This window comes from Globicephala melas, chromosome 9, assembly GCF_963455315.2.
Source record: "Globicephala melas chromosome 9, mGloMel1.2, whole genome shotgun sequence".
NCBI lineage: Eukaryota > Metazoa > Chordata > Mammalia > Artiodactyla > Delphinidae > Globicephala > Globicephala melas.
The window spans coordinates 60,769,705-61,278,735 of NC_083322.1; the positions used below are offsets into that span (position 1 = coordinate 60,769,705).

At 37.5% G+C, this 509,031-nt stretch overlaps 3 protein-coding genes and 2 pseudogenes across 6 annotated transcripts; 3 read left to right on the forward strand and 2 right to left on the reverse strand.

Moving 5' to 3' along the window:
- Positions 1-9,215: 9,215 nt before the first annotated feature.
- RPA3 (replication protein A3) lies at positions 9,216-12,497 on the reverse strand. Its single transcript, XM_030857223.3, has 4 exons — positions 12,234-12,497; positions 11,098-11,172; positions 10,170-10,278; positions 9,216-9,599 (listed from the first exon to the last, which is right to left on the reverse strand). The coding sequence occupies exons 1-4, from the start codon at positions 12,330-12,332 to the stop codon at positions 9,517-9,519; spliced, it is 366 nt and encodes a 121-aa protein (XP_030713083.1). The 5' UTR covers positions 12,333-12,497; the 3' UTR covers positions 9,216-9,516.
- A 77-nt stretch (positions 12,498-12,574) lies between these two features.
- UMAD1 (UBAP1-MVB12-associated (UMA) domain containing 1) lies at positions 12,575-261,564 on the forward strand. 2 transcript variants are annotated; one of them, XM_060304639.2, is made up of 5 exons: positions 12,575-12,737; positions 15,748-15,915; positions 37,038-37,137; positions 177,677-177,750; positions 258,108-261,564. In XM_060304639.2, exons 3-5 carry the CDS (start codon positions 37,056-37,058, stop codon positions 258,363-258,365), a joined length of 414 nt encoding a protein of 137 aa, XP_060160622.1. In that variant the 5' UTR covers positions 12,575-12,737; positions 15,748-15,915; positions 37,038-37,055; the 3' UTR covers positions 258,366-261,564. The 2 variants fall into 2 exon arrangements, with proteins under 2 accessions (XP_060160622.1, XP_030713082.1); XM_030857222.2 differs by lacking the exon at positions 15,748-15,915 and having other exon boundaries at positions 12,583-12,737; positions 258,108-261,563.
- On the reverse strand, positions 95,305-99,417 carry LOC132597855 (5-azacytidine-induced protein 2 pseudogene; annotated as a pseudogene).
- LOC132597787 (protein transport protein Sec61 subunit alpha-like) lies at positions 112,736-114,479 on the forward strand (annotated as a pseudogene).
- A 112,175-nt stretch (positions 261,565-373,739) lies between the features above and the next one.
- On the forward strand, positions 373,740-491,893 carry GLCCI1 (glucocorticoid induced 1). 3 transcript variants are annotated; one of them, XM_030857216.2, is made up of 8 exons: positions 373,743-374,297; positions 407,850-408,001; positions 436,449-436,535; positions 463,887-464,003; positions 468,730-468,882; positions 476,341-476,551; positions 489,426-489,546; positions 490,703-491,893. In XM_030857216.2, the coding sequence occupies exons 1-8, from the start codon at positions 373,850-373,852 to the stop codon at positions 491,049-491,051; spliced, it is 1,638 nt and encodes a 545-aa protein (XP_030713076.1). In that variant the 5' UTR covers positions 373,743-373,849; the 3' UTR covers positions 491,052-491,893. The 3 variants fall into 3 exon arrangements, with proteins under 3 accessions (XP_030713078.1, XP_030713076.1, XP_030713077.1); XM_030857217.2 differs by having other exon boundaries at positions 463,890-464,003; XM_030857218.2 differs by lacking the exon at positions 489,426-489,546 and having other exon boundaries at positions 373,740-374,297; positions 490,703-490,942.
- Positions 491,894-509,031: the final 17,138 nt, after the last annotated feature.

The window sequence follows — 509,031 nt, forward strand, 5'->3', positions numbered from 1 at the left end:
GTGGGGCGAGCCTGCGGCCGCAGAGGCCAGCATGATGTTGCACCAGCCTGAGGCATGCCGTGTGTTCTCCCGGGGAAGTTGTCCCTGGATCCCGGGACCCTGGCAGTGGCGGGCTGCACAGGCTCCTGGGAGGGGAGGTGTGGTTAGTGACCTGTGCTTGCACACAGGCTTCCTGGTGGCTGCAGTAGCAGCCTTAGCGTCTCATGCCCATCTCTGGGGTCAGCGCTGATAGCCGTGGCTTGCGCCCGTCTCTGGAGCTCATTTACACGGTGCTCTTAATCCCCTCTCCTCGCGTGCTCGCAACCAATGGTCTCTTGCCTCTTAGGCAGTTCCAGACCTTTTCCTGGACTCCCTCCTGGCTAGCTGTGGCACACTAGCCCTCTTCAGGCTGTGTTCACGCAGCCAACCCCAGTCCTCTACCTGGGATCTGACCTCCGAAGCCCAAGCCCCAGCTCCCAGCCCCCGCCCGCCCCGGTGGATGAGCATACAAGCCTCTCGGGCTGGTGAGTGCTGGTCGGCAGCGATCTTCAGTGCGGGAATCTCTCCGCTTTGCCCTCTGCACCCCTGTTGCTGTGCTCTCCTCCGTGGCTCCGAAGCTTCCTCCCTGCCCACCCCCCTGTCTCCACCAGTGAAGGTGCTTCCTAGTGTGTGGAAACTTTTCCTTCTTCGCAGCTCCCTCCCAGAGGTGCAGGTCCCGTCTGTATTCTTTTGTCTCTGTTTTTCCTTTTTTCTTTTGCCCTACCCAGGTACGTGGAGAGTTTCTTGCCTTTGGGGAAGTCTGAGGTCTTCTAGCAGCGTTCAGTAGTTGTTCTTTATGAATTGTTCCACATATAGATGTATTTCTGATGTATTTGTGGGGAGAAAGGTGATATCCCCGTCTTACTCCTCTGCCATCTTGAAGATCTCTCTAGGTATAGTTTTTGAGTTCATATATACTGGTAATGTATTTTCCCTGAATTGCCTAAAATATGTTCTTAATTTTGTACCTCAGATAGGTTTAAGTTATAAAATAAGGAAGAAAAGCAACATAGAACATATATTATTCATCTTGAAATGACATTTTAAAGTTTTCCTTAAGAAGGGTTAAAGCAGGATATTAATGCCAGTTTTAGCAGATTAATATTCTGGTGACAAATGATAGTAAATCAATTGAGTGTCCCATTCTACTTCCACTGGTAGCTCAAGTTTACATTTGGGAAAGTCACATTGTATGAATTTATGATGAGAAAACAGGGAAGGGATAGAAGGCTTTGCAGCTGTCTTAAATTCTTTTTTTTTTTGGAAACAAGTGGGGTAGAAATATATACATATCATATCTCATACTGAGTTGTTTTCATGACTTAATCATACTGCTGAGAGTGAAGGAAATTGCCCAGTGGGTTAATTCCTCTAGGTCACTGAGTTCTAAAAGTAAAAAAGTCTACAAATTCCCCTGCTTTGGAGGCAGTGGATTCTAATTTCTAGCTCCTCCCTTGATCCATAATATGTTCATCTGGAAGACATTTAGTCATTTCTGAGGAGATTCCAAAATGAGGCAGCTCTTGGTCCACTCTTCGCCTCTCATGAAAGGTCAAATACATGACCAATTAAGGCATAACATTTCTGAGCAATATGAAAAAAATAATTGACTCACTAGGACCCTGATTACTTAAAAGAAAAGATGATTCTCTGTAAATAAATGTATTTTCTCATCAGGTCTAATGTTTTCATAACACTTAAAGCTCCTCAAAAGCTAAAGAAAAATATTAAAATGTTTAAGTGAAATGTGATACTGTTTCTGGTTTTCTATAGAGTTATGCTAAATTTTTTTAATGCAGTTTGGCTTTAAATGATCATTGTATATTAAGTGAAGTTGAATTAATGAAAATAAATGTTAAGACCTAAATAATATTCATTTCGAAAATGAATATCTAAGGTAAAAATAATATTAAGTTATCTAGCTTTTTAATTAGCTATTATTCAATAGAAGAATTTCTCCTTGCTGATTATCTCTCAAGATTCAGGGTGACAAGATACCAAGATCTTTCAGTGAAACCATTTTTTAAACCTATTATTACTAAATAAACTTTATTACTTCAGTATAACATTTTATGATGAGAGATTCTTCTTACCAGCCAAAATAGTTGCCTGATTTTCCTTGGTAATATTTCAAACTTCTGTGAAAACTTAATAGTCTTTTTTTGAAAAAGGGGGCTAATTAAGTCACAGTGTCATCTATGGCATTGCCCAAAACTGTTACACAGCTTATATATTTTCCTTTCTTCCAACTTACAGTGCTCAGTGTTTTTTTGAGAATTGGCTCTAAGTTTTCTCAATTTTGCATCTTAAATACTGCATTATGTAGAGTCCACAGAGGTTGTTGTTCTTTACTTCCCCACCTACAGAAATAATCAGGTTGAAAAAAATGTTTTTCATATGTGAAAGCACTATAGTTCAGTCCAAATCTTAAAGACAACAAAATTCTAAAGAACATAGTGTCCTGCCTCTGACATTTTGTAATATGTAAAGAAGAAACAATGGCATGCTAATGACAAATTTAATCCTTGCCCCCAAGATGAGTGTATTACCCTATAAATTGTCCATAGCCTACACCTCTGGTCTTAATTAGCCATCTTAAAACCCTATGCCCTGTACCCTGAGAAAACCATAATTCACAAAGAGTCATGTACCACAATGTTCATTGCAGCACTATTTACAATAGCCAGGACATGGAAGCAACCTAAGTGTCCATCGACAGATGAATGGATAAAGAAGATGTGGCACATATATACAATGGAATATTACTCAGCCATAAAAAGGAAAGAAATTGAGTTATTTGTAGTGAGGTGGTTGGACCTAGAGTTTCATATAGAGTGAAGTAAGTCAGAAAGAGAGAAACAAATATCATATGCTAACACATATATATGGAATCTACCAAAAAAAAAAAAAGGTTCTGAAGAACCTAGGGACAGGAAAGGAATAAAGACCCAGACGTACAGAGTGGACTTGAGGACACAGGGAGGGGGAAGGGTAAGCTGAGACGACGTGAGAGAGTGGCATTTACATATATACACTACCAAATGTAAAACAGATAGCTAGTGGGAAGCAGCCACATAGCACAGGGAGATCAGCTGGTGCTTTGTGACCACCTAGAGGGGTGGGATTAGGAGGGTGGGAGGGAGACGCAAGAGGGAGGGGATATGGGGATATATGTATACGTATAGCTGATTCACTTTGTTATACAGCAGCAACTAACACAGCAATGTAAAGCAATTATACTCCAATAAAGATGTTAAAAAACAAAACAAAACCCTATGCTCTAGGTCAACTGAGGTCATAAAGAACATAAGAGGCTTACCTCAAACCAATATCACAATTAGGAAGTAACTTGAAACCTATGCTTTATTAATACTCTAGATTTAGCATCATCTTTTTAGGAATGATAACCTGTGGTACTAGGATTATTAGTTTTCTTTCAGCAACTGATGAGAATCAAACTCCAAGTGAATTAAGTAAGGGAGGAAACCAAATTGGAATTTCACTAAATAGAACCTACAGAATTTGGTTGTTCTTAATCATGATGGATTTCTTTGAAACCTTAGACCAGTTAAAATTAAATAGTTCTGAGTTGAGACATCTTTGGCAATTATGCTAAACTGCCATAGATTGAAATTTCAGAGGTTAGGGACTTTGTTATATGTATTTCTAGCAATTAGCCCAGGACTTGACACAAAATATTTGTTGAGTGTCTTAATGCACATTAAGTTAATACCTTAAAAGACAACCTCAAAATGCTATAAATTTAGTAATACTAGTTTATCACTCAAAGTGATACCCCATGAAGAGATGTTTTCAGAGTTGGTTTTAATTTTGTCTTTATCAGATGAAAATAAAAACAATCATTTGAAAAACATCTGTAATATTATGACTGAAGGCAACCACTTTGTAGCTCCTCATCCCTCACATTAGATTCTGTGTGATATTCCTTTTAGAATTTAATATTAGGGAAAAGTTTGATTGTCGTGATAAATTTAAGGTTATTAAAATTCTATGGCCTATATTATTCCTTCCTTTTCCTAGCTTCCCAGGCACACCTGGAATTAAATTTAAAGCCTAAGTTTATTTCCTCTTGAGTGTTTTTGTAGTTGTTATCTCCTTTTTCGATATGTTTTCCCTTTTTATTTTTGTAGCCTAGTCCTTTTTAGAAATGTGTGATACATATGTTAGTAATGCCAGTGTTTTATCCTCAGTCGTCATCTTCCGTTCTTTGAGCTTTCAGCATCATTGATTGGTCTTTGAAACTCTCTTTCCTTGCCTTTCATGATATTCTTTCAGTGAATGAATATTTATTGAGTGCTTACTGGGTGTTGGGCACCACTGGGGTCCTTCTCCTGACTCAGTCACTCTCCCACTGCTGTTCCATAAGTGCACAGTTCCCCCCTAGGTTCTGTGGTTTTCTTCCTCTGGATGCTGCTCCCTGATTTAGGAACACAATCCCTAACTTGAAACTCTTGGAGCCGTATGTACTTCAGAATTCAGAATTCTTTGATGTTAGAAAAGTCAGAGGGTATATTTACCATATGTTATGAAACACCCTTCCCAGAGGGGCAGCACCCTCTACTCAAACATGGTAATACTTCTTCAGTGAAGCATATGAGTATTTACTGGAAGTAGAATAAAGACTATAAGTAGCCTCACTACAATTCTTATCAGGTTTTGTTGCCAAATGCATTTTGCCCCAAATTTAGGAAAAATGGGTTTCAAACCATTAGAGATTTCTAAGTGGTAGATATCTTAAAGTCTACTCTAAATATTAGGCAGGTTGTCTCTCAAATCTCTGTCTGGTCCTACATTTCCAATATCTTCTGGACATCTTTACTCAAGGGCCTATTAACTACTTAAATTTGTATTGAAGTGAAATTATTGCTTTCTCACCTGTTGATCTCATCCTTGGTTCTTACCCTGTGTAAGTCCTAGCATCATCACTGAGTCCTATGGAATCCATTATCCTATGGAATCCATTATAATATATTCTCAACTCCTGGCCTCCTATTCTTTGTCGCTTCACCAAATTATGGTTCAGGCCTTCATAACCTCTTCTCTCAGCTTTGTGGCTTCTCAAACCAGGATGGATGAACTAATTTATTCATACACTATGTTAGGCATTGGGAAATACAAATAAGACAGGTTTTTAAGCTACAGTTTCTTCATCTATAAGGGCCTCTTCTTAGTGGGGAAGACTAATTAGAAGACTGGTTAAATAAATTAGGAGACACTTGGCACAGTGGATATTTTTCAGCCATTAAAAAGCATGAGATAGGGCTTCCCTGGCGGCGCAGTGGTTGAGAGTCTGCCTGCCGATGCAGGGGATGCGGGTTCGTGCCCCGGTCCGGGAAGATCCCACATGCCGCGGAGCGGCTAGGCCCGTGAGCCATGGCTGCTGAGCCTGCGCGCCCAGAGCCTGTGCTCCGCAACGGGAGAGGCCACAACAGTGAGAGGCCCATGTACCGCAAAAAAAAAAAAAAAAAAAAGCATGAGATAGCTCAGTATGTTAATTGCCAAGACTTATTAAACAAAAAATGCATGTTGCAGGGCAGTATATTGAGGTCCTACAGACAGTTTATGTAGAGAAAGTTCTGGAAAGCAATCCACCAATCCATAGCAGTGTCTTTGGGGAGACAGTAGGAAATTTACTTTCTGATTTTTGTAGTGTTATAAAAATATATAATCTATATATATTTTTTAATCCCCAAAAAAGCTATGAGCAAGTTAAGTGTGATGAGAGGAATATAACATAAAGCAACTAACTCTGCTTGCCCAAGTTAGGGAAAGCTTAGAGAATGTTTTCCTTTGGGCATAGAGACAGACATTCCAGTCAGAGCAGAGAGCAAGTTCAACAGCATCCGGATCTTAAAGGGTCTAGTGTGTTGTGGCAACAGTAGATCAGCGCTGGAGGGTTGCTTCCAGGGGAGAGTAGGATTTGGGACTGAGGTGAGACATGGTCAGATTGCAGAGGGTCTGAACTGCTAATTAGAAATGTGGACTTGACCTAGTCACTGGGGAGCCTCTGGCGGGTGTTGATTTTGTTTTCAATGCTTTTTTTTATTTTGGAGTAATTTTAGATTTATAGGGAAGTTGCAAAGATAGAGTTCTTCCCCTCACCCAGTTTGTCTCCTTTTATGTTACCTTACATTATCCTGGTACATTTGTCCAAACTAAGAAACCAACGTTGGTACGTTAGTTAAGCTCCAGAGTTTATTCAGATTTTACCTGTTTTCCATTAATGTCCTGTTTGTGTTCCAGGAGCCAGTCCATGATCCCACATCACATTTAGTTGTCATGTCTCCTTAGTCTTCTGTGCTCTGTGAGATTCTGTCTTTCCTCATTACCTTGACAGTTTTGAGGGGTACTGATCAGTTTGTAGAATGCCCTTCAATTTGGGTATGTCTGATATTTTCTCATGCTTAGATTGGCATTATGCATGTATGAAAAAATAGCACAAAGGTGAAGCGCCTTTCTTATCCCATCAGAGGGCACACGATTTATCCACATGTCATCATTGGTGGTGTTAGCCTTGTTCACTTCATTAAGGTCATATTGGCCAGGTTTCTCCACTGTAAGCTTTCCAGGAAGTTTTCCCCTATTCACACTTCTCTGGTTTTTAAACTTTGTAGTATCGATTGTAGTACAATCGATGTTTAACGCAACTCTATTGGCCGGGTGATCGGAAGAGGCTGGAAGCAGTAAGTCCAGTAATATATTTAGGGCTGTTGGAATAGCTCAAGTGAGAGATGACAATTGTCTGAACTTGTAGTGGCAGTGGCAGTGAAAAGGTGAAAAAGTGAAACTTGTGGCCAATTCAAGCTTTTCTGGCCAACAGAGTGGCTTATGGTAACTTTAAAAGAAACAAATCAAAATCACTTCACACCCATTAGTATAGCTATAATAAAAAAGTCAGATAATAAGTGTTGAGGATGTGGAGACATTAGAATCCTCAAACACTGCTGCTGGGAATGTAAAATGGTATAGCCACTCTGGAATACCGTCTGGTAGTTCCTCAAAAGTTAAACATATTTACCATTTGATACAGCAGTTCCTCTCCTAGGTATATACCCAAGAGAAAGAAAAAATATGTACACACAAAAACTTACACATGAATGTTCATAGTTCATTATACCTAAATGGTGGAAACCATCCAAATGTAAAGCAACTGATGAATGGATAAACAAAATGTGGTATATCCGTACAGTGGAATACTTTTGGCCATAAAAAGGGATGAAGCACTGATATATGCTATAACACAGATGAACCTTGAAAACATTATGCTAAATCAGTCAGTCACAAATGGCCATATGTGATTCCATTTATATGAAATATCCAGAACAGGTAACTCTATAGACAGAAAGTAGATTAGTTGCTTCTTAGGGCCAGGGAGCGGGTAGTGGTGGTGTAGGGACTGGGCCATGACAGGTAAATGGTACAGTTCTTTTTGGGGTGATGAAAATGTTCTAACATTGATTGTGGTGATGGGTGTACAACTCTGTGTACTAAAAGCCACAGAATTGTACACTTGAAATAGGTGAATTATATATGTGAAATATCTTTAAAAAATTATTACTAAAAAGTCAGGGAACACAAGGCAGGGGGGCTGCATCTATTCAAACTACACTCATTCAAGCTAAAGCGCTGGTGGGACATGCAAGTGCAGATGTTGAACAGCTCAGAGGTGAGGCTGGGGCTAGAGAAATGGCACCATAAATCATTACTGTAAAGGATTCACTTGTCAGAAAGCAAGGTACCCTAGTCATTTAGTCCACTTTACTGAACATAGTAGTTCAAGGGAAGGTTTCAAACAGGACACCTTTAACATTTAATAGCACTGAGTTTTCCGAGGTTAACACAATTGAGGACTGACCCCTTCTCTAGCACTGGAGATAACACTGTGTTATTGAGATTAGCTGATGTTCCTCCTACACCTAAATTTCAATTACGATTGTCTTTACTTCCTGTAATAAAATGCTTTACCATGAGTAGCTCTGTTGCTTAAGTAATTTGTAGAATATTTTGCGATGAAAGTTGAAATTGAAGATGGTACCAATTTAAAATAAATATTTCTGGTATAATTTACAACCTAAATGGATTTAGAATTAGTTTATTTCCTCACTGAAGAAAATGGGTCAGGCCATAAAACTTGTGGCCACATAGGACACCAGTTACTCTGTATTACTGTCCTACCCTTGTGACACCCGTGCCTGCTCACTCCCAATGGTACTTGGTGGTATGAAGTACAAGTCAGTAGGAATTCATATTAAGGATAATGACAGTTGAAAAGAATTAAAAAAAAAATTAAATGATTCCACCAACTGTTTTCATGATCAGGTATCCCTTTTTTGGCCTAGTGAATGCTCAGTTTTAAAATCCTGAGAAAGAGATGCTATGATGGTTACTTTTATGTGTCAGTATGACTGAGCTAAGGGATACCCAGATAGCTGGTAAAACATTATTCTGCGTGTATCTGTGAGCGTGTTTCTGGAACAGATTAGCATCTGAATCAGTAGGCTGAGTAAAGATGGCCCTTGCCAAAGTACGTGGGCATCGTTCAATTGGTTGAGAGTCCAAATAGAACAAAATGGCAGAGGAAGGGCAAATTTGCTCTCTCCTTGAGCTGGAATGTCCATCTTCTCCTGCCTGCAGACACTGGAGCTCCAGGTTCTCGGGCCTTCAGACTCTGGGACTTACACCAGTGTCCTTCCAGTTCTCAGGTCTTCAGACTGCGAGTTACACCATCATCTTCCCTTATTTTCAGGCCTTCGTACTCGCACTGTATTATACCACCAGCTTTCATGGTTCTCCAGTTTGCAGATGGCAGATCCTGGGACTTCTCAGCCTCTATAACCATGTAAGCCAATCTGCATAACAATTTATATATATATATATATATATATATCCATATATATCCTATTGGTTCTGATTCTCTAGAGAGCACTGACTAATGTAGGTACTCACAAATTACATAAGATGTTGGATTCTATTTGCTGTTTTAATAAAATCATTTTTTCAGAGTGTCAAGGAAGTAATTAACATGGTGTAATTCATGAGGTAGCAAGTAAATTCTTAACACAATTGGCCCAGGGTTTCATTTGGTAAGTCTAAGTCCTGACCTTACAGCTATGAAATTCCAAGTTTGTGCCTGAATAGATGACTAGAAGAATAAGAATGATATGACCAACGATATGTATCATTTAAACTTTTATTAATGAAACAGAAAACTAAACTCAGCCAGCTGCTTTTTTCTTGCATCCAATCTGACCATATGCCAGAGAAATGATTCTTTATGAGGACTTAGGTGAGAACTGTCAATAAACCAGTTCTGTTGAAAATGCCATACTGGACTATCTAATAACGTTAGGTAAATGAAATTAAAAAGAGAACAAATAGCAGTATTAAAAATCACAGGAGTCTCTCCTTTAAATAGCAGGGGCCTCCTTTAATAATCTTCAATGTAGCTCATTGGCTATCATAAAAAATTCATCAAGTTCAAGCATACTGCAAAACCCCCAAAGGAAAAAACTGAGGGAACTCATGGGTAATTTTCACAGCTTCGTTGTAAAGTCCAAGATCTGAAAGAAACAGTTCAGCAAACATTTAATCTACAGTGGAAAGCTGTAACATCAATTACTATCTAAAGAGTTATACCTATTTCTCTTTTCTCTCCCTTTTAGAGGTCAACTTGTTTTCACAATCCATTTCCTAAAACTGAGATATAGATCATCATATTTATTTAACTATGGCTCCAAAAAATAAAAGACATGGAGTATAGGAGACCACCCATTTTGACATCCATTGTACAGGCACAGTTCTTGCCTGGTTGTGTTTTAGGTGCTATGCATTATTTGATGCCTTTAATCTATATATTAAAATCAAACAAAACTATTAACATTATTTTTGTTTACCCCATTTAAAAAATTTTTCTTTCCACAAATATTAATTAATTAATCTTTGTTGAGTTTCCTACATACACAAGCACTGTTTAGAAGCAGGCCAAAATGTCCTACCATTTTCCTTTTGGATCAGAAAATTCTATAGAAATTGAAAACGTAGCAGGACTGAAACTCAAGACCAAGATATAGCAAGTTAAAAATAAAATTGTTTTCCACCTAATTCCATGAATTACAGAACATTTTATTTACCAAAAGGATGGTTATCTTCTTTAAACTGCACATAAGATGCACACATAATGGTTGCCTTGGCCGTTACTCTTCCAACTACTTCCACGATTCCAGAGATTTCTTCATCAAGCTAACACAAAGAACAAAATGTCAACTTGGTGTTATCACATTTTCAGTTGATAATTAACTTGGAAAATTGTTCTACAGTTTACTAATCTTTCATTTCATGTAGCAAAATCATTTTAAAATTTATCAATGCAAGAATGGAATTATAACTTGTTAAAAAACGTTTGAGTACTTATTACTGTTAGCATGTCACTAGTCCTGTTACCTTTAGCAGTGGCTTCGGGTCCAAAGATACAGTTAAATGTTTAAGTTGAAGACAAAATCACTTAAAGATACTGAGAATGTCCAGCATTTCCACAAGGAGTAATTTGTTTAAAAGGACCCATTGAAAGGAACTTTCTATTAACTACATTTGTACAGTGTGTTCTGCATCCAATAACCAAACAGCATACAGATCTGTCTTCATAAAAGACCAAGAAAATATTTTTAAGTAAAATAAACATAAAATGTAAAAACAAATAAGTGACAACTGAAAATAAATGTAAACAAAAGTAGAAAACCGAATTTTAAAAATGTAAAACTCTTGAGGGAGGAAAAAGTGATTTAAACGGAAGATTTTTCTTATGTAATTTTCATAAGGAATGAGAATTGTCACCCAGCATTTAAGGGGTGTATTAAAAAAATAACAGAGCCAAAAAAATCATTGGTTAGAAATGTAAAGGGAAATATAATGTAAGAAGAGGACAAATATTTGATTTTAGAGAGGGAAGTTTGATAAGCTGGTCCTTCATACATCCACTCCAAGAATCAGAAACATGAGCAACAAACCAAAACAAGATGAAGAATTAATGATAATATACATAGGATTAATACTTAAACATACAGGCTCCATCAACTCAATAGTTCCATTTTTTCCTTCTCCATCTGAAAGAATAAACATTTTCCCAGTGGGATGAATCTGAAAAATAAAAATATTAAAAGTTTGACAAAAGATGAGCAGATTGACCCAAACTTACTTAATCGATGCACACAAAGCAATTGTTTTTGAACAGTTTAACTGGTTCACATTATCGTGTGTTACCATACATACCTGATCAAACGATGCTCAGTTAAATCTGTATTTCAGATAAACAACAAACATTTTCCATACAAATGTGTCCTGTATTTTTATTTGCTAAATCTGGCAACCCTATGCTAAGAACAATTAAAGAGTCCATATTATCTAAAACAGATGATATGTTTTTAAAAATTAGGCATGAGGAAGTAAAGAGAGAACTGGTTGTCAGAAAACCTAGGTTCTAGTCCTGTAAGCGGCAGAGTGCAGTCAGATCTGGTTTGTATGACAGCTTTGCTACTTACTGAGGCCTTGAACCATACACTACTCCTAACCAATTTCCCTATCTGTGAAGTCCGAATACACCGATTTCAAGAAGATATGTGACTGAAATAAACTAGTAAGCCTTTATACAAAAGTTTTCTAGGTTCCCTGGTCCCGACACTTTGGGCCTGCTTCTCACCAGCAGGATGAAGGGCTGCACTCTAATAATGGGGTAACGTAACAGACTGGTATTGGATCCGTGAAGTACAGTCAAAGAATGTTTTATAGAAGAGAGACTTCAACGAGAAAACGAAGTCTGAGAAAAGAGGAAACTGCATAAAAGAAGGAAACAAGAAAACTGGACTAGCTGTCAAATCTGGGTAACTAAAAAACCAGGAAGTAGATGGAGTTATGTCTATAATTTCCTTTAAGTAAATACAAACGAGGGTGGGACGCTAGAATTTAGAAAGGAGCGCGTTCGAAAACGTCGCGATTCCGCGTCCTAAAAGAAGCGCCAAAATTGGGCTGCAATGGTTAAAAAGTGTGCAAAAAGTTCCCTTGTGAGAAATAAAGCAATGGGGAGCGCAGTGATGCTATAAGGCTGTCCCTCCTCCTTCACCCTCCGTTACATACCCTGAGGCCGCCACCCTGACTGTCACGGGCCCCTCCCCCAAGAAGCCCAGGGTGGTGAGTGTGCGCACCTTCTCCAGCCTCCCTACGAAGCAAACGGGCTGGTCTATGAACTGAGCTAGCATGCTGGCGTTGATGCGCGCCTTCGGCGACTCCATCACGTCCACCATGATTGCAACGCAATGCCAGCAGCCGGCAGGAAACTAGCGGACAACTGAGACTGTGCGCCCCACGGACGTCTACGGGGCGGATTCCTCCGAAACCAATCGGCGGAGGCCAGCACTCTCGCTCCACCAATCAAACGCACGGAAATCTCGATAGCAATCGCGCAGTACCCCGAAAGCGAAGAAAAAGGCAAGGACCCGTCCGGAAGTGGGGAATAGGCTGCTTAGTGACGCGCGGCGTCCCGGAAGTTACCTGAGTCTTCCGTGAAGCGTACGTGGAGGCGGGGCTTGGATGGGGCGGGGCTGAGGCTCCCTTCTGAAGTATCAGTCTTCCCCGCCGCGACTTAACCCCGGAAGCAGGGTGGCGGGCTCCTGTGCTGGTGCGGCGGGGGACTGCGGCGCGAGCTTCAGGTACCTCTTCTCGCGGGAGTCGCCCCAGCCTTTCTGTTGCGGAAGAGAGAGGCGGGAGTGGGTACCTGTTCCCCCGTGGCACTCTCGGTGCTGCGCCACCAGCTGTTAGCATTTCCCCGCCTCCCCTCTTCCACTTCTGCTTGGGAAGCGCGGGGTTCTTGCTGAATGAAACCTAGGGAGCGGGTCTCTTTTTGACCCCCGCCCTTCTGGAAACGAGAAGTGGGGTCGCCAGTGATTTTCATCGCCTTTGTGAAGCTCCTGCTGCTCGGTGGCAGAGGGTCGCTGATTTACCGCCCCAGCTGCGTTACTTTCCTTCGTCAGTTTCCCCACCTGTGAAAGGAGGGGCCTGACCCCATTACCTCTATGACCCTTTTTAGCCCCGACATTCTGGCCACACTGTGGAGGTGCGGGTTTTCTCACCTCACTGTTAGCAACGAATTGAAGCATTTGGGAGGGGGTGAGGGAAGGACCACTGGGCTAGGAGAGGAGACGAATTTAAATGGCTGTTAGATTCTGAGCAGGTGCGTTTCTTCCTGAGACATGATTTACCTAACCGCAGAATGAGGAGGTTAGATAACTCAATGGCAAGGTCCCAGCTGACTGAGTTTTGTGCATATGATTTACGGACTCTTTCTTCTTAACTCCCCAGGAATCTTTTTCCCTATTGCTTTCCACACCTCAGGACTCTGGAGGGGAGATGAGGAGGCGTGGAGGATAACGCGTTTGAAGGAGATTTGAGGGGATTCTTGAATCTGTTGCTGGCTCATGTGGCTGTTGATTTGGGGGGCTTTATCTTCCGGGATTTGATACCTGCCTTGCCAGCGATATTCCCGAATGAGTGCTCATTAAAAAAACCTGCCAACGGTGCTCCGGAAATTGGAAAAAGAAAAATCGGGGGGGGGGGTTATTATTAGTTTTTGGAAACCGAGTCCATCAGTTTGCCTAAAGCCAATTCAGGTGCCTATCTAGAGTCTCCAGTTTAGTCCCGCAGTTGCCTTAAGCTAAGAAGTTCCTGTTTGAGACGTCACGCGGCAATTTAAGATGGAAATCTGATGTGCCGTGATTAAATGATAGTTTGCATCTCTCCGTGTTTATTTAGCACTTAGCATCTATGTAAATATATTTGCCTTTTAATGTTGCTGTCACTGAAACATCTGAAGGATTTCGTTAGCAGATGCAGGGTGCATGTCAGTTGGTGCATAAAAAAGTGGTTGTCGGTGCAAGTGAGCAGAGCCTCTTTTATATTCCGTGCAGAGCCTTAACATCTTCTGCACTTCAGGGTTTGGAAACCAAGTTGATTGCATTATATAGGGTAGAGTACACATGAATATCTTTAATAGCAACTGTTTTTTAAAGAGCAGCCCTTAAAGCACCAGATGCTAATAGCACTGTTTTATGACAGTTAAAAAACCACTTTTGCCTACAAGAGCATCTTTTTTCTAAACAGGGAGATGAGCAAGAAGATAATTTAAAATAGCTTCTTGGATATTTTTTCAGTCACGTGAAATTTATTACGTGATATCTAATGCACAGAGAAGAGTATATATAGCTGATAGGTATAGTTTCCAGAGAAATGAAATGAGCCCATGTGGGCCTCTCATTTAGAGTAAGAAATGGAACTTCACCATTAGGGGTGGGCATCCTCAGTTAAGTCCTCCTCTCTACCAGCCAGAAAGAAACACTCTCTTGAACTTTGTGTTAAGCACCCTAAGCTTTTCTGTATAGTTTTATCACGCGTGTAGCCGTTCGTAAATGGTGTGGTACCGATTTATCCTCCTGTCAGGAGTGTAGGAGAATTCCAGTTGATCCACATCACCTCATAGACCAGGGTAGGTGGTAGAACATCAGCCATGTAGTCCCCATTCCAAGCAGCAAAGAAGTGGGCAGACAAAAGGGTCTACCTTCATGGGACTCAGCTCCCGGAAGTCCTTTACACCTTGGAGTTCTACTTATTAGGTTAAGAACTTTCCCTTCTATTCCTAGTTTGATAAAAGTTTTAACTGAGTGTTTATGGAGTTTGATCAAATGCATTTTTTTTGCCTTGAGATGATTGAGAGGAATATATTTTTCAGTGGTGAATAACACATTCCTGGAAGAAACACAGCTTGGTTATGATATCTTTTATTCCGTATTCCTGGATTTGATTTGCTATTGTTTTGTTTAGGATTTTTGCATTCATGTTCATGAGTGAGACTGGCCTGTAGTTTTTCTTGCTTGTATATAATCTTTGTCAGATTTTGGTATTATTAGCATTAGAGTAGTCTCATGAAATCAGTTATGGAGTGCTTTCTCTATTCTCTAGATTTTGTGTAAACTTGGAGATACCTGTTCATTGACTGTTAGGTAGAACTCACCTGTAAAACGTTCTGGGTTTGGTATAGTAACCTGTACCTTCTGCTTTAAGCATACCCCACAAGTTTTTCATAAGTAGGTGTTCATCATCATTAAGTTTTAAATATTTTCTAGTTTACAGCATATTTCTTCTTTGATTCAAGGGTTGTTTTTGTTTCCAAATATATAGGTTTTATTTATTAAAGTTGTTTTGCTGTTAATTTCTAGTGTAATTACATTATCATCAAATGGTATGGTCTGTCTGATACTAACTCTGAAAGTATGAGACTTGCTTTAAGACATCAAGTTTTTGCAAATGTTTCATGTATTCTTCGGAAAAAAATTGTGTTTTCCAGTTATTGGATCAAACTTGTTAATTGCAGTATTCAGCTGTTTCTATTTTCTTACCTTTTGTCTGATTAATGTCTCAATTATAGAGATAATTACAAATGGTAGCATTGGCAGTTTCTCCTTGAACTTCTGATGACTTGTGCTATATTTTTTTGAAGATTTGGTTTTCACTACATACAAGATGAAGATTATGAAATAAAATGGTGCGATGAAGTAGTGACTATCTCAAATCATGCTTTTTGCCTTAAAGTTAATTTTGTTGCTACTACTGTAGACACATCGGCTTTCTTTTTGTTAGAATTTGTTTGCTGTCTCTTTTTCCTTCCAGTACTTCACCTAAGGGAGGCAAGACTCATGAGCTTGGATGTTCATTTCCTCATCTCTTTGGTGGCTTATCAGAGAGCTGACCTGGCAGGTCTCAGCTCAAAGGAGGAGCAGACTGATACCAGCCTGTGGGCTCCAGCAGCTCCTTCCCAGCAAGGCGCTTCTTTAAGCAGTAAGCTTCTATTATGACAGAATTGCCCAAATGTGTGGAGGCTGGATTCTTATTATTTGTTTTAATTGAAGTATAATTAATTTACAATATTGTGTTAGTTACAGGTGTACAAAGTGACTGAGTTTTATGTTCCTTTCAGAATCTTTTCCATTGTAGGTTATTATAAGATACTGAATATCGTTCCTTGTGCTATACAGTAAATCTCTGTGGCTTACCTATTTTATGTGTAGTAGTTCCTATCTGTTAATTCCGTACTTCTAATTTATCCCTCCCTGCTTCCCTCTCCCCTTTGATAACCATAAATTTGTCTTCTATGTCTGAGTCTGTTTCTGTTTTGTATATAGATTAATTTTTTTATTTTTTAGATTCCACATATAAGTGATGTCATATAGTATTTGTCTCTCTCTGTCTGACTTACTTAGTATAATATTCTTTAGGTCCATCCATGTTGCTGGAAATAGCAGTATTTCATTCTTTTTTATGGCTGAGTAATCGTCTACTCTGTGTGTGTGTGTGTGTATACATATACTACCTCTTTTTTCTTTTTTTAAAAATTTACTTATTTTTTGGCTGTGTTGGGTCTTCGTTGCTGCTCGTGGGCTTCTCCTTAGTTGCGGCGAGCAGGGGCTACTCTTCGTTGCAGTGCACTGGCTTCTCATTGCGGTGGCTTCTCTTGTTGAGGAGCACGGGCTCTAGGTGTGCAGGTTTCAGTAGTTGTAGCATGTGGGCTCAGTAATTATGGCTCGCGAGCTCTAGAGCCCAGACTCAGTAGTTGTGGAGCACGGGCTTAGCTGCTCCGCGGCATGTGGGATCTTCCAGGATCAGGGCTCAAACCCGTGTCCCCTGCATTGGCAGGCGGATTCTTAAAGACTGTGCCACCAGGGAAACCCCATACCACCTCTTTTTAAGCCAGTCATCTGTTGATGGGCATTTGGGTTGTTTCTATGTCTTCGCTATTGTAAATAGTGTTGCTATGAACATTGGGGTGCATGTATCTTTTCTAACTACAGTTTTCATCTTTTCTGGATATATGCTCAGGAGTGGGATTGCTGGATCATATGGTAGTCTAATTTAGTATTTTAAGGAACCTCTGTACTGTTTTTCATAGTGGCTGCACCAATTTACATTCCCACCAACAGTGTAGGAGGGTTCCCTTTTCTCCACACCCTCCACAGCATTTATTATTTGTAGACTTTTTGATGATGGCCATTCTGACAGGTGTGAGGTGATACCTCATTGTGGTTTTGAATTTCATTTCCCTAATAATTAGCTATTTTGAGCATCTTTTCACGTGCCTGTTTGCCATCTGTATGTCTTCTTTAGAAAAATATCTATTTAGGTCTTCTGCCAATTTATTGATTGGGATGTTTGTTTTTTCAGTGTTGAGTTATATGAGCTGTTTGTATATTTTGGATATTAACCCCTTGTCAGTCACATCATTTGCAAATATCTTCTCCCATTCCATAGGTTATATTTTTGTTTTGTTTATGGTTTCCTTTGCTATGCCAAAGCTTTTAAGTTTGATTAGGTTCCCCTTTGTTTATTTTTGCTTTTATTTCTTTTGCCTTGGGAGACTGATCTACAAAAGTACTGCTACATTTTATATGAGAGAATGTTTTGCCTATGTTCTCTTCTAGGAGTTTTATGGTGCCATGTCTTATATTAAGGTCTTTAAAACATTTTGAGTTTATTTTTGTATGTGGTGTGAGGGAGTGTTCTGATTTCATTGACTTACTTGTAGCTGTTCAGCTTTCCCAACACCACTTGTTGAAGAGAATTTCTTTTCTTCATTGTATATTCTTGCCTCCTTTGTTGAAGATTAATTGCCTGTAGGTGTGTAGGTTTATTTCTGGGCTCTCTATTCTCTTCCATTGATCTTTATGTCTGTTTTTGTGCTAGTACCACACCATTTTGATTACAATAGCTTTGCAGTATAATGTGAAGTCTGGAATGGTTATGTGGAAGCTGGATTCTTTTTTTCTGGGAACACTAGTGTGTGGTGGGTCATGAGTGCTTTGCCACTTCTGTGCTTGTTATGTTATCGCCAGTACACCTTATTTGATATTTATACTGTGTGACCCTTGTGGTATTTGTGTCTGCGTTGGCCTGATAACTTTCAACTTTTCTGGGTCCTTATGTTTTAGGTGTTTCTCTTGTGTAAATGGTGCCTATAGCTAGAGGTTTAGTTTTTCTATCTTTCGTCCATTTACATTGATTGTGGCTCCTGATATTTTTGGATTCATTTTAACAGTCATTTTGTGCTTCCTGTGTGTTCTGCTTTTTTTTGTTGTTGTTTATTTTTTTCTCCTCTCTTGCCTTCTTTTGAATTGACTTTTTATTTTTTTCCGGTAATTCCACTTTATTCCTCTGTATTAGTTTGAATGTTACATATTCTTTAATAAAATATTTTGTGGTCACGCTTTAACAAACACATTAAAGTCTAAAGTTACTTTACTCTGTGTCAAGACAAGAACCTACAACTCCACTGACCTTTTTCCAATTGTATGCTGTTGTCTAGAGTTTTAGTTCTATCTTGATTCCTTTTAACTCCACAAATTAGGCATTATTATTATCTTATACAGTTAATATTTGCTTAGAATTATTCATATATGTATCATTTTCTTCACTTACTATTTATTTATTTATTTATTTATTTTTTACTTACTATTTATTTTTACATCTCAACTTTTTTTCTGTTGTTTCCTCCCCCCCTTTTTTTTTTTGAGGTACCTTCTTCGGAAGTTCTTTCAGTGAGAATTGTTGGCAGTACATTCCATCAGTTTGTGTTTTTCTGAATATGGTTATTTCATTCTTGTTTTCAAAAGATAGGTTTATTATCTATCTACATAGAATTCTAAATGGACAATTAATTTCTCTCAAGACTACTCTGATATGATTTTACTCTTATAATATTTGCTTTTCTTTTAAATTGTGATTTTGTTCTTTCATGTCTCTATCTGCTTGATCTTCAGTTTGTTTTTGGTATTCTGCAGTTTTACTGTATAATGTATCCTGATGAGGAGTTCTTTTATTTAGTTTTCTGCTGAATATGTTGTGCTTTGTGAATCCGATGATCTTGTCTTTATCAGCACTTGGACATTTTCAACCATTATCTCTTTGAATATTGCTTCTCTCCTATTCTCTAACTCCTTCTGAAACTCTGATTAGAAGTAGGAAGGACCTCATGTGCTCTTGATCTCTGTTTTAGAGTTCAGTGGTTTTGATTCTTTGTGCTGAATTCTGGATAATTTTTTCTAATTTTCCAGTTTACTAATTCTTTATGCAGTTGTGAGTCATTTGCTTTAATTTCAATACTAGTTTTTATTTGTTTCTAGAAGTTCTGTTTAGTTCTTTTTACAAATCTTAGTAGTTTTTACTGATACTCTTTTGTCATAGTCTTAGGTCTCCCTTTATTTCTCCATATATTACAGAATATAAAGTAAGTCTGTTTATGGTCTAGTTTTGATACCCACAGTCTTGATGGGTCTGATTCTGTAGAGTTTTTTGATTCTGTTGACTCTTGCTTACTGTGGCTTATTTCTTTATTTGTACAGTATTTTTTGATTATGAATTCATGTTTCTTGGAACTTTTTTGATTTTTTTGAGGTTTAGTTTGAGGGTATTTTACTCCAGAGAAGATCTTTGTTTCCTTCTTCCAAAGATGTTTAGCCACAGACTTTGTCCTTGTTCCCTGTGGGACATGGATAATTAAAACTCAGGCTTTTAGTCATTAGAAATCAAAAGTGGCCACAGGGAAAATGTTAACTCTAGTATTTGCATATACCTTTGTGGATTTATAGATTCTTTTCTGGCTTCTATAGATTTTCTTTATTCTTTTATTGGGTTAGCCATACATTAAAAATACATATTTATATTTAAGACATTACCACAAGTACTCTTTTAGATAGCCAATGTGGGGATTCTGTTAGTTGTTGAGGATAACAAGGTCTTGGTGAAGGTATAGTAGGGAACTGGGGAGTGGCGAGAATTAAGGATGAAGCTAAGTAGAGACCAGAATTTGGAATGTCTTCCTTATATGCCATGCCAAGGAGTTGAGCTTAATAGTGATGCTGGAGGAGAGCGCTGGAAAGGGAGTGATCAATTTGACATTTTAGGTTGAGTATTCTGGTTTCATGATGATGAATGTCTAGGAATATCCTGATCAAGGTGCTTTTGGTACAAGTAACATGACCTTTTTAAACAAGCTTTAACTTTTTTTTTTGATTGATTGATTGTGGTAAAATGTACATAAAAATTGCCATCTTAACCATTTTTAATTGGATGGCTCAGTGGCATTAGGTGCATTCACATTATTGTACAACCATTGCTGTCATCCATCTCCCAAACTTTGTCATCATCCCATACTAAAACTCTCTGCCCATTATACAGTCTATGAATTTGACTACTCTAGGTACCTCATATAAGTAGAATCATACAATATTTGTCCTTTTCTGTCTGGCTTATTTCACTTATCATAATGTCTTCAAGGTTCTTCTATGTTGTAGCATGTATCAGAGTTTCATTCCTTTTAATGCTGAATAATAGTCCATTGTATGTAGTAAATACCATATTTTGTTTATCCACTCGTTATTTTGGGTACATTTGGATTGTCTCCACCTTCTAGCCAGTTTACTTTTAGGTCAAAAGGAAACTGATTAGAACTATTTTGGGTTAGCTTGACTAGCCTAAGGTTTATTAGCCTTATAAGGCACTGAAGCCATGAAGAGGAAAGCTTTCAGAATCCAGACTGTCTTCTGTCTCTTTTTTTTTATTATTATTTTATTTATTTATTTATTTATTTTTTTAACATCTTTATTGGAGTATAATTGCTTTACAATGGTATGTTAGTTTCAGCTTCACAACAAAATGAATCAGTTATATATATATATATATATATTCCCATATCTCTTCCCGCTTGCGTCTCCCTCCCTCCCACCCTCCCTATCCCACCCCTCCAGGCGGTCACAAAGCACCGAGCTGATCTCTCTGTCTCTTTTGAGACCACTTTCTCTTCAGCCGAGCAATTGTTGCTTCACTGTTTACATAGATCTGCATGGTTACCCCAAACTTTGTGAACGGCTCTTGGGAGAATCTAATTTGCCAGCTCTAGTCACTTGGCCATACATCTTCCAAACAACTATGGTGTAGAAGGGGACTTGGGGAGGACTGGGTACGAAGATGTTGGGAACATAGCGGGGTCCACTATGTTGGAGAGACACCCAAGGGGCTTGCAGTAATCAAACTGGAGATGTTGGTGAGCTGAACCCAAGTAGGGGCAGTAGGAATAGAGAGAAACCAAAAGTTTCATGAGATATCATGGGGTTGCAGGACTTAGTGGGTGGGGGAGAGTGGATGAAAGGGAGAGGGTGAAATTAAGGTAACACTTACGGTTCTGTCTCTAGCAGCTGTTTGGACCACCATGCTTTTTTCTGAGATAGAGAGTAGAGTAGGACATGTGTGCTGGGAAGATGACTCAGCCTTGGACACTGAAGCACTACAGCACAGGGTGAAGGATATAGACCTAGATTAAATCTTGATACTTAGGTGACTTTTGGAAAAATTATCCTGTCAGAGCTTCAGTTTCTGTATAAACATGGGAGATAATAAAGCTTCATGGGGTTATTTTAAGCATTAAATAAGATTTGCATATGTAAATCCCTGAGCACAGTGCCTGGTTACACTAAGTACTTAAATAATAAATTGTAAGTTATAACTGTTAGTAGCGTGAGCAAATTGTCCTAAAGTATCTGCTGGACATCTTAGTGATGATGAACGATGTTAGTAAAGGTGGAAGAAAACCCCAGGGTGCTTCCCCAGAAGGAAGGAAGTGTGTGGGCTTGTCTGAGAGTGAGAATCCTGAAGCATCTGGGTGATGGTATGTTTTGCCCAGCTCTGCTCAGCAGCCTGGATGGAAGAGACTGTGTCCTCTTACAACCATTTGAGTGTTACCAAGATGTTGTCTATACTGTTCAACAGTTTCTTGTGGAAAATTATCGTCAGGGAGATATTTTTCCTCTTGATCTTTCAGTCTGTATTTTCCATTCCTTATGTTTATTCATTGAAGCAGAGACTGGGGGAGCGGGCTACTTTCGTCTTCCTCACTGAACTTTCTATTGCAGGCAGCTTCTTGTGTCTGTGTCTAGTCCTGGAAGACAGGTGGTTGCACACGTTCCTTGGCTTGTTCAGTTCACAGTGGCTAACAGAAACTCATCATGTGTGGGTCTGCCAGGCCGAGATTGAGTCTTCCGTGGCTCAGACCATTGAGATCTCTGAATGAATTAGAGAATTAGGAGCAGTTTGTAATTCTTCAAACATGAAAGTAGATATCTTTTCCTGTGTTCTGCTCATGGAGCTTTTTCTGTCTGGGACCCTGTTTTACAAAGTCTTCCTTGGGCAGTTATAAACCATTTCCCTCCTTATTTTTCCCTGTTGCTTGCCAAGGCCAAAACTATCATATTTGAATGGAAGTAGATCTCCCAGGAGAAGGGGAGGGTCAAGGGAGGGAATCCAATTTTGCCAGACTTTAGAAAGAATTCCCATGCAGTGGGATGTCTGGTAGCCTATTTTTTTCTGGTAGATACAGCTGTGTTTTAGAATTAAGTTCAGGCAATGGGGATGGATGAAATACTTTCTCCATCTTCGTGGTTCACTCTCTGTTGTAATAGTTTGCTTGTCTATTTGCTTATTCATTCATTCATCCTTGGATAGGATTTCAGAAGATGTAGCATGTGGCAGAGAGCACAGTAATGAACTCTTGGTCAGTTGTACTTCTTGGTCAATCCCCACTGATTGTGGAGTTCATGGACATTTGACTCAGACTTTGGCATATGGTTGATAGTTATTGCCAATTTTTTTCATGTTTCTTTATGTGCATTTTGATGAAAAATTGGGAGGAGGTGAAACAGTCAGCTTTCTTATTTACTCAGGAGTCTGAAGCAAGTCTTCAGACAGGTAACAATATTTGAGTAGACTGTTAACAACTTGCTAGCCGCTTGCTTGGCCCGTGCTGTTTTTACACAGGACTCGGCACCATGCTTTGTGCCCACTGGCCTTGTGAGAGGTGGTAGAGAGGCAGGCCAAAAGGCAGCAAATAGATTAGATAGTTCCTTGAATTTGGAGAAACTGCCTTGTTTGATGTTGTTCTCTAGGGCCTAGAACTGTGCCTGGCTAGTATTTGGCCTTCAAAACATGTTGGTTGAATGAATTAAAAAGTGAGCAAATGAACAAACGACTGAATTTTAGAAGTTTGTTTTTATTTAGGAAGGAAATACTTTTGATGATGCAGTTAGTTTGTACTGGAAGTCGAATGATGTAGATTTTTAATGGGCAATTGAGGAGTGAGTTTTTTTGGAAGATGTATGTAATGGTTCCTGTTGTGTGTTAGATGTATTTCAGTGAGCAAATAGAGATATTTAAAGACCCACACTGAATAATGCTTTATTTTATTTTTTTAAATTCTCCGTTTCTCTGTGCTATAGAGAGTTGTAAAGAGGGGTGATCTCACAATTGGTCTACTTCGTTCTTCCTTACGACTTTATTAAATAAATCACCTATTTAAGTAAATCACCTAAGATATTTGTTTCATGTGAAGAGATGCTTTTGTTAGAGTTGTCTGGGGTCTTTTTCAGGGTGTGTTTTCATTTTAGATTTACAACATTGAACACAGTGGTTAGAAACTAGTATTTTATTGGTAGGTATCAGTGTTATTTAAGCCAAAATCAAATTTTTTTGTGTGACAGTTACGTAGAATTATACTTGTAACTTTTCTAAAACATAAAAATATCTAATTGTGTCATTAATTTAGAGGAGTCGGGATAACACTAAAGCCTTTAAATTACATTCTTCGTCAATGAATGAGACCAAAATGGTATAACTTATAAGCGTGGTTTGTTATAAGCTCTCAAAGGCAGCAACTTTATCTTCTAAGCTTATATCTCTTCACACTATTTAACATCCTTCTTTAGAAAAAAAAGAATGTTTTTTTGCACGTCCTGCATTAAAAAGAGGGAAGTTTTTGTTTGTTTTAATAAAACCTCTTGAAATTAAGATGGCTTCTGACTAGAATGCATCACACACTAGGTGATTGCACCTATCTACAGAGGAGTAGTTTACAACAAAGAATTATCTGGTCCAAAATGCTAAGAGTGAAGAGGTTGAGAAACTCTGGTCTAATGTAATAGGTGATTTCCTCTCCCCTAAATTAGTAGAATCAGTGGAGACTTTTTTATGCTATCCTATTTTTCATTTTATGAGTAAGAGACAGTAGTGGAAAAAAGCAGTCAGTCTTTATCATTGCCAGGCTACCATTCTTGATTCTGAAAATAATAGGGTAGTTAATTAAAAGGAAAACAAAACCCCCAAATCCAACAACAGCAGCAAAACTACACAAAACTTCCCATGATTCTGATAGAGACTTTGAGGGGTGATAATTTACAGAGAAATGGAGGGGAGAGTAAAATTGTCTGGGGTCTCTTTTACCTTAGTGAGACTGTCAATTTTCAGTGATGAAAAAGGGATCTGAGAAGAAAGAAGGTTCTGTTCTAAAATTTTCTTGGGCCAACTTGTGACTTTTCAAAATAACTTTATCATGTGCTTGAAAAACTATTCTGCTAGAGAAAATTAGTAATTCCAGATCATGTAATGCTTCCATGATAGCAGGATTTTATTATTATGGTGACAACTAAGATTGCAAACGGTTCCTGGTTGTAGGTATCTTGCATGGGAATGAGGAGTAGCTGGCTGTTGAGATTATCAAATGCAACCCGGTGTTGCTGTCCATGGCAAATAAAGCCAAGTGTTAAAAGTCATCAAGTTGAGGCGATAAACTACAACCCCCTCCCCCCATTGCCTTCAGTACTCTTTTAACCTAGGATTTCCTGTATTATATTTAAGGATTTCATGTTTGAATCCTACGTGTCCCATTTCTGAAAAGCTTTTCCTGCCTTTAATTTAATATAAACTAAAATAAGAAAAGGATTTAAACTGTAAGAATAGAAAAAAAAAAAGTAAAAAACTATAAATTCAAGGAAAAAAATCCCAGCTTCACCCCTGTTGAAATCTATACTGTGAAGTTCTTCAGAGCTCCTCTGCACTCTTCTAGAACCCTCCCTTGCCTATGCTTTATAATCATCAATTTGTAGCTTGAGGTCTTCCAACTTTCTAAGTATTTTAGATGTTCTGTTTTGGCTGAAAATAATACATGTTTAATGTCTCAGTTTGCTAAAAGCAACTATATAGTCATATAGGGAAGTGAGTTTTATTAAATCATGTACCTTCAATTTTTAACGCCTGTTATATGTGTTCACGATACCACTTTCCAGTTAGGTGACAAGTGAAAAGGTTAGGAGTGATAGAAGACAGACTCTCTTAAAAATGAGATTGTCACCATTGCTTTGTATTCATCTGGGTTTGTTGTAAAAGCTGCACTAGTGTTCTGAGGGCATCTCTGAGCTACCCCAGATCAGTGGAAATGAAATGGAAATATGAGTTCAAGGAGAAAATAGAACAATGTCAAATTTCCTGCTGTTAGAAAAGAAGGAACTTGCTTATATATTTTAAAATGGCTAATGGTGGATATTAAAATGCTGTGGTGTTTAGATTACATGAGATAAATTTAAAAGAATGATACAGTTGTTTTATTTCAACATATAAATATAATATGCTAGAAACTACATTCTCTATAATTTTCAGTGTAAAGGTTTAGATGTCAACTTAAAATGTACAAGAGAGCACATGATCTTACAAAATTCTTTTAGGGAGTGTGTGAGCACCAAAGTAGGATTAGTGTCTTTGAAACTTTTTTGTCTCCAACCTAAACATGAAATGTGACATTTCATGTCAGGACCTAGTACATGCACCCACAAGCCAAAGTTCATAAACATTACTTACCACATGTGACACTCTCTGATAAACTTTTTGCTTCTCCTTTCTTTTTTCTCTTCCTCTTTTTCCCCCCCCTATTTCATTCTATTCAAAGATCTGGTCATGATTCACTAAATTGAGTTTATTTCCAGTAAAGGGTTGAGACCTACAGTTTGGAAAACAGCTGTAGATCCAAGATTCAGTTTGTTTTTATTTTCTTTCCTGAGTGGTTTTTTTTTTTTGGCGAGGGTGGGTAGGATTCTGAGCAAAAATCAGACAGACGGAAATAAAATTTCTATTAATGCATTAATTCATTGGCCTTCAAACTGTTCTGGGAGCTCATCTGCGACATCAGTTGAAATGTCTTTCCTGGCTCCCCTCTTGCTTATCCTCTTAGATGCGTGTACCTCTCACCCATGACACCAATATCACAAACTTTCAAAGATAAAAAACCCAGATGAATGGAAAAACAGAGGGAGAATATTTTGGTAATCCTAATTGGTACTCTGAAGGTAATGGATACACTTTAAAAGAGGACAAAATCATCTCCTTCATACAAATAAAAATCTGTCAGAGACTTATTAATTCATCAGTTAAGGAAGAAATTAGTAGTATATTACAACTGGTTCAAAAGAAAACTCAAAGTATCACCACACAATACAGTCAAATAAGGGAATGTTGAATTTATTAATTATTGCAAAACTGGTCACTGTCCCTAGGGTAGCGTTATTGCATCCTGTGGATAGGGATTATTTGTATGCCTATCAATTTTCTGCAAGTTATCAACTGTCTCTACAGAGTTGTAACATAACCGAGTCAGATAAACAGAGGTGGAGATAACCAGGACAGACGTGCTAGCCGTAATAGCCACTAAATTCCGAAGTCTTTTACAGTTTTTCCTTATTCTGATTAGATTTAGGCTATTAAACTAGGTCTAAAACTTTGACACCTGAAGGCCAAATCCAGTTTGAAGAGGATTTATTCAGTCTGCAGAGTATTTTAAAAACTTTTTGAATTTGTTGCTATCATCTAAATACTAGGTTTTTACATAATAGTTGGATTTCTAGTTTGTCTTGAAGAATCAGACTTGGTGACACTGGGCCCACATCCCTTCATGGAACAGTGGTTGGAGCTGCCAAAGGTACTTAAAAAAAATTTTTTTTTAAATCTTTATTTTTGTAGAGTTACCATCTGATCCAGCAATCTCAGCCCTGAGCATATATCCAGAAAAGGTGAAAACTCTAATTAAAAAAGATACATGTACCCCAATGTTCATAGCAGCACAATTTATAATAGCCAAGACATGGAAGCAACCTAAGTGAATGGATAAAGAAGTTGTGGTACAATGGAGTATTACTCAGCCATAAAAAAGAATAAAATAATGCCATTTGCAGCAACATGGATGGACTTGGAGATTATCATGCTAAAAGAAGTAAGTCAGAAAGAGAAAGCCAAATATCATATAATATTACTTACTTGTGAAATCTAAAAAAATGATACAAATGAACTTATTTACCAAACAGAAACAGACTCACAGACACAGAAAACAGTCATGGTTACCGAAGGGGGTAGGGGAGGGATAAATTAGGAGTTTGGGATTAACAGATACACACTACTATATGTAAAATAGATGGCAATAAGGACCTACTGTCTAGCACAGGGAACTATGTTCAATAGTGGAAAAGATTCTGAAAGTAATATATATATAAACTGAATCACTTTGCTATACACCTGAAAGTAACACAGCACACAGGAACATACAGTTTTCTTTATTGTAAATCAAGTATACGTCATTAAAAATTTTTTAAATATTTTTTATTGTAAAACAATATATGATATTTGATTTAGAAAAAAGCAAATACTACAAAAGAAACATAAATTAAATATAAACTAGTCATGCTTCCTGGTAAGAACAACTATTAGGTTTGGTGTATATTTCTCCATATTTTTTTCCTAAGAATGTACAAAACTTATTTGCACATAGAAAATAGAAATTACCTTTATAATTAGAAAGCCTGCTAGTTTCATTTTGAAAAAGCAAATAAGTTGGAAAAAGTACTAGAAAGGATGAAATAGTATAAAACACATACTTCAGCTAAAATGTTCTCCAAGAGGCCTGGGTGACAGTGAGAGCAGGAGTTCTGAGTCCAAGGCCCATGGTCCCACACACAGGCATCAAAGGGAGGGACCTTCAGACAGAGGCAGCCTTACATCTTCAATTTACATTCCCCAGAGGTTCCTAGATGCGTTGGGACCATCTTGGGTGGTGGCCAGGAGTCAGTGGGAAGATGCCCTAACCGTAGCCTCAGCCTTGTCCTAATTTTTTTAGTGATGGTTATTTTTTTTTTTTTTACTTTGGCCATAACAGCAAATGCAAATCTGATTCCAGGCTTTCCCAGCTCAAAACCTTTCAAAGCTCTTTCACTGGTTCCTCAGAAGCCTTGTTTTGGTGAAGGGCTCCTCCTCGTGGCTCGCTGGGCATCTCCCCCCTCCCTAGAGGTGCCATCTTTAGACCAAGCCTGCACTTTCCTTCACTCCTGTCTCAGACTCGGCTGGTTTCACTCTTAGTTATCTGCCTGGCATTTGAATTTACCCCCCTGGATTATACTGAAGAGGTGTTTCTGCAGTTTTGAAATGTGAAACAATATAGTCGAGTTAACATTTTAGTCCTGGTATGACAGCCAAGTATGTTTTTGAAAAATTTGAAGAAATGGGGGTATACACATCCGTTTGGTGATAATTAAAGGGGTGTATTTTCATATTATAATTTGAGATGTTAGAGATCAGGATCTCAGTCCCTGAACTTCTATATTTTCAGTTTGAAATACCACTGATGTTTATAATTTCAGCTACCACTTACATGCTAACAGCTCCCAAATTCCAACTTATTCCTTTCATTGGAGCACTAGGTCCTATTTTTCCAACTGCATTTCACATATTTCCATTTGGACCAGTCATTGTTTCCCTACATGTAAACTTGTCTGAAGTGGAGTTAATTTTTTTCTCCTCTTAAATTTCCTTTTCCGACTTTCCTTTTCTTATTCTTAATATCACTTTCTTTACTCCCTCAGGCTTGAAACTTCAGTCGTCTTTTAGTAATTCCTTTCCATCAGTATTTTGTAGAGTTGGAAGTCACTAGGTCCTGTTTCACATTTCTGTACACCCCTTCTTTTTCATTCAAACTTCTCCCACCATAGTCCAGTCCCTTTTGCTACAACGTTCTAACTTCATGGCTCCACTCTCTCAATCAGTCTCTCCAGCATTTTATTTTATTTTATTTTATTTTATTTTATTGAAATATAGTTGGTTTGCAGTGTCATGTTAGTTTGAGGTATACAGCATGGTGATTCAATTATACATATATATATACATATATAATGTATATATATTTTTTCTTTTTGATATTTTTTTCTATTATAGGTTATTACAAGATATTGAGTATAGTTCCCTGTGCTATACAGTAGGTCCTTGTTGGTTATCTATTTTATATACAGTAGGGTATATATGTTAATCTCAAACTCCTAATTTATCCCTTCCCTCCTTTCCCCCTTGGTAACCATAAGTTTGTTTCCTATGTCTGTGGGTCTCTTTCTGTTTTGTATATATGTTCATTTTTATCATTTTTTTTCTGGATTCCACATGTAAGCAATATCATATGATATTTGTCTTTCTCTCTCTGGCTTAATTCACTTAGTATGATAATCACTCGGTCCAACCACGTTGTCTAACCTATTGTCTTAAATTTAATCTTTCTGAAACACTACTTTCCTGAAGATCCTAGACTAGAAAATAATATTAAATGAATCCCGGTAAGCCACTCTGGATATTCTAACATTTTCTTGACTTAGTAGCCCTTTTAATAATTTGTCTCTTCTTTTGTATTCTTCATTTCTGTTGCTTACCTCCACGCTTCTAGTGAGGTTACTCTCTCTGCTGTCTCCTAAACACTCTCTGTTCATTGTTCCTGGTGATCCTTCTTATAGGAGAGGCCTTCCTTCTCTTCTTGGTTTATATCTGTGCCCATCAGATGAAGTTAAACTCAAGGCTACCTGTTTGTGAAGTGTAACAGGGCTCTTCTCATTCTCATTGAGCCTTCTGGAATGTTTTGTACCGTTTAATGCTGTTTTGGGTAATATAATCTTGTCTTTCAAGATTAAAACTATCAAAAGTATGGGACCATTGTCTTTTTTGGTATCTCTCGGAAGAAATTAGGAAACTTGTTACCTAAATTTGTATTCCTTTTGTCTAACCATGCAATTCACAACCCACCACACAGAAGAAGAGGAGGATTAAACATGGTTCAGGATTTTAGTTTTTCAGCACTATGGAATTTACATATTTATTGAATTTTGACACAATGTGAAGAAAAAATGTGTGTATGTATATTTTTTCTTATATAGTTAAGTGGCTGCTGTTTATCAGTCCCACATATACATTTCAGTCTATTTGACATATTTATATTGTCAAATAGTCTGTTGAAATTGAAAGAAGGTGATCAAATTGAGAACACCAGGTTACCTTAATCCTTTTGTCATGGGTAATATCACTTAAAAGGTAAGTCTTAGAATAATAGGAAAAAATAAATATATCACTTGTGCTGCCCTCCTTCAGAGCAGTAGGATCTGTGCTGTGTAGCGATCAGGGTCGCTTTCTGTATGCAGTCTGCGTGCCATTAAAAGTGAAGACACTGTCCTTTTATTTTTCAGTTTTGTGTGAATGCATAGAGAAAGAAGTATCTTGCTTTGTATACAAGACTGCATTTGTAACACACACAAAGTCATTTAAGAGACTTGAGACAATTTTACAAATAATTGTGAACTACAACATTTATATAACATCTAGAATATCATGCTAATAATGAATTTTTAAAATAGCTTTATTGGGGTATTATCAACATATGGTGAATTGTACATGTTGAAAGTGTACAATTCGATGAGTTTTGACATGTTTATATACCCTGAAACCATCACTGCAATTAAGATCATGAATATATTTATCACCCTCAAAAGTTTGCTTGTGATCCTTGGTAATTCCTCCCTCCCTGAACCTCCCATTCCCCAGGCAACCACTGATCTGCTTTCTGTCACTATACATTAGTTTGCATTTCCTAGAAGTGTTTTGTGGTCTGGCTTCTTTCACTTAGCTTGATTTTTTTGAGATTCATGCATGTCATAGCATATCTTAGGCCTTCATGCCTTATTTCTGAATAGTATTATGGATATGCTACAGTTTGTTTATCCTTTTTATCTGTTGTTGGACATTTGGATTTTTTCCAGTTTGGGGCTATTACCAAAAAAGCTGTATAACGTTTGTGTACAAGTGTGGACATATGCTTTCATTTCTCTTAGGTAAATACTTAGAAGGAGGAGGTCTGGGTCATATGGTAGGTGTATGTTTACATTTTTAAGAAACTGCCACAGTACTATATTATTACACCTACCACAGTGTATAAGAGTTCCAGTTGCTCCACATTTTTGTCAACAGTTGGCATGGCAAGCCTTTTAAATTGTTAATATTTTAATAGGTATATAGTGTTATCTCATTGAGATTTTAATTTGCATTTGCCTATTGACTAATGTTGAACATCCTTTCATGTGGCTCTTTGCCATTCACATATCTTTTTTTTTTTGCTTTGGCTGCACTGGGTCTTTGTTGCTGCGTGCGGGCTTTCTCTAGTTGTGGCAAGTGGGGGCTACTCTTCGTTGCGGTGCGCGGGCTTCTCATTGTGGTGGCTTCTCTTGTTGCAGAACACAGGCTCTAGGTGCATGGGCTCAGTAGTTGCAGCACGTGGGCTCTAGAGCATGTGGGCTCAGTAGTTGTGGCTCGCAGCCTCTAGAGCATGGGCTCAGTAGTTGTGGTGCACAGGCTTAGTTGCCCCGCAGCATGTGGGATCCTCCTGGACCAGGGATCGAACCCATGTCCCCTGCATTGGCAGGTGGACTCTTAATCACTGGATCACCAGGGGAGACCCACATATCTTCTTTAGGAAAATGTCTGTTAATAGCTTTTGTCCAGTTTGTATTGGTTTGTTTTCTCATGATTGAATTTTAAGAATTCTTTATATGTTCTAGACACATGTCCTGTATCAGATTTGTGATTTGCATGGATTTTCTCCCAATCTGTGTCTTGGGCAGTGAACTCTTCATCCCCCATCCATGTAGAAGCAGTTCCAGGATTCCCATGTTTGGGGATTAGGAGGCATTCTGGGTTGGGTCCCAGCTTAGCCAGGCAAGAGTGTTGTTGCTGGCTGATAATGGATTTTTAAGAATAAATTTTGATATTTCACCCACTTATAAAATATAAAATTTGCTTACTGTAGACAGTTTTTAACATACTGAAATCGTACCTAAGGAAATGAGGCTGGAACATGCTTGATAACTCCAGGCAGAAGAAGGCCACTGTCAAGGGCATGTAAGTCAGAAGCACGAGTGCTCATGTCTTCCCATATACTCAGCTGGGGGCAGCAGGACTGTTCCAGGCCTCCTCCACTTTTGGGATGGAGCTCCTAAATTCCTCTTAGGTTTACTCAGGATTGCCTCCAAAATGGGGTAGTTTCAGGTTGCTGTTTGTTCCCGTAAATATAAGTTGAGTGCTACATTTGCAGTGCCTGGTCAGTATCTGGCCTAAGCACTTAATAAATACTCATAAAATATAAATATAAAGTAAGTGAAAGTCTGGAACGTGGATATTGTGGAATTAGCAAATATCTTCAGAACACAGAGCTGAGCAAGGCTTGGGAAAGTAGGGATTTAGAAAGACAGAAATGGAATTAATGAAATGTATTTCACTAATATTAGGAAATATTAAAGTCCAACACAAATGTCTTGTTAAGGGCTCCTTGTCTTTGGTGCTTTGTTGATGTAAAGCATTCAGTTTTGGTACCAAAAAGACTTGGTTTAAAATTCTAGCTCGGCTGTTTACTAGCCATATACATTTGCATCAATACTTAACCGACTTTACTTCAATTCTTTCACTTACACGTTGTGAATAGTTATGTGTACCTGGCGGGATGATTGTAAGATTATAGGAGATAGAGTCTATAAGGCATTTAGGTACAGTGCGTGACACATTGTAGGAGCTCAGCAAATGTTAGTGGGGTTTTAGTTACCCCCGTTCTCTTTCCCAGTTCTAGTCTTAGGTGGGGAAAGGAAATCTGGCTGCTGGAGTGGTGACCTAACCATGCAGCTTTCTTGCTGTGGGAGAATCTTAGAATGGTATTGCCAGTCCCACTGGGATAAATTTTTATACCACCTTATGTGTGTTTTCAATGGTACAAAAAATATCATGGTATAAAGATAATTTGATTACAGATTTTAGTGTCTCAGGACATAGTCTTTTCATGCATGGAGTGATTACTGTAAAGCTATATGTATGGTTAGACTTACTTAGGTACCTAATGGAATGAATCATGAATGTCAGCAGCAGTATAGATGGTGCAAGGGAATCCCAAGACTTGTAAAATTGGCACAGCGTTCCCATGGAAACACATCTGAGGTGACTATTGTAGAGGAAGGAGTTAAGGCAATGGTCAGGTTGGCAGAATAACAGGTGCGAGGGTGACTGGTAGTTTCATAACCATTTTAGAGCAGTTACCAATGGATGTTTGTAGCAAACTAGTCTGCTGCCATTCTGAGTTCCTTTATACTGTCTCTACTACCTTTTTCCTATTCCTGACCTGTTTCTTCCGTGCGTGGATGTTTCTTGACTCTTGGAACCTAAGTTCTCTCTCCTTCTCGGATATGTTTGGAATTTTATAATGTTCTAAAGGACAAACTGTAATATTATGCATTGCCACATAAGTCATACTGTTGGTAACCTGCTGCAGCCTATTTAAGACTGTATATTCTTTAAGTTTGATTTTTTTTAGGTCATGAAAAACTTAAATGCTTCACTTAATTATTTGAATCATAAGTTCTCTACAAAATACTTGCATTCAAAAGGGATTCTGGCACTACAGCTGAGTTTGGTCTGGCATTTATAACAGCATATCTAAACGTTGGGGGCCTGAGAATGACATCAGAACCGCTTTTGTGATTTCTGTTTGTTCCATTTCTGTCTTGTGGCCAGACATGAAAAGGTATTGGAAATTTGAGTCCTTCTATTAAAGGCTTTTCTTTTATATGTTAGAAAGGAGCCACTTTTTAAAGGGCCTCTCTCTGTGGCCACAAAGCTCCTTGTTCTAGCACTCTAATGGCATGTGACACAGTGAACCAAGCAAGCAACATGGCCACACCTACCTCCAAGGAGGGTAGAAAACTGCAGTTCTTACATGTCTCCTGATATAAGGTGGAGAGCCAGTGAATGGCCTAATGATTCCGTGATCACCATATACTCAGTTCTCTCTCCCTGCGGTAGACAGAGTGACTAACCCCTCCCCAACGGCAGTAACCCAAATGGCCGCATTCAGTCATAGCATCATGCTCTAAGTTCAGTATTTCTTCATCAGGTCCAGATGTGGCACCTCTTGTTGTAGAGACTTCATGAACTAAAAAGACCAGCAGTCTGTCCCTTCTGTCCCATCTGGTAACTGGGAAAAATAACTGCCCAAACCACTGTCATCCAGAAAGGGGAGGAATGGGAGATACACAGCAGTCACCGAGTGGTAGCAATTCTGGAATCTCACTGAGCAGGCATTTTGGGGGATCCTCGCCTTGGATTGGAGAATGTTCATTAATTATGCCCAGATTCTGCTTCTCAGGAGAGCCCCGCCCCCAGTCCCGTGTTCTCCAGGCACTCCACCCAAAGTGTCTTCCTTTTCCAGTAACTTCCTTGGCTACCACTGAAGTAGGCATTGGAGAATAGACCCTCCTTGGGGGCTGAGCAGTTTTCTCTGGCAGCTTCCTGTCTGCAGCATTGTTGTAAACTTCCAATAGTCAAAGTCCTCCTTTAATTCAGACTAGTAGCTGTTTTGCCAGCACAACTCTCCAAAAATTTTGTTGGCTTCTTATCTATTTGATTATAATCAGCTTCATGTATCTGTAGCCAGACCTACAATTTTTGCTAGCTGTAACTCTTAGATTTGCTACATTTCTCATCTCTTTCACCCTTAAATGTGCCCCCCCTTTATTTATTTGAAGGTATCTTTTCTCTACAAGGCTTCAGTTGGACACTGATCCCCTTCGTCTCTTTTTCCTGACCCATTGTAGCCTAAGAATTTACTGAGTGCCACATTCATCCAGGCTGAGGCTTTAGTATCAGGTGTGATGGCTATATCCTTGATTTGATCCTTACCCAGATTGAATTTTAATCATCTGTTGTTCCTTCAAAGGCTTTCTCTGTTTTAGTTTTAACTGTTTGGGGTTGAGAAGTTAGTTGCTTCTTCCAGTCTTTTAAGTCTTTGAGTTTGAACTTTATTGTCTTACATTCCTGCTTATAAACCAACCAGTTCTTTTCTGATCTCATTTCTTTCTTGCATGGGTTTCTCTTTATCTTAGTTATTTTTTTCATCTCATTCCTTGTCTTTTCATCTTTTCCTTTTGCTTTTCCATCTAACCTTGTTTTTTTGGGTTTTTTGGTTTTTGTTTTTGTTTTTACCAGTTTCATACAGGTCATGTCTCCTTGTACTCTCTTGAGGCTGCCAGACTATTTCCAGACTTTTCTTTTGGCTCCATCACTATATGCAGTAAGCTCAGCCTTTGAGGATTTCAGAGGTGATTCCTTTTCCTTTACTGAAATATTTTCTTTTTCACATGGCTTGTGTTTTTCTTCTCCATTTTTTTTTCTTTTAAAAAGTAAAACCTGCTAGATGTGTTTTCTGTCAACAAATTGGCTCTTTTACCATCCACTCCGATCTACAACTCAGGGCAGGTTGACCTACACAAATCCTGGTGCAATTCTCAGTTTCTAGAAGCATCTTGCTCAGATAAAATCTTTACTTATCCTCCCTGCTTGATTTTCTGGTGGGTGGAATATATGAAACTGAAATGTGGGGCACTTGTTGCCACCAGGAACTTTTCTTTGCTGTCTCTCTCTTTTTTTTTTTTTGCGGTACGCGGGTCTCTCACCGTTGTGGCCCCTCCCGTTGCGGAGCACAGGCTCCGGACGTGCAGGCTCAGCAGCCATGGCTCACGGGCCCAGCCGCTCCGCGGCATGTGGGATCTTCCCGGACCGGGGCACGAACCTGTGTCCCCTGCATCGGGACTCTCAACCACTGCGCCACCAGGGAAGCCCTCTTTGCTGTCTCTTATATTGCTTTACTTACAGCAACTCAGAACGTGACATGTCCTCCCAAGTTTCCTTCAACTTCCTTCCCAGTTGTTTTCTAAGAGTTGTTGCCCTGCCTGAGTGTACAAAGCTGAATGTACAAAGGTGGGAGGACACAGAGGAGAGAGAGAGAGAGAGAGTGTGTGTGTGTGTGTGTGTGTGTGTATAGGTGTGTGTTGGGGGTAGTGCACAATAATCTCACCAACACAGATATTTGCACTGATGGGAATTTACATTTGGCTACAATTTTACAATGAATACAGTCCTTGAGTGTCTGAATCAGATAACCAGCTCTAGAGGGTGTTTGTAGTGCCTTCTTTTCTTTTTTCAGGTGGCCTTAATTTCATGAGGCTTAAGGTAGTTATGGCATGACAAGAAACCTGGACAGGGTTTGGTTTTTTCCCCCCTTTCCTCGGTCCAGTGTCCAATTTATGGCTAGTGAGATCCTTCAAGATTCTGGTGTTATCTGTTGACTTCAGTTTTACTTGTAGAGATTTCTTGGGTTATTTCCTGCATGTTCAGAAATTGAGAGGATGAACACAGTATTTCAAACTGGAAGTCCATGCTCCTTAATTTCTGGTTTTGTCTTCTGACACCTAGAGAGGGCTTGTGTTCTTAAGTTTGGGAATAGAATTCCTAAAAGTAATTATTGTGATATCTTTATATTTGGCTTTTAAAATTTATTTGGCTGCATTGAGTCTCAGTTGCAGCAACGTGAGATCTTTCAATGCAGCGAGGGCTCTTTGTTCTCTCCAGTTGTGACGCGCAGGCTCCAGAGCACATGGGCTCAGTAGTTGCAGCACTCAGGCTCTCTAGCTGTTGGTGCACAGACTCTAGAGCATGTGAGCTCAGTAGTTGCGGTGTACAGGCTTAATTGCCCTGCAGCATGTGGGATCTTAGTTCCCTGACTAGGGATCGAACCCATGTCCCCTGCATTGGAGGGCAGATTCTTAACCACTGGACCACCAGGGAAGTCCCTGTATGTGGCTTTTTACTAAGAAGGGTAAGAGTTTTATGGTTTCATCTGAATTTGTTATTATATAGTGTTTCTATTTCAGGTAACAGAGGAAGCAGCAATGTTTCACTTCTTCAGAAAGCCTCCGGAATCTAAAAAGCCCTTGGTACCAGAGAGAGAAGCAGATGGATTTGTCCTTTTAGGTGAGTCTTTTTAGGAAACAATATCATAATTAGATGAATTATTTTTCCTTTAAAAGATTACTTGAAAAGTATATGATTGATTTTTAAACATTTTCTTATTAATTCCAGAGTTAGTTTATGTATATGAAATCTATAAAAATATAGGTCATCAATCACTTAAAATATTGTCATCAAGTCAGACTCTTCTTATACAGTATGTTGGTTTGGATGTGTCCTTCAAATTCAGTTTGTAAAATCATCCTATTTTTTCTATCCAATAAGCTAGTCAACCTTTTTAATTATGAAAAAGCAGAAGTCTTGATGAATCCTTGATAAATTCAATTTCTGTTTTATAAATAGCACCAAGCCTTGCTTCTTAAATTAGCATCAAAAATTAAATCAGGCATCCAATAAATAGTTGCTGAATGAGGTACATTTATTTCTTTTATTGAAGTATAGTTGATTTACAGTATTGTAATAACTTGCAGGTGTACAGCATGGTGATTCAATATTTTTGTAGCCTATACTCCATTCAAAGTTATTACAAGATAATGGCTATAATTCCCTGTGCTGTACAGTATGTCCTTATTGCTTATCTTTTTTATATATAGTAGTTTGTATCTCTTAATCCCATACCCCTAATTTGCCTCTGCCCTTCTCTCTCATTTTTGGTAACCACTAGTTTGTTTTCAGTATCTGTGAGTCTGTTTCTGTTCTGCATATACATTCATTTGTATTACTTTTTAGATTCCACATGTAAGTGATGTACAGTATTTGTTTTTCTCTGTCTGCCTTATTTCACTGAGCATAATATTTACTCTCCAGGTCCATACATGTTGCAAATAGCAGAATTTCATTCTTTTGTATGGCTGAGTAATAGTCCTTTGTGTGTGTGTGTGTGTGTGTGTGTATGTATATATATATATATGTGTGTGTATATATATACTTCATGTTCTTAGTCCAGTCGTCTGTTAATGGGCACTTGGGTTGTTTCTGTGTCTTGGCTATTTAAATAGTGCTGCTATGAGCTTTGGGGTGCATGTATCTTTTTGAATTAGTGTTTTCATTTTTTTCTGTATATATAACCAGGAGTGGGATTGCTGGATCATATGATAGTTCTATTTTTAGTTTTTGGGGGAACCTCCATACTGTTTTCCATAGTGGCTACACCAATTTACATTCCCAGCAACAGTGTTGAAGTACACTTTTAAATCTAAACATGTTAAATAGTGTCTCCTAAATGTTAAGACTAGTTTATCTTCTATTATAAAATTAATACCTGCTAGTTATTAAAATTTTAGTGGGGCTTCCCTGGTGGCGCAGTGGTTGAGAGTCCGCCTGCCGATGCAGGGGACACGGGTTTGTGCCCCGGTCCGGGAGGATCCCACACGCCACGGAGCGGCTGGGCCCGTGAGTCATGGCCGCTGAGCCTGCGCGTCCGGAGCCTGTGCTCCGCAACGGGAGAGGCCACAACAGTGAGAGGCCCGCATACCACACACACACAGAAAAAGATTTTAGTGGCTTTAAAAAATATTTCTTTCAACCAAATACTATGCTCTTCCCAAGGGGAATTCTGAAAAATAACATTTCCTTCATGTCAGTGTGTCTTTCCCCCAAGGAAGAGATTTGCAGTCTTTAGATAGTTCTTCCCAGCAGTTCTCTACCAACAGGGTGGTGAGGAGGAACCAAAGCCCAGTGTCCCCTTGTGAAACGCATCCTCTTCTACTCCGGATTTCCTCCTGCCAACTTCAGCTCCTTCTCTGAGAGGATTTGCATGAACTCATAGAGTGTTTGCTTCTGGCGATGCTTCTCAGGTGTCTCCCTTTCCAGATTCTGGTTTCCTATCTCTTCTGTCTTTATCTTGGCCCAGTCATCCCAGAGTCCCTTGGCATTGGCAGATGGTCTGCGTGTCTTGAGGAGTAGAAGATGGCTCCTTGGGTTTACGGGTAATCCTGAACCTTCAGCTTAGGCCCTCTCGGCCTCTGACCCCACACATTCAGAAGGGTGGGTGGGTGGGTCTCTGCCTCTTGAGCCCTTCCCTTTAGGATCTGGTCTCTCACAGTAAGGATGCAAGGATTTTACCGCTCTGGCCCTCTTCTGTTTCTTGGCCTTAATCTCTGGGAGACCGGAAGAGAGTTTTTCTCATGGCTGAATGTTACCGTAGAATATCCCATCTTTTCCACAGTCAAATTCTGGCAGGCCTGTGTGTTTTTCTGTGTCTGCTTCCTGTGGCCTGGGACAGGGGCAGTAACTAGAGTGGTCAGAGTTATTTTCTCTCTGACCAGATCCCCTACGTCTGAGGTAAAGTAGTGGGGCATAGTCGGACCAGGGTTGGTGGTTTTTCTGGGGAGCCTCCTGACTGGGATAAAGTGGGGTGCCATGGGCACAACTGCTTCTCTGGCCCTTCTTACAGTGTCAGGAAATTGTGCCTTGCCTTCTAAGTCAGCACTGGCTCTGTCAACCCCAACTTCTGTTTCAAACGCTGCCAGCGTTGCTTCCCTTTTACCTGCTAAATTAGCCCCACTAACAGAAAAACTTCAGGGATGCCTCTAGTCTCCTGTATAATTTCTGCCTCTTCAGGAGTTTCACAATAAATTCTTTCAGAAATTTGCTTCAGCAAAGCCTGGTTTTCCAAACTCTTTTCTGTATTCTTCATTTTAGAACACCTCTGTAATCTCAACACATATGCAGAGAACTGTGCTCTTTTCTGTTGTTTCATGATTAGAAATCCACCTTATTCTCTTTGTTATCAAATAGGCATTCAAAGGCTGTGAGTCTAGTGCACTGACAGTCTGAGAGCACATACAGCTTCTACAGCTGGGCTTCGTGAACTCTCGATATGTCTTCTTCACCTCTCTGGCTCTGTGGCCTGCCACTTTGCAGTATTACAGAGACAACTTTTAACCACAACTGAAAAAACCCCTGGTGCTGCTCTCTCTAAAATCTCCTTCAATGTCTGGTAGCTTGTAACATGAAGATGTTTCACTGCCTGTCTTATAACTAGCCCAACAGGGGCCCCGTTTCCATGGTATTCTGCCTTAGCCTGTGAAGCTTCTGTTACGGACCTTTCCTTCCTAGGAAAGACTCGTTTAAGAAGTGGTCTTTAACTGAGCCTCAGAAGACAGAAATGTCCAAATTTGCTAATGCTTGAGGGAATTTCTAGCAATTAATTACTCTCATATGCTTTCATGTCCCAGCTGCTCCATCTGATATATCTAAGCTATAATGGTGCATTTTCCCAAAAGCTGACATGCTGTATTTTGAGGGAGTTTTCCTAGGGCCATCTTCGACTAAGTGGGATTGGTGTTGACTCCTGTACCGTAGTCTTGTGGTTGAGAAATCATGGTGAGGCATCACTTACCTCCCAGTCCCAGGATTGTGATTTAATTTCAGGTGCCGCTGGTAGAACACCCTCATTCAGATGATCCAAGCAAGAACAGACTCCCAAATGTTGGCTGAAGTCTTCTGGTCCTTCAGCTGCCATGTCTGCTGATGCTTGTCTCTGGTTAGCGTTATTTTTTCCCAGGTGCAAAGCTCCACTGCGCTCTACCATTTCCCATAAAAAATCCTTGTGTACCTACTGTTCTGTGATCTTAGTTACTCTCTTGAAGTTTTGATGCTGTCAGTCAGCATCATGTCTGGGTTCTCACTTCCTCTGTTCTTCTTTTTTCATCAGTAACACCATCTCCCTTTTTTCTCAGGAGCACCACAGAGACTCTACAGTGAGTTGCAGGTAGAATGCTGACTCGAGCCAGACCCCTTGGGTTTCTATCCTGGCTCTACAATTTACTGGAGTTTCCCTTGTAAGGGAGGCAAAACTTTACCTCTTGCCTCTTAGGGTCTCTGGCTGGACCTGAGAATTAAATAGACATAGGACAGATGAACAGAAGAAAAGCATAAGGATTTTTACATGTACATGGGGACCCCACAGGAGAATGAAGACCTAAAGAGGTGACCAAACCTAGGTTCTCATATACCAGGTTGAGCAAAGAGGCAGTTGTGGAAAAGTAACTAAAATATGTGGGGATACTAAAGGAAGATGAGGGTTATTTTAACAGGCTCTGATTTTGTGGAGTTCTCTTGCCCCTGACTCTCCATCTCTGGTGGTAAGAAAGTTTCTTTCTTCCTGGCATTTTCCATAGGTTTCTTTTCTTTTCTTTTTTTTTTATCTCCTGCTTTCAGGAAGAAAATGGGAGGTCAGAGTACCCTTCCTGCATCTGCTATTTTTCAAGTGCCTTTGGCTCAAAATAATTCTTATGCCAAAGTGGCATTTTGGGTTGGTATATCCGATACCCTTCATCATTTGGGGAAGTTACGAAACCTCCTGGGTGTCATTTAACTTATCTAGAAAATGAGCATGATAACAGTACCAACCCAATAGGGTTACTGAGGTGATTAAATGAGTTAATGTGTGTAATGTGCTAAGAACAACCATGTGAGTGAAGTGGTGGTGTTATCTCCACATACAGGGGAGGACTAAAAAGCTAGAGCTAGTTCCTCTAGCTTACATAGAGCAGATCTGGAGTGAGCCCAGGCATTCTGACTTCAGAGCCTGTCCTCTTAACCACTAAGCTATCCATCGTTTTTTTTTTTTTAATAAATTTATTTATTTTTTGTCTGCATTCGGTCTTTGTTGCTGCGGGTGGACTTTCTCTAGTTGCAGCGAGTGGGGACTACTCTTCATTGCGGTGCGCGGGCTTCTCATTGTGGTGGCTTCTCTTGTTGTGGAGCACGGGGCTCTAAGCGCACGGTCTTCAGTAGTTGTGGCGCGCGGGCTCAGTAGTTGTGGCTCGCGGGTTCTAGAGCACAGACTCAGTAGTCATGCGCACAGATTCAGTAGTCATGCGCACAGGCTTAGTTGCTTCGCGACCTGTGGGATCTTCCTGGGCCAGGGCTCAAACCTGTGTTCCCTGCATTGGCAGGCGGATTCTTAACCACTGTGCCACCAGGAAAGCCCTCCATCACTTAAAAAAAAAAAAGGTCATATTATCATTTTAAAATTTAAGACGTTAGTGACATTTTAAGCTCTTTTAAAAAAATCTAAATTGTGTTCATTAATTTTTAAAAGACAAAGTGCTGTGCTTTTTTGTTTATTTTTTTTTTTAATAAAAGAGGGTTGGTTGTATTATTATTCATAAAGTTTGGCTTTAATTTTGGCTGCCCCAAACTTTTCACTATTTAATATTTTAAGTATTTAAAACTATTGCATAAAACTCTAATCTCCTTAATGAAGTTGAGGTTGGAAGATGGTATGTAGTCAGCCCTCTATATCAACAGATTCTGCATCTGTGGATTCAACGAACTGCAGATTGAAAATATTGAAAGAAAAAAACCCCAGAATGTTCCACAAAAAACAAAACTTGAATTTGCTATATGCCTAGCAACTATTTACATAGCATTTACATTGTATTAGGTATGATAAGTAATCTAGAGATGACTTAAAGTATACAGGAGGATATGCATAGGTTACATGCACATATATGCCGTTTTATAAAAGGGACTTGAGCTGCTGCAGATTTTAGTATAGGGGTACTACAGAAACCTAAGGACAACTATACATTGTTTAATTAGTAAAATATCCTTCAGCAGTTAAGGCCTTAACTGAATTGACTGATAAAAGTCAGGATAAATTATTAGGAATATAGTTAATTATCTTAAAAAACATGATGGCAACCTCTTTTTTTTTAGAAACTGATTTGTTCTCAGTTGCTTTTTTTATCATATGGTTCTATATTGACATATATAGTATCTGCTTAGTCTCAGAGCATACTGTGTAAAATATTTTGAAAAGTACCAAGTAGGTCAAATGGTAGATATGAAATACTTTTATTAACATGACCCCATACTTTGACACGTGTGTTTTGGTTATTGTGTATCCACATAGCTTTCTTTGTTCTTATGTACAATAGATACATTGCAGGAAAATAAGTGTATATAAGTGTTTTTGTGTGTTTATTAACTTCTAAATGATACAACTAAGTAAAGACTTAGATTATATTTATACCAAAACTTCTTATCAATATGGATTCTATAGAATTTGTTAGATTATCATCTTACTTGGCCTTTATAATGTATTTCTAAAAAGGTTAAATTATGTTGTTAAAAGTATAAATCATTTTTCCCACCTTGAGCATACCTCTTCCCCTAGGCAAGCCTTCCTGCTTAACACAAATAAGTTTTAGATCACAGTTATTAGATGGCATTGCTGAGTTGCTGAAGTCAACACCCCATGACTTGAAATTGAGGGTCCAGGCAGAGCCTGGACACTTTTATTGATAATAGGAATATCTGGGCTGCTTGTACACATTTAGCTCACTTATGGACAGAAAGCTTTTTCCCTGTAAAGGTTTGCAAAGCTTTTAGCCTTTGTAAAATGTCGAACATGCTGAATAATAATAAGGAAAAAAAAAAAGCCTTGTAGAAAAACATCCTTTCCCTGGTAACTAGTTTCTAGTCTCATAAGAAGGTACTATTCTTTCATTCAGTAATGAAGTTGTAGTAATCCTCTAGGGTACTCGTTTTACACAAAAACAAATTGCAGTTTTCATTGGCATCACTGGGTGGCGATTTTTCTTAGTCTTACACTACTGTTTAAAACCCCAGAAAGGCTGGTACTATTTGTAATTACCAGGGTTTTCTTCTGTTATGACATGTTTAATTGTACTTTTAAGACATTATCTTTAGGTTGATTACAAATTTCCTACTGTAGTATGCAACCTCATAGTTATTTTAAATTAGGAAAAAGGGTATCTGTTGCCTAGATGTTGGCATATAACTTTCCAAAACTAAGAGAAAGGCATGAATTAGCTTATTATATTACAGCAAAAAAAAAAAAAGAAAGAAAGAAGGAAAAAAAGGAAAAATAACAGCGACAGGAAAAACCCATGGAAAATAAAATGAAAAAGAATAATTTGGATTACTGTTGTGTGTTCACTAACATTGGTGACCGGATATTGAATATAACTCTGGAGCACGCAGAATGAAATTGGACAAACACTATTATATAGATTAAAGGAATGGGGTTATAGTACAGCTGAAATTTATTGTGTTTTTCAGAATATGCATGTGCTTCTTAAAGTAGGGCCTAAGAACTTCTAGTTTCCATTAAGCTAATTATTTTGTAAAACTGATTGACTTTAGAATCAGAATTTAGTAATTCACTGTGGCTTGGATTTCATCTTTTAAGTATTGATATTGAAATATGTACTTTAGTCTCACCTTCTGTTTTCCAGTTTAAATGATAAATGAGATTTTGGGCAATAGTCGGTTATTTTTAAGATTGTCTCCTACTGAATTCCTCATCGTGGGTATCAGTCAAACCATGTATACACACTAAAGTTAAACTATCACATTTTTAAATGGAACTTTTTAGATAATCTCTTCATCTCTGTACTCTTTCCTTTATTTAAAAGTGGAAATCTAGCTGTGTATAATAAAAATTTACATAAGGGACAGTAAGTCACTTTGATTCTGTCTAGGACTGAAGGCTTTAATTAAAACAACAATGACAAAAAGTAAACAGATTTTCACCATGTGCTTTCTATTTTTACTCCCCATTCTTACAACAGAAGTATAATGAATCTTTAAAAAAATGGTGTTTATGGATTAAAAAAGCAACTGACCCTATTAATAACTCTTTACCCCCATGTATTGTGATATCCAGAAAAACTCAAATCGCAGTGAATTTACTTGGCAATCTTTGTGTTTTTACCCTTGACCTTTCAGTTCTAAAGGAGGTGTGCCAGGATTTTTCAACTAACTTCATCATGCAGCTGTTTATTTTCCCAATAAGAAATGTGAAGTCATGTGTCTAATGGGTAGAATTGACAGAATTTTCACATTCGTTGATTCCTAATTCTGGTTCACCTGTTAATCTAGCAGCATTCAGAGGTGAAACCATTAAGGCCTGGCTGTTCTGTGTGGGGTGTACCACCCTGCCTTGTCTCTTTAAGGGTGCAGGGTGAGAGGGAGCTGCATGGGGCAGGGGAGAGGTGTCCACTGTGCTGAGAAGCAGAACTGAGCCCTCTGTTGCACACAATTAGTTGTGAGGAAGTCACTCATGCTTTATTGGGGCTCAGTGGACTCAGCCGACGCAAATGTAAATTAGGGATCTGTCTCTCTAACTCAGAGGATCTAACCTTCTTGTGATTTAGGGGGCACTTTGAAAATATGCTGGTGCTGGGGCCTCATCCCTACATTCTGATTAGACAGGCCTGGGGTTTGGCCCAGACACTGGTATTTTTTTTCCAGAGTTCCCCAGATAGTTCTTGTGTACATGCAGGGCTGAGAACCACTGCAGTTCACGCTCTATAATTTAGTAATTGTATACCATCAAATAATGTGTTAAGACACTTTGAAAAAGACCTCACAAAAATACAAAGTTACCGTTTCTCTTCCACTGCAGTTGAGCCATAAACAAATAAAAAAGCAAATAAAACCACAAAATTTCTAGGTTGAACATACTTCCTTTCAAACATTAAATAAAGAGCAGAAACCTTCGGAATTCTAAGGAATGAAATCTTGTTTCGTAAAGTAATATATTTGGAAACTTAAAAAAATCTTTGTAATCAGTGAAGCAGTTGAGAAGCATTTTGTTAATTATATAAATATGAATTCTGAGTGGCTTATGACTCTTTTTGTCTTTAGCCATAAGGCATCTAGAGTGACTTGAGGTAAAATTATTTGACAGATTAATACCTGTAAACTCTTCAGAGCAATTCTGAGGTACGTTTTCTTTGAACTAAGACCATCAGGCAGTCAGATTTTTAGTACACCTCTTTGGCAGTAGTTGACTGGTTTACTGTGGTACTGTTTCCTAGAAGGCACCTCTTCAGTAAAATACCAGTAGGGAAAAATTTTAAGTGTGCACACCATATTCCATAAATGGGTTTCCTATAGTATTTACTCAGAGGCTTTCGTAATGTCATATCTTCCACATCTGAGGCTATTTAGCTGAAAAATTGTGATGAATAGCTTTTATATTTTGACTTACAGTCTCTTCTTATTTCATTCTGTTGAGGAAATAAATAATGAGGATGAGACTCTAAGTAGAATGTACAGTAGGAGCTTTGCAATTTCTACTAGTATTTCAGATAGAATTGGAAGACCTAAATATTGTCTTCCTACTAATCTTAATCATACTACAATATTCTTTTATATATAAGTGGTTGTCTTATTCGGTATCTATTTTTTTTTCCCCATTGAATGCAACCAAAACATATTATGAAGGGAAGAGTTCTTATTTAGGTCACACAGTAATCTTTCCAAATGTGGATTTCTGAAAATGTGTCTTCTTCTTTCATTATATCATGATAGAATTATGGTGTTACCTCATAATAGCAAACTAATCCTTTAGTAAACTAATCCAGAAGTAAAACATCTTAAACTAGTGTAAGATGGTCTTATTGTGGTAATCATCAACATTCTTGAGCACTTTCTCTGTCTCGGGCACTCTGCTCCTTGTATAAATGCTGCAGAATTCTGGGCCTGGCCCATACCTAGTAAAGCAGAATCTTTGAAACTATAGCCTAAGAATCAGCATTTTTTAAAAAAGCAATGCAGGTGATTTTTATGCATGCTGATATTTGAGAATTGTTGGAATAATTCTCTTATAAGGTGTGGTAGGGGAACAAAGCATTTTCAGGCAGTGGGACAGACTGTGTAAAGTATGTAGATTCAGAGGAATCTGGGACATATTCAGGGGCAGTAAAAAGTTCTTCAGGAGAGAGAGGATATGTCAGGGCCACTGATGAGGAACGAGTCTAGAACGGTGATTTTCAGTGGGCCTGTGTGCCATTCTGAGATATTAGAATTTTATCCTATTGGCAGTAATGACCTATCAGATATCTGACCATTTCAAAACAGTGAAGTAGTGTTTTGGTTTTTATTTTATTGGAAATTTATTAATTGAAAAAAATGGAGATAATTTAACAGTTTCATCCAGTTGAGAATTATTTGTTAATGAAAACAGTGATCATCTCCTGAATGTATCACTGAAAAGGTGTGCCTGTATATTCATACTTGATGGACAGGATATGACAGAAACAACACACAGTTGAACTGTATGGGGCCATCGTGCTGCAAGTCATTTTGTCAGACACCTCAAGTTTCACCTTTTCTACCTTTTAGTTTCAACATGATATAGGGACAGAAACTCCTAGTTGTCCTTCAATATCTGTTTATCTTTCTTTCTTAGTTAATAGCATTTTTATCTTGCCATGTGGCCATTTCGCAGTTAGACGTGGAATTTTGATGAAGTTTCTGGCCAGTGTGATATAAGAAGAAACGTTGTATTGCAGGTTTTAGGGAACCTTTTAAAAACACAGCTGGTATGTACCTTCCATCTCTCCACTGCCGCTAACTTTGCTCACCCTGGAGTGTGGACGTGATGATTTGGTAGAGGACTAGCCACCATCTTGGACCATGAGGACTAGACTGCATTGTGAGGGTAACTGAAGAATAAGCTGGGAAGAGCCTGGGTCCTTAAAGACTGTGGAGTTGCCACAACAGCCCTGTGATGTGATAACTCCCTTATGTGAGACAGGAGCAAACTTCTGCTCTGTGGGAGCCACTGCTCTACTGATATTTTGTCATTTGCGGATGAACCAAACCCTAACTAATGTACGTGCTGAACTGGAAATCATAATATTTGGATTCTAAGTTCCATCATTTTCTTGCTGTGATCAAGCAGGCTACTTACCATTTCAGCCTCATTTTCCTTACATATAAAAAGTTAATAGCATTATGGATTCCTCATTACATTTTAAAGAAGAAGAATGAGAGGGAACTTTACACAGACTTCTTCATAGACAGAAGTGAGTACTAAGAAGTTTTAATTCACTTGCTAATTCTGATCAGCTCAGTGAAATGCCTGGGCGAATGATTCTGAGCCAGCCTCTAGGTTTAGCTGGAGAGAATGTTGTGATCCTTAATATATGTTGTGGGCAAGGGAACGGTAAGTTCCCTACAAGTGCCTAGGTCTTTCCTCCACTCCCACTGGAAGGCCACTGCGTGCTTCTGCAATGAGTGCACCACAAAGTTCATTCATATCCACTAAAAGCTGAAATGTCTGAAGTGTGCATTAACTAGTGGAACGTTATTAAAGAATTGAGAATTGCTGCTACACTCTAGTTATCAGTTAAGTTAGAAACTGATTCATTCCCTACAATTGGTATTTCCATCAAAAATGGCATATACGTTTATGGCTATACATGTGTGTGTATGTATGTGTGTGTGTGATATTTTTAATGAAATGTATTAAGTATACTGTACTGAAGCCTTACGTCATAGTATTAATGACTTAAAGCTGTCATTGTTCTGAGATTTTTCAGTATTCTAAGTCAAATAGCTCAGCTCTAAACTTAGGGAATGACTTATTTTTATTTCTGGCATCTATTATTTCCTGATGCACAAGCTGAAAATATGCTTGGCAGCACCAAAGGAAAACTGTAACCCTTAAAATAGTTTGTTGATGGGTTGCTTACTTAAAGGAATTGATAACTGTGAAAACCAGTGATCGTCCCAATTGCTATCACTATGTTAAGGGGTTCTTAGCCATGATGAGTTTGAGAGCCTGAGTGGAGTGATCTGTAAGCCTCCCGAAATTATAGACAAAATATTGTATTTGCATTTTTGGGTGAGAAGGGTCTCTGAATTTCATCAGATTCTCAAAGATCTGTGACGCTAAAAAGGTTAAATAACCACTTTTCTAGATGTTGCTATGTATACTGATGTTTACTAGCCACTTGGGCTATGGGATTGTAGGGTATTTTTAACTTAATGCCAGAGATAGCATAGTCATTGTCAGAGGCAGGTTACACACCATTGGCCACTTTTACTAGTTTGGCTTCAGAAAATAGGATGACTTCTGAGCAGCTAAATAAAAATTAGGGAATAATTACCACTAGGTAAGATACACAGCAGATGAGTGATGTCTGTAAGGAGGTTACAATCTACATCACAAGAGATACAAAAATAGAAGTGAAGTAACAGTACAAAACAATAACATCAAACACTTAAGATATTTGATAGAATGACTTGTACCGTGATGGTCCCAGACAGTTCATTAGTTTGACATTGTCAAACTAATGTCTTAACGGTATCAAGCTGGTGTGAGTATACTTGCATACTTTTCCAGTGATGCATTCAGGACATGGTGCTGCAGTTAGTTTTTTCATTTAAAAAACTGAAAAATAGGCAGATGATAATGGATATGTATAGATCCCAGACTGTGTTTGGGGCACCTTTTTACTTGTTATATTAAACATGTGATCAGTAATTAGTAATGATGGTTTGCTCTTGGTTTGCCTCTGCATGGACCTGTCAGTGTTCTAACCAGGATATTTTGCTGCTCCCAGGCCCAGGGCCCAGTGTGTCCTTTGTGCAGAGCGTCCGGCCTGCTTCATTTTGTCCACACCCTCCGGCAGTCAGATCCCACATGAAATTTTGTCTTTCGCTGTCTACAGTTTCTATATAGCTCTGTCTTTGATCTCATAGTGTACATTTTCTCCTATTATTTATTTGCTGCTTAATTACATAGTACATTGTAGCAGCTGCTAGATTATCGTTTCATAATGTTATTTAAACTTTTTTTAAAATGTTTTGCCACTTGGATGGTAACCTTACAGATCACTCGTCTGCTGTGTATCTTACATAATAACCAGCACAAGGACTTCCATAAAGTATATCCTCCATCCACTGATTGTTAAAAGGTTTTGGAATGACTTCTAAATCATTTACTACTTGGTTAGAAAACTTGGTAATGTCTCCTGTAAGGTGTTTTTCCAGTGAAATATATCTGTGTTTAACTTATGTCACCCATCACCTGGACAAATTACACAAATTTTAGTTATTGTATTAATGCAAAGTGAATTAAGCATTAGGAGCAGATTTGCCTACCCCAAATCCATTCCCCCTCCTTCCACACTTCAAAGTATTCACCTTCTGCTGCATGATCACATGATTCAAGAGATGCTGGCTTTCCTCCTAGCCGTGGGAGGGCAGTTCTGATTTGTCTCAACCAGTCAGGGTGGCCCAGTCCACCTTGCCAGCAGTTGGTTTCAGAATGGGCACCTGTGACAATTCTGACTAACGGACATGAAGGGCTCATAGGCAGATACTGCAGAGACAGCCACCCCTTCCCTGGTAGCTGTTTTATCTGGATGAAATGCCTGATGAGGTTACATCCATTGTTGCTATCTTTGCTGAGGGGAGGTAACCTAAGACAGAGGGAACATGTTGAAGATGGCAGAATAAAATGAGGAAGCAGCGTGGTCCATGATGACACTGCTGAACTGATAGATTTACTAGCCTGGGAACTGTTGACCTCTGGGCTTCTTGTTAGGTGAGATAATAAGTTCCTTGGTTAAAGTTTAAGCCACTTTTAGATAGACTTCTGTTACTTGCAGCTGAAAATGTCTGGACTGATGTTTGACAAGGGTGCTTGTAATGCTACATCCTCCTGGATATCTTTTTTGGTAGGGCCCCTCTTAGTGTTTATTGTCCAGACTTCATTATATATATATATATCTCAATCAGGTTCTTCAGTTGATGTATATATAGGCAAAGTTTATATTTATGTCTTACAAAACTCACTGTTTTTAACAAAACAGTGTGTGAAAATAATCTTGAGCAACATTTCAAATGAAATGACTAGATTGCCAGAGTCATATGTAAACATTTCGAAAGGCCCGCCTAGTGGCAGCAGAAGGATGTGCATCTTGGATATTGCTGGTGCCAAGGGAGGCCAGGCTTCCGCTACAAAGCAACTGGTGAACAACTGTAATAATTGTTTGGTGATCAGGAAAGGAGTTTAACATAGTAACATCATTATTTGCTGCTTATATCAATACATAGGCATTTTATTGTGTTTTAGTTATACTTTAAGAAATTGGTTGGTAGGTTTAGATTGATGTATCACACGTTGTAATTTGTCCTATCTGAAGTAATGAGGAATAGGCTCCCTGGCACATTTTCCTACATATCCAGTTTTCAGGAATGGGTTACGGACATTACGTAGGCAGTTCCTTTCTAATATGAACCAGGTATCTTATTGTCAGCAGTCCTTCTAATGAGAATATGGTCTTAAACTTATTGTAATATTGACTTATAGAAACTCACCTATATGACTCATATATCTTCATGTGTTACAGATTTAGAAATGTACCATTTTCAAAAATGCTGGAGGCAATAAGTGAAACCATAATCCTTTTTTTAAACATGGAAAATTGGGAGAAAAATTAAAATGTCTCTTTCCTTTTATCATCCCAAATAGTTCTAAAGTCATTTTTTAAAGTTTAAAACCAATACCTATTATATTTTTACTTGAATTGCACATTAATTATACTCAATACATCAGTTTTTAAACCAGAGTTTTTAAAGGCAATGATAAAAATTTCATTCATCTTATTTTTAAATGTTTACATTTTAAAATTATAAATTGCACTACGATTTATAATTTACAACATTCTGCTATTAAAGTGTGGGAGTGAGGCAGCATATAATTTTTAGGGCTGGAAGGAGATCTTAGGGATAATTTTAAATAGCCTCATATGTAAATATTTATAATTGAAAGTTGTATATTCAGAATACCTTGAAGTATGTATATTCTTTTGCTTAAGGAAAGAAAGGAAGGTAAATAGAGTATAGAATCTGCCTTATATAAAATACCAAATTATGATATGAACCAATTATGGTAAAAGCATTCCCTTCACAGTGAGATATAAATGCCTTTCTAGCCTGTGGGCATCTTTTTATTACTAAAGTTGGGTTAAATTTACCACCATAAAAATTCAATTATGATTTCTACCTGTTATGAAAATATGCTAATGCATCCAAATATATTTTAGTATTCTCAGTTCAGATATACTAAAACGTTTTCCATTCCCTAAAGGAGTGCAGCTCCTTTTAGGTCTCCAAGGTTACAGGACCTTGAAGCATGTGGGAGCTCAGCGTGGTACAAACCTGTATTTCTCAAGTTGTGTTCCTCGTGAACCTTCCTGGAACTGGGCAGAGGTCTTACACCGCCAAAACTGGATAATGGTGGCCTTTTCACAGTTATTCAGAAAAAAGAAGCTGATGGAATTTTAGGTTTTTCATTCTGAAATGTTTCTTAAATTGGGGAAAGAGCCAACATTAAATTTAAAAGCAGGTATTAGGCAGAAAACTTGTATGAATAAGGAGCAAAGGGGTTATTTAAGGAATAACTCGCCAACATAACTCAACAATCATATTTACTTCTATCTATAGCTGTTTTGTTCTTTGAACATCTGTAGTCATAGTCATGGTTTTATATTCTTTTTTATAGCCTAAAATAAAATAAATTGAACATTAATGGCAATTTAAACTTAGAATAACTAAGCATAAAATATTGTTTAAAATTATAGTTTGTGTGGTAGAATTTGAAATACCAGTGTTTCATCATGTTCTGCAAAGAGCATTTTGACTACCAGCACTTCATGACCTTCACTGTGAGAAGAGATTACATTTTGAAGGAGAACATAACTCTGATGCTGATTTTCTTTCTCAGCTTATGCAGTTCAAATCGCTTTACTAGGGCACAGATTCTTCATGTGGTGAATGAGAGAGTCAATTAGATTTTTATCTCTAAAGTTTTGGTTTGTTTTTAATAGCTTAACATTTTAGTGATACCTTTTGGGTTCTATGTATTTAAGGAGACTGACACATCCCTCAATTTATTCTAATCTCTGTTGGAATAAATTGATAGTACTGAAGTGCTTTCTGATACATTGAGTTATTTTTCAGGAGGGCAAGAAATTGGTCCACCAGCTGCCAACCAAAAGTCAGTCTGAAGATTTTTTTTAGTTGAAATTTTATGTGGCTAATAGCCCCAATTTAGCCCTGAGTAATCTTTTATTAAAATAGTCCTGAAAACAGAAGGAAAAATTTATAACCATACGAAAATGTAAGGGTGACAGACAGCTTAATGCCAGAATCTGGGATGCAGTGAGACTGAGAAAAAACTAGCTAATCTTCTGCACATGGTACAGTATGTTGAGACCTACATCTTAAGAACATAGAACTTGGCAGTTATCCCACTCTATCCCTAGGATTCTGTTCTGTGAAGGAAGCCGAGGACTTTGTTCCTTATTTCTGCACTTCCCTCACACATATCACTATCTTTCTTCATTCCGGCAAACAGCTGGTCAGCAAGCAGAGGCGGCCCTGTGGTGATGGAGGGCAACTGGGGGGTATAGTTTCCACTAGTAAAACAATGTAGGCAGGAATCGAGATGAAATTGGTGCTGGTAGAAGTGATGTTGAAAATCTTATTTTTTATAAGGACCAAGAGGTAGCAATAGGAGGAAAAATACATTCCAAGAGAGAAGAGTTACACTGGGTGAAAGCCTAGGAAAAACATGCAAATCTATTGAGTGCTGTGTGCACCAGCCTGCCTCCAGCTGGTGGGAATTTATATTTGCACAATCTTTCTGGAAGACAGATGGGCAATATGTATCAGAAGCTTTAAAGAAGTAGATCCCCTTTGCCTTAGAAATTCCACTTTTAGTAATTTATCATCAAAATGTAAACAAATGCAGTTTATAAGGTGGCATGTTTAGCATAAACCTTTTTGTTATATATATATTTTATATGCTTAAAAAACCTTTGAAAGGAAAATCATTTATTTACCTATGGACCTTATGATTACAGGTGATTTAATTTTTTCTTCCTTTTGACTACTTATATTTGCCTAATTTGATTACTTACATTTATTGCAATTAATATATATTACTTGTATAACCCCAAAGTCAAAAAAGAGCCTCAAAGATGTATGTCCCTGAATTCTTGATTGTCTCATGAAAACAAGTTCTCTGAAAAGCAGAAGTGCATTTTACTCTTACTACTGAAATTTCATTGTGCTTCTTGTTTCCAATTCACCAAACACTGATCAAGTAAATATAAATACTGTTAGTTTCTCCTAAAATATTTATATTAATAATTATAAATATTATTTTAGTAGATTTAAGGCCAGAGTATAGTATCATCTTCAACTTTTCATTCATTTTGCAGTAACTTAATACTTTATAGCATTTCTTAGAGGAAAAAATGTATTGGGAAAAGGCGTTCACCAACTTATTTCAGTTTCTCTCTCCTGTTTTCCTGGATGTTGATAATTATTTTATTCCCTAAATACCTTTATGAAACCAGAATTTCCAGTGTATCAGGAGGCATCCTTTAAACATTAAGGTCAATTTTAAGATGAAATTTCACTGTATTTTAAAAATCACTTATGGAAACCATGTAATTTTTAGTGGATTGCACAAACTTGTACCCTGTTTAATTTTGTATAGTCTATTCCTTGGCAAATTTTTTTACATTGAAGTATAGTTGATTTACAATGCTGTGTAATTTCTGCTGTACAGCAAAGTGATTCAGTTATACACATATATATTCCTTTTTAAAATATTCTTTTCCGTTATGGTTTATCACAGGATACTGAATATAGTTCCCTGTGCTATACAGTAGGACCTTGTTGTTTATCCATTCTATAAGTAATATTTTGCATCTACTAACCCCAAACTCCTACTCCATCCCTCCCCCAGCCCCCTTCCCCCTGGCAACACGAGTCTGTTCTCTTATGTCCATGAGTCTGTTTCTGTTTCGTAGATAGGTTCATTTGTATCATATTTTAAATTCCACATATGTGATATCATATGATGTTTGCTTTCTCTGTCTGGCTTACTTCACTTATGATAATCTCTAGTTGCATCCATCTTACTGCAAATGACATTATTTCATTCCTTTTTATGGCTGAGTAATAAGCCATTGTATATAAGTATCACAGCTTTTTTTGTTTTTTAACATCTATATTGGAGTATAATTGCTTTAAAATGGTGTGTTAGTTTCTGCTTTATAACAAAGTGAATCACTTATACATATACATATATCCCCATATCTCTTCCCTCTTGTGTCTCCCTCCCTCCCACCCTCCCTATCCCACACCTCTAGGTGGCCACAAAGTACCGAATTTATCTCCCTGTGCTATGTGGCTGCTTCCCACTAGCTATCTATTTTACATTTGATAGTGTATATATGTCCATGCCACTTTCTCACTTTGTCCCAGCTCACCCTTCCCCTTCCCCGTATCCTCACGGCCATTCTCTAGTAGGTCTGCGTCTTTATTCCTGTCTTGCCCCTAGGTTCTTCATGAGTTTTTTTTTTTTTTTTAGATTCCATATATATGTGTTAGCACACAGTATTTGTTTTTCTCTTTCTGACTTACTTCACTCTGTATGACACTCTCTAGGTCCTTCCACCTCACTACAAATAACTCAGTTTCATTCCTTTTTATTGCTGAGTAATATTCCATTGTATATATGTGCCACATCTTCTTTATCCATTCATCTGTTGATGGACACTTAGGTTGCTTCCATGTCCTGGCTATTGTAAATGGAGCTGCAATGAAAATTTTGGTACATGACTCTTTTTGAATTATGATTTTCTCAGGGTATATGCCTAGTAGTGAGATTGCTGGGTCGTATGGTAGTTCTATTTTTAGTTTTCAAAGGAACCTCCATACCATTCTCCATAGTGGCTGTATCAATTTACATTCCCACCAACAGTACAAGAGGGGTCCCTTTTCTCCACACCCTCTCCAGCATTTATTGTTTGTAGATTTTTTGATGATGGCCATTCTGACTGGTGTGAGGTGATACCTCATTGTAGTTTTGATTTGCATTTCTCTAATGATTAGTGATGTTGAGCATCCTTTCATGTGTTTGTTGGCAATCTGTATATCTTCTTTGGAAAAATGTCTATTTAGGTCTTCTGTCCATTTTTGCATTGGGTTGTTTGGTTTTTTGATATTGAGCAGCATGAGCTGCTTGTAAATTTTGGAGATTAATCCTTTGTCAGTTGCTTCATTTGCAAATATTTTCTCCCATTCTGAGGGTTGTCTTTTCATCTTGTTTATGGTTTCCTTTGCTGTGCAAAAGCTTTTAAGTTTCATTAGGTCCCATTTGTTTACTTTTGTTTTTATTTCTATTTCTCTAGGAGGTGGGTCAAAAAGGATCTTGCTGTGATTTATGTCATAGAGTGTTCTGCCTATATTTTCCTCTAAGAGTTTGATAGAGTCTGACCTTACATTTAGGTCTTTAATCCATATTGAGTTTATTTTTGTGTATGGTGTTAGGGAGTGTTCTAATTTCATTCTTTTACATGTAGCAGTCTAGTTTTCCCAGCACCACTTTTTCAATAGGCTGTCTTTTCTCCACTGTATATTTTTGCCTCCTTTATCAACAATAAGGTGACCATATGTGCGTGGGTTTATCTCTGGGCTTTCTGTCCTGTTCCATTGATCTACATTTCTGTTTTTGTGCCAGTACCATACTGTCTTGATTACTGTAGCTTTGTAGTATAGTGTGAAGTCAGGGAGCCTTATTCCTCCAGCTCTGTTTTTCGTTCTCAAGATTGCTTTGGCTATTCGGGGTCTTTTGTGTTTCCATACAAATTGTGAAATTTTTTGTTCTAGTTCTGTGAAAAATGCCAGTGGTAGTTTGATAGGGATTGCATTGAACCTGTAGATTGCTTTGGGTAGTATAGTCATTTTCACAATGTTGATTCTTCAAATCCAAGAACATGGTATATCTCTCCATCTATTTGTATAATCTTTAATTTCTTTCATCAGTGTCTTAAATTATCTGCATACAGGTCTTTAGTCTCCTTAGGTAGGTTTATTCCTAGATATTTTATTCTTTTTGTTGCCATGGTAAACGGGAGTGTTTTCTTAATATCTCTTTCAGATTATTCATCATTAATGTATAGGAATGCAAGAGATTTCTGTGCATTAATTTTATATCCTGCTACTTTACCAAATTCATTAATTAGCTCTAGTACTTTTCTGGTAGCATCTTTAGGATTCTCTATGTGTAGTATCATGTCATCTGCAAACAGTGACAGCTTTACTTCTTCTTTTCCGATTGGATTCATTTTTTTTTCCTTTTCTTCTCTGATTGCTGTGCCTAAAACTTCCAAAACTATGTTGAATAATAGTGGTGAGGGTGGTCAACCTTGTCTTGTTCCTGATCTTAGTGGAAACGGTTTCAGTTTTTCACCGTTGAGAACAATGTTTGCTGTGGGTTTGTCATATATGGCCTTTATTATGTTGAGGAAAGTTCCCTCTATGCCTACTTTCTGGAGGGTTTTTATCATAAATGGGTGTTGAATTTTGTCGAAAGCTTTCTCTGCATCTATTGTGATGATCATATGGTTTTTCTCCTTCAGTTTGTTAGTATGGTGTATCACATTGATTGATTTGCATATACTGAAGAATCCTTGCATTCCTGGGATAAACCCCACTTGATCCTGGTGTGTGATCGTTTTAATGTGCTGTTGGATTCTGTTTGCTAGTATTTTGTTGAGGACTTTTGCATCTATGTTCATCAGTGACATTGGCCTGTAGTTTTCTTTCTTTGTGACATCTTCATCTGGTTTTGGTATCAGGGTGATGGTGGCCTCGTAGAATGAGTTTGGGAGTGTTCCTCCCTCTGCTATATTTTGGAAGAGTTTGAGAAGGATAGGTGTTAGCTCTTCTCTAAATGTTTGACAGAATTCGCCTCTGAAGCCATCTGGTCCTGGGCTTTTTTTTTGTTGGAAGTTTTTTTTTTTTTTTTTTTTTTTGCAGTACACGGGCCTCTCACTGTTGTGGCCTCTCCCGTTGTGGAGCACAGGCTCCGGACGCGCAGGCTCAGCGGCCATGGCTCACGGGCCCAGCCGCTCCGCGGCATGTGGGATCTTCCCAGACCGGGTCACGAACCCGCGCCCCCTGCATCGGCAGGCATACTCTCAACCACTGCGCCACCAGGGAAGCCCCTGTTGGAAGATTTTTAATCACAGTTTAAATTTCGGTGATTGTGACTGGTCTGTTCATATTTTCTATTTCTTCCTGGTTCAGTCTTGGCAGGTTGTGCATTTCTAAGAATTTGTCCATTTCTTCCAGGTTGTCCATTTTATTGGCATATAGTTGCTTGTAGTAATCTCTTATGATCCTTTGTATTTCTGCAGTGTCAGTTTTCACTTGTCCTTTTTCATTTCTAATTCTATTGGTTTGAGTCTTCTCCCTTTTTTTCTTGATGAGTCTGGCTAATGGTTTATCAACTTTGTTTATCTTTTCAAAGAACCAGCTTTTAGTTTTATTGATCTTTGCTATCGTTCCTTCATTTCTCTTTCATTTATTTCTGATCTGATGTTTATGATTTCTTTCCTTCTGCTAACTTTGGGGTTTTTTTTTTTTGTTCTTCTTTCTCTAATTGCTTTAGATGTAAGGTTAGGTTGTTTATTTGAGATGTTTCTTGTTTCTTGAGGTAGGATTATATTGCTATAAACTTCCCTCTTAGAACTGCTCTTGCTGCATCTCTTAGGTTTTGGGTCATCGTGTTTTCATTGTCATTTGTTTCTAGGTGTTTTTAGATTTCCTCTTTGATTTCTTCAGTGATCACTTGGTTATTAAGTAGTGTATTGTTTAGCCTCCACGTGTTTGCAGTTTTTACAGATTTTTTTTCCTGTGATTGATACCTAGTCTCATGGTGTTGTGGTCAGAAAAGATACTTGATATGATTTCAGTTTTCTTAAATTTACCCAAGGCTTGAATGTGACCCAAGATATGACCTATCCTGGAGAATGTTCCATGAGAACTTGAGAAGAAAGTGTATTCTGTTGTTCTTGGATGGAATGTCCTATAAATATCACTCAAGTCCATCTTGTTTAATGTATCATTTAAAGTGTTTGTTTCCTTATTTTTTCTCATTTTTGATGATCTGTCCATTGGTGAAAGTGGGGTGTTATAGTCCCCTAGTATGATTGTGTTACTGTCATTTTCCCCTTTTATGGCTGTTAGTATTTGCCTTATGTATTGAGGTGCTCCTATGTTGGGTGCATAAATATTTACAATTGTTATATCATCTTTGATTGATCATTATGTAGTGTCCTTCTTTGTCTCTTGTAATAGTCTTTGTTTTAAAGTCTGTTTTGTCTGATATGAGAATTGCTACTTCAGCTTTCTTTTGAATTCCATTTGCATGGAATATCTTTTTCCATCCCCTCACTTTCAGTCTGTATGTGTCCCTAGGTCTGAAGTGGGTGTCCTGTAGACAGCATATATATGGGTCTTGTTTTTTTATCCATTCAGCCAGTCTGTGTCTTTTGGTTGGAGCATTTAACCCATTTACATTTAAGGTAATTATCGATATGTATGTGCCTATTACCATTTTCCTAATTGTTTTGCGTTTGTTATTGTAGGTCTTTTCCTTCACTTGTGTTTCCTGCCTTGAGAAGTTCCTTTAGCATTTTTTGTATAGCTGGTTTGGTGGTGCTGTATTCTCTTAGCTTTTGCTTGTCTGTAAAGGTTTTAATTTGTCCATCAAAGCTGAATGAGATCCTTGGTGGGTAGAGTAATCTTGGTTGTAGGTTTTTCCCCTTCATCACTTTAAATATGTCCTGTCACTCCCTTCTGGCTTGCAGAGTTTCTGCTGAAAGATCAGCTGTTAACCTTATGGGGATTCCCTTGTATGTTATTTGTTGTTTTTTCTTGCTGCTTTTAATATTCTTTCTTTGTAATTAATTTTTGATAGTTTGATTAATATGTGTCTTGGCGTGTTTCTCCTTGAATTTATCCTGTATGGGACACTCTGTGCTTCCTGGACTTGATTAACTATTTCCTTTCCCATATTAGGGAAGTTTTCAACTATAGTCTCTTCAAATATTTTCTCAGTCCCTTTTTTTTTCTTTTTTTCTTCTGGGGCCTGTATAATTCGAATGTTGGTGCATTTAATGTTGTTCCAGAGGTCTCTGAGACTGTCTTCAATTCTTTTCATTCTCTTTTCTTTATTCTGTTCTGCAGTAGTTATTTCCACTATTTTATCTTCCAGGTCACTTATCCGTTTTTCTGCCTCAGTTATTCTCCTACTGATCCCTTCTAGAGAATTTTTAATTTCATTTATTGTGTTGTTCATCAGTGTTTGCTCGTTAGTTCTTGTAGGTCCTTGTTAAACATTTCTTGTATTTTCTCCTTTCTTTTTCCAAGTTTTTGGATCATCTTTACTATCATTATTCTGAATTCTTTTTCAGGTAGACTGCCTATTTCCTCTTCATTTGTTAGGTCTGGTGGGTTTTCACCTTCCTCTGCTGTTCGTTTCTCTGTCTTCTCATTTTGCTTAAATTACTGTGTTTGGGGTCTCCTTATCGCAGGCTACAGGTTCGTCGTTACCATTGTTTTTGGTGTCTGCCCCCAGTGGCTAAGGTTGTTTCGGTGGGTTGCACAGGCTTCCTGGTGGAGGGGACCAGTGCCTGTGTTCTGGTCGATTAGGCTGGATCTTGTCTTTCTGGTGGGCAGGTCCACGTCTGGTGGTGTGTTTTGGGGTGTCTGTTGACTTATTATGATTTTAGGCAGCCTCTCTGCTAATGGGTGTGGTTATGTTCCTGTGTTGCTAGTTGTTTGGCATAGGGTGTCCAGCATTGTAGTTTACTGGTCGTTGAGTGGAGCTGGGTCTTGGTGTTGAGATGGAGATCTCTGGGAGATTTTTGCTGGTTTATATTACGTGGAGCTGGGAGGTCTCTTGTGGACCAATGTCCTGCACTTGGCCATCCCGCCTCAGAGGCACAGCCCTGATGTCTTGGTGGAGCACCAATAGCCTGTCATCCACACGGCTCAGAATAAAAGGGAGAAAAAAAGAAAAAAGAAAGAAGATAAAATAAAGTAAAATAAACTTATTGAAATAAAAAATAATTATTAAAAAATTTTTTAAGTAATGAAAAAAAAGAAAGAAAGAAGAGAGCAACCAAACCAAAAAACAAATCCACCAGTGATAACAAGCGCTAAAAACTATACTAAAAAAACCAAAAACAAACAAAAAAAAACGGACAGACAGCACCCTATGACAAATGGTAAAAGCAAAGCTATACAGACAAAATCACACACAGAAGCATACACATACACATTCTAAAAAGAGAAAAAGGGGAAAAAAATATATATATATATCGTTGCTTTCGAAGGTCACCTCTTTAATTTGGGATGATTTGTTGTCTATTCAGGTATTCCACAGATGCAGGGCCCATCAAGTTGATTGTGGAGATATAATCCGCTGCTTCTGACGCTGCTGGGAGAGATTTCCCTTTCTCTTCTTTGTTCGCACAGCTCCTGAAGTTCAGCTTTGGATTTGGACCCGCCTCTGCGTGTAGGTCGCCTCAGGGCCTCTGTTTCCGCTCAGATAGGACGGGGTTAAAGGAGCAGCTGCTTCGGAGGCTCTGCCTCTCTCAGGCCGGGAGGGAGGGAGGGAGGGGTACGGATGCGGGGCGAGCCTGCAGCGGCAGAGGCCGGCGTGACGTTGCACTAGCCTGAGGCGCGCCGTGCGTTCTCCCGGGGAAGTTGTCCCTGGATCACAGGACCCTGGCAGTGGCGGGCTCCACAGGCTCCCCGGAAGGGAGTTGTGGATAGTGACCTGTGCTCGCACACAGGCTTCTTGTTGGCGGCAGCAGCAGCCTTAGCGTCTCATGCCCTTCCCTGGGGTCCACACTGATAGCTGTGGCTCGCGCCTATCTCTGGAGCTCCTTTAAGCGGCGCTCTTAATCCCCTCTCCTCGGGCACCAGGAAACAGAGAGGCAAGAAAATGTCTCTTGCCTCTTCGGCAGTTCCACACCTTTCCCCGGACTCCCACCCAGCTAGCTGTGGCGCACTAGCCCCTTCAGGCTGTGTTCACGCAGCCATCCCCAGTCCTCTCCCTGGGCTCCGACCAAAGCCTGAGCCTCAGCTCCCAGACCCCGCCCGCCCCGCGGGTGAGCAGACAAGCCTTTCGGGCTGGTGAGTGCCGGTCGGCACCGATCCTCTGTGCGGGAGTCTCTCCACTTTGCCCTCCGCACCCCTGTTGCTGTGCTCTCCTCCGCGGCGCCAAAGCTCCCCCCTTCCGCCACCCGCAGTCTCCGCGTGAGAAGGGGCTTCCTAGTGTGTAGAAACCTTTCCTCCTTCACAGCTCCTTCCCACTGGTGCAGGTCCCATCCCTATTCTTTTGTCTCAGTTTTTTCTTTTGGCCTACCCAATACGTGGGGAGTTTCTTGCCTTTGGGGAGGTCTGAGGTCTTCTGCCAGCGTTCAGTAGGTGTTCTGTAGGAGTTGTACTACGTGTACATGTATTTCTGATGTATCTGTGGGGAGGAAGGTGATCTCCACGTCTTACTCTTCTGCCATCTTGAAGCTCCTCTCCACATCTTCTTTATCCATTCATCTCTCGATGGACATTCAGGTTGCTTCCATGTCTTGGCTCTTGTACATAGTGTTGCTATGAACATTGGGGTGCATGTGTCTTTCTGAATTAGAGTTTTGTCTGATTATATGCCCAGGAGTGGGATTGCTGGATCATATGGTAATTCTATTTTTAGTTTTCTGTACTTCTCGGAAACTTTAATAATATTAATGTGAAGTTTTATATTCCTCTTCAAAAATTATTTTGCCCGATGTATCTCTGAAATTTGAAGTAAAACTCTAGTCATACTGTGAATATATATAATAATTTTTCCTTTACAGTGGGTTGTTGTATTGATTGTTTAGTTAATAAAGTTAAAATCACATGTTATTTTTACATGGCCATCGTCAAAAGGGTCTTTCTCTCTGAGGAATAAGATCTCGTTTTTTAAATTGTCTTTATTGTTAGGCGATTAGAAATGTCTGTTAATGATTTGTTGGCTGAAAGCAACTGGATTTTTATTTCAATTGAGTCATTAGGCAGTTGTAGCAAATGTACAAGAAACTTTCATTAAAAAAAATCTTTTTGATTTTTTTCCATACCTATAGAGGAGCACTATTAAGTAGTTGGAAGTTTATCTCTGAGTCATAGTTGAACATTCTGAAGAAGGATTTACGCATATTTTCCAAGTAGAGAAATCCCCATTGGTCCCCACCTGGTAAGCATACAATAGTCTGTTTACTTGCCTTCAACATTTTCTTCTCCACAGTTTATCTCAGGCAGAATTTTCAAGCCTCATCAACTTCAGGATTGGATTTATAACAAAGAATGGTTATGTTCTATTAGATAAGAAAGGATGTGGAGGGAGAAAAAAATCTGCTCACTTTTGCCCCTTTATCTTTTTCTAGACCTAGTAAATGGATTTTTACTGATTCTGTCCATTTAATTTTGGTTACATGCTTCTCAACCATGCTCCTTCCTTTTTACTTTTAGGCATAGAACTTCCTAAATGTTTAGTCTCAGAGCAAGAACACTCAGGCTTTTCATGTTCTTTGGCATTAGTGGCTGTACCATTGAATTTCTGGCAGTGGAATTTTTACAGACAGAACCTGACCCCTTGCTCCATGGCCCTGAATAAAGAAGCCTTGCTTCTGGGCATGTGCCTCTCAGCAAGGACCTTCCACTCTCCTTCTAAGTAGACCCAGCATCTTTTATATCTGTGTATGTTTGGAATTATCAGTCAAGGATCCTTTAGGTTCTTTATTTTTTCCACATCTGTCTTCTCACATCATAAATGTTGTCTCTAAATTAAGTAGCATTATTCACTTTACATTTTATGTACTCATAGTTGGATTTAGTAAGGCAAGAGTATGAAGGAGTGAGATAGGTCATCAACCTTTAGGTATATGAGGTTCTTTTAAACCATGCTGTATCTCCATGTGCTTCTGATAGAACTGTTACCACTATGATTTGTTTTCTGCTTGAGCTTTTATGAAATTCACTCTGTTCGAGTCAGAATTGATAAGAATAATTAGGTAGGTTAAGAAACAACAAAAACCTTCGGAGGTCTGATTTGTGAGGTTTCACAATAAAGGTAATTTGGAAAAACAACATGGAATCTTTTTAGATGTGTCTTAGTATAAAATTTTAATTTTCTAGGCTAAAAAACTTCCTAGAAGACTTGAGTTTAGCTACTAGAAATGGCCATGAGGCCTGATTTGGGAATAGCATAACTTGTGGCATGAATTTGCAAGTAAAATTATGGAAATTCAGATCCCATTTGATCATGGGGAAGCGCATTTTTCCCTAGCTATTAACCAATGTCAACTGGTTGAAATTTATCGATCTCAAGGCTCTTCCTCATTTGTTGCCAGTAACTCTGCCTCATACAGAACAAGTGACTCACAAGCTCAAACTAAATAAAACACTCTGTAAAGATTTTCTGCCTCTAGATCTGCTCAAAGTCGTCTTTGAATAGTGGGCACTGATCCTTGCCAGCTGGTTTACCCTTAATAACTCCATGGCTAGGGCCCTGTCAGCCCAGACTCAGATGTAGACACTCCCACTTTTTTCTTTTTTAAAGACTGCCCTTTTCAGACATTCCATCTGAAATCTGTTAAGAACAACGTAAGACTCATCACAGATTTATTGATTTTTCCTGGACATTTGACTATGGGAAATGGAACCATCTATGACCTAAGCTTTGCAAGCTCAGTAAACACCCTCTCCCTATTCTGAGTTCTATAGAACTTCAGTCTTAGTTACGTGTTCCAAGCAGAGTCGGTAAGAATGGTCTGTGGTAGATCAGATAGTTTTCAGCAAGGATAAATCAGATTGTTTTGCTTTTCTTCTTATTTTTAAAAATTCTTCTTTTTTTCACCCATTAAAATCCTGATGAACACATAGCTTTTCTAAATGAACTGTGTACCTAACCCTTTGTTGGACTATGGCGAGATTAACATCTACAACAATGCTGATTGTGTAGAGTTTTTTTTTTAAATATGTATTTATTTATTTGGTTGTGCTGGGCAGGCTCCATAGCTGTGGCTCACTGGCTCCTTAGTTGAGGCACGTGGGCTCCTTAGTTGCAGCAGGTGGGCTTCTCAGTTGCGGCTCAAGGGCTCCTTAGCTGTGGCAGTGGGCTCCTTAGTTGTGGCAGGCAGGCTCCTCAGTTGTGGCATGTGCACTCTTAGTTGCAGCATGCATGTGGGATCTAGTTCCCTGACCAGGGATCAAACCCGGGCCCCCTGTGTTGGGAGCACAGAGTCTTAACCACTGCACCATCAGGGAAGTCCCTTTTTTTTTTTGGACAGGTCCCTCACTGTATAGTACTTATGCTTTCTAATTTTTATCCAATAGAACTGCTTAATATTTATTGCTTTAACATTAAGTTGCAATATTTCACTTGTTTATCTCTAAAAGACATATGAAGCAAATAACTTATCCATTTCATCTTGAGGGGTTTCCTTAAAGTTATCTGCTTAAAACAGATATTTTATGGGTACCTTTTAGAGATTAAAAAAAAATTTTTTTTTAGACATTAATGGAGAATGCGACTTGAAAAACTATTGTGGCGTCTCTCTGTGGCAGTTCTACTCATACTTTTTTTCCGAAGTACCCCAATGATGAAGGGGCATGAATATGTGCCCCCCTAAAGCCTATGGGGTGGGTACTTGGCTTTAAGGAATTTTTGTCCGTCGGAGCTGGTGTTATCTCAAACTCATGTGTATTTTGCGCTCAGTGCATAATATAGCTGTAATTATTTTAACAAAATGCTTTGAAATTTTGTAGCATCAAACAGTGAATTAGATGTTAGGAGATTTGCTATGTTTCTCCTTTGTCATCATGTGTCTTCTCACTTGCCACAAATACTCCTGGGGACACTCATCTCCCAGTTTGAGAAGTATAAATCAGAGTTCCTTGGTTTCTTGAATGACTCAAATTAATGAGACCAGAAGTTTCGGAGGAAAATTTTGGTATTCCTTCAGGCCATGTCATAAGGGGCTGTTAAATGGCCTTTTCTTTGGGGAGTTGCTTGGAGAGGATTCCTTATCAGTCTGACCCTCTGCTCATTTGACTGTCAGAGCATATAATTCTTTTAATTAGAAGTAGAGAATTTCTGCACTACAGATTCTAGCCAGAAAGTGTGTTATCTGGATCTTTTTGTTGTCGAGTTCTTATCAAATTTCGGTAACAAGCAATATTAATAGTGGACTGCCTGAAAGATAAATAATTTTTCCATTACTCAAAATAAGTCATACCCTTTTTTTGGATATGAACTATATGAGAATCTGGTGAAAAATGCCCATGTACCCATGGACCCAATATTTCATGTATAGTTTCTGGAGAGCCATAGAGTCCTTATAAACCATTCATAGATTTCTAGTAAGTTAATCATTTATTCAATAAATATTTACTGAGTGCCTACTCAAATACTTATTGAATGCCCATGGGCTAGACACCATGCTGGTAGGCACGAAGAATAAACAGATATCTCCATTTCTGAAGGGATTTTATTTATTATGAGTTAACATATGCTTTATCAGGTCTTTTTTTGGTGAAGTTAATGACTTAAAGATACAGATAGGTCAAATTTATTTCTGTGAGAAGGTTGCAACAATTCTCATTTTTTAAGTAACTGCAGAGACTTACTTCTTTAGTGTATTTTTATAAGTATTATGTGAGTGCATTTCCCCCTCCATCTCTGCCATCAATTTCAACCCAATTCGTAGAAGTTTTGATTAAGTGAGAAATGGCTGTAAGTCGACTTTCAATGTGTTTAAAACTTAGCCTTTTCCTTTGAAGTCACTTTGTGAACCAGACCCACCTGACTTAAAAAGCGTTTGAGATTGAATCATTGCAGACTTTATTCTGTCTAAATATTTTTCCTTTTTTGTGGTGTATCATATAACTGGAGATCCTGTTTGGGCAGTTCAGTCCACTCTTTTGACTATCAAGTAGCCAAGTTTTACTGGGTGATCACTGCAACTTTAGCTTCTCAAGTTCTTTTTTGCAGTGACCTCTTTCACCCTTCCTTCTCCAGCCCTCTATTATTACCTCCCCTCTTCCTTACTGGACATTTAATGATAGGGGAATGGGAATCTTGTCTTAAAATCAACTCATCTCAAAGTGATTTGGAGCCACAAAGTAGACCTTGATTTTTCCTGCAGCAAAGGAATGCTGAGTTCTGTGCATATCGGTTCCCCCAACCTTGAGGGGCACTGACTCCATTGATTACGAGAACATCAGACTTTTCTTAGAATGGTTTTGTGTTTTTCCTTCTTATCAGACTGATTTTTTTAAAGGTAATAGAATGAGTCTTTAGGTCTCTTTTGATTCTTTTTCCAACTGATGATTTAAAAGTTAAATCTGTTTATGCTTTAACCATTCTTAAAATTGGGCCTCAAGTTAAAATGTTAGCTTCCTTAGTTCCTTAGAATTTTATAAGAATTTATGAATTAGTGGGACAGATCTGTTTTATTTTTACTTCCATAAAAAGGGGAAAATCATTAAACTGTTTAAAAATAGTGGCACCAGACTGAACTAAACAGGAGCACTGGAAAGTTTCACTTTAGAAACTGTGAATCCCTAGGGTGGTCCGTGGATGTGATGTTCCCATCTGTAAGGTCATCTTGGAAATAGATTCAGCTCTAAGTTTAGGACCAGAAAGACAACTTCCTTCCTCCAGGCTTTTCGCATTTAGCCCCAAAGCTATATTGAGTGAGGGTAGATATATTTTTCAATTCTACCATTGCTGGGGAACCATAGCTGTGAGTCTCTATGACCTTAGTGCTCATATAATGCCTTACAAATATTAGGTGTTCAGTAAATATTTGCATTGAGTGAAGGAGAGTGGATGAATTTGCATGGTAAAACCTCTAAACTGAGCTTCGAGTTATAAATAAAATGATTTACATAAGTGGAAATCAGTCTTTTGTTTACTTCTAGTCAGATTACATCTAGAAAACTATATTTAAAGATAGGGAAAGTCCTAAATAATAGTAAAGTATTTTCTTCTCATGAAGTGGTATTTTACCCCCTTATAAACCATTTAAATATTTAGAGATGCTCACTCAATTAAGTAACTCATTCCTTGGTGGGGGGCAAACCTCCAAACCCAAAAATTTATAGTAAGAAAAAAATTATATAATTCACACTTTGATCTCTGCAGAGATTTGGTTAGTATTTCACTTGTGTATCAGGCATTTAATAAGCATGTTCTGTATTCTCATAGAGAAAAATGTATGAGGTAGAATGGAACCTATCTTAACTTTTTAATATATATATATACAGCTTTAAAGGAATGAACCATATAGGTTCCTCCCTAACTATGGGGCTCAGGGCCCTGAAGCTTGTAAAGGTGAAGTTGTGGCCAATAACTTAAAACCTTAAGGGGAAACTAAGGTTGGGGGCCTGAAGTTGGAGATGTATCTGTGACAGTTTTTGCATTTGCTAAATGAAAAGAGTAAAGCACGCTAACTACAACCTCCATGACATTTTATGCATTTTAAATTAGGGATACTGGAAACTGTGTGGCTCGATTTCGTTTACCATCCCTTGTTTGCTGAGGACTTCGCCAGATCTCTCACTCTATCCCATCCTTGTGCATTTGTGTTGGTTTGTTGAAGATAAAAATATTTATAAAAGAAGCAGTTTTCCGAGCCTCCCCTCCGTTTAAAAGTTCTTGTCTTTCTGCTTTTCCGATTCAGAGTTGACCTTTGTGTTCTGCCTTCCAGGTCCTGCCTGGTCATGGTCTTAGAGACGTGTGATTAGGAGGCTGATTAGGATGATTAATGGGGACCCGTGTCAGTGTTTACCTGTGCTTACCTACCAATCTGCCTATCAGCCCCTGTTTATTGTATCCGGGATTTTGCAGTTGTTGGTCTTCCCAGGATTATTTCACCACAGACCCTTTTACCCACATGTCTGATCCCTTGCTCTCTGAGGATACCTGGGTGTACTTCCTTTCTGCCATCTCCCTTTATCTTTTCTCAGATTTCACTGTAACCATTTCTGCTATTTTTTGCTATAAGCTGTACTTCCCTTTTCTATTTTTGACCTCTTTTATCTTCTTTTATGAATTTTTCCAACAAGGGAAGGTCATGATTTGTAAAATGTAGGACTGAAATTCACACTGAAATTCAGGCAGAAAAGGTATACAGTAGTATATTTATATATAGTTGAATTTTATGGAAGGGATCTCAAGGTAGAGATTGATTAATATAGAGGTGTCTAGTCATCTTCTTCCATTATTTTTATGATTGAAAGCTATATTTTATAGGATAAATTATTCATAGCCTGGCTTTCAAAATACGGCATTTGATAATATCATTATAGTAATAGAAGGCTGTTTCACATTTTAAAACTATAAATTTCTATTAACTAGCACTTTCACAAGTTGGTAATATAATTCATATTCTTCTTCAGGGCCTGGCATTCCTATGCTTCCCAAACTGATTTTCAAAGAAAGATAGAAATAGTTCAGTACAGTTTTAATGTTATATATTTTAATAGAGTTTATTTTTAAAATATGATATTTTATTTATGAAGTAAGATAGAATTCTGGTCCAGGTTTCAGCCACACTCAAATGGCTTTTATCTAAAACTCGGGTATTCTTTTTCTCTAATACTTGAAATGGCTATTCTCATTTAAATTCCTATTCCCTGTATTTTTCCTGATGCTTTTTAACATTTTTTTTTCATGTCCACATAAACAGCCCTCAAGGATGAAAATAAAAGACAAATGTTTCTTAATGTATTAAACGAATACTTTTAAATAATTTTAAGTGATTTTTAAAAAATTGAATCTTATTTTTCCACTGATCTCTATTGTAATCTCTGAAATGCGTTCCCGTGAGTAAAATTTGATTCATAGTAAAGTTGCTAGACTATCCAACTTATCTGACTATGAGTACCTTTTTTTCTTTCTTGTAAAAAACGCTGCGGTACAGCCAACTAGTTTGTGTGTTGATGAAGAGTTGCTATGCCCACCTGTACAACTTCACTGTCCTAGCTGCAGGGGAAAAGCACTTGATTTTTACTTACATCATTCTTCAGTCCTGTTGCAATATATATTTATTATGTGTTCTTTGAAGCCATAAGACCAGCCACAGCAGAATTTCAGGAGAATGCCATCAGCCAGGCTTCTAGTAGCATTATACTGAATTTACTGCCTGCTTTTAAAATTCTTGCTTGCCAAACTTTCACTGAATGACTCTTCATATAATTGAGTACAGCTGTAGTTTATTTGCCAAAAATAATTACTATTGCCCACTAAAATGGTGATGAAAATCCACTCCATGTTTATAACCGTTTTTGCTGAAATTTTGAAAATGTGCTTAAAATGAGGCTTCTGCAATAAGAATCATGTCAGTTCCTCAAATTAACTGAACTTGTATGTTCTTGCTTAAGGTTGCTGTTTAAGTGGTCCTTTATCAAAATTTAGACTAATAAGTTGTCACTCCAATTTATTTTACCTTTAGAATTTTTGACTTTTTAATGTGAAGCACCATTAGTACTCTAATTTTTCATTTAATAAATAAAAAGAAAAATAACCTTTGTCCATTGTATGGATGTAACAACACACATGGCAAGAAAGATCCCATTAATTTAAAAAACATCTTTTCCTACCTGTATTGAATTCTAGAGGTCCTGATTTGGGTATAACCCACCTCAAGATATAGGTACCTACAACCCAAAGGATGCCAACAATTTGTCCATTAGTTCAGAGGCTGAGATTGAGGCCCTAAAAAGTTTTTTCACTTCTAGTTGTTTCTTTGGTCAGTAAGGTGTTTTAATTATGAAACAGACATACCTTAGAGCAGCAGTTCTCAAAGAGATACTTTCATGGGATCCATGAAGTGTTCCCTTTTCCAACTATATATGTGTGGCCTTGCATTTTCTTTAATATACTTCATTGAAACAACATGTCATAACAGCCTGAATGCAGAAACAGATAGGAGAACCCAGCTGCCCACTCTTAAGCCAAAAATTAAAGGATATGTGCAAAAATAAGAGATAATGCCTCTCTTTTCACTACATTTTCGTGTTTTTAATATAGCTATTTTTCATTAAAGCATGCTATTTATGTTAACACGTAAAACGTAATTTTCAGTGAATTAATAAATTAAAAATGTCTCAGTTTTGATTTCTAATATGATAAAATCTCAAGAGATGTAAGTGACATAAATAAACGCTCTTTGAGGTCCTCAATTGTTAAGAGTATAAAGAGGTCTTGGGGTCACAGAGTTTAAGAATTGCTGCCTTAGAGAATTGCTGCTGTACCAAAATATGTCTAACTTACAGTTTTTAATCACAAAAGAGTCATGAATTGAAAAGAAAATGATGATTTATTTTATTTGGATAGACATGAAAAAGGCAGGGAAGATGGGACAGATCCTAAACAGTACTGTTTTATGAATGGAAAGAGATTCTGGATTAACTCAGCATGTAGGTACATGTGCAGGAGAGGAATGTGACACCCCAGGAACCAGGGTACTACTTGACATCCATAACACAAGACTGCTGACATTCTTTCTTACATGTTTATCGTTCTCAATTGAAGGGAGCACCTTCTCTCACATGTTGTAAACCAGTTTTTGTTTTTTAAAACTTTTTATGCAACAGTGAGAAGAGATCTCAACTTAGATCAGCTCTTACCGAACTTCATAGAATAGGAAATGAGCATATGAACTTCTAAGATGATTGTAATGAAGTTTGCATAACTGATGCATTACAGTTTAGTTTTTGTCATTATTAAGATAGTGTTTTGGAAAAATAACTGGTTTATAAAAAGTAGAATCTTCAGTTTTTAATCATAATAAACACTTAAATAATCAGAGTGTTTTGAAGCATGTACTCCAATGAATGAAATGAATGAAAAGTCATTTTAAATGGTCTAAGAAGGTATTCACTCAAGTCTTGGTGTAAGCATAATAAAATAACTAGGTAGGATTAAGTAAATATAATTGAATTGGGTCACATGCACTGTGCAACCTAAACCCAGTGTTCCTATTCAGTGTTATCACAAAATGCTTAATACATATTTTATATAATCATCTGGCTCTAAGTACTATACTTATCTAATCCATTATTTTGATAATTGAATATTTCTATTATAAGGCAAAGAATTACAATTCAGGCTGAAATTGTTCAACTTACTTAAAAACAGAAAAGTGTATGTGATCTGTAACCTCTTATTAGAAATCTTTATTAGAAATCTTTGTTGCTATTTTTGCATGGAGAAAAATGTGGATGAAGTCACTATTCCCTAGAATAAGCTATGAAAGTCACCATCCAAAGTTATCATGCAGTCTGGTTGTTGAAAATAAATGAGATAATGCTCAGTAGTATTTGTGTATGTTGGGTGATTTGGGGAAGAGAGAGTAGAGGTTAGTGAAAATACGTGAAATCCATGTTGAATCAAAACAAAATGGGTTATCATCTTTTGAGAAGAAAAAAATGAAAAACATCTAGAAAATTAATTCTTGGTGTAGGGTTGAGGAAAGACTAGAAGAGGTGGAGACAGTGAGTGTTACCACATGAGTCTGGGTTTGCTGGTCTGAGGCTGTATGATTGGAGGAGGGAGGGACAAGTTCAGGAAATAGCAGCAGTGATTCTAATAAGAAAACTTGAAACATATAACGACGCTAACAACATATGTAATATTTTTGGTCTTTTTAAGCTCTTTCCAAAGCTTCATTTAAATTATGCCTAAAAGCATTACGTACTGTTAATTTTGAGAACTGGGGAAAATTAGGTACACTATTATTTAGGTAATCCATTCAAGGAAACACACTGGTAAGTAATAAAAATATCAATTAAAAAATAAATAAATTATTTATTTTTGGCTGTGTTGGGTCTTCGTTGCTGCATGCGGGCTTTCTCTAGTTGTGGTGAGCGGGGGCTGCTCTTCGTTGCCGTGTGTGGGCTTCTCATTGTAGTGGCTTCTCTTGTTGCGGAGCACGGGCTCTATGCACATGGGCTTCAGTAGTTGTGGCACACAGGCTCAGTAGCTGTGGGTCACCGGCTCTAGAGCGCAGGCTCAGTGGTTGTGGTGCACGGGCTTAGCTGCTCCGCGGCACGTGGGATCTTCCCGGACCAGGGCTTGAACCCATGTCCTCTGCATTGGCAGATGGATTCTTAACCACTGCGCCACCGGGGAAGCCCAAATATCAATGTTGATAGCTAAGATTAACTTATTTAATCCTCATAGCAGCTCCAAGAACTTAGCACTGTTATCCCCAACTCACAGATGGGGAAACTTAATTGTGAGAGAAGCTGAATAACTTGTCCAAGATTGCACAGTTAATAAGTGCCAGAGCTGGGATTTTAAACTAGATCGAGTCTGTGCTTTTAACCAGTATGTTCTACATTCTATCTGTTGTTTCTGTTATTTTTGGATAGACCATCTTGACTTAACTTAGATTTTAAAAATAATCCACTATAGTACAGACATTTGCAGTGGTGCCTAAGATCCTCACAGTGGCCCAGGGAGGTGATGGAGAATCTTTCTTAGCACCAGGTTTATGTTTTGTCCCCTTCTTCTTTCTTTCTTTTTTAAAAGATTTATTTATTAATTTAATTTATTTTTGGCTGTATCAGGTCTTAGTTGTGCCACACGGGATCTTTCTTTGTGGTGCGCGGGCTTTTCTCTAGTTGTGGCGTGGAGGTTTTCTCTTCTCTAGTTGTGGTGCACAGGCTCCAGGGCGCATGGGCTCTGTAGTTGTGGCGGGCGGGCTGCAGGGCGCATGGGCTCTTGTAGTTTGCAGCACGCAGGCTCTCTCATTGCAGTGTGCAAGCTCAGTAGTTGTGGCACGTGAGCTTACTTACCCCATGGCATGTGAGATTTTCGTTCCCTGACCAGGAATCGAACCAGCGTCCCCTGTATTATAAGGCGGATTCTTTACCACTGGACCACCAGGAAGTCCCCCCTTCTTATTTCTGAAGTTAAAACATCTTCAATCAGTCCCTAGAAGCAGCAACATGACTGTGACAGGGCCCTCATTAATTAATGTTGAGGAGTTGTTTTCTCATTATAAACACAGATAATTGTGCTAACATTATTTGGATAATAGAATTACTATTTGTGTACATGTTTGAGGAGTTAGGATAAATAGGCAAGAATCAGTTTCTGTGGTTGTGAATACTGGTATCTGCAGCAAAAACTGTATCTGTTATGGTAGTAAGCTTGTTGACCTGCCTACAATATTAATATGGAATGAATTTTATCATCACTTTATTGTAACTTAGAAGTCTTAAGAAAATATTCTTATGGGTATCAAATTAAATTTGTAGCTATGGCACTCTTACTTGCCTTGAATGGCTTCCTTGGAAGCTAGAAGCCTTGTGTTTCATTTCGAGCACCATCATCAATGTTACCTTCAGTAAATCATTTAAACATGTTTAAACGTATGTTCCATTTGGCAGTGAGCATGCCATATGCTCTCATGTTGCCTCAGTGCAATTTTGCAAAAGCGAAATTGATTTTAAAATACGAATATGTAAAGTGATTCCATTACTTATTAAGTAGTGTGCATTGTATGCTTCATAAATCTAACAAATAATTTAAAAGTAGATATTTTAGAACTTAAAAAAAGACCTCTTTAATTTTGTATGATCCAGAATCCAGCTTAATTTTGCCTTCTAACTATTCTTAGTGTTAATATTTAGTGCTTTTTAAAAATCAGCCAAGATATCTTTGGACATTTAAATTCTTTTTCTGTTCAGAAATGTCATTAACTTGACATGTAAAGATGCTTTCTAAGGAAACTTGGTTTGCCCAGCCAGATCTTTTAATGTAGTTATTTTGTGATGTGAACTGTAAAACCCAAACATTGAGGCTGCCTTCCACAATGCCTTGTTGCCCAGACAGTGATGTCATGTTGTAAGCATGTTTAGTTTGCAAAGGTCCTGCTTTTGATCCTTTAGTTGTCACTTTTTTTATGCAGCTCCTCCTGAATTACAAAGGTGCTGAAAGTAATTTGCTTCATTAAGGTCTGTTGCTGACACTGTTGTATTTCATTCGTCATTCTTCTCTTAGCCTCCTTCATTAAGACCTTATTCAAATTTGGATCATGGTTCTACTGAGACATCCATGCCATTATCATCTAAATAGCAATTACATATTCCAAAACAACAGCTTCTCCTTAACTGTCTGTAACTTAACATTTTACGTACATTCAAGTGGGAATTAAGAATAAAATGAATCTTTTCTTTGTGATTTACAACCCTCCCTTTCATTCTTGATTTACTAGTTAATGTCGAATAAGCTACCTGTAAACGAAGGAAGACAAAATTATTGATTGTTCAGCTTTAGTTTTGTAGAGGTATATATATTATGAGTTGTTTCTGTATTAAACAGTTACCCAAGTGACAGCGACCGTGATTTAATCACCCATATATTTGTTAGAGAGCATTTACCATTTTGGATATAATGGGACCAGGTTTAACACTTTATTAAGAAGTTAATAGTATCTTTTACAAAAGCAGCAATGCTTTATAACTTGAAACATTTAAAGGGAACCTTTTAAAATGAGTCAATATATTTGTCCTTTGTTCGGATAGAATTCAAAAATAGAAGGAAATTTTGCTAATAAAATAATAATGTACTTTTCTAACTACTCTTTTTGCCATCTTAAAATTTTATTTTATAATCAGTACATACTAAGCTGATTTGACTGAAATGAGCAGCTGTAGTAACCAGAGACAAGTGTTTCAACAGATACTGTGGGCATAAATATTAGGACTTTTTTTTTGCCAATAATATGTGGTTTAAGGGAACGATAGTACAAAGTATCAAATATACATGTGTATTTATATTGTGTATATACAGATATAGGCAGTTATATTGTATGGATCTCTTTTAAGAATTTCTTAACCAACAAAGAGTGTCCGTGTGTGTGTGTGTGTGTGTGTGTGTGTGTGTTTGTGTAGGAAGGAAAGAGTGAGAGGGAAAAGGAGGGGTTAGAGAGAGGAGGATAAAGGGAGTCCTAACCATCAAAAATGCTAATTAACTATTTAATACCCAGTCTTTTGGTGCCTTGCATAATAATTTCTTACATATTTTCAAATTTTTTGTCACCCTTAAGGAATTTTATTTCCTCTTTGTCTAAAATGAACTTCCATCTCCTTGTTTTTCTATCCATATTCTCAAACTTATCAGAATTATATACATGTGAATAGTTATATAATGCACATACAATGTAGATGTGAGATTCTAGATCAATTTTTTTAGGGGTGAACATTAGAAAGTTGTTCAGTTGTGGGTCCTCATCAGTGAGAGTCAGGAAGACTCAGCCTTTGTTAGCTTACCATCTTTTGTGAAGATGAGTCCTGAGGCTAAGCTGGACAGGTCAGATGTTGGTGTTCCTTTTGAGGAGTGGCAGCCCAGGAGGGCAGAATACTGTGAAACAAAGCAGAAGAAACTAGAGAGAAGGTGAACCATTCACTGGGAGACTTGGCGTTGAAAGTCAGGCACTGAGCCTACAAGGACAAACAAGGTTTGTGGGATGAGTAGGGTTTGCTCAGAAATCATCTGTTCCAAACAAGGGTCTGTTTGATGTAACATTTTGTAGTGTTGTTTTGTGACCAGCTGGGGATAAGGTCATTAAAATTACATGTCTTACCCGATGTTGTTTTTAGCCCTTGCTTATGCTACTGTCTTAGTCCCTTTGGGCTGCTGTAACAAAAATACCATAAACTAGGTGGTCTCTTTTGAATAATTTTTATACAAAGTGTTAGACTTAGGTCAAGGTTCTTTTTTTCTTTTTTCTGCCTATAAGTTTCCAATAACAATATTGCTTTTAATGATAAAATAAAACATAAGAAACACCCCCAAATGTTCATCATTAGAACAGATATATAAACCGTGGTATATTTATAAAATGGAATGCCAAATAAAAATGAAGAACTAAAGAGTACAAGTAGCAATATCCCAGATATTGATATGTTGAATGAGAAAGGCAAATCATTGAAGAATATTGTCTAAACATTGTGATTGTCATTCCATTTATATATGGTTCTAAAGCATGTAAAACTAAAATGAATATGATAACACTTTAAAAAGAGAGTGGGTAACATGGAATTTAGAGAGAGGAATATACCTTTGAGGTGGGAGTAAGGAAGTGTGAGATCGGGGGACTTCAAGGTTAACATAAATTCTATTTCTTAGATTGAGTGGTTGGGTACATGCGTGTTCACTACTTTGTCCTCCTGAAAATGTTTTCTTTTCAAAGATTGCGTTTTCTCTTTTGTTGCTAGTATAAAAACATGTAGTTGATTTTTGTAGCAACCATCTTTATAAGGTTTTTATTTCTAATAATTCACCTTTAGGTTCTTAGGTTGGTTGCTTACTTTCGGCGCATCAATTTTTAAACTTCTTAATATTCTAATATACTTATAAAAATCTCTGTATTTCCCGTTAATTGCTAATTAGCAGCTTCCAATTTTTAGTTTGCATTACTTCCATTAGTTTGTGGTTTTACAGTTTTCAATTTTTAATCCTTCTTGGCTGAGTGATTTAAAAATATTTAAGATGTCCAAGTATACAAGATGTTTTGTTTTGGTTATCTTTTTGGTGAAGATTTTTAATTTAATGCACTGTGGTCAGAGAATGTGGCACAAATGATAATCTTTATGTATGCTGAGATGTGATTCACAGCCTAGTACATAGTTTATAGAATGTTTGGGGCTGAGGGATAATTTTTAACTTTTGTGAAGATAAATTCTTTTGGTAGATTTCTATATTCCACTTACCTTCATAGTACTTTAGAGGATGGACAGCTTGGTAGGAAAATCTGCTTTTACAAAAGCTATGTTTTCAACATCTCAAACTTTGTAAATTCTGGCCATGTTTGTTGTCTTATATACTTCCATCTCAAGATCAGTATTATTATTTTTTTAAAACAAGGACAGTAATTCTGTATTGTTGTTTCAATTTTTGTTGTCTTCTGTTGGTATATATATGACGGATCTCAAATATTTGTTTTTGTGTGAAAAACTATTTTATTTTTACGAATTCTATTAATTTTGATGTTTTGATTTTTATTTCTTTCGTGCACTTGATCATTACCTTCCTGTATTTATCTAATTGGTTTCTCGGTGACACCATTGCTGGTTGTTCACCATGTAGCTAAATAACAGGTTTACCCAGAATTAGCGGTGAATGCATGTTGCATATAACATATAGGACAAAAGGTAGTAGGTCAAAAAAATGTAAAATTGATGTAAAATTTTTCATATTAGGACAGAATAAGAGATGACTTAGTAATATTTGAGTTAAATTGGAAACATTAACATTTACTAGTTTTCTTAGATGTTAATAGTTGGTGATAAAGGAGAATCATGTTTAAATTAAGTATGGGAAATGCTTGGCTTAAAATGGTTGAAAACATTTCATAAGAAACTTTTAGTCTTTAATATATTACTGTGTCTAGAAAATATCTAACTTCGGTTCATTCAGCATTTTCCAGACTGGCTTAAAACTCCTTTTTTCATGGAGGATCTTACAAAACTGAGTATTTTACTGAACTTAACATTTATTAAAATACTACCTAGAATAACTTTTGGAAAGTTATCAGTAATCATTTAAAATTTTGGAAAATCCTGGAAATAGAAGTTATACGATCTTTAATGAAAAAGTTTTACATCATTAGAATTAATTAATATGTGTTAGTAAGAATGTCTAATATTTTCTAGTGCTTTAAAGATTTCAGAGCACAGTGACATATTTGGTATCATTCTGTCTTTGAAACAGCCCTGTACTCTTGTGGGCTGGCCACTTGAGTCCTTCTGGAATTATTAAAGCCTCAAGTTAAGCATGTCTGTTCAGTAAATGCTGCTAGATATTCCATTCAGCGATTCTTAACTTTGTTGCTTAAATTCTTTCCATCTTCATTGTTGATTAATTGAAGTAATAAATTAGATAAAACCTTTTGTTGTTGTTGTTAAAGAAAAAATAGTAATCCAATTAAAATTGAGACTTTTTTTACCAGTTCATGTTAGCATTTCCAGGTTCTCCTATGCTACTTACAGCTTTGTGGGTGGTCAAAATTAGCTATTTTAGTTTAACTGATAGAATTCAGATTGTCAGATTTAATTATTAATGAAAATACAATAGTATCTGTATCCACATGGAAGAAATTGCATTCATATCTTATTTGAAAAATGAGTTATGTTTCACTATGTACAAGTTATACTTAAAATTTCTGTTCTTGACTTTTATTATTTAATTATACACAGACAGTCCCCAACTTAGGATTTTCCACTTTACGGTGGTATGAAAGTGATAGGCATTCAGTAGAAACTGTACTTCGAATTTTGAATTTTGATCTTTTCCTGGGCTAAGAATTGCAGCATGATACTCTCTCATGGTACTGGGCAGCAGCAGCAGCAGTGAGCTGCAGCTCCCAGTCAGCCACGTGATCATGAGGGTAAACAACCACTTACAACCATCCTGCGCTCATGCAACCAGTCTGTTTTCTACTTTCAGTATAGTATTTAATAAATTATATGAGAAATTCAATACTTTATTATAAAATAGGCTTTGTTAGATGATTTTGCCCAACTGTGGGCTAATGTAACTATTCTGAGCATGTTTAAGGTAGGCCAGGCTAAGCTATGATGTTCACTAGGTTAGATGTATTAAATGCATTTTTGACTTAAAGATATTCTTAATTTACCATCGGTTTGTTGGGCTATAACCCTGTCATAAGTCAAAGAAGATCTGTATTCACCAAATTTCTTTGGAAACCTTTATTTAAAAATATAATGATACAAGTATATCTTTGAAATAAGAATTGGAAATATAGGATTAGTCTTTGACAAAGATTTGTAAATTCAAAATTTATTTTTCTTTAATTTCCTCCAAACACCTTTACTTCCTTTTCAGTGCCTCTTTTATCCATTCCTACGGAAAAGAAGGGTCCCATTTTTTTCTCAAAGAAAAGTATATAGCAAAAGTCTTAACGGACCTTCACTTAAATGAGTTGGCAGATTGACCAATATTCTCCAACTTTTCTATAAAGCATTGAATATTGGCAGCTGATAGGCTATTCTCTAGTGAGCCGACATGCTTCTCCTTCTCCAGCAGAGTGGTGTCCTGTCGAGTTGTCACCCTCTTTGCTCCTCAACATGTGTGCTTGTTATTGTAATTGCACAATTTAATTTAAAAATATATGAGTATAAAAAAGGAGTATTTCTACAAAAACACAGTTAAATGTTTTGAAAATAGTCCATATAGTTTAATTGCTAAAATAGAAAAAAGGAGCTGTCAACTTAGGTGTGGCTGAGATAATTTAAAGAATCTAGGAATCTACGTCAGACTGATAGCAAATGTCTCTAAGTTCTCATCTGCTTAAAAATAATTGGATATTGTGTATAATGAATTGTATGTTGGGCTTTCTAAGGAAGGCTCAGAACTCTAATCTGGTGGCTCTAGTGCAAATAAAGGCCTTGACCCCAAATCTTCCCCATGTGGGAAGGTTACATCAAGTAACAGATGGGTGAAAGTGGAGGAAAAGTCAGATGTTGGGGTATTGGGCACTTGCAAGGAGAAATTTTCTTCTGATCAACCTGTTGTTCAAAAATTTACAAATGATTTTCCTTTTTATTGATAATGCCAATTTTATTGCAGGTTTGTCATACCATGTAGTTGAAACAGTTCTTCAAAATGATGACATAAAAAAGCAGAGCATGTGGCAATAGAGTAAAAAAATTCAAAGAGGAAATTACAGTTACCTTAGGCAGTAATACAACTAGAACTAACAAACTAAAGTTTTTTATAGGCAAATTCACAAATCCTAGAACTTTAGAAAAATATACATCATATGATTTTTTTTTAGTTTTTCAGCCAGATGGACTCTAAATTATTTATAGGATTTTCCCCATTAATATGTACCTTCAGCATAGAAACACTTGTAAATAAACTTACTGAAATGAACAACGTGCTCCCTGTACATTGTTTCTTCACATCCCTGTCCTGAGGAAGACCTTAGAGAAAGTGACCTAAGCCATAGTTTTGCCATGGAATGTAATGTCCTTGCTCCGACCTTTGAATCAGATTTTGGATTGTTTAAAGAGCAGATATGGAAAAAGAGTTTTAAGTTTGTATTTGGGGAAAACAGTGTAAGACAGAACTAATAGTTATATAAAATAGATGACATCAAACATTTTAGAAATAGTATAGTGGTAGAGAGCAAAATTTCCACGTAAGCGTTTCCAGAACCTTGGTGAAAACTGTAATCTAATAATATCCTGAATTACAAGGGGATTCTGAAGGACATGGTTTGTTGTTGTTGTGTATATGTTTTTAATTATCTCAAATTGACTTTTGTCAATTGGTAGGACACTAATGTATGGTACACCAATAGTCACAGGGTTTTTTTTAGATAAAACTATGGATTATGCAGAAACCATACAGGTTGTGACAGAAAAGGATGGATTCAACATGAGGAGGAGGAGGAGATAAGAGCAATCCAGAGCCAAAAATTACTCATGTCATAGTTACAAATGCCCTAGAAATAGTTCTATGTTGTATTGAATAAGTCTGAATCACCATTCAGAAATACTAATAGATGGGAAGTACCAGTGCCAGGAAAATTTGTATTTCTTCTAAATAATGTCAAATTATTCACTTTATTATCAATAAATGGACATTATTTATTTTGAAATGTATTGTCTAAAGTGTGTGTTTTGTAATGATTTCCTGTTTATCTGGATTTTTATTAAATGAAGAAATGGTTCCAATCACACTGGATAAGATAATCTCTACTATATTTAATTCATCTATTTTTTCCCACTCTAGGCCACACATAGTATGATGTGTTTGTAAAATAGCTTGTGTTTTGAACAAATAAAATAAATGTTAAATAATATTTGTAAATTAATTTGTAACTGTATGGATCAGGAACTGTGGTCTGGATGGGAGAGTGAGTTTAAAATTTTGACCTCAAGATTTGGTTAAATTTCACCACTTCTGTGTATGCTTAAGTTTATAACTGGCCATAAATAATTGTTAGATTAACATTCTGTCATTCATGTGAAAGTCTGTTTAGGAAAGTTGCATTAATTAAGCTTGTTGTTTAATGGTTTAATTTTAGAATATTAAGCAGAGTAACTGAAAGTACTGTAGATTCTATTTATCATGGTTGTGTAGCTTTTAGACTTTGGGGAAATCCAGTTTTTAGAATTAACACAGTGATTCATTATGTCAACAGTGCGTTGATTAACATTTTGTAGCAAAACATTTATTAATAACTTCATATTTTTGTATAAGTTATAAATTTTTGATCAAATAATAAAGTAAAACTGGCATCATTCATTTGGGGAGAGGAAACATTGCAGAACTTGAGTGATTTTTCCAAATAATGTGTCCCCTGTAACTTGAATGTGTTATCTTTATCCCTAATGGTATTTTGAAATACATTGATGTGAATTTCTTACACTTTATTTTAATCATAAAACTGTTTTAATATTTTAATTTTTTATAATGTCATATGTGGTATGGTACACATGGTGTGTGTGTGGTTTGTTTATTCTTGTTTACCACTTTATCACAACACTAGTGTGGAATGAATGAATGAATGATTAAGAAACAAGAAAGTAGAAATGTATAGTCTAAAATTTAAAATGTATACCTTCAAAATCATACTTTTAAGTTATCTTGATAAAAAACTATATTCATCCAGCAAATAGAAACATATGCCTAAGAAATTAAGAGTATTTGGAAACTGGTGTTTTATTCCTCATCGTTATTGTTCACATCCAAAAATATCCTCTTGGAGGCTCTTGTCTGATTATCTTCTGTGGATCTGATGATTCTAGTATTTTCTTTTGTTTTAAAAGTTCCGATTTACCTCATTTCTTTGTATAGATATTATTCTTTATTTTTTAAATTTTAAAGTGAAGTATAGTTGATTTACAGTGCTGTGTTAGTTTCAGGTGTACAGCAAAGTGATTCAGTTATACATACATTTATTAATATATGTATATATATACACAAACATATGTGTGTGTGTATTTGTGTGTGTATATATACTTTTTCAGATTCTTTTCCCACATAGGATATTACAAAATACTGAGTATAGTTCCTTGTGCTATAGAGTAGGTCCTTGTTGTTTATCTATTTTATATATAGTAGTGTGTACATGTTACTCCCAAATTTCTAATTTATCTATGTTGTGTGTACAGATATTATTCTTTACACAAGGCATTTATTAGATATGGACAATAGCAGGCAGCAAAGAGACCTGCCCGAAATGGGCAGAAACCTGTTCTTCTCTTTCTTTCATTCTAACTCTCAGAATAAGCTTTATTTAGCCTGTAGGTTAATTTTAAAAGAAACCTCTTTAAATTATGACTCAATAGGTTGATGAAGCTGGGAAGTCTGTGTTTTTCCCGAAACCTATAGGGTGCTTTTGATTATCAGTCAAGTTTACAAATCACTGATTACGATTAACTTCCTTACGATTTGCTAGTATGTTTAATTCCAAGCAGAGAGAAAATGGAAAAAAAAAATTAAGGTCAAAAAGTGTCTTTGGAGATGACATAACTTTTATTTTACTAAAACAAATGTTTTTTACGATCAGTTTTCCCTGCCTTTTTGTTAACAAGATTCAGTGATGGCTTAGAGAGCTAAAAACACCTTTGGGATGGATTCAGAAGATCCAAAAGATACGGTGATGAAATGTGATTAGCAAGCTGTAGGGGAGGGTCACAAATGTGTGATGTTGAAGTCTCTTCAGTTTGAAACCAATTTCAGAGTCTTGAACTCGATCCAGTAGATAGTATGTATGCTACAAATGGAAAGATTAAACTGGAGCAATATAATTAGGGTAAGCCATTGCATCTGCACTTGTATCGCAGCAACTGAATTTGAAACCAGCTGCAAAATGGTGACTAATCTCTCTGGCAAGCCCACATGAGAGTGTAGTACAATAAGCCAGCTTCAGCCTCACAAGTACATGTGCCTTCAATGCGCCTCTGAGCAGGTGATGGTGATGATGCAATCTGATTATACTTTTGAATGTATTCTAACCACAGTCAACAGTTGAGTCTCACAAGGGATTTCACAAAAGACTTCAAACCAACTCTAGATTTTTTTTCAGATAGTTTCAAGGCCATAGGAACTAATATATATATATATATTTACTTTAGTGACTGTAGTACATTATAGTACCTTATAATCTTAAAGTTGAGAGGTTTTAGTTGATTTTTACATGTGAAATAAAGAGAAAAATAATGTGGAAAGAAGAAGGTACTTGAACTTGGAGCTCTTATTCAGAATTGTTCATGACGGCTTATACTGATCAATTAAAATCATTAAGCTGTCCAGACTGCTTAATTCTGTGCAAAAAGGAGATGGTGAAATCGGTGAGCTAGGAAGTGCTTCATTGCTGCACTAACCTTTCCATATTCAGAGATGCACCTCCGTAGCTTTATAGCCTGCCCTGATGAGGTGATTTTTAATAGTGTCTTGCATACTAAAGGTATTTAATAAATATTCAGTTTGACTTGGACTCAAGCCTTTGTTTTTCATCTTTGAAGGGAATGGTAGTTTCTTCCTCCAGTGTGCCACAGAGGGACATGGTGAGGATGAATAGAGAGCCATCTGTTCGAGAATGTATGTCATCTTTGGAAAAAACGGCTGCAGGACCTAAAAAATAGTCACAAGTATTATTTCAAACGAGTAATTCAAAAGTGGCATGGTTAGAAATTGCTTGTTAATCTTAAATTTAAATATAAAAATATGATATAGTTTGCAATAAAGGACATGAACTCCACAAGACCATTAAAATAGAACTTGCAAGTTGTACACCCCTAAGAATAAAGGGGGAAAGGGAGTGTAAAAACCCTACCTGGTGGTCCTGAAGCTTAGTGTTCATCAGATTCGCTTTGAATGCTTGTCACAAGTGCATATGTCTGGGCCTCATCCCCATCAATTCTGATTTTGTTGGAGTGGGTCCTAGGCACCTGGGATTTTATTCATCTCCCTCCCTAACCCTCCCACCCAGTGATTTGTGTGTGTGTGTGTTTTGTGTGTCACTCCCACCCAGTGATTTTGACACACACTAACATTTGAGACACACTGCCCCACACTACTGTAGTTATAGTATACACCACTAAGTATAAGTAGACCACTATAGTCTAGACTACTAAAGCTTAGTAATTTGCAAACAAAAGAAAACTTTTCACTGACATCAGGAGAAACAAGTTTTTCTCATGGTAATTTAAAAAAGGCTTTTTGTAAAAACATAATGATTATTGTGTTCAATAGTGATTTTGTAAAAGAAGCTAATATTTTTCATGTTTTTATTTAAACTTTTAATATACATAAAGGGCATTTTATTGAAGGACTAAAAGCCTTCAGTGAAATGAATTGAGTGGATTGGGTGCAGGTATGCTGCCTTCTAGTAATTTCAATTTATAGAAAAGTAGCATTTAAGCTCTCTGGAGGAACGAGCTGACTTGTGTCCCCACAAAAGATAGTTTAAGACCTAACCTCCAGTACCTCTAAATGTAACCTTATGGAAATAGAGTCTTCACAGATGTAATCAAGTTAAGATGAGCTCATACTCATTATAGTGAGCCTTCCTCCAATGACTGATGTCCTTAAAAAAAGAGAGAAATTTGGACACAGAGACACGTACAGAGAGGTGAAGGTCGTGTGATGAGGAAGGCGGAGATTGGAGTGATGCAGGAACCCTAGGGAATTGCCAGCAACCAACAGAAGCTGGGGAGAGGGGGAAGGGTCCTTCCCTAGAGACTTCAGAGAGAGCACGCCCCTGCTGACGCTTGATTTCAGGCTTTTAACCTCCAGAATTGTGAGAGAATAAATTTCTGTTATTTTAATTCACTAAGTTTGTGGTACTTTTTCTTATGGCAGCCCTAGGAAACTAATATAGCATGTGAAATGGCTCTTCTCTTACTTGGATTTTTGACCAAAACTAGATAGAAGAAAAATGTGAAAGTTTCTTTTCTCACATATTCTATGTGTATATAGGTGTTCATGTGCTTTGGACCTGCCACTGTGGCAAGTTGGAATTCTGTTTGCAATGTCAAGGAGACAGTCTAGTACTGTTACCAAACGAAAACCACTCTACTTCTGCATGATTATGAGCCATAGGGGTTCCTGCCATTAGAACCCAGTTTTTCTTAAAAAGATGCTCATGTATTTGAATATAAGTACTAAATGGTGATGTCAGAGTCTTATCCCAGTGGATAAGGAAGAGACTTATTCTTAGCCGGAACTGGTCTCCCTGGAATGAAAATTCCCCTTCACCTCAGGGAAGCTCTGTACCGTCAGTGAATCAACCTTTTGTGCTGCTTCTTCCTCCTCTCTCTGATCCTCTGTGACTGCCTACGAGGATTTTGGCTACTATCCTCCCCATGATTTTATGGAACTTTCCATCCAAATCTGTTCTCTTCTGTTGATCCAGTTTCCAGCTCTCTTGGTGCCTTTTATTCTATTGTAAAATTCAAGGTGAAGAGTACCAGCTTGAAGCTACTCAAACTGATACATGTTCAGATACGTGTGCACATCTAAAGTTGCTTTTTTGAGGAATAATTTGGCCTGAACTGAAGGTATCCTAAGGCCAGCTCTACCTGGAGATAGAATACCTCTACCTAAGAAAATCTTGGCTCTGGTACTTCTCTGGTGGGGGACAGTAGGCAAGTCATTTAATCTCTTTGAGTGTCAGTCTCCTCATTTATAAAATTGAGGTGATAAAACCTATCTTTGAGGTTGATGCATGGATTAAGTGAGTAGCCATATCTGGCATATATGAAGCCATTGAGAAATAGTATCTCTGGCTGCTATAAGAATAGTATCAAGATTACATCAGCCTTTTCGCTATGTTCATTTATATATCTATTCATGTATTTATTCACTTATTTATTCATTTGACAACGTTTATAGTGGGCTTGCCATATGCAAGTCACTTTGCTAGGCATTGGGAATAAATGGTGATTATGATAGATGACAGTCTGTGCCCTCACGGAAATGAGAGTCCAGTTGGAGAGACAAACATTAAAGATATGATCACCTGAATAAGTGTAAAACTACAGTGTTGATAAGTGCTATGAGAACAGATGACCAAGTGAGGAAGTTTGAGGAAGTCTTCCCTAAGTAACACTTGAGAGTGAAAACATGTGTAAGAGTTAACTGAATAGAGAGGGAATGGAGAGGAGAGGGTTCCAGACAGAGGGAATAGGAAATCAAAATGTCCCTTTGGTGGGAGGGCACATACAGCACTTTCGGTGAATTGGAAGGAGGCCCTTAGGCTGATGCGCAGAGAGCCAGGAGGGGCTGTGGAACTTGATGAGGCTGGAGGGTTAGGCAGACCCAGATCATGCTAGATCTTGTGGGCCCTGATAATATCTTTATCTTAAGAGCAGTGGAAGCCATTGATGAAAATTAAGCATGGGTGAGGGTGACGTGAACAAATACAGGTATGAAAAGATGCTCCTCTATTTTCTTCCATTAATTGAAAGGATTCAGCTCTCTCAGATGGATGCTGCTCATTCTAAGTGTGTGTGTTTAGGACTTGGTTTCTGTGATCAGGGTTGTTCTGCTGCTGCCACTTCAGTCCGTTTTTCTTCTACCGCATTAATAAGGACACCATGCTCTAAGCTCCATACCACCTGCCATCCTCTACTTGCTCCAGATTTAAAGGGCCCTTGGACTTGGCTTTTTCCCCTTCCCAGCTCCTATAGTCAGCCTAGGTATCTCTAACATTCATGATAATGCCCCAGCTAACACTCTCGCCTCAATCCCTTGTTCTCCAAAGACTTTCTATGCCACTGACATTTTCCTTCTCTGTTCCGGCAGTTCTCCGATGTGGCCTTGGTCTCGAATATATGCTCACTCAGAATGATGCCTCCTCTGAAGTCTTAAATCTTAAACCCAGGGATCCTATTCTCTGATGTCATGTCCCTCTTTCATGCCACTATTCCTGCTTGTTCATCTAACTCATTGAAAATTTTATTTCAGTGACTTCCTGACTTCTTGTCTAGCCTGAAGTCTGCAGTCTTTCACTGCAGTGTTGTAAGATCAGGTCTCTCAATTTTCTGATCCCTGCCAGTTTTCAACTCTGGATAAAGCCAACCCTTCCCTTTATCTGCTCCTGCCCCCAGGCTACTAAGCATTCCTGAAGAAAACCATCACTGTGCACATGGGCACTGTAATGCATTGCTGCTTCCTAGTTATCTGAGCTGTCAACTCTCTTTTCTGGTCCTTTCTCATCAGCATTGTCTTAACAGAGTGGATGTCAACTTTGAACATTGGAATCTCCTGGAGGTGTTCTTAAGCATGCCAGTGCCTTGGTTACACCACTAAATATTCTGATGTAATTGTTCTAGAGTACATTTTGCATGGTGAGACACTCCCCACGTGATTCCAGTGTTCGGCCAAGGTTGAGAACCACTGTGCTACTGGACCCGCAGAGGCTGACGGACTTGTTCACATCTTCTTGGGCTTTCTTCTGGTACTCGTGCTAAGCAGATTATCTTGTCTCGTCAAACTCCTTTTCCTTTCTCTACCTTTAGACCTACTTATTTTTAATGGCATCCATACTTGCCTAGTTCATTCCTATTTTAGAGAAAAAAATTGCCTACATCCCCATATTTGACCTCTTCAAAGGCGCACTGGGTGTCAGTCTCTCTCTCCTCCTCCCCTCCTGATCTGAGCCAAGTGACCTGTTATGAATGATTGAGCTTAAAAAGTAAGCATGTGCTATCAGCTTATGAAGCATGAATTTTCTGTTGAAAAAAAAAAAGAACTTGGGGAAAAAGCAATCAACCTGAGTTTAAGCAATATTAAGCAGAAAAATGAAAGATGATGATTTTCAGAGCAAATAATATTCGATGGAATATAGTGAGAAGTGATACCTGAAAGATGGTTGGGACCAGAGAGAGGCAGCAGCTGGAGTGGGAGGTGGAGCTTTGCATATTTTACTAAAATTGTTGAACTTCGATTTTCAAATACTTTGAAAGTATTTTCTGTCTGAGTGCAAGGAGCAAAAGGATCAAAACTATGCTTTAAGGACAGAATTATGGTCACAGTATGGAACATGGTCTGTAGAGAAAATATGTTCGAGACACAGAGGACCTTTGGGAGCCGTTTGCAATGGTCTAGTCAAGAAGTGGTGAAGTCCTGGACGAGCATAGTGAAGATGAAAGGAGAAAAAAACTGCTTCTAGAGATATTTTTAGGAGTAGAATCAAGACGATCATGTCATTTTACATTTTAGAGTGTTATGTCAAGACTTGTAGGTATTTAATTTGCTATTAGTAATTAACCCCAAAGATTCTGCTAAATTGCCTATTATTTATAGCTACCTACCTTAGTTCATTCAAGTGCTACAACAAAATTACTATAACCTGAGTGGCTTATAGCAACTGGCCCAATAAAAGACTTTACAGAACAAAGTTTTTTTTAAAGAATACATATCTCTTCTATGGAATGGGATGTTAGACCAAGTTTAAAATATACTATTTGATTAAGTGATTCAGAATATTTTTAATAGTCTATTAAAATGTATGAAAGAAACCTTAAGTAGAAAAATATCATAATCAGGAGAGGTGTGGTGGAAGGGTTTGGACTGTGGATACAAACTGGATTTGAAGCTTAGCTCCTACCCAAACTGAACTGGTGACCTTAGGCAAGTTGCTTAATATTGCTAAACTTCATTTTCCTTATTGATAAAATAGAGAAAGTTAGGGCTTCCCTGGTGACGCAGTGGTTGAGAGTCCGCCTGCCGATGCAGGGGACACGAGTTCGTGCCCCGGTCTGGGAAGATCCCACATGCCGCGGAGCTGCTGGGCCCGTGAGCCATGGCCGCTGAGCCTGCGCATCTGGAACCTGTGCTCCGCAACGGGAGAGGCCACAACAGTGAGAGGCCCACATACCGCTAAAAAAAAAAAAAAAAAAAAAAAAGAGAAAGTTAGAAGAGCCACCTGATAGGACTGTGAGGAATATCTGAGATAAATATCAGCTATTATTATTTTGTATTATGTAGTCAATTTTAGATAAGTATTTTTATAGCTTCTGCTTGGATTACTTGCTCTAGCCGTTGGGAGTCAGTAAAATATTCTTGTCATTTAGTAAGCAAATGCAATGAGTAGTTGATGTCCCTTTTAAGAAAGTATTTAGTGAACTGATATGTTTGACTCTTGGTTAATGTGAAAATGTAGATTCTCCCATGAAGTTCTAGTTGAGTATTTTTTCCTGAAAATCGCTTATTGTCCTTAACTGCTATAATCAATAAATTCTGTGAAAAGAAAGAAATAGGCAGAATAGTAAAGTGAAAATAGAAACAATTATTGTTTTTTCAGTTCTTCTATTTTTCAGACCTTCTATTTTCAACCCTTCCATGAATTCATCTGGGTAGCAGTTTCCTTTTTGATGATAACGTGTCCAAATTATCTTTTGCTGTGTAACAAACTACCATAAACTTAGTGGCATAAAACAGTGATTTGTTATCTCTCATAGTTGTTATGTCTCATAGTTCTGCAGGTTGTCTGGGCTTAGCTGGGCAGTGCTTGGTTGAGCTTTTTCATGTGGTTGTAATCAGGTGTTGGCTGGGGTTGCTGTCATCACAAAGCTCGACTGGGCTTGATGTCCAGAGTGGCTTACTCTCATGGGGGCTGGTTGATTCTGGCTCAAGCTAACGCTGTGAAAAAGAGAACCTGTATGTAGCTTCTCTGCATTGCTTGGGTTTCTTATAAAATGGTGTCTGGGTTCTAAGAGTTAGCATTCAGAGAGGTAGGAGGTGAAGCTACCAGGCCAGTTAAGAGCTACACTTAGAACTGGTATAGTATCACTCTTACCATGTTTCGTTGGTTAAAGTAGACTCAGGGTGATCTCAGATTCAAGAGTATGGCTAAGTAAATGCTAGTTCTTAATGGGGAAACATGGCTAAAAAGAACATGTGACAGGAGATTTGGTGGCCAACTCTGGAAAATAAAATTTGTCACAAGCAATAGGTACAGGAAAGGTAGAGAAGAAGGGGATTGCAGAAGCTACCAATATTCTCATAACATTAAAAATTAATAAACTTTCATTTTGGAATAATTTTAGACTTACAGAGAAGTTGCGTAAATGCTACAGAGTGTTTCTTTATATCCTTCATCTGCACCTAACATAGCTGTGGGAGATTTGTCAGAACTGTGAAATTAACATCGGTATAATACTATTAACTAAACCACAGACTTTATCTGGATTTTACCAGTTTTTCTACCAGTTTTTCTAATGTCCTTTTTTTGTCCCTGGATCAAATCCAGGTTACTGCATTGTATCTAGTCATGTTCTGTTTTAACATGTTAATCAACCTCTCTCTTGCACTGATTTTTCTCCTTTCACAACCCATTAGGAAATGGTTTGCTTATAAAAATACATTTTTATAAATAGTACAATTTTACAAACATGGCCTAAGTCAACTGGAGAATCAGTGATCTCTAAAATATATTTTAGCCTTTTAGGATGCTGTAAAACATTTTCTAATGAGTTTCTATTAGTCTTCTAACATGGGAAAAATAATAAAAATTTCTAATAGAAATGTATAACATCATGGCCATTTTGGGTGTTTTTAAAATTCCATGTTAACGCTAAACCTTAATCTTTGTTGTATTTGTGACAGAAAAAAAATAAAAATGACTTAAATCAGTGTGAATAAGACTTTAACATTGCAGTTTAAATTTATAGACTTCAACATAACCACCCTTTTTTGGTGATCAACATTCAGTCTGATTTTCCACCTCATTGAAAACATTCTCCAGCTGCTGCTGAGTGATTTCATAAATTGCATTCATGATCCTGGCTTGAAGTTCCTTTAAAGAATGTGGTCTGGATGAATACACAGCAGTTTTAACACAGTCCCATAAAATATAATTCAGTGGGATAGGTCAAGTTTAAAGCTGCACAAGGATTTCATAAACACCCTGAGTAGATGGGCACTAAAACTCTGAATGTGTTATATGGAAAAACTTTATAAAGGATGGCAGTGTTCCAAATGTAGATTAAGTTGGTCATCTATGAAACAATTCCTACTACTGATGGTTCTTAATAGTACCACCTGCTAGTTCTTTCATATTAAATTGTGTGAAATAACACATTCTGTAAACTGATGAACTACTTATTTATTTAATAAATCCATCAATGAAAGAAACCTCTGTCATTAGAAATGGAGTTATTTATTAGACCCAAAAGGTCTTAAGCCAGAAATGTCAGGCATTTTTGTGCACAAAGAGTGTTGCAATCTGGCATTGTTTTTTAAAACAGCAGCAAGTAGCACACCATACCCAGTTGGTATGTTTGTCCCTTATCTGGCAGGAAACTCCAGAGTCTCCGGGTAATCAGCTCAATGCCAAGTTAAACCTCGGAAGGACATCAGTGGTCTTGGTGTATAGTTCTGAAGAAACTACTAGGCTATAAGTATGCACTGAAGGCTGACATTTTGAGTACTTCACTGATGCATTTCCTTTGTTGATTTTATTTATTGGTTTAGTGAGAGTATCTTTCACCCAGCCATGACAATTGTTATTCTGCAAAACAAAGCAAACCAATATAAACTTCATATTCCTAAATTAGAATTGTGGTCCCCTTGTTAGTAATAGCCATTGCTCATGTTTTGAAATTAATGTGACCACATGAAATAGATGCTACACAGAAAACTTAGCAATATGTGATAATTATGCATACACAGGCTGGTATGTCATCAGCCACTGTGTAGAATTAATTCCAGGGCAGTTTTTACTGCTAGACATTCATGTCAATTGAAGTTAGGTATTCTGCTAAAATACTTTAATAATTTTCAGCTCTGTCACTGAAGCTTTCTTTAAATGTTTATAAAAACATGTGAATTGTTTATACTTATGTATTTTATATGCTTAATATACTTCATTTGTATTAGTAGCTTGGAAATGTCTTCTTTTTTTTATTCCTCTTTTTTTATTGTGGTAAAATATACATAAATCATATTTATTTTAACCATTTATAGATATGCAGTTCAGTGGCATTAAATATAGTCACAGTGTTGTGTAACCATCACCACTGTCTATAACCAAAACTTTTTCATCATCCTCAACAAAAACTCTTTAACCATCAAACAGTAACAACCCCATTTTCCCTCCCACCAGCCCTTAGTAACCTCTATTCTGTTTTGTGTCTCTATGAATTTGCCTATTCTAGGTACCTCATGTAAGTGGAATCTACAATATTTATCCTTCTATGTCTGGCTTATTTCACTAAACCTAGTGTTTTCAAGGTTCATCCATGTTATAGCATGTAACAAAATGCCATTCCTCTTTTGGCTTACTAAATCCCACTGTGTGTATATACCATATTTTGTTATTGATCAGTTGATTGACACTTGGGTTGTTTCCACCTTGTAGCTATTGTGAATCATGCTGCTATGATCATTGGTGTACGAATATTTGTTCAAATCCCTGCTTTCAGTTCTTTTAGATGTGCAGTGTAGGTAGTAGCAGAGTTGTTGGATCATACGGTAGCTCTACGTTTAACCTTTGAGAAACTGCCAAACAGTTTTCTACAGTGTCGTCTTGTTTTTAAACAATTATCACAAATTTTAAGCATATACAAAAGTATAAAAATACTGTAAGTGTTCCTTGCATACCCATGAACTCATCCAGCTTTAATATTTACCAACTGATGACTGTCATGTTTTATCTATACCCCTACCTGTTTCACCCCATTCCATATTATCTTTTTTTCTTTTTACATCTTTATTGGAGTATAATTGCTTTACATTGAATCCAGATACAGCAGACCAAGACAGACTTCCCACTTATTGATAAAATTAGAGATTTCTGTCATACATAATATGAATATCTCTCTTTAGAGAAGAAAATATGAGTGTAATTTCTGGTTCTTTTAGATAATTCTGAACTTTTAATTTCCTTGCATTTTCAAAGGATTGTAATTGCCTTTTTCTTCTCCTCTTCTTTTTTTTTTGTTATAGTTAAGAATTAGCAGTATATGCTTTAATTCCAAAGTATAGGGTTATTCTTCCCTACCTTTTAAAAAAACTTTTGATCCACGTTATTATTAGCAAAGTTATTATAATGTTACTGTAGAACTATAGGCTTAACTTAGAGCATTCTATTTGAGATACTGTCCTGGTTCTGTAATCCTAGGGAAACCGTCGTGAGCTCATGGAGTCTCAGAGCTGAGTCCGAAGGTGGTGGGATTTGGGGAATGCGGTGTCAAAGTAAGCCATTAGATTTCCCCTAGTGTGGATGTGACTCTCCTCTCAGTTCCCAGAAATTCTCTGGTTTCTGTATCTCGGGGGGTTGTAGCCTTTGTCATTGTTAAGATTTCTTATTTTAACTTAAGGTCTTTAGATTTGAACCCTTAAGAAGTTCATGAATATAGGAAGATTATGCTTTTAAAATTATCTTCCCTATTTAATTAAGCTATATTTTGGTGCTTTTACTTTCCAGAGTTAAATCTCTCTCCTAATTGGCTTTCACCTAAGTAAATTCAGAAGATTTGTCATTCTTCATTCTATGGAAAAGTATAAAAATGTTACTGTTCATTTGAAGTTTCATCATAGATATTCAAGAGCATGAGGCATATGGTTAGAATGAAGCCCTTTACCACACCATGCTGAAACCAAATGCCTAGCCTAAAAAGCTTTTATAATCTTTGTTGTTCTTCCATTCTCCCCCTTAAAAATGCAAGAGTTACCTATCATCTCCATTAATTTGCACTGCTACCTTATGTTTCTTTTGGTCATTGAAGCAAAATATGCCAGTTAACTTTATTTTTTCATCCAAAAAGCAGTGGTTTTAATCCCAAATGCATTAACTAAAAATGCTTTCCAATCTCCCACAATGTTCAGGGAATAGCTAAGACCTAAGACTCTGATATCAAAAAGCATTTTAATTCAGTTTGAATTGTATTATATAGTAAATATAAGATTATGAAGTGTTTTACTTATATTCATAAAAGTATGTTTAACGAGTATGTTGTGAATAGGGTGGTGTTATTTTTGTAGTTTCTTTCATGGAACACTTAGGTTTCATAAAACCAGTGATGTAAAAAAATTTCCAGGAACACATCAAATAAATTACTGTTTAATAGACAATGATTTGTCCGTGAAGAGTGATTATACCTTAAATGAATATTGTTGCAAGGTCAGTCAAAGAGGAAAGTTGATATTGGTTGATTGATAGCATACCACTCTTGAAAGCACAGATATTATAGCTGGAAAAATCCTGTAACGGTATCACATTTGAAGGAAAGATAGTATAATATAAAGGTAATTTTTAAAGGGACAATATATTGGTACATATTGTACCTTAATATATATAATAAAAATATATATTCTATACTAAAGACTAAAGATTTCAGCAAATTTTTAATCTAAGTCCACTTTTATAGTTTGTTATACACATTTCTTGGAGAACAAGTAGGGAAAAATCTCGTATCCTCGTCTCCAGATATGAATCTCTTCAGAATTAATTCTTACAAAGGCAGCTTTGGTTATGTTGACCCAAAAGTTTTATTCCTAATCTCCCCAAAAACTACCTGACTCAATTTAGGAGCTCTTGGGAACACCCATAGATTTGTTGCCATAGGAGTCATGTTCCTGAAAGTTTGTGCTGTCATTAGGAACGGTTCTCTCATTATCTGTCTGTGACTGGAGAATTGCTTTGTCTGATAAAATCTTTATATCTCCTGGTAAAGGGGAAGCTATGATCCTTATAACAAAGTGCTTTGCATTTAGTGAGAGAAGATTGTCTTTTGAGCATTGCGTCAAATGGACTTTGTGCCGTCCTTCCCAGTGACTTCAATGCCTTCTCTTGGAATGAAGGCTTTCCTGATTGCACTTGGAGTTTTCAGTGTTCTTAGTAGTTCAGGCTGCACTTAAGTCCTGATATAAGTTAGCCATCTCTCTCCTCAGTTCCCAGATGAATGCTACTTAACTATGACCTGAGATATTTGGTCTTTGAAGATGTCAGCTGGTCAGATCCTCTTCCTGAGACTGATCGCTTTGGATTTTTTGTAGCTCAGTTTTAAGATTGCTACATTTCTTCCTCCTAAGTTCCAGCTCTTGTGCGAAACCATGGATCTACAGATTATAGCTCCATTTTTCTACCTGCCAGTTTAATGAAGGTGGATTTAAATGCTTCTTCACCTGCTGAGTTTCTAGATGTCCTTAGATGGAGCAGTTCTGCTTATTTAGATGGCATCTGCTCACTCAATACTTTCAAACATCTAGTTGTCTTTATTTTATTCCAATGTGCTTTTCAAATTATCTTACTGATGTGCATGATAGCTCTTGTTTACTTGTTTTCACTTCACAGAACATGTTATTCGTCATCTCATCTGGTTCCTATCAATGTTTCTTCCAAAAAGTATTCTTTTTTATTTTAAAGTTCTCTCTTTGAATCCAAAAATTCTTTTCTTAACGTCTTCGTATAGAGTGACAGGGCAAAATAGGAAGCAACAGACTCATTCCTCAGTGTGTTAAGGTGGGAGCCACTGTGTCTCTGAGCTTTTCCACAATGCAGAAGACAGATGCCATCCTCTGCCAACGCGTCCAGGACTGTTGGAGCCTGGCTTCCAATGGCCGCTCACAGAGCCGGTCACTTTCCATTCCCCAGTGGTAGGAAACAAGCTGAAAACAACTGGGGTGGCTGGAGGTCATCGGGACTCTGGTTTCCCCACAGACCCTACTGCTTGTCCAGCCACGGTAGCTGCCTCACTCCATGAGGGTGTTCCTTTCCTTGGATTGGGTCACATCCCTGCCCCCCAGCTTTTCTAAAGCTACATTTTGAGAATCCTGTCACTTTTGGAGAAAAAGGAGTTAAGATTACTATATGTATATATAATTTTTATATGTTAATTTTGGGGGAACCCCATTTTCTATGAGTCAGACATCCGGAGTTGAATCTCAGCTCTGCTACTTGCCCGCTGGGACTGTGGTGAGTTAATTAACCTCTCTGGGCTTCGTTTACCTCAGCTGTGAAAGGATGATGATGACGTGGTGTCAGTAGGGCTGTTGAAATGTTTAGATCCAATAACTTATGTAAACTACTCAGCCCAGCACTGGGCACAGAATGGGTGCTCACTCAATAGCAGTTTCTCCTTCTCTCCAGCAGAATGCCAAGGTTTCTGCCCAAGCCCACTACGAGTTCTTAAATCTGGGCTTTGTTTTGTTTTGTCCGTCATTTAATCTCCAGAGCAAATAACGTTTAGTCATGTTGTACGATCAGAAGCCTGGAGCAAACAAACTACTACCACAGTATAGATTTACAGATAAATCAGTAAGAAATACTCAGTGTTATTTGATTCATTTCACCTATGACAGTTTTATTTATTTATTTTTGATGACACACCAATGGTCATACTATTATTTTAATGTATACATTCAGATATATAAAGTTTTAATTACCCTTATATTTTCATCTATCAGAAAGTAATTATTTTTGCTTTGTTGACTTATAAGTTTTTGCTGAATTGGTCTCTCTAAAGCTTGTCATATTGTCTCTTTGTATATAGTAACTTAAGAAAGAGTACAGAATGTGGGCAGGTAGCATAATTTTATAGTAGCCACATTTTAAGATAAAATGTAGAAACACCCTAATAATAAGGTTGGTACATTTGCTTCTTTTTAACTAATCCTGAATATTTTCTTTTTCTTGAAATGAGGTCTGTGTTTTTGGCTTTGCCTCTCATCTCTTTTGCGTGCACTCAATAAACGTCTGTAGGTTTAACTTACAGAACTCATCTTGGGGTTTAATCGAGGTTTTCCTTACTGAATGGTGTGTCGTGCTTGGTAGGGGCCTAGTCTGAGTAATCCTTTTGGCTAATTGGACCAAATAATTTCCTGCAAGTTATCTGTGGTGAATTACAGTAGGAGAGCCCAGTGAAAACTGTCCACCCTAGTGACCAGGAGCTAGACCTCAGAGCTTATTAGACCTGAATCCAGCTCTGGTTCACATGACATTAATTAGTTGTTGGTCTAGGCAAGTCAATTACTATCTTTGTGCCTCAGTTTTCCTATCTGTAAAGTGGAATAATAATGCCTAATTTATCAGATTGTTGTAAAGATTAAATGAGACAGTATATGTCAAAAACTTAGCCCAACACTTACATATACTGAGTCTTTAAGAAACCATAGCCATTATTATGTGATGGAAAATCCAGTGTTAACAAAACTTCATCTTATTGGTCACCTTAAAGCAACAACATAACCCAGTTTTTCATGTTTTCAATTGACCTAATAGATTCTAAAGCCAGACTAATACAAAAATGTCTTTTTGATACATATAGGTTTATAGTTATTTGGATTGATAAAAGGGTCTGTAGAATGTTAAATAGTAGTTAGCTGTTGAAATAATTAATCCAGTTTCTTAAAGATGTTTAATATAGGACCAAAGCCTAGTATAGGCATTGGAAGAATTTAGTATACTTTTTGAAATTTTTCCAGTATTGGATCTGACTCACTGACTTGAAACAAACAAAACAGAAGCTTGTTCTCCCTGTGCCCTTAGTGCCAAGAAGTAAATCATTGCTATATTCATCAAGTCATAAAGCTTAAATCGTCTCTGAGTTGGACACCTCAGGGTAGTATTTGATGCTAACTACTGATTCAACCAGGGCCTGGTGATATTTAATGGACTGTTGTTCAAGGTCAATTGACACTAGGTGCTGCATCAATATTAAAGTATTGCACAACAATATGGATGTATAAAAACTTCCATTAAGCAATGAATACAAATGAACTTTTTTTGTCCTTGTAACCAAATATGCTGTGGTTTACGGTTATGTAACCACATGCTCTGCATCAAGAAAATTTCCTTGCTTTAGCTTCACCAATAATTTGCCCTTTTTCTGAGCTACTCTTAGGGCTGTGGCTCCTTAGTCACAAAGCACACAGGCATTTCTTTATGTGTTTTTCCTGCTTTCCTATTTTCTGCAGGCCAGAACCCCTGGCTCTTATCCACTCTGGGGTGGTGCTAATGCTCAAAAATGGCACTGTCTTTGCACTTGATGGTAAAGTGCCAGCATTTCTTGTACACCTGCTGTGTGCAGTTGCCTTGACATGACTCCACTTGGAATTAGATGGTAGCTGCCAAAGGTCAAGCCATTGGCTTCAAGGTCAACATTCCCAGGTGAGATAGAGAACAGGGAAAGGAAATAAAAAGGAGGAGACAGGGTATAGGGAATGAAATCTTGTTGTTTGAATTCCTGAAAGAACTGGCAGAAATTTTAGGGAAAAGGGTAAGAAATTATTTTTACTTCTCAGCACCAGTATTCAGGTACAATATCTGAACAAATTATAAACTTTTAAAATAAATAAAATATTGCTTAACTGTTACATAAGTATTCCTTAAGTAGCTTGGATTAATGCATTTTTAAAGTAGAAAGTTAGCATAGTTTGTTACAATATCAGAGTTTTAATTTGACACACCACAGGTGAGACCCTATAAATACTTAGTAATGAACTGCTGTCGCATCAGACATTTAAGGTTTAATCACGTAGTCAATTTATATCTCACCGTCATTACCTTGCCTGGTCCCTGTGACATTCACCATATTGTCAGTAAGCTGCTGTAACCTCAAGTGAGATTTGGCATTTTTCCCCATTCCTAACACCTGCCCTTTCATGTAGTGCTCCAAAAAATGAGATAGTTCTTTGTAGCACACATCAGTAGCTCAACAAGTGTTTCTTTGAAGCAACTGATTATTTACTCTTGTGCCATATGGTTTGACCTCGGCACATTTGCTGTCTAAAAACAGTCAGAAGTATTTTCAAAACTTAGATTCCTCAAGATCAGTTTTGTCAAGGAAGCTGACTGGTGTTCCTAATAACAGCAAGTCAAGCAGTACCTTTAGAAAATCGGAATATTTACATTAGGATCAAAAGCTAGTTTTTCTTAAAATTTATATGTAAAAAAGAAAAACTGTGAGGCAGTACTAATCAAGGTATTTCATGATCTTCAGAGAAACCGTAGGATTTTAAAATTGCCACTTTGGATTGATGATGAATTCATGAAGAATAGAAGAAATGACCCAGCTTGCCAGTGGTTGGTTGGAGAAACTTAAAAAGATGTTCAGATTCTACATATATGTCTATACACAGGGGAGCCCAGAAGGTTAGCCAGGACTTGCCCAAAGAGAAATCTGAGTAAACTTGATAGTTCCTGTGTCAATGAGGAAAATAGAAAGACAGCTTAAATAAGTCAAGACTGTTTAGCATCTAATTATTATGCAGTGAACCCCCTTCTTTCCCTTGATTGTTAAAAATTCTTGAAACCCTGGAATTGCTCCTACGTTCAAGGCATGAGGCAGATTTGAAATTCTGCTAACACTTTCATTCGAGAACTGGCCAGTAGCAACTTTTTAATAGGAAGCAAAGAATTCTGGTGTTTGGTCCAGACCTCTATTTTTTGCATTCACCTCAAAGGAAGGTTTGTGAGAATTTATGACTATTGTTTGTAATAACAACCTTTAAAAGTCAGCTATTCTCTATCCCCACCCAAATATATTTGCAAGATTACTTTTAAGTCCATACAATCTATAAAAATCACCCAAATTCTCCTTCAAACTATTAAAATTTAGTTTTACACTGATTCTTACAAGATTGATGTTTTCTCTCCACAGCTTAGAATAATATTTTATTTGTCTTAAATTATTTCAAAATTTAAGTTGGTATTGCCTTTGTTGTATAAATCTTAAATTCTAGAATTTTGAAATTTGGCAAACAAGTTCGAGTAGGATATACCTTTCATAACAGTTCATAACACTATGCAGTCTTATAATCTGCCTTTTACATTGCCTTTTCCATCCTGAAGTGTCATAACACTTTTTACAGTTTACTACATGTAGCAGTCAACAGATTCCTTAATCATTTTAGTATCTTTGAACTTTATCCAGCATCCATTTATGTCTTGACACGTAGCTACCAGAATTAAAGACTGTTTGAGAGCAGAAATTAAAGTCTTCCTCAGCTAATGTTGAAATCAGGAATTCATTGTTTCTCCAAATCCTTTAAACCCTGACTTTTAGTTATGAATTTTTTTTTTTTTTTGCACTCCACTCATTTGATGGAAACATTAATTAAGGTAATAGCATGGCAGCATTTCCCAGTGCCACTGTGAGTCCCTGAGTAGCGGTGCACATTACGTTAACTTCTTCAGATTATAAAGCCCCTATTTTGCACCGTGAAGCGGTAATTTCAGGGAATAGCGCTTAATGAAGTTCCCCCAGGTGTTGAACTTACTAGAGGAACTTTGAATTCCTCTTTTAAGTGCAAGGAAAAATAAAGTAGGAGGTTTGGTTTGTTTTCGTTTTTGTTTTTAACAGATTTTTAATGCAACGAATTAAAACAATTAGAACTATACTTCAATTTAAAAATAAATTAAAAACACATTAGAATGACAGTTCTGGTCCTATCTGCCTATTGAGCCAACATTAACTTGAATAAACATGAAAACATTGGCTTGCTAAAAAGTAATTTTGGATTTTTCAGTTAACTGCCATTGATGTGATAAGGACTGAGCAAAACATGCATATCTCTTCTGAAAGTGGGACTACTAACTATAAGACATTAAATCAACTTACTAAAAATTTAACACCTTTCTAAAGTGACAAAATTATTTTTTACTCCTAAATAAAATACTTTCTTTTTTATTGTAATACAATTAACCACTTTATAATTACAGTTTTATTGAAGAAATCCTTCTTACCACCTTCCTCTTAAAACTTACTATAGTGATAAAATGCTGCTGTTAAACCACTGTGGACGTGCTCCAAATGACATGGTGCCTGCTCAGATGTCCATACGTTTGTTCTCTACACCTGTGTCTCAATTTCTGCTCTGCAAACTGGTTCATACGTACCATTTTTCTAGGTTCCACATATATGCGTTAATTTACGATATTTTGTTTTTCCCTTTATGACTTACTTCACTCTGTATGACAGTCTCTAGATCCATCCACGTCTCTACAAATGACCCAATTTCGTTCCTTTTTCTGGCTGAGCAATATTCCATTGTATATATGTACCACATCTTCTTCCATTTGTCTGTCAATGAGCATTTAGGTTGCTTCCATGACCTGGCTATCGTAAATAGTGCTGCAATGAACATTGGGGTGCATGTGCTTTTTCAATTATAGTTTTCTCTGGGTATATGCCCAGTAGTAGGATTGCTGGGTCATATTGGTAGTTCTAGTTTTAGTTTTCTAAGGAACCTTACTGTTCTCCATAGTGCCTGTATCAATTTACATTTCCACCAACAGTGCAAGATGGTTGCCTTTTCTCCATACCCTCTTCAGCATTTGTTGTTTGTAAATTTTCTGATGATGCCCATTCTAACTATGTGAGGTGATACCTCACTGTAGTTTTGATTTGCATTTCTCTAATGATTAGTGATGTTGAGCAGCTTTTCATGTGCCTCTTGGGCATCTGTATGTCTTCTTTGGAGAAATGTCTATTTAGGTCTGCCCATTTTTGTATTGGGTTGTTTGTTTTTTTAATATTGAGCTGCATGAGCTGTTTATATATTTTGGAGATTAATCCTTTGTCCGTTGATTTGTTTGCAAATATTTTCTCCCATTCTGAGGGTTGTCTTTTGGTCTTATTTGTAGTTTCCTTTGTCATGCAAAAACTTTTAAGTTTCATTAGGTCCCATTCATTTATTTTTGTTTTTATTTCCATTACTTTAGGAGGTGGATCAAAAAAGATCTTGCTGTGATTTATGTCAAAGAGTGTTCTTCCCATGTTTTCCTCTAAGAGTTTTATAGTGTCCAGTCTTACATTTAGGTCTCTAATCCATTTTGAGTTTATCTTTGTGTACGGTGTTAGGGAGTGATCTAATTTCATTCTTTTACATGTAGCTGTCGAGTTTTACCAACACCACTTATTGAAGAGACTGTCTTTTCTCCATTGTATATCCTTGCCTCCTTTGTCATAGATTAGTTGACCATAAGTGTGTGGGTTTATCACTGGGCTTTCTATCCTGTTCCATTGATCTATATTTCCGTTTTTGTGCCAGTACCATATTGTCTTGATTACTGTAGGTTTTGTAGTATAGTCTGAAGTCTGGGAGTCTGATTCCTCCAGCTCCGTTTTCTTCCCTCAAGACCTGACTATTCGGGGCCTTTTGTGTCTCCATACAAATTTTAAGATTTTTTGTTTTAGTTCTGTAAAAAATGCCATTGGTAGTTGGATAGGGATTGCATTGAATCTGTAGATTGCTTTGGGTAGTATAGTCATTTTCACAATATTGATTCTTCCAATCCAAGAACATGGTATATATCTCTCCATCTGTTTGTATCATCTTAAATTTCTTTCATCAGTGTCATAGTTTTCTGCATACAGGTCTTTTGTCTCCCAGGTAGGTTTATTCCTTGGTATTTTATTCTTTTTGTTGCAATGGTAAATGAGAATGTTTCCTTAATTTCTCTTTCAGATTTTTCATCATTAGTGTATAGGAGTGCAAGAGATTTCTGTGCATTAATTTTGTATCCTGCAACTTTACCAGATTCATTGATTAGCTCTAGTAGTTTTCTGGTGGCAACTTTAGGATTCTCTATGTATAGTGTCATGTCATCTGCAAACAGTGACAGTTTTACTTCTTCTTTTCCAATTTGTATTCCTTTTATTTCTTTTTCTTCTCTGATTGCCGTGGCTAGGACTTCCAACACTATGTTGAATAATACTGGTGAGAGTGGACAGCCTTGTCTTGTTCCTGATGTTAGAGGAAATGCTTTCAGTTTTTCACCATTGAGAATGATGTTTGCTGTGGATTTGTTGTACATAGCCTTTATTATGTTGAGGTAGGTTCCCTCTGTGCCCATTTACTGGAGAGTTTTTATCATAAATGGATGTTGAATTTTGTCAAAAGCTTTTTCTGCATCTATTGAGATGATCATATGGTTTTCATTCTTCAATTTGTTAATACGGTGTATCACATTTTTGATTTGCATATATTGAAGAATCCTTGCATCCTTGGAATAAATCCCAGTTGATCATGGCGTATGATCCTTTTAGTGTGTTGTTGGATTCTGTTTGCTAGTATTTTGCTGAGGATTTTTGCATCTCTATTCATAAGTGATATTTTTCTATGATTTTCTTCTTTGGAGTATCTTTGTCTGGTTTTGGTGTCAGGGTGATGGTGGCCTCATAGAATGAGTTTGGGAGTATTCCTTCCTCTGCAATTTTTTGGAAGACTTAGAGAAGGATGGGTGTTAGCTCTTCTCTGTATGTTTGATAGAAGTCACCTGTGAAGGCATCTGACCCTGGACTTTTGTTTGTTGGAAGATTTTTAATCACAGTTTCAATTTCATTACTTGTGATTGGTCTGTTCATATTTTCTATTTCTTCCTGGATCAGTCTTGGAAGGTTATACCTTTCTCAGAATTTGTCCATTTCTTCCCGGTTGTCCATTTTATTGGCATAGTGTTGCTTGTAGTAGTCTCTTAGGATGCTTTGTATTTCTGCGGTGTGTGTTGTAACTACTCCTTTTTCATTTCTACTTTTATTGATTTGAGTCCTCTCCCTCTTTTTCTTGATGAGTCTGGCTAATGGTTTATCAATTTTGTTTATCTTCTCAAAGAACCAGCTTTTAGTTTTATTGATCTTTGCTATTGTTTTCTTTGTTCCTATTTCATTTATTTCTGCTCTGATCGTTATTTCTTTCTTTCTTTCTACTAACTTTGGGTTTTGTTTATTCTTCTGTCTCTAGTTCCTTTAGGTGTAAGGTTAGATTGTTAATTTGAGATGTTTTTTGTTTGTTGAGGTAGGATTGTATTACTATAAACTTCCTTCTTAGAACTGCTTTTGCTGCATCCCATAGGTTTTGGATCGTCGTGTTTTCATTGTAATTTGTCGCTAGGTATTTTTTGATTTCCTCTTTGATTTCTTCAGTGATCTCTTGGTTATTTAATAATGTATTGTTTAGCCTCCATGTGTTTGTGTTTTTTACTTTTTTTTTCCCTGTAATTGATTTCTAATCTCATAGCGTTGTGGTTAGAAAAGATGCTTGATATGATGTCAGTCTCCTTAAATTTACTGAGCCTTGATTTGTGACCCAGTATGTGACCTATCCTGGAGAATATTCCATGTGCACTCGAGAAGAAAGTGTAATCTGCTGTTTTTGGATGGAATGTCCTATAAGTATCAATTAAATCTATCTGGTGTATTGTGTCATTTAAAGCTTGTGTTTCCTTATTCATTTTCTGTTCGGATGATCTGTCCATTGGTGTAGGTGAGGTGTTAAAGTCCCCCATTATTATTGTGTTACTGTTGATTTCTTCTTTTATAGCTATTAGTAGTTGCGTTTTGTATTGAGGTGCTCCTATGGTGGGTGCATATATATTTATAATTGTTATATCTTCTTCTTGGATTGATCCCTTGATCATTGTGTAGTGTCCTTCCTTGTCTCTTGTAACAGGCTTTATTTTAAAGTCTATTTTATCTGATATGAGTATTGCTACCCCATCTTTCTTTTGATTTCCATTTGCATGGAATATCTTTTTCCATCCCCTCACTTTCAGTCTGTATGTGTCCCTAGGTCTGTAGTGGGTCTCTTGTAGGCAGCATATATATGGGTCTTGTTTTTGTATCCATTCAGCGAGCCTGTATCTTTTGGTTGGAGCATTTAATCCATTGACATTTAAGGTACTTATCAATATGTATGTTCCTATTACCATTTTTGTAATTGGTTTGGGTTTGTTTTTATAGGTCCTTTTCTTCTCTTGTGTTTCCCACTTAGAGAAGTTCCTTTAGCCTTTGTTGTAGAGCTGGTTTGGTGGTGCTGAATTCTCTTAGCTTTTGCTTTTCTGTAAAGCTTTTGATTTCTCCAGCGAATCTGAATGTGATCCTTGCCGGGTAGATAATCTTGGTTGTAGGTTCTTCCCTTTCATCAGTTTAAATATGTCCTGCCACTCGCTTCTGGCTTGTGGAGTTTCTGCTGAGAAATCAGCTGTTACCCTTATGGGGTTCCCTTGTATGTTATTTGTCGTTTTTCCCTTGCTGCTTTCAATAATTTTTGTCTTCAGTTTTTGCCAATTTGATTACTTTGTGTCTCGGTGTGTTTCTCCTTGGGTTTATCCTGTATGAGACTCTCTGCGCTTCCTGGACTTGGGTTGCTATTTCCTTTCCCATGTTAGGGAAGTTTTCAAGTATAATCTCTTCAGATATTTTCTCGGGTCCTTTCTCTCTCTCTACTCCTTCTAGGACCCCTATAATGTGAATGTTGTTGCGTTTAATGTTGTCCCAGAGGTCCTTAGGCTGTCTTCATTTCTTTTCATTCTTTTTCTTTATTTTGTTGTGCAGCAGGGAATTCCACCATTCTGTCTTCCAGGTCACTTATCCGTTCTTCTGCCTCAGTTATTGTGCCATTGACTCCTTCTGGTGTATTCTTCATTTCAGTTATTGTATTGTTCATCTGTGTTTGTTTGTTCTTTAATTCTTCTAGGTCTTTGTTAAACATTTCTGGCATCTTCTCATTCTTTGCCTCCATTCTTTTTTTTTAACATCTTTATTAGAGTATAATTGCTTTACAATGGTGTGTTAGTTTCTGCTTTATAACAAAGTGAATCAGTTATACATATGCATATGTCCGCATATCTCTTCCCTCTTGTGTCTCCCTCCCTCCCACCCTCCCTAACCCATCCCTCTAGGTGGTCACAAAGCACTGAGCTGATCTCCCTGTGCTATGCGGCTGCTTCCCACTAGGTATCTATTTTACGCTTAGTAGTGTATATGTGTCCATGCCACTCTCTCACTTTGTCCCAGCTTACCCTTCCCCCTCCCTGTATCCTCAAGTCCATTCTCTAGTAGGTCTGCGTATTTATTCCCGTCTGGCCCCTAGGTTCTTCATGACCCTTTTTTTGGGTTTTTTAAGATTCCATATATATGTGTTAGCATACGGTATTTGTTTTTCTCTTTCTGACTTATTTCACTCTGTATGACAGTCTCTAGGTCCATCCACGTCACTACAAATAACTCAGTTTCATTCCTTTTTATTGCTGAGTAATACTCCATTGTATATATGTGCCACATCTTCTATATCCATTCATCTGTTGATGGACACTTAGGTTGCTTCCATGTCCTGGCTATTGTAAATAGAGATGCACTGAACATTTTGGTACATGACTGTTTTTGAATTATGGTTTTGTCAGGGTATATGCCCAGTAGTGGAATTGCTGGATCTTATGGTAATTCTATTTTTAGTTTTTTTTTTTTTTTTTTAACATCTTTATTGGGGTATAATTGCTTTACAATGGTGTGTTAGTTTCTGCTTTATAACAAAGTGAATCAGTCATACATAAACATATCTTCCCGTATGTCTTCCCTGTTGCGTCTCCCTCCCTCCCACCCTCCCCATCCCACCCCTCCAGGCTGTCACAAAGCACCGAGCCAATATCCCTGTGCCATGCGGCTGCTTCCCACTAGCTATCTACCTTACTGCGTTTGTTAGAGTGTATATGCCCATGACTCTCTCTCGCCCTGTCACAGCTCACCCTTCCCCCTCCCCATAACCTCAAGTCCGTTCTCTAAGAGGTCTGCGTCTTTATTCCTGCTTTACCCCTAGGTTCTTCATGACATTTTTTTCTTAAATTCCATATATATGTGTTAGCATACGGTATTTGTCTTTTTCTTTCTGACTTACTTCACTCTGTATGACAGACTCTAGGTCTATCCACCTCATTACAAATAGCTCAATTTTGTTTCTTTTTATGGCTGAGTAATATTCCATTGTATATATGTGCCACATCTTCTTTATCCATTCATCCGATGACGGGCACTTAGGTTGTTTCCATCTCTGGGCTATTGTAAATAGAGCTGCAATGAACATTTTGGTACATGACTCTTTTTGAATTTTGGTTTTCTCAGGGTATATGCCCAGTAGTGGGATTGCTGGGTCATATGGTAGTTCTATTTGTAGTTTTTTAAGGAACCTCCATACTGTTCTCCATAGTGGCTGAACCAATTCACATTCCCACCAGCAGTGCAAGAGTGTTCCCTTTTCTCCACACCCTCTCCAGCATTTATTGTTTCTAGATTTTTTGATGATGGCCATTCTGACTGGTGTGAGATGATATCTCATTGTAGTTTTGATTTGCATTTCTCTAATGATTAATGATGTTGAGCATTCTTTCATGTGTTTGTTGGCAGTCTGTATATCTTCTTTGGAGAAATGTCTATTTAGGTCTTCTGCCCATTTTTGGATTGGGTTGTTTGTTTTCTTGTTATTGAGCTGCATGAGCTGCTTGTAAATTTTGGAGATTAATCCTTTGTCGGTTGCTTCATTTGCAAATATTTTCTCCCATTCTGAGGGTTGTCTTTTGGTCTTGTTTATGGTTTCCTTTGCTGTGCAAAAGCTTTGAAGTTTCATTAGGTCCCATTTGTTTATTTTTGTTTTTATTTCCATTACTCTAGGAGGTGGGTCAGAAAGGATCTTGCTTTGATTTATGTCATAGAGTGTTCTGCCTATGTTTTCCTCTAAGAGTTTGATAGTTTCTGGCCTTACATTTAGGTCTTTAATCCATTTTGAGCTTATTTTTGTGTATGGTGTTAGGGAGTGATCTAATCTCATTCTTTTACATGTAGCTGTCCAGTTTTCCCAGCACCACTTTTTCAATAGGCTGTCTTGTCTACACTATATATTCTTGCCTCCTTTATCAAAGCTAAGGTGACCATATGTGCGTGGGCTTATCTCTGGGCTTTCTATCCTGTTCCATTGATCTATATTTCTTTTTTTTTTGCCAGTACCATACTATCTTGATTACTGTAGCTTTGTAGTATAGTCTGAAGTCAGGGAACCTTTTTCCTCCAGCTCCGTTTTTCTTTCTCAAGATTGCTTTGGCTATTCGGGGTCTTTTGTGTTTGCATACTAATTGTGAAATTTTTCGTTCTATCTCTGTGAAAAATGCCATTGGTAGTTTGATAGGGATTGCATTGAATCTTTAGATTGTTTTGGGTAGTATAGTCATTTTCACAGTGTTGATTCTTCCAATCCAAGGGCATGGTATATCTCTCCCCATCTATTTGTATCATCTTTAATTTCTTTCATGAGTTTCTTATAATGTTCTGCATACAGGTCTTTTTTTCCTTAGGTAGGTTTATTCCTAGATATTTTATTCTTTTTGTTGCAATGGTAAATGGGAGTGTTTTCTTAATTTCACGTTCAGATTTTTCATCATTAGTGTATAGGGATGCAAGAGATTTCTGTGCATTAATTTTGTATCCTGCTACTTTACCGAATTCATTGATTAGCTCTAGAAGTTTTCTGGTGGCATCTTTAGGATTGTCTACACATAGTATCATGTAATCTGCAAACAGTGACAGTTTTACTTGTTTTTTGATTTGGATTCCTTTTATTTCTTTTTCTTCTCTTATTGCTTTGGCTAAAACTTCCAAAACTATGTTGTATAATGGTGGTTAGAGTGGGCAACCTTGTCTTGTTCCTGATCTTAGCGGAAATGGTTTCAATTTTTCACCATTGAGGACAATGTTGGCTGTAGGTTTGTCATATATGACCTTTATTATGTTGAGGAAAGTTCCCTTTATGCCCACTTTCTTGAGGCTTTTTATCATTAATGGGTGTTGAATTTTGTCAAAAGCTTTCTTTGCATCTATTGAGATGATCATATGGCTTTTGTCCTTCAGTTTGTTAATATGGTGTATCACATTGTTTGATTTGCGTATATTGAAGAATCCTTGCGTTCTTGGGATAAACCCCACTTGATCATGGTGTATGATCCTTTTAATGTGCTGTTGGATTCTGTTTGTTAGTATTTTGTTGAGGATTTTTGCATCTATGTTCATCAGTGATATTGACCTCTAGTTTTCTTTCTTTGTGACATCTTCCTCTGGTTTTGGTATCAGGGTGATGGTGGCCTCGTAGAATGAGTTTTGGAGTGTTCCTCCCTCTGCTATATTTTGGGGGAGCTTGAGAAGGATAAGTGATACCTCTTCTCTCAATGGTTGATAGAATTCGCCTGTGAAGCCATCTGACCCTGGGCTTTTGTTTGTTGGAAGATTTTTAATCACAGTTTCAATTTCAGTGCTTGTGATTGGTCTGTTCATATTTCCTGTTTTCTTCCTGATTCAGTCTTGGCAGGTTGTGCATTTCTAAGAATTTGTCCATTTCTTCCAAGTTGTCCATTTTATTGGCATATAGTTGCTTGTAGTAATCTCTCATGATCCTTTGTATTTCTGCAGTGTCGGTTGTTACTTCTCCTTTTTCATTTCTAATTCTATTGATTTGGGTTCTCCCTTTTTTTCTTGATGAGTCTGGCTAACGGTTTATCAATTTTGTTTATCTTCTCAAAGAACCAGCTTTTAATTTTATTGATCGTTGCTATCGTTTCCTTCATTATTTTCTTTGCCTCCATTCTTTTTCCGAGGTCCTGGATCATCTTCCCTAACATTATTCTGAATTGTTTTTCTGGAAGGTTGCCTATCTCCACTTCATTTAGTTGTTCTTCTGGGGATTTATCTTGTTTCTTCATCTGGTACAAAGCCCTCTGCCTTTTCATCTTGTCTGTCTTTCTGTGAATGGGGTTTTTGTTCCACAGGCTGCAAGATTGTAGTTCTTCTTGCTTCTGCTGTCTGCCCTCTGGTTAATAAGGCTATTTACGAGGCTTGTGCAAGTTCCCTGATGGGAGGGACTGGTGGTGGGTAGAGCTGGCTGTTGCTTTGCTGGGCAGAGCTGAATAAAACTTTAATCCACTTGTCTGGTGATTGGTGGGGCTGAGTTCCCTCCCTGATGGTTGTTTGGCCTGAGGTGACCCAACACTGGAGCCTATCCAGGCTCCTTGGTGGGGCTAATGGCTGACTCTGGCAGGGCCCACGCCAAGCACTACTTCCCAGAACTTCTGCTGCCAGTGTCCTTGTCCACACGGTGAGCCACAGCCACCCCAACCTCTGTAGGAGACCCTCCAACACTAGCAGGTAGGTCTAGTTCAGTCTTCTATGGGGTCAGTGCTCCTTCCCCTGGGTCCTGATGCGCACACTACTTTGTGTGTGCCCTCCGAGAGTGGAGTCTCTGATTCCCGCAGTCCTGTCAAAGTCCTGCAATCAAATCCCGCTAACCTTCAAAGTCTGATTCTCTAGGAATTCCTCCTACCATTGCCAGACCCCCAGATTGGGAAGCCTGGGGCTCAGAACCTTCACTGCAGTGGGTGGACTTCTGTGGTATAAGTGTTCTCCAGTTTGTGAGTCACCCATCCAGCAGTTATGAGATTTGATTTTATTTTGATTGCACCCCTCCTACCGTCTCATTGTGGCTTTTCCTTTGTATTTGGATGTGGGGTATCTTTTTTGGTGAATTACAGTAGCTTCCTGTCGATGATTGTTCAGCAGTTAGTTGTGATTCCGGTGCTCTCACAAGAGGGAGTGAGAGTATGTCCTTCTACTCTGCCATCTTGAGCCAATCTCCTGAACTCTTTACCCTTTAATCATATGTTTTCATGTCTGGAAAGCAACTTACAATGGTTGCTTTCAGGAACAACGTGTTGGTGGAGAAGGAAACTTTTTACTAATTGATTAATTCAGCAAATATTTATAAAGCACCCATTATGTGCCAGACACTATGTAAAATGTTGGCTATGCAGAGGTGACCAAGATGGACATGGTCCCTGTCTTCATGAATTTAACAACGTAGTGGAGGAGCCAGGCATTTAATATGCACATATGCATACACACACACATATGTATTTACTTACAAATTGTAATGAGTGATATGAAAGAAAAGGATGCTATGAGAGAGAATTCACAAGGGGGAACTAATTTAGGGTAGGAGGTGGCTCAGGAAGTGATATTTGTGCTGAAACTTGAACGATGAATCAGAGTTAGCTGGGCAAGAAGTGGAGGAAAGCGTTCCAGGTAGAGGAAACAGCATGTGCAAAAGCCCTGAGGCAGTAAGGATTCTGGCTTACTGGAAGAACTGAAAGAAGACCAGTATCACTGAAGTACAGAGGGGAGCAAAAACCTGGGATGAAATTGGATAGGAACAGGCAGGTCAGAATATACAAGGTTTGGCAGTTTGAATTTTGACCTGAAGTGCAAGGGGAAATTATTGAAGGAGTTTTAATCAGAGAAATGATAGTATCTGTTTTTTGTTTGTTTGTCTTAATTTAAAGACCTCACTGGTCTTTAAATTAAAGAGGAGAATCTGTAGGATATGGCCTAGAGCAATAATAAATAGTCCAGGCAAGAGGTAGTGGTCACTTGGACTAGAGTAGTGACAGTAGAAATGGAGAGAAGTGGGCACATTTAGAATGTATTTGGGGATATGGTGGTGGATTATATATGGGGGCAAGGAGGTTCCCTAGAATTAAATAAGTGTCTGATGGCATGAGCCATAGGGTGGAGGATATAGAAGTCTAGAGAAGGAACAGGTTTGGGGGGAACATCAAGAGTTCAGTTTTTAGACAAAGTAACTTTTATGTAATAATGGAGGTTTTTTGTAGAGGTTTGGGCTTACAGTATAAATCTGGGGATTATCAGGGTGCAGATGGTATTTACATCTTTGTGAATGAATGTGATCACCTAGGGAGGGAATGTTGAGAAAGAGAGCCCAGGACCTGGCCCTAGGGAGCTCTAAAACCTAGACCTTGAGTAGAATAGGAGACGTTCACAGATGGACTGAGAAAGAACAGCCAGAGAGTCAAGAGGAAAATACTGAGGAGAAAGGGTGTTGGGAAAGCTAAGAGAAAAGTGTTTCAGTAAGAATTAGACCCATTCTTGTGTAGTTGGAGTAAGCTTACATTACCTTTATAATTATATATGTATGTACATCTATATTTTTTTCCATAAAAAATGCCTTTTTAATGTATTGGTGGGGCTGGCCGGAGCGTGTCAGGAGCAGGTACCGAGGCCCAAGCTGCGGGACCCTAGCGAAGGACGTGCCGAGGTCACTGGGCCCCACCGGGTGGCCCTAGCTGCCGCCATGGGCATCACATTTTTAGAAGTTATCAAACCTTTCTGTGCAGTTCTACCAGAAATTCAGAAACCTGAAAGGCAAATCCAGTTTAGAGAGAGAAGGTACTATGGACTGCTATAACTCTTTTCATCTTCTTAGTATGTTGTCAGATACCACTATTTGGAATCATGTCATCAGATTCTGCAGATCCTTTCTACTGGATGAGAGTTATTTTTGCATTCAACAGAGGAACTTTAATGGAATTGGGTATCTCCCCAGTTGTAACATCTGGTTTGATTATGCAGTTGTTAGCTGAAGCCAAAATCATTGAAGTTGGAGATATACCCAAAGACAGAGCCCTATTCAGTGGAGCCCCAAAACTATCTGGTATGATCATTACGATTGGGCAAGCCATTGTGTATGTCATGACGGACCTGTACGGGGATACCGCTGAAATGGGTGCTGGAATCTGTCTCCTTATCATCATTCACTTGTTTGTTGCTGGTTTGATTGTGCTGCTGTTAGATGAGCTGCTACAGAAGGGTTATGACTTGGGGTCTGGGATTTCCCTCTTTATTGCCACCAACATCTGTGAAACCATTGTCTGGAAGGCCTTTAGTCCCACTACCATTAACAGTGGCAGAGGTACTGAGTTTGAGGGTGCAGTCATAGCTGTCTTTTATTTACTGGCCACCAGGACAGACACAGGTCAAGCTCTAATGGAGGCTTTCAGTCATCAGAATTTACCCAATCTCATGAACCTCATTGCTACAGTTTTTGTGTTTGCTGTTATATATTTTCAGGGATTTCGTGTGGATCTGCCCATTAAGTCGGCCCAGTACTGAGGGCAGTACAGCAGCTACCCCAAGCTCTTCTACACCTCCAACATCCCCATCATCCAAACTGTATGTTATTTCCCAGATGCTGTCAGTTTGATTTTTAGTAAATTTACCAGGCAACTTTTTAGTAAATTTACCAGGACCATGGACTAATGTCAGTTGGGAAGGATCTGCTTGTTCTTACCCAGTGGGGGGCCTTTGTTACTACCTTTCTCCTCCTGAGTCCATGGGCGCCATATTTGAGGATCCTGTCCATGTGGTTGTTTATAGCATCTTCATGTTGGGATCATGTGCATTCTTTTCTAAGATGTGGATAGTGGTGTCTGGTTCCTCAGCCAAAGATGTAGCTGAACAGCTTAAAGAACAGCAAATCGTAATGAGAGGCCACAGGGATACCTCTATGGTTCATGAGCTTAATAGGTGCATCCCCATAGCAGCTGCGTTCGGCAACTTGTGCCTCGGCGCCCTGTCCGTGTTGGCTGACTTCCTCGGGGCCATCGGCTCGGGCACTGGAATTCTGCTTGCAGTCACTATTATTTATCAGTATTTTGAAGTATTTGTTAAAGAACAGGCTGAAGTTGGCGGGATGGGTGCTTTGTTTTTCTAAATGTTCCAGTATTTCTTTTTGTGTGTGTGAAAGGGAAAATATTTTGACACACTGTTTTTGTCAGATAATGCCGGCTCCCCTTTTCTCCTCTCACAGTTTGTTTTCAAGTGCTGACCGTCTCATTCCTGAAATGGGCACGGAGCTAAGCCTGTGTTCAGCATTACTACCAGCTGCCTTAACACTGAAGTTTACATTATTCATTAAAAAACCTACATGCAGTGTTGCCTGTGATGCTGGAAACCAATGTACCTGCCTTGCCATGTTCAGTTGTGACGGTGAGATGGTGACGTGGATCAGTTTTGTACACAACATTCAAGACACTCAATATTCCTCCCACTTGTTTAAAAATAAATGTAATTCAGATTGCCAAAAAAAAAAAAGAAATGTATTGGTATCCAAAAAAGAAACCTCACTATAACTTATAAATGAAATTAACCAGTGAGATGACCTTGGAGGAGCTCTCTTTTGGAGTAATTTTTTTAAATGTACACCTATAAAAGACATGTTCAAATACATGTACAAGATACATACAGAGTGGGAAATATACAACATGCAGAATCCAAGTAGAAATTGTTTTTATAAAATTAGCATCCTGTCGTCCATGTATTATTACATGCCTCTGCTGGTTGGATTAATAGGACTTTAAGAAATATAAATGTTAAGGTTGAGTTTAATTTAGTTTTGATTTCTTGTTTGTTCTGATGTGTCAAACTTGGAAAAGTAGGGATTGCTCTGCCTAAGTGTGATTTCCCCTTCGTAGCTGGGTAATATAGCTTTACCAGTCAGACTTCAGGAATATGTCTGGTATTCCCCGAGCCTTTTTACAGTTGCAACAGCTGATGCTACTGAATTATTTTAGCAAATGATAGAATGTTTACTTGTAGAAGAAAGAATGGTGTAATGGAAAGAGCATGGACTTGGATTCAATTCTAGTTCGAATTCTTACTCCTGCACATTTGCACAGCCTACTTAATCTCTTCATCCTTAGTTTTCTCATGTATGAAGTGGCTATAAATAATGAATACCTACTGCACAAAATTTTTGCGAGGACTAAATGAAATCAAGTATGTAAAATGCAGAAGAAAATGTCTTTCACAAAGTGTGCACTTAATAAATGTATTGGGTTTTTTTTGTTAAGTTTATAAAAAATATGGTTTCTGGAGTCTCCTGGCCCTTGCATCCAATGTGCATCAGTCATTATTTTTCTCATCTAAAAAGATTAACATTTATTTTTCATCACAGAAAATGAGATTTTCACCATGTATAATATTATTTATGTTTATAAATATAAAAAAATTTAAAAATCAAGGCATAACTCATATCAGTATTTGTTACTCTGTTTCTCAAGATGCCTTTTCTAAGTGACAACTTCTTAGAGGATTAATTCTTTTAATTAATGAGCCTAACATTTAGAACCAAAATTTTTAGGTAAAGTGATTTTCAGGATTGTCAAGTGAAAAGAATGTAAGTATGAGTAATCACAGATTTGAAATTCTGTATTCATTTATCTGAAATGAGCTTGATTGACGACAGTTACTATTGTTTGATGCTTTAATTTTTTTCATCTCCGATATTGATGTTTTATTTCATATAAAACGGCACTATGGTAGAACATTTGCTCTTCTTTCTGTCGTAATAGACTTGCTTTAAACTAAACCCATCAAAGTGCTATACATTCAAATGCAATCATGTTTAAGTAATAATTCTCAGTGTATTTGAAAAGACTTGCACAGAAATATTTATTGTAAAGCACATGGCTTTTACAGTGCGTGCACTAGGCTGTTTTTGCTTGGTCTGTATTTATGTCTGTGTATCTACATTCCTGTTGAAATATGAAAGAGGTGCTGTATATTTAAGTATTCAGTTTAGTCACATCAATGTGCATTTCTGTTTAAGTATCTGTGTAGAATTGGATTAGAAGCAACACAATCAGATTTGGCTGGTGAGCCAAAAAGAAATGTATATAAATTCACTTTTTTACAAATAAGTTGCTCTAAAATCAAAGTAGGAGAATAAATGTAGTGTGAAATGTTACGCAAAATACAGGCACAGCATAATTAGCAAAGGTTAGTAGAAATGCTATTTGTTAAAACCTGAAGTGTAACAGTCAGTTTCCTCATTACAGGAAATAGCAAAGCAGTTAACAAACATCATCTGTCAAAAACAGTGTTAAGGCAGGTTAAGAACCACAAATATACGAAGTTTATAAGTTGTAAAACTGAAATGGGAATGCATTTGATTTTAATATCTTTTACAAATTTTTTAAATGTTATACTGATTGATTTATTCAATAAAATTTCCAAAATCATGTTAATACTTCCTTTATCTATGGTCTGATAAAATATTTTAGATGTGGGATTTTCCTACTTTGGACAAAGTGCTTCTACTGAAGGAAGAATCTACTCATAATTAAAACTGGGGAAAGTAAGTTATTTTTTTCCATTCTGTACTTTCTTAAAATTATTGTGGTAGAATATATATAACATAAAAGTTTCCATTTTAACCATCTTAAATGTACAATTTAGTGGTATTAATTACATTTACAATGTTGTGAAACCATCACCACTGTCTATTTCCAAAACTCTTTCATCACCCTAAACAGAAACTATATTTTTAATAAAGTCTTTATTCAGATATAATTCATATACTATAACATTAACTTACTTAAAGTGTACAATTCAATGGCTTTTAACATATTCACAGAGTAGAGCACTCGTTGTGTAGTTTTGCAGGCAACTGTAGAACCTTTTCATCACTTCAGAAAGAAACTCTGTACCCAGTAGCAGTTACTTTTCATTTTCCCCAAACTTTCTGACTCTATAGATTTCCATTTTCTGGACATTTCACATAGTGAAATCATACAATATATTTGATCTTTTCTGACTGGCTTATTTTACTTCTTTTGTGGCTGGGTCCTTTACTTCTTTTACTTTTCAACGTTCATCCACGTTGGAACATGTATTATTATTCCATTCTTTTTTATTGCCGAATAATATTCCATTGTATGGCTATACCATATTTTGTTTATTCATTCATCAGTTAATAGACATTCAGATTATATCTACTTTTTGGCTAATATTAATAATGCTGCTGTGAATATTTGTGTACAGGTTTTTGAGTATATATGTTTTCATTTCTCTTGGGTATATACCAAGGAGTGGAATTGCTGAGTCATATGGTAACTCTATGTTTAATCATTTGAAAAACTCCAGACTGTTTTGCAAAGGGACTGGCCCATTTTACAGTCCTAAGTGCAGTGTGTGCAAGTTCCAATTTCTCAATATCCTGGCCAATACTAATTGTTACTGTCTGTCTGTTTTTTCTTGTTTAATTAATTTTTATTGGAGTATACTTGCTTTACAGTGTTGTGTTAGTTTCTGCTGTACAGCAAAGTGAATCAGCTATACATATGCATATATCCCCTCTTTTTTGGATTTCCTTCCCATTTAGGTCACCACAGAGCATCGAGTAGGGTTCCCTGTACTATACAGTAGGTTCTCAGTAGTTATCTGTTTTATACATAATAGTGTATATATGTCAATCCCAATCTCCCAATTCATCCTGTCCCCCCTTCTCCCCCCGTCATCCATACATCCGTTCTCTATGTCTGTGTCTCTATTTCTGCTTTGCAAATAAGTTCATCTGTATCATTTTTCTAGATTCTACATATAAGCAATGTATACGATATTTGTTTTCCTCTTTCTGACTTACTTCACTCTGTATGACAGCCTTTAGGTCCATCCGCATCTCTACAAATGACCCAATTTTGTTCCTTTATATGGCTGAGTAATATTCTATTGTATATATGTACCACATCTTCTTTATGCATTCTTCTGTTGATGGACATTTAGGTTGCTTCCACGCCCTGGCGATTGTAAATAGTGCTGCAGTGAACATTGGGGTGCATGTATCTTTTTGAATTATGGTTTTCTCCGGGTATATGCCCAGGAGTGGAATTGCTGGATCATATGGTAGTTTTGTTTTTAGTTTAGTTTTTTTTTTTTTTTTTTTTTGTGGTACACGGGCCTCTCACTGTTGTGGCCTCTCCCGTTGCGGAGCACAGGCTCCGGACGCGCAGGCTCAGCGGCCATGGCTCACGGGCCCAGCCGCTCTGTGGCATGTGGGGTCTTCCCAGACTGGGGCACGAACCCGTGTCCCCTGCACCGGCAGGCGGACTCTCAACCACTGCGCCACCAGGGAAGCCCATTTTTAGTTTTTTAAGGAGCCTCCATACTGTTCTCCATAGTGGTTGTATCAATTTACATTCCCACCAACAGTTGTAGGAGTGTTCCCTTTTCTCCACACCCTCTCCAGCATTTATTGTGCATAGATTTTTTGATGGTGACCATTCTGACTGGTGTGAGGTGATACCTCACTGTAATTTTGTTTTGCATTTCTCTAATAATTAGTGATGTTGAGTATCTTTTCATGTGTTTGTTGGCCATCTGTATGTCTTCTTTGGAGAAATGTTTATTTAGGTCTTCTGCCCATTTTTGGATTGGGTTGTTTGTTTCTTTTTTGATATTGAGCTGCATGAGCTGCTTGTATATTTTGGAGATTAATCCCTTGTCAGTTGCTTCATTTGCAAATATTTTCTCCCATTCTGAGGGTTGTCTTTTCATCTTGTTTATTGTTTCCTTTGCTGTGCAAAAGCTTTTAAGTTTAATTAGGTCCCATTTGTTTATTTTTGTTTTTATTTTCATTACTCTAGGAGGTGGGTCAAAAAAGATCTTGCCTGTCTGTCTTTTTGATTGTAGTCATCCTAGTGGATATGGTGTAGTATCTTTTTTTTTTTTTTTTTTTTTGCGGTACGCGGGCCTCTCACTGCTGTGGCCTCTCCCGTCGCAGAGCACAGGCTCCCGACGCGCAGGCTCAGCGGCCATGGCTCATGGGCCCAGCCGCTCCGCGGCATGTGGGATCCTCCCGGACCGGGGCACGAACCCATGTCCCCTGCATCGGCAGGCGGACTCTCAACCACTGCGCCACCAGGGAAGCCCTGGTGTAGTATCTTATTATGGCTTTGATTTGCATTTACCTGATGGCTAATGATTTGAGCATTTTTTCATGTGCTTTTTGGCCATTTGTATATTTTCATTGGACCGATGATTATTCAGATTTTTTCCTTATTTTTAACTTGGGTATTTATGTTTTTATTATTGAGTTATAAGAGTTCTTTATATATTCTAGATAAAAGTCTATCAGATATATGATTTGCAATTATTTTTTCCCATTCTGTAGGTTGTCTTATAAATCTTTCTTTTTGAGATTCTACTGCTTCTTCTTTCTGATTTCTAATTACATTGTGATGTTATTTTGAGAAATTCTGTTCTCCTTATGGGATGCACAGTGACAAACTGAGAAAGGTTATACTTTTCTTACTCTGTGCCAAGAAAGTTCACTTTCTAATCCTGCACTCTGTGCTGTAGCATTCAGGAAGCATTTATTTTGATCCCTGCTTATGTGCTGTACACTGGAACCAACCTCTGGGGGTATAAGGTGGAACTCATTCTTGGTAAGCCTACAGTCTGGTGGACAGGTCAGAAAAAGTTACGTTGTCAGGAAAAGCACTGTATCTTTACAAAGCAAGGAGAGTTTATTTTATTAGATTTATGATGTAAACTTACAAGTAGTGGAAGGAGACTTGAAAATCACTGAGTCTGTTTTACTTAATGATGTGTAAAACTAGTCTAGTGCAGTGATTTCCAACAAACGGTCTGTTTCCCCACATTTTCCACTGCCCCTCATCAGAGCTCCTGCTCAGTCTCTCTGAGCCCTGGAAGCTGATCATGCGGGCACATTATTTTTGTCATTTCCCAGGCTGTTATTCTCTCCTCTTACTCAAGTCTTATCTAGAATCCAAGGCCTGCCTTAAGGCCCCTCATGACTGGTACGTTTATGATAACTGATGATCATTTCTTTCTCTGATTAGTATAGTACTTTCGAACTTTGTGTCTTAACTAATAGTCTCATGTTTGAATGCTTAGTTGCCCTCATAGCTTAATTGTACCATAGAGTTCAGACCATTTATTTCTTTGGGACACTACTCATGGAACCGGTTGGAATAAACATGATAAAAGCAAGAGTTTCTGTTCTAACTTGGTAAAATCATTTGGAAAAGTGATGGAGGGAAACATTCTCTGGGCAAAATCAGATAGCAATGAGTTAGCATATGCATTAGTTGACATAGTTAATTAAACAAGCTGTTATGTTGAGTTGAAGGCAAGGAAAATATACAGTCAGTTATATTTGAGGCTATTTAGCATGTTTCTTTTTTCTACCCCCAGATTTTTCATGGGATATGCAGTTTTAGTAGGTTAACTTGGAGCTCTCATATGTTTAAAGTTTTCCATTTCGCACATGTTGTCTAAATATGTGCACATAGTTTTTGCTTTTGCTACCAGCCTAATAAAAGCCTCTTGTGAATGCTTATCACCTTGTAAAGTAGTTACCAGAGCTACAGTAAAATTTGCCTGCAAGTGAAAAGGCTTTGACTTCCCTAGAGGGAGAATAAAAAACATATGAGACAAATAGCAGCAACTGAAATTATCTGGTGTAGAAAGTGGCAGAATGCCAACCAAATGCTCGGTCCCTAAAATGTTTAAAATTTTTATCTCAGCTCACTAAAAAGACCACCTTGTTTAAAGAACTTCAAACACAAACTTGGAAATGTCTCATTATTTTGGTACAAGTTACACAAACAATCCCCTTTTTTTTATTGCTATCTTCAGGGATTAAGGTCCTGTAGATTTAAAAGAATTTTTTTAAGATGTTTATATCCCTTCTTAAAAATGGAGTGTTTGTATATGTGTGTTGTGTGTGCGTAAATTGTTACTGAAAGTTATTGCCATGTTTTTGATACTTCATATATCTAATTAGAAATGGTGTTGATTGTTCAGTAGGCAAAGTGGCCTTCAAGTGCATGGTGAGAAATAGTAATGAGATGCCTTCACTAGCCCGTAGGCCATGAGGACTCTTCCTAAATAATAGAGATGCAAGGGGTTGATAAATCCTACTATTGTCTTGGAGTTGCCTTGGGAGGATATTATGTACTGATGTTTTGATGTCTGTCCTAGGGCAGAGGACAACTCTAGCCTTGCTTTGCTCAGAAGTATTGAGATTTGTTTTGAAGTTATCATTTAGAAAAGTCACTCACCCTTTTTCCTTTATAACTCTTAAAATTCTTAGAAAAGTCCTAGTCCTAGAAAGCCCAGTTATTGTTTAATACATTTTATTTAATTAATAATCACTCTTATTTTTTCTACAATTATTAATACTGTTCCATTTGTTGAATACTTTGTCTTATAGAGCATTTCATACATGCTACTTTATTTGATCCTTTCAGAAATCCCTAGAACAAGGCAGAGCAAATGCCTTTTTCCTGGTTTATGGATGAGGAAAACTGAGGCTCAAAAATATCCAGTGACTTGGAAACGTCACCAGGTAGTAGTAGATCATGGGGTTTTTTCCACGGCTCTACAGTGTTCCTCAGAAAGCTTCAAATCTTGGGTTATTGTGATACTTAGCAATTATGAAATATATTTTTGCTCAGAAATAAAAAAATTCTTTTAACCAATTGAAACTGCCAGAAAGGCTGCCAGGGTAGTAACTCAAAACAGAGTGGAGACCGAAGGTTTTGGTCCTTTCATGTGAAGCGCTGAGCCCACTAGGTCAAGGTTTTGAGAAATGGGAAATCTTCATTGTTGCTTCCTGAATTTCTCTCTGAAACTGTTTCTCTCTATAACTGAAAATTCGGCTGTCATTATTTTCAGCTTAACAGGTAATTTTCCTTGAAGGAAAAGGAAAGTTTGCTGTGTTCTTGGAAGAAAGTACAGAAATTAAATCTGAATCATTAAATTATTAGAGAATGTGCTGTTTCTGGGCCCAAAAATAGGAAAACAAAGTATAATCATCTAACAAGTCATTATATGTTTTATTGTATGCATTATGTTTTATTTTATATATAAAATTAAATATTTTATTTATGTTTTATTATATACTTGTTTATGTCATAAGGTGAAACCAAATTCTGTTCCATGGATTAGAACATAATATAAATTCAGTACCTATTTGTAAAATACAGATTTATAGAAATATTATGGAACTAATGATGACATTTTGATATTGCTGCTGCTACAGAACTAGATGACCAGTCCCAGAATTGCAATATGAATTCATCACTCAATCTCGTTAGAGCTGCTGTAAATTTTTTTAAAGGGAGCAGGTGAGATAGGACTTATCTTTGCCTTGGATTTATATTTATAGCAAAGTAATCAGCATTGTGCTGTGGCGGTATATTAATAATACGATCATAATGCTGATGCACCTATTTACCAAAGTTTGTGAAATATATTTTACCTTTTCATAGCTGTTCAAATGCTATATATCATGTTGCTCTTCTGAAAATGGTAGTACATTTTAATATATGTTTAAGTTTTAAAAATTATTTTTAAAATTAAAAATTTAGGGAGAAGAATTATAATATTTATTAGTACAATAATACTTTGGGATTTAGCTCTGTCAGCCTAGAACCAGGCATGGCCATCAATGAATCTAACATCCAACTTCCTACACTCCAGATACCCCTTTGCATCCCATTTTATCGCTGTGCTAGAGACGTCCCATCATACGAGATTTTCCTCCATCCTTGGCTCCTCTTAAGTCAGTGTGATTACATTAATTTCTATATTTGCTTTTTTTTATTTGTTTTTCAAAAATTTCCCTTGCTAGCGCTTCTGAAAGTTCTAGCCTATAGCCTTTCCATTCTTGGTGTTGGTATTTTATAATAGATTTGAAGAAAAATTGTGTGGAATTCCAAGGAATATATCTATCAATTACCTTTTTTTTGAAGTTAAAGTGAATGCTGTAACAATTCCACAATAAATACAGTGAGATTTAATGTGTTAAATGAATTTAAATTGTTTTGACAATTTTTCTTGAAGGACTCTTTTCTGAGTTTTTATAATCTCACTTAAGTAAGAATATAAGGTGGTTTAATTACTTTCTAGCAGCACACACTCTAACAGCCAACATTCCAGGTTAAAGCTATGTGTCTTCTTTGGGTTTGAACTGTTTCCATTTAATCCAAGGGAAAATATTTGAGGGACATTAGTTGATGTATTTTCCAGAAATGGAAGTCGGTAAGTATTTTTTTCATAGCTTATAGAATATTTAGCAATTCGAGCCTTTAATATTTAATTTTGTAACATTCTCAGTACTGGCAGCAAAGGCTTCCTCCAGAAATAGTGAGAAATTATGTGAATTCCCTTCTTGGTATGTTTAGGAGGGCAAGTCATAAATCTTTAGCCTCATATTTTTCTAAAATAAAACCAGGCGTATATCTGCTCTGATCTAATATGCAGATGTAATGAAAATATTCACAGAGTAGTATATGTTAAGATTTTGAAAGTTCTCACAAAAGGTGGCATAAACTGAAACTGTTATTATGCAGAAATCTAAGCTGTAATTATTCTTTTCTGTGATAGTTTATCTAAGTTCTGTAAAAACTTTAATAACGTTAAGTACTAATGAAAGGACCTTGTGTGTCACATTTGCATTCATAAATATCCATGAAGGATCTCTTTCACCAATGTTATTCAATCTTAGTCCAGGACAAGGTCAGACATTGATTATGTTTGACAGTTTTAACAAAAGTGAATAGGGAAGATAGATTTTCTTAATTATATTCCTAGAATGGTGAGGGGCAACGATCTTTAATATGTAGTATAATATAGAAAGAGGAATGTTAATGGAGTAGAATAATGGTCAATTACAACAATAATAATAACTACTATTTAATGAGCATCTGCTAGATGCTGGGCCACATAATAGCTCTTTATGTGTGTTTTATATAATGGGATTTTAGAAAATATCTTAAGAAGTTCAGACAGCGTTATACCCATTTGCCCAAATACGGAAAATGAAGTTCCAAGAAATTAAATGATGTGCCTAAAGCTTCCCAGCTAGAGTCCATTTCACATACATCAGACTCTACTAGCCCAAGCTGCTTGTCAATGTTTGATTACCTGTGATCAGAGATAAAGGATTGATAATGTTGTTTATTTGGCTCAGAATTGTGTTTGTGCTTTTAAATTTGAATTAACTGTCTTTGGCAGTTTGGAATTTACAACATGATGGGAGATAGTAAAACACTCAAATTAGTGTGCATATCTTGATTTTAGCTTCTCCGATCACTCTCATTTCATATTACATGTGATTCATATTTTTCTTATATTTAACAAACACATATGCAGCCCGAGTGTGTACCAGGCGCTGCTCTCAGTATTTATGAACACGAATTCATTTAATGCTCACAGCATCTCTATGGGGTATTATTTTATCCCTGTTTTACCGATGAGATAACTGAGGCACAGAGAAGTTCAGTGTCTTGCTCAAAACCACGGGTAGAAAGTGGCTGAGCTGGGATTTGAACCAGTCAGTTTGGCTCTTAAGAGTTCGTGTTCTTAACTATGTGTATTTTTCAGATTTGACAGAATTTGGTGAAAGCCATAACTAAAACCTATTGCTGGACTTCCAAGAGTTAGAGGGTAAATGGAGATACTAAATAGTGTCAATAAAATATTTAAGAAGTAATGACCCCCAATAAGAGCTTGGGATTCTCTGTTAAAAATAAAAGATGAATTGTAAAGAGAAACTGAAAACAGCTTTAATTGTGGAAGAAGCCAGTTTTGACTGCTACTTTATAGATTGTTCAATGTTGTGCAGGCTTCCTTTTTGTGTACATAGCTGAGCAGTGTGAATATAATGTCCTCATTACTGTTTCCTATGTTGTACCACTAGTTACATTACTTCCACTAATGAAATATGGAGCTCTGTGATGACTATTGCCCGCCCCAACTATATGTGTCTTGGCTTTAGCCCATATAAATGAGTTTTTAAAAAATGGATCTATGGGGCAACTGAGACTTTCAGAGTTGTTACATTAAGATAGGGCTAACAACGTTTCCCGAGCTTTAGCGAGAGAGAGGCTGGATGCATCAATCAAAACAATGGATTGCTGAAACTGAAACTGAAGAAGTTTCTGAAAAACAAGTCAGAAATTTTTGGTTAAGATTTCAACTTGTATGAACCTCAACTTCGGCAAAAACTGAGATGAAGCAATTTTAGCTGTGTCAAGTAGGAAGGAAGGTTAGAGTTTGCTGCTCTAAGACCTCCTGGAAGTGTACTTCAGCCTGAAATTGAATATTCACTGTGGAGGTGGAGGGACAGGTGGGGAGAAACACCGAACTCCTTAAGCTAAGGAAGGACCTTTGGCTTAAACTGGGTCTTCTGACTCCTCTGTTTACCTGTAATCAGAGGCAAGTTTACCAGAAGCTGATTGACTGGGATTTAGGTTTCAGGGCCCCTTCCTTGCACAGGCCCCCCTCCAAGGCCCTGGGAAGATCTCTAGCTGTGTATTCACAGGGCCATATGGTCTTGCAAAATTTGAAGAATTTTAAGATATTTAAAACACAATTAGTTAAGACTGCTGTCCCTTTTCTGCCCTGACCCTCCTTCCATCACATTTCTTCACATCTTAGATTGCTCTGGAGTGATCACAGGCATTTTTTTTGGATCTGGCTTAAAGGGAAGTTGAGCTGGGAATATACGACTTTAACTGCAGTTTAAAAGATGTTTCAGGAGTGTTTCAATAAGGCAACTGAGAAATTACAGATTCCCAATTCAAACATATATGAAGGGTTACTTCTTTTTTTTTTTTTTTTACCACTACCTTTATTTATTAAAGAACTGAGAAAATTCAGATAATGGAACATAAAACTAAAGCAATAAAAATGGTGAAATAAATAGAAACTATTCTGATGACCAAAAGTATATTGTAAAAAAAAATTCAGATTATCCCCAAAGCAGTAATTCATTTGAGAAGAAGAAATTCCAAATAGAATAAATAGGCTTGATGATTGTTTGAAGATCTAGTTAACAAAGAGGGATGAATGGTAGGAATACATCGGGAAAAGAGTTATGTTTCTTGCTGATTTGTCCACAATATGGAGAAAGTTAACAAAAAACTTCATAATATGTGTCTGCAATCAGCTTTATAGTTAATGAGTGCCTGCAATTTGAAGAATACTTGGGATTAGTTGCCACGGAAGAAACTGAAACACCCTGATGTTTTGCAGCTCACATATGAAAGTAACTTTATAGAAGTTTTCCCAAATTTGACGATGATCCTAAAAATTGACTTGAGTTGTGAAGTTAAAGGAACCTTTCCTAGACATATATTTCTAAACAACTATGTTCCTGTACCACAATTAGAAGAAACATTAAATTATTCTTTAATTTTATATGTGGAAAATTATATTATAATATTGTCATTTGTCAAAATGTGGATAGCCAAAAATTTTAGGGAAAAAAAGGTATTATAGACGTTTGCCAGATGATTAATTAATAAAAATAGGATGATATTTTTCTGGGTTTTGTGATGTTTGTGATATTTTCAGGTGTTTAAAATTTGTAAATTTTTATCACTTCTAAATGCATTTTCACTTTCTTATATAATTTTGTATTCGTCAAAAGGGCTTTAAAAATTGATAAGCTTCAGATCTCTTACAACTTGCATCTGCCCCTGCCTTTTTAATTTGAAAAAAAAAAATGTTTATTTTGTGGCAGAAGGCATAAAGTTGAGAAGTACAAGGCCCATCCCTTGCCCTCAGTTCTAAGCCCCAGAAACAGGTTTAACCTTTCCTATATGTTTTCTACAGTTGTTAGATCTGCTTTGTCCAATAACATAGACTCTAGCCACATGTGGCTATGGAACCCTTGAAATGTGGCTAAGTACTGAATTTTTAACTTCATTTAAATTTTGTTTAATTCCATTTAATTTCAGTGAACTTAAGTTTGAAATGAATACCCAAAATATTTATTAGAAAAGTTTTAAATATGTTTAGAACAATTTGGGTATGAAAATAATTTGGCTTTAAATTTTGAGAAATCTGGTGCATGTGTATGCTTGTTTCCACAAAGAGGATCATACTCTGCGTATACTGTTCTGCATCTTAGCTTTTAACTATATGTTTTGCACATCTTTCCTTAGCAACTTACAAATTTATCTCATTCATTTATTAGCAGCATAATATTCTATTCTATTTGTACAACTTTTTTTCACACAGTTGCTGGAGTGATTTTTTTTTCTTTTAGTATAAGTGAGATTGGGTCATTCCTGTGTTCAAAACCCTCCACTGGCTTTAAATCTATCTCAAAATAAAATCGCTTATCTTTAGTCTGTGCCTAAGGCCTAATTTGACCTATTCCCTCACAGCTTTTCTGCTCACTTCCAGGTAGGATAAGCATCTATGCATCGGTAAAGTGGGGATTAAACACAGGTACTTCTTTCTTTTAAAAACCTCTGTCAGAAATATCACTAGTAAAGTGAAATCTCTCCACTTACAAAATTGAGTTTCTCACTTATCTGACCACCACCAACTCCTTTTAAAGCAAAGAAGTCCTGTTTTCCTTCACCAGTAGTGCTCACTAAAGTAAAAGAAACCTTGTTAACCAAAGTAAAAAAATGTTGTAGGCTCCCTCTAATCAAGAGCACATTTAAAGGAGGAAACGGTGGGATGGCAGATAGCTGACGTACACTGTGTCTTAAGAATTTGGTGCTTCTTTATTGCTAGATTAAATTTCAGAATTTGGAGTCTAAATTTTCCCTTTCACATCTGGTGGCACTTTTTTTTAATCAGTGTGCAAAAAGGAGAAAAATCTGTCTGCCTCGTCTCATGCCTGTCACTACAGTCCAGCCTATGCCAGCCTTAAGGAAAAGCCTTTTGCATTGGCAAGGAGACTCCAAAATGGTTTCCAAGCATATGAAAAGTAAAGGAAGAGTTTTACAGAAAAATATAAGAATTTTTTTAAACTGGAATGGTATAAAGTAAAAAAACAATTTAATTAAACAATGAAATGTGAAAACTTGCTGGCCCAGTGTGTACATAATGTTAGTGTTCCAGTGCTGCTAGTGTAAGGCAGACTCCTGTGATCTATTTAAGCATGTAAATTTTTGGAGGATTTGTGATTATTGACAGCTAAAGGGATTATAGTGCATGGTATGGTGATAGTTGTAAACACATGGACTGGCACACATTTATCACTGATAAATGTGTTTTGTGGACAAAATGAATAGACAAGGTTACCATGTTGCTTTCAGTAAGTAGTGTTTGTTAGGGCATTGTGCCCTGGGAGCATGGGGCTAGAGAAATCCGGGGTGAATTAAACAAAAAGAAAGGAATATGAAGTGATGGCAGAGAAGCAGTAAACTCTAAAACTGAGGATACCCTGAAGTAGGACCCTAAAGGGCAAAGACGATTATTGAGAAACGAAAAGATAGCCTTTTGTGCCTGAGACTAGGCAAGTGACGACCCCAGTTTCGCATTGTCAAAACTTTTTAGAGTAAGGCTTGAATGAAATCAGGAATGAGGACAGGTGGTGGATTGCCTTCTCAGAGAAGTTGAAAATTGAAGTGGAAGTGTATCTGAATTGAGTGTCACTTGAGACTGTTTATGAAGAAAGTGACAGAAAATCGGACTATTCCTGGCTTATAAATAAAATGGGCATTAATGGGCTCTTCTACGCAGACAGTGCATGAGTCAGGCCGACTTTAGGCATGCCCTGATTCAGGTTCTAAAGAAGGCCCAGAATCTTTGGCTTTACATTTCCCCCCTGTGTGTAGGCCTGGTCTTCAGACTAGCTGCCCCCCTCTGGTGGCAGGATGGCCACAGCAGCCCCAGGCCTGTTCTTTGATGTATGTGTTGGTCACCATTGTCTCCACACTGGGGGTTGCCTTTCCCACTCTTCAGGGTGTCTTTTAATAAGCAGGTTTTTAATTTTAATGTTGAATTGATCAATCTTTTCCCCTTTCGGTTAGTACTTTATGGGTCTGTACAGGTAATCTTTGCCTACCTCAAGTTCAAGACAATATTCCCTTATGTTATCTTTTAGTCAGTACTGTTTTACCAATCATGTATAGAGTAATAGTCTGCTCAGAATTTCTTTAAAGTTTCTGAATCATTCTAGTCTGTGACCAGGGTTGAGGATCGCTGGCCTAGATGGTGCTGAGAGTCTTCCCGAGATTCCTGGATGTTGCCACAGCGTGGGGCACCTGCTCACCCCAGAAGAGATGAGCAGTTTGGTAGAACACCTGTGTTGATCTATTTTGTGGCAAACTAATATGCATAAAAGCTTTTCATTTTAAATGAATAGGATTTTGCCTTTTTTTGAGAGATGAGTTACTACTTTTATTAAGAGGTGAGTGATGTGAATGTGTTACTGGTTAGTAAATAGAGAAAAATCAATTATATGTTCAGGGTGTCGTCTTGGATTCTGAGATCTTGAGACACTTCAACTTCAGGACTCCTTGAGCCTTTATTTTTGACATCGTTGCACATATAAGGTATCCAAGATGTGAGAAAATAAAATTATTCCAGATGTTGCACCTTTTTCATTTTTTAGAATGTTTCCATCTAATCCTCTCCCCCAAAGGAAAATTCCCCTTGGAATTGCTTCTGTTATTATTTGTATTCGTTTTTAAACGTTGACAACCATGTGGACATAGTACAGGTGGTTTTGTAAGAGAGTGAGCTATAAAGTTCTTTGTGCCGTGCTGTAGAAGAGGAAATACTTAAAAATTACCAAAGCAAAGCTGCTTTAAAAGCAATTGAACATGTTTTGGAGCCAGATGTAAGTTAGGTAACTTTTTTCTTGAAGATGAGTTAACAGATATTTGGTAATTATAATTTTGGAGAGACAGAAAGGCAGCAATATACTGATTACATGTCAGACTCTGGCTAGAATCCTCCCTCCACCACTTTCTAGCTGTGTGGCCTTGGCAAGTCCTTTAACCTTTCTGAAATGAACATGATAGTCATTCCTACCTCATAGGGGCATTGTATGGATTAAATAGAAAATGCAGAGAATGCAGATAAGGCTCAAAGCTATCAATGCCTGGTACATAGTATGTGCTCACTAAATCGTGGTTATTCCCTTGGTTCTGCCTCCATCACCATTCCAGAGGCTGCAGCAGGATCTGTGTTGTGTTTCATCATATCTCCTCATGGTCCCTCACAGTGGGGGGATTGGGGAGGCGCACCCTAAAAGTTGAGGGAAGGATTTGGAGTGTGATTTATTTAAAATTTTCTAAAAATGTGTTTACTTAGTTGGATTTTTTTGTTTTTGTTATGTTATTTTGAGAACCAGAGACTTCTTTGCTTCCTTGCTCTCACATAGCCTATGCCAATGGTCTTGAACCCCTCAACATCTGCCTAGTCTTTATGTATCTGCGTTTATGCTGAATTTTGGTAGTGCATATCTCAAAAGACAAAGTGTAAGAGATGTTTTTAATGCTTCTTATCTTGAAATTTTATTATATAATAATTTTCACGAAAGTTATGAAGTATAATATAATCATGCATGTGTCTAACACTAGCTTTAGAAATGACACACTACAGAGGGGTACCATAGAAGCTGCCTGTGTACCCCTTCAGCCCCCATAGAAGTAGCCACTCATTCCCAAGTCATTTTCTTATACTTTTACCACATATGGTATATAATTCCAAACTATATATAGTATTGTTTTGCTTGTTTTAAAAGTTTATATAAGTACTGTTATTTTCTTTGTCTTCTGCTGCAATTTGCTTTTTCTAGTCAGTGCTGCATTTGTCAGATTCATCTGTGTTGATATTTGTAGTTGATATTTATCTGGTCCATTTGTTTTAACTACTGTATAGTATTTCTTTGCATGAAGATACCATAATTTATTTACCCCTTCTCCTGGTAGCAGGCATTTATACCCTGTCTCATAGACAATGCTGCCATCAACAGTTCTGTACACGTTTTGCTTCACAGAACTTTGTACCTTTAGTTTAGTTTTGTTTGTTTTTATACAGGAGAGGAATTGTTTTTTTCAGTCTAGTCACATTTTGTGGGCCTCAGTTTTTTCATTATAGTGGTAGTAAGATTGAACTACAGACAGTCCCTGACTTACGATGGTTCAACTTAACGATATTTCAACTTTACAATGGCATAATATGCATTCCGTAGAAACTGTACTTTGAATATTGGATTTTGATCTTTTTCTGGTCTAGCAATATGCAGTATGATCACACAATCATGAGGGTAAACAACTGATATGCTGACAACCATTCTGTACCCCTATAACCATTCTGTTTTTCACTTTCAGTATAGTCTTCAATAAATTGCATAAGATATTCCACAGTTTATTATCAAATAGGATTTGTGTTAAATAATTTTACCGAACTGTAAGCTAATATAAGTGTTCTGAGCACATTTAAGGCAGGCTGGGCTAAGCTATGATGTTTGGTAGGTTAGGTGTATTAAATGCATTTATGACTTATGATAGTTTCTACTTAACCCCATTGTAAGTCGAGGAAGATCTATCTCTCTTTTATATCTTTTCTAGTTCAAAATTGCATTTTTATATAGGTTATTTAACTAGGTAGTGTGAATTACTGGATTTTGTTATTAGTATAATTTCACAGTCCCATTAGTGTATCTCTTCAAGTCATTCTGTAGGATGTGGATTTTACTTTTGCAAAGGAAGGTTCCATTTTGAACGTTTTTGAGGACAAAAATATTTGCACTAACCATATGACCCAGCAGTCCCGCTACTGGGCATCTACCCAGGGAAAACCATAATTCAAAAAGACACATGCACCCCAATGCTCATTGCAGCACTATTTACAATAGCCAGGTCAGGGATGCAACCTAAATGCCCATCGACAGACGAATGGGTAAAGAAGATGTGGTACATAGATACAGTGGAATATTAGTCATAAAAAGGAATGAAATTGGGTCATTTTAGAGACGTGGATGGACCTTGAGACTGTCATTCAGAGTGAAGTAAGCCAGAAAGAGAAAAACAAATATCGTATATTAACGCATATATGTGGAATCTAGAAAAATGGTACAGATGAACCGGTTTGCAAGGCAGAAATAGAGACACAGGTGTAGGGAACAAACGTATGGACACCAAGTGGGAAAAGCGGGGTGTGTGTGTGTGTGATGAATTGGGAGATGGGGATTGACATGTATGCACTGATGTGTATAAAATGGATGATTAATAAGAACCTGCTGTATAAAAAAAAATTAAATTAAAAAAATATATATGCAGTATTAGAAATGTTCATTAACTATAACGGCATAAGACACTAAATGTGTTTCCCCTTGATTTTGTTTCTCTTTCCTGGAATTTATAGTAACTACAAGTGCTACTAATTAGAATAAACACAATTATATACTGATACATACGTGAAGTAGGCTGTCTACTTATGCTGGATCAGCTTCGTCTGGCATCAGTCTGGACACAGAACTCTGTCCCTCTACTTTATTCTACAAGAGTTCCAGTCGCATTGAGCATTTTGTGTCTGTTCTCTTTAAATTTGATTGAAATTTATAGGGTCCTAGCATTCTGTTGCTGCCTTTGCCTTTCTCTCTCTTTTGCTTCTTACATATTAAATGAAAACCTAATGTAAGAATGAATAGGAAAAGTACTGTAATGAAGAAGAACGTAGTAGAGAATCTGAAGCAGTGAGAGATTAAACCTGACTGAAAGACCTGGAAGGGATTCTTAGAAGAAGGGGAATTCAAGCTGGGCCTCAAAGGGTGAAGACCTTAAAGGTCTGTGACAAGGAGGAGGAATGGGGAGCCTCTGAACTAGGCCATCTCTTTGCCGATTACCAACACCAGAGCAGCCTCTAATATCACCACACAGAACAGAAGAAGCACTTAGCTCTGCCCAAATTTCTGGCCTACAAGTATGTGAGGTGTAAAAAAAAATAGTTTTTTTTTTTGGAGTAATTTGTTATGCACCAAGAGATAACAGAAACTCAAGCAAAGCCAAGGAGGGGAATGATTTTTTTTTTTTTTTGATGCTTGCTAAAGACAATACTTAATCATCTAAAACCTCTCTCCCCAAAATACAATACTTAGTGTAATTTAGAACTTCTAGCAGGAAGACTGAGTTTGGAGAGAATTCCAGGCAGAGGAAATGACCTGAACAAAGATAGCAAGGCAAGGAAGGACAGGATATATGTAAAGCAGACAGTAATTAGATGTGACCAGGAGTAGGATACCTCTTGGGGAGTAGGGTAAGACTAGACTAGAAAGGAAGGTTAGGACATGGTTACCAAGGGCCTTGAATGTGAGGTTGAAGAGACTGTATGACATAGAGCCCCTGAAGACATTTTGGAAAGAGAAGTACTAGTGGGACTCTTTAGGAAATCCTTTCCAATATTTTTGTAATGGACTCAAATGTGGAGAAATTAGGGGATCCATTTGGAAGCTATTGCAAGATGTTATGTGAGTCTGATTTGTGAAGACTGGAAAATAGATGGAAAACGTTTTGGGCTGGGCCACCATTAACCCACTCAGTGCATTCTGGGAATTAAAAGAGTGGCCCGTCTTCAAGACCTTTTACTTCCAACTGTTAGAAAATTGTTGTAATATATTTATTTAGTTAGAATAAGACACTTGACTGACGTCTACTGGGAATTTGTTTTAAGTCTACACATCCATGATGTGAATGCTCCTCCCCCCAGATGTGACACTTTTGTGCAGTACACAACTTGTACAACTATACCTGTGACCATAATCATGTGGGTATGAGTGATAGGACTTGGTAACTGATTGTATTATTTCTCAGAGTGAAAAGGAAGAAACTTCAAGTCTGGCTGGCAGGGAAGTTGCTAATAACCTTAATAGAACTGGAACCTATTCTTAGCAAGTGTGTCCACAAAACAAAATTATTCTAAACATGAATAATTTAAGACATTAATAATTTTGTTCATTGATCCCAGTAGTTTGCATTTACTCAATAAGAATTTTTTTATCTTCTAGAGTTTCAGCTTTCCAAGCCTTTGTGACATCTGAGAATGTTGACCAATCCCTCTTCCCTTTTGGGTTCCATAAGCCCTTCTCTCCTATATCTTTTCCTTCTTCCCCGAGCATTGCTTTTTCTCAATCTCCTTTGAAGGCCCCCTTTTCTCAGGTTTTCATTCTTGTGCCTTTGCATACAGTGGGTGCACAATAAGTATTTGTTGAATTGAATCACATTGCCTTTGAAAGATCAGGTTCAGGTTGACCAGGAGACTGACTCATAGGCGCCAGGGACTAAGGGTGTGCCGGAATTCAGAAAGTAGAAACCTATCCTAAATACAGTTCCTTGTTTTAGGATCTGTTTTCCACACAATGGGTCACTCTTTATTGGGGAATTCCTGTACTGTTGATCTGTTCATCATTGTTTAGCAGTGGCATACCAGGAGAACAAATTATTTACACTGGCAGTGTCAATAAGGGTGTGTCTAACTCAGAAAATATTTTCAAATAAAATAATGAAGCTTCCCCAGCTTTTAGCTTGGGAAGAATGAAACGTTACTGAAAAAAAAAATCTCAACTCATATTCAAGTACGTAAGAGGTAAATAAGACGACATTTAAATATTTTCATTTGCAATTACTTGCTAACATTCTTACCACCACTGCCATCCCCTCCCACCACCCATTCACCTAGGTTTCTTTTGCTTTCATTTTTCATGGGGCTTGTGTATCAAGGCAAACCCAAGAACTCTGCTCTTCTGATACAACTTCACAAACATTTATTGTGTGGCTGCTTTGTGCAAAGTGCTATGGGAGACCTCATGAAAGATACAGAGGTTTCAGATTGCTTCTGCCCTGCAGGAGAGCCTGGCTTAATGGGAGAAGTAGACACATATGCAACTGCTCCAGGGCAGGTGATGACAAGGGTCATAATATAGTGCAGACAGAGCCAGGATTCCCTGTGTAAACATCACTCTAAGACTGAGCCACATACATGGACTTGCCATATTTCTTTTCTAAATTGCACGTTTGACTCTTTACCTTCCTGGGTTGGATTAGAAAGTGTTTTCTTCGAAGATTCTTGAGTCAGAAATGCACTATGATAATTAAGATTTAACAGAATTTAACTAAAAATGCATAGAGTAACATTAATTTTGCCAGACTTTTTAAATGTGTTTAAGTCGGCACTGTTAAAAGAAACTAGAGAAAACTAGAGTGATACTAAGTAAACAAGGATATAAAACAGGAGTTTTATGTTTACGTAAGCCCAGTATTTAGGAAATAAATATCCTGAAATTCCTTAGCCAAGTTATATTTTAAAATATGTTTTGAGCACAAGAAAAAAGTTATTAACAGCATAGTAGGAGAGAATAAATATAACTCTCATAAATATAATGAGGTAGTATTTAAAATATTGAATGGATCATTGCTATTTAATTAAGGTGCCTTTTATTTAATTAAAACCAATGACATTTTTATGGTTATTGGAGAACCAAGGACATTTGAATTTTTTTTGAATTTTTAAAATTTAAATGCGTTTAAGATTTGAAATTTAAACAAAAAATGCTTGTTTCTTTTTAAATAATCATTGCCTCTCTATTAACTCAATCTCAAAAAAATGGATGGGTGAAATTAAACCACATATATACATAATGTACAAAAATAAATGATACTAAAAATCATTTTAACTTTTGTTTTAAGCTAGTTGTAAAATTAAGTGATATGATTTGTATAGTAAGTAAACAATTCAGGTTTACTGATTCAATAACATGATGACTTGCAACTTTTACTTAAATTCATTCTTCTTACTAAGATGAAATGCAGCTTCTTCATAGAGGCATATTACCTAGTTTTCCTTTGCATTTTCATTAAAAATATAAAATCAGAAATGAATAGCATGTCAACCAATTTTACAGATGATAGTAAATTGGGAAGCATCTCAAATAGTAAAGTAAGAGAAGTATCACAAAAATACCTAAAAAGGTTTAGAACTATCACAGGAAATAGTGAGATTCAGCCTAAGAAAATGCAAGCTAATGCATGTAAGAGCAAATAATCTGAAATAGATATTCAATGGGAGAAAATGCTTAGTAATGCTGAAAGGCAGCCGAGGTGGTATCAGACAGCAAAGTAGGTATGAGATTGCAATGGGATGTGGCAGGTACAAAGAGCTATTGCCATTTGGAGTCATCTTGCAAACTCATTACAATGAAGAAAGGAAGCAGGAAGCTCCTACAAACGACAGTATTAAGAACATATTTGTCAGACTTCCCTGGCGGTCCAGTGGTTAAGACTCCTCACTTCCAATGCAGTGGGTGCAGGTTCAATCCCTGGTCAGGGAGCAAAGATCCCACATGCCATGTGGCATGGCAAAAAAACCAAAAAACAAAAAAAAATATTTGTCTTATACCAACCCAAGAGCATCCAAACAAGTAGCTGCCAATATTTTGAATAATTTGGAAAATAGAAATTATAGTGCTTAGAATAGGGAAGAATTGGCTTAATAAATAAGATTTTAAAAATAAAATTCCTTCTCTGTGGTTAAGTAATAAAACAGTATGAAGTTATATGATGGATATAAGCAACTTACTGGAAGACAGATTTGTTCAGATTAGACTGAGACCATGGATTCTGGGAATAATGTGAACACTTTTATAGGCAATTCTCAACATCTAGGCCAATTGTGCAGATTGCAAAAGAGCATCTTAAGACAATGATGGGAGCTGGATCACTCGAGGTGAGTTTGGAGTTCATGAAGGACTCCACTAAGTAACAGTGCCAGAATTGATTGGAAACAGTGTGTTTTAACAGTGAGGTCATATTTCTATTGTTGTCTCTACTGGTCAGATTATTCTGCCTCATTGTTTGTGGTTCAGTGTTTATACTCTAGGACCACTCATATGTCTTCGCCAGGGTACTGTCTCCTTTCTCTTAGCACCTTTTTTGATCTTGGCTTTTAGAATTTCTTTGACTGGGTACCTTTTATGTCTGCCACTGGCCTTCTGTTTCTTTTGAAAGCACTTCCTTCCCTGTGTATACCTGCTATCCTGTTTTAGCACTGATCATATTTGTATTTCAGTTGCCACTATCTACTACTGATGGCAGCTCTTTGCTCTGACTCTATCATTAATAAGGACACATCAAATCAAATGTTATCTTGGCTTCTCATACTCAAAATTATTGAAGCCCTGTTCCTAGCCACCTCTTCCCAAATCCAGCAAATATACAGCTTTCCACATAGGCTGGTAAGGACAGCATCTCACTGATCAAAAAGCCTGAACTCTTTCTAACCCTCTCTCATATCCTATCTTCTCACCACTTTACTCTTTATGTATCTGTTCCTTTTCCTTCAATAACCAAATTCTTACTCTGGTTTTGAGATCTTTCTCTCAAAAGATTCCTTTTGTTTGTAGCATAATATTCCAGTGTTTAATAATAATGATATTTAATAAAATTATACCATTGTCTCCAAAACTGTTGGTGACTTATAAAAAATTTCTAATTTAAATTAAATTTCTATATTTTGCTACTTACGTAAAATCATAGGAAAAGGAAATTAAGCAAATTTTTAAAATTTTGTAGCTTAATGTTGAAGCTCTAAAAGTTGCCTTTCAAAATGGAAAATTGTTAGGTCATTGAATTTGTTAACTTTCATCAAACTGTCAATCATGTCTTGAGTTCCATCTCTGTGTCAGGGATTGAGCTAGGCCTGCACTGAGGATTATAAAGTGACATGTGGTCTTTGGCCTTAAAAGGCTCACATTCTTGTTATGGGCAGTAATTTTGGTTGGTTGACTGAGAAACCATTCATATGTTTAATAAATATTTATGGAGCTCTGGCCCTCTGCAAGGCCCTATGCTAGGGTTTGAGGCTACAGTATGGGAAGCAGGACATGTAAGATCCCTGCCCACGTGGGTTTCAGTGGGCAGGGGCACTTAACCTAATAGGTGAGTGTGGAGGAACTATAGAAGGATAGGAGTCAGGGGTGACAATGGGGAAGAGTACTGGAGAGCAGAGGGGGCTTACAGAACTGAAAGAGGGTTGATGTGAATTTACTGTAGATGCAGTTGGGGACTGGTGAGTTTGACTGATAAAGAGAGAAGAGAAGAGGGCTGGTAGCTAGAGGAACACCTGAGATTCTTATAGGCTTACCCAATAAGCACAAGCTGTAGCTTTAGAAATAAAATGGCCTATCCAAAATTTTAGAAATAATTATCTTCCCCCTATTTAGTATCTTTGGGATATTTTTCTGAATACTTATTAAATTCTTAGCTAAGGGCTTCCCTGGTGGCGCAGTGGTTGAGAGTCCGCCTGCCGATGCAGGGGACACGGGTTCGTGCCCCTGTCCGGGAAGATCCCACATGCCACGGAGCGGCTGGGCCCGTGAGCCATGGCCGCTGGGCCTGCACGTCCGGAGCCTGTGCTCCGCAGCGGGAGAGGCCACAGTAGTGAGAGGCCCGCCTACCGCAAAAAAACACATACACACAAAAATAAAAATTAAAAAAAAAAATTCTTAGCTAAGAAAGTAGTATGTGTTGCGTGTGTGTGTGTGTGTGTGTGTGTGTGTGTGTGTGTGTAAGTGGTAGAATGGTTCTCCTTAGTTACAAGTGATTTTAATAATGGAATAATAATTTTAATCAGAATTAGCCTTCTGATCATTTGTTTGGGATAGAATCTTACGTTAGAATCCAAATATGGGGGACTTCCCTGGTGGCGCAGTGGTTAAGAATCCGCCTGCCAATGCAGGCGACACAGGTTTGAGCCCTGGTCTGGGAAGATCCCACATGCCGCAGAGCAACTAGGCCTGTGTGCCACAACTACCAAGCCTGCACTCTAGAGCCCATGAGCCACAACTACTGAGCCTGTGTGCCAAAACTACTGAAGCCTGCTTGCCTAGAGCCTCTGCTCCACAATAAGACAAGCCAACACAATGAGAAGCCCGCGCACTGCAACGAGAGTAACCCCCGCTCACCGCAACTAGAGAAGGCCTGCACGCAGCAACAAAGACCCAATGCAGCCAAAAATAAGTAATAAATAAATAAATTTATTTAAAAAAAAAGAATCCAAGTATGCCAGAACCCAAATGTAGCAGTTTCCTCATTTTAATAAAATTGTGGTTACAGATTACAGCTCATCAGATTATAATAGTGCAACCTTGCCAGTAAGCAGCAAAATTTACTTGTCTGTTTCTTCTTCCAGGGTACCTATGTAGTTAAATTCAATCAATTTTTAAAAATATATTTTTTTTACTACAAGTTATTGCTTATCACAGGCAAACCCAATGACATACTTATATCTGCAGGACAACAATTTATATTAGGAAGTAAAACTTTTACTATTTAACATTAGAGTTCATCTGATTAATAAACTGATATTGCCTCAGGTCTCAAACTTTGTCGTGAATAAAATAGGTCCTCATGCTGTTTAAAAACAGTGCACCAGCTGCAAGTCCAGAAAACACTTGCTGTTGCTCACATAATAAAAGAACCCCCAAAGCCTTATAATTTATAGATTCATAACCACTTCTTGTTGAATTTATTCCTCTAAATGGTGCAGGTGCTGCTTTGGTTTAAAACATACAACCCTCGTTAGGCAATCTGCAAGTACTCCAAGGTGCTTAATTTCTTCCCTTCTTATATTGTGAGCTGGTTGAACTCAGCACTTCATTTAAAGCTCAAAGGTGTGATTGTTTTAAAACTTACCTAATATTCCTTTTTTTTAATCATTTAAATATAGATGTAATTTCCTACAAATGTGTAATTGATCATTTAAGATTTGGACAGTTCATTTTTATTTTTTATTGAAGTATAGTTGATTTACAATGTTGTGTTAATTTCTGCTGCATAGCAAAGTGATTCAGTTGTACATATATATATATATATACATATACATTCTTTTTTTATATTCTTTTCCATTATGGTTTATCATAGGATGTTGAATATAGTTCCCTGTGCTATACAGTAGGACCTTGTTGTTTATCCATTCTGTATATGAAAGCTTACATCTGCTAACCCCAACTTCCCACTCCATCCCTCCTCAGCTCCCTCCCCCTTGGCAACCACAAGTCTGTTCTCTATGTCTGTGAGTGTGTTTCTGTTTTGTAGATGGGTTCTTTTGTGTCATATTTTAGATTCCATATATAAGTGATATCGTATGGTATTTGTCTTTGTCTTTCTGGCTTACTTCACTTAGTGTGATAATCTCTAGTTGCATCCATGTTACTGCAAATGGCATTATTTCATTCTTTTTTATGGCTGAGTAGTATTCCATTGCATATCTGTACCACATCTTCTTTATCCTTTCATCTGTCAATGGACACTTAGGTTGTTTCCATGTCTTGGCCATTGTGAATAGTGCTGCTGTGAACATAGGGGTGCGTGTATCTTTTTGAATTAGAGTTTTGTCTGCATATATGCTCGGGAGTGGTATTGCTGGACCATATGGCAATTCTATTTTTAGTTTTCTGAGGAACCTCCATACAGTTTTCCATAGTGGCTGTACAACTTGTATACATTCTCACCAACAGTGTAGGAGGGTTCCCTTTTCTCCACATCCTCTGCAGCAGTTGTTATTTGTAGAGTTTTTAATAATGGCTATTTTTGGATAGTTCATTTCTAACCATATTGTTCATTTATTCAAACATGTTATGATCCTGTCAGTTCCAACACAGGTCTAGATGCAGGTGATATATTGGTGAATATTGATACTAGCCTCCTGGAAACTTAGAGTCTAGTGTGAAATTTATTTTCTGGTGGATTCTGTAAGGATTCTTGCCTATTCTCCTTTCACAGAACCTCTGGTGTGATGGAATCTAGGCAGCTGTTTCAAGTTCTGTCTTTTAAAATCCTTCCATCTTAAAAAGTTGGCATAAATGTGTTGCTTCAGAAGTGGCTGCTGCTATTAATTGTGAATAGTGAACATTCCAAGAAGTTAAACTTTCAATCAATAGTAAGATTAAACAGTTCGTATTGCTAAGCACGTTTATTTTAGGTTTCAACTCTGGAGTATTAGTGGCTGGAATTATTTCATTAATAAAGCAGCGTTTTCACACAGTTTAGTAAGAGGATAAAGAGTTTTCCAGGAGATCATCAGTGTTAGGCTAATATGAGTTCTACAGTATACTATTATTATACCTCTGTATGACAGATGCAGAAGCTCAGACTGAAGTAACTTGCCCAAGGTTACAAAGCTAGCTAGAGGCAAGGCCAAGATGAGATCCCAGGCTGTCTGGCTCTCAGACTCTTATGTTCTGCTGCTTCTCGTACTTAAGATATGCTTTCGTATGACCCTTCTTGCTTTTTTTTTTTTTTTTTTTGCGGTACGCGGGCCTCTCACTGCTGGGGCCCCTCCCGTTGCGGAGCACAGGCTCCGGACGTGCAGGCTCAGCGGCCATGGCTCATGGGCCTAGCCGCTCCGCGGCATGTGGGGTCTTCCCGGACCGGGGCACGAACCCGTGTCACCTGCATTGGCAGGCGGACTCTCAACCACTGCGCCACCAGGGAAGCCCCCTTCTTGCTTTTTTTGTGTTCTAGTGATTTGCTCTCTCTCAGATATGTGAATATTAGTTTGGATAGTACATACATTGTATGCTGAATATGAAAATGAACATTTTTAATTATGTTTTTTTTCCCTGATTCATAACTATCCTATATTTAAAAGCTTTTTTTTTTGGTTGTATGTCCAGCATTACTTACAATGTGACCTGGAAGTTCATTTGCTTTTGTTCTTAATTATGTTTGCTTGTTTATTTGTTTATTAATTTATATATTTGTTTCCTTATACCTAGTACCCTGAAAGATTTATCAAATTTAAAAAGAAAATTTAGTCAAATTCATTGTGTACAAAATTATATTTTTCTGTACCTCTGGAAAACAATGGAAACACAAAAGCAGGCTTTGTTTTCCCGTAAAGAGAAAGAGCCCAAGTTTGGAGAGGGATTTCCTCTTTTCTCACTGCAGTATTTCGAGTTGCTTCTCCCCCTTTGGGTTTTGGCTGGAGCAGGTATTTCTGCCATTCTAACTCCACACCCTGTTCCCTCCCACATCTGTGCTGCTTGCTTCCTGGACTACCCTCTCCTGCTTCTCATCCTCCTAGGTCCGCTGATGGCAGCTTCTCTGACAAGGCTGTGCTCAGCTCCCGGTCTGCAGGAGCTGTCTTCTTCAGTGTTGCCTTCATTTTCTTAGCTCATTTGTTTATTGTTTATTAAATAGAACAACGGGGTTTTGTTTGTTTTTTCTTGTTTCTTTCACTGCTAACTCCTCAGCACCATTGTGCCCGGTGTATATTTGGTGTTTGATAGTCGTTGAATGAATGCATACCTCTATTATAGCACTCACTGATTTGTATTTAATAGTTTTATACATTTTTCTCCTTCCCCAGACTGTAAGCTTCACATTTTATTTGTCTTTGTATTTTCCCCCGTGTTTATAATCTGTTAGATAGTCAGTAAATGTTCATCGAATTAATGAATGAGTGACTAATTAATGCCTTTACATCTCTGTGGTACTGGATGGAGATGATTAAAAGGAGGGGGCAAGAATGGGTACTGGCTGAAAGGACCAGTGTATTATGAATTTTTGAACTCTGAATCAGGAAAGGAGGAGCAGAAACACCAAGAACAGATGTCCCCTTTCATTCATCTGTCCAGAAGTTTAGTTTTTTCGTGTCTGTAATTTGCACATTTGGGCATACCAGTCAAAATGAGTCCCAGATACTCATTTGTCTTTCAGGGTAAAATGGTAAGGAAAATAGTCCTAGATATAGGAACCTCAGTGAAAACTACATAAAGTTGCTTCTGACAATGAGGGAGACTTAAGTGACATTAACTTCCACAAAAATCTCAAAAAACAAGTGCCCTCCATTGTCTATATTTTTAAGACCTAGAGAACTTTAAGTATTGTATTTTAAGGTTTAAATTCAATGAGTTATGGAAACATGGACCTTGGGAATAATATCCAATAACAGAGGAGGTAGAATAAGAGGAACCTGTGAAGGAAACTGAGAACAAATGGCAGAAAGAAAGAAATCAAGTAAGTGGTGTGTTTCCGTGTGTGTGTGTATGTGTGTGTGTAATTCTTGTCAGTTTTGTTTTTGTTTTTAAAGCTCCAAGAGGACAAGTATAATTGTATTACTAGCTTCTAGCAAAACCTGGCAAAATTGTGTAGACTACTGAGTCTCATACAATACATGCCATTATTGACAGGGCGCATTGAAAACAGTCATCACTTGGTGGCAACTTCATTTGCCAGACATCACATATTGCTAGGGATTTGGAAGGAATGGACTTGTAAAGCAGACACTTTGGAAAGACAAAGTGTCTATAGGAGACATGTGGAAAGGTTGGGTGACTGGTATGTTAGGGGACGCAATCATTGCAGCAGCACGGGGTGTTACTTTCAATAGAAGCCGTTTGTCAGTGTAGGTGATATTGATTGCTGTCTTGTGTTAGAGAGAAATCATTGATAACTTCATGCAAACAGTTTTGCCACCAAAGTAGAGGATAACAAATCTGAACACTTTCTTGTTTTATCTCTATAATGTTTGATCGTGTTTAAGTTCCATTGCAACACACTAGTCATGAGTCAGAATTAAAAGCTGTCTGAACTAGATTATACACTTAGGTTTCCACGGAAAATCTTGTTGGGAGCAGGGGTAGAAACTTACAGCAATCAAAGAATTTGTCCAAAGCCACTAATGACTTAGCTTGGCCTCACATTAGCCATGGCCCCCTTAGGGTCTCCATGGGGGTGGGGAGGAGGTGGACAGTCCCCAGGAGCTGTGCAAGATGGCTCGTTGGAGGTGTGCAAAGACAGTTTTAGAATTTCTGTTTATGAATTGTGTTTATCCCAGCCTTAAACAACTGTCTATGTTTTGAATGTGCATTAGATATCAGTACAGTGCTCTGTGTTTGTAAATAAGTAAATTATATTTGTGTATAAATGCAGAGAGGCATGCACAAACATTTTTTAATTGATTAAGTGCTTGAGAATACACTTTGGAGACCTCAAGCTTAAATCATAAATACTGTTTGGGCGTTGTGAGTAAACTGGGAACATTGAGAGGTTTCTTAATAAAATTCTGTCAAGGATTTTAGCTGTTATCGGATTCCCATTGTTTGAGCTGCATATGCAGACGTGTGACCGGACCTTCCTTCCACAGTGTGGATTTTAAGTGAACACATTAAAACTCAAGTTCAAAAACATTTGTTGCACGTTCTGTGAACACACTGCCATTTTCTCAGGAGTTGCCTGATGCCCCTCTGCATACGGTATGTTCTTTACAGTCGTCCTTTAGTCACAGGCAGTTTAAGCTGTTAAATAGTATCTTGCTTTAAAAGGTAGGCTGATGGTGTGTCTATCTTCTGGTACATCTGGTAAGTTAATCTATACAGTCTCCATAAGTATCCTGCAGGGACCTGTTTTTACATGCATACAGGGACGTTTATGTAGAAATCAAAGGCCATGAATCAGAAAAACACAACTCTTGTTTCCAGTGTAGTGGAGGCTTAAAAAAATTGGCTTTGAAAAATTGAAAGTAGTGTGGTTTGTTTTTATTGTGGAACCGATCAGGAAGAACAATTTACAGTCATTGCCATTCTTCACAGCTGAATGGAGTAGAGGTGCCTGCCTCGTGAAATGGAGCAGCTGCACCCGTTTTCTCTGGGCTCACAAAAACATTTGCTTTTTAATCGAGAACTTTGGATGGTGGGGTACAGTTTGTTTTCATGATGCAAGTGGTCAGTTGTGCCTTACCAGACAGCTGTAGTGTAATTAAGAAAAATTGTGTGAAAGTGGATTAAATATAACAGAAGAAGCCTTTTTTTAAAAAAGGGGGGGTTTTCACCTTAAATATATTCATTTTTTCTTTAATGCTTAAAAGCAGAAATGTCTCTATACTGCTCTGGAAGATTTTGCTATTTCACAATATCATTTAACTCTAGGAAATATAAGATACTGTACTTCTGCATAATTGTTTGTTTTTGTAACAAATGCAAACTAAAAAGTATGGGTTTTAAGATGATTTAGCTTATGAAAGACCTGCTTTCAAAATAATGTTTAATAAGGGATTGCACAGTTGTATTTATGTTAACTTTAATGCATTAAAAAGCTGGTGACCTACTTTTGTAGCAAAAAAAATTTGAGGCTGCTTTTTAGACTCATTTTGTATACAAGATGCAACGTTAGGAGAATTATCTGTTTTTTAAGACCAGAAACTACGAGAGGTGAAAATCACATTTTTCTTGATAAATTTTTTAATTAGTCATTATAATAATGAAATAATCTGACGACATGTTGACTTGTAGTTAAATGTGGAACATTAGGCTGTCATTTGGCTTTGAAAAGCATATACTTATTTTATGCAGCAGACTTTGAAATAAGAATAGAAATGCCTTAATTTGCATCACAGTCTACAGTAGGAAAATAACTGTTACAAGGTCAGAGGGAGCTGAATTTTTAAAAAAACCATTGTGTTCACAAATAACCAAGATTTGTACTAGACACTCATCCATTGTAAGTTTTCATACTGATTGCCCAACGCACTAAAGCAAAATTTTCACCGTAGGTCAAACAAAGGTGCCAGGTTCAGGTTTGCTCTAAGTGTTTATCCTATATTGATGATTTTCTAGTGGAGACTCTTGGGCTTTATTTCCTTTAGAGGAATTTTTGAAAGCTGGGTGAAGGGAGAAGGCTGGCAGGGAGTTACAGCCCTAAAGCTCTCGCTATTTCCATTTTTGCAGCCCTCACCTTGGGAGTTAATTTGGGGGGAGGACTCTACACTGGGTGTTTTCAAGAGGAAAACCAACTGTCATTTCCCCCACTCTCTGGTGGCTGCTCTCTCCTGATTCTTTGTGTCTTTCCTCACCAGAGGCCCTAAGAAAGCACTGAGAACCATGTCTGAGCTCTTTCTAAATATTGGCAAAGCATGGCTGCAGCTGGTGAGTTGGTTCTTCTGTTTGCAAACTGACCCCTCGTGTGCACCAAACTCCTCTCCAGACTCCTGCCTCTATAGACTGTGAGCACAGCTGAGTTCAGGAAGGTGAATGGAGGAGGGCTGGGGTGCGGTGGAAAGGTAGAATAGCACTTAAGGGACTGACTGAGGCCAGGTTTTAAGGTAGGAATGGTGATGAAGAGCACTGGAGAAAGAGAGCAGCCTGACGCAGCGAGGAAATTACTGGAAATTCTAATTACTGGAATTAGATAAAAAGATCTGAATTAAAGTTCCAGCTAGCCAAACATTTTGAGAAAGTCGTTCTCTCACCTTCTGTTTCTTCATGTATAAAGTGGAACTGGGACACCTGTTCTACATACCAAACAGGGTGTGAGTCTTAGAAAAAAGAGAGAGAACGTGAGAGTTGTGAATCCTATGTGTAGCTGTGGGACCACCCAACCCATTTGTGTCTTTTTTTTTTTTTTTGGAACTCTTGGCAGCCAAGGAAAGGGAATGCAGCAAATATTAAATCTTACAAACATTGGTTCTTTCTCTATGAGTGCTCTCAGAGCTCCTTGATAATCCCATTATTTCTCTCTTTTTGATTCCCAACCTACCAGTCCCCCCACAGACAGTTTCAAACCCTTTCACCTTCTCAAGCCCCAGCCCCTCCTTTCTCAGTCTCAGTAGAGAAACTCCTCTGCTACTTTGTCAGAAAGGTTGAGCGAGGCCCTTGAGCTTCCTTGGCCACCATCTCAAAATGTCTCTGTCTTTATCCATTTCCATCTCACTTTCTAGCTCCTCCTTGCAACAGATAAACTGTGCTCTTGACATTCTCATCCTCCTTCAATTCAAACCTTGCTTCATCAGTTATTTCATATCTTTCTTTTGTTCTTTTCATCTCTTTCTACCTGGTCTTTCTCCATGGTCAGGAAACTCTTTGAGTTCAGTGTCGTGTGTGTGTGTGTGTGTGTGTGTGTAGTTTTTTTTTTTCATTTTTATTGCTGAAATATTCAAGAGTGATTTGAGCCCTTTCTTTCTTCACCATCCATGCTTCCTTTTGATCCATTTCAACGTGGCTTCTGTCTGTTTCATTGTATTGAAACTCCTGTCTCGAAGGCCACCACTGATCTCATCGTCAAATCCAGTGACCATCCAGTTTGTTTTTATCGGTCTCTGTGCCAAGTTCCATGCAGATTTTGACAGCCTTAACTTTCCTTTAATTGCAACCCTCTTCCTCTTTGGCCCCGTATATCAGTACCTTGCTTATTCTCTTCCAACTCTGTCACTGACTGCTTTTCTTTTCGCTTCAGCCCCTAAGAGTAGATATTCCCTAGGATTCTGTACAAGCCTCACAATATACAAAAATTAATTCAAATTGGGTAATAGACCTAAATATAAGATCCAAATCTATAAACCTGATAAATGAAAATATAGGGGAAAAATCTTTGTGACCCTGGATGATGATTCTTAGGTATAAAAAGCATGCTCCATAAAAGAAAAAAATGAAAAATTATAATTCATCAAAATTATACGTTCTGCTTTTAGAAAGATATTGTTAAGATTAGGAAAGCCTCAGATTAGGAGAAGATATTTACAAAACTTATCTGACAAAGAACTTGTATCTAAAATATAAAGAACTCTCAAAGTTTAATAATATTTAAGAAACAGCCTCATTTTAAACAATGGGCAACAGATTTGAATAGACACTTCATCACAGATGATATATGGATGACAAGTAAGCACATGAAAAGATGCTCAACATCATCAGTTATTAGGGAAATGGAGAATAAAACCACAACGAGCCACTACTATATCCATTAGAATGCCTAAAATTTTAACACCAAAGCTGGCAAGGATGTGGAAGAATTGGAACTTGCATATATTGCTGATGAGAATGTGAAATGATGCAGCCATTTTGGCAATTTTTTAAAAAGTTAAACATGTATCGACTATATGACCCAGTCATTCGACTCCTAGGTATTTACCCAAGAGAAATGAAAGAACACGCTGTATGTTTCTGTTTATATAAAAAAATCTAGAAACTACAAACCTATGGTGATGGAAAGCAAAGTAGTTGTCTGGGAATGGGAGTGTGGTGTAGGAGGAATGGATTACAAAGGAGCACGAGGAAACTTTTTGTGGTGACGGATATGTTTATTATGTTGATTGTGATGGTGCTTTCACAAATGTATATGTATGTCAGAAAAGATCAAATCTGACACTTGAAAATGTGTTTGTAATACATTAATTATACCACAATAAAACTATGAAAAATTTAATAGAACCACATACTAAAAAGGATGAATATTACAGCATGTAAATTATCCCCCAATATCCCGGACTTTAACAAAAAAGCATATGGGAAAATAAAATATGAGGATTAAAGTTGCAAAATATTATTAAAAGCAAATCTCGAAAGGTTACATATTTTATGATTCCATATATATAATATTCTCAAATGACAGACTTACAGAGATGGAAAATAGATTAATGGTTGCCAGGGGTTAGGATTGGAAACCATGGGGGAAACTAGATGAAGGATACACAGGAATTTTCAGTACTGTTTTTGCAACTATATAATATGTAACTAATGAATGTATAATTATCTGAAAATTAAAAGTGTCTTTATTAAAACAACCTTTTGGATATTATTGTGTTCTCTAATGTGAAACAAAAATAGCATGCCAAACAATCATCAGTTTTTTAGATCTTAAATCAGTAATAACATTACTATGTAAACACTAGAAACTATGCTTTTATGGAAATGATGGCAACCTAACATTGCATTGTTGCAGATAGAAGACATAGCAAGAATCATTTTACAATTTCTGGTTCTCCATCTAAATATTCAATACCTTAATTTTTTTCTCAGACATTCTTATATTTCTCTGAGTAGATAATAGATACAGATGTTTCAAACATACATAAAAAGGGATACATTGAAAAGTCTTCCTCCAACATCTGTCCTCCATCCACATACTTCATGCTCCACGCAAATTAAACAACTACCATTAATTTCTTGCATATTCTTCCAGAGTTTCTTTATGTCTATATAAGCAAATGCAAATATATGCTTTTTTAATCTTTCTTTCTGCTTTTACACAAAAGGAAGTTTACTGAATATTTTGCACATTACATTTTTTTAACATCTTTATTGGAGTATAATTGCTTTACAATGGTGTGTTAGTTTCTGCTGTGTAACAAAGTGAATCAGCTATACATATACATATATCCCCATATTCCCTCCCTCTGGCACCTCCCTCTGACCCTCCCTATCCCACCCCTCTAAGTGGACACAAAGCACCAAGCTGATCTCCCTATGCTATGTGTCTGCTTCCCACTAGCTATCTATTTTACATTTGGTAGTGTATATATGTCCATGCCACTCTCTCACTTCATCCCAGCTTACCCTTCCCCCTCCCTGTGTCCTCGAGTCCATTCTCTACATCTGTGTCTTTATTCCTGTCCTGCCCCTAGGTTCTTCAGAACCAATTTTTTTTTTTTTTTAGATTCCAAATATATGTGTTAGCATACGGCATTTGTTTTTCTTTCTCACTTACTTCACTCTGTATGACAGTCTCTACGGCCATCCACCTCACTAAAAATAACTCAATTTCGTTTCATTTTATGGCTGAGTAATGTTCCCTTGTATATATGTGCCACATCTTCTTTATCCATTCATCTGTTGATGGACACTTAGGTTGCTTCCATGTCCTGGCTATTGTAAATAGAGCTGTAATGAACATTGTGGTACATGACTCTTTTTGAATTGTATCAGAGTATACGCCCAGTAGTGGGATTGCTGGGTCGTATGGTAGTTCTATTTTTATTTTTTAAAGAACCTCCATACTGTTCTCCATAGTGGCTATATCAATTTACCACCAACAGTGAAAGAGAGTTCCGTTTTCTCCACACCCTCTCCAGAATTTTTTGTTTGTAGATTTTTTGATGATGGCCATTCTGACTGGTGTGAGATGATGTCTCATTGTAGTTTTGATTTGCATTTCTCTAATGATTAATGATGTTGAGCATTCTTTCATGTGTTTGTTGGCAATCTGTATATCTTCTTTGCAGAAATGTCTATTCAGGTCTTCTGCCCATTTTGGGATTAGGTTGTTTGTTTTTTTGATACTGAGCTGCATGAGCTGCTTGTAAATTTTGGAGATTAATCCTTTGTTAGTTGCTTCGTTTGCAAGTATTTTCTCCCATTTTGAGGGTTGTCTTTTCCTCTTCTTTATGGTTTCCTTTGCTGTGCAAAAGCTTTGAAGTTTCATTAGGTCCCATTTGTTTATTTTTGTTTTTATTTTGATTTCTCTAGGAAACGTGTCAAAAAGGATCTTGCTTTGATTTATGTCATAGAGTGTTCTGCCTATGTTTTCCTCTAAGAGTTTTACAGTGTCTGGCCTTACATTTAGGTCTTTAATCCATTTTGAGTTTACTTTTGTGTATGGTGTTAGGGAGTGTTCTAATTTCATTCTTTTACACGTAGCTGTCCAGTTTTCCCAGCACCACTTATTGAAGAGGCTGTCTTTTCTCCACTGTATATTATTGCCTCCTTTATCAAAGATAAGGAGACCATAAGTGCGTGGATTTATCTCTGGGCTTTCTGTCCTGTTCCATTGATCTATATTTCTGTTTTAGTGCCAATACCATACTGTCTTGATTACCGTAGCTTTGTAATATAGCCTGAAGTCAGGGAGCCTGATTCCTCCAGCTCCATTTCTCTTTCTTAAGATTGCTTTGGCTATTTGAGGTCTTTTGTGTTTCCATACAAATTGTGAAATTTTTTATTCTAGTTCTGTGAAAAATGCCATTGGTAGTTTGATAAGGATTGCATTGAATCTGTAGATTGCTTTGGGTAGTAGAGTCATTTTCACAATGTTGATTCTTCCAATCCAAGAACATGGTATATCTCTTCTTTTGTTTGTATCATCTTTAATTTCTTTCCTCAGTGTCTTATAGTTTTCTGTATACAGGTCTTTTGTCTTCTTAGGTAGGTTTATTCTTAGTATTTTCTTCTTTTTGTTGCAATGGTAAATGGGAGTGTTTCCTTAAATTCTCTTTCAGATTTTTCATCATTAGTGTACAGGAATGCAAGTGATTTCTGTACATTAATTTTGTATCCTGCTACTTTACCAAATTCATTGATAAACTCTAGTAGTTTTCTGTAGCATCTTTAGGATTGTCTACACATAGTATCATGTCGTCTGCAAACAGTGACAGTTTTACTTCTTCTTTTCTGATTTGGATTGCTTTTATTTCTTTTTCTTCTGTGATTGCTGTGGCTAAAACTTCCAAAACTATGTTGAATAATTGTGGTGAGAGTGGGCAGCCTTGTCTTGTTCCTGATCTTAGTGGAAATGGTTTCAGTTTTTCACCATTGAGAACGATGTTTGCTGTGGGTTTGTCATATATGGCCTTTATTATGTTGAGGAAAGTTCCCTCTATGCCTACTTTCTGGACGGTTTTTATCATAAATGGGTATTGAATTTTGTCGAAAGCTTTCTCTGCATCTATTGAGATGATCATATGGTTTTTGTCCTTCAGTTTGTTAATATGGTGTATCACATTGATTTGCGTTTATTGAAGAATCCTTGCATTCCTGGGGTAAACCCCACTAGATCATGGTGTATGATCCTTTTCATGTGCTGTTGGTTTCTGTTTGCTAGTGCTTTGTTGAGAGTTTTTGCACCTATGTTCATCAGTGTTATTGGCCTGCAGTTTTCTTTTTTTGTGACATCTTTGTCTGGTTTTGGTGTCAGGGTGATGGTGGCCTCCTAGAATGAGTTTGGGAGTGTTCCTCCCTCTGCTATATTTTGGAAGAGTTTGAGAAGGTTGGGTGTTAGCTCTTCTCTAAATGTTTGATAGAATCTGCCTGTGAAGCCGTCTGGTCCTGGGCTTTTGCTTGTTGGAAGATTTTTAATCACAGTCTCAATTTCAGTGCTTGTGATTGGTCTGTTTATATTTTCTGTTTCTTCCTGGTTCAGTCTCAGAAGGTTGTACTTTTCTAAGCATTTGTCCATTTCTTCCAGGTTGTCCATCTTATTGGCATAGAGTTGCTTGTAGTAATCTCTCATGATCGTTTGTATTTCTGCAGGGTCAGTTTTTCCTTCTTCATTTTCATTTCTAATTCTATTGATTTGAGTCTTCTCCCTTTTTTTCTTGATGAGTCTGGCTAATGGTTTATCAATTTTGTTTATCTTCTCAAAGAACCAGCTTTTAGTTTTATTGATCTTTGCTATCATTTGTTTCATTTTTTCTTCATTTATTTCTGATCTAATCTTTATGATTTCTTTTCTTCTTCTAACTCTGGGATTTCTTTTGTTCTTCTTTCCCTAATTGCTTTAGGTGTAAGATTAGGTTGTTTATTTGAGATGTTTCTTGTTTCTTGAGGTAGGATTGTATTGCTATAAACTTCCCTCTTATAACTGCTTTTGCTCCATCCCATAGGTTTTGGGTCGTCATGTTTTCACTCTCATTTGTTTCTAAGTATTTTGTGATTGCCTTTTGATTTCCTCAGTGATCTCTTGGTTATCTACTAGTGTATTGTTTAGCCCTCATGTGTTTGTATTTTTTACAGATTTTTTTCCTGTAATTGATATCTAGTCTCATAGCATTGTGGTCAGAAAAGATACTTGATATGATTTCCATTTTCTTAAATTTACCAAGAATTGTGACCCAAGATATGATCTGTCCTGGAGAATGTTCCATGAGCACTTGAGAAGAAAGTGTATTGTTGTTTTTGGATGGAATGTCCTATAAAAATCAATTAAGTCCATCTTTTTTAATGTGTCTTTAAAGCTTCTGTTTCCTTATTTATTTTCATTTTGGACGATCTGTCCATTGGTGAAAGTGGGGTGTTAAAGTCCCCTACTATGATTGTGTTACTGTTGATTTCCCCTTTTATGGCTGTTAGCATTTGCCTTATATATTGAGGTGCTCCTATGTTGGGTGCGTAAGTATTTAAAATTGTTATATCTTCTTGTTGGATTGATCCCTTGATCATTATGTAGTGTCCTTCTTTTTGTCTTGTAGTAGTCTTTATTTTAAAGTCTATTTTGTCTGATATGAGAATTGCTACTCCAGCTTTCTTTTCATTTCCATTTGCGTGGACTATCTTTTTCCATCCCCTCACTTTCAGTCTGTATGTGTCCCTAGGTGTGAAGTGTTTGTCTTGTAGACAGCGTATATACGGGTCTTGCTTTTGTATCCATTCAGCCAGTCTGTGTCTTTTGGTTGGAGCATTTAATCCATTTACATTTAAGGTTGTTATTGATATGTATGTTCCTATTCCCATTTTCTTAATTGTTTTTGGTTTGTTATTATAGGTCTTTTCCTTCTCTTCTGTTTCCTGCCTAGAGAAGTTCCTTTCACATTTGTTGTAAAGCTGGTTTTGTGGTGCTGAATTCTCTTAGCTTTTGCTTGTCTGTAAAGGTTTTAATTTCTCCATCGAATCTGAATGAGATCCTTGCTGGGTAAAGTAATCTTGGTTGTAGGTTTTTCCCCTTCATCACTTTCAATATGTCCTGCCACTCCCTTCTGGCTTGCAGAGATTCTGCTGAAAGATCAGCTGTTAACCTTACGGGGATTCCCTGGTATATTATTTGTTACTTTTTCCCTTGCTGCTTTTAATATTTTTTCTTTGTATTTAATTTTTGATAGTTTGATTAATATGTGTCTTGGCATGCTTCTCCTTGGATTTATCCTGTATGGGACTCTCTGTGCTTCCTGAACTTGATTCACTCTTTCCTTTCCCACATTAGGGAAGTTTTCAACTATAATCTCTTCAAATATTGTCTCAGTCCCTTTCTTTTTCTCCTCTTCTGGGACTCCTATAATTCGAATGTTGGTGCCTTTAATGTTGTCCCATATGTCCCTGCGACTGTCCTCAATTCTTTTCATTCTTTTTTCTTTATTCTCTGTGGTAATTATTTCCACTATTTTTTCTTCCAGGAGACTTATCTGTTCTTCTGCCTCAGTTATTCTGCTATTGATTCCTTCTAGAGAATGTTTAATATCATTTATTGTGTTGTTCATCACTGTCTGTTTGCTCTTTAGGTCTTCTAGGTCCTTGTTAATCGTTTCTTGTATTTTCTGCATTCTAGTTCCAAGATTTTTGATCATCTTTACTATCATTACTCTGAATTCTTTTTCAGGTAGACTGCCTATTTCCTCTTCATTTGTTTGGTCTGGTGGGTTTTTACCTTGCCGCTTCATCTGCTGTGTATTTCTATGTCTTCTCTGTCTCATTTTGCTTAACTGACTGTGTTTGGGGTCTCCTTTTCACACAGTGCAGGTTCGTAGTATCCGTTGTTTTTGGTGTCTGCCCCCAGTGGGTAAGGTTTGTTCAGTGGGTTGTGTAGGCTTCCTGGTGGAGGGGACTGGTGCCTGTGTTCTGGTGGATGAGGCTGGATCTTGTCTTTCTGGTGGGCAGGACCACATCCGGTGGTGTGTTTTTGGGTGTCTGTTTAATTATTATGATTTTAGGCAGTCTCTCTGCTAATGGGTGGGGTTGTGTTCCTGTCTTGGTAGTTGTTTTTCATAGGATGTGCAGCGTTGAGATGGAGGTCTCTGGGAGAGCTTTCACCATTTTATATTACATGGGGCCCGCCGGTCTTTGGTGGACCAATGTCCTGATATCGGCTGTCCCACCTCCGAGGCTCAGGTCTGACACCCAGGAAGGAAGGAAGGAAATAAAATAAAGTAAAATAAATAAAGTTATTAAAATAAAAATTTAAAAATATTAAAAGTTTAAAAGTAAGGTAATAATAAAAAGGAAAGAAAGAGAGAAAAGAGCAACCAAATCAAAAAACAAATCCACCAATGATAATAAGCTTAAACGCTATACTAAAAACAAAAACAAAACGGACAGACAGAACCCTAGGACAAATGGTAAAAGCAAAGCTATACAGACAAAATCACACAAAGAAGCACACGCATTCACACTCACAAAAAGAGAAAAAGGAAAAAATAGATATTTAAAAAAAAGAAGAGAGCAACCAAATCAATAAACAAATCTACCAATGATAATAAGCTCTAAATCTTAAACAAAGTTAAACATAAAACCAGAAACAAATTAGATGCAGAAGGCAAACCCCAAGTCTACAGTTGCTCCAAAAGTCTACTGCCTCAATTTTGGGATGATTCATTGTCTATTCAGGTATTCCACAAATGCAGGGTACATCATGTTGATTGTGGGGTTTTAATCCACTGCTCCTGAAGCTGCTGGGAGAAATTTCCCTTTCTCTTCTTTGTTCGCACTGTTTCTGGGGTTCAGCTTTGGATTTGGACCCGCCTTTGCATGTAGGTCACCTGGGGCTGTCTGTTCCCTGCCCAGACAGGATGGGGTTGAAGTAGCAGCTGATTAGGGGGCTCTGGCTCACTCAGGCTGGGGGGAGGTATCGGTATGGAACGTGGGGCGAGCCTGTGGGATCAGAGGCCAGCATGAGGTTGCAACAGCCTGAGGCCCACCATGTGTTGTCCCTGGATCATGGGACACTGGCAGTGGTGAGCTGCACAGGCTCCCAGGGGGGTAGATGTGGACAGTGACCTGTGCTCGCACACAGGCTTCTTGGTGGCTGCAGGAGCAGCCTTAGCATTCATGCCCGTCTCTGGTGTCCACGCTGATAGCCTTGGCTTGCGCTCGTCTCTGGAGCTCGTTTAGGTGGTGCTCTGAATCCCCTCTCCTCACACACCCCGAAACAATGGTCTGTTGCCTGTTAGGCAGTTTTGGACTTTTTCCCGGACTCCCTCGTGGCTAGCTGTGGCACACTAGCCCCCTTCATGCTGTGTTCACGCAGCCAACCCCAGTCCTCTCTTGGGGTCTGACCTCTGAATTCTGAGCCTTAGCTCCCAGCCCCCACACGCCCCGGTGGGTGAGCAGACAAGCCTCTTGGGCTGGTGAGTGCTGATCAGCACTGATCCTCCGTGTGGGAATCTCTCCGCTTTGCCCTCTGTACCCCTGTGGCTGAGCTCTCCTCCATGGCTCCAATGCTTCCACCACACCCTCCCCCCATCTCCACCAGTGAAGGGGGCTTCCTAGTGTGTGGAAACCTTTCCTGCTTCACAGCTCCCTCCCAGAGGTGCAGGTCCCGTCCCTATTCTTTTGTCTCTGTTGTTCCTTTTTTCTTTTTCCCTACCCTGGTACATGGGGAGTTTCTTGCCTTTTGGGAGGTCTGAAGTCTTCTGCCAGCATTCAGTAGGTGTTCTGTAGCCGTTGTTCCACACGTAGATGTATTTCTGATGTATTTGTGGGGAGGAAGGTGATCTCCGCATCTTACTGTTCCGCCATATTGAAACTCCCCCCACACCATACATTTTTTGCTTAACCATGTATTTTAGGAAAGTTTCCAGTTGGTTCATAGCTTCTTAGTTATTTTTCTTTTGACAGTCTTACTATATTCCATTGTATGACCATGCTGTACTTTATGTCCTGGTCCCCTACCTGTTGACATTTAGATTATTTCCAGACTTCTGCTTTCATAAACAATACTACAGTTAATATCATTAAACATGTGTCATTTACCTCTTGAACAAATATATGTGAATATATGAAATTGCCAGTATTTATTTCTTAATCTAGAAAAAATTTTGTGTGGTTCAACCTAAAATCTGCATAATACATTTTCAGATGGTTAATTATTTGAGACCAAGTGTTTAGTGTCTTTTTGATTTTCTGATCAACTACCAGAGAACATGATTATTTGGATGCTTAAAAAAAGGAGTGGAGGGGCTTCCCTGGTGGCGCAGTGGTTGAGAGTCCGCCTGCCGATGCAGGGGACACGGGTTCGTGCCCCGGTCCGGGATGATCCCACATGCCGCGGAGCGGCTGGGCCCGTGAGCCATGGCCGCTGAGCCTGCGCGTCCGGAGCCTGTGCTCCGCAACAGGAGAGGCCACAAAAGTGAGAGCCCCGTGTAACACAAAAAAAAAAAAAGAAAAAGGAGTGGAGAACCTTCATTTAAATGTTGTTCAATATAGCTAAGGGGAAAATTTCTCAAAGTCATTCACAGTAACTTCATTAAGTAACATGTCTAACTCTAACCCTGGTCCAGCTCTGTCAGGCTTTCTTGCCTCTGAATGAAAGCCTTTGCTCTCTCCTTATTAACAGGCCTAAGAATGGATTTCTGAGACCCTTTATCTTTCCCAAGGTGATCTTGAAAAAAAAATCTTTTCATCTGCTCTCAGTGTTATCCTCCATTGGTCTTCGCAGTTATTGCAGGCTTAATTACATAAGTCATTTGTTCTTATGTAATACATCATGTTCTCTGAAAAAAGCTGACTTTTGGTACATGTGGCAAAGAGACGAAGTATGTTCTTCTACACAGTGAGCCAACTAGTTGGAGTCTTGGATTCTCTAACACCAATTGTGTGTGTTTGTGTATGAGAGGGAGTTAGTAAATTTAACAATTAGTTACTATAGGTGCAGGTGAATAATCAAGGATGTTCATTGTACTATTCTTTCACATTTTCTATAGATTTAATATTTTTCACAATAAAAAATTGAGAGAGGGCTTCCCTGGTGGCGCAGTGGTTGAGAGTCCGCCTGCCGATGCAGGGGACACGGGTTTGTGCCCCGGTCTGGGAAGATCCCACATGCCGCGGAACGGCTGGGCCCATGAGCCATGGCCGCTGAGCCTGCGTGTCCGGAGCCTGTGCTCCGCAACGGGAGAGGCTACAACAGTGAGAGGCCCGAGTACTGCAAAAAAAAAAAAAAAAGTTGAGAGAAAGCATATTCTTTGCTAAGATTGTTTACTGTGAATTAGGAGCTGCTGCTTCATTACCTATCATGTTCTGTTATTGTTTTGCTATTTCTAGATCTGCAGACATCTTAGAAACTCTTCCCCAGACTTAAAAAAAATAAGTGATGATAGAAATTTATAGTTTTTGAGGGGGTTTCCTCTGTGCCACATGTTGGGCTCAGCATTTTATGTGGATGATCTCATTTAAGCCTCTTATCAACCTGTTACTATGTTTTTCATTTTTCTTATCAGACCACTCAGGCACAGTGAGGTTTAATAACTTGCTTCAAGTCACACAGGTGTAATGTAGAAATGCCCCTTGCCACCGGACTGGCTATCATTATACTTGACCTGGTCTTTATTTTGACCCGAAGTATTTTGAAGTAAGAGATAGGTTATCCTCTGGCTAAAACTCTTAACAACAGTTGACTGATCCAGATAATATCATAATCTGAAGGCCTCATGAAAGACTACAAATGGATAAACATGGAGAGTGAAATTGACACGTTTTTTGACATATTAATTAGCAAAGCTCTAAGCAAAAGAATAGCTTTGTATATATATAGTAGTCAGAACCTTCCTGCTCCCTTTCTGAGTTTGCTTCTTTTGTATATGCATACCAGCCTGCTAAGAGGCATTATTGCCCTTTTTCTATATATTTTCTGTGCTTTTCCCTCCATTGACTCTTTCCATCAGAGCTTAAACAGGTTCAGGCTTTTCCTGTCTTAGAACCATTCCCCTTTACTCCACATACACTCTAGCCACCACCATATCTTCAAACCAAGTTTCCTAAGAAATGACTCTTCGATAAGATACTATAGGGGGCTTTCCCTGTCTCTTATTAGCTCCTCTAAACCTTCCCAACCCCCCAACTTATACCTACCAGGTTTCCTTCTAGCAGTTTTTCTTTTCTATTCTTTTGTTCACAAAACTGAGACTATATTTTATGTAGTTTTGTAGCCTGATTTTTTTCTACTTTAATGGACTTTTTTCATGTCATTAATTTTGAAGAGCTTCTTATTGATGAATAACTTACATACAGAAACATATACAAATGACGAGTTCATTGACTTTTCATAAAATTCATTAGCATCCGTATCAAGAAATAGAAATGACAGAATTCTAGAATCTCCCCCCAACCAACCCCTTTCAGTCACTTCACCCAACTCCCCAAATTATCCTGACTTCTAACCATATAGATTGTTTTGTGTGTATGAAATGTATGTAAATGAATCATATAGTGCGTAAGTTCTTGATACATATTGCCAAATAGCTTTCAAGAAATGTTTTACTGGTTTCCTTTCCTACTAGCACAGTATTTGACACATAGGTATTCAATAAAATTTTGTCGACATGAACTGAATGTACTAAATTCTTTTATATCCTAGGGTCTGTTTCTGAGGGTTTTTTTGTCATTGATCTATCTTCTTTACAGTTCATTATTGTTTTTTTGTTTTTTTTGCGGTACGCGGGCCTCTCACTGCTGTGGCCTCTCCCGTTGCAGAGCACAGGCTCTGGACGCGCAGGCTCAGCGGCCATGGCTCACGGGCCCAGCCGCTCCGCGGCATGTGGGATCCTCCCAGACCAGGGCATGAACCCGTGTCGCCTGCATTGGCAGGCGGACTCTCAACCACTGTGCACCAGGGAAGCCCTCATTATTGTTTTAATTAATTTAGAGTTTTAAAAATTTAAGTGTGTAGGGCACAAATTTCCCCATATCCTTATTTTTTTTCAAAAAATTATCTTGCTTGATTGTTCTTGCTTCTTAAATTTTTACTAGTAAAATTTTAAAATACATTGCCGAATTCAGTAGGGATTTTATTGGAATTACCTCACTGATATTTCTATACACTTATCTGGGAAGAATTGACACATTTATGTGTATATAATACTACCTAGGAATGATTCTCCATTTATTCAAGTATTTTTATTAAATGTCACTCAGTAAAGTTTATAGGTTTATTCACACAGGACCTCTTTTTTTAAAAAAAGAAAAGTTACTTTCAAATATTTTACATTTTGTGGCCTTTTGGAATTGGGTAATTTCTTTCCATTATATTTTATAACTAGTTATTTGAAAGCTATTGAGTTTATATATTCATTTTGTATTCTTCTTCCTTTCTGAGCTGTTATTAATGCTAACAGTTTTTGTTTGGGTTTTGGACCATAAATGCTTTGGGAATTGGGGCCATTTAATTTCTGAATTCAGAAAGGGAGAAATTTATACCTGGAATAAAGGAATAGAAAAACAGTAACCTGGAAAACTATTTTTAAATTAGAATTGTAGAATTCTGATCATTTGCAAAACTCCATTTTTTTCATGCATCTTTGTCAAATTCAAACCATTTTCTCTAGCTTATATTTTTGAATGAAGAAGGAAATTACAGAGTTAAACATAAAACTAATGGAGAAAATTTTAAATGTGAAAATAATCTCTCATTACATTAGGCAAATTACTCATACAATGAAAACCACATCATTTACCGTTTTTGTTACTCTAAATTTATTTCCATTCTCTCATTTTTAAAGTTTCCCTTTTCTTATCTGTTCTCTCTTCTGCTTCTGTTTTTTTATAGGAATACAGTAGTTTGAGAAGAAATTTTTTTAATACTAATGGAAAATAAACTTCAGAATAAATGAGAAAAAAGGAAAATTTTCAGGGTTTTTTTCAGATTTTTTTACTCCCTGTATTCTCATGTACCTTTCTGTTCTGGATAATTCTCATGATTCTCTATCTCCATATACCATTTATCTATCTGAAACCTTTACACATGTGTACATGTGGGACACACTTGTTTGTGACACAGATTGTCTTATATATATATCACTTCCTTCTCAGAGGTAAGACAGTATGTCTAAGTCATGTATATACAAGCTCTTGCACCTATAATAAAAATAAAAATTTCTCAGTTAAATAGTTCACTTTTAATTTTTTAAACTTTTAAAGTTATTTTTTTTTCTTTTTTATTCGTTTTAAACTGTAGGGTTTTTGTTTAATCTTAAGAATAGTTTTAAGTACCTAGAAACTTGAGTCTCAAATGTAATCAGAAAATAATACATTAATCCTAGTTAATCCACATTATTGACTTTCTGTGTCTACATCAGCAACAATAGCAGAATGTCTGGTGTATAATCTCTTGCATGGACGCACACTCAGTGGCCAAACCTGATCTAGAAATGAACTGTCCTCTTTTGAGATGGTAGTTTTGCTATCTTAGAGTCTCATTTAATCCTTGTAAGAGACAAGCTGGTTGTACTATCTTGTCTTATTTGTAAAATGAAACTAGGTCGTGTCACTTATAGATTGTTGTAACGTGCTCTAAGTGGTCTGTAAGCCAAGGCTGGTGTTATCAAAATACACGTTTCCTTTGTCAAAATAAAAAGAATTCACTCTCTCTGTATGACAGTAAAATTGGAGTATGAGAATGTAAGAATCCCTATCGTTTGTAGAATAGAAATTATCTTTTTAAAAAGGTGGATTCTGTAGGGGGTGTTTCTGTGGGTGTTTGTTAAGCTTTGGGGCTGGAAGGTGAGCATGAGAGTGGACAGTAAAGGCATCATGTTCCATGTCTCACTTATAAAATGGGTTTGAAAGTAGGGATGGAGGATAGTAGCCAAGATGAGCTCAAATGTTGCTTCTGTGTCTTAACTACCAAATTTTAGTTTGAAAGATGAACTCTTGTAAATTGTTGAAGGAAAGTGATATGCTTTCATTAGAGAGGTGTAAAACTGGTTCTAAGTCCTTAAGAGAAAATAGAAATAAAACATCAGAACCAGAAACAATTGCATCAATTGCCTACTTAAAAAACCAAAAACAAAACTGCTTCAACAGGGACCCTGTGGTATTCACTTTGTTTTGCACAATGTTATAAAGCGGTCAGTACTTCTGGTTAAGCGAAATGAAACCAGAAATAGACATTGCACTCTGTCTACTCTCATTTAGTACATTCACAGAAAGGAGGCTAAGTAAAGAAGAAATTTAAGATGATAAATGGATCGTGTTTGCCTATGAGAGTGTGCCATTCTGAAGGTGGATATTGTTCAAGGAGAGAATTCACAATTAACTGTTTCCTTTTACAATTCTGTGAGAAGGGATGTGGGTCTTGAACCCAGACAGAGTTTAGTTTGAATACTGGCTCTACCACTTAGGCATTTTATGATGCTAGGAACTTTAAAATCTCTTTTTCATTATTTTCTTCACCTGTTAAATAAGCAAAATTATTTCTTCTTCATGAAGTTGTTGCGAAGATTTTGTCTCTCCATTCAAGCTGTCACAATTTCCTTGAAGAATAGAAAAATCATATTTGCTTAAAATCTTTTAAGGAAAAGTGCTATATAAGAAAATAAACACAACTAGCCTGGTTGCACACTATTGTATTATCTGAATGTATTTTTAAATTTGTCTCTGCCCCTCCTTCTTAGAAAGATTCCTTAATTATCTGAATTGTGTTAGAGTTTTTGTTACACGTGAAACATCCCTGGGTAACTACGCATACTACATTCACTCACTTATGAGTGAAAATGGTACAAAGGTGAAAAGGGTAAAGGATTAGTTCTGTTTTAGTTGATGGGTTAAAGGAGCCATTGATATCTCTTCCACTGTCTCTGTCTTTATCCCTATATCATGTCTATGTATTCTAACCTTCCTAACTATTCCTCTCATTTATTTTCCGTTTATTTTGAAATAATTTCAAACTTGTAGAAAATTTGCAAAAATGGTACAAAGAGTTTATTGTTTTACCACTTGAACGTAAATTAATAATATGATATGTCATTATTTCCAAATACTTGAGTGTGTATTTCCCCAAAGCAGGGATACCTCCTGCGTCAGTTATCAACATTAGGAAATTAACCATCAAAGCTGTAGATGCTCATTTATCATTTATTTATGGATATTTTAATGGATTATAATCTGTTATTATCATTATCTATTATGCTGCTTAAAATGGACTAGTTTGGGCCAGCAGAAGCCCCTCCAAATCATCGCCCTCCTTCTTCAAGTGCTTCATGGCACAGTGAGATGACCCAGGCCCATCTTCACTAGCCTACACAAGGCCACTGCTGCCTCAGCCTCCCCGCTCTCCTCACTAGCTCTTCGTCTTCCTGCCCCTTCTTACCTTGCTGGGACTCAATTATTTAGGAAGAGAAAGAAAAGGAAGAAAGACCCAGATAGCTAGCTAGCTAGACTGACGGGAAAAAAATGTTCTGCCCATAGAAATTGGGAAATAAAAAGACAAGCTTAGGGCTTCCCTGGTGGCACAGTGGTTGAGAGTCCGCCTGCTAATGCAGGGGACACGGGTTCGTGCCCTGGTCCGAGAAGATCCCACATGCTGCAGAGCGGCTGGGCCCGTGAGCCATGGCCGCTGAGCCTGCACGTCCGGAGCCTGTGCTCTGCAACGGGAAGAGGCCACAACAGTGAGAGGCCCGCATACCGTAAAAAAAAGACAAGCTTAATCTTGTAGGGAAACAGTTCGGATAACCAGGAATGACAGCTAAGCTGCAAATAATTTATTTATTTTGATTTTGGAACGTGTCTTTGTTTAGGATACTGTAACAAAATATCAGAGACTAGGTAGCTTATAAATAACAAATTTATTTTTCACGGTTCTGGAGGCTGGGAAGTCCAAGATCACATCACCAGCATTGTTGCTTTCTGGTGAGGGTCCTCTTCCTGGTTCAGAGCCGAGGCCTTTTCGCCGTGTCCTTACATGGTGAAAAGAGCTAGGGATCTCTGTGGGGGCTCTTTCATTCCTGAAGTTTCCACCCTTGTGACTTAAGCACCTCCCAAAGGCCTCACCTCCTAATACCATCATCTTTGGGGTTTTGGATGTCAACGTATGAATTTTGAGGGGAAACATTCAGACCACAGTATCATGTTTTTGTCTTCTACTGATATTTGAATATGGATGGGTCCATTTACGGTTTTGAGAACTCAGGGCCTGAATCTAAGTTCTCCAGCTATTTATCCCACTACTATATACTGTCTCCCAGTCTGGGAAACAACTTCTTAAGCACACTATTTGCTGTAATCTTAAGATCAGGCTTAACAAAAAACTATATTCTTTTCATGCTTTTCTTCGCAACTTCTTTTGCAAAGAGATGGGTAGGTAGATGCATGGTCTACAGATCAGCTGGCACCATACAGAGAAGTAAGCATTTAGTATTTTCCCCTTCAAGAAGCCGGGTGGGGAGAGCTACGTTTTGCTTTTTCCTTAGATTGAGTTGCTCTGTCTGTTGCTCCTGTGCTCTGGTTTCGGGGGCCTTGCACTTACTAGGGTTGATGTGCTTTTTTATAGGGTGAAGAGAGGGAGTATGATAGCTGCAGGAGGGAGGTTTGCTCCATTAAGTCTGGAGGTGGTCAAAGTGGCGAGTGGGAGGAGGGGATAAATTTGACATGTTGATTTGAATGAAGCAACTACTCTTAGACAGCTTCACAAAACAGAGCTGCTTGGTTAATAGTGTGTCTTTTCTTTTCTTTTTTTAACATTAAATATAGTTTAATCTTAAGATCTTTCATTTCAGTCAAAAATCCATAAACGTAGAGTTTGAACTGTACGACAGAGCAGACAATAAAACTTGTTCTCAAATACATGCCAATACATTTTCTTGAAACAAAACCTCAGCAAACGAGAATTTCCATACTGTGCATGGGAATAACTAAAACCTTTATTAGATGTGGTTTCCAATAACAATATGAAAATTGGAATTATCAATTCAGAGAGCAGTGAAGTTTGAAATTTAAAAAAGTAGACTAGATATTAGGTAGGAGATAAAGGGTAAAGGAAGACGAAAATGTTTAATACTATTCAGTATCTCCCCTCTGTACACAATGTTGCATATATACAACTACTCCATTTTAATTTTACTGATTTTATATAACAGTGAAATCCCCTGAAGCAAGCTAGGGTTTACAGATGGTGTCCAACTTGGGGGGAAAAAAAGTAGAAACACACTTGATTAACAGTTTTCACCCACACATTTTAGACAGACTTTTTTTTTCTTTTTTTGCCAAGATTTTCATAGTAAATTCATAAATATAGGAAATACTTTCACTCCTTCAGTGTTAAAATAGAAAACCAAACAGTGCCAACAGTAGTGGCTTAATTACTGGCATACAAGAAAAACACAACACCAATGGGTTTTCTTCACTGTGCATTTTAAATAATATGTGCATGTTTCATTTTTACAGTTATAAATTTTCTAGTCTGTTATAGACAACAGCACTTAATATTCTTGATCCATTGAGATGTTGCTTTCAATTTGGAATATTGTTGTATACATGTATATAAAAAATAAACCAATGTATGAGTCATCTCACAGATGTTTAAGATCAATAAAAGCTTATTTTTGAACATGCAGTTAGAAGAGAGGGAAGCAAGCCAACCTCTCTACATTGTGTTGTTGCTGTCTTGTTTTTGCAGTGGTATCAATAGTGGTTTTTGGAGGGAACCCTGTGCCTTCAACCTATCTAAGACCAGATACCACCATCAACAAGAGGGGAAGAGGAGATGGGAAAAGGGAGGTGGGCAGGTGTTAAATGTCATATTTTAAAAGTGTACATTTTATGTTCTTTCTAGGTACAGGATAAAAACAGATCAATGAGGAAAAAATTTATAATTAGGAAAAAACTGGAATCAAATCAAGACATAATAGCCGAATTAAGTTCTTTTAATAGATTGCATATGTCTATTCTATCATAGTTCTTTAAGCCTTAAAAAAATGTTATTGAAGATTGGAATTTTTTTTTACATGTTGCAATTAGGCACGTGTCCGGATGAATTCTAACTTCACTGAGCCAGCCCCTAGAAGACTACTGAATTTATTTGAAATCACTGTCATGAAGATATAAGTATATAATAGGGATTTTGTAAACAAATTCTAATTTCAAGAATATCTAATTCATGAAACTCAGCAATACTACAGAATTTTGTGGTAATAAATTAGAAATTTAAGTTTTAAGCACATAAACATAATACAGTTTTCATAACTTAAAAGTGACAAATGGTTTTATTGTTTAACCAGGCTTGAAATTAATGATTTCTTCTTTACAAACTGAACTGCAGATTTTTTGAACATGAAAACTATTTTTAGAGGAATTTTTAAAATATCACAAATATGTTAGTACATATTTCTAATGCAGTACTATGTTTTTTAAAGAAGGCATTTTAAAATTTGCCAAATACGCATCAGTAGTAACCTTTAAAATACAGCATTAAATACAATAAGATACATAAAAATACTTTATCAGAATTCCTTTGGAACCTTAGCCACCTCTTATATTTCATGCAGTTTTCTCGAACTCACTGTAACTACATAGAACCTGGTAAAATCTCTTCTCTGCAGAAATCCTGTCCAAACTTTACAATAGAGCTGTGATTATTGATGTCTCCGTAAGCCTTTTTGTTCAGCCTCTACCTTTCACTGAATTCTAAGTGCTATTAATAAACTTATTTCCTTTTACCAATCATAGTGCATCCTCTTTAGCTTCCTTTATTTATCCCATAGTTTCATCAGAAACTTATATTTCTGAAACCGTGTGCCACCCTTCTCATGACAAGGCCACATTTGCTGTAATGTGTCCGTCAAACAGTAGCTATTTCATAAGGGCCTACCATGTACATACTGGGTGCCAGCCACTGTACTAGGTGCTGGGGATATTGTAGCAAATAAACACGTCAGGTGGAGCTGACAGTCTAGTGGAAACAACAACTGTTAAACAAGTAAGTGCAAATAATTAAATGACTGAGAATGTGGGGAGTGCTTTGGAGAATGAGAATAAATGGGAGCATGTGAAGGGGGCATGGGTTCTACAGGGTCGTGAGGTAGTGAGATGTGAAGGTAGAGTACATATCAGCTGGTTGAGGTCTAGGTTGAGGAATATTGCAGGCAAAGAGTGATCCTTGCTCTTCCCATCATCACTTTTCACCTTGTCCTCAAGTAAATTCTCATACTTTTTAGCCATGCCATCTGCTCGTTCTCACCAGGGCACTCCTTTCTTCTTAATGAGTTTCTGCCCTTACACCTTTCTGATTTTGTGCTGTCAGCCTATTTTGGAGCTCCTGACGTCAGTGTCCCCTCGTTGTTAGATTAGGATCTACCAGTGTTGGGCTCTCAAAGTCTGGTTTGTCCACTGACTCCTACCCTCTTACTCTCTTCTTTTCCTTCTCTTAACTTCTCGGGTTTGGTGGGATTCCTGTGGGAAGAAAATTCAAGCCAGCAGCGGGGACCTTAGAATTTATTTGTTGATAATGATCTCGTCCACCCAAAGCCTGGATTTCATTGTCAGCCATCTCCCCGCCCCATCCTAGTGACATCAAGGCTTAAGGGGCTTGAAAAATATCTCTTCCTAAGAGGAAATTTAGGTGTTTTGCGTTAGATGTTTAAAAGATAGTCATATTAGCTCTGAAGTTTTGTATGACCTATAATTGTGCTTCATCTGTTTATCTGGTACTTTATATTTTAGATTTCTTGATTCAAGTTATTCAAAAATTTCAATTTTTATGACCAGCAGTTGAGATTTTTTTTAAAAAGTATAGCATGTTGATATTCAGTATTGTTACCACTGAGTTGTTACCTTGTTACCTGGTAATGTATATACAAATAAGTTTGCAGATACACATCGACAGAAACAACATTATTGTACTAGTACAGGGTGGCCAAAGTGTGTTCAAACTGTTTCTTGTAGCCAGGCCCTTGATTGAGCCATAACGAATTCTGTAGCAGAAAGAAAGAAAACACACATTTTGCTTCACTTGGTTTTTCTTTAAATATATATATACATATATATGTATTTAAATAACATAAATATGGAATAAATACTAATTATAACATCTGTATGTAAACACTTAATTAGAACAAAACTAAAATAAATTGTAAAATATAGTATTGACCAGCAGTAGACTTACCTTTAACTTCTACCATTTTATTGCTCTAAATAGAGAATAGCACATCTTATCTTTAAAATGTTTATATTTAATTATGGTAAAATACACATAAGTTTTACCATCTTAACCATTTTCAAATGTACAGTTCAGTTTTGTTAAGTACCTTCACAATGTTGTAAGTCAGTTTCTAGAACTCTGATATTGCAAAACTCAAACTCTCTACCTACCTATTAAACAACAGCTCTCCACTTCCTTTTCCCTCCAGCCCCTGGCAACCACCATTCTACTTTCTGTCTCTATGAATTTGACTATTTTAGGCATTCATGTAAAAGTAATCATACAGTATGTTTCTTTTTGTGACTGATATTCTACTTGACACAGTTCCTTCAAGGTTTATCCATGTTGTAGCATTATGTCAGAATTTCCTTCCTTGAAAGGCTGAATAATGCTCCATTGTATGTATTCATATACCACATTTTGTTTATCCACTCATCTGTTGATGGACACTTGGGTTGCTTCCGCATTTTGACTCTTGTGAAAGATGCCGCTATGAACGTGGTGTGCAAATATTTCAAGACCCTGCTTTCAGTTCTTTTGGGAACGTATTGAGCCCCAACTTTAGCACAGAGATATGTACGTACTCTCTAAGTATTTAAACAATGTGAGAGGGAAGGAGAAAAGGAGGGAGGGGACAGTCATTCCCAAAATTAGGCAGATGATAATCTGTCAGCCATGTAAGCTTATCTCAGTCAGCTTATCTCAGTGTTTCTCAAAGAATTGTTTGTGAATCAACTACATTAGAATCTCCTGGAATGCTTACTAAAAATTTAGATTTTTAGGCCCTTCACTAAACTTCGCAAGTCTGAATCTTCTGTGAGAATCAGGAATTTGCACCTCAGGTGATTTTTACACATACTGAAATGTGAGGTGCAGTGCCCCACTGGCAAGGAGATGTCTCATAATTTACTTGTTGATGCATATGAAGGCCCTGCTCTCTGCTACTTTCAGCCCCTGCTTTCCCTTAAGGCACATTCATCCCAGGCTAGCCCATGATCCACTTTCTTTTCCATTCTGTCTGTATATTATAGCCCAACTAAAAGTTCCATAAATATAACAAAGGATGGCCAGCCCTGAGTTTGCAATCCTCAGCTTTGACCTGGGCCCAGTCAGGGACCTTCCTCCTCAGGAGGCTAATTGGTGATTCACTGTTGCTCTTTACCTGCTTATAGTTAGTAGACCAGTGAACAGATTAGGACTTTCTCCCTCAGACCTTGTGGTGTTTAGTTTTACCTGAGTTCTTAAAGGGACCAAATCTCTTGTCTTACATAAGCATTTTAAGTATGACATATTGTGACGCTCAGGACAGTAATGTCACACACTTATACTGTATAACTAAATGAGAAGTGTGACGTCTTCAGTAAAGCCAACCAGCCTCTTCTGCATTTTGAAAGCAAACTCTTTGTCTTCATCTAGTCATCACATCGTGCCACCTCATCACATCCACCATGTGTGGCTTTGCTTCTAGTTGTGATTTGCAAGTGATTCATTTTTTTAATATCAACTTTTCTTCAAGTAATATTGGTATTTTTAGAAATATTCTCTTCAAACTTTTGTGTGATACAAGAGCATGTTTATATATTTGACTTCCATTAAAAGTAATGATACCGACTGATACATACTTTATTTTTAATGAAGGGACCTGGAGGGAAGAAAAGCCCTAATACGAAGCTTGTTTTTGTTATAGCTGGCCACTTTTTCCACAGTGTGCTTCATTCAGATTTCTATTCCTTAGTTGATTTGGTACTCCCATAATTTTCAGTTTGGGGCTAATTTTTACAACCAGTCTTTGTGATTTCCATTTTCTTGGCTGAAATGCCCTCTAGAGTGTAAATGCTGTGAGGGCAGGAATGGTATTGCTATAGTTCACATGGTGCCCAGCATGATAATATGGCACATAAATAGGTATTTAACTAATATTTGTTGAATGAATGAAACAACGTGAAGCTGATTGTAATGTTTCATATACTGGTTTTATTGTTTCTGCTAGAAATTTTCTTTGCAGTTTTCTGTTACACTACAACTCTTTGATCAATGTAAGAACTCAGTTTCAAGAGATTGACAGCTTACCTACCTAATATCTCTGATTAGACCAACTGATGCTATAGGTTGAAACACACATTTGCTCTCATGGGGTCACTTATTTTTCTGTGTGGAAAACTGACTAAGCAGAACTCCTGACACCAACAAGTAATTTTACAGGTTTATTCTGTTGGTTGGAAAGGAGACCGGACACTCCTGAGTGTGAGTGACTTGATGCCAGTGATCTCCAGCCTAGTTTGCATTATTGGTGATGGATCAATGCCATCATCTTCACCTACAACAGGCAGAACATTTGAGTCTTTGTTTCAGGATACCAGATAAACTGGTAGAGTGAGCCTTTTTTTTTTTTTTTTCTATTTACAGATTTATGTTTCAAACCATACACACTGAAAATCCTTTTTGTGTCAGTCCTGTTTGTTTGCAACAGGGCCTATAGAACCTGTCAGTGGACTGCTCAGAGCCGCCCTTTGTGTAGAGCTTTCTTTCAGCATCATTTTGGGATTCAGGGTCAGGAATGATCAGCCCAACGTACTCTTGCAGTATGTAAATTTACTCTGATTTAAGAAAGCTATTAACAAAAAACCTTTGAATGCATATTTGTACAGCGTGATACAATATTGTACAAATGTACAAGTACAAAGTTAATTTGGCCTTTTGAGTTTCTAGTCTTCCAGCCTAAAAGACAGCTTAACTGTTTAACATAGTGTTAAATACTTAATTGATGTTTTTGGATTGCTTAAAATCTTCCAGAAAAATTTTTACTCATAGCTACAAAATGACAAGACTCAGAACTAAAGAAATCTGTGGAATCCTAGGACAAGTTAATTAAGAGCAGGCCGGGAGGACTGATCAGTGCGTCTGACTTCTGTTGGATTTGCTGGTATTCTTACTTCTGTGAGTCAGTGCCTTTAAGTGTCCAGTGTGACCCTAAGCTTTCAATGCAGTAAGCAAAGTTTTAGCTGTATGATTTTTAATAGCAGTCATAATGTTGAAATCTAACATGATGCCTAAAAGTTGTATATTAATACGTGTTAAAATTAAAATCCACACTGATATCTTATAAAATACCTTGCCTGTTTTACCGAACCCTTAATTTTAATATTTCTTCATGTTTTAACAACCATTTATAATCCTTTTTATAAGCCCTTAGTGAGTGTGTGTGTAGAATTATCTTTCTCATTGTCCCTCTCCCACATACAGTTGAATCAACAGATGTTTACTTGAGTATTCACTTCATTATCAGAATGATGCCAGTGTGTTAGTTGTAAGCATCCTTAATGAATTTGGGTGTAATAATTTTGGTATGCTAATTTAATATGTTCTTGGTGCCATTTTAATTTGTTTTTCTTTCATTCCTAGTTAGCTTGAACCTTTTCCTCCATTAGTTTGCTGACTGCACTCCTCCCTCTATGGCTGAGGTGTTCCTATTCTTGGCTTATTTTCTTGTGGGGTCACAGTTGTCTTCAGAATCCTGGCCTGACTGCAGCAGGCTCCTGGGCAGGGCATGTCTTCAGCAATTAGTACTTTGGCTTTCTCTTTATCCCTCCTTTCTTCATTATAGTGGAAAACGGGGAGCAAGTGCACAGTATTAGAAAAAGTGGAAAGGGAAAATGCAACTGAACTGGAGGAGACTTAAATGTAAAGCGTGTGAAACCGAGTTGGATAACTTCACTCAAGTTTTGATAAGTAATGGGAAGCTGCATGGTATTATGTGATGATTTGGCATTGTCGGCAGACTTGGATTCCAGCACCAGGTCTGCCATTCTTAAAAGGATATAACAAAGCCTACCTCACAACACTGCCACGGGCACTAAATGAGATAGCGGGAGAGGACTTCTTTCACCTCTGCTATGCTGAAGATCATGGCAACCGCTACTCACAAGGGCAGAGCAGCAATTGACACCAACACCTGACAAAATGTTTATCTTGCCCCGGCTTCTCTCCCTTCTTCTCTGAAATTAGTGTTTAACATGTTTTCTCATTTAATCTGTATAATAGCTTTATTATGTATCATGATTCCCATTTTTCAGATGAGGAAATTGAGGGTCTGAGAAGTTAAGTAACTTGCACAAGGTCATGGATTTGGTAAAGGATTTGGGTTTTGTTCTTTCATTTCCAAAGCCATTCTCTTGCCGCAGTGCCAGGCCGCCTTGGATAATGAGTGTGTGACTGAAGAATGAAAAGGAGTTAATGGAGGGGCCATTCCACTGTTCTTTCCACTACTTCACTTGGTGAATGACTAATAAGCAAACACTCCCAGAGGGTATTTGCATTTTAAAAGAGGAGCTCATTAACCCTAATGAATCTCTAATTGGTAGAATTTGTGGGGGAGATATTTCTGAGCACTGGGGCTTTCTCCTGCCTTCAAGGTGTCTGGCTATCCTTTTCTCCTCTGTAGATTATCAGCTATTCTGGAATCAGAATCATGTAATAGAATGCAGTCCATTCTGCAAGTCTGCCCCAAATGCAATTAAATGAATTAACAGGGAGTTGTGAAAAGAATCATCTAAAGGAAAATAAGTGTGAGTTAACATTGTATAAAATGAATGTTCAAGAGCTAAATAACACATTTGGCAATGTTGAGGGTCTTCTTAAAAGTCTGGTAAATATAATATATTTCATATTCAGTTTTAACTTCAGCAATGTTCTATCAGCATTTCCCATAGTGTGTCACTCTGCAAGATGTTTAATAGGTATCCAATGAATAAAGTGGCTTTATAGTCAAAAACATTGGGAAATCATTTTTTTACTTTCTTTACTGAAGAGTTTCTCAGAGCCTTTAATATGTTACAGTGCATTGGAAATCGTTGTAAGGGAATGCATTCTGTAGCTTTTTCTCATACTTTTGACCACAGAAATATTTTTTCCATGCAAACCCCTTGAAACTAGTGTTTTGTAGACTGCATTCTCAGATATGAAGTTCTAGATAATTCCTCTCCAATAAAAGAAAGAAAACAGATTTCTGTATTCACAGCTTTTCGTATGTAGGCAGGCTCCAATTCTGTCCATACCAGCCCATTCCCAGTCTTGTTGGACTCTAGGGCGTTCCAATAATAACACCCTTCTTACCCAGATAAGATCTGGCCAATTTAGTAAAAAAAAAAAAACAAAACCAAAAAACAGATGGAGACCAAATTCTCATCTTTATTGCCTATAAAGCTAGTGTTGAAGAATGTGGCTTCCATCAAGGAGCAGATGGGTTTCCTAATCTGAACCCCAGAATTAGATTGAACTCCATCCTGTTACAGGATCTTCTGGGCTGGGGCAGGCTTCCCCAAGTGGGAGGAGGCCCCTGTGGAGGGTCAGAGCAGACAGAGCCCAGTTCTCTCTGGTCCTCCCCACGAGAAGGGGGAGGGCAGAACCATGTGCAGCTGAGTCTTTCCAGATCACCAACCCGGGGATTGGAGAGTGGACGGAGGCTGGGGTGAATGTTACTAGAGTTTCCTCCACATTGAAGGAGGCCTAAGGAATGAAGGTGCTCCCTTACTCACCCACCACCCCTCCCCAAAACAAATCTCCTGCGGTGGTCCAAACAGGCATTCAGGTTCCCCCTCCCATCACTGAGGGTTTCTGCTCTTTTCACTTTCCCTTGTACCTAGTGCTCGCTCTTCATCACTTTTCTCCTCTCCCTCGACCAAATTCACCAGTAGAATGGGATCATGATGATATGCTAATGATGTCCCTTTCTCATTTCCTTATGTAACATAATTCAGCTTTTTATCCTAGAAAAGGTGGAGTATATATATATTCTCTAAAACAGGGATCTGGAAACTACAGCCTGACTCAACTTGTTTTTGTAAACAAAATTTTATTGGAACACAGCCACATGCATTGGTTTGTATATTATCTATGGCTGCTCCTGGCTACAATGATAGAGTCAAGAAGTTGTAACAGAGACAATATGGCCCGCAAATCCTAAAATGTTTACTATGTAGCCCCACTAATCTAAAATACAGATGAATTTCACTTCAGTCCTTTAAATTCTAAAAGAGCTTCATTAGTATGCATATACGGCCTTTCTCGTTTACTCACTCTAAATAAAAACTACACATTAAACCAAGAAAATTGCATAGCTATAGTTTAAGAGGGATTTTGCCTCTTATAAAACTGTTTCCAGCCTTTCAAACTTATGGGAAAGTATCAAGGGGACCGTGTGTGTGCCTTGAAGGACCAGAAGGAAGGACAGAGGCTTGTTCTGATCAGGAGTATTTGGCATTATCAGCGGAAAGGGAAGAGACCAGATAACCCATGGAGCCTGTGGAAGAAAAATGGAGTAGAGAGACGTGTTAGGGGGGCCCGTGGGGTTGGACCAGGTTTCGGAGCCCTGGGCTCTTCTTCGCACTGATCCCCAGTTTAGGAGCTCGATTCTCCCCACCTCAGCCACCATCCGTTGGAACCTTCCACCGGACCACACAGTCCCCCCAGATATGTCAGGAGACTGGGCTCTGCTCCCACTATGGCTGACTTCTACCTGGGAGACTTTAGGTGAGTCCCTGAGTACCTCTGCCGTCAGTAAACTGTGGAAGGAGGGAAATGGGGAGGATGTCTTGCTGCGCCGTAGTGAGAATCAATTGTGGTGTTATAAACAAGACATTATGAAATGTAAATACTGTGAACATTTTTATTTCTTTTCATTTTCTTATCGAAGTATAGTTGATTTACAATATGCCAATCTCTGCTCAATCTCTGCTCAACTCAGTTATACACATATAGACATTCTTTTTTTGTATTCTTTTCCATTATAGTTTGTCCCAGGAGATTGGATATAGTTCCCTATGCTATGCAGTAGAATCTTGTTGTTTTTCCATTCTACATGTAATAGTTTGCATCTATTTTGTTGTTTTTGTCCTTCCTTTTAAACAGCTGACTTGCAAATGAAATTTTTGAATCTATACAGCACATAAGTTAGAATTAACTGATGTCTGAAAACTAAAGTACCTTATTTCACATTTATCACATGCATCTTTATTGTTGAAGTATCTAACTTTCATGTGGGTTATAACAAGTTAGAGAAAATAATTGAATTTTTACCATGATCAAATAATTCTTCAGTGGGAGGAAAAAACTTCAAAAGTTATATTTCACTGTGACCTGTTCTTTTCTGTTTGTTGTTTGTGTAGTTTTCAGTTTGTGCCTTTGTTTATAGAGAATCATCTCGCAGATGGCATTTCTCCTTGTAATCAGTTATTGTCCTGAGTCATCGCCAGATATGGCATTCCAGGAAGTAGTGATTGTACAGTTGCTTCCAGGCAGATGTGTTGTGTGATGTCAAGAGCACTGGCTGATAACCTTTCTGGTTATTCAGGCAGTAGGGAGAAATGGAGAAAGTGTGGTACAGATACACACCTTGGAATTAGAAACTGGCAAAGGAAGCACAGATTTTGTGCTGAATGATTTCAGCCAAATAGTGTTTGTATGGCTAGGGGATGGCCCAATAATCATTTTAAAAGGTGAAAAAATATCTTTCTTGAGTAAATGACCTTTCATATTGGATGTCACATACTTCCGTATCAACCTCAGGCATGTGAGTTATTAAACACACCTGACCTCAATATACAGAGACTTGCATTACCTTGTCTGCTCATGCTGTTGTGGTCTCAGTGGTCTCATTGCCTTTACCCAAGCAAACTAAACAACTTGTGCATTGGTTTTGCCATCTGTGAACTGGGGGTTGATTAGCTTATCCCTAACTTTCAGAGACAAGGGGGATTTCTGAAAATAAGATTCTTCCTGATGTGCAAATAAATGGTCAGTTTAAACAATAAGTTTAAAAAATCAAAATTGTTGTTTGACATCCTGGGTCATGAATGTAAGTTGACATAATTTTTCACTTAACAACTATTACCTCTATTATCCTATAGATGTAATTTAAAAGTTCCTGGGCTTCCCTGGTGGCTCAGTGGTTGAGAGTCCGCCTGCCGATGCTAGGGGACACGGGTTCGTGCCCCGGTCCGGGAAGATCCCACATGCCGCGGAGCGGCTTTGCCTGTGAGCCAGGGCCGCTGAGCCTGCACGTCCGGAGCCTGTGCTCCGCAGCGGGAGAGGCCACAACAGTGAGAGGCCCGAGTACAGCAAAAAAAAAAGAAAAGTTCCTAATGCTTTTGTTTCAGTATGATTCTTTTAAAAAATCATTAACTGTTTTTTGTAGGTTTGTTTTTTTGCGGTACGCGGGCCTCTCACTGTTGTGGCCTCTCCCGCTGCTGAGCACAGCCTCCGGACACGCAGGCCCAGTGGCCATGGCTCACGGGCCCAGCCGCTCCGCGGCATGTGGGATCCTCCCGGACCGGGGCACGAACCCGTGTCCCCTGCATCGGCAGGCGGACTCTCAAGCACTGCGCCACCAGGGAAGCCCCATTAACTGTTTTTAAAATCTAACAAGTTATGCTCCAAGTACAGATCACTAATAACAATACATCATAATGGTATTTAATAAATTTGCCTTTTAAGTTTCACAAATGTGTTTTAGAGGAAAAACACTAACCGTATGCTCAAATAAAACTTTTATTACATACCATTTAGTATTATCACAGTTTTATAGACTAGAAACTATAAATAGAAGTTCACTAATTTACTCAGCTTTTATGGAACACCTACTATGTGCTGGGTTCTGCCCACTAGTAATAATGCTGTACTTAGCTGAGAACACAACTTGTAGGCTGGAATATGCATGATGTGCTTGGGTTTTAAACATTTGGGGGATTTCCTTTACCTTTAAGTAAATAAACTACCAACTTAATTCTTGCTTTATGGTTTTAGAATTTAACAGAATTTTATTTAATTCTTTAAAATTTTCACAGGCCCCTTTCTTGACTACAGCCTGGTAAACTAAACTTTCGTGTTTCACTGTGGAAAAGTTAAGCCCAGCCCAGACTTTCATACTTTGTTACCTCCAGTGAAGACTGTGACTTTCCCTATGTTAACAAATTCCTAACCTTTAGTGTCAGCCAAGTCATTATATATGAATTTTGTAATCTTCCCTGTTGTAGGCATTCCTGAGCTGGCTTAATTTTATGGGAAGAGCAGTTTACAGATTACTAAATTAACCTCTCATTATGCTTTTAAGAAGTACGCTGATTGTTTCTTTACCTACCATATGTTAATCACAGATTATTAGTTAATAAATTATAATAGGACAGTAATACATTAAATTATGCCTGTACTTACCTAACTATATTTCTGTCTGTCCTATGTCCTTAGAGGCAGCCTAGTCACCAACTTTGATTAGTAATATAACCCTCCCAGGCACCACCTTTAGGAATCAAACTATTAACTGAATGCTAATTTATGAATTTGTTCATTGTTCTTTCCTGCTGTAAAAATTGTTTGACATATGGTTAATTACTACATGCAAACATATATAGCTACTCTGAGGCAAATCCACAGAGACACAAGTAAACACTTATAAAGAGTAAACCTTATTAAAAAACAAATTTGAAGGACAGTTATTCATATTATAAAGCCTTTTTTTTTTAAGACTTTTTTTTTTTTGCGGTACGCGGGCCTCTCACTGTTGTGGCCTCTCCCGTTGCGGAGCACAGGCTCCGGACGTGCAGGCTCAGCGGCCATGGCTCACGGGCCCAGCCGCTCCGCGGCATGTGGGATCTTCCCGGACCGGGGCACGAACCCGTGTCCCCTGCATCAGCAGGCGGACTCTCAACCACTGTGCCACCAGGGAAGCCCCAAGACTTTTAATGTTTGAAAATAATTTGCTTTATCTTCAAATTATAAGTTTTCCTACTTTATTTGAAGTATGACTTGATTTCCAAAATATAAATTCACTTGATTTTTCCAGAGTAAACCTATATAAAGCAGGATACATTTCTGGTTTAGATTGTATACCTATGTATTTACGGATGATTCTGTGACCTTTATAAAATTACTGTTCTTAAATATTAACTTGTTTACTTTGTAACAAAGGAAGTAGTAATTGCTTCCACAGTGTGAAACATGCGAAAGATATTTCAAATAAATAGTAGACAGTTTGGCCACAGTGGTATGGTAAAGTTTTATTTTTTTCTTTTGCTTCATAGGAGATACACCTCATGAGCAAAGAGTGGCAGCAAGAGGCAAAACTTCAGACATCGAAGGCAATGAGACTTTGGAGGTAAGTGAAACTCAATGAGTCCTTTTGGGGTAAAACCGAATAAGTCAATGTGATTATGTACACCGCTGAGGATAAATAGTAACTTCCACTCTTGCTATGCAAATAGGTGCCTAGGTATCAGGAGAACAGGTGATCTGCTGAAAATCAGGGTATGGCAGGCAGGAGTGACTTCCTAAATGCTAAGCTTTTCCCAGTGCTGCTAATGGAAACTCTGTTGGAAATAGAGGAATAGAACACTGAAGTTAAAACATTTGAATTATTTTTACTTGAGAGATTATTTTCTATTACATTTGAATAAATAGGTAATATATGAACCTATAGAGAAAGGTTTGAAAATAACTTATTCAGAACTGTCCTACATTAGCATTTCCACCATCAAAGTACACTCCTTGACATTGTTTGGTAAAAAGACTAAGGCTTTTGTTCTTTTCCACCTGAGAAAATTATTTGTTCTTTGTGGGTATGTGAACGTGTAGTTCACATACTTTCATATTCTGTGTAGAAACATACTAACCTTATTTAATCACTGAAATAGTCATTTTTAAGACTTTGGGGGAATGTTAACTATTAGAGTGGAAGAGATATCCTTGGATTTTGAAACCTTCTATGTGGTGACACACCTCTACTTATATTCTACATGTAGAACGTGAGGGTATTGCATACCACTGGCGTGACATCAGGGAACCTGACCTGTTTGATTCATCACCGTATCCGCAAAGCCTAGCACAGAACAGGAAGTCAAAAATATTTGTTGAATGAATGAATGAATACAATCATGAGTTATAAATAGAGAGTAATAGTCATCTTAAGAAGAGAGATTTTTTTTTTTTTCCGGTACGCGGGCCTCTCACTGCTGTGGCCTCTCCCGTTGCGGAGCACAGGCTCCGGACGCGCAGGCTCAGCGGCCATGGCTCACGGGCCCAGCTGCTCCGTAGCATGTGGGATCCTCCCGGACCGGGGCACGAACCCATATCCCCTGCATCGGCAGGCGGACTCTCAACCGCTGCGCCACCAGGGAAGCCCAGAAGAGAGATTTTTTTGTATTTATATTTTCCACAGTGAGTAAATATTTTATAATCAAGAGAAAAACATTTAAAGAAGTTACATGGGAAGTAAATTGATGTAGAAGAAGAAAAGAGCCATCTTTCCCATAAAACTGTGCATTGTTGTTTTTTATTAATGCATGCAACAAATATTTATTAAGCACTGACTGTATTCAATGCACGGTGCAAGGGGCTGAGTATATAGTACTGAGAAAAAAGATACAAGGACAAAGAAAAATTTCCTGTCTATATGTTGAAGCATCTTGATCTCTTTTATGTATTCAGATATTTATTGAGTACTGAACATAAGTAGCATCTTTGATAGGAAATAAAGGTTGATATATTTGAGCTTTAGGAAAGAACCACCAAGATGGTTTAGAAATCATCCGTGATTACTTGAATTTAACTGCTTAGTTATGTATGTGATTCAGTGGAAATGTCTGCGGAACTCAATTATTTTTCAAAGTCGATTTATTGATAGGAGGAATTCCAAGATTAATTTTGAAGGAAAGAAACTTTTGAGAATAGATCCTCAGAGATTTGAAACTAGCTCATTATTGTGCTACTTCCTAGTCTCTCCACTATACAGTCAATTCTTAACCATTAAGACTGGATTTTTATACTCATGGTATAACAGATAAAAGTGCCTTCTCTCTGAATAGTTGCTGGGGATTGGGAAGACACCGTTTGCTCTCAAAGAGCTTACTGATGTAGCAGAAATGAAATAGGGAGACTCCAAATGAGATGACAGGGTTAGGTCAGTACAAGAGGGTAATACTAAAATACTTTTAGAGGCTAGTGTGATTCACCACAGAAAAGCCAACTAATCACTTATCCCCACCTTAAGTGTCCAAAATGGAATTTATTATTCCTTGCTTTAAAAATCTAAAACCACAAACATTGCTTCATGTTTCCTACCCCTCCCCGCCCCATAATCTACCTTGACGGGTCAAGATGAGTCTTATCTAGTCTCATGGTTTTAAAATCTTTGAAGAGTCTGATGACTTCCAAAGTATATCTCCACATAGACCTCACCCCAGAGCTGTAGACTGTATCCAGCTGTCTACCTGCCATTTCACTTACAAGTTTCTAAACAGTTCAGCCTTTACTTGAGCAAAGAAGAACTATTGATTTCTGACCCCACCACCCTGAAGCTTCTCTCTGCTCAAGTTTTCACCATCACTGTTTAATAACACCACGCTTTATATACTGGTTTAGAATCACACCCCCTGAGGTACCCCTGGTTCCTTTCTTTCCCTCACAGTCTACATGCAGTTCCACCCGTAAGTCCTATCACCTCTCCTTCTCTATATCCAGACTCTAACCCCGTCTCAACATGGGCACTGCTAGGAATTTAAGCCACCACTTTCGCCCAGACTCTCTGCCTCCATTCTTCCCCCTTAAGTCCGTTCTCTTCACAGCCCGCAGAAATTGAATCAGGTCACATCACTCCTTGGCTTCAAACATGCTGGCTGCCCACTGTAACTGGAATCACTGCTAAGCTCTTTACAGTGGGCTACAAGGTGCTCCATGTGCTCTCAGACTTCATTTCTCTTCATACCCCAAACCCCATCCCTGTCCACCAGCTGCCTTTCTGTCCCTTGATCATGTTAAGCTCTTTCCTAGCTCAGCCTTTTCGTTTGCTACCCCTTCTTTACTGGAGCCTCACTTGCCTGCCCCCTTATCATTAAGGTCTTAGTTCAAGTGTCAGTCTTCGTGAGGACCTCAGCTAAAGTGTCTCTTCCCCCAGTCACTCTCACGTAACCCTGTTTTATTTTCTCCATCACGGTTATCACTATTTCAGATTATCCACTTGTTTACTGTCTGCCTCTCCTGACTACAGTGAAAATAGACTGTGGGTCTAGAATAATGTCTGGAACATAGAAGGTGCTCAATAAACAGCTGTTAACTGATAATCTAGATTTCATTGAATGTCATCATCTGTCTTGGCAAATTAAAGGCCTAAAAATGTCATTTGACTCATTCTTCTCAGCCCCCCTTTATCAAATCTGTCATCAAGTCCTGTTGATTCTTGATGTTGATGTTCTTCTTGATTCAAATATCTTCCAAATCTGATTCCTCATACTCCATCCTCATCTGTCCACTTGACTGTTATTAGACAAGCAGCTTCTTTCCCAAATCCCTTTCTGAAAAAGAACAGCAGGGTTTTTTGTTGTTGTTGTTTTGTTTTTAGTTCAGGCCCCCAAATGCCTTGAAATCTACAGAATAAAGCTTAAACCCAAAGCCCTGTTCAAGTGTCACCTTCGTTGTGAACTCTTTTCCCTGCTTTCCCAGCCAGAGATAACCCCAGAGTCCTTTTACTACTTGTGTTGTCTTTTATGACTTCACTATAGTGTGAGTTCCTGGAAGGTGGAGACTCCACCTTCTTTACCTTTACAGCCTCTGCACAGACATATATGATGTGACATAGGTGCCCAGTCAATGATTTCTAGATGGATACATGAATAATAAGTGGTCTTCTGCAAATGCTGTCTTATGAGTAAATCTCTTCATTTAGTTCTGTTTTCCATCTTACATTATCAACACACAGTTATTTTTTTCTCACTGTGAAAAAAAATGTTTTTCTTATATTTCTTAGAGTTACCCATAAACAAAAAATCTGTTAATTTAGATTATTTTTGACACTCAGTACATTAGCAAGGCAAAGTATAATGATTTCAGTTGATTTTTTGAAAGACATGCATCGATTAAAACGTTGTAACTATTGTACCTAATAGGAAAGTCTCATTATTTTCATTTTTAATGGCTATATATTGAAATATTATTTATAACGAAAACATATTTGGTCAGTTAGTGTGGGTTCCATAGAGCTTCAAAATAACACTCTTAATTACCAAAACATAAGTTGTTTTTCTAGAGACCCTTTGGAGAAGGTAGATTTTAGTATCCCCAAAAAGTTTTTTTGGTGAATTCAGATAAACATGTAGATTGCCTACTATTTTCGAGGAATTGTTGGACATGGGGCAGAGAGGATATGAAGATATGTAAGACTCCGTGATTCTAACTTATAGAAGCTGACATTCTCAATCTATTCATGAAAATTAGAAAATTCCACACGTCCGTATAATATAAAGTGGAATAAATAAGTTTCTTAAATTCCATAACTACAAAGATAACTGAGACTTTAGTGGAGGAAGAAATATCATTAGGGAGAATCAAGCAAGGCTTCATGTATTAGGTGAGCTTTGAACCATGAAAAAATTTTTTTTTACTATTTATACAATTAATTTTATATGATTAATATAAATTCCTGTGAAATGAAATCCCTCATTAAAAACATTTTAGACATACAGAAGCAAATCATGGTATGAAACTACTTTCCCCACATGGATCTCAATGACAGGTAATAAAATATTTTAAAAAATGAATGGAACCTGGCCTGTGCTATACTGTAGTTTTAATGGCAGTTAAAATATTTTGTTATAGATAGCTAGTGGGAAGCAGCCTCATAGCACAGGGAGATCAGCTCGGTGTTTTGTGACCACCTAGAGGGGTGGAATAGGGAGGGTGGGAGGGAGATGCAAGAGGGAGGAGATATGGGGCTATATATATACGTGTAGCTGATTCACTTCGTTATACAGCAGAAACTAACACACCATTGTGTTGATTATTATTTATACTCCAATAAACTTGTTAAAAATGTGTATATATTTTTTGTTAAGTAGTCTACGATGTTTTCCCTTATACTTTATAGCCCAAGTATACTTCAAAACTGTGTTGCCTCTCCAAGCACAGCTGTCTCACAGACATCATGGAAATTCTAACATCTAGATGAAATATAATTTGAAAAAAAGGAGATCTGGTTTGGGCATCAAATAAGTTAAATTTTACAAAGTTGGAGTATAACTTATTCTAATACACAAAAGACTCTATGAAAAGCAGCATATTTTTTTGTATAAGTAATTAGTGGGACTTTCTACTTCAAGAAACAGAAAATAATATAGCATTCATTCCAGGAAATCATAACTTAAGTACATTTTTCTCTTCTTTAATCCCCCTCTCTAAATATTTCAGGGTTTCTATTAATGATGACTTTAATTATTTACTACTGTTTGTACCTTATCTTTCCCTGTATATGATCCTAAAGTATCATTACCTAAAATAGGGTAACTTAAGGAAACAATGAACTATTTAGTCATCAAATGTGGTTTCTCCCAGGTTGTGCTTTCGTCTCATGTTTTAATTGCCCTTGGTAACTCTTAACAGAATTCACCATGTTTTTGTTGTGTAGTGTATAAAGCTCCTGTAAACCGTGTTTGGGCTTATTAAAGTCATTAGACTCTAGTACTTGGGGAAAAAGTGATAATTTGGAACTAATTATCCAATTGTAAGTTTATCTTCCTTCTTTTCCTTCTTTTTTTCTTGTTGCCTTTCTGGGTAAATTTTGGTAGTGAGTTGTAATGACATTACAACTACTTATTGCTCTCTGCTACTGTAGGAGCCTGGTTATTTACAGCTCATGGGGATAAACCCGCAGATTAATGGGGGACCTTGTTTTGAATTTTTGTCATTATGATTCATTTCTTCAGGGAATTAACATTACAAGTAAGTAAGTAAGTAGTCATTCTTTTCTAATCTTCAATCGTGGAAAGTGTTTTATATTGTGAAAACTGGAACCATATTAGCTACTAATTTACTAGTGGACCTATTGCTTTTTGGTCTGTAGGTGTACTTTGAGAGCTATGAATATGGAAATATCAGTTTTTTAATATAATTATATCCAATTTTGGTGACTGTTAATTTTAACCAGTTTTAGCAGATACTTTTGGATTGTTAGTTGAACTTAAATTTCTTTTATTTGTACTACAAAAAGTATTTTTAAATTTGCATTTTTGTTAGCCTCTTTATTTTATTGAAATATATTTGACATACAATATTATATTAGTTTCATGTATACAACATAGTGATTCAACATTTGTATGCATTGCAAAATGATCACCACAATAAGTCTAGTTAACCATCTGTCACTATACAAAATTAATACAGTATTATTGACTGTATTCCCCATGCTGTACATTACATTCTCATGACTTATAACTGGAAGTTTGTGTAACTGAAATTTGCATTTATTTTTGGTCTCAAAGATATAGGAATATGTTTATTTAGTTAGTTCACTAGCCTAAAGATAACAAAATACAAAAACAAGCCAATAAAAAACTCCCCACAAAACCACAATTCCATTTGTATATTTGTTTTGAATGACAACTAATCCACATATGCATATGGAGACGTATAAAATAATAACTAACAGATGGTATAGCTGCAAAGTAGGATTTATAAAGATTATTATCAGCTGGTGGTATTGAGATACTGTGGTTACACTGACAGAAGACACAAAAATTACTTATAATAATAAACTGTGACACTAATAATCTCCCAACTTCTGTTAACCAAAGTAGCTTATTGCGTATTTAATATAAAATTTTTAATGAAGATCTAAAATAATCTTACAGCCAATTTGTACTAGGAAATTTAATAGCAGTTGCAAAACAGTAAGGTAGTAGCAACAACAACAAAGTGTTTGCTAAGATTATTAAATGCATAATATTAGAATCCCTGGGAAGTACAGTAAAGATATGGGGGACTTTGTTTATTCATGTCATTTGAAGCACACATCTCAATCTAGTACACAGTATTTGTAATTTCTTATTTGCATATTTGTAAATTGTTGAGTTACATGTGAAATTCATAGTTGAGTAATTTAGGGAACAAAAATTGATTTTTTGAAAAAGATATAGAATGAATACAAAGTATAGAATGAATACTTCCTTTATGTCTTTTAACAAAGCTATAGGAGCCTTCAGACTCGGTAGGGATGAATTTCCTTGTTCTTTTCTTTTATATAGTCATTAAAATGAATGAGAATATCCTTGAACTTTATAAATTCCATATGATGTAGACTTTGGTTACCACTCCTTAAAAGGGGGTATAAGATTATCCTATTAAAGACCTACTTGTGTGTAGAAAAGAATTGAGGTTGGGTGGTATAGGAAAAAAAGAGACTCGAGTGATTCTCAAGAATAGTTTCAAGAATAGCAAACATTCATCCACTGGGTGTTAGGATTTCGGTTTTAAGAATTTTTTAGTATAATTATGGTATATAAGTTTATAAATTTAAAGTATGAGTGATCTCGGGTGGCCTCAGCCTGTGGCAGCTTGAAGCAGGATTTCAGTTTCCAGCCAGAGATTGAGGTTGGGCAGCGGCAGTGAGAGCGCTGAATCCTAGCCACCAGACCACCAGGGACTAGTGGCCAGTGACAAGGCCCTGGCCCGTCAGCTGTGTAGAAGCGACTTTCCACATAGAGACGGAAAGTAGTGAAGCAAGTAAAGTGTTTATTAGGAGGAAAAAGAGTACAGTACGTGTGGATAGACACACGGGTGGGCTCAGAGAGAGAGTCGCGCCCTCATGGTAGTTTGAATCACATTTATGGGGCATTTCTTCCGGGTTTCCTTTGACCAGTCATCTTGCTTTGCCTGGTTCTGAGTCTGTATTTGTTATATCTCAGGGTCCTTCCCTGTGTGCGTGCACATCTCTTAGCCAAGAAGGATTCTAGTGAAGAGGCCTATGGTTAGTTGACATCACTTACTATGGGATGGTGCCCCCTCCCTTTTTGACCTCCAAGGGGCCTTTCTGCACATGTGTAGTCGGGGAGGTCTCCTTGACTTCAAGAATGAGGAATATTTGGCCTTTTATCTGGGCAGGGCCCAGCCTCCTCCATCATCCTGCTTTTATGGAGTTTCTGCTATTATGGAGTTTCTGTCCACAGGGGAGAAACTGTTCAGCCTGGGACCCATCTATCTCCTGCCTCATGGCGGGTGTAAAGATGATTATGAAACTGTTAATTCTCACAAGATATTCATAGTCCAAATACAGGTATAATGGGAATTGCTATTGAAGGCAGTTTAAATTGGTACAACCATTTTTGGTAAGCATTTTTGCAAGTATCAAGAACCATAAAGACATTAATATACTTTGACAGTAATTCCACTTTTAGGATTCTATTCTGAGAAAATAATCTTTTAAATCCACAAGAAGTTGTATGTACAGAAAGATGGCAATCCACTTAATGGAATATTTTTTAGTTTTCATAAGTGAAATTTATGATTAGTTTTCAATAAAGACTCTTGGTTTCATAATTTCAGTTAGAAGATTTGAGGTACAAAATTATATTTACAGTATGATTATTGCTATATAAAAACTGTGCAGAAGGGCTTCCCTGGTGGCACAGTGGTTGAGAGTCCGCCTGCCGATGCAGGGGACACGGGTTCGTGCCCCGGTCCGGGAAGATCCCACATGCCGCGGAGCGGCTGGGCCCGTGAGCCATGGCCGCTGAGCCTGCGCGTCCGGAGCCTGTGCTCCGCAACGGGAGAGGCCACAACAGTGAGAGGCCCGCGTATGGGGAAAAAAAAAAAAAAAACTGTGCAGAAAAAGATGATGTAATACATAAAAACATTAAGAGTAGTTGCCTTTGGAATGATAGATAAATAGGTTAAATCATACTGTCCAGTGTTCGGATTTTCCTATTTGTCTATAATGAGTATATCTTATATTTTAAATGATAGTAAGTCTGATGGTGAGTATATTGCTTATTAACAGAAGAACTATTTTGGATGGCAGTAAAAATGATGGAACAGTCTACTGAGGATGATCTTTAGGAGATATGTAGGTACTTACCTGCTTTGGATTATTTAAGTTTAAGATCTCTTAATTAGTTGATCCCAGAGCATCACATCTGATCATGGTTTGTCGAAACATCTGTCCTCTCACCTAGAGGACTTTCCAGCAGGGAGAAGAGTGAGGTGACTTGGAGTTTATTCTTCACATATCATTAGAAATCACGTGGCCCAGACTGTTCTCATTGATCTACCTGTCAGTGTCATAGTATCAGTTATAAAGTCATATTCCCCCTCCCCCCAAAAGGTTGTGGGTTACTGGTTTGAACATGTATTTGTCTACAAATCTTGCTTTTGCCTCTATATCTATGATTCTGAGACTCTTAGTTTGAAGATATTAATTTCTCCCTTTATAACAGTTAGTTTATGAGAATATAATTTTATCCAAGATGAGTGCAAGGATTTCTGTTTTTTGTTTTTCCTAATACAGAACCATTTCAAATTTGTGATTTACTGGGAAATGAAGCACAGTTGGATTATTGCACTGTTTATATCATTTAAATGGTAAATTTAATTCTTTGATGTGTTTATCCTGCTATGCAGGATACCTTTTGGGAAAAAGATTTTGTAGAGTGCATCTCTCCAATCTTTATTTTCACTTGAATTACTGGACCATATAATATAGTAGAAAGTACATTTTTGCTGGATTCCTCTGCTCACCAAGTGTTTGATCTAGGACAAGTTGCTAAGCTTCTCTTCAACTTCAATTCTTAGTCAGTGAAGTAGGGGGATTAGATGCAGTGTCTGAGATCTTTTCCTCCCCAGAAGTCCTGGCCATTTACCTCTTTGGAAAGTGAATTGGAATTTTGCCACCAAACGCCAACCTTTATACTGCTGCTTTGATTGGGGGATGGAGGGGGGGTGGAGGGGGAGAATCTGATGCATAATGAAGATTTTAGATATTGATTAATCAGGCTTTCATGCTTGTTAGGAAGGAATTGTGCAAAAGTCCTTGCAGGTAACTTGTCAGACTGTGAAAACCACTTTCAAGGTCCTTGCTCTTGCTTACAAAGTCTGTTTGGGGAAATGATAAATTTGACCACTGGTAAAGAACAATTGAAATGCTTTATTATTTCTTTAAATCTATAAACTTTTTACTCTTGTATTTGACAATCAGATTACTGTGGGTTGTTGATAGCTCAAAACATTGGCAAGATGAATTAACTTGAGGCATGCTTATCAGTATTTGTAAAGATCTTTTCCATAACTTCAAATTTGTATATTTTTGTTACCACTGTGTCTTTGTCCTAGATTCAGTTTTGCTGGAAAAAATTAGAATTGAGAGGTCATAATTCTGGTATTTTCTGGTTTCCATTGGGGTTAACTAGCACACGGAAACATAATGTTTATTCATCCTAGCCAGAAAAGGCCAAACTATGTGAGGTGTATGAGAGCTGCCCCTGTTTCCATCCAAAATGCACATATGGTGTGGGTAAGCCAGCAATGTGAGTTTTATGCAATGTTTCTGCTCATGTACACAGTCTGTTGCTCAGCACCAATTATTCCTTGCCAGAAACCTGCTAACCTGCTGCTTTTGTAGCTCTGCTTGATGAAGCTAGGTAGCTTAAAGTGACCACAGTGATATTTATTTAACTTCAGCAATCTTCGTTTGTTAAAGTTATGTGACTTTAATCACCTGCCTCATCTTTAATCACCTGCCTCATCAATTCAATGAATTGAATGCCTCAATTCATTGCAATTGATTGCAATTGGAATCAAAGAATGGGAACCTGTAATTGCATTGCATGGAGCTACATTAGATCCAATATGTGTGTTTATTGTATGTGTTTAGAAGGAGGAAATAAATGTGGAAATGCTAGCTTTTTGCTTAGCAAATTTAGTTTTCTATCGCCAATTTAGAAGTTATTTTAAAAACCATAGAGAATGTTATTCTGTTTATCTGTTGGTAGTAATTTTATTGTCATTTTTCCAGTTTTCACTTTTGTAGTTTTAAAAACCACAGAATCAGCAGGGTAAGAGGTCCATGTTGGGAGAACAACTGTTCCCTATTTCCCACAGCCATCTTTTTTCTAATCTCCTGTTTTTTAATTAGTATCAAATGGTCCTTATTTTTTCCTCCTTTGGTTCATGTTACAGTCGTAACTTCTTGTGACTTTATAGAGAGTTTAAGTTGAAGCACAATGATATTTATGTTGTCTTCACACACAACTGGAGACTCTTTTGAAGGATAAATATCATCTAACTCCTTATGCAGTGGAAAAACTGGCATGCAGGTATGTACTTGGCCTAATTGGCGTTTTCTGAATATTCCACTTTGTACCTTACTGAGGATTCCTGTGAATATGCTTACGAGAGTGCATCAATATGAATACATAGAAAAAAATTACACCTTAGTTAAGCTCAGCTAAATTTACATAGATTTTACATTTCTTTCCAGACCTAACAGGCCCCATGTCTTACTATACGTCAGTTTTGTTTTTTTTTTCAGTGAACTCCTGTGTTCATCCTACACTGTTCATAATTGATATTAATTTTTACCTGTTCAAGGACTGTTTAATGTCCATTTTTGGAATGTCATATTCTTAGGTACATGCCTTTCACTCATTGCCTTTTAAATTAGTTAAGAAATCATTATGGGTGTGAATTCATAAATTTTCTCTAACATTAGTTATATAATAGGAAGTGTGTGTAGTAGAACCTCCTAATGTAAAAGCAAAAAGCCATAATTTTTTAAAGTAATGCAGCCTACCTTTTCTCTGCCCTTTAATGCCGATTTCTCCTTGGAGAAGGAGGAAAGATTGGCACATAAGTGCTACACCTAAGAGCAGCACAGTGCCAGTGGACTGAAGTACCATTTACATAATAAAAAGCCCCTGAAAACTTTCTCAGAACTTCTGAACTGAAAAGAGTCAGGAAACTGTTGCATAATCCTACTTCTTAAGTTGGTTTCGGTTGGAGAATAATTTAAAGAAAATGCTGTCTCTTTGTTCGTGTAGATATTCCGGGATTTATTACTAGATCAAGCCGGCCCATTGGAGAGCCGTATATTCCTATCTCATTGCCTCAGTTCTGCACAGATTGCCTTCCCTGAACTGTTTTTCAGCTTGATTGAATAACTCTGTGAGAAACTGTTGTGTGGAATACACTGTGACATTTGCTATTGAGGAATTGCTGAGACGTTGTCTGCTCTGTTAGTTTCTCCTGTGTGAAGTCCCACTTAGGTCTTCTGATTTCTTATTGCTTTTATGCTAACAGAAAATATTTTGTTTCTCCTGAGGTGGTAGTATTCTCTTTTTCTCATGGCCATTGTGAATTTTGTACCTAGTCATTTTTTTCCATTTTCCTTTGGCAAGAGGATGCTCAGACCTAAATTTACAGCTCAATTTTAGTAACTGTTTAGGACCCTATAGGATACATGTCTGCTTACTTTATTTTCCTCTTATTTCATACTCCTATTTTATATTTTTCCTAGTTATAATTTTTAAATTATTGTGAATCTTCTTGTTGGCTGCTTCAGATTCATTGTGAAGAAGAAAGAGTTAAAATATGCATTTATATGTATATTTATGTAATATATATAGAACAAGTCTGTATTTAAAGTGCTTTTTAATAGGTTATAAGAGATGTACACAACTCCCAATTTTGTCTCTCACTCCTCTTTTAAAAAATTACGTGTGACAAGATCATGAGTTTTTTTTACTGTGAGAATGTGTGTGACATTGGACACCTTTACTTACTCTCTCTCCGATGCCTCAGGCTCACACGCTGATTTCCAGTTTAACATGATTTCTTCAGGGTCCTTGTTGACTGGTGGCCCCAGGTAAAAGGAGCCTCCTTTCCAGATTGTCAGCCCTGCCTAGCTGCTTTCAGGCAGCGTGTACCTCAGGCCTAGGCAGCTCTCACCCTTGCCACATCAACCACTTCATGGTCTCCTGCTACACACTTTTTTCATGCTCTACACATACATTTTAAGATGGTTTCCCAGTTGAATTTTAGGTATCAGTACGTACGACCTAGGAAAAGTGAGTACTTCATTTAGAGAGACATTGTCTTGGGAGTCATGGTTCCTCACAGTAGTTAGTTCACAGAACCCCTGCAGTAGCATGGATAGCTGCCAGGATGTGAACTTCATCATCAAATAGACATGGAGCTCCGATCTTGGCTCGCCTTGTATCACTAAGGTACCTTTGATAAAGTACTTGGCCTCTCAGACCTTCGTGTCCCTTTGCTATAAAATGAGAATGACACTACTTACTTTGAAGGGTTACTATAAGAATTAAATGAGTCAGTAGATAACATAGAGAATGGACTTGAGGACACGGGGAGGGGGAAGGGTAAGCTGGGACGAAGTGAGAGAGTGGCATGGACATATATACACTACCAAATGTAAAGTAGATAGCTAGTGGGAAGCAACCACATAGCACAGGGAGATCAGCTCAGTGCTTTGTGACCACCTAGAGAGGTGGGATAGAGAAGGTGGGAGGGAGACACAAGAGGAAGGAGATATGGGGACATATGTATATGTATAGCTGATTCACTTTGTTATACAGCAGAAACTAACACACCATTGTAAAGCAATTATACTCCAATAAAGATGTTTAAAAAAATATGAGTCAGTAGGTAATATTTATTTCTATGTCTACATACACAGTATCTCACATACTGGACACTCAATAAGAGTTTCTTTTTAAATTGGAAGAAATTATGGTTGATGCCTTGATACTCATGCCAAAATAGGATTGAAGGAAATCCCTAAATTTAGGAAATTCCTCAATCGGTTCGGAATTGGGCTCAGAAGAGTTACAGAGACCTGAAAGGCAGTGGCTTAAATTTAGGCCTTTATTTTTCCTATGTGACAAGAAGTCTGGTGGAAGGTGGTGGAAGCATTTTTCAGGAGCTCAAGTATGTCAAGGCTCATATTTTATGAGTCTTGATCTTTTCCTCATAGTTGCAGGATAGCTACTGCAATTCCAGCCATCATACTGACTTTCCAGGAAGTTGGAAAAAGGAAGCTAGTTGAGGGAGAATAAAAATACCTATGTCCAGAAACTTTCCAAATAATCTCTAACAAGAGTTTTACTGACTCTACTGTGTCACACACTAGGCTACCCCTAGTGGCAAGGGACCCTAGGAAATGGTTTTTTTTGCTTAGTATTTTACCACCTTCAGCAAAATCAGGGTGCAGTAATAAGGAAGAAAGGGATGATGAATATTGGATAGACTGTAAGCAGTCTGTGATATAGATACCATCCTGTTTTAATTTTAGAAGCTTCATTTTTGCCAACAGTAGACATGGGGAAGTAGAGAGAAACACCCATTGGTGATAACTGGATTCTGTTTGGAAGCAGAAAGGCTTTGAGTAGTCAAAAGGGGATGGGAAATAAAGGAGGATATTTACTTTTTATTTTTTGAATCTACGATAAGTTAGGCATGGTGCTAGTAGGAAATTTACATGTATTATCTCATTAACTTTTACCAATGAGATAGGCTATATTATCCAGATATCTTATAGAAGAGGCAGCCAAGGCCCAAGAACATCAGTTTCCCAAGGTCATATAACGAGTAACAGTAATGGAGCTGGATTTCGGACTTGCACCTGACTGACCACTGCTTTGCGCTGTATTGCTTTCCTGCATAACTCGGCAGAAACCTGCACGTTGCTTTTATTTTCCGTAGTGCCTTGTGCTCCTGGGGCCCATAATAACTATAGTTCGATTAATTATTTGTGTACAGAATTAAAATGGGCGCCATCTACAGGATTGCTGCCGTGGTTGCTGAAGGTTGTGTAGACCAGGCAGGGAGGCACAGGCGGTGGTGCTTCCTTCTTGTCATCACGCAGAGGTGGTGGTGGCCGCCTCTGTATTTCTGTAGCGCCTAAGGACATTCTTTAGGACAAAGAGAATGAGGCAGATCAGCAGTGACCAGTCTCAGGGAGCCAAAATCCAAAACTGAAAGCTGATAGAATGCTTGGCGTGGAGACGGGTGTCTTCTCAAGTCGGAAGCCAGCGAATTACTCTTGACTTCTTCCTCTCCCCCAAGCTTAACCCAGTTGATCAGCAAGTCACTTCGTTTCTAGCTCACTTATCTCTCCTGTCCTCTCCCTCTCCACTCCACCTGCAGTGGGTCAGGCCTTACTATCTCTCACGTGGACCATTGCAAAGACTTTCTGAAATAGCCTCCTCATCCCTAGTCTTACTTTCATTCAGTCCATTCGCCACAGATCTGACCATGTAGTTGCCTTATTTGATGACATAGGGGGCTCTTAGCTTCTTCTAGGATAAAATCCAGTAACTTTTGTCTGGGGTGCATGTCCCTTCATGATCTGGCCCTGCCCAGTGTATAAACATCCAGGTCTGTCCTGTGTCGTTTTACAGCGTTTCTTACCATGCCGTGAGCATATTCCTTTCTCCTGGAGTTTATGCGTGCAATTTTCCTTTTTTCCTCGAGTGCTTTCTCTACGCCTCACCCCTCATGAACACTTTGTGTAGTTCCGATCCTCCTTCAAACTCCTGCTCAAATATCTTTCACCTCGGGCGCCGTCTTTGTCTACCTCAGGCAGCATAAAGTCCTCTCTTCTGCTCTCTCTGCACACTTAAACACCTGTGTTCTGTGTCCTTGTATGGTGACCAGGTGCATCATGAACTGGGGATCCTGGCTGCTTCAGCATTGTGTTCTCTGTGCCTAGCACCATGCATGGCATGTGTCAGGCACTCAATAAATGCTTAATATTAGTTGCATGCAGGAATGAACATTTAGATTAGACCAAAGACAGAATAACTTGTTCAGCTCATTACCGTAGTACTGAAACACTCGTAACGTTGGCCAAATTCCTTACTTTTTCAATGCTGGATTAATGGGAGTATATTTGTAAAGTTACTCCATCTTTCCAAATTGAATTATTTACATCAGATTCTGCCATAGTTTCTGTTAGTTTTTCAGGTTATCTTTAATCATTCCCATTAGGCAGGCTCAGTGATCATTGGGATTCCCAAATCCTAAAGAGGCTCTTAGTTCTATTATGTATTATGCCTTTCCTCAAAACTCTGTTGTGTTTTGGACATTTCTCCTTTGTATTGACTGTTTTGGCATCCATTCCTGACTGAAGACACATTTTAAATGGTATTTTAAAAAGTGATTTTAAGTGTTTTTTCTCTTATTTTTAAGTAGTGATTCCTAAGTGTTTTTGGTATGTGTTTTGCCTTCCTTAGCTATTGAAAATAGTACAAGACTTTCTTGCACAAGAATTAAGAAGTTGGCAAAATAAGTAAATGATAAGCATCTGAAACTTTTCTTTAGACCATGGGTATTATTGCTACTCCTTAAAATTTTAATTCCCAATTTTTAGTGTATCAAATACTGTTTACATTCAACAGTTGCTTGTAGTGTGCTATATCTGACAAGTTACAGGTAATAACTGGAAGAATGTAAGATTGTTGAAAGCTGCGATCTTCTCTGTCTCATTTATTGCTGAAACTCTAATGCCTAAAAACAGTACTTACATATGGTAAGTGTCAAATAAATAGTTGTTGAAGGAAGGAAAGAAGGAAGCAATGGCAGTTGAATTTCAGTTAACCAGTGCCTGGGTAGCCTTCACCAGGGTGAACTTTCAAGTCCAAAGTCAACAAAAGAGAATTTTAGCACTTGTACACCAGACCTACAGAGACCCTCAGAAATCACACTTGTGCAAAAAGGGCCACTGAATCAGAACAGAAGGAGTGCACCATTGTTAGCTGGATAATCTCCATGAGTTTTACTTTTTTTTTAAACCTCCACTTCATGCCTATTGACATTGAGAACCGAAATCAGATTCTGTACTTTCAACTTCAGTAGTTGTAGTTTTGCTCTGAAGGAAAAATGGATTCAGATTCTGGTGTAACATTATTTAGTCACTAAAAGATCTGATGAGTAACTTTGCATTTTTATCATTGCCTATCTAAAACCTGCTTAGCCTGGTTAATAGATAATTCCCTAGTTTCTTATCCAAGTCAATTTTGAACTATCAGACCATTTTATTTATTTCAGTATTTCTTTTTTCATCTTTATTGAAGTATAATTGCTTTACAATGGTGTGTTAGTTTCTGCTTTATAACAAAGTGAATCAGTTATACATATACATATGTTCCCATATCTCTTCCCTCTTGCGTCTCCCTCCCTCCCACCCTCCCTATCCCACCCCTCCAGGTGGTAACAAAGCACCGAGCTGATCTCCCTGTGCTATGCGGCTGCTTCCCACTAGCTATCTACTTTACGTTTGGTAGTGTATATATGTCCATGCCTCTCTCCCGCTTTGTCACATCTTACTCTTCCCCCTCCCCATATCCTCAAGTCCATTCTCTAGTAGGTCTGTGTCTTTATTCCTGTCTTACCCCTAGGTTCTTCATGATATTTTTTTTTTCTTAAATTCCATATATATGTGTTATCATATGGTATTTGTCTTTCTCTTTCTGACTTAGTTCACTCTGTATGACAGACTCTAGGTCTATCCACCTCATTACAAATAGATCAATTTCGTTTCTTTTTATGGCTGAGTAATATTCCATTGTATATATGTGCCACATCTTCTTTATCCATTCATCCGATGATGGACACTTAGGTTGTTTCCATGTCCTGGCTATTGTAAATAGAGCTGCAGTGAACATTTTGGTACATGACTCTTTTTGAATTATGGTTTTCTCAGGGTATATGCCCAGTAGTGGGATTGCTGGGTCATAGGGTAGTTCTATTTGTAGTTTTTTAAGTAACCTCCATACTGTTCTCCACAGTGGCTGTATCAATTTACATTCCCACCAACAGTGCAAGAGGGGTCCCTTTTCTCCACACCCTCTCCAGCATTTATTGTTTTTAGATTTTTTGATGATGGCCATTCTGACCGGTGTGAGATGATATCTCATTGTAGTTTTGATTTGCATTTCTCTAATGATTAGTGATGTTGAGCATTCTTTCATGTGTTTGTTGGCAGTCTGTATATCTTCTTTGGAGAAATGTCTATTTAGGTCTTCTGCCCATTTTTTGGATTGGGTTGTTTGTTTTTTTGTTATTGAGCTGCATGAGCTGCTTATAAATTTTGGAGATTAATCCTTTGTCAGTTGCTTCATTTGCAAGTATTTTCTCCCATTCTGAGGGTTGTCTTTTCGTCTTGTTTATGGTTTCCTTTGCTGTGCAAAAGCTTTGAAGTTTCATTAGGTCCCATTTGTTTATTTTTGTTTTTATTTCCATTTCTCTAGGAGGTGGGTCAAAAAGGATCTTGCTGTGATTTATGTCCTAGAGTATTCTGCCTATGTTTTCCTCTAAGAGTTTGATTGTTTCTGGCCTTACATTTAGGTCTTTAATCCATTTTGAGCTTATTTTTGTGTATAGTGTTTTTGTGTTTTGTGTAGGGACTGATCTAATCTCATACTTTTACATGTACCTGTCCAGTTTTCCCAGCACCACTTATTGAAGAGGCTGTCCTTTCTCCACTGTACATTCCTGCCTCCTTTATCAACGATAAGGTGACCATATGTGCGTGGGTTTATCTCTGGCCTTTCTATCCTGTTCCATTGATCTATATTTCTGTGTTTGTGCCGGTACCATACTGTCTTGATTACTGTAGCCTTGTAGTATAGTCTGAAGTCAGGGAGCCTGATTCCTCCAGCTCCGTTTTTCATTCTCAAGATTGCTTTGGCTATTCGGGGTCTTTTGTGTGTCCATATAAACTGTGAAATTTTTTGTTCTAGTTCTGTTGAAAATGCCAGTGGTAGTTTGATAGGGATTGCATTGAATCTGTAGATTGATTTGGGTAGTAGAGTCATTTTCGCAATGTTGATTCTTCCTATCCAAGAACATGGTATATCTCTCCATCTATTTGTATCATCTTTAATTTTTTTCATCAGTGTCTTATAATTTTCTGCATACAGGTCTTTTGTCTCCTTAGGTAGGTTTATTCCTAGATATTTTATTCTTTTTGTTGCAGTGGTAAATGGGAGTGTTTTCTTGATTTCACTTTCAGGTTTTTCATGATTAGTGTATAGGAATGCCAGAGATTTCTGTGCATTAATTTTGTATCCTGCTACTTTACTAAATTCATTGATTAGCTCTAGTAGTTTGCTGATAGTAGCATCTTTAGGATTCTCTATGTATAGTATCATGTCATCTGCAGACAGTGACAACTTTACTTCTTCTTTTCCAATTTGGATTCCTTTTATTTCCTTTCCTTCTCTGATTGCTGTGGCTAAAACGTCCAAAACTATGGTGAATAAGAGTGGTGAGAGTGGGCAACCTTGTCTTGTTCCTGATCTTAGTGGAAATGCTTTCAGTTTTTCACCACTGAGGATGATGTTGGCTGTGGGTTTGTCATATATGGCCTTTATTATGTTGAGGAAAGTTCCCTCTATGCCTGCCTTGTGCAGGGTTTTTATCATAAATGGGTGTTGAATTTTGTCAAAAGCTTTCTCTGCATCTATTGAGATGACCATATGGTTTTTCTCCTTCAGTTTCTTAATATGGTGTGTTACATTGATTGATTTGCGTATATTGAAGAATCCTTGCATTCCTGGGATAAACCCCACTTGATCGTGGTGTATGATCCTCTTAATGTCCTGTTGGATTCTGTTTGCTAGTATTTTGTTGAGGATTTTTGCATCTATGTTCATCAGTGATATTGGCCTGTAGTTTTCTTTCTTTGTGACATCCTTGTCTGGTTTTGGTATCACGGTGATGGTGGCCTCATAGAATGAGTTTGGGGGTGTTCCTCCCTCTGCTATATTTTGGGAGAGTTTGAGAAGGATAGATGATAGCTCTTCTCTCAATGGTTGATAGAATTCGCCTCTGAAGCCATCTGGTCCTGGGCTTTTGTTTGTTGGAAGATTTTTAATCACAGTTTCAACTTCAGTGCTTGTGATTGGTCTGTTCATATTTTCTATTTCTTCCTGATTCAGTCTTGGAAGATTGTGCATTTCTAAGAATTTGTCCATTTCTTCCAGGTTGTCCATTTTATTGGCATAGAGTTGCTTGTAGTAGTCTCTCATGCTCTTTTATATTTCTGTAGTGTCAGTTGTTACTTCTCCTTTTTCATTTTTAATTCTGTTGATTTGAGTCTTCTCCCTTTTTTTCTTGATGAGTTTGGCTAATGGTTTATCAATTTTGTTTCTCTTCTCAAAGAACCAGCTTTTAGTTTTATTGATCTTTGCTATCGTTTCCTTCATTTCTTTTTCATTTCTGATCTGATTTTTATGATTTCTTTCCTTCTGCTAACTTTGGGGGTTTTTTGTTCTTCTTTCTCTAATTGCTTTAGGTGCAAGTTTAGGATGTTTATTCAAGATGTTACCTGTTTCTTAAGGTAGGATTGTATTGCTATAAACTTCCCTCTTAGAACTGCTTTTGCTGCATCCCATAGGTTTTGGGTTGTCGTGTCTCCATTTTCATTTGTTTCTAGGTAGTTTTTGATTTCCTCTTTGATTTCTTCAGTGATCACTTCGTTATTAAGTAGTGTATTTTTTAGCCTCCATGTGTTTGTATTTTTTATAGATCTTTTCCTGTAATTGATATCTAGTCTCATAGCATTGTGGTTGGAAAAGATACTTGATACAATTTCAATTTTCTTAAATTTACCAAGGCTTGATTTGTGACCCAAGGTATGATCTATCCTGGAGAATGTTCCATGAGCACTTGAGAAAAATGTGTATTCTGTTGTTCTTGGATGGAATGTCCTATAAACATCAATTAAGTCCATCTTGTTTAATGTATCATTTAAAGCTGTGTTTCCTTATTTATTTTCATTTTGGATGATCTGTCCATTGGTGAAAGTGGGGTGTTAAAGTCCCCTACTATGAATGTGTTACTGTCGATTTCCCCTTTTATGGCTGTTAGTATTTGCCTTATGTATTGAGGTGCCCCTATGTTGGGTGCATAAATATTTACAATTGTTATATCTTCTTCTTGGATCGATCCCTTGATCATTATGTAGTGTCCTTCTTTGTCTCTTATAATAGTCTTTATTTTAAAGTCTATTTTGTCTGATATGAGAATTGCTACTCCAGCTTTCTTTTCATTTCCATTTGCATGGAATATCTTTTCCATCCCCTCATTTTCAGTCTGTATGTGTCTCTAGGTCTGAAGTGGGTCTCTTGTAGACAGCATATATATGGGTGTTGTTTTTGTATCCTTTCAGCCAGTCTGTGTCTTTTGGTGGGAGCATTTAATCCATATACATTTAAGGTAATTATTGATATGTGTGTTCCTATTCCCATTTTCTTAATTGTTTGGGGTTTGTTATTGTAGGTGTTTTCCTTCTTTTGTGTTTCTTGCCTAGAGAAGGTCCTTTAGCATTTGTTGTAAAGCTGGTTTGGTGGTGCTGAACTCTCTCAGCTTTAGCTAGTCTGTAAAGGTTTTAATTTCTCAATCAAATCTGAATGAAATCCTTGCTGGGTACAGTAATCTTGGTTGTAGGTTTTTCTCCTTCATCACTTTAAATATGTCCTGCTAGTCCCTTCTGGCTTGTGGAGTTTCTGCTGAAAGATCAGCTGTTAACCTTATGGGGATTCCCTTGTGTGTTATTTGTTGTTTTTCCCTTGCTGTTTTTAATATGTTTTCTTTGTATTTAATTTTTGACAGTTTTATTAGTATGTGTCTTGGCGTGTTTCTCCTTGGATTTACCCTGTATGGGACTCTCTGTGCTTCCTGGACTTGATTAACTATTTCCTTTCCAATATTATGGAAGTTTTCAACTATAATCTCTTCAAATATTTTCTCAGTCCCTTTCTTTTTCTCTTCTTCTTCTGGAACCCCTATGATTCAACTGTTGGTGCGTTTAATGTCCCAGAGGTCTCTGAGACTGTCCTCAGTTCTTTTCATTTTTTTTTTTTTATTCTGCTCTGCAGTAGTTATTTCCACTATTTTATCTTCCAGGTCACTTATCCGTTCTTCTGCCTCAGTTATTCTCCTATTGATCCCTTCTAGAGTATTTTTAATTTCATTTATTGTGTTGTTCGTCATTGTTTGTTTCAGTTCTTCTAGGTCCTTGTTAAATGTTTCTTGCATTTTCTTTATTCTATTTACAAGATTTTGGATCACCTTTATTAGCATTACTCTGAATTCATTTTCAGGTAGACTGCCTATTTCCTCTTCATTTGTTAGGTCTGGTGGGTTCTTATCTTGCTCCTTCATCTGCTGTGTGTTTTTCTGTCTTCTCATTTTGCTTATCTTACTGTGTTTGGGGTCTCCTTTTTGCAGGCTGCAGGTTCATAGTTCCCGTTGTTTTTGGTGTCTGTCTCCAGTGGCTAAAGTTGGTTCAGAGGGTTGTGTAGGCTTCCTGGTGGAGGGGACTAGTGCCTGTGTTCTGGTGGATGAGGCTGGATCTTGTCTTTCTGGTGGGCACGTCCACGTCTGGTGGTGTGTTTTGGGGTGTCTGTGGCCTTATTATGATTTTAGGCAGCCTCTCTGCTGATGGGTGGGGTTGTGTTCCTGTGTTGCTAGTTGTTTGGCATAGGGTGTCCAGCACTGTAGCTTGCTGGTCGTTGAGTGAAGCTGGGTGCTGGTGTTGAGATGGAGATCCCTGGGAGATTTTCGCCGTTTGATATTATGTGGAGCTGGGAGGTCTCTGGTGGACCAATGTCCTGAAGTTGGCTCTCCCAACTCAGAGGCACAGCACTGACTCCTGGCTGCAGCACCAAGAGCATTTCATCCACACAGCTCAGAATAAAAGGGAGAAAAAGTAGAAAGAAAGAAAAAAAGAGGATAAAATAAAATAAAATAAAGGTATTAAAATAAAAAATAATTATTAAGAAAAAAAATTTTTTTAAGTAAAAGAAAAAAACAACGGACAGATAGAACCCTAGGACAAATGGTGAAAGCAAAGCTATACAGGCAAAATCTCACACAGAAGCGTACACATACACACTCACCAAAAGAGGAAAAGGGGAAAAAATAATAAATCTTGCTCTCAAAGTCCACCTCCTCAATTTGGGATGATTCGTTGTCTATTCAGGTATTCCACAGATGCTAGGTACATCAAGTTGATTGTGGAGATTTAATCCGCTGCTCCTGAGGCTGCTGGCAGAGATTTCCCTTTCTCTTCTTTGTTTGACCAGTTCCCGGGGCTCAGCCTTGGATTTGGCCCCGCCTCTGCGTGTAGGTCGCTGGAGGGCGTCTGTTCTTCGCTCAGACAGGACGGTGTTAAAGGAGCAGCTGCTTCGGGGACTCTGGCTCACTCAGGCCCCGGGGAGGGATGGTTGAGGATGCGGGGCGAGCCTGCGGCGGCAGAGGCCGGCATGACGGTGCACCAGCCTGAGGCGTGCCGTGCGTTCTCCAGGGGAAGTTGTCCCTGGATCCTGGGACCCTGGCAGTGGCGGGCTGCACAGGTTCCCCGGAGGGGAGGTGCAGATAGTGACCTGTGCTTGCACACAGGCTTCTGCTGCCGCCACAGAGTGGCGGCAGCAGCAGCCTTAGCATCTCATGCCCGTCTCTGGAGTCCGCGCTGTTAGCAGCGGCTCGCGCCTGTCTCTGGAGCTCCTTTAAGCAGCGCTCTTAATCCCGTCTCCTCGCGCACCAGGAAACAGAGGGAAGAAAAAGTCTCTTGTCTCTTCGGCAGGTCCAGACTTTTCTCCGGACTCCCTCCCGGCTAGCCGTGGTGCACTAACCCCCTGCAGGCCGTGTTCACACCGCCCACCCCAGTCCTCTCCCTGCGCTCCGACCGAAGCCCGTGCCTCAGCTCCCAGCCCCGCCCGCCCCGGCGGGTGAGTAGACAAGCCTCTCGGGCTGGTGAGTGCCGGTCGGCACCCATCCTCTGTGCGGGAATCTCTCTGCTTTGCTCTCTGCACCCCTTTGCTGTGCTCTCCTCCGCGGCTCCGAAGCTTCCCCCCTCCTCCACCCGCAGTATCTATTTCAGTATTTCTTAAACAGTTATTTGGGGCAAGGCTCTGTTAAACATTGATCTCCATGTCTAAAAATGTTGGGGTTATTGCTCTGTGGAAGATATGTGGTGAAAAAAAATTGTTTTATTGATACATTTAAAAGTTCATCATTGCAAGATCACGTAAGACAGTTGGCCATAATTGAACTCCAGGATTGGAGGCTATAACCATGTCTCAGAGGCAATCCGTCCCTCAAGCAAAATTCAGGGCATTCACGCAGCCATCCATCAGTTAACCAAATGAATCAGTTTACCATGCTACTGCTTTCCTCAATCGAGTTAAGTGTTAAGGAGTTTTACTAATAAAGAAAGGTGGAGCTACAGGAGAGTGTGAGATCTGAGGATATGAGAATTATAGGCTAAATTATAAATTATGGATAAAAGCAGAATATGAGAATGCTTAGTTTTTCTGAATGCTTATTACTTCACCTCATTTTATAAGTGACTAAGAGGAATGTTCTGTTTCTATCTCAAGATCTTTTTAGGTGTTGATTATAAAATGTATAATTCCACTAACTTTTTGGTTTCTAATATATTGCCTGAAATTGTCAGTCAAGTCAAAACCCAAACTTGAAATAAAAATTTTCTAACAATAAATGTGAAAGAAGAAAAATATAAACTGGCATTCATTTTTGAAAGAAATGTTAAATATTTTACATTTTGAATATTCAGATTTGCGGACTAAATACTGGCACCTCTCCGTCACTTATTTTTCTACTAACGATCATCCCTGCCTCAGCTCTTGAAAATGGCTTGTTGAGTTTCGGTTTTGCATGCAAGCCCTTACGCGGTCCTTTGCAGTTTCATAAGGGCCGAAGAGCTTGTTAGCCTGGAATTTAGTATATTTTGGTACTCATTTGTTTTTAGTTATTCTTTTCTTGATTTTTTTGGAACTCTTTTCATGAGGAAATTCCATGATTCTTACCAATTAGTCATAAACCAGTTCGGATTTAGGAATTACATAATTTACTACTTTGGAACACTATTTTGTTCAAGTGGCAAATAGCAAAGATGGGAAAATTTCACTGAATATTGGGTGATACGGCTGATAATTAGATCCTCAGAGAAAAACGCAGACTCCTGAAATTTGTGGCAGGATCAGAAATGTGGCCAGGGAAAGCAAGTAGTTTAATAGATAAATACTTGTTATTAATGAAAATTAAGCATGACCTCTTAGAATTCAACCCCTGTTTCTAGTGGTATAGCTTTTTTGTTTTTACTGTGTTCATTAACACAGAGAATAAGTAACCTCACTGGTGGCTTCAGATTTGACTCACAGGAAAACATTAGGTAGTAATTAAGAGCAAGGCCTTTTTTTTTTTTCCTCCAAGCTGTGAAGTTTTAACTGCACTGCCTAATGTGGTCGCTACTTGCCACATGTAGCTGTTGAGCACTTGAAATGTGACCAGTAGTCCGAATTCAGATGTGCTATATGTGTAAAATACATACTGGGTTTCAAAGACTTGGTATGAAAGAAAGATTGTAAAATATTTCAGTGATATTTTATGTGGATTACATGTTGCCACGATAATATTCTGGATATACTGAGTTAGAAAACAAAAGTATTAAAATGAATTTCACCTGTTTCTTTTAACTTACTGTGGCTATGAGAAAATTTTAAATTACAAATGTGGTTTGCCTTATAGTTTTACTGGACAATGCCAATCTAATAGGTTAAAAAAGCCTTAACGTGTATAGTAAACAGCAGTTATTTGCATGTTTGCTTCAGCTTTTAATTTCTTGAATGGTCAATCCTTTTGGGAGCCTCGGCAGCCCAGTCATTCTTTTGCTTTCTTCGAGGGCTGCATGTTGAAGCAGCTGTTCTTTGCAATTGCCAACCCTGATTCAGTTGGCTGATAGCAATTGGTAGATAGTTCTGGAAGGAATAAGTGCTGCTTTGTGCCCAAATGAATGAACTGCACCTACCGTTTCTCTGCTTTCCACCTCTTCCCCTGACGGCTTTTACATGGTTGTTAATAATTGGTTGATATTTATAGTAACATTAATCTAAAGTCAGGCAGGTTTTCAAAGACCCACTTCATATACCACCATGTACCATGATTTATGGTATGTCATAAATTATCACAGCTTATCATCTTATTTACAAACCTTGAATAATATTGTCACTTATTCTATTACTGTATATTGTTATTGATAATAAATATCCATCGCTACAAATGAATTTTTGATATTGCACTTTTGTAAGAAACCAGTTGAAGCAGAACCTACATGTTGCAGGAGCTGGGAAGCAAGCATTTATGAGTAATCAGCCTCCCTTTCCTCGGTGGAAAAAAAAATCATATAAAATCTTTATGTACTTTATTTTAAATTCTATAATTTATGAACTGTTTGGTAATAATCTAAAGGGTTTTGGAGCACTGAGATTAGTAGAATGAGGCCACATTATGTTAGGCAGCAAGAGGCAGTTGGAAAGACGTTGATAATAATAAAACCTGTAAAGGTCATTCTGTGAAAATAAATGTAATACTTGAATTACTCTGTCAACTACTTTCTCTAAAAAAGTAATAAGTTAATCTTGTTCCCGAAAAACCTCTGAGACTGGTAGTTTTCTTTTTAATTCCTTTCATTTTAGGCAATCTTTTGTATATCATGCAAAAGCCCATACAATTAGCATGAAATGAGAGAGCGCTTTTTAAATTTGATGAATAAGGGCTCTTTTTTCTCCAGCTGTTATGTATGCAAGGTGAAGGTCTGTATCTTACCAGCAGACAGACTATTTGCTATCTACCCTATAAGTAGCTCCCAGTTTTTATATCTGTTCCTTAATGAGGAAAGAGTTCTGGCAGTAGTAAAAGTGAGCTTAAAGTGCATAAAAATTTGCCACAATGCTTTAGTGTAATGTTGCAAGATTCCCAGTTTGGACATTTGGGCTTCTCCACCTTGCCCTGGATTCCAGATATGGCCCTGTCACTCTTTTCCTGGTAGTCAATTGAGGACATATTAGTAAGACCTCCAGGAACGTGAAAAACTTTTTGGGTGGTGGGTCTCTTTTCTGTCATTTATCATGGAAGTATGCTTTGTTTAAAAATTTTTTTTCTAAATGTTATCTCTTTCAAAGAGTTTTTATGCCTCTGTATTCTTGTGGGTTGTTTGCTTTTTAGAAATACTTGTCTTTGAAGTTGTAATACTTGTAATATGTCAATGAACATTATTTCTTCTCTCTTTAAAAATGGTAACATACCGCTTCATTAGTTAGGAGTGCTCCCCCTTTGCTGCTTTCAACAGCACGGTTTTTAGAAGGTGAGATTTCCAACATTGTTGGTAAGGTTTTTGGAAGTTAGTGGCCATTTATGCTCACATTTTTATATTGTCGTGCTTCAGAATTCCCTTATATGTAGCTAAAACATTTCTTATTGCATAAAAGAAACCAGAATGCCACAAACAAGATGTACAGGTCATTAATTGAGCCAACTTTTCCCCCTTAAAATACTACCATAACTAGAACTGCCAGATTTAACAAATAAAAATACTGGATGCCCAGTTAACTTTGAATTTCAGAAAAACAACAGATAATTTTTAGTATAAGTTTGTCCCATGCAATATTCTCATCATCATTAGACTTAAAAAGTCACCCATATTCACTTTGGCATCCATAAGCATAACTCAGCTCTCTTATTAACTCAGAGACCTCCTGAGTTGAGTAAGTTCCATGCTTGGCCCTTTTGCTGTTTGCTGGTCATCCTATTCTAACCCAGCCCTTAGAGGTATCATAATATAGCTATAGTTCTTTGAAACTCAAAAGTGCTTCAAGTATGTTTTCTCATTTATCCATATATTTTGGGGGAGACAGGAAGGGGTCTATTCTCATCTCTTCTTTTCATTTTCAAAAAGAAGAAAACATTCTCTTATAAAGTGGTAATACTGATTCTGAAAGCTAAGAGGACACCTACAGCAGAATTTGGATTCTCTTTCTAAGCTGCCTCTATTTTGGGTTCATTTAGTATGAAATCTCTAGCAGTATAATTACAGAAAAAGAAAAAAAACTTCAAAAGAGTGAATTCAGAGAGAAAATGCATCTCCTGTATGCTTTTTTTTTTTTTTTTTTTGCGGTACGCGGTCCTCTCACTGTTGTGGCCTCTCCCCGTTGCGGAGCACAGGCTCCGGACGTGCAGGCTCAGTGGCCGTGGCTCACGGGCCCAGCCGCTCCGCGGCATGTGAGATCTTCCCGGACCGGGGCACGAACCCGTGTCCCCTGCATCGGCAGGCGGACTCTCAACCACTGCGCCACCAGGGAAGCCCTCCTGTATGCTTTATAAATGTGGTGGGCAGATGGGTGAAAAGTGACTCTTCCAAAATGAACACTGCAGTCCAGGTGAAAGATGTTACCTTCCTTCTCCCTGCACCTCACCCTCCTCCATGCAGCAGAACCAGAGACAAACCCTTACCATGCCTGACCTCGTCCGTTGTCATCTGCATTATTATAAAGGTTTCCTAGGTGATATTCTTCCCTCCAGCCTTGCTCTCTTCTAAATCGACAGCTAGCAGTGATTTTTCTAAAATATAAATCTTATCATACCGCTGGCTCAGCTCCAGTGACTAACATCAGATAAGGTCCACACTGATTAGTGTGGCATTCAATGCCCTTTCTGACCTGGGCTCTACTTACTTCCCCTTCTTTTACTTCTACCTCAGCAATTGATGCTACAGCAGTAACAAATACTGGTAGTCCTCGAATTTAGCATGCTAATTCATATCTCCAGCTTTGTGTGCACTCCTCCTTCTAACTAGAATGCCTATCCCCTTTTATCTCCCTAGCAGAGTCCCATTCATCCTTGAAAGCCCTGCATAGATATCATTTGCTCTGGGAGGCTTTCCCTAACCACCCTTCACTATTCTCAAAGTGAATTCTATTCTCCTACTTCAGCTCTTGTATACACTTGTGGTGTCACATACATCCCAGAGTGCTGTAATAGTTTATTTACATGTCTGTCTCCTGTAGAGGTTTGCAAGTTTTTTGAAGATAAGACATGATCATCATCGTCATCATCATCATCATCATCTCCAAATCTCTAGTTTCTAGCACAGAGCCTAGAAAATAGCCAGCACTGGAGAGGTGTTTGTGTTTCTGAATGGATCAACTGTCCACTTGGTAAAGACTTTAGGTAAATCCAATCCTGTTGAACTGGTCCTGTGCTTTAGCTGCTCACTACCACAGTTTTGTCCTTTCTTTCACATCACTTGGTGAATAGAAAAGTGATTTTTAATTTTCAAATGAATAGCTAATCTACCAATGCTGTTTATTAGCTAACTATGGAATTTTCTTGTAGAGTAAATAAAGTACTCCTATAGAGAGGGGAGGTTATGGGCAGCCTTATGTAATAAACATAAATTTGCCTTTGGCACCCTTTCCCTTCAGGTTCTGTATCTCTCCTTTCATTTTTTTGTACCTTCTACCGCTAAGGCTGACCATCTGTCTCTTTAGGGTAGGAATGCAGTCAGGGGATGGGGATGGGGTTCAGGGGCCAGGAGAGGGAAGAAGAGATTCTTACTGTAGTAGCCTGACATTACTCCTTTCTTGACTAGTCTTCCTTTAGGAAAACTTACCTGTCCTGTGTTCCATCCCCTCAGGACCTACCCAATCACGGAAGTTAATAAATTAATTCAAAATGAGATATTCAATTACATTGATAGCTTAAAGTGTAACTCTTCTCAGACAGTATTTGCATTTTAACAGATGCTTTCAACTCCTGTCTCCAAAGGATGAATAATACTGGCATGATATACTTTATTGATAGTGTATATAATACCAAGGAAAAGGTGTTTTTGAGAAAGCAGGAGAACTTTTAATCACCCGTCAGATAGTATAACCTAGGTGCTGCCTGTGATGTGTCTGCACCTGGATGAATCAGGAATTGCATTTGATTGCCAGTAATGGACACTCAAATTAATGGTTTAAACAAATCAGGGGTTTTTTGCTTCATCTGAAAATGTGCTAAGTTAGGCAATTGAGAGCCAGTATAATGACTCCATGATACCATCAATATCCTAGACTCTTTATCTTTCTACTCCACCACCTTTAGTATGTGGCTTCGATATACTAGGTTGCCTCTTGATTACAATATGGCCACTGCATCTCCAACCACAGAAAGAGGGGATTGAAGCAAAAGTAAGCCCCCTTTAAATGGCTTTTCCAAAAGCCCCATCCAACAGCATCTCATTGGCTACCTCTACCAGCAGGAATGGCTGGGAAATGTTGGTAGCTAGGCACATTGCCATGATTTATATCTATAACTAAGGAAGAAGGGGAAAAGCCCACTGGTATGTAACTAGTAATCTTACACCAATCCAAATGAGGGCAAATAATCTGTTAGTTTTTGCCTTTATGGGATCATTCAAATAAATACTTAGGACTAAAAATTAGTTTTAGTTAACATTATAATTATGATAGAATTTCCTTTGAAGTGCACTTATTTAAATGAAATATAAATATAAGGAATTATAAAACTATTCAGGAAATATTTATTAGCATGCCCACTGTTTGCATAGTGCTATGCTCAGTGCCACAGAGATGAATGAATTCTTTTTGCCCTCAAGTGTTTTATCAGTCTAATAGTCCAGGACACAGACACATGAAAATTTAAATTATGGTGTATTATAGCATATGATTATGTGTTAATCATATGGTAAAAATGAAATAATATAATATAGCCTAAATTTTATAGAAGAAGTCCAGATTACAGAGAGTCATCACCATGGCTGCAGTGGCCAAGGAGGACCTTCTGCAAAAGGTGGGAGATGAATAGATGGGGACAGGCAAACAAAATGGCGGAGGTAGCCCCCCACCTTCGACTTGTACCACCTGTTGTTTTTAGAATATTTATATTAAGGTATTTTATATACTTACTTATATGCTTTAAATACTTTTAGTATTTTAAAATATTATTCATATTTTAAAAAATGACCCAAGTTTTAACTCGATATGTATATTTAAAGAGAAAATTTCACGCCAGTACTGTAAATGTAAAACCAACTTTCCTTGCCAGCTAAAATATGACTTAAGAAAATGATGATATTAAAATTTTTAAATACATAATGAAGTAGAAGTAATGGTAAAATCCAAATCAGACTGAGTTTTTTAGAGGGGAAGTGCAATGTTCTGTGATCAGTCAGTAGTGAAGGGATATTTGGCTCAATGGCTTGGTGTTTCAGACAAAGATGAGATTCTGCATCCAATAAGACAATTAGTTCTTAGTTGCTAAATCTGGTTCTTAGTGTTACTGTTAACCAGCAGCAAAAATTTCAATTCACGTGTATATAAAGTCGGAAATACATAAATAAATGTAACACTGTATCTCATAGGTTGTCTGTAGAATTAGTTTTTAACCAAAATGATGTAGATGACTTTCGTGGTAAGCATTTGCTTCAGGAAGTTGTGAGGCCATTTTCAGAGCTGTCCTCTTCTTTTGAATGTGTCAGGTTATTGAATAATGTTCTGAAAGTGTGAAAGTGGTAGAATAAGAGTTTCTTTGCGATTCACCACTACCATCTTCCTGGGAAAATACTTTTGAGAACCTTTTATCAAGTTCAAAATATTTTTACTGACTTCTTCATTTGAGATTTCAACCCAGTGTTTTAAGAAGCAGAGTGGTTTTTGATAGTTGCTGGTTGGTTAAATGGATAAATGAGGTTGGAAGACTGCTTCCCAGAGCTCTGGTGTTCTGGATTTACATTTAGTAGTAATAATAAAAAATATTATTTATTGCTCTTCTTCTATGCTTAGGTACTGTACTGATTGCAGTGTATGTATATATCATTTAATTCTTCCCATTTTTACAGTTGAGAAAACTGATGCTTAGGAAAGTGAAATGTCTTGCCCAGGTCACTTAGCTAACATGTGGCCCAAACTTGAGTTCAGATTGACTCAATCCAAATACCTAACTGCCAAGTCACTGTCACTGAGTCATAGTCGGGGGCCACAGCTCTGCCTCAGGCTTTCCAGAGCCCCTCGTTCTGAGCTCACTGCAGCTAGGTCACTCCCCAGGGCCCCTACCCCCGCCAACCTCTGTGTGTACACGTATATGCTCGTACGTGTAGGAGCTGAGGGGCTGCCCCTAAAGGCTTTGATCCAGAGAAGAAAGGAGATAGCCCCTGACCTACCCAGTCCTCCACTCTGCCTACCTTCTTGCCCATGAAGCCCTCCTGAACCCCAGCCTCCCAGGGCCCCTCCTCCTCAGCACTTGCACAACCAGTGGTACAAACCCTCATTCCTCAGGAATCACTGACCAGGAGATCAGAGGGAATTAGGACTAGAAGTCCATCAGCCCAGATCATCTAGGCCTTTGAATGTCAAATCTGAAACGTTGACCTCTATTTTGTATGTGACTAGGATGTCATTGACAATAAGGTTATCTTTAAATTAGAGTAGATAAAAATCAGTGGTTTCCCTTCAAACACAAAGATGGAACACTATTATAAGGGGTAGAATTTCTAACTCTATAACATTGACCATATAGTCATGTCATTTCCTTAGGGAAACGTTAAGTGCGTTGCAATATCTCTCAAATATTTTCTTGTTTTTTCTATCTATGGCAATTCTTAGCACTATTGCTATTGAGGATTTGTTTTTGGATTTAGCAGCTAGCAATTTTTCATAACAAATGTGATAAGGGTAAATTATTTAGGAAATGGATTTTTCCTGGTGACATGTTTAAACTGTCATTTAATGAACAGCAGCCGTCACTAACACACCTGCATTTAACAGGCAGTCTAATACTAACAGCAATAAGTCTCTACATGTTTGGGGAACAGGTGATTTCTATTTGACTTTAATTTTTATTTAATTCTTAAATTTATTCATTTAACCAGTAAGTTTTAAGCATCTGCTTTGATCAGAGTTTTGCATTATCCCTGGCAATGTGGGAGGGAGATACAAAGACACTTAGTGGGTACAAATCCTTTGAATCTCTGGGGAAAAAAAATTAAAGCTCATTTTCCTTCTTATAAATGTAAATGAGCAGAAAAAGGAAAATGCAGAAACATGAGCTAGAAACATAACCATGGTGCTTTAGGTCTCATATCTGAAGTCTGGCTGAAAAATAGCACATTTCTTTTTTATTTTAAAAAAAGATAACATTTCATGTTCTAACTTTAAAAAGCAATGTTTTATACTTTTCATTGGTTAAAAATATGATACAAATATTTAGTGATGAAAATATGATATGTATGAAAAATATTTATGATATATTAATTCAGCTGACACTAGTCCTAGTACGACATTAGAGCAAACATGCAGTATCAGCCTGGATGTCCTTGGTCAGGTAGGATTTAGGGGTTCGAGTCATGTGCAATGCATCCTTTTCCTCACATTTAATTATTCACTAGGTTCTGTCAGAGACTCTAGTTTGTCCTCTCCTTTACCTCTGCCAGGACCAGAGATCAGACCCTCATCATCCCTCATCCAGTGTATTAGCCTCCTGACAGATCTTTGACTCCTGATTTTCGCCTTTCTGATCTGTTCTTTACATGGTGTCAGAGCTTTGTACTTTAAAAGAGAAAAGAAAGAAAGAAAGAAAAACTTGTATTCCCATCTTCCCCTCCCCTGCCATATTATTTATAAAAATAATTATAAATTATGTCAATCCTTAAAATGTATGTTTTGTTGTTAAACGTGAATCCTCGTATCACTCATTCTTAAATAAGATATTAAGCTGACCCAAATACTAATGATAAACATTTATAAGGAAATTTATTTGTACTAAATTAGATACTCTGGGCTGGTGTTAATTAGATGCTTCTGACTAGTGATTTGATGTAAATTCACAACAGTTAGAATTAAGGTAACATTAATTTTACTTGGTTTTTAGCCCCTTACCTCATGTCTTTATGTCCAGCATGTCCTCATCTCACAGCTGCTATAGCCAGAACTTTCTAAGTACCCATCCCTTGCAGAAACTTATTCCTCTTACATATTTTTGAAAGTACCGTTTATTAGGGATGCATCACATGATTTTCTGGACTTTTTTTCATTATCTGAAATATTTGATCATAAAACCAAAAGGAACAAAAAACTTCTGCTTGTTGGCTCCATTCTGAATGCTATTTTCCTTTGAATAAAAGAAGTCAAAGTAGTGTCTAAATCACAGACCAGTTTTCACTATTCTTAAATGTGATTACTTACTTTTGCATTGGTTTCAGGCTCATTTTTGCTGATTATGGGAACCAGACTCCCATCGACCCTCCCTGGTAACCAGGGCCAGTGTTCAGAGCCAGGGGCTGGGAACTCCAATTCCCTTTGTGGCTTTTTGACAATTACCTAACTTTCCTGTATTTCCTCATTGACACCGTTGGGATAATTGCTTTTCATACCTCATAGTAGTATTGTGAGATTAATTAATGTTTGTAAAGTGTTTTCAGGATCAAGATGAAAGGTATTATTTTGTAAGCATGTGGTATTATTATAATTATTAGTAGTAATAGGGATGGCTGTTTAATGCAAATTTTCATCTAAGTGTAGTGTCATATTTTCAAAGGACAGTCTCTTCCTTTGTGGCCAGATGTGGATACAATTAACCCTTCACCCTTTATTTTGAAGATACAATTAGCCAATTGTGTGTGCAATTACACGTGTACGCAGTTTTTGCCAGAAGAACTAATTACAGCCTTGGTAAAAGTCCTTTTGGAAACGCTGGCCCTTTGAATCTTGACTGTCCCTATCTGTGTAATAAGCAATTTGTGCTAAGCATATTTTGGGGCTATGAAGGCTCCTGAATATTGAAGAATTGTTTTTGCCATTACTGGAGAAAGATTTTACTTTCTTGAAGCCATAGCTTTGTCTTTTGCCATCAAGCCTAAAAAGCCTTTCACATAGTTCGGGTTTCAAAGGTTTTATTGATTTTTCTTAGTCTTGACATTCAGCTGAAAGATTTTCCACAGACTGCATTTTGTGAAACAGGTTTTTCTTTGGTAACTTTTTTTTCCCTTGAAAACTCTATTTCCTTTCTGTCTTTAATCCAAACAGATCATCTCATATTCCCCTTACTCACCGAAGAGCGAGTCAGGAACAGATTAGCACTGATCCTCTCTTCCCAGATATGGCCTCGTGACATCATTTTTCAGGGGACTTTTAATCAGTATAATGTAAATTCTATTTATAAGGGAGAGTAGAAAGACTAATGAAGAGACCAGGAAGATACTGTTTTATCTGTTTGTCTCCACTGACATCCTGTAATTAAGTGAGAGGGGAATGTTCATGGCTTTTAATGATACATTTAAAAACAGCCTCTTTTGAAATGTCGACTCTTTAACACTTCTTGTCACTGATAATCCTTGAACCTGACTTTGTGTAAGGCAGGATCCTACCACCATGGGAGATTCAGAGATGAGCAAAGCACACTTGCCACCTTCTAGGAGCTTAGAATAAAGTATTGAAGATAAGAAAGGTGCTCAGGTCTGCAGACTGCCATCAGCACTGTACAAACAAAGTTCTGGGGGCGGGGCTCCGGGGAGGTAGTGATCACACTGATCAGGCCAGGGGCGTCCACAGAAGCTTCTTAGGAGCTGCATTTGGACTAGGACCTGAAGGATAGGTCAACTTTTGATAGACTAGAGGAAACGTTTTTGTGTAAGCAGAAGTACCAAGCTGCTAAAAAGGAGGCAGGTTCAGGGAGCAGTGATTGGATCTGCTAGGGCTGTAGTGACCTTGTAAAGGAAATGGCAGGAGATAAGACTGGAGAGACAGCCTGGGGTCACATTGTGGAGGGCCCTGAAAGGTAGGTAGAAAAATGTATACTTAATTCAGCTGTCAACATGAAGCCACTATATGGTTTTGATAGAGTGAAATAACCAGAGCCATACTTTAAAATGAAGCTGGCCCGGGGCTTCCCTGGTGGCGCAGTGGTTGAGAGTCCGCCTGCCGATGCAGGGGACACGGGCTCGTGCCCTGGTCCGGGAAGATCCCACATGCCGCGGAGCGGCTGGGCCCGTGAGCCATGGCCGCTGAGCCTGCGCGTCCGGAGCCTGTGCTCTGCAACAGGAGAGGCCACAACAGCGAGAGGCCCGCGTACCACAAAAAAAAAAAAAAAATGAAGCTGGCCCCAGCATGCCAGGTGAAGTGCAGCCAGGACAGACTAGAGAAGAGGAGATGCATTCAGGGAGGTCGCCAAAATTAAGACCAGAGCCATCTCTGGAGGGTTGGCACTGGGAGTAAAAAAGAGAGTTATTATCTCCAGGAGGTATGAGTTAGTATTTCTTGATCTTGGCAACTGTCCTGACATAGAGTCAAAGCACAGGAAGGAGCTGGGTCAAGATGACTGGGAAGAAAGAGGGAAGTAGCTTTCATTGAAATAGTGATGTCAGGAGCGGGGGCAGATTTAAGAGAACTCACTCTTGGGAATTACCACATGATGGCATGTTTATACAAATAGACAAAGATAGCAGGACAGAAGAAGATTAATTCTAGATAGCCAGTGTAATGTTTCCAGTAAGCCTAGTGGAAAAGAATTATATTTTATCTCAACAACAACAAAATCAACTTGTATTGCTGAGGCATCCTATTAACATGGCAAATGAGAGAATATAAACAGAAAGCTTGAAGACATTAAACAAGTACATTTCTTGGAGCCTATTAACCTTTATCCTATGAAAAACTAATTGGCAAGCTATACATATATGATAAATGTCCAAAATATAGCTCTGTGTGTATGCCTAAAGAATATATTTAGTCACTGAAAAGCAGCTAGAACATTGGTTTTTCAAGTTTCTATTTGAAACACTTGGAATGAAGAAGCCAGAGCAAAATAGTATTCTCATATCTAATCTTAGGAGAGTCTGTTCTCTATCTCATTCTGTCCAGCACTGGTTTCCAAGGAGGTTCTGTGGATAATATATCATGCTATCAGGTTCAAGAATGTGGAGATCTACCCGAGTATCCCTAACATCCCTAGATAACCTGATACAATTCTGTCATCCATAAATTTCCTATCCTTTTTCCAGCCTTTTAACATTTTCAGGTTTCACCATGTCATTGAACAATAAATCTCATAATTCAGGAAACTATTACCAACTATCTTTTAAAAAGTCTTCTCAACCTTCATTTGTAAAATGAAAAGTCTGTAATGCATATGGTAGATGCTCTATTTATTTTTGGCCACGTTGAGTGTTTGTTGCTGCGCCCAGGCTTTCTCTAGTTGCGGTGAGCAGGGGCTACTCTTCGTTGCGGTGTGCGGGCTTCTCATTGCAGTAGCTTCTCTTGTTGCGGAGCACGGGCTCTAGGCACACGGGCTTCAGTAGTTGTGGTGCACGGGCTCCGCAGTTGTGGCTCGCAGGCTCTAGAGTACAGGCTCAGTAGTTGTGGTGCACAGGCTTACTTGATCCGCGGCATGTGGGATCTTCCCGGACCAGGGATCGAACCCGTGTCCCCTGCATTGGCAGGCGGATTCTTAACCACTGCGCCACCAGGGAAATCCCTATGCACATAATTTTGGTTGCCGTTTTCCTCTAGTAATGAGGCATTGTGGAAAGACTGTGAGCTTTGGGATAATATCTAGTTACCTGTTCTGTAAAATGCAAATAATGAAACTTCATCCTTCCAGTTGTTTAGGCTGACTTTGGAGTTATGCTGACTCCTTTTATCTCTCATACCTACATCCAATCCACTAGCAAATTCTGTTGAGTCTACCTTCAGTTACATCCAGAATCCATCACTTCTTGCCCCCTTCAGTCCCACCTCTGTCCAAGCAACCATCATCTCCTACCTGGATTACTAGAGTAGCTTCTTTTTATGTTTGTTTTTTGTTTTTATGTAATAATACTGGTAATTTTATTAATATAATCATTTCCATCAACATGCTAGCAGTGCATATGACAGAGCTGGACTTCTAGCGCAGAGTGTGAGTTCAGGCTGTGCTATGATTTCATATCCTGTGGTTTTGGCGTATAGTAGCTTCTTAATTCTCTCTTCCATCCTTGGTGCTCTATTCTCAACTATGCAAAGGACATAGTGATTCTTTTCAAACATAAGGCAGATCACTTTCAATTACAAGCCAGAGTCTTTGGCCATAACCTCAAGGCCCCACACCATCTGGTCTCCCAATAGCCCCTCTCGCATTACCAATTTCCTTGTTCACGCTGCTCCAGCCTCACTGCCTCCCAGCTGTTCTGCCCCTGTCTCAGTGCCTTTGCATTGGCTGTCCTGGCCTGCAACACACTTCCCTCATCTCCTATCATTGTTTGTTCCATTATCATCTTCTCAGGAAAGCCTTTCCTGACTTACTTTATTTAAAATATAATTCCCCAATTCTCTCCATCCCTCCTTTCTGCTTTATTTTTCTTCATATTACCTATCACCATCTATTACTAGACAATACATTTCACACGATTTTATTATATGTCCCTCCCAGTGCGTATATCAATGCCTGGCATAGTGGAGGTGCTCAGGAAATATTTCCTAAATGAATGAAAACAGCCATACTTTTAGGCACTGATTATTATATGCAGTTATACATCAGAACAACACATATTTGCTCAATAAATGTTACCTTCATTCTTTCCCTTTCATTTTTCAAGGCATAGCATATGGAGTTGCACACAGCATTCTGAAATCAAGTTTAACATAGTTTTTATGCAGAAAAGTCATCATTACTTAACATGTGACTATGGAACTGTACTGCACTAGTGTTTTCAGAAAGCATTCTTCCATTTTTCTGTCCACTCATTTAGGCTTATGAGATCTTCCTGCAATGTATTTATCTGTTTGAGATTGTATTACTTAGAAGGTATTAGTTAATACATTTACAAAAATGTTAGACCAGTTGTAGTAACAGTTTGCAGACACTTAGACTTAATTTTTTTTTCCATCTAGAAAATTTCTATTCCAAATTTTTATTTCAATTCCATGAATTATTTTTCTAACACCTTTTGGGGGAGAAAAGCTTGTCAAAAACTTTTTTTCTAATGGAATCTCCAAGTACTTTAGTAATGATTATTTTCTGATTTAAACAATATATGTATACTTAGAAAATACTGTTTTGGGTACAAAGTTATTTCTATGCATATAAAATACACACATATACATTCAAGGGGGTAAATTATTCAGATATGCTACATTCTTATTTATGTTTTATCTACCTAATCTATCAAAGACTATTAGAAGTATATTAGTGACTACTAGTCACTCATCATCATTGTAATTCTATCATTTTCTGTCTGTATCTCTATGTTTTTGTTTTGTTTTGTCTATGTTAATCCTCTAATTTGATGTAACAAGATTTGGGACCTTTAAAGTTTATTATGGATTTTGTCTTTCATCAACAACAAAAATATATTTTATATATATATATATAATTGAATGAAAGATTCTTTAAATTCTATAGTGCTTTACAATTTTTAAAAGTTTCACACACATGATATCATATAATCCCATAATAACCCCTTTCCCCCTACCCTATATTTCTTCTACATATTTTAAAAGTGTTTTGCTCTCACTTTTTACATGAAATTTTAATTGTAACCTCTATTTTCTTTTTGTTTGCCATTTAATTTTTAATCTTTCTTGTGATTTCTAGTCATTTACTCATTCACTGATTGATACAACACATATTTATTGAGCTCCCTGACAATACAGGCATGAGCACGACAGCCATGGTCCTTTCTTATGTAGCTTATATTCTAGTGCAGAGAATTGGGCAATAAACAAAATAATTCTAATAGTATTGTAAGTGCTATGAAGAAAATAAAATAGAATTATGTGCTAGCATGACAGGCAGCATGATAAGGTAAAAGTCTTATCTTTTATCCTTTTACTCCTTCTTATCTTTTAGTTAACGGAGGGGAATATTTTTGTCCTTCAATAAAGGGATTTAAAACACATTTATCAAAATAGCTGATATGTGTGATCTTACATCAGTTTTCTTATTTTAGGTTTTCTGGAGCCTCTTGCTTCCTTTTAGTTTTTGTTCTCTTCATTCCTATGGATAATATCTTTTTGGTTTTTTCTCCAATGATATGGAAGATGTTATTGTTCTTTTTTATGTAAGTGGTTATTTTATAGTCGCTAAAAACATTCTATAGTCTAAATTTTGCCTGTCAAATCCAAGAATTGTATCCTTTCCCCCTTTGTAACATGTAAAATGTAATCTTCCACACTCCTTCTTACTTATAGTCTTTATCAATATAATCTTAAAAGTTAGATTTTATTGGGCTTCCCTGGTGGCGCAGTGGTTGAGAATCTGCCTGCCGATGCAGGGGACACAGGTTCGTGCACCGGTTCGGGAAGGTCCCACATGCCGCGGAGTGGCTGGGCCCGTGAGCCATGGCCGCTGAGCCTGCGCGTCTGGAGCCTGTGCTCCGCAACGAGAGAGGCCACAACAGTGAGAGGCCCGTGTACCGCAAAAAAAAAAAAAAAAAGTTAGGTTTTATTAATTATATTAAATAACTGTTCTTAATCTGGTTTTATATCTATAGCAATTACAGTGATTATCTCCATATTTAACTGCTTTTCCTGCTTATTATCAGTCTTTATACAATAATTTTAAACATCTCTAGATTACTTTAAGAATGGCGTGAATATAGGTTTAAGCTCTTGCATATTTAACACTGGTTTTCTGTTGTTTTTACATATGAACAGTAATTTTACTGGCTATAAAATTCTTATGTCACAATTTTTGTTTTGCTCAAAACTACATATCACCCCACTGTCTTCTGAGTAGGTAACTTGTTTTTTCTGTTTCATTCTTTAGTTTATTTTCCTTTGAAATTTAAAAATTTATCATACATAGCATAGTATGTGGGTCTCAAGACTCATTCTTTTTCAAAGTTAGTAGTAGTTTAGATCTCAGTTCTCTTCCCTCTGTACTCTATTGTCATTTGTTCTCTTTTAAAATTTTGCCATTACATTTTTCAGTTACTTGATAATACCTTTTAAAGGGTCAAAGAAACCTGAAGTCAAAAACTTACCTTAAATTTTCCTGGGTTGGTAGTGTCCTCAGGCTCAGGCAGAAGCAAACATAAATCCTTTCTAGGGAATCCCTTTTCGTCAAGCCTAAAAGATTCTTATAGATACAATTCCAAGGAATATTAGTTCTTCAGTCAGAAATCATAAAATACAGAAGGAAACAAGGCTGGATGAGTGAGAGTTAACAAAAAGTAGAAGAATCAGATCTACAGAGGTCTCAGATATCGGTATATCTCATACAATACAAAATAATTATGTTTACTGTATTTAAAAAATAAGCAGGCTTGAAAATATAAGAATCAAGAGACTTTTTAAAAAGATCTAGCATATTTGGAAAAGAACACAATGAGACATTAGGAATTAAAAATAGTCATTCAATGCACAGGTTGACATTTAGCATATTAGACACAAAGGAAGAGATTTTTATCGGTTAAAAGATCTAAAGGAGTTACTCAAAATGTAACACAGAGATACAGAAATGCAAATTGTAGCATGGAGGATGCTAATATTATATATATTATAATAAAATAATAGCTATTAGTATAATAACTAATATTATAATATAATGAAATGTGGAGGTCTAACATGCATCTTAACTGGAATTCCAGAAGCAGAGGGGTCAAAATCAGAGAATGGGGCAAAGACAGTATTTGAAAAGATAGGAGCTAATAACTCTCCAAAACTGGTGAAAGACATCAATCTTCAGATTTAGGAAGCCCCCCAAAATTCCAAAAGGAATGAATAGAAATCCACATTAGACATATCATAGCCAATGTACACAACACCAAAGACAACTAAGATATCTTGAAAGATTGCCTCAAAGGAAAGTAGACTTAAAGCTGACTTGTCAATAACAACAGTGGAGCCAGAAGGCAGTGAAATAATATCTTCAAAGTGGTGAGAAAATATAATCGTCAATCTAGAATTCCATATTCAGCAAAATTTTAAGAATAAGGGTAAATAAAATTATTTTCAGATATATAGAACCTGGAAGAATATACACCAAGAGACCCTCTCTAAAAGAAATTCTAAATGATATACTCAGGCAAAAAGAAAATGATCCCAGATGGAAGACCTGAGCTTCAAAAAAGATTGATGAACTAAGAAAGTGGTTCATATGAGAATAAATATAAGCTAAGGTTGATTTATAAAACAAAAATAGTAATGGCTTATAGCAAATAACTTAGGAAGGAAGTAGCTGAAATTAAAGCATTCTAAGGTCCTTGTTTTATGTAGGAAGATGGTAAAATCACTGGCATTTATTCTCTATTAAGTGCATGTTAACACTTCTAGGGTAATCACTAAAAAGAAATAGCATAATTTCTAAATATAGTGGAGATTTTAAAAGGAATAAAGACATTCAGTCAACCCAAAAGAAAGGAAAAGAATAGAAAAAGAAAGAGAAGCACACATAAGATGGCAGAATAATTGCAGATATATCAGTCAGTCACTATAATATGTGTAAACTAACAGAATCCTCCTGTTAAATATTAGATTGATTGGAAAGATAAACTAGCTTAAAAGAACTCTAAAAACAGTATTGTGATTTATATGAAACCCGTGTAGATTCTAAGGGTAGAGAAAGGTTTCAAGAAAAAAGATGACATAACTACAAATATAGTCAGAATAAACATTAAGGCAAAAGGTATTACCAAAGATAGAGGGTCACTAGGTCATGGTAAAAGGTTCATTTCACAAGGAAAATATGACCGTTGTAAAGTTGCATGCCCTTAACAACATAGATTAAAATTATGTAAAGTAAAAATGGGAAAGGAACACAAGCACAAGAATAAAAAGAAAAATCTGTCACTGGAGTTGAAGATTGCAATATACTTCTCTTAGTAATTGTTTTATCAAATAGCCCAGGGATCAGCAAACTTCTTCTTAAAAAGTACCATATAGTAAATATTTTAAGGTTTGCAGGGCACATATTGTCTCTGTCATATATTTCTCTTTGCATTATTCTTAGTTCACTGGGCTGTACAACAATAGGCTATGGGTCAGATTTGGCTGATGGGCTACAGTGTGCTGACCTTGAAATAGACAGTAACAGTCAAGAAGAGGGTAAATGATTTGAGCAACAGAATTAACAAGGTTGATATTGACCACAAAGATGTATATAATAAACATTCTTCTCAAGGATGCATGGAACATTCATGAATATACTTTTAGAAATAATTTGGCCTTTCTTCATAAATTGAGCATGTGATTCCTTCATGACCTAGCAATTCCACTCCTAGGCATATATCCTAATGCACTAGTGGACATGTAGAAGAATGATCACAGTAGCACTATTCATGATAGTAGGAACAGGAAACAATACAAAGATCCATCATCCACAGAGTGAATAAATAAATAGTGCCTATTCATAAATGGAATACTGAAAGGAAGGGAAAATGGATTTAAAAGTTCTTCACGTGGCAATATGGAGGAATCTTAACATGGTATTAAGGGTATAAAGCAAGCCACAGAAGAATAAATACAACGATACGAAATTCAAAACATGCCAAGCTATACAGTATATTGCTTAGAGCTATAAATATTTGTGATACAACTATACAGAAAAGCAAATCAAGGCTATACACAAATTCAGACTATCGTTATATAGAAAACCCTAAAGATGCTACCAAAAACTGTTAGAACTAATAAATGAATTCAGTAGAATTGCTGGATACAAAATCAACCAGACAATGGAATATTACTCAGCCATAAAAAGCAATGAAACAATGCCATTTGCAGCAACATGGATGGACCTAGAGATTATCATACTAAGTGAAGGAAGACAAAGAAAGACAAATATATTACATTGCTTATATGTGGAATCTAAAAATTGATACAGATGAACTTATTTAGGGGCTTCCCTGGTGGTCCAGTGGTGAAGAATCTGCCTTACAATGCAGGGGACGTGGGTTAGATCCCTGGTCAGGGAACTAAGATCCCAAATGCCACGGGGCAACTAAGCCCGTGCACCACAACTACTGATCTCGCGCGCCTCAACTAGAGAGCCTGCGTGCCACAAACTACAGAGCCCACACACTCTGGAACCTGCACGCCACAACTACAGAGGCCACACGCTCTGGAACCCACGTGCCACAACTACAGAGTCCATGTGCTCTGGAACCTGTGCACCACAACTAGAGAAGAGAAAACCCACATGCCACAACTAGAGAGAACCCCGCGCACCACAACCAAGAGCCTACATGCCGCAACGAAAGACCTGGCATGCCTCAATGAAGATCCTGTGTGCCGCAACTAAGACCCGACGCAGCCAAAAATAAATTAAATAAATAAATAAATAATCTTTAAAAAGAATGAACTTATTTATAAAACAGAAATAGACTCACAGACATAGAAAACAAACTTATGGTTACCAAAGGGAAAAGGAGGGGAGGGATAAATTAGGAGTTTGGGATTAAAATAGTGTGTACACTATTATATATAAAATAGATAACCAAGAAGGACCTGTATAGCACATGGAACTATACTCAATGTGTATAATAACCTATAATAGAAAAGAATCTGAAAAAGGATAGATTCATATGTATAACCGAATCACTTTGCTGTACACCTGAAACTAACACAACATTGTAAATCAACTATATTTCAATAAAATTAAAACAAAAAATCAGTTGCACTTCTATACACAACAATAAACTATCTGAAAAAAGAAAATTTAAAAATCCCATTTACAGTAGCATCAAACAATAACATACTTAGGAGTAAATTTAACCAAGGAGGTAGAGGATCTGTACACTGAAAACTATAGGACATTGATGAAAGAAAGAAGACACAAATTAATGGAAAGATATCCCCTGTTCATGATTAGAAGACTTAACATTGTTAAGATGTCCATACTACCCAAAGCTATCTATAGGTTCAGTACAATCCCTATCAAAATTCCAATGGAATTTTTCACAGAAATGGAAAAAACAATCTTAAAATTCATTTGGAACCACAAAAGACCTCATATAGCCAAAGCAATCTTGAGAAAGAAGAATAAAGCTGGAAGTACCAAACTTCCTGATTTCAAACTATGTTATGAAGCTATGGTAGTCAAAGTGTGGTACTGGCATTAAAAACTGACACATAGTCCAATGGAACAGAATCAAGAACTCAGAAATAAACCCAGGCTCATATGGTCAACTAGTATTTGACAGGGAAGCCAAGAAAATGCGATAGGGAAAAGATAGTCTCTTCAATAAATGGTTCTGGGAAAACTGGATATTCACATGCAGAGAATGAAATTGGACCCTTATCTTACACTGCTTACAAAAATTAAGTAAAAATAGATTAAAGACTTAAATGTAAAACCTGAAACCATAGAACTCCTAAAGGAAAACATAAGCAGTAAGCTCCTTGACATTGGTCTTGGCGATGTTTTGAATATGATGCCAAAAGCAAAAATAAACAAGTGGGACTACACCAGACTAAAAAGCTTTTGCACAGCAAAGGAAGCCATCAACAAAATGAGAAGGTAACCTACAGAGTGGGAGAAAGTATTTGCAAACCATATATCTGATAAGTGGTTAACATCCAAAATATATAAAGAACTCATACAACTCAATAGCACAAAATCAAACAATAGATTAAAAAATGGGCAGAGGACCTGAATAGACATTTTGTCAAAGAAGGCATACAAGTAGCCAACAGGCACGTGGAAGGGTGATCACTAATCATCAGGGAAATGCAGATCAAAACCACAATGAGATATCACCTCATACCTTTAGAATAGCTGTCATTAGAAAGACAAGATAACAAGTGTTGGTGAGGATGTGGAAAGAAGGGAACCCACTGTTGGTAGGAATGTAAATTGGTGCAGCTGTTATGGAAAACAATATGGAGGTTTCTTAAAAAATTAGAACTAGGGCTTCCTTGGTGGCACAGTAGTTAAGAATATGCCTGCCAATGCAGGAGACATGGATTCGATCCCTGGTCCGGGAAGATCCCACATGCCGCGGAGCAACGAAGCCCGTGTGCCACAACTACTAAACCTGCGCTCTAGAGCCTGCGAGCCACAACTACTGAGCCTGTGTGCCACAACTACTGAAGCCCATGCACCTAGAGCCCGTGCTCTGCAACAAGAGGAGCCACAACAATGAGAAGCCCGCGCACCGCAACGAAGAGTAGCCCTGACTCGCCGCAACTAAAAAGAAAACCCGCTCTCAGCAATGAAGACCCAATGCAGCCATAAATAAATAAATAAACATATACATATATATATATATATATATATATATATATATATTAGAACTACCACGTGATCCAGCAATCCCACTTCCGGGTATATACCTGAAGGAAGTGAGATCACTATTGAAGACATACTTGCACCCCTATGTTCACTGTAGCATTGTTTACAATAGCCAAGATATGGAAACAACCCAACTGTCTATTGACGGAGGAATAAAGAAAATATGATTTTTATAAATATAAATACACACACACAGTTGATTCTTGAACAGCATGGGGTTTAGGGAAGCTGACCCACTGCACAGTCAAAAATCTGCCTGTAACCTGTAGCTGGCCTTCAGTGTATGTGGGTCCTCAGTATTCATGATTCAACCAACCTTGGATCTTGTAGTACTGCAGTATTTACTATTGAAAAAAATCTGTGTATTAATGGACGCATGCAGTTCAAACCCATGTTGCTCAAGCGTCAACTGTGTGTATGATGGAATATTAGTCATAAAAAAGAAGGCAATCCTGCCATTTGCAACAACATGGCTGAAACTTGAGGACATTATAGTAAGTGAAATAAGTCAGAAACATACTGTATGATCTCTCATATATGTGGAATCTAAAAAAACTGAACTGAAACAGAGTAGATTGGTGGTTGCCAGGGGGTGGCAGAAGTAGGGAGATGTTGGCCAGAGGTACAGACTTCCAGTTAGAAGATGAATAAGTTTTGGGGCTCTAACCTGTAGTATGGTGACTAACGTTAACAATATTGTATTGTATACTTGAACGTTACTAAGAGAGTAGATCTTAAATGTTGTCAACACATACACACAGAAACACAGTAACAATGTGAGGTGATTAAGGTGTAAGTGACCTTATTCTAGTAATCATTTCACAATATATATTTATACCAAATCATCACATTGTATACCTTAAACTTATATAATGTTTTATGTCAATTATATTTCAATATAGCTGGAAAAATAGGAACAGCATTTACTTCCTAGTGAGGGAAGGAAGGGAATTGGGGGGGGCGGGGGGCGGGCAAGAGGGATGCAGAGTAAACTTCAGAGTTCCTAGTAATGTTCTGTTCCTTAAACTGAGGGGTAAAATAGAGGTGTTTGCTGTATTTTATCCTTGTGCTTTACACATATTTTTAATATATTATCTCCTCATTGTTTGAGAAATGAAATAAAATACACAGTAGGGATGGAGTAAGGAAGTGTGGAAACAACAAGGATGGAGACTTTTTCCAGGCATTTTACCACACAGAAGAACAGAGCAATAGAACAGTAGGAGGAGAGAGATACGAATAAAAACTTTTTTTAAAAAAAGTAGATGTTATACCATATTGGATACTAATAGGAGTGGTAAAGAGGTAAAAGTCATAATGAGGACAAAGAAGGGGTAATTTCAAGAACAAAGTTCTTAAGAAGTGAGTGATGCAGTGTACAAATGAATGGTTTGGTCTTAGGGACAGTTCATCCCATTTAATGCGGGGTGGGGGAAATTACATGGTGCAGTTGCAAGTAGGTTGGTAGATTTATTGGTGGGAAGGGAAGATGATCTCTAGAGATTTTTGGCCATAAATTTAAAATGAAACTAGTCAGCATGATCCTGTGCTTTCCTCCAACCCACATCCAGCTACTCAAGTGCATGCAGGTTTGCAGTTGGCATAAAATTGGGTTTAACTGGGCTTGAGGTTTTTCTAGATAAAAACTAGGTAGGAACAAACAAGGCAATGGAAGGTGTGTACAATGAAATAATTACAGTGATGAAACAGAATCCATGCTGGATAAAGAAGCAAAAGATACAATGATATCATGGACAATGAAAAAGTGGCTTGGCTATCTTTGTGGGTCACTGAATTGCCAGGGTACAGCTTCTAGAGTGTGTGAAGTAGATTGTTAGGAGGTGGTAGTGAACGTGTGCGATGCATGAAATAGAGTTTTGGAATTAGAATTTTTATTATTAATCTCAAGGTCTAAGATGACCATGGAAGTACACGGCTGCTGTGGTTGAACAAAAAGGATTTTAGAGGTCATGGAACTGAAAGGATGGAGTATTGAATGGGTTGTGTATTCATGGTTTTCAATCCTGGCTGCACGTAATCGGAGGAGCTTTCAAAGACTATCGATCAATGCCCAGGCCCTTCCCCAGACCAGTTAAATCAGGATCTCTATGTGTAGTTTCCGGGGAACTGCTATTTCTTAAGAACTCCCCATGTGATTACAATGTGCATTCAGGGTTGAGAACCACGAGTCTACATGAATGTTGGCATCGCCAAGAAAGATCATAAGAGAAATGGTAGAGAAAAGTGTGGTTAGCTGGGGGAGTACAGGAGGAAGGAAGGATGATTCAGAGGATCAGTCTCCTTGAAAGGCACTTAGCTCAAGTCATTTCTTATAGTGTGTGCACTCAATAAACGGTTTCTACTATTATTTTTGTTGTTATTATTATTATCATTATTATTGACAGTAGCAACAGCAGTAGTATTATCCAGGGAGAAGAGTCCAGATCTTTTATTAAATTCTCAAAGGGTCTTTACAAAAGGTTAAAAATCACTAGTTTTAGATGATCATCAAGAAGGGTTCCTAATAGAGTTTGGGGAAAAAAACCCCTAGGAGCTGGCAGTATTCTTAATTGACCTTCCAGAGTAATACTAAAGCAAGAAGGAGCTCCATCCCATCATTGCCTGACTTGGCAGTCCGCAGGCATCAGAAGCCAGCTGGTCGGGAGTTGGATGCAACTCCCTGCCCTGGGAGCCAAATAATTGCCTAATAGACCTTATTTTCTCTCGTCAAACCTAAAGGCTAAGACAAGCTGATGAGTGTCGCCCCACTAATAGGAACCTAAAAGCCTGAGTTGTGTTTCAGCGTTCCTTTCGCAGAGTTGGGAGTGAGGAGAGGAGACAGACATTAAACATACAACACTAGTATTTTATGTTTTCAAATTGCTTTACGTGCATCTCTTACAGTCTTGCCCCTTCCTCCACAAAGGGAGAGTGTTATCAGTCAGGGTGAGCAGTACTATTTAAAGCTAATGTAGGGACTTCCCTGGCGATCCAGTGGTTAGGACTTCACCTTCCAGTGCAGGGGGTGAGGGTTCAGTCCCTGGTCAGGGAGCTAAGATCCCACATGCCTCGCAGCCAAAAAACTAAAACATAACACAGAAGCAGTATTGTAACAAATTCAAGAAAGACTTTAAAAAAAATGGTCCACATCAGAAAAATCTTTAAAAATAAATAAATAAAGCTAATGTGTACTTGTAAGTACTTAGTGACTCCTCAAGATGTAGTCTCACTAAAGAATGCAAAGAATACTAGGTACAAACTAACAGTGTAACATAAATAATCTTATTTCTGTGTTATTGCACACAAAAGCATGTTTTCATGTAGATTCACTGGCTCACCAGGAAAGCTGGCAGGCAAGCACCTTAGAAAAGATAATGTCAAGGAAAGAATTGGGAAACATTCCCAACTGGAACATTCCAGGTTAGTTCTATTCTAGTTTGAAGAAGAATAAGATACATCTGTCCCTTTATATCCAACCAGATTTTAGTTTGCTATAAAGAGACATAACCTCCTATGTTTTATTCCCAATCCTCTCTGTCCTCCATGATAGTTCTTATCAGCTTGTGTTACAAGTAAATAAAAGAGCTAATCTAAAAACCTATCACCTGATAGAGGAAGACATACAGTTTTCTCCATGGCCGTCTATAAAGCAAAAGTAGTGATGACAAGGCTGGATAATGATCCTTTCCAGTAAAGAATGTCATTCCTGTACAGCGTCTCTGTTGGGTATGTTAGGTAAGCAAAGACAGTAGAATAACCAAAGTTTGTTTTATAAATCAGTCATCTTTTAAGTACTTCAGCTGTGTTTCTGTCCTTATTTCACACCTGAAATTGCCAACTTTTCATTGACTAATTGTGTGACACTGACCTAGCTCTGTGAGCTCCAGTCCTCACTCTGTAAAATGAGGGTAACTCTCTCTCTCTCTGGCTTCTTCACAGGGTTGCTATTAAAAGCAAATGAGGTTATGGATGTGGAATACTTTATAAATTAGAAATTGCTACATGTAATGGTTTTTGTCTTCATTATCATTCAGGTTCTGTACTTCTAGTCTAAAAGATGGACCTTAATTTATTTTGATAAGCATGACCAAGACCTAGACAGGTTTAAAACATGATATGGCATTACCAATATGGGCATAAGAATAGGACATTTAAAAGTTTTTATTGTGAGCCATCAAAAATTTAGAATGCTTTATTAAGGTCTAAAAGAAAAATAGTATTGTTTTCTGATAACCTGTGGGCATTTTTCTGATGGTGCTCAGTAAAATATAGCAAAGCAAATCAAGTTGCCTTTTGACTTTTTGGACTGCTATTATGTGAATATTTTATTGAGAAGAAAGTTCACTATCTGAAGAAAGCTATTATTACCCTAGGGAAAAAAAATACAAAGAGTACATCTCTCATTCAATACATATTCTTCAGAAATCTTGGTCACTGGAAGTCCATTGTTGTGTCTTTTAGCCTCCTTGAGAAATTCTTTTTTTCCCCCATTCAACAAATATTTCCTAAGCACCTGTTCTTTGCCAGGCGTGGTTCTCAGGGTTGGAGATAGAATACAATTATGAACAAGATAGACACGGTCCGTTTCTTCCCAGAGCTCTCAGTCTCTGAGGTATAAAGGCAGTTCCAAAACCCTATTGCAGTCTGTTCCGTGACAGTGAAAGGTGGGGACACCCACATCTGTGCCAAGTGGAGAATCTCACCATTTCTCACATATGACTATGTTTAAGATGGCCCATCCCATACTGCCAGCCCTTCAAACAGCAGTCTGGATGCACACATTTCAAAACCTATTTAGTGAACCTACTTTGCAGCAACTAAATAAAGTCTCCTTGCCACTTTAAGAAAAACACAAGATGCCATATTAAGGCCCCTGCTTTTAAGGTTGAGCACTTGACTGCAAAATTTGTAAAAGGTCAGTTGCTTCAGCATGTAGGTATCCCTGTCAGGGCCCACACTTGTCTATTCTTGGCCCGATCAATTGCTTAGTGGGTGCTTCTAGAACTAAAATGATTGCTTAAAATCTGGCAGATTCTTCTGTGAGGAATGGTAAACCTTATTTTAAAATGAAAGATTCTCAGAACTTAGAGTACTTTTCTACTGATTCCTTCTAGAGCTTTATGTACATCTGTACACCCCTGTTTCATTCAACCAGTCTCTGCATGGATTGGCAATTAAGAGTCCTATTCTTGTTCTTACACTTAGAGAATAAATGAAAGGAGAGCAAGTAAACTGCCTATAGTTGTGATATTTAATATAACCTAACGTTTTATTGTGCCATATATTTCAGTTGAGTTTAAACCTGTTCACGAACATGGGACTAGTAGGCTGGAGATAACCTTAAGAGCGTATAGAAAGGAAGGAAGATTTATTACAACTTGGTTGCTGTATTTTCTGCAGTAAGGATTTCTTACCACCTCGTGATTCTCAGATAAAATCTTTTCCATCTAGGAAAAATAGTTCCAGCTTTGGGGCCAGACTGACCTAGGTTACAATCCCACTTCCACAATTTACTGAATTGACATTACTTGAACAGCTAACATGCTCCAGGCTCAGTAATGTAAATTCTGTAATCCCCCCAAACCATTCCTACCTCCAATCTCAAAAATTAGCAGGGCGTCTCTCCCTCCCTCACACACAATATTTTATAAGTTTAACATAGAGCTTTGCTAACAAGAATAAACTGAGATACTAATTCTTGGTTTATGACAAAAGCATCCTTTCCTGCTTGCCCGTGGGAGGGAGTAAACGCTTTCATGTAATGACACGAATCCTTATCCTAAATTCATAGCCTCCATCCACTTGACTGAATAAAAATGTGTGGCTGGGGACTTCCCTGTTGGCACACTGGGTAAGAATCAGCCTGCCGGTGCAGGGGACACGGGTTCAAGCCCTGGTGCGGGAAGATCCCACATGCCATGGAGCAACTAAGCCCGTGCACCACAACTACTGAGCTTGCGCTCTAGAGCCCGTGCGCCACAACTACTGAAGCCCGCGTGCCTAGAGCCCATGCTCTGCAACAAGAGAAGCCACCGCAATGAGAAGCCCGTGCACCGCAACAAAGAGTAGCCCCCGCTTGCCACAACTAGAGAAAAGCCCTCACACAGCAATGAAGACCCAACGCAGCCAAAAATTTAAAAAAAAAATAAATCTTTAAAAATAACCCACGTGGCTGAAGTTGCTTTGGTGACCACTCTGGTTCCTTGTCCTCCTTCCTCTTAACAAGAGGCTGGTGTAGCCTCCCCACACATTCATTATGTGGTCACCTGCAGATACGATTCCTGCAGAATTTTCATGTGAATCTCAAGGTGTGGGAACCAGTTGATGAGAGGGCACAAATTATGCGCCATGCAGATTTTTGCCTTCAGTAAGCTCCATGCCACAGTCCTACCATTTCTCCTGTCAAGGTGCAGCTCAAGGTTTAAATTTCACTCGTCATTTAGGACCTGATTCTTTTCAAGTGGTTTGCCTAACTATGCTTCTATCAGTAACTTTTAATGTGTCTTGTTAATACCTCTTCTTAGAGGAGCCTAGGGGCATTTTACAATACTGACTTCTGGTGGTAATTCCTTCCCCGATTTCACTCTGCCACAGCTATCATTAATTGATGCTCAGGTCAGAATGACAGCTTTTCTTTTGGTGTGACTCCACCTAGCAAGTGACTGTCTGAATTTTTTTTTTCTTTTTATATTTTTCCTATTTTAGTTCAGGCTGTAAGTTCCCAGTAAAGTTAGAGTATACAAATGCAAGGCTAAATCATAAGTAGGTAAAATTTTTCTCAGGCATCTACCCTCCACAGATTTCTGGTCCCTACTCCCCAAAGTCATGTAAGATGCTAGTGATCCAACTAATATGAAAAACTCAAAACTCACATCCACACCAAGTATTAAGGACCCTTTAATTTGCTACTTACAGCACATATGCTTCTAAAAAGATTTTCAATTTGCACTACATAATGCTTAATTTGTCAATTTGTTATCTTTCTACGATTTATATTGTAAAACATTGAGAAGCACAGATAATTTCTGTGTACTACAAAGGAATGCCCATCATAGGTAGATTTTCAGGCTTCTGCAGTTGAGGACCTTTACAGTGCTGCTGTTAAACCACACTGTGTGGATAGCTAATTTCATTAAGCCTAATTTCTGCTGGTGTGCCTTACTTTTAATAGTGAAATACTCCTGAAACATTTTACGTAAATTATTGGAGAATGGACTTCTACAACTTCTAATCTAAACATGTGGCTGTTGGGCACATGAAATATGGATTGTGTTGAATCTGAATTGTGTGCTGTTAAGTGTAAAATACATACTGGATTTCACAGACATAGTCTGGAAAAAGGAATCGAAATTTTCTCATTAATTTTTTTATATTGTTTTTCGAACTGACATTTTAGATATATTGGGTTAAGTAAAATATATTGTTAAAAATTAATTGTACCTGTTTCCTTTTCCTTTTTTACCGTGGCAAGCGGAAATTTTTAAATTACATGTAATGGCTCTCATTAATTTCTATTTAACAGGACTGATCTAAAAAGATCCTCTAATCCAACCTCTTCATTTTAGAGATAAGAAAATCAAATAGAATTCATAGAAATTAAGTGACTTGCTTTTTTTAAGTCACAAAGCATCTTATTATAGTAGTAAGTAGTAAAGCGACCAGTGCCCTTCTCAGTGAGACGAGCTTTTTGACTCTTATACTCTTTTATAGGAGGAAGTGTCTATCCTTAGAAGTCTTCACTGAACCCTTTAGTTAGAGCAAAGATTTTTTTTCTATAGTGCAAGTAAAAAATCCTTTTGTTTTATGAATTTGAAATTTCAGTTATTAGCTTTCCTTAAGATGGAGGTAGTTTTCCCTATGAAAAACTTGCAAACAGAACACTTAGGGCAGTGGAAAATATTTTTTTAAAAGATCCAGTAAATACCATACTAGAATTTTCCATCTCATTTGTACTTTTGTAATACAGATATGTCATAAATTTCAATTTCTTATTGGGTAAGCTGTAGTCATACTATCATGTTAGCATATTACTAGGAAATGATACTAGTAAGAAGTGAGGCCTCCAGGCTATATATTTCCTTGGTAAATTGCTAGGCAACTAGTTATTTTCTCTTGCTAAGCTTTAGAACTCTCTATGTTAGTATTGTGAGAACAACCTATATTTGAGCTAAAGAATTGCTCACGTGTAGAAAAGTCATCCAGAGTTCAGTTTTAAGAGCGGTATAGAGTGGTGTTCTGTGGTGTATGAACTATGACCTTGGACCAATTATTTAATGTCTCTGTGCCTCACTCACCTTGTCTCTAAATTAGGGATAATACTACTCATGTATAGGGTGGTTGTGCGGGTTTGAATGACACATATGTAAAATATATATGTATGGCATAATATTCCATAATATCTCATATTATCAATTTTACCTTAGTACAAAGAGAAGATAAAAGAGCAAGTGTTTGTTCTTACCTTTAAAATATTTTTAGCCTCTTCCTCCTCTTTCCCAGAAATTTTCCACCATTGAAGTAAGAGTTCTCGGTCAAATCTGCTTATTAAGGACATCTTCTTTTCCTTAGAAATATATAAGTTTTTAATTGTTATCAGAGAGATATCACAATCCTTACAACACTTATAGACAGAGATACTCTCATTACAAATACAATAGGCATGAAGTATCACATTTATGATATAAAATGTAAACAGATGAGACTTTATTAAAAAGCTCATCTAAATAGTAGTATTTTTTCCATTTGCACCAAAATAATAAAATACCTAGGAATAAATTTAACAAAGGAAGTAGAAGACCTATACACTGAAAACTGTAAGACACTGATGAATGAAATTGAAGAAGACACAAATGAATGGAAAGATATTCTGTGCACATGGATTGGAAGAATTAACTTTGTTAAAATGTCCAAAGCAATCTATGGATTCACAGCAATCCTGTTCAAAATTCCAATGGCATTTTTCACAGAAATAGAAAAAAACAATCCTAAAATCTGTATGGAATCACAAAAGACCCTGGGTAATCAAGGCATTCTTGAGAAAGAAGAATAAAGTTGGAGGCATCACGCTCCCTGATTTCCAACTTTTACAAATCTATAGTAATTAAGATAGTATGGTATTGGCATAAAAACAGACATGTAGACCAATGGAATAGAATAGAAAGCTCGGAAATAAACCCACATGGTCAGTTAACTTATGAGAAAGGAGGCAAGAATATACAATGGGATGACAATCTTTTCAGGAAATGGTGTTGGGAAAACTGGACAGCCACATGCAAAAGAATGAAGCTGGAACACTATCTTACACCATACATAAAAATTAGGTCAAGATGGATTAAAGACTTGAACCTCAGACCTGAAACCATAAAACTCCTAGAAGAAAACATAGGTGGTACGCTCCTGGACATGGGTCTTGGTGATGATTTTTTTGGATTTGACACCAAGAGCAAAGGCAACAGAAGCAAAAATAAACATGTGGGACCAAACTAAAATGCTCCTACACAGCAAAGGAAACCATCAACAAAATTAAACCATCAACAAACCATCAACAAAAGTAACCTACACTGTGGGAGAAAATATTTGCAAACTGTATATCTGATAAGGGGTTAATATCCAAAATATATAAAGAACTCATAGAACTCAATAACACAAAAACAATGTGATTAAAAAATGGGCAGAAATCACAATAGACATTTTTTCAAAGAAGACATACAGATGGCCAACAGTTATATGAAAATATGCTTAACATCACTAATCATCAGGGAAATGCAAATCAAAACTACAATGAGATATCACCCAAAACCTGAAGAATGCCTATTTTCAAAAAGACAAGAGAGAACAAGTGTTGGTGAGGATGTGGAGAAAAGGAAACCCACGTGCACTGTCGGTGGGAATGTAAGTTGGTGCAGCCACTACTGAAAACAGAATGGCGGTTCCTTAAAAATAGAACTACCCTATTATCCAGCAATCCCACTTCTGGGTATTTATCTAAAGGAAATGAAAGCACTAGCTCAAAAAGTTATATGTACCCCCATGTTTATTGTGGGATTATTTATAGTCGCCAAGAAAGGGAAGCAACAACCTAAGTGTCCATCAATGGATGAATGGATAAAAAAAAGTGAGACATATATATGTATTTTATATATATGTGTGTATTTATATATATATAAAAATATTATATATAATGTTATATATATGAATATTTCAGTCATAAAAAAGGAGGAAATTTTGCCATTTGTGACAACATGGATGGACCTTGAGGGTGTTATGCTAAGGGAAATAAGTCAGGCAGAGAAAGACAAATACCATATGATTTCACTTATATGTGGAATCTAAAAAAACAAACAGAGAAACAAACAAAAAAAACATTGGTGGTTGCCAGAGGTGGAGGTTGCTGGGAGTATGGTCAAAAGATGCAAACTTCATGTTATAAAATAAATAAGTCCTGGGGATGTAATGTACAGCCTGGTGACTATAGTTAACAATACTCTATTGTATATTTGAAACTTGCCAAGAGAGTAGATCTTATCCCAGGAAAAAAATTATTTTTGCAACTGTGTGATAATGGTATGGACTTATTGCGGTGATCTTTTTGCAATATATACAAATAATTCTTTTGTTGTATACCTGAAACTAATATAATATTATATGTTCATTATATCTCAACTTTTTAAAACGGCACTAGACATGCCAATATCCTTCTTATCTTACTGGTCACTACTTATTTGTCTACTGGCCTATTCTCAAAAGAAAAAACAAAACAAAACAAAAAAACAAGCTCATTCAAATAGTAGGGTTCTTTTAAATTAGCTTTTCAAAATCATGGTAAAATTTTGATAATCTTTGGTTATGCTTTGGTAACTGTACCAGATACCATCATAACACTGAATTAGATTTTAAAATTTGATATGTATTGAGAGTTAGAATATTGCAACAAATAATTTTCAATAATAATTGTTCCCAAATTTCAAATATTTTAACATTTAAGAATAGCAATTGAGTCACATAAGTTTAAAGGTTTTTCACTTTAAAATACTTCATCATAGGTGTAGTCAGCATTCATTATCTTACTCCTCTTTGTGCCCGTTACCCATCCCATTTCTTTTCATTGCCTGCTGTTCCATTCTTGCAACCAACACTTCCCGTAGTTGGTTTTCTTGTGTTTTGCCCAATTTCCCCTCTGTACTATTGCGTTGGCCAAAAAGTTGTTCGGGTTTTTCCATAAGATGTTACGGAAAACCCCAAACGAACTTTTTGGCCAACCCAATATCCTCACCAGAGCAGCACCATGGCTGTTTATTCCCCACTCTGTCTGTTGCCCAGCATTGTGCCAGACATACTATAGGGACCCAAATATTTTTTAAATAGATGAATGCAGTTGATCTTCTGATTCCTAAATCATTTCTTTTCCTCTGTATTATACTGCCTTTGTCATTTTTATAATTAGAATGCACATTTTTTAACTCCAGAAATGAAGGTCCTTATTTATACCCATGTGGCCAAATTTCTTAAAGCCGTTTGGTTTCTACATTAGATGTCTTAAGCTGAGTGCAGTTTAGGGAATCCTTTCTAATTACAGGAAGGTACTTCTTTCCTTCAATGCTGTGATCTGACCTGTGACAAATCTGTACTATACACTATGTAACTGGCTAACAAGTCAACTGCAAACCAACTGAATGTACAAATCTTAGTACTGTTGCTGAAATCTCTTCTCAGTAGTTACCATGATCTCCAAGTTTGTTTCAAAATTTGCAAGCATCAAGTGTCAATAAAATCTGAAGATGAAACACTAATGAATGTTGAATTCTCATGCTTTAGGTGTACTTCCTTTTTAGATTTTTTTGTTCTCTGCTATTTTTACAGTACTGTTTCATTTAAATTTCCTACATGCTAACTTCGTTTGTGCAATTGTAATAAAATTGCAGTATATACATGTTTAAATAAATAAATAATAAATTTTTTTAAAAGCCATTTGGTTTTCTTACATGTAGTTTCAGAATTCTTAAAATGTTTTTAGTTGGTAATCATCTTTTGATGTATTTGAGCCAATATGAATTAAGCCAATGAGGAATTTTTTAACTTATTACTAAATGAGGAAGAGAATTCTGGAAAGTTTCAGGCACCACTGGAAGCTCTTTAGAACCAATAATATATTATCTGGTATATAACTTTTAATGATTATTTTTAACATTTGTTAATATTATTATTAATTGATACCTCTTTCAGCTTGACAAGTCTCTGTGTTATTTATTCCTCCACAGTGACTTTAACTGAATTTAACAGAATCTGTTATGCTACTAAATGTATCAAAGTACACCTTATGGTCAGTCTGTTTTTCAGTTTGCCATCTCAAGATAAAGTGACATATTACTTTTGCAAAAAGAGAATATATTTTGGCAATTGTTAATTCATTCCCATGAATTTGGTCATTGGGTTGAATGTGTGGTTTCACTCCAGGAAGTCTCTAGTTCCTGCATCAGCAGTTGGTCTAGTATCTAAAATGTTCACAGGTTAGTTAAAATTATACTCAGTACCAAATATAGTACTTCCATCAAGGAAGGCAAAGTCAAGTGACATTTCTGATGGTCTCAAAAATGACCATAGAGGATATGCTGAATAAAGGTTACTATTACTGAAATGCTTGCTAGAAGGTATTTCTCTGAGCATTGTTACAGGAAGGGAAAGGGAGAAATTGGTGAAATCTTGGCTGGAATGCTGCCTTGTTTCTACCACTTGGGTTTGGCAGCCAGGAAATCATTATAAAAATTGTTACTGGCCTTAAAAGACTAAAAATAGAACTACCATACGACCCAGCAATCCCACTACTGGGCATATACCCTGAGAAAACCATAATTCAAAAAGAGTCATGTACCAAAATGTTCACTGCAGCTCTATTTACAATAGCCAGGACATGGAAGCAACCTAAGTGTCCATCTACAGATGAATGGATAAAGAAGATGTGGCACATATATACAATGGAATATTACTCAGCAATAAAAAGGAACGAAACTGAGTTATTTGTAGTGAGGTGGATGGACCTAGAGACTGTCATACAGAGTTAAGTAACTCAGAAAGAGAAAAACAAATACCGTATGCTAACACATATATATGGAATCTAAAAAAACAAAGACAAAAAAATGGTCAGAAGAACGTAGGGGCAAGATGGGAATAAAGATGCAGACCTACTAGAGAATGGACTTGAGGATATGGGGAGGGGGAAGGGTAAGCTGGGACAAAGTGAGAGAGTGTCAATGGACATATATACACTACCAAACGTAGGGTGCATAGCTAGTGGGAAGCAGCCGCATGGCACAGGGAGATCAGCTAGGTGGTTTGTGACCACTTAGAGGGGCGGGATAGGGAGGGTGGGAGGGAGGGAGATGCAAGAGGGAAGAGATATGGGAACATATGTATAACTGATTCACTTTGTTATAAAGCAGAAACTAACACACCATTGTAAAGCAATTATACTCCAATAAAGATGTTAAAAAAAAGGGACATATGTATATGTTTAGCTGATTCACTTTGTTATAAAGCAGAACCTAACACACCATTGTAAAACAATTATACTCCAATAAAGATGTTAAAAAAATTGTTATTGGCTCTTTTATTATCCAATCATCAAACTTAATGAAAAAGATAACTAGAAAGTAAAGACTGCTTTTAAAATTACTAGGTCAATTATCTGTATTTCTGAAGGAAAGGTTTTTAAAAAGCTGTATGTACCCTGGCAAGTCTGTCATATCTGCCAGCCCTATTTATACTACTTTCTCAATTTGCAAGGATAATCAAATAATTTCTCTTGTTCTTTGAAAAACTCCGTATGCCACATTCTTACAGTGATATTAGTCTACGTGTTACTCAAGTTATGATTAGATTTTATATTACTTGGATTTCTTAACGTATTTCCCTTATGTTGATATTTAGGATAATACTGAATGTGGCAGGTAGACTTAACTTATATTTTCAAATTTCATTACAGTTGGCAAGGAAATAATAACTAACATTTACTGAGTCCTTACTTACTGTGTTCCAGGAACCATATTAAGGAGCTTTATTGGTGTTACTCATTTCTCACAGCATCTCACTAAGTAGGCTCACTTATTTCCATTTTACAGATGAGGAAACTGAGACATATGAAGATTAAGTAACCAAAGTGCAGAAACATACAGCAACTTTTCCAAGATCACATAGCTGGGGAGCCCTTATCCAGTATGTTTATATTGTCTTTTCTACAGTTCAACACAGTTCACTGCAAAAGCATTTGTGGCAGTATGCACATAGGAGTTCATCCAGAATAAAATTAAGGAGTGTAGCCAAGGGGAAGACCAGGAGGCAGGGATTATGGTCCCAGTGGATTGTGGGAGGTCTTCTGAAGGAAGGGTGGAAGATAACACCAGTCCCTTACTCAGCCCAGAAACGCTCATTCATTCAGCAGTATTTATTGAGTGTCTACTGTGTGCCAGGTATTCTGCTACGTACTACATATACAATTGACTGCACAGGGGCTCTGACTCACAGGGTTTGCATTTTAGTAGGAGATAAAAACTAATCTAAAATAAAATAGGCAAATAGGGCTTCCCTGGTCGCGCAGTGGTTGAGAGTCCGCCTGCCGATGCAGGGGACGCGGGTTCGTGCCCCTGTCCGGGAAGATCCCACATGCCGCGGAGCGGCTAGGCCCGTGAGCCATGGCCGCTGAGCCTGCACGTCCGGAGCCTGTGCTCCGCAACGGGAGAGGCCACAACAGTGAGAGGCCCGTGTACCGCAATAAATAAATAAATAAAATATGCAAATATATAAAATTACATCAGGTCATTGGAAGTATAGTGAAGGAAATAACCCGTGCGATGAGATAGAGAACAGCTAGAGGTACTTGGGAGGATCTACTTTAAGATGAGGTGGACAGAGCAGGTCTCTCTGAGGAAATAGTATTTAAGATGAGACTTAAAGCATTAAATTGAAGCAAAGAGTGTTAGAACTGGGGAGCAAAGGCAAATTAAAATGATACCTTTTCTCATTCAGATTGGGAAAAATTAAAAAACCTGAAAATCACCAAGATTTGGTGGTGGTGTATGAAAAAGAAAATGCTCACAGCCAGTATAAGTCTAGACAACTACTCTAGAGAGCAATTTGGCAAAATCTCTCAAATGTGAAAACAATTTTGTATATATACCCTAGACCAGTTATTCTTAAAAGAAGTCTAGTAACAATGTACCTCCTTATACTAAGATGTCATAAAAATTTTCTATCATAAGTTTAACAGTTGCAAAGGATGGGATTTCCCACATATTGTAAATATTGACATTTAAACATAAAACTATTTTATCACTCCTTCATGTATGTCCAATGAAATTGAAGTCCCATAGCAATTTGCCACATGACATTATCCATCTAAAAACTACATGCACAGGCTCTTCAACAATCAGAAATTTTACATCATTCCTTTTCCTACTTGAACTCAGATTTCTATCCACTGAGTTTAATCCTTTATCTTGAAGGTCTTTTATTGATTACTATACCATATTTCTTAGCAACAAAAAATATTGGTATAAATTAAATATATATATATGTGTGTGTATATATATATCTACTATGACCATAGGCCAAGTGTTAGAAAGTTTCTTCTGAATTATTATTTTAATTATTGGTAATATGTAATCAATCAAAACAATATAAATATATTACATATTTTTATAATTACTAAACTTGAAAGGTAAATTTTTATAGAAGGGTATCTCTTAATAGAAGAGCTTAATTTTTTTCTTCCATAAGTTCAATAAGTTCATGTATCGAAGGATGATTATTACTACAATGAAGCTAACAGTAAAATGAAGAGAAGGAATTGGGCCATGGTAATTAGTGTAGAGGAATAACTTATAAAGATGCTAGTGTTTTTTAAGTGCATTAGATATAGTAGAATCTCCAATATTCCTTTTTCAAGTTTATCTAAATATTATATACTGCTTAGATGAAATTTTAAAATGAGTATAGATTTATGATTTTCAAAAATATGTTGGCAAAAGAATGAAAATGTTTCCTATATGAGTCTGATTGAGGGTTCAAGAAAATAAAAAACACTCACTATGACCAATATGTATTCCTTTTACTTGAAGATGTAGCTTTGATCTATTGGAAGTAAAGGTGAAATTTTCACCATTAATCTACTTTCTGTCTCAATAGATTTGCCTCTTCTGAATATTTCATATAAGTAGAATTATATGTGGTCTTTTGTGACACTTCTTTCACTTAGCATAGTGTTTTCAAGGGTAATCCATTTGAAACATGTACCAGTATTTCATTTCTTTTTACTCCTTTAATTGTTGAATAATATTCCATTATGTGGATATACCACATTTTGTTTATCTATTCATCAGTTGGATTGTTTCCACCTTTTGGCTATTATGAATATGCTATTATAAAAATATACAAGTATTTTTTTGAATACCTGTTTTTAATTTTCTTGAGTGTATATCTAGGAGTAGAATTGCCGGGACTATGATAATTCTCTGTTTAAACGTTTGAGAAACTGCCAAGCAGTTTTCCAAAGTATCTGCACCATTTTATATTCCAACCAGCATGTGTGATAGTTCCAGTTTCTCCACATCCTAGCCAGCAGTTGTTATTATCTGACTTTTTGATTATAGCCATCCTAATGGGTGTGAAGTGTTTCACTGTAGGTATCTTGATGGTTTTGTGGGGGGTTTTTTGGCATTTCCTTCACAGCTAATAATGTCAAGCATCTTTTCACGTGCTTATTGGCCATTTATCTGCTTTGAAGAAATGTCTATTCAGATCCTTTTTCTGTTCTTCAAATAGGTTATCTTTTTTAATTATTGAGTTATAAGAGTTTTTTATATATTCTAGATGCATATCCCTTATCAGATATATGATTTGCAAATATTTTCTCCCCTTCTACAGGTTGCCTTTTCACTTTCTTGATAGTGTCCTTTGAAGCACAGAAGTTTACAGTTTTGATGAGGTCTAATTTATCTATTTTTTCTTTTGTTGCTTGTGCTTTGGTGTCATATTTAAGAATCCATTGCCAAATTTGAGGCCATGCAGATTTGCCCCTATTTTTTCTTCTAAGCATTTTATAGTTTAGCTCTTATAGGACTTTGATTCATTTTGACTTCATTTTTGTATGTGGTGTGTTATAAGGGTCCAATTTGCCTTTATATGTGACTGTGCATCCCAGCATCATCTGTTGAAAAGACTGTTCTTTCCCCATTGAATGATGTTGACACTGTTGTCAAAAATCAGTTGACCAATGACACACAGGTTTATTTCTGGACTTTTTGTTCCATTAATATACATGTGTATCCTTATGCAGGTACCACATTGTCTTGATTACTGTTGCTTTGTAGTGAGTTTTGAGATCAGAAAGTATGGCTCCTCCCACATTGTTCTCTTTTTCAAGATTGTTCCGGCAATTCTGGATACCTGGTTTTTCCATATGAATTTTAGGATCAGCTTGTCAACTTCAACAAAGAAATCAGCTGGGATTCTAATAGGGATAGCATTGATTCCACAGATGACTACAACTGATTTTTGTATATTCATCTTGCATTTTGCAACCTTGCTAAACTTATTAGTTCTAATAGTATTTCGGTGGGTTTCCTAGATTTTCTTATAAATAAGGTCCTGTTATGTGTGCAGAGAGATAATTTTACTTCTTTTCTAATCTGGATGCTATCTATTATTTGTTTTGTTATTGTTGTTTATTGATAGCCTAACTGCCCTGACTAGAACATTTAGTAATATTTTGAATAGAAGTGGTAAGAGTGGACATCCTTGTCTTGTTCAAAATCCTAGGGGGAAAGCATCTAGTTTTTCACCGTAAAGTATGGTATTAGCTTGACTTTTCCGTAAATGTCCTTTATCAGGTTGAGGAAGTTCCCTTCAGTTCCTAATTTGTTGAGTGTTTTTATCATGAAGGGGTATTAGATTTTTTTCACATTTTTTTCCTGAGCCTATTGAGATGATATTGGTTTTTATTTTTTATTTTATTGATGTGATGTATGACATTAATTGATTTTCCCTAAGCTCATGTAAATCATACTAAGAGACAGTACAAACCTCATGCAACAAAAAGCATACACTTTATGTATATTGTCTGTCCCGGTCTCTTTTCAAAAACAGATTAACTTTTTTGGGTTGCAGAAAAGAAAACTGAAGGAGTAGCATAAATTGGGTAAATTTTTGTGCAAGTGAAAATATTCTTTGTTTTCTTCTCAGTGATTAGCTACTCAGTAATTTGAAATTGTTTTTAAAACTTGTGATTTGCTTTACTTTTTCTAGTTGATGATCCAGATCTTTTCAAGCAATCACCATGAAATTTCTATTTTGAACTACAACACTTTAATCAATTTTTGTTTAGGTTTTAGTTCAAAGCAATTGAATAAATAGGAAGTAAAAATGCACTCGTGGGCCTTTTTAAAATCAACTGTGCACTTTGAGCATGAAAGCACCACTTTTATTTGTGCTACTTTGGGCATAAATAGTGATGATGTACTTCCCTTTTTTTCTGCATTTAAGGGTCCACCCAGAAGTCTGCAAATATATTGAGTCCCGGAAATGTTCTCATTCTCTTCTCTTGCCTGTGATATAATCTCTTAGCATAGTTGGTTCAAGAATAATGTTAAGTAGACCCAGATCATGTGTTTGGGCCCGTTAAAGGCAACGTATCTTCTCTGTTTCCTGAGAACAAATTGCAACCCAGGTTCCAGCCACCTGGCACCTTTTTGCTGTTGCTCACCAAGTGCCATGAGCTGGGAAATGTGGGCAATTGAATGCAGTCAGTCCCTGTCAGTGGAAAACTGACCACAGAGGGTGTGTTTCAGGAAGAGTCATCTTCATTGAACAAAGGACAGTATGTGGTTACTTTAGGTTCTTAAATTTAACTGGAATATATTTGGTTAAGGTAAAAATGTTATTTTAAAAATATGTTACTGAGGCTTCACAACGGTGCTTTTAGGGATTAAAATAGTCTGAACAGTCTATAATTTCAGGGTTTCTAAGATCCACATAGAATTAGCGTATCCAGCTAGATATAAAAATGAGACATAATACAACACCCAATGTTTTTCCTTTCTTTTTTTTAATTGGTATCTTACCATCCCATGTGCTCTTGTTTTTGTTTTGAAAGAAAAAGAAAGTATGATTATTAGAACAGTATCCTACAACCCTTTCTGAAGGAGAAGATACTTTTTTGGTCTTTAGAAGCAATTACACCACATTTTAAAAGGCACAAAGTGATGTTTCCTTAGACTGTGTTGTACTTGTGAGGCAGAATAGAATAACAGCTAAAAGTCTAATTCTGGAGTTAGACTAAATTCTCTGCGTTTCAGTATTTCCCATCTCTTAAATGGAAAAATTAAATGAGATAACACAGGTAAAAAACTTAGAATAGTGACTGGCAAATAAGTGCTCATTAAATGTGAACTATCTGTGGTAGTAGACATAAGTACACTATTAGAACATTAGGACTGAACCAAAATGAAGTTAATATAATTAGTAACTAATATAGTTTACTTATTAGTATATATCAGAGTTCATAATCTAAACCCTTATTTCCATCCTCATGGGTAGCCATAAATTATCTACTTTCTTCAGAGAATTCCCATCATCAACTCACCTGCAAAAAAGGCCTAGGAGGGGAAAACAGAGCTCTGTTGGATTCTGAGTGTAGAATCTGTACATTTAAGAACACTTTTGGAAATTACAGGTGTTCATTTTTAGGCCACTTTGGCAGTTGAAGCCATAGGAATTATTTCTAGAAAGCTAAAGGAAAATCTGCACTGTGTTCTGAAAATTGACTACCTAGAAACTTTGGTGAAATACTAGATCTTTGGAAACTAGTGCTCAGATTACCAAGAACCACCATGCAAATAGCTGGGTCCTAGATTTACATGGTGCTACTTCTTCCTCCCACCCTCCATGAGGCCTCTCTGCTCCCTGGGTTGGCAATCGTGACAACTAAGTTGATCCATGGTAAAGTCTCCTGGTGGCCAAAAAGGAGCTGTGTGACGCTCTTCCTATCACATCCCATCTTCCATTTCTGTCACTTAGCAGATGGACTGTACTCTCACTTTCACTGCTGATAACCAGTCATTCTTACTTCCAATGAATTGCTTTCTTTCATGCACATACATCTTTCTTATACCCCTTCTATCAGATTTTGCCACTTAACTTTGGGAAAATTCTACCATATTACCTTACTATTTATGGGAGTAAAACAAAAAAACCTTAATGAACACAGCTCTCCAGATTTCCTAGAGATACTTCTAATTAAAATACCCCACAACAAACCTACACCAGCAATCTTGACAGTGCTCTGAAGTACCTTTCAGATTCTCTACCAACGTTCAGCTTGTACAGCTTAATTTGCCTTTTTTCAAGTACTGACATTCAAGATAATTTTAATATGTTTTATCTTATTTATTTATTCTAATTATAATATGAATACTATAATAATAATTTTCCTACATCTGTTTATTGAAGATACATAGGATTTCATCTCTGTTGTGGACTCATTGGCCTGAGAAAATATAGTCAGAGTTCTTAATAATATAATGGTGAATTATTAAAAGATTAGTACCTGCCTGTATTTTTCGTATTTGACTCCTAAATGCTTGCTTCTTATTATCAAGAGCAGAATGAAGTTTCTGTTTGGGCTGATAAAAAAGTTCTAGAGATGGATAATGGTGTTAATTGTGCAACGTTGTGAATGTATTTAGTGCCACTGAATTATACACTTAAAAATGGTTAGGATGATAAATTTTATGTTGTGTATATTTTACCACAATAAAAAATACTATCCTGAGTTAGCCATAAAATGAAATAATAGCATTCTATTTGGGGCTCTGAGTGTGCACCAAGCAGTGACTTAGCCTCCTGCCACTCCTAAGAGCCCCTTCATTCTCACACTGGGGTGGAGAAAACACAGCTGTGTTTACTTTTCCAGCCCCATCTTCTATTTTGAAATATAACCTTTTTGCAAATGAGAGCCAAAGTCAAGTGACACAGCTTTCTGCTCACCTCTTCAGTTTTCCAAACACTGTTTTTCTAGTGGAGTTCTGGGTTAGGTACAGCACACCTAGGTAACACTATCACTCAAATGCCCTCTGAGTGGAATTTAATTAGCCTACCTTCATAATTTCTGTACTCAACTTGGTATGATGCATTTCTCTTTCACTTGCATCTGTATGTGAAAACGTACAATTGTGTATTCACCAACCATAGTATTTTCAAGTGTGTGGACCATTCCACACATCAAATTCAATTTACAAAGAAACTAAGGCTTTTCTTAACTAGTATTTTTCTATTTCTTAAAGAATTATTTGTTTCCTGAGATTAGAAAGATGTTTATATGCAGTGTGAGCATGAGATCCTACTGATAATTGTCTTTGAATTCTGGCTATGAACATGACGATTTGAAGTGCATACTAAAAATTATGTTTTTACATAATAATGATAAAACAATGACAAAATATAAATTTTGCAGTTAAAAGAGCAGCAAAACAGATTAGCTTTCTGTCTTCAAACAGCAACCTTAACATGAATTGATTAAATTCTAAATGTTCTTAAAAATGTATATTATCCTTAGGTTATACATTTATTAAATGTTCATTTCATCAAAGCACATGCCAAAAAAGCCAGCATATAGCTATTACTTAATATTTTTAGATTTACTTTCTTTTTGTATTTCCTACTAGTATCCTATGGTATTATTTCCATTCAATCAATATTATATAAGTATAAAACATTTGTTTTTATATCTAATTATAAACATCTAATGATATACATTTAAACATCTAGTTATATAAAAACAAATATATAGATTTATATTCTCTTACCAGCTTTAAAAATAGAAAAGTATTCCATTTTCTTTCTGCTTATATATGCAGACAGTTGAAGTACTTTATTGTTTTACAAAATGAAAATCATTACAATGAAATTAATATTCAGTGTGCTGAGGAAATGTGCAAGATCACTTTTCATTGTTTTCCTTTGAAATTACCTAGAAAAAATATGATCTTGTTGCATTGCATTCTGAAGAAGTTGAATAGATATTTGAAATAAATAAAACTATGTAAATGGGAAGTTAAGTAGGTTCCAGTGTGACTAATAAGCAATATCAAATTCTTCAAAACTGTGGTGTGCATAACAAGCTTGAAGAATTTGTGTACAAAAGCCTAAGCCATTGTGTAACCTTGGCGGTGATCAGATGCTGCAGTTTTCTAAGCTATTACATTTTTTATCCAGCTTGATAGATTTAACCTAGTAATAAGATGCTTAGCTGAACCGTTACTTTAAACGCTGTTTCTAGAGTGGCACAGTCTGTATTTTTGGAACTTCATCCTCTACTCCAGAAAACACTTGTCCATAGAGAAATTGTTAAATTTAAGTTCTTTAAAAACTAAAACAACCAGACAGGTAAACTTTAAAATTATTTCTCTTGATGATGACCTTTATATTGGAGTGGGAACATCAGATTCTAAGTCAGGAGACCCTGAGTACAAGTCTTTGTCAGTTCGTAGTGGTGTGACCTTAGATAATCACTAAACTCTGAGCCTCCGAAGATAAGAATAGAAACAATAGCTTCCCAATCAGATTTAGTGGGTTGTGAGTCTCAAGTGAAATAACGTATGTGAGACAACTTCAAAAACCATGTAAAGCACTAAGCAAATATTAATTGCCATTTTTCCAAGGTTCTGATTAGAACTTTTCTGATCTCATAGATTTAACTGAATTATGAAACTGATAAAATCATACCAATAAGTTGTTTCATAGAGCATTATAGGGCACATAAGTTTTAAAAACCATTACTTTGTTATATTTTAACATCTTTTTTTTTTTTTTTTTTTTTTTTGCGGTACGCGGGCCTCTCACTGTTGTGGCCTCTCCCGCTGCGGAGCACAGGCTCTGGACGCGCAGGCTCAGCGGCCATGGCTCACGGGCTCAGTCGCTCTGCGGCATGTGGGATATTCCCGGACCGGGGCACGAACCCGTGTCCCCTGCATCGGCAGGCGGACTCCCAACCACTGCACCACCAGGGAAGCCCTACTTTGTTATGTTTTAAATTTCCAGATCATTTCATATCTGCATGACTTTGTTTTTGCTGGTTTGTTTCTATTTTTCGGTGTGTTTAAGATGCCTCTCTTTTTTACTGTACATGGAGTTGCTTTGGGAAGTAGAAATCGGTGGGGTCCTAACATCCTAATACAGGGCACTGCTTTTCCTCACCTGCATCCTGAGCCAATGGAGAAATAAGACCAAAGAGCCCGCAAACAGAGAAACAAGATGGCGCTCACCCTTTTGACTGATAGAGCCTAGGTTGGAGGAGGCAGCTTAGTGTAACAGCTAAAATGGACTTCCAGGGTCCCAATAACCCACGTCTAGACTGTGGGGAAGGTTTAAGCCAGCACAGCACACACTCTTACCCAGGTTACTTGTCTCCCCTAGTCCAAGTAGAGAGAGAAGGAGAAAGAGACTTTCCCCAGGCCTCAGGATCTTGGGTGGTTCAATTTCCCCCATCTAGAAACATGGATCCTTGGCTATCTTCCACCAACCAGGTAACTCATTCTACCTCCTTGGGGAGGAGTAGCGGGTGGGCAGAAGGCCAGGGTGCTTAAAGAAAAATCCGTCTTTATGGAAACCAAAGAAGAAAGAGGCTTTTCTCTTTAACAGAGGTGAACAGAAACTAAATAAATGGCATTTACCTCCCCATCCCCTCTCCTACCCACCTCTTCAGCTGTCATCTCTCAGGCTTTCCTCCCCTTACACTGCTTACCTAGTCCTGCTGCCCTGTTGCTGGCCCTATACCCCATACCCCTACCCCCAAGCACAGGCTCCCCTGCAGCTCCGTCAGACTGTACCACATAGTTGTGGAGAAATACTGGCTCCTAAGCAAGGCAGGTTGAAGCTATAGACTGATTGCATTCCCCCCAAATTCTCATGTTGAAACTAATCTCCAGTGTGAGAGTATTTGGAGGCCGGGCCTTTGGGAGGTGATTAGGTCATGAGGGTAAAAGACCTCAGAGATGAGATAAGGGCCCTTATAAAAGAGGCCCGAGGGAGCTCCTTGGACCCTTCTGCCATTTGATGTTACAGCAAAAAGAGGGCAGTCTGTGAGCCAGAAAGCAGGCCTTACCACACACTGAATCTGTCAGCACCTTCATCTTGGACTCCTCAGCCTCCAGAACCATGAGAAATAAACTTCTGTTGTTTATAAGCTACCTAGTCTAAGCAGCCTGAACAGACTAAGACAGTTGATTAAGGGGAACTTGGAGTAGCTAAGGTTAGCTTCTGTCCTCCTCTCAGTGAAAGAAAGGTAGGTCTCTGGTAAAAATATTTCCCAAACAGTTTCATCTCTATTGTGGCAGGACCACATTGAGCTTCCTTTGGAAGACGTATTTGTGAAATGGTTCATTTGGCAAGTCAAGAACAACCCATCTCTTTCTTCAAGAAATAGATGTAGCTGGGGTCTCCCACTAGTTTTAAGTTCTGTCTGACATGTATCACATGTCAGTGATATTGTGGAAAAGAGGTGGTAAAGTCTTATTAGGAGCAAACAAACAAATGCAGAAATCCAGGATTAACATAATATGAAGAAATTTAAATTATTTAGCCATTCACTAAACATGTATTGATCACCTATCATGAGCCAGGCCTTGCTCTGATTGCTAGGGAAATGGAGAGGAAATCTATTGTCGCTGGCTTTGAGCTGCCCATAGTTTTATGATGGTGACGGAGAATTCGATTCCACTATGATATATACTGTGAGAGAGGTATGCGCAGACTGTTAAGGGAACACACGGACAGGGACATGGCCCAGGTTTGAGGAGTTAGTTGGGGAAATCTTTCTGAAAGAGTCCTGAAGTGCATCCTATAGGCAAGATGAAGGGAGTAGCAAAAGAGAGAAAGATGTCCTAATTTAGGCAAAAGTAATTGAAAATAAGACAAGGCTCGGAGCTAAAAAGAGAGCCTGGCGTGTTTGGATAACAGCAATCATTTAAATGGAGTAAAGAGTTTAGAGAACGGTAATAAAAGAAACGGGAGGGATGAGCAAGGCCAGATCATACCTTATATGCTATGATAAGGAGTTTGTGCTTTTCTCCGAAGACATTGAGGAGTTTTAAGCAAGGAACAGCGTGGGTTTTAGACATCACCAGTGATAGGGAGAATGTAGTATAGGGGGCAGCTCTGGTAACACTCACAGCAGGAGGCCCTGGTGGCCTGGACTAAGAGAGTGACAGTGGACCTAAAGAGAAATGGATGGACTTGGGGAGACATTAAAAACATCAAAGTCAGTAGGACTCTGTCATTTACTGCATAGAGGAAGTGAGAGGGAAAGAGAAGTCGAAGATAATTCAGGTTTCTGTGTTGGGCAACTGTGTTAGTACTCTTCACCAATACAGAAAATATTTATTAGGAGAGCATTAGGTTTGGGGTAGACTTAGGGAAAAGATGAGAGCAAGGTTTAGAACACACTGAGTTAAGATCCCTGTTGAATATCTGAAAGAAAATGTATAATAGAGTTTGAACATATGGGTTAGGAGCTCTAGATAGAAAGCTGGGTTCGAGACTGGGGTGTGTGTGTGTGTGTGTGTGTGTGTGTACACAAATGTATCAACATACTTATGTACTTTGGGTGGAGGAGTAGGGCAGTAGGCACCTTGGATATGGATAAGCTCATGCAGGGAAGTGTGTTGAGACTAAGAATAAAGGAACAGAAATGAGGCCCTGGAAAATACCATTTCAGAAATAGGCAAAAAAACAGAAGGAAAAACTAACAAGAAATAAAAACTCAAAGAGTCACCTGTTTTAAGTACAACGAAGAGGTCCTGTAAGTTTAGCACTTCACGTCATCTTCTGAGTTTAGCAAAAGAGTGATTATGAGTAACCTTGGAGAAATCAGTGGCAGTGGAGGGGCAGAGATAGAGGCAGATGGCAGTGGGTGAGGAATGAAGCAGATAGCCAGTGTCAGCAATGGTCTCAGCCGGGCTGAGAAACAAAGTAGAAAGATAGTGTGGGAGGGGAGTTCAGTGGGTGAGATGTCAATGGGCCATATAGACTTGAGGAGAATTTTCTGTAAATGGTGAACTGATTATATGAAAGATGAGCAATTAGAGGAGCTTCTGACTGATGAAGCCATGTCCTTGAAGAGTGGGGACAAGATGAACGTGGAGCACCGGGGAAGGGTTCGCTTTGGGGAGGAGGAGGGCAACTTGCCCTCTGTGGCAGGAGGGAAGCACAGATGGGTTCAAATGTAGATAAGTCTTTTGGATACAGCAGGTAGAGGAGATCCTCAGCCGATGGTTCCTATTTTCTCTATTAAGTAGGAGGCTAACCACCTGCTGACAGCAAGGAGGAAGGTGATGATGTCGGGCGAGAGAAGAGAAGGGGTGAAATCCGTGCTGTAAAGAACGAATGGGGGAGGCTTACTGGGAAAATAGGAGATGTCTGGACAGCTTAAGGTTAAAGATCACGAGTTTTTATAAACTTTTTAAATGTTTTTTTTAAAAAATCACTGCAACAGCCCTTTGTATTTTCAAAACCAGTATGAAACAGGATCCCACATTGAACACACAGTTTCTTCCAGGTTCATTTCCTAAAATGCTCTTCTTTCCTCTTCCCACTGCTCCCCCACTCCAGTTGGCTAGTACAGAAGATTTTCTGGCTTTAGTGAAGCCACTTTTCCAAGAATACATGGAACAGATTACAGAAGCAAGTGACAGCCGGCTTGCTTCTCCTTCTTCACGTACAGTCAGCTGGAGTTCTGAAAAGAGGAAGTCAGGAGAACTTTTTTTCTTTTTTAAAGAAAGATGGGAGCATCAGGAAGCTTGAGCAGGTGGAAACACTGAGGAAAAAAGAAAGAAGAGAAAAGGGAAGCAAATAAGGAAACAAAAGAAATGAAAACTGAAATGATGTCATAAATCAGAAAGAAAAGGGAGCAAAGAAAATACCTGCTTTCTAACCTAGCCTCTTAGTTTGCTACCAAAATATGCAGTATCCTTGAACTAGGAGCCCAAGTCACATGGAACACAGACGTTTTGAGTGATTTCAGCTCTCTTCTGCCTAATTTATCTGTATCAGCGGTAAAGTATTCTGGGCTTTTGTTTGTTTCTTTGGACCAACCCCTTAATTTAAAAATCAAGTCTAGGGTATCTGAGGAACAAGGGGACCAGATTCAGTGTCATTCGGAATATTTAATGGGTGCTTGTCATGTGCAGGTATGACTGTTCTGGGTAGTGGGGATTGGCAGAAAACAGGAAATAGTCTCTTCCTCTGCAATATAATTTCTCCCAATTGAAAGGAGACTATTGCTTAGGACTTACGTAGGTGGAAGAGCCCAATCCTCTGGCTTTTATCAGCTAGCCGGACATTTATTGGCAAGTAACTTCTTAGAAGAAGTAAGAAGCTTGAGTACTGCCTTAACTGTGCCATTACTTGTATCACCTTTTTCTAACCTCTTGTCCCCTGATGCTTCCGACTCAGATTTGCCCCCTACCCCACCCCCATCGAGACGCTGATGTAATCCAAGCAGATAGCAGCTGAAGCCAAAATAGAATGGATAGTTATCTGAGGAGATAAAGTGACGGTGTTCCCTGTTCAGGCTATTGTTCAAGGGAACGTGTCTTTTATTTATAGACGTAGAATTTAAAGGCATAGACGGCCAGAGCTGGATATTACCTCTTCTTACTATAACTCGTTTCCTAGAAGTATGCTTGATATAGCTACCTTCTTTGCATGTAAATTGAATGTGATAAATGGGTGTTTTGTACGTGGTTTCATGTTCTTTTAATAGGTTCTGTTACTGTTGGGGTTAAGGCTGGTTTCTAAATTTCAATGCTTCAGTATTTTGCTTTTATAGGACACTATTTTATCTCTACTTATCTGAGACACGGGTTGCAGAAAAAGGCAGGAGGTTTTAAAAGATGCCAAATATAGGTGATGTTCATATTAATAAACTATTCATACTTTAGTCTGGTAAGGCTAAGTAGATGAAGTCTCCAAATTGTTAGCGCGTTTGCAAAGTTGGCTCCCCTTAATAGATTTCATGGCGGTTAGTGGAGCCTCTGTGCCAGGAAAAATGTAGTAGTCTGTTCTTAAACCTCCATTTCCTTGCTTCCAAACACCCAAGAGTGAGGTTCACAAGGATGCCACGAACCTTCTGTTGCTCTGGGAAAGTGACTTCATCTTTCTAAGACTTTACGAAAAAGTGTGATGTGCCTTGTACTCTTGGAGTGTGTTTTTTCCTAAGCTCTAAGAAGATTTTACAGATTGAACCTCATGAATTTTTACAGCCCTTCTGCAAGAAAGGGAAGAATAGTGCCTATAAACCACTTTGAATTATTCGAAACAAAGATAATAGAATGTAAGGAACCTGAGATAAACCTGGCCAGCCCTTTTTTTTTTTTTTTTTCGGTATGCAGGCTCAGCGGCCATGGCTCACGGGCCCAGCCGCTCCGCAGCATGTGGGATCTTCCCGGAACAGGGCACGAACCCGCGCCCCCTGCATCGGCAGGCGGACTCTCAACCCCTGCGCCACCACGGAAGCTCTGGCCAGCCCATTTTTAACAGGTTAACTGATGAACAAGAAACAATTTTTATGAAAACAGCTGATTAATTGTAAACTTTGTTTGTTGTCATGATACAGATAAGGAAATGTATTTTCTCCCTGAGATGAAAAAAGATTCTGACATGGTATACTCATGTTCACCCGTGTAAAGGCAAACGTTCATTTGAAAAAGAAGTATTAAAGCTAGATTATATGAAGGAACTTACATTCAAGAATATTATCATAGCAGCATTTCTGTGAAAAGGATTAATCACAAAAGTAACAAGTATGCTTTATGAACATAATATTTGAAGTATTATTTTTAAATTTGGCTATTAACCATAAGGTTAATTGATTCTTTTCTTCCTGCTCCATTGTGGTTAACATACTCATTCTTCCCTTTAAAGACCCATTGTGTTATGCAAATGAAAAAAATTGAAAGACTTTGTGTCTAAGAGAGAAGGCTGCTTTTTGCAGGGGGACTCATGCACCTGTCTCAGCCTTCACCCCCCCACCTCTGCTGCCATTGGCTGCCAAGCTAGGGACTCAGTGATCAGGGTTAGTGGGTGTAGGGTCCTTGAATTTTGACTCCCATTTTCTTTGTGACTTACTCTTATTTTGTCTTATAATTTCTCCCCTTCCAACTCTCAGCATGCCAACAGCAGCTGCATCATGGCACTCACCCTTGCTGCCAAGAGGGCAGGCAGCCTCCTTGGAGACTGGAACGTGGCACTCTAGCCAACGGTTAAGAAATAGATATGGGAGTAAGACATATAGCACCGCTGATACTCAGAGCCTTCTAGGAGGCATTTAGTGGAACACTGTGTCCACAGTGTTTTTTAACTTAATTTAAATTTTGGAAAATTTTATTATGGAAAGTCTTCAAACATATACCAAGGTAGAAAGAATACTGTAGTACACGCCCACATACCTTCCTATCTCTCCCTTTCACCCATGATCAACTCATAGACAATCTTGTTTCACTGTCCATGGTGTTTTCCCCATGGTTTATCCAGGCTACTGGTAGATTCATTTCCAGGGATAAATATCTCTTAAATTATAGTTCCTTTTCCATCCTTCCTCAGTCTAATATCTATCACCTTAATGATTTTCTCTATCCTTGCTTCCTAAAGGTAAAAGCTAGTAGAGTCGTTTTTTCCTTCTAAATTAAGCCAAGATGCTGTTAGTAACTGTCATATTTTCCAGTACTGTCCCCTAAATTTTCGAGGCTTTGTTCATCCAGTCAGCCAGTCTACCCAAAGCATGGCTGAAAGGTACAAGACCTTAGAACACAGAACTTTCAAGATCACTGAGTTTGATTCTCAGTTTTACCACAGACTAGCTAGCTGTGTAACCTGAGACAACTTCCTTAACCTTTCTGTGCCTCAATGTTCTCGTTTTTAACATGAGACTAGTAATAGGACACGCCCTACAGTGCTGTTGCAAGACTTAAATGAGTTCATATACTTAGACCGCTTAGATGGAGCCTGGCACAAAGTGTTCAATGTACGCTAGTTGCTGTCACCATCACCACCATCATCATCATTTTTTGCCCCTCACCACTCATTTTACAGAATAGAGAACTGAGGCCCAGGTGGATGAAGCAGCCCCCTTCTGCTTATGGCATATGGCAGTTTTATCAGGAGACCTTGAACAAGAAACCACATGGCTCACTTCCTTTATTATACTAGATATAGTCTTGTCCTCAAGGAATTATGCTCTGACAGACAAGAATGATTTGTAAAGGAAAGGGAAGAGCATTAATAAAAGCATGAACAAAGGAATAACCATTGCTGCCAGAGAGGTAAACCTTAGAAGTTGTATGTTTAGAAAGCAGAGTGCTCCGGGTTAACATACCTCCTTTTTAGTGGAGAAGGTGAGATTTTAAGAATGCTTTTGTTTAAGAAAGGAGATGATTTGGCTAATGAAACTGGAGAACATTCTGTACTCAAGGGAGAAAGAGAAGAAAGTTCAGGTATGGAATGTGATCAACAGATCTAGGGAACAGTTGCCCATGAGATTAAGAGAGAAGACAAGATATAAGAGGAGAGGGGAAGGTAAGATTGCTTGAACCATCTGTGAATGTCAAAAAAACCCAAAAGAAATGGATGGATCCTAGACTTCATTTAAAGCCAAGAGGGGTCTGACATTACTAAAGTTTTTATTTATCACTGACTTTTAACATGTGCTAAGCATTATTCTACTTACTCATAAATTACTTACTACTTATATTACTTCATATAATTCTCATAACAATTCTATGAAATAGGTACTACTACTGATTTCCTAATACAGCTAAGGAAACAGACGCAGAGAAGTTGAATAACTTGTCCAAGGCCATTTGCTTATTAGTAGGCAGGATCTGTACCCAAGTAGTCTAGCTCTATGCTCTGTGTTTTTAAACACTCTGCCATGCTGGCCCATGGTAACCAAAGCCTGGTGCATCTGTAATCTTCAGGAAACCAGTGTATAGTGATGCCCTTTAAAGAAGCTGGAATTGTGGCATCATTACTCACTGATACCTGTGCTCTCGGCTGACCCAGGGACACTTACTATTTAAATCCCAGTCAGGTTTCAGGAAGCAGATTCTATCCATTCATTGCCTACATGGACCTGTCTGAAAAGCTTTGTCATCACCGGGTGAGGTTACATTTGTTCTAGTTGCCATCCTAAGAAAGTATTCTGGTATTTTATTTTCACATGAAGCGGTAAAACAACTCTTGATAGGGATGTGTTTGGTAACTTCATTCATCCAGAGTCATCTTACTACACAGGTATTTCTTGAGAGCCTCTGTTCTAGGTGTTGGGGGATGACTGTGAAGAGAGCAGTTCCTTCTCTACAGAATCTCTGTGTTTTCCTTTCTTAGGAGCTTCTTCTCTTTAGCATATAAACAGACATTGTTTCTCCCAACTTAAAAAAGAAAAAGAAAAATCAAGAGACAGCTCTCATGACCCCACTTCCCTTTCCAGCTACTGGCCATCTCTTTTCCCGTTTACAGCATAACGTCTGGAAAACAGTCTGTTCTCCTATTTGTCTTCACTTTCTCTCCTCCCGTCCTCTTTTAAACACACACCAAGCCGACTTTCTCCACCAGATTGCACTAGCTCCAGACTTGAGTTACATCCCTCTGCCTACTAACAGCTCCACGTAGACGTCCGCTAGGCACGGGGAACATCCAAAACTGAACTCTTGACCTTCCTGTCCAAGCCCCATCCCTGTGAATGGAGAACCCATCCTTATTGCTCAGGCCAAAAACTTTGGCCTCATACTTGACTCCACTCTTGTTCTCACACCCCACCATCTATTCCATCAGCACACCCTATTGACTTTAACCTTTAAGTCTATCTAAAACCCAACCGCTCTCTCTTACCTTTACTATCACATCGCTAATCCACATCACCATCATCTCTCTTTCCCAACTGGTCTTCCTACTTCCTTCCCTGGCCCTGTTACCCCTCACTGCCTGCTGGCAACATGGCAACCAAACAATTCTTTTAAGCCATCAGTCAGAATGTATCTCCTCTGCAAAAATATGTTCTTCAAAAATTTTTAATCCCACATGCAACAACATGGATGAATCTCATACATATAATGTTGAGTGAAAAAAGCTGCAAAAAAAATGTATGATTACCTTCATTTAAAATATAAAAATAGGTGACTCAATCTATGTTGTTAGAAGTCAGAATGGTGATCTAGGGGTCAGGGAGTTGACTGTGACTGAAAGAGAGCACCACTCTCTTTCTATGACCCTATAGAAATAGGGTCATTTCTATTTCCTGATCTGGGTAGCGGTTGCTCATAGGTGTTTCGCTGGTTAAAACTTAGCCAGATAGGGCTTCCCTGGTGGCGCAGTGGTTGAGAGTCCGCCTGCCAATGCAGGGGACGTGGGTTCGTGCCCCGGTCCAGGAAGATCCCACGTGCCGCGGAGTGGCTGGGCCCGTGAGCCATGGCCGCTGAGCCTGCGCGTCCGGAGCCTGTGCTCCGCAACGGGAGAGGCCACAACAGTGAGAGGCCCGCGTACCGCAAAAAAAACAAAACAAAAAACTTAGCCAGGTATACACTTATGATGTACCCCATTTCTGTTTGTATTTTGCACTTCCATAAAAAGTTTTACAAAATTGTTATTTCTTACACAGAAAATCATTCTCCTCTAGACTTAGAGACAGGAATTTATCCGCATTTATAGCCATTATAATATAAGCCCTATTCAGGCAAAAGTCTTGTCTGCTTTCATTTATTCAACAAATATTTACTGAATGCTAGACACTCATCCTGGCATTTGGGATATAGCAGTGAACATGAGAGACAAAAACCCCTTAAGCTTCTGAGGGATGATAATCAGAATAAATTAGATACCATTATAACCAGGTGCCAAGGACTATGGAGAGGACAGAAGCAGGAGAGGCAGGCAGGGAATGCTGGAGTGGACGAGGTGAGGTGGCAGGAAACAGTCTAATGAAACAGTCAGGAAAGGCCTCACTGAGAAGGTGACATTTGGGCCACCACTGGAAAGGAGGGGAGGGAAAGAGCCCTGTGTTTATGTGGGAGAAGAACCTCTTTGGCGGAGGATCTGGAAAACAAAGGCCGGAGGCAGAAGCAGGCAGACTGCACGAGCCACGGCAAGGAGACAGTGGAACTAGAGGGGCCTGAGCAAGGTCAGACCAGCTGGGCTAAGGTCAGAGAAGTAGCCGAGGCCAGATCACAGTGGGCCTTGTAAAGACTCGGGAGTTTGATTCTGCATGAGACTGGGGGGCGGGGGGGAGTAAATTTTTGCCTGACCTGGTTTGAGTTAGGTTTCAGCTGCTTGTAGTGGCAGGTTGTTCGTTCTCATTGCTGTAAATATACTTCTGTTTATTATCCATTCTACTATTGATGAATGGATACCAGCTCACTCTACCAGCTCAGGGCTTGCATTGAGTGCTACTATGAACACCCTAGTGCTGCGTGTCTTTTGGTAAACTCCTGTACGCAAGACATACCAACTTTAAAGAAATTGAATTAAAAGATGTATCAATTCTTCTTATTTTAATAACTTACATAACATAGGATTTTACTTCCAGCGAAAGGCAGGTTATCAACCACTACGTACCGTACACATTAGAGGTAAATTCCCAAGTATGTATTAGGGTAAAGCAGTAACGTATGCAAGACAGAGAATACAAAGATAGGTAAAATAGATTATTTGCCCTCAAGGACCCTAGATTCTAGTTGGGGATAAGACATAAGCACGTGAAACAGCAACGAGCAAGGACATGTAAAGGAAATGCCAAATAATATCCTGGGCAGTTTGCCCCACAGTCATTCTCAAGTGAGCAAGGTCACTTTGAACTATGTTGATATAAGATTTCAGAGGGAAGCTGGGGATTCTGTGGGGCCTAAAAGCTGACATCAGATTTGGAAAAGCAGAGAAAGACTTCGTGGACATTATCTGGGCTAGCGAAACAGCAAGAGGGCCCATTTGTATTGGAGGGGCCCGTAGGTGGTCCATCTGAATAAGAGTAGGGCTTAGGATTCATTTTAAAACCGAGTAGAGGACTCCCCTGGTGGCGCACTGGTTAAGAATCCACCTGCCAATGCAGGGGACATGGGTTCAAGCCCTGGTCCGGGAAGATCCCACATGCCACGGAGCAACTAAGCCTGTGCGCCACAACTCCTGAGCCTGTGCTCTAGAGCCGGCGAGCCACAACTACTGAGCCCACACGCCTAGAGCCCACGCTCCACAACAAGAGAAGCCACCGCAATGAGAAGCCCGTGCACCCCAACGAAGAGTAGCCCCCGCTCGCTGCAACTAGAGAAAGCCCGCTCACAGCAACAAAGACCCAACACAGCCAAAAATAAATTAATTAATTTAAAAAATAAATAAATAAAACCTAGTAGAGATATAGATGGATTTATTTCTCAAGTAAGTAAATAGCTCCGTTCTAATCTGGGAATGTTTATATATTCCACATTTCTCAATCACTTTGATATATTAATGCCACATTTTGATATATTAATGCCATATAACCTCAAAGTCCATAAGGTCTAAATGACTTAAATATATATGTATTTTTAGATTGGCAAAGAAAACTCATCCAGTGTGACTGTAGCAGGCCCCGAGATGGAAAATAAGGCAGGCCAGACTCTGGAAAACAGCTCATTAATGGCCGAGCTTCTGAGCGACGTACCCTTCACCTTGGCCCCGCATGTGCTGGCCGTGCAGGGCACCATCAGTGACCTTCCCGACCACTTACTCTCCTATGATGTCAGCGAAAACTTATCAAGGTTTTGGTATGATTTCACTCTTGAAAACTCAGTGCTCTATGGTTCGTAATCTTTATGTCTGTTTGCACCTTAACAGCTTTAAGACAAAAGTTTGCCTGTTTTATTTAACCTGTGTGATGTTTTTTGACATTTCCCTGTTTAAAGGCCCTCAGAAAAGCAAGGATCATAAAGCAAATAATATTACATTCATTGCTCTATTTTTTTAGAATAAAGCATATTTGTATAAAAAGTAAACTTAAGATCTACTACTTCCTTTTCCCCCTAATAATAAATACAAATATTAATTTATCAAGGTTTTATGAAAGGAGTAGATTCCGTCAACCGGTCTCTCAAAATACAACACCTCATATTTATCTTAGAAAAACTGTGAAAAAGAACTGAGGGATTTTTCTTAGTTACCACAAGAAACTGAAGTCTCCACTTAGAGGGAGTGTGATTTCTCTTCTCTGGTTTGGAAGAAACTTACTTAATGTTATCCCCTTTCTCCTTCCACTGTGTTTATTAATGAATTCAGAAAAAAAGAAAAAAAGTTGGCAGTTAGCTTAATTTCTTCAGTCTTGATTTAGACATTGATGTGGAAATTTACAACTTTTCCTAGAAAGCAATGGTAGTTTGCTGATGTAAGAATGCTGTAAGAAGAATGCTCTGGATACTGTTTCTTTTGAATGACAGATTTTGGTTTCCTTAATCCCGTGGCAGTCTGTTCCACCTTGATGGAGTCCTGAGTTCCTGCCTTTGGTTTTTGCTACTTCACGGTTTGCTCTCTCACCAGCTTTCCAAAGAACGTTCCCTGCTTCTGCCTCAGTTGGCATTTGTTCTCCTTACCACCTATGTTCCTGGTTTATGAAGAGATCCATATTTCCTTTCAACCTCTCTACCTCCCAAAGAAAAGCATCTCATAATGATATGTATTATTGCTGATAAAGCCCTTATTTAGAAATTCGTTGGCCAAAATACAGATGGAAATGTTTTACTGCTACAAAAACTGCAACTGACTCATTTCCATTTAGAGTGTAGGCAAAACACCTAAACAGGACTTTTAGTTCGTGAATATATGTTACTTATTCCAGAAAACTGCCATTGGTCCATAAACTGTAAAGGGAAGAGGTAAATTGTGATAGAGCATTTTCTATGCCATGGAAAATTTAAATCACATTTGTTCTGATTAGTGGCAATACAGTTTATTGATTCTGTGCCAAATCTTAACTATATGTTTCACAAAGGTAGAGTGCCATAGCAAAACTAAATACTGTGCATAAAGGTACGTGAATTATTCAAGTTTTAATGTATCATGCATGTTGGTTTAATATACGTGGCATGGTCTTGATAAAATGTTATATTATTTATAATGTAAATGTACATTTCTATTGCCAGAAATATGCTTCACTTACAAATAATGCTACCATATGAGGTGAATGATTAAATTAGAGCTTCACGTAGTTTTCATAAAACATCAGTCTAAGAAATCTAACTTATTACTAAGACAAATGTGACCATTTTATAGCAGTTTTTGTGAAAACATATCTTTTTTTCAATATCTGTGTTAATGTACAGCCAATGTTAAAGCCAAATGTAAGCATGTTATCAATTTGTCTATGTGTTAAATTTTGTCTACTTATACATTTCATTTATATGTATGTCTACCATGTTATAAATATGCTTATAAGTATTTTCATTTGTCTATAAAAGATATTTAAATAAACATGAATTTTAAAAAACTGATATTTTTATTATTTTCAGATCAGAAAAATGGTTTTCTTTGCATTATTCATATCTGAGTGCAAGTTATTGATTCTTTGAAAGGCCAAGATTTAAGTACATAGTTTTTGTAGTCCAGAGAAAATTATGAAATTTCCTCTTATATGTAAGTTTTAAGGAATAACATTGAAAATGGTAAGATCACTAGTCCTGGATTAATAAGACTAGAGATTTGGGAGAAATCACATGAACATCTTAAGGTAGATCCCCATCATCACAAGATTTAGTAAAGGCCAGTGTTAATGACCTATTTTTAACAAAAAGCATTGTAAAAATGTCCATTTTAATTTTCTTACTCTATATAAATCAATGTTACTTTTTGAAAACTGGAAAAACATTACTAATCAACTAGCCAACTCCATTTTACCGAAGAGAAACCTGAAGCCTAGAAAGGTTAAATGATTTAAGTCACCTAGTTAGTGATAAATATTTCCTTTAGTAGTGTTAATAATTATAATATGAATTATAACAAAGCTTGTATGCTCTGGTGCATTTGAGGCAGCCACAGTTTGTAATGGCTCCCTCACTTAGAAGCTGTGTGATTTGGAGTTAGTCCCTTGATTTCTTGTGTCCTTAGTTCTTTCTCCAATTAAATAGTAATTGTATGCCTCTTGCAGGGTTGTGTTAGGTTTTAGATGGTGTCTGTCAAATGCCTGGCAGCATAAAGCTTGAACACACCATAGGTGTTCTGCGAAAGGGAGCTCTTAAAATTCTCATTACTAACCACACATACAACAGTCTAATGAAATGCAAAATACATACTAACTGAACTGCTTAACGAGTAATATAAAAATATATAGCTACCTACATTTATATTGTAGATCCCTCCTGCCCCATTATTTTTTTCTATACTAAATACCTCACTAAGAAAAATATTGCTAAAATATGTTGGTTGACTCTTCTGCGATTCCTTAGTTAAGAATTCCATAGGGAACACTTTTTTCCCTCTCCTTATCAAGCATCATGGTCCTTTTCCTCAATACAAGTTATCGTTGTAAAGTACTGTAGGTATAGAATGTACAAGCAATTTTACTGAATCTTATTTTTAACCCTAAAACACATTCAGGAAGTTTCATGTTTTTTTTCTTTTTTTTTTTCCAGCTTTCTTTAACTACATTTGCATTCTTTCCTAAAAACAGAATTAGAGAGGAGATTCTGACCAATCTATTAATCTGTTGAATTAAACTTTGATTAACTGAACTTTTAAAATTGTACCATTACATATTAACAAGAGCACATTTCTTGTTAACAATTCTGGAAACCCAAATAGCTTTTTTTAAGTAAACATTCATTGACACCAACACTTTTTTTCTCTTTCTCAAAGTAAAATGATAAATTGAAAACAGTATAAATTGAAAACTGTAATTCAAAAAGATACCTGTACCCCAATGTTCATAGCAGCACTATTTACATTAGCCAATACATGGGAGCAACCTAAATGTCTATCAACAGATGAATGGATGAGGACGTTGTGGTGTATATATATATATATATATATACAAACACACACACACACACACACACACACACACACACTAGAATATTACTCAGCCATAAAGATGAAATAATGCCAGTTGCAGCAATATGGATGGACCTAGAGATTCTCTATCTTACTTTACTTAGTATGATAAAGCCAATATCATACGATATCACTTATATGTGGAATCTAAAAAAATGATACAAATGAACTGACTTACAAAACAGAAATAGATTCACAGACATAGAAAACAAACTTATGGTTTACCAAAGGGGATAGCGGGGGTGGGGGGAGATAAATTAGGATTTGGGGATTAACAAGTACATACTATATATAAAATAGGTAAACAACAAGGACCTATTGTATAGCACAGGGAACTATACTCAATATCTGGTAATAACCTGTAATGTAATAGAATCTGAAAAAAAGTTTATGTGTATGTATAATGGAATCACTGCTGTATACCTGAAATTAATAAAACATTGTAAATTACTTCTATTAAAATATACTTTATTGGCGTGAGCCCTCCTGGAGGCCACCATTTTCTTACAAAGACATGGCCCCACCCCACAGCCTGTAGGCTCCAGTGCTGGGAAACCTCAAGCCAAACCAACAGGGCAGGAACACTGTCCCACCCATCTGCAGACAGGCTGCTTAAAGTCTTCCTGAGCCCACAGCCCTCTAAACACACCCCTTAGCTTGGCCCTGCCCACCAGAGGGAAAAGACCCAGCTCCACCCACCATGGGCAGGAACCAGTCCCTCTCACCAGGAAGCCTGCACAAGCCTCTTAGACAGCCAGGGCGCAGAGAGGAGAAGCAAGAAGAACTACAACTCTGCAGCCTGTGGAATGGAAACCACAGTCACAGAAAGTTAGACAAAATGACATGGCAGAGGATTATGTCCCAGATGAAGGAACAAGATAAAACCCCAGAAGAACAACTAAGTGAAGTGGAGATAGGCAATCTACCTGAAAAAGAATTCAGAGTAATGATAATAAAAATGATCCAAGATCTTGGGAAAAAAATGGAGGCACGGATCAAGAAGATTAAAGAAATGTTTAACAAAGACCTGGAAGAATTAAAGAACGAACCACCAGAGGTGAACAATACAATAACTGAAATGAAAAATACACTAGAAGGAATCAATAGCAGAATAACTGAGGCAGAAGAATGGATAAGTGAGCTGGAAGACAGAATGGTGGAAATCACTGTTGCAGAACAGAACAAAGAAAAAACAATGAAAAATGAGGACAGTCTAAGACACCTCTGGGACAATATTAAATGCACCAACATTGGCATTATAGCAGTCCCAGAAGGAGAAGAGAGAGAGAAGGGACCTGAGAAAATATTTGAAGAGATAATAGCTGAAAAATTCCCTAACATGGGAAAGGAAACAGTCACCCAAGTCCAGAAGCACAGAGAGTCCCAGGCAGGATAAATCCAAGAAGGAACATGCCAAGAAACATAGTAATCAAATTGACAAAAATTAAAGACAAAGAGAAAAATCTTAAAAGCAGCAAGGAAGAAGCAACAAATAACATACAAGAGAATCCCCATAAGGTTATCAGCTGATTTCTTGGCAGAAACTCTGCAGACCAGAAGGGAGTGGCGTGACATTTAAAGCGATGAAAGGGAAGAACCTACAACCATGAATACTCTGCCCAGCAAGGCTCTCATTCAGATTTGATGGAGAAATCAAAAGCTTTACAGACAAGCAAAAGCTAAGAGAATTCAGCACCACCAGACCAGCTTTGCAACATAAGCTAAAGGAACTTCTCTAGGCGGAAAAGAAAAGGCCACAACTACAAACAAGAAAATTACGACTGGGAAAGCTCTCCAGTAAAGGCAAACATAAGTAAAGGTAGGAAATCATCCATACACAAATATGATATCAAAACCAGCAATTGTGAGAAGAGGAGAGCACAAATGCAGGATGTTGGAAATGCATTTGAAATTAAAAGACCAGCAACTTAAAACAATCTTGTCTGTATATAGACTGCTATATCAAAGCCTCATGGTAACCACAAACCAAAAATCTGCAATAGATATGCACACAAAAAAAGAAAAAGGAATCCAAACACAGCACTGAAGTTACTCATCGAATCACGAGAGAACAAAACAGGAAGGGAAGAAAACACCTATAAAAACAAATCCAAAACAATTAACCAAATGGCAATAAGAACATACATATCGATAATTACCTTAAACGTAAACAGAATAAATGCTCCAACCAGTGGTACATATACACAATGGAATATTACTCAGCCATAAAAAAGAACAAATAATGCCATTTGCAGCAACATGGATGGACCTAGAGATGGTCATACTGAGTGAAGTAAGTCAGCGAAGGACAAATATCATATAATATTGCTTATATGTGGAATCTAAAAAAATGGTACAAATGCACTTATTTACAAAACAGAAAGAGTTACAGATGTAGAAAACAATCTTATGGGTACCGGGGGGAAGTGGGGGAGGGATAAATTGGAGATTGGGATCAACATATATACACTATTATATATAAAATAGATAACTAATAAGGACCTACTGTATAGCAGAGGGAACTCTACTCAGTAATGACCTATATGGGAAAAGAATCCAAAAAGGGTTGATACATGTATATGTATATGTATATCTGATACACTTTGCTGTACAGCAAAAAGTAACAAAACACTGGAAATCAACTATACGCCAATAAAAAATTTTTTAAGTAAAGTTATTTTCCTTAATACTTAAAAAACATTTAAAAATAAATGCTCCAACCAAAAGACATAGGCTGGCTGAATGGATAAAAAAACAAGACCTGTATATATGCTGTCTAGAAGAGACCCACTTCAGATCTAGGGACACATACAGACTGAAAGTGAGGGAATGGAAAAAGGTATTCCATGCAAATGAAAACCAAAAGAAAGCTGGAGTACCAATACTCATATCAGACAAAATAGACTTTAAAATAAAGACTAATATAAGAGACAAAGAAGGACACTACATAATGATCGAGGGATCAATCCAAGAAGAAGGTGTAACAGTTGTTAATATATATGCACCCAACATTGGAACACCTCAATATATAAGGCAAAGACTAACAGCCATAAAAGGAGAAATCGACAGTAACACAATAATATGCAGTGGGGGACTTTAACACCCCATTTTCATCAATGGACAGATCATCCAGACAGAAAATCAGTAAGGAAACACAGGCCTTAAATGACACATTGGACCAGATGCACTTAACTGATATTTACAGAGCATTCCATCCAAAAGCAGCAGAATACGTATTCTTCTCAAGTGCACATGGAATATTCTCCAGGACTGATCACATGCTAAGCCATAAAGCGAGCCTTGGTACATTTAAGAAAACTGAAATCAGATCAAGCATCTTTTCTGACCACAATGATATGAGATTAGAAATCAACTACAAGAAAAAAAGACTGTAAAAAACACAAACACGTGGAGGCTAAACAATATGCTACTAAACAACCAATGGATTATTAAAGATATCAAAGAGGAAATCAAAAAATACCTAGAGACAAATGAAAATGAAAGGATGAATCCAAAACCTATGGGACACAGCAAAAGAAGTTCTAAGAAGTTTATAGCAATGTAATTGTACCTCAGGAAACACAAAAAATCACAAATAAATAACCAAACCTTACACTTAAAGCAACTACAGAAAGAAGAACAAACAAAACCCAAAGTTAGTAGAAGGAAAGAAATCACAAAAATCAGAGCAGAAATAAGTGAAATAGAGACAAAGGAAACAATAGCTAAGATCAATAAAACTAAAAGCTGGTTCTTTGAGAAGATAAACAAAATTGATAAACACTTAGCCAGACTCATCAAGAAAAAGAGGAAGAGGACTCAAATCAATAAAAGCAGAAATGAAAAAGGAGAAGTTACAGTGGACACCACAGAAATACAAATGATCATAAGAGACTACTACAAGCAACTATATGCCAATAAAATGGAAAACCTAGAAGAAATGGACAAATTCTTAGAAAGATACAATCTCCCAAGACTGAACCAGGAAGAAACAGAAAATATGAACAGACCAATCAAAAGTACTGAATTTGAAACTATGCTTAAAAAACTCCCAACAAGGGGCTTCCCTGGTGGCTCAGTGGTTGGGGGTCTGCCTGCCGGTGCAGGGGACACGGGTTCGTGCCCCGGTCTGGGAGGATCCCGCGTGCCGCGGAGCGGCTGGGCCCATGGGCCATGGCCGCTGAGCCTGCGCATCCGGAGCCTGTGCTCCGCAACGGGAGAGGCCACGGCAGTGAGAGGCCTGCGTACCGCAAAAAAAAAAAAAAAAAAAAAAACTCCCAACAAGTACTTCCCTGGTGGTGCAGTAGTTAAGAATCCACCTGCCAGTGCAGAGGACATGGGTTCGATCCCTGGTCTGGGAAGATCCCACATGCCACAGAACAGCTAAGCCCATGTGCCATAACTACTAAGCCTGCACTCTAGAGCCCATGAGCCACAACTACTGAGCCCATGTGCTACAACTAAAGCCCACATGCCTAGAGCCCATGCTCCACACCAAGAGAAGCCACCACAAGGAGAAGCCCACACACCGCAATGAAGAGTATTCCCCGCTCACCACAACTAAAGAAAGCCCATGTGCAGCAACAAAGACCAAATGTAGCCAGAAAAACTCCCAACAAACAAAAGTCCAGAACCAGGTAGGTTCACAGGCAAATTCCATCAAACATTTAAAGAAGAGTTAATACCTATCATTCTGAAACTATTCCAGAAACTCGCAGAGGAAGGAACACTCCCAAACTCATTCTATGAGGCCACTGTCACCCTGATACCAAAACCAAAGATATCACAAAAAAGAAAATTACAGGCCATTAGACACAAAAATCCTTAACAAAATACTAGCAAACTGAATCCAGCAATACATTAAAAGGATCATACACCATGATCAAATGGGATTTATCCCAGGGATGCAAGGATTTCAATATCTGCAAATCAATCAGTGTGATAAACCCCATCAACAAATTGAAGAATAAAAACCATATGATCATCTCAATAGATGCAGAAAAAGCCTTTGACAAAATTCAACACACATTTATGGTAAAAACTTTCCAGAAAGTGGGCATAGAGGGAACATATGTCAACATAATAAAGGCCAAATATGACAAACCTACAGCTCAATGGTAAAAAAGCTGAAAGCATTTCCTCTAAGATCAGGAACAAGACAAGGATATCCACTCTCGACACTTCTATTTAACATAGTTTGGAAGTCCTAGCCTTGGCAATCAGAGAAGAAAAAGAAGTAAAAGGAATCCAAATTGGAAAAGGATGTAAAACTGTCACTGTTTGCAGATGACATGATACTATACATAGAGAATCCTAAAGATGCTGCCAGAAAACTATTAGAGCTCATCAATGAATTCGGTAAAGTTGCAGGATACAAAATTAATACACAGAAATCTGTTGTATTTCTATACACTAACAATGAAAAATCAGAAAGAGAAATTAAAGAAACAATCCCATTTACCATTGCATCAAAAAGAATAAAATACCTAGGAATAAACCTACCTAAGGAGACAAAAGTCCTGTACTTCAAAAACTGTAAGCCCCTGATGAAAGAAATCAAAGATGACGCAGAAAGATGGAAAGATATACCATGTTCTTGGATTGGAAGAATCAATATTGTCAAAATGACTGTGCTGCCCAAGGCAATCTACAGATTCAGTGCAATCCCTATCAAATTACCAATGGCATTTTTCACAGAACCAGAACAAAAAATCTTAAAATTTGTATGAAGACACAAAAGACCCCCAATAGCCAAAGCAATCTTGAGAAAGAAAAACGGAGCTGGAGGAATCAGGCTTCCTGACTTCAGACTATACTACAAATCTACAATCATCATAACAGTATAGTAATGGCAGAAAAACAGAAATATAGATCAACGGAACAGGATAGAAAGCCCTGAAATAAACTCAGGCACCTCTGGTCAATTAATCTACGACAAAGGAGGCAAGACTATACAATAGAGAAAAGACAAGTCTCTTCAATAAATGGTGCTGGGGAAACTGGGCAGCTACATGTAAAAGAATGAAACTAGAACATTCTTTAACACCATATGCAGACATAAAGACCTAAATGGATTAAAGATATGTGGCTCAATATCCAAAAAACAAACAACCTAATCAAAAAATGGGCAGAAGACCTAAAAAGACATACAGATGGCCAAGAGGCACATGAAAAGATGCTCAACATCACTAATTATTAGAGAAACGCCAATCAAAACGACGAAGAGATATCACCTCACACCAGTCAGAATTGCCATCATCAAAAAGCCTACAAACAGTAAATGCTGGTGAGGGTGTGGAGAATAGGGAACCCTCCTACACTGTTGGTGGGAATGTAAATTGGTACAGCCACTATGGAGAACAGTATGGAGGTTCCTTAAAAAAACTAAAAATTGAGCTACCATATGATCCAGCAATCCCACTCCTGGGCATATACCCAGAGAAAAACCTGATTCGAAAGGATACATGCACCCCAATGTTCACTGCAGTGCTGCCTACAATAGCCAAGACATGGAAGCAACCTAAATGTCCATTGACAGATGAATGATTAAAGAAGATGTGGTACATATATACAATGGAATATTACTCAGCCATTAAAAAGAATGAAATAATGCCATTTGCAGCAATATGGATGGATCTAGAGATTCTCATACTAAGTGAAGTAAGTCAGCCAGATAAAGGCAAATATCATATGATATCGCTTATATGCAGAATCTAAAAAAATGATACAAGTGAACTTAGTTACAAAACAGAAAGAGACTCACAGACTTAGTGATTGAATTTATGGTTACCAGCAGGGAAGGTTGAGGGGGGTAACAGATTGGGAGTTTGGGATTAACATGTACACACTGCTATATTTAAAATAGATAACCAACAAAGACCTGCTGTATAGCACAGGGAACTATGCTCAATATTCTGTAATAACCTAAATGGGAAAAGAATTTGAAAAAGAATAGATACATGTATAACTGAATCACTTTGCTGTATACCTGAAACTCACACAACACTGTTAATCAACTATACTCCAATATAAAATAAAAATTTTTTAAATGATTAAACAATACTATATTGCAAAAAAATGCTAACCGTCAAAACAAAACAAAAAAACACTCCCTTATAACATCTTATAACAGCAACTATTTGGCTGACGCAATTTAAGTCTTGCAAACTCAGGAGAAAAAAAAAAAAGGAAGAAAGAAAACAGTATGTAGAAAGAAATATTCTCTAAAATTCCCAGAGACCTGATTTATTATCATTCTAAAGGACAGAATGGAGTAGCAATGAAATAATCTCATCCATGTTCTAAAACAGTCGTGTAGGGACCCTACCCCTTTACCTCTCATGATAACAACAACAGACCAATAAATGAACACTGTAATCTAACAAAGAGTATGTTACCTTCAGAGGTTAATACATTGTCTTATTAATAACGTCATTAATAACATTCACATGCAATATAAGTATACTGGATACGTGGTTAAAGGATGTTACACCTTTTAAGCTGTTGAGAAATACGGGTTTGTGGATATTATCTTTTGAGCATTAGTGTCATATTACTAAGGGCATGACCTAAATATTATTGGGAAATCTAAAATTTTCACAATAAGTTTCATGTCATTTACACTACATTGGCCTGAAAGACAGAGAATCCTTATGCGTCAGGAAAATGACTCTTTATGCCAGATAGCTTGGTAGATAGGTGGGGTGAAAAAGAGAAAAAGCAGGATGCATAGGAACTCTGCTACAGTCAATACAGCAATATGTTGATCACCTTTTTTTTTTTAATTTAAGAAATGTTTTATTTTAGAATAGTTACAGATTTATTAAAAAGTTACAAAAATAGTGCAGAGCTCCTGTATACCTCTCACCCAGGTTTCACTGTTTTGAACATCTTACATTACTACGATACATTTGCTACAACTAAGTAATTGAGACATTACTATTAACTAAAGTCCACACTCTATTTGGATTTCTGTTTTCTTCTAATGTCCTTTTGCCCTTCCAGCATCCCATCCAGCATAACACTTTACATTTAGTCATGTCTCCTTAGCCTCCTTTTGGCTGTGACAATTTCTCAGACATTTCTTGTTTACGACAGCCATGACAGTTTTGTGGCGTACCGGTCAAGTGTTTTGTAGAATGTCCCTCAACTGGGGTTTAACCTAATATTTTCAAATGATGAGACTACGGTTATAGGTTTTGGGAGGAAGACTGCAAAGGTAAAGTGCCCTTCAATGAGATCATATCATATCAAGGATACATGCTCTCAACATGACATATTGATGTTAACCATTATCACCTGGCCAAGGTCGTGTTCGCCAGGTTTCTCCACTGTAAAGTACCTCTCTCCCCATCCTTTTCAAACTCTACTCTTTGGAATTAAATTGCAAGGCATAGCCAACACTCAAGGGATAGGAAATTAAGCTTCACCTTCTTGAGGGGTGAATAGCCACATAAATTATTTGGAATTCTTCCCTATGAGAGATATGCCTCTTCTATCTACCTATCTATCTATTTCTTTCTTTCTCAATCACTTACTTTTTCATATTGGAACTCATGAATATTCAATCCCTTTTCCCCCCCAAATATAAATCAGTGGTGGCCAAGATACATATTTACATTTTTATAAAAGTCAATAAAGATAAGTTGGAACATTTTATGTGGTGCAGATGAATACTATTTGACATTGGATATGATAATATATTCTATAATTTCCCCAGAATCATCTTCCTATAAATATCAGATGTGTTTTTCCTTAACTGGCCATGACTGTAACTGTGTCCACAATAGACCTTCCCTGCAAGGCTACAAGTGTTGCATTGTGAGTGGAGCCCTCTTAGATACTTGGCCTTTTCCCATCTCATTCCCATGATGATTGCATCGTACACATAATGCCGTTCTTCAGCAAGTGGTGTGGAGGCAAGGTTATAGTGTAACCATGTTCCTCTTTAAAGAAACAAGAGGATTCATGATACAAAGAGCTCTTCTCTACAATACATACTTTTTTTTTTTTTAGTAATAGCAAAGACAAAGTTGTAGCTCCTTAAGTTTCTAAAGAAAGAAATGGTTCGTTTTCAACATTTGAGAAGTAATTTTAAGAAGCAGTATAAGGAAACTCAGTCTTTTATCAGAGGGGGGAGGTGCCCAAGAAACTCTTATTTTTACTTCTGATTAACCAAAACACTATGTGCTAAAACATAAAGTTGATCTCATCCAATTTCTGTGACAAAAAATACCAATCAAAGCAAAAAGCATCTTATTTGTCCTTGGAAGAAACCTGAATATAGTTCTTTGTCAAGAATTTGCCCGGTCCCAATTTTCACCCCTACAAAGGAAATAAATTCCTTACAATCAAAGGTAAGGCAAAGGATAATTGCATCCAGAACAACCCATCAGTATGCTAACTGAACCAGGCTCACAGACAGCTTGTTAGTTACTACCCAGGCCAGAGAGGGAGTCAGACAATAGACCATTTCAGAGGTCAGTTAAGGAGACGGCCTCCCACTTAGGAGTGCTGCCAGGGACATACAATCCAGTGTCTGACATCTGGGTTCTGCAGCTGCCAAGTCTGCCCCTTGTGTGGCCACAGGTGCTGGCTATAACTCTGAGACACATGGAAGAAGGAACAGTTTCATCGTGCATATGTGTGTTTATGTGTATGGTTTTTTCTTTTAATTTTGTTTCCCAAAAGGTACATAATTTATTTTGTTTCGCAATTAATGTATTTCTGCCTTATGACAAGGAACATTTGGGAGACTATCAAAGAAGAAGCTTTTGTTCAAGAACAAGGGCAAAACAAAGCCGAGTTCTTACACCTACAGGGTACACTGTACACTCATATGCTGTGTGTGGCATTGTTAGCTTAGTCGTTTGAATAGGCCTTCTCAGGACCAGAAAGACAGAAATGGATGCGGAAAAGCAAACAGGCAGTTGGGCTAAGACAAAGCCTAAATACTTATTTTCCTCCTATAGTCTCCCCTGCCATCCTTGTTTTGGATCTTCACGAGAATGTGTGTTTATCAATGTGTATTTCTGAGCCTGGAACAGACTGTATCCCGTTTTCTATCTCACACCATACCAGCTATACCCATCACTTAACACAGCTTAAAGCAGTAACACTAAGCTCTCCTCTTCCCCTTTCAGGAGACTTGGCTCCTGTTTCTGAGGCAAATCTAGAAGTTGCTATCTCAGATAGGTATTTGAGGTTCCTAACCCTAAAGTTATGGGCAGTAGTAGAAATGGGTTGATTAAGAGAAAGGCACTAAACTGGTAAGAGCAATGAAGAGCTAATAGTCAATAGCATTTATATCTATATTTCCACAAACATACACGTTCTCCTTGTTTTGCCTGCTTCATAGCCTGTAATTAGAAACTGAATTTAATGGAGGAGGAATGAATCTTCAGATTTCATCTTACTGAATCTTTTCTAAAGAGAAATACCTGAATCCTTAGGCCAGTGGTTCTCCATCTTTTAAAGCCAATGTGCCCTACAATGTCTTTTACACAGGATCCTCTCTATATTCCAACAGCCAAGAAGAATTGTGACAGGTTTTACTGTGTATTTTCTATTCCAAAGACAGTAGATGAATTGAATAAGCTTTTTCTAAGCACAGCCACCACCACATTTTCCTTAAGAACCTGTGCTCTCTTATTGATGTTCTGTCAGACTATGCTTAGCGCATAATAAATCCTCCATCAGGATTCGTTGAATGGTTGAGTGAACCAATGAAATAAATCATGAAATTATCTATACAGGAGACTTCCCAAAAGCAACGGAATAGAATTTCAAAACGTTTGTCGTTTTTCAGGCCCCAGTAAGTTCCCCAAGGTATCATGCTATGTTTCCACAGCCGAAAGTAATGCTTAGTTTACCAAGCTTCTACAAATTGTGCCTTTGTCTGTTTCGGGTGTTCTCCATGTTTTTCAGGTTGTGTTTTCCTCTGCCCATAATGACTATGTATGTCCTCATGATGAGTAAGAACTGATGCTAGACAACACAGTGTATTTTTGTGCTGTGGATTAACTCATCTGAGGTTTTATCCAGCAGCCTACTTTCCCTTGTACATTTTTGGTTGTGTTTATGTATATTCCTGTCCCAGAGTTTATTAATCCTATCTGACCTGTTCTTGAAAATGTTTTCCTTTTCACGTGGTTTCCTTTGAGCACATTTGGGTTTAAATGAACTTGCTTTAGAAAAAAAATGTTTTTCTAGGAGCAGTACTGCACCTTTATGTCAGTACTCTTCTGTACCTGTCTCACATCTTCTACTCAACCACCTCTCTTCCCTTATATAGACATGTTTAGATCTCTCTACCCCAACTCCAGCTATAAACTTTTTTCCTTCTCTTTAGTGTCAAGCTTCTCAGGAGAGTGGTTTGTATGTGTGTCTCCACTTCCTTTCTATTCACTCATCAACTTTCTGTAATCTGATTTCCCATCCCTGCTTAGAACCTCCACGGAGCTGGTTCCTATGAGAGTCACCTCCAAGCTGCCAAATGCCTTATCTCTATTTCTTCAAGGCAGTTATCACTGTTGATTAAGTCTACTCTCCTGAAATTGTCTTTACCCTTGATTGCTTTTCTGCTTTTCCTTCCATCTCTGAGACCATTCCATCTTGGACCATTAGGGACTTCTTTTCCTCACTCCAGCATTCCATCTTTGGCCTTTCTCTTCCCTTTCTGACTTCTCCCTGCACAATCATATTCAGGCCTCTCTGCCAGTGTTGACACCCAAATTGATCTCTAGCCCAGAACTCTCTTAACTTCCATATCCATAGCCATAATTTGCTATCAGACATCTCTCTTGACTCTTACTCTCAGCTTGTACAGCAGACCATGGTAGCTGTTGTTTCTGTTTGTTCCACACTCTTTCTCACATACCCACGCCCCCTTCTGCTTCCCTTTTCTTTGGGGAATTCCTTCTTCACTCCATGTGGTCCTGATGGGAAGTAACTATGTGTCAGGCAGACACATAGCCTGACCTGGTCCAGTCAGCATCCCTCCATGAACTGATACTAGATGTAAGGAGAAAGCAGCACCTCTTTTGCTGGCATGCTGCTGACAGCCATCCTTCCCTCCAAGTTTCAAGGTCCTGACCATATCATTTGAGGTCCTGGATTACTCAAGCAGGAAATCTAGGAATCTATCCATTCTTCCTTCCTACACCCCTCCAAACTAAATCGATGATAAACTTTCGTTAATTATATATCTTAAAGACTTGTCTCTCAAACGGGTACTCTCTTCTCCATACCTACTGCCCCTGGGTCCAGGCTAGTGTCATTTCTCCTAACTGATCTCCCTGTACCCAGTTGAGCCCTCTCCCATTCATCCTCTACACTAAAGCCAAAAGGAACTTATTGAAAAACAGATTAAATCCCTCAATAGCTTTCTGGTATCTTCCAGAGAATTGAAGCAACTTAAGGCAAATAGGGGCGCCCACCTGCCTCTCTAACCTCACCTCGTGCTCTTCCTACCCAGTCCTCTGCATTCTTGCCCTAGTGAGCAATGCCCTACACTCCTGAACATGCCCTGCCTTCTCTCACCATCCTCACATTCTCTTCTCTTTGCCTGTACTGCCCTGACCTTCCTTCTTCTTATTGTTTTTTTTTGTTTTGTTGTTGTTTATTTGTTTTCCAGTCATAAAATACTTATTAAGGGATACTCTGGAATATAGTGAATATACATTTAGGATCACAATATGAAGCAATTTCAGTGCTCTCAAAAGTCAGCCCAGCCCTCAATGCTCTGCAGGTGTAAAGACCACTAGTGAGACTCACTAAAAGCAGTTCATCACAGAAGAGGCTTTTTGTGAATATTCACAACTAGAGCTTCTGTTAAATGCAAAACCACATCACATTACACTTATGCAGCAACAATGTACTAACATTGTTTTCATTAGTCACTAGTCATCAACGTGCATAAAATACCAGCACAATAGAGCTCACAAAATGGGCTAAAAAAATGAATGTGTCCTTGCAAAACACACACTGTAACGGAAGAAGAGACATTTTTTTAAAAAACATCTTTATAATTGCTTTACAATGGTGTGTTAGTTTCTGCTGTATAACAAAGTGAATCAGCTATATGTATACATATATCCCCATATACCCTCCCTCTTGCGTCTCCCTCCCTTGAGACATGTTTTAAAAGTATTATGCGCCCTACAGAAACTGCATTCATTCCAATGATCTCAAGTGACCCAACCTGCGGTAAATTCTTTTACAAGGTTTCAACCAGGCAGCACCTCCTCTGGGAAGCCTTTTCTTATTCCTCCTAAGCTGGACTGGATGTCCTTCCATGGTCCCGTACTAACCTGTGTGCTCTTCTTTCAAGGTTCTTGACCCACAGGTATTGTAATTGTTCACTTGTCTACTGCATAGCTCTGTGAATGGATCCTAACATATATATACTTCCATGGTTAACATGATGCCTGACATATAGTGTGTGCTCAGTACAAGTTGGTCAAATGGGCACATGATGGAATCACCACTGATTCAAGGAAAATGTATGAAGTTATTATTCATCTATATTAAAATCACCATTGATTCAAGGAAATGTATGAGGTTATTATTCATCTATATTTGCCTTTGAGTCTCTGTCGGAAGCCTTTCACAACATTTTAGATGCTTTGTACTAGAATATACTACATTTCCTTAATGCTGCCAAATTTATCTTGAATCCTAAATAATTAAGCTCTTAAATTTTCTGAAAGTAGAAATATACTTTTGGTTTGGTTAGCTGTATTAGTACTAATATAATATAACCTTTTAGACAGTGTTGATTAAGTCTTTAGATTAAATCTGGGGGGTTTAAGTGACTATGCATCCATCTATCATAACGTGGGTTTTGTTTTTTGGTTTTCCTTAATGTACACAGAGCAGAAACTTTCTTCTGCCTTCTATTAAATCAACACTGATTAATACTAATTAAATTACATGGCTCTTTTTAAATTATAGATTTGTGTAGATTTTAATATACACCATAAAAATTAAATGCCTGCTTTTTTAATGGGCTGTGGCATTTGTTTTTATGTAACCTAATCTTACTGAAGGTTTTGGAAATATTAACCCTTTTGGTGACAGTCCACATTCATGAAGGACAAGCTCATTTTACTTTTTTTTTATTTTACTTTTGAGGAAAAACAAATAATTACCTAAGACAACCATCATGTTGATTTTTCATGCAATCAAAACATTCTAAAATATTCTTTAACTGGTCTTTTGTAGCCAGTTTACTGCATGAATTCAACTTTTTAATCTCTGTAATGGATTATAATGATTTTGTACAATATTAGTCAATCACATTTCTAACCACTGTGGTCACCACATAAATTATTACAACCTCTAAATTCATCATTTTCATGGATATTTCCTTCTCCCTAGATGTAAAGATGAAGATATACATCGTTTTCAACAGATGGAGAAAATAATAGTAGCCAATCGCTTAAAACTTTCATTTAGTCTATAAAAAGCAAAAGGCAAAAAAACACTATTATGTTGGTTAACAAAATTCTGCATTTCTGTTGTCTAAATATCAGCTTGCAAATACTTTATAACATCAAGAAGTAATAAAATTTTTCATTAGACACCTTTTCAGCAAAAACAGTCTCCCAAAATAAATTTGAAAGGAAGTTCTTAATCTTTATTACCTTCCTATTCTTGATTAAAACATGGTGTTAAATGAATATCAAGGGTCAACAGTTTCTTTTCTTTTCCTAATTGAAAGACTGTCTCCTGAAACTATCTCTACTCATCTTAGGTTTACCACCCTAGAAACGTTATTTTATTTTTTTATTATTATTATTTTTTTTACTTTAAAAAGAAAGCTATATTTGATTAGGGGGAGAAAAAGGAAGAAAACATTAACATTAGCCACTGTGGGATCCATTTTCTCTACTTGCTCTGTTTAGTAAACAGTCCAAGTAATGCCTTCCAAGGATGATTGATTTATTTATTATTATTATTTTTTAACATCTTTATTGGAGTATAATTGCTTTACAATGGTGTTTTAGTTTCTGCTTTATAACAAAGTGAATCACTTATACATATACATATGTTCCCATATCTCTTCCCTCTTGCGTCTCCCTCCCTCCCACCCTCCCTCTCCCACCCCTCTACGTGGTTACAAAGCACTGAGCTGATCTCCTTGTGCTATGCGGCTGCTTCCCACTAGCTATCTATTATACGTTTGAGGGCTTCCCTGGTGGCGCAGTGGTTGAGAGTCCGCCTGCTGATGCAGGGGACACAGGTTCGTGCCCCAGTCTGGGAAGATCCCACATGCCGCGGAGCAGCTGGACCCGTGAGCCATGGCCGCTGAGCCTGCGCGTCCGGAGCCTGTGCTACGCAACGGGAGAGGCCACGACAGTGAGAGGCCCACGTACCGCAAAAAAAAAAAAAAAAAAAAAAAAAAATTATATGTTTGGTATTGTATATATGTCCATGCCACTCTCTCACTTTGTCACAGCTTACCCTTCCCCCTCCCCATATCCTCAAGTCCATTCTCTAGTAGGTCTGTGTCTTTATTCCTGTCCTGCCACTATGTTCTTAAAAACCTTTTTTTTGTTGTTTAGATTCCATATATATGTGCTAGCATACGGTATTTGTTTTTCTCTTTCTGACTTACTTCACTCGGTATGACAGACTCTAGGTCCATCCACCTCACTACAAATAACTCAATTTCGTTTCTTTTTATGGCCGAGTAATATTCCATTGTATACATGTGCCACATCTTCTTTATCCATTCATCTGTCAATGGACACTTAGGTTGTTTCCATGTCCTGGCTATTGTAAATAGAGCTACAGTGAACTTTGTGGTACATGACTCTTTTTGAATTATGGTTTTCTCAGGGCATATGCCCAGTAGTGGGATTGCTGGGTCATATGGTAGTTCTATTTTTACTTTTGTAGGGAACATCCATACTGTTCTCCATAGTGGCTGTATCAATTTACATTCCCACCAACAGTGCAAAAGGGTTACCTTTTCTCCACACCCTCTCCAGCATTTATTGTTTGTAGATTTTTTGATGATGGCCATTCTGACTGGTGTGAGGTGATACCTCACTGTACTTTTGATTTGCATTTCTCTAATGATTAGTGATGTTGAGTATCCTTTCATGTGTTTGTTGGCAATCTGTATATCTTCTTTGGAGAAATGTCTGTTTAGGTCTTCTGCCCATTTTTGGATTGGGTTCTTTTTTTTGGGGGGGGGTTCTTTGTTTTTTTGATATTGAGATGCATGAGCTGCTTGTAAATTTTGGACATTAATCCTTTGTAAATTGCTTAATTTGCAAATATTTTCTCCCACTCTGAGGGTTGTCTTTTCGTCTTGTTTATGGTTTCCATTGCTGTGCAAAAGTTTTTAAGTTTCATTAGGTCCCATTTGTTTATTTTTGTTTTTATTTCTATTTCTCTAGGAGGGGGGTCAAAAAGGATCTTGCTGTGATTCATGTCATAGAGTGTTCTGCTTATATTTTCCTCTAAGAGTTTTATAGTGTCTGGCCTTACATTTAGGTCTTTAATTCATTTTGAGTTTATTTTCACCATTATTATTCAACATAGTTTTGGAAGTTTTAGCCACAGCAATCAGAAAAGAAAAAGAAATAAAAGGAATCCAAATCAGAAAAGAAGTAAAGCTGTCACTGTTTGCAGATGACATGATAATATACATAGAGAATCCTAAAGATGTGACCAGAAAACTACTAGAGCTAATCAATGAATTTGGTAAAGTTTCAGGATACAAAATTAATGCACAGAAATCTCTTGCATTCCTGTACACTAACAATGAAAGACCAGAAAGAGAAATTAAGGAAACAATCCCATTTACCATTGCAACAAAAAGAATAAAATACCTAGGAATAAACTTACCTAAGCAGACAAAAGTCCTGTACTTAGAAAACTATAAGACACTGATGAAAGAAACCAAAGATGACACAAACAGATGGAGACATATACCATGTTCTTGGATTGGAAGAATCAATATTATGAAAATGACTATACTATCCAAAGCAATTTACAGATTCAATGCAATCCCTATCAAACTACCAATGGCATTGTTCACAGAACTAGAACAAAAAATTTCACAATTTGTATAGAAACATAAAAGACCCCGAATAGCCAAAGCAATCTTGACAAAGAAAAATGGAGCTGGAGCAATCAGGCTCCCTGACTTCAGAGTATACTACAAAGCTACAGTAATCAAGACAGTATGGTACTGGCACAAAAACAGAAATATAGATCAATTGAACAGGAAAGAAAGCCCAGAGATAAACCCACGCACATATGGTCACCTTATTTTTGATAAAGGAGGCAAGAATATACAATAAAGAAAAGACAGCCTCTTCAATAAGTGGTGCTGGGAAAACTGGACAGCTACATGTAAAAGAATGAAATTAGAACACTCCCTAACACCATACACCCTAGTAATTTTAAGTGACTCTAAGTGTCTATGCTTGGCAATATTCACCTATCAGAGAGTGACTGTAGGATTAAAACCCTCATTACGCAAAGCACTTGTCTCCTGGGTGTAGTTTATTTCCACTCAGGCTTTTCTAGTGTTCATGGAGATACACTGGAGGCACTATTTCATTTTTCATGTAGATTGTGATAAAAGCCTCATTTCCCAGGGCCATCTATCACTACCCTACAGGTTGGAGACCACTGGGCTTGCCACCTTTGTTGTGCCAGAGGCCAGCAGATGCCATATCCTTCGGCCCGGGCCTGCTTTGTTACACTTGTTATGTACGAACTGCCAGAAATGTACCCAGCATTTGACAAAACATAAAACACAAGAGGTTCTATTGTTACCACTTTTCATTCCAGAGTATAAAATAGCTGGTAGCCATCACAGTATCAGCTGGAGCACCAGTGACAGATTAGATCATTAGGAAATGCCAGGTAAGTGAGCCAATTTAAATGAAAATCATGTAAAGATGTGACTGGGAGGGTGTGTGGTAGTTATTCAAAGGAGCCCGAGAAAATTTGTTGGGAGCTAGTTTATTTTTTTGAAACATTAATATTTTTCCCCTTGCCTAGAGTGTGTGAGATGAACTACAACAAGATATGAAAAAAGTGGGCAAGGGAGGGACTAGTGAAACAGAATGAGAATCTCCAGCATGAAGAATATGAATGAAATGAAGAAATGAAGCCATATTATCTTGTGACTGACCTGAAAATAATGAGCTACTTAGTGCCTGTCTCTTTCTGGGCACCACTCTCCCATTAAACCTTATTTCCCGTGGTGGTACAGTCAGGCCAACCTCTTTACTGCCTAGTCAGCCCATCACCTCCTTTCTAGTGCTCTGTCATTCCTCTATTGGTGGTATTTCCTTTCTTTCCGGCATGCCAACCACTACTCAGCGCAGTTCAGTTTCTAGCTCCCTCATGATTGTTCTCTAAGCGTGGAGTTCATGTACCATCTCAGAACCCCATGGCATTCTTATTTCCTCACTATTTCTTCCACTTGCTTTCTGAAGATATTGTGTGGGTGGATTTTGACTAAATAAATTGTAAGATACACCAGGGCAAGCTGATAATTATCTTATGTTATAAAACATGTTGCACATAGCAAATGCTCCTTGAATACCTCACTTCCAAACATTCCAGGAGTTGATCTTAAATGTTGACCATCCACACTCATCTACAAGGTCTTCTATGCCAAAGTAAGATCTGCTATCACCACTGACATCAGATTTACTCATTTCCTCCTCCACACTTTTTTCCTACTCCTTGTTTTAATGTGCTCGTCAGTATAAGCCCCCTCCCTACACCAGATCCTCTCCCCAAAAATTTATCTCTCGCCAGCTAAAAAGTTGGCCTGCTGTGCACACGCCTCTACTCTCTACCTATCCCTGTTACTTGAAGGTAGAAGTTTTTCTCACTTAGGCAATGGCATTCTTCCTGGCACCAGTCATGATAGTCACTATACCGAGCTTTTATTTTGTACCTTGAGACATTAGCTGTAAAGGATGAAAGTCAACAATATTTATGAATCTGTTTAAAAAGTACTTAGCATGATGAGGACTTCATAAGGCAGGTGCCTGGTTCATTGATAACTCTGGAGAAATAACACAGTCCTAGAGACATTTTTGAAGCTCATGACTGAGTGTAGAACTATTCCATAATCACTAGAAATGTTTATTAAGCACCTCCTTTTCTTCTTTGTCTTTTTTAACAAATCAATTATGTGTCACTTCAGCTTAGGTTTGAAGCATAGGATTTCTCCCATAGGAGATGCTCAATAAATTCTGAATGAATAGATGTATGGAAGGATGAATGGATAAATGAAATTGGGTTGTTGTCCATCACACCCACACATGATCATGAGGGTATCATGATCACAGATCCATGAGAGTATGGTCACAGATCCATGAGAGTATCATTTGCTTTGAACTGTACAGTAGGTTCTGATCACAGTTCTATGCCAGTGCACATACATACTAGTACATTCCCCCTTGGAACAAAAGACAGTTGACAGGGTGGATGTGACAGGTTGGTATTTAGTGATAGCAGTAATAATTTTAGCTTACATTTGCTAAGTTCTTCTTAGGTACCAAGCACTGTTCTAAGTGCTTTAGGTATATTATTTCATTTAATCTTTTAAAACCCTGTCATTGCCAAAAGGTGGAAACAACCCAAGTTCCCATCAACAGGTAAATGGATAAACAAAATGAGGAATACATTGGAATATCATTCAGCCATGAAAAGGAATGAAGTTCTGATATGTCCTACAACATGGATGAACCTTGTAAACATTATACTAAGTGAAATAAGCCTTGTGTATCAATATTGTATTATTACACTTATATGAACTGTCTAGAATAGACAAATTCATAAAAATAATAAGTGGATTAGAGGTTAGCAGGAATTTCAGGTTGGGGAGAAGGTGGATGACAGTTATTACTTAATGAGCACACAGGTTTTGTTCGGGGTGTTGAAAAAAATTGTAAATAGATAGTGGTGATGGTTGTACAACATTGCAAATGTATTGTAATTGATGCCACTGAATTGTACATTTAAAATGGTTAAAATGGCATATTTTATTATATATTTTACCTCAATAAAAATTAGTGAAAAAACCTATTATTATCCTAATTATAAATTTGAGTATATCGGGAATGTTTAAACAAATAGGAGTTATATATTCTAACATAACAAGAAGTACAGGAGGGTGATATGGCATTGGTTCATGGCCTCAACAATATCTAGGTCATCCTCTGAATCTCTTGCCTTTCCCTAATGATAGTAAGAAGATGGCTGCAACTCTATATATTACTTCCACGTTTGAGGTAGAAAGCAGCTAAGAAGGGGATGACACCAGTCTCATCTGTTTCTTGTCTCAGGAAAAAAACTACACTTTCCTTATGCTTCTAATAGATTTCCACTTATCTCTTACTGGGCAGAACTGTGCCTCCGGGCTATCCCTAGCTGCAAGGCAAGGGAGGCTGGCAAAAGAAGTATTTAGTGTTTCCAACCTCTTCAGTGGAGTCAACAAAGAGATGGATTGGAAATGTCTGTTAAGGAATGAACACCATCTGGCACAATGACAAAAATGAGTAGCAGAGAAGTTAAATCAAAGTTTCTCAACCTGGCAGTTGCCATTTTGGACTGGATAGTTAATTCCCTGTGTGAGGGGCTGACCTGTGCATTGGGGGATGTGTAGCAGCATCCCTGGCCTCTACCCATTAGGTAACAGTAGTCTCCCATCCCCCAGTTTTTGGGGTTTTTTTGTTTTTTTGTTTTTTTTTCTTGCGTTATGCGGGCCTCTCACTGTTGTGGCCTCTCCCACTGCGGAGCACAGGCTCCGGACGCGCAGGCTCAGCGGCCACGGCTCACGGGCCTAGCCGCTCCGCGGCATGTAGGATCTTCCCGAACCGGGGCATGAAACCGTGTCCCCTGCATCGGCAGGCGGACTCTCAACCACTGCGCCACCAGGGAAACCCCATCGCCTAGTTTTGATAATCAAAACTGTCTCCAGACATTGCCAAATGTCTTGGGGGAAGGGTGCACAAAGTTGCCCCCAGTTGAGGACCACTAGGTTAGATGATGGGCCAAAGTCTCATTGCTGAGAAGTGGTAGAGCTGAGGTTTGAACCCGAACATCTGACTTTACAGCCTTTCTTCTTCTGAGCAGCCTATGCAGTTGAACAAATGGCCTTGTAGTTAACAGGAGCTATGGATCAACTGGACTAACTTGCTATACACTGAGTTAATGGACACCCATGAAATGCTATGCTGACCATCCATACGCTTTTCCTGAGCGCTTGTTATTTAGCCATAACCCCTTACAGTTTAGAAGTAATAGCAGATATAGGATGTAGGAGAAGGGATCAAGCAGCTTTATAACCCAAACATTGTCAACAGGGCAACTTATTTCTTGGGAAAGCAAATATGTCTTAGATATTAAATGGTCTGTGGCCCTCCTTACCCAACAGATCTTATCCCAGTATTTCATTTCTGTATAAGGGAGCATTTAAATTATTTTTTTTCTCTCTGAAGGAGCAAAATTTTTTTTAAAAAGGTTGAGAAACATTGTAATAGCCTAAGCAACTAGGTGGAACAAGGAATATTTTTCAGAAAAGGTGAGAAATACTATTACCTAAAATAAGATAATGTGGGATCTCTAGATTGTGAATGGTGAGTTAATTTTAGGCATCCTGCTGGGTGTTTTCATTAGATGCATCTCTTTGACTATTGTTGCAGTCACTAGTCATCCTAGTTAATTCACTTTCATGTCTCTCTATTCATGAATGTAATACCTTTTTATGTTTGTCTCTTTTTCGTCACACTAGTTTCACTGGAATACGCCTTTCAAACAAGTAAATCCCCCCCCTTTTCTTCATGTCTGCATTATTCAAAGAGGCATCTCTCTAATGTTTTCTTTAAGAAATAAGGTCTAGAAATACACCCACAGTATTAAAATGTGTCTGGATCACAGCAGCTGATTACTCACATCATAGAATAATAAGTAAAGATAGTGAGGCAAACAAGTTTATGAGCCATGAAATTCAGTAGGTCTAAGTTTGATTCCTTGACTTTGGACAAGTTATATGACCATTTTCTTATAAAATGGGCATAATGTTTACTTCACAGTGTTGAGGTAAGAATTAAAGGAGATATTACATGTCAAATGCTTAGCAGAGAACCTAGCCAGTAGTTAAGTGGCAAATATGTGGCAACTACTGGCAATAATGTCTGTAAATAATATTTAGTAAAGCAATTTTTTTCTGATAGAAAAAAATAGACTGTAGTATGAGAATGGACTGGCTCAAATCAAAGTGATCTAAAAGGTTCCTCTTCACTCAGTGGTTGCCTCAGGACTGTATGCCAGGATTGACTCTACCTGTTCTGAATCTAACCATGGTTCCTGCCAAGCACAAAGACAAGATACCTAATGTCCACGTAGAAAAGAGGCAACACTGGACCCTATCCCCCTTGTACCCCTCCCTAGAGCTGATGCTGTCCACCACTTTCGGCAAGTCACTTAACATCTATCAGCATCCTCCTTTAACAAATTAGGAGGATGGTACCTGCCTTTCTCTCCTCATGAGATTGTTTGTGGAGAGCAAATGAACTCATTCATGTATATCTATTCTGTTTAAGGCAGAAAAAGGCACAGTCCCTACTCACACAGTTTACATTTGATCCACTGGCCAGAGGATCTTTCTTATTTATTTAAAACCCTTTGCTTAGTGCTTAACACATAGTAAACTATCAAAAAAATGACAATTGTTTATTTGTTGTTTTGTTACTCTCCAAAACATTATCAATTTAAAATACACCTTAGCAATGTCATGCTGACTGATGGCCTGAGGGAAGTGGGTGCCCATTGTTGTCTGGGTGTCTGAAGTAGGTGGTTTGTATGAAGAACTAGCTATGCTCCTGGGTACACAATTCAGTTGCCTATTGATTTTGTATAATAAAGTGTTCAGAGAATAGATGTCTTTTATAACAGATCACTTTAGCAGTCACTTTTATACTGACCATACTCATTTAAAATCACTATAACAACTACAAACCACTTTATTTACTAGAAAGGCACATATTCTAGACTAAATTTTGGCTTAGGGAACTGCTATTAATTCCAACACATGAAGAGTCACAGAATAATCTTACAAAATGTTCATGCCTAAGCATTGGATTTATCTTCTTTGACACTGTACCAGTCCTTATAGGATTTCTTCTGGCTTAGAGGTCACTGGTACAAATCCTCCCACCATTTGACTTGAAATTGTTGCTGGTCCCAACTCTGGGACTTGGAAATCTTATTGCCTTTTAGCCATCATCTCAAAAAACATAACTGAGTAGGTATATTCATCTATTCTGAAACATTTTCCTTCAAATCAACCTAATTCACCTCTTCTCTCATCTCCTTGTAGTATTAATTTTATCACATATCAGCTTTTTTTTTTTTTTTTTTTTTTACTGCAGAAACGGAATTGGCTGACTATAAAGTTGAAAGCACAAACGTCATGAAATGCTAGGTGAAAGCTCTCCCAACAACAGTAAATCCTCCTGATGGCCCTTTCTGCATCCTCCAGTACTCATTTAATAGCCCAACTCATCATCTTCCATCCTTTATAGGAAAACATTAATTTTTGGCTTCCTAGCTTTTGCATAATTGTGTTCAACCATTTCTTTAACTTTGGAATTTCTGGTTCATTTTTTTTCTTTCTACCTTATCTCCTTTCTTCTAAGGTTCAGTGGGGTTGGAGATGATCTATATTGAAGAAGACAAATATACAGCCCCAAAGAGGAATTTCATAAAATTTGAGGTAGGTTTCCTTAGACCCAGATGAAACTCTTTGTCTAGATTTATCTATCCATCCCTTTTTGGTTTCCTGGATATGGTAAGGAATTCTAACATCTCAGCCTTTGGAATGGAGTAGAATGAATAGAGATGCTCAGGAAATATCTCTTAATGTAATAATAAATGCTCCTTTAACTATTTACTTTATTTGCATAACTTATATCATTTGACACACCATGCAGTTTGAGTTCGGCCTGGTGGATGCCAGTGCCTTGGTGCTGGGTGGTATCATTCTGGTTAGGACTTCCTACAGCATGGTATCAACCTAGCCAAAGAATAATTATTATTTTCTCCTATAAAATAAAACTTTATTGTATCACATAAATACAAATATAAAGGAACATTCTGTTTAATTAAAAGCCACACAATAAAACCTACACTCTACATTTTAAACATACTTTTTATAAAAGTCGTATATAGTGCTAGGACTAAAGAAATACATGTATCCAGGTACAAATAAGTACCTCACTAACATTTAGCTATTTTCAGTCACTGTAATCTAAACTCACTGTTTCTCTGGGCTTATGTAGATCCCAATTTCAAGAGAGAGCCTTCCAGGGCTTCTCCATCTGAACCTCTTTGAGGAAGTTTCTAGAAAGTCTTACATTTCTCTCTAGTAACAATGATATTTTCCTGCTGGTTCTCAGTTTAAAAGAGGGGAGAAGCTTATTTGCCATTCCAAGAATAAAGATCCATTTGACTTCCTAGGTTGCTACTTTCTCATCTAACATAAAACATATGGAAGGTCCAAAAACAGCTACTACCACTAAACTTAATCAAAAGGAATCCACTGCCACTTCTCAAATCCCCACAACTTCCCTGTATCTCCGTTGGCCTCAGTCCATAAACACATGAATGGATAAAGAAGATGTGGTACATATATACAATGGAATATTACTCAGCCATTAAAAAGAATGAAAGAGAGACAGCCTCATCTAGCAGAGGGCAGACATCAGAAGCCAGAAGAACTAAAATCCTGCAGCCTGTGGAACAAAAACCACATTCACAGAAAGATAGACAAGACGAAAAGGCAGAGGGCTACGTACCAGATGAAGGAACAAGATAAAACCCCAGGAAAACAACTAAATGCAACAGAGATAGGAAACCTTCCAAAAACAGAATTCAGAATAATGAAATGAATAGTGAAGATGAGCCAGGACATCAGAAAAAGAATGGAGGCAAAGAACGAGAAGATGCAAGAAATGTTTAACAAAGACCTAGAAGAATTAAAGAATAAACAAAAAGAGATGAACAATAACTGAAATGAAAAATACACTAGAAGGAATCAATAGCAGAATAACTGAGGCAGAAGAATGGATAACTGACCTGGAAGACAGAATGGTGGAATTCACTGATGCAAAACAAAACAAAGAAAAAAAATGAAAAGAAATGAAGACAGCCTAAGGACCTCTGGGACAACATTAAGTGCAACATTTGCATTATAGGTGTCCCAGAAGGAGAAGAGAGAAAGGACCTGAAAAAGATTTGAAGAGATTATAGTCGAAAATTTCCCTAACATGGGAAAGGAAATAGCCACCCAAGTCCAGGAAGTGCAGAGAGTCCCATTCAGGATAAGACCAAGGAGAAACATGCCGAGACACAAAGTAATCAAATTGGCAAAAATTAACGACACAGAAAATTATTGAAAGCAGCAAGGGAAAAATGACAAATAATACACAAGGGAACCCCCATAAGGTTAACAGCTGATTTCTCAGCAGAAACTCCACAAGCCAGAAGGGAGTGGCATGACATATTTAAAGTGATGAGAGGGAAGAAACTACAAACAAGATTACTCTACCTGGCAAGGATCTCATTCAGATTAGATGGAGAATTCAAAAGCTTTACAGACAAGCAAAAGCTAAAAGAATTCAGCACCACCAAACAAGCTCTACAACAAAGGCTAAAGGAACTTCTCTAAGTGGGAAACACAAGAGAAGAAAAGGACCTACAAAAACAAACCCAAAACAATTAAGAAAATGGTCATAGGAACATACATATCGATAATTACCTTAACGTGAATGGATTAAATGCTCCAACCAAAAGACACAGGCTTGCCGAATGGATACAAAAACAAAACCCATCTATATGCTGTCTACAAGAGACCCACTTCAGACCTAGGGACACATACAGACTGAAAGTGAGGGGATGGAAAAAGATATTCCATGACAATGGAAATCAAAAGAAGGCTGGAGTAGCAATACTCATATCAGATAAAATAGACTTTAAAATAAAGAATGTTACAAGAGACAAGGAAGGACAGTACATAATGATCAAGGGATCAATCCAAGAAGAAGATATAACAATTATAAATATATATACACCCAACATAGGAGCACCTCAATACATAAGGCAACTGCTAACAGCTATAAAAGAGGAAATCGACAGCAACACAATAATAATGGGGGACTTTAACACCTCACTTACACCAATGGACAGATCATCCAAAATGAAAATAAATAAGGAAACAGAAGCTTTAAATGACACAATAGACCAGATAGATTTAATTGATATTTATAGGACATTCCATCCCAAAATAGCAGATTACACTGTGTTTACACAGATTACACAGCATTTTCTTAAGTGCACATGGAACATTCTCCAGGATACATCACATCTTGGGTCACAAATCAAGCCTCAGTAAATTTAAGAAAACTGAATTCATATCAAGCATCTTTGCTGACCACAACGCTATAAGGTTAGAAATCAATTACAGGGCAAAAAGTAAAAAACACAAACACGTGGAAGCTAAACAATATGTTACTAAATAACCAAGAGATCACTGAAGAAATCAGAAGAAATCAAAAAATACCTAGAGACAAATGACAATGAAAACATGACGATCCAAAACCTATGGGATGCAGCAAAAACAGTTCTAAGAGGGAAGTTTATAGAAATAAAATCCTACCTCAAGAAACAACAAACATCTCAAATTAACAATCTAACCTTGCACCTAAAGGAACTAGAGGAAGAAAAACCAACAAAACCCAAAGTTAGTAGAAGGAAAGAAACATAACAATCAGAGCAGAAATAAATGAAACAGAATTAAAGAAAACAATAGCTAAGATCAACAAAACTAAAAGCTGGTTCTTTGAGAAGATAAACAAAATTGATAAACCTTTAGCCAGACTCATCAAGAAAACGAAGGAGCGGGTTCAAATCAATAAAATTAGAAATAAAAAAAGAGAAGTTACAACAGACAGCGCAGAAATACAAAGCATCCTAAGAAACTACTACAAGCAACTCTATGCCAATAAAATGGACAACCTGGAAGAAATGGACAAATTCTTAGAAAGGTATTACCTTCCAAGACTGAACCAGGAAGAAATAGAAAATATGAACAGACCTATCTCAAGTAATGAAATTGAAACTGTGATTAAAAATCTTCCAACAAACAAAACTCCAGGACCAGATGGCTTCACAGGTGAATTCTATCAAACATTTAGAGAAGAGCTAACACCCATCCTTCTCAAACTCTTCCAAAAAATTGCAGAGGAAGGAACACTCCCAAACTCATTCTATGAGGCCACCATCACCCCGATACCAAAACCAGACAAAGATACTACAAAAAAAGAAAATTACAGACCAATATCACTGATGAATATAGATGCAAAAATACTCAACAAAATACTAGCAACACAATTCAACAACACATTAAAAGGATCATACACCACTATCAAATGGGATTTATTGCAGGGATGCAAGGATTCTTAATTATACGTAAATCAATCAATGTGATACACCATATTAACAAATTGAAGAATAAAAACCATATGATCATCTGTGACAAAAATTCAACACTCATTTGTGATAAAAACTTTCCAGAAAGTGGGCATAGAATGAACCTTCCTCAACATAATAAAGGCCATATATGACAAACCCACACACAACATCATTCTCAATGGTGAAAAACTGAGAACATTTCCTCTAAGATCAGGAACAAGACAAGGATGTCCATGCTCACCTCTATTATTTAACATAGTTTTGGAAGTCCTAGCCACAGCAATCAGAGAAAAAAAAGAAGTAAAAGGAATACAAATTGGAAAAGAAGAAGTAAAACTGTCACTGTTTGCAGATGACATAATACTATATACAGAGAATCCTAAAGAAGGCACCAGAAAACTACTAGAGCTAATAAATGAATTTGGTAAATTTGCAGGATACAAAATTAATGCACAGAAATCTCTTGCATTCCTACACACTAATGATTTAAATTCTGAAAGAGAAATTAAGGAAACACTCCCATTTACCATTGCAACAAAAAGAATAAAATACCTAGGAATAAACCTATGTAGGGAGACAAAATAACTCTATGTAGAAAACTACAAGACATTGATGAAAGAAATTAAAGATGAGGCAAACAGAGGGAGAGATATACCATGCTCTTGGATTGGAAGAACGAATATTGTGAAAATGACTATACTACCCAAAGCAATCTACAGATTCAATGCAATCTCTATCAAATTACCAATGGCATTTTTTTTAGAACTAGAACAAAAAATCTTAAAATTTTTATGGAGACCAAAAACACCCCGAATAGCCAAAGCAGTCTTGAGGGAAAAAAGTGTAGCTGGCGAAATCAGAGTCCCTGACTTCAGACTACACTACAAAGCTACAGTAATCAAGACAATATGGTACTGGCACAAAACCAGAAATACAGATCAATGGAACAGGATAGAAAGCCCAGAGATAAACTCACATACCTATGGTCAACTAATCTATGACAAAGGAGACAGGGATATACAATGGAGAAAAGACAGTCTCTTCAATAAGTGGTGCTGGGAAAACTGGACAGCTACATGTAGAAAAGAATGAAATTAGAAGACTCCCTAATACCATGCACAAAAATAAACTCAAAATGGATTAGAGACCTAAATATAAGACCAGACACCATAAAACTCTCAGAGGAAAACATAGGCAGAACACTCTATGACATAAGTCACAGCAAGATCTATTTGATACACCTCCTAGAGTAATAGAAATAAAAACAAAATAAACAAATGGGACCTAATGAAACTTACTTTTGCAAAGCAAAGGAAACACCAACAAGATGAAAAGAGAACCCTCAAAATGGGAAAAAATATTTGCAAACGAATCATGAGACAAAGGATTAATCTCCAAAATATATAAAGAGCTCATGCAGCTCAATATTCAAAAAACAAACAACCCAATCCAAAAATAGGCAGAAGAGCTAAATAGACATTTCTACAAAGAAGACATACAGATGGCCAAGAAGCACATGAAAAGCTGCTCACCATCACTAATTATTAGAGAAATGCACATCAAAACTACAATGAGGGAGAGGGACTTCAAGATGGTGGAAGAGTAAGACGTGGAGATCACCTTCCTCCCCACAAATACATCAGAAATACATCTACATGTGGAACAACTCCTACAGAACACCTACTGAACGCTGGCAGAAGACCTCAGACCTCCCCAAAGGCAAGAAACTCGCCACGTACCTGGGTAGGGCAAAAGGAAAAAGAAAAAACAGAGACAAAAGAATAAGGACGGGACCTGCACCAGTGGGAGGGAGCTGTGAAGGAGGAAAGGTTTCTACACACTAGGAAGCCCCTTCACGGGCAGAGACTGCGGGTGGCGGAGCGGGGAGCTTCGGAGCCACAGAGGAGAGTGCAGCCACAGAGGTGCAGAGGGCAAAGCGGAGAGATTCCCGCACAGAGGATCGGTGCTGACCAGCACTCACCAGCCTGAGAAGCTTGTCTGCTCAGCCGCCAGGGAGTGCAGGGTTGGGAGCTGAGGATCTGGCTCCAGAGCTTAGATCCCAGAGAGAGGACTGGGGTTGGCTGCGGGAACACAGCCTGAAGGGGGCTAGTGCGCCACAGCTAGCCGGGAGGGAGTCTGGGAAAAAGTCTGGAGCTACCGAAGAGGCGAGAGACTTTCTCTTGCCTCTCTGTTTCCTGGTGCGCAAGGAGAGGGGATTAAGAGCACCGCTTAAAGGAGCTCCAGAGACGGGCGCGAGCCGAGGCTATCAGTGCGGACCCCAGAGACGGGCATGAGACGCTAAGGCTGCTGCTGCCGCCACCAAGAAGCCTGTGTGCAAGCACAGGTCACTCTCCACACCTTCACTCCTGGGAGCCTGTGCAGCCCACCACTGCCAAGGTCCCGTGATCCAGGGACAACTTGCCCTGGGAGAACACGCAGCACGCCTCAGGCTGGTGCAACATCATGCTGGCGTCCGTTGCCACAGGCTCACGCCGCATTCCGTACCCCTCCCTCCCCCCGGCCTGAGTGAGCCAGAGCCCCCGAATCAGCTGCTCCTTTAACCCCATCCTGTCTGAGCACAGAACAGATGCCCACAGGCGACCTAAATGCAGAGGAGGGTCCAAATCCAAAGCTGAACCCCAGGAGCTGTGGAAACAAAGAAGACAAAGGGAAAGCTCTCCCAGCAGCCACAAGAGCAGCGGATTAAATCTCCACAATCAACTTGATGTACCCTGCATCTGTGGAATACCGGAATAGACAACGAATCATCCCAAATTGAGGAGGTGCACTTTGGGAGCAAAGTCCCTTTTCTCTTTTTGTGAGTGTGTATGTGTATGTGATTTTGTCTGTAGCTTTGCTTTTACCATTTGTCCTAGGGTTCTGTCTACGCGTTTTTGTTTTTAGTATAGTTTTTAGCACTTGTTATCATTGGTGGATTTGTTTTTTGGTTGGTTGCTCTCATCTCTTTCTTTTATTATTTAAAAAAACTTTTTTATTAATTTTTTTATTTTAATAACTTTTTAATTTAATTTTATTTGATCTCCTTCTTTCTTTCTTTCTTTCTTTATTTATTTATTTTCTCCTGTTTATTCTGAACTGTGTGAATGACAGTCTCTTGGTGCTCCAGCCAGACGTCAGGGCTTTGCCTTTGAGATGGGAGAGCCAAGTTCAGGACACTGGTCCACAAGAGACCTCCCAGCTCCATGTAATATAAAATGGCGAAAATCTCCCAGAGATCTCCATCTCAACACCAAGCCCCAGTTCCACTCAATGACCAGCAAGCTACAGTGCTGGACACCCTATGCCAAACAACTAGCAAGACAGGAACACAACCCCATCCATTAGCAGAGAGGCTGCGTAAAATCATAATAAGGCCACAGACATCCCAAAACACACCACCAGACGTGGACATGCCAACCAAAAAGACAAGATCTAGCCTCATCCAACAGAACATAAGCACCAGTCTCCTCCACCAGGAAGCCTACACAACCCACTGAACCAACCTTAGCCACTGGGGGCAGACACCAAAAACAAAGGGAACTACAAACCTGCAGCCTGCAAAAAGGAGACCCCAAACACAATCAGTTAAGCAAAATGAGAAGACAGAGAAACACACAGCAGATGAAGGAGCAAGGTAAAAACACACCAGACCTAACAAATGAAGAGGAAATGGGCAGTCTACCTGAAAAAGAATTCAGAATAATGATAGTAAAGATGATCCAAAATCTTGGCAATAGAATGGAGAAAATACAAGAAACGTTTAACAAGGACCTAGAAGAGCTAAAGAGCAAACAAACAATGATGAACAACACAATAAATGAAATTAAAAATTCTCCAGAAGGAATCAATAGCAGAATAACTGAGGCAGAAGAACGGATAAGTGACCTGGAAGATAAAATAGTGGAAATAACTCCTGCAGAGCAGAATTAAAAAAAAAAAGAATGAAAAGAATTGAGGACAGTCTCAGAGACTCTGGGACAACATTAACTGCACCAACATTCAAATTATAGTGGTCCCAGAAGAAATGAAAAAGAAAGGGACTGAGAAAATATTTGAAAAGATTATAGTTGAAAACTTCCCTAATATGGGAAAGGAAATAGTTAATCAAGTCCAGGAAGCACAGAGAGTCCCATACAGGATAAATCCAAGGAGAAACATGCCAAGACACATATTAAATAAAGTATCAAAAATTAAATAACAAACAAAAAATATTAAAACCAGCAAGGGAAAAACAACAAATAACACACAAGGGAATCCCCATAAGGATAACAGCTGATCTTTCTGCAGAAACTCTGCAAGCCAGAAGGGAGTGGCAGGACATGTTTAAAGTTATGAAGGAGAAAAACCTACAACCAAGATTACTATACCCAGCAAGGATCTTATTCATCTTTGACGGAGAAATTAAAACCTTTACAGACAAGCAAAAGCTAAGAGAATTCAGCACCACCACACCAGCTTTACAACAAATGCTAAAGCAACTTCTCTATGCCGGAAACACAAGAGAAGGAAAACACCTACAATAACAAATCCAAAACAATTAATAAAATGGTATCAGGAACATACATATTGATAATTACATTAAAGGTAAATAGATTAAATGCTCCAACCAAAAGACATAAACTGGCTGAATGGATACAAAAACAAGACCTGTATATATGCTGTCTACAAGTGACCCAAATCAGACCTAGGGACACATACAGACTGAAAGTGAGGGGATGGAAAAAGACATTCCATGCCAATGGAAAACAAAAGAAAGCTGGATAAGCAATACTCATATCAGATAAAATAGACTTTAAAATAAAGAATGTTACAAGAGACAAGGAGTTCTAAGAGGGAAGTTTAGAGCAATACAATCCTACCTTAAGAAACAAGAAACATCTCAAATAAACAACCTAACCTTACATCTAAAGCAATTAGAGAAAGAAGAAAAAAAAAACCCAAGGTTAGCAGAAGGAAAGAAATCATAAAGACCAGAGCAGAAATAAATGAAATAGAAACAAAGAAAACAATAGCAAAGATCAATAAAACTAAAAGCTGCTTCTCTGAGAAGATAAACAAAATTGATAAACCATTAGCCAGACTCATCAAGAAAAAAAGGGAGAAGACTCAAATCAGTAGAATTAGAAAGGAAAAAGAAGCAACAACTTACACTGCAGAAATACAAAGGATCCTGAGAGATTACTATAAACAACTCTATGCCAATAAAGTGGACAACCTGGAAGAAATGGACACATTCTTAGAAATGCACAACCTTCCGAGACTGAACCAGGAAGAAATAGAAAATATGAACAGACCAATCAGAAGCACTGAAATTGAAACTGTGATTAAAAATCTTCCAACAAACAAAAGCCCAGGACCAGATGGCTTCACAGGCGAATTCTATGAAATATTTAGAGAAGGGCTTCCCTGGTGGTGCAGTGGTTGAGAGTCCGCCTGCTGATGCAGGGGACATGGGTTCGTGCCCTGTTCGGGGAAGATCCCACATGCCGCGGAGCAGCTAGGCCCATGAGCCATGGCCGCTAAGCCTGCGCATCTGGATACTGTGCTCCGCAATGGGAGAGGCCACAGCAGTGAGAGGTCTGCGTACCACAAAAAAAAAAAAAAAAAAAAAATTTAGAGAAGAGCTAACACCTATCCTTCTCAAACTCTTCTAAAATATAGCAGAGGGAGGAACACTCCCAAAATCATTCTACGAGGCCACAATCACCCTGATACCAAAACCAGACAAAGATGTCACAAAGAAAGAAAACTACAGGCCAATATCACTGATGAACATAGATGCAAAAATCCTCAAAAAATACTAGCAAACAGAATCCAACAGCACATTAAAAGGATCATACACCATGATCAAGTGGGGTTTATCCCAGGAAATCAAGGATTCTTCAGTATACGCAAATCAGTCAATGTGATACACCATATTAACAAATTGAAGGAGAAAAAACATATGATCATCTCAATAGATGCAGAAAAAGCTTTCGAAAAAATTCAACACATATTTATGATAAAAACCCTCCAGAAAGCAGGCATAGAGGGAACTTTCCTCAACATAATAAAGGCCATATATGACAAACCCACAGCTAACATTGTCCTCTATGGTGAAAAACTGAAAACATTTCCACTAAGATCAGGAACATGACAAGGTTGCCCACTCTCACCACAATTATTCAACACAGTTTTGGAAGTTTTAGACACAGCAATCAGAGAAGATAAAGAAATAAAAGGAATCCCAATCAGAAAGGAAGAAGTAAAGCTGTCACTGTTTGCAGATGACATGATACTATACATAGAGAATCCTGAAGATGCCAACAGAAAACTATTAGAGCTAATAAATGAATTTGGTAAAGTTGCAGGATACAAAATTAATGCACAGAAATCTCTTGAATTCTTATACAATAACAATGAAAGACCAGAAAGAGAAATTAAGGAAACAATGCCATTTACCACTGAAACAAAAAGAATAAAATACCTAGGAATAAGCCTACCTAAGGAGGTAAAAGATTGGTACTCCGAAAGCTATAAGACACTGATGAAAGAAGTCAAAGATGACACAAACAGATAGAGAGATATACCATGTTCTTGGATTGGAAGAATCAATATTATGAAAATGACTATAGTACCGAAAGCAATCTACAGATTCAATGCAATCCTTATCAAACTACCAGTGGCATTTTTCACAGAACTAGAAGAAACAATTTCACAATTTGTATAGAAACATAAAAGACCCCAAATAACCAAAGCAATCATGACAAAGAAAAATGGATTTGGAGAAATCAGCTCCCTGACTTCAGACTATACTACAAAGTGACAGTAATCAAGACAGTATGGTACTGGCACAAAAACAGAAATATAGATCAATGGAACAGGATAGAAAGCCCAGAGATAAACCCACGCACATATGGTCACCTTATTTTTGATAAAGGAGGCAAGAATACACAATAAAGAAAAGACAGTCTCTTCAATAAGTGGTGCTGGGAAAACTGGATAACTACATGTAAAATAATGAAATTAGAACACTCCCTAACAGCATACACCAAAGTAAACTCAAAATGGATTAAAGACTTAAATGTAAGGCCAGACACTATCAAACTCTTAGAGGAAAACATAGGCAGAACACTCTATGACATGAATCAAAGCAAGATCCTTTTTGACCCACCTCCTAGAGAAATGGAAATAAAAACAAAAATAAACAAATGGGACCTAATGAAACTTCAAAGCTTTTGCACAGCAAAGGAAACCATAAACAAGATGAAAAGACAACGCTCAGAATGGGAGAAAATACTTGCAAATGAAGCAACTGACAAAGGATTAATCGCCAAAATTTACAAGTAGCTCATGCATCTCAATATCAAAAAAACAAACAACCCAATCCAAAATGGGCAGAAGACCTAAACAGACATTTCTCCAAAGAAGATATACAGATTGCCAACAAATACATGAAAGGATACTCAACATCAATAATCATTAGAGAATTGCAAATCAAAACTACAGTGAGGTGTCACCTCACACAAGTCAGAATGGGCATCATCAAAAAATCTACAAACAATAAATGCTGAAGAGGGTGTGGAGAAAAGGGAATCTCTTGCACTGTTGGTGGGAATGTAAATTGATACAGCCACTGTGGAGAACAGTATGGAGGTTCCCTACAAAAGTAAAAATAGAGCTACCATACGACCGAGCAATCCCACTACAGGGCACGTGCCCTGAGAAAACCATAATTCAAAAAGAGGCATGTACCACATAGTTCACTGTAGCTCTATTTACAATAGCCAGGACATAGAAACAACCTAAGTGTCCATCGACAGATGAATGGATAAAGAAGATGTGGCACATGTATACAATGGAATATTACTCAGCCACAAAAAGAAACGAAATTGAGTTATTTGTAGTGAGGTGGATGGACCTAGAGTCTGTCACACCAAGGGAAGTAAGTCAGAAAGAAAAAAACAAATACCATATGCTAACAGATATATATGGAATCTAAAAAAGAAAAAAATGGTTTTTAAGAACCTAGGGGCAGGACAGGAATATACACGCAGGCATAGAGAATGGACTTGAGGACACAGGGAGGGGGAAGGGTAAGCTGGGACGAAGTGAGAGAGTGGCATGGACATATATATACTACCAAATGTAAAATAAATAGCTAGTGGGGAGCAGCCACATAGCACATGGAGATCAGCTCGGTGCTTTGTGACCACCTAGAGGGGTGGGATAGGGAGGGTGGGAGGGAGACACAAGAGGGAGGAGATATGGGGATGTATGTATATGTATAGCTGATTCACTTTTGTTATACAGCAGAAACTAACACACCATTGTAAAGCAATTATATTCCAATAAAGATGTTTAAAAAAAAAATGAGTCAGTAGGTAATACTTTTTTCTATGTCTACATACACAGTATCTCACATACTGGACACTCAATAAGAGTTTCTTTTTAAATTGGAAGGAAATTATGGTTGATGCCTTGATACTCATGCCAAAATAGGATTGAAGCAAATCCCTAAATTTAGGAAATTCCTCAATCAGTTCGGAATTGGGCTCAGAAGAGAGTTACAGAGAACTGAAAGGCAGTAGATTAAGTTTAGGTCTGTATTTTTCCCATTTGATATGAAGTCTAGTGGAAGGTGGTGGAAGCATTTTTCAGGAGCTCAAGTATGTCAAGGCTCATATTATGAGTCTTGATCTTTTCCTCATAGTTGCAGGATAGCTACTGCAATTCCAGCCATCATACCGACTTTCCAGGAAGTTGGAAAAAGGAAGCTAGTTGAGGGAGAATAAAAATACCTATGTCCAGAAACTTTCCAAATAATCTCTAACAAGAGTTTTACTGACTCTACTGTGTCACACACTAGGCTACCCCTAGTGGCAAGGGACCCTAGGAAATGGTTTTTTTGCTTAGTATTTTACCACCTTCAGCAAAATCAGGGTGCAGTAATAAGGAAGAAAGGGATGATGAATATTGGATAGCCTGTAAGCAGTCTGTGATATAGATACCATCCTGTGTTAATTTTAGAAGCTTCATTTTTGCCAACAGTAGACATGGGGAAGTAGAGAGACACCCATTGGTGATAACTGGATTCTGTTTGGAAGCAGAAAGGCTTTGAGTAGTCAAAAGGGGATGGGAAATAAAGAAGGATATTTACTTATTATTTCTTGAATCTATGAAAAGTTAGGCATGGTGCTAGTAGGAAATTTACATGTATTATCTCATTAATTTTTACCAATGAGATAGGCTATATTATCCAGATATCTTATAGAAGAGGCAGCCAAGGCCCAAGAACATCAGTTTCCCAAGGTCATATAACCAGTAACAGTAATGGAGCTGGATTTCGGACTTGTACCTGACTGACCACTGCTTTGCGCTGTATTGCTTTCCTGCATAACTCGGCAGAAACCTGCACGTTGCTTTTATTTTCCGTAGTGCCTTGTGCTCCTGGGGCCCATAATAACTATAGTTCGATTAATTATTTGTGTACAGAATTAAAATGGGCGCCACCTACAGGATTGCTGCCGTGGTTGCTGAAGGTTGTGTAGACCAGACAGGGAGGCACAGGCGGTGGTGCTTCCTTCTTGTCATCACGCAGAGGTGGTGGTGGCCGCCTCTGTATTTCTGTAGCGCCTAAGGACATTCTTTAGGACAAAGAGAATGAGGCAGATCAGCAGTGACCAGTCTCAGGGAGCCAAAATCCAAAACTGAAAGCTGATAGAATGCTTGGCGTGAAGCCGGGTATCTTCTCAAGTCGGAAGCCAGGGAATTACTCTTGGTGCTTTGTGACCACCTAGAGGGGTGGGATAGGGAGGATGGGAGGGAGACGCAAGAGGGAGGAGATATGGGGCTATATGTATATGTATATCTGATTCACTTGGTTATAAAGCAGAAACTAACACACCATTGTAAAGCAATTATACTCCAATAAAGATGTTTAAAAGAAATTAAAAAACTATAATGAGGGCTTCCCTGGTGGCGCAGTGGTTGAGAGTCCGCCTGCCGATGCAGGGGACACGGGCTCGTGACCCGGTCCGGGACGATCCCACATGCCACGGAGCGGCTGGGCCCGTGAGCCATGGCCGCTGAGCCTGTGCGTCCGGAGCCCGCAACGGGAGAGGCCACAGCAGTGAGAGGCCTGCGTACCGCAAAAAAAAAAAAAAAAAAAAAAACCCCAAAAAACAAACTATAATGAGGCATCACCTCACACCAGTTAGAATGGGCATCATCAGAAAATCTACAAACAACAAATGCTGGAGACGGTGTGGAGTAAAGGGAACCCTCTTGCACTGTCTGTGGGAATGTAAATTGATACAGCCACTATGGAGAACAGTATGGAGGTTCCCTAAAAAACTAAAAATGGAATTACCATATGACCCAGCAATCCCACTACTGGGCATATACCCAGAGAAAACCATAATTGAAAAAGACACATGCACCCCAATATTCATTGCAGCACTATTTACGATAGCCAGGTCATGGAAGCAACCTAAATGCACATTGACAGATGAATGGATAAAGCAGAAGTGGTACATATATACAATGGAATATTACTCAGCCATAAAAAGGAACGAAATTGGGTCATTTGTAGAGACATGGATGGATCTAGAGACTGTCATACAGAGTGAAGTAAGTCAGAAAGAGAGAAACAAATATTGTATATAAATGCATATATGTGGAATCTAGAAAAATGGTACAGATGAACCAGTTTGCAGGGCAGAAACAGCGACACATGTGTAGAGAACAAACGTATGGACACCAAGGGGGGAAAGTGGTGGGTGGCGGCGGTGGTGGTGGTGTGATGAACTGGAAGATTGGGATTGACATATATACACTAACATGTATAAAATGGATAACTAATAAGAACCTGCTGTATAAAGAAATAATTAAAATAAAATTCAAAAAAAATAAAAACCCTAAAAATAGAAAAAAAAGAATGAAATAATGCCATTTGTAGCAATATGGATGGACATGGAGATTATCAGACTAAGTGAAGTAAGTCAGAGAAACACTAATTTCACAGGACATTTCTTACATGCGGAATCTGAAAAAAATGATACAAATGAACTTATTTACAAAACAGAAACATAGTCACAGACTTAGAGAAGGAATTTATGGTTACCATGGGGGAAAAGTAGAGGGGGGAGGATAGATTGGGAGTTTGGGATTGACATGTACACACTGCCATATTTAAAATAGATAACCAACAAGGACCTATTGTATAGCACAGGGAACTCTGCTCAGTACTCTGTAACCTAAATAAACTAAATGAGAAAAGAACTTGAAAAAGAATAGATACATATATATGTATAACTGAATCACTTTGCTATATATCTGAAACTAACACAACATTGTTAATCAACTATACTTCAATTTAAAATAAAAATTAAGAAAATAAAGTTGACGTATTAGATTTTTTCACCCTTTACTGTCATGCTTATAGTGCATTTTATCTACCAGAATTAGTTAATAACTTATTAAACATAGCTCCTTGTAAGGATATTAAAAACCAGCCTACTTAGCCCTTCCTAAGGAAGTGACAGCAAAATTCCCCCAAATATTGCCTGCTTGGAAAGGCATCTAAAGTTTAGTGCTGAGGAAGTGACACTGAATGTTTGGCAGCTTGGAATGGGTTCTTCCAGAGAGGCTGCCCATGTGCACAGTTGGCAGAGTGGACCTGGCCGGCATCAGAAGCTCCTCCAGCCACTCGGAATTGGAGGCCTTGATGGGATGGGAGAGTGCTAAGAAGAGGAAGCGGAAGCTGGGGTTGATTTCATGCTCCTCTGATTTGCCTCTTGTCTTCTAGGCCAGCCCAGAGATGCTCTGGTAGGAATGGGAGCAGCTGGAGAGATTAAGAAAGGCCTTCTGTCCCTCCATTCACTCACAGACCAGATTTGGGGTGACAGATGTAAAATACACAGGACTTCAGGCAGGTCCAGAATGATCTTAATATTCTGAAGCTTATTCTCGATTAGCAAGGTTTTAATTGTTTGGAAGTAGGTGGATTTTCATTTTTGGATGTTTTGAGGAGAGCTTCACCCCCTCATCCCATAAAACACTTAAATTTGATTTTAATACATAACAGTAAACGTTTCTGTTTCATTTTTCCCCTCTGAAGAATGATCATCACTAAGAATATCTACAACAGAATCACAGGAAATAACAAAATTTCTCAAAATCTATTTTTATGTGCTGTTAGAAACAATCATGTGACTTTTTTTTCTTTACTCAATCATTCTGGGGGGAAAAAAGGGTGGCCAAGGATCATGTGGAAAACTTCAGCATTAAAAATAATATCCTAAGTAATCCAAAGGGAAATTAATTTCACTTTGAAGGTGTTCACTCGCACAAACACTAAAATAATGAGTAAACTGGCTCTCCTGAGAAAATGCCAACTGTCGCCTGCTTCCCACTGGCCTCCAGGGGTAACCAGACTCTCTCACTACTCTAACTTCTGACTCTGTGTCAAGATACTTAACAAGGACATCTCCTCAGGCAATCAGAAACAATCTATTGTGTTATGAGACACCAACTTCTCCCACTGTTAAGTCAGAATGGCTGATTTCCTTAACAAGTGAAACTATCATTGCTATTAAAAATAATAGTAATACAAGGCAACTTAGAAGGCAAAGGATGTTTAAGTTGATGGTATCTCATTTTACAGCCCTCCAGGCACAGTGAATCTGATGGAGTACCCATTCACACCCAGATACAGAGACCAGTCCCCTGGGGTGCCGGGGGTACGCTTTGTTGACATTTCAGGTAAAAATAAATCAGCAATTTCACACTTAAACTTTCTAGCAGATTTGAAAGTGTGTGACATGTAGATAATTTAAATGTATCTTCCATAATGTTCCATGCTCTTATATAAAAGGTAGAAGTTGAAGAGAAGAAATTAAGGTCCTGAGAAATCCACTAAATTAATAATCGTTTACAGAAAAATTAGCAGTGGTGCTGTAAAGAGAGTAAATCCTAAGAGCTCTCATTACAAGGAAAAATATTTTTTTCTATTCTTTAATTTTGTCTCTATATCGGATGATGGACGCTCACTACACTTATTGTGTTCATCATTTCATGATGTATGTGTAAGTCAATTCATTATGTGTACACCTTATACAGTGCTGTAGGTCAATTATATCACAATAAAACTGGAAGAAAAAAAATTAGAAGTTGACTCTGAGGATGCCAGTTACAGACTTGGCTTGTTGAAACCACCTTCTTCTGTGTCCCCTTCCCTCCAAATTGACTTATCTTAGTGTCTCCCACCATTTAAGGGGTGATTCAGGCTCTGCCACTCCAAGCTCCATACCTCAACTCTCATCCATTAAATTCATAAATATCTTCATCTGTTAGTATTTTTCAAGAGTAGTAGCAGATGTGGACCATGCTGTGAACAATTTTAGCAATACGGACTTTAAAAGGTTCACAGTTCCCCCAAAAGAAAATACCTCAGCCCAACTACATTCAAACTAGTGTCACATTTGACTAAAACAATACCTGCTTTTGATAAGTAGAGCTACATGCCAGAGGTTTTGGGGGTGGAGGGGATGGAGAATTAAAACCTGAATGGGAAAGTCAAAGGAGGAAAAAACTTGTGGGTACATTATCTTCCCTTGCAGTGTTAACATGGAAATAAAAATTAAAGACACTTAAATGCCCCAGGAGGAAAAAAAATCTATGCAAACTGTTGAAAAGGGATATATAATAATTTATATGGCTAAGTCATCTAAAAAAAAACTTAAAGAAACATCTCTCTACCCCCAATCCTCAAAATATCTAAAATGAAGTTTAAGACATTAACCCAATTATTTTAACTTTAAAAATGCTTCTCCTAAACAAAATTAATAAAATAGAAACTATCAGATGGAATTTAAGAAATCCCAAGGTCACTCCTAGCAGCTGTTCATAACTTTGTTGGAATGCTGGTATATCAGAGGGTGCATTTCTAATCCTTTCTCCTCAGGTTCTCTGATACAGTCTGCCCTAAATTGAAATGAGTCCTTCACTGATTGCCTCCAGCTTTCCCCCTTGCTCTCCCTGGGCTATATTATCAATTTTGTGCTATGCTAGCGACTGTTTATGTTGACAGATTTCCTGAAGATTGTTGATGAGCCCACAAGGAATCCCACGTTTTTTCTTCATTGGTGTATTCATATAATTTATAATTTCAACCCATGAGTTAATTCAATGGAGAGATTGTTTAAAACACTACTTGAGACATAGCATAAAATGGATTAACATAGCTAATCCAGTTCATTATCATCTTTACCAGGAATTGTTTGCTTTTATGTATAAGTAAAAACAAATGTTCTAGTGTACAGTTATTTTGAGCTTAAAGACCATGCTGGGACTTCCCTGGTGGCACAGTGGTTAAGAATCCACCTGCCAATGCAGGGGACATGGGTTTGAGCCCTGGTCTGGGAAGATCCCACATGCCATGTAGCAACTAAGCCTGTGCGCCACAACTACTGAGCCTGGGCTTTAGAGCCTGTGAGCCACAACCACTGAGCCCACGTGCCACAACTACTGAAGCCTGTGCGCCTAGAGCCTGTGCTCCACAACAAGAGAAGCCACCACAATGAGAAGCCCATGCACTGCAACAAAGAGTAGCCTCCGCTCGCTGCAACTAGAGAAAGCCTGTGTGCAGCAACGAAGACCCAATGCAGCCAAAAATAAACAAATAAATTAATTAATTAAAAAAAAAAAGACCATGCTTACTAGAGAGAGACAAGACTGGGATTCTATAGTTCCCTACTGGGCCCCCAAGGTGTTTTCTGTATAGTCATGCCTGTCTATATATTAAATTGTATTTATAATAGTTTCTATATAGACTTGGATTGATTTATGTGTATATGTATATAAAGTTGAAGACAGAAATAAATAATTAACCAAAATATAATTCAAAAAGGAAAAAGGACTGGAAATTATGAGAATAATTTAAAATATTGAGGATAAAATGAGAAAGTCTAACATACGTCAAATGAGAGCCATAAAAAGAGAGAATAAAGCTAATCAAGGAGTGATAATAGCTGAGAAGTTTCCAGAAATTCTGAAAGCTATTTGTTTACAATTTTGGAAAGCATAATGTTCCCAAGCCAGGTAAATGACAAAAAAATCAATGCCTAGATGTTACCTAATAGTGACTCTGTAGAACAACAAAGACAAAAGTTTTTAAAGCACCCAGAGAAATGATTATTTCATACACAGCAGACTGTTCCACTGTAATAACAGAAAACAGAAGGCAATGGAATAGTATATTCAGTGTTGAGAGGAAATAGCTATTAACTATCAAACCTCAGAGTGAAATAAAGACAGTTATAGATGGCCAAAAAGCACATGAAAAGCTGCTCAACATCACTAATTATTAGAGAAATGCAAATCAAAACTACAATGAGGTATCACCTCACACCAGTCAGAATGACCATCATCAAGAAATCTACAAACAATAAATGCTGGAGAGGATGTAGAGAAAAGGTAACCCTTCTACACTGTTGGTGGGAATGTAAACTGGTACAGCCACTATGGAGAACACTATGGAGGTTCCTTAAAAAAACTAAAAATAGAGCTACCGTGTGATCCAGCAATCCCACTCCTGGGCATATACCCGGAGAAAACCATAATGCAAAAAGATACATGCACACAAATGTTCATTGCAGCACCATTTACAATAGCCAGGACATAGAAGCAACCTAAATGTCCATCAACAGAAGAATGGATAAAGAAGATGTTGTACATATATACAATGGAATATTAGTCAGCCATAAAAAGAATGAAATAATGCCAATTGCAGCAACATGGATGGACCTAGAGATTGTCATAGTGAGTGAAGTAAATCAGAAAGAGAAAGACAAATATTATATGATATTGCTTACATGTGGAATCTAAAAAAATGGTACAAATGAACTTATTTACAAAACAAAAATAGAGTCACAGATGTAGAAAACAATCTTATGGTTACCAGGGGAAAATGGGGGGAGGGATAAATTGAGAGATTGAGATTGACATATACATACTACTATATATAAAATAGATAAAGAATAAGGACCCCCTGTATAGCACTGGGAACTCTACTCAAAACTCCTTAATAACCTATATGGAAAAATAATCTAAAAAAGAGTCGATATATTTATAACTGATTCACTTCGTCATACAGCAGAAATGAACACAACATTGTAAATCAACTATACTCCAATAAAAATTTAAAAATTAAAAACAAATTTAAAAAGACATTTATAGTTAAACAAAACTGAGAGTTTATCAATAGGCTCACACTAAAGCAACTTTGAATCTAAAGTTCATTTCTTAGAAAGACAATATTCTCTGATGAGAATTCAATTTATATAGAAGTCAAGAGCAAAGAGATATTTTTTTAAAGTTCTCATAACTTTTGAAATAAAATATTCATTTATCAATTAAGAAATCATTATGAAGTTTTTAAATACTTGAAGCTAAATAATGAAAATATAGCATGTCAATACTAATACTTTTGAGTGATATCTGTCATCCATAATGCTTACATTAAAAAGTTTGAAAATGAACTAAGCACCCATCTTAAGTATTTAGAAAGGAAAAAGGAATAAACTCAAAGAAAAGAAACAATTAAAATAAGAGTAGGATTCCATGAAAAAAAAGTACAATAGAAACATCAAAAAAGTTAGCTTTTTGAGAAGACTAATGAAATAGACAAAGCTTTGGCAAGACTGATTGAGAAAAAAGAGAGTACAAATAATATAAGAACTAAACAGGGAATGGAAATACAGATACAGAACAGATTAAGAAGAAAATACCATGAGCAAATTTATGCCAATGAATTTGAATACTTAGACAAAAATGAAATACTTCTTAGAAAAATATACCTTATCAAGACTGACTTAAGAATTACAAAACTTGAATAGTCCTAAAACTATTAAAGCAACTGAATCAATAATTTAAAATATTCTTACAAGGAAAGACCAGGCCCATGAAATTTTACAGGTGAAATCACTAAACATTCAACAGCTAATTTATATCTTTTATGGACTTATGCAGCAAATAGAAAAATAAGAACTACTCTATAAATCATTCTGCATAACCTGGGCACCAAAAATAGACAAGTACAGTTTGAGAATAGAAATTATAGATCAATCTCACTCAAGAAGCTAAACAAAATATTAGCAAATCCACTAGGGCTAAAAAAAATAATAAAAAATAATGACTTAGTTGGGTTTATCCCAGGAATGCTAGTGTAGTTTAACATTAGAAAATCTAGAATTGTGATATACTGTAATAGATTAAGTGGAAAAACCCACATAAAATCTCAATAGAAACAGAAAAAGCATTGGATAAAGTTAAGCTTTGATTCAACATAAAAAGTTGTAGGAAACTGAGTGGAGGAGAATTTTCTTTATATGAATGAATGTATCTACCAAAGCCTTAGTAAACATCACTCTTAATGATGAAAAGTTAGAAGCATCCCATTTGAAAGCAGAAACAGGACGTTTGCCCACTGTCATGTTTTGATCATCACTAAAGCTGGAGGCTGTAGCCAGACAATAAGATAAGTAAATAAAGACTTAAAGACTAGAAAGAAACAAACCCAACATTAGTGGTAGATACTATGATCATACATATAGAAAACCACAATCTAAAAACAATGTATTAGTAATAACAGCAGAGCTTAGCAGTTTTACTCTCCTATTGTATACAGCTCTAAGACCAATATACAAAATTTCACTGCCTTTCCGAACAACAGCCATAAACATTTTAAAATGTAATAATTAAAACATACAATTTATAATTGCAACAAAAACATAAGGTATCTGGGAATAAATCTAATGTATTTGGAAGAGCAAACGGCTAAAAACACCTGAATATCCTAAAAAATGGAATGTGACAATGTGTACCAGGTTTGAAGATCTTTTAATTTTTTAAATAATTTCATTTATTTTTTGATACAGCATGTCCTTATAAGTCATCAGTTTTATACATGTCAATCCCAATCGCCCAATTCATCACACCACCACCCCCACCTCCCCACTGCTTTCCCCCCTTGATGTCCATACGTTCATTCTCTACATCTGTGTCTCAATTTCTGCCCTGCAAACCAGTTCATCTGTACCATTTTTCTACGTTCCACATATATGTGCTAGCATACAATATTTGTTTTCCTCTTTCTGACTTACTTCACTCTGTATGACAGTCTCTAGATCCATCCACATCTCTACAAATGACCCAATTTAGTTCCATTTTATGGCTGAGTAATATTCCATTGTATATATGTACCACATCTTCCTTATTCATTCGTCTGTCGATGGCCATGTAGGTTGCTTCCATGACCTGGCTATTGTAAATAATACTGCAATGAACATTGGGGTGCATCTGTCTTTTTGAATTACGGTTTTCTCTGGATATATGCCCAGTAGTGGGATTCCTGGATCATATGGTAATTCAATTTTTAGTTCTTTAAGGAACCTCCATACTGTTCTCCATAGTGGCTGTACCAATTTACATTCTCACCAACAGTGCAAGAGGGTTCCCTTTTCTCCACACCCTCTCCAGCATTTGTTGTTTGTAGATTTTCTGATGATGCCCATTCTAACTGGTGTGAGGTGATACCTCATTGTAGTTTTGATTTGCATTTCTCTAATAATTAGTGATGTTGAGCAGCTTTTCATGTGCTTTTTGGCCATCTGTATGTCTTCTTTGGAGAAAAGTCTATTTAGCTCTTCTGCCCATTTTTGGATTGGGTTGTTTGTTTTTTTAATGTTGAGCTGCATGAACTGTTTATATATTTGGAGATTAATTCTTTGTCCGTGATTCGATTGCAAATATGTTTTCCCATTCTGAGGGTTGTCTTTTCGTCTTCTTTATGGTTTCCTTTGCTGTGCAAAAGCTTTGAAGTTTCATTAGGTCCCATTTGTTTATTTTTGTTTTTATTTCCGTTACTCTAGGAGGTGGATCAAAAAGGATCTTGCTGTGATTTATGTCATAGAGTGTTCTGCCTACGTTTCCCTCTAAGAGTTTTATAGTGCCCGGTCTTACATTTAGGTCTTTAATCCATTTTGAGTTTATTGTTGTGTATGGTGTTAGAGAGTGTTCTAATTCCATTCTTTTACATGTAGCTGTCCAGTTTTCCCAGCACCACTTATTGAAGAGACTGCCTTTTCTCCATTGCATATCCTTGCTTCCTTTGTCATAGATTAGTTGACCATAGGTGTGTGGGTTTCTCTCTGGGCTTTCTATCTGTTCCATTGATCTATGTTTCTGTTTTTGTGCCAGTACCATATTGTCTTGATTACTGTAGCTTTGTAGTATAGTCTGCAGTCAGGAAGTCTGATTCCTCCAGCTCCGATTTTTTCCCTCAAGACTGCTTTGGCTATTGGGGGTCTTTTAGTGTCTCCAAACAAATTTTAAGATTTTTTGCTCTAGTTCTGTAAAAAATGCCATTGGTAATTTATTAGGGATTGCATTGAATCTGTAGATTGTTTTGGGTACTACAGTCATTTTCACAATGTTGATTCTTCCAATCCAAGAACATGGTATATCTCTCCATCTGTTGGTATCATCTTTAATTTCTTTCATCAGTGTCTTATAGTTTTCTGCATACAGGTCCTTTGTCTCCCTAGGTAGGCTTATTCCAAGATATTTTATTCTTTTTGTTGCAATGGTAAATGGGAGTGTTTCCTTAATTTCTCTTTCAGAATTTAAATCATTAGTGTGTAGGAATGCAAGAGATTTCTGTGCATTAATTTTGTATCCTGCAACTTTACGAAATTCATTGATTAGCTCTAGTAGTTTTCTGGTGGCATTTTTAGGATTCTCTGTGTATAGTACCATGTCATCTGCAAACAGTGACAGTTTTACTTCTTCATTTCCAATTTGTATTCCTCTTATTCTTTTTCTTCTGATTGTGGTAGCTAGGACTTTCAAAACTATGTTGAATAATAGTGGCGAGAGTGGACATCCTTGTCTCCTTCCTGATCTTAGAGGAAATGCTTTCAGTTTTTCACCATTGAGAATGATGTTTGCTGTGGGTTTGTCATATATGGCCTTTATTATGTTGAGGTAGGTTTCCTCTATGCCCACTTTCTGGAGAGTTTTTATCATAAATGGCTGTTGAATTTTGTCAAAAGCTTTTTCTGCATTTATTGAGATGATCATATGTTTTTTAATCTTCAATTTGTTAATATGGTTTATCACATTGATTGATTTACGTATATTGAAGAATCCTTGCATCTCTGGGATAAAACCCACTTGATCCCGGTGTATGATCCTTTTAATGTGTTGTTGGATTGTGTTTGCTAGTATTGTGTTGAGGATATTTGCATCTATATTCATCAGTGATATTGGTCTGTAATTTTCTTTTTCTGTAGTACCTTTGTCCGGTTTTGGTATCAGGGTAATGGTGGCCTCATAGAATGAGTTTGGGAGTGTTCCTTCCTCTGCAATTTTTTGGAAGAGTTTGAGAAGGATAGGTGTTAGCTATTCTCTGTTTGATAGAATTCACCTGTGAAGCCATCTGGTCCTGGACCTTGGTTTGTTGGAAGATTTTTAATCATAGTTTCAATTTCATTACTTGTGATTGGTCTGTTCATATTTTCTATTTCTTCCTGGTTCAGTCTTGGAAGGTTATATGTTTCTAGGAATTTTTCCATTTCTTCCAGGTTGTCCATTTTACTGGCATAGCGTTGCTTGTAGTAGTCTCTTAGGATGCTTTGTATTTCTGCAGTGTCTGTTGTAACTTTTCCTGTTTCATTTCTAATTTGATTGATTTGAGTCCTCCCCCTCTTTTTCTTGATGAGTCTGGCTAACGGTTTATCAATTTTGTCTATCTTCTCAAAGAACCAGCTTTCCAGCTTTTAGTTTTATTGATCCTTGCTATTGTTTTCTTTGTTACTATTTCATTTATTTCTGCTCTGATCTTTATGATTTCTTTCCTTCTGCTAACTTTGGGTTTTTTTGTTCTTCCTTCTCTAGTTCTTTTAGGTGTAAGGTTAGATTGTTTACTTGAGATTTTTCTTGTTTCTTGAGGTAGGCTTGTACAGCTATAAACTTCCCTCTTAGAACTGCTTTTGCTGCATCCCATAGGTTTTGGATTGTCGTGTTTTCATTGCCATTTGTCTCTAGGCAATTTTTGATTTCCTCTCCGATTTCTTCAGTGATCTCTTGTTATTTAGTAACATATTGTTTAGCCTCCACGTGTTTGTGTTTTTTACGTTTTTTCCCTGTAATTCATTTCTAATCTCATAGCATTGTGGTCACAAAAGATGCTTGATATGATTTCAATTTTCTTAAATTTCCTGTGGCTTGATTTGTGACCCAAGATGTGATTTATCCTGGAGAATGTTCCGTGCACACTTGAGAAGAAAGTGTAATCTGCTCTTTCTGGATGGAATGTCCTATAAATATCAATTAAATCTATCTGGTCTATTGTGTCATTTAAAGCTTCTGTTTCCTTATTTATTTTCGTTTGGATGATCTGTCCATTGGTGTAAGTGAGGTGTTAACGTCCTCCACTATTATTGTGTTGCTGTCGATTTCCTCTTTTATAGTTGTTAGCAGTTGCCTTATGTATTGAGGTGCTCCTATGTTAGGTGCATATATATTTATAATTGTTATATCTTCTTCTTGGATCGATCCCTTGATCATTATGTACTGTCCTTCCTTGTCTCTTGTAACATTCTTTATTTTAAAGTCTATTTTATCTGATATGAGTATTGCTACTCCAGCCTTCTTTTGATTTCCATTGTTATGGAATAACTTTTTCCATCCCCTCACTTTCAGTCTGTATGTATCCCTACGTCTGAAGTGGGTCTCTTGTAGACAGCATATAGATAGGTCTTGTTTTTGTATCCATTCAGCAAGCCTGTGTCTTTTGATTGGAGCATTTAATCCATCCACGTTTAAGGTAATTATCGATATGTATGTTCCTATGACCATTTTCTTAATTGTTTTGGGTTTGTTTTTGTAGGTCCTTTTCTTCTCTTGTGTTTCCCACTTAGAGAAGTTCCTTTTGCATTGTTGTAGAGCTGGTTTGGTGGTGCTGAATTCTCTTAGCTTTTGCTTGTCTGTAAAGCTTTTGAATTCTCCATTGAATCTGAATGAGATCCTTGATGTGTAGAGTAATCTTGGTTGTAGGTTCTTCCCTTTCATCAATTTAAGTATATCATGTCACTCCCTTCTGGCTTGTAGAGTTTCTCCTGATAAATCAGCTGTTAACCTTATGGGAGTTCCCTTGTATGGTATTTGTCTTTTTTCCCTTGCTGCTTTCAATAATTTTTCTTTGTGTTTAATTTTTGTCAGTTTGTTTATTATGTGTCTTGGCATGTTTCTCCTTGGGTTTATCCTGTATGGGTCTCTCTGCGCTTTCTGGTCTTGGGTGGCTATTTCCTTTCCCATGTTAGGGAAATTTTCGACTATAATCACTTCAAATATTTTCTCGGGTCCTTTCTCTCTTCTCCTTCTGGGACCCCTATAATGTGATTGTTGTTGTGTTTAATGTTGTCCCAGAATTCTGTTAGGCTGTCTTCATTTCTTTTCATTATTTTTTCTTTATTTTGTTCCGCAGCAGTGAATTCCACCATTCTGTCTTCCAGGTCACTTAGCCGTTCTTCTGCCTCAGTTATTCTGCTATTGATTCCTTCTAGTGTAGTCTTTATTTCAGTTATTGTATTGTTCGTCTCTGTTTGTTTGTTCTTTAATTCTTCTAGGTCTTTGTTGAACATTTCTTGCATCTTCTCAATCTTTGCCTCCATTTTTTTTTCTGATATCCTGGATCATCTTCACTCTCATTATTCTGAATTCTTTTTCTGGAAGGTTGCCTCTCTCCACTTCATTTAGTTGTTTTCCTGGGGTTTTATCTTGTTCCTTCATCCGGTACATAGCCCTCTGGCTTTTCATCTTGTCTATCTTTCTGTGAATGTGGTTTTTGTTCCACAGGCTGCAGGATTGTAGTTTTTCTTGCTTCTGCTGTCTGCCCTCTGGTGGATGAGGGTATCTAAGAGGCTTGTGCAAGTTCCCTGATGGGAGGGACTGGTGGTGGGTAGAGGTGACTGTTGTTCGGGTGGCACAGTTCAGTAAAACTTTAATCCACTTGATTGCTGATGGGTGGGGCTGGGTTCCCTCCCTGTTGGTTGTTTGGCCTGAAGCAACCCAACACTGGAGCCTACCTGGGCTCTTTGGTGGGGCTAACTGGGGACTCTGGGAGGTCTCACGCCAAGGAGTACTTCCCAGAACTTCTGCTGCCAGTGTCCTTGTCCCCATGGTGAGCCACAGCCACCGCCCACCTCTGCTGGAGAGCCTCCAACACTAGCAGGTATGTCTGGTTCAGTCTCCCCTGGGGTCACTGCTCCTTCCCCTGGGTCCTGATATGCACACTACTTTGTGTGTGCCCTCCAAGAGTGGAGTCTCTGTTTCCCCCAGTTCTGTTGAAGTCCTGCAATCAAATATCGCTAACTTTCAAAGTCTGATTCTCCAGGAATTCCTCTTCCCGTTGCCGGACCCCCAGGTTGGGAAGCCTGACATGGGTCTCAGAACCTTCACTGCAGTGGGTGTACTTCTGTGGTTTAAGTGTTCTCCAGTCCGTGAGTCACCCATTTAGCAGTTGTGGGATTTGCTTTTACTGTGATTGCGCCCCTCCTACCATCTCATTGTGGCTTCTCCTTTTTCTTTGGATGTGGGGTAATTTTTTTTGGTGAGTTCCAGTGTCTTCCTGTCGATGACTGTCCAGCAGCTAGTTGTGATTCTGGTGTTCTAGCAAGAGGGAGTGAGAACACATCCTTCTACTCCGCCATCTTGGTTCCTAACCCTGAAGATCTTCTATAAAGCTGTAATAATTAAGACTGTGATTTTGGCAGAGAGTTAGAACGATTGACAAGTGGAGAGTGACAGAATGAAACAGAGAATATACCCAAGCATATATGAAAACTTTATATGTAATAGAGGTGGTATCACAGATCATTGGTGGTGAGACAATTAGTGTATGGAGAAACAGGGGAAGAAGGGGTTGGGAATGACTGCTAACAGGTCTAAAGTTTCTGGGGGAAGTGATTAGAGTACTCTAAAATTAGAAGATGGTGATGGTCATACAAGTCTGTAAATACACTGACAGCTACCAAATTATATAGTTTTTTTCTTTCTTTGGCCGTGTCATGTGGTTTGGGGAATTTTAGTTCCCCAACAGGGATGGAACCTGCACCCCCTGCAGTGGAAGTGCAGAGTCCTAACCACTGGACTGCCAGGAATTCCCGAACTATATACTTTAAATGGGTGAACATTATGGTATATAAATTCAGTATCAATAATGTTATTAAAAGTGAGTGTTCTATAGTAACACAAAGTGATGAATCTTAAAAACTATTAAGTTAAATTTTAAAAGTCAAAATGAAATCATATTTTATGGATATATACATACATGATAAAACTATTTGGAATATTGCAAAGGCAGGATAAACATACAGGAGAGCTGCTCCCTCAGGGGGAAGAGAAGTAAATGGAACAGAGGAGGAACCCATAGGCAGATGCAATGTATGGTATTGGTGATTCTTTCAGTTCTTGAGTTGAGTGATTATTTAAAAGTTTTCATTTTGATTATTTATAATTTACATATTTTATATTTAATCTCTTGAATATATCAAATATTATGTCAAAATATAATATTTGAAACCTTTAAAATGATAATAATATAGGTATACCAACAAAAAGTAAGTCAGGAATAAAGGAGGAAATCAGATTAACCCCAGGCTTCCCCACCCCACCCTGAAAACTAAAGACATTGCACCAATGTCTACAAAGTTCTGATGAAAAGAATGCATGACCTGAAAGTTCTAAACCCAATCAAGTTACCTCTTAGGATAAATGCAACAGATAGATAGTAAGCATGAAAGAATGCAAAGAAATCAAAATCCATGAGCTTTTCTTGGAATAAAAATTAAATTAATTAAAAACTACTGTATGACAAACTCAAGGTAACCAAGTAGATCAGTCAAAGATAAAGAGTGCAGAAATGGAGAAGCCAAGGCAAGAAACAGTCTGGTGGTGAGCACCAAATCATTTAAAATATCAATACAATCAAGAGTAAACAACTGTTTAAATGATGGTTTCAGAACAGGATATAAATGTTAAAACCCAAGCACTGTACAGAATAGTAAAACTAACCAAAAATAGGGTTAGAAGGAGAGAGGTGAAAGAAGGTGTCTGTTACCTCAAATTTCATAAGAAAGTCAATAGAGACTATGCAAAATTGAAGCATAATTTTAAAAATATGTTGACTCTACCTCAGTGTTTGTCACTGGAACTAGTGAATTTGAGGACGGGCATGTCTTTGATATTATGAAGGTCCTGTGCATTGTTAAGATATTTGGCATCTCTAGAGCCCAGGCACTAAATGCCAGGATCCCTTCAGTTATTGTGACCACTAAAAACATGTCCACTCATTTCTAAAACATTCTAAGGACTTGGCACTGCCTTAGATTGAGAAACACTGCTCTAACCTCAAAGTTTTTCAAGTATTTTTTTCCTTAAATTTAGAGCAATGTTAGAGAATTAAAATCTCTTTATTTAAAATCACAGAAGGGATCATTTACCTGAAAATCATTCAATTTCATATTGGTGTCCCTTTCTTCTATTGAATTAAAATAAAAGTAAATTTAATACAGAATAAGCCTTCTTATCAAATACAAACATTTGTAAGTTAAAAAAATATTTGTTGAAACATGGAATCTGAAAAAATAAACATACCTACTTTGCATATTTCATTTTTCATTGTGATAAAATATAGATAACAAAATTTATTGTATTAGCCATTTTTAAGTGTATAGCTCTATGACACTAGTTGTAGAACACACATTGTTGTACAATTATCACCACTTTTCATCTTTGGAAATTTTTCATCTTCCCCAAATGCATATTTTATTTTAACATAATCCAAATATATAGTCATTTGCCAATCTTTTGATTTGGGGCCAAGATCTTTCCTTTGAGAGCAGCCCCCTGATCGGAATTCCCCCTGGCCATCTATTTTGCATGAACTACGCCAATAACGCACTCTCCAGGATTTTCAGTTTCGACTTCTTTAAAATGAAACAAGAACTGAAAGACATTTGGGAGAAAATCTGAGTGCAGCATCCTCCTAGATCCCCCTAGATCCCCCTCTACCTCCCAATATTTTACCATTGTCATGCTCACACCTAATTTGAAGGCAAATTTTGAATAACCTTACATTTATCTAGTCTTCCTAACACTCAACCTGTTCTTTTTGAAACACTGATTTATTCTTTTTGCATTGGTATTTTATCAGTTTTCATAAAATTTAATTATGTTATATGATTTTAAATGTTTGGGTTCAAACACAGTTGACTCTTAGAAAGTATCCAGCTGAACTGATGGGGACAGAAGAGTAGGGGCATCTAGAGAGCTGTCTGCTTACTGTGAGCATTTTAAGTAAAGGGTATCACTTAAGAAATGACCTAGCAAGTTGGATTAAAAGTTAATAAATTTAAAATAATTTTTAATAATAAAAATTAATAAATTACAAATAGTATGTACACCTGTGATGGTTAATTTGTGTGTCAACTTGACTGGGCCACAGGGTGCCCAGACTTTTGATCAAACATACTCTGGGTATGTCTGTGAAGGTGTTTCTGCATGAAATTAACATTTGAATGGGTAGACTGAGTAAAGCAGATTGCCCTTCCTAATGTGGGTGGGCCTCATCCAATCAATTGAAGACATGAATAGAACAAAAAGGCTGATGAAAGAAGAATTCCCCTTGCTTGACTGATTTGAGCTGGGACATTGGGTTTTTTTTCAGTCTTTGGACTTGAACTGAAACATCAGGTCTTCCTGGGGCTCCAGGTTACTGGCTTTCAGAATGACACTATACATTGGTTACCCTGAGTCTCTAGCTTTCTAACTGCAGATCTTGGGACTTCTTAGCCTCCAAAATCACATGAGCCAATTCATATAAGTAAATACATAAATAAATAAACAATAAATAAATAAATTTATTTATTTATTATACAATATATACACACATCCTGTTGGTTCTGCTTCTCTGGAGAATCCTGACTAATACAATATCTGACAAGTAAATGCAATGTGAATCTTGGAACAGCAAGAAGACATTAGTGGAAAAACTGGTAAAATTCAAGCAAAGTCTTGATTTTAGATAATAGTAATATATCAATGTTGGTTTTAAATATGTTAGATGTACCATGGTAATATAAGATGTTCATAGTAGAGGAAGCTGGGTAATACTCTGTACTATTCTTGCAACATTTCTGTGAATCTAAAATTATACCAAAATAAAAACTTTGTTTTAAAAAATAGCACATACCATATGATCCCTTTGTCTGAAACCACCTCTAATTATCTATCCTTCTCTTTGTATTTATGCATTCTGTTCACCAAACATTAGTAATCTTTATTTTGGGAAATTATTTACCTCTTCCTTTGTATCTTTCTGTATTGCTTGAATTTTTAAAAATAAGAATAGACATACGTATTATTTCTATAAAGCAGTAAAGTCATTCTTTAGAACATGTGAGTCTGTTTGACAGGGGGACTTTTAGAAATCATCCAAACTCTAAAAGCACTATGATGTTTGATTTGGTGTTAGTTTGTAATAACATGGTTTCATCTGTAACACTCTCCTTGTGGACCCAAAGGTGACTTTAAGATGAGGCTCTAAGATGATTAATACTATGCCACAGAACTAGAAGAGTGACCAGGTAATGTTAGTATAAGATCATGATGTTTCTGACATACACAGCTTACTGGTCTACATCTCTGTGTTACTTTTGCTTTTTGTCAATTGTAAGCATCATAAGGGAAGGGAAGGCTTTTGGTTGCAGTTCTGCAATTCTGTTCAGTGGAACAGTGAGGGGACAAAGAACTGTTAGGGATCTGTATCTCCAAGTCACAGAACTTGCCATTGAGTAATTGGAGGGATTAAAAGGACAGATTCCTCAATGTTCTAATACAAATAAAATTGTTTAATGCTCACTCTCTTTATCCTCTTATTTCTCCTCTCTTATCTTTGTTCTCTTCATCCTGTCTCTACTCTCTCTCCTGCCATCCAGTTTCTCCCTTTGACTTTGATAATTAGTTACTTGTAAATTCTTAAGGGAGCCATTTCTTGTCATTTTTCACTCCAAGACTGTGAAACACTTGGAAGTATTTCTGGATATGGCTCACCTGGCAAGGAGATCTTCAAAGATACTTTAGGATCTTTAAAAATACCTCCAAGACTTCCTTTGCAGACAGGAAGAGTAGCCTCTTCATTCCCATGTCCCCATCACCTAGCATAGTCCTCACCCATCAGTCATGGTGAGGATTGCTAAATGGGCAACTTTGAGACTGGAAGTGATGGTGATAACTCTGAGCTTAGTCACAGCTGCAAACAGAACCTCTGGGGTTTTCTAGTTCTCACTCATCCAAGTACTATCTCTCTCTTCTTCTCTATTGTTTTCCTTTCTCGGCCCCTTTTCTTCTTGTAATTTATGGCTAGAGCCTTATTGCCTTTATTCTGCACCCGCTGAATGTGCCTCTACTCTACAGTCATTCTGCTGTTTGCATGAGGTCAGGTCTTCCCTTTAATTTGTGTTTCTAGAAAGTGATCATCTATATTGGTGGTTCTTAAACTTGATAGGGCATCAGAATCACCTGGAGGACTTGTTAAAATACAGACTGCTGGGTCCCAGCCTCAGAGTTTCTCATTCAGTACGTCTGGGGTAGGGCTGGAGGATTTGTATTTCTAACAAGTTGCTAGTGATGCTGATGCTGACACTGTTGCTGCTGGTCCAGCAACCACACTTAGAGAATCACTGATCTATATGCTACAGAAGTACTAGCCAGTTAGTTGTCTAATCTCCTCTGCCAGGGAGAAAAAAGAAATAGAGGTTTCATTGTCTAGAACTTAACCGTGAAATAAAAATAACAGGAAGAATATGCATGTTTTGTTTTCAACCCAAAGTATAAAGGTTTTTTTCCCTTATAATCATCATTCTTTAATTCAAACCATTCCATAGGCCATAAGTAAAGTTAAAACTGCTCACAGAGAAAAGACTATTGATATTTCTTGTCAGAGTATATAAAAAGGTTAATTATGATGTGCACATCTTTAAAGATCTCCTTGCCGTGAGCCTTCCCCAGAAATACTTGCCACAGAACTGAAATAGAAATGATTATATGAGTAAATTATCACCCACACTCCTTGCATGCATCATTTCATACTGCAAGCCTTTTCCCTTTTCAAGGAATAATGGTTTTACATTTTACTTTGTGATGGCACTCTAATTGCTAAATATAATAGGGGCATTATGCTACAAAGTTCAAAGATTCCAAGTGAAAAGATAAGTCAAATATAGTCATCTCATCCAGCCAATGATTCTTAAAGTGTGCTCCTCTTTTCTCCCAGCCGTCCCTGAATTCTGATCTCTCACAGGATGATTGAAACCAAATACCATGGCAGTAAAAAGCTTAAAAGGAATGCTAGAATTCAACTAGTCCAAGCATCTGCAACTCTTAACTCACTGGCCAAATCTGGCCCGCCATTTTTGTAAATAAACTTTTATTGGAAAACAGGCATGCCTGTTTGTTTACATATTTGGACGACTGCTTCCACACTACAATGCCGGAGTTAAGTAGTTGCAACACAGACCATGTGATTCAAAGCCAAAAATATGTATTATTTCACTCTTGACCAGAAAGACTGGCTGACCCCTGCTCTAGTCCAACCTACTCATTTGGCAGGTGAGATAACTTATCCTGAGCGAGAAAGAGGTAGCTCAGGGTTATACATTCAAACAGACACAGGATTGCAGAATGCCAGGCATCGTCTTCAGCAGCTCCCATAAGAGCTTTGGTCCCCAGAAAGTCAAACCCATCCTTTATGTATTAGTAGAGAAGGGGACATTGGGGTAACTTTGTGTCTCATTACAATTTTCAAAGAGCCCTCCATAGGACAAACCCCAAAAGAAGAGTGTGACAGACGTGTGCTTTGATGTTAGTCCAAAATGTATAATGGCATCGCTTTTCTTCACATGTGCACAAAACACATTAACTGCCTAACATTTACGGCCTATTTCAATAATTAAAATGTCCTTTTCATTGATGAGAGAATTGTTAGGATCATCTTGCCTTTCAGAAAATATACTAACATTCTGTCATGTAATATTCTCCACAGTATCTAGAGCTTTCAGGAGACTGTGCCTGATGGTGCGAATTCTTATTTCCTCAAGGTATTAGATTCACAAATTGACAAAACCGTATGGGAGAGTGTGTGTGTGTGTGTGTGTGTGTGTGTGTGTGTGTGTGTGTGTGTGTGTGTGTGTGTGTGTGTGTGTGTTTACAGAAGTGTTTTTATGTGGTTTATACATCTGTGTCTAAAATAAAATGATACGATGATGCTAGGTGTCAGTGGTCCCCTGATCTCTCTTATTTGTATGTTAAGCAAATATGTCTATTCTGTAAATGAAGCCAAATTGTATGGTTTCAGGCAAATGCACAGAGTTGTACAATGAATTTAAGAGGAGTGTTTTCCCCAAAAGAACCATTATTTTATTTGTTCATGCATCAGTGCTTTATTGGGTATCTCCTCTGTGCCAGGAACTCACTGTGCTGAGACTGATTCACAAAGAGAGTAAGACGATCTCACTGTCTGGTGGGGGAGGCTGTCATCTAAAGACATGTAGTACAATATCCCTGTAAGTTCTGCCGTGGAGAGAGCACTGGAAGAGACATTTGAGCAGAGCCCTGAAAGGTAAATAGGGGCTTGCCAGGCAGCTATGCTCATTCCAGGGAAATGAAAACACAATTTTAGTGTGACCTCTCTTGGGAGCCTTTCTTGACTCCTCAGTCTTATTTAGACATCCCTGTTTTGTGTTCCAGTAGCATACATCTATCATAGGACTTTCCTCTCTGCCTGGCCTTCAGTAGGTATTCATTAAATGAATGCATGGTGAGTGAATGAATGGATGAGTGAGTGAGGGAGTTAATGAACATACAAGAGGCAGAGGTGTGAACCACTATGGCCTGTTCAGGGAACTGCTTATATGGCTAGAAGACAGGGCATGGGGAGGAGGGGACAGGCCCACTGGGAGAAAAGACTAGAAAGGTAGATGAGGGTAAGAATATGGTGGACCTGTATACCGCCCTAGGAACTTGTACTGTATTATTTCAGCAATTCCTTGTTGGTCTCTACTATGTGCCAATCCTGTGTTAGACTCTGGAGGTACAAGATCTGGTCCCTGCCCTTATGGAGCCTATTGTTTCACTGAAGCATATTAACCATGGATCCACATGGGCTTTGCATACAGACTGCCTGGGTTCCAGTTTTAATTTACCCTTCACTAGCTATGTGGTCTTCAATTTCTCAGCACTTCAGCTTCTTTATCTATAAAATTAGAGTAATAATAGAACCTACCTCATAGTTGTTGTAATGATTAAAATGAGATAGTGTATATAAAAATGTCTTACACATAGGAAGTACTTAATAAATATTAGGCACTCTTACTGGGAAAACAGACATTGCACATAGAATCTTAAGTGTGTTGGAACCATAATTCGAAAAGATACATGCACCCCGTTGTTCACTGCAGCAATATTTACAATAGCCAAGACATGAAAGCAATGTAAATGTCCATCAACAGAGGAATGGATGAAGAAGATGTGGTACATATATGCAACGGACTATTACTCAGACATAAAAAATAGAATGAAATAATGCCATTTGCAGCAACATGGATGGACCTAGAGATTATCATACTAAGTGAAGTAAGTCAGACAGAGAAAGACAAATACCATATGATATCACTCACATGTAGAATCTAACATCCTATGGAAAAACCCAAACGAACTTTTTGCCCAACCCAGTTAAAAAATTATATAAATGACCTTATTTACAAAACAGAAGCAGACTCACAGATTTCGAAAACAAACTTATGGTTACCAAAGGGGAAACGTGGAGTGGGGGATGGATAAATTAGGAGCTTGGGATTAACATACACACACTACTGTATATAAAATAGATAACCAACAAGGACCTACTGTATAGCACAGGGAACTCTACTCAATACTCTGTAAAAGAATCTGAAAAAGAATGAATATATGTGTATGTATAACTGAGTCACTATGCTGTACAACTGAAACTGACACAGCATTGTAAGTCAACTATATGCCAAAATAAAATTTTTGGCGTATAGTAAAATTTAAAAAATAAATAAATAAAGTGTGTTGGAGAGCTGCAAAAGGTGAGGCGCAGACTGTAATGAGAGTGTGACTGTAGTGGATGGTGACAGGCACAGGATCAGCTGACACAATCTGGAGATTCAAGGGAGGCCTTCCTAGGGGAAGAGTGGGTGGAACGATGTTCTAAAATAAGGAACACCTTGTGAAAAGGGGAGAATTGTTGTGAGAGTGAATTACGATGAACACCAGTCTGGCTACAGTTTATGTATTGAGAGGAGTGGGGAGAGAAGAGTGACTGGAATTGAAGCTGGAGAGGTGGGCAGAGGCCAGCTCATGGAGCGTCTTATGAGTCATGGTAAGATTTCGGTCTTCATCCCAAGTTAGTGGCAACCACTGAAAGGATTAAGCATGAGAGTAGAAAAACCAGAATTGTGTTTTTAAAAGATGGAGAGAAGTGGGCATATTCAAGAGAATAAAGGAATTGAATTAATTGGTGATTGACTGGATATAAGATGTGAGGGAAAGAAAGGGATAAAACGTCTCCCAGACTTCTGGATTGAGCTGTTGAAGGGACAATGTACCATTTACTCAGCTAGGAACATGAAAGGAAGAGCAGATTTTCAAGGTCAAAGATGACAGCAGTTGAAGTTGAGGTGCCAGCATGGATGGTGATGGAGTTCAGAATATAAGTGAACAGAGGAAACTGGGTAAAATGAGATTGTCAAGGAAAGTATATTAAGTGAGAAGACAACCAAGATAGAACTCTGGGGATAGAAGAGGAATCTGGAGGAGACTGAGCAGAAGTGATCAAAGATGTCAGTTAAAAACTAGGAGATTTGGTATCACAGAAACCAAGGGAAGAGAAAGGAGGATATGGTCAACATTATCGAATGCTGTGTCACTTTTTAATAAGGACTGAAGATGGTCCACCTGATTTGGCAATTAGGGTATTTCTGAACCCTAGGGTCAGAAATTTGGCAATTAGGGTCACTTAAAATTCTAGATCCTGGACACACTGATTTCTGGAGATCCCGCCTCATATTATAGCAAACATTAAAATGTGCCAAACTCCACATTAAATTTATCTCATAAAAGACATGAGATTAAAATTTTTCCCTTTGAGATTAGTACTAATTTAAAAAAATTTGTAGTTTCCTTTTTGTATTTAAGCCAATCAATTTTTCTGTAGATCACAAATATTTTACAGGTTCTTGAAAACCCAGAGGAGGTAGAACGTTACCAATGACTACCACATTCAGAGAAGGCTACGCTGGGTTATGGAGTGAGTGAGTGAGTGAAGTGAGGACAGTAATAATGGACTTCTTTTTCACAAGCATAACTAGAAAATAAAGGAAAGGGAGGGCGGGAGGCAAACAAGGGCATGAAGTCCAGGGAGGGTATGATTTATTTAAGATTAGAGCTTTTCTGCTCAACATCACTAATTATCAGAGAAATGCAAATCAAAACTACAATGAGGTATCACCTCACACCAGTCAGAATGGCCATCATCAAAAAGTCTACAAATAATAAATGCTGGAGAGAGCATGGAGAAAAGGGAACCCTCCTACACTGTTGGTGGGAATGTAGATTGGTACAGCCACTATGGAGAACAGTATGGAGGTTCCTTAAAAAACTAAAAATAGAACTACCGTACGATCCAGTAATCCCACTCCTGGCATATATCCGCAGAAAACCATGATTTGAAAAGATATGTGCACCCCAATGTTCGCTGCAGCACTATTTACAATAGCCAGGACATGGAAGCCTCCATCGACAGATGAATGGATAAAGAAGATGTGGTACATATATACAATCAAATATTACTCAGCCATAAAAAAGAACAAAATAATGCCATTTGCAGCAACATAGATGGACCTAGAGATTATCATACTAAGTGAAGTCAAAGACAAAGACAAATATCATATGATATCACTCATATGTGGAATCTAATTTTAAAAAATGATACAAATGATCTTATTTACAAGACAGAAACAGACTCACTGATTTTGAAAACAAACTTATGGTTACCAAAGGGGAAATGCAGGACGGGGAGGGATAAATTAGGAGTTTAGGATTAACATACACACACTACTATATATAAAATGGATGACCAACAAGGACCTACTGTATAGCACAAGGAACTCTATTCAATATTCTGTAGTAACCTACATGGGTAAAGAATCTGAAAACGAATGAATATATGTATGTGTATAACTGAGTCACCTTGCTGTACACCAGAAACTAACACAACACTGAAAATCAACTATACGCCAATAAATTTTTTTTTAAAAGATTAGAGCTTTTCACAGAGTTTGAAAAAAAAAAGTAGCCAAAAAAAAAAAAAAACATTGATGATGCAGGAGAGACTATGAGTATTTGATCAAAATGCTAGTTGGGGAGACAGCAGATAGGAAGTGATCCAGAACATAAGTAGATTCACCTTCTTGAAAGTCCCTCTTTCTCTGAGTCTAGATGGAAGGAAAGGAGGACAAGTGGATAGACAGATATTCACAGCCTATAGCTATTATTGATAATATTAAAATCAAGACTATCAAGTACCTCTAATACCTCCAGTCAGCGTTGCTCTTCTTAAGATCAGAGAAGACAAGAGTGGCACTGAGGTTACAGCAGTTGGCAACTCTGCATTTCATAAATAATCCCAAAGTACTCTGTGGTGTAGACTGCTGTGTAGATGCCTGTTGGGGTTTGGCTCTGGTTCTTTTATAATCCAAGAAGAGGCAAGTACGGTCTGGGAGTAAAATGCCCACCCACTTGTGTCAAGCAAATTGATTTGTCAAAGATACCATCTGATATATTAGTTGATATACACAGAGAAAGCAAGAGGTATATGGAAAGTGCATTAACTCTTTGGGACCACTAGGGCAACAATAGTAAGTCATTGCTACAGTACTAAATGGTTCCCCGAATGGCCTCAAAGAGTAAATGCACCCCCCAAAGAGTCTCAGATGGTCCCAGGTGGTCATTTGCCCTCAGAGACTCAGAGTGATTACAAGTACTTTTCAAGAGCTGGGTCAGCTCCACTTTACAGATAAGGAAACAAGTTTATTCTAGGCCACTTGGCCAGTTATGACAGAGCTTAGATAAGATATTAGCCAGCTAAAGTGGTTAACTAATAATTAGCATTGCTTTCCAGTGATCATCTTAGTAAATGTTTGTCGTTCAAAATGTAATTGTCCACAGTGAAATATTCCATATTTTTTCCCCATGGAGTACACAAATGGTTCCAATAAGATGAAATTGAATGGTCTTTCGCAAGAACCTTATTTTAGTTGTGGGGTTTTGTTAGATGGTTGTCAGTTGTAGAAAATTTGAATGAAAGCTCAAGTTAATAAAGGAGGTAGGAAGTAAGAGATGTTGAGGGTAGGACCCAAGTTTTGAGAGTGTGTTTATCAGGCTTATGCATGGACTAAATTGGATCATCTTTAAAAGTGTCACTCAATGACCCATGAGTGTTTCAGAGCTGAAAGGAGCTTTGAGATCCTCGACTCAAGGGTGCTTTTATACAAATGGACAAATTAGCCCCAGAGTGGGCCTTTAGCCTTAAGCTAACAAAATGAGACAGCCCATTTACCTGTAGGCAACAAGGAAGAAGGGCTTCCCAGGACTGCAAGTCTAGAGGCCACTTCCAGAGAGGTGGAGAAAGACAGCATTGTACGTGGTCACTATTATAACTCAGGTTTATCATAAAAAAGGCTACCAATTTTTTGCAAAATATACATTTGGTTACTAGGCCTTCTCCCCCTTCAAAGGAAATGACAATGTAAGTAGACAAAAAGAGCAAGAAAAATTGGTTTCCAAATGATAAGCATGTAAAATTTAAGTCAAGGATGTTCCATCCCAGGGCTTACCCACCTCTTCACCTCAAAGTTTACTGGAATGGCCAAGGGCTTCTGGAATTTTGTGACCAGATGCCGAGTTGTGAATTTTCTAGAAAGAGAAAAATGAAGGCTGCAACAATAAACTGTGCTCTGTGAACACAATTGAATCTTGATTATTTTTGATGATGCTTCTTAGTATAATATTATGAATGTGTTATTCTAAAGCTTACATAGAAGAGCAGTGCTGTGTGTAATTTTTGCCTAAAATGGTAGTTTTTTGGTCAGTGGACCAAGAATGAGGACAGCTCAGGGTTCTGGGATTGCATGGAATGGGACGTTGGTTTTGTTTTGTCTTGTCTTTGGTGATTAGATTTAGGACGTAAGTGCCAAAATAACGCATTTTAATCAACAAGAGGACTTCCCTGTTGATGTCTTGGCTGAGTTCAGTGAGTTGTACAAACACAGAAAAAGCAGACTTGAGTATAGGAAGAAGGGTGTCTCAAAAAGGAAATTCAACTTTATTGCCTAAATAAGAGATGCATGTGATTATTAACCAAAATAAATATAAGGGTCAAATAATTACAATTGCATTCATCTCTTTGGGGATTTAGGACTTCTCTAATATCTATAAATTAAGAAGAGCTATTAGTGAATTCATAATTTAAGAATAATCCCTTGCACTATGTATGCCACGTGTTCCACATTACAGAGTGCTTTCATCTATTATGACTTTGTTTGATGTTCACAACAAATCCGACGTGGGCAGGGCAAGTGTTATTACCCCCATTTAACAGATGAGCAAGTTAAAGCTGCAGATGGTCCAGAGCTCTTTCCATAGACAACACTGTCTCTAAGGTCCTGTTAGCAGTCCCTTTCTGATGAATAATAACTTCTTTGCTCAAGTAAGGGCTGAGCCTCCGAGCACGACTGTCATTTAATATACATGTTGACCAAAGATGTGTCCACTCTGCCCTGGAAACATAAGCAGTGTGCCACCAATATGTCTTTATGAAATTCAAGCAGGCTACCTTTTTCTAGCAATAAAGATTGAAATATAGCAGCACTATTCACACAATAGCAAGACATGGAAACAACCTAAATGTCCATCAACAGATGAATGGATAAAGAAGATGTGGTGTATGTATACAATGGAATACTACTCAGCCATAAAAAATAATGAAATAATGCCATGTGCCGCAACATGGATGGATCTAGAGATTATCATACTAAGTGAAGTAAGTCAGACAGAGAAAGACAAATACCACGTGATATCACTTATATATGGAATCTAAAATATCACACAAATGAACTTATCTATGAAACAGACACATAGACATGGAGAACAGACTTATGGTTGCCCAGGGGGAAGAAATGGAGGAGGGATGGACTGGGAGTCTGGAATTAGCAGATGCAAACTATTATATATGGAATGGATAAACAACAAGGTCCTACTGTATAGCACACGGAACTATATTCGTTATCCTGTGATAAAACATAATGGAAAAGAATACGAAAAAGAATGTATATATATGTATAACTGAATCACTTTACTGTACAGCAGAAATTAACACACTGTAAATCAACTATGCTTGAATAAATAAATTTTTTTTAAATGGAAAAAAAGATTGAAACAAATTAAGGAGAGTGCAAATGAAACGTATGTTTTCAGTTGATGGTAGGAATGTAAAGAGGAGCCTAATTAATGAATTTGTTCATGGCTCTTCCCACTTTGCTGGATGCCCAGTTATCAGTGCCAATGAGGTTTGGACTTTGGCCATAACATTTAGCTGTTTCTCCAAAAGCCATTTTCATTCATACTCCAGTTAAGGTTACCTAAGTTGCACAGTGCACTTTTGCAAGCTTGGTGGAAGTTCTGAATGCCCCCAGACCAGTGTTCCCTAAAAATCTCTAAGATATTCTTTGCATGCCAGCTGTTGTGCTCCTTTGATCCCTCAATTTGCATATGGTACATTACTCTACAAGAGAGTTTTCTTTCTGTTTCACCAAATGCAGGTGCACAATCATTCCATGAGCTCTCTCATAATTGGGCATGTAAATTACTCCCCCAGGTTGAAGGTCTAAAAAAATTAGTTTCTCATGAAGACAATGAAAAACTGCAATATTTGTAATTTATATATTTTTTTCAGTCGTCTTCTGCCCATAGCAACCTCACAAATGGCACCAGTCATTGTGGGAAGGGTTTTTTAGCTGGTGTAAGTTTGTAGAAAATTTTTTTTCCCAAACCATAAATAAATGATGAAATATATTGGGTCATTTTGCTTTCTGAAAAAGCCCACCAAATTTTTTTGTTTTTATGTTTACTTTTAAAATCTTCCCAGATACTTAAGAATTCTTGAACTCTGTATCTTCTCAAGTATTACTTTTTTCTTCTGCAGCCATTTTCTATAAAAATGTACTTGTCTCTCACCAAGAATACCAAACTGAAAAAATCAGGTGGAAAAAGTTTTTTTTCAATTCTCAGTTACATTTATGTGCACAGATGCTAACTGGAGTATAATAAAGGGATTATGAACCATTAGACATTGTGGAAAATCTGGGCTTATTAAAATATCGAGTGTCTTTAGCCTTAATTCTATAACCAAAAGTCAAAAGGATATATGAAAGATCAAATAATTATCCTATTGCAAATCAGATCCCAGCAATTACAGTTTATCCTATAACTCTTTGTAAAGTGTCAAAAATTATATCACATCTCACATAAAGTGTATGATTTTTCATGCAAACTGAGAATTTCATTAATAATTCAGATTTTACTCATTAATAATTCAGATTTTAAGATGATTTTGAATGTATTGATTGTCAAAATAAAATGAATTTTTATTGATATGAATTGTTGCTTTACTCTAAATTTGCAAAGTCATTAAACAAACACATAAAGAAGGAACACAAACATTTTCTCCAAATGACTTCTTTCATTCTTAAGCTTTGTTCAAAGCTTGGGCTGATACCATGAAAGACAAAAAAAAAAAAAAATTCTTCTCTTCTTTTTCTTTAACTTAGTTTCCAAGCCAAATTTTACAATCACATTTAGGTCACTGAACTTCGATTGTTTATATTTTATAGAAAGGAAAAAGAGTATTAGACTTGGTGTCCTTTATACGCCAAATAAGGCATAGTAGAGCCTTAAATTGTTTGCAATAATAATCGGATCAGAAGGAAATGCATGCTTTTATATTATACAGTATTCTGTTTGCTAAACTCAGACTGCCAGTCTCTTGCCACCCCACCTCAGCTAACCTAGTGGGTCCCTTCTCTGGATGTCACATAGGAAGCCTGTGCTGATAGAGTGGGGGAACCTGAGACAGGTGAACTCAGACACCAACTTCAGGCTCAGAAAGATTCGAGAGAGTTCTAGGTCCAATAGGCTTTGGGGAAAAAAATAATTTTGTGCCATTAACATGGGCAGTTTGTCCAAATGGGTTCATCTTAAATATGCGTCTGGTCAGCTGTCTTTACTTTCCGTTGATCATCAGGCCATTGGGAGAAATAAAAGGATTTTTGCAAAGTATTTGTCCTTCCAGGAGACTGCATTCTGGGTATGAAAATGTATCACCCCAATACCCTTTCCTGAGAGCCTGCCAGTCATCTTATCTTCCCTCACTCATCCTTGCCTGGAGCTCAAGTCCCAGGCTCCTTTTACTGTGGGATTGTTTCTTATCCACTTTAGATTGTGCCAACTTGCTTTCTTCAGCACGTTGTTGGTGCTAAATAAATGGTGTCATTTGTAGTAATAATGGTGATGATAATGAATTTTAAAACACCTAACTAATCCCAGTGAACTCTCTGTGATGTTAAGGCTGTAGAACACATGGTTGACTAACAGTGATAATGACTGAAAACGAGGTGATAAATTACTATGCAGATTGCTGATGGCCTATAATTGTCTCAAAAGGAGGACATTTTATAATAGCCCAATCCTATTTAAACAAATATATGTATAGCGTTGTAGACATATAGGATTGCATCTGTACAATTTTTACAGTAACCTGCTCCATAAAATACAGGGACACCAAACAATGTGGACACTCTTAAGGTCAAAGGCCATGAGAGGTAAGAATTAGGCTTGTGTTTGTCCTTTCTTGAATGTTGCATTGTTCCTGGATCTGTAAGTATAACTTTAGAGACTCCACCAATATAAACACAAAACTACCTAGTTATGAGCCTGTGTTTACACAGTCCGGATCAAAAACATAGACATTCATTCGGGTTCATTTGCACTTGCTGTCAAAAATGTCCTAATTCTTCTTTTGAAAAGTAGTGATAATTCATATTTTGATGCCATTCACTCTGCAGGTTAATTTAAATTTACAAATTTTATAAAAGGCCTTGTGTGTGTGTGTGTGTGTGTATGTATTTTCCCCATGTTGCCCTACTTTTTTCTTTTGAGAAGCATTGTTCTTTTCTAAGGAACTGATGGTGCGGTAGACCGTCGGATCATTGCAGGGAGCACAGATGAAAAGCCTGTTATTCCAAAGGATTAAATTACAATTCTTAGTGAACCATTGCCAAGCTATTTTTTCAAACGCAGAGAGGACTGGAAATAGGAAATGTTATGCCTTGAAAAGGGGTGGGTACTGTTGAGTGGTTGAGAAAGAATAACCATCCTAGTAAGTGTTATTAAATTCTCTTCAAGTAAAATCATGAAGCAAATAAAAGATGATAAAAATCTGTAAAACATCCAAATGATCAGGAATAATAACTGAGTTTGTAAGCAGTAATGATATCATGGGATGGATTTTCATTGAATTATAAAGATGGACAAGGAAAATAATCTAATAGATGTAGCATATGTACATGAATATACAAAAACGATTAAGATCCAAACCTCACTTCAAGGCTCAAGAAATATGGGGGCAGAGGACCTAATATTTGCAAATCACTGATAGCTTGCATATGAGCTCTCTTGGGAAGGATTATAAAATGTAGTGGGGAAACAAAATGAAAGGGAGTCTCTACCAAGGTTACTTGGAGCAGGATAAGTGAGCCTTACCCAAATGTCTGACCTGCTAAAACCAAGAGGAGAAATCAGTTCTCTTTTGAGACTCCAAACACTAGGGAAGTATCATATAACCTGGGAGGGAATGGGATAAATAAATTTGGGAAAGCAAACACCATAGAGAAAAGATGTTTTGAAATTCAATTCCGAAATATGCTAATGGATTTGGAGGGAGATAAAGGATTTAGGTGGCCAATGGCATAGAGAGCCTGAAAGAGAAAAGAAACTGACAATTTAGACAACGGGGACTCTACAGGATGCCACTGTGGTTTCTGCTAGTTTATCACTATACAAATCAGGAACAAACTCCACATGAAATGCTGTAAAAAAAGAAAGAAAAAAGTTCAAAAATATGCACTGAGGGTTTCCCATATTTCGGGCACATATCAAGTATGATGGCAGGTGTTTGGGATGAAAAGATGGGTGAGATACAATCTGCTCATTAAGAGTTCACTGTATATTGGAGAAAAGAGAGACACAAACAGATAATCCCAGTAAAAGAAAATGGAGCAAATGCTACAAGCATATGTAGTACAAAGGAAGCTGAAGAGGTACAATTTGCTTGGCCTGGAGAAATCAAGAAATGCTTTGGAAAGGGGATAATGTTTGGATTGGAACTTGAAGGATTGAATAAGAGTTCTCCGGGCACAAAGAAAACAGGTGCAAAGAATAAGGTGCATACAGTGTAACGAGTTCAGGGCGTGTGAGGTTGGAGAATGGTGGAGTCAGTCTGTGAAGGGCCTGCTGTACCATGCTGAGGGGTCTGGCCTTAACCAGGTAAGAGACAGAGAGCATTACTAGCTTTGAAACAGGGGAATAACCAGATCTAATGTGTGTCTCAGAATGGAAGCTCTGGCTGTGAGGGGTAAGGTAAGGCTCAAGTCTTGTGGTCATTGCAACAGAAGAGCAGGGAGATGAGAGAATGGATTCCATAGAATCTTTGGAGATGATATGAATAGACTTTCATGAGCTATTAAATGTTAGGGATGAGGAAGAAGGAAAGTTGAAGGGGCCCCGCCCCAGCTCCTAAAATGGTAATGCCATTAACTGAGATAGAGAATACTGAAAAAGGAATACACCATTTACGCCTGTAGCAGGGTGACATGTGCCGGCAGGGGAGGCTGACAAATCTTTTGTTCAAATCCTCTTTGGGGCTTCCCAGGTGGCGCAGTGGTTGAGAGTCCGCCTGCCGATGCAGGGGACACGGGTTCGTGCCCCGGTCCGGAAGGATCCCACGTGCCGCGGAGCGGCTGCGCCCGTGAGCCATGGCCGCTGAGCCTGCGCGTCTGGAGCCTGTGCTCCACAACGGGAGAGGCCACAACAGTGAGAGGCCCGAGTACCGCAAAAAAAAAAAAAAATCCTCCTTGTATAGTGGAGGAGTCTCCAACTCAGAAAGGATTAGCCAAAAGAGTGTCCTCACTCTGCCTCACCCTACTATGTCCTTGAGGAGACTCAAGGGGTCAGAAAACATTTCATTGGGATTTTACTTTTTTTTTTTTTTTTTTTCTGTACGCGGGCCTCTCACTGCTGTGGCCTCTCCTGTTGCGGAGCACAGACTCCGGACGCGCAGACTCAGCGGCTATGGCTCATGGGCCCAGCCGCTCCGCGGCACGAACCCGTGTCCCCTGCATCGGCAGGCAGACTCTCAACCACTGCGTCACCAGGGAAGCCCTTACTTAATTTTTAACTACTACAAAACTATATATTTTTTTAAAAAAGTTATATTCAAGTGTGTCACCTACAAAATGTTACTCCAGTAGAGGCCAACAACATGCTTACTGGCCTCGCCAGGTTAACTCTCTTGGTGCAGCCCTCAGGACAAATGAAGCTCCCTCTTGTTACTTAGAAATGGAATGGTATCCTTAGATCACAAGGCAACTTGTTTAAAAACTCTATTTTTACCATTTCCAACAGTTTATCATTGTAATCAAGTAAAATCTTGATAATAGGCAAGAAGAAATCACAGAAATAAATTGGTTGCTGAAGCTCACGTAAGATAATTGTCATTAATCACCTAATTTTAATTTTTGGCATTCATCAAAACAGGCTTGTTTTTTCATTGAATTTGAATAAATATGATAAATCTGAACTAATGCAATGTTTACTAAAAATATTCTTCCTGTCTGTCTTATATATTTGTGATTCTTCATAAGATTCCTGCTGAAAAGAGGGCTCTATTCCTAAAAAAAGTCTTTTAAAAAACTGAATGTAAAGTGTTATACTACTTCTTTTTCTACTGACTTTTGTTTCTGAGATTGTTAAACAAGTCTTCAATTTACTGGACTCATTTAAGATTCTAAAACCATCTTTTCTCTCTTCTCACACACATCCATATTTTTCTCCCTGCTCCCCACTTCTCCCTCTGAGCTTGGTGTTTGTGTAAGACAATAACAGGAACAATCTGATTTGGCAGGATAATAATCAACCAAAATGTGTCTCTTCTGTTTTTCATTTTGCTTGATTACAACATCAAAATGCTAGAATGGGTGAACTATTTTGAAGTCTGGGCTTTGAAAACACCTGTTTAGTGATGTGGATGTGTGCATTTTCCTATTGAACAATGATAGCAGCTTACTCTGTCATTTTCACACTTTTTTTTTTTTTTTTTTTTTTTTTTTTTGCGGTACGCGGGCCTCTCACTGTTGTGGCCTCTCCCGTTGCGGAGCACAGGCTCCGGACGCGCAGGCTCACGGTCCCAGCCGCTCTGCGGCATGTGGGATCTTCCCGGACCAGGACACGAAGCCGGGTCCCCTGCATCGGCAGGTGGACTCTCAACCACTGCGCCACCAAGGAAGCCCCATTTTCACACTTTGATTACAAAAACAGTAGTCTGGACATATCCTGGCAAAATATATTCGGAGGTTATGGTAGCAGTTGAAATTCTCATGGAAGAATAAAAATGTACATTAGGACAATTTACACTTATTTTATTTGTGTATGCAATCTTATATAAGCAACGATCAACTCCTCTGTCCCAAGTAACTTTTTAATGTGTTATGTGAACTTCATCAGCAGCTTCTTGATTGGGTCTCAAGCACTAATCAGGCCCCTCACAAGTACACTGGATACTTAGACATCTTGCCTCCATCATGAAGAGTAAGTAGGATCATAATGACTAATCACATTAGCATGATTTAAAAATGCAGAGCGTGAATAGTTTTTTCCCCCAAGATTTGTAGTAAAAACATACGCACAGTAAGACTGCAATGATTCATTACACCATTGGCTTGTTTATATTATAACAAATTTATATGCCCAGAAGAAAGAAACCATAAAACCACCATTAACAAGCAGAGGAAAGAGATTGTTTTTTTAACTGAATTCAGGACGAACATATAAAAAAAAATATTTCAAAGAAGGGAAACTGCTATCTTGTTATGTCCTCTAAGACATTACAAAACCCAGTCTCACTAAAGATCTTTTTAGTAACCTATATTTTGTACTTCCCACTAAGGACCACTTTCTGCCCATAAAGCCAAACAGTGAGTTCCAGGTGAAGTCACTGCAAATCACAGAAGCATGTCACTAAGGGAAAATTCATTCCCATGAATTTTCATGGGAAAATTCCCATGTTTCCCATGAAAGCAAAAACCCTTACCTTCGGGAGAAGATATCCCATTTACAGATAGTATATTGCCACCCAAATGGATGTAAATTCACTGACTCCCTCTCAGGACTTGGGGTGTCTGCTTTAGGGCTGAATTGGTCTGCTAAATATTAGCTAGGTACCGAGCAAGGTGCCTCAGATGCAACTATGAAAAATGACAAACGGTTCTTGCCTTCTACAAGCTTATCATCTAGTGAGGAAAGCACTAGATACTAATTATAGTATCAAGAGTTATGTCCTGGAGGGTGTAATGACCGTGTTGATACCTGGAAGGTAAGCAGGAGTTCAGGGGAAAGGACATAATGATGCAAAGTATTCCAGGCAAAGTATTCCATTACATGGAATGTTTAAGGAACTAAGAATAGTTTGTGATCAAATGATTATTGAATATTTGTTGAGTGCATACAGCTAAACCATAGATTACAAGGGAGAAAGTGGTGAAAAACAAAGCTAAAAGGAATTCAGGGGGCCAGATTTATCAACTTAAATATTCAGGGGCAAGGGGCCTATCAGGGCAAAAGATAGACATGGTATCTGCCCTCAGGGAGCTAATAGTTTACTAGGAGAAAAAGATTTAAAAAAAATCACACTAATATCAAATTGTGATCAATACAATGAAGAAAACAAATGGGTGTGAGGAGAGAGTAACAGGAAGAACCTACTTAAGATGGGCTCAGAGGAGACAGACATCTCTGAGGAGGTGAGATTTGAAGGATGAAAAAGGGTCAGATCATGAAGGGCCTGGTGAACCTTATTAGTGAGTTGGGGGTTTTGTTTTTTTTTGAATTTTGGGTTTTTTTTTTTATACGGCAGGTTCTTATTAGTTATCTATTTTATCCCTGTTAGTGTATATATGTCAATCCCAGTCTCCCAATTCATCCCACCACCCCCTCCCACTTCCCCCCCGGGTGTCCATACGTTTGTTCTCTACCTCTGTGTCTATTTTTGCCTTGCAAACTGGTTCATCTGTACCATTTTTCTAGGTTCCACATATATGCGTTAATATACGATATTTGCTTTTCTCTTTCTGACCTATTTCACTCTGTATGACAGTCTCTAGGTCCATCCACATCTCTACAAATGACCCAGTTTCATTCCTTTTTATGGCTGAGTAATATTCCATTGTATATATGTACCACATCTGCTTTATCCATTCATCTGTTGATGGACATTTAGGTTGCTTCCATGACCTGGCTATTGTAAATAGTGCTGCAATGAACATTGGGGTGCATGTGTCTTTTTGAATTATGGTTTTCTCTGGGTATATGCCCAGAAGTGGGATTGCTGGGCCATATGGTAGTTCTACTTTTAGTTTTTTAAGGAACTCCATACTGTTCTCCATAGTGGTTGTACCAATTTACATTCCCACCAACAGTGCTAGAGGGTTCCTTTTTCTCCACACCCTCTCCAGCATTTGTTGTTTGTAGATTTTCTGATGATGCCCTTTCTGACCGGTGTGAAGTAATAGCTCATTGTAGTCTTGATTTGCATTTCTCTAATAACTAGTGATGTTGAACAGCTTTTCACGTGCCTCTTGGCCATCTGCATGTCTTCTTTGGAGAGATGTTTATTTAGGTCTGGGAGTTGGGGTTTTATCTTGTTGGTTATCCATGTTTAAAGGTTTTAAGTAGAGGAGAGATGCAATCAACTTGTATTTCAGACAAGTCATTCTGGCTGCTATGCAGTCTGGATACAAACAAGGCATAAGGAAGAGGTAGGGAGATCAGCTGGATGGCTTTTCCAGTGAACTGGGTGAGAAAGAGTTTCCTAGTGCCTGAATATTTTATTAACAGTGCTATTAGGTAGAGGTAATATTAAAATATTTAACAATCAGTTTGGCATGAGCATTAACTCATCGGGATGAATGGTAGCTTCAGCACTGAGCAGGGTCTGCAGACATCTCTGTGCTGGGCCAGGCTGGATAGACAGGTGGAACCCAGAGGTGAGGCCAACACAACTGGGGTTTAGACTAGCAGCTCTTTGCAACCGGTATGGAAGTATTGCAATATTTGAGCAACAGATGCAACTGTAGTAGCCTGGAAATTCGGTATAGAGAGCCAGGGAAAGAGTCAGGAGATGGTTAGGAAAGAGAAGGCTTACATTTGGGTAATGCATGAGACAAGCAAAAGGGACGGGTTAGTGATTAGGCTCCGGGTTCTGCTTGGGCAACCAGGTAAACTCATTTATTTATTCAATCATACTTATTCAGCACTTTATGTTTAAGACACCTGAGAGATTTGAAATGTCAAGAGGGCCGTTGGATATGTGATGCAGGAATGCCGGAAAGATCTGGGCTGCAGAAATAAACATGGGAGTTTTCAGTACATCATTTGAAGCTAAAGAGTGGATGAGGTCTCCAAAGGAGAGACAATAGAGCCCAGGATGGAGGCCTGAGCAACTCTGCCATTTAGAGTTTGTCAAGAGGAAAGGAGCCTTTGATGGCAGAAAGAGTGGCTACTATTGTACAAGGAAAACTAATCCTGTGAGGTTTCAGAAGCTAAGAGCGGAGAGTGTTTCCAGGAGGAGGGAGTGGCTGGCTGTGTTCTAAGCTGTGGAGAGAGTGAGTAAGAAAGAGAGGACTGGAGACTCTCAGGGATTTAGCAACACAGAGATTGTTGGTGACCTTGATAAGAGCAATTTCAGTGGGCGGTGAGCGCAGAGGTCAGATTGTCTAGCACTGGAGGTGAATGAGAGGTGGGGAGGTAGGGATGGTGTGTACAAGACAACTTCTTGCAGTGATGTGGGACTTTGTTTCTCTTTTTGTTTGTTTGTTTTTTAAAGGGAAGAGGCTTAAGCAAGTTTAATTGCTAGTAGGAGAAGCAGTAAGGTATTTTAATAGATTCCAGGGGTCAGCAAACTAGGGTTACTGCCTATTTTTGTAAATAAAATTGTACTGGAACCCAGCCACTCCCATGCATTTATGCATTATCTATGACTGTTTTTATGCTGTAACAACTTACTTAGATTAGTAGTTGTGAAAGACACCCTATGACACAAAACCAAAAATATCTACTCTCTGACCCCCTTACAGAAAAAGTTTGTTAGCCCCTAGATTAAACTAAAGTATTACATGCCCTTTTAGTTTCCACAGAAATGCAAATAAATACATACCATATATAAATACATACATAATGACATAAACTAACAATTTCCCAAGTCAAAAGTGCTATGGAAATTCTCCCTCATTAGTTTACCAATTTATCGATTAAAAAAAAAGACACAGCTACTGCTCTTCTGCGCATACTATATATCTGTTGTTGACAATATAAAATAAACACATTTAATTCACTACAGCACACCTAGTACCTGGCGCTGAGCCTAACATGTGATAGGTGCCCAATAAACACTGGTTGAAGCAAAGAAGAGAAGGAACCAGGTGCTGTACTAGGGAATTGCCTGGGGCAAGGGGTAGAGGAGCCTTTTAGATTTGGGTAAATAGCAGAGGATTCTGAACTTAGAACCATCCCAGTGAGGTTTGTGGTGGGCTGGAATAGATCACATTCCTCTAGAATTAATCTGGAAAGTGAGGGGGAAATGGCTTGGGGGATCTGGCTGAAGCTGAAGAGTATCCTTGCTGTGAAAACAGAATCACAAAGTGGCAGTTTGTAGTTTGGCAGCAGGAAAGGGCAGTCTGCACAGTTCTTTATTTGTTGTGATGAAACAGAAAGTAGAGATGAGCTGAATTTATGTACAGTTCAAGCCAACTTATTCCTCAGGAGCATGTGTTGCTCTGTTAAAAAGTAGGTGAAAGTAACAAGTAACAAGTCAAAAAATGAAAATTTCCAAAAACATTTTGTTTAACTGAAAACAAGCATATATCAGTTGACCAATCTTTTGACATAGGAGCACAGGGCATCACTCTTGAATAAAGAACATCCATAACATTAACTGAGATTTAAAGTATGGGTGTCTTTAAAGGAGAATGAAAACTTATAGATAAAGGGGAAGCAATCTGAGTGCAGAATTCTTCTAGAGTTTTTCCCACAATCTTTTGCAGCTATATCACTCACACTTTATGAAGCTTTTGACTTGTTCATAGAAACAACTCTTTTCTTTGTCTTCGTATTTCATCTATTTATGTAATATTTAATGAAATCACATCATTAAAATAACAAAACGCAACTGTCATAAACAGACATAGGAAACAACTGCTTCTCAGGGAGGATACAATTCATATCAGAAGGTAACCTACTCACTTTGTTCTGTGGTGGGAACGCTGGGGTACAAAGGGAATAGGCAGTGATTCTGGTGACTCCAGGAAAGGGAGGCAAGTTAAGTGTTTCTCAGGACTTCCCTGGTGGTGCAGTTAAGAATCCGTCTACCAACGCAAGGGACACGGGTTTGAGCCCTAGTCTGGGAAGATCCCACATGCTGCAGAGCAACTGAGCCCATGTGCCACAACTACTGAGCCTGCGCTCTAGAGCCCGCGAGCCACAACTACTGAGCCTGTGTGCCACAACTACTGAAGCCCGCGTGGCTAAAGCCTGGGCTCCACAACAACAGAAGTCACCACAATGAGAAGCTCGTGCACCCCAATGAACAGTAGCCCCCGCTCTCCACAGCTAGAGAAAGCCCACACGTAGCAACGAAGACTCCACACAGCCAAAAATAAATAAATTAATTTATTAAAAAAAAAAGACTGTTTCTCTGTGAGTGTGGTACAAGCATGTTACAGGGTCCCAGCTGGTGCTCCTTGAGTCACTGACAAGCTGCCAGCATGGCTGGGTCCCCTGAATATTGACTTGGGGCAGCTGTCCCAAGTCATCACACTCTAGGGACTATGCAGTATTGTGCACTGGAAAGCATGCATTAAACACTTGCTTTAGCTTCTTCTGGAATGTAGTATGTGGAATAATAGATGACTCCTCTTAACAATGCAACTACCAGAGAATTACAACTGATGAGAGACCAGCCTTATACATCCCATAGCAGATTTAGCTTTGCAAGGCACATTTAACGTTCTCAAACTGCTGAATCTAGAGAGAGACAGTAAAATCTCTGTAAGCATATTCTGGCAACAAGTCACCTGGTAACTAACAACACCCAAAATAACAGGCAAAGATCACTGAACAATATAAAAGTTGAGAATCAAAGCGGTGGTTAATATATTACCATGAACTGAGACTGGGGAGCCCACGTTTTGCGGCAAAGGCCCAGCCAACTTTCTAATTTATTTTATGCTAAAATTGGGTTGATAAAAAATGATCCTATTCTCTGCTGTCAATACTTTGGAAAAATTTTCCAATAGTTTGGAAATGAGGGAAATAAGATTTCCCTGTGAGAGTTAACTGTAAAACCGAGAATGTCATTGATTACATATAGATATGCAGTCTCTCAAGAGATCGAGTATTTCCAGTATGAAACCGTTTCATATTTTCTGTATCAAGGCCTTAATTAATGGTAGAACTTGAAGGGGCCTAAAAGGTTCAAATGTTAGGACTCAGAAAGGTTACATGGTATGTTCAAGGTCCTAAGGTCAATTATGAGTTAATCCAGCCTATGACCTAGGTCTCCCAGGTCCTAGTCTAATGTTTTTCTTATTATAACACCCACCTTCTAGTTGGAATTTTCTGATTAGCTGGGGTCACTGTATCCTTAGAGATACGGTTACTATAGCTGAGGAACAAATTACCCTACAACTCAATGACGTAAAACAACTGTTTATAATGCTTATTAGGTCTGTGGGTCACAATTCCGACAGGGGCTGTGGAGATGACTTGGGGCTAAGATCCCCTGAAGACTCACTCACTCACTCACTCACATGTCTGCTGACTGATGGTGGCTATCGCCGGGACCTCAACACCTACAAGTATCCTCTCTATGTAGTCTGAGCCTCCTCACAACATGGTGACTGGCTTCCAAGGGTGGGCATCACAAGACAGTCAGGCAGAGGCTATATTGCCATTTATGACCCAGCTGGGAAGTCATGCAACATGACATCCACCCCATCCTCTTTTTATTGGGGCAGTCATAAAGTTCTACCCCAGTTCAAGGGGAAGAGAATAGACTTCACCTCTTGATGGGAAGTGGCAAGGTCCTGGAACAGCATGTGGGGTCAGAAATATTGCTGTGGCCACTTTTGGAAATTACAATCTGCCACAACTAGAATTAAATGCCTTCTTTACAAGAAAACGTTAGAGGGAGAAAAGAGGCAGCAGAAGAACAACTAACAGATCACACCTGAAGTCTGGGTATGCCTGCTTCCATTTCTCTCCCTCTAGGGAACTTTTCAATCTGTGCTTATTGCAAATTGAATGGGAATAAAGCATGTGAACTCAACATGACTGAAGCTTTTATTTCATTTAACTGTCTAGTTTGGTGTGTTGGAAAGTATGTTTCCAGCTTTTATGCTAGGGATAGGATGTATCCTTCACAATGAGGAAAAGGGGAAAAACTATTTTAATTGAAGAACTTATTTTTTAAAATAGATCATGTACTAGACTATAAAGAAAACATCAACAAACCTCCTAAAGCACAAAGTGCACAGACATTCTCTGACCACAGAACAATAAAACTATAAATTAGGAACATTTAAACAAAAATTTCCCACCCACTTGGAAATTCAAAAATATCCTTCTCTATATCTCTTGGGCATAAAAGGAGAAATATGATTGCAATTATAGAATATTTAGAAAATAAAAATAATGAAAACACTACAAATCAAAACTCATGGGATACGGCTAAAGCTATATTTTAAGAGGCACATAAATCAGTAAGGAATGAATAATGACAATGCCAGCAGCAGCAGCAACGGCTAACACTTTCTATTCTGGGAGCTTTATATGTATCGACTCATTTAATCCTCACAGCAACCTACAGGTAGATACTATTATTTTCATTCTCATTTTACAGAGGAACAAATTGCGACACAGAAGGGATGAGTGATTTGAGCGAGATCAGGCAACTAGCCCCTGTCATTCCAGGCACTGGGGTTACACAGTGACCTAGAAGGCAAAGTCCATGCTCTCCTACAGCTGTGAGCTCCTCATTATGGCTGGGCAAGTGTGGGAGCGCCAGGTTCTCACGAGGCCTTCATGGATGCCTTCCTGGCTGGGAGGGGCAGAAGTGCCTCATTACCTCTGGGTGGTGGCAAAAGCCCTGAAGCTCCCCTAGGCCTTCTCTGGCAGTATCCCATCTGGGATGGGGAGAGAGGCCTTGTTACTGCCAGTGGGGGTGGAAGTCCAGGCTCCCCGTGTGGTTTCCACTGGTACTGTGGAGAGGGGAGGGAGGAGAGTGTGTATCATTCATGCCTCGTGGGGATGAAAATCCCAGCTCCCTATGTATCCTTCCCTGCCACCACCTTGGCAGGTGTGTTGGGGTGCCTTGGTACAGCCTAGCAGAAGGCTGAAGTCTAGTCTCCCCTCTAGGACTTGGCTGGCATGGGTGGGAGTGGGGCCACAGGTTTTTTTTTTTTTTTCTGTGGCTTTTGGCTGGAGTAGAGCTGCCTAGATCATTCTAAAAGTTTTCTATTTCACTAGGCTGACCCATTCCTGGTTCTCTGGCTAAGCAGAGCAGGCTTTGGTTGAAGGTTTTTTTTTTTTTTTTTGTCTGTTGGCATTTGCAGGTTGCTAGCTTCTTCAGCTCCAAGTCTGGGATATATGAGGTAAACAAACAAACAATGTAGGAACTAACCATGTGTCATTCCTCAGGTCTCAAAGTCCCTAGCTGATCTGCCTTCCTCTCTCTACCTTTCAGCCTTCTTATGTTTCTTTTATATGTAATGTCCAAGGGTTTTAGCTTCACTTAGCTGGAGGAATATGGGAAAGTACATCAACTTCATCTTCCCAGAAGTTGTCTCTTATGTTAAGAAAAAAAAATCTGACAGGATGTGTTCATTCTCAGAGCAGGAGGGGCGTCAGAATGACAGAGAACCATTGGCAGTAAGGGGTGGAGGGGAGAAAAAGGGGGTGGGATCCTGTGCACAAGTGGACAGGATGGTCCTAGGTATGAACATTAGTTCATCTGAAGTCACAAGAGGAAAAGATGAGAATCTATTAAAAATGCAGGGAGTTTGGTGGTGAGTGGATGAGGACGCTCTTCAGTGTTAGAGTCCATTGTCTCAATGGAATAAGGGAAGCCATCAACTGAGAAAGGGGGCCGGGGTCAGGGAAGGCGGGGGATTTGCAGAGAGAAGCTGCTTTGAAAGGTGGTGGAGAGGACTGACTAGAGAAATACAGAAGGATTTCTCTACATCCTGAAGCCACATAAATTTAGAAGGAAACCAGTTAGCCTAGTTGCCTGTTTTCCTCCAGAACTAGGTACAGAGTAGGCAGACAAGTGTGGGTTTAATCAATAACTGTGCCATATCAGATGAGAGCAGGAGAAAGAAAGAAAGAAAGAAAAAGACGTGTGTATAAGGGAGTGGTTATGATGATGAAACACAAAGTCAGTACCATAGCATGGCACAACTACAGAAGGCACTATTTTTATTGTATTTTGCAACACAGAGACCCAGCATAGACTCTAATATGGATGAGGAAGAACCTGAGTAAATGGACAGTGAATATTTGGGGGTGATTGAATTGGGAGTCCTAATAGGGTTGGAGAATTGTTAAGGTGGGACTGGTAAATTAGAGGCACCCAAAGATAGGAGATGATGGCCATAGAGAAGATATTTGAAATTGAGATTTAGGAGGTGAAATAGATATTGGAAATGAGAAGATCTAGGATATAAGAAGGTGTAGCTGAAGTGAGGTGGGGGATGCTTAGCAAACTACATGCCCTTAACAAACTTCCCATTGAGAATAACTAAAAACAATGAATAAAATATAGAAATATATATTTTTTAAATGCATCAGTGACCTGCTAATAAACTAAGGCCAAAATGAATTCAAAACAAGGCCCAAGTGAGATGACCCAGGCACTGATAATGGCCTTTGCACTGAGGACTTTTTTCTTTTTTTTTTTTTTGCAGTACGCGGGCCTCTCCGGTTGCGGAGCACAGGCTCTGGATGCACAGGCTCAGCGGCCATGGCTCACGAGCCTAGCCGCTCCGCGGCATGTGGGATCTTCCCGGACCGGGGCACGAACCCGTGTCCCCTGCATCGGCAGGCGGACTCTCAAGCACTGCGCCACCAGGGAAGCCCTGCACTGAGGACTTTTGACAAATCAGGGGATCTTGAGATCCAGTGTTCACAGCCTTGTGAAATATGGATGATAGTTGACAAAGCCTAGGTCCAGCCCAAAGAGGGCAGTATAAAAGACAATCCTACATACAGCTCGAAAGGGTACACTAGAAATAAGTTTGCCCCCATTGCAGACAACAAGGACATTTGCTTATGTTAAAATTTGGCACTAGTAAAGGAGAAGAAAAATCTTTCCTGAAAGTTTCTAAGTACAAGCTAGCCCTCATGTGTGAGTTTTATTGCCAGAGTTGCACTACCTGGGTGGTCTGGAAAACCTTCAAGCTGAGAATTTAGTTTAAAGTGGCCCTCCTTCAGTAGTACCCATGAGCATCTGGCAGAAACACATGCAAATCCTTTTAAAATGAACTCCCTTCTATCTAGGCTTCAAATAATTCCCATAGAAATATGAATTCACAATTAAAAAAGAAAAGCCTCATGAGCAAGACCCAACAAAATAACAAGCAACTCACACCACCCACAAAAAGTCACGTGTTGGAAATATCAGATAGTATAAAATTTCTATACAATTTATAATGATTAGAGAGCAGAAACTAGGGAGCCATCTGCAGGAGATAAGATTTTTACACAGAAAATACAAAAGTATCTATACATAAAAATAGAATTAAGGGTTTTTTAGTAAAATTGATACTTATATGGTCAATATTTTAAAAATGCATTTCTATATACCAGCAACAAAAAATTAGAACATGTAATAAAAAGACAGATGCCATTTACAGTAGCATCAAAAATATTAATTACCTAGGAAGAGATTTAACAAAATATGAGTAAGACCTGTATACAGAAAATCATAAAATGACTGAGAGAAATCAAAGGAAATTTAAATAAATGGAAAGAGATACTATGTTTATGGATAGGAAGATTCAATATTATAAAGTTGTCACTGCTTTTCAAATTGATCCATAGATTTATTTTATTACATTTAAAATCCCAACAAAGTATTTATTTTGACTGGTGGGCATTGAGGAATGGATAGTGGAACTTGGCAAGTTGATTCTCAAGTGTATCAGAGCGGACACTGAAAATCAGTTGAGAAAGTATGAGCTTTAAATAACTGATGCTGAGACAACTGGTTATTCATATAGAAAAAAATGTATCTGAACCCCTACCTCACACCACATGCCAAAAATCAATTCTAGGTATCTAAAAGACTCAAAATTAGGTAGAGTTTTTAAACTTTTTGAAAGTAATAAAAGAAAATGTCCTTTTCAATTAAAGGATGAGAAGAATCTCTGAAGCTAGACAAAAAGCACAGAAAATAAAGGAAATTATTATTAAAGTCAACTACATTAAAATTAAGAACTTCTGTTCATCAAGATATACCATAACAGAAATGAAAAGATGAGCCACACACTGGGAGAGGGTATTTGCTATACCCATATGACAAAGGGTTAGTATCCAGACCATATAAAAACTATAAGCCATTCAGAAAACTACAACTTAATTTATTTTAAATGGGAAAAAGATGTGAATGGGCTTATCACTGAAGAGAGAACACAAATGGTAAAATAACATATGAAAATATGTTCAACTTCATTTGTAATCAGGGAAATGCAAATTAAAACCACAGTGGCATATTATTTCAATTTCATCAGCTTGACAAAAAATTTTTGAATGTGGAATACCAAGAATTGGAGATGTGGAATCACTGAATTCTTATACGGTGTTTGTGGGAGAGTAAATTTATTTCAACCATTTTGGAAGATAATTTGCATTATCTATTAGGTTGAAGGTATGCATGCCTTTTGACTCAGCAATTCTACTGTCTGATGTTTGGCCTAGAGAAACTCTTGTACACATGTAGTGGGAGATAGGTACAAGATGTTCATAGTAGCATATTTGTAAGGGCAAAAACTAGAAATAACCAAAATATTCACCAACAGTAGAATGGAGTAAAATTCTGGTATATTCAAATAATTGAATACTATACAGATATAAATATGAATAAACTGTAGTTATTTGCAACAACATGGATGCACCTCAGGAACATGTTATTAAGTGGAAAAAGTACATCCCAGAAAGACCCATAAGGAAAATTCCAATTATATGAAGTTCAAAAGCATGCAAAAATCATATATACATACATATATATGTATATATACATACACACATATATATATATAGAATGATTAGGAAGGATGGGATTGGAGAGGGACACATAGGGGCTTAAATGTTCTATGTCTTAAATGGGACAGTAGATGCACAAGTGATCATGTCATTGTTACTTTTTTTTAATCCTTAAACATTTATTTTATAAATATTATTTTGTATATACACAATACTTAATAAAATGTCAAGGCTCTTTGGAATTGAGGAGGTAAAAAGAACTTTATCACAGAATGATTTCATGCTGGAAAGTTAGAAACAACAACAAAGGTCCCCAGTAAAGGTCTGGTTAAATAAATTAAGGTACATCTGTATGAAGTGAATACAGCAATGAAGTGAATACATTGACATGAGATGTTCCTTGTATAGTAGATGAAAGAAGTTACAGAACAATATGATATCTCATTTACATAAGAATTATAAAAATACACATACATAAGAATATAAAAAGTGTTTAGTGAGTACACCAAAAAGTTAACTGTATTGGAACCTGGGTGTTGACTATTAGAATTATATTTAGGGTTTTTTTTCTTGATTTCTTCTCATTTTTTTCTACCAGAAACATATATTGTTCCTATACCAAAAAAAGTCAGAGAAAGAGTAGCAAAGAATATCTAAGAAACATCAGAAAGAAGAATGTAAATATAAAATATTTGGAAATGACCTTCACAAAATATATTAACATATTATTTGAAGAAAATGGTTACACTTTTCTTAGAGTTAAAAATGAGATTTGAAGATAAATGGATTTATCTATCTATCAAGTTTCTGGCTAAAAGGCAATATAATAAAGATTTAACTTATTCCCAAGTTAATTTACAGGATTAAAATAATCCCAAAAATCACAATGAAGTTTTTTTTTTTTTTTTTTTTTGCGGTACGCGGGCCTCTCACTGTTGTGGCCTCTCCCGTTGTGGAGCACAGGCTCCGGACGCGCAGGCTCAGCGGCCATGGCTCACGGGCCCAGCCGCTCCGCGGCATGTGGGATATTCTCGGACCGGGGCACGAACCCGCGTCCCCTGCATCGGCAGGCGGACTCCCAACCACTGCGCCACCAGGGAAGCCCACAATGAAGTTTTTTTAATTGATAAAATGGCTCTAAAGTTTATCTGGAGATGCAAGAGGGAAGGGATATGGGGACATATGTATATGTATAACTGATTCACTTTGTTATAAAGCAGAAACTAACACATCATTGTAAAGCAATTATACTCCAATAAAGATGTTAAAAAAATAAAGTTTATCTGGAAGAATAAATGGGGCTATTGATAACAGAATTCTGAAAATTAAAATTAAGAGGTTAGACTTGCTCTAATGGATACATTTTAAAATGAATGATAAAGCGACAACCATTGAACCACTATGATACAGTCAAATAGAAAGCTCTTAAACATCTAGTAGAAAGTGCTCAAACATCTCTTTATATTTTTAGAAACAGTGAATGTTGGAGGAAATAATGGTAATAGAGAAAGTATAAAATAAATAATGTTGGAATAATGGCTAAGGAAGGGTAGTTAATTTTTTACCTTAAAATACGTTCTAAACAAATTTTTACTGTATTTACCTAAAATAAATTATAGATAAGTTAATGTAAAAAAATTTAGGTCATTATTCAGAGGGAACACAGAAAATATGTAACAGATTCACGATGGTATAAGTCACTAAATCCAATGACTTTGCAGGACCAACTGATAATCTTGACTACCAACACTCTTTTTCTTCCCTTTGCTTCCTTTGACTTCTATGACACACACTGCCCTGATTTTTCACGTCACTTTGGTTGCTACTTCTCCAATTCCTTTGCAAGATTATCCTCCTCTGAAAGCCATTATATGTTTGAGTTCCTCAGGGCCCATTCCTTCTCTACACTGTCTCCCAAGATATTCACATTTATACCCACGGCTCCAATTAGCACCTCTACTCAGGTGACTCAAATTTAACTCTCCCCCAGGCATTTCTTACCTATCAGTATAAGTCAGAATCCCTGAAAGAGACAGGTGGCACACTCAAATGTACCATAATTAAGGAGACTGTAGTCAAGAGATCATTTGCAAAGGGTTTGGGGAAAACAACAGAGGACAGTAGTCCAGCATCTCAGGGAGCTTTTACTGCCTAGGCTTAAAGGAGGAGGTTAGGGACTTCCCTGGTGGCTCAGTGGTTAAGAATCCACCTGCCAGTGCAGGGGTTCAAGCCCTGGTCCTGAAAGATCCCACATGCCACAGAGCAACTGAGCCCATGTGCCACAACTACTGAGCCTGCGCTCTAGAGTCCGCAAACCACAACTACTGAAGCCCATGTGCTGCAACTACTGAAGCCCGCGCACCTAGAGCCCGTGCTCCGCAACAAGAGAAGCCACCGAAATGAGAAGCCCGCTCACTGCAACGAAGAGTAGCTCCCACTTGCCGCGACTAGAGAAAGCCCGGGCGCAGCAAAGATCCAACGCAGACAAAAATTAATTAATTAATTAAAAAGAAAAAGGAGGAGGTGGAAATGATTACTGGATTAGACAGAGAAAAAAAGAGGAAGAGGTGGGAGGAAGAAGAGCAGGAGGCAGAGGAGGAGGGTTTGAAGGAGGCAGGGTGGAAAGAGGAGGAGGTGGGGAAGAGGAAGAGATGATGCAGGATGTATATCATATAGAGTAAATACTCAGCCTTCACGCTTCTTCCTTCATGTCCCTCCTATGGGCTGAACGCAACTAGAAGGCAGAGCACACGGGAGCACGTGCTGGGGATACGTGGAATCTTGACATCCCACACAGGTCAATGTCTCTGGACAGGGATCAGCATAGAGATGGGTGGAGAGGGGCTCTAGATGGGGAGGCAGAAGATATCTACCTAACAGACACCTCCTACCAGGCTTCTTCTCTAGGACATCCCAGGGATATTTAAAACTCAGCAGGTCCAAGATTAAACTCATGAACTGCCCACTCCACAACCTCTCAAGAACAAAACTAACGAAAAACAAACTGGTCCTCTTTCAGTGTTTTCTGTGTCATCAAATGGTATCAAGGTCAGGTCTGTCTTCCCATAACCGTGCACGAATGGATTGGAGTGGGGCAAGAGTAGGTGCAAATAGATCATTGAGGACGTTGTTCCACTAGTCCAGACAGAAATGATGATAGAATGGGCTGAGGAAATGTTGGTAATGACGAACAGAAGTGGATGGATTGAAGTGGATAGATTGAAGAGATATTTAGAAAGCAAAATTGTTAGGACTTGTTATTAGATTGGATGTTTGGAGGTAAAAGTAATGTGGTTGTCAAAGATGACACCTTCAGTGATTTCCCATAGATCTTAGGAAGGGGACACAACTCCTTAACATGGACTTATTGGCCCTGCATGGTCAGCATCCCCCACTTCCCACCCTTCAACCTTCCACCTTCACTTATACCAGGCCCCTCTGAGGATGTGGACTACGTTCTACATTCTTTCAGTCCTTCCTGTTGCCTATGCTTGCCCCTGGGCAGGACCTTTGCACCTGCTATTTCCACTGCCTGTAATGCTCTTAGCCAACTACCTAATTCCTCTTTATCATTCTTAGCTCAGTCACCACTTCCCCAGGAAAGCTTCCCCTGACTTCCCTAACTAGACCTAACCCTCCTATGAAAGCTCTCCTATACTGTGTCCTTCCCTCTGTAGTCTCTATCCTTTAGTAGCTTACACACACTTGTGTGGCTTTTCAGTTAATGTCTAACATATTCTCAATCCCCCACCAGGATATGAACTCCACGAGGACAGGGACTGTGTCTTTCTTGTCTCACAATAGTCTTATTGCCTCTCGTAGTGCCTGGCACCTTGTAGTACACACACACACACACACACACACACACACACACACACACACGCATACACACACTCTTTAATGAATGAATGAATAAAAGTAAAAGCAATGGAATATATCATGCAGAAAAACACTGATGGATTTAATAGACTTAAATTATTATCTTCTCCATATTAAACAAGAGTAAAGAGTAAATGATAAGTGATAAACTTAGAGATATATTCATAATATAAAGACAAGAAGACTATATCTCAGTAGAGTTCTTGCCACATCAACAATACAAATACTAATAACACCCAACAGGAATTGACAAAAACAAAACAAACAAAAAATCCCCATAGAACAGAAAGAGTTATGACAACTTTTCACTGTAAAAATTGAAACTCCAAATAAAACTGGCCTAAACAATAAGGAAACCCACTGTATCACATAAGCAGAAGGACGGGATGGCTTCCCTCAGGATCATGAGACGGTACCCAACGATCACCGGGGACAGCATGCTTTCTTGTTCACATTCATCAGAGTAGAAATGCAGTCTCTGCTGGCAATACAATACAAATCCGGGGCTTCCCTAGTGGTGCAGTGGTTAAGAATCTGCCTGCCATTGCAGGGGACACGGGTTCAAGCCCTGGTCTGGGAAGAACCCACATGCCGTGGAGCAACTAAGCCTGTGCACCACAACTACTGAGCCTGTGCTCCAGAGCCTGCGAGCCACAACTACTGAAGCCCATGTGCCTAGAGCCCTGTGCTCCACAACAAGAGAAGCCACCGCAATGAGAAGCCCGTGCACCACAACGAAGAGTAGCCCCCGCTCACCACAGCTAGAGAAAACCCGTGTGCAGCAACAAAGACCCAACGCAGCCAAAAATAAAATAAATAAAAATAAATAAATTTATCAAAAAAAAAAATACAAGTTCTTCTCTTTAGCTTCCCTGAGTCACTTTAGGACCAAGCTGGGCCAATTCTGCTGTCAGAGGATGCCATGTTCTGATTTTGAACCATTCACCAGCAAGAGAGATTGGATTATCATGTTTGGTTTGTGTTAATCTAGACCCATTCCTGGCACTAGGGTCAATTCCAGAAACTACACTGTTGTTGAGGAATCAAATACAAGGTCCACTAATATTGGCCACAATCATGGGGGGGAATGGTCAGCCTTAGGAGTGAGGCAGATGCAAGAAAACAAACATGACAGTGAGGTATCATTGTTCAACTTGCAATTTTAAAGTTTGTTTGCATTAAAAAAATTATTCATTGAAAACGGATTATAAATTGATTTAATCCTTCTGGAGAGCAATTTAGCAAAATACAAAAAAAACCTTGGAAACATTTATGACAAATTTTGGAAAGTATACGTGTGTGTAGAAATGAGAAAGCACAAAAATGTTCTTGTGGTTGTTACTGGCTGGCAATTTTATGGGTGACTTTTATTTTCTTTTAAATGTTTTCCAAATATTCTTTAGCCTAATTTTGTTTATTTAAACACAAAGGACACGAAGGAACCTCTTATTTCAGAACGTGGACCACTTTCAGTCAGGAATATCCTCTGGAAACTTAAGCAGTAGGCAAAGTAGTTGCAGGGTTTCATTGCTCCCTTAAGGTAATGAAGAGAAAATAGCAAACGATGTGAATCAGAGATTCTGAGTTATGGAATTCTCTGCTTCTAAAGTTCTAGTTTGGCCCAATTGGTCTGTAATCCAGGGGAAAATAAGAAACAAGGCATAAAACACTGCAGAAAGATATGTAGTTACAACAGAACATTTAGCATAAAGCTTGTTCTTCTAAAATTCAACCTCTAATTCAACTCCATAGGCTCTTGCTATAGGCCTTAGTGAGTAAACAGCTGAAGCTACATGACCAGACTTAGCTTGATCTACTGTCACTTTTGTTGAAGAGAAAAGGTTGGACAGTTTTAAAAACTTGAGCATAGGAAAATATCTGAACTCACTTTTAAAGTTCAGAGTCAGAACGTCCGGGATAAAGGAACGTGTGTTAGTGAACTGGGATTTCCAACAGATCTTTAACCGTGAGGATCAGTGACGATGTTCTTTCTCCAGATTTAATTTGATAATTTCCCCCATTCTTCTCAGACCACTCTTGGTTCTCTTTCTGCCTTTATAGTCACCCTTCTGAGTAACCTTGGGCAAGTCATTTAACCTCTGCTGTAGCCTTTCTGAGAGAGCCTTCCATCGTGGATTTCCCTCTGTCTAAACATCTCTAAAGCTTCCTTGGAGTGAAAGATCAGGAAAATCTATGAATTTAGGATAGCCCTTAGGCTAATGAGGGAGTACTGCGTTTTTACACAGTCCTCCTTTGAAGGGCTTAAAAACAGATCTTTCACCTAGATAAGAAGGGAATATGCCAGCATCAGATTCTACCCCATCAGTCTCCCAGCAGTTACAGCAAGCCAACAGCTCAGCCTGTGCCTAAATTGGCCATGAATAGACAAGTAAGGACAGCAGAGAGGCAGGAAATGGGGTTAGGTTGATTTCCATCTATTAGCAGCAGCTTAAACTGGTATGCTGGGCAGCTCTGTCTCCCATTGGCTACAGCTGCTGAGAGCAGCAGGATGAGGGTTGACCTATATCTGTCGGGTGTAAATCAAACCCTGAATTTGTTTGTAGCAAACTTCAGTGTTCCAGAACGCCAAGTTTAACTTACGCCCAACCACATACAATATTTTTATCAGGAACCGTGATATTCTCCACCTGTGAGGAACTTACATCTGTGGGTTTCCCCCCTCCTAGATTTTTTTTTGCTTTCTTTCTCACTGCCTCTCCCTCCTGTCACCCTGTGACCATTTTTGTCCCCCTGCATCTGTGTTATCTTCTGGCTGGGAGGGGTTGTGATGGTCACAGCTGTGCTCCTTCTAGCAATCACTGTCACACCGGCCCTTCTCTGCCTGCCCCAGTTTCCATCTGACCAAGTTGTGCCCATCCCTTGCACTTGCAGTTGTTACCCAGGTTGGCACTGCCTCATGACCGCGTGTGCCCTTCTGGGCCAGCGCGAGTTTCAGAATGTGTCAGTTGCTAATACAACTGCAGCTGTAGAAAGACAGAAATATGTTCAAAACGTGAGTTCTAAACTTCCTACACAGAAACTGTTTCTTAATAGTTTTTGAAGACCAAATAATCTTTTTTTTTTTAAGATAACGTTTAAGTATTCAGACGTTTATTTTCCTAGATTAGATAATAAACTACTTGAACTTTCATGTAGGCAGCTAACCATCCAAATGTGGCAAAGCTCCTTTCCTTCATCTTGGGTCTCAATCAGTACATGGATGTTGTTTTGTTTGCCTCAATCAGTATGTGTATGTATTTATGTACACTGACATCACAATGTGAAACTTAACCTACTCAGTTCTGCCGTCACACTAAAGCATCAGTACACTTAGGTTTCTATTTATAATGCAGAAACTGCTCTTCATGACCTATTATCATTTCTTCACTGGGGCCCTGTAGTAACAGAAAAGAAGCCCAGATGATGGAAAATTATTCTAGCAACTCAGGTCCCCATGCACACAAGCCACATTGCAGTAATTTGAGATGGAAAAGACCTATTAGGTCATCCCACTGATTCTCTGAGGGCATGTGGTGGTTTTTTCCCTCTCCAATACGCTGATCTACATTTTAGTGCCTTTTCCAATTGCAAATGGCACAAGTGACGGGGCCTCCATCCCTCCTGAGGGACAGGGCAGCACAGTCTATAATAGATCTCTCCATTAGGGCATGAGACTTGTTCAGCCGCCTAAATTATCTTTGTTTTGACTTTCATTTCCATCACTACTCCTGCCGTCCCCTTGGACCACACTAAATAATTTCTCCCTGTCCCCGCTATTTACACCCTTCAAGTCCTTGTGGCTGATGAGCCAGTCCCTGTTAGTTAGAACCAGTGGTCATGCTGGGAGACTTGTCTCTTTCATCTTCCCTCTGAAGGCAGTCCCTTCAGGCTGATAAATCAGATTTGTTGCTCTTCGATGAACGCCCATCCGTTTCTCAGTAATTTGCCTCATTTCTTTGTCACTCAGGCTGTTCAGGAAAATCCCCTTTGTTTGTCTCCGTTGTTGCAAAATAAGATGATGGTGGTAGAATCTCTGCTTACAGCAAACAGAGCACATCTCTTCAGCCACCAGGCATCTTCCTGCCCCCAGGACACTGGCGTCATCTAGTCCGTTATCTTTAACTCTCTTACTTGGAGTGTGGAGCTACTGTGTTAACAGGACTTAGGTGTGTTTGTAGAGACAGGAAGAGTTGATCTGTATTTCACCTGACCAGCTTTCCTTGTTGTATATTTAGTTAATGCCGATTAGCTGTTTAAATCATAATTTGCTGCCCATCTCAATTCCCCGTTGGAAAAGCTTCCTTGAACTTCCTCAAGAGAATGCTAACCTTTCCATTAATACTCCCACGTTTCCTGATATTAAAGTGGACATCACTCACCATATCAGACATCTTTGCCAAAAGGGGAATTCTGTTGCTATGAGAGGGGCAGGATGGCCCCTTTACCTTGAATGAGCTGAATGTCCCCGCAAACCAGGAAATTTGGGGAGTGGCTTTTGCAGTGCCAGCATCAATAGTGTTCAACCTGTCCCTTCTCTAACTCCCCAGGTAATGGCTCCCCTGAGTGCTAAAGCACCCCATTTAATAAGGTCTCTCCTAATGTGCTCAATGCTCATATTTATGCAATAATAATAACCAACATAGTGCTTTACGAACTGTTTTCATCTAATTACATCATCCTACTTAACAGTCACAGCCACCCTGTGAGAAAGGAACTATCTTCTTTATTTTACTGGGGAGGAAACTGAGGCTTAGGGATGTTCCATTGCCCAATTTCACAAAAATATTCAGTTAATTATCCTTTCCATTCCCTTTTTGTTCTCCTTCTGAAATCATTGGAAAAAATGCTCCGTGAACAATATGTGAAGAGGCACTAACGGTATACAGGTTCCTAAAGTCACTGGGATGCTGGCCATTGCATAATATTTTTCTGTACTCTTAGTTGGCAAAAATAGAGTGAATAGACATCATCCACAGTTCAGTATGAGTCCTATGGTTTATCAGTAGGATAACTCAGTTGTTATTCGATGACAGAAAGAGTATATTAAAATTTATAAGACATAGCTTGCTATCTCTTTCTAAACAATAATGTAATGTTATTAGGCATGAGCTAAAAGTGAGCTTATCTCCTCAAATACCAGTTCAGACCCTGAGGGTATCTGTTTTTCCTGCAAAGCTGATAAAATTATATACACCTAAGATAAAAGAAGAAAGAACTATATATGTCAATACATGTTAATAACATGATTTGAAGAAACAAAGGACCTGAATAATACTGACTTTTTTGGGTAATTTAAAAAGCAGAAATATAATTTTCTACCAAATACATGGTCAAGGAAGCACAATATCCTAATATTGTGCTAACAGCTAAGCAAAGGATGATGTTTATTGCATCACTTATTTTCAAGTAGTGCTTAGCAATATTTTTAATTTGGCACAAATGTGATTACAGTAGGAGAAAGACCTGTACTGAAGGGTTTTTACGCTTTAAGGGATTGAGGCAACATCCAAATAAAAGTCTCATCAGAGCCAGCATTTTGAACAAAATCCAGATCAAGAAATGTATGCTGTTAAGTGAACTGCTCCTTGCTGTGTCCTGGCCAAAGAAAGCAAATTGCATGTGTACACATAAACTATCAATGCACAGAAACATGCAGAAGTCTCCATCTCTGTCAAGATGGAAGGCAGAATTCTTTTTTCTCCATCTCTATTAAGACAGAAGGCAGAATTATTCCTTCTGCATCAGCTTGAGAGCCCTCACTCTCAAGTGTAACTAACTTTAAAGTGTACTTTAAAGTTACTTTAAAGTGGCTGGACTGGATGGTGCCTATAACTTTCTTGCAACAAATTTTTAAGCAAACGCAACCTTGAAGATGCACCTTTGAAGATTCCAGCTGTATTTCATCGTACTCAGGGTTTAATCGTAAAAAAGAAAACTCTTATTGCTTATTTTTAATTACTGCAAATTCAAACACATGTTTACTACGGTGAAGTTTAAAAATACAATGAGAAAAAGAAACCGATAGTTTTTATTTAGAAGTAACCAATTTTGACACACCCTCCTACTGCCTTATCTACATAGCTATATATATGTATATATTCATCTTTTTTTAAATATTAAGTTGTTGCTTTTAATAGTCAATAATACTGACTTCTTTGTTCCTTTAACCTAAGATCTCTGAAGCCCTTATGCAAGAACTGATGCTGTTTTGAGCTGATCTAAAAAGGGTGAAAAAATGCTGTAATTAAAAGTTTTTAAAAACATTTACTTTATACGACTCATGAGATTTGAATCTTTTAAAAGTAAAAGACACCTTCTACAGCCAAACCTTGGATAAATACCTAGAAAATACATTACACCTACTACCTACATTACACCTACCTACCTACAATTCCGCTATTAGTCTATATGAACCTTTTCCGTGGATTCTAGTGTACCAGGGATTGACAACACAATGCAAAGGGACTGACATTGACTAGACCCAGCTTTGGGAGCTTAGGGAAAGGGGAAGGAGTTTGATGCCAGACCTAAATCACTGATGTCAACATTAGGCTCATTTTCTTTGCCCACCTACCTCCCCCTGACCATGCATGTCATCTCTGCTCCCAAGAACAGATTTTCTCAGGACCTTTTTTTTTTTTTTTTTAGGAATTTTCCAGCTTATTCTTAAGATAACTCTCAAATACTAAAACATCTATGAAGTCCCTAGATAGGAGTTTTGCTTTTTACGCTGTACTGAATATTGTATTTCATCAAATCTAAGACACTATTGTTAAGTTGTATCATTATTTTAAAACGATACTAAGAAAAAAGATGCTGCCAACTAAACTATCATATACCATTAATTTCAAATTTGATCCAATTTCAGAGATGTTAAAATGTGAAAAAGTATCTTACAAATGAACTTTGGCATTTATTTAAACCTACACATTGCATAAAGAATATTCAGTCACATACCATGAACAGATTTTTAGCACCTACTACATATTAGGTTATGTATAGAGAAGTTAAAATTAGAATAGATATCTTTGACATTTAACTTGTTTATTTTTTTGGATTGAAATCAAAGCAAAATGTTCATATTTTAACATTTATGTTTCTATAGAGAATACTCATTTTCTAGACCGAACTTTATGGTCTCAGAGTGGAAGCAGAGGCCATCCATGTGGTCTTGAGTCTCTTTATCTCTTTGTAATGTATCCTCAGAGACAACAGAATTTTAAGTTAGACCCCTTTTTACTTCAAGAAGCATGTCTGGGTTCTTTCATCTTCAAGATTTCAGTTAGTCACTTAGTTTTTTAAAATTCGTCAGGCTTGGAAAATACAGATTTATTCCCATCTGTGTTTATCATATCTTCTGCTTGGCCAGTTTAATCACCAGATTTTATAGTTAAAGACAGTGAAACTTAGGCCACTTAACTGATTTGTCCCTCAGCATTCAGGTGGGTTCTTTCTTGTCTAAGGAAGTCTGTCCAACACAAAGTACAGTCTCGTTCAAGGCTCTTTTAATCTTACAGATCCAAATATGTTCTTTCAGTTGCCTAAGATATCTATTCTCTTCTACACCTTCTAAAATCAAAGTCCATATTTCCATCTTCTTTTAAATTGTTCTGCCCCATATTGGCAGCCGCTTTCTAGTATCCAAATCTAGAACAATGTAGTTTCCCCTTGCAGAGAGAAAGAAGCAGTCCCTATTTATGCACAAAAGTAATTTGCTACCTGGAATGTAAATGTAGAGCCACTAGCCAGTCAAATATGAATTCGTTCTGAGTGGGAGACAGTGAGGGAACTGTCTTACAAGTTTGTATCAGTGCCCAGCCTTTCCTCTTTGAGTTTTACCTTGTCTGCTCCTTTTCTTGCTTTAAAATGATTATCTTTCAAGCACAAGAGAGAAATAGAAATATTAAAAATATTTAAAACATGAAATTTTGATGAAGTTTAAAAAAAAAGCATATTCAAGGAATTATAGAAACCTGTGATCTTTGGTGGAATTAGTTTACCTAGCTGTGTACTGAAAGGTAATGGTCTTTTGAGCCCCCTCTCTCACTATCCTGCCCCCTGGGGCCACAGATAAACCTGTTAGCTAGAAAACAAGCTGGTTGAGGCTGAGCAAAGATTTCTGTATATCACCCAGGGCAAACTTTTTTCTGAAAAGGTGGAAAAAGCCTCAATAACTATGAGGAAGGTGGATTCCAGAAGGCATTAATTAGCAATGGTCCTGAAGGGAATCCTGCAAGGGAATTCGGAGAAGATGGTCAGAGAATGAGGGCTGAGATAGGAAGGGGCAGGATTGATATGTGAGTCATAATCCTTAATTGCGTTTTGGAAATGGCTGCATTTGGCAAAAGACATCCTTATTCTTCAACGAACAGAAACATTTGCCTCCAAGTCATCTGGATTTTTTGCTCCCCTAAATAAATACTTCTGGATTCAATCAGAGTGGGAGACAAACAAATTTAGTTGTTTAAAATCCCACTCATATTTCTGAGCCGTTTTCTTATCAATTATAATTGTAGTATCTTTCACTTAGTAAGTAACTGAGGTTCTAATTCTTGGTCTTGAAATGTGATACCAGACCCAAGCCATATTCTTTGAAATCACTGGGTTAATGTGTCTTCATCTAGAAATGTGACTCCTACTAAAACGATTTCCCTTAAAAACTGTGGGACATTTAACCATTCCAATTTTATCTAACACAGATGATTAAAACACATTTAAGCAAGTGTGTGTGTGTCTGCTACAGACTGAATGTTTGCGTCTTGGCAAAATTCACATGTTGAAATCCTAACCCCCAATGTGATAGTATTAGGGGATAGGACCTTTGGGAGGTGATTAGGTCATGAGGGTGAAGCTCTCAATAACGGCCCTAGTGCCCTTATAAAAGGGACCCCAGGGAGATTTCTGGGCCCTTTCACACTGCGAGGAAACAGTGAGAAGACAGCTCTCTACAAACCAGGAAGCAGGGCCTCACCAAGACACCAAGTCTGCAGGCACCTTGATCTTGGACTTCCCTGCCTCCAGAACTGTGAGAAATAAATGTTTGTTTTTTTAAGCCACCCAGTCTATGGTATTTTTGTTACAGCAGCCTGAACTAAGATAGTTTCCAAATGGACGATGATATTTTCAAAAAAGAATTTTAGATGACTTTTTGTTTGTATTATATAATAAAGGATGTTTCTAAATCCAAAGCTGTTTTTAATCACAAATAGAAATTGTAAGTGCAGATTCAAATAACAGTGTAGTTATAAAGTGCTAACATTTTCTTTATATTTCAGTCATTTTTGGTAATATAAACATAAGCAGAATGATTAAGGAAAAATGAAATTATCTCATGGCTTCATTTCCTGTTTTCATTACTCATTAAAACTTTGATAAGTGTGGTGAATGAAATGTACTACTCAATTACAATGTGCCAGAGGTTCCTTTGGACACAAACTACATTAATTTTTAAGGTTATTTTTATTCTTATTTTTTATTTTTATTTTTTTGCGGTACGCGGGCCTCTCACTGTTGTGGCCTCTCCTGTTGTGGAGCACAGGCTCCGGGCGCGCAGGCTCAGCGGCCATGGCTCACGGGCCTAGCTGCTCCGCGGCATGTGGGATATTCCCGGACCGGGGCACGAACCCGTGTCCCCTGCATCGGCTTATATGCATATGCTTATATGCATATGCTTAGCTGTGTGTTTTCTGTGTGCCTTTTGATTAGAGGATTTTAGGCAGGGAACTAAACTCTGGTAGTCCTATATAATAATTTTAGCATAATAAGAAATTAATTGCAGGGCCAATTTTATTTTCAGTAATGGGTACACAGACAGTTTGCTGCCACCAATGGGCTTGATGCTATTTAATAAATTTCCCTTATCCTATATATAATTGCATTAATATATTGTTATTTTATTTCTAAGTTTTAAAACGTTTGCAGAAAATTGTGTTTGCGGGTGTGTGTGCACAGGCACATGTGTGGTGTGTAAAGCATTCTTTCTAGTAATATGTGTAAGACCTATTTTTTTCTACATTTAGAAAAATGTAGAGAAGCCCAGATATGAAAATAAAAGCCATTGGTTATGCCAGTGCCCACAGGAACCACTGTTAATATTTTGATATATATTCTCCCAGTTGCTTTTATCCATGCATATGTAAAGATATATTTAAATTCAATTGGAAACATACTTTATAGCTTGGTATGGTTTTTCTGACTTTTTAAAATTCTTTTGATAATAGTATATCAAAACATATTCTTATAATCATTAAAATTTCCTCTACATAATTCTAACGTAGAATTCCATTGCATGGTTATACTCTAATTATTGGAGCAATTCCTTGTTGTTGGACATGTAAGTAGGTGGAAAAACTTTAAATATAAATTCCTAAAGTCTTACTCATGTTATAGGTTTTAGATCTTTAATGATTAAAAAATTATAATAATGTGCTCAATAAAAGCCTTGGACTAAATCTCTATTGATCTGAATTTTAATCTAAAATTACAGAGTTAAAGGCAACCTCAGAGGAATTTAGTCCATTTTCCTATTTCTAGATAGGAATATATCACTGTCCCAGATATATCTTTCTAGAAACTATCTTGAATTTAATGAGGGAAGAAGATCCATAACCTTACCCACTGTAGTATTACACAGACTTGGTGTCAGGAGTACAAGCTTTGAAGGTACGTAGACCCTAGGACCAATTACCAGATAAAGGCCTCTGATCTTTGAGTTTATTACTGTCTTATTCTCGGTTTCTATGAGGATTCCACTGCAGGGTTTCTGGAAGATTCCATGAGATGATGTACATAGAGTGCCCTGCACAGTGTAGATGCTGAACATATGCTAGTTCTTTTTACTTACCCTGTTTTTCTCAAATCTGTAAGATTTCCTTGCATTCTTTCTACAATTAAAAAAAGAAAATGCACATTCCATATTTATGGCACTAAATAAACCTGAAGATCACTATTAAGTCCTCTGAACTAGTTTGACTTTTTCTAGAGTCTACTTTCATAATTCTTTAAACATTCAGACCCTCCTAAATTGTGGGACATCAAGTTATACAGGATATATTACCATTGATCTCGCCAGTGATACAGATGGTGAGAAATTCCACCATACTTTATATATTATCTCACTGCCACTATAGCAAGAACTTGCTGAATTCTTTAGAGATTATGATGTTATTAACTCAGGTTCCATTTATAGGCCAGCATGACAAGGACAACAGCTTTCCTGTGTTGTATTTATTTCTTGATACTGATTCTTCCTCTTGCTTAGAAGCAGTTCCTTCATTGTTTCAAGTTAGTTTCATTAATTTGGATCCGTTTTCCAATGTCAGACTATTTGCTTTTAATTATATGGTCTTGTCATCTGCATGTGTACTTTATTCTTAAGTTACTGATTACATTTAGAGGCAAAAGAGTTAATACACACCCTCACAGATCAACAAGAAACCATTACACATCTATGCAGTAGTGACATAGAAATAAAGGCTACCTCTTTTGTAAGCAGTTTTCTTTTAATGTGAGTTCAGTAGCACTGAAACTTTCTTCAGCCTTACATATTTGAGTAGATTTTAGTATGTCATCTGTGTGGATTATGAGTTTGTAGGCTTTGGCTCTGAAAGCTGTAATTACCAATGTTTGAAAGACATCTGTGAGGGTGAGGATATGGAGAAGATAAGCCAAAAGCAAGATATATAATTACCACACCCTGTCTTCCTGTTGGGAACTCTGGATGTTTAAAGCAATTAGGACATTTTAGACAGGTCCTTCTCCTATCGGAGTGCAACATCAGATTGCTCTGAATATAAGTAATCAATCTCTCAGGCAGGAAGTGTCCTCTCTCACATACACTATCAGCTCATAGGTCCTTCAAAGACCAGGGTGGAAAAGATCCATACTTCTCTATTACTGAGTGAACATATCCCTGACTCTCCTGCTATAAAGGCAATTTTTATAGAGAGGGAAAAACAATGGGCCTGGAGTCAGGAGAGCTGATTCCCAGCTCTGAATCTCTCATGTGCTGTGACCCTGGCCAAGGCTTCAAGCCTCAATTTTCCCATCTGTAAAATGGAAATAGTATAACTACTTCACAGAATTATTACAAGCCAAAAGGTCATATTTATGAAAGTGCTTTAAAAATACTATGAAATTTCTATACAATTCAGGATATAGAAGATAAAAAATCATGTAGACTCGCACCATTTCTTTGGAATGTTGAATATTTGTTTCTGTTTTCATCTATGGTTAAATACTGAACATATATGCTTTCGATATTTATGAATGCATTGAATGCATAGCTCCACTATGAGTAGCTATGACTTGGAAATATTGAGAGAAATGACAAGATTCCTTGTTATTGATAATTAACAAAGGAACCATTTCTTTCAAAGGTAAGGGTAGGTTAAACCTGACTCACAGTACTTTGCTCTGCCTGATTTCCTTAGATTTTCTTTAAGGAAAACTGCTTAAAAGTTTTCTAAGAATAAGTGAGGCAAGATTGGCCCTTGAGTAAGGAGAGTGGGCAGCTAAAGCCTAAAGCTTCTTTCTCAATAACAAGTTTAAGTGCCTTGTTTATTTTCATGTGATTAAATGACACTTGTATAAATACCTTACTGAGTAATGGTGCCGTGGCAAAACTGAAGTTTATTTAAGACACTGCTCCACCCAAGGTGAGCAATTAAAGCAGGTATGTAAACTAAGTCACCTTCGGCTTCTCTACTCAACCCGATGAGTAAGTAGTACTAGAAAGGAAAAATGGTGTGGGGTATATGGCACGGCTGGAGGTGGGAAGAAATAGGAAGGCAGAAGAAGCCTCCCTGAAAGAATGAAGGAAGTGTGAAGGGTGTTAGGGAAACTGTAACAATTGAAAATTGATTCCGACTATTGATATCAGTCTATCAAGTTAATGCAAATTAAGGTGGCATGAGATTTCTTTAAAAAAAGAAAAAAAGCCTTTTCCCCATACAGTGTAATAATAATCACCTTATTTTAAATGTAGCCAAGAAGGGCTGTGTTTGCTCATGTGATCGGGTTTCCATACTTCCCACACCTGGGGAAGTATCAGCTAATATTGATTTAGCACTAATTTACACCTGATGGTCATGACCAACTAGAATAGAGGAAAACTGGTACAAATTAGTGAGGCCCTGTGGTCCCAGTAAGTGGTCTGGGGCCCAACTGTTGTATATCAGTACAAATAACTCTTTCTGGGAGGGAATGGAAAAAATATTTTAAATGGATCTGAATCTACTCTCAGCAGCTCTAGCGCTATTGGGCTAAAGATCTCCTTTAAGAATGTTAGGAATGGGTAAGATCAAGTTACATTCTTAGATTTTTATTATGTTTAGCTTATTAATTTGGGAGGTAAGCAAACTAAAAGCAGAACAGGCTTTAAAACATCTGACTTGTTATTATATTATGAATAATAACTGTTAGCTGGTCCATTCCATTTACCTTTTCCTTAATGAAATTCTCTATAAAGAAATATCCATAAACTAGTCTTACATTTTAAATATCGCTGCAGATTATTTGGAACCACAGAATTAGATACCAATCCACTGAAAACTGTTTTCTTTGGGTAATTTCCACGAATTGACGTCAGTTATCAACATCTCTTTGTATTTGGCTAAACACTGAGAAATATTTGGGGTCTGCAATTAAATTTAGTGCACTTTTATTCATTTCTATTCCACTGTTTCCCAAATGTGCCAAATCATAAACATCACCTGGGGAACTTGTTAAAAATTATACAATCCTACCCCTCCTGCTCCCAGACCTGCTGAATTAGACTCTCTAGGGAATGAGGCTGAAATCTGTATTTTTAGAAGGGCCCCAGGAATGCCTGATGAGATATATGTTTGGAAAACAATTCTATGTCCTTGTTGTATTCCTCATGATGTCAGAGCTCTTCAAACCCCAATATTGCCTTCTGACTACCCCTCTCCTCAGTGATTGCAGGCTTTTTTTCTGTTCCACCCCACCTAAGAAATAAGGCACATTCCCACCAACCACTGTGGCCCTCAGCAGCAGTGAGTCTCTGCGGCAGTTGCAGTGGAGAGCAGCTACCATCTTGGGTAGGGAGGCAATGGAATAAAGGGATGGAGGTGTGGTCTGGAAAAGTCTTTCCAGAGATTCCCCTTGACAACCAGTTGTAGATGACATTGCTACCTCTTCAAATGGCCGTGCTCAACTTCCTTTGCTCTACATAAATTTTTTCTTTACCTTCACTCTCTTAACGTCCTTTCTTCCTGTAAATGGAGGGGGAAACATTGTCCCATTTTGTCAAACTTGTGCTCTTGATCAAATCCTCTATTGCCTCATGGAAACTAAATCTATTAATCCTCCTCAGTCCAACCTCATTTTTTTCTCTTTTGGCTTCTATTGGCATATCAGTAGATGCTTCTTCCCTATTCTTTTCAACCTAAAGCAACATATACTTTCTTGGACTCTGATGAACTCCAAGATCCCATTTTACTTCATGCCTATGTTTACTATCAAATTTTTCAAAAAGAGAATTCTACATTACTTGCATTCATCTTCTCACCCTTCTCATCAACCCAACTGTACCCTGGCTTCCACAGAGCCACATTTTATGGACACTATTGGTGTGAAGATTTCCAGTGATGAGATCCAATGACTTTGCTTAGCCCTTAACCTTCTTCCCCATCTAACAGCTTTTGACATTGCTAATCACCCCATCCTTTTGAAAACTTTATCAATTAGTGATCATTTAACTATAAGAATAGGAACCTATTCAAATGATTGAAACAGCAAGGGGGAGGGTAATATAAGACCAAAGAAACTCTCTCACAGAAAGTATAATAGGGCTGCACAAGGATTAGCATCAGGAACTAGGAAGCTATCAGTAACCAATAAAGTTTTAACAAATAATTCTCGGGCACCTGCTATATTCCAGGCACTCCTAGGTGTTCAGTGACCAAGTAGTAGACAGAAGAGACAAGGTCCCTGCCTTGAGAGACTTTATAATCTAGTGGGGAAGGCTTACATAAACAGGTAATCAAATGTGTATTTACACCGTATAATGAGCACTACAGATGAAACAAACTGACCTAATGATACATTATTATAGGCTATTAGTGATAGGCAAGGACTCAGAAAGGATACTCTGAAGACATGGCATTTAAACTGAGATCTGAAGAATGTGAGGGAGCCACTCAGGGCAACTGAGGAGTGGGGCTGTGGAAGGAGTGTTTTAGGCTGAGGATACACCTGTGTGCAGGCCCTGCAGTGGTGTTTCGGGGGAAGTGAAAGGAGGCCACTGTGGCTGGAACTTAAAGGGTGAGGGGGAGAATAGAGGGAGGTGAGGTTGGAGAAGGAGGCAGAAGCCAGAGCAGGCCAGGCCTTTTAAGTATTTAAAGGAATTTGGATCTCATTGCAAACTAATTGGAAGCCATTGAACTGATTTAAGCAGGAAACAACAAGGTCCAATGTATTTCCAGGCTTACCCTGACTGATGAGCAGAAAATAGATTAAAGGAGGCAAGAGTAGAAGGTAGAAGACCAGTTGGCAGCTATAGCAATAGCTCAGGTAAGAGATGATGACAGTTTGGTTTAATGTAGTAGCAGAGGAGATGGAGAGAAGTGGATGGACTACACATCTATTCATGAGGAGCAAATAAGAGGACCAGCTGATAGGTTAGAGTTGAGGAGGGAAGGAGAGTGAAAAATCAAGAATACTGCCTGGGTTGTCTTGTTTACAATAACTGGGTGAATGGTGATACCATTTACTGAAGTGGGAAAAAGTAAAGACAGAATTTCTTTTTAATAGTGAGGGGAGGAAAGCAGGTTTATAGAAATTGAGAGTTTAGTTCTATTTCAGATACATTAATTTCAGATATTCACAGAGACTTGACATGTCATACAGACAAATGAATATCTGAGTACAGATTTTGGAGGAAACGTCTAGGCTAAAGAGATTAATTTGGGAATTTGTTACCATTTTTAGTATTTAAAGCTATGGCAATGACTGAGATTACCAAGAGGGTGTGCTCACAGAGAAGAAAGCAGAGAATACAGCCCAGGTTTTAGAGGGCACTAGAGGAGGAAAAACCCCTGAAGGTCACTGAACAGCTGTAGTTAGAGAATTAGGAGACAGACCAGCCAATAGAAGAGATTTTGTTTTCAAGAAGTTGAGCCTGACTGTGTTGAAAACTGCTAAAAGTTGGAGTAGGATGAGGTCCAAGGAACATCCATTGGGTCCAGGAATATGGAGGCTGTTGACAACATTGATTAGCAGTTTTCATTGGCATGGTGGGGGTGGAAGTCAGATTCGAGTAGATTGAATAGGAAATCAGAGTTAACCTGCAGACATCTCTCTCAAGAAGGTTTGTTGTGAAGGGATCAGAGAATTAGTACTACAGATGGAAAGGGATAGCATAAGAATCTTTGTTTTTTCTAAATGTTAGGATGGAGCATGTTTATACTTATTGGGGATAACCAAGAATTTGATGATGAACAAGAGGAAGGGAATAACTGAAGAAATGAAACCCCTAAGAAGAGGGGAAGGAATTTAAATCATAAGTAGAGGAGTGGCTTTTGATAGGAGAGGAAGAAAGAAAGGAGAGATGGGTCCAAATGCCAGAAGATTTGTAGATTTGATGGTAGGAATATACTGGAGTTGCATCAGGGGTAGGCAGGTGTGGGGATGGTTTTAGAAGATTGAGGAAAAGGGATAAGACAGAAAATAGTCGTCATGGGAAAATAAACATACTCTCAGTTTCTCTTTCTCTCTCTCTCTCTCTCAGGTCATCTGTTCTCATTTTGATTTTCTGCAAGTCACTTCATTCATTTCTTTCAGAAGGCAGGTTTCCTCCACTTTTCTGTTTCTGTGACAGAAGATGGCCACCCCATGCACAGGTTTCTGTGATCATCCAGTTCATGCCCTTAATAGAATACCATTGTATTTCTTAATTCCAAATTCCCGGGGGAAGAAAACCTGATTGGTGCAGCTTTGGTCAGTTATCGAACTCAGGTCAAACCAACCATGGTCAGAAGAACAAGGTCAAATTGTACAAACATAGCTGTCAGGCCCAAACCCTCCATGTGTTGGAGGAGGATTAGTTCTTAGAGAAGGGGACGTGAGCTCCCAGATACCCCCACAGACATCCACCAAACATCCTCTGAGACACCAAATTCTTTGATTAAGAAGTGCTTCCCTTCTGCCTTCTTTCCTAGTTTTGTTCTCTTTGGATTGTTTATTTGCTTACTTTTCCTCCTCCACTAATGTATAATTTCTCAAAATTTTGTCCTTGATCCTCTTTTTCTTTATTTCTGTACTTTTCTCCCTCACCAACTTCATTTCTGCCCATGGCTTCAACTATCATATGTACATGGATAACCCTCCAAACCATACCTATGCTCTTCCCAGCTATCATTTAAAAACTGCTCTTAAAAACTCCAAACGAGTTTTTTTTCTCTTTTTTCCCTTTGTATCAAAATGAGATGATGAATGTTTACTCAACTAGTTACAGTAAACATTTCATAATATGGGCAAGTCAAGTCTTTATGCTGTACACCTTAAATTTATACAGTGCTATATGTCAATTATATCCCAATAAAACAAAGGAAAAAACTGTCTCCACTTGAATATCCTCTGATTCTCTTATTTATAGATGAGCTCATTATCTTCTCCCAAACCTACTCCTTCTCTTGGTTCCCTATTCCTGTTAAAGCCACCACTATCCTCTTAGGCATCCAAGCCTGAAGCTTCAGAGTTGTCTGATGTCCTACTTTCAAGGTCCATCAGCTAAGAAGGAGTATCACCTACATCTTTTCCTCCCCTCCATGTCCCCTATCATTCCCCTAACTCTCATTACCTAAACTCCCATGGACTATTCTCAAAGTCTACTAAATCATCTTCCAGTTTACAGTCTCCATCCAGGTTGTAAACTATTCTTGCATTAATATTCAAAAAGCCCAGCTCCATTCATATTCTCCCCACCCACTCAAGAATCTTCAACAGCTCCTCCCTGCATACTCAATAAAGGGCAAGACTTGCCTGGCAACCTCCATGACATGTCATCAACAGACCAAGACTTATCTTCCATTAACCATCAGTCGAGGCAGACTGCTCGATCATCTCCTAACACATCCTGTGTATCCCTAGTGACAAGATTTCCTCATACTCTTCTTTTCTGAAGCCTTTCCTCAGAAGTGACCTTTCCCTCCCATTGCTTCCGTTTGCTTTATTTGCATCTCTCTTATGGAAGACCTGTGTTTAGACATGGTTTCTACCTTTATCTGTAGAAATTACCTTTTTACCTCTGAGAGACTACAATTTACCAAAGTGTGAAAACAAGGATCCCTTACAGAGTATACAAGAGTGTTGCACTTTGAAGGCATTTAATAAGTGACTTGATGAGGAGTTACTAAGGCCTGATGCTAGTATTATTGCTATTAAATCCTCATGTAGGCTTATTAAACATATTAATATGAACCTTTTCAATAAGATGCTTGGTAGGACACTGGAAACCTTTTCAATAGGATGCTTGGTAGGACACTGTGCTATAAAAAGTTTAAAATAATTTTAATAACTTCTCTAGTCAAGCGCTGCTGATGAGTTGATTGCACCTTAACAACAGTCACTCAACACACTTATGTGGTAAAAAGTAAAATTCAGTCACAGAGGAGGAAATTAATCGACACATTTTAATCACTCTAAACTCTCATTTAAAAAAAATAGTATTATGATAATCAAGCACAGTCTCTTCATAGGACCACTACTGCTCTCATGTACTGTTGACACCATGTTTGGAACTAAAACAAATGAAATGTTGCAGCAAAGAGAGAATATTTGCAGTTTTCTGGTCCCCAAATCTTTATTTAGCCTCTGAATGTGTTGGCTTTGTACAATATAATCTTTTAGTTAAATGATAAAACTCTACTTATGTATCAGCTTAGGGGGTGTGCCCCTGGCATCATAGTTGGCGATAGGAATTGCTGTGGAGATGGAAGCTGAAAAATTAGTGGTCCTCATCACTATTTTCTATCCAGGTAGGAATAACTGCATACTTACTCTTTTGATATTTATCAGTTAAAAAACAAGATATCCCCTCTTTCTCTTGCTTCTTCTGAACTTCTTTTAAAAACAAAGCATAGGGCACAGTGGATATCTGGTGGCACAGTGGATAAGAATCTGCCTGTCAATGCAGGGGACACAGGTTCGATTCCTGGTCTGGGAAGATAAGATCCCACATGCTGTGGAGCAACTAAGCCCGTGCAACACAACTACTGAGCCTGCGCTCTAGTGCCTGTGTTCCACAACTACTGAGCCCATGCGCCGCAACTACTGAAGCCCACACGCCTAGAGCCTGTGCTCCTCAACAAGAGAAGCCACCACAAGGAGAAGCCCATGCACTGCAATGAGGAGTAGCCCCTGCTCGCCACAACTAGAGAAAGCCTGTGCACAGCAACGAAGACCCAGCACAGCCAAAAATAAATAAAATTAAATCTTTAAAAAAAAAAAGCATAGGGAAAAGCTCCTTGACATTAGTCTTATCAAGGATTTTATGGTTATGACACCCAAAGCATCACAACAAAAGCAAAAATCAACAAGTGAAACTACATCGAACTAAAAAGCCTTCTGCACAGCAAAAGAAACAATCAACAAAAATGAAAAGACAACCTACAGAATGGGAGAAATATTTGCAAACAACATATTTGATAAGGGGTTCATATCCAAAATGTATAAGCAACTCATGCAATAGCAAGAAAAACCAAACAATTGAATTAAAAATGGGCAAAGGATCTGAGTAGACATTTTTTCCAAAGAAGATATTCAAATGGTCAACAGGTATAAGAAAAGGTGCTCAACATCACTAATCATCAGAGAAATACAAATTAAAACCGAAATGAGATACCTCCTCACACTTGTTAGAATGGCTATTATCAAAAAGTTAAGCAATAATAAGTACTGGTGAGGATATAGTGACATGGGAACCCTTGTGCACTGTTGATGGGATTGTAAACTGGTGCAGCCACTATGTAGAACATTATGGAGGTTCCTCAAAAACTTAAAAATAGAACTACCATATGATCCAGCAATCCCACTTCTGGGTATATATCTGAAGGAAATGAAATCAATATCTCAAAGAGATATGTGCATTCCCATGTTCATTGCAGCACTATTTACAACAGCCAAGATATGAAAAAAACGCAAGTGTCCACTGATGGATGAATGGAAAAAAACTGTGGTGTATATATATATATATATATATATATATATACACACACACACAATGGAATATTATTCAGCCATAAAAAGAATGAAATCCTCCCATTTGTGATGACATGGATGAACCTTGAGAGCATTATGATACGTGAAGTAAGTCAGATGGAGAAAGACAAATACTATATGATCTCACTTACATGTGGAATCTAAAAAAATTCAAACTCATATAAACAGAGAATAGGGGCAGGGGCTAGGGAGTGGAGGAAATGGGTGAGGGTGGTCAACGGTACAAACTTCAAGTTATAAGATGAATAAGTTCCGGGGATATAATGTACAGCATGGTGAGTATAGTTAACACTACTATATTGTATATTTAAAAGTTACTAAGAGAATAGATTTTAAAAGTTCTCATCATAGAAAAAGGTTTATAACTATGTGAGGTGATGGATGTGTTAAGTAACCTTATCATGTTAATCATTTTGCACTAAATACCCATATCAAATCATTACATTACAAACCTTAAACTTACACAATCTTTTATGTCAATTGTATCTCAATAAAGATGGGGGGAAAAGAAACAAAGTAAAATATTTATTATTTACATGAAATGTTCCTTTTTTTTCCCTACTTAATTAAATATATATATTTTTTTCAGTTTCCTTACACAGGCCTCTTGAGAATTGCTCCTAACAGAGAGATAGAACTAACTACATATCAGCAGATGTCACTCTCTTCAACTGTCCTTCTCTGTCAGTTTCAGTTGGTTATTTTTTTTTTCCTGCAAATTTCAACTGCCTCTTCTCCATTACCAATTTCAGTTTCCGTTTTCAACATCTGATGAGCCTCCAAGAGCCACTAGGACTAGTATTTTTCACTTTGCCTGTATAAGGATCATAATACAAGATACGCTTTCCTTTTGAATGCTGGCCCCAGTGCGAATATCTGTATAGTTTACAAAAGCCACACGGAACATTTTTCTACTCCGTGGCTATGTCTTTGCAACAGTGATATACTTCTTATTATCAATTTTTTTTTGTCTGATGAAAGGCACAGTTTAGTTCACGGGACAAGCACTGGTTAAAATTTGCTACTCTTTTCAACAACATTGAGCAAATATTGTCTACCAGGTACCAAGCACTATTGTGGAGATTCAGCAGTAATAAAACAGATAAAAAGCCTTGCCTTCATGGCTCTTACATTCTACATGGACAGAACAAAAAATAATTACAATATACAGTAGGTGGGTGGTGATGGGTGCTCTGGGGAAAAAAAGTAAGAGAGTAGGGAACATCTGGGGGTGCTTGCAATTTTAAAAAAGAGTTTCCAGAAAAGCTTTCATTGAGAAGGTGATGACATCTGAGTGAAGACCTGGAGGAAATGAGTGAGCAAGCCATGTGGGTAACTGGGGTAGGAACTGCTCAGGCAGAGGGAACACCTAGTGCAAAGGTGCACGTAGCCTGTCACAAGCGGTAAGGAGTTTTACTGTAAGCATCTGCCAGGGACAAAAATTCAGGCAAGGCTCTTTTTGTTGCTGCTATAAAGAATCCACCTACAAGAGAGTTTAATCAGCTTAAGATGAACATCAGTGCAGATCTGTTTAGTGTTCTCTCTCAGCCGTGACCTCATTTCTGATACTGACAGCCTGGACTGCCCCTTAGATGTGGTTGGGGCTTGGATGCATAGCCTGGCAAACCTGGATGAAACTAGAAGAGGGAGGTTTTGGTAGCTCTGTAGGCCCGTTAGTTATCTCATTCTCTCTTCAGATGGGGCTACATATTAATCAGATATAGCCAATGACTCCAAGTTTTAATGTAACCTAAAGTATAGTCTATTACCATATATGAACCAAGAAGTAAGTGTAATAGTTCTACTTCAGATTAGCTAACGGTAGAATCTTGTTCCACAAACAGCCAAGACATGGGTTACTGAGAACAAAGGTATTTCCCATGCCACCAAATTGCGCTTTCAATGTTGTCTTCTTTTAGGTAGGTCAACATAGTAAAGAGGTCATTACCAACATTAGCATATATAGAATTTCCAGGGATTGTTACACTTATATTCAACAAATAGAGATAATCTGCATGGGGCCTAACCATCCCATAGCTAGCACAGTCGGGTAACAATGCTCTTCTCACCCAGCAATCCACACTTCCTTCTAAGGGGTTCCCAATTTACTGAGGAGTATGTTTTCCTAAAGCTTCTTTTCATACCCTTGGAGCCCACTCCCAAACTCACTAAGAATAAAATACTGTTAAGAACTCAACAAATGGACATTTGAAAGCCGATACTGGGTTTAGTTTATTTTAGCCCACCTTTGATTTGTTTGGAGACTGAATTCCTTACACATAAAGATCAGTATTTATTTCATGAGAACAGAGGTTTAAGAGGCAACCAAGATATATTTAGTAAAGAGAAGGTGATTGAACATCCAAATAGGTCATGGTGACTTACCAGCAACTGAACATAGTATTTTAAGATCATACTAGTTCTCTGTGTGCGTCATTTAGATGTGTTTTGGTTGTCTGATTTAAGTTGGCGTTGGCAGTTTTCAACAAACACAGAAAGACTTTAACATATGGCTAGGTAGGTTGTTTTAGATCCAAATCAGGTATTGATCATTAGGACTGTGGCTTGGTATAAATTTAGAATTACTGTAATCTAAAGTGTTGGGGTCGTTACATACTTATATTTAGGAGTGGCCAGAGATAACATTTCTATTATGAAACCATGCTGTAATCAAATCGACAACTTGGAAATTTACCAGCATTTTTAAAAACTTCACATATTTTAATCCGTCAATTTTTGTTCTTGATATTCTGAAAAAGTCATCAGAAAGAAGCCATTTATCATTCTTTTCCCCATGAAGGAAGGCACTTTCCTAATGAATGAGGAAATCGTTCATTTTAGATGGAAAAAATAATACAATAGGTCAATTATACTAAATTTAAAAGAGAAAAGTTTTTACTACATTTATATTTAATATGTTATTCTGGAAAGCAAATACATGTGAACACAATGGGGATAATAGTAGTATCTACCTTGTGGATTATAGGATTGAAGGAATTAACACGTAAAACATTCTTAGAACAGTGGCTGACACATGAAATGCTCAGTAAATGTTAGCTGTTATTCTACTATGTGATAAAGTGAGGAACTGTCACTAGTCTTCATGGGTGCAATTCTTGGATTTTACAGAAAAAGTGGGTTTCATCCACTTTTTACAGAACCTAGTATGCTTTCTGTTCTGAGGGCACAATGAAGCTGAGAGGGATGGCTCCTCTAAGTGAAACTGACCCCTGCATTTAGTGCCTGAAATCAGAGGAAGCCTGTCAGTGTGGGCAGACACCAAGAGTAGACCAATCTGATCTCCCACTTCTTTTTTATCTCATGGAAACGAATGGAGGGTATCTGATGTGGACCCTTCAATCAATTGTTCCTGCTTAACGTTTAAAACCTTGGCTTACTGTGGGGTAAACTTAGGTTCCTGACAGTCATCCAAAATCTTAGTTTCTCTTCAGTTCCACTGCAGAATAAAAACTAAATTTACCCCAGTGGATTGTTACATCGAGTCTGGTACGATTTCTCCCAAGAGGCCACCTGCTTCTGGGAAAAGACAACAGGGTGTGCCCTCTATTACACCTCCATTTAACTGATGGTGTAATGATGTACAATTCCTTGTTGACCCCTGCAATTCAGAGTTATTGTCTTGGAACATATGATTTGATTATCTCTTTTCACTCCATAGGATAACTGTAAAAGTATCCACCCAGTGTTCAATCCAACCCCCAGACATTGCTTCTGATGGCCTTAAATTTTTTTGATTAGTCTACTCGCCACAAAAACTCAGATTACTAAAATTAGTGGGGAAGGGATGGATTCTTCTAAAACATCCCACCACCAGAACAGGTGTACTTGCAAAGTAAAGTTTGCCTGACGCATCCTCTGTCTCAAGTTGTACAAACGGCCCTGGAGGGTGGAGCCCTCACAACCTGCTTCCCTGGGCGTGCGCGTCTGTGGGTGTCGGGGCACGCGCAGGACACACATGGACCCACTCTCCCAGGGCAGCCCAATCAAAGTCCCCCTCTCACCTCAAAGGCTGTCAACTCTCACGCCCCTCCTTGAGCGCACAGCCCCTTTCTCCCTCTTCGCTCCTTCATATCCCGCCTCCAAAGTAGGATGCCTATTCTCATTGGCAGGTGCTCCTCTCACTCCTACCCTGAAACCAATCACTCGCGTACTGGTGGAGAACGACGGAGCCAATGGGAATGCTCGTTGCGGCAGCTGCCGGCCCGGAGCGCCGGGAGGCGGTGCAGGGGGCGGGGTACGGGTTGAGGGGTTAGGTGCCTTATGGAGTGAGGAGCGAGCAGAAGAGGCGGCGGCGGCGTTTGCGGTGGCGCGGCTTTGCGTTCATTCAGGCACCTCGAGGCCCTTTACCCTTACCAGGTCCCCAGAAGCAGGGGTCCCGGCCCTTCCTGCAGCTGCCGGCCTCTCCTGCGCGTGCAGCCCCGCGGATCTGCGTGATCCCGGCGGCTGCCCCTTTCCCCTGTCAGCGCGATGCCCGGGGCGGCGGCGGCGGCGTCTCCGGGCTCCTCGCGGCCCCGGCCGTGACCGCCACACCGAGCCCGGTCGGGCGGTTGGGGCCGTTGGACGTTTGTTTTCGCAGCCTTCCCCTCCCCCCTCGCTGAGGCGGCGGGGGTGCGCGTTGCGAAGGGGGAGCCGAGAGACTCCTCCCCCTCCACGATACCCCCGCCCCTCCCCCTTACACACTCGCACGCACTATCGCGCCGGCTCCCACACGCTCGCGCGCCTCCCGCTCCGCGCCTCGGTGTTGGCCGGCATCGTCCAGGGCCCGCGGAGCCACCATGTCCACTGCCTCCTCCTCTTCCAGTTCCTCTCAGACTCCTCATCCCCCGCCGCAGAGGATGCGGCGCAGCGCCGCGGGTTCCCCGCCCGCCACCCCCGCCGCCGGGAGCGGGAACGGTGCGGGCGGCGGCGGCGGCGGCGTGAGCTGCGCCCCGGTTGCGGGAGCCGGCCGGCTGCTGCAGCCCATTCGCGCCACGGTGCCCTACCAGCTCCTGCGGGGCAGCCAGCACAGTCCCACGCGCCCGCCCGCTGCCGCCGCCTCGCTGGGCAACCTCCCGGGGCCCGGCGCGGCCCGCGGCCCCAGCCCGCCCAGCCCGACGCCGCCGCCGACCTCAGCCCCGACCGAGCAGGCGCCGCGGGCCAAGGGCCGCCCGAGACGGTCCCCAGAGAGCCACCGGAGGAGCAACTCACCTGAGCGACGGAGCCCCGGCTCGCCCGTGTGCAGAGGTAGCGAGCCCAACCTTTCTGTCCTCCCGGGCTGCGTCTCCCCGACGGTGCCCTCCGTGGAAACTTCAGCCTCTCCGGGCTTCTCTTTGCTAGTGCATTATCGAAGGTGTGAAAGCGGCTTTGGGAACCTCACCCCCCTGCGGTCGCTGCGGGGCTTGGATGAGCAAACTGCGGAGCAACTTTTATTTGACCCTCCTGCCGCCCCTCAGCTTTATCTTCTATCACTCGCCTGTATCGAAAGGTTTTTCAGTTTAAGAGCTGATTAGCTCACTCATGTGTTTGCTGTTTGTAGTAGGGGAAGGAGGAGCTGGGCGAAACACTTAAAAAAACACGCACACAAACTCTCCGGCAGCCGATAAGGTGGTGGTTGTAATCTCTACAGCCTCTTTGTGCTTTCCTACAAAGTTCCTATAATGTGTCTGTGCCTACCGGGATAATTTTTTTTTTCTTTTTTGGGGGTGGGGAGGTGGAGGCACCAGTTATGATGTAAGGATATCCTGTTGGGTGTGTAGAGGGGACAGTTTTGGATGTGCAATTGAAGTGTATAGTGTTTGGTTTGGCTTTTTTTTTTGTGGGGGGGGCTCCCTCTTTTCTCTACTTTATATAGTCATATGCATCAGGGCGGTACTGCACTGGAAACAGTTTATGCCCAACTCAAGACTTTCATGGTAAATTTCTAAGGACCTATTTGTGGAGTGTGCTCACTTTTTTCCTTCTATTTTTAAGTACACTTAACAGTTCAGTTGAGCTGTTAAAGGATCTCAAGTTTCGTTTTTCTTAGGTGTCAAAGGTAATGGTGAACTGGTGGATGCTGTCGGCTTCCCTTAATGTTTTGTGTTTTGGGGCGGTTTGGTTTATGTTTAGGGACACGGTGAATGATCTAGTTTAGTTCTGGGGGAGAAAAGGAAGTTTAGCCAAAACAAGGATGTAAAACTCATAAGGGAGGGAGGAGTAGCTCATGTTATTAGATACCACGCTAGGGCTACAGATGCTGCTGCTGCATTGTGGAGAGAACGGATCATACCGAGGGGAAAAATCTCTGCTTGGAAGGGAATCACTGTGGAGCCTGTGCAGTGTTTATGTGGTATGTGTAATTTTTTTAATGGAGTTTTCTTGATGAAGGTCTTAGACTTGGAGAAAGTGATTGTGTTAAGATAGATTGCAGTTTTGGTGTTTTGTTTTAATATTTCTGACCTGTAATTAGCATGTTGCTGAGGCCCTTGTTTTCAGACCACTTGATGGTGAGGCAGGGTAGGATGTAGTGCAGTGGTATGTGTACAGGAGCACCGAGAAATACATCCTGTAATCAGTATGCACCAGAAGGAATTTGCTCCCCCACTCCTCCCCCAGGTCAAGCCAGCTACAGAAACTGACATCCTCCAGCAAATCCTGAATGAATGAATGAATGAAAACAACGTGATCGCCCTAATAATGACCACAACTGAACACACATCTTTGGCTGTATTTTATAGAAAAGGCCACCATTTTCTAACAGATTAATGCCATATGCAACTCCTTTGCACATTTTCTAGAACTGTATGAAATGAGAGGTAACAGAATGAAAAGAAGGCAGCAGTTACATAAATTTTTGAGTGATTTAGTTTCAACAGTACATAGATTGAGTTTTGGGATTTTCTTTTAGGGACTAATGTAAGAGCCATAAAATAAGCACTGCAGAAAGACTGTGTTCAGAGGGTTTTGTGGGCATAGTGAGTAGTTTCAGCAATTGCTGCAACAATATATTGGTCATCTAGTACCTCCTCCCCTTTTGTTGATAAACACATCTTACAACAGATCATAGTACAACTTGTTTTTCTGCATCCTTCAAAAGTCTTAATTGCTTAGGAATTACAAGGTCCATCATCAAGTAGTTTTAATGAAATTTGTGACCAGGCTTAAACTGTCCTCTTTGTTGTATGTAGTATGTCACATCTGAGTTTAATGCAATTTTAACGCAATCATGATGAAAACACTTCTCTGACTCTGGTTGTTCAGGAGACAGATTTGCATCAGAGAGCTTGTATTGGGAACAGAAGAGGCCTTTCTGCTGTTTTTAACACCAGGTGGTTTTGTCAGTTTCTTACACTGAAATGATTTTGAATGTAGGTTCTTCTGCCCCCAGTTCCCTGATGATAATACCTTTCTGTTACTTCTCCACATCCCGCCTTGCTCCTCTCTACCTAAGTTAAAACTATACAACTAATCTGTTCTTTTTACTTATCTATTTAAAATTCATGCTATGAACAGTTGAACAATTTTTCAAACAATTATCTACTCAGTTTCTTTTGAATTCTGCAAGGTTCTGACTTCAGTGGATTGTAGCCTCCACAGGTCAAGGCTCCTGCCGCTGCTGCTGCTGCAGACACTGACATCACTATACTGCATGAATGAAAAACAACAACGTGCTCCATTTCTTGCTCTCCACCTCCTTCCTTTTCTGCACACTCCGTGTGTGTGTGTGTGTGTGTGTGTGTATGTATGTATGTGTGTGTATGTTTAAGATGGTATTACGCTGTATTTGAAAGTACATTTAAAACTGTTAAATTAGGTAGGTGGTAGCTCAGGGATATGTGTTTAGTATAGAAGCATATTGCTTACAAGAAGCTTCAAGTGCTATGAGCATTTGGACTAGAGGTGACATAACAGCATTCAGTATTTTTTTATCTGGACTGGTGGTTATGGAAGAAAATACAGAAGATGTAAACAATTTTCTTTGTAATTGTTTTACCAAGAAGAAGTTATGAGACAACATAATTTCTTAACATGTTAGATCATTATCTCCCTCTGAAACATTCTTAATATGCACATTTTTAGGGTTAAGTCTAGAATAATAAAGAAATGATACTCAGATTATTTCACAAGGCTGAGGAAAAGCTGAATTATGTAAATAGGCACAATTTTAATATATTTATAAAATCTAGCAAGAAGATGGTAATTTTCTCTATTTTTGTAGCACAGTTTTAGATAATTTCAGTGGGTATCATAATAGAAGATATATAAATCTCCAAACACCTTGCTCTGTATAGCGGACATGGAGTTTTAAAAATTGAAATTATATTGTTTATGCATATGATCATATTTTTGTTTGCATTTTTAAAATTTTCTTTTGTATTTTTAAAACTTCAAAGTTTGTTATTTATATTCATTTCTTCTGCCTTTAGCAAAATGTCACCCTCCTCCTTGTTTAGTTCTGAAGGGTCTTGAAGTGGTGAATGACAAGCTACTGAATGCATCCTCAGGCTCCCTGTGATGTGTTTGTAATAGATGTAAAATCATAAAGTATTATGCAAATAGTTATTTTTTTGTAATGGTAATACATAAGTCTACCTTTGAGATAAATAGAACAACCCAAATGAGAATATAGCAGGATGTTAGTGTGAAAATTAATGATCTTTAAGCTAAAATCATGAGTAACAATGAAAATATAATAAAGTTGCTTCTTTCTGAAAACTTCATAAAGCAAAATCTATGAATTCAAAAACAGAACAGATACAATTTTATTGTGCAAGACAGTAAATAGCAATTGCAGGTCTTTTTGTGTTTTTTTGTAAGGATTGAGCACTGAGATGAAATATAAATTCTAAAAGATATAAAAACAGTTGCGTTAGAGCACTCGATGTAGAATACCGCTTATTTTTAAGTGTACCAAACCTAATAACAAAAACATGGAAGAGCTTGTAATTTATATAGTTCTTGCTGTGGAAAATAGCATGTGTTGATTCCTGATTTAACATGCCTAATATCATTAACTCTAGAGTGAAATTTGGTAAGAATTTTTCATGAGTACCTTGAGAGCCTTATTTTATACATTGAGAAGTTATGATTATATTTTAAAAGAAAATACAAAGCCAGCTAGCATATAATGCTGAATGACTGCCTGCATTGTGTGTGCATGTATGTGTGTGTGTCTGTGTTTTGATCAATTAATTTGCTTTCAGTTTTTTATTTTTCATTAAATTTTCCCTCTTGAGTCATTTTTACTGCTATGCTCAGTTTGTGGACTTCCAACATTTTTAATTACTTTTTTCTCTCTCTTTTTAAAGATACTCAGACATTCTCTTATAAAGTTACTTCTCAGGCCGATATTGTTGAAAATTAAGGTCCTCCGTTTGTCCCCCCCACTTTTAAAAATAGTTTTCCTTGGGTGCTTAGAGTTAACTTGCTTCAAAGCTTTCTTATACTAGACTGAAAACAGTTAAAGCTTTGACTGTTTTTCCTAAAGAGACAGGTTTCAGATACTGATTTTTGGGAAAGGTTTTCAGCCTTTGAGAACTACACTGAGTATCAGCAGCGTTCATTAATTTTTCCCATTAATTATGGTACGTAAAATTTCTACATCAGTGGGTTAATAGCAAAATAGATAAGTGAATTTATAGAAGTTTTTTTATTCTTAAACTGTTTTATGTTCAAAGATTATATTCCTTTCGAATAACTATTATTCTAAGCATATTGAATATTGTATACCTAGGGTGTATAAAAGCACCTTGGACAGTTTAGCTGTATGTAAAGTCGTGTATATATATTGAACTAAAAATTCTTTCATTATTTACAGTACTTTTTACAGAAGGACATTTCATTCACTGCAACGTATGTTGCTTCAAGGATTTAATGCAAATTAGGATTTATACATTGGGGAAGTGTTGAAGGGTAATGGTATCCTTGTGATTTTTATTTGTGATAATGTGGACTAAATGTGAATAAGAAAACAAAGGAGTAATTGGGCTCCATGGCAATGAATAACAATGGAAATAAACGGCAGTGTTCAACAAATGGCGAGTAGGAGAGGATTTTTCTTAAATCTGAAATTTAAAACATTGCTAAAAGCCTGTTTTATCAAAGCTTCCACATACAGCTAATAATCTGCCAAGAAGTATATACTAATGACTTTGTTATTCTTAATTTTAGTTTAGTCTTTTCTCCAGAGTTTAAATCCCCAGACACCACCACGATAGGCTTTTTCACAGCACCTGTCCTGGGTCTGTGCCTGGCACTGTTGTCTTTTGTCTTCAATATATAATTTTGTTCTCTCATTAAATGTCAAAGAAACCAAATCACTGATGCTGTTTCTGTCCTATATTCTATTTATTTTAACAAGAGGTTGAGCTTATCTGATGATGGTCTCTAACTGGGTTTGCCAAAAGTTAAGTGGAGGAAAGAGAGAACACTACTCACCTATTGATGTGAAAAACCTGAGTGAGAAACTGATGGAAGAGCCAGAAGCCAGTCTCTTTCCCTTTCTACCCCTCATCTGAACCCCTGGAACTGACCATGACTCTATGGATCATCCAGTTGATTCTAGAAGGATAATACTTGTGCTTATTCTGCAAAACAAATTATAATGGATTTATAGTAATTCTAAAGAAAACAGGATTATACTTAATTATGAACAAACTGTGGAAAAATACTTTTCTAGTATTTCATTTTTGTAGGAACAAACATGGCAGATACCTTTAAGCAGTGTTGTTTACCTCAGGTGAATGTTATTGTGGCAGCTTGCAGGACGAGGCAAGTTCATGAATAACTCAATAACCTCCCCAATATTATGTTGTATCTCTAATTGTTGTAGGTACAAAGGAAGAAAACATGTGAGTGCTTTACTATATATAAGGCAATATATTCTTTCATTCAGCAAGAAAGTGGATTTGAAATCATATCTTCCGATTCCAGATACAGTGTTCATTCCACAGGATTATCCTATTTCTCCTAATTAAAAAGAGACTGATATTGGTCATCAGCTGTGATTTCTGAGCTATAAGAATTACTAAAGAAGAGGTTTTCTATTGGTTCCACAGCACTATTACACTGTGCTGGGGTGTGCTTTGACATTTTCAGAATGTCTAAAAATGTGTCGAGAGAGAGAGGGAGAGAGACAGAGAGGAGGGTATGAGCAACAGTGTGTGTGAGAGAAATCCTGGTTCCTGAGGGGTCAAGGATACGGACTTGGTTGTATCTGGCCCTGTGTACTTCTAGAATCTGTGCTGTTCTTGAATCGTATTATAGTGAGAAGTATTTTTCTCCATGATTATTAAAAGTTAGTTATACATGGTGGTAAACTGGTAGATGTTTCAGGAATTACTTAGCAGAGATTCTGGTCTCAAGAGATTGTCCTGGCAACTGGTACTAGGTTAATTTAGCCCCACCAGGAGCTAATAGTTATCACTGTAATTTGTGGGTTTGAACTCTGTATATTTGTAACTTAATGCAATGCAACTATGGTGAACCTTAATAATGGCTCACCAAAAATAAGGATGAGTTAAAGAAACTAGTGAGATCCATTATTGTGTGGGAAGGTTGATGTCCAGAATTGTCTTCCACGTTATTAGAATTCAGAAATCCATTAAACTTCTGGATGTTTCATAACAAGAAGGCAAAAACTGCTAAAACTTGCTGCCTAGTGTCTAAAGGTAAAATACCTATCAACTACTGACAGTAATATCCCCTTATTTAGCCAGTATGGCCTCAGGGTGAACTTCTGTTAATAGTCCATATAGCTAACCTTAACTTTTATATTACTAAAATATTAATTATTTAGTGAAACATTTTCTAAAATTATTATACAATTGTTTTCTTGAGCAGAACAAACAAGACATGAATGAACTCTTTGTGGCTTAATTAGCTTTATTAATACCTATGATATACCTAATAAAATAATTGCTGTTGATACTACTGAATATAAGATTGAATGAGCACTGACTGACAACTAGAGTTGCCCTATAACTGATTCTATAAATTTGCTTTGGGGATTGTCTTATTTCTGGAAAAGGTGGAATGAAGCAGTGTGTGGCTACATTTATTCCTTAATGGAATAACCTGGCTTTTTTCTCTAGAATTAATTATCAAGTTAAAGACCAAAGAAATGATTTTCCGAATGGTTCCATAAAAGAGGCTTAGAAACAGAAAGGTATACTGAAAAATATTGGATTTGGAGTCAAGAGACTTGGGTTATATTTCCACTTCTAACATTTGACTTATAGTAAGTTCTTAACTGTTTGCATCTTATTTTCTCTATCTTTAAAATGATATAGGTGGGTTTTTTAAGAGTTTGGTTGTGTAGGGAAAAGATTCCGCTATGGAAAGGAAAAGTAAGTTTATTAAAGGAAAAGTAAGTTTATTATTTACTGAGGTATAACTGACAAAAGTTGTATATATTTTAAGGTATACAGTGTGATGATTTGGTACACATTTACAATGTGAGATGATTAGCACAATCAAGATAATTAACATATCCACCACCTCACATAGATGCCTTTTTTTTTGATATGTGATGAGAACACTTAAGATCTATTCTTAGCAAATTCCAAGTATATAATACAGTATTATCGACTGTAGTCACCATCTGTACATTAGATTCCCAGAACTTACTCATAACTGAAAGTTTGTACCCTTTGACCTCCCCACTTTTCCCACTTGCCAGTCCCTGGCAACCATCATTCTACCCTCTGCTTCTATGAATTAGACTTTTTTAGATTCTGCACGTAAGTGAGGTCATATTTGTTTTTGTTTTTCCCTGTGTATTTGTTTTTCTGTCTGGCTTATTTCACTCAGCAAAATGTTCTCCAGGTTTATCTATGTTGTTGTGAATGGCAGGATTTCCTTCTTTAAAAGACTGTATAAGATTCCATTGTATATATATATACCACATTTTCTTTATCCATTCCTCTGTGAGTGGACACATAGATTCTCCACATCTTAGCTATCGTGGATAATGCTGCAAAGAACATGGGAGGGCAGATATCTTTTCAAGATACTGATTTTACTTCCTGTGGGTATATACTCAGAAGTGAGATTGCTGGATCATATGATAGGTCTATTTTTAAGTTTTTGAGGAACCTCTATACTGTTTTCCATTCCCACCAATTTATATTCCCACCAGTGTTATACAAGGGTTCTCTTTTCTCCACATCCTCACCAACACTTCTTATTTTCTTGTCTTTTTGACAATAGCCATTCTAACAAGTGTGAGGTGGTATCTCATTGTGGTTTTAATTTGCATTTCACTGGTGATTAGTGATGTTGAGCACTTTTTCGTGTACCCTCATTAGCTACTTATATGTCATTTTTGGAAAATGTCTATTCAGATCCTTTGCCTATTTCTTAATAAGGTTATTTGTATTTTTTGCTATTGAGTTATATGAATTCCATATATATTTTGGACATAGCAAATGTATATATCCAAAAAACCATACACTTATCACATGTATGGTTTGCAGATATTTTCTCCCATTCCATAACTTGCCTTTTTATTTTGTTGATTGTTTCCTTTGCTGTGCAGAAGATTTTTTAGTTGCTTGTTTATTTTTGCTTTTGTTGCTTGTGCTTTTGGTATCATATCCAAAATATCATTGCCAAGACTGATGTCAAGGAGCTTTTTCCCTATGTTTTCTTCTAGGAGTTTTATAGTTCCAGGTCTTAAATTTAAGTCTTTAATCCATTTCAAATTAACTTTGTGCATGATGTAAGATAAGGGTCCAGTTTCATTCTTTTGCATGTGGATATCCAGTTTTCCCAGCACCATGTATAGAAGAGACTGTCCTTTTCCCATTGTATATTCTTGGCACCCTTGTCAAAGATAAGTTGACCGTATATGCATGGATTTATTTCTGGGTCCTCTGTTCCATTGGTCTGTGTGTCTGTTTCTATTGCCAGTACCATATTGTTTCTATAGCATTGTGTAGACTAGATGATTCTTAGTAAAATCAGTTATTTACAGAGCTTTTATGTCAGCAACTAGTCTTCACTGGGACTCAATATAAAACACTTTTATAATTTCTCTTTCTCTCTTGAGAAGTTAAGTAATCTGCCCAAGATCAGGTGGCATGCACAGAAGGCCCAAAGGGCCATGTAACTCTCTAAGTCCCGACTTCAGGGTCAGGTGAAAGTTGCTTTTGGAACCCAATTAATTATGGGGCAGGAAAGCATGCACAATGGGTTATCCCATTGCTTATACAGTTAAATCACAGAAAGGCCAAAAATAGCTTTGGTGGGGTGTGAAGAGAAAGCTAAATGGCAGTAAACTCTAGGGTCCACAGAACTTAAAATAGCTGCAAGTATTCCCAGTGATTCAGGCCTCAGATATGTATATAAATATGTCATAGCACTTCAAAACCTTATTATGTCATTAGTAAGCCTTCCACTTGGTCCTTAAAGTACTTACCACTTTGTTAAGACACAATTTAGATTTAATTTTTAAAATTGCCTTTCACATGAAATCTTAAAATCTGGGTAGAATGAGTCTTGCATTTTCCTATTTGATAACATAAGCTTTACATTTATAATAAAGCATCATAAGGCTCCATTCAACCATAACATTGTGATTCTTAACTTTTACCATTCTTTGATAATTTAGCAGCATTCAAAATAGTATCTTTTTATATTTCACTCTCATGGCAAAGCAGCAAGGTGCAGTATCTTCTCAGTTTATGCCTCTTGGGCTCTTTTCCATTTTCTAGGTTTGCTGATGTGATGTATAATAGAAAAGATATTTCAATCTCCATTTTAATCATTTCTTTCAGGATGTTGTGGCGTTTTTCAGTGTCACTTGTGCTTACTCTAAGCCCTCTTTGATAGTCAGTGTGGAACATGAATCCTTTCATAAGTAACATTAGAAATGGTATTTTTATTGTTATTGTTATGATACTGAAAGTGTTATATAAAGTATGTGATGAAGTTTCTCATGACTTTTCTTGTGTAATTATTTACTTTTCTAGTTAAATACATCAGTTTATAAGTTGGATTAACGAAGTAATATTTGTATCTTAGAAAATAACAAAAACTAGTAGAGCTCAGTTGCTCAGTTACCTTAAAGAACTTTGCTATACTTATGTAAACCTGTGAAATGATCTTCCCACGAATGTGTAAAAGGATCATAGTAAAATACAGATTTGTTTATATATTAGCTGGTAGTCTATAAACAAATTATGATATTTTTGAGTGTTCTGTGACAGTGTCATTTTCTTTCTTCCAAAGTGTTTTGGAGGTTCTCTGGTGAATCTCCCTGAAAAGAATCAACTGTCCTTTTCCTGCTTAAAGTCAGGTTATTTCATTTAAGTGTCTAATACTTACTAAACAGGGATTAGCAAACATTGCTAAATGCAGTTTCATTAGCATTGTAAATTAGGGAGTTAGACTATGCTCAGAAATCAGTTTTTGGAAAAAAGCTACAACATTCTGCAATATTTTGCCAGATAGCTTTAAAAAACTTATTTTAAAATTCTGTTCTTTCTTTACATATTTAAGTGACCTGTTATTGAAAAATACCTGGTCAGTTGATTGCATTTGCCCACTCTTTGTCTTTTTGGTTAACACATGGCCAAAGATGAGTGTAGCTTTAATGTAATTTCGGTGATAACTGTTCATTCAAGAAATTTTTGTTTTCAGGTATTGTAGTTGTTGGCAGTATGTTGATGAGTAAAACTAATGCATTTTCTCCCTGTTTTACACAATAAATATTTATTGAGTCCCCGCTATGTCTGAGGAGCTCTGTTTAACCCTCACAGAATACGTATTCTAGGTGCTATTGGGGTGCTCACATTCATTTTTCTCAACAAGGTCAAGTCATTTAAAATCTGCCAAGAATTTGACCCACTATCTTCTCCGAGGTTTGGACTTCGTATGGGAATTATTATGTTCTGTGCTTATCTTTCAAGATTAGGTTGCACTTCTTGGTATTCTTTTTTGAATACCAAATACTTGTTTATATGTGTTTTTCCCTTATTAGATGAAGCTTAGGAGAGCATTATCTTGTGGCTTCTATATTATATCTAGGTCTAAGCTATATTGCTGCCTGGACATATTATAATATTCTGCTAAAGTCTGGCCTAGCATGGTGGGATTAACATGAAATCAGCTTCTGAAGCTGTTATATTTGGAGAAATTCAAAAAACCGTCATGCCAAAAATTTGGTGGGCATTTTCAATGAAAAATCTAAATGTTTTTATATCTATCATAAAGATCATGATTATACTAAGCAAGCAATGAGAATATAAATTACATATTAATTTGTTCTTTATTGCAATGTAAAAATTTTTAAGTGTAGAGCAGATTTTGGGGTGTTTGTTTGCTTTAGAGAATATCTAATTTACGTGCAAGTAAAATTATTCAATTTAGCAAAGTGTTATTTACACAAACTTTTTAGGAAGTCAGTTACACAAGATTGAGGTTCATCTGAGGTTGTAAAAATATATTACTGAATAGTGTAATTTCTCATTGCTACATAAAATGTTCTACTGACATTTAGCAGGATTAACTAATATCCTAAGAAGTTGTTATAAATGAACATGAATAGATCTTTTCCATTTCCTTTCTAGTCTGAGTTTTAAAATTCTAAGAAATTTTGTATTCAATTAACCCCTAAAAGGGAAAGAATTCATATGTACTAATGATTTTATTTCTCACATTTCTCTGTGGAAAGGTATGCTTTTAAATTAGATAAATATTCCAAGTTTTCTTCTGGATTATTTTGTCCTTATAAAAAAAAAGTTATTACTTGAGTTATAATTTCCTACCAAACTGTTCCTAACCAGCTTAATGGAGGAAATATTTCTTCCTTCATGAAAAACTTTCACCAAACCTGCTACTGTTATCAGTGTCAGGAGGACAAGGCAATAAGTAAGCATAATTAGACTAGAAATATGATTAGTACTGTGGATTATGATATTTATAATTGTATAATCCTACAGTCTGATTTTAACTTAAAGTTTCTGTATATACTTAAGGACGAAGAAATTAATTGGTCACCCATATACACACTACTGTATATAAAATAGATGACTAATAAAGACCTACTGTATAGCACAGTGAACTCTACTCAATACTCTGTAATGGCCTATATGGGAAAAGAATCTAAAAAAGAGTAGATATATGTATATGTGTAACAGATTCAATTTGCTGTACACCTGAAACTAACACAACATTGTAAATAAACTCTACCCCAATAAAAATTTAAAAGTAAATAAATAAGTTTACATTCACAGGAAGTTGCAAAGACAATACAGAGAGCTCCCACGTATCCTTCACCCACTTTTCCTTTAATGGTTATATTTTACAAAATTATAGTATGACATCAAATCAGGATTTTTATATTGGGGGGTGTGTGTGTGTGTGTATGTATGTGTGTGCGTGTGTGATTTTATCACGTGTAGATCTGTGTAACCACCAGTATAATCAAGATACAGACCTGTTCTATCACAGATGTCAGATGCCACTCAGATCCCCCTCGTGCTGCCCGTTGTAGTCATACCACTCCCTCCCCCTACCACCCTGACCCCTGGCAATCACTGATCTGTTCTCCATCTCTATAATTTTGTCATTTTGAGAATGTTAGATAGAAGGAATCATACACTATGTGACCTTTTGAGCTTGCCTCTTTTCCACTCAACATAATGCCCTTGAGATCTATCACAGTAGTTCAGAGTATCAGTAGTCTGTTTCCCTTTATTGCTGAGCAATATTCCACAGTATGGATGTACCACAGTTTCCTTACCCATCACTTATTGGAGGACATTTTGGTTAAGGTTGGGTCTATTACAAATAAAAATGTTAAAAAAATTTGTGTACAGATAAAAAAAATTGGTCACCTAATTTGATTATACCTAAGGGCTACACAATATCTGTGTGCGTGTGTGTGTGGTGTGTATGTATGTGTATAAAAGAGAGAATGCTGTAAAGTTCGCGTTCCTTTCTCAACAATCACTGGATAATCACTGGCTCCTGATACTTTCTTCATATAGAGTAGAAATTCATGGTCATCTTTTCATAATGCTATAGGTAATTTTAATATACGAAGTGGTAGTGACTTAGGGACTTTACTTATCTCATGTAAGATAAAACCAATGGACATCTAACTAGATGAGAATTCTGAACATCTTTGTGGTTATGGGGAAATTTGCTATTTATAATACAATTATATTTCCTTCTGGAGGCATGTCTTTTTTTTTTTTTTTTTTTTTGTGGTACGCGGGCCTCTCACTGCCGCGGCCTCTCCCGTTGCGGTGCACAGGCTCTGGATGCGCAGGCTCTGCGGCCATGGCTCACGGACCCAGCCGCCCCGCGGCATGTGGGATCTTCCCGGACCAGGGCACAAACCCGTGTCCCCTGCATCAGCAGGCGTACTCTCAACCACTGCACCACCAGGGAAGCCCTGGAGGCATGTCTTAAATGCTGAATTCTTTGAAGTATTTACTTAAGGATTATTTGGTAAAAAGTTGTTGGATGGGTTTGGAGAAACAAATTAATCAGTTTACATATAAATTACCTTTTCTGAATCATCTAACGTAATTTAGAATGACAATCCAGTTATCTACAGTTTAATTTTCTTAGTAAGTGTATGATCATTTTCTCTGCTGGAGTTGGCTTTGTGATTTTTGAGCAGAATATTATGTTGGTATTTAAATTCAAAGTTGAAAGAAGTGTTGAAACCTGTCGTTATTGCATTTCTACTGACTGGAGTGGGTATTCTTCTAGGTGGTAACTGTATATAGCAAATTAAAACAGACATAATGCTTACATCCTGCAAGTTTACATATCCACATATTTAAAAATATCATTATAATTGTCTTTGGATGTTTTGCTCATGCTCTTTACCTTCTTGCTGATCTCGTTACCATCTGTATAAGAAGTTTTAATTTAAAGTATATTCCACCTATGTTTCACATAGAATATATCATATTCCCTTAGGTAACATGCTTTGAAAAAGTGGTCTAGTGTATTTTTCTATGCTACTAGCAGAAAATCAATAATTTATTAATAAGACTTTCAGACCCAGAGCATCATTGGGTTGGGTTCTTAACTTTCTTGCAGCATAATTATTAACTTTCCCTCCTCCCTCATTTCTCTCATCCTACTGATCACTATATCTTATCCCATCTCCTTAGAATTATGTCCTGAATCTGGTAGCTTCTTTCCATCCCCTCACGGCTCCGTTATTACTTATTGCTTGATTTGTTAGAACTGCTGCCTCTTAAGTGGTTCCCCTGCCATTAGTCACCGCTCTCTAATTTACCCATTGCACAGTCTTTCTTTATAAACATAGTCTTTCTTTAAAAAAAAAAAAATTCTGAAGTTCATAATCCTTTCTGTGACATAAAAGACTCATCTCAGCATCCTCGATTGTGTACATCAAGTTCTTTGTAAACTGAACTCACTTTGTATTGAAAATGCTATTATCTTTCAATAGCTCCATACTTGTTCCTTGTCAGGCAAAGATCCCGTGTCAGTGTAAGGTAATCTACTGATTACTGTAAATTAGATTAAGTTAGATCACTCTATTTATGGTGACAATTGTAATAATTTAGCAAGACTTACTCTAAAATTTGGCTCAAACTATCTCCGAGGTAATTCAGACAAAGGGAGTTAAGCCCTTCTATAGTAGAGACTTCTAATTATTCACCAAACCTTGTTTTGTCTCCCTCTTGGCCCACATCAAGACTCTTTTTCCTACCCCTCCTTGCAATTAGATAAGGCTTGGTGATATACAACATTTTCATCTGTGTTCAATAAAAAAGCACTAGTTTGATCCTCGTCATTCATTCTCTTCCCTCATCTGCCAGCTGGAAGCAGAGAATCTAGCAGAGGACTCCAACCAAGGCCCTGGGGGAATGGTGGAGCCATAAGATGAAGGAAGTCTGAATCCCTGAATGATCATATAGAAGGCCATCTGTCAGCCAGGAAGATACACATTGGGTTTTTATTGTGATAAGCCACGAATTTTAAAAAATTGTAGCTGTTAGCATTAGCAACTTTACTGCACCTCACAGTTTAAAGAAAGGTGGTCTGCCAGCTGCTACTACTGGAGCCACTTTGAAAATTCACCTTGGGAGTCTCACTCTTACCTCGTGTGATCCATCACATAGGCAAGTGTGGTCCATTGTTATCAGTGCTTCTGTCAATATGCGAGAGATACTTCATCAAGTTCGATTGTGTGATCTTGGTGGAATATATTTAGTTTTATATAATTTGCTATTTACTTTCATTAACTGAAGATGCTATAACTACTCTTTGATTGATTAATAATTTAAGAGACTATTTTCAAAACAATTCGGAGACATTTTAAGAATTGATAGCCATGTGGAAATAAATCCATGGTCTCCCAGAGTGCCTGGCAGGACACGAAGTTTAGTGATCTTATTAAGTGGTCTTGTTATATAAATATGTTGTTTTTCTTGGATATGCACTATATGAAGAGTTATTTATTATATGAACCTATATTAATGACCTGTTTGTGAAATACCTAAGCATGGAAATCATAGCCTTTTATGTAAATGTGGAAAATGGGATGATAGAGATCTGAATTCAAGTTATTTTTGTCACTCTCTTGCACTTCATTCACAATGATTTTAGATGAGCCTCACATACAGAATATTAAAAAGAAATGTGGAGCCATTCTATTTGAGGCTCTTCCAGAAAGGCTCCTTTGCTAATGAGTTCCATAATATATGCCAGGTGATTTCTAGTTTTTGAGTATTAATTTCATTAAAAGTAAGGAAAGGATGGATAACTGATATCCACAGGTTCAACAAAACTTGAGTAGTTGTGCTAGCTGTTAGAGAAACAAACAGAAAAAGACAAGAGCTTTACTTTTAGGAAGGAGCCCACCCTCTGGTAGATAAGTCTTAGATTTATCATTTAAGTATAAACTAAATAGATTAGTGAATCATATTAGGTTTCACTTTCTTATTTCATTCTTAAATGAAAGTAAAATAGTTAAAATATGGGGGGGGAGAGACAAATAAATGAGTGATTTGACATATCCATGAAAAAGAAGTTAACTGTATTATTCATAATGTTTGAATATACATTGTTCGTACTTGTCCTGTCACAAACACTACATAGAAAGGATTTTAAAAAATTCTGGTCAGAGGTGAAGAAGGAAAGAATGGAGAAAAAAGGCAGACAAAAATGCAGTTGACCCACCTCTTTTCTGTACTGTGGTTTTGTTTTCTTCCCATGTTGAGAAGAGTCTTTTCAGTACATCTGGAAGTGTTGTTCAGGTTTTTATTACAAATGCCCTAGCTATTGTAGGTATTGTTAATGATTCAAGCTATATCCAAAAGTGTAGTCTGATATTTGTTCACTCATTTCTTGGGTTCTTGGATTGAATAATGTTCTTTCATCATTTAAGGGAAAAAATTAACTTAGATGCTAATAACAAACTCTGGAACTTTGTGACTTCAGTCCATTTGTAGCTCCTGGGCAATGCCATTTTGATTGAAGTACAGTTCAATCAGTAATATCAATAGACCATTTTTGACTAAGATTATAATGGCCAGTTCTAAGCCTGTTCTGGAGGAATAAAATATGATGCTCTTCTAAAATATTTTATGACACTTTTCCCCTACACTTAGTCATGCCACTAGTAGTTTTATTTTATTTTTTCTGAAGTTGCTCCCAGTCCTTGGCAGTGTTTCCTGGCAACCTTTTATGCACAATGTTTGTAGAATTGTTGAGGTGGAAGGTGTCCTGTGTATGCGAACACGGAACTGGTTTTTACCATGTTCTGTTTTACTCCATGGCCTCTACAAAGGTATCATTTGTATAAGACCTTTTCCTTCAGGATGTTTCCTGCAGCTTTGGGCCATATCCAGCTTTAATGAAGCATCCAATTTTAGATAAATTACTGCTTCACAGCTACATATTTGATTCTTTGATGTCAATATTTATGAAAGTAAATGCTAGAATAAACATCTGTGTTTTCTTATTTCTGAAGCCTTCATTCTGTTGAGCCTATTGATTTTGGGTTTATTCTACAGAAGCGTAGTTATATATTTCCCAGTCAACAACATATTCACCATTGCTGGATTTGGGGACACGATGTGGGGGAAAATGCAGCTAGTCAGCTAGGTTTAATTAACTAGATTCTTTTGCATGAAGCAAATCTGTGGTATCCAGATGTATTTTCAGTTCAGAGTACTGTTTATCATTTGCCTACCATCAGTAAATTAGCTTGACTAGCAGTCATATCTTATTGAGGTTAAGCAGTTACTCTTTTCCTAAGCCTTTCTCCTTAATCTTTTCTACTTAACCATGGAGTTAACTGTTTACCTTATTATTATGCTATTATGAGCTAATCTGTAGGTTTTATTACCTAAACAAAATGTTTATAACTTAGACTTAAATGCTTGCATCTTATTTTCATTATAAATTGTATGTTGTTAAAATGTATTTGGATTTAGAATTCTACAAATTTTCAGTATAGATTTAAGAAGAGATATTTACTTGTCTAGGAGACTGTTGTGCTTTCTCTGCCATATTAAGTCAGTATTCTTTATTCAAATAAGAGATGAGAAAGCTGATAATTTTCAGATTCTTTTTCAGGATCAGAGGAACTATAGTCATCATACAGACTTCATCATAAAGATCTTGTATTACATGGTAAAATTTGGTTTTGTCCTTTTGTAATAGTGGTAAGACCCTGATTCCATAACATTAATAGTCAATCAGTTCTTTCTTGGTCTTGAAAATTATTTTAGGACTTTTTGTTCTTTATTGACCTGTTCCATAGATACTGGGATGATGTGGACAGAGGCTGCTTACTTTTGTTCCTTCAAAAAGCAGATCCTTATAGATTTAGCTCCTTGCAAGGTGAAGGTCCTCTTCAAGGCTTCTTTCCATCTTGTTTTTTTCCAAATGACTCTCTCTTCAAGCCCCTCAGCCCATTATTCTACCTTATCCCATGGTAAACTCCACCTTTCCCCATAAGAGGAATTCCCGTTCCTTGATCCATTCCTGGTTCTTGCTGCAGGCTTCTGTAGGATTGACTTTCAAACCTTACTCTGTAATTGCCAGCTCTAGAGGAAGGGGATGGGCAAAAATTCTATTAATGGAGTCACTATGGATGCTCCATTTCAATTAGTTTCTCCACTAGGTTGGGCAGGAGCTAATTTCTCTACTAGGTTACGTCTCTAAGACTAACATTAATTTTTCTCAGAGTCAACACAATAAAATACTGGAGGAATATTAAAATGTTTAAAAATATATGTATATATATCTGGTTCTATAAGCAATTTAATAACTACAGATATTCTGGAAATTCTTAGTCTTACAGATGTGCTGAGAGAATAACTATATGAATTTACAATCCTTCTCTGGTCATTTCTTTCATGTAATGATGGAAGACTTACCTTAGAGATATTGAGCATTCTGCTACTCTGTTCTCCTTTGAAAGTTACTACCTGAATGGCTCACACATTCCAGGAGCCCTTATGTTAATTCCTTTCCAAGCTGTTGGTTGTTTGAAGCTATTCTCTGGTAGATTCTTCAGGACAGACTTATGGCAACAATATTCCTTGAGTTCTCATGTATTATGTAGCAAGAATATACAAGACTATAAGAAGTTTTAATCTATGGGTTTTTATACTTGAAGGTCACTTTAGCGTCATTAAAATGTGTTTGATTTGGGCTGTATCAGCTGTATCATTTTCTCAGATACATGTATAGTCTTTCAATATGTAGTTTGAAGTTATCTTTTATTCCTGGAGAGTTTTATTATAGTTTTTATCATTTTTTGCTTTGTTGCTTTGGTCTTCTTCAGGGACTCCTACTAAACATATGTTGGACAGTCTTGCTTAAGTTACATATTAATTATTGTCTCTTAAGATCTTTTTATCTCTTCTTTTAATTCTAAAATTTGTCTTATGTTCCATTTTCTACTTTTGGAAAGGCATTAACCCACTGTGCTTCTTGTTAACTTAGTCTTCATTCCTGAAATAAGTTTTTCTTTTATTTCTAAATCTTTCCTGAGTTTGATCACCTCTCTTTTCATATCTTCCTTGCTCTCAAACACATCATTTTTAGTTTTTCTAATTCTGAGGTTTTTCATTGCTTCTGTCATTTAAAGAAGATTTTTAGCTTGTTTTGAACTGTTAGATCACAGTTTTCCCTACTTTAAAAATCAAGGAGTTTGATCAGTAATATTGGTTGTCATACTGTGGTAAAGATATAGCCCATTCTATAGCCTTTATTTTAGTCTTTTTTGTTAGTTTTTTTTTTTTAATTGGGATATAATAGTGGATCTGTCTCATTTGGTTAAAAATTTTCTAAGTTCTACCATTGCTTTAACTGGAAGTTAAGTACTTTGAAACAAAATTTTGTTAAACATTTTGTCTTCTGGTTAAGGAATATTTGCTTTCCTTTCACTTACTATATTAATATCCATTTTTGGTCATCTTATTTTCATTGTTTTATAGTTGCTAATACTTTGTGATTATTTCTTTAACATTTGAGACCATTAGTTATATAAGATTTTAGATGTTTGGAAGCTCTATTAATCGAATTCATTGGAAGTTCATAAAGTTTATAGAATGTTCTTCTACTAATTATGACTTTGCCAGGGTTCCTTAAAGAAATACCATTTTCCACCAGAAAAAATTGAACTTAAAAATCTTTAGCATCTCAGCTGCCATATATGTAATTTCTTTATAGATATATTCCAGATGTCAGAACTCCATCTTAATTTGTTGTGTATTCTTCCAGTGCTTGTCACCAGCCTTCATGGCCATCTTGGTGAAGTTTTCTTTTACAATCTTGATACAAGAAGATACTCTCTTGGGTTTTCTTTGAAAACAGGCTGAAGGCCTTCCTCCAAATGTCGTATCTCAATTTATGTATCATTTGACACAAATTTGAGTGAGCTATAACCTAGAGAAGAATCATTCCTAAATGGCTGCTTGACTACATTTTTTTGTTTGTTTTTCTTGACAGACCTCAGGTTACAGGCTGTGTCAGGCCTCATTTGGTGAGAAGCATGTTTGTTTCTCTTGTCAGCTTCTTGACTGGTTCCTTTCCAGATTTCTGCAGGGCAGCCATATGGTCATTTCGGCATGTTTTCTAGATTGCTTCTATGGCAGGATTCCAGGTCTTGATTAGTGTTTCAGAATCTACTCACACTGAGAGGGCTTTAGTTTTTGCCCTTTAGTTTTATTTCAGATAGCATATTCAGATCTGGTGTCCTTCCTGTCTCATCTGAAGTTCATTTGATTTTGATGATTTTATTTTATGTGGCCCATGTATTTGGCTAACTTTTTATCTTCTTATATTTTAAGCAAGGAAGGCCCGTAAAGGCCGTTGGTGAGGTGCCTAGACTGTGCTGATTTTGGAAAACTGAATCTAACAATAATTCGATTAGATGATCAGTATTAATGTGCATTAGATTGGCTAGAGAGGTATACCAGTCTCCTCCTTTCTACTTTTTTTATTCTTAGTTACACAGTTCTTTAAATTTGTTTTTTTCTTGGTGGTGGGGGGAAGGATTTATTTTGAAAATTTCTCTCTGTAACCGTGAGGCAAGGAGAAAATTACTCGTAATGTTGGTAGTGATGTTTAAGAAAAAATTGTTCATGACACTCGATAAAGATTAGTAAAGCAGACTTTATTCAGGGAGACTATCACGATAGTTGTAGGGACCACTGTAATGTGATTTTGCAGTGGGGGAGAAAGATTGGGCTCAAACTTGGAATACAACTAGGAAAACTGGGGATGTATAGCCAAGTAGAAGGGTGGGGTAAGTAGATAAAAAATTACTGAGAGGAAAGAAACATCAAAATAAGGGGGATTCTGGCTAAACAGACCTAAATAGGATTGTTAATGAAGGCAGACCAGGTGGTCAGATATTACATGGGGGATGGTGGAGATGAGAAACCTAATCAGATATCCAGCGTGATCAATATTGAGGGTGGGGGATTCTGGTTAAACTGACATAGTAGGATTCTTGCTAAAATTGGACAATACAGAGATGAACACAGAAGCCCAAAATTTAGGGCCTAATTGGAAAGAGTTCAGAGGAGCCTGGCTAAAGTTTGGTCAAGGAGAGACTCTTCAACAGTGATAATAAATTTAAAACTATAACTTTCAAGGAAGTAGCTCTCAATACAGAAATACTGAAGCAAATTTCTATTAAGAAAACAGACCTTTAGGAGCTTCCCTGGTGGCACAGTGGTTGAGAGTCCGCCTGCCAATGCAAGGGACACGGGTTCGAGCCCTGGCCTGGGAAGATCCCACATGCTGCGGAGCAACTAAGCCCGTGCGCCACAACTACTGAGCCTGCACTCTAGAGCCCGCGAGCCACAACTACTGAGCCCACGTACCACAACTACTGAAGCCTGCGTGCCTGGAGCCTGTGCTCCTCAACAAGAGAAGACACTGCAGTGAGAAGCCTGTGCACTGCAATGAAGAGTAGCCCCTGCTCACCGCAACCAGAGAAAGCCCGCACACAGCAACAAAGACCCAACGCAGCCAAAATAAAAATTAAAAATAGATTTATAAAAAACAAAACAAAACAGACCTTTAGTTAAGTTCATGCTTAACCTCAGTGAACCAATAGCAAGATATTCTCTACCCGTATTTACTTTTGGCTATTTTTGATCACTAAATTAGGAACTATATCATTTCAGGGTTTTTTGAAGTTGAAGAAAAGCAACTTAATGTCTTATATTCAGTCTCTGCTCCATGAATTTGTTATTTTGATTTCAGTGATAAGGATTGAAATTATAATATGAAGGAGCAAATTCAGACATCATGAAACACTTATTTTCTCTTAAAAGATAAAGGTTTTAAATAAAAAGGCTATAAAATACTGTAATATTTGGAGACTCAGGCTTAAATTCTTTAATCAAATTAATTATTAAAATCTAAATTTTACTTTGCTTATATATTTTATTTTTCTTTGGCACTTTGATTTTATAAAAAGGAACCTACTTAATGTAGTTTTTCAGAATTTCTTGTATTTTTTTAGGAAGCAAATTTTATTGTAGTTAACTTTTGTGTGCAAAATGCCCTGTTTGGGTGGGAGGGAATCTTTCCAAAGAAGCTGTATTGAACTTTTTGTCTGTTATCTCATCTTTCTAAGAAAGCATTCCTAAGCATTCTGTCTAGAGTGCTTTGAATTTAGGTTTGAAGGTTCTTATTGTCATGGCTGGCACTCAGTTTAGAAAGTGACCTTTTTGAAGGAGATGACTAGAAGTTTAAATTTACTAGATTCTAGAAGGTTAGCTGCTAAGTGCAGATTTCGAAGAATTGTTTGACTTTTTTGCAGCAGGATATTTTCTTGGATTTATATTCAAACTTTCAGTGCCTCTAAATGGAGTAGATTATAATCAACAAAATGATTTTATTTTTGAGCACCTGCAACTCTAAAGGATCTAGTCCCAATCGTTTAGACATAGGTTCTTAAGATTTTAGTACCATTAAATTCACTTGAGATACATATTTAAAATTCACATTGTTTGGTCCCACTAGCAGAGAGTCTCACATTGTTGATGAGAAATTGGGCCCAGTATTGAGCATATTTAACAAATGTCTAACACTTTGAGAAACATTGCTTTAGGACCTCAGTGGTTCCCAAGGCTGATGATGCATCTGAATCAATTTGGTCTGGTTTAAAAAATATGTTGAGGGCTTCCCTGGTGGCGCAGTGGTTTTATTTAGTGTTAGTGATCACCTGGTTTCACTACATATGAAATTACTATTTTCCTGATGCCTGTTTAGCTTAAGTAATGATGGTAAGTATTTATTTAATTGATTTTCTTTCATACTTTAGAATATTGATTTTAGCAATTTTATTGCTACTATTTTTTATTAAATTTTATTGTTTTTTAAGCTCTTGTAAATTCAAAGACTGTTTGAGGATACTAATTTATGTTTCTAATTGATAAGGTATCCTCTTATTTTATCTACTTGAACTGAGGTAATTTTGTAATAATTAGTAGAGAAATACTGTGATCAGTTAAAAACTAAATATATATTCTAATCACAACTATAATCATGAAATAAGAAACAATTTATTGTGTTGAATATATAGTGTAGACCGCCCTTATCCACAGGGAATATCTTTCAAGACCTCCAGTTGAATGCCTAAACCTGCATATAGTATTATACCCTGAATATCCTATGTTTTTCTTATACATACATACTTATGATAAAGTTTATTTTATAAATTAGGCACATTAAGAGATTAACACCAATTAATAATAAAAGTTATAAGTATATGCTGTAATAAAAGTTATGTGAACATGGTCTCTTTGAAAGTATCTTATACAAATATAATGCCTTTTCCATTTTAACTAAGTACCTATCACACACTGTGGCCCTAACTTTTGCAGTTTTGAGGTGCAACAGCAAAGCAAGCCAAATTTCTTTTTCCTTCTTCACAATTTCACAGATAAAAGATTTGTTCTTACCATAGATCTTAGCAACCAGAGCATTTAATTTTTTTCTTCCTTTATTAAGTTGAGAACTTTGACATTTTCACTTCAAGGGAACGCTTTACAGCTTCGCTTTGGCATATCCAGATTGCCAGCATCACTAGTCTGGTGCTTTGGGCCATTATTAAGTAAAATAGTTGTTATTTACACACAAACACTATGGTACCAAGACAGTCAATTTAATAACTGAGACAGCTAGTTAGGTGACTTAACAGGTGGGATATGCTGGAAAAAGGGATGATTCACGTCCCGGGCTGGATGGAGCAGGATGGTTCTCATCACACTACTCAGAATGGTGCACAATTTTAAACATCATTGTTATTATTATTATTATTATTATTTTTGGCGGTACGCAGGCCTCTCACTGGCCTCTCCCGTTGCGGAGCGCAGGCTCCGGACGCGCAGGCTCAGCGGCCATGGCTCACGGGCCCAGCCGCTCCGTGGCATGTGGGATCTTCCCGGACCAGGGCACGAACCCGTGTCCCCTGCATCGGCAGGCGGGCTCTCAACCACTGCGCCACCAGGGAAGCCCTAAACTTATTATTTTTTAACACCTTTATTGCAGTATAAATGCTTTACAATGTTGTGGTAGTTTCTGCTGTACCACAAACTGAATCAGCTATATGTATACATATATCCCCATATCCCCTCCCTCATGAGCCACCCTCCCTATCCCATCCCTCTAGGTGGTCACAAAGCACTGAGCTGATCTCCCTATGCTATGTAGCAGCTTCCCACTAGCTATCCATTTTACATTTGATAGTGTATATACGTCAGTGCTACTCTCACTTCATCCCAGCTTCCCCTTCCCCCGCATGCCCTCAAGTCTGTTCTCTATGTCTGCGTCTTTATTCCTGCCCTGCCACTAGGTTCATCAGTACCGCTTTTATAAATTCCATACATATACGTTAGCATGTGGTATTTACTTTTCTCTTTCTGACTGACTTCACTCTGTATGACAGATTCTAGGTCCGTCCACCTCACTACAAATAACTCAATTTTGTTCCTTTTTATGGCTGAGTAATATTCTGTTATATATATGTGCCATATCTTCTTTATCCAGTCATCTGTTGATGGACATTTAGGTTGCTTCCATGTCCTGGCTATTGTAAATAGTGCTGCAGTGAACACTGTGGTACATGACTCTTTTTGAATTATGGTTTTCTCAGGGCATATGCCCAGTAGTGGGATTGCTGGGTCATATGGTAGTTCTATTTTTAGTTTTTTAAGGAAACTCCATACTGTTCTCCATAGTGGCTGTATCAATTTACATTCCCACCAACAGTGCAGGAGGGTTCCCTTTTCTCCACACCCTCTCCAGCATTTATTGTTTGTAGCTTTTTGATGGCCATTCTGACTGGTGTGAGGTGATACCTCACTGTGGTTTTGATTTGCATTTCTCTAATGATTAGTGATGTTGAGCATCTTTTCATGCATTTGTTGGCCATCTGTATGTCTTCTTCGGAGAAATGTCTGTTTAGGTCTTCTGCCCATTTCTGGACTGGTTTGTTTGTTTTTATGATACCGAGCTGCATGAGCTGCTTGTATGTTTTGGAGATTAATTCTTTGTCAGTTGCTTCATTTGCAAATATTTTCTCCCATTCTGAGTGTTGTCTTTTGGTCTTGCTTATGGTTTCCTTTGCTGTGCAAAAGGTTTTAAGTTTCATTAGGTCCCACTTGTTTATTTTTGTTTTTGTTTCCCTTACTCTAGGAGGTGGGTCAAAAAGGATCTTCCTATGATTTATATCACAGAGTGTTCTGCCTATGTTTCCCTCTAAGAGTTTTATACTGTCTGGTTTTACATTTAGGTCTTTAATCCATTTTGAGTTTACTTTTGTGTATGGTGTTAGGTTGTGTTCTAATTTCATCTACATGTAGCTGTCCAGTTTTCCCAGCACCACTTATTGAAGAGGCTGTCTTTTTTCCATTTTATATTCTTGCCTCCTTTGTCAAAGACAAGGTGACCATATGTGCGTGGGTTTATCTCTGGGCTTTTTATCTTGTTCCACTGATCTATATTACTGTTTTTGTGCCAGTACCATACTGTCGTGATTATTGTAGCTTTGTAGTATAGTCTGAAGTCAGGAAGCCTGATTCCTCCAGCTTCATTTTTCTTTCTCAAGATTGCTTTGGCTATTCGGGGTCTTTTGCATTTCCATACAAATTGTAAAATTTCTTGATCCAGTTCTGTGAAAAATGCCACTGGTAATTTGATAGGGATTGCACTGAACCTGTATATTGCTTTGGGCAGTACAGTCATTTTCACAATATTGATTCTTCCAATCCAGTAGAATGGTATATCTCTCCATCTGTTTATGTTATCTTTGATTTCTTTCATCAGTGTTTTATAGTTTTCTGAGTATAGGTCTTTTGCCTCCTTACGTAGGTTTATTCCTAGGTATTTTATTCTTTTTGTTGAACTGGTCAGTGGGATTGTTTCCTTAATTTCTCTTTCTGATTTTTCATTGTTAGTGTATAGGAATGCAAGAGATTTCTGTGCATTGATTTTGTATTCTGCAGCCTTACCAAATTCATTGATTAGTTCTAGTAGCTTCCTGGTGGCATCTTTAGGGTTTTCTACGTATAGTATCATGTCATCTGCAAACAGTGACAGTTTTACTTCTTCTTTTCCAATTTGTATTCCTTTTATTTCTTTTTCTTCTCTGATTGCCATGGCTAGGACTTCCAAAACTATGTTGAGTAAGAGTGGCGAGAGTGGACATCCATGTCTTGTTCCTAATGTTAGAGGAAATGCTTTCAGTTTTTCACCACTGAGAATGATGTTTGCTGTGGGTTTGTCATATATGGCCTTTATTATGTTAAGGTAGGTTCCCTTTATGCCCACTTTCTGGAGAGTTTTTATCATAACTGGGTGTTGAATTTTGTCAAAAGATTCTTCCGCATCTATTGAGATGATCATATGCTTTTTATTCTTCAATTTGTTAATACAGTGTATCACATTGATTTGCATATATTGAAGAATCCTTGCATCCCTGGGATAAATCCCACTTTATCATAGTGTATGATCCTCTTAATGTGTTGTTGGATTGTGTTTGCTAGTATTTTGTTGAGGATTTTTGCGTCTATGTTCATCAGTGGTATTGGTCTATAATTTTCTTTTTTTGTGATATCTTTTTCTGGTTTTGGTATCAGGGTGATGGTGGCCTCATAGAATGAGTTTGGGAGTGTTCCTTCCTCTACAGTTTTTTGGAAGAGTTTGAGGAGGAGAGGTGTTAACTCTTCTCTAAATGTTTGATAGAATTCACCTGTGAAGCCATCTGGTCCTTGATTTTTGTTTGTTGGAAGATTTTTAATTACAGTTTCCCTTGCTGCTTTTAATATCTTTTCTTTGTATTTAATTTTTGATAGTTTGATTAATATGTGTCTCGGCATGTTTCTCTTTGGGTTTATCCTGTATGGGACTCTCTGCGCTTCCTGGACTTGGGTGGCTATTTCCTTTCCCATGTTAGGGAAGTTTTCGACTATAATCTCTTCAAATATTTTCTCAAACCCTTTCTTTTTCTCTTCTTCTCCTGGGACCCCTATAATTCGAATATTGGTGCGTTTAATATTGTCCCAGGGGTCTCTGAGACTGTCCTCATTCTTTTTTCTTTTTCTGCTCCCTGGCAGTTATTGCCACCATTTTATCTTCCAGCTCACTTATCCATTCTTCTGCCTTAGTTGTTCTGCTATTGATTTCTTCTAGAGTATTTTTAATTTCAGTCATTGTATTGTTCATCACTGTTTGTTTGCTCTTTAGTTCTTCTAGATCCTTGTTAAATGTTTCTTTTATTTTCTCCATTTTGTTTCCAACATTTTGGATCATCTTTACTATCATTACTCTGAATTCTTTTTCAGGTAGGTTGCCTATTTCATCTTCATTTATTTGGTCTTGTAGGTTTTTACCTTGCTTCTTCATTTGTAACATATTTTTTAGTCATTTCATTTTTTTTTTTTTTGATGGGTGGGGCTGTATTCCTGTCTTACTGATTGTTTGGCCTGAGGCATCCAGCACTGGAGTTTGCAGGCAGTTGGATAAAGCTGGGTCTTGGTGCTGAGATGAGGACCTCTGGGAGGCCTCACTCTGATTAATATTCCCTGGGGTCTGAGGTTCTCTGTTAGTCCACCGGTTTAGACTCAGAGCTGCCACCACCGGAGCTCGGGCCCAACCTGTGGCCTGGGAACCAGATCCCGTAAGGCTGTGGCGTGGCCAAAAAAAAAAAAAAGAAGAAGAAGAAAAGGAGCAATACAATAACAAAGAATAAAAAACAAAATAAAATTAGAAAGATAAAAAATATATTAGGAAAAATAATATAATTGAAACAACTTCAACAAGGTAAAATAAAACTGTAACAGAAAAAAGAAAAAGAAAAAAGAGGGGTGGGGGAACAAGCCAAAAGGAGAAGAACAATAACAAAGTATAAAGAATAAAATAAAATTAGGAAAATAAAAGATTTATTAGAAAAAATAAACATATAAATGAATGAAGAACAATTAATCAACAAGGTAAAACAGAACCACAAGGTAAAACAGAACCCCAATCTAAACAAGGAAAAAAGGAAAAACAAAAGCCTTGGCTATGTGGGGCAGAGTTTAGGCAGGGGTGGAACTTAGGCAGGGGCAGGGGTTACGGTGGGGCGGGACCTAGGCTGGTGGGGGGCGACTTGTTTGAGCATGGGGTAGGGCCTAGTCTCAGGACCCATGCAGCCAGAAAAGGCCTTGGGGGTGGGGCCTGGGCAGGCGATGTTCAAGCATCGGTCAGGGCCTCTACTTAGGACCTACAGAAGGGGAGAAGCAGCACCTCCAAAGGAGGGCCTTCAGAGTGTGGAGTTCTGGAGTTTGGAGGCAAGGCCGTGGGTGAGGGTGTGTGGGTGTGGTTTAGGTCCAGCTCATTGGAGGGGTTCTCTGAGTGTAGAGGTAGGGCCCTGGGTGGGGGTGTAGGGGCTGGGTTTGGGCTCTGCACAGCAGGAGGGAGGCTCTGAGGGCAGAGAATTAGGCCCGGGAGCCCAACAGGCTCTCTGGTGCCTAAGTGGACAGGGAAAGCACTGGCCACGTTCCCTTCCATTCCTCCACGACCCCACTCCCCATCTCCCCCGGGGTCTCCCCAGTCCCCACTGGACCCCTAACCATGGGTGTGTCCCGCTGGGTGTAGGAACTCCTCCCCTCCCCCAGCCACCCCTCAGGGGTTCCAGTCCCATAGGTCTGGCCTTTACTTTTGCTCCCCCTTCCCTCCCTGCCACTCCCTCAGGACCCATGCAGCTGGAGGGGGCCTTCGTGGGCAGAGGATCAGGACCGGGATCTCAGCAGGCTCCCAGGGGCCCAAGTGGGCAAGGGAGACCTGGCCACGCTCCCTTTTGATCCTCTGCCCTCCCAATGGTCCCCCAATTTCCCCCTTTGGGGGTGGGATCCCTTCCCCTCCCCCAGCTACCCCTCAGGGGCGCCAGTCCCATCCCACCTCGACTTCTTCTCCCCTTCTCACTCTCCCCATGCCCCACGTCCTACCCAGTTGCTGGGGGTTTCTCCCATCCCCTTAGGTGTCTGTGGTCCCTCACCAGTGCCTGGTAGGTGCCCTAGTTGTGCAGAGATGTGAATTCCATGTCCTCCTAGTCTGCCATCTTGACTCTGCCCCCCAGTCTTAAACTTATGAATTATTTCTGGAATTTTCCATTTAATATTTTCAGACCATGGTTGACTGTGGAAAGTGAAACTGAGGATAAGAGGGGACTACTATAATGAAAAACCAGTGTTGATCTTTATTGTTGCACTAAATTGTAAAACCTGAATTGGTAGGTGATAATACCGCAAATTAAATATATAAAAATTTGGGAGAATCAAGGCTTAGATGTTGAGGCAGTTAAAATCTAACTCATTGCCATGACAGTTTGGATAATAGCAATAACTCATCTTGTTAAAATAGAATCGCACTGCTTATGATGAATCTGTTGGTAAATAAGGCCCTACTGATATTTGGTTAAGTGGGGTTATTATGGCTAATCATATCTTGGAAGAGTACTATCCTTGCCAATTTTTAAACTTATTTTGAATTTTTACCCTTCAAATAATTGACGTGGAAATTACTAACAACTACATATCTTTGAAATTTTCCTTGTATGAGCAATGGTGAGAATCTTTTAAAGCATATGTTTGAAATATAACCTTTCAAGTATATTTACTTCATATACTATAATTTTTTAAAACATCATGACTGATAGAGTGAATTTTATAACAGGATATCGATACCATGTTGTCCTACCTTATTCTATTTAAGGCAGACCGTTTTTGTTTTTTGGTATTGGTAATGTGTGGTGCTTGTTTACACATTCTTAACACAATTAAGCAATAGCGTTAAATCACAGAGCTAACTGGCCAATCTGTAGATTGAATTTAGCACCCAATTCATATTTTTCCCTTTTATTACATTATGATTATGGTAACCGCATGGAGATATAAATTTCAGGAAGTTTCCAGTTCAAAAACCTATATAACACATTTATACAACATTTAAAAGTACAAAAGCTCTTTTTGGTTAAGGGAGAATACAAGAAAACTCATGAATTTAATGACACCAGAAGTGCCGGTCCACGCTGTCCCAGAAAAAGGTTACCAAATCTGTTTCTTGGCTCTCTCATTGGTGAGAATGCCCCCCTCTGATACTCAGCACAAGGTGAGTGTTTCTACACCAAATGTTGGAGCCTAGGTTTTCAGAGTCCGAGTTGATGGCCGCCACTGGTCCTTGGGACTTGGGAGCACCCAATTTAAAGTCCCTTATCCCAGTGGTCTTCACACTGAATTAAGGCCACCCATTTATGAGATACAGGAAGAAAATGTAACTTCCATTTTTTTCATACATATTTTTATTTTTTATATCATACGTAAATTTCTACTTAGGTTTACACTATTTATAACATATTAGTAATATAATATATACCTCATTTATAAATAAATAACTGCACATATTGCTGCATCCTTAGATATTTACTATTAGGAGTACTCAGTCAAAATAACTTGAAGACCACAGTTCTGACAGTAGCTAATCAGAGAGAATGGACACTAAGGGGAGAAATAGGATCCTTTGAAAGTGATAGACAAAGGTCCAGTGATTAACAATATAATAAAAAAGTATAGACTAGAATATTATATGTATCAAGGGATTTGTTTATAGATTCTTTATATACTTATTATAAAACATAAAAATGATCTCTATTGTTCACCAAGTTAACAGGGGTTTTAATAACTATAAGTAGACTACATACAACTTTCATAATAGTTGGAGCAGTTTAAAGTTCAGGCACAAGTTTTTTGCATATAGTGGCTTTTCATTTTCTGGTTGTGGCTATCCTTTAGGCCTTTTTTATTGCTATAAATGTTCTTTTTCAAGGGATAAACTGTTTTTGTCTTTTTTTTCTTGGTGGAGGGAATGTAAAGTAACTTTAAGAAGTTTTAAACAAATTATTATAAATCAGATTATGAGAGAGACATGTTAATTTTCCGTGTTTCGTAAAGTTGCTAAAATTTGTGCATATTGCTTTTATAGCCAGAAAAAATATTTAAAAGAATTAATAGAAGTAATTCCTAGTAATAGAACTAAAAACAATCTGCATATCTTCTGAATTACCTATGGTAGGGGAAAAGGTAAGGAGAAAAAGAAGTAGACAGTAAAACATAGAAAACAAGTAGCAAGGAAGAATTATAAGAGGAAGAAAAAAGTTATGTGACAGGTTTAATCAAGTTTGTTATAACAAATATAAGTGGGATGAACATACCTTTTATAAGGAGAAGACATACCCTAAAGTTTTTTCAAAAAGCCTAATTGCATACAGTATACAAGAGTCACACCGAAACAGCATGATTGAAAGAAATTGAAAATAAAAGAATAGGCAAACCAGACACATCATAATAGAAAGAAAGCATAAACGGGTGATAATGTTCAATTTGACAGAGCTTAAAAGTAATAAATGGAACAGACTACAATGGTGAAGCATATAAGCCATAATGATGATGTCATGAATCAATATGTAACCAAATTATACAGAACTAAATTTCTATAAACTTTTTTTGTTTGTTTCTTGTTTTTGGCCACACGGCGCAGCTTGCGGGATCTTAGTTCCCCGATGACCAGGGATTGAACCCATGCCCCCTGTAGTGGAAGTGCAGAGTCCTAACCACTGGACTGCCAGGGAATTCCCCAGAACTAAATTTAAATGATAAAAATTGCAAGAGATAAAGAAAATTGTTATATTTCAAGAGTAGTTTAGAAATTTTAGAGTAGTTCTCTAAGTCTGTGACAGATAAAGCTAATAATTTTATTATTACTATATTCTATATTTTTATTTCAGCTGATGTACAAGAAAAATAACTGTATTCTGAAAACAGAAAATATATGTTCTCCATGACTCCTGAAATATTTATAAAAATTGACCATGATTTTTGGTCACAAATAAAATTTCAGGTGATTCCAAAGAGTAGAAATAGACTGTCCTGACTCTCTGCCTATGGCAAAATAAAATTAGAGCTAAGTAATAAAGATAGGGAGGAGGGCTTCCCTGGTGGCGCAGTGGTTGAGAGTCCGCCTGCCGATGCAGGGGACACGGGTTCGTGTCCCGGTCTGGGAAGATCCCACATGCCGCGGAGCGGCTGGGCCCGTGAGCCATGGCCGCTGAGCTTGCGCGTCCGGAGCCTGTGCTCCGCAACGGGAGAGGCCACAACAGTGAGAGGCCCGCGTACCGCCAAAAAAAAAAAAAAGGGAGGAAATTTTGTAATTTTCAGATATTCTCTAACACTCTTGGGTCAAAGAAGAAATCAGAACTGCAGTTGTAAGATAAAATTGGCCCTCCAGCCCTCTATGTCCAAGGATGTGGAACCTGGAGAGGTGGATGGCCAAATGTAAGGGACTTGAGCTTCCTCAGATTCTGGTATCCGTGAGGGTCCTAGAACCAGTCCCCCATAGAAATGAGGATGACTGTATGTAAATAATATGATAGTTCACAGTATGCTGCATTTTCTTTTGTTTTCCAATTTAAAAAACCCAATTTTGTATTTTGGTTTCAGAAGGATAGTTAAAGGACAGTATTCAATAACAAATGTTTCTTAGCCCTCTGTAATGTGCAAGACATTTTGTTTGATGTGAGATATAACTCTGAGTAAGACTGAGCCTTGGTGCTTGTAATCCACTGGATTTTATTATTCAATGCACATTAGTAGTAACTTATTTGAGATGCATATATGAAAAATCCTTTATAGTTTCTTTGTAAAGAAACTATAGAGTTCAGTATGATCATTTTAATTCTCAGCAGAGGTACCGATGGTACCTATATGGAGAGGAGAAGTAGATTATTATAGTAGATTGATTGAACTGTGTAGAATATCTGGAGATCTTGGTTCCTTTTTACCTCTATCACCTGTTAGCAGTTCTATTTCATTGGACGATTTAATTTTATCCCTCTGGGCTTCAAATTCTTCATCCATAAATGAGGAAGCTGAATTAAAATGTAAGATTCTTTATACATGTTATTTTTGTGTAGCTGTGAATAAATTTATTCATAAGTATTGAGCATCAACTTCTTTTCAATCTGTAGGGACCAAACTTATGCTCTAGTTGGGGAAGAAAGACAAATTTAGGGCTCCATGCAAGCAGAGAGTGCGTATATCTTTAAAAAGGACAGAGATGGAGAAAAGAAGGGCATTGGGAAAGGTTTCACAGAGGCAGTGTGACACCTGAGCTGATCTTTAAGATAAGTTTTTGTCAAGTGAACAGGGAAGGAGAACATTTTAGGTGCAGGAGATAATAGAAAGTATAGAGGCAGAGAAGTGACTGTTTTACATTTGGGAAATTGCAGTTAGTTTGTATGGCATTTAGTAGTTAACATGGGTTTATGGAGGAGTAGCAAGACATCAAGTATTGATGTATATGGGAGCTGAATTGTGAAAAATAATGGGCTTTAAGTTAAAGACAGTGAATAACCATGGAAATTTTTTTAAGCAGTGGAGGGAGGTGGTACTGTAAGATTTAGTTAGGGTGGATGCAGAGATAGCATTTGGGAAACTGGCAGTTGAGACATGATGAAGTCTTAATTAAAGTAATGGCAGTGGAGATGATATACAGGTTTTAGAATAGGTCTCTAAAATGGATGGGCTTTGTAGAGTGTGACAGCCCTGGAAGTGTATGCAAAATTTAATATGTGAATGTATTTTCCTTTGGGAGAGGGTCTATAAATTTCATCACATCACGCAGGAGGGCTATTAGGGTAAATATATATTGTAGGGAAAATTGACAGAGTGATATTTTACAAACTATGAAGGTTAAATAATTTTAAGTTTTACTTTATTCATTAGTGACTAATCTTTTTTCACTTTTTTATAGTGGACAGGCCAAAATCTCATCAAGTTCGAACCTCTGGTACAATAAGGCGAACCTCTTCTTTGGATACGATAACAGGACCTTATCTCACAGGACAGTGGCCACGAGATCCTCATGTTCATTACCCTTCATGCATGAAAGATAAAGCTACTCAGGTAAAATAAGCAAATCAAAATCAGTTTTATTATCCTGCAGTTCTATTTTGATCACAGTAAAGAAAATTAATTTAATCAAATTTTCCCAGTTATTAAATATATTCAACCAAAGAAGAAAGCCATTTCTTTTTTTTTTTTTTTTTTTTTGCGGTACGCGGGCCTCTCATTGCTGTGGCCTCTCCCGCTGCGGAGCACAGGCTCCGGACGCGCAGGATCAGTAGCCGTGGCTCGCGGGCCCAGCCGCTCTGTGGCATGTGGGATCCTCCGGGAGCAGGGCACGAATCCGTGTCCCCTGCATCGGCAGGCGGACTCTCAACCACTGCGCCACCAGGGAAGCCCGAAAGCCATTTCTTTTAATAAACTTTAGACTAAGTATTTTTATCATCTCGGTTTTGAAAGTTTTAAAATTATTTAATATTTAATAAATAGCACATCAGTCTACATTGTGTGGTTTTTGAGCCTTATAGTTTTAGGAATTATTTTCCTACAGAAATTAATGACTAGTAACTGTATTAGAAAATACAGGCATAACTCGTTTTACTGTGCTTTTGCTTTACTATGCTTCTCAGATATTGTGTTTTTTTTACAAATTGAAGGTTTTTGGCAATCTTGCATGGAGCAAGTCTATCCGCGTCTTTCTTCCAACAGCATTTGCTCACTTTATGTCTCTCTGTCACATTCTGGCAATTCTTTAAATATTTCAAACTTTTTCATTATTATTATATTTGTTATGGTGATCCGTCATCAGTGATCTTTGTTGTTACTATTGTAAAAAGATTATGACTTGCTGAAGGCTCAGATGATGATTAGCATTTTTTAGCAATAAAGTATTTTTAATTAAGGTATGTATATTTTTTTTTAGGATGTAATGCCATTGAACACTATAATAGAATACAGTAATAGTATAAACATAAATTTTATATGCACTGGGAAAACAAAAATTTGTGTGACTCTTTATTGCGATATTTGCTTTATTGTGGTGGTTTGGAACCGAACCTGCAGTATCTCCAAGGTATGCTGGTATAAGTAATTTTTGAAGAAAAGCTTGCACAGTTCCTGGAAATAATTTATAAAGTATTAACACATGGCTAAGGAAATATATGTTAAAGGATTTTTTTTCTGTTTAAAGCCAAAACTGAAATTCTTGAGAGAGAAATAGAAAATTTCCTGTTTGTCACACCTTCTCTATTTGTGGATCAGAGCTTTTGACTTGAAAAGTTTTCCTTCCATGTCAGAAAAAGATCTGAAAGCATCTTAATTTATAATTTCTGAATTCTTGACCATATCTTTATAGCAGTAGTCGATTAGCATTATGAACAATACTAAAAGTATAAGAGATGGTTATTGGCCTTAAAGAACTTACAGCATAGTTAGGAAGATAAGATGTAAATGTAAGAAAATTGGTAATAGAAGATAGAGTATTATTAGGTGTTAGATGAATGGAGCATTTAAATGTAAGGGAATTCAATGGAATGGGAACATTTTTGGCTTTGTGGGTTAGGGAAATAGAAGGATTAGAGTTTCATGTCTGAAGAATGAGGAAAAGGGGAGAAAATTTTGGACATGATCTATGAGAATCTTCTCCAGTTTTGTAATTTTCTCAGGCAAGCTTGAAACCATAAAATTAGCTTCTTTATCATGAATCCTATCAATTTTGTCTGTTTAATATTTTATGTCACCCACTCCCAGTCTTTTGCTTTCCATTCTTTGTGAGGGAAAGGAGCAGTTTGATATGGTAGGCAGTGGGATTCTCAAGTAGAAAGAACTAGCAAAACTTAGAGATGTGGGCCTGCACACTTAGAAATGGTCACAGATAATTCAAAACTATCTTTCTGGAGGAGTTGGACTCACAAGTGTGACAGAGTGTAGGTACAGAGTATAAAGAAAGAAGGTCAAGAGATCAAGGACTTAGTTTTTAGAAATGCACACAAGGGAAGGATAAAAAATTAATGTATTCACCTGGTAGCAACAAGAAGAGAAAGGAGTTTAATATTTACTGACTGTTGTACCATGTACTTTGTGTTTTTATATCCTGTGTTTCATTTAATTCTCACAAGAACATTATAAAATTACACGATGGAGAAGCAGAAGCTCAGGGAAGTTAAGTGACTTAGTATCATAAACCTAGGAATTGTTGGAGCCAGGTTTCTAATACAGGTTAATTTGTCAGCCAATCTGAACTTCAATTTTATGGTGCTTTTAGGATAAATGGAATAGTGTGTGTGCATGTGTGTGTATCACCTAGTAGAGTAATTGACACCATTCTTAAAAATGGTAGCTATTCTTTTTAGGTTAAAAAGAAACCCTACCTTTTATTGAATATATGCTTTATGCTGACACTCTCCAAAAATATTATCTTATTCATTCTTCACCAAAACTCTAACAAGAGGAGACAGAAAAAGAGCAAAAGCTAAGAGAAGAAATAGTCGAGCCTTAGAAACCAAAGGAAAAGTTGTTTTAAGAAAGGAAAAATTATTAACAGTATCAGGTGCTACCGAGAGGTCATGGAAAATAGGGACTAGATTTAGGGATTAGGGGCATATTGTCTTGGAGAGTGAAATATTGATAATATGTTAGAGAAGGAAGCTCAGATATTTGGGAGTTAAGAAGAGAGTGATATGGTGATAGAAGATAAGGGCGCTGGGTAGGTTTCTTAACCACATCTGTTTCTTTATCTGCACAATGGAATTAATGAAACCTAACTCATGATAATGTTGTATGACTAAATAGGGTAATATTTGAAAGTGAATATGGCAATACACATGTTAGGTTATTAGTAGTAGATACAGACAGGCCCATTTGTAACATCTGCAGGATCTGGAGCAAATATAAATGTAGACCTACATACCATATACATACTAAGTTAAATTAACAAACTGTTACATAAAATTCCCCCAAAAGCCTGAAGTCCAGGGTAGGGGCTTCTCTTGCCTGGGTCTGCTTGTAGATCGTCTATTTGAGAAACCTGACATTGATAGGAAGGCCAAATATAGGCCTCATTTTACATATGATATACTGAGGCTTAGAGAAGTTTAACTTGTACATAGTTATATAGCTAAATAAATATGAAGAGATCTGAATCCACATTTGGCTGATTCCAAAGGTTTTGTGTTTTCTCCAGTTCCTCACTGCCTCTCATCGTAATCACTAAAGTGTATAGCACTTGACCTAATGCTTGCCTTACAAGCCTAAGAAATGGTCTTGCCCCGAAGCATTATTAGTTTAATTGAAGGTATAAGATATGAACATATGTAATGGTTGTTATTGTCACGTCCTCCTTGATTAATTCTTTAATTGCCATACCTCCTTGATTAATTCTTTAACTCTTGGGGAAGGAAGTAGATATTTTTATTTATTCAGTGGAAATTAGTAAACAGAAAGTGATACAGTCATTGTGCTACAGATATTAAATACCTAGGCTGTCTGGCTTTAGTGGAGGGAATCTCTAGTATTTTATACCTTTCATATTTCCATATTTCAGCTACCTTTATTATTGAGGGTTAGAAATAAAATTCTTTTTGTTTAATGTATTTATACATTGGGCCTTTTTAAAAGAAGTAGCATAGTGTTGTGGGAAAGACTATGGACTTTAGAGACAGATCTTGTGTTCAAATCAAAGCCCAATGTGAGGGAACTTCCTGGGACAATGGAATTGTATATCTTGATAGAGATTTTGGTTACATGGGTGGATGTATTTATTAGAACTTACACAAGTATACACTTGTGCATTCTAATATATAACTTCTAAAATATAGAATATAAATATTGAAATCTAATTAAGATGTTTAGAGGTGAAGGATACTGCTGTCTGCAACTTACTTTGAAATTAATAAAAAATAAGATCAATAGATGATAGATAGATGAATATATATGTGATGAAGCCAATGTAGCAAAATGTTAAATATAGATTCTAAATGTTGGCTTTCCGAGTATGCACTGAGAAGTTTTTTCAACTCTTCTATCTGTTTGAAATTTTAAAATAAAATGTTGGGGGGAAAATCATGGCCCATTGAATTAACTGCAATGTGTCTCACACTTCAGTTTCCTTTTTTACAAATTGCAGTTAATAATACCCAGGTTGCACATACACATATTTATTCTGAGGACTAAAAGAGACAGCTTCACATTTTTGAGGGCAATGGGGAGATGGATAATTGCCAGTTTATTAGACTAATCTGTGTAGCTTAATAGAAAACTAAAAACCATTTGTAGAATTTGATGTTATTTTATTACATTAACCCTGCTGATACAACCTTTTTAAACAAGTTTATTACTGACACTTAAAATTGAACTTGTAGTTAAGGTTACTATAATCAGACAGTAGCATTTCCTCAGTTTTCACCCCACAGTCCAAAGTATAAATCTTCATCTATGGACAGATATGAAATCTACATGTGAATGTGTTTTTAAATGATAAAGTAACATATACTCTTTGTAAACTGGTCAAACAATAAAAGTAATATAGAGTAATAATCAGAGGTGTTTCCTCTGACTTTGCAGGTATAGTAATGATTAGAGCTGTTAACAAATATTCTCATCCTCTCTCCTTGACATATGATAAGATTATACTTCTCTGCCCACTTGAAGTTAAGTGTGGCCATGAGACTTGCTTTGGGAAGAAGCTTTAAAGAGCTGGTGCACCAAAACTAGACAAGTAACACCACAAGAGAGAAAATTACAGGCCAGTATCCCTGATGAACATCAATGTAAAAATCCTCAGTATAATATTAGCAAATCAAATTCAACAATACATTAAAAGGATCATACACCATGATCAAGTGGGATTTATTCCAGGGATGCAATGATGGTCCAACATCTGCAAATCAGTCATTATGGTACACTACATTAACAAAATGAAGGATAAAAATTATACAATCATCTCAATAGATGCAGAAAAAGCATTTGACAAAATTCAACATCTCTCAACAAAGTGTGTATAAAGAGAACATACCTCAACATAATATAGGCCATATATGATAAGACCACAGCTAACATCATACTCAGTGATGAAAAATTGAAAGCTTTTCCTCTAAGATCAGGAACAAGACAGGGATGCTGAGTCTCGCCACTTTTATTTGACATAGTATTGGAAGTCTCACCCAGAGCAATTAGGGAAGAAAAATAAAGGCTTCCAAATTGGAAAGGAAGAATTAAAACTGTCACTATTTGCAAATGATAATATACTATATACAGAAAACCCTAAAGACGCCACCAGAAAACTGTTAGAATTAATAAATGAATTTGGTAAATTTGCAGGATACAAAATCAAGATATAGAAATCTGTTGCATTTCTATACACTAATATCAAACTATTAGAGAAATTAAGAAAACAATTCATTTACAGTTGCATCAAAAATAATAAAATATCTAGGAATAAATTTAACCAAGAAGGTGAAAGACCTGTATGCTGAAAACTATAAGACATTGGTGAAATAAATTAAAGAAACAAATAAGTGGAAAGATATTTCATGCTCATGGATTGGAAGTATTAATATTGTTAAAATGTCCATACTATTCAAAGCAATCTACAGATTCAGTGCAATCCCTATCAAAATTCCAATGGCATTTTCACAGAATTCACACAATTCTGAAATTTGTATGGAACCACAGAAGACCCATAGCCAAAGCAATCTTGAGAAAGAACAAAGCTGGAGGCATCTTACTCCCTGATCTGAAATTATGTTACAAAGCTGTAGTAATCAAAACCATATAGGCGTAAAAGCAGACACATAGATCAATGGAACAAAATAGACAGCCAAGAAATAAACCCACGTATATATGGTCAATTAATTTATGACAAAGAAGCCAAGAATATACAATGGGAAAAGGATAGTCTCTTCAGTAAACAGTGTTGGGAAAACTGGACAACCACATGCAAAAGAATGAAACTGAGCCACTGTCTTACACCATACACAAAAATTAACTCAAAACGGATTAAGGATGTTCAACATATGCAAATCATTGTGATAACACCACAGCAACAAGAGAGAAGACAGAAATCATGTTCATCTCAATGGGTGCCGAAAAAGCATTTGATAAAATTCAACATTCATTCATGGTAAAAAAAAAAAAAAAACTCACAAAAGAGGGTATGGGGGAATATATCTCAACATAATAAAAGCTATTTATGACAAACCCACAGCCAATAAAATACTCAACAGTGAAAAGCTGAAAGCCTTCCCTCTAAAATCTGGTACGAGACAAGGATGCCCACTGCCACCACTTCTATTCAATGCAGTATTGGAAGTCCTGGCCACACCAGTCAGACAAGAAAAAGAAATAAAAGGTATCCAAATTGGAAGGGAAGAGGTAAAATTGTCATTATATGCAAATGACATGATACTTTATGTAGAAAACCCTAAAGACTCCACACAAAAACTATTAGAACTGATAAACCAAATAAGCAGGGTAGCAGGGTACAAGATTAACATACAAAAATCCGTTGCATTCCTTTACATTAACAGTGAAATATCAGAATGGGAAAGTAAGAAAAATCCCATTTAAGATCGCGTCCAAAAAAGAAAAAAAATACCTAGGAATAAACCTGACCAAGGAGGTGAAAGACTTATGTGCTGAGAACTATAAAACATTGATTAAGGAAACCGAAGGTGATTCAAAGAAATGGAAAGGTATCCCAGGCTCTTGGATTGGAAGAATTAATATCATTAAAATGTCCATACTACCCAGAGCAATCTACAGATTTAATGTGATCCCTGTTATATTACCCATGACATTTTTCACAGAATTATAACAAATAATACTAAAATTTATATGGAACCACAAAGGACCCAGAACTGCAAAAGCAATCCTGAGGAAAAAGAACAAAGGTGTAGGCATAACCCTCCCAGACTTCACACAATACTGCAGTGCTACAGTAATCAAAAAAGTTTGGTACTGGCACACAAACAGGCATATGAATCAGTAGAGAGCAGAATAGAGAGCCCAGAAATAAACCCACACACCTACGGTCAATTATATCTTTGACAAAGGCGGCAAGAATATACAATGGAGAAAAGACAGTCTCTTCAGCAAGTAGTGTTGGGAAACTTGGACAGCCGCATGTAAATCAATGAAGTTAGAACACTCCCTCACACCATACACAGAAATAAATTTGAAATGGCTTAAAGACTTAAATATAAGATGTGACACCATAAAACTCCTAAAAGAGAATATAGGCAAAACATTCTCTGACATAAATCATACCAATGTTTTCTTAGGTCAGTCTCTCTCAAGGCAAAAGAAATAAAAGCAAAAATAAACAAATGGGACCTAATGAAACTTAAAAGCTTTGCACAGCAAAAGAAACAATAAAGAAAATGAAAAAAAACAACCTATGGAATGGGAGAAAATATTTGCAAATGATGTGACCAACAGAGGCTTAATTTCCAAAATATACAGACACTCATACAACTCAATAACAAAAACCAAACAACCCAATCAAAAAATGGGCAGAAGACCTAAACAGACATTTCTCCAAAGAAGACATACAGATGGCCAACAGGCACATGAAAAGATGCTCAACATGCCTAATTATTAGAGAAATGCAAATCAAAATTATGATGAGGTATCACCTCACACCAGTCAGAATGGCCATCATCAAAAAGTCTACAAATAATAAATGCTGGAGAGGGTGTGAAGAAAAGGGAACCCTCCTACACTGATGGTGGGAATGTAAATTGGTACAGCCATTATGGAGAATAGTATGGAGGTTCCTTAAAAAACTAAAAATAGAGCTACCATATGATACAGCAATCCCACTCCTGGGTATATATCCAGAAAAGACAAAAACTCTAATTTGAAAAGGTACATGTATCCCAATGTTCATAGCAGCACTATTTACAATAGTCAAGACATGGAAGCAACCTAAGTGTACATCAACAGATGAGTGGATGAAGAAGATGTGGTATATATTATATAATGGAATATTACTTAGCCATAAGGAAGAATGAAATATTGCCATTTGCAGCAACATGGATATACGTAGAAATTATCATACTAAGTAAAGTAAGCCTGACAGTGAAAGACAAATATTATGATATCACTTATGTGGCATCTAAAAAATGATACAAATGAACTTATTTACAAAACAGAAATGATCAAAGACACTGAAAGCAAACTTATGATTACAAAAGAGGAAAGGGGGGAGGGATAAATTGGGAGTTTGGGATTAGCAGATACAAACTACTATATATATATATATATATATATAAAATAGATAAACAACAAAGTCTTACTGTATAGCACAGGGCACTATATTCAATCTTGTAATAACCTATAATGGAAAAGAATCTGAAAAAGAATGTATATATATGTATTTATGAATCACTTTGCTGTACACCTGAAAATAATGCAATATTATAAATCAACTATACTTCTGTTTTAAAAAAACAATGTAAGACCCATTTTTCAAAAGCATGGCTTGGCGTTTTTTCCCTCTATATATTAGATTCAACATCAACGAACTAGTTCAAGAAAATAAAGGAACCAATAATTGGTGATACTCCAAAAAGGCAAAAAAAAAAAAAAAGACTTGAATGTAAGATCTGAAGCCATTGAAATCCTAAAAGAAAACATAGGCGGTAAGACTCCTTGACATGAGTCTGGGTGATGATTTTTTGGTTTGAACCTTAAAGCAAAGACAACAGAAAAAATAAACAGGTGGAACTACATCAAACTAAAAAGCTTCTGCACATGAAAGGAAACCATTGACAAAATGCAAGGCAACCTACTAAATGTGAAAAAAATACTTGCAGATTATATATCCTATAAGAGGTTTATATACAAGATACATAAAGAACTCATAGAACTCAACAGCAAAAAAAAAAAAAAAATCTAATTAAAAAGCAGGCAGAGGATCTGAATAGACATTCTTCCAAAGATGTACAGATGGCTAACAGACACATGAAAATGTGTTCAACATCACCAATCATCAGGGAAATGCAAATCAAAACCACAATGAGCTATCACCTCATACCTGTAGAAAGGCTATTATCAAAAGCACAAGAGGTAAAACGTATTGGTGAGGATATGCACTGTTTGTGGGAATGTAAATTGGTGCAGCTACTACAGAAAACAGTATGGCGGTTCCTCAAAAAGTTAAAAATAGAACTACCATATGATTTAGCAGTTCCACTTCTGAGCATCTATCCAAAAGAAATGAAAACAGTAGCTCAAAAAGATATACATACCCTCATGTTCCTTGTGGAATTTAAAATAACCAAGATAGGGGTACAACCTAAGTGTCCACTGATGCATGAATGGATAAAAAAATGAATAGATAAAAAATATTATTCAACCATAAAAAAGGAGGAAATCTTGCCATCTGTGACAACATGGATGGACCTTGAGGGTATTATGCTAAGTGAAATGTCAGATTAAAAATATGGTATTATACATGTGGAATCTAAAACAAAACAACAAACGCACTGTCTCATAGATGCAGAGAACAGATTGGTGGTTTCTAGGGATGGAGGGGGGTTGAGAGTAGTTGAAATGGGTGAAGGGAGTCAAAAAGTACGAACTTCCAGTACTAAAGTCATGGGGATGTAATGTACAGCATGGCACCTATACTTGATAATGTTGTATTGCATATTCGAAAGTTGCTAAGAAAGAAACTCTTAAAAGTTCTCATCACAAGGAAAAAACTTTCTGTAAGTATGTATGGTGACAGATGTTCACTAGACTTACTGTGGTGATCATTTAGCAGTATATACAAATAGTGAATTATGTTGTACACCCAAAACTAATATAACGTTGTATGTCAGTTATACCTCAATTTAAAAAAAGGTAGTGTGTTCACTCTGACAATGGTAGCATCAAGCATACGTGCATATTTTACCAATTGTTTTTCTTTTTGTTTTAAATGAAGAGTGATTCATTATGTTTGAAATGCCATTTGATCTTTGAAATGAAGGTTGTTTTGACTCATAACCTATAATTTGGTGAATTTTTTAATAGATTACTTAATAATTGGTCACAATTACATTTCTGGAATGAATACTATTCATTTATGGAGTTCTTTTTTAAAATATACAGTGGCAGTTGAAGTGTTTAAAATTTATTATATTTGTTTCAATATTCAGAAATGAGGTCTGAAATTTTTTCTTTCTCATAATGTAATCCTTAGATTTCTGTGTTATATTGCTTCATAAAAAGATTTTGCAAGATTTCCTTCCTCTGCTCTGGCATGGTGTAAATATCATCTCTATTATCTGTTACTTCAGTCTGAAAGAATTTTCCCTATGAAGCTGACTAGTATGACTTTGGATTATAGCTCTTTAGTAAATCTGTTTATTCCATGGCTCTTGGTCTTTTTTGATTTCTACTTCTTTTGTTTAGTTTTTTGTTTCCTAGAATATAATCCACTTCATCCAAATTTTCAAGTGTATTTTCATAGAGTTTCACAAAGTACTCTTCTATAATTCTTTTAATCTTTTGTATATCTGCAGTTGTTTTTCTATTCTCGTTTTTATTTATTTATTTTAGGCTATGTTGGGTCTTCGTTGCTGCACACGGGTTTTCTCTAGTTGTGGCGAGTGGGGGCTACTCTTCGTTGCGGTTCTCATTGTGGTGGCTTCTCTTGTTGTGGAGCACGGGCTCTAGGCATGCGGGCTTCATTAGTTGTGGCACACAGGCTTAGTAGTTGTGGCTCACGGGCTCTAGAGCACAGGCTCAGTAGTTGTGGCACACAGGCTTAGCTGTTCCATGGCATGTGGGATCTTCCCAGACCAGTGCTTGAACCTATGTCCCCTGCATTGGCAGGAGGATTCTTAACCACTGTGCCACCAGGGAAGCCCTCTATTCTTATTTTTAATATTGTATATTTGTGTTTGAGTGATTAAATTTATTAGGTTATATACTATATTAAAATTTTTTAACGTGTTGAATTAATTTTACTGTGTTTTTTTTTTCCTAGTTCATTTCCCTCTGACTTTGCTCTGTCTTTGCCTTTCTTCTGCCTTCCTGGCATGTGTATTGTTCTTCTGGATTCTGAAGATGAATGCTTAATTTTGTATTTGTGATATTTACTGTTTAGTAAGTGTTTTATGCCAAGATTTATCTTCTGAGCTCAGCTTTGGCTAGTATATGTTTCCATTATTTGTATTTTCAAGATATTCAATTTCAGTTTTGATATCCTGTTTAGCATATGAGAGTATTCTGTTTTGTTTTTAACTTCTAAATGGTTAAAGTTTCTTTTCCTAGTAAAACTTTAATTTCTAGTTTTATTGCATTATACCATAGACTAATAGGTTTTTGGAAACTTCATTGAAGTTTTCGTTGTAGCCTTTGATTTGTTGTTTTCTTAATTCTCTGTATTTGAAAATGAGGTACAGTCTTTACTTTCAGATAAAGAATACATTACGTATTAATTCAGCCTTATTCACTATATTATTCAGTTTCCATATAGGTCACTTTATTTATGTCTGTCTGTTCTATCATGAGCTCGATGTTCTTGAGTTAAAACTTCTGTTGATTTCTGTTTCCAGTGGTCGTTTGCCTTACATTTTGATGATAATACAAATGTTTTAAAGATGTATGTTCATTATGTCTTTCTTTTTTTTTTTTTTTTTTTGGGTACGCAGCCCTCTCACTGTTGTGGCCTCTCCCGTTGCGGAGCACAGGCTCCGGACGCACAGGCTCAGTGGCCATGGCCCACGGGCCCAGCCGCTCCGCGGCATGTGGGATCTTCCCAGACCAGGGCACGAACCCGTGTCCCCTGCATCGGCAGGTGGACTCTCAACCACTGCACCACCAGGGAAGCCCCATTATGTCTTTCTAATGGTTGATATTGTTTATTGTTACAGAATGCTTAATGTCTTGATTAATATTATTTTCCCTGAACCGAACCTTTTCATGATATAAATATTGTAAACTCTCTTTTCTTTTCATTGGCCAAGAGCTCTGGTTTTGAATCAGATGGCTTGGTTTTGAATCTTGGCTCCAGCACTTTTTTAGCTTTGTAATTTTGAGCAAACTACCTCTTTGCCTCAGTTTCCTCATTTGTTAATGGGATATTATACCTCATAGGATTGTTGTAAGGGTTAAATTGAGGTAATGCATTTGAAATGCTAAGAATAATGACTGAAACATTGTCAATAAGTAATTACTATTAATTATTTACATTTACTAGCAGAGGGTTAAAGATAGGTGGACATCTGGGTATTGGCCATGGCACTGTTAATTCACAGCTGAGAAGGGGAACTTCAAATAGAAATTTCTTTCTTCCCACCTGTTTCCCATGGTTTTTACTTCTTAGTGTTTTTGTCTTTCTGTTCTGATAAATCTTGCTTATTGCTGGAAATAATTAGCTTTGAGCCATTTATATGTATTTTTGAGTCATCTGCCATACTTCTCCATGTTAGGGAAAAATGACATGGTAAACCTGACAGTTTTTTAAAAATGTCTGATGGCCAGTTGAGGTGAGAGTAGCTTTTACTCTATATGAGTCCTTCCACTTTGACTGCTTGTCTATCCCCCTCATTCATCGTCTCCGAAAAGTTGGTATCAGAGAAAGATTTCAGAACTTTTCATTTACCTCTTTTATTTTTTGAAGGGTAAGAAATGGAATGGTAAGATTTTTAAATGAAATTCTGTACACTTCTGCTTTCTTTTCTCCAGATGATATTCTTCTTTGATATTTTATTGTTTTTAATTAATTTTCAAATTTTACAGTATGAAACATTTAAACATGCCAAAAAGTACATAAAGTAACCTTTTAGTTTTCTTCATTTCATTAAGTTTGAGTGTATGGAGTTTTGTGATCCTATCTCTATGCCAGCATTTTTCCCTAGAAATCTTTTTTATATTTAAGAAACAGATCTGGTATAAGTACTTAGCGTTTGACTTTAGCCAACATTCGATAAAATTAACAACTCCAAACTAAAATATATAAATTCTTTGCTATTTAAATACTCTATTCTTTTCTTCCCTTCATGAAAGGAGCTTGGTTGGGGAGGACTTTCATCAAAGGAGTAAATGGTATATCTCAAATTAGTAATAGGTATAAGAAAGAACTTTCAGTTTTACCACTCTGATCAGAAACTCATTTCCTGACCAAAAGTCATTCTTGATACAGCTGTTTGGGTTTCCTGTGCCCTTGTTGAAGAGCTTGCTGTTAAAGTTTAAGAAGTGGTAGTTGCTGGAACAATTTTGGACGGTGGTGGGAAGCTTTTCTTGAAATGAAAGCAAGTCTAAAGATTTGGCCATCTTGGCCTCCTAGATTGCATTCCAGGGACCTAAATTGTTATTTTTATGGAGCTGGTCTCCAACTGGCTCTTGAGTAAGTTTATAAAGATTCTATCTTGTACAGGATCGCCTTTACTTTTTTTTTCCAGCCATTAGCTAATTAAAAGACAGGACTGTATAATTCTAGAGTTGAACAATCCACATGATAGTAGTCACGTTCCTAGTTCAGGGAGTAATATTTTTGGTTGCCAGAGGAATATACTCAGCTGTACTGATGAAAAATTTAAATCCATAGCTAAAATATTTACTGTTTTACTCATCAGTTTCAAATACTGTCTTTAAAACTAGCAGAAACTCAAAATTCTACGTATTAATTTTTAACAGTTAATGTATTGATTTAAATCAAAAGTAGAAGGTAAATAGCAAAGAGCCTTCCCCATACTCCTGTTGCCCATATACCCAGTTTTCTTCCCATTACCAGAAATATTTTACAGGTAACAAAAACAGCCTGTTTTCCTTTATCTCCTCCCTCACCTTTACCCCTAAACTAGCTCTAGGTAAAGTTGTGAAATAGGTTGTATTTATTTGGAACAACCCTCTCACACTATCTTCTTGAACTTTGTTGTCTGGTACATTGGTTCTCAACCTTTTATATCTTAAAATCCATCAATTTTCTATCAAAAATCCTGTGATAATAATAAACAGCATTTATTTAGAAAGACATTTATTAGAGACATTAAGCTTTAAGAGTCAGAATCAGATCATAGTTAAGGATGGGTGCAGTATGAGAAAGCGGTATGCCTTTCAAGTTGTCAGTAACTTGGTATAAATTTTTTAATAAATGATTGGCATAGAATACATCATATTGGTAGGAAACATTAGTATAAACCAAGTGAAAACAGCTTTTTTGTGCTGTTGACATTCTTAAAGCTTTTGGGAGATAACACTAGTACCTAGTAAAATGAGGATCACATAGTAAGCTTCTAGCACAGTAAATAGGACATAGTAGATGTTGAAAAATGTTACCTGCTTTGTATTGGAGTCTATAGTATTTTACTGTCAGCAGGCTTAAATATAATAATACTGAATTGAGTGGACAGTATTACTGGTATCAATAATTGATTATGCAATTATGAACATTAAATCTGGATTGGTAAGAAATGGCATAGAAATGATGCAACTAACTCCAGGGCATGAGAGGGCTCTGAAACACGGTTAAACAATTTCTGGTGGGTCAGGGTTCATTCAGTCAGAAGTAGCTATTGTTTTCCACTGTACATTCTTACAAGTAAGAAATGGTACTTTAGATTTATAGGTCCATGTATGGGACAGTGGACTTATATTGATACAGAAACTCCCACTCCCTTTCTCATTACTTAGGTATCCCATTGATGATATTTATGCTATCATCAGTTGAACACTATTGGTTTTTATGACTTCGGAATGGTATGGAAACATTTTTGGTAGATATCTAGTAGTCACCTATGTTGCTGATTTTCTGTCAGGTGTGAGAGATTAAAGAAACATTAAAAGCTATTAAGAAACAATAAAAAGTAATTTATTGGATAATACTGAGGCAGCTATAATCCAGTGCAATTGTTAAATGTATTTTTTTTAAGTGTTTGGAAATATCACTTTTGAAAAAGTAAAATTGCTCTCATTTTTTTTTACTAGTGGAATCAGTTTTCTGAAACACAGTCACCAAAGCAAATTGTAATTTTAAAAATTATAGCACAAAATAATGAATATGTTTTAATGCTCTCTAAAAACTGAAAATTAGATCTCATCATTTGGTTTTAAATTTATCCACAATAATAGTGAGAGAACTTGTCAGAATGGGTATTATTAAGTGTAAATACTGAATAATAAATTGAAATATTGTTTATACTTTTAATTCCTCATAGTACCATCTCCTTTTGGTTAAAGCAGAAACTGTCAAGAGTCAATTTAATAACTGTTTCTGTAAGAAGCCAGAGAATAGTATTTCTGATATACAGTTTATTTTATGTTACATTAGTTCCTTTGTTAAATGTTCTCACAATGACTTGAGAAACCTGACTAGGTAGATTATTAATGTACAGTGCCTCCTACTCTTTTCTGTTATATTACTCGACTAGTGCTGCTGTGTGATTTGAAACTTGGCAAGAAAAGCATGACAGAAAATACCAATTATTTTTAGAAAATACAAACAATGCTTGGGACTTTCAGGTTCAGCAATACATGGCTTTTTTTAAATTGAAAAATGAGATTGATTTGTAATTTCCTCTTTGGCATAAATATTTTTAATAACAGTTTTATTGAGATATAACTTATATAGCATACAGTTCATCTATTTAGAGTGTAGAATTCATGGTTCTTAATATAATTGTGCAACCAATGCCATAATCAATTTTAGAATATTTCTGTTTTTACGAAAAGAAACCATTAGCAGTCACTCACTATTTCCCCCCAGTCTTCTTTTCCTCAGCCATAGGCACCCAGTCAGTAGTCTACTGTCTGCCGCTCTACATTTGCATTTTCTGAACATTTCATATCAATGGACTCATACAATTTGTAGCCTTTGGTTTCTGCCTTTTTCATTTAGTATAGTATTTTTAAGTTTCATCCATGTGGTAGCATGGTATCAGTACTTCATTCCTTTGTAATGCCAAATAATATTTCATGGTATGGACATACTACAGTTTATTTGTACATTCATGAGTTGGTGAATTTCTGTGAACCTTTGCACACAAGTTTTTGTGTTTACATATGTTTTCATTTCTCTAGGAATTGCTGGATCATATGGTAGCTCTCTGTTTAACTTTTTCAGGAAAACATTTTTATAGATATTTTTTCCTCCATAGAATTAAAGTACAACATGAAAGACATATCCAAACTGAATTATAATTTCCTGTCAATATTCTCATCAATAACTTTCCACTAATATTTCTAGGTGTTGGATATTTCAATTACCTTCAGTTTTCAGTTACTCTAAACATTTAAATATTTCAGCTTTTCTAAAGTCTCCAATTCCATTCCCATAGCCAGTGATAAACTACATACAGGCATTTGCAGTTGTGAGAGAACCCCAACCCCTAGTCAAAGGAAACACTGACTAGGGAAAAATATTTTATGTGATGTATACTAACATCTTAACTTACATGTAACCTGTCTTCCAAGATAGATTTGAGGTTTGCATCTAAAGTTAGAATTTTTGTAATTCTATGTTGGGCTTTCTCAGAGTAGATATACATCCCCACTTACTGATTCTATTACATAGCTATCTTTCTCATTTTTTTAAAATCCTGCTTCTAAATTTGAAACAGGAGTCACTGCAGAAGATTTGGAAAATACCAAAAATCTCAAAATAAGTTGCTTATAATTCTAATATCCAGACAGCCATTTTTAACATTTTGATGCATATCCTCTTATATTTTGATTATTTGCATTTAAAAAATAAAAATTTAAAAACTACAGACCATTTTAAAAAGAGTTCAGATGATACTGCAGGTAGTAAATAAGATTTTATTATTTATTTTGTATGATTTTAATAAATCATAACATTTACTCATGCCATTAAGTATTCCTAAACATGACTTTAAGTCTTTTTTTAAATCTTGATTTTTCTCAGCTGGAAAAAAAAAAAGGATTTACTGTAGAATTATCTAGAATTCTTACCACCATTTATATTTTGAAGTATCTCTTTAAAGTATTTTTCTCTTTGTGTGTACTTACTTACTAAAGTGGGATTACAGTCCATGTAGTGTGGTTTTTTGTATTATAAGAATGTGCCACAACTTTTCTGTTCTCTATTAATAGACATTTATTTCCAGTGCTTCTCTTGGTGTACATCTTAGGTTAATTCTTAGAAATAGATTTACTATGAATATTCTTAAGATTTGGGGCACATTTATGATTGCTTTTTCTCAAATTAACATTTCTTATAGAGTAAGGCAAATACTTTTATCATGTCTAGCACAGATTCAATAGTTGATTTCTGTGGTATTTCTTATTTTTAAAAATTGCAATCCAGAGATTTACCACCAACACCCTCCCTCCCCCTCACCTTGAGATCTGGAAACAGAAATATAGCTTCTTAACTCTTCTGAATAAGCTCCCTCATTAATAATCTAGAAAATCACAAACCATTACTTCATAGACTTCCATTCAGTTGTGTGTTGAACACTTTTGAGGCCCAAATAGACATGGATTTTATAAATTTTACTTAAATATTCAGGTATATCTTAGTCCTTGCTGGAGACTACTGTTTAATGTTCCTTGGTAAAGAGAAACTTCTCTCTAGCAATATAACTTTCTACGTGGCTCCAAACAACATTTACATTAGTTTATGTTAATTTCCAAAGATGTAATTATATGAAAATTGATATTATACTTGTAAATGGTTATTAGCCTATAAGAAAAATGAGTGAGTATATGGTCGGCTTCTTAGAACACAGATTGCTGGGCTTTATCTAAGAATTCCAGATTTGGTAATTCTGCTATTGAGCCTGAGAATTTGCATTTCTAACTTGTTCTCAGATGATGCTGATGCTGCTCCTCCAGGGACTGCACTTTGAAAGTGATCTAACAAAATGAGCACATAAGTTAGTATATAGCTGGAGCATGATGAAAAACTTTGAGTGTGTAACTGCTATCACTGAATTCCTAAAGCTTTTTTCAGCGGAACTCTTCCTTTTCTTTACTCCTTGTTAACTAGTGAAGAGGCTATTTATATCTGGTTATAAAACTATATATACTTATATACTGTTACCAGAAAAGCAAAGCATAATATTAGAATCACAGGGAGTTCCCTGGCAGTCCAGTGGTTAAGACTTTGCCTTACAATGCAGGGGGTGTTGGTTTGATCCCTGGTCGGGGAGCTAAGATCCCACATGCCTCAGGGCCAAAAAACCAAAACATAAAACAGGAGCAATACTGTAACAAATTCAATAAAGACTTTAAAAAAAAAATGGTCCACATCAAAGTCTTAAAAAAAAAAAAAAAAGAATCCCAGTTTTTTGTGCTCCTTTTTAATCAGGATAGTCTTTTCAAGACGATCTTTTAAGTTAAAAGTTTTTAAAAAGTTAAAAAAAATTTATTAGTCAAAAGAAAATCAAATTTCTAAAAGCCATAGTTGTAAACTCTAAAAGACATAGTTGTAAACTCTAAAAGACATAGTTGTAAACAGTGAAGGGTTTGTCATTATCTATTTTTAAAACGTTTCTGTAACTTAAAATCAGACTCTAATCTTAATTATTAATTTAATGATCATTGATTTTTCAAGTAATTCTGTTTCATTTCTTGCCAGCTTTATCAGTACCTTAATATTAAGGATCATCTATGTAAGTACAGTAAAATAATTAGCAGTCAGTAATCATATTTCCGTAATAGATTATAAACTATAATAAATTTCAAGGCTAAGGGTGAACCATACAAAAAACAGATTTTAAAGCTTTACATAGGATTTAAGTAAGTTTTATAAAAGATTAAGAGAATTTTGTGACGTGATTAGTTTTTTTGTTTTGTGGGTTTTTTTGGAACTGACTCTAGGCTCTTGCATGTTGAAAAAGAATATTTTCTTGCTGGGGGTTAGTTTGACCTGTTCTGAAATTGATAAAACAGGAAAGCATATTTGCCCTTGCTAGTCTGTGAATAAAGATATAAATAACAAAAGCACCCATTGTTCAGATCTGATAAAGGATGTAAAATATGTAAACAAAATATGCAAACAACTCTTAAAATTCAACTATAAGAAAACAAACAACCTGATTAAAAAATGGGCCAAAGACTTCCTAACAGGCACCTCACTAAAGACGATATACGCATAGCAAACAAGCATATGAAAAGATATTCCACGTTATATGTCATCAGGGAAATGCCAGTTAAAACGAGATACCTCTATACATCTGTTAGAATGGCCAAAATCCAGTACACTGGCAATACCAGATGCTGACCAGAATGCAGAGCAACAGGAACTGTTGTATGTTGCTGGTGGGAATAGGAAGTGGTACTGCCACTTTGGAAGACGGTTTGGCAGTTTCTTACAAAACTAAACGTACTCTTACCTTACAGTCCAGCATTCATGTTCCTTGGTACTTACCCAAAGGAGTTGAAAACTTATGTTCACACAAAACCCTGCATACAAATATGTATAGCAGCTTTATTCATAATTGCCAAACTTGCAAGCAAGCAAGATGTCCTTCAATAGGTGAATGGATGAATAAAGTGTGGTACATCCAGACAGCAGTATATTATTCAGCACTAAGAAGACATGGAGGGACCTTAAATATATATTACTAAGTGAAAGAAGGGACTCTGAAAAGGCAACCTACTGTATGGTTCCAACTACCTGACATTCTGGAAAAGGCAAAACTATGGAAAGAGTAAAAAGATCAGTGCTTGTCAGGGGTTTGGAGATGGTGAGGAATGAATAAGCAGAGCACAGACAATTTTTATGTCAGTGAAAATACTATGTATGGTACACAGAATGCACAACACCAAGAGTGAACCCTAATGTAAACTATGGACTCCGGTGATAATGATGTGTAGTGTAGGTTCATCAGTTGTAACAAACGTACCACTCTGGTGGGGGATGGCTGTGCATGTGTCGGGGTGAGGGGTATATGGGAAATCTCTGTAATGTCCTCTCAGTTTGGCTATGAACCAAAAACTGCTCTATTTAAAAATAGTCGTAAAAACAAGTGTGTAGTCCTGTGCAGTAGGACTGTTTTCTGTTTATATCACTCAGAGAAGAAGCATTCGTCACCCAGGAAACCAGAGCTAGGAGGATGGGCCTGGGGGTTGGAGAAGAAGCTTCATGGGCTGGACTTTGGATGATTCTGAGAGGTGAAAATTTAAAAATGGCTTCTTCCACCTGTAGGTATCATTTTCATATAGAGGGGACTTTTTTTAGCCAAACACCTTTTTGTCAGCAGTCTTAGAGATAGACTTTGGTTCTGCATTACTCAAGTGTATGAAAGGTTCATTTTCTATTCCCTGGTAGTTTAAATGGAGGCAGCTAAAAAGGGAGAATCCCGCTAAGTATGGTGGCCGAAGAGTAAGATATTTTATATAATACCAATTACTGAAGATTATACTTCTTTCCAAGCTGTCTGTGGAGGATGTTAATACACATAAAATGAGTGTTCTGGGGTCATATCAGTAAGAAAAAGTAAAGCAGGTTTTTAAAAAAGTATCTATGTATTTGTATATTTGAGTTTTGAAATGCTAATTGCATTGTACATTGAGTAAAGGAGTACAGAATGTAATATTTTCCAAATTTATTTGACCATGGAATTCTTTTTCATATATTTTTTACTAATACCCAGGAACAGTGTTATAAGTAGCACCACTCATAAAATTCTGCTCTAGATTAATGGAGGGAATAACAGGCCAGTTGGAAGGAATCACTTGCTGATATGAAAGCAAAGAACTTTTGCTACTTTGTGGTGGTGTTTTCCTAATTTAAATGGTAAAACATTTCTCAAATACTCAGATTTAACAAACTGGATACAAATTAATTCATCCTCTGTGACTTCACAAGCTTGAGCATTAAATAGATTTGAAGACCAAGTAGCCATCTTTGGTATTGCTTTGACTAAAATAATTTGTTTAAAATCAATGATTAGATCAACCTCTTAGATAGCCTCATCCACCAGAGGGCAGACAGCAGAAGCAATAAGAACTACAATCCTGCAGCCTGTGGAACAAAAACCACATTCACAGCAAGATAGACAAGATGAAAAGGCAGAGGGCTATGTACCAGATGAGGGAACAAGATAAAACCCCAGGAAAACAACAAAATGAAGTGGAGATAGGCAACCTTCCAGAAAAAGAATTCAGAATAATGGTAGTGAAGATGATCCAGCACCTCGGAAACACAATGGAGGCAAAAATCCAGAAGATGCAAGAAATGTTTAACAAAGACCTAGGAGAATTAAAGAACAAACAAACAGATGAACAATACAATAACTGAAATGAAAACTACACTAGAAGGAGTCAATAGCAGAATAACTGAGGCAGAAGAATGGATAAGTGACCTGGAATACAGAATGGTGGAACTCACTACTGCGGAACAGAATAAGAAAAAAGAATGAAAAGATAAGAAAAAAGAATGAAAAGAAATGAAGGCAACCAAGAGAGCTCTGGGACAACATTAAACACAACAACATTTGCATTATATGGGTCCCAGAAGGAGAAGAGAGAGAGAAAGGACCAGAGAAAATATTTGAAGACATTATAGTCGAAAATATCCCTAACATGGGAAAGGAAATAGCCACCCAAGGCCAGGAAGCGCAGAGAGTCCCATACAGGATAAACACAAGGAGAAACATGCACACACACATAGTAATCAAATGCACAAAAATTAAAGACAAACAAAAATTATTGAAAGCAGCAAGGGAAAAATGACAATTAATATACAAGGGAACTCCCATAAGGTTAACAGCTGATTTCTAAGCAGAAACTCTACAAACCAGAAGGGAGTGGCATGATATATTTAAAGTGATGACAGGGAAGAACCTACAACCAAGATTACTCTGACCAGCAAGGATCTCATTCAGATTCGATGGAGATATCAAAAGCTTTACAGACAAGCAAAAGGAAAGAGAATTCAGCACCACCAAACAAGCTCTACAACAAATGCTAAAGAAACTTCTCTAAGTGGGAAACACAAGAGAAGAAAAGGATCTACAAAAACAAACCCAAAACAATTAAGAAAATGGTCATAGGAACATACATATTGATAATTACCTTAAACGTGAATGGATTAAATGCTCCAACCAAAACACACAGGCTTGCTGAATGGATACAAAAAGAAGACCCATCTATATGCTGTCTACAAGAGACCCACTTCAGACCTAGGGAAACACACAGACTGAAAGTGAGGGGATGGAAAAAGATATTCCATGCAAATGGAAATCAAAAGAAACCTGGAGTAGCTATACTCCTATCAGATAAAATAGACTTTAAAATAAAGAATGTTACAAGAGACAAGGAAAGACACTACATAATGATAAAGGGATCAATCCAAAAGGCGATATAACAATTATAAATATATATGCACCCAGTACAGAAGCACCTCAATACATAAGGCAACTGCTAACAGCTATAAAAGAGGAAATCGACAGTATCATAATAATAGTGGGGCACTTTTAACACTTCACTTACACAAATGGACAGATCATCCAAAATGAAGCTAAATAAGGAAACAGAAGCTTTAAACGACACAGTAGACCAGATAGATTTAATTGATATTTATAGGACATTCCATCCAAAAACAGCAGATTACACTTTCTTCTCAAGTGTGCACGGAACATTCTCCAGGATAGATCACATCTTGGGTCACAAATCAAGCCTCAGTAAATTTAAGAAAACTGAAATCATATCAAGCATCTTTTCTGACCACAACGCTATGAGATTAGAAATGAATTACAGGGAAAAAAATACGTAAAAAAGACAAACACATGGAGGCTAAACAATACGTTATTAAATAACCAGAGATCAATGAAGAAATCAAGGAGGAAATCAAAAAATACCTAGAGACAAATGACAATGAAAACACGATGATCCAAAATTTATGGGATGCAGCAAACGCAGTTCTAAGAGGGAAGTTTATAGCTATACAAGCCTACCTCAAGAAACAAGAAAAATCTCAAGTAAACAATCTAACCTTACACCTAAAGGAACTAGAGAAAGGAGAACAAACAAAACCCAAAGTTAGCAGAAGGAAAGAAATCATAAACATCAGAGCAGAAATAAATGAAATAGAAACAAAGAAAAGAATAGCAAAGATCAATAAAACTAAAAGCTGGTTCTTTGAGAAGATAAACAAAATTGATAAACCATTAGCCAGAATCATCAAGAAAAAGAGGGAGAGGACTCAAATCAATAAAATTAGAAATGAAAAAGGAGACGTTACAACAGACACCACAGAAATACAAAGCATCCTAAGAGACTACTACAAGCAACTCTATGCCAATAAAATGGACAACCTGGAAGAAATGGACAAATCCTTAGAAAGATATAACCTTCCAAGACTGAACCAGGAAGAAACAGAAAATATGAACAGGCTAATAACAAGTAATGAGATTGAAACTGTGATTAAAACTCTTCCAACAAACAAAAGTCCAGGACCAGATGGCTTCACAGGTGAATTCTATCTAACATTTAGAGAAGAGCTAACACCCATCCTTCTCAAACTCTTCCAAAAAATTGCAGAGGAAGGAACACTCCCAAACTCATTCTGTGAGGCCACCATCACCCTGACACCAAAACCAGACAAAGATACTACAAAAAAAGAAAATTACAGACCAATATCACTGATGAATATAGATGCAAAAATACTCAACAAAATACTAGGAAACAGAATCCAACAACATATTAAAAGGATCATACACCATGATCAAGTGGGAGTTATTCCAGGGATGCAAGGTTTCTTCAATATACACAAATCAATGTGATACACCATATTAACAAATTGAAGAATAAAAACCATATGATCATCTCAATAGATGCAGAAAAAGCCTTTGACAAAATTCAACACCCATTTATGATAAAAACTCTCCAGAAAGTAGGCATAGAGGGAACCTACCTCAACATAATAAAGGCCATGTACGACAAACCCACAGCAAACATCATTCTCAATGGTGAAAAACTGAAAGCATTTCCTCTAAGATCAGGAATGAGACAAGGATGTCCACTCTCACCACTGGTATTCAACATAGTTTTGGAAGTCCTAGCCACGGCAATCAGAGAAGAAAAAGAAATAAAAGGAATACAAATTGGAAAAGAAGAAGTAAAACTGTCACTGTTTGTAGATGACATGATACTATACACAGAGAATCCTAAAAATGCCACCTGGAAACTGCTAGAGGTAATCAATGAATTTGATGAAGTTGCAGGATACAAAATTAATGCACAGAAATCTTTTGCATTCCTATACACTAATGATGAAAAATCTGAAAGAGAAATTATTGAAACACTCCCATTTACCACTGCAACAAAAAGAATAAAATACCTAGGAATAAACCTACCTAAAGAAACAAAAGACCTTATGCAGAAAATTATAAGACACTGATGAAAAATTAAAGATGATACCAACAGATGGAGAGATATACCATGTTCTTGGATTGGAAGAATCAATATTGTGAATATGACTATACTACCCAAAGCAATCTACAGATTCAATGCAATCCCTATCAAATTACCAATGGCATTTTTTACAGAACTAGAACAAATCATCTTAAAATTTGTATGGAGACACAAAAGACCCCAAACAGCCAAAGCAGTCTTGAGGGAAAAAAACGGAGCTGGAGGAATCAGACTTCCTGACTTCAGAGTATACTACAAAGCTACAGTAATCAAGACAATATGGTACTGGCACAAAAACAGAAACATAGATCAATGGAACAAGATAGAAAGCCCAGAGATAAACCCACGCACCTATGGTCAACTAATCTATGACAAAGGAGGCAAAGATATACAATGGAGAAAAGACAGTCTCTTCAATAAGTGGTGCTGGGAAAACTGGACAGCTACATGTAAAAGAATGAAATTAGAACACTCCCTAACACCATACACAAAAAGAAACTCAAAATGGATTAAAGACCTAAATGTAAGGCCAGACACTATAAAACTCTTAGAGGAAAACGTAGGAAGAACACTCTTTGACATAAATCACAGCAAGATCTTTTTTGATCCATCTCCTAGAGTAATGGAAATAAAAACAAAAATAAGCAAATGGGACCTAATGAAACTCCAAAGCTTTTGCACAGCAATGGAAACCATAAACAAGACGAAAAGACAACCTTCAGAATGGGAGAAAATATTCACAAATGAATCAATGGACCAAGGATTAATCTCCAAAACATATAAACAGCTCATGCAGCTCAATATTAAAGAAACAAACAACCCAATCCAAAAATGGGCAGAAGACCTATATAGACATTTCTCCAAAGAAGACATACAGATGGCCAAGAAGCACATGAAAAGCTGCTCAACACACTAATTATTAGAGACATACAAATCAAAACTACAATGAGGTATCACTTCACACCAGTTAGAATGGGCATCATCAGAAAATCTACAAACAAGAAGTGCTGGATAGGGTGTGGAGAAAAGGGAACCCTCTTGCACTGTTGGTGGGAATGTAAATTGATACAGCCACTATGGAGAAAAGTATGGAGGTTCCTTAAAAAACCAAAAATAGAATTACTATATGATCCAGCAATCCCACTACTGGGCGTATACCCAGAGAAAACCATAATTCAAAAAGACATATGCACCCCAATGTTCATTGCAGCATTATTTACAATAGCCAGGTCATGGAAGCAACCTAAATGCCCATCGACAGACGAATGGATAAAGAAGTTGTGGCACATATATACAATGGAATTTTACTCAGCCATAAAAAAGAACGTAATTGAGTCATTTGTAGAGATGTGGATGGATCTAGAGACTGTCATACAGAGTGAAGTCAGAAAGAGAAAAACAAATACCGTATATTAATGCAGTATGTGCGTTATATATACTATTATTATATAATATATATTATATATAAATATATCATTAATATAATACATTAATATATTATTATTATGAATACATTATTAATTATGATAATATTAATATTAATTAATAATAGCGTGTAATTATAATATTGATATTATTTATATAATTTTAATATTATTAATATATTAATAATATTATTAATTATATATATTATATATATAACAATATTAACGCATGTTTGTAGAAAATTGGTACAGATGAACCGGTTTGCAGGGCAGAAGTTGAGACACAGATGTAGAGAACAAACGTATGGACACCAAGGGGGGAAAACCACAGTGGAGTGGGGATGGTGGTGTGCTGAATTGGGCGATTAGGATTGACATGTATACATTGATGTGTATAAAATTGATGACTAATAAAAATAAATAAAATAAAATTAATGATTAAATGTATAAAACACTGCTCTCAATAGAACTTTATGCAGTGGTGGAAATGTGCTGTATCTGTGCTGTTCTATATGGCAGCCGGTAGCCTCTAGCCACATGTGGTTATTGAGTATTTGAAACGTGCTAATGAGATTAAAGAACCGAAGTTTTTGTTTTATTTTCATTAATTTAAATTTAAATTATTACATGTGCCTAGTAGCTTTTGTTTTGGACAATGCAGTCTTTAGAATATAATAGTATATATGTGCAATTAAAATGAAAATTTTCTTTGGGGAGTATTTTTTGGAAAAGTTGAAACTATGATGAATATGCTTAAACAATTTATATACATGTAATTTTATAGCCACATGACTGAAAGGATTTTTCCAGTGGTTTTGTACTTTAAAAAAAAACTATATATTTTACTAGATAGATTTCAGGAACATAAATATTCTTTTGTAGTTAGTGTTTATGTATTTCTTTTGTATAACCAATACTACATTCTGAAATAATCAAATAGGTTTTCACATTCAATTTTAAAAAAAGAATGACAATAGGAAGAAAGAAGATACTCTGAGATGAGAGACCTCAGATTTAGTTTCATTTGCCATTGGTGTGCTTGGCAGTATTAAGGCATTTGCAGAATTTTTGTGGCTACTGATTTAACTCTAAGTTGGAGATACAGTTTATGTAAATTTCCTTTGAAAAAGTTAGAGCCATACAAAATGAAAATAGTGTTATAAATGTTTTTGTTAATTATGGAACATGCCAGAAATTTTATTCATTTTCTGTGAATATGCTTTTGAGTTTTAAACATTGTGATCCTTAATCATTTGATTTTTGATGAGAGCAATGCCTCTGCTTGGTAGAAAGGTAAAAGTATTAAGGGATATAAATTCTCGAAATAAAAGTTTGACTAAAACAAAGTCATAATTGAATAATCTTAGCATAAATTATTAAAGATATGACTACTTGGGGGGATTATTTTCAGAGTAGTTTTTCTTATCTGGGACTGAGATTAGGAAAATTTAATAACTAATTATTTGCAAGCAGTTTAATATATTAATACCTCTTATCTTTGCCATTACCAAGTGAATAAAATATTTTACTCAGTATTATGACTAAATAGTTTCACTTTAGTATTTGAACTGTTTAAGCAGTTTATTTGTATTTTTATTCAACTAGCATTCAATTGTTACTGGTTTTATTTTGCAGCATCATTACTTTTAAGAGGTGGTAATTATTTAAAACTTTGTCCACAAGCATTTTGAATTGTATAGAACTGATGGCTTCTTCATAAGTTGTGTATTATGTAAAGTCACAGGTGCAGCCTCAATATGAATGATGAACTTTTCTGTATGTAATAAAAAATAATTTTTGAAGCAATATATATTTATATTGGGTTGGCCAAAAAGTTCGTTAGGGTTTTTTCCCTAAGATGTTACAGAAAAACCCCAGTGAACTTTTGGCTTACCCAATATTTATATATGATAATCATTACCCTATATCTGTCTTAAAATAGTGGTTTTAACTTTCCCTAAGTTGCATTACACTAAGAGTCTTCTCATATATTAAGGATGGTAGTTTAATATTTAAAAATTTTTAATACAAGTACTAAATGATTTTACTATTTGGCATTTAGTGTTTTGTGTTATGTTTGGATGTAGTGTCTGTCATAGGTTAAATCGCTGAAAATGAAGTTTTAGGTAAAAGCAATTCTGTTTTCTGCCATGTAGCTGAGGTTTTCTTTAAGATGCATTGTTTTAAATTATAGTCAGTTTAGCTTAATCTTGTTTATTTTTATAATAACTTTTTCTATTTTTATAGTAACTTTATATTTTTATATAAAGATGCTTGATGTTTTTCAAAAAAGGATACTATTATTAACACACTCTTTCCTGAGTATAGAAAGAATATAGTACATTCAACCCTTTACCTAACTAAATATTGACATGTAGGTCATCTGTAACCCCACTGCTTCTAAGCATGTTCTGTTAATCTTACTTCTCTTTAGTAAACATAACATTTCATAATTATTTTGCCTATTCTCTTTAAAAACACCAATATACATATTTCACAGTTCTCTTTGAATTTGATAAATTTAATGTTGATGTAAAAAACCAAATGTTTTGAGTAACATTACTCAGAAACATCTTAGATTGATCATATCTAATTCAGAATAATAAACATTTCACAGGGTCATGAAAGTCTTAGCTTTTAAGGCATCCTAGTATTCAGTATAACCCTTTAATTGGTATGTGCTAAGATTTTGAAATATGTTTGATTTGCTGTGAGATTAAGGATAGAGGCAAAATTCTTTATTTTTTATTTTACTTATTTTTTTAAAGACACCTAGCTGTTGGGTAGAAGAAGGCACAGAAAAGAGATCACATCAGCGTTCTGCATCATGGGGAAGTGCTGATCAACTAAAAGAGGTAAGTCACTTCTGTTTTCAGTCTGTGTGCTGCTTTGGTCCTAGCAAATTATCTTAACTATTTCCTGAATATAATGATACTTCCTATATTTGTGATAAACTTACCTCTCTCAGAGTTTTAAGGGTTGCCTTCCACATTTTGGTGAACAATTCTGAGTTTACATTATTTGTGCCCTTCATATTCTTTATAAATATTTCTTATGTACCCACTCAGCTTTTGCCTTTCCAGAATGAAGTCTGATTTTATGTAATTTTGTCTTGTTTATTTGTTATATTTTGTTCCCACTTCAGCTTTCTTACTCTTGAGTTACCGCAACTAGAACTATAGATCACAATTTTTACAAAGGTAGGATAGTGTTTTCTGTTTCTTATAATTTTTTAATGATATCCAGCATATTGTTGCCCTTTGAGACCCGATAGTATAGTGGAATCCATGTCTTTGAGAAACAGTTATTATAACCCATTCCCTTATGAATAACCCAAATTATGATAACTTTATGTATTAATATATTTTTTGATTATTTTCCTGTAGTGTTATCTTTTATCCATCTAAATTCTTATTTATTTGCTTTTATAAAATTACAGAAACTTAGAGTTGGAAGGTCATCTAGTCCATCTCCTATATAAACACTCCTTCTTAGAAAACATTCATCTAGTCTATTACAGTCATTCTCAGTGAGAAAAGCTTATCACTTTGCAAGAAAACCAAACCAGTTCTGTTTGTTGCCCCTTAAGTTGTTAGTTTATTTTGTACTATATTGAACTCAAAATTATACCCCTAAGTTTTGACTCTGCCCTCTGTATCAATATTGAGTAAGTCTAATTTAAATATTTGAAAGGTTTGCAATATGTCATTTTCCTCCAGAGTAAACATTGACATTTCTCTCAAATATATTTCATATGCCATAGTATCCATACCTCTTAGTATCATTTGCATATCCTATAGGTTATCAGTATTTCTCATATACTGTGGTGTCTGGACTGAATAGATATAGTAGTCTATTAGCATGATTTTGCCTGTGATTGTATTACATTTTTAGGAACTTCTTTATATTATTGATGTACAGAAATCCTCAACTCCTATCTATGCACACAAACACATATGCGCAAAATCAGTTTTTCCCAACAGCAACAAAAAACAAAGGAAGCTGAGTCTAATATATCTAGTCTAAAATAGGTACATATCTATGCACAGAATATTGAGTAATATTGAATAAAAAGTAAATTTGCTCTTTTATCTTAGAGGTAAATACAATCTCAAAGTTATAGCCAAGATTAGGTATAGTTGACTTTGGACTACAGCAATACATGATATACACTATTAAAAAAGGAATGGCTGACATGACTGAGTGAGAGATTTAATTACTTCCCTCACAAAGCAATCATAAAGCTGGACAAAACTGTCAAAACAAATTCATCACTCTGGAAATCAACCAAATAAATTGAGAAACTTTATTCATGAAAAGTACTGAACTCAGGGTAAGAATCTTAGCTGCAAACAAATAGGACCAATGGCTCTGCTAGTCTGAGATTGTGGTCTAATTTGTGACAAGCAACAGACTCATGGAGTAGCAGGATTTTATAGAGAGTTCTAGGAGGTAAGACAATCTTGGGGGCTTGGTAAGTTCACCACATATCACAGGTTGATTGGAGGCTGTAGACAGGCACAGCAGAATATCAAGTGGGCCCAGTCACCCACGTATCACTGGTTAGTGGAGCCTAAGAATATCTGGAAAGGAGATCAAACAGGCCTAGTGGTAGTAAAATCTGAGGCCAACTTTTAAAAGGCCCAAACTTTGAATGCACTCCTCATTTCACACACAAATCCTCATTCAAATATACACACATCCTGAGAGTGGAAGCCTTACTGGATTGAGATGTTTGAGTAAAATCTCTGAATAGTTTTTGGCTAAACACTAAGGTGACACTGGAGACCAGCTTAAAAAGGTCTTAAAAAGCCAGTCATAGAAAGAAAAATGAGGGGGGAAAAATGGAGTAGAGATATCAGCAACCACACATGGTGGGGAAAACAGACTTTCAGTCCATCAGCCACCCTCAGAGAAAATCAGAATCTAGAGTTACTCCAATATATTATCTAAAATGTCCAACATTCAACAGAAAATTTAGAGATATGCAAAGAAACAAGAAAGAATGACCCATAGTTAAGGAAAAAAAAACAGTCAATAGAAACTGTATCTAAGTGTCTCCATATGTTGGATTTAGCAGACTAAAACATCAAAGCAGCTATTATAAGTATGTTCAAAGAACTAAAGAAAACCATGTTTAAAGCATCAAAGGGAAGTAGGACCACAGTGACGCAATGAATAAAGAACTTCCACATAGATGTAATTATTATAAAAAATATACAAACAGAAACTGTAGCATTAAAAAGTATAGTAATTAAAAAAAATTCACTAGATGAGTTTGATAGAAGATTTAAGATGGCAGAAGGATCAGTGAATTTGAATATAGGTCAGGAGAATTTATATACTCTGAAAGAACAGAGGGAAAAAGATTGAAGAAAAGTCAAGCCTCAGAGGCCTGTGGGGAAACATTAAGTTCATACATATACACATAATGGGAGACTGAGGGGAGGAGAGGGGAGTTAAAAAATATTTGAAGAGATAATGGCAGAAAACTTTCCAGATCTGATGAAACACAATCTATATAGATTCAAGAAGCTCAACAAACCCCAAGTAGGAAAACACGCAGAGCTGCACATAGACACATCATAGTTAAACTGTTGAAAGCTAAAGGAAAGAGAAAATCTTGAAGCTGGAAGAAGAAAATGACTCATTACACATAGGGGACCAATAATACATTTAACAACTGGTATTTTTCATCAGAAACAGTAGAAACCATAAAGCATGACATATTCAAAGTGCTAAAAGAAAAATATCAACCAAGGATTCTATATTCAGAAAACCCAGCCTTTTAAAATAAAGGTGAAATAAAGTATTCCTGGATAAACAAAGATTGAGAGACTTTCCTGCTACTAGACTGTCTTACAAGAAATACTGAAGGTATTGACTCCAGTTTAATTCAAATCAATAGGAAGAATTGAAGAGTGTTGGCAAATATGTGGGTAAATATAAAACAGTCTATAGATAGATTTTTCTCATTTTTCTAAGATTATATAAAACAATAATTATAACACTGTTGTTGGGTTTATAACATATACATTTAATATATATGACAATAACAACACAGAAGAAAACAAGGGAAAAGACATATTTTGGAATATAGTTTCTCTTTTACTGGAATTAAATATTATTTTGAAGTAGCTTATAATAAATTAGAATTCATGTTATAATCCCTACAGCAGTTGCTAACAAAATAACTCTATAAGAATAGAAAATAAAAAGTATCAGAAATGGATTAAAAAGATACAATAAAAAATATTTATCACAAAAGAAAGCAGTGTAGGAAGAAGACAGAAATAAAAAAGATGTGACAAATAGAAAAATAGCAAAATGGCAGGAATAAATCTATTTAATTACATTAAATGTGAATGGAGTGAACATTATATTCAAAAGGCAAAGATTGTCAAACTGGATAAAAAAGCAACACTCAGCTATACGTTGTCTGTAAGAAACACATGTTAGATTCCAAGACACAAATAGGTTGAAAGTAAAAAGATGGGGAAAGATACACAATGAAGACAGTAATAAGGAAACATCAAGACAAAACAGACTTTAAGACAAGAAGTATTACTGAAGACAAATAGAGACATTTCATAATGATTAAAGGTCAGTACATTCAGGAAGATATAGCAGTCAAAAATTGTATGTACATCTAACAACAGTCTCAAAATGCATGAAGCAAAACTGTGGAAGGAGAAATTCAGTTTCTCTAATTGGGGATTTCAATACCTTACTCTCAATACTTTAAAGAACTACTAAGTAGGTAGAAATCAGCAAGGAGATAGAGGAGTTCAACAGTATCATCAGTCCGTTTGACCTAACTGACATACATAGAAAACTCTACCCATTGACTGCAGAATACATATTCTTTTCAAACACGTGTGAAACATTTTCTGGGTAAGACTATATACTGGGCCATAAAACAACTCTCAGTAGGTTACACAGGACTGAAGTCATATAACAGAAAGAAATCTTTAACAAACCCAAATATTTGTCAATTAAAGAACACTTACCTAGTACCACAGGGAAATTTTAAATATTTAAATAAATGAAAGCAAAAAGACAACTTAGAATTTATGTGTACAGGTAAAGCAATGCTTCAAGGAAAACTTATACCTTAAGTGCATATATAAGAAAAAGAGAAAATTCTCAAATCATTACTTTAAGCTTCCATCTTAAGAAACCAGACAAAGAAGAGCAAAGCAGAGCAAAAGCAAGCAGAGGAAGGAAATCATAAAGAATATAGCAAAAACCAATGAAACAGAAAAATACTGGAAAAAAGCCAATAAAACTAAAAGTTGGTTCTTTGAGAAGATCAACAAGGTGGACAAACCTTTAGCTAGACTGACCAAGAAAAAAAAACACACAAATTACTAAAATCAGCAGTGAAAGGGGTGACATTACTACCAACCTTACATAACTTAAAAGTATTATAATGGAATATTATAATCAAATTTATGTCAATATCAATTTAGAAAATAAGCCAAGATGGATAAAATTCCAGCAAGACACAAATTACTAGAAACAAATTACCAAGACTGATTTAAGAACAAATAGAAAATATGAGCAGACTTGTAACAAGTAAATAAATTGAATGAGGAATTTAAAATCTTCCCACAAAGAAAATCCCAGGATTGGATTTGGTGAATTCTATCAAATATCCAGAGAAGAAACAATGTTAATCATTCACAAACTCTTTCAGAAAATAAAAGAGAAGGGAGCACTTACCAATTCATTTTATAAGTCCAGAGTTATCTGATTTCAAAGGCAGGCAAAGACATTAACATTTCAGATCAATATCTCTCTTGAACGTAGATGCAAAAATCCTTAACAAAATATTAGCAAACCAAATTCAGCAACTTATATAAAGGATTATACACCAAAAGCAAATGCGACTTGTTCCAGAAATGCAAAGTTCTTTTAAGATCCAAAATTCAATTAATGTAATAAATACTACTATATTAATAAAATAAAGAAACAAAACTGCATAATTATCTCAGTAGAGTCACAGAAAGCTTTTGCCAAAGTGCAGCATCCATTCATGATAAAAATCTCTAAACAAACCAGGAATAAAAAAGAATTTTCTCTGCCTGTTAAAGAGCATTTATGAAAAACGTACAGAGAATATCATATTCAATGGTGAAAGCAAGAATGCTTTCCTCTAAGATAAGAAATAAGATAGTGATGTCCACTGTCACCTTGTCACCACTTCTATTCACTTGCGCAGGAGGTTCTAGTCAGGCAAGAAAAATGAATAAAAGACATCCAGATTGTTAAGGAAGTGGTAAAACTGCCTTCATTCACAGATACATGATCCTATATGTAGAAATTATAGGGAACATATAAATATATTACTAGAACTAATACAAGTTTAACAAGGTTGCAGAAAAAAAGATCAACATACAGAAATCAAGTGTTTGGTTGTTTGGCCTGAGGCGACCCACCACTGGAGCTTACAGGCACTTTGGTGGGGGTGAATGGTGGACTCTGGGGGGGTTCACACCAAGGAGTACTCCCCAGAACTTCTGCTGCCAGTGTCCTTGTCCCTGCGGTGAGCCACAGCCGCCCCCTGCCTCTGCAGCCGACCTTCCAACGCTAGCAGGAGAATCAAATGTGCTGTCACAGTTGTGAAAACTGATTAAAGGTAGAGTCTATGCGACCAGAGGGCAGACAGCAGAAGCAAAAAGAACTACAGTCCTGCAGCCTGTGGAACAAAAACCACATTCACAGAAAGATCGACAAAAGGAAAAGGCAGAGTACTATGTACCAGATGAAGGAACAAGATAAAACACCAGAAAACCAACTAAATGCAGTGGAGATAGGCAACCTTCTAGAAAAAGGATTCAGAATGATGATAGCGACGATGATACAGGACCTCGGAAAAACATTGAAGGCAAAGATCAAGAAGATGCAAGAAACGTTTAACAAAGATCTAGAAGAATTAAAGAACAAACAAACAGAGATGAACAATAGAATAACTGAAATGAAAAATACACTAGAAGGAATCAATAGCAGAATAACTCAGGGAGAAGAACAGATAACTGACCTGGAAGACAGAATGGTGAAAATCACTTCCGTGTAACAGAATAAAGAAAAAAAAATGAAAAGAAATGAAGACAGCCTAAGAGACCTCTGGGACAACATTAAACGCAACAACATTCTCATTATAGGGGCCCCAGAAGGAGAAGAGAGAAAGAGCCTGAGAAAATATTTGAGAGATTATAGTCAAAAATGTCCCTAACAGGGGAAAGGAAATAGCCACCCAGGTTCAGGAAGCACAGAAACTCCCAGGCAAGATAAACCCAAGGAGAAACATGCCGACACACATAGTAATCAAATTGACAAAAATTAAAGACAACCAAAAACTATTAAAAGCAACAAGGGAAAAACAACAAATAACATACAAGGGAACTCCCGTAAGGTTAACAGCTGATTTCTCAGCAGAAACTCCACAAGCCAGAAGGGACTGGAATGATATATTTAAAGTGGTGAAAGGGAAGAATCTACTAACAAGATTACTCTACCCAGCAAGGATCTCATTCAAATTCCATGGAGAAATCAAAAGCTTCACAGACAAGCAGAAGCTAAGAGAATTCAGCACCACCAAACCAGCTGTACAACAAATGCTAAAGGAACTTCTCTTAGTGGGAAACACAAGAGAAGAAAAGGACCTACAAAAATAAACCCAAAATAATTAAGAAAAAGGTAACAGGAACATATATATCAATAATTGCCTTAAATGTGAATGGATTAAATGCGCCAACCAAAAGACACAGGCTCGCTGAATGAATACAAAAACAAGACCCATATATATCCCATCTACAAGGGACCCACTTCAGACCTAGGGACACATACAGACTCAAAGTGAGGGGATAGAAAAAGATATTCCATGCAAATGGAAATCAACACTGGAATAGCAATACTCATATCAGATAAAATAGACTTTAAAATAAAGAATGTTACAAGAGACAAAGAAGGATACTACATAATGATCAAGGGATCAATCCAAGAAGAAGATAAAACAATTATAAATATATATGCACCCAACATAGGAGCACCTCAATACATAAGGCAACTGCTAACAGCTAGAAAAGAGGAAATCGACAGTAACACAATGGACAGATCATCCAAAATGAAAATAAATAAGGAAACAGAAGCTTTAAATGACACAATAGACCAGATAGATTTAATTGATATTTATAGGACATTCCATCCAAAAACAGCAGATTACACTTTCCTCTCAAGTGTGCATGGAACATTCTCCAGGATACATCACATCTTGGGTCACAAATCAAGCCTCAGTAAATTTAAGAAAATTGAAATCATTATCAACCATATTTTCTGACCACAACACTCTGAGATCAGAAATGAATTACAGGGAAAAAAACGTAAAAAACACAAACACATGGAGGCTAAACAATACGTTACTAAATAACCAAGAGGTCACTGAAGAAATCAAAGAGGAAATCAAAAAATACCTAGAGACAAATGACAATGAAAACACGACGATCCAAAACCTATGGGATGCAGCAAAAGCAGTTCTAAGAGGGAAGTTCATAGCTATACAAGCCTACCTAAAGAAACAAGAAAAATCTCTAGTAAATAATCTCACCTCGCACCTAAAGGAACTAGAGAAAGAAGAACAAACAAAACCCAAAGTTAGCAGAAGGAAAGAAATCATAAAGATCAGAGTAGAAATAAACAGAAAAGAATAGCAAAGATCAATAAAACTAAAAGCTGGTTCTTTGAGAAGATAAACAAAATTGATAAACCATTAGCCAGAATCATCACGAAAAAGATGGAGAGGACTCAAATCAATAAAATTAGAAATGAAAAAGAAGTTACAACAGACACTGCAGAAATACAAATACAAAGCATCCTAAGAGACTACTACAAGCAACTCTATGCCAATAAAATGGACAACCTGGAAGAAATGGACAAATTTTTAGAAAGGTATAACCTTCCAAGACTGAACCCGGAAGAAACAAAATATCAACAGGCTAATAACAAGCAATGAGATTGAAACTGTGATTAAAAATCTTCCAACAAACAAAAGTCCAGGACCAGATGGCTTCACAGGTGAATTCTATCAAACATTTAGAGAAGAGCTAACATCCGTCCTTCTCAAACTCTTCCAAAAAATTGCAGAGAAAGGAACACTCCCAAACTCATTCTATGAGGCCACCATCACCCTGATACCAAAACCAGACAAAGATAGTACAAGAAAAGAAAATTACACACCAATATCACTGATGAATATAGATGGAAAGATTCTTAACAAAATACTAGGAAACAGAATCCAACAACATATTAAAAGGATCATACACCATGATCAAGTGGGAGTTATCCCAGGGATGCAAGGATTCTTCAATATATGCAAATCAATCAATGTGATACACCACATTAACAAACTGAAGAATAAAAGCCATATGATCATCTCAATAGATGCAGAAAAAGCTTTTGACAAATTCAACACCCATTTATGATAAAAACTCTCCAGAAAGTGGCCATAGAGGGAACTACCTCAACATAATAAGGGCCATATACAACAAACCCACAGCAAACATCATTCTCAATGATGAAAAACTGAAAGCATTTCCTCTAAGATCAGGAACAAGACAAGGATGTCCACTCTCGACACTATTATTCAACATAGTTTTGGAAGTCCTATCCATGGCAATCAGGGAAGAAAAAGAAATAAAAGGAATAGAAATTGGAAAAGAAGAAGTTAAACTGTCACTGTTTGCAGATGACATGACACTATACATAGAGAATCCTAAAGATGCCACCAGAAAACTACTAAAGCTAATCAATGAATTTAGTAAAGTTGCAGGTTACAAAATTAATGCACAGAAATCTCTTGCATTCCTATACACTAACAATGAAAGATCAGAAGGAGAAATTAGGGAAACAGTCCCATTCACTATTGCAGCAAAAAGAATAAAACACCTAGGAATAAACCTGCCTAAGGAGGTAGAAGGCCTGTACTCAGAAAACTATAAGACACTGATAAAAGAAATCAAAGGTGACACAAATGGAGAGATATACCATGTTCTTGGATTGGAAGAATCAATATTGTGAAAATGACTATACTACACAAAGCAATCTACAGATTCAGTGCATTACCTATCAAATTGCCAATGGCATTTTTTACAGAAGTAGAACAAAAAATCTTCAAATTTGTATGGAGACACAAAAGATCCCGAATAACCAAAGCAATCTTGAGGGGGAAAAAACGGAACTGGAGGAATCATGCTCCCTGACTTCAAACTATACTAGAATGCTACAGTAATCAGGATACTATGGTACTGGCACAAAAACAGAAATATAGATCAATGGAATAGGATTAGAAGCCCAGAGATAAACCCATGCACATATGGTTACCTTATCTTTGACAAAGGAGGCAAGAATATACAATGGAGAAAAGACAGGCTCTTCAATAAGTGGTGCTAGGAAAACTGGGCAGCTACGTGTAAAAGAATGAAATTAGAACACCCTCTAACACCATACACAAAAATAAACTCAAGGGCTTCCCTGGTGGTGCAGCGGTTAAGCATCTGCCTGCCAATGCAGGGGACACGGGTTCAAGCCCTGGTCCAGGAAGATCCCACATGCCATGGAGCAGCTAAGCCAGTGTGCCACAACTACTGAGCCTGCGCTTTAGAGCCCGCGAGCCACAACTACTGAAGGCCGCGTGCCTAGAGCCTATGCTCTGCAACAAGAGAAGCCACCGCAATGAGAAGCAGGTGCACTACAATGAAGAGTAGCCCCACTCCCTGCAACTAGAGAAAGCCCGCACACAGCAGCGAAGGCCCAATGCAGCCAAAAATAAATAAATAAAATAAAATAATAAACTAAAAAAACCCGCAAAACTCAAAATGGATTAAAGACCTAAATCTAAGACCAGACACTATATAAAACTCTTGGAGGAAAACATAGGAAGAACACTCTTTGACATAAATCACAGCAGGATCTTTTTTGACCCACCTCATAGAGTAATGGAAATAAAAACAGAAATAAACAAATGGGACCTAATGAAACTTAAAGCTTTTGCACAGCAAAGGAAACTATAAACAAGATGAAAAGACAACCCTCACAATGGGAGAAAATACTTGCAAAGGAATCACCGGACAAAGGATTAATCTCCACAATATATAAACAGCTCGTGCAGCTCAATATTAATAAACAGCGCAATTAAAAACTAGGTAGGAGACCTAAATAAACATTTCTCCAAAGAAGACATACAGATGGCCAAGAAGCACATGAAAAGCTGCTCAACATCACTAATTATTAGAGAAATGCAAATCAAAACTACAATGAAGGTATCACCTCACACTGTTTAGAATGGACATCATCAAGAAATCTACAAACAATAAGTGCTGGAGAGGGTGTGGAGAAAGGGAACCCTCTTGCACTGTTCTTTTTTTTTTTTCAAACACAGACTTTTTAAAATTTATATTTTTTACAGCAGGTTCTTATTAGTTATCCATTTTATACATATTAGTGTATATATGTCAATCTCAATTGCCCAATTCATCACACCACCACCACCACTGCCCCCCGCCACTTTCCCCCCTTGGTGTCCATACGTTTTTTTGTTCTTTCTCTGATTGCTTTAGATGTAAGGTTAGGTTGTTTATTTGAGATTTTTCTTGATTCTTGAGGTGGGATTGTATTTTTGATTTCCTCTTTGATTTCTTCAGTGATCTCTTGGTTATTTAGTAATGTATTGTTTAGCCTCCATGTGTTCGTGTTTTTTACATTTTTTTCCCCTGTAATTCATTTCTAATCTCATAGCGTTGTGGTCAGAAAAGATGCTGGATATGATTTCAATTTTCTTAAATTTACTGTGGCTTGCACTGTGACCCAAGATGTGATCTATGCTGGAGAATTTTCCATGTGCACTTGAGAAGAAAGTGTAATCTGCTGTTTTCGGATGGAATGTCCTATAAGTATGAATTACATCTATCTGGTCTGTTGTGTCATTTAAAGCTTGTGTTTCCTTGTTAATTTTCTGTCTGGATGATCTGTCCACTGGTGTAAGTGAGGTGTCAAAGTCCCCCACTATTATTGTGTTACTGTCGATTTCCTCTTTTATAGCTGTTAGCCTTTGCCTTATGTATTGAGGTGCACCTATGTTGGTTGCATATATATTTATAATTATTATATCTTCTTCTTGGATTGATCCCTTGATCATTATGTAGTGTCCTTCCTTGCCTCTTGTTACATTTTTTCTTTTAAAGTCTATTTTATCTGATATGAGTATTGCTACTCCAGGTTTCTTTTGATTTCCATTTGCATGGAATATCTTTTTCCATCCCCTCACTTTCAGTCTGTATGTGTCCCTAGGTCTGAAGTGGGTCTATTGTAGATCGCATATATATGGGTCTTGTTTTTGTGTCCATTTAGTGAGCCTGTGTCTTTTGGTTGGAGCATTTAATCCATTCACGTTTAAGGTAATTATTGATATGTATGTTCCTATTACCATTTTCTTAATTGTTATGGGTTTGTTTTTGTAGGTCCTTTTCTTCTGTTATGTTTCTCACTTAGAGAAGTTCCTATAGCCTTTGTTGTAGAGCTGGTTTGGTGGTGCTGAATTCTCTTAGCTTCTGCTTGTCTGTGAAGCTTTTGATTTCTCCATGGAATTTGAATGAGATCCTTGCTGGGTAGAATAATCTTGGTTGTAGGTTCTTTCTTTTCATCACTTTAAATATATCATGCCACTCCCTTATGGCTTGTAGAGTTTCTGCTGAGAAATCAGTGGTTAATGTTATGGGAGCTCCCTTGTATGTTATTTCTCATTTTTCCCTTGTTGCTTTCAGTAATTTTTCTTTGTCTTTAATTGTTATCAATTTGATTACTATGTGTCTTGGTGTGTTTCTCCTTGGGTTTATCCTGCCTGGGACTCTCTGCGCTTTCTGGACTTGGGTGGCTATTTCCTTTCCCATGTTAGGAAAGTTTTCGACCATAATCTCTTCAGATATTTTCTCTGGTCCTTCCTCTCTCTCTTTGCCTTCTGGGACCCCTATAATGCGAATGTTGTTGTGTTTAATGTTGTCCCAGAGGTCTCTTAGGCTGTCTTCATTTCATTCTTTTTTCTTTATTCTGTTCTGCAGCAGTGAATTCCACCATTCTGTCTTCCAGGTCACTTATCCGTTCTGCTGCCTCAGTTTTTCTGCTCTTGATTCCTTCTAGTGTATTTTCATTTCAGTTATTGTATTGTTCAGCTCTGTTTGTTTTTTCTTTAATTCTTGTAGGTGTTTGTTGTTTAATTCTTCTAGGTCTGTGTTAAACATGTCTTACATCGTCTTGATCTTTGCCTCCATTCTTTTTCCAAGGTCCTGGATCACCTTCACTATCATTATTCTGAATTCTTTTTCTGGAAGGTTGCCTATCTCCACTTTATTTAGTTGTTTTTCTGGGGTATTTTCTTGTTCCTTTATCTGGTACATAGCTCTCTGCCTTTTCATCTTGTCTTTCTGTGAATGTGGTTTTTGTTCCACAGGCTGCGGACTGTAGTTCTTCTTGCTTCTGCTGTCTGCCCTCTGGTGGATGAGGCTATCTACGAGGCTTGTGCAAGTTTCCTGATGGGAAGGTTGGATACAGCTCGGTGTTGCTCTGGTGGGCAGAGCTCAGTAAAACTTTAATCCACTTGTCTCATGATTGGTGGGGCTGGGTTCCTTACCTGTTGGTTGTTTGGCCTGAGGCGACCCAACAGTGGAGCCTACCTGGCTCTTTGGTTGGGCTAATGGTGGACTCTGGGAGGGCTCACGCCAAGGAATACTTCCCAGAACTTCTGCTGTCAGTGTCCGTGTCCCCACAGTGAGCTACAGCCACCCCCCGCCTCTGCAGGAGACCCTCCAACACTAGCAGGTAGGTCTGATTCAGTCTCCTGTGGGATCACTGCTCCTTCCCCTGGGTCCCGACGCGCACACTACTTTGTGTGTGCCCTCCAAGAGTGGAGTCTCTGTTTCCCCCAGTCCTGTTGAAGTCCTGCAGTCAAATCCCGCTAGCCTTCAAAGTGTGATTCTCTAGGAATTCCTCCTCCTTTGCCAGACCCCCAGGTTGGGAAGCCTGAAATGAGGCTCAGAACCTTCACTCCAGTGGGTGGACTTCTGTGGTATAAGTGTTTTCCAGTTTGTGAGTCAGCCACCCAGCAATTATGGGAATTGATTTTATTGTGACCCCTCCTACCATCTCATTGTGGTTTCTTGTTTGTATTTGGATGTGGGGTATCTTTTTTGCTGAGTTCCAGTGTCTTCCTGTCAATGATTGTTCAGCAGTTACTTGCGATTCCGGTGCTCTCACAAGAGGGAGTGAGCGCACGTCCTTCTACTCCACTATCTTCTCCTCTTGCACTGTTGGTGGGAATGTAAATTGATACAGCCACTATGGAGAACAGTATGGAGGTTCCTTAAAAAACTAAAAATAGAATTACTATATGACCCAGCAATCCCACTCCTGGGCATATACCCAGAGAAAACCATAATTCAAAAAGACACATGCACCCCAATGTTCATTGCAGCACTGTTTACAATAGCTAGGTCATGGAAGGAACCTAAATGCCCATCGACAGATGAATTGATAAAGCAGAGGTGGTACATATATACAATGGAATATTACTCAGCCATAAAAAGGAACGAAATTGGGTCATTTGTAGAGATGGGGATGGACCGAGAGACTGTCATACAGAGTGAAGTAAGTCAGAAGAACCAGTATTGTATATTAATACATATATGTGGAATCTATAAATATGGTACAGATGAACCGGTGTGCAAGGCCCAAATAGAGACACAAATGTAGAGAACAAACATATGGACACCAAGGGGGGTAAGCGGGGAAGGCCTGGTGGTGGGATGAATTGGGAGATTGGGATTGATATATATACACTAATATGTGTAAAATAGATAATAAAAAAAGAAAGGAATCAAGCGCTTGTCTAGATATTAGATATGAACAATCCCCTAAATCAGAAAACAATTACAGTTGCATCAAAAATATTATAATATTTAGGAATAAATTAAGCAACAGCAGTTCAAGATTTATACACTGAAAACAAAACACTGCTGGACAAAATTTTAAAAGATTTAAATAAATGGATAGACAGTTTGTTCATGGATTGGAAGACTCAGTATTATTATTAAAATGGTAATTCTCCCCAAATTGATTCAGTATAATCCCTGTTTTCTTCCCAGCGTTTTTGTTTTTGGTAAAAATTGACAAGCTAATACTAAAATTTATGTGGAAATGTAAAGGGCCTAGATTGGCCGAAAGTAATTTTGAAAAGAAGGAAAACTTTGGAGGACTTGCGTGGTACAATTTCAATACTTTCTTATAAATCTATATTAATAAATTTGGCAAAATATTAGCATAAAGAAGAAATATAGATAAATGATTCAAAATTGTGAATCAATGAATAAACCCTTATATTTTATGGTCAGTTAATGTTCGACAAAGCTGCCAACGCAATTCAGTTGAAAAGGACAGCGTTTCTGGTAACTGGTACTGGAATAATTATATATTCATATATAGGAAAAATAGTTAGGTCCTTGACGCTCACTGTAGAGATAAATGAACTCAAAATGAATCATAGTCCTAAATATAAGCTCTAAAATTTTAGATCTTGTAGAAGACCTTGGATTAGGCAAAGCAGTTTTAGATACAACACCAGGAGTAAGGCCATAAAAGAAAAAAAACTGAACTTCATTTAAATGAACGTTTACACTACATGACTAAAGGAATGATAAGACAAGCCCCAGACAGAAATATTAGCAAATCATATCTGATATAGGACTTATATCTGGAATGTATACAGAACTCTTAAAAATCAGTAAGACAATGCACTTAAAAGGGGAAGACTTTGATAGAAGTATTTCATCAAAGATGTATGGATGGAAAATGACCACATGAAAAGGTGTTCAACCTCATTAGGCAAATGCAGATTTAAACCATGAGATACAACTACACACCTACTACAATGACTGTAATTTAAATGACAGAAAATGCTGAGTGTTAGCAAGAATGAAGAGCATCTGGAACCCTCAGACATTGTTGGGAATATAAAATGATACAGCCAACTTTGGAAAACAGTTTAACAGTTTCTTTAAAAGTTAATCAGAAACTTTGCATATAACCTAGAAATTCTATTCCTAGGACTCTGTATAAGAAAAATGAAAACACATGTTTACATTGAAACATTTACACAAACATTTATAGCAGAATTATTCATAATAGCTAAAAACTAAAAAATATTGAAATATCCACTGTTTGGTAAATGGATAAACAAAATGTCATGTGTTCATGCAATAGCATACTGTTCAGCAATGAAAAGGAACACTGTACTGAATACTGATACATGCTACAGTGGGAATGAACTTCAAAAACATTTTACTAAGTCAAGGGTCAGCAAATTTTTTTCTCTAAAAAGCCAGATAGTAAATACTTTATGGTTTGTGGGCCGCAGAGCCTCTGTTGCAACTACTCAACTCCACTATTGTAGTGTGAAAGCAACCATAGACAATATGGAGTGGACATGGTTATGTTCCAATAAATTTTATTTACAAAAACATGTGGCCTGCTAGATTTGGCTTGCAGACTGTAGCTTGCCAATTCCTGCTAAGTGAAAGAAGCCAGATGAATAAGATTACATATTGTATGGTTTCATTTATATTGAAATGCCAGAAAAGGCAAATCTATAGAGGGAAAAAAAGCCCATTAGTGGTTGCATGTGGCTGGAATGGGGTGGGGGTAGGGGTGATTGGCTACAAATAGACTCAAAGCAAATTTTGGAGGTGATGAAAAAATCCTAAAACTGAATTTTGATTATTTTGTACAACACTACAAAGTGATTACAACTTATTGAATTTTACCCTTACAATGGATGAAGTTAAGGGAATGTAAATTACATTTCAATAAAGATGAAAAAAAAGGAATAAACGTAAAAGACTAGTAGGTTTTCCATGTTATGTCCATGGTAGATATTAAATTTTAAATGATATATAACTGAGGCTGGAAAAATGAGTACATGGGTAAAGACTAAAAGTAAAAATAAGAATAGTTATAAAAGATGACAGAATTGGAATCTGAGGAAATTATGAAAGCCAAAACTATTATTGAAATAGTAATTTCTTTTCAGTTATATGCTACTAAAGTTCAGTGTTTTTTTTTAACAAACAACTTTTGACCTGCTTCCTTGTCTCGGCATCAAATTCAGCTGTATCACATCCATTCTTCCTGAGTCACATACATGCTGTCCCCCTCAGAGAGTTTGCATCTGGATTTCTGATTTAAATGTCAGTGAGAGCACCTGAATAGTCTGCTTCCACTTTGTTCCAAGCTTTTAAGACTACAGTGTGAAAATTTTTCAAAGAAATACATAAGTAAATATATTTTAGCTACATTTAAGACAAGGAAAACCCCTGCAGACCATGAATAGAAGGGAAATCCTTAGTGATGAGTGGATGTTGATGTTATCTGACTCACAGAAATCTGGATCGTGTTGGCCAGGTTTCTGTGAGTTAAGCCAAATTTAAGAGACTACACATTTTAAGAGAGTCAAATATATCTTGCAAATGGGAGATTGGAACTGGGCTGTCTGCATAAAGCAGGGAACTGGGACCATGTTTCCAGGCAGTAAAACTAGACCTGTAAAAACTCCACCTGACACTGTTGGTGTTCTTGTGGGTCAGACAAGCCTCTATACAAAAATGGAAATAGTAACCAAATATGTTGTGTGTGGATGTGGTGTCTGGAATAGAGCTCTACCCATGTGGGAGCAAAGCCCCAATCTTCCTGATTTAAGACTTTTGCTCTGAAGCTATGCAACTCTGAAGCACTAGTCTGAGGAACCATGAAACAATATGGCAGTAAAGAGTTCACAAAATATAAAACTCCCACATACAGAGAACTTCCAAGTAAGTATTTTAGGGTATGTCAGGAAATCTATTGCCATAAGAGACAGCAGATACATTAAATAGAGTCATAACTGAGAAAATAAGAATAAGAACACAATCCCAAAAAAGAATTTAGAAATAAGAATGTTTAAGAATTTCAAGTGAAACAGTAGCTCACAATGAGAACAGAAGTAAATAAGAACAGGCAGAAAGAGAAAGGATCCTTTATAAGTCTTAAATATAATAAAAGTTGGTGAAATTAAACTCTTTGATGGCTTAAATTGACACAGCAGAAGAGAGAATTAGTGAATCAAAAGTCTCAACTGAGAAAGTCTGGATGAACAAATCATCTAGAATATAGAATAAAAAGATAGAGGTTGACAGAATGGCCAGCATTAAAAAGTCTACAAACAATAAATGCTGGAGAGGGTGTGGAGAAAAGGGAACCCTCCTGCACTGTTGGTGGGATAGTAAATTGGTGCAGCCACTATGGAAAACAGTATGGAGGTTCCTTAAAAACTAAAAATAGAATTACCATATGATCCAGTAATCCCACTCCTGGGCATATATCCAGAGAAAACTAATGCGAAAAGATACACGCACCCCAGTGTTCATGGCAGCACTATTTACGATAGCCAAAACATGGAAGCAACCTAAATGTCCATCGATAGATTAGTGGATAAAGATGTTGTATACATATATACAATGGAATACTACTCAGTCATAAAAAAGAATGAAATAATGCCATTTACAGCAACATGGATGGACCTAGGGATATCATACTAAGTGAAGTAAGTCAGACAAAGACAAATATCATATGATATCACTTATATGTGGCATCTAAAATATGATACAGATGAACTTATTTACAAAACAGAAACAGACTCACAGACATAGAAAACAAACTTATGGTTACCAAAGGGGAAAGAGAGCAGGGGAAGATAAACTAGGTGTTTGGGCTTAGCAGTTACAAACTATTATATATAAAGTAGATAAGCAACAAGGACCTACTGTATAGCACAGGGAACTATATTCGATATCCTGTAATAAACCATAATGGAAAAGAATATACAGATATATAACTGAATCACTTTGCTGTATACCAGAAACTAACACATTATAAATCAACTGTACTTCAATTTAAAAAATTAAAAATAATTTTTTAAAAGATAGAGGTTGAAAATATGAAAGAGGAGTTAAGAAACAGGAAAATAGACTGAGTAAGGAGTTCCAGAAGGTAAGAATAGTAGGCATCAGGGAAGAGATACTTCTTAAAGGTTGAAAATATGCTAGATTTGGAGAGTGATGTGTCTTCATAGTGAAAAAGCCCATCAATTCCACGAAGGATTTTAAACAGGACAAAGAAAAAATTTCCACCCTAGGTAAACTGAGTTGTAGGTCAAGGACACACACACACACACACACACACACACACACACTTACTCATTCTTGCAATTAGAAAAAAGATTACCTACAAAAAAATGGGAAACCGATTATCAACACATTTGTCAGAAACTAACTGATACCAGTGTACAGTGAGGTTATGGGTTGTGTCCATGTTAAGGAAATGAATTCAAGTGAGACATCATTTTCTTTTATGAAAAGATTACTTTTCCTCCTTTGAATTATGTTTACTGGAGGGATGTTAACCCAACCTTTATTTAGATTTTACAAACCAAACAAATGTTTAAGTGTACTTTTCCATTGGTTAGATATGTGGTTCCCTGTTTACATAACACAATTTAAAATTAATTTATAAAGCATATCTACAGTTTAAGAAGTCTGCTAAGCAAATGATAAGGATTTAATTAGTACTTATCACTTTTTTATTGTTGATGGTGCTTTTATTTTTAATTTTTATTGGAGTATACTTGATTTTACAATGTTGTGTTAGTTTCTGCTGCACAGCAAAGTGAATTAGTTATACATATGCATATATTCACTCTTTTTCAGATTCTTTTCCCATAAGTCATTACAGAGTATTTATCTATTTTATATAGTATAGTGTATATGTCAATCTCAATCTCCCAATTTATCTCTCCCTCCACCCTTCCCCCCTGCCACTGCTTTCTCCCCTGGTAACCGTAAGTTTGTTTTCTACATCTGACTCTATTTCTGTTTTTATAGTACTTGATTTGTATACATTTAATAGAGGTAAAAGAGAAGACAGGTACATTTTAAATATATATTTTAGGATACATTGTCAGCCTGTAGTGGCACTGCATTTGTTCATGGAATAGCAGCAAAGCATAAGACTATATGCTCAATATTGTGTAAAAGCATCTAGAATTTCAAAAGAAAGAGTAGATACAATCTACTTTTTAAAGAGCTTAATTACATATTAGGAAAATCAACTAAGACTTTAAGGGATAATCACAAAAGGACTTTATATTAACTCCCACTATCCTTATTCATTGAGAGAAGTTCATCTCTTGTGTATGGTGCAAAACCAGAAGCTCTTACACACCTATGATTCCTTCAAGTGAACCTGCTTTCCAGTCTCTCGTAACAGTTAAAGCTTCCTACTTATTTCATGGTTGCAGCTACTCCTCTTCTAGCTAGGGCCTACTGCAGGTGAATGACTTCATGGGTGAAGGGATCCCGGAGGCTCCTTTTGTCTTTCTTGCTTACCTCTTTCCTAACTCCACAGCTACGATTTCTGACCCCTCTGGAGTTGGAGCTTGGGGGAGAGAGGGAGAGGTAAGGGGAATAGAAATGTTCCTACTTGACTGGTACTGTTATCAGATACCTGTCAATTAGCTGGGCTTGACAGATTTTTAAAACTGACCTTCTTTTGTAGAGTAATTTCATGGGTTCTTTGGACATCCCTTGTTGCTGCACATCTCTTATCTACACTTCTATCTTACTCTCTCCTTAGCCTCTAGAATTCTAGAAATAACATTCAGTTTCTCAGCTGCTGAGCTCAGTTTACCCTTTTAGGTGGTCCTCTTAAGTAGGACCTAAGACAACCCTCCTATGACTCTCACTTTCAAATTTCCCGAATGGTTACTGGGAAGCTTGCACATTAAAAAAATCTGGTTAATATCTGGGAATTTAGGCTGATTCTAAAGCAAGAGTAAATCTCCATCATCCTAGCTCAACGTTTTCAGTATCTGGGGTGGAGTCAGATTCCAGTCCATCAGGTCTTCTTATCTGTGAGGAACAGTCAGTCCTTCCAAGTTGTTCCATTAAAACTCCTTTCTCTTCATTTGAGGCAAAAGAGGAAGTATACCCTCCACATCTTGGATTTGATTTTTTCCTACTTATAACCTAATAAGTTAGCTTTTTACTATTTCATGGATGCTGGCAGAAGTCATGAGGCTCATGGTTTAGAAACAATGGACTTTATTATTCACTGCACAGCAGGTATCAAGACTATCGAGTTTGCATTAGTTCCCCTGAACCCCAAGTCCAGTGGGGGTGATGGGGAGGGCCTAAATGGATGCCTACACATATAGTAAGTAGATCACATTATAGGAGAGAAACAGAACTTGGAGAATCCACTGTTTTCATAGTAAGCAGTTAAGTATAAACTACTCTTTATCCCAGAGGGTGATGTTCCCAGAGAGAATATAAGTGATATTACTGTATTGTTGTTTTGACTTTATACTATTTCTGATTTTGATAAAGATAAGTTGCAAAAGGTGAGTTTACTATTCTTAAGTCCTTCAGTGGATAAAAGGAAGAATCATGGATTGCTTCTTTATCTCACCAATAAGCCCTCTTCTTATTAGTGGGATAGTTTTTCTCTAAGTGAAATGATTAGGGAAGTTTCTTGCTTCTGATCAAATAGTGATTAAAAAATATTGTTGTGGTCTTCCTTTTTTAAGAAAAATAAAAGTTTCCTTATAGTTTTAGTAAAAGTATACATTCTGCCCTAATGAAAAAAAATTGTTTTATCATACTATACTAGGGGAAAATTGCAATAATATTTTCTCTGGACCTAAAAAACAACAGTCTGAAGAATTTTTATTTAATTATGTGGTAAAGTCTTTTAAAAATACAAATATTTATCCAATAACTTCTGAGTCCATATTAAACTGAATTGTAAAGATGTTTTATAATATTTTCCTTGTTTAAAACTGGATCCAATATGAACAATATTTAAGGTTATTAAACTGCTTATCAAAAAAGAAATATATCATTAAGTTAGTATGTAATCAGTTAATTGCTTCATCAAATTTATGTTCACCTTTATTGCAGTTTCACATCTTGCAATATCTACAGCATTAAGAAAGGAAGTTACTTGGCGAAGTGGTTGAGATTATGAGCCAATACATAGTGACTGGTAGTTATTTGCGAACATTAACACAGTATTATTTTCAGCAGCCCTGTAGGTAATAGAAAGGGGTTACGAACTAAAGGCTAAAGGACTGGACCTGCCATTTATTAGCTGTGTTACCTTGGGAAAGGTACTTTATTTTTCAAAGTGTTTCCTCATCTGTAAAACAGTTACAATATATCTGTGGAATCTAGTGGGTTTATGGACCAAGTGTTCTTTAAATGTTAGTCTGATATTGTTGTCATCATTCCTCTGTTGACAAATATGCCTTATTGGTAAATACATGTCTATATTAAAAACTATTTTATGTGTATAACAATTGTCCCAAAGCTAGCTATATTTGTGGGAATGGATCTCTGTAAATCTCTCTCTTTGTTACTGGGGGTGGGGGCTTGTGTGAGTCTGCATGTGGGCAAGCATGTCTGTCCGTGGGCATGTGTAAAGGTGATGTGCATGCAGGTGACAACTCCCCGTGCATGTGTATGTGCTTACATATCTGTGTTCTTTATATATGAACGTTTGTGCATACATATGCCTATGTTTGTGCATTTGGATATCAGAGGGCCGAATAAACAGCATTTATTTCATTAGGGTTTCATTAGAAAAACAGGAAAACAACATGAATTATTCATATTTATATTAAACAAAAAGAAGTTTTAAATTTTTATTTTTAGTATTAGAGTAGGTAATGTGTTGCATTTTAAATTCCTTTGAACACTGTCAAAGGATATAATATGTAAAATTTGTTTTTAGACTGCAGAACCTTTCTTTTGAGACATTGATCTTTACAAGCACTAAAGTTTGTCACATATTCTCTTTTTTTCATATAAAAGAGAAATAACAGCTTGAGATTCATAACCTCTGAAACTAGATTTTCAGAAAAATTTGTTGGGTTAATATCTTTAGTAATTGTTTGGGGGCCTTTTTTCTTAACAGTTCAACTACTGTCATTTGTGTATTATTCCCATTTGTATGTCTGTCTTCACTTTTTGTAAGATTTCTTTATCTCCTTATGAGTTATTAACTTGATCCTTTAGGCAATACAGAATAGTGATTAAGAGAGCAGACTCTGGAATTCCACTTCCTAAGTTCATATACATGTTTCACCACTTAACTGTGTGGCTTTCAACAAGCTAACCTTCCTACCTCTCAGTTTCCTCACCTATAAAGTGGGGATAATAATAGTACCTATCTCATATGTTTTTATTGAGAAATGAATGAGAGAATTCATATAAATGCATGTGACAAAGTGCCATTCCTGGCGTTAATCAAGCTCTCTTCTCACTTTTTATTTTCCTCTTTCAAAAGCCCCAGGATTCTGCTTCCCTTCCTACTGCAGCCACTTAGTCTGTTTAAGATGTCTCAGTTCCTTGGCCTACTATAGAATTCATTCTGAGAAATATTACCCTCCCTCCCTTTCACTACCTGAGGCAAAAGTACTCAACCAGTCTTTTGAGGCTCAGAGTTTAGTTTTTTTCTGTTTTTATTTTTATTATTATTTTAAATTAATTATTTATTTATTTTTGGCTGCGTTGGGTCTTTGTTGCTGCGCGTGGGCTTTCTCTAGTTGTGACGAGCAGCGGCTACTCTTCGTTGCGGTGCGCGGGCTTCTCATTGCGGTGGCTTCTCATTGCGAAGCATGGGCTCTAGGCGCGGGCTTCAGCAGTTGCGGCACACGGGCTTCAGTAGTTGTGGTTCGTGGGCTCTAGAGCACAGGCTTAGTACTTGTGGTGCACGGGCTTAGTTGCTCCACAGCATGTGGGGTCTTCCTGGACCAGGGCTCGAACCCATGTCCCCTGCATTGGCAGGCAGATTCTTAACCACTGGCCTACCAGGGAAGCCCTTTTTTCCTGTTTTTAAATGTTAACAATAGTGGGGGAAACTAACAGGACAAAAATAGCAAATAAACAAGGGTGATGTTATCACGTTTCCAAAAGTTTACAGTGAAATGTGTTCCTAGTTCTTAGCTTTTCAGTGGGGCCAGTCTCTGATTTTTCTTCATCTAATTCCACAAATATTTTAGTCATTGCTTTGTATTTGTGCTAATTCTTCTCTCTACAATATTATTTCTTCTTTATGACCCAGGCTTACTTAGTCCCTAACTTTTTCAAACTTTGGAGCTCACGTGCCTAGGACCCCTTTCATGTTTAGAGAATGCTCCTATCTCCTTCCCTCTTAATTTTTTTTCTTTAAGCTTCATTGAGATATAATTGACATATAGCATCATATAAGTTTAAGGTATATACAACATAATGATTTGATATATGTATATATTGCAAAGTTATTACCACGAGAAGGTTAGTTAACACATCCATCACCTCAACATTTTTATAATTTTTGTGTATGTGGAGAACTTTTAAGATCTATTTTCATAGCAACTGTCAAATATACTATAGAGTATTATTATCTAGAGTCACTATGCTTTACATTACATCCCCAGAACTTACTCATCTTATAACCAGACGCTTGTACCCTTTTAACCACTCTCACCCATTTTCTGCCCCCCACCAGACCCTGTTCTCTGGTTCTGTGAGTTGGTTTTGGTTTTATTTTTTCAGATTCCATGTATGAGTGAGATCATACAGTATTTGCCTTTCTTTGTCTGACTTATTTCACTTAGTATAATACCCTCAAAGTCCATTCTTAATTTTTTCCTTAAGGCCACAGCATTGCTAATGGATATTTAGAAACACAAGTAAGATTCATCTATAGTTTAAGAAATCCAGTCAGTATAACTTTGGGTTCCCTTTGTAAAGGAAGGTTGTATGGGCATTTCATTGTAGTAACTAGGGTGGGTAGGCCCACCGAAGTGAGGACCAAGAGCTTTGTGTGATGCATTGGAACATGGGAGTGATTAGAGAGGTTGTCTTAGGCAGAGGTTTGGAACTACGGATGAGATGGGAGGGGTGTGTGAGTGTAGGGTGGAAATTACAACTCCCTCTGCCCCTTCCTCCCAGAGATGCCTTTGTGTGTCTACTGTCTACTGGTACTGAACTTAGGGAGAAGAGATGGCTTCGGAAGCCCTATATCTTATTTTCATTTTACATGGTTCTTGAGTAACAGTTGTAATGTTTTGAGTATATATATTAAGATGGGCTTCCTTTTTACTCTGATCTCTTCTAAGTTGTAAACAAAAGCAGAACTATGTTATAATCCAAAGATAAACAGTATTAGGGCTTCCCTGGTGGCGCAGTGGTTGAGAGTCCGCCTGCCGATGCAGGGGACACGGGTTCATGCCCCGGTCTGGGAAGATCCGACATGCCGCGGAGCGGCTGGACCCGTGAGCCATGGCCGCTGAGCCTGCGCGTCGGGAGCCTGTGCTCCGCAACGGGAGAGGCCACAACAGTGCGAGGCCTGCGTACCGCAAAAAAAAAAAAAAAAAAAAAAAAAGATAAACAGTATTGTGTGGAAACTATAAGGTTGCATAGTTTAAGCTGATATTCCAAGCAAAGTAAGGTGTGTACCATTATGTATGCTTTTTGTTTTCAGGGGTTTGGTAAAGCTATTTAGAACAAAAACTTTTCCGGCTTAATATGATATCTCAAAGGCCTTTAAAAAGAGTGATTAGGATTGATCAATTTTCAGATTATTTTTGTTTGTTTATTTTTAAAGATTATTTTTAAAAATTAAAAAGTACAAATTGCTTTGATTAATCTGTAAGCATTATGGGCTCTTCTCTACAAGCTCTTGCCAGTTTTGAAAAACCACTGAAACATCATTAATATTCAGAAAACACTTAATTTTATACCCCTATCCTAATTAAATAACTTGTACAATTTGAAATTCTATTTATTTTTATCATAGAGTATAATCTCTCTTGATTTATAATGATTACCTACTAATTTTGATTCCTTTTCTCATGAAAATTAATGTTCTCTAGAAGAAAACGATGTCATTTCAACAGAGAGCAAGGAACACAAATATTAACATAGATAATCTTATTTATATATCTTTGCAAGGAAATTGTATGCGATGTCCATAAGCTACAAAGAGTTTCAAAAAATTAGAGGATCTTATTTTAAATAAAGGGTATAGATTACTCTTTTAGGTGCTTTATTTTCTTCCATGCTGCTTCTCTTCTGTTTGTAAGTTTCTCCAGCAACCTATATACATTTCCCCTTGACCATTAACAGGCTTTAATAGCAACTATTTTGCTTTTCATTGCCATGGTTATTCCAAGTAAGCATTTTGCTAAATATCTCTTTGAGGAAATCAATATATTTTACACACTTTACTTTGTATTTGCACTTTGCCTAGTAGGTAACATAAAACTGACCTCACTGTATGTGTTCAAGGAGTAACTATTAATTGATTAATGTCATCTTTTCTACAAGGAAAGTAATACCAATATTAAGTAACTTCCCCCAAATTGCTAATGATTCCCTTTGAAAATGCTCAGGTATATTTTACTTCAGGTCTAGCACAGTTTAAGAAGATCATATAGCACCTAAAATATGTTAATAGTTTAATGAATTCCAAGCCATATTGTAGAAATGACTTTTCTCTTAAGCCTTAAGTCTGGGAGTTTTACAGTTCCATTTAGGAGAATACACTCCTAAGTTATATTTGTTTTGAAAAAAGTTGTGTCACTGTAGCCAAGTATCTGTCAATGGAGAAGTGGATAAAGATGTGGTACATACATTCATCAATGAGAAAGAAGGAAATCCTGCCATTTGTAAACAACATTGATGAACCTTGAGGGCATTATGCTAAGTGAAATAAGTCAGACAAAGAAAGACAAATACTGTATGGTATTACTTGTTTGTGGGATCTAAGAAAAACTAAACTCATAGAAACTGAGCGTAGAGTGGTGGTTGCTAGACTGGAGGGTAAAGGGGAGTGGTCAAAGGGTACATACTTCCAATTATAAGATGAGTAAGTTCAGGGGATCTAATGTACAGAATTTTGATTATAGTTAATAATACTGTATTATACATACTTGAAAGTTGCTAAGAGAGTAAATCTCAAATGTTCTCACCCCCAAAGAGAAATGGTAATTATGTAATGGGATGGAGGTATTAACTTATGCTACAGTGGTGTCATTTTGCAATATATAATAGCATCAAATCAACATGTTGTACAGGGACTTACCCGGTAGTGCAGTGGTTAAGAATCCGCCTGCCAGTGCAGGGGACACAGGTTCAATCCCTGGTCTGTGAAGATCCCACATGCAGCAGAGCAACTAAGCCCATGCGCCACAACTACTGAGCCTGCGCTCTAGAGCCCGTGAGCCACAACTACTGAAGCCTGTGCACCCTAGAGCCCATGCACGGCAACAAGGGAAGACACTGCAATGAAAGCCTGCGCACACTGCAATGAAGAGTAGCCCCCGCTCGCTGCAGCTAGAGAAAGCCCATCTGCAGCAATGAAGACCCAGTGCAGCCAAAAATAAATAAATAAATTTATTTTTTAAAAAAATTGTACACCTTAAACTTACACAATGTTATATGTCATTTATGTTTCAGTAAAGCTGGAAAATAAAGATTTTGTGACTAAGAGTAATATAATAGTAAGATATTAAATACTAACAAGTAACTAATGCTAAATGCCATACGATTTACACCATGGGATTTACAATTTTAAAGTGTTTAGTAATTGGTCTACCAGATCCATTTTGTTTATATAAAATGGGAACTTAAAAACTTAATGAGGTCCCTATATTAAGAGATTGGGTTTGACTTTAATCAATAGGCATGTGAAATACTAGTTTTTCATCTTAGAAAAAGTGTTTAAAGGGGAAGATGTTTCTGGTGTTACAAAGGTAAAATATGAAATAATCTGGGGAAATTTAGTCTATGTATTTACCAACAATATTTAAATCGTATAAGTGAAGCATTTGTAGCATATATTTATTTCTTATTTTCAATAGTTTTAATTATTAAAACTTGGAGAATAAATCACTGTAGTGAAATAGTCTCTTCTTGAAATCTTTGATAAAAATTTTATTTTTTAACATCTAAAATTAAAGAAATAAATACTTAAAGCTTGGTATTCACTTCTGTTCTCTTCTTGCTTCTCATCCCTTCTCCCCAAAGCAGATTGCCAAACTGAGGCAGCAACTACAACGTAGTAAGCAGAGCAGTCGGCACAGTAAAGAGAAGGATCGTCAGTCACCTCTCCATGGCAACCATATAGCAATCAATCACACTCAGGTAGGCTAACTTCTTGTCCAGATTGGAATAATTCCTTTTAAAGGGTTCGTTATAAAGGAGAACCCATCATTTTAGGATTAAAAAAAAATTAATGTAAATCTCTAGCTCTGTTACATTACAATGTTTGTTTTAAGAAGTTTTTGTTTTAGCCATATGTGTAATCTTTTAATAACAGACATAACAGAGTGTAGTGGTCACAAGGATGACTGTTACTGGCCTGGGCTGATATCCTAGCTCATTCACTTACTAAGCAACTCTGGGCATTATCTTAATCTTCCTAATAGTACCTTAACCCATCTCTCTCTGTGTCTCTTGATATATTTTACCCCTATCTGACTTAGGAAGAAATTGAGAATTCGTTTTTTTGTCCTCCCACCCCCACCCCAAACATGTACTCACATCCCCATGGAACAAACTTCGGGTAATGCTATTCTAGGCCAAATTTACTTACAAATATTAATGTAAATTTTAGTAAATAAAATATAGTCAGTATAGCAGGAGAAACCCAAGTAGTATATCAAAAAAATCTAATTAGGGGTTGTTTCACAAATGTAAGGATAATTCAACATTAGGAAATGTATTAGGTTATTTCATTGCATCAGAAAGTCAAAGTAGATGCTGAATAACATAATAACACTTGATAAAAACTCAGTATCCATATGTGATAAAAACTTATCCTAAAATAGGACACTTCCTAATGGGACTAACTGCAAATGTAGTTAGATCCTAACAATAAAATACTGGAAGTATTTCTGTTAAAATAAAAGTGAAGTCATAGATGTCTGTAATTATTGATGTTATTTGCTAGTAGTTTAGAGGTTCTAGACAGAGCAGTAAGAAATGTTATCACTGTGCATACGATATTGTTGTATATTTAGAAGATCAAAGTGAATTTACTAAACTATTAAACAACTAATGATAGGATGGCTAAAATGGAAGATATTGACAATACCAAGTGTTGATAAGGATGTGAGGCAACCAGAACAGCCACACATTGCTGGTGGCAACACAAAATGGTACAGCTACTTTGGAAAGAAGTTTGGCATTTTCTTAAGAAATTAAACATACACTGACCATATAGCCCAGGAATTCCACTCTTTGGTATCTGTCCACAAGAAATAAAAACATATGTCCAGACAGAGACTTGTATATCATTGTTCATGGCAGCAGTATCTATAAGAGTCAAAAAATGGAAGCCAACAAATATCCATGAACTGGTGAATGGATAAACAGCCCTTCATACATCCATATAGTATAATACTATTCAGCAGTAAAAAGGAAGGAACTACTGGTACTTACAACAACATGGATGAATCTCAAAAACATCATGGCAAGTGAAAGAAGTCAGAAGTAAAAGGCTACATACTGTATGATTCATTACATTAAATCCTCAAAAAAGCAAAATGATGCAAAGTATTAGGGGTGGGAATTGACTGTAGAAAAGCCCTAGAGAAATTTTTTGGATGATAGAAGTTTCTAAAATGTGATTATACTGATAACTGGATGACTATATATTTACAAAGCTCAATGAGCTACATACTTAAAATGGGAGGATTTTATTGTATGTCAGTTATACCTCATCAAAGCTGTAAAACAAACATGTAGTTGGCAAGCAAGCCTCAGACATTTCAAGAGAAAATTCACATATGCCTTACTTTTTCTTCTTAATCTGGAAGAATTAATATATTATTCTTATTTTGTTTATTTCAAACACCTTTTCTGTAAGAGCCCAATGCATTTATAGTATATCTATTGACATATTGATTTAACAGAAAAAATTTATACACTTATTCCCAATTTACATTGAATTTTTTGGCATTGTAGTTATGTTTAAAAATAATTATCTTTTGGGCTTCCCTGGTGGCGCAGTGGTTGAGAGTCTGCCTGCCGATGCAGGGGACACGGGTTCATGCCCCAGTCCGGGAAGATCCCACATGCTGCGGAGCGGCTGGGCCCGTGAGCCACGGCCGCTGAGCCTGCGCGTCCGAAGCCTATGCTCCGCAACGGGAGATGCCACAACAGTGAGAGGCCCGCGTACCGCAAAAAAAAAAAAAAAATTATTATTGTTATTATCTTTTGCTATACCTACTGGAATAGTTGTAGATGAACTATGAAGTCTAGAATGTGCTTTAATATACTCAAAGAACAAAAACAAGTGGATGTTTAGATGAAATAAAGTTAGAAAATGTTGATAAGTTTTGGAACTGGATGACGTGCACCTGAGTGTTCATTATACTATTCTGTTTAATTATATTTATGATTATAATTTTTTACAATAAAAAGGAGAAAAACTGAGAACTTAATGATCAGATAAAATGTAAACATATAAAAATCAGTTGTTTTCTCCTATACTAGTAAAGGTAAACTACTGTTTCCCTCTGCTTATAACATTCCTGACACCAAATGTGTGAGATTTTTTTCCCATACCAACCAATTCTCCGACTCGCCAGACACCAACCAAGTGTCCTCCAATTCAGTTATACCACTAACTACGTGGAGTTAGCACAGACCTCACAGGTGAAGGACTCCGCCCCACAAAACTGCCCCTCTTCAGATGCCAGTTGAAAGGTCCAGATTGTCATTGTACTTTTGACCTACTGGCTATAAAGAAGGGATTCCCACAGTCCCTTCTTCAGGTTCAGTAACTCGTTGTAACTGTTCAAAGAACTCAGGGAAACACATTTCCTTGTTTATTACAAAGGATATAATAAAGGATACATACAGATGAACAGCAGGATGAAGAGGTGCACAGGGCAACGTCTGTAAGTAAGTCACGTGCAAGAGCTTCTGCTCGCATGGAGTTGGGGTGTGCCACCCTTCTGGTATATGGATGTGTGTTCACCAACCTGGAAGCTCTCTGAACCCGTAGTGTAGGGATGTTTTGGGAGGCTTCATCACATAGGCATGATTAATTATTAACTCAGTCTCCAGCCCCTCTCCTCACCAGAGGATGAGGGGGATGGGGGTTGGACTGGAAGTTCCAAGGTTCTAATCATGGCTTCTTTCTAGTGACCAGCCCCCCCATTTGGAACCTATTCAGGAACCCACCAAGAGTCACCTCATTAGAACAAAAAACTCTTGGTCCTATCTCCCAGGCAATTCCAAGGGATTTAGGAGCTATGTGTCAGGACTGGTGTCAGAAACCAAATATTGGAACAAAAGATGCTCCTAGTGCCCCTGTCCCTCAGGATATTATAAGATTTTAGGAACTCTGTCAGGAACCAGGGGTAGAAACCAAGTACATATTTCTTATTATGTTACAACTAGCAATAACATGTTAGTATATATATAATAAAAAATATAAAATGCCTAGGCTTAAAAGAAATATGCAAACTATAAGACTTTATTGAGGATATGAAATATAAAATAGAGACAAATGGGAAGTCATTCATGCATGGGAAGACTCAATATTTTTCAAATAGTAATTTGCCCAAAATTAACATACAAATTGAGTTCCAATGGAAATGTAAAAGGAATTGTTTTATTACTTTAAAAGTTATTTTCAAAGGTAATATGGAAAAGTAATGCCAGTTAAAAAGAAAATTTGAAAAGGCTTTCCCTATAGGATACCAAAATGCAAAATGTAACTGCTATAAAGTTATAGCAGTTAAAGTGGAGCTCTGTATAGGGATTATCAAGTAACAACTCAAGGAAATCAAATACAGAATCCATAAAGAAATGTTGGGGCAGTTTGATTACTATGTGGGAAAAAATACTATTTCATAACATACACAAAAATAAATCACGGTAGGTTAAATATTTAAATATGAAAAACCATAAAAGTACTGAAAGATATTTCATACTAAAGTAAACAGTAAATGTATGACAAAGAGTTACAACTTTAATATGAAAAAAGCTCATGCATTAATAATGAGACAAAGGACATTCGTGGGCAGCAGTTTACAGATGGCAGGAGCACCGCACTGAGTATGGGAAATATATTATTCATTTAATCAATGACTAGCTGTCTACCTCATTATGAATCATATATATCAACTTTAATCATTCAGAATAAGGTGGAGATCATATACTGTTCTTTTTTACCTTGTTCATCTTTATTTTTCTTATTTCCTTTCTGTTCTTAAAGTTCCTTGAGCATCAAAAGGCTTGTCTTACACTTTGTGGTACCTCTGGCAGGACAGCTATGAGAGGTGGTTAATTTTTGACAACTCCTCCAAAGGACTTTTGAAAGCAACCTTATAGTTGTTAAGTGAGTGTTACTGAACTTAACATGATATTGTTGCCAAACTACTTAGTAATCCAAAAGCCTTTCTTAAATGGTTGATAAAATGGAAATGAAAAATACTAGAAGGTAATCGTCACAGTGCAGGGAACAAATCTTTTGAACACATACACAGGCACAGAGCAGAGCTGAAGTGTCACGTGATACACTTAACTTACATGATTTCAACTATGCTTTTCCAGTAAAAACAAAAAAGAAAAAAAATTAAACAGCGCAGAGGACACTCGATTTCTGCCATTCTACTGGAAAAGTGTGTAGTTTACAATCGTACCTTTATACTTACATAAAGGATTACTTTGACTCTGTAATTTTTACCTTACTTTGGAACCGAAACTGCTGTATGTGTATCTGAATTTATATTGTATTTGAAATTTCAAAATAACTCTGCTCCTTGAGTTTCTCTTTTAAGATTTACCATGCTCTTTAGTTCTTGATTTCTTTGGCCACAAATAATTTGATAACACCTTATCTTCTGTTTTGTAGGCTACTGGATCAAGATCAGTCCCTATGCCACTATCAAATGTATCAGTGCCAAAATCATCTGTTTCACGTGTGCCCTGCAATGTAGAAGGAATAAGTCCCGAATTAGAAAAGGTATTCATTAAAGAAAATAACGGGAAAGAGGAAGTGTCCAAGGTAAGGTTACATGGGATGTTTGAGTCACTTTTTTCTTTAATATTGTGGACTGTATGTATGTATGTATGTATCAGTACTTCATTCCTTTTTATTGCCAAATAATATTCAATCATACAGATTTTATTATCCAGTCATTAACTGATAAACATTTCCATTGTTTCTACTTTTTGGCTATTATGAGTAATTCTGCTGTGAAGTTTATATACAAGTTTTTGTGTGAACATGATGTTTTCATTTCTGTTGAGTATATACCCATGAGTGGAACTGCTTGTATGGTAACTCTGTTTAACCTTTTGAGAAACTGCCGGACTACTTTCCAAAGTGGCTGCACTGTACCATGTTACATCTCCCCACTGGCTGTGTATGAAGCTTCCAATTTCTCCATCTTCAGCAACACTTGTAATTATGTGTCTTTTTTATTGTAGCCATTCTAGTGGATGTGAAGTGGTATCTCATCATGGTGTTGACCATTTGTATGTCTTCTTTGGAAAACTGTCTATTTAGATGCTTTGCCCATTTCAAAATTAGGTTGTCTTTTTACTACTGATTGGTAAAGGTCTTTATAAAGTTCTTACCTTCTAGATAAAAATACCTTATTAGATATATGATTTGAAAATATCTCCCATTCTGTGGGTTGTCTTTTCACTTTTCATTTTCTTTTGGGTCATATCTAAAAGATTGCCTAATCTAAGGTCACAGTGATTTATTCTTGTGTTTTCTTCTAAGAGTTTTATGGTTTTAGCTTTCTCTTATATTTAGGTCTCTGATCCATTTGAATTAATCAAAAATACTTTATAAATTACCTCTGTCCCAGAAAAGAAATCTGGACACTCCTGCATATGAACTTATATTTGACCGCATTTTAAAGATATACTCAACAAAAGAAAACATCAAGTAGCATTTGGCTTAATTATCTATCTGATGGTTTTTTAGAACTAAAATATGATTTAATTTATGTCAAATGTGTATCTAATTCCTTCAGATAATGTGTAGATTTTAAAACTGATTTAGAGTTCATCTCAAAATTCACACAGTTCAATTTTATATTTATAAAATTGAAAAAGAAACTTTTTCCAACTCTGAATATTGCTTAGCAGATATAAGCATTAATCACAGTTTATTGTATATGCTTCCAAATATGTGTATGTATGCTAATATATACTGAATCACTATATGAAGGTACCATAATTTAAAAGTCCCCTACTGATGGGCATTTAGATTGTTTTCAGTTTTTGTCATCATAAGCAGTGCTTTAGAAAACATAGTGTATTCTTGGCAGACAATTCCCTGGCTGTGAAACTGCTGGGTCAAAGCATTTGCACGTTTTAAATTTTGATGAATATTGCTAAAATTACCATCCCAAAAGGTTGTGCCATTTTACTCTTCCTAGAGTTAAATTTTTATGTTATATTCATTAGGCCAAAAAGGAACCCTTTGGAAATTGTGATGTCTCTTAGCTTAGCTGTGTATACCATTAAAATGTTTCCTTTATACATTAAGTAACATTTAAGAACAGTAATGTAAGGAAGTAAAATTGGTCTAATTTTTTGAGGATGAGATAATCAGACACATATTTGCTAATTCTTTAAGAACTGCTAAGCAAAAATATACTAGAAGATGAAACTTAGTAACATAGTTCTGCTTGAACACACTTTCTTCTCACGTGCACACAGAACATTCTCCAGGATAGATCACGTCTTGGGTCACAAGCCTCAGAAAATTTAAGAAAATTGAAATCATATCAAGCATCTTTTCTGACTACAACACTATGAGACTGGAAATCAGTTACAGGAAAAAAACTGTAAAAAACACAAATACATGGAGGCTAAACAGTACGCTACTAAATAACCAAGAGATCACTGAAGAAATCTAAGAAGAAATTTAAAAATACATAGAAACAAATGACAACAAAAACACAGTGATCCAAAATCACGGGATGCAACAAAAGCACTTCTAAGAGGCAAGTTTATAGCAATTCAATCTCACTTCAAGAACCAAGAAAAATCTCAAATAAACAATCTAACCTTACACCTAAAGCAACTAGAGAAACAAGAACAAAGAAAACCCAGAGTCAGTAGAAGGAAAGAAATCACAAAGATCAGAGAAGAAATAAATGAAATAGAAATGAAGAAAATAATAGCAAAGATCAATGAAACTAAAAGTTGGTTCTTTGAGAAGATAACCAAAATTGATAAACCTTTAGGCAAGACTCATCAAGAAAAAAAGGGAGAGGACGCAGATCAATAAAAATAGAAATGAAAAAGGAGAAATCACAACTGACACTGCAGAAATACAAAGGATTATAAGAGACTACTACAATTATATGCCAATAAAATGGACAAGCTGGAAGAAATGGACAATTCTTGGAAAGGTACAATTTTCCAAGACTGAACCAGGAAGAATTAGAAAATATAAACAGGTAATGAAATTGAAACTGTAATTAAAAATCTTCCAACAAACAAAAGTCCAGGACCAGATGGCTTCTTAGGCAAATTCTATAAAGCATTTAGAGAAGAGCTAACGCTGATCCTTCTCAAACTCTTCCAAAAATTGCAGAGGGCGGAACACTCCCAAATTCATTCTACAAAACCACCATCACCCTGATACCAAAACCAGACAAAGATGTCACAAAGAAAGAAAGATGTCACAAAGAAAGAAAACTGCAGGCCAATATCACTGATGAACATAGATGCAAAAATCCTCAAAAACATACTAGCAAACAGAATCCAAGAGCACATTAAAAGGATCATACACCATGATCAAGTGGGATTTATCCCAGGAATGCAAGGATTCTTCAGTATATGAAAATCAATCAGTGTGATACACCATATTAATAAATCGAAGGAGAAAAACCATATGGTCATCTCAGTAGACTCAGAAAAAACTTTTGACAAAAGTCAACACCATTTACGATAAAAACTCTCCAGAAAATGGGCATAGAGGGAACCTACCTCAACATAATAAAGGCCATATATGATAAACCCACAGCAAGCATCATACTCAATGGTAAAAAACTGAAAGCATTTCCACTAAGATCAGGAACAAGACAAGGATGTCCACTCTTATTCAACATAGTTTTGAAGTCCTAGCCACGACAATCAGAGAAGAAAAATAAAAGGAATACAGATTGGAAAAGAAGAAGTCAAACTGTCACTGTTTGCAGATGATATGATACTATACATAGAAAATCCTAAAGATGCCACCAGAAAACTACTAGAGCTAATCAATGAATTTGGTAAAGTTGCAGGATACAAAATTAATGCACAGAAATCTCTTGCATTCCTATACACTAACAAGGAAAAATCAGAAAGAGAAATTAAGGAAACAATCCCATTTACCATCGCAACAAAAAGAACAAAATACCTAGGAATAAACCTACCTAAGGAGGCAGAAAACTTGTACTCAGAAAACTATAAAACACTGATGAAAGAAATTAAAGATGACATAAACAGATGGAGAAATGTACCATGTCCTTGGATTGGAAGAATCAATATTGTGAAATGACTATACTACCCAAAGCAATCTACAGATTCAGTGCAATCCCTATCAAACTACCAATGGCATTCTTCACAGAATTAGAACAAAAAATTTTACAATTTGTGTGGAAACACAAAAGACCCCGAATAGCCAAAGCAATCTTGAGAAAGAAAAATGGAGCTGGAGGAATCCCTGACTTCAAACTCTACTACAAAGCTACAGTAATCAAGACAGTATGGTACTGGCACAAAAACAGAAATGTAGATCAATGGTGCAGGATAGAAAGCCCAGAGATAAGCCCACACACATATGGTCACCTAATTTATGACAAAGGAGGCAAGAACATACAATGGAGAAAAGACAGCCTCTTCAATAAGTGGTGATGAGAAAACTGGACAGCTACATGTAAAAGAATGAAATTAGAACACTCCCTAACACCATACACAAAAATAAACTCCAAAAGGATTAAAGACCTAAATGTAGGACCAGACACTATAAAACTCTTAGAGGAAAACATAGGAAAAACACATCTTTTTTGACCCACCTCCTAGAGTAATGAAAATAAAACCAAAAATAAACAAATGGGACCTAATGAAACTTAAAAGCTTTTGCACAGCAAAGGAAACCATAAACAAGAGAAAGAAACAGCTCTCAGAATGGGAGAAAATATTTGCAAATGAAGCAACGGTCAAAGGATTAATCTCTAAAATATACAAACAGCTCATGGAGCTCAATATCGAAAAAACAAACAACCCAATTAAAAAATGGGCAGAAGACCTAAATGGTCATTTCACCAAAGAAGACATACAGATGGCTAAGAAGCATGTGAAAAGATGCTCAGCATCACTAATTATTAGAGAAATGCAAATCAAAACTACAGTGAGGTATCATCTCACACTGGTCAGAATGGCCATCAAAAAATCTACGAACAGTAAATGCTGGAGAGGGTGTGGAGAAAAGGAAACCCTCCTACACTGTTGGTGGGAATGTATATTGATACAGCCACTAGGGAGAACAGTATGGAGGTTCCTTAAAAAACTAAAAACAGAACTACCATATGACCCAGCACTCCCACTACTGGGAATATACCCTGAGAAAACCATAATTCAAAAGGACACATGTACCCCCATGTTCATTGCAGCACTATTTACAATAGCCAGGACATGGAAACAACCTAAACGTCCAATGATAGATGAATGGATAAAGATGTGGTACATATATACAATGGAATATTACTCAGCCATAAAAAGGAATGAAATTGGGTCATTTGCAGAGATGTGGATGGACCTAGAGTCTGTCATACAGAGTGAAGTAAGCCAGAAAGAGAAAAACAAATATGGTATTTTAAGACATATCTGTGCAATCTAGAAAAATGTTACAGATGAACCTATTTGTAGGGTAGGAATAGAGACACCGATATAGAGAATGGACATGTGAACACGGGGGGAAGGGGAAGGTGGGACAAATTGGGAGATTAGGTTTGACAATAAATACACTACCATGTGTAAAATAGATAGCTAGTGGGAACCTGCTGTATAGCACAGGGAGCTCAGCTTGGTGCTCTGTGATGACCTAGATGGATGGGATGGGGCTGGGGGGGGCGGCGGGAGGGAGGTCCAAGAGGTAGGAGATATAGGTATACATATAGCTGATTCACTTCATTGTAGAGCAGAAACACAACACTGTAAAGCAATTTTACTCCAATTAAAAAAAAATAACATAGTTCTGCTTTTAAGTAAATCATATTCTAATTTCACAGTAGCCACTTCAGAATTACTCTGGGGTAACCTACACAGTTATAACTAAAATATTAATTTTAAGAATTTTTAGATTTATGATTAAGTGTGCCTCAAAGTTTTAATAAATCAAAATGTCACCATCAGTGAACCTGTCAGTAGCTTCTAAGCCTTTATATTTCCCATCATTATTTTGTGTAAATGTATAAACTTCTAAAATCTGTTTTGTTATTCTAATTCTTCTGAACCCCCTCCCCAAGAAAACAGAAGTTGGTTAAGGAAATTGTTATATATTATCCGGTTAAAGATTCAGAAATGGGAATACAAAGTGATTGTATCAAATAGGACATGAATAAAAGATAACTCAAATTCTTAAACTTTTTTAGTTACAAATTGATACATTATTCTTTTACTAATTACCAATATTGATATTTTATTAAAGCAGCATTTTCCTTGACTTAAATATCTAAGTTTTAAGAAAGACCTGTGTCATTTAACCCTCATATATATTCCAAAATGATCTTTCTTTATGGGTTGTTCTGAAAACCTCACACACCTATCACATAATTTTGTCCAAAAAAACCCCCAAAAACCTGCACCAATGATTTATTCTTAGAATTGTTCATTCTAAAATTTAGTGCAGTGTTGTAATTAAAATCTAAATTTAGTTAAGTAAAAGAAAAATTTTAAATAATAAATAATTTTCTTAGCGTTTGACCAAGTAACTTAATATTTCTTTGGGAATATTTCTTTCCTAAATTGGAAAATTTTACTTTTTTTGTTTGTTGACAAAATTAACTAATATTCCATAATTGAATATTCTCTTTACAGTAGCATGGTCATTGTCAGGTTGTGAAAATGGTATAGTTTTGGTTTAGCAACTCTGCATAGACAGATGAAGTTTTTATTTTAGGTTTTGACCTTCACTTAATTTGTTGTAGAAAAACATTGATATATTTTGAGTCTTGCCTAATTTTATCTTACTTCATTTTCCCTCTGACAGTGTTTCTAAAATCTCTGAAATGACAAAGCTCAGAGTAATAGCAGTAAACAGTGAAAATAAGTTGTAAATATACTAAGAATATATTGGTTCTTTTTTCCTAGCATTTCAATCTTGTCTATGTAATGACAAAAATACTGTAAATATACAGAATTATATTTGTTGACCTCACTTAGTTAGCAAGATATATCTTTACAGCAGAAGCAGAGTAGAAAGAGTCCACTGCAGCTGAAGCTCTGATGCCATTTAATTGACCATGTCACCAGGAGCTCTAAACTTTTAAGTTCTGGGGGTTTCCCTGGTGGTGCAGTGGTTAAGAATCCGCCTGCCAATGCAGGGGACATGGGTTCGAGCCCTGGTCTGGGAAGATCCCACATGCTGCGGATCAACTAAGCCCGTGCACCACAACTACTGAGTCTGCGCTCTAGAGCCTGTGCTCTGCAACAAGAGAAGCCACTGCAACCCAGAGTAGCCCTCGCTCGCCGCAACTAGAGAAAGCCCGCGCTCAGCAAAGACGACCCAACGCTGCCAAAAATAAATAAATTTATTTAAAAAATAAAATAAACTATAGGTTCTTTATTGGTAAAAACATTGTGCTAATGAGGTCTAGGGTCTTCTCGGGTCAAAAATATATGATTCATATATGATTCTATAATTATAATTTCATTTCTATTTTTTATTTTTGCCACTCAGAACAATGCATTAGAACTAAGCAAAATTCATTAGTAGTCCTACTCAGTTGGATACCAAATTAGAAGAAATGTTCTGAGTTATCTTAATATCCTCCCTTGAGTACTAATAGAATAAACCTTTTATTATAAATTTGGGGTAAACTGCAAAATCTGTTCCTGGCTTGTAAAAAAATAATAAGAAGAAGAATGAACAAATGGAAATCCATACCTGTGAATATGAGATTTCTCTTTTTTTATTATCAAGTCAAAGTGACTTCTTGAGCGGTTTGACTAATTCTTAAAGCAAATGTTTATTGAATGTCTGCTGTGTGCCAGACACAGTGCTAGGGATACAGTGTTAAAAGAAGCCCCTGTCCTTGAAGAGTATTACTGGGAGTGCTGACCTAAAGTGACTGGCAGAAATTAAGACACAAGATTGGTATCTTTATTCTCTGAAGAATCAACTGTGGTGGCGATAATACTGCAAAATGAAATCAAAAGAAACATCAGTGCTTTCTATATGGATGGAGTATATGAACTGTCACTGACGGTGTGATGGTTGTTGCTCTTCCAGCCTTTGGATATCCCGGATGGTCGGAGAGCCCCCCTCCCTGCTCACTACCGGAGCAGCAGCACTCGCAGCATCGACACGCAGACCCCCTCTGTGCAGGAGCGCAGCAGTAGTTGCAGCAGTCACTCCCCCTGTGTTTCCCCCTTCTGTCCCCCGGAATCCCAGGACGGTAGCCCTTGCTCAACAGAAGATTTACTCTATGATCGTGATAAAGGTGAGAATGAAATCATCCATTTAGAGGGTTTGTTATAAGGCCTTGGTCATTCTACTTTCTTTGTCTTAGACCATTACATCACCTTTTTTGTTTCATTGAATGGTGGGATTGTAAAGGATTGGTTGATCTAGGTTGGTTTGTTCATTGGTTTCATGTACCCCCTTCTTTGTGACTTTCGCAAACATCTTCCATAAATGTGTCAGAGGAGCACAGCGCATGGTTATAACAGCTAATGAAAGCTATAAAATGAATGTGTACAGCTTCACATCATATAACACACAGTTTTTTCCTTGGTATTGTCCAGAGTTAAGGATGGTTATGGTAAAGTTTATGTTCCTCGTGCCTGAGGTTAGATTTCGTATTCAGATTAATTTGGGAGGAAATAATTTCTAAAAAAATCTGTTGGAAGAATGAGTGTATTTTTAACCAAGTGGGATAAAGTTTAAAAAGTACCTGTAGCACATCAGGGAATATATTATGGTATGTAGATGAGTTATTAACTAACACCAATAAGAGTGCAAAACCTGTGGGGTTTCTTATTGCCTGTCAAGCCCTGTCTGCCCATGTCCTCCTGTCTTCGTGTCAGGCACTTGGCTACCACTGTTCACTCTCTTCTTTCAGTTTCTAGCCCCGTCAGACTCAGACATCGAAGGTACTGAAGACTGCCCAGCTTCCACCTTCCTAGCTACTTACAAAGAAACACTGAACTTCCTTTGTAACACATTTATTGCTTTTCACCACAAGAAGATCATAGGCAACACAAATTTTAAAACATGAAAAAATTAAAGTTTATAGAATCTTACAGGATTTTTTTATGGGCCTTGTCCTGACTTGACCCCCAACCCCCTCAATTTGTTTTATTTTGAGGTATTAATACATTTAAAGTGCCCAAATATTAAGTGCTAAGCCCCCTGAATTTTTACACACGTATGCACTCATGAAACCACTACCTGGATCAAGATACAGAACATTTTTTGCCTCCCAGAAGGATCCCTAGCCCCCTTCACAGACAGTATCCTTCTCCTCTCCACTTAGAAGTAACCACTGTTGACTTCCATCATCATAGTCTAATTTTTTCCTGTTACTGGATTTCATAGAAATGGATTGATGCAGTGTGTATGCTTTTGGTCTGGCTTCTTTCAGTCATCATTACGCCTGACTCTCTGCTGAGATGTTAGATGGAAGCTACTTTGGACTTTGTCCTCTTTGTGGGTGGATCTCAACAGTTCTCCCCTTTTCACCTTTTCCTTATTGGAAGCCTTGTGAACTCTCTTCCTCCATTAAGGATGTACTGAAAGCAGTACCTTAGTGAGGCATATCTCTCTGCTTCAAGTGGAATGTCGCTATTGTAGAATGCAGACTAGGAAACTTTCATTTTACTGAGGCATCCTACAGCAGTCACTTCCTCGCATTTTTAGTATGGATGTTTCATAGTAAAACAAACAAGAAAACACCTTGCTTCTAGTAGGAGTATTTGTTTTGAAGGTAAATGGAAATGTTAAATAATCATCAATAATCATAAGTTATTGTAGGCTGCAGAGGTGGTATATGGTGAAACAGATCTTGTAAAACCCGTATTTTTTTATTATACCACTAGAAAAGATAAGTACAGACCACTTTTGCTACTTATTAGCACTTACAGTTGGGTTAAAATTAAAAATAACAGTGATAATAAGGCTAGGCAGTTAATTCAGAAGTTTTGTTTTCTTCTAAGTTTAACACTGTGGATAGTTGAGAGATGCTGAACCAAAAGGGAGATGTATTAGGAAGTTGATAGATGAATTCCATTTTGGTTAGCTGGTTGTGAGATTGTCTTCTTGGCCTCTGCGGGACTATATTCTTTGAGGCAATCTCACAACCAGTTAGAACCACATTATCCATTCATCTGTCCATGGATACTTAGGTTGTTCCCATGTTTTGGCTATTGTGAATAATACTGCAGTGAACATGGGAGTGCAGGTATCTCTTCGAGATAGTACAATATTCTGAATTCTGGCTGTTTCTTAGAGAGAAGTTAGACTTTTTCTAAGACTGCTTTTGGTTGTATATTTTTCTCTATGCCCTTCTATTCTTTTATACCAGATATCTGCCTGCATGACACAAGTGTCTTATCTTTCTTCTGTTCCTCTTGTTTGTTTAATGTAAAATGAGAACGTTGGTCCACATCATCTCTAAGGCCAACAGTTTTTCCCCTAATAGTTAAAACAAATTTTGTTCTTAGTAAAACAAGGTGATAATACTTGTTTTCACACCTCATACCATTATTGAAGTTAAATGAGATATTGGAACAGAGTGCTTAGCACAACTCTTGGTATGTAGTAAACACTCAATAAATGGTGTTGGGTGTGACTAATAGTGATTTTTAAAAAATTTCCTTAGAAACTAAGAAGACTACAGAATCATTTAAGACTGTTTTCTACAAAACTACCTCAGTTTGGGAATTAAGACCTCATGACATAAGTTTCTTAATATATCTACACTATTATACAAGTATGTTCAGAAAACTAAAGGTACAAAGGAGAGGGAGTTGTCAGTTTTGCAATTTCTGAAACTTACATATTTAAATCATTCAAACTATAGAATAATCTCTGACTCATTACTTCAGAATGGACAGTCCAAATTTTTTTAAGATACTAATTCTAGCTTACAATTTGCATTTTTCCACAGTGAAGCTTAAATTGGTCTTTTATTTCTTTACATTTATTTCCAGTAAAGAGAAAAAAAAAGCAAGCTATAGATTTCTAATAGGTGTGCATCATTAACTCTGAAAACAGAATTGATACTGTAATTTTGTAGTCAACTAGAATTGATTTGGAGTACCTACCTATTCTGTAGTTGCTGTTGTAGACTAGCTAGTTTAGACATCTTTAGGTGCCTGGATTGGCATGCACAGGTGGGGGGAGGGAAAGACATTGTGAGTATATAGCTCTAATGAGAGATGTGCTAGTTAGCTGATTATTTTTCTAGTACTAATCTGTTATTCCTATCCTTTTCCTGACTTTATTATTTCTGCTTATTCCTAACATCTGTTTTTCTCCATGACACATATATAATTTGAGACCTATAAAAATAATTTTAGTTGATTAGCATAGTGGTCCTTTGGCTGTTTCAGTTGCAATGCCAGGACAAAAACACTCTCATTATTGAGAAAAGTCCAGCCTTTAAGAGACTGTCTTCAGGTTTTAGTTTTTTGGGTTTGGTGGTTTTCTGACAGATTTTTCCAGTGACCTAAAGACTGAAGGCAGCCTGGTAACGTGTAAAGTTGCTAGGCTTACTAACCTAATAACAGCCACAGTTCCTACATTATGATCTGTGTGGAGAATTCAGGGATCCAGAATAAGAGCTCTTATTATCTTGACATCTTCAGAATATATCCTAAGAGTTAGCCTAAATTCTTCTACATTATCATGCCCAAAATGCAAGGGAGAAAAACAGTCATTTATATAATGTAAATGGCAGTGTCAAATATTAGTTGTTTTAGCAGCTCTGCCAGCTTTCCTTAATAAGGTAGCAAGCCACAAAATCTTGACTTCAGTCTGCCACTTATAGTTGATCTTTGGCACAATTCACTTAGGCAGGTTGTTATAAAATTCTGCAGTTTTGCAAGATATTGTGGAAACGTTGATTATTCTAACCATGACGTCAACTGAACCATTCTAGTCAGGTCAACTACCAAGAGTTGTATTCCAAGAGTCCATAAATTGATTACTTGGAACTTAAACTATGTGTTCCCACAGGAAAAATGTATATCATGTAGATGGAGTTTCCAGGGCAGAATGCATATAAGCCTATTTAACTCATACTATGATTTAACTTATAAATATTATTATTTCTAAACTTTGGGTATTAGGACTGAGCAGCCCATAGTTGCAGAAAAGAAAAAAAAGTATTATCTTTTCAGGTTCTAGGGCTGACCCCAGGCAGACTTTTAAAAGAGACTCTTTTTGATATCTTATTCCTTTCTGTATACATTTTAAACCCTATTTGTGTTCATCTTTAGGGCTCTATTTCTTAACATTGTTTGACCTTTGCCCTTACCATACTTTAACTCTCCACCTTCTAGATATCCTAATCAGCCAAGATTGTGTGGTACTTTTCTTTTTGTGGTTTATATTGTGAAAATAGATACGTTGGATATACTTCTTTTAGCTACCACACCTTGCAAATTGCTGCTTTTGAGCCTGAATCTGTTTCTCAATCAAAAGATTCTCCCCACATAATTCTAGGATGCTTATTATCCTAGAAGAACCTCTTGCTGGTAAAACTACAAAGAGTGTAGAAATCTTATTCCAACAAAGGAGTTATTCCATAGGTTAAAAAGTGAACTTTTCTAGAATTACATCCCTAAGGTCATCTTCCCTGTTTTGCTTTTTCACGAGTACATCTAAAATTACATATACTCCCATTATCTGATGCGTATAAGAAGCATCCAGTAAATGCCTTTTCCCCCTCTTTTGGAAAATGTCTACAATTTTACTAATAGCAGTTGCTGTGTTAGCTCTCTATGGATGAGTTACTATTCTTAATTCAAAATTATTAGTAAGTATACAACTCAGTTCTAGCAGTTACAACTCAGAGTCTAAAACAAAAGCAAACCAAAATTTATTAATATGTCTGCATATATAATTTCACTTAATCTTCTATTATCTATTTACTAGACTATAAGCTCCATAAAGAGCAGGTAACTTTATTTTGCTCATTACTTTATCCTCAGCAACTAGAGTGGCGCCTAGCATTAGCATGGAGTAGTGCTTAGTCGAGATTTTTTGAGTATTCCTTCTTCATGGTATGTCCATTTTTTTAAGAATATATTTTTATAGCTTTGTTGAAAACATTAGCGTCTTTTTCCTTAAGTGGTTAACTTACATATGTTAGGCTTTTGAATGTTCAGGAAGAGTATGATAATCCTCCCCGCTACCACCAACCAAAAAAAGATAATAAACAGTCACCACTCTAAGATTATGCTAACTTAGTGATCATAGGCCTTTGGTGAGAAAGAAGCCATAAAGTTCAAATTTCCTGTTGAAATTAGGGGAAGGGAAGTAACTTTGCTAAAATCCATCTCATCTTCTACTCTGATCATGACTGGGGAAAAAATAGGGTATGGGCTAGAGGAAAGGGGATCTGTTGAATTTTTTTCTCCCTGTTATCTTTTATGTTCCTCTGAGAAGAAATATGGACACTGAAGCCACTCCTTGTTGCACTGTGTCTCCTTGTGAGACTAACAGAAGGCAGACCCAATGAAGCTTTTGCCTAAACTCTAAGACTCTACTGAGGAGAAGCATGGAATGTTAGATTGGAACTTGATCGTCTAGTCTAATGAGGACGATAGAGTTGAGATGGATCAAAACAGTGAGGCAGATAGCATGATGGTAACAAACTCTGACTCTGGTGCAGCCAGGTTGAACTCTGCTCTGCCACTTACTAATTATGTGTCCTTGGGCAAGTTACTCAACCTCTCTGTATCTGTTTTCTCACCTATAAATTAAGGAAAATGATGGCACCTGCCTCATAGGATTGTTATGATGATTAAATTTGCCCAGGTGACTTTACCTTTGTTATCCCCTGTAATATTATCACAATCCGATGAGGAGGGACATTGTCATTATTTTAAGAATGGGGAGCCTAAGGCTTAGAGAAATGAAGTTAACTTTCCTAAATCTTTTGAAGTCCAGATGCCAACAAAGATCTTCTGTAGGAACCTCACACTACTACTTGCTGCCTTCGCAGGAGGAATAGCCATTACACAGTCATTCAGCTATGAAAGAGCCTGGTGTGTGGAGAACAGTTAAAAAAAAAAAAATAGTGTGGCTAGAGCATAGGGGTAAATGGTAAGGAGTAGAAAGCAGTGAGAATGGAGAGGTAGGTAGAAAGGCCACTATTTCATAAGGGCCTTGTAGCCTTGCTGAAAGAAATGAAGAACCAAGCAAAGATCTTTTGTCAGCTAAAGCAGGGGTCCCCAACCCCCGGGCTGTGGACCCGTAGGGGTCTGCAGCCTGTTAGGAACCCGGTGGCACAGCCGGCAGTGAGCAGCAGGCGAGTGAACTGACAAAGCTTCATCTGCCGCTCCCCGCCACTCACATTGCCACCTGAGGCACCACACCCCTCACCACCCCACCCCCGTCTGTGGAAAAACTGTCTTCCATGAAACCGGCCCCTGGTGCCAAAAAGATTGGGGACTGCTGAGCTGAAGGACATGACCAGCTTTAAGGATAAAGCTACAGAAGTGGAGAGAGACAGCAAGAGGGGAAGATAAGATGCTATTTTAATAGCCTAGTCCCGTCTCCAAACTTGAGTTATTACATACTTTTTTCAGCAATTTTTAATTTGTACCCGTAATATAAATTTATATATTTCTAAGTTATGTAAGTACATAATTCAATCCATATATAAAATATTTGCTGGTAAAGCTTAGTTTCTTATTTTTAGAGATAAAAAGTAAATATGTATAAATGTTCTTTTTTCTTCCTGCATATCAGCAGATTGTTTAGTGCACCTTAATTGGGAGACCACAGGTGTAGGGCAAAGGCATTGGAGGAAATAGACTGAAGAAGAATCAGCAGCATTTGGTGGTTGATTAGATGTACAAGGTGAGGGATTAGAAAAATGAGGATAAAGGCAAAGTTCTAACAAAGTTCTGACTTGGGACATAAGAAAACGATTACCACTATTAATAAGGCAGTGAATGTCAGAGCAGGAACAGGCTTTAAGATGACCATTATATAAGTTTAAGATTATAATTTGGTTATCTGCCGAAAAGATGTTATAATACCATTTCTCTTTAGCAAGAATTGGGGGGAAAAAAAAAGAGAGAAATACTGAGTTTTACCTGATACATAGCATTTTGTTTTGTCTTCTGTTTTGTACATAATTAAGTGCTCAGTAAATATATATAAGTGTACATTTAAAATTATATTGAAATTTTATTAGAAGTTTTCATTTTTTCCCCCGTAGGATACTTTAGGAGCACTTTAATATGAACAGTGTGTTTCAGTGTTTTGAAAACTGATGTCCCTAGAAATTTTTTCATTTAAAAACCTCAAGAATATAAAAAAACTAAGATCGCATCAGACTGATTTTGATTTTGCTGAGAACCTTAATTACATTACTTTTCAAGATATAAAATATTCTGGGTAATCTGAAATTTATTTTCAGTTTAGTTTTACCATTATGATTTATAAGAGACAAGATTTTAGTCTATAAATTGGTTTGCAGACTGTCTTCAACAGAGTGATTTGCTTTCATTTTTTAACTCACGTCGGATAGTCAGATTCAGGGTGATTTGTTCGCGTTCATGTAAGATTCCGAGTGAGTAGTTAACATATCAACGATGCCAAGTCAGATTTGGAGACAATAATAAGCAATGTTGTTCTGCATATCAGGATTATGTTTGCAGAAGAAGCATTGTACTTATTGTGAGTACACAAAAACAAAGGCACAACTATGATTTGTTTGCTTATTTTGTAAATTAGTACCAATTCAGTGAATATGGAATAAATGATTAAAATATAAAACACCTTCCACATATGACAAATATTTAATTAATGGGCCTAACTTACATTTGGAATGTAATGGGCCTAACTTACATTTGGAATGTAAGGCCCATTAATTCAAAACAGTCTTATTTGAGACAAAGTTCAAAAATATAAGTAACAAGGATTATGTTACATTTTCTCTCCTTACCCTTTGCTGAATGCTGATGTAAGGGAGATCTTAGCTATAGCTGATGTGTTGTTTTATTAAAATTTTGTAACCTTCTCATAAAAGGTTGACTTTGAAATTGTAGAGAAACGTTAGAGACTATTTGTAAAAGTCAAATGTTCTCCTTACTCTTCCACAGTTTTTTTTTTTTTCCACTGAAAATGCAGGTTTTCAATACAATCAGTAATGCCAACTGGTTCCAAAAGTCTGTTGTCAAGAAACACTATACAGTTGTTTCTCCTGATTTCATTAGACCATCCAATTACACTACAGCTGATAATTTCATTTCCTGATGCAAAAAAAGTAATTTTTTAAATTGAAGCATAGTTACTGTACACTATTATATAAGTTACAGGAGTACAATACAGTGATTCACAATTATTAAACGTTATACTCCATTTATAGTTATTATAAAATATTGACTATATTCCCCCTGTTGTACAGTATATCCTTGTAGCTTATTTTATATCTAATAGTACCTCCTATTTCCCTACCTCTGTATTGCCCCTACCCACTTCCCTCTCCACTGGTAACCACTAGTTTGTTCTCTATACCTGTGAATCTGCTTTTTTGTTATATTCAGTAGTTTGTTGTATTTTTTTTAATTCCACATGTAAGTGATATCCTACAGTATTTGTCTTTCTCTGTCTGACTTATTTCACTTAGCATAATGCCCTCCTAGTCCATCCATGTTGCTGCAAATAGCAAAATTTTGTTCTTTTTTATGGCTGAGTAGTATTCCATTGTGTATACATACCACATTTTCTGGAAAAGAAGTAATTTTAATACTAGAATAGCAATTCTGTTTAGATCCTATTTAGTTCATCATATTTATAATCTTATTCTAAATTGGCTAACTTTGTCACTAAGTTTAGTGTTGGTTGAACTCTATGCTCGTTTTCTCAGCCTGTTATTCTAGCTTTGAAAGATAGAATAATAATTACATTCTACTGGCTCTTGCTACACATGTAATAAATATTCTCTACGTAGAGGAATCTATAGAATCTGTATACTTTAGGCATTAGTTTTAAAATTTCGGAACGGTAGATCTCCATATGCTAAAGGATGCCATCATGAACTGGCAGAGTTCCTACTAGGCAGTCATAAACCAGAGAATCTGGTACTCCAAATGTTACTCGGCTTCCCCGCCAGACACAGAATCTTACCTTTATATACCTTAATAAAGTTAGTGTGCAGACCTATTAAAAATGACATTTCTGTTACTCTCTTTTACCAAGAAAGTAGAATAGGCACTTAATTTCTGAATGGTTCACCTTTGTTAATTTGTGAATTAGGAATGATGTGTTCTTTCTACTATTGTAGCAGTATTTATTGAGAGCTTATTCTGTTTCAGGTACACATTTTTCACAGCCATCATATCAGTAGTTATTCCCATTTTATAGATCAAAACACAAGGGGATCACACTTTTCCTAGGCCGTGCAGTTAGGTCTAGACAGAAGTCAGATGGCTTGACTCCATACCAGTGTTTTAATGTTTTCATGATTGGTTATCAAATTTGGCTGTACTTCAAAAGCATTTGAGAGCTTTACCAAAAAAAAAAAACAGCCAGCACATGCCTGGGAATGGGCCCCAGACTAATTAAATCAGAACCTCTTGAGGGGTGAGGTTTCAACATTGGCATTTAATAGTATTGTTAAAACATCTTTGATGAGTCTAATGTGAAACCAGGGTTAAGAACCACCACCCTGTAATTATATTGCTTATTTTAGAATTAATTTTACTTAATTTGATAAAGTAATCTGATAGTAGGAGATAAAGCACGTATAAAGACTTAGGGCTAGAAAAGAACCATGGCAGAGATTTTACATACCTTCCTACATAAATGAAGCAACTTAATATATATGTTTTTTTTATACTAGAATTATTGGCCATACAACTTAATATACCAGAAGTAATGGAGGCCATTTATAAGGAGAAATTCAGAAAACTCTAAAACTATAAAAGTACACATAGTTTAATGAATCTTGTTTCTATATGGAGTTTCAGACTTCAGTAGTATCTCTAACTTTTCCAAGCTTTAGTTCATTATGATGTGTTTTAAAATGTTTGTCAGACTCCTTATATTTTAATCGTAAATATGGTACACATGCATAATTATAATCTTTTATAATAAAATAGTCAAAAAAATGTTTCCATACTCTTAATTTTGAGATCTGGGTGATTCTGTTATAAATATAGATGAAACTATTATGAATGCAGACAGATATGTAAATAATTATATTCATCACATCTAATTTCATTGGTTTTGAGGTTATAAGAACATAAAGTAACATTTAACTTAATCTCAATTATGTGTCTAGTTATTATCCTATTGTGGGATAAGAGAATGAGAAAATGTATCATGCTTGTGAACAGGAGGGATTAAATTAAGATTACCATGAGACTTCATCCTGAATCTCCTGAGCAAGCATGCTTACCTCACATTTATAATGTTCTCTTAATGAAATGTGGTTATTAAACTCAACACAGAGTTCTAAATGCAGGAGTTAGACAACCAAGCTTGGAATGGGTAGAATAGTTTGCTCGTGGGAGTTGTTTTTAAAGCATGCCATTTGTAAAGCAAAAAAAAATATTTTGGTACACTGTTCCTTTTTTGTATGTTAGAACCTTTTGTAAAAATCACAGAATTTCAGTTAGGAATGGAAATTCCTTTAGTTATATAGAAACTTAGAGAGGCAGCTGTGTTGAAGGTTATACAACTATATACAGCTAGTGACAGAACTAAAACCCCAGAAAGTTGTCTCCATTCCCTGTTCCTCTTTGCACTCTATCAGATTGCATATTTACCTGAGGAGAAAACCCCAGATTTAAGAAATCTATTTACGGCTCCAAATTTCTTTCTTTCAAGCTTTGTCTTTCCAGACCACCAAACATTAAATGTAATATATATACATACATACACACACACACACACACACACACACACACATATATGTATATATATATTCTCAACAAACAGTTTTTATTGAAAAGTCAAGGCAGTATAATAGCACTGAATACTATCTTTCTGGGATAGCAATATATTGTGTTTGTTTGTTTAAACATTTGTCACCCTACTCCCTGCCCCCAATAAAAGAATGTTTAAGTGGGTAAAACTCTGTAAAAATATAAGCCTCGGAAATTAGAAAAGTTTCAAGGAGAAAAACCATTTAATATTTAATTCATTGTAGATTGTTTATAGGAAGACAGTTAGTTTTGCTGATTATCCAACTCACATCTAGCTTTCAATTCTGGGAAGGTCCCTTGAAACCATCAGTAATGTTATGAGAGAAATCATGTGGTAGGTCTGATGATGTAATAAGAAATAGAACACAGGAGACTGTAAGAGTGGCCAAGATGACTTTTCTTACATGACAATAGGGTGGATTCTTAACTACTGACCTGGTCACACCCCTGCTGATGGCAGAAAAGGCTTGTTAAAGGCATCAAGCCCATGGCTTTAGGCCCATCCTGCGTGCAGCAGGGCTGTGTCCTCTCCATGGAGGCACTACACAACCATAGCTACTTTTTCATGTATCCTTGGCATGGCTGGTTGTTGCTTGGATAATAAAGCAAAGTCAACCTGTATTTTTGGTATTATACCGAGTTCAAGACCTCATTCCCACCAGTTTTTGATTGAAGACCAGTCGTTTTGGTTTAGCCTAGCTCAAATAGCAGCGAAGTCGGACTCTAGTCAGGTTAATGATGTTTTGCATCTACCGAAGAGAAAAAATAATATTCCTTCTCCTCCCTCCCATTTGTTTAAGCAATATAGGATAAATGTTGAGTCTAAGAAAATCCTCAAGTCTGAAAAAACCCAACGTAACTCTAAGACTTAATTCCTTCCCAGAGACTATGCATAATCTCTATGGACATGTGTAACAGTAGTGATGGAGAAACTATGAGGTTTTCTAGGTTTCCCAATAATGTGGCCTTGTTATTTTGCAGGCAATGATTTCCCAGCCAGAGATATAGCCATATTCAAATATAAGCACACATCTGCATGCCCAACACTTACACAGATGCTCTTTGAGTCATTCACCAAGTACACTCTAAGTGTGCCTCAAGGGTCTACTTTCTAAGCGTGTATTATACTTCATTAATGATGATTAAAAAACCCCTCCCTGTTACTCAGATTCTGAATGTTGGACCATGTACTGTATCCTAAACTGAAGCAACTTATCAAAATTGTGACACCTGAAATTTATGGTACTAATGCCATCTTTCAAAATACATACGAAAATACTACATCTCAATAGGTGATGTGCTTAGTATTTTAGCATGGGGGATTGGTTTGCATTAAGTCAGAATTTGTTTAAATAGGACTGTTGTATTTATAAAGGTATGTTACTGACTTTACAACTTGGCATCTTAAAAAGATAATGACATATTTTGGTGGATATGAATTTCCAAAATCCTTTGCCAGGTAGGAAAGGGAGAAACTGCATATAGGTTTTATGGCTTTTCATGAATAGGCCATTTCTTTTTGGTCAAAAATACGAAGAAAACATGTTAGATAGAGATGCTTTTAGATTCCTCGTGCTTCCAGCAGCGAAAATACAAATAGTGCTCAAAAAATTCTTCTATATAGACATTTTAAAGGCAAAATTCTGAACATTACCTTTTTCATTGTGGGCCAAGGGAAAGTATATTGTGTTATAAGCCTGTTTTTTCCCTGCATACATGTTATTCACAGTGTTTAGTAAAACTAACGTTTCTGCTAAGAACTTTTGTAATGAAGATTATTCCACATATTAAAATTTTCAATTAAATTGGTTGAACAGTGAGAAAATATAGAGAATGCTGTATTTAATCTCTTAAAATTCTGCATGGCTATACATATTACCCCATTTATTTACCTTTTTGAAATATATAATGATGTATTTATTTTCAGGATTACAGCTCTACTTTACTCAAAATGCAGTTGTCTGGACCAAAATATCTGCTTTTTATGTTCTGTGGTATGGCAGATTACTATTGCATTGAAGCTTTTATTCATAAGATATGTACTACACAAGGATGTTAGAAACAGCTTTGCAATAAAGGAAGCTCTGTGGTGGAAGCCAAGGGGCAGTAGTGGATAAACTGTGCAAAAGGCTGCTTGTTTGGAAATCAAATTTAATTTAAAAGAGCTTTCAATCACTAGTTAATATAACTGCTTTAAATTTACAGACAGTGGGAGTAGCTCACCGTTACCCAAGTATGCTTCATCTCCCAAACCAAACAACAGCTACATGTTCAAACGGGAGCCCCCAGAGGGATGTGAGCGAGTGAAGGTCTTTGAGGAAATGGCGTAAGTAATGTCTTTTCTGTCAGCTGGGATCTGCAAAGCTGTAAAGCTTTTTCCTGAGACCAGTTGATTACAGATTAATCAACTACTCCATCCAGCTGATAATGTGTTCCAAAAGCAAATCATGAAAAGAGAGTTGAATAGGCAAAAGAGATCTTATTGAAGGAGAATTAGAGTCTGTGTGCTGGAAATATGCTAATACAAAGAAACTGGAAATTCATCCTTACTACCTAAAAGATTTATTTTTAATCATTAAGAATTTTCCTTTCAAAAGTTCTATTAATTTAGATGGCTAAAAAGAAAAAGACATTTAGCAGCAAAGTGAATATCCATGTGTGGCTAGCCTTAACGATAGTGATACCACAAGCCAGAGGGAACTCACTAACTCGTCTCCTTCCCTGTAGACACATCTAGCATGTGTATTCATTGAATTTAGACTTTCTGTTCACAGATTTTTTTTTTCTTTTTGAAAGTTCGGTACGTATAAAATAGAAATTAAAGGGAAAAGAGGTTCATGCTGTAAATACCTGGCAGAATAACTCAAAAAAAGAGCGTGTGGCTCTTGGACTCACTCATCCCTTTGTCCCAGTGCAGGTGCCCTAGTGGAGGCTGCTGTACTCTTGTAACGTAGAAGGGGACAGAGACGGGTCCTGCAGGAGTTGATGGCTTAGTTCCCGGGGAAGGGGAGGAGAGGAAGGGCTTGTGGACGCTGTTCTGTTGGGCTGACTCATCAAGAAACTACTGAAACTACTTTTCCTGATCTGTGTTAGTAGAAGTATGTATAGAGATACAGAAAAAGGAGGAAATGCTTAAAACCAAATATATGATTGGGTAATCCCTCTCCCAATGTACTTAACAGAAAAGGTCATTTTAACATCGCATAATCCATGTTTCTAAATGAATGAAAGCAAACTAATCTCTGAAAAATTCTGTGTGCCCAGAGTCCTTTTGAAAATCCTTCTGTTTTAAATGTCACCTCAGTGCTGTGTACATCAGTAGTATGCCAGCTGACTTGTGCTATGGAAGATGTTTACCCCTCTGTGTACACTTAATTCATTCCCTGCCATCCACATTTTAGCTGTTTTAGAGAACTCCAATTAATTCAGAAAGTGCCTAACTTTTTAGTGATTGTAAACCTAATTTTGTTTTATGGTTTTAGGTCTCGCCAGCCTATCGCAGCCCCTCTCTTTTCATGTCCTGACAAAAACAAGGTTAATTTCATCCCAACCGGATCAGCTTTCTGTCCTGTAAAACTTCTAGGCCCTCTCCTACCTGCCTCTGACCTGATGCTCAAGAACGCTCCTAACTCTGGCCAGAGCTCAGCTCTGGCCACCCTGACCGTGGAGCAGCTTTCCTCCCGGGTTTCCTTTACGTCTCTTTCTGATGACACCAGCGTGACGGGCTCCACAGAGGCCTCTGTCCAACAGCCATCCCAGCAGCCGCAGCAGCTCCTGCAGGAACTGCAGGGTGAGGAGCACATCTCCGCTCAGAACTACGTGATCATCTAAAGCAGAGGGGGAGCTGGCCTCTACCCTGTGTTCCCTGGATTAGGAACTAGATCTCAGACATCTATCTGCATGGAGTGACAAACTTCCTGACACCACCACCAACAGAATACTTATCAGCATCATAAAGTATCTCTTAACACTGATCTTGGCAGGGACGGAACTCCTATTCAGCAGTTTTTGTGGAAAGCAGTAATGCTTGCAAAAATGTGTGTATCATTCAGCATTTTAAGTGGAGACTATGCATTTCATAGTATGTTTGACAGATTAGTACTGTGTCCTGTGTTTTGTTCCAAACTCTTCAGTATAAATAAGCTCTATATCAGAAAGTTGCCTGTCTAAATAGAAAATGTCTTGCTGTGTTTTGTCCTATGGAAAAATACTGTACTTCAGAATTATGTTTACAATTGATCCAGGTGTTTGTTTCTAACTTCTGTAATACATACAATGCAAAAAAATAAATAAATAAATGGCCACAACAGTTGCACAGTGCCCACCCTATGGCCTAGCTTCAGGTACTTCAGTTGAAGTCTAAACTCAGGTAACTTGGAATGTATATCATATTGGGATATTAACTATTTCACAGCTAAAAAGCTAAAGAGGGAACATCACTCTTTTGCCTTTTCTTATTTTATGCATTTCCCTTTCCTCATTACATTCCACGTTCTTAGAATAAGAAGTGCATTCAACCCTAGGAGAACAGAAATCCTGGACATGGGTGAACATGAGGAGAACCAGCAAATCTGTGGTGTCTGACATCACTTTTGTCATGTGGTTACACGTAAAACAACTGTTGCATTCACTGTTTCAACATGTGTAAATGTGGCTTTTTTTTTTTTTTACAAGTTCAGGTGTTGCTCGGTTAATGACTGATACAATGTTGCAAATAAAATGTCCAGTACTAGGCTGTACAAAAACATTCCACCTTGTGTGTGTGGAATTTAAAGACAAGAATGTCTAGGTCTAATTTCAGGACCAGTGCAGTTTCACAGGAGGATGGCTGAGGTTTTTTGTTTATATTGGCCATCAGGGTCATGAAATGCTACTGTTCTATCAAAAGGCATATTAATGTTTAGTTTCTCTTTTGGAAATTGTTTAATTTGCAGGTTAAGAAATGACACACTTTTGGTTATTGTTTTCCTCAAGCAGTTCAGGTGCATGAGTTGCATTCACACAGAGAGAGCATATGTGAGTCTCAGAATTCAACATAAGTAAGCAGGTTATGTGGTGACTTACAAATGCAGTAGTTTGAAGCTGTCTCTACTCAAGCCTCTCATAATAATACCATTAACAGTTCTGTTCACATTTTGGATGCACGAAGTAGAGCATAAACCCAAGTAAAGAGCCCTGAACTTGCAGACTCAACCTAACTTCTCTAAGTGTGAAGAGAGCCCTAGATATCCCTGATTGGTCAGTGGAAGAGCCCAACTTCAGACATTGTTTTCTGCAGCACAAAGAGAGTATTCAAAAGCAAAGGGAAGTTTCTTTATTTTTATTCCATTGCTTTCAGTTCAATAAAACTGTTTCATCTGCACCTGAAGTGTATGGCACAGTTTTCTTAAGAATTAGGGGAACAAGGTGCTTACAGTTACAGGAACGTTTCAGTTCCTTTCAGTCATTCCTGGGTTTTTCTTTGTTTTATTTTCTAAGGAGGTTGAAGAAGGAAGAGTTGATAAAGAAGAAAGCAACACCATTGATTTTCTTTTTTTTAAAACAAATGATATATATATGTGTGTATATGTTTGTGTGTGTATGTGTTCTGTGTATTATTTTGTCATGATCCCAATTATCTTCTTTCCACCAAAGTTTGCAGTAATATTCTCTCCTGAAGGTGCATTCTGGCTCCTTTAAATTAGTCAGTGTTATATTGTAGGAGACTGTCATGGGAAAGGACTCAGTTTACTTTCGCCATTTTCACAGGGGAACGTTTTAAAACAATCTATTCAGCAGAAGAAACCTTTAACCCTAATAATCTCAGGCCTTGATGAAAATACTATATTTTGTAGATTATGGTTAAAGGGAGAAAATATTAGTTCTGTAAGATAAATATGAGCTCCATTAACTTCTGATATCTGGTTTAGCATTACATAATGTGTTGATCTTATGCTCTGCTTTTGTCCAAATAAGATGCAATAGTATCAATATTAGTTTCTGAACGATGGACTGAATATGCTTTTTTTGGTAATGAAATCTGATGTACGATATTTATAGTGACATGTGCTTTTATTTTCTCATGAGAAAACTAAATATTAATTGTGTTGTACATTTGTTCTTAGCATATATTAAAGTTTTGAACCAAATGTGTTAAAGCTTATGCTTTGCCATGTAAATTTCCCAGAAGTTGTTGAGCTCAAATGTATCCTACATCCAGCTGTAGAAATTTGTCAGAAATTGTTTAAATTTTGTATATAGTTGTACTGTTTAATTCTAGCCACTGCGCTGAACAGTATTCGAGTTACCATACAATATGGCTTTACACAAGGAAATGTGTGGCTTTTGTTTTGTATTTTTTCAGTATAGAAGTTCCTGTGTCTTCTTATTTAAATAAAGTTATTAGTAAAACTGGAATAGTTCGCGTATGTTTTTGGAAAGACTGAGCTTTTTAGCATCTTACCTGACAGGGATGAATTCAGCTCAGGGAAGTGGCAGTATTCAGTACTCACTCAGTTCCTGACCTGCATCTCTGGGTTGTAGGTAGTCTGACTGGATCAGATTTCCACAGCCTGGTTTCCTCTTGACATTTAACGTACACACTTTCCATCACAAGGTAAGAAGCTAGATGTCTGAAGTTCTAAGTCTTTGTACTGCTCCCAGCTATGAGCACCTTAAAAAGAGAAAACATTGTCCCCATGTTGTTATTTTATGACTAGGAATTATTTATGAAAATAAGTTGTTGAAGTTCAGTGAAATCACCACAAGGGAAGTTGCAGCAAAATTAAAAAATTTTTCACTCTTTTTATATATGTTTTCAGGATAATAGGGAGAAAAGCTTTATGGAACAAAGGAGTGTTGATGTTCTTCCCAGTTACCCAAATAGGGTCATCATAGGCCATGTGCTGGCTTGAAAGCAGCAACAAACCACTTTGAGAAATAATTTACCAGCAGAGTATTTTTCATTTCTGAAGCACATCTCACAAAAGAGATTGATAAGATTTGACTTTTAAAGTGAACTTAAAAATAACGACTTAGTAGCTGTGTTTCAGGCCTTAAAAAAATAAATATAACTTTTTAATAGCTTGATCTTCTTCAGGACAATATATGATTTAGGCAGGAAATTATCTACCTTATACAAGTTAAAAACTCCATTGCAAATGAACATGAAGGAAAACTGGAATCCTCAGCCCCATCTCTGCTTGACTTGATCAGATAATAAGCTTAATATTAAATGGCCCTGAGAAACAAGTCAGTATTTGCAAAATCAAACCTAAGGAACAAGGAAGGGGAAATCAGTTGTAAGAATTTACATGTTTAACCCTATGTTAGCTAGAAATAATCACTTAAAGTTTATTCACGAATATCGCAAAATAAATATTCACCCCCACCCCACAGTGTGAGGTGAGGTCCCTTCTAGCTCTCAAGTTCAGTTATCCCTGACATATTCCCTCCTGCTCTCTATGAGCAGCTTCCATCTTCTACCCGATCTTTGGTACTCGCAAGTCTTTCTTCCCCTGTAAAATCACTCCTTTGGGGACCTCAGGGCTCCATAGAGCTGCAGGAGCTTCGTGAAGATAGATCCTGTAATTCACACCTTGAGTCAAAAGCTAAACGCCATAGTCTAGTGCCACGGTTCCAGTTGTCTGAAAAGCATCTCCTCTCAGACTTCTTGCCTCATTTCAACTGCAGTGATTAAATGCAACGGACACTCTCTTGTCCCCGTCACACCAAATCAGCTCTTCTCCTTTACACTCCTATTCCTCCTATTTCCCAAAAGACAAGGACTGGAATTCTATGTCCTGAAGTTTTCTCCACCTAAATCAGAGTTGCCTTTCTGTCTTCCTATTATCTCACCACTAAATATCAAGCTGCAGAAGACATGATGGTGGCAGATTAGACAGCCGTGCCATGTGGATGAAATTTCTTTTGAAATAGGATTCTAATGGCAAGGAAACAAAATAAGTTTGCTGGACTTCCAATAACCTCTATAGCTGTAGACCAGGGATCAACCAACTACAGCCCATGGGCCAAATCCACCCCAATGCCTATTTTTATAAATGTTACTGGAACAAAGCCATGCTCATTTGCTTATGTACTGCCTATGGCTATTTTACTGTACAATGGCAGAATTAAGTAGTTACCACAGAGACAGTCTGGCCCACAATGCCTACAGTATTTACCATCTGGTCCTTTACCGAAAACATTTACTGACCTCTGACATAGACTAAAGACTAAACTAGATTAGGTAACTTGTGTCATAAACATAAAGACTAAACTAGATTAGGTAACTTGTGTCATAAATGTGGTGGTTTTAAAAATATGGCCACATGGGCTTCCCTGGTGGCGCAGTGGTTGAGAGTCCACCTGCCGATGCAAGGGACGCAGGTTTGTGCCCCGGTCCAGGAAGATCCCACATGCCGCGGAGCGGCTAGGCCCGTGAGCCATGGCCGCTGAGCCTGCGCTCCACAACGGGAGAGGCCACAACAGTGAGAGGCCCGCGTACTGCAAAAAATATATATATATATATGGCCACAGTCTCTTCAGCAAGTGGTATTGGTAAAGCTAGACAGCCACATGTAAATAAATGAAGTTAGAATATTCCCTCATACCATACACAAAAGTAAACTCAAACTGGCTTAAAAACTTAAAATATAAGACATGACATCATAAACTCCTAGAAGAGAAGGTAAGCAAAACATTCTCTGACATAAGTCATAGCAACGTTTTCTTAGGTCAGTCTCCCAAGGAAATAGAAATAAAAGCAAAAATAAACAAATGGGACTTAAAACTTATAAGCTTTTGCACAGAATAAACAAAACAAAATGGAAAAGACAGCCTACGGAATGGGAGAAAACATTTGCAAACGATGAGACCAACAAACAAGGGCTTAATTTCCAAAATATACAAATGCTCATACAGCTCAAGAACAGAAAAACAAGCAACCCAATCAAAAAATGGGCAGAAGACCTAGACATTTCTCCAAAGAAGACAAACAGATGGCCAATGGGCATATGAAAAGATACTCGACATCGCTAATTATTAGAGAAATGCAAATCAAAACTACAATGAGGTATCACCTCATACCAGTCAGAATGGCCATCATCAAAAAGTCTACAAATAATAAATGCTGGAGAGGGTGTGGAGAAAAGGGAACCCTCCCACACTGTTGGTGGGAATGTAAATTGGTGCAACCACTATGGAGAATAGTATGGAGGTTCCTTAAAAAACTAAAAATAGAGCTACCATATGATCCAGCAATCCCACTCCTGGGTATATATCCAGAAAAGACAAAAACTCTAATTTGAAAAGATACATGCATCCCAGTGTTCATAGCAGCACTATTTACAATAGCCAAGACATGAAAGCAACCTAAGTGTCCATCAACGGATGAATGGATAAAGATGTGGTGTGTGTATGTATATATGCATTGTATGTATATGTATTAGCCATTAAAAAGAATGAAATAATGCCATTTGCAGCAACATGGATGGACCTAGAGATTATCATACTAAATGAGGTCAGTCAGAGAAAGACAAATATCATAGGATATCATACGTGGAATCTAAAAAAATGATACGAATGAACTTATTTACAAAACAGAAACAGACTCACAGAAATAGAAAACAAACTTATGATTACCAAAGGGGAAAGAGGAAGGAGGGATAAATTGGGAGTTTGAGATTAATAGAAACACACATATAGAAAACAGATAAACAACAAGGTCTTACTGTATAGCACAGGGAACTATATTCAATATCTTGTAATAAACTATAATGGAAAAGAATCTGGTATACATATATATATATCACTTTGCTGTACACCAGAAATTTATACACTGTAAATCAACTATATATATATATATATATATATATATATATATATGTTCACAAACTTTTTTTATATTCCTCCCTTCCAGAGGTAGAGATTTATTTTCCTCCCCTTAAGTGTGGGCTGGACTTGCTTTAGAATAGAATACAGAAGTCACTTTTGAGCTTAGGTTATAGAAAGACAGGTTGCCGTCTTGCATGTGCACTCTCCTGGACCACTTGCTATGGGGAAGCTATTTGAGAGGATACTCAGGAAGTCTATGGAGAGACCCACATGGCAAGCCGCAGAGTCCTCCGGCCGCCAGCTAGCAGGGAACTGAGGCCTCCTGCCAGCAACCATGTGAGTGAGCTTGGAAGCGGCTCCTCAAGTCAAGCCCTGAGATGCCTGCAGCCCCAGCCCACAGGTTGACTGCTGAATCTCACGAGAGGCCTCAAGCCAGACCAGCTAAATCACTCCTGGGTTCCTGACCCTCAGAAACTGTGAGAGAATGTTTTTGTTGCTTTAAGGTGCTAAGTTTGGGGATAATTTGTCACATAGGGTTAGAGAACTGATACAATACAGCAGCTGCCCTCCATGCCTGTACCTACACACATATACCCATTACTGCCACCAATGTCACCTAGAGCAGGGGTCCCCAACCCCCGGGCCATGGACCGGTACCAGTCTGCGGCCTATTAGGAGCACAGCAGGAGATGAGCGGTGGGTGAGTGAGCGGAGCTTCATCTGCTCCCCGTCACTTACATTACTGCCTGGATCACCGCCCCCCCATCGCTCGAATTACCACCTGGACCACTCCCCCACCATCCGCCCTGGCTTCTGTGGAAAAATTGTCTTCCATGAAACTGGTCCCTGGTGCCAAAAAGGTTGGAGACCGCTGACCTACAGTCTTACTGTATCATTCTGTCCTCTGGGTCCAGAAAAGGAGGCTTGCCTTTTTGGAATGGACACTTCTTGAATGAAGCCCATTTGGACCAGGTCCAAGACAAAGCTTTCTCATATAAAATTTTGCTATTTGAACAGCTCACATGATAGTAAGTCTACTAGATGTGCCTAAAAGTTGTCTAACACTATACCATCTTACCTAAGACAATCCAATGGAGGGAAAAATTAAACCCTTACAGGAAAGGATTCCCCATGGGAAACAATGCAAAAAGAGGGAGGACAGGTGATCAGTTTTAAAAGCTGGAAAAGAAGAAAAGGCAGAATCTCTAAAGAAAATGAGAAATATTTCCATCTCAAATATCTTTTTTTTCCTTTAGTGAACAGGAGGCTGGTGACCCATTGATTCTAACAGCCTATTCCATTCCAGAGGCATTTGCATCTCTCAGGAGAGGAAAATTTTTTCAAAGGTTCCAGATCAGTTGGGTGATGACCCCTCTCATTCAAAAAAGCCATTTTCTTAAAGATGACTAAGAATTTGAATAATTAGATCATTTTCCCTCCAAAAGATTTTCTGATAATAAGAAATGGGTCCCCTTTTACACTACAGATTCTACTCAAGTTTTGGCATCAGTTTTAAGCAGGACTTTGATGACATCCCTTGAGCCAGATCTGGGTGTGGGCCTGCAGGCAATGGATGTTATTTCAAACCACTGTCGGGAAGCAGACTGGATAAAAGGTGGTTGGAGGGCTCCACAAGGACCTGCCAGACGGAGAGAAGGGTTCATGTGGGAAAGGCAAACCATTTCTCAGGTTTTCTATTCCACTTTGTAAAGGAAAGGGGTTATACTCAAGGGATGGAAGTTAACAAAGGCCACTGCTCATGTGTTGCAATCAACGGCCTGCCATTTTTCATATGGACTGAAATCCAGGCAAACAGCGTAATCTTAACTCACTCTCCATTCACCTGCCCGTTTGATTACAGACAAACACCTGGTGTGGTCTCCTTTGCTTCCCTTCCCAATTGACCCCCCATGGCGCTATGTATAATGAACCTATTTCGTTTTGAACCCCTGACCCTTTCTCCTGATCACTCTGCTAAATTCAGGTCCTGCAGGAAGATAATAAAGAGGTAGGAAGAGGAGGCCAAAGATGGTTACACCTGGGGAACAGGATCTGTGGGTGGGGCAAGGAGAGGGCTGAGGTGAGCTTTCACAATATTCATATGCCCTATTGAAATATTTGATTCTTTTCTTACAATGAGCATGTATTCCTTTAGTAGTGTTTTCTAAAAGAAGACAAGGAAGCAGCATGACCTTCATTTTTGCACAATTGTTGGCAGTCCTCTTCCCTCTGCCTGCAACTACCTTCTTACTATCCATTCATCATTCCTACAGCAGAAAGTGCATATGACTGGACTGCTTCACATACTCCTGATATAAAGACAAGGTGAAATTCAAGGGGAGTGATCAACATGAAAATAAATGTTTAGCCTCACTAATGATCAAAGCAATGCAAATTGAAACAATCTGTTTCCTTTAGCAAAGATTAATAAGAAGGATAATATTCAGGGCTTAAGGGGGCGGCAGGGATACGGTCACCCTCATATATGCCATTGGAAGAATAAATTGGTACAGCTTTCTGAATAAGAACATGGCAGCACTTATACAAACCAGTGTCACCCCGCAGTTTTGTAAAAACACATATATATGTGAGTTGAAAAAAGACATGAAGAAGGTACAAAAATTTATAGCGGTTACGTCTAGGTTGCAGATAATTTGTATTTAACATTTGCATTTCTGTTTTTCTATGTTTTCTTTAGTAGCAACTATTAGCCTTATCACGAGAGATAATACATATTAATTTCTAAATATTAAGGGAGGGAAAAAAGTATGGAGGAAAGGAAGGAAATGCTAGCAAAAGATTTAGTTTTAACCGAAATGAGCCGCAGATCTCTTAAAATCAAGGTGGATTGAGAGAAGGTTTGGTACAGTGAATTTTGCCCCAGCAGGAGAATCCGAAAATGACATAGAGTTTCAGATGTTTTCCTCTTAGAAAAAAATGCCCTCAACAGCTTCATACTCGGGTAAAGAAGATTAAATGATTTAAGCCTGGGTATAAATTGGGAGTTTGGGATTAACATATACACACTACTGTATACAAAATAGAGAATCAACAAGGACCTACTGTATAGCACAGGGTACTACACTCAATATACTGTAATAACCTAAATGGGAAAAGAAACTGAAAAAGATTTTATATATATATATATATATATATATAAAACTGAATCACTTTGCTGTACACCTGAAACTAACACAACATTGTAAATCAACTATACTCCAAAATAAAATAAAAATTTTTTAATGATTTAAGCCTGGATTGGAGTTGGAGGTGCATTTGGGAAAGGCTGCAGCTTTAGTTCTGAGGACAGAGCATTCCCTGGAGTGTGGAGCACACTAATAGCCCTCCACTCAGCTGAGATGGATTTGTGAAGTGGGCACCCAGGGGCCCAGCAGTCTGTCCTGTTGTTTACATTTCTTGAACTGCCTCATCTAGAAAACTGAAAAGGACCCCCTGCCCCAAACAAACTATAGAAACCTGAAAATGGCCAAGAGATTGTTCTTGAATGTGATTCCTGTTTCTTAGTACATTCTTTATTGAGGGCTGTTAGTCTAGTTTTACAGATTGCCTAAAGTGGATACATGTGAGATGGACTCTGACCAGGATTTGGATTAGAGGAGATTGGGAATCAAAGCACTAGACAAGCTGCAGTGAAGTCCTTGGCTTGAGAATCACCACTGTAGCAGGACTCGGTCCCTCCTATTTGTCTTTGAATCTGTAGCTGGCATAAGCCAATTGGGTGGAAAGCAATTTGGGACGTTTCCTTATTTCTCCTTTTTGGCAAGTTTCTGCCCCTTATTCACCAAACTGAGTCTCTGAACTTTGCCATCTGTGATTTTGGTCAGCTGGCAGGCCACACCTGGTAGAAAACCATGTCTCTGCCACATCCTGGGACCCAGAGGCAGTGTGGCATAAGGGCATATGGTCCAGGTTTGGCATCACACAAGAGTGAGTGATGACCCTGTGACCCTAAGAGTCTTGGTTTGTAAAATAGAGATAATAATGCTTAATCTGCTTGGGCTGCCATAATAAAAGACCACAGAATAGGTGGATTAAACAACAGAAATTTACTTCTCACAGTTGTGGAGACTGGAAGTCCTGGATCAAGGTCCAGCAGGGTTCATTTTCTAGTAAAGACTCTTTCTGGCTTGCAGATGGCTAGTTTGTCCTCACATGGCCTTTGCTCTGCACCAGTGTCTCTTCCTAGGGTGCTAATCCTATCAGGTCAGGGCCCTGTCCTTCCTCATGATCTCATTTACCTTAATTACCTCCCAAGGCTGAATTTCCAATATAGTCACATTGGGGGGTTTAGGCCTTCAAAATATGAATCTCTGGGGAGACACAATTCAGGGCAAGCAAATACCTACTTCCATTAGGAAAATGCAAATTAGAACCATGAGATACCACTTTATACCTGCTAGGATGGCCATAACCAAAAAGACAAATAATTACAAGTCTTAGTGAGGATGTAGAGAAACTGGAACTCTGATACACTACTGGTGGGAATGTAAAATAACGTAGCCACTTTGGAAAACAGCCTAACAGTTCCTCAAAAGATTAAGCACAGAGTTGCCATATGACCCAGAAATTCCACTGCTAGGTATATACCCAAGACAATAAAAATATGTCTGCACAAAAACTCGCACACAAGTGTTCACAGTGGCATTATTCATAATAGCCAAAAAGTAGAAACCATTCAAATATCCATCAATTGATGACTGGAAAAATAAATTGTGTCATATCCATACAACTACTAATTCAGCAATAAAAAGGAATGAAGTACTGGTATATGATACAAAATGGATGAACTTTAAAAATATTATGCAAAGTGCAAGTGTAACCAAGCAGAAGCCTATGGGACCTTCCTGGGACAGACTATAAATGATCTGTATTTGCTCTTAAAATATTGTGTCACTTTGGTTAAGTGAAAACTATTGTTTCACAGTGAACTATGATCTTATTTGACCAAACGTTTTGAAAACTTTTTGATATTTTTGACAAACTTTCCAAATATCAAATTCTAATCAAAGTTCGTTTGACCTCCAGCTAACTTTGGGATACTTCAGAGGGCCACGAGGCACCTGAGAGAGAAATATTAAACCAACTAGGATTATTTGGTATGTTAAATTACATGGGAAGCATTATCACACGAGGGATAAACCTAATTGTTAGGTTATACTATATGGATGTCATTAATATAAATGTTCTAGAAATTATAGGAAGTTCCTAAAATTTAAATAAGCCTTGATATAATGTTATCAGTCATAATTCTAGTTATTACCTTAAAATGTATGTCACAGCAACTTGGCTAAGTCCGTTTGTCAACTGCATTGCAATGAGATCTTTAACCATGCCTTCTTATGTCTTTTGTCATTCATAAACAGTTACTGTTTCACTCTGATGTTTTTGAAAAAAGGCTTCGTCATCATGAAGATTCAAAGAAAGGACTTTTTGACAAGTACAGGTTTCTGATAACTTTCAGATAATACTGCTGAACTAAGTAAAAAATTAAAGAATTGTAATGGAAACGCTGATGGTTTCATAAAACTGTTAACAAAAAGGATTAGTTACATAGGACTGAATGAACTGATAAATGTGGTTATAATTTTATGGTTTTTGTCCAAAATATTATTGGCTTTTAATCTGTTTTCCAGATATAAGGAAACCTTTCCCCTTAAGCTAATTATAATTTTTTTTTGCGGTACGCGGGCCTCTCACTGTCATGGCTTCTCCCGTTGCAGAGCACAGGCTCCGGACGCGCAGGCTCAGCGGCCATGGCTCACAGGCGCAGCAGCTCTGCGGCATGTGGGATCCTCCCGGACCGGGGCACGAACCCGTGTCCCCTGCATTGGCAGGCGGACTCTCAACCACTGTGCTACCAGGGAAGCCCAGGCTAATTATAATTTATAACAACTTGGTAAATTACATTTTTGTAAGTAAAACTGAAACACTTATCTTTTCCCTCTACCTGATCCTTCCAGAAAGTGGAAATTCTTGGGTTTCCAGCAGCCTTATTAGGTGAATGAGAGAGGTCACCTCCTGACAGGTGCAGGAATCTCAAGATATTTGGGGGACTTCAAGAAGAGAGAAATTCACCCAAATCTATAGATAGTGCAGGCACAACCTGACGACAAGCCCATGGTGTGGCCTTCCTGGTCTTGAGAGGCCTCTTAAAAGTTCTATCTGAGGTTCCTTATGAAAAGTTCCAGCAAAACCAATTTAAAAGAGCCTATGTGATCAATTAACCAGACCTACTTTGCAAACAAATTAGTTTTAATTTGGCTATATTTGGTAAAAATGAGGGCAATTTTAGAAAGAAAAAGATTATGTTTCAATGGATATTAAATTCTAGTTTTGTTAATTCAGGTCAATATTTACTGCTTAAGACTCACTTCCCAAGTAGCTTCTTGTTGCTATGTTACATTATTGTAAAGTCTGAGTTATTAGGAGGATATTCTAAGCTTGTTTCTGAAGTCAATCACAGTACTGTATCTTTGGATGAAGATCAGATGCCCCATGACCTGCAACCAGGAGATTATGCATACTGGAAAAGGCATCATTTAAAGAACCCTTATCAAGTATTCTTAAATACCTCATGCACAATGAAACTGAAGGGAGTTAAGTCTTTAATTCATATTTCCAACTTAGGAAAGACCTCTGCATTGTACTGGTCTATAGAAAGGTCTATTGGTCCCAAATAATATCCACACCAGGACAAAAAGAGGATGACAGCAATGGTAGGCAGCTAACCCAAGAATCTAGACCAGGTCTATAAGCCCTATCACACTAATTTAATTGAACCCTTACCAAAACTTTGTCTCCCTATCAACACTGAAAGTTACTGTTTTACTTCTAACCACATTTTGCCCCCAGTGTTTAAGATGGAAAGAAAATTCTCTAGTGAAGTTGTCACAGAGTATAACTACTCATGACACGTATCACTCCTTGCTTTAGGTCTACTGCTTGAAGCACATGTACAATGTTTTGCATGACAATTCAGTGTAATTGATAAAAATCTATAGCCTACAAAGTGTTTCCTCATCAGCATACCTCTGTGCTTATTTATTTTGTCTGATTATTTTCTCCCAATGTGGATAAGTAGGCGAATTATATACACATACACACACACACACACACACACACACACACACACACACACACAAAGTAGGCCTAGCACCGAGGGACATCATGGACCTAGGACAGGCAGCAACCATCCTGGCAACAAGGGACAATTATTTTGATTATTAATGCTTTCTATCAAAAGTGGGAAATGTGGAGGAAATTTTCACATATTGAGGTCTGGGAAAGTAATTCTGGCTTATACATGACTTAAATTGAACTTTAGGCTAACCAAAACAGCCCGTTTGTGGCCTACAAAACATACATTGTACATCTGCTTTAACCACTGAAGAAAAGATTACTTTTTTAAAAACTGGAATAACTGTGGTTCAGGCATCCAAAATAGAGCTGGATGGCCATTATGGACGTGGTTTCAGACTATGTTACTATATTACTGAGAACTTGAGTTTTCTAAACAGTATCAGACTCAAGGACACCACCAGGTGTTCTCAAAACAATATCTGCTAGCACCTGCCAACTGCAACCTTACGGTCTCAAGGTCTCCTCTCGTAACTGTGAAACCTTTCTCTTACTTCAGGAATAGTAGTGGCAAACAGGCAGCTCATGCTATAGCCTCCCAGCTAGGCCCTAGATTCTTTAGCCAGAATAGTATTAGATAATAAAATTGCTTTATATTATATTTTGGCAAAAAAGGAGACATGTGTATTGACCAATAGCTCCTGTTATGTATAATTGGTATCTCTGGACTGGACAGCTGCATGTAAATCAATGAAGTTAGAACACTCCCTCATACCATACACAAAAATAAATTCAAAATGGCTTGAAGACTTAAATATAAGATGTGACACCATAAAACTCCTAGAAGAGAACACAGGCAAAACATTCTCTGACATAAATCGTAGCAATATTTTCTTAGGTCAGTCTCCCAAGGCAATAGAAATAAAGGCAAAAATAAACAAATGGGACTTAATCAAACTTATCAGCTTTTGCACAGCAAAGGAAACCATAAACAAAATAAAAAGACAAGCTAGGGAATGGGAGAAAATATTTGCAAATGATGCGACCAACGAGCGCTTAATTTCCAAAATATACATTCATACAACTCAATAACAAAAAGCAACCCAATCAAAAAATGGGCAGAAGAGTTAGACATTTCTCTAAAGAAGACATACAGATGGCCAAGAGGCACATCAAAAGATGCTCAACATCACTAATTATTTGAGAAATGTAAATCAAAACTACAATGAGGTATCACCTCACACCAGTCAGTATGGCTGTCACCAAAAAGTCTACAAATAATAAATGCTGGAGAGGGTGTGGAGAAAAGGGAACCCTCCTACACTGTTGGTGGGAATGTAAATTAGTCAGCCACTATGGAGAACAGTATGGAGGTTCCTTAAAAAAACTAAAAATAGAGCTACCATATGATACAGCAATCCCACTCCTGGGCATATATCCAGAAAAGACAAAAAGTCTAATTCCAAACAATACATGCACCCTAATGTTCATAGTAGCACTATTTACAATAGTCGAGACATGGAAGCAACTTAAGTGTCCATCAACAGATGAATGGATGAAGAAGATGTGGTATATATGTACAATGGAATACTACTCAGCCATAAAAAAGAATGAAATAATGCTATGTGAAGCAACATGGATGGACCTAGAAATTATCATAGTAAGTGAAGTAAGTCAGACAGAGAAAGACAAATATCATATGATATCACTTATATGTGGAATCTAAAACATGATACATGTGAGCTTACAAAACAGAAACAGACTCAAAGGCATAGAAAACAAACTATGGTTACCAAAGGGGAAAGAGGGAGAGAAGAGATAAATTAGGAGTTTGGGATTAGCAGATACAAACTGCTATATATAAAATAGATAAACAACAAGGTCCTACTGTACAGTACAGGGAAATATATTCAATCTTATAATAAACTATAATGGAAAAGAATATGAAAAAGAATATATATGTGTGTATACATATATATGTATGTGTATATATTATATATGTATAACTGAATCACTTTGCTATATACCAGAAACTAACACAACTATAAATTAGTATAATTTAATACAACTGTAAATTAACTATACTTCAATTAAAAAGAAAACCTGGAAAAGTTGAAACGCAAATATGGAATAATTCAAAAGGCGACTTGTTTACTGGATGTAAGTAAAGAGGATCCACTCCAAAACTTATTTTCCTGGTTGCCATCTAAAATAGGAGGACTATTTTCGGGAATACTACAAGGTGCATTTTAATCATTATCCTCAGTGTAATATGTCTACTAATTTTCCAACCTTTGTACAGGTATTATGACAAAGCAATCAAAGAGAGAGGTAATGTTTTCATAATACGAAATGCTGATGCTAAGTTTGGAACTGGGGAATATATCCAACTCTCTGTCCATTCCCCAGATTGGGGCAGGACCATGCCCCATTTCAGCAGGAAGTATTCAGAGCCCCATTCCCTCAAAGATTTGGGGAAAGTTGAAACAGAGTAGGGGCTAAAACCAAGTCCTCCTAAAAGTGAGTTTCTCTGCCGAGTTAATGATTAACTTCTCTAACCAAAACTTTATTCCCTTTCTTGTCCTGCACCGGTTCCCCTTCAAGTTTGAGGAATATCAAACAAAAGAAGGGATTGTACTGAAGTAGAACGCTATGGGGCCTTCGCTGGACAGACCCCTCCATATCCTCCATCTACCTCTTGTTTATAGAAAAACTTTAACCTCCTAGGCTTTCCCCGAGTTCCAAAGAACAAATTTAATTAGAGATGCAAGGAAATGCAGAAACAAAGGAAAACAGTCAAGCAAGACAAAATAATAATAGTTTAGCCATTAAACAAAGTCAAGGACCTTTAGCTCCTCCTCAAGGGCTACAGATAATATTCTGAGACATATCCTCGAGCTGTTTTGCAGCTACTGAAACCCCCACCAGGTGGAAGAAGTTAACTGAAGGCTGACCACAAACAGGTAGGCCCCAGACTGATTAGAACCAGGAGGTTGACGATGTTGACTCCTGATTACCTCACCACCAACCAGTCAGAAGAATGTCCGCGAGCTGATCACGTACCCCACAACCTTCTCCCGCACCCTTCCTTATAAACCGTTCCCTGAAAGCCATCAGGGAGTTCGGGCCTTTTCCTTTGGAAGTTAGTTTCTGGTACTACTTGCTTGGTGCTCTGCAATAAACGCTGCACTTTCTTTCACCGCAACCCAGTGTCAATAGATTGGCTTTGCTGCACGTGGGCGAGTCAACCCAAGTTGGCCTCAGTAACGAAAGAAGCCAGTTACAAAAGTCTACATTATCCCATTCTGTCCATTATAGGTAAATTCATAGACACAGAAAGCAGATTAGCGGTTGCCAGCGTCTGGGGTAGGGTGGAATAGGGAGTCACTGATAACAGGTTACAGGGTTTCCTTTCGGGGTAATAAAACATGCTCTGGAATTAGATAATGGTGATGGTTGCATAACCTTGTGAGTATACTAGAAAGCACTGAATCATACACTTTAAAAGGGTGAATTCTATGGTACGTGAATTGTAACTCAATTAAAAAAATTTTTTTTAAATGCATACACACACACACACCAAAAAAAAAAAATCCTACCACATACGATAGTTAAGACGATGAGTGGGCTTATGTGCGCATGGCACAGTGCCCAGCATAGAGTTCCTCATGGATAACAGCTGTTTTTATTTTCCACAATCTATGTAGGGTCAGAAAGACTGAAGGTAGGACAGCCATAAACACGGTTACATTAGCCTAACGTCTCTGCCTCTGATGTCCTCAGGGACATTCACTGCAGGGCCCTACCTCCTTCTCTGCCGTCCACTGCCTGGCGTTTGCACCGTTCCTCGCTCTCAGCTGGGCAGTCTGTCTGGCTCCCACCACCCAGGCTACTCAGGCAAGAGGCCCAGGAGTGCGCCTCCGACCCTGTCTTCCCTCTACAAGCAGCCCGGCTCTGCTCACCCCGCCCACCCCCGGAAACCAGGCCAGGAGACCAGGACACTTCCGGCTTCACCCTGGACCCACCCCTCTCTCCTCTCCAGGTGCTTCATCTTTAACCAAAGACCTGGTTTCTAAGGCAGAAAAACCTGCTTGGCCCTGGGCTGCTCTCACCACAGGCTCCCCATTGAAACCCAAGATAAAGAGGCAAGGGCTCCCCCAGGGCTGGTTCTGAGGGCAGCTAACAGATGGGTGGCAGACTGCAGGTAGCAAGAGCTCAGGCTAGTATGTTGTCAGGATTTGTTCTCTCCTGCCAGCTTCTTCCTTCAAGCTGGAGCCGAAGTCACAGCTCACCCAGGATGGCAGCTCCTACTGGCAGGATAAAAATAGCCCTCAGTTTGACTACTGGGCCCACCCCACGTGTGGCCAATTCAGCCATTAAGGGCAAGGAGAGAGGAAACAGGACAGAATGGCTGTGACTTCCCTGCCGGGAAAAGTAGTCCAAGGAGCCTCCCGCTTGCTGACACACGAACGATGCGGGATTTCAGGGCTCACAGGAAGTTCCAATCACATCGGTGCCCTCAGCATCAGCATGAAACCTCTGATGATTGGCATGAATGTTTCTGACTTTTATTGTTCATCGACCCCTTTGAGGATTTATGGGAGCTCTAGACCATTTCCTCAGGAAAAAAAATCCACAGAGGGGCATTTTCACAAAAAATTACATATGATCTCAGAGGATGTACAAAACTCTTGATGCTAAGAGGTCCATAAATCCCTGGGCCAGAACAGACTCTATAGTAAGGCAGAAAGAATTTAGAACCCAGCCATCAGAAATAGCAATGAGGTGCTGGAAAAGGATGGAAGCAAGGATGTTATCTGTCCAGCACTGCATCCTAAGAATGCCTTCTGTCTGTGCTGGGGACAGGGGCACCGTGGGGGATGCTCTAAGTGTGAGACAG

Excerpts from the sequence above, each read along its gene's own strand:
- GLCCI1 (XM_030857216.2), top strand. The coding sequence starts at position 373,850 with ATGTCCACTGCCTCCTCCTCTTCCAGTTCCTCTCAGACTCCTCATCCC. Across the intron at positions 476,552-489,425 it reads ACTCTATGATCGTGATAAAG|ACAGTGGGAGTAGCTCACCG; the intron begins GTGAGAATGAAA and ends TTAAATTTACAG. Across the intron at positions 489,547-490,702 it reads AAGGTCTTTGAGGAAATGGC|GTCTCGCCAGCCTATCGCAG; the intron begins GTAAGTAATGTC and ends TTATGGTTTTAG.
- UMAD1 (XM_060304639.2), top strand. The coding sequence starts at position 37,056 with ATGTTTCACTTCTTCAGAAAGCCTCCGGAATCTAAAAAGCCCTTGGTA. Across the intron at positions 37,138-177,676 it reads AGATGGATTTGTCCTTTTAG|GAGATACACCTCATGAGCAA; the intron begins GTGAGTCTTTTT and ends TTTGCTTCATAG. Across the intron at positions 177,751-258,107 it reads AAGGCAATGAGACTTTGGAG|ATTGGCAAAGAAAACTCATC; the intron begins GTAAGTGAAACT and ends ATGTATTTTTAG.
- RPA3 (XM_030857223.3), bottom strand. The coding sequence starts at position 12,332 with ATGGTGGACGTGATGGAGTCGCCGAAGGCGCGCATCAACGCCAGCATG. Across the intron at positions 11,173-12,233 it reads TCGTAGGGAGGCTGGAGAAG|ATTCATCCCACTGGGAAAAT; the intron begins GTGCGCACACTC and ends TTTATTTTTCAG. Across the intron at positions 10,279-11,097 it reads CTATTGAGTTGATGGAGCCT|CTTGATGAAGAAATCTCTGG; the intron begins GTATGTTTAAGT and ends TCTTTGTGTTAG.